This window comes from Spermophilus citellus (assembly GCF_964194105.1).
Source record: "Spermophilus citellus genome assembly, chromosome: 6".
Lineage (NCBI taxonomy): Eukaryota > Metazoa > Chordata > Mammalia > Rodentia > Sciuridae > Spermophilus > Spermophilus citellus.
Genome location: NC_138187.1, coordinates 165,301,376 through 165,875,267, shown reverse-complemented (window position 1 = coordinate 165,875,267; position 573,892 = coordinate 165,301,376). Strand labels below are relative to the sequence as shown.

Genomic DNA, 573,892 nt, shown 5'->3' with positions numbered 1-573,892 from the left:
ATCAGTGTCCTCTCCTCCATGTACTCAGTGTGCTCTTTTCCATGTCCTCAGTGACCTCTCCTCCATGTCCTCAGTGTCTTCTCCTCGATGTCCTCACTGTCCTCTCCTCCATGTCCTCAGTGTCTTCTCCTCGATGTCCTCAGTGTCCTCTCCTCCATGTCCTCAGTGTCTTCTTCTCTATGTCCTAAGTGTCCTCTGTCCATGTCCTCAGTGTCTTCTCCATGTCCTCAGTGTCTATTCTTCCATGTCCTCAGTGTATTCTCCAGGTCCTCAGTATCCTCTCCTCCATGTCCTCAGTGTCTTCTTCTCCATGTCCTCAGTGTCCTCTGTCCATCTACTCAGTGTCCTATCATCCATGTCCTCTGTGTCCTCTCCTCTACATCCTCACTGTCCTCTCCTCCACGTCCTCAGTATCCTCTCCTCCATGTCCTCAGTGTCTTCTCGTCCATGTCCTCAGTGTCCTCTATCCATCTCCTCAGTGTCCTCTCATCCATGTCCTCCGTGTCCTCTCCTCTACATCCTCGCTGTCCTCTCCTCCACGTCCTCAGTGTCCTCTACTCCACTTCCTTAGAGTCCTCTCCTCCACGTCCTCAGTGTCCTCTCCTCCATGTCTTCAGTGTCCTCTTTCCACGTCCTCAGTGTCCTCCATGTCCTCAGAGTCCTCTCCTCCATGTCCTCAGTGTCCTCTCCTCCATGTCCCTAGTTTCTTCTCCTCCATGTAATCAGTGTCCTCTGTCCATTTCCACTGTGTCCTCTCCTCCATGTCCCTCGTGTCCTTTCCTCCACGTCCTCAGTGTCTTCTCCTCCAAGTCCTCAGTGTCCTCTCCTCCACGTCCTCAGTGTCCTCTCCTCCACGACCTCAGTGTCCTCTCCTCCACGTCCTTAGAGTCCTCTCCTCCACATCCTCAGTGTCCTCTCCTCCACGCCTTCACTGTCCTCTCCTCCATGTCCTCAGTGTCCTCCCTTCCATGTCCTCAGTGTCCTCCCCTCCATGTCCTCAGTGTCCTCTCCTTTATGTCCTCAGTGTTCTCTCCTCCATGTCCTCAGTTTCCTCTTCTCCATGTCCTGAGTGTCCTCTCCACCAAGTCCTCAGTTTATTATCATCCATGTCCTCAGTGTGTACTCCTACAAGCCCTCATTTTCCTCTCCTCCATGTCCTCTGTGTCTTCTCCTCCATGACCTAAGTGTCCTCTCCTCCATGTCCATTTTGTCTTCTCCTACATGTCCTCAGTGTCCTCTGTCTATATCCTCAGTGTCCTCTCCTCCATGTCCTCAGTGTCCTCTTCTCCATGTCCTCAGTGTCTACTCATCCATGTCCTCAGGGTCCTCTCCTCCATGTCCTCAGTGTCCTCCAAGCCCTCAGTTCTACTCCTCCATGTCCTCAGGGTCCTCTCCTCCATGTCCTCAGTGTCCTCTCTTCCATGTCCTCAGTGTCCTCTCCTCCATTTCCTCAGTGTCCTCTCTTCCATGTCCACAGTGTCCTCTCCTCGGCGTCTTCAGTGCCTTCTCCTCCACGTCCTCAGTGTCCTCTCCTCCATGTCCTCCTTGTCCTCTCCTCGATGTCCTCAGTGTCCTTTACTCCATGTCCTCAGTGTCCTCATCTCCATGTCCTCAGTGTCCTCTCCTGTATATCCTAAGTGACTTCTCCTCAATGTCCTTAGTGAATTTTCCTCACTGTCCTCCCCTCCATGTACTCAGTGTCCTCTCCTCCATTTCCATTGTGTCTTCTCCTCCATGTCCTCAGTGTCCTTTTCTCCATGTCCTCAATGTCCTCTCCTGCATGTCGTCAGTGAATTCTCCTACATATCCTCAGTGACTTCTACTCCCTGTCCTCGGTGTCCTCTCCTACATGTCCTCAGTATCCACTCCTCCAAGTCCTCAGTTTCCAGTCCTCCATGTCCTCAGTGTTCTCTCCTCTATGTCCTCCTTGTGTTCTCCTCCATGTCCTCAGTGACTTCTCCTCCATGTCCTCAGTGTCTTCTCCTCCATGACCTCAGTTTCCTCTCCTCCATGTCTTCAGTGTCCGCACCTCCATGTTCTCAGTGTCTTCTCCTCCATGTCCTCAGTATCTTCTCCTCCATGTCTTCAGTGTCTTCTCCTCAGTGTCCTCAGTTTCCTCTCCTCCATGTCCTCAGTGTCTTCTCCTCATGTCGTGTCTTCTCCTCCATGTCCTCTGTGTCCTCTCCTCCATGTACTCAGTGTCCTCTCCTCCATGTCTTCAGTGTCTTCTCCTCAGTGTCCTCACTTTCCTCTCCTCCATGTCCTCAGTGTCTTCTCCTCATGTCCTCAGTGTCTTCTCCTCCATGTCCTCTGTGTCCTCTCCTCCATGTCCTCAGTGTCCTCTCCTCCATGTCTTCAGTGTCTTCTCCTCAATGTCCTCAGTTTCCTCTCCTCCATGTCCTCATTGTCTTCTCCTCCATGTCCTCAGTGTCTTCTCCATTTCCTCAGTGTCCTCTTTCCATATCCTGTGTGTCCTCTGCTCCATGTCCTCAGTTACTTCTCTTCCATGTCCTCAGTGTCCTCTATCAATATCCTCATTGTTCTCTCCTCCATGTCCTCAATGTGTTCTCCTCCATATCCTAAGTGTCCTCTCCTCCATGTCCTCAGTGTCCTCTCCTCCATGTCCACAATATGTACTCCTCCATGTCCTCAGTGCCCTTTCCTCCATGTCCTCAGTGTTCTCTATCCATGTCCTCAGTGTCCTCATTTCCATATCCTTATTGTCCGATCCTGCATGTCCTCAGTGACTTCTCCTCCATGTCCTCAGTGACACCCCTCCCTGTCCTCAGTGTCCTCTCCTCGATGTCCTCAGTGTCCTCCACTCCTTTTCTTCAACGTCCTCACTTCCATGTCCTCAGTGCGCTCTTCTCCATGTCATCAGTGTCCTCTCCTCCATTACCTCACTGTGTTCTCCTTCATGTCCTCAGTATATTCAACTCCATGTCCTCAGAGTGTACTCTTCCATGTCCTCAGTGTCCTCTCCTCCATATTCTCAGGGTCCTCTCGTCCAAGTCCTGAGTGTCCTCTCCACCAAGTCCTCAGTTTATTATAATCCATGTCCTAAGTGTGTGCTCCTACATGCCCTCAGTGTCCTCTCCTCCATGTCCTCAGTGTCTTCTCCTCCATGTACTCAGTGTCCTCTCCTCCATATCCTCAGTGTCTTCTCATCCATGTCCTCAGTGTCTTCTCCATGTCCTCTGTGTCTTCTCCTCCATGACCTCAGTGTCCTCTCCTACATGTCCACTTTGTCTTCTTCTCCATGTCCTCAGTGTCCTCTGTCTATATCCTCAGTGTCCTCTTCTCCATGTCCTCTGTGTTCTCTCATCCATGTCCTCAGTGTCTTCTCCTCCATGTCCTCAGGGTCCTCTCCTCCATGTCCACAGTGTCCTCTCCTCCATGTCCTCATTGTCTATTCCTCCAGTACTCAGGGTCCTCTCCTCCATGTCCTCAGTGTCCTCCAAGCCCTCAGTTCTACTTCTACATGTCCTCAGGGTCCTCTCCTCCATGTCCTCAGAGTCCTCTATTCCATGTCCTCAGTGTCCTCTCCTCCATTTAGTCAGGGTCCTCTCTTCCATGTCCTCAGTGTCCTCTCCTCCAAATCCTCAGTGTCTTTTCTTCCACGTACTCAGTGTCCTCTCTTCCATGTCCTCCTTGTCCTCTCCTCGATGTCCTCAGTGTCCTTTACTCCATGTCCTCAGTGTCCTCATCTCCATGTCCTCAGTGTCCTCTCCTGCATATCCTAAGTGACTTCTCCTCAATGTCCTCAGTGTCCTTTTCTCCATGTCCTCAGTGTCCTCTCCTGCATGTCATCAGTGACTTCTATGTATCCTCAGTGACTTCTACTCTCTGTCCTGGTGTCCTCTCCTATATGTCCTCAGTGTCCTCTCCTCCATGTCCTCAGTGTCCTCTCCTCCACGTCGTCAGTGTCTTCTCCTCCATGTCCTCAGTGTTCTCTGCCCATATCCTCAGTGTCCTCTCCTCCATGTCCTCAGTGTCCTCTCCTCCATTTCCTCTGTGTCTTCTCCTCCATGTCCTCAGTGTCCTTTTCTCCATGTCCTCAGTGTCCTCTCCTGCATGTCATCAGTGACTTCTCCTATGTATCCTCAGTGACTTCTACTCTCTGTCCTGGTGTCCTCTCCTACATGTCCTCAGTGTCCTCTCCTCCATGTCCTCAGTGTCCTCTCCTCCACGTTGTCAGTGTCTTCTCCTCTATGTCCTCAGTGTCCTCTGTCCATATCCTCAGTGTCCTCTCCTCCATGTCCTCAGTGTCCTCTCCTCCACGTCCTCAGTGTCCTCTCCTCCACGTAATCAGAGTCCTCTCCTCCATGTCCTCAGTGTCCTCTCCTCCATGTCCTCAGTGTCCTCTCCTCCATGTCCTCAGTGTCTTCTCCTCGATGTACTAAGTGTCCTCTCCTCCATATCCTCAGTGTCTGCTCCTCTATGTCCTAAGTGTCCTCTGTCCATAACCTCAGTGTCTTCTCATCGATGTCCTCAGTGTCCTCTCCTCCATGTCCTCAGTGTCTTCTCCTCCATGTTTTCAGTGTCCTCTGTCCATTTCCTCAGTGTCCTCTCCTGCATGTCCTCTGTGTCCTCTCCTCCATGTCCTCAGTGTCTTCTCCTTCACGTCCTCAGCGTCCTCTCCTCCACGTCCTAAGTGTCCTCTCCTCCACGTCCTTAGAGTCCTCCCCTCCACGTCCTCAGTGACCTCTCCTCCACGTCTTCAGTGTCCTCTCCTCCAATTCCTCAGAGTCCTCTCCTCCATGTCCTCAGTGTCCTCTCCTCCATGTACCTACTGTCTTCTCCTCGATGTAATCAGTGTCCTCTGTCCATTTCCACAGTGTCCTCTCCTCCATGTCCCTCGTGTCCCTTCCTCCACGTCATCAGTGTCTTCTCCTCCATGTCCTCAGTGTCCTCTCCTCCAAGCCCTCAGATATACTCCTCCATGTCCTCAGGGTCCTCTCCTCCATGTCCTCAGTGTCCTCTCATCCATGTCCTCAGTGTCCTTTCCTCAATGACCTCACTGTCTTCTCCTCTATGTCCTCACTGTCCTCTTTTCCATGCCCACAGTGTCTTCTTCGCCATGTCCTCTGTGTCCTCTCCTGCATGACCTCAGTGTCCTCTCCTCCATGTCCTCAGTGTTCTCTCCTCCATGTTCTCAGTGTCTTCTTCTCCATGTCCTCAGTGTCCTCTCCTTTATGTCCTCAGTTTCCTCTCCTCCACGTCCTCAGTATCTATTCCTCCACGTCCTCAGTGTCCTCTCTTCCATGTCCTCAGTGTACTCTCCTCCATGTCCTCAGTGTCCTCTCCTCCATGACCTCAGTGTCCTCTCCTCCATGTCCTCAGTGTCTTCTCCATGTTGCATGTCGTCAGTGTCTTCTCCTCAATTTCCTCAGTGTCCTTTGTCCATATCCTCAGCGTTCTCTCCTGCATGTCCTCAGTGTCTTCTACTCCATGTCCTCAGTGTCTTCTCCATTTCCTCGGTGTCATCTGTCCATATCCTGAGTGTCATCTCCTCCATTTCCTCAGTTACTTCTCCTCCATGTCCTCAGTGTCCTTTCCTCCATGTTCTCAGTGTCCTCTCCTCCATGTCCTCAGTATCAACTCCTCCATGTCCACAGGGACCTCTCTTCCATGTCCTCAATGTCCTCACCTCCAAGTCCTCAGTGTCCTCCCTTCAATGTCCTCAGGGTCCTCCCCTCCATATCCACAGTTTCCTCTCCTCCATGTACTCAGTGTCCTCTCCTACACGTCCTCAGTGTCCTCTCCTCCATGTCCTCAGTGTCTGCTCCTCTATGTCCTAAGTGTCCTCAGTCCATTTCCTCAGTGTCCTTTCCTCCATGTCCTCTGTGTCCTCTCCTCTACATCCTCAGTGTCCTCTCCTCCACGTCCTTAGAGTCGTCCCCTCCAAGTCCTCAGAGTCCTCTCCTCCATGTCCTCAGTGTCCTCTCCTCCATGTCCCTACTGTCTTCTCCTCCATGTAACCAGTGTCTTCTGTCCATTTCCACAGTGTCCTCTCCTCCATGTCCCTCGTGTCCTTTCCTCCACCTCGTCAGTGTCTTCTCCTCCACGTCCTCAGTGTCCTCTCCTCCACGTCTTCAGTGTCTGCTCCTCTATGTCCTAAGTGTCCTCTGTCCATTTCCTCAGTGTCCTTTCCTCCATGTCCTCCGTGTCCTCTCCTCTACATCCTCAGTGTCCTCTCCTCCACGTCCTTATACTCCTCCCCTCCACGTCCTCAGTGTCCTCTCCTCCACATCTTCAGTGTGCTCTCCTTCAAGTCCACAGTGTCCTCTCCTCCAATTCCTCAGAGTCCTCTCCTCCATGTCCTCAGTGTCCTCTCTTCCATGTCCCTACTGTCTTCTCCTCCATGTAATCAGTGTCCTCTGTCCATTTCCACAGTGTCCTCTCCTCCATGTCCTTAGAGTCCTCTCCTCCATGTCCTCAGTGTCCTCTCCTCCAAGTCTTCAGTATCCTCTCCTCCACGTCCACAGTGTCCTCTCCTTCACATACTCAGAGATCTCTCCTCCATGTCCTCAGTGTCCTCTCCACCATGTCCTCAGGATCCTCTCTTCCATGTCCTCAGTGTATTCTCCTTCATATTCTCAGTGACTTCTCCTCCCTGTCCTCAGTGTCCTCTCTTCCATATCTTCAGTGTCCTCTCCTCCATGTCCTCAGTGTCCTCTCCTCCATGTCCTGAGTGTCCTCTCCAGAATGTCCTCAGTTTATCATCCTCCATGTCCTCAGTGTGTACTCCTCCATGCCCTCAGTGTCTTCTCCTCAATATCCTCAGTGTCTTCTCCACGTACTCAGTGTCCTCTCCTCCATATCCTCAGTGTCTTCTCATCCATATCCTCAGTGTCTTCTCCTCCATGTCCTCTGTGTCTTCTCCATATCCTCAGAGTCCTCTCCTCCATATCCTGAGTGTCCTCTCCTCCATTTCCTCAGTTACTTCTCCTCCATGTCCTCAGTGTCCTCTCCTCCATGTTCTCAGTGTCCTCTTCTCCATGTCCTCATTATCTACTCCTCCATGTCCACAGGGTCCTCTCTTCCATGTCCTCAATGTCCTCATCTCCATGTCCTCAGTGTTCTCCCTTCAATGTCCTCAGGGTCCTCCCCTCCATATCCACAGTGTCCTCTCCTCCATGTCCTCAGTGTCCTCTCCTCCATGTTCTCAGTGTCCTCTTCTCCATGTCCTCATTATCTACTCCTCCATGTCCACAGGGTCCTCTCTTCCATGTCCTCAATGTCCTCATCTCCATGTCCTCAGTGTTCTCCCTTCAATGTCCTCAGGGTCCTCCCCTCCATATCCACAGTGTCCTCTCCTCCATGTCCTCAGTGTCCTCTCCTCCATGTACTCAGTGTCCTCTCCTCCATGTCCTCAGTGTCTTCTCCTCAATGTCCTCAGTGTCCTCTCCTCCATTTCCTCAGTGTCTGCTCCTCTATATCCTAAGTGTCCTCTGTCCATGTCCTCAGTGTCTTCTCCATGTCCTCAATCTCTATTCCTCCATGTCCTCAGTGTCTTCTCCTCCATGTCCTCAGTGTCCTCTCCTCCATGTCCTCAGTGTCTTCTCCTCCATGTCTTAAGTATCCTCTTTCCATTTCCTCAGTGTCCTCTCGTCCATGTCCTCTGTGTCCTCTCCTCCACATCCTCAGTGTCCTCTCCTCCACGTCCTCAGTGTCCTCTCCTCCACGTCCTTAGAGTCCTCCCCTCCACGTCCTCAGTGTCCTCTCCTCCACGTCTTCAGTGTCCTCTCCTCCAAGTTCACAGTGTCCTCTCCTCCAATTCCTCAGAGTCCTCTCCTCCATGTCCTCAGTGTCCCCTCCTCCATGTCCCTACTGTCTTCTCCTCCATGTAATCAGTGTCCTCTGTCCATTTCCACAGTGTTCTCACCTCCATGTCCCTCGTGTCCTTTCCTCCACGTCGTCAGTGTCTTCTCCTCCACGTCCTCAGTGTCCTCTCCTCCACGTCCTCAGTGTCCTCTCCTACACGTCCTTAGAGTCCTATCCTCCACGTCCTCAGTGTCCTCTCCTCCATGTCTTTAGTGTCCTCTCCTCCAGGTCCTCTGTGTCCTCCCCTCCAGGTCCTCAGTGTCCTCTCCTCCATGTCCTCAGTGTCCTCTCCTCCATGTCCTCAGTGTCCTCTTCTCCATGTCCTCAGTGTACTCTTCCGCATGTCCTCTGTGACTTCTCCTGCATATCCTCAGTGACTTCTCCTCCTTCTCCTCAGTGTCCTCTTTTCCATGTCCTCAGTGTCCTCTCCTCCATGTCCTCAATGTCCTCTCCTCCATTTCTTGACTGTCCTCTCCACCATGTCCTCAGTTTATCATCCTCAATGTCCTCAGTGTGTACTCCTCCATGCCCTCAGGGTCCTCTCCTCCATATCCTCAGTGTCTTCTCATCCATGTCCTCAGTGTCTTCTCCTCCATGTCCACTTTGTCTTCTCCTCCATGTCCTCAGTGTCCTCTCCTCCATCTCCTCTGTTTCCTCTCCTCCATGTCCTCAGTGTCCTCTCCTCCATGTCCTCAGTGTCCTCTCCTCCATGTCCTCTGTTTCCTCTCCTCCATGTCCTCAGTGTCCTCTCCTCCATGTCCTCAGTGTCTTCTCCTCCATGTCCTCAGTGTCCTCTCCTCCATGTCCTCAGTGTCTACTCCTCCTTGTCCTCAGGGTCCTCTCCTCTATGTCCTCAGTATTCTCTCCTCCCCTTCATCCGTGTCTTCTCCTCCACGTCCTCAGTGTCCTCTCCTCCATGTCCTCCTTGTCCTCTTTTGCATGTCCTCAGTGTCCTTTCCTCCATGTCCTCAGTGTCCTTTCCTCCATGTCCTCAGTGTCTTCTCCTCCATGTCCACTTTGTCTTCTCCTCCATGTCCTCAATGTTCTCTCCTCCATGTCCTCTGTGTCCTCTCTTCAATGTCCTCAGTGTCCTCTCCTCCATGTCCTCAGTGTCCTCTCCTCCATGTCCTCAGTGTCCTCTCCTCCATGTCCTCAGTGTCTACTCATCCATGTCCTCAGGGTCCTCTCCTCCATGTCCTCAGTGTCCTCTTCTCCAAGCAGTCAGTTCTACTCCTCCATGTCCTCATTGTGTTCTCCTCCATGTCCTCAGTGTGTACTCCTCCATGTCCTCAATGTCCTCTCCTCCATGTCCTCACTGTCTTGTCCTTCATGTCCTCAGATTCCTCTACTCCAGTTCCTTAGTGTCTTCTCCTCATTTCCTCAGTGTCTTCTCTTCCATGTCCTCTGTGTCCTTTCCTCCATGACCTCAGTGTCCGCACCTCCATGTCCTCAGTGTCTTCTCCTCCATGTCCTCAGTGTCTTCTCCTCCATGTAGCATGTTGTCAGTGTCTTCTCCATTTCCTCAGAGTCCTCTGTACATATCCTCAGTGTCCTCTCCTCCATTTCCTCAGTGTCTTCTCCTCAATGTCCTCAGTGTCCTCTGCTCCATGTCCTCATTGTCTTCTCCTCCATTTCCTCAGTGTCTTCTCCATTTCCTCAGTGTACTCTGTCCATATCCTGAGTGTCCTCTCCTCCAAATCCTTAGTTACTTCTCCTCCATGTCCTTAGTGTCCTCTATCCATATCTCAGTGTCCTCTCCTCCATGTCTTCAGTGTCCCCTCCTCCATGTCCTCAGTCTCTATTCCTCCATGTCCTCAGTGTCCTCTCGTCCATGTCGTCCGTGTCCTCTCCTCCATGTCCTCAGTGTCCTCCCCTCCATGTCCTCAGTGTCCTCCCCTCCATGTCCCCATTGTCCTCTCCTCCTTATCCTTAGAGTCCTCTCCTCCAATTCCTCAGAGTCCTTTCCTCCATGTCCTCAGTGTCCTCTCCTCCATATCCCTCGTGTCCTTTCCTCCACGTCGTCAGTGTCTTCTCCTCCACGTCCTCAGTGTCCTCTCCTCCATGTCCTCAGTGTCCTCTCCTCCACGTCCTTAGAGTCCTCTCCTCCACGTCCTCAGTGTCCTCTCCTCCATGTCTTTAGTGTCCTCTCCTCCAGGTCCTCTGTGTCCTCCCCTGCAGGTCCTCAGTGTCCTCTCCTCCATGTCCTCAGTGTCCTCTCCTCCATGTCCTCAGTGTCCTCTTGTCCATGTCCTCAGTGTACTCTTCTGCATGTCCTCCGTGACTTCTCCTGCATATCCTCAGTGACTTCTCCTCCTTGTCCTCAGTGTCCTCTCTTCCATGTCCTCAGTGTCCTCTCCTCCATGTCCTCAGTGTCCTCTCCTCCATTTCTTGACTGTCCTCTCCACCATGTCCTCAGTTTATCATCCTCCATGTCCTCAGTGTGTACTCCTCCATGCCCTCAGTGTCCTCTCCTCCATATCCTCAGTGTCTTCTCATCCATGTCCTCAGTGTCTTCTCCTCCATGTCCACTTTGTCTTCTCTTCCATGTCCTCAGTGTCCTCTCCTCCATGTCCTCTGTGTCCTCTCCTCCAGTCCTCAATATCCTCTCCTTCACGTCCTCAGTGTCCTCTCCTCCATGTCCCCAGTGTCTTCTCCTCCATCGCCTCAGTGTCTTTCGTCCATATATTCTGTGTCCTTTCCTCCATGTCGTCAGTGTCCTCTCCTCCATGTCCTCAGTGTCCATTCCTCCATGTCTTCTGTGTCTTCTTCTCCATGTCCTCTGTGTCCTCTCCTCCATGACCTCAGTGTCTTCTCCTCCACGTCCTCAGTATCCTCTCCTCGATGTCCTCAGTGTCGTCTCCTCCACGTCCTCAGTATCCTCTCCTTGATGTCCTCAGTATGCTCTCCTCCATTTTCCCAGTGTCCTCTCCTCCATGTGATCAGTGTCTTCTCCTCCATGTCCTAAGTGTCCTCTTTCCAGAAACTCAGTGTCCTCTCCTCAATGTCCTCAGTGTCCTCTTTCCAGATCCTCAGTGTCCTCTCCTCAATGTCCTCAGTGTCCTCTCCTCTATTTCCTCAGTGTCCTCTCCTCCATGTCCCCAGTGCTCTCTCCTCCATGTCCTCCGTGTCTTCTCCAACATGTCCTCAGTGTCCTCTCCTTCATATACTCAGTGTCTTCCCCTCCATGTCCTCTGTGTCCTCTACTCCATGTCCTCAGTGTCCTCCCCTCAATGTCCTTAGTGTCCTCTGTCCATATGCTCAGTGTCCTCTCCTCCACATCCTCAGTGTCCTCTCCTCCATGTACTCAGTGTCTTCTCTTCCATTTCCTCAGTGTCTTCTGTCGATATCCTCAGTGTCCTCTCCTCCATGTCCTCAGTTACTTCTCTTCCATGTCCTCAGTGTCCTCTATCCTTATCCTCAGTGTCCTCTCCTCCATGTCCTCAGTGTCCTCTCCTGCATGTCCTCAATGTCTTCTCCGCCATGTCCTCAGTGTCCTCTCCTCCATGTCCTCAGTGTCCCCTCCTCCATGTCCTCAGTGTCTACTCCTCCATGTCCTCAGTGTCTACTCCTCCATGTCCTCAGAGTCCTCTCCTCCATGTCCTCAGTGTCCTCTCCTTCATGTCCTCAGTGTCTAATCATCCATGTCCTCAGGGTCCTCTCCTCCATGTCCTCAGTGTCCTCCCCTCCATGATCTGAGTGTCCTCCCATATATGTCCTCAGGGTCCTCCCCTGATGTCCTCAGTGTCCTCTCCTCCATGTCCTGCGTGTCCTTTCCTCAATGTCCTCAGTGTCTTCTTTTCCATGTCCTCAGTGTCCTCTCCTCCATGACCTCAGTGTCCTCTCCTCCAAGTACTCAGTGTCCTCTCCTTCACGTCATCAGTGTCCGCTCCTCCATTTCCTCAGTGTCTTCTCCTCCATGTCCTCAGGGTCCTCTCCTCCATGTCCTCAGGGTCCTCTCCTCCATGTCCTCAGTGTCTTCTCATCCATGTCCTCAGTGTCCTCTCCTCCAGTCCTCTATGTCCTCTCCTCCACGTCCTCAGCGTCCTCTGTCCATATCATCTGTGTCCTCTCCTCAATGTTGTCAGTGTCCTCTCCTCTATGTCCTCAGTGTCCTCTCCTCCACGACCTCAGTGTCTTCTCCATGTCCTCAGTATCCTTTCCTCGATGTCCTCAGTGTCCTCCCCTCCATTTTCTCAGTATCCTCTCCTCCATTTTCCTAGTGTCCTCTCCTCCATGTGATCAGTGTCTTCTCCTCCATGTCCTAAGTTTCCTCTGTCCAGATCCTCAGTGTCCCCTCCTCAATGTCCTCAGTGTCCTCTCCTCCATTTACTCAGTGTCCTCTCCTCCATGTCCCCAGTGCCCTCTCCTCCATGTCCTCAGTGTCTTCTCCAACATGTCCTCAGTGTCCTCTGCTTCATATACTCAGTGTCTTCCCCTCCATGTCCTCTGTGTCCTCTACTCCATGTCCTCAGTGTCCTCCCCTCAATGTCCTTAGTGTCCTCTCCTCCACGTCCTCAGTGTCTTCTCCTCCATATCCTCAGTGTCTTCTCCTTCATGTCCTAAGTGTACTCTTGTCCATGTCCTCAGTGTCCTCTCCTCCATATACTCGGTTTCTTATTCTCCCCATCCTCAGTATCCTCTCCTCCATGTCCTCAGTGTCCTCTCCTCCATTTCCTCAGTGTCATCTCCTCCATGTCCTCAGTGTCCTCTCCTCCATGTCCTCAGTGTCCTCTCTTCCATGTCCTCAGTGTCTTCTCCTCCATGTCCTCAGTGTCTTCTCCTCCATGTCCTCAGTGTCTTCTCCTCCATGTCCTCAGTGTCCTCTCCTCCATATCCTCAGTGTCTATTCCTCCATGTCCTCAGTGTCTTCTCCTCCATGTCCTCAGTGTCCTTTCCTCCATGTCCTCAGTGTCTTCTCCTCCATGTCCTCAATGTCGTCTCCTCCATGTCCTCTGTGTCCTCTCCTCCACATCCACAGTGTCCTCTCCTCCATGTCCACAGTGTCCTCTCCTCCACATCCACAGTGTCCTCTCCTCTATGTCCTCAGTGTCCTCTCCTCCACGTCCACAGTGTCCTCTCCTCCATGTCCACAGTGTCCTCTCCTCCACGTCCACAGTGTCCTATCCTCCACCTCCACAGTGTCCTCTCCTCCACATCCTCAGTGTCCTCTATTCCATGTCCTCATTGTTCTCTCCTCCATGTCCTCAGTGTCCTCTCCTCCATATCCTCAGTGTCTTCTCCTCCATGTCCTCAGTGTCCTCCCTTCCATGTCCTCAGTGTCTTCTCCTCCATGTCCTCAGTGTCTTCTCCTCCATGTCCTCAGTGTCTTCTCCTCCATGTCCTCTGTGTCCTCTCCTCCATGACCTCAATGTCCTCTCCTGCATGTCCTCAGTGTCCTCTTCTCCATGTCCTCAGTGTCTTATCCTCCATTTACTCAGTGTCCTCTGTCCATATCCTCAGTGTCCTCTCCTCCATGTCCTCAGTGTCTTCTCCTCCATATCCTCAGTGTCCTTTGTCCATATCCTCAGTGTCCTCTCCTGCGTGTCCTCAGTGTCCTCCTCCATATCCTCAGTGTCCTCTCCTCCATGTCCTCAGTGTGTTCTCCTCCATGTCCTCAGTGTCCTCTGTCCATATCCTCAGTGTCCTCTTCTCCATGTCCTCAGTGTCCTCTCCTCCATGTCCTCAGTGTCTTCTTCTCCATGTCCTCAGTGTCCTCTCCTCATCCTCAGTGTCCTCTCCTCCATGTCCTCAGTGTCTTCTGCTCCATATCCTCAGTGTCCTTTGTCCATATCCTCAGTGTCCTCTCCTGCATGTCCTCAGTGTCCTCTCCTCCATGTCCTCAGTGTCCTCTCCTCCATGTCCTTAGTGTGTTCTCCTCCATGTCCTCAGTGTCCTCTGTCCATATCCTCAGTTTCCTCTTCTCCATGTCCTCATTTTCCTCTCCTCCATGTCCTCAGTGTCCTCTCCTCGTCCTCAGTGTCCTCTCCTCCATGTCCTCAGTGTCCTCTCCTCCACGTCCTCAGTGTCCTCTCCTCCATGTCCTCAGTGTCCTCTCCTCCATGTCCTCAGTGTCTACTCCTCCATGTCCTCAGGGTCCTCTTCTCCGTCAGGGTCCTCCCCTCCATGTCCTCAGTGTCCTCCCCTCCATGTCCTAGTGTCCTCCCCTCCATGTCCTCAGGGTCCTCCCCTCCATGTCCTCAGTGTCCTCTCCTCCATGTCCTCAGTGTCCTCTCCTGCATGTCCTCAGTGTCCTCTCCTCTGTGTCCTCAGTGTCTTCTCCTCCATGTCCTCAGTGTCCTCTCTTCCATGTCCTCTGTGTCCTCTCCTCCATGTCCTCAGTGTGTTCTCCTCCATGTCCTCAGTGTCCTCTGTCCATATCCTCAGTGTCCTCTTCTCCATGTCCTCAGTGTCCTCTCCTCCATGTCCTCAGTGTCTTCTTCTCCATGTCCTCAGTGTCCTCTCCTCGTCCTCAGTGTCCTCTCCTCCATGTCCTCAGTGTCCTCTCTTCCATGTCCTCTGTGTCCTCTCCTCCATGTCCTCAGTGTGTTCTCCTCCACATCCTCAGTGTCCTCTCCTCCATGTCCTCAGTGTCCTCTCCTCCGTGTCCTCAGTGTCTTCTCCTCCATGTCCTCAGTGTCCTCTCCTCCGTGTCCTCAGTGTCTACTCCTCCGTGTCCTCAGGGTCCTCCCCTCCATGTCCTCAGTGTCCTCCCCTCCATGTCCTAGTGTCCTCCCCTCCATGTCCTCAGAGTCCTCTCCTCCATGTCCTCAGTGTACTCTCCTCCATGTCCTCAGGGTCCTCCCCTCCATGACCTCAGTGTCCTCTCCTCCATGTCCTCAGTGTCCTCTCCTCCATGTCCTCAGTGTCCTCTCCTCTGTGTCCTCAGTGTCTTCTCCTCCATGTCCTCAGTGTCCTCTCTTCCATGTCCTCTGTGTCCTCTCCTCCATGACCTCAGTGTCCTCTCCTCTGTGTCCTCAGTGTCTTCTCCTCCATGTCCTCCGTGTCCTCTCCTCCACGTCCTCAGTGTCCTCTCCTCCACGTCCTCAGTGTCCTCTCCTCCATATCCTCAGTGTCGTCTCCTCCATGTCCTCAGTGTCCACTCCTCCTTGTCCTCAGTGACTTCTCCTTTTGTCTTCAGGGTCTTCTCCTGCTGTCCCTACGTGTTTTCTCCTCCGTATTCCCTGTGTCCTCTCTTCCATGTCCTCAGTGATTTCCCTGCCACTCTCTCCTTCTTTTCCTCCGTGTCCTTCCTGTCTTTTCTATCATCTTCTTTCTCTTCTCAGTGTCCCGCTGCCATTTTCCAGCATATTCTTCCGCACCTCCTGCTAATGTAATTGGAAGTTCCCAGCCTACATATCACTGAACTGATCCTTTGGTCCTTTTTGTTCTTGAAATGCATTCTCAGTACCTTTTCTACCCATTAACTCTCTCTTTGCCTCTTGACTAAAGTTTCCTGCCTTTTGTATTTTTATTCTGGTAAATGCAATTAGTATTTAATGCTTTTTTATGTGATTTGAATTGGTTCTTTTTTTTAAAAAAAAAAACAACACTAACATTGTTGTTTAATACATTCTTTCTCACTTTAATGGATATATTTTCATTCATCTATTTAACTCTTATAATATACAATGTTTATTTTATTATGCTTTATGGATTCATTTCATTGAGAGTTTGGATTTACATGAACATTTGTTTTCTCCTTATGTTTTGTTGTTTTTGTTTGCAGTTTTTCCTCCTGCTTCTAGAAATAATCTTCCTATAGCTTCCCCTCAGCCCTCCCGGCTCAACTGCCTGGCACCCTTGCCTTTCCTTTCTCCAGCACCCCAGGCCTGGTGTCCCCAGGTGCTCCTATGCTAGGTGTTGTGTGGGGTATCTGAGAGCAGTGCAGTATTCTCAGGTGTGATACCAAAGCTGTCTGCTGAATGAGCCTCTGCAGACCTGCTACCTCTTGAAAGCTTGACTCCGTCCACAGGACAAAGATGGCAATGACGTCAGACCCTTCCAGGTGCGCCTTCCCCGTGCCTATGCCTTTCCTTTCCTGACCCTCGGAGGCTGAACCTGACCTCAGTTCTCACTTCTAGTGTAGCTTAGTTGTTTGTCCCTTGCTCCACCAATATCACGTTCTTGATGGTGATAACTGTCCCCAGATCCCTGACCAGTGGGCATGAGTTTCTGCCACACTGTCCCGCTCTGTTTCTTATTCATTACTGGTTCACTAAGTTGGTCTCATTTTGAGGTTGTTTGTGTTTAATTAATCATTTTGTACTTTATTCACTATTGTTCCTATTACTGTTTACAAAGGAGCTCATCAAAACGTGAGTGAGTTTCCTGTCTTAAGCAGAAGTCTCTGTAAGGCTAAACAATTATCACAAGATGGGGATCAAAGTTCTCTAAAGAGTAAAAAACGTGATTTTAAAACAATTTCGGGATCATAAATATCAACTAAAACTCTCAAGTTAGACCATTATCCTATTCAATCTTCCACAGAATTTATATCTGATATTAATGGCTGTTGTGAGTAAAGACATAGGCAGCATTTTGGAGAAATTATCTTCCTGGATCCAGAGCTAGTTGTACAGTCAGGGATTACTCAAAACCAAAGACTAAAATCACTGTCAGTTGTACTGTTTTAGTCAGCTTTTGTATTAATGTGACCACAAGACCTGACAAGGACAATCAAAGGATGAAAAAATCATTTTGGCTCAGTATCAGAGGTTTGGTCCTTGGTCAGCTGACTCCATAGCTCTGGGCCCAAGGTGAGGCAGAGCATCAGAGCAGAAGGGTGTGGCAGAGGAAAGCAGCCGAGGACATGACCACCAGGAGTTAGAGAGTGCTCACCAGGACAAGATATCAACCCCAGAGACACACTCCCGTGACCCACCTTCTGCAGCTACCTTCCACAGGCCCACCTTCCAGTTGATGCGTATGAAACAATTTCCAAGCCCCCACCTCCCTGCAATGTGGGCGGGGTGCCCTATGTTCTCTTCTCAAAGGAATTTTTATTTTTCCTTTCTTGAGCCTGAGATGGTGTTGCCTTTCCAATTTCTGAGACCCCTTCCAGCCATCTTCGCTGTTGTTTTTGAGTAAAACATTGAACATCTCTTCAGTGGCTGAGGACTCTTTAACAACCACAGTTCTTCAGCCTCAGTTTCACTCACACTTTTCTGAATAAATTACAGGCTTTTCAAATCTTTGTGCTCCTTGTTATCATAATGAAATTGGATGAAAGCTGCCATCCCATCACCTGAATATTGTGCTGCCTTTCCTCCACCCGATTAATTAGTTCATTGCCTTTAAATCCAGCCTCACAGAAAGTCTAAGACACTGGCCAAAGGTAGACAACTTCTCTCCAAAATGTGACACAAATGGCCCCTCGTCTAATTTCGAGTAGAGTCTTCCTGTTTTCCTGAACCTTCATGAGCCCCGTCGTTACTGTCCACAGTTCTGTTGGCATTCTGGTCTTCTGAGCCCCGTCTAGAATCACCCACCAAGCTTCACTTACAAGATTCTAAAGGTTTCCAGCTTACACCTGTAAACTTTTCAAAATCCCTATTCTCACAAACCAGCTCCAAGGGCTTTGAGTCTCACAGTCAGTCAGCCACAGCAGTGACCCCATGCTTTGTACCGATTTATGTTTTAATCAACTTTTGCACTGCGGTAAGGAAAGCACCTACAAGACAATTCAAGGAGGCCAAGTGTATTTGGGCTCATGGTTTAAAAGGTCCAGTCCATGGTCAGCCAACTGTGTAGCTCCAGGCCCAGGTGAGGCAGGACGTCACGACAGAAGGGCATGGGAGGGAACAGAGCAAGGAAGTCGAAAGAGTTGACTCTGGCCACCAGGGACACAATACAGTCCCCAAAGTCACAACCTCCAGTGACTTACCTTCTCTAGTCATGTCCCACCTGCCTACTGTTCCCGCCAGCTATTACAAATTAGTGGGTTAATCCGCTGATCTGGCTATACTTCTCATTATCCAATCATTGCACTCCTGAAAATTCTTGCACTGACATGAGATTTTGGGGGGACACTTCTTATCTAAACCACAGCATGTATAAGTACAAGTTCATATTTCAGTCATGGACACTGATTCCAAATGGCAGCAGGACGTGTAGCCACTATGGTTTCAATCTTGCTCTTAAAATATTTCCTACTGTAGAAAGCCCACAATTAAAAATCTCCTAACTCCCGGCCAGGTTGGTGAGGACCCGCTGTGTTACTAGGTCTTAGAATGTGAATAACTGTGTAAGCAGGGTTCCCTCTGCCCTGGGCTGGGATTGGAGGCTGGGTCGTCTGGGCTCAGGGATCCCTGGGTGAGCAGCTCTCTATCTCCACCTTCCCTGCTGTCCCATCCTTGAATATCCCCTTTCAATATGTTAAACTCCACTTTTAAGAATAAATTAGAACAACGTTTTTTCTCTTCCCCTTTGAAAGCCAGGGGCAGCCTGTGGTGCTGTCAAGCCTCCCCTTGAAGGCTAGGGTGGGAAGATTGAGGCCTCCTGCCTCTCTGCCCTCGCTCCCTCCCTCCCTCCCTCTCTCTCCCATTCAGGTGTCAGGAAAATTCTCAGTCCTCTCCCCAAGCCCTCAGCAGCGGTGAACTCATGACCTAATTGCTTTAATGGCGTTCCCAAGCTCCCCTGCTCAGGGCCAGAGAAATCACAGCCCTGTGGACCTCCAGCCGTAATTCATGGTACTTAGTCGACTCCCTCCTCGCGCCCAGCCCCTCCCAGCCCCCGCCTCTGTCCCCTGCTCTCTGTCTCTGCTCCCTCTCACTCCAGTCTGAAGCCGCTTGATCACCTGCCAACCAGTATTGATTTTTGCTTCCCAATCTCCAGGCTGGATGGGAGGAAAAGATTAAAAACAGTTTGTCAGTTGGAAGTTGAATAAGAATTCGGCACAAGGGACGTTGTAGAAATGTGAGGAAGTGGGGGGAGGCTGGGAGTGCCAGCAGTCAAGGCCACTGAGTCCTGAGGGAGTTTAACCCTTGTCACAGCAGCCCTGTGCGCTCCCGTCCTGTCTCAGGCGCTAGGACCCTCTCGTGGTGTCCTCTGGTGGGCAGCACCCACATGGGCTCCACTGAGCCTGTCCCAGGCCCTAGGTGCCACTCCTCTGGCTCAGGGACACTCACATCCTGTTGGCACCCAGATCCCAGCCGTGTCCTGAGGGTCGCTTGGTCCCTACCCGAGCAAGTGTCTGGACTTCTGTGCCTCCTGGGGCGTGGGGTTCCGGCCCTGTGCACCTGTGCTCTGCCAGGCTCCGTGAGCGCTGGTGGAGCGTCCTTCCTGCACTGGTCCAGACGGGGGGACGGCATCTGCCCTTCAGCAGTGGCGTGTTGACTCCAGGAGGGTGTTTCAGGGTCCCTGTCAGCACTAGACCCATGGATGCCCTTCCAGCATCTGTAGCAAACTGGGGGACAACACGAAGAAGCCGCCTGTGGAGAACTCAGGCCCAGGACACAGAGGTTGTCCCCAGGCAGGGCCAGGTGGCCGGGCCTCTGAGCTCAGGGCGCCAGTGCAGCAGGAGGCCACCGAGGCCTGGGCAGGAACCAATCTGCCCCAGAGGCAGGAAATGGGAGCTTCTACACAGTATCCAGAAAGCAGCTCCCTGACACGACGGAACTCCACCTTTCCCCGCCACTTCCGTGGGGTTGGGCCTGGAGGCCGGTGCGCGTGCAGAGAGGCAGAGGGAAGGGCTGTGGGGCTGCTGGAGGTCGGCCTTCCCGCTCCATCTGCTGGAGGCCCTGCTTCACTTGGTTCAAGTTGTCCTCTACACAAAGCCCCCAGGCTGCAGCTTTAAGACAAGGGAGGGAGGCACCACCGGCGGCCAGGAGGCCTCCTCTACTGGGAGCTGGGGGCCTCTCGCTCTCCTCTCTCTGCCGCAGCCGGCCTGGGCGTTGATTCCCACGGGGCCTCCCCACTGGCCTTCTCAGGGCTAGTCCTCTTCCTGCAAGGCCTCTGGCGCTGGCCTCGGCTTGTGTCCACAGCTGGTGTCCGTGGCTGGCTCTGACTGTCCCTCCTGACTCCTCCACCCCACTCTTCAGAACACTGGTGTCTGGTGACGGTCCCTCCGCAGGCCCAGCCCGGCTGGCTCTCTGCTTCTGTTCCCCTAATGGCTCAATGACTTCTGCTGTGAGCTGCATGTGTGTTGGCAAACGGACCAGGATTAAAATCTCATTTGAAAAAACAAATGCTACCTGCTCTGGAAATGACTGCTACAGACGTGACCTGAAAGGCTCATCCCGGGGTGGATGCACACAGGGGGCCTGATACCATCTCCGTCACACCCTGCCACGTCACCCACCCAGGCACAGCTTCCTGTGGCCACTCAACCTGCTGTCACGGGGTTAGCAGCTTAATGACAGCACAGAGTTACTCTCTTACAGTTCTGGAGGCCAGAAGCCCAAAACCAGCTGCCGAAGTCCAGGTGTCCGTCAGCAGCCTGGTTCCTCCTGTGGACTCGGGGGGAGACCGTGGCCCCACCTGCTAGCCTCTGCAGGTCTCGGACCCCTGGGCTTGTCCTGCACACCCCCTCCATCGCCTCTCTAATGCTGGCTCTGATCCTCCTGCCTCAGGGAGCGGGGACCCTGGGTGACCCTGGGCCACCCAGAGAACCCAGGACCATCTCCCCAGCTCCAGACCTGAGCACTGGGATGTCTCTGGTGCTATGCAAAGTCACTCATTCACAAGTCACTCGTTCACAGCTGGCTGGTTAGAACACTGACATTTTGGCACATAGTAGGCATTTTTTTAAAAGTTGTAGGAAAAAAACACCATACTGACATGCTCTCCAAAGTCACTTTTAAAAGTTTGCTCTTTTAAAGGATACCTCTTTCTTAGAATCTGAACAACGAAGATTTCCTTCAAAACCAAGTTTCTAGAGTCATTAGAGCTTAGTTCTGGAGAGTGAATCAGTGGGGCCTTCACCCTGTACCACCTCGGATATCCATGACTTGCTCAGCTCAGATTACACGTGCGTAAGTATACACATACACGTGTGTGCGCACGTACTCACACACACAGAATTGCACCTGAGGTGTGCGTGTGCCTGTGTTGGTCTTTGTCCATTATCTCTCTGGGGGTGTGTGGCTGTGTACTTCCTGGCCCTCGGAGCCTGGCTTCCCAGACTGGGAACACTTGAAGTCTGCGTGTAGGTCCACTCATCCTGGCCCTGAGAGCCAGCTCCACAACAGACAGGAGATAGGTAAGAATAACGCTCAGAGATTTTCCATGTAGATAATCTGATGGAAAATGGTGCTTTGTTTTGGAGTCCCTGACCCTCTACCCCGATTGTGTCCAACACCCTTCAGAACTGGGTTCCTACCTTGATCATTTCCTCCACCAGCTCATCCTTCAGAGAGGAACCTGCTGTTAAGCTCCCTCGGGGAGTCTGCTGCTGACCCTCCAGTTTGGACTCTTCAAATAATCCACTGCCGCTCCCAAACTCTGCTTCGCCAGGCGCCACCTTGACAGAGTGCCTGCGCCCCTCTGCCCCGCGACCTGTGCAGCCACCTCCCGGGCCAGCCGTGCCTGTGCTTCTGATGGTTTCCTCCTGGGGACCAGGCCTCCGGGACTGGCCTCCTGGTGTCAGTGAGGGGGGCGTTCCTGACTGTGCTAAGTCATAGCAGGTCACAGGACATGGCGTTCTACAGGGAGTTAGAACATTCTCTTCATAAAACAGAAGTGATTGAAATTTTCAAAATCTAATAAATCATCTAAAAACTTAGAAACTTACAACAGCTCAGTAAAATGACTGGTTGTAGAATTTCTGTGGAAAACAGCAACAGACAAATTGGAGTGAATTTAATTTTAAAAATTAGCCACAGTGCCGGGAACGGTGGCACACACCTGTAATCCCAGCAGCTGAGAAGGCTGAGGCAGGAGGATCATGAGTTCAAAGCCAGCCTCAGCAATGGTGAGGTGCTAAGCAACTCAGTGAGACCCTGTCTCTAAACAGAAAACAAAATATGGTTGGGGATGAGGCTGGGTGGTCAAGTGCCCCTGAGTTCAATCCCTAGTACCAAAAAAAAAAAAAAAAGCCAAAGTAAAATTGACAAAATATTTACCAATAAATTTGAAAAATCACATATAAATAAACCAAGTTAACACTACCCTGGAGGAAATATAAGAAATTTTAAATATAGCGAAATTCTTTGTCCCTGTATGGCAAATCCCAATAAGGCTAAGATATTAATTATCCTAGAATTTATCTAGCGATGATTTGTGACTGCCCTAAAAGTAGAAAAAGTCACATTTGTTCAGAATGTGCACGTAACGTAGGCAAGGAAACTTGCAAATCTCTTTTTCTAAGTAAGTATGATGTTTGATTGTTTGAAATCACCACATTATAAAGCTACACTAATTTAAACATAAAATCAGTGTAAGCTATGACATCCAGATAAATAGAATAGAAAAAAAATAAAGAAGAAAAAATTTTAAAAAATAAAGATGTAAGCTATAACATCCAGAGGAATAGAATAGAAAAAAATAACACAGAAAGGTGCATTAGTTAATCAATTAGTTCTGGCAAAATTGTTTGACTACTTGAAAAGCATACATTAAGACTTTCTCTAACACCAAAGTAAAATCTAGATGAACTGTTACAATATATGAAACATGATAGAATTATGAATATGTGATTACATGATTATTCTAGCTTTCCTAAGCATAAGGGGGAAAAAAGAGAAACAATATCTAAACATGTTGAAACTTCTGTGTATAAAAATAAAAACTTAGAATTTGGGAAGAATGAGAAAAGACACCTGTAAACGAAATCAGAAAGCGAGTGTGAGAGAGGGCGTATTCCAGGGCATACGAGAGAGAAATCAGTGTCCCCGAGCCGACAGACCAGCCTCCCTGACAGCAGATCACTCCTCACTAAAGCACACGTCAGATGCGGGCACACAGGGGCTCACGTGCACCCCACAAAGAGCCGGGGAAATGACAGTCACCCCACTGGATTGCAGAAATACACCACTAAACAAAAGGAATAAGATTAGTACTTATTAAATTGTTAGCACTTTTCTTTTGAATGATAATATCTATCCTTGAACAGACTTAAGGGAGACAGTTACTCTAATATATTAGTCAAATTATAAATTAACACAAATTTCAGAGTGACTTGAAATTTAATCAATAAAAAAAAATTATAACAAAAGTCTTAACATCCTACCTAATCTTTGGTGTGGCAATTTCAAATGGATTAATATAAACCAATAAAGATGGGAGCCCATGAGAAAAAGTTAGAAAGAAAAGTGTCCATTTCAGTTGAAAAACTAATAACAAAATTTACAAGCAACTAAAGTGTCCAATCATCGGAATATGTTAATTATATTATGTTCCATTCCATGTGTTTCCACTAAAACCCAGTTTCAGAGGAGTGTTTGAGAAAATAAAAACATATGGACAATATATTGTTGGATTATATTGTTATAAAAAAAAATCCTACATTATTACAGCACTTTCCCAGTTGCCAAAATGTGTGTGTGAGACAGAGGGACAGAGACAGGCAGGACTGGCAGCGGAAGCTGTGGGCAGAATTGCTGACGAGAACTGCTGGTGGCTGACATGAGACTTGTCCTATCGTCCACGTTGTGAGGATATAAGTGTAATATTTATAATAATAGGAAAAACTGTATTTCTAAATCACACTTATTCAGTCCAAAGGACTTTGGGAACAATTGTTTATAGTTCCCAAATTTGAAAGGGAAAAAAATTTATGTTTCTGGGAAAGAGTCTTGTTATTTTAGGAAATTGCCTAAGACTTCCCTGTTCACGTGAGGACACCAACCTTCCCACGGCTGATTCCCACACCCGGCCTCAGAAGAAGGCCCTGTGTCTAGGACGGAAGCCTGGGCTGCAGGGCCTCAGGCTGGCATCTGGGTATGAATTCAGACACCAGTGCTGGGCAGAGTTTGCAAACAGGAGGGGTCCAGTGACTCCCGAGGACACTCACTTCCCTGCGCCTTGAAATACCAGACAGCACCTCCGTAGGTACAAAGCTGGTCCTGAATACGCTGGCTCAAACCAACCTGTAGACCCCGCACCCCCAATTTCTGACGCCTCCACTTCAGTTCCTCAAAGTCAACAACATTTCAAGTATCAAATGAAAAATTTCAGAGATTTCAGTCACAGGGCATCGTCACGCCCTGTGACTAAGTTAGTCAAAAGTCAGTGGCCTCCTGGCAGGACAGCCGTGGCCCAGATCCCTCAGGAACAAAGGTGTGGCCACTGCACCTGGGAAGGACCGTGGCCAGTCGAGGTGAGACCCCAAGTGGGTGGTGGAAGAGGGCAGTTTAGAGACCAGCTGTGACTTTTGACGAGTTAGAGAAAGAAGCACTGTAATCCATGTAACTCTTTGTCCTTATTCTGTTAGGAACAGGCTTGGGTGTGTGTGTGTGTGTGTGTGTGCACATACGTGTGTGTGCAAAGGTGGGCAGGGAGAGACACGTGCCTTGGTCTTCCTCGTTCCCCACCTCCCATCCCCCACGGGAGATGCTGCCTGACCCAGGATCGGGGTTTCTCACCTCCTGCTGAGGCAGGGTCCCCAGGGGAGGTGCACACACCACTCAGGGACACGGCCTGCCGCAGGGGAAGGAGCCACTGTGCCTTCAGTGGAACAGGACAGCGGTATCATGTCACATGGCGTCATGTCCTTGTCACCGTCTGTATTGGTAGATTGCTCCAGGCTCTAGGGGGTGGGTATGTTGGCAGGAGGACAGGGACGGGGTACTCCTTCTTGTCACCTGCTTGGGGCCTGGCCTGCCACACACTCCCTTAGGCGCTGCTCTGAGTGTGTCCGTGTGGCTGTGTCTGATGCAATCAACATCTGAGCCAAGGCCCCATAAAGCAGACGTCCCTCCGTGATGTGTCCATTCCCTGGAAGGCTCAGCAGGACAGAAGGTGGGGAAGGGCACTGGCTGTCTCGGCATGACTGTTCTGAGCGGGAACCTGGCCTTCTCCTGCCCTCAGACTAGAGCTGTGGCTCCAGCTCTTCTGGCTCCAAAGGTGGCAGATGTAGACCAGGGGCCTCGTTGGCCTTCCTGATCCAGTGGGCCATTCCTGTGATGAATCACATGGGTGTGTGGTGTGCACACGTATGTAAATGTGTGCACATGTGTGTGAATATGTGTATACACGTGTAAGTGTGTGTTCATAAAAGTGAGTGTGTGTGTGTGTGTCTGTGTACACGCTCTGATCTGTTCCTCCAGAGAACCCTGACCACTATCACTAGCAATCTTTGCGTGTTATGGATAGGACATTCTACCAAATAACTACAATACAAAAGAAATATTTTTGAAGCAATGGAAGATCAACAAGTGCTGAGCAAATGTGGGATCATGAAAAAGATTTTCCAAGTGATTCTTAAGTCATATAAAATATATTTCTTGACCACAGTAAAATAAAATAGAAATACAAAACATAAAAAATTTCCAAATATTTGGAAATTAAGAAACTTATTTCAAAACAATTTCTGCATCAAAGAGAAACTCATATTAAATTATGAAACATTTTTAACTGAAAGATAATATAAATCATATGTGATGGATCTTTTAAAATGCAATTAGGATCATTTTACAGGAAATGTTAATTTTGCAAATTTGCATATTAGGGCAAAAGAAACGTTACAAACAGGGAATCCAAGATGGCAGGCCAGAGCAAGGCAGCATTCTGTGTCACTCTGTGACCTGGGACTCAAGTACTGAGAATACTGCTTCTCTGCCAGCCATATTCCTGTTCTTGCACAGGAATAATGGCCACCATGCCTGTCCAGGCTCCAGGGCTCAGCACCAGGTCTCCCCTACTCATCCACACAGGACACTGGGGACCCAGTGGAACCCTCAGCAGCAGCACCCCACAGAACTTTCAGCCACCCACTCGAGCAGAAATCACGGACGCCATTCCCACACAGAACACCTGGCAGCTTCCCATGCACAGGAACTCCAGCTGCCATTCCCTTGTGAACCCCCATCTACCAATGTGGGGATCCTCAATCGCCTCCATCTTGGAACTCGGCAGCAGCAGAGATAGCCCCCTATGCGCAGTAGCCTGCCTGTACCTAAGACTTCACACAGGCTTTGAAGTCAGCCAACAACCACACGCTGCACACCCCAGAGCTCGTCTCTGAACTCATCCTCCAATGCCATGGCCCGGCTCCCGCACCCGAACCGACATCCCATCAATGAAAGCAACCACCTCCATCTTGCCTTACCTCCATCACCATCTTAAGTGGGGGCAATTCCCAGTTTGGAACTCTGCTGGCCAGTGTGCATATTGTTTATTTTGAGATCTGTCAACATTGTTCTTAGCCTCAAAGGACAGGTATTGGAACCCTACAGAGGCACTGTAAGCCTAAAGGGTAAAAGTGGTAATGCCACAGATCCACAGTGCTAGAAGGGAAGACACACAAGCAATATGAAAAGACAAGGGAAGAAAGTGCCCCAAACAAATCAAGACACCACATAATTAGAATCCATGGCAGCACAGCAGAAGGAGTGACAGAGAAGGATTTCAGGAAGTATATAATTTAAAAGTTCTGTGAATTAAGGGATGATATAAGAGAGCAAATACAGGCAGCAAAAGATCATTTTGACAAAGAATTATATAAACAAATAAGGAAGCAAAAGATTACTTCAATAGGGAGATAGAGGTTCTAAAAACACACACACAAACAAATAGAAATCCTTGAAATGAAAGAAACAATAAACCAAATTAAAAGTTCGATTGAAAGCATCACCAACAGATGAGACCACTTGGAAGACAGGACCTCAGACAAAGAAGACAAAATACATAATCTAGAAAAGAATGGAGACCACACAGTGAAGATGGTAAGAAACCATGAGCAGGACATTCAATAAATATGGGATAACATAAAAAGACCAAATTTAAGAGTCATTGGGATAGAGGAGGGAACAGAGTTCCAAACCAAAGGAATAAGCAATCTATTCAATGAAATAATATCAGAAAATTTTTCAAACATGAAGAATGAATTGGAAAACCAAATTCAGGAGGCTTACAGGATGCTAAATGTACAAAGCCACAACAGATCCACACCAAGGCACATTCTAATTGAAATGCCTAGCATGCAGAATAAGGAGAGGATATTAAAAGCCATAAGAAAGAGGAATAAGGTTGCATATCGGGGAAAACAATTAGATCATGTGCAGATTATCAACCCAGAGCCTGAAAGCTACAAGATCCTGGAATAACATATACCAAGCTCTGAAAGAAAATGGATGCCAACCAAGAATCTTATATCCAGCGAAACTAAGCTTTAGATTTGATGACGAAATAAAAACCTTCTACAATAAACAAAAGTTAAAAGAATTTACAACTAGAAAGCCTGCACTTCATAACATTCTCGGCAAAATATTCCATGAAGAGGAAATGAAAAAGAATGATGAAAATCAGCAAAGGAAGGGATTACACTAAGGAAAAATTAATCAAATGAGAAACCAAGTCAAGTTAAATACTAAAAATAAACAAAAATGACCAGGAATACAAATCATGTTTCCATAATAAGCCTGAATGTTAATGGCCTAAACTCACCAATCAAAAGACATAGAGTGGTAGATTGGAGTAAAAAAAAAAAAAAGACCCAATAATATGGTGCCTCCAAGAGACTCATCTCACAGGAAAAGACATCCACAGACTGAAGGTGTAAGGTTGGGAAAAATTATACCACTTACATGGACTGCAGAAGCAAGAAGGAGTTTCCATCCTCATATCAAATAGACTTCAAGCCAAAGTTAATAAAAGGGATAAAGAAGGACATTTCATACTATTCAGGGGAGCCATTCATCAACAAGACATAGCAATAATAAATATATATGCCCCAAACAATGGAGCTTCTACGTCCATCAAACAAACTCTTCTCAAGTTCAAGAGTCAATTAGACCACAGCACAATAATTCTGGGTGACTTTAACACACCTCTTTCACCACTGGATAGATCTTCCAAACAAAAGCTGATCAAAGAAACTACAGAACTCAATAAAACAATCAATAACTTAGACTTAACTGACTATAGAATATTTCATCCTACAACAAGTGAATACACTTTCTTCTCAACATCACATGGATCATTCTCTAAAATAGACCATATATTGTGCCACAAAGCAACTCTTAGCAAATATAAAACAGTAATACTTTTAGATCAAAATGGAATGAAATTAGAGATCAATGATAAAATTAAAAAATGAAAGCTACTCCAACATCTGGAGACTAAATAACATGCTACTGAGTGAAGAATGGGTTGCAAAAGACATCAAGGAGGAGGTTAAAAATTCTTAGAGGTGAATGAGAAGACAGATACAACATATGGAAATCTCTGGGACACTATGAAGGTATTACTAAGAGGAAAGTTCATTGCATGGGTTCATTCCTTAAAAGAAGAAAAATCCAACAAATAAATGACCTAACATTACATCTCAAAGCCCTAGGGAAAAAAAGAAAAAATCAACACCCAAAGCAGTAGAAGACAAGAAACAACTAAAATTAGATCTGAAATCAATGAAATTGAAATAAAAGAAACAATTGAAAAAAATTGACAAAGCAAGAAGTTGGTTCTTTAAAAAAATAAAATTGACAAACCTTTAGCCATGATAACAAAGAGAAAAAGAGAGAAAACTCAAATTACTAACATACATGATGAAAGAGAAAATATAAGAAAGACATTCAATAGATATGGGATAGCATATTTTTTGGTATAAGCATGACCCAGGCACCAGATGAATTAAGAAATACAGAAGATAAATAGAAATTATTCTGAAAACTTTTACCCTAGTAAAATAGAAAATATGAAGGAATTGAGAAATTTCTAGAGTCATATGATTTACCCAAATTGAATCAGGATCATGTCAAACAATACAATAGAAGACGCCATCAGAAGCCTACCAACCAATAAAAACCCAGACCAGATGGATACACAGCTGAGTTCTAAAGACCTTTAAAGAAGAACTAATATCAATACTCTTCAATTTATTTCAGGAAATAGAAAAAGAGGGAACACTTCTAAACTCATTCTATGAGGCCAATATCACCTTGATTACAAAACCAGGCAAAGACACATCAAAGAAAGAAAACTTCAGACCAATATCTCTAATGAACATAGATACAAAAATTCTCAATTAAATCCTGGTAAATCAAATACAAAAACACATCAAAAAGAGAGTGCACCATGTTCAAGTGGGATTCATCCCAGGGATGCAAGTTTGGTTCAACATATGGAAATCAATAAATGTAATTTATTACATTCATAGACTTAAAGAACCATATGATCATTCAATAGACACAGAAAAAGCATTTGACAAAATACAGCACCCCTTCATGTTCAAGACACCAGAAAAACTAGGGATAATAGGAACATACCTCAATCTAGTAAAAGCTACCTATGCTAAGCCTCAGGCCAGAATCATTCTAAATGGAGAAAACAATGAAAGCCTTCCCCAACTGGAACAAGACAGGGATGCCCTCTTTCACCACTCCTATTTGACATAGTTCTTGAAACTCCAGCCAGAGCAATTAGACAGATGAAAGGAATTAAAGGAATACAGATAGGAAAAGAAGAATTCAAATTAGCACTACTTGCCAATGATATGATTCTATATCAAGAAGACCCAAAAGATTCCACCAGAAAACTTCTAGAACTAGTAAAGGAATTCAGCAAAGTAGCAGGATATAAAATCAACACCCATAAATCAAAGGCATTTCTGTATATCAGTGACAAATCCTCTGAAAGGGAAATGAGGAAAACTACCCCATTTATGATAGCCTCAAAAAATAATACTTGGGAATCAACTTAACAAAAGAGGTGAAAGACCTCTACAGAGAGACTACAGAACACTAAAGAAAGAAATTAAAGAAGAGCTTAGAAGATGGAAAGATCTCCCTTGTTCTTACAGAGGCAGGATTAATATTGTCAAAGTGGCCATACTACCAAAAGCACTATATAGAATTAACGCAGTTCCAATAAAAATCCCAAAGACATGCCTCATAGAAATACAAAAAGCAGTCATGAAATTCATCTGCAAAAAAAAAAGATACAGAATAGCTAAAGAAATCCTTAGCAAGAAGAATTAAGCAGGTGGCATCACTATACCAGACTTTAAACCATACAACAGAGCAATAGTAACAAAAACAGCATAGTATTGGCACCAAAATAGACTGGTAGGCCAATGGTACAGAATAGAGGACACAGAGACTAACCCACATAATTACAGTTATCTTATATTAGACAAAGGCACCAGAAACATACATTGGTAAAAGCTAGCCTCTTCAATAAATGGTGCTGGGAAAACTGGAAATCCCTCATCATGTACAAAATTCAACCCAAAGTGGATCAAGGACCTAGGAATTATATCAGAGACCCTGCGTCTAATAGAAGAAAAAGGAGGCCCAAATTTCCATCATGTCAGATAAGGCCCCTAAATCCTTAATAAGATTCCTATAGCACAAGAATTAAAATTAAGAACTAATAAATGGGATGGGTTCAAACTAAAAAGCTTCTTCTCAGCAAAAGAAACAATCCGTGAGGTGAATAGAGAGCCTACAGCTTGGGAGCAAATTTTTACTACTTGAACTTCAGATAGAGCACTGGTCTCTAGGTTATATAAAGAACTCAAAAGGCTAAACATCAAAAAACCAAATAACTAATCAACAAATGAACTAAGGAACGGAACATACACTTCTCAGAAGGTGATATACAATCAATCAGTAAATCTATGAAAACAAGTTCAACATCTCTAGTAATTAGAGAAATCAAATCAAAACTACTCTATGATTTCATCTCACTGCAGTCAGAATGGCAGCTATTAAGCATACAAGCAACACTAAGTGTTGGCGAGGATGTGGGGAAAAGGCACACTCATACATTCTGGTGGGACTGTAAATTGGTGCAGCCAATATAGAAAGCAGTATGGAGATTCCTTGGAATATTGAAAATGGAACCACCATTTGACCCAGCTATCCCACTCCTCGGTCTATAACCAAAGGACTTAAAAACAGCATACTACAGGGACACAGCCACGTCAATGATATAGCAGCACAATTCACAATTGTTAAACCGTGGAACCAACCTAGATGTCCTTCAGTTGATGAATGGATTAAAAAAATGTGATATATAAACACAAAAGAATATTACTCATCAATAAAAGAGAATAAAATCATGGCATTTGCAGGTAAATGGATGGAGTTAGAGATGATAATACTAAGTGAAGTTAGCCAGTCCCCCCAAAACAAATGTTTTCTCTGATATAAGGAGGCTGATTCATAGTGGGGTTGGGATGGGGAGCCTGGGAGGATTAAATGAACTCTAGATAGGACAAAGGGGAGGGAGGGGAAGGGAAGGGTATGGGGGTAGGAAAGATGGTGGAATGAGATGGACATCATTGCCCTAAGAACATGTATGAAGACACGAATGGTGTGACTCTACTTTGTGTACAACCAAGACATGAAAAATTGTGCTCTATGTGTAATATGAATTGTAATGCATTCTGCTGTCATGTATAACAAATTAAAATAAAAAATTTTTAAAAAAGAAATGTTACAGACAAGGAGTTGTGTATTCATCCAGAGAAATTAGGAAACTAAAAGCATGACTCAACCAAAAAAAATAAAACAGATGAAAGGAGATAATAGAAAAATTATAACAAACACACAGCAGAGAAGGTAAGGGAGAGGGCAAAGCTGCAGCTTAGCTCTCTGAATTAATAAAACTGATGAATGTCTAGCAAGCTAATCCAGAAAATGAGGAGAAAGTATACAAATAATCAATAAGATAATATTTTAACAGTAAATGGTAGTAGGAAAACGTGCATGCAGATAACTCACTGCAGTCAGATAACTCACTTTGTAAAAAAATTGAAAACCCAAATAATCATGAAACTGCTAATGAAACCAAATTCACGAGAGACAATTTTCCCAACGAAATCTGTAGTTCCAGATGGATTTACTGAAGAGTTCCTAAAATATTTGATCAATTAGCAACAGGCTTACTCAAATAAAAGAAGAGAATCATAGAACAATTATAGTAATAATAATTATGAGATTTATAATAAAAGTACATTGCACAAATTTGTTTTATTTCAGAAATGCAACATAGATGAAAATTTGAAAATCATGCCATTATCCTGCCTTATCAGAAAGAGGAATTTAGTATGACCATCTCCATAAATGAGAAATCATTTGAAAACAGGCAGTGTCCGTCCCCAGTCAACTTGACCCTGAGGTTGGAGGAGAAGCACCTCAGCCGGAGGGCCGAGAGCCGCCCCGACCTAAGAACCTGTGAGTGCAGCCGTGGAGCTGAGGTTCCTTCTGGCCAGGCTGACCAGGCTGCCTCGTGGTCAACCGCCTGTGTCACTGTGGGCAGGCCTCAGCCCTTCAGTGAGACGAGGGAGGAGAGTAAAGAAGCGGAATGGTCACTTATACATTAGGGGACTGACTCCATGCAGAAGAAATCCAAACAGCGCGCGGGTTAGTAATGACCCCAGTGTGTTTAGTGACACTGTGGGCATAGGGGCAAGACACAAAGATTGGCTTCACTTCTATACATCAACACACCAGCTAAAAATACTCTTGAAACTGATACTCTCGGTAAATGCTACTTATGTTTATATAAAAAATGATTGATTATATGAAAATCACACAAGATACCTACAAAGAAAACTCTAAAATATTGAGAGAAACCAAATTTCTAATGAATAGAGCAAGTTCACCAATTGAAATAATATAGAATTATGAAGACATCAAGACTTTCCTAACTTCCCCGTAGAATTTAAATAATTACCAATGGTAATCAGAATCTCAGAAGTGTGTGTGCACATATGTGTGTGTGTGCATGTGTGTGTGTGTGGTGAGTCACAGAGGAATAGTAAATTTGTTGCAATTTTTCAACAGTTTCAATATTTATGCTAAAAAGGAATGTAGCTCCAATTTTATATAACACTAAACAAGTACCGATCAGTGCCAGTTAGATTATAGACCCAAATATAAAATGCTCATCTGTGAAGTTTGTGGGAGACAATGTAGAAGCTATTCACAAACTTGTGGGCAAATGACCTTGAACAGGACAAAAGAAATACAGCAATGAAAGAGAAGAAGTCGTTGGAGCTTAGGAAAATCCCAATTTCCCCCGTAGCAGAATGCAGAGGTGAGTTGTGGGGGGAAGGAAGCCTTCAGTGCATTGGGTGGAAAGTGGACAGTACAGGAATAGACAAAGACTTCCTAGACATCAGCCAGGAAACAGCAAACTCAAAACACAAACGCCAACAGGGCAGCCTCTGCAGAGTTACATCCCAAAGGGGCCTTCCCATCCGCAGTGAACAGCAAGCGAACCAACCAACAGTCACCGTGATTAGCAATAGAAAATTGCCACACAGTGAACCCCAGGTACACACCCACAGGGGCAGAGGCATTGGGAAACCTGGAAAGTGGACGGTGGGCAGGAGTGTGGCCCCTCGCGCCTGCGTGCCCTGCTGGCGAGAGTACAATGCGTAGGTGAGCACTTTGTGATCGGTTAATAAACGGTACATGATTCAGTGTACTTCCTTGTCTTAGTTCATTAGTTATCATTTAAAAGATATTTTAAATAGCACTATTTAAATGAATGATCATACAAATTATTTTGGAATTGGAAGTTACCTGACAGGATTTTGCATTTGTATTTCTGTATCAAATATTTTGCATTTGTTGTTGGGGCAGCCCTCTCCAATCAGGTGAGATTTGAGCAGAGACTTGAACAAGAGAACGGACGTACACAGGAAGCCCTGGGAAAGCCTTGGTGGGTGTGGAGAGCTGGGCCTGCTAGGCCCCGGGGCCTGCGTGCGAGGAGGGTCCAGTGGAGAGGAGAGACCTGCCTCTGTGCTTCTGGGTGCACCCAGCCTGGAAAGACGCTGGTGAGTCAGGGGAGGAAGGACTGGGAGGGGAGAGCAGAGGAGTGACGCGGGCTAGCTCACAGTGTCAGAGTGTCATGCTGCTGCACTGCAGAGGGGCAGAGAGAAAGGGGCTGGAGGCTACTGCCTGGCCCGGTGAGTCACTATGCTGGCTGAGGCTGGGCTGGGTGGAGTGGAGACAGGGGCCCAGACCCGATGTGACAGCATGGTAGAGCTGATGGACTGGGGGCAGAAGGAAGCCCAGAGAGACCAGACATCAAGAGTTTGATCTGAGGATAAAGGACGTGGGCTTACACTGAAGCACAGGAGATGTCCTCCTCTGCAGATGCAATCTAAGTCCTGCAAAGGGAATTCTTCTCTGAAAAGAAACTAGAAGCTGCCTGATGTGGCAGACGGGGGTTCCTCCAAACTCAGCTTGAAACCTAATCCTCTGCCTTTTAGCAATGAAGAAACCTGCCCTGGTGGATCAGGGTCCTACAGAGGGGTACAGGGAACAGGGTGGCCTCTTTCTCTTGTCCACTGTGGACACCACAACTGTCTCCTCCAGAGGCTGTAGAAACCAGGTGCCTCTTTGGAAAGAGACCACCCTTCCAAGGTACACCAGTGGGTGTGGATCCCCAGCCTCCAGAGCCATGAGAAATAGGTGGCTTTAGTCTGTAAATCACCCACCGTGTGGTATTTTGTTACAGTGGCACAACAGACCAAGTCACTCCCATGAACGACTGCATTAAAATGTAGACAGCGAGTAGCACATTGAATGAGCCCGTGCCACAAAGTTTCTAAACCCGTAAATGTTCTGCACCTCGAGAAGCTTTGATTAACATGTTCTTTCATTTCTTATACTTGTTAACATGGGATCACTTATTTCAAGAACTTAAATAATATTTCTATTAAAATTTATGAAATTAAAAATGAATGAGATGTTAACCCAGGTTGAGGCCGAATCTCGGGATATGATCTCCTTCCCACAGACATACTTGACCCTGTTTTTTTCTTACATTTCTCTGAAACTCAGATGACAATCCTGGAAACTTGAATTAGGAGATGAGTCCCTGGAGATGAAGCCCCTGCGTCGTGTCGTGTGCTGGAGACCCCCGTGGAGACCCCCGTGGAGGGTTCCCCAAGGACGGCCTTGCCTCAGCTTGGCGGTGGGGTGGCCGTGACCCTGTGGGCTCTGCTCCTGCTCCGGCTGACTGGCCCCTCCTTCCCACACTGAAGGACCTTCTCTTAACCTGCAGTTGGACCCCACCCCTGCACTGGGAGTCCCTGCCTCTGACTGAAGCTCTGGGTAGGACGATCTTGAGTGACGTCAGCACCGCCCCTGAGTGCCAGCTGTGTCAGACCTGGGAAGTCCTTGGGAATGTGTGTGGATGGCCATCTTCTCCTGGGTCTGCCTTCTTGTTCCAGAGCCCTGAGAATCTGACAGCCACACAAACCAAAATCATACAGGACACATTTGACGAAGTCTGGCAGAGCTGGGTCTGGTGTGAGTGAAGCCCCCTCTCTCCAGGGGCCAGCAGCTCCGCCCGACGTGGCTGCAGCCCCACCTCGGGTCTGGCTCTGGCTTTTGGTGAGGCCCCTCCGCACTCTCCTCGCGTGGACCTGTCTGGTGCAGGAGACTGCTGGCCTCTCACTCACAGCGGTGAATAGACAGGCCTCTGTCCTCTCTGGACCATCCCCACGACTGACACGGATGCCCCCCTGAGCTCTGCATGGTGAGCCTCTGGCACGTAGGTGACTCTGGAGGCCACTCTTGGAGCTTTGCTGATGCCAGGAGCTATTCAGCCGACAGCGCTCCCTCGGCCCTCACCACGGGCTGCGCCAGCCTCGCCCCCAGAAAGACCCTGCTGCCTCACCTGCAGTCCTGCATTTGCTCCCTTCCTGACAGCAACGCCAACTCGGACCTCCCCGTAGCACCGTCCCCAAGAGGTCCTGGGTGACGTGGGGCTGGGTAGAATTGGTCCTGGGTCTCGTGAGGCTTCGATTTACCAGGCTCATGCCAGAAGGTCACGTGCATGATGTCCCGTGCTCTCCAGAGAGAAACAAAGATCCACGCTTCCTTTATAAAAACCTTCAGGGGCTCGGAATCAAATAAAAGGGCCACAATTTTGCCCACAGAATCCCTCCTGGCCAAATCCTGGTCTGCTTTTCTACTCTGCAGACATCGGGTCCCCTACACCCACCTCCAGAATGTCCGCACCTCCCTGTTCCTCCAGGTCTCTCCTGCCCCAGCCCGAGGTGCTCTCTGTCCCTCACGCCCCTGCCTAGGCCTGGTCTTGGAGAGGCTTCCTGGACCCTCGGTCCAGCTGCCTTCTACCCTGCTCTCAGCACCTCAGAGCCGACTTCTAAGGCGCATGCTCCTGGACAATCCCTGCTGTTGACACACCGTGGTGCTCAGAGCAGGTGCCTGTGAGCAGTATCCTCACAGAGAGCAAGTCCTGAGTTGAGTGCTCCAGGAACATCTTTATCTTGGTACCGGGGACTGAACTCAGGGGCACTCGACCACTGGGCCTTGTCCCCAGCCCTTTTTTGTATTTCATTTAGAGACAGAGTCTCACTGAGTTGTTTAGTGCCTCACCACTGCTGAGGCTGGCTTTGAACTCACGATCCTCCTGCCCCAGCCCCCAGTTGCTGGGATTACAGGTGTGCGCCACAGTGCCCGACTCTAGGAAGATCTTCAGTGTGTGCTTATGCCAACCATCCATGTGTGCTGGGCCACATGTTACACAGTGCACTTGCGTCACTGGAACCCTGTGTGGCACACGGCCTGGTGCACCACTCACAGCTCAGGGTCTTGTACTGCTGTGCAGATGTCAACAGGAGGAGGCCTGCTCGCCCGTGGCATCCCACCCACTGGCTCCGTGGCCCCGAGGTTTGTCGGAGCACACTCTGTGCTGCTGATGCAGTGCTGAGGTCCCTCGTGGTCTGTTTCTCAGGATGCTTCCTGCCGTTAAGACACGTGGCTGGGTGATGCCATTCCTGTATTGTCACAGTGTTTTCCCACATTTAAAATTCCTAGATTACAGGGAATTTACACGCTCTGAGGGGTGCTCCCCGGGGCTCCATTCGCCCTGCCTTCCTGTGACCAGGAGTCCATCCAAAGGTGCTGCGGAGCCACATCTCACCCTGAAAAGCCTCCACATCAACCAACCCCGGGCCCCGGACCCTGGCAGTCACCTGACAGTGAGGTCTTCGAAGTGTGTCTTAGAGGGAAGAGTGGACCTGTGGAGAGGGGACGTGGAGTCCAGAGGTCGTGGGGAAGTGCTTCCTTGGGACATCTCCCACAACCATGTGGCCACGGTTCCTCCAGGACCTGGAGCTCTGTCTCTGCAGAACAGGGAAAGAAGAACTGGCCTTCCACAGTACCAGGGAGTGCAGGTGGGCGGGAGCGTGGACCTCTCTCCTACCACCAGCAGGGCCTTGGGTTTGAACCCCAGCACTGCAAAAACAGAAACGGAACAGGGGGAGATTAAAGTCAAGGTTAAAGTGCCAATTTGGAAAAGAAAAGACAACAAGAGCTCTGCCCATGTGCACAGTGGCTTATGGGAAGGTGACCCTCAATTCAAAGCCCCCAAGGCTCATCGGCTCCCAGCCACTGCAGCCTGTCACCCTGGCCACCCCGAGGCACCTGTCTCCCTGTGGCCCAAGTGCTGCGTTCTGTGTATGTGAGGCTAGTTTCACCAGCTGCAGCAGAAGCGAAGCGTCCCTAATGGACAGGTGTCCCATCAAACAGGGTAGCGGGTGGTCGCTGAAGGGTGCCAGGTGCTCAGGCCCCATGGTCCAGTCACCGCTCTCTGGGCTCAACTCCAGCACTCTGCAGACCCGTGCAGCCCTGGGGCAGCGCTCCTAAGCACATGTGCAGGTCGTGGCTTTACTAGTAGGTGGACAACGACCCCCACCCCATTGCCATTCTCTTCAGCCCAACACCTCTGTCTTTCTGCACACGCTCGGCCCAACTAAGGCTGCAGGGCCGTGCCCGCTGTGGCTGCTGCAGGTCAGGAGGTGGCAGGAGTGGGGGACCGCCTGTGGCTTCCCTCTCTGCCCTCCTGGCCGACAGCGGCCACCAGGCCCTTCAGCTCCGAGGAGGCCAGCCACCCGCACCTCTGTCATTTTCTTGAGGTTAGAATGTTCATATAGACTCCTACCCACTGGCGGTGGAGGTGGTAAAAGTCCAGCAGGCTGCTGTCCAAAGCCCTGGGGAGCAGGCCAGGAGCACACGCTGGGCCCCTCTGGGAGGGGATGCCTAGGGGAACGTCCTGTTTTCTGACATCCTTGTGGCTAGGGAATGTCCCTTGCATTATCACACCACGTCCCCATGGCTGATTTTACTCCAGAGAAACAGTAGCGTGTAGATAAGTAGGAAGCATGAGGTCTCCGTCATGCAGTCTAACCCAGGACGTTGAAGGTCAGCCAGGGAAGACCAGCCCTGGAATCCAGTGCTGCCTCCTGACCACCCAGCTCCTGATGACCTCCTGATGCCCCAAACCAGCATGAAGAAGCGGCTGAGCAGGACGGACCCTGCAGGGTCCCCCACGCCTGGTGCCTGGCGTGGTTGGAGGCGCTCTGCTGTGGCCAGCTCCGCCCTGGGCGTGTGGGGAACAGCAGGCCCGCGTGCGCTGCTCAGAGGCTGTCTGCCCTCTGCCTCGCCGTAGATCACAGCGCCTCTGAGCAGGCGGCACCTCCGGGCTGCGCGCAGTGAGTGTTGAACTGTGAGTAATAATTTATACCACAGAGTAATTTCAGACTGAAAGTGAAAAAGATTTCCCGACCCTCCCCAAGCTGAGAGGGGCGTAAGTCATGGGTTCTACACCAGCAGCACATGCATCATGTGGGGGGAGAGGCTCCCCGATGACCCGGGTGCTGTGTGTTGTCATTAAAATATGTTCAGCCCCAGCTGTGGCTCGATTTGAAGCCCATTTGAGGGTGTGTGTCACACTTGGTCCCGGGCAGGACCCAAAGCCAATTTAGAGAATGTGTGTTCTGAGAAGTCTTCATGTTAGGCGTGTGAAATTTACAGTCAACAGAAAGTAATTTTCTGATTGGAACTTGGCCCAAACGTTGTAGTGGGTATAGTGAGAATACCTCGGGACTTTGATATCCATCAGTGACAGATTCTGGGTTTAAATTCTGTCTCCAAGCAGAGCCAGGCAGACCCCGTGCAGGACTGGACAAAACCATAAAGCACTTCTGTAAGTCAATTCAGCCCCCCACCCTGGCCTTGCCTCATGAATCCCGCAGGCTGCCTGGACTCCCCAGCAAGCAGACCTCCTCCGGCTGTGGTTTCTCCTGTCCTCCTGCACCCTCCCCCGCAGCTCCAGAGCCTCTTGGGTTTCATTTAGCCCAGGGCCTCCAGGCATTCAAGGGTCAGGCTCTGAAGTTTGCCTAGGACCCAGGCTCTCCGGCTCACCATGGCCAGCTGGCTGTTCCCAGGACTTCAAGTTCACCGGCCAGAGAGGCGAGTGCTCCGGGAGTCTTGGAACCCACCTGCCGTGCCTGTGTCTGCATTGGAGGCCGCGCAGCGCAGCAGCAGCTCCAGAGCAACCCGGTGACACTGCCACTGAGCATGGGCTGGTCCCTGGGCACTCTGCAGCTCCACCTCTCAGGGCCTTTAGTGGGGCTCTGGGTGCATGACCCTGGACATCAACGCAGCTTTTCAAAACTCCTGACTGACAATGGCGTGCAGTGAGAACCGCCATCCTGATCACTACTGCGACCCACAGAGTCCTGTAAGTCACAGGTGCTTTTTAGATGCAGAGTTTGATCCAGCAAATCTGGGGACAGAGTCTGCATTTTCCAAGCTTGCAGAGCTTGACGATGCCATGCGCTGGGGGGGGACTGTGTTTGGGGATCAAGGTTCCTTCGGCTCGGGCTCCAGGAGGCCTCCTGTGGGCTCTGCTGGGTTCTCAGGCCCACAAGGTGCTGTGCCCTGCTCTGCCTCGGGCCCTGGCTGCGAGTCCTTGATCCCTGAATTGTCTTCCTCCCAGGTGCTTACACTGCCCCACAGGTGCCTCCTCAGAGGGGACATGGGAGAGAGGAAGTTAGGACAGCCCTGCCCTACATCACCTGACAGTCCACACAGTGAAGATGTGGGGTGACTCAGAGACTCCATGCTGTGATTCTGCTCAATCTGCCCCTGACCTCATATGCACGTCAATTAAAGGGCCTGTGGCGGAATTTCTCAGCCTTGGAGAAGTCCTCAGCTGCTGCTGGGTAACACGTCCTTGCCAACAGCGCTGGCCTATGGGCTGGCCATCGGGTTCCGTAGGGGCTAGCCAGCAGTCCCTTCCCGTCAGGGTCCTGCAATCCCTGCTCTGAGCCTCCTTTACATCTGCATTATATATTAGAATTAGGGAACTTGAGAAAACTTAGGGCCCTTGCTCTACCCAGTTTTTAAAGTACTTTAATACTTCCTAGTGCTGTTTAATGAGGTTTGTTAAATTATTTATGCAAATGAAATAGAACAGGCACTTGTGATCAAACTAAGCCCAATTATATCAAATTGAGTCACCCACTCTCCTTCCCTCCCTCCTTCTTTTAAGACAACGTCCTGATTCAGTTTGAACATAGTTTCATATGATCAAATTTCTGGGAAAGACTTCTGTGTTTAAAAATATTTGTCTAATTCTGCCAGAATATCTAAAATTTCAACCAGATTATCTAAAATTCCTTTGTGTATTGAAATGCAAGTGTCACTTGAGATTAAAGTGAGTGGTTTAATCAAGACCCATAGTGGCTTCACCTGAGATCCTGGATTCCATCAGGGTGGGTGGGATTTGAAGGGAGGAAAGCTGGGCCGGCTGCTCTGGTTGAGAAGGGAGCTACCCCAGGGCTCCAGAGAGGAATGGTGAGGAGCCGACACCCCCAAGTGCAGCCCCGTCTCCAGGTCCCTGAGGATGGCCACAGGCCACTGGTGCAGAGGAGCCCACGGCGGAGCTGAGCAGGGCTGGGGAGGAGGAGAGCCAGGAATGGAGCCCAGGAAGAGGAAGGCGTTGAGGTCACCCCCCATTGCCGTCCACATCCCAAGAATGAGGCTTCGATTATCAGAAAGCACAACAGCACCGCCCGGCACATTTGGCTTGGAGATGCCCACGTAGCATGCAGCACACAGACGAAGCCCTCCCCAGGACTTCTCTTGTCCACTGCGGTTCTGCACACCTCCCCTGCCTGACTGTTCCCTTCCCCTCCCTGCCCTTCCAGTTCTCTCACGGCTGTGTGCGCAAGGTGACCTTCAGGGTAAAGAGGAAAGGACAGAACAAGTGACATACAGCTCCCTGAGAAAGGTCATGGGGCTTAAGCAGAAATGTCATTGCTATTCTGTCACAAAGATCACAGAGCTGAGCTCTGAGCTGGCATGGGCTCTGCCTGCCGGAGCTGGACCTGGTGAAATGCGCCGTCTGAAGTCTGACTTTTAATCTGGAGTCGTGCTTGGAAAGCGCCTTGACCCGTCTGTTATTCTCCTGCACACGGCTTCACAAGGGCGGCCCATACATCTTGAGGCTCCCCCAGCGAGATGCACGGTTCTGCAGGGCAGTGGAGCCCAAAGGCCAGAGAAACAGTCAACACGCAGGTTGTCCCTTCTGGCAGACGGACGTTCTCTAGCTTGTGGCCGTTAGCCTCTCTCTCCCACAGCTCACAGGAGCCAGGAGGAGCTGACCCAGGAAGAGGAGAACCTGGTAGATTAGGTGGTGAAGAGCAGGCTTCCTGTCGTGGGGGGTGCACATGAAAGTCCCGCAGCCCTGGCCGATTCCTGCCTGCAACCCTGCGGAGAGAGTGTGGAGGAGAGGGCATAGCCCCCCCAAGTCCCAGGGGCATGGAGAGCCATCCCACAGCTTGTCAGCAAGGAGGACGGGCCAAACCGACCCAACCTGACAGGCCAAAACTCTGGACTTGGTGACCAAGCCCACAGCTATGTCTCCAGCTTCAATGGCCACTGTGGTCCATCTGGTTAGAAATGTCTTCTCTATTACGAAGTGTGGGTCTGCACCAGCTACGATACTTCCTGCCTTAGTTCCACATGTAAAAGATTAAAAAACAGTAAGTATTCTAGGTGTGATGGCGCATGCCTGTAATCCCAGCGGCTCAGGAGGCTGAGCCAGGGAGGTGGTCAGTTCAGAGCCAGCCTCACAACTTAGCAAGACCCTCTTTGAAAATAAAAAACAAAATAATAAAAAGGGCTGAGGATGTGGCTCATAGTCAAGTGCCCCTGAGTTCAATCCCTAGTGAATACGTTCATCTGATACTGGACTGAAGGGATGAGCACAGTGGACAGCTGCCCACAGCAAGCACTCACAAAATGATGCCATTGTCACTGTTTCTATTATGGTGACTATTTTTATACCAGTTGAAATACAGGTTAGAGCTAACACATACACTTATAAACATGGCAGGCCAAGTTGGAGGGGGCTCACTTCCCACCAAGAAAGGCAGAGAGCAGTGGTCCAGATGAGGACACGGCCCTGCCCATAGGTCATGCGGGGCCCAGCTGTCTTCTCCTTTGTGGGCACCCCCTAAGGTCGGTCATTCTGAACCTGGTCCTGGGTCAAACTTCAGCACCCCCTGGAGCTTCGCAGGCCCATCCAGAACTCTGAGTCCCGCCCAGGACTTCTGAGTGGGGCCTTGACTCCGGGACCCCTGGTGGGCAGACTGCCCTTGGGAAGCAGGATTGCAGGGGGTGGTCCTCGCCTGCTGATTAAAGCTGGCCTGGGCACCAGGTCCACGCCAAGGCAGGAGACAGGAGGTGAGGAGCAGGGTCTCCCTCCTGCCAGAGGACTGGTGGCCACACACCGAGCATCCGGCTACATGGAAGAGGACAGTGAAGTCCGGCGCTGGAGGCTCTTGCCCGGCCTAACTCCACTGTAGGACGGAGAGGAGGAAAGAACAAGTCCGTGGACAGCTTGGTCTTGGCCCAAAGTGTCACTGCCTTTCCTTGTGCTCGATTCGGGGAAGAGGGAGTGGGTGCTGTGGCCACGGAAGATGTCAGGTCCCGCAAGAGGAGAGGCGGGGCCACGTGGCCTGTGCACACGCAGGCCCTGACCCCAGCTCACTAAAGAAGGGGCAGGCACCACCAGGGCTCTTTCCCCCCTCGAGAGCAGTATGTGGGCACCACTGGGTATTTTAAAGAGACTTGTTTTGTAGGAATTGAGATAGTTTTCCTTTTAGGAAATACAGGATTCCCAAAGAACAACTTGGAAACCATTAACAAAAGTGGCCATTTCCTTGGAGAGCGAAAAGTTCTTACTAAAACTCGCTCAGAGCCCGGGAAGGTGTAGCCCCCGCATCCCTCACTGAGACTCCAGGAGCAAGGACAGAGGAGAGAGGAGGGCAGGGAGGGTCACAGCAGTGAGCAGGGGAACCGCCCCTTGGGCGAGGCTGCACACAGGGAGGCCAGCCTCCTCTGCGCACAGCTCCAACAGGCCTGGCCGCTTCCGCCCCCGGCAGTGCCATCAGGTGCCCAGCACGGCAAGGACCAGGCAAGGCGGGTTGGCTCTTAGCAGCCTTGACCACACTCCTGCCATCTGCCCCTTGGTGGGCAGATCTGGGTGGAGGACATCCAGAGGCCACGCAGTCAGCTGGCCCCTTTACCACTGAGGCCTCTCAGGTGAGACACCCTCACCTTCAGACGGAAGAGCCTGCTCAGACTAAGAATCCAGACGCCCGTCTGAAACACTGCTTGGCTTCCGTGTGGTTCAGGGAGACTGTCCATTCTCCTGGTCTCTTGTGGTCACCTTTAGTGGAGGCAGCCCAGTGCAGTGGCCAAGGCCTGGTGGCTTCCTAGCCAAGCTCTCGTCAGGGGTGACTGGCTACATGTGTGAGAGCCTGTTCGCTGACCTAACAAAAGAGGGAGGACAGATGGCCCATGCGGCGTGGAGCTTCGGAGGTCTCACTGGTGGGAGGAGGTGGACATCAGGCCTGAGTGACCTCAAGGTCACTCGTGAGTCTGCGCCCAGGAGAAAACCGCAATGTTCAGTGACAAACTCAAGTCTGCAGTCTCGTGTTAGAGTCCTACACGATCAGGGAGGAAAGCCGCCCACATGCCGTCAGGAGCCCACAGTCTGTGGCTCTGCACCACGGCCATCCGCCATTGCCTGGTACTCCAAAAGGGTCAAGTTAGGGTTAGGCGCCTCCCACCCGCCAGAAGGGACAGCCAGCACTCTGCCCTCAGTCAGCGGCAGCTCTGCTGTTCAGGGCATAGCCTGCCACAGACAGCCGCACGCCGCGGTGAGGAAAGCAGGTTTTAGAGAGAATTTAAGTAAATCAAGTTGGATTTCTTGACATTGATTTCCATGAAGGTAGGAAAGCCAGAATGAATGAACGCCCTCCACTGTGTGTGTGTGTGTTGGGGGGGGGGGTGGCAGGACGTGTCACGTGTCGGACGGAACTTTCAACGCTTGTGCACGGATCTCAACAACACATACGCAACAAACGTGTCCCTCGCGTTATTTTAGGCACAGCACATTTCAGTTTTATTTCTGCACTTGCTGGAGGACAAAGGTGCCGAGTCCCGACCTCGGGCATCTCCTACCTCATTTCTCGTCACCTGCCTGTTTGTCACCGACCTTAGTTTTGTCTCATGGTTGGGCCCGCTGACGTCTAGGGTCTTGTTCTGGTAAGTTTTCTCCAGCCTCCTCAGGACCCTGCACTCTCCCCACACCACACAAGGGCTGCAGGACCAGGGACAGACTCCAGCGCTCCCAGGGGTCCTCCTGCAGCTGCACTGGGGCCTCGGTCCTGTGGCCCATCTGCACTCAGGACGAGCCTGGACCCCAGCCTGGACCCCAGCCTGGAGCCTGATGCTCAGGAACACTGCCTCCAGGGCTTGCGGGCCCAGTGGTGCCCCTTTCTGTGACATGCTTAACTCCCTGCAGGGCAGGCCTCGTGCCCTGTCCCCAACTGTGCACTGAGGATGGGCTGCTGCAGAAGGCTGAGATCAAAGCTCAGAGGAGGAGACGGTCGGTCTCGCTGCCTGCAGCTCTGGAGGCTGTCTACCATAGCTTGGTCCTGCACTCTGGGTGTGGGGCACAGGATGTCATGGTGGCCAGTAAGCAGAGAAGGGGCAGGGGTGGGTCCCAGCACCCCTTAAAGGGCATACCCCAGTGGCCTCAACTGCCCCCTCCTAACAGCGCCAGGCTGGCTCCACTCCTCTAGCACATGGCCTCTGGAGCACACTGGAGAGCCAAGGCGTCACAGGAGGGTAGGGTCAAAGTTCTGGTGGCACCGGCTTGGAGAAGGGGACAGAAGCATCCAGCCAGTGGCTGGTGTCAGTGGGTCAGCCCCGCTGAATCCTCAGGGTTTCCTTAAAGCTCTCCACCTTTGGAGTGTGTGTGTGTGTGTGTGTGTGTGTGTTTATGTGTGTGTGTGTGTGTGTGTTTGTGTGTGTTTATGTGTGTGTTTGTTGTTTATGTGTGTATTTGGGTGTTTGTGTGTGTTTATGTGTGTGTTTGTTGTTTATGTGTGTTTGTGTGTGTTTATGTGTGTGTGTGTGTGTGTGTGTTTATGTGTGTGTGTGTGTTTGTGTATGTGTGTTTATGTGTGTGTTTGTTGTTTATGTGTGTGTTTATGTGTGTGTTTGTTGTTTATGTGTGTGTGTGTGTGTTTATGTGTGTGTTTATGTGTGTGTTTGTGTGTGTTTTTGTGTTTGTGTGTGTGTGTGTTTGTGTGTGTGTGTTTATGTGTGTGTCTGTTGTTTATGTGTGTGTTTGTGTGTTTGTGTGTGTTTTGTGTGTGTTTTTGTGTGTGTATGTGTTTGTGTGTGTTTGTGTGTGTGTGTTTATGTGTGTGTTTGTTGTTTATGTGTGTGTGTTTATGTGTGTGTTTGTTTATGTGTGTGTGTGTGTGTTTGTTGTTTATGTGTGTGTGTGTGTGTGTTTGTTGTTTATGTGTGTGTTTGTTGTTTATGTGCGTGTTTGTGTGTGTTTATGTGTGTGTTTGTGTGTGTGTTTGTTGTTTATGTGTGTGTTTGTTGTTTATGTGTGTATTTGGGTGTTTGTGTGTGTGTTTGTGTGTGTGTCTGTTGTTTATGTGTGTGTTTGTGTGTGTGTTTTGTGTGTGTTTTTGTGTGTGTATGTGTTTGTGTGTGTGTTTGTGTGTGTGTGTTTATGTGTGTGTTTGTTGTTTATGTGTGTGTGTGTGTGTGTTTGTTGTTTATGTGTGTGTTTGTTGTTTATGTGCGTGTTTGTGTGTGTTTATGTGTGTGTTTATGTGTGTGTTTGTTGTTTATGTGTGTATTTGGGTGTTTGTGTGTGTGTTTGTGTGTGTGTCTGTTGTTTATGTGTGTGTTTGTGTGTTTGTGTGTGTTTTGTGTGTGTTTGTGTGTGTGTTTGTGTGTGTGTGTTTATGTGTGTGTCTGTTGTTTATGTGTGTGTTTGTGTGTTTGTGTGTGTGTTTTGTGTGTGTATGTGTTTGTGTGTGTGTTTGTCTGTGTGTGTTTATGTGTGTGTTTGTTGTTTATGTGTGTATTTGGGTGTTTGTGTATGTGTTTGTGTGTGTGTTTGTGTGTGTGTGTTTATGTGTGTGTGTGTTGTTTATGTGTGTGTTTGTTGTTTATGTGCGTGTTTGTTGTTTATGTGCGTGTTTGTGTGTGTTTATGTGTGTGTTTGTTGTTTATGTGTGTGTCTGTTGTTTATGTGCGTGTTTGTGTGTGTTTATGTGTGTGTTTGTTGTTTATGTGTGTATTTGGGTGTTTGTGTGTGTGTGTGTGTGTTTATGTGTGTGTCTGTTGTTTATGTGTGTGTTTGGGTGTTTGTGTGTTTATGTGTGTGTTTGGGTGTTTGTGTGTTTATGTGTGTGTTTGGGTGTTTGTGTGTTTATGTGTGTGTTTTTGTGTGTGTATGTGTTTGTGTGTGTGTTTGTGTGTTTGTGTGTGTGTTTGTGTGTGTGTGTTTATGTGTGTGTGTGTTGTTTATGTGTGTGTTTGTGTGTTTGTGTGTGTGTTTTGTGTGTGTTTTTGTGTGTATGTGTTTGTGTGTGTGTTTGTGTGTGTGTTTGTGTGTGTGTTTGTTGTTTATGTGTGTGTTTGGGTGTTTGTGTGTTTGTGTGTGTTTATGTGTGTGTTTGTTGTTTATGTGTGTATTTGGGTGTTTGTGTGTGTGTGTGTGTGTGTTTATGTGTGTGTCTGTTGTTTATGTGTGTGTTTGGGTGTTTGTGTGTTTATGTGTGTGTTTGGGTGTTTGTGTGTTTATGTGTGTGTTTGGGTGTTTGTGTGTTTATGTGTGTGTTTTTGTGTGTGTATGTGTTTGTGTGTGTGTTTGTGTGTTTGTGTGTGTTTGTGTGTGTGTGTTTATGTGTGTGTGTGTTGTTTATGTGTGTGTTTGTGTGTTTGTGTGTGTGTTTTGTGTGTGTTTTTGTGTGTATGTGTTTGTGTGTGTGTTTGTGTGTGTGTGTTTGTGTGTGTGTTTGTTGTTTATGTGTGTGTTTGGGTGTTTGTGTGTTTATGTGTGTGTTTGTGTGTGTGCGTGCGGGTGTGTGCGTGTGTGTGCAGGGCAGGACGCGTCACGTGAGAGACACTTATGATCTTACAGTCTGTCCCACGCCCAGCTCCAGCACCTCTGTGATACCTTAGACTTTTCTACCTGAGCAGCGGAATTTCGGTGTCATCTGCGTGCCCACCCTGTGGCCTGATGGAAGGCTGGCACTGCTTTCCTGATGCCCAGCAGGACAGGCCACCCTGTCTGGAGGGCGCCTCTCATAACGTTATGTTTTATTCCAGCTCACAAAGCCTGTTCTGCATAAATACATTTAATTCATCAATAAGCAGGATGTAATGAATTCTGGCAGGGTGACATTTGAGCTCAGAGCCAGGGCTTACACAGATCCTGATATATTAGCCAGAAAAACACTGCGCACACACACACACACACACACACACACACACTCCACAGGCCTTCCTATCCTTGGGAGCCACTGTGAAATTTGGAGTTTCAGAAGGTTGATTTGACATTTGACAGGAAAAAGGCAGGAGATACAGAGGGGCAGCCGAGGCCAGTGTTCCAGCGGTCAGCTAGTCACCACCAGGAACACGCCTGTGCTTCAGAACCCAAAGCACCAGAGATGGTCGTTTCTGATAAACGTGAGACGGCTCTCAAAGAATCATTGGTCAAGCAGGGGGCTTGCTGCTCCTGAGCAGAGTGTCCCCTGGGCTCCGGGGGACGGGGACTCGCTGCTCCCAGGGTGTGTCCCCAGGGCCTCAGCAGCACCTGCTGTACCCGTCCTTCCTGAAGAGCACCCAGCGCCACGTCAGGAGTGGGCGTGTGGAAGGTTCTGGACACGTCCTGGCACATTCAGGCAGTACTGGTGAGCCACTCTCCCCAAACCTGGAAAGGACACTCCCCTTGCGTTGGGGGGTCTCCCGGTTCGCCCCTCTCGTGCAGCACGCGTAGGTGCCCCTCCCAGCTCCTAGCTGTGTGTGGCAGGTGCACTTCCTTCCCCGTGTTCCCTGAGCCCTGGGTGGAGGAGGCAGTCCTCTTCCTTTGTGTCCTCCTGTCCAGAATGTTCCCCGTGTTACCAAATGAATGAAAGCGCATCCTCAATTGCTCGGCTGGTGTGCTTGCTTGAACGTCGCATTTGACTTCCTGTTGTCATTTAGGAAGTCTTTAGAAACTTTGTCCACTGGGAACAGGATTCATAATGGAGAGGTGAGCCTGTGTCCCTTCCACCTGCCCAGCCCTCGACGTGGCCTGCTTTCCCCCACCCTGTGTCCCGGTGTATCCAGGAGCTGCCCTTCAGCCGTGACAGTGCTTCTCGGAGCCCCGGCTGCACACTCCCTGACCCCTACACCACAGGCAGCCCACAGGGTCAGCACCCTCTCTGATCCTCCGCTTTCTCTTCTACCAAGTAAGCAGAGAAGTGAGGACGTCACCTGTTGCTGAGAGCCCCATCCTTCTGAGTATGTGAGGCACCTGTGACTCATGACTTCTGCCGCCAGCATTTATGCAGAATTTACAGACGGCAACCTGCTGCCTTGCAAGGTCCCCATCTCAGACAGGTGTGTTATGCACTGAAAAGAACGTCAGTCTCCTACTAAGCACCAACTCTTGACCAGACACAATCAATTTCAAAATTCTTTGAATAGCCTATATTCACACACTTAAAAATTATTATTTGTGATTAAAGGCGCCTAATCTCAACATTCGAAAACCTTTAGAAAGGGAGGGTGAGTCGTGTAGTGGCACCACGGCTGCTGGCTTTTCAGATGTCCCTCCAGAGCCTCTCACAGGTAGGGAAGGAGAGGCTGTCATCGTCCTCCAAGCCTGCACAGTGGGAGGAAGTGCTGGGGGCTTCAGGTGACTGTCCTGAGCTGCAGAAGCAGTCGACTCCAGGAAAGGCTCTCCCCATCCCCCCCTCTCTCCCTTGGGGGAGTCTCCTGGTACCCCAGAGACTGGGCACTTGATCACAGTCACAACTGCAGCAGCTGCAGCCAGTTTTCCAAGAAAACTTCCCGTCTGCATTTGTTGGTGCAACGAAGCAGCCTCCGGCCAGCGAGTCTGCCTTCCGCACAGGGTGCCCCCACACCTGGGCGGTCTGTGGAATCCAGGCAGAGCTGCCATGACGCAGGCGTGGCTTCCCATCCTGTGAGTAGCCAGCCAGTAGCCCAAGGTCCTGCAGATGGTGGGTCCTGAGACCCCGCATCACATGGAAGTTCCCCCAGACACCGGGCTGGAGCAGTGGCATCTTTGAGTGACAGTTGACCTATTCCTTACATAATACACTGACGGCACTCTGACATGTCTCATGAGAGGACGCAGTCATACTGGTATCCAGATTCTCAGGTTACCTTAGTGCCACCTCACTCTGTGAGCTTGTCTCCTTCAGTCCTGCCTAAACCCTATTACTACCAATGTAAGGATCCACAAGATAGCAACCTACCCACACAGCTGGGTGACACTCTCACTGGTGGGCTCCTGCGCTACTTTTTTATCAGTAACTATGAAATAATGCACCAGTTAACATACTTCTCATGTTTTAGTTAATGAAAAAATATAACTATAAATGAACTTACTATCCAGTGTGTGTGTTAGTGTATGCAATTTCATTTCCAAAAGACTTTATCAATTTCCTTACAAATAGCAAAGCACTACAGTGTGTCTTCAAACTGTCCAGGAGTGAGTACTCTTTCAAAAACCTATTTTCAAGTTTAACAGGCAAAATGGCAAATTACTGTTTCGTTTTGGTTTAATGTGGCTACTGGTGGGCATGCAGGTTCCACTGGTGACATGGTGACACGTTTGGAATCACAGAGCCTTGAGCAGCAAAACAACACTGACTCTAAAGTCCCATGTTGGAGCCACCATGATATCTATGGGCAGAAAGCACACAGTCCCTGGTGGCTTTGCGAGGAAGATGGGGGTGACGGAAGTGGCACCAAGGATGGGGGCAGCTGGTGCCCCAGAGCCAGCTTGCAGTCCCCCCTCCTTGGTCTACGTGGGTGGTGGCTGGCACTTGGCACTTCTGGGGCTTAGCGTCACCCTGTTCTCAATGCCAGCTGGTATTCTCAATAAGCTCCCTGCCTTTATTTTTTGAGCTTACATAAGGAGTTGAAAGAAAAACTCTTAACAAAGAAATGAGGACATTAAAGAGTCTGCACCCAGATATTAACTAACTTCCAAATGCCTGGAGAGGTGCATGACATTTGGTTCAGCCTGAGTTACTGTGGCGATTGCCAAGGCTTCCCGCCCCACCTGGGTTCCAGCCACAGCCAGGTACAGGGGTGTCTGTGAGGAGAGTGGGCGGAGGGAAGGACCCTGCTCTCTGTGCTTAGAACCCCCCTGGCACGTCCCCTTCAGGGGACACCACTTACCAATTCAACTCAGTCCAGGCCTTCGGGCTGGTACAACCGACCTCCACTCTCCCCCTGAGCCACTGTGGGCGGTACTTGGTGGAGCCTGTACAGCTGTGGCTTGCTGTTCACTCCAGGGGCCTTTAGTGGCCTGCACCCCTTTGGGTGGACACAGAGAAGCTGCTCTGAGGATCATCAAGTGTTTACTCTTTCCCAACCAAAGCTCCAGCTCCTGAGAGCTCTGCGCATCGGCACCCAGCGTGACTGTTGGCAAGGAGCACGGTGGCTTCACGGCAGCTGAGCTAAATCACAGAGGGCAGCGGGCTGAGAGCACTGGGACTGACCAGCCTGGGCAGCTAGAATAAACCCAAACCGGATCATTCACACTTGACCTTCGGCAAGTTCTGCTCAGATCCTTCTGAATCACGGGCAGACATGCAAAGGAGGGACAAGCTGAACGACTTTCAGCCTGGCTTGTCACATAAACAGGGCCACCAGGGCTTGGCCAGGCACTGTCCGGCCTGGTCCACGTTGACCTTGACCTTGCCTATCCCAACAATCCCGCTCTGCAACATCCTCACTCCAGGTCCTGGAACCTGGTTCTTCAGAGCCACGCAGAACCCATTTATCAGGATCCCCACACGTCGCCATCCCAGCCAGAGACGGCCTCCTCCATAATGGACCACTCCTTCCAGTTCCAAATGAACCATCAAAAGCTGGGTTTTATTCAGAGATCCACATTTAGAACATGTTTCAAAGCTGCATGACCCCACCAAGAAGGCCGTGGTCTTGCTTTCTCACTGCTCAGCCAAGAAGGTGTCACGACTCTGGACTCCAGGACTTCGCATACCTGAGCCTGCACATACCTGAGCCTGCGCTTCTGCTTTAGAGGGTCCGTCAGGGCAGAGACTGGACCTCCTGGAACTGAAGGACCCAGGGACATCTGTGAATGCAAGATGAAAACCAGAGCTCCCCGACCTCCACTTCAGTCCTGTGCTGAGAAAGATGGTTGCCTTTCTCTGCGGTCGCTTCTGAAGTAAGATGGATCCTCGGCTTCCAGACCCAGAGCTCCTCAGCTCTGCTGCTTGGTTCAAGTATCCATCTTCTTGGAAATTGGGTTTCCTTGTCTGCACGATGGTACACTGATCTCTACATCATGTGTCCTGGGATGAAATGATGCTGGTGAAGCACCTGGTGGCGGCAGCCGAGAGAACTGCCCAGTGCTGTGGACAGGCATGGGCTCAGCACTTCTGTCCCCAGGGTGGTGTGCTGGGACCCCTGCTTCACTGCCCATCTCTGGAGAGGGCCATGGTAGTAACTCGGTGAACTTGGGTCTCTCATTCCCTCCCTCCCTCTCTCCCTCCCTCCCTCTCTCTCCCTCCCTCCCTCACTCTCTCCCTCCCTCCAGTCTCCCTCCCCTCTTTCTCTCTCTCCCTTCTTGTCTTCCTCCCCCTCTCCCCCCCTCTCCCTTTCCCTCTCTTCGTCTCTCTCTCTCCCTCTCCCTCTCTCCCCCTCTCCCTCTCTCCCCCTCTCCCTCTCTCCCCCTCTCCCTCTCTCTCCCTCTCCCTCTCCCTGTCTCCCTCTCCCTCTCCCTCTCTCCCTCTCCCTCTCCCTCTCTCCCTCTCCCTCTCCCTCTCTCCCTCTCCCTCTCCCTCTCCCTCTCCCTCTCTCTCCCTCTCCCTCTCTCTCCCTCTCTCCATCCCTGTCTCCCTCTCCCTCCCTCTCCCTCTCTCTCCCTCTCCCTCTCACTCTCCCTCTCCCTCACTCTCCCTCTCCCTCTCCCTCTCTCCATCCCTGTCTCCCTCTCCCTCTCTCTCCCTCTCCCTCTCCCTGTCTCCCTCTCCCTCTCCCTCTCTCCCTCTCCCTCTCCCTCTCTCCCTCTCCCTCTCCCTCTCTCCCTCTCCCTCTCCCTCTCCCTCTCCCTCTCTCTCCCTCTCCCTCTCTCTCCCTCTCTCCATCCCTGTCTCCCTCTCCCTCCCTCTCCCTCTCTCTCCCTCTCCCTCTCACTCTCCCTCTCCTTCTCCCTCACTCTCCCTCTCCCTCACTCTCCCTCTCCCTCTCCCTCTCTCCATCCCTGTCTCCCTCTCCCTCTCTCTCCCTCTCCCTCTCCCTGTCTCCCTCTCCCTCCCTCTCCCTCTCTCCCTCCCTCTCTGTCCCTCTCCCTCTCTCTCCTCCTCTCCCTCTCTCCATCCCTGTCTCCCTCTCCCTCTCTGTCCCTCTCCCTCTCCCTGTCTCCCTCTCCCTCCCTCTCCCTCTCTCCCTCCCTCTCTGTCCCTCTCCCTCTCTCTCCTCCTCTCCCTCTCTCCATCCCTGTCTCCCTCTCCCTCTCTGTCCCTCTCCCTCTCCCTGTCTCCCTCTCCCTCCCTCTCCCTCTCTCCCTCCCTCTCTGTCCCTCTCCCTCTCTCTCCTCCTCTCCCTCTCTCCATCCCTGTCTCCCTCTCCCTCTCTCTCCTCCTCTCCCTCTCTCCATCCCTGTCTCCCTCTCCCTCCCTCTCCCTCTCTCTGTCTCCCTCTCCCACCCTCTCCCTCTCCCTCTCACTTTCCTTCTCCCTCCCTCTCCCTCTCTCCCTCCCTCTCTGTCCCTCTCCCTCTCTCTCCTCCTCTCCCTCTCTCCATCCCTGTCTCCCTCTCCCTCTCTCTCCCTCTCCCTCTCCCTGTCTCCCTCTCCCTCCCTCTCCCTCTCTCCCTCCCTCTCTGTCCCTCTCCCTCTCTCTCCTCCTCTCTCTCTCCCTCCCTCTCTCTCCCTCTCTCCATCCCTGTCTCCCTCTCCCTCTCCCTCTCTCCATCCCTGTCTCCCTCTCCCTCCCTCTCCCTCTCCCTCCCTCTCCCTCTCCCTCTCTCCATCCCTGTCTCCCTCTCCCTCCCTCTCCCTCTCTCCCTCCCTCTCTGTCCCTCTCCCTCTCTCTCCTCCTCTCTCTCTCCCTCCCTCTCTGTCCCTCTCTCCATCTCTGTCTCCCTCTCCCTCTCCCTCTCTCTGTCTCCCTCTCCCTCCCTCTCCCTCTCCCTCTCTCTCCCTCTCCCTCTCCCTGTCTCCCTCTCCCTCCCTCTCCCTCTCCCTCCCTCTCTGTCCCTGTCACCTCCTGAGTCGTCAGTAATGCAGGCTGACCCTCCCCCTCCAGCCTTCTTGCCAAGCCTGGTACACTGGGCACTCTGCACTAGAAGCAAGCACACCCGTGGGGCAGTGGACACCAGGAAGGAGTTTCCTTATTGAAAGAGGACGAGGACGTTCCCAAGACAGCAAGTCATAGGACACCACACACCACACCCTGAGAAACTAAAGAGGGGACGAGGGACAGTAAAGGGAAGGCAGGGCAGCAAAGGGCGACCCCAGGAGGCCCTGTCCAGAGCCCAGGGTGCAGGGAGGACAGTGCAGATCTCAGCTGCAAGGGGACAGTTCAGAATGCCCTGGCCTGGCCACTCGGAACCCGCGGCTTGGGTGAGCATTGCCCCTGGTGAGCGCAGGTGGGCCTCCTTCAGGGCCTGCTGTGGCAGCTCAGAAGGAAAAGTGATTGATACCAGAGTCGGTGCCAGTCGTGCCCACCGACGGGCAATTGGGAGGTGGCTGAGAGAAGACCACGGCGTGACCTGCCAAGTCTGCAGCACGGGGGCCTCGCGGCACCCGGCCCAAGGTGCAGGCTTCCCGAGGAGGAGGAGACCGTCCAGGGCAGGAGCAGGTCCAGTCCTCAGGGGCAGAGCCAGGCAGGGAGGGAAAGAGAACAGTCTCTCCTGTGGACCCCGTTGAAGAAGAAAGGACAAGGGCACTGAGTTGGAGAGAAGGCCACTGCTCCCTGTGACGGTGGCCCGCGTTTAGGGAGAAGGACACCACGCGGTGCCGGCGCTGACCACACCGTGCATACTCGGAAGGAAAGCTGAGACCGTTCCTGGGGTGGGCAGTCCTGGCAGCAGGCGATAAGCCAACGTCTCCCATGGGGGGAGGGGATTCCCGGGCACCTGCCCCGCGAGTCAGGAGAACAGGCCAGCCTTCCCCTGGAGACCACGCCTGGTGCCCCTGGCCTGGGTCTGCAGGAGCATGCAGCTGGCGGCTTTCTGCACAGCGAAGGCCTATGATTGCTCACGTCTTTCAAAGTCATGAAAACACACACAAACACGGAAGAACAAATCCTCGAGGAAGGACAGGCAGGCTGCTGGGAGCCGGTGTTACCCTGGGAGGCGTGAAGGAGAGAGGTCCCGGAAGCCTGCACAGCGCGATCTCCCCGAAGCCCGAGTTGTGACCAGGACGAAGGTGTCCCTACTGGGGGGATATATATTAGATTGCTGAGGTGTGATGGCGCTGTGCCTGCACTGGCTCTCAGGTGATCAAGAGGAAGGATGAACGCTGCAGCCGCCATCGATTTATTACTGTTCAGCTCCAAATTCACCTTTTATTACTGAGTCTGTAAAAGTGGGTCTGGGCCTTTAAATCTCTCTGTGCTAATTGGCAATGAACCTCATCAGCAGAGAGAGGAGGGCGGTACCCAGGGAAGGGCTTGGCTAGTTTCCTGTGTGCCCTGGCAGGCTCTTGCAGAGAGGGTACTGTCCCCAGTGCCCGGCTGACCAGTGCACAGCGCCCCGTGCTGAGCACCACGGGGTGCACAACTTCTCAGACACCTGCTTCCTGCCACGTGAGGTGGCCAAAGGCACCCAGTGGCCCTCACCTGCCGCCGACCACCACCTCAGATGACTTAATGGGGGATGCCTCCAAGGACACCCCTGGAATGCCTTCCCTGGCCCGCAGTGGGCAGCTTCCCAGCAGGATCCAGGGGGACTTCCCTGCCACCCAGAGTGCTGGCCATGCCCTCTTCAGCGGGGGTGTGGTCCAGCCCCAGGGCCCTCCTGGCACCTTGGAGCAGCGGCCGGTGGCTGCTCTTGCTCAGCCAGGGGCTCTCCCTGTCCTGTTAGAGACCCTCTTCCCTTCTTCAGCTGAACTTCCCTCTTCTAATCCCGAGGCCACCTCTGTTCTGAGCGAACCCTCGCACTCCCTGGCCCCGGGGGACCTGTGAGCGAGAATTCAGACATTCTTCACACTCTCCCTGCAGCATCTAAAGTATTTTGATCTTCTTTCTTTCGGTCGGTCGTGTGGGTGGACCTCAAGCACTGTGGTTTCATGATCTGACCTCTGGTGTTCTGGAACTTGATGATGCTGTCTGAAGCCTTCTGGTGTAGAATGGAACGAAACCTCTGCCATGTTCATTTGGTGTAAAATCATCGTTTAAAAAAGTGAATGTTTTCCCCAAGACTCTGCACCAGAGGTACTCAGATGAGTCCAAAAATAGAGCCTTATTGCCGTTTGGGGCACTTTTTGCTTTCGTACTAGTAAAAACCAGTGCTTACTCTCCTTGTAGGAGGCCAGGACGCCCACTGCTCCTGTCAGCCTGTGGACCCGTGAGCCAGGTGGACATCTTCCTGCTGGGGCTTGGTGTGGGGGCACGAGGTGCCTGTGTGCCCTTTGCCCCAGTCCTGGGGGAGACTCTGTGTCTCGGAAGTCAAGGGCAGTGACCAGTGCTGACTGAGTCAGCCGTGCTGCCCGGCGTGGGTCCATCTGGCAGGCTGTCTTCCCCGGCTGTTCCCGTGTGGTCCCTTGGTGGCATCGTGACAGTGACCACTTACAAGTGAACTCTGAAGCCGTGCTCAGAAAGGGAGCCTCACTCTTCCTTCTCCTCGTCTCCTTGAATCTGGAGCATTGGGATCATGCTTCCTGAAAGCCCCCAGAGCGACGTCCTTCAGCTGCGGAAGGGGTGGGCCCCAGGCAGACCTCTGTCCAGCAGAACCAGGCCAGGGATACCTACGGCCGGGGGGCAGGCAGACCCCTGCACATGGGCTGGGAGTCATGGGTGGTACCTCTGGTGGGGTCTGTGCTCCCTGCCTGCTGACCAAGGCCTCCCCCCACTTTATGGAGTGCCAGTTTCGGCACTTGATGGCGGAGAGCGGTGCCAGTGCTCTCCGTTATAGTAAATCTCTGGCGTGAGATCATCTGCGTTAATGATCAGCATGAAGCAGAGCCAGGTCACTTGTTTAAAGGTTGCCATAAAGCCTGCGTCCACTCTGATGGAGCTGCAGGGAGCCAGTCCCATTAACCTTTGTATGGTATTGATAAAATTATATACCTCCCGCACACCCAGGGCCCTGAGGACCTGGACTGCCCCAGACCTGGGATTCGGCCTCAGGCAGCCAGGCTTGAGCCCAGTCTTGGCATTTATTGAGGAATGTGACCTTGGACAAGTCCCCCCTTTTTTTGGTAAAAGAGATTGAACTCCTCAATCATTGAGCTACATCCCCAGCCCCCTTATTTTTCTGTTTTGAGACAGGATCTTGCTAAGTTGCTGAGGGCCTCACTAAGCTGCTGAGGCTGGCTTCCAACCTGCAATCCTCCTACCTCAGCCTCCCTAGTAGCTGGGATTACAGACGAGCACCACCAATGCCCCACTTGGACAAGTCTTAATCTCTCAAAGCTTCAGAATTTTTATTTATATTCTTCCTTTCTAAATGTAGTGTGTGTAGGTTTGTATGTGCTTTACACACTTTTTACAATTATTCATTATGACTTTTCTTTTTAAAAAACAAGCATTTCTTAACGCACTTATAAAACGCTGAAAATAGCATTTTTCAAAGCATCTCTTCATATTCTTACAGAGAAGAGAGCATTCCTGTGGGTGGGCCCTGCGGGTGGGCCCTGCGGGTGGGAAGTTGGTTCTCATGGTCCCCGGCTCCCTTGGCCTCCTTGTCTGTCTCATGGAACTGGAAAGTCAATTGAACAGGAAAAGGGACTTGAAAATGTGCCGCAGTGTGAGCTGAGAGCGCCACACATGAGAGGTCAGCCCTCGCCCTCCTGAGTCACGGCGCGTGGACGTGGAGGGGAGGTGAAGGGGATGAGGGGGGAGGGATTGCTCTCTTGCCACTTGTCACTGACTCAGGGTGACACCAGTGATGGCAGAGGAGCACGTCCAGGACACATGCAGAGACGTAAAGGAGGTGGCCGCAGTGTCCCCTGCACCAGGTACAGACCAGGGCCTGGCTGCTGGGCTGTCGCGAGAAGACAGGTGACTGCCCGGCTGAAGGACACAGGGTGCTGCTGGCTGGGTGCTCACTTCTGGATCACAAGGTTTCTGAAGGAGGTGCTTGGTCTGAGTCCTCAGGTCCATCTTAAACTAAGACCCGGAGGTTTGCACGTGGTACAAAATAGATTACTGTGGAGTTACAGTTCAGAAACTGCAGAAGGTTACAGGGCGTACAGGAAAGAGGTGGGGAGGAGAAATGAGGCCAATCAGCAGAGACCTCACCGCCTGCGTGGCGTGCCTATCAATCGTCTGGAAGGTGGTCTGCGTTGGAAACGCCCGCGTGGTGCAGGTTAATTCCTTCTCTTTGTAATTAAAGAGAATACTGGCAATAGTGTGTATCCTAGGTCACATTCTCAACCATCAAAATTAATTAATTCACAGAATTAATTGCCGTGAGGGTCATCTTGACCATATTTAACTCATCTTTCAGGCCGGGCTCCAAGCTCGGTCGCCTCAGGAAGGCCTCTCTCACTGACGGGTCTCGCCGGCAGCCTGCCTCTTTCTTGCAGTTCTTGTAGTTTGCAACATGATTCAGCCTTTCTTCTAAACTGCCTCTTATTATTCCTTCTCCCTCCAATTAAGGCATGAGTTCTTTGAGGGCAGGGGTTCCACTTTGCGCTTCCTTTATTACCCTACAGCGCCCCCGCCATTCTGGAACAGCGCTAAGTGGATCCTCAGCGGAGAATTAGCGCTGCCGGGGCGGGGGGGGGGCAGGGCACCCCTTCTTTCTCTCACCTTCAGGAGGGCGCACTTCCTGCCTCAGGGGAAGGTGCCCGGTCCCCACCTCACCTTCTCTCGTCTGTTTAGATCTGTAGCGCGACCTGGAGAAGGAAAGCTCTCATCATGCTCTGACATTCATCCCCGGGACGTTTCCTGTCTGGATTATTCCCAGGAAGATGACCTTCCAGACGCATCCTCCAGACCCGCGGTCCCCTCCGTCATCTACGAACCCGGTTTCGGTGCCCAGAACAGAGGTCCATGTCTGGGCTTTGAGGCTGAACCAACCAGAGCACCAATTCAAACTGAGGCCTAGGTTGCTGGGCTGCTCTGCGTGGATACCCCTGCTGACCTGCACGGCTCCCTGGACACTGGGTCCTCCCGGCTCTGCAGAGTGCACTGGAGGGGGATCCTGGGTGACCTCTCCACTTGCCTTCCTTAGCAGCTGGCAACTTCCACTGAGCTCTCCTTCCGGCTCTGCCATGAATTTCTGGCTGTGTTCAGTTCAAGAACAAGGATGCTTCACAGCCAACGTGAAGGAATGGGAGCACAGCACGGGCCAGTCGGGAAGGCCATAGGAAGCTCGGGAGAGGACGGGAGGAACAGCCCCACATTCTCCCAGCTCTACCTGGTGAGAAGACTCCAGGTAGCGAGGCACCCGCCAGATCAGAGCTGGTGCTGTGATGAGGGACCCGTCTCTGGGACGTAGGTCTGAAGTCCAGCTTGCTCGTTTCTCAGGGGCTTGGGCAGAAGACACGGTGGGGGGTGGAATTGAGAAGGGGATGTGTGACATCACGGTGCAGGACCCTGCCTAAAGGACCTGAGCCACACCCCAGGGGGCTCCACAGGTAGCACATCTGTAAGAAAGGCCTGCATCTGACGCGTGGTGGACTCTGGATTCCCCACTGGAGCTCAGCCAGCTCCTTTGTAGACATTTTGTGAACAATGAAAAGAAGGAAATTCCTTCTCTCTTCCAGGGCTTTAGAAAGAACTCAAGATGGTGGACAAGCACTTCCTCTAAGTCACTGAGCTCCCAGCCACCTGCAGGTAGAAGGGTGGAGGGGGACCTTGGCAGGTAACAAACCCAGCAGGCTTTAGCGCCATTGTTCAGACAGGAAGCCAGGAATAGCCTCGGGGTCTGTGCACTTAGGGAGACCCGGATCCTGATCCAGCTTCATCTTCTCCTCCCTGTGTGTTACCCAGCTCCGCTCTCCTGAGGCTGAGAGATCCAGCCTCACCCCAACTTCTCAGGGGCTGAGTCTGCTGTGACCTCAGTGTGGCCTGGTTCAGATCTCTAAGTCTTCTCATGACCACGGTGGGGCCCGAGTGGAGTGGGGGATTCTCACCTGAGCTCTGCCTAGAAACTACGGCCAGACATAGCTGAGGACGGCCACCTGGGCAGTCGCAGTCTGGGGAGGAGCTGGCTCCCCCGGGGGTGCCGCTGCTCGGGCCTGGCCGCTCAGCTCGCCACGTTCTGGGGGCTCCCTCCAGCCACACTGGTCACATCTGAGACGGAGGTAAACACGGTGCTGACGGGGTTGGCATTGATTGATGGCCTCGCTGTGCACACCAGACACGGGAAGACAACGTGGAGCATGTAAAACAAGGGCCGGGTGGCTTCTACCAACAAGAGGCTGGGGCCATGGCACGTCATCCTGGCATGTGAGGTGACAGATTTAGGACACAAAGAGGGGAAGCAGAGGGCCAGCCCTCCACCATGGTGGCCCGCTTCTCAGTGGCCGCTTCACGAGGAGATGTTAGACCAAGCTTACGGGGTGTCCAGACTAGCTGCCAGTGGTTTACGACTGCTGGGTTTAAATGCCATTCAACCAACTCACGGAGACCACCCACGGAGGAGAGGGGACAGGAAGCCCCAGTGGCTGGCCCTTGATTTCAGAATGTGTCTTCCTGGAGTGGGGAACTGAAAAAGCACTCCATACTTTCCTTTCTTTCATCCGAAACACTCCCCTTTGGAGCATTTGCTGCTCATCTCGGTCCCCAAAATGGTAGGTCTAGGTCACAGTGGAGACCTCCAGGCTGCTGGTCACCAGGGCTCTGTGATGGGGACCACGCGGTGGGTCTCACTGATGACAGGCTGCTTCCCAGCAAGTCTCACGGAGGAGCCAGAGCGGGTCAGCGCCCAGCAGCCCAGAACCATCTCCAGCTCAGATGAAATTAGCTGATCTCATGAAGATCTCTCTGGCATGGCTTGTTCTGCAGGGGCCTTCTCCCTGGGGAAGGGATGACCTCACAGGGAGCTGTGCTTTCTTGCCCTGGGGGAATTCCTTGTCACCTATTGTCACATAAGCCCAGTGGCCCATGACTCTGGTGAGCTCATCTCCCTGCCCAAGCAGCCCACAGTCCTGAGGGCAGAGCCCCCCTTCCACTGTCCCCAGTGGGGACTTCTTCACCCAAGAGCCACGACAGCTGTGTGCAATTCTCCTGCTAAGTCATCTGTCCGTCCTGTCCCCGTGGATCAGTGGAATTCCAAGTGCTGGGCCTGCAGAATCCCTCAAAGGAAGGGCAGGACGACGTTCCCGTCAGAAGACGTCACGGACTTGAAAACACACCCCCGAATTTAAATTTCAGTTCTGCCCCCTCCCCGATACAGACCTGCACCTCCCTGATGCCTAGGCATCCGAGAGTGTGCATGGCCCATGGGTAACTGCGAGGACACACGCACCCGGACGTCCCCAGCACCTGGCCTCTGGTGCTGCGCTCCCTGTCCTCCACGTGGAGAGGTCTCTCTCTCTCAGCACAGTGCCGTGTGTCTGCCGTTACGCCACAGCGTTCATGGCCCTGTTTCTCCCTCCATGCCAAAGCAAACGAGATCAGTGACACAGACTCGTGGGGGGCAAAGGTGGTGTAGACTGGGCACAAGTGTGATCTGTGAGCACTTAGGACACCACCTTGCCTGGGGCAAACCCTCCACGCCCAATTTGCAGGCTTTTGCTCAATGGGAAAAGACCCTACAGGTGACCACTCAATCAGACCCAGCCGTCTCTGAGAGAGCCAGCTCGAGGCACTCGCAGTGTGAGAGATGAAATGTGAAGCATGACGTGTTCCCAGGACTCGGCTCAACCAGCCTTCCTCACGGCCACGACTTCCACCTTGAACGCGTCTTTGTCAGCTTTTATGAAATAAATTCATGTTTATGAGCACAGCAGATTTTTATTTTGTGAGAAGGCTAGACTGGTAGCTGCACCCTGAAAGCTGATGTGCAGCCATTCCAGAGACATTAAGGCTTCGCCTCAGATCTGGGCAGTGTGTCTGCACCCCTCTCCAGCATGGCAGGTCCCCAGGTGTCAAGGGAACGTGCACCTACTTCTTTAATGAATCCCAAGCTCCGGGCAGTGCGTCTCCCCACCTGTTGGTGAGCGACTGGGCTAACTGTCCAGAGAGGCCACAGGAGAGCAGTGGGCCTCAGGTGAGGAGGAAGACCTGAGGGGGAGGCAGGGTCCCACTGCGTGCCTCCTGTCAGAGGTCCTCTGAGACCTCAGCCTCTGGGCCTCACTCTCTGTGAAATCAGAAGGCTGCTAAGATGCTCACTAAGGTTTCAGGAACGCTGAGATTCCGTAGCCCAAGAACAGTCTTGCTTCACATTCCAACGACCTCAAAAAGCTATAGTCTTCACCACAGCCCCCTGGTGTCCCCACGGCCCCCTTCACACAAAGGCTCTTCCCCAGCTGGGTGCAGGCTGCATGGGCGTGACCTTCACCTGGTAGTCCCTGTCTGCATGTATCAGCCCAGAAGTGTGCAGGACAGACTTTTCCAAGTGACCGCTCTGCCGGGGGCTGCACTGGGGAAGAGGCTCCTCTGTGGACCTTCTGTGACCCTTGTCCATGACCCACAGCGAGACTCAGCCAGCAGCACGTGGGGCAGCGTGCCTGAGGATGCGCCCAGCTCTGGGTAGGACAGACACTGCGCGTGGCCTGCACTGCCCACACCCTGCATGCGGTTGACTTGGGTTCACTGACAGCAAGGTTCAGTCAAGTTGCAAGAAATAGAGGCCCACCCAAGAGGCCCCCAGAATTATTGGTTTGGGCTGTTTTGCTTTTTATGCAAGGCACAGGGACTCACGGGAGTCCAAGGCCAGCCTTGCTGCCTCCTGGGAGGCACGCAGGAGGTGGGAAGCTTGGGCAAGGGCAGCCTTTGCAGGCGCCAGGGCCTCTTGCCTTGTGGTGCCTCTTCTCTCTGCCCAGGGGCCTGCTGTTCCCTCCCCCGCTTGCTGCCTGGCTCTTCAGCTGACTCGTGGCCTCCCTGGCTGCATTCCATCCTATTTTAAACGTGCTTCATCCCTGACTTTACCTCACATCTTCTCTCGACGTCTCTTCATCTTCTGGCCCCACACTAACTACCTTGACTTTTGTTTCTAGTTACAAATGCTTGAGAGAAAGTGTATGGCTGCACTTGTTGAGAGCTGAGCCACACAAGAAGCCCAACTTAGCAACCTGGACAGTCAGCTCCAGCAGAGTGCCCTCTCCCCATGACCCAATCCCCCCCAAGTTCAGAGGTGTTTTCTGCCTGTGGGAAAGACAAAGCCTGAGTAGTCTTCCCCAGCTGGGTGCAGGCTGCATGGGTGTGACCTTCACCTGGGAGTCCCTGTCTGCATGCATCAGCCCAGAAGTGTGCAGGACAGACTTTTCCAAGTGACCGCTCTGCAGTCCAGAGCTGGCGTGGGTGTGCCCTCGGTTTTCCACACGCTCTGCTCATGTGTTACCCTGTAAGTGTATGTTTGTGTTTGCAAACACTCACGCCCACACGTTAAGAGGCTGGAGTGACCTGCCATGTAAAGTCACTTCTGGGATCCCCCTGGATGTGGTCAGGTGACGCAGGTGCAGCACGGGGTCCCCAGCTCTGCAATCACTCAGCTGACTCTTTCTCTACTGAAAATGTGCCTTGGTCTCCTGCTCTGAGGCTCACTCAGGACCCCAGCAAGATACTTTAAACCCACTTAATAAACATCCCCTACCACAGAGCACGGCAGCATTCCTCATCAACCTACACCCCTGGTCCCTTCAGGCCTCGCCGACCGCTTTCTTTTTTATGTCCAAGGAGGTTTCATTCAGAAACTGACACCTACTTTCTGAGAAATGTGATCTTTCCACGCAAGGCCAGGGTTTTCATAAATCCTCAGCCAGGACTCCATAATTTCTTTTATGCCATCAACTCCCACATCATTCCTATATTATCACAAAACCCAAGCAGCCGCACTATAAATTCTTAGACGTGGACGTTGACACCCTCGTCTTCCAGTCGTCTGTGAGTATTCTAGGAAAGCCACAGGAGAAGAGCGCAGAGAGATTCAGGCATTCCATTTATTAGTTTTCCTAGAACAGGAAGAGGACATGCTTGCAGAAAGGCTGTGAGGAGACTCTGAAGTCCCAGGGAGAGTGTGGGGTTGAACCCTGCAAATCCTCCCAACGCTGCCGTCCAAGTCGGCCCCAAGTGAAAGCTCAAAGTCCACGTGTCTTCCATCAGATAATGCTAGGAAAAACTTAAAATTTCCCAAGGTAACTCAGAAAAACCTTAAGGTATTCCCTTCCCCAATTCCCTGAGTGGTAAAACCCTTCAGATGCGCTCAGCAGTGGGGAGAAGAGGCTGCCTCTGCACTGGAGGCTGGAGCCGGGGAGGCCGCGGCCTCAGGGGCAGTGGCCTGGGCCCTCAGAGCCCCTGCAGCCAGGCAGGGCCCTGCATACCTGCCTCTGCTGCTGTGCTCTACTTTACTTCGGCCAGTTTTAGCTTGAAGCTTTTACAGCAAAAGCTGAAAAATGGAAATGAGACGTGTGATCCTGTATTACCACTCGGAACATGAAAGAGAACATGGCCTGCAAGGCCAGCTATTCTGCCTGGTAAAATGCCAGACTCCCAGAGTCATTAGAATCCGCTATGAGGTCCCCTGTCCTTCTGGAACTTCCCTGCTTCCAGGTGCCTGTCACCACCCGATGGTCAGCCTCCCAGAAGCAGTCCTGTCCACAGGTGTCCAGGAAAGCCACTGGCCTGGCTGGACCCGCTATCTTAAAGGGGCCCCTCACACTTCCCCGCTGGTAGCTGAACTCCTGTAAGCCCTCAGAGTCTGAGATCCAGCTGCCCATGGCACAGGGAGCATCCAGTGGACGGTCAGTCAGCTTGTCAATTCAACTTGCCTTCTTTTTTTGTGCTGTTTAAAAATATTTTTAGTTGTAGATGGACACATACCTCTATTTTGTTTATTTGGTTTTATGTGGTGCTGGGGATGGAACCCAGTGCCTCGTATGTGCTAGGCAAGCGCTCTACCACTGAGCCACAATCCAGCCCCCTTGCCTTCTATTTATTTTTATTTATTATTTTGTATTCGTTTTTTTATTTATATATGACAGCGGAATGCATTACAATTCATATTACACAAATAGAGCACAATTTTTCATATCTCAGGTTGTATACAAAGTATATTCACACCAATTCGTGTCTTCATACCTGCAATTTGGATAATGATGTTCATCACATTCCACCGTCATTTCTAACCCCCAGCCCCCTCCCCTCCCCTCCCTCCCCTTGCCCTATCTAGAGTTCCCCTTGCCTTCTTTTTAATGAGAAGAAATTTCACATCTTCACATATGATCTGTAGAAATAGATACTGTATATATATATCCATAGGTTTCTGTACAATATGTGATACAAATAAATGCATACTATCCACAGTGTCCGTATAACATACCCTGTGATATGTACATATATGTGCATCCGACACACACCTACAGCGGACTGAACCTGGTGGCACGCGCCTACAGTGAAATACTATTCAGCCACAAAGAGGGAAAGAGTCCTGAGGGGATCTGGGTCCTGGATGGATGGACCTGGAAGCACAAGGCTGAGGGGCTGAGCCAGGAACAGGAGCTGGACACGGTGGGGCTCACTCACTCACACCTGGACTGCAGGTCCGCAGAGGTGGGCCACTGTGAGCACCCCGCAGCAGGAGCAGGGAGGCGAGGAACTGCAGCTTCAGAGCTCAGGGTTTCCATCTGGGGAGGGAGAGGAAAGGCTTTGGCGTCAGTGGCCGCAGGCAGAGGGCTTTCTGTTGCATGTTCCACCACAGCAACGGCCACAGAGGGTTAGGGAAAGCCCTGAGCTGCATCACTCGACCTCCGTCGCTTCTGCTCCCCGGGTCCTGAATGCGTTCTGGTGTCTGCAGCCAGGACAGGTCCCCTCACTGAAGAGTTACGCCAGGTGTAACTCGGTGACCCTCCTGCTCTGCCTCTCCCACTCCTGAGCCCCAGAAGATGCAGCAGAGCGGACGCAGGTGGAGCAGGGCCCCTGTCACCGTGACCCCTGACTCACTGCAGGCGTGACCAGTCTCCCGTTTCACCTTGGGCCTTGAAGCCCCAGCTCCAAGCTAGAGGTGCTGGTGGGTGGAGGGGCCACCTGGCCAACACCCCAGACACTTGAGCCCTCCTCCTGCACCAGGACACTCTGCTCTTCCCATGGCATCCTTGCAACTGGGAAGCAAAGTCCACCCTAACCCTTTACTTTCCTCACTATTCCACAGACTCTTGGTACGGAAATGGAAGCTTTCAGAAAGTACAAAGGAAAAGTACAGCCGCCAAAGCCTCCCCACTCACAAGACTCCAAAGGCACATGGTGTATTTATTGGAAGATGATTTCTGTGTTGAGTCTGCACACACACAATGGAGATCTTAAAGTCTCTTATCTCACAAAAGCCTGATATTTATTATAGAAAGCTTGGAAGTTATAGTAAAATTAAAGGATGGTAAAATTATCATCACTTCAATGCAATAGTTCTGTCTTTATATATGCTTCTTGAAATCCTGTTCACATTGTCTTCTGATTAGCAAAAACACAAACGTTGATTGTATAAAATGGAAAGAACAAGTTATTAAAAATCCGACTGCTGGTGTATGTCCTTGGTGACATATAAACATAGCAAGTTTCTCGGTAAGGTGAACAGTAGACTTCTCCTACCAAACGGTGGAGTCCAAAACACTAGGAAGAGATACTCAAGTGGCCAAAAATAAAACGTGGCCAATCAAGTGTCCATAATCCTCCAAACTGTCCTTCAAAAATAGATACAACAGAACCAGAAAGCCCATCACTGGCCTGCTTTCTGTACCAAAACTGCTCAAAAGAGCCTTTCAGGCAGAAATGAAAGGACACTAGACGTAACTCAAATGAACACAAAGAAATAAAAAGCACCACTAAAGGTAACTAAATAGCTCATCGTAAAAGAGGAGATAAGTAGATTTTTATTTGTTACTCTTTTCTTCTCTTGTCAGATTAAAAGACAACTGAGTAAAGCAGTGGTTACAGAACTGTGTTGATCTGCTATTAAAGATGTAATTTGTATGATGCTAGAGAACAGAGAAAGCAGGAAGTGGTGCTCCATTACAGCCAAGTCTCATCTGCTGTTGAAACACTGTGCTGTTAATCTGAACTATCTGGTTTTAGATTAAAAGATTGATTGCAATCCCCAGGAAAATCCCAAGAAAAACTCAAAATATGTCGTAAAAGAAGCAGCAAGAAAATGAAAACAATATACCAGAAGGTACACATTGAACACAAGTGAAGACTGTAGGGAAGGACACAATAGATACAGAGAAAAAAATCAAATTAAGGCCCAGCTCCTCCCCCAGCACTGATCGCACTAGATTGAGATGAACAAAGCACTTCAATCAAAAGACAGAGGTTGGCAAATGGGTTTTAAAAGTGAACATTGTTCTGGGTTCTGGTCCAACCTGCAGGACACTGGAGGCCACGGCTCACGCTGACACCAGGCAAACCCTGAACCATCAACGTTCTTCCCAACATGTCCAAAGGGGGTCCCAGAGTAGACTCTTCCCCAGATTTGAAGAGGGCAACAGACAGAAGCAGAGAGACAGAGTGGACACACCAAGAATCCTAAGCCTGAGCAAGGAAACCCAAATGAAAACCGACAGATTCCTCGGGGTCCAGCAAGGACAAGACCGAGAGACTGAAGAGGCTGGCCCCAGGCAGCCACTGGCAGGTCCAAACTCCTGGGAGCTCTCACGGGGTGTGTCATCGGCCCAGTGAGAGACAGAGAACATGCTCCCTATGCAGCAGAGTCCTGTTCTCCAGAGCCCTGCCCTCGGTGGACTCTACATTCCACCCTTGTCCACTGAGGTCATTCACAGCCCAGCTCCAACCTGCGCTAGCCTGGCATACACAAGGGGCTGTGCGCAGCAGGTGGGCAGGCAAACTGGGCAAGGACTCAGCTGAGCTCAACAGCGCCCCAGCCAACTGGACCCACATGTCAACAGAGGACGCCACCGCAGGCAGCAAAGCAGTCCTCTCCTCAGGCTCACTGAGAAGGTCACCAGGCCCACCATGTCCCGGCCACGTCCTGGCCACGTCCCGGCCACGGAATGCCCCAGCCAATCTGGAAGAACAGAGAGCTTGCGGTACCTGCTCTCGCACCACAGGGGAACTCAGTCAGAACTCAGCTGTAAAGTAGAGCTGGAAAATTACAAAATGCTCGGAGAGTAAACAGCAGATTTCTAAATAACATAGGGCTCCGAGAGAAAAACCTCATGAAATTTTTTTTTAATTCAGATTAGCCAGGTCTGGTAGCACATGCCTGTAATCCCAGCATCAGGCAAGTTCAAAGCCAGCCTCAGCAACTCAGCAAGGACCTAAGCAACTTAGCAAAAATCTGTCTCTAAATAGACAAATAACAAGGACTGGGGACGTGGCTCAGTGGTTAAGGGCTCTGGGTTCAATCCTCAGTACAAAAAAATTAGATTAATAGATTAGGGGGTGACAAGGAAACACAAGAAACAGCTCCCACTCACAAAGCGGAGCACTTAGATGAAAGGGACGATTCCCTGGAAGACGTCATCTGCTGAATTGACGAACGCGCAGACAGACGATCCGCATAGGCTTGTCCCTGTGAAGGAAAGTAAATCAATGATGGGTAATCTCCAAACATAGAACACCAGACCCAGATGGGCTCCCTGATCCTAGCAGACACGTAGGGAAGAAAGGTCGCACAGTTCTCCACTCCTCTGGATAGAGCAGCAGAGGCAGGTCTTCCAAAGTCATCCTAAGAGGCCAGTGTCACCCTCGTTCAGGGACACTGTGAGGAGTGAAAGCCAAAGCCCAACACTTCCCATGAATAGAGATGCAGATCATTTTTAAAACAGCAAATCAAATCCAACTGTGTGTAAAACAAAGTCAGGTGGGACTGACCCTGTCACACAAAGTTGGTTCCATATCTGATGATCAATGGGTGTGACCCAAATCAATTGACCAAAGAAGAAAAGTCACATCAGCATCTGAAGGGGTGCAGAATATCTATCACCTATCTATTTGTGGTAAAAATACTCAATAAACTACAAATAGAGTATCCTCAACTTCATGTAGCAAATCTACCCATAAAACCCACAGTTAACACTGTGCCTAGTGGTGAAAACTCTAAACTTTCCCTTACGATTACAAGTAGTAAGAATTTCCCCTCTCACCGGTGGTCTTTACATCGTTTTGAAGCCCTGGCTAATCGGGTAAGACAAGAAGTGAGGGAAAAGGGGCACAGATTGGGAATGACAAAGTGAAACTCACCAATGATATGGTCATCCCTGTAAAAAATAAAAATAGACAAAAACTGCTTCTGGGACTTGTAAGCAGTTATAGGATATAAGGTAAAGCATAAAGGTCAAGCCCATCCCTAGCTGGGTGTGCTGGCTCATGCTTATAATCCCAAGTAGTTTATGTTGGTTGATAACATGTTGGGAAACCATGTAGTTTAGCACATACACCCCTCGTGGCCTAAACCAATCAGTTCAAAGGAATCTCCCTCTTGTACTCACCAATCACCCCTACCCAACTTGTTTCCGCCATTGAATGAGCTAATCAATGTTAAGAGTTGTTGTTTGACTTTCCCATGGTATGGAATGATTTGCTGTGTGATGCTGTGATCATAGAGTGTCCCCCAAAACCTATAAAATCTCACTGGACAAAGGATGGGGGCTCACTCCCTGGGACCACTGGCTCCAGAATGGTTGTGAGTCCAGGCTCAGGCTTGCAATAAGGACTCTTGTGTGATTGCATTGGAAAAAAAATCCTAGAAGCTTGGGAGGATGAGGTGGGAGGATGGAGAGTTCAAGGCCAACCTAGGAACTTAGACCCCATTTCAAAAAAATCGTTCACATTTTTATATGCCAGAGCAAAAGGCATTGAAAATAAAAATACACAGTATCGTCAACATTAGGACAATAAATACTGGGACATTTAGGCATAGATCTGGGGAAAAAATGGTCTAGGATTTATGTGATCAGAGCTCCAAACTCTGATGAAGAGGTCAAAGAAGCTGGGGTGGAGCTGAGTGGCAGAGGGCTTGCCTGGCACGCACGAGGCACAAAAATGAAAAGAGAAGAAAAAGGAACTCCAATAAGAACTATGCAAAGGAGAGACATTCTCTGTCCATGAGTGGAAGGATGCTACAGTAACGAGGTGTCAGTTTTTCCCAAATTGACCCATACATCTAGCACAATGCCCAGCGAGTAATGCCGTGGACATGGACAAACGGATTCTGAAGTTTATCTGGAGAGTCGAAAGGCCCAGAAGGGCCAGCACAGCACTGGGGGGAGAAAACAGACTTGGGGAACCGACACTGCCTGACCCAAACCTCATTGCCGAGGTACAGTGATCAGGAGGATCAGGAGGTGGCGAGAGGGGTAAACAAACAGGTGAAGGGAGTGGAACAGGGACCAGAGACAGACCTGAAAGAGTGTCACCCACCGCCTTCTGATAAGCAGTAGGGACAATACAGTGGGGAAGAGGTAGTCTATTGAGCAAGCAGTACTGACAAACCAGACACTCACATGCACAAAACAAACGAGACATAGACCTCATCACAAAAATTAACCCCAAATCATTCCCAGATATATATATGTAAAATTAACACCTCGACAACTCCTAGTATAAAACAAGAAAACCAAGTGGCCTTGCATTTGGAGATGACTTTAATGCAGCACCAAAGACGTGACCCACTATGGAAAGAATTCATCATCTCAATTTCACTAGAATTAGAAATTTCTGCTCTGAAAAGGCAGGGTCAGGAGAATGGAGGGAGACCCACAGACTGAAGACGGTGGAGACGGACCATCAGTGGTCCTCAGAGGTGAAGGGAAGGGAGGGATGAATAAGCAGAGCACAGGACTTCGAGGGCAGTGAGACCGTGCGAGATGATGCAATAGTGGACACTCCATGACACTCCTGCCACACCCCCAGGATGCACAGTGTCAAGAGCACTGTGGAGTCTGGGTACTGCTGGGGGGCCAGGACACTCCATCAGTCAGAACAAGCACCTCTCTCCAACAGCACATGCCGGCAAGAGGAAGGCTGAGCACCTGCCGGGTGCAGGCCTTCAGAAGCCTCTGTGTCTTCCTGTCAGTTCACTGAGCTTAAAACTGTTCAGAAAAGAGGACCCATTCCACTACAGACATGGTTTTACTTAAAATAGACTAATAAGAATGGACAAAGATACACCAAGTAAACAGTACCCAGAAGAGGCATGGGGAAACTCACACCAAGTAAACAGTACCCAGAAGAGAAGTGGGGAAACTCACACCAAGTAAACAGTACCCAGAAGAGAAGTGACCACACAAATGTCAAGCAAAGAAGATTTTAATGCAAAAATGTTATTAGAGACAAATGATGGCATTATATAATGATAACAGGCTCAATTCATTAGGAAGACCTTATAAATGCTTGTACATTGAAACAGAGCTGTCCAGTGCAGACAGCAACACCAGGAGAAGTGAGTGAAGTGTCGGCAGGTTTGCAATGGTATGGGGAGACTTCACCTCTCCACTATCGATAGTAAGTAGACGTTGAGGCAGAAGATCCAATGGAGCACGCGAAGCGCTCTACCAAACAACTAAAGAGACAGGCAGAAGCATCTACCACCACAGCAGAATACACGTTCACCTCAAGGACACATGAGAGACTTTCTCCAGATGGACCATAAACTAAGTCTAAGCATCAGCTCACTAAATTCAGAAGGAGTGAGGTTGCACGTATGTTCATGACTATAATGAAATATAATTAAAAATCAATCATGGAAAGAAATTTGAGGAAATCACAAATATGTAGCTATTGAGCAATATAGTGCTTATTAAGAAATGCATAAATTAATAAATCACAAGGAAAATTATTATGAATGCTTTATAATGAATATAAATGAAACAAAATATGCTTAAACCTCCAGGAGGTAGTAAAAACAGTACATAAGGGAATTTATATTTATAAATGCCTATGCAGAATAACAAATAGAATACAAAATCCAGAACTTAAACTTCCACCATAAGAAGCCATGAAAGGAAAAACACACTGAGCCCAGAAGAAGAAGAAGAAAGAAAATAATAAAGACTCAATGCAATTAAATGATAGTACATTGAAAATTTACAGAGAGATTCAATAAAATCAAAATCGGTTCTTTGAAAAGATCAGTAATATGAAAGAACTTTTAGCTAGATTAACTAAAAGCAAAACAAAAACAAGCACCTGAAACCGCAGAGATGAGTAGAGGGAAGGCACACCGCTGGCCTTACAGATGCTTTGTATAAGGACATAAAGTAACACCACAAACAATTGTACACCAGTTAATTAGATGACCCTGATCAAGTGGTTATGTTCTCAGGCACAAACTACTGACACTAGGCCCAGAGTAAATCCAAAATCCAAAAAAACCCCTAACAAGTTAAAGAGTATGAGATGGTTATCAAAAACAAAGACACGTAGCCAGATGGCCATGGTGAATTCTCCCAAGCACTTACAGGACAATTCAAGCCGGACCGTCACAAGTTCTCCCTCAAATAGGGGAGGACAGGGCCCTTCCTAACTCTTGCAATGAGGCCACAGAATCATAAAACTTAAGTCCAGAAACAAGTAAGGTGGATTAAGAACCATGACTGAGAAGAACTCAAGATCACCAGGTTGGTGTAGCATCTCCAAATAAATGATCACAATAAAACCTACCAGGAAAAAATAGGGAAGAAAACAGATCATCTGTCTCTTGTAGACACCAGATAGTGAGCTTTGTAAAAGTCATTCTGTAAGTCCCTGCATGATCCTCCCTATAGACGAGGCAGCTTCTGATGACTCACACTGCCCTTTCACCATTAAAACTCCAGAACCAAGGACTGCAGAGGACCTCCCCCAGGCACCCCTGCTAGCACCACATTCAGTGATGGGGATGCCCTGTGCTCCCCTGGTCAGGCACAGGACAGTCTGCTCCAATGGCTTCTATTCCAAATTACACTGGAGGTCTAGCCAGGAAAAGCAGGCAAGTCAAACAGATAAACAAATAAGAGGCAACTCGGTTGAAGTAAGAGATACAGTAATATCTCTATTTGCACATAACAGTACTGGTATGTAGAAGACCCTTTGTGGAAATCCACTGAAGTCACTATTACATCGAGTAAATTAGTTGAGCATGGTGGCAGGACACATTACCAATTCCCAAAAGCACATCAGCACACTGCCACAAGCAATCCAAAACTGAAATTAAGAAAACAATTCAATTTGCAATAAATTGAAAACGAATATTGAGAAAAATATTCAATAAAAGCACTTAGGACTTGTGCTCTGAAAACTATAAAACAACATTCAAAGAATTTAAGGAAACCTAAAAAAATTGAATAAACTTCATGTTCAAAGATTAGAAGACTTGATATCGTTAAGGTTGCAATACTCTCAAATTTTCTCACATGCACAATCCCAGGTATGTTTTCTGTAGAACTGCCAAGTGGATCCTAAATGCTATATAGAGATGGGAGGAATCCACAATATCTAAAGCCATCTTGAAAAAGAAAAAGTTGGGGAGCTCATACTTTCTGACTTCACAACCTGACCTAATAAATACAAAGCTACAGTAAGACAATGTGGTACGGCAAAAATCTAGACTTAGGTAAAATGGAGTAGAATTGAGAATACAGAAATAAACTGTCATATGTATGATGAAATTACTTTTTTGCAATAATTCTGAGATCATTCAAGGAAGAAAAAAAATAGTCTTTTTAGCAAATGGTTTTTTTTTTGTTTGTTTGTTTTTTTTGGTACGACTGGCCATCCACATACAAATGTATGGATTTGAACCTGAAATGACACATACACACACAATCTGAAAATTAACCACAGAGCAAAATGTAAATGCTAAAACTGTAAAAGCATTAGAAAAAAATATAGAAAAATATCTTTATGATCTTGGATCAGGTAATAGTTTCGTAAGTATGGCACAAAGAACATGAGAAATGATAAAAAATAAATACATTGAACTTCATAAAGATTAAAAACTGTGCACTTCCAAAGGAATTCACTAAGAAAGTAAGAAATCAACTGATGGGAAAAATACCTATGCATGTACCACATCAGAGTCTTCTATCCAGAATGTACAAATTATTCTCACAAATCACCATTTTAAAAAATCAACCAGCAAAAATCTTGATAGATATTTTTACAAAAATTGCATACAAATGAATAAAACCATGAAAATAGGCTTAGATCATTAATAATTTAGGAAAAAAAATCAAATCACAAAGACATACCACTCCACCCCTGCTAGGATGGCCATAATAAAACAGACTGAGATGGCAAATGCTGTTGAGGGTGTAAAGTGGCGACCTTCCCAACTCACTGTTGGGTGTGAATGGCTCATCCCCTTGTGGCTCAACTGGCAGTACTTCAGATGGTACAGAGTACAGGTAAGATCCAGCATTTCCACTCCCCTCCCCAAAGGAAAAGAAAGTAGATTTACACGAAAACTGCACGTAAATATTCATAGCAGAGTTGTTAATAGTGCCCCCCAAATAGAAGCCTAAATATTTATCAGCTAATGAATGTATGAGTAAAATGTGTCATATTCCCATAATGGAGTATTTTTTTCATCCATAAACATGAATGAAATGCAGGATATGGATGGAAACTGAAAATATCATGCTTAGTGAAAGAAGCCATTTCCAGAGCCATGATTCTACCTGTTAAGATGCTGAGCACAGGCACATTCATACGGACAGAAACATTACCATTGGTCGCCAGGGGTTGGTGTGAGATGGAATGGAAGTCACTCCTCATGGATGGGACTCCTTCATGGGTGGTGATTTATATGATTTATTTTGTGATGAGGGTGGTACAACTTCCTTAATATAGTAGTACCACAAAATTGTGCTCTTTTACAGTTTAGGAATTACATCTCAGTGAAGCTATCATAAGAAAACATGTAAATAATATAAATATTGGCAAACATAGAATGTGGTTTAGCAAACACAAAATGTAAAATAGCTATTATTAATGCATTAAAAATAAATGACTACATGTAATTTATAAAAAAAGAATTTAATGGAAATTTTAAAGCTAAAATCTAAAGTTTAGCTAAAACGAGTATGTTATAGATGGGTGAAAAACTAGTTTAAGCAAGTAAAAAAAATTAGTGAACTGGTAAATAAATCTACTAACAATATTGAGACCAATGCACAAATAGAAAAATGGTAGATGATTCAAAAGCACACAAAAGAGGAATATGAGATGGCTCAAAATTCAAATATGTACTCTTTGAATGTAATCCCAGAAAAATAAAAAGGAAGAACAAATACAAGAAGAAATAGAGATCAAAACTTTTTATACTAACAAATAACAGCAACATTATACTCAAAAATGTACAAATCATAAGTTAGATAAAGGCCATATTTAAGTGCATCATAGAGAAGTTTCTTAGAGGGAAAAAGACAAAGAGAATATTTTTTAAACACCCAGGAAAAAAAAAAAAAAAGAACATATTACCTCAAAAGAGCCACGATAGCACTAAATGTTGACTCTCATAAGCAAATTATGGAAGTCAAAAAACATTGGAAGGTCTAAAAAGAAATTGATATGGTATAAATCTGAGTCTTAGTATGTCTCCAAAAGAAAATTAATAATAGAATAATCAACAGAAAAGAAGGCTAGTCTAACATTACTAATATCCAAAAGTAGAATTCAAACCAATATCACTGAAGTGAAACCAGGAATGACACTTTACTAATAAAGGGTGATCCACAACAAAGGGGCAAAGGTCTTCATCTGCAGCAAGTAACTGGTGCTCCAAAGTCAAGAAGATGGCTGGGAGAAGGCGGCTGAGGCACTCCCCTCGCAGCAAAGGAACTGATGTAGAAGCTGTCGTTTCATTGAGCAGAGAGCCGGGTGCAGTGGGTGGGGCAGACACCACAGAGCAAAGAAGTACGTGACACCTTACACCCAGGGGAACGGAGCACACCACATCTGCCGCCTGCACACACAGGGACTTTGTCAGGCACCCACTCGGGCCACAGGCACCTGAGGTGTTTATTACTGGAAAAGTAATGCTTGTCCACCCTGCCCCAGGAGGCAGCCAGGCAGCCTAGCACGAGAGGATCAGCCTTCTGGGGCCCAAGGAAGTAGAGGAGCACCCATCCAACCACTGTGACCCCAGGATGCAGCTCAGCCATCTTTCCTGAGAAGCCCAGCTCATGCAGGTGGTTTAGAAGAACTGGCCACTCCTGAGGCCCAAATAAGCAGTTGAACAACCTATTCTCAGAAGCTTGGCCCACTGAGACCCTGGAAAACAGAAGCTTGGCCCAACCACCTACCCTGGAACCCCAGAAAGCAACAGGGTAGACCTCCTGGGCAGGCCAGCCCCCAGCATCCTTGCACGTCCATCCATGCAATCCCAGACATGGACATGTGCCCCCCTGCTACTGGGCACTTTGCCACACCTGGATCCAATGAGACCCTGTCCTCACATGACTCCTGAGGAGAGGTGAGCATCTCATACCTGCACTGGGTCACCAGGCCCAGAATTCAGGTACTTCAGAAACACTGACAGTGTACCCCACAACTCCTGCAGTGTTTGCCACCAAGACACCCACAGACAGTGCCATGTTGAATACAGGTGAAGAAGTTTTGCATACACTACATGAGGGTGCCCACCTGGAGCCAAGCCAATGCACAGCTCCACCAACACTCTGGGGGATAACTCCAGCAAGGGTACTGTGAAAGCCATCCTATCAAATTGTTACCAGCATGTGAGCAGGGTTCCGAGGTCTTTGGGTCCAGGTTCTGGGCATCCCAAAGAACTGAGTAAGACTCAAGAAGTGAGGAAGACAAGAGAAGATCTATTGCCAGCAGCGGTGCATACTCTGAGAGAGCAGAGTGGACGGTGCATGCTCTGGGACAGCAGAGTGGATGGTGCACGCTCTGGGACAGCAGAGTGGACGGTGCACGCTTTGGGAGAGCAGAGTGGACGGTGCACACTTTGGGAGAGCAGAGTGGACGGTGCACACTTTGGGAGAGCAGAGTGGACGGTGCACACTTTGGGAGAGCAGAGTGGATGGTGCATGCTCTGGGACAGCAGAGTGGACAGAGCCATGAAGGAGCTCAAGGTCCCATCCACACAGTGGAGCTGACTTTTACTGGGCTGTGCTAGTCCTCCACCTTCTCCCCTGGTGGATGTGGGGTTAATAGGCACCTTGACTTACAGCCACATTTCTCATGATTTCTTCTCTACTGCTCATGTGTAAGTCCCCCTCAAAAATGCGTAGAAGGGGAGCAAAACACAATGTTGCAGACACACTAACTGGTAACAAGGTACCTGTAGGTCAGTCCCCTGGGACAGTGTCCATGCTCAAGATCAGAGACTTACCATTTAGGGGCTTGAGCTCCCCTGTGGTCATGATAACTCACCGGAAGGGGCTTCAGGCAGAGTGGTAGGTGGGCTGAAGGCCTAGGGCCTCCTTTCTAACTTTCTGTCTATCCCTTTTCCATGCCCTCTCTCCCACCTAACAATACGGGTAGAGTTAGACAACCGGACCCACCAACAGCAACATAGGGACACAAGAACTTTCATATGGCAAGGTAATAAGATTCCTTCAAAGTAACAGGACAACCCTCACAGCAGGACACAAAGAAGAGGAAGCCAACACCTTGCCAGACAAAGAATCAAAACAGTGATATGAAGGAAACTCAATAAGACACAAGAGAGTACAGACGGTGTAATGAAGTTAGGAAAACAGCACTTGACATGACGGAGAGATTCAGCACGTCGATAGAAAACATAGAAAAGAACCTATCATAAATCTTGGAACTAAAACAAAACAAATAAAATGACAAATACAGTCAAGAGCCTCAATAGCAGGACTGATCTGAGCTTAAAGAGGAGGCTTTGGAAAGAATCCAGTTTAAAAAAATTAAAAGCACAAAGAAAGTCTTCAAGATCATGGTACAACATCGAGGAAGCAAACATTCACAGTACAGGTCCTCTGGAAGAAGAAGGGAAAAGGAACAGGAAACATTCTCTGCATGATCATTGTGGAAAGCTGACAAAATGATGGGAAGTCTATGGGCAACCTGGTTCAGGAAGCCCAGTGGAATCCTAACAGATTTGACAAAGAAGGGTCCTCAGAGGCACATCATGGCCAAATTGTCAAAAGCACAAGACAGAACCCTTAAAACGTCAAGAGTAAATTGTCAAGTCACTTACAAGGATCTCCATTAGATCAACACAGATGTCAGAGCAGAAACCCACAAGCAAAGAGAGAATAGAACGATACATTCTCAGGCCTGAAGGAAAAACGCATGCCAACCAAGAGACCTCACCCAGCAAAGCCACTCTCCAGAAATGAAGCCCAAGCACAGCCGTTCCAAGACAGGCAAAAAGCAGGGGATTCATCCCCACCAGCCCCGCCTCACAAGGAATGCTGGGGAGTTCCTGAAGGGTGCAGCTACCATAGGAGAGCTCAGGAAAGGGGAAACCCAGCCCTACTGCAGATCACACCAAGGAGGAGAAGGGAGACCTGCCAACAGAGGAAGACACCGAAACACCAAGGTGAACGAGAGAGAGAAAGAGAGAGAGAGAGGAACAAAGAACATGCAAAACAAAAGACCAGAATGAGATATGTCCTTAGCTCTCAATAAGACCCTTATGGCAATGGATTAAGTTCACCAATTAAAAGATATAGACCGGCTGAGTGGATTTAAAAAATAAATGACTGAATGTGTTGCCTATGAGAAACTCAGTACATCAGTGAAGATAGACATGGGCTGAAAGAGATCCAAGAAGACGAACCATGCAAATGGCAGCCAAGAGCAAGCAGGAGTAGCCACACCTGCGGCACGTGGAAGAGTAACAAGAAACAAAACAGGTCACATGATGACAGGTGAATTAACTCAACAGAGGAAATGATTTTATATTCACTCAATATTGGAGCACTCAGTTACACAAAGCAGTGATTAGATCTGTAAGGAGGACAGACCCCAATACAATGGTTGAGGATTTCAACATTACGTTCAGCAACACACAGACAAAAAGTCTGCAGAGAAGCATCACAGTCCAACTACACCACAGGCCACACGGTCCTAACATCACAGAACAGTTCACCCAGCAGCTTTCTCCCAGCCCATGGGAAATCCTCCAAGTTAGACCATATGTTGGCCACAAAGCAAGTCTCAACAGATGCAAAAACACTTTAAATCATAGCTTGTCCTTCTCTGACCATAATGAAATAAAAATCAACAGCAATAAGAACTTTAGAAACTGCACAAATGCATGGAAATTAAACAGCATTCTTTTAAACAACACAAGTCAACAGAGAAGTTAAAATGAAACAAGTGAAAATGAAAGCAATCTACCGAAGCCACAGGACCCAGAGGACAGTTTATAGATCTAAAGGTCAATACAAATGGAAAGACCTCAAACCAACAGCCTAATGATCAACCAAAGGACTTAAAAACAAGAACCAACCAAACCCAAATCCGGCAAAAGAAAAGAGCCAAGACCACAGCAGAGGTGAGTAAGTAGGGACTCAGAGGGTGGAAAGATAATGAAACAGAGAGACACTTCTGAGAAAATAGACATAATCGGTGAACATTTAGCCAGGCTATCAAGAAAAAAAGAGAAAAGACCCTAAAAATACTCAAGCAATAAAATCAGAGACAAATGGAGACATTTCAACTGATACCATGGAAATACAAAAGGTCATTAGCAGCTCTCATGAACAGGAATATTCCAGCAAACTGGAAAGCCTAGAAGAAATGGATGTTCCTGGCCATACCACCTACCAAAATTGACCTTTGGGGGCATATAAATCATGAACAAACCAATAAATTTTGTGAACCAGCAATAAAATTGTCCCAACAGAGAACAGCCCATGACTACCAAGTTCATCAGACATTTAGGGAACCAGTGCTAACTTGTCTCAGACCACTCAGAGTCCTGAAAGGAAGATAGCCCTTGTCTCTCCTCCTATGAGTGCAACATCACACCAATATCAGGACCAAACAAAAGGAGAAGTGCAGACCTGTACCCTGGATGATGCTCAACAAAAATATACTAACAGAATCCAAGGGCATGCAGAAAAGATTGCACTCTATGATCAAGTGGGATTCCATATACACAGAAAACCCTAAAGAGTCCACCAAAACACCGTTAGAATGAACACATGTGTCCAGCATGGCTGATAGGAATTATCAGGGCACAGCACCCCTCCTTCTCCATCTGCCCCTCTTCCCACTGCTCATGCTGAGATTCTGACACTGCACTGAAGAGTGGTGAGGTGGGCACCTGGCCTTTTCCGGATGTCAGGGGAACCATTTCTTATTTTCCCCATTCAACAATAGTAATTCTTCTCAACAGGTTATAAAATCAATATAGACACATCAGAAGCGTTTTAAATACACCAGTCACAAAATTACTGAAAAGAAAATCAAGAAAATAATATAATTCATAATAGCTATAAAAATAAAATACCAGTGAATAAATGTAGCCAAGGAAGTCAATGATATCTACAGTAAAAAGTACAAATCTCTTATGAAAGGAATTGAAGGACACACACACACATCCACCAGGAAAGTCACCCATCCTCATGGATTGGGGGAATGACACTGTTGAGATGTCTGTTACCCAGAGTGATCTACAGGCTCGATGCAAGCTATAAAAACATCCCAAGGTCACTTTTTACAGAAATAGAAAAATGTTCCTAAAATTTGTCCAGAACCACAAAAGACCCCCTAGTAGCCAAAGCAATCCTGAGCATACAGAACAAATCTGCAAGACCTGATAGGAGACATATGGTAAAGTGATCGGAACCAAGCTGCTTGTTGCTGTCATGAAAACAGACACACACCCATGGAATAGAACAGACAGGCCAGAAACCAATCCACGAATTTTCAGCCAACAGATTCTGAGCGCAGGCACAAAGCACAAAGGCAGTCTCTTCCACCAGAGGTGCTGGTGACACGTGGAAGAAAGAAACCAGGCCCCTCTCTGGCCAGGCACAAATCCACTTGCACCAAGGACACCAATGCAGGACCAAGCTATGAAACGCTAAGGAAACCAGGGGAACGCGCTTCCAACACGGGCCTGGGCACGGTGTTTGGGGCATGACCCCACAAGCCCAGCAGCCAAAGCAAGGGTTGACATGAGATGGGGCTGGAGTTGTACTTCGGTAGAGCGCTTGCCTGCGAGCATGGGAGGCAGGGGTTCAGTTCTCAGCACCACATATAAATAAGTAAATAAAATAAGGTCCATCAACAACGAAAAAATATATTTTAAAAAATTGAAATGAGGTTACATCAGACTAAGAGGCTTCTGCAGGACAAAGGAACCCTCCAGAGAAGGGCAGCCTGGAGGTGGGCTCTTCTCTAGACAGGGACTGATTTCCAAGCAGTTAGACTCAGCAGCTCAACCGCCACAAGCCACACTAATGCAGTTAAAACACGGGTTAGTGACGTGAAGGGACAGTCCTCAGAGGACACAAGAATGGCCAGTGGGGATCTGGAAACTCACTCCCATTGCTAAGCATCAGGAAAATGCTTCAAATCCACAGTGTCACCATTTCACCTCAGGATGGCTACTGTCCAGTGGACCCAAACCAGGTGCTTGGAGAGAAGTGGAGGAAGGGCATTCTTGGCCACTCCTGGTGGGGATGCGGGTTAGCAAGCCCTGAGAACCAGGGAGCTGCCTCCTGCTGGAAAGGTGACGACCAGACGCCTGCTTCCCTCCACAGGGGCGAATCCACAGCAGTAGAAATCAGTGCCCCGACATCTGGCCCCGTGTGTCCACTGCAGTGTCCACTGCAGCACCAAGCAGCCAGCATGGGGACAAACCCAGCCTCAGCCGACGGGAGCATCAGGAGAGCCGGGGACATGTCTGTGTGCAGGGGCACACAACCCTCGTGGGGCAGCGCCCAGGTGGGACCAGAGGATGCTCTGTTGGTGAGGTGAGCCAGGCACAGAGAGCAGACACCCTGCGTCTCCCTTACACACAAGGGCTGAAATGGGACCTCAAGGAGGTGAATGGTGGTTGTCAGGAGAGCCAGGGGAGAGTGGGGAGCATGGTCAACGGGCCGGGAAGACAGCTTCCCGCAGCTCTGCAGGCCACCAGGCTGCAGTGATCCACCGGAAACCTCAAAATAGGTGTCAGGGAGAATTTTGAACCTTCCCAACACAAAGAAATAATATATGTCTGGGGTGATGGGTACACTATTCTGATCAACCAATGTCTGCATTTAGGTGTCACACTGAACCTGGAACTTATGCAGTGCCACTATGTGGCCATCAAAGATGAAAACCATGTACAACATATAACACGTCCTAGTCAACACTCAGGCGAAAGTGGGAGAACCAACTAAAGTGAAAGAATATAGGAAAACTAAGATATCAAAAGCAACGTATAGCAGAATTGTGGGACATATTTTAAACAGTGTACTGAGAAAAGTCTATAACCTTAAAAATATTCATCCATATAAATGAACAAATAATTAAAATTAATCAATGAAACTATCAGTCCAAAATGTTAGAAAAAGAGCAGCAAAATAAACACACACATACACACACACACACACACTCACACACTCTCACACACCCGAGAGGAGATGATAACGGTGCAGTGGAATTAATAAAGTACGTATTAGAAAAATAATGCATCTAATTAAAATTAAAGTGTGAGGTTTCTATAATTCAACAAATAGACTCCTGATGTTATCTGACAAGCAGGAATGCGACGTCCAACAGGTCCGACCTGAGAGAAGGGACGACAAGACGGAGAGCAGACGCCCAGGGTGCTGGCCTGCAGTGTGGCAGCCTGCAGAGCTCTCTGCCTCGGTGACTGGAGACAGCAGACCAGGCGTCGGCAGGGCCAGAGGGCGGAAGGCACCACTGCCAGCCTCGCCTAACGGCACCAGCACCCAGCCCCGCTGAAGCATGCCGTTTCCCATGCCAGGGGCATTCCCCAAGGTGACCAGCTGCTGGGCTTCAGGGCAGGTCTCGAAAGGGCCAGAGTATTGAAATCAGGCACAGTGTGTTCTCAGACAATCCTGGAGTAAGTTGCAAACAAAATTCAAAACACATGTGGAAAATCCCAAATTCCTGCACAGCAGGCAATGTGTTCTCCTCAACCCATGGGTCAGAACAAATCCTAAGGGAAATTCAAAAATGTTCTGGACGGAATGGAAATAAAAACATAGCATCAAGTTTTATGGGATGAAGTTAGACCCAAGATGAGAGGGAAAGTTAAGTTCTTAAATGTAGAAAAAAATTCTGACCCAAGTGTCCATCTCAAGGAGCCAAGAGAAAAATGAGAAAATCAGACAAAATTCTGAAATGAAAGGTAACACACAAGTCAATAAAATAGGAACATTCAAATGTTTCAATAAAATGAGAACATTCAAAATGACCAGAGTTATTTTCAAAGACTAATAATTGACAGGCCCTTAGCCAGGTCAATCTCATAGAACAATGAGAAGGCTGACATCAGGTCAGCAGAGGGGTCCACAGGCACCTCAGCACAGGAAGGGCACTGTGAAAACTCTATGCTGGTAAGCTTAACATTTTGAAAGAAACAGATAAAATCTTTTAAAATGTAACTTTATATTCACAAAGAAAGCTCCTCACCCTTGAGGCTTTGCTGGTGAATACTTCCAAGCATTCAAGGAAACACTCAATACCAATATGGTTATATATTAAAAATGGTAATTTTCTGAGAAAAAAAAAGAAGAAAGATATACTGCCTAACTTAATCTATGTTCTTTTTTACTCCAAAGCAAGGGAAGGACTATTCAGGACAATAAAAATTAAATTACAGTGTAGACTGATATCTATTATGAAAATCAACACAAATGTCCCATAGAAAACACAGCCATCAAATCCAAAAACAGAAGGGCAATAGCAGGGTCAAATGGTGGTTCCATTCCCAGCTTTCCCAGGAATCTCCATACTGCTTTCCTGTTCTTTGATATAATGAGAGCAACTAAGAACAGAGCAGGGAGGAAGAGCAGGAAGAAAAGATTAACATTAAACAGAGACATGAGATGGGAGGGAAAGGGAGAGAAAAGGGAAATTGCATGGAAATGGAGGGAGACCCTCATTGCTATACAAAATTTACATATAAGAGGTTGTGAGGGGAATGGGATAATAAACAAGGAGGGAAATGAATTACAGTAGATGGGGTAGAGAGAGAAGATGGGAGGGGAGGAGAGGGGGGATAGTAGGGGATAGGAAAGGTAACAGAATACAACAGTCACTAATATGGCAGTATGTAAAATTGCGGATGTGTAACCGACGTGATTCTGCAATCTGCATTTGGGGTAAAATTGGGAGTTCATAACCCACTTCAATCTAATGTATGAAATATGATATGTCAAGAGCTTTGTAATGTTGTGAACAACCAATAAAAAAAAAAAAAAGAAAAAAAATCCAAAAACAGATCCAAGGAAAAGGCTTCCTGAACAAGGTCTGTTTTTCTAGAACTCAAAGATCAAACCCTTGGAAAGGAGCCAACGTGGCTTGCCACATGGTCAGAATGAAGCAGAGGAATGGTGAGATGGTCTTCACTGGAGAACGCATGTTAATGAAATACATCCACCACCCCAAATCTTTAAAGTTCTGACAAACTTGAAATTGCAGAAAAATGTTATCATCTGCTAATGTGCTGGCACCAAAAAAGCTGAGAGCAAATGTGTGCTGAGGAAGACTGAGCGCATCCAGACCAGGCCGTCCCAATAAGGGGAAGGAAAACAGAACGGGAAGGCCACGTTGTCAGGTGGCGACAGCACTGTCAGAGTCGGAGGGGGACAAGAGTCACAACCCCACAGCACATCTCAGCACAGGGTCAATAGATAAATACCGATCTTGTTCTTATGTGCCAGTTAGAAAAAATTAGAAAATAAAACCTAAAAATCCTAGATTTATTATAGCATCTAAATGATCAAAATGTCGAAATAAGCATTTACTTAAAACCCCTGCATAGAAAATTCAAGACATTATAGAAAGAAATTAAAGGATACCGGATTGATATTAAAATGTGGCATATTCATGGACTGGAAAATCCAGTTTATAAAAGGTCAGCTCCTCCCCAATCTATCTCTAGGGTCAGCCCACACGAGCTGAGCTCATGGCCTGCTGCGTGGGTTGTGGTGACCAGAAGGGGCCAGCAGGGAGACGGGGGTCCACAGTTCCAGATGGGACGTTGGGTGGCATCGGCAGGGCTTCGGCCTGGGCAGGTCTTAGGACAACAGCTCCAGGGGTTGAGGGCAGACGGACCGTGAACTTGTCAGAGTGAAGAGCTTCCATCTGTGCGTCTCATTGTCTCCTATTGGGACAGAACACAATAGGAGACAATGAGATGCACAGACCCGGCCCAGGTCTTGCCCCTGGATGCTCTTGATGTCTGGTAACTGTCAGGGAAACCCCTCTAGAAAGGCAGGCAACTTGCAGAGCAGACACTTCACCAAAGAAGGGCACCAAGAGGCCAGGCATGTGGAGGCGTGTAGCCCGTTTTAACCATCAGAGAAATACCTGTCCAACCACAGTGCAGTCCCACTGTGTGCCAGCAGGACAAGCACAGTCTTAGGAGACAGCAGAAGCAGCTGCTAGCACAACGTGGCCCGCGTAGAGACCTCACGCACTGCGTCACATGCATGTCTGTCCGGTCTGTGTCTGTGAGTACGCTCATGTATGTGAGAGCAGGTGTGGGGTCAGTCACCCAGCAAGCACTGCTGAGCAACCTTCTTGTTCTTTCGTAAAGACTGTGTAGCAGGCTGACGGTCTTACAGATGCAGTCCCCCCCACCACCACCACCACCAAGAGTGGATAAAGACTGTCATCATCCTCGAAAAATGAGGTCGTGACACCAGGATGGCAAACAGCCTGCAGGCGAGGCTCTGGGTAGGACTGTTGTGCCTCCGACTGCATTGGTAACAGGCCGGCACCGTTCTGCCCCCAAACAAGTCCCTGCACGTCGGCCCTGAGGCCTGGCAACTCAGGGAGCAGGACACCAACTCCAGGGACCAGGCCCATCATTTTTACAGAAGGTCCTGTGAGAATGACCTATAGTTACCCCACTACTGACAGGTTGAATCAGTATACTAGGAAATGAAATCTCCTACAAAGACTGCAAAGAACAAGATCTCTTTCTAGGAGAGAATCAGATCTTCTGGCATTCGAGGGGCACCTTCAAATAGAAAAGTTCCCCTGCATGTTTTAAAGGCTCTTTCTGGCTCTATGTGGAACCTGACTCCTGCATGTCCTGTGTGGGCTCCTAAGCCGTCCCAGGATGGCCACTCGCACTGTGACTATGCACTGGAGATCCACAGTCGCTTTTGGTTAAACACACACAAAAATCATAAGTAAGTGTTTACATGGTGTGTTCAATGTTTGTCTTATATTTATGTAAAACATACTTCTCCATGTTTCGGATAAAGGTTTCTTGAACAATGTCCACTTTCTCTTATACCTCTGTTTTAATGCTCATGAGCCACTTCTATAATTGATCATGGCACTAATAGTTTCCTTATTTCACAATCATGGGGGATTGGAAAAGCATGATTTACCCAACATTTTGAGAATTTACACAGCAATTTTTGTTTTGTGCTTTGATCAAAGAACACATTGGACTTCAAAGATTCTGAGCTGTATCACAGACAGTGGAAGCCTGACTTCTGGTGAATATTCATGGCGACACTGTGGTCTCTGGGTGTAGATTGACTCCAGAGTGGAGGATCAAGACCTGGAACACTGGCCAAAGCTCCAGAGCCGTTTGCTATAGTAGTTGTAAGTGGACAAGTCCTTCCTCAGTGAACACGTCAATGGCCCCTTTCCCTAGAAACTTCCCTAAGCGGCAGCAGGGAAAGACTCCTCCAGTTCCACAGAGGACAGCGGCCTCCTCTCCTGGTCACAGAGGTGCCCACGTCTAGAAGGCTGCTCCCCGCGGAGGACACCAGCTCCAGACGAGGCTCGTCCTTGGCTGCTCTGCAGCTGGCTGTGCCGCTCCTGCGGCTGCTGGATCCCCGGCACAGGTGCTGGAAACTCCCTGCCTGCCCCGGCCTTAACAGCTCTAATGGCCCGTAAGTGTTGCTTGAGAAGGTCAGCGGGACCTTGAGGGCTGGTGCTCAGCAAGATAACAAAGGCCTCAGAGACGGTTAGTGAAAAATCGAATGAAATGGGGAAATCTCAGTGTCTGATAGGCAGAGGTTCCAGCTCAGTGTTCTGTGTGAATTAATTCTTTTATCGGAAGGGCTTTATGAGCGTCTTCGTCCCGTGCATACCAATTCCAGGGCCGGCTCTCCAGAGTGGAAGGCAGAAGGGTTCAGCCAGCCCACAGCCATCTATTTATTGAAAAGTTTATCTGTGTATTAAATTCTCACTGAAGAGGGTTTCATTAGGCCCCCAAGACCAGTATAAACAGGGAGCCGCAGAGTCATTTGGAGATGATGGGGGCTGGCTTCTCAGCCTGTTTCCGATCCTGTTGCGGGTACACCGCGCTGCCAACAGCACCAGGAGAGAAGCACACATTCAAGCAGGATTTTTTTTTTATTTCCTGCATTTGAGCAGGCCACAATTTATATCACTCAGGTCTCCTTAAATTAGTCCAAGAGGATTTCATTTTACAGGCCTGCTTGACTGGGATCCTTTTGGCACAACGGGTTCAGTTTTGTATACAACTGAGATTCATATTTTATGTGTGTGTAAAACCCCAGCCATGAATCTAGCAGCTCAAAGCTTCACCTTCATTCTTTACAGCTCAGTTCAGTGCTGCACATTTCCACAGGCCGAGTCTCAGGGCAGCTCCTGGCTGCGCAGAAAGGACAGAGGCTAAAAATAGCTCAAGACCCCTGGAGCACACTCAGGGAAAACAGGACTCTTCCGCTCTTCACACAGCACTTCCCAAGTCCACACGAGGCCCACCCGAAGCCTCCCGGTCACCTGTCAGTGGAAACAGCACTTTGGGCCAGGTGTGGCCTTCTGCTCTCAGGAGGGGCGGACTCGGACACTTCTGAACCCCCCTCAGGGCCATCTGGCACCTACAAAGCCCCACCCTGCAGTGGGGCCTTCTCCCCCAGGATGCCCAGGGCTGAGTTAAGGCTTTCCGAGGTCTCTCCTGGCCCTGAGTCGCCGTCTACAAACCTGAGCATTCCAAAGTCGGGCCGGGAAGCAGAGTGCCTGACAGCGGGGAGGTCTGCCTATGACTGACGTGGTGGCTCCTAGGTTTCCAGACCCCGTCTGTCCCTGATCAACATGTGGTGAAGATACCCCGCTGCAAACCTCCTGAGCAGCACCGAGAGGGCATGCCTTGCGGGTGACAGAAGAGAGGATGGCCCGGAGCTGAGAGCGCTCCGTCCCTGTGGCCCTCTCCAGCCACCGCTACCCGAGCTGGAGCTGCCTGCCGGGGTGCTATTCCATGTGATGAGAGTCCACCCCACCCCACGGCTCTTTAGAACCAGTATTTTCAATAAATGAGAGTTGTGATCCCAATACTAACTCATTCCTAAAATAACAGAAATCTCATCTCACGACCACAATGAAGGAATTTCCTGATGAGTTCTTCCCCTGTTAGAGAGCATTATTACTTAATTCTCGCCAACATGTCGATTTGTTGAATTAGGACAGGCAGTAATCGGGGGAACTCCTTAGGTATCGAGCACCTACACGGAGCCCAAGAAATCTGGAGAAAAGGCCCAACACCCTTGACCCCAGGAGGCTTGCAGTCTGCCGGCATAGACTGTAGGTACAGAACGAGTGGAGAATCAGGCACGGGTGACCCGCTGGTAATGTCATTAAGGACAGACTACAGGAGGAAGGTCAATATCATTAGAATCACTTAGGAAGGCGTTACAAGGGTGTGAACTGGGCCTAAGCAAGGCAAGACTGGTGTGAGTGAGGAAAAGAGGGAACTGACACGGTAAGACCCCCCTCCCGTTGTTGGGAGCACTACTTGGCTGAGGAGGGGAGTCCCGAGACCCCTCCTCTGTCACAGCTGTGTCCCCCGCGGGCCCCAGGCCTGGCGCAGAGGAGGGGAGGAAGCAGGACGTCCTGGGCGTGCTACAGGTGGGTCTGGGAGCGTCCCCCATTCCGTCTTCACTCAGCCACCGGTGACCTCACTGCCAGGCTGAGAGCAGTCCAATCATGGCCCCGCAGAGAAAGGCCATCGGTGGACGCGGAGCGAGGTCACCTTCCCCAGAGCGCTAGAGCTGGGCTTCCTGTGTGGAAAGCAAACTTTGACTCCTGAGCCGAAGCAGGTGCCCGAGGGGGCATCCTTCCCTTCTCCTGTTAGGCCAGCACCCCAGCCGTGAGAAGACCCGGATGGGCAACTGGGAGGCCACCAACAGGTGGCAGTCTGTATGGTGGTGTCACCATAGGACCTGGAGTGTTGAATCAGCCACTGCACATAGAGAGGGCCACAACCCAGGAGGGGCAGCTCCCTGAAGGGGGCAGGGACATCACACACCCGGGAACCAGCCACACGAGGTCGGGATGTCAGAGCGGCAGGGCGTCGGATGTCCCCACGTGTGTCCCCAGTGCAGCACTGCATGCGTCAATCCTCCAACCACCACTTTGCCAAAAAGCAGAAGAAGGTGGGACACCCAGGTGGGTCAGATAGGTGACAGTGCAGACGGCGGTGGTGACCACAGGGACCAGGAACTGGCCCTCGAGGAGGACGGTCGCCATGAGAACACACCAGCTCCACCTGCCACGAGGGAAACACCCGAAGCCCAGAACGGCTGGCTGGGTGCCAGGGCTGGGGGAGGGGCACCAGCACCCGGATCCCCGTCTTCTCAAGACTCGTGCTTGAGGACGGGAGCCCAAGACGACCTTTTCAGGGCCGGACTCTTCATCCTTCCTGCATGTGGCCAGGATGGGGATTCCATGCGGGGAACGTCCCAGAAATAGCACTGAACCACCCGCAGCCTTGGGAGACCTTTAAACATGAGGGAGGGGAGACGCCGGCAGTGTGCCCCTGGGCAGAGGTGGAAGGCCGGCTCTTCTCTAAGGACAGGTCCCCCGGGCGGGGAGAGGAGGCCTGCAGGGGGTCTCCGCCTCCAGGTGCGTGGACATCTCTCCCACTGAGCGGACGGTTCCCCGTGGATCGGCTGCTTCTGTTCAGAGCCCCCACGCCACCCTTCATGCTTCAGGCTTCAAGAATTCCCTCCACTGAACCGGGGCTGTCTGGTCTGCTCGAGCCAAGGGAGCCTCTTACAAAGAGCGCTGTTCCTAAGAAGAAAGAGGAAGCCGGCTCAGGGACGCCGCTTCTTTACTCTGGTTACAGGTACATAAATAAAACATGCTTCCTCGGGATAAGTGATCCCACCTACCAGCCCTCCCCTCTCGGCATCTGAGGTGTTTTCAAAGCCGCCTTTAATCTCTGCTCTCTGTGAGCCAGTCACTCACGCTCCCGAGGCCCCGAGGCCCTGCTCTCAGCCTCCCTGGCCTCTCCGCCCGCCTTCATCTCCCCCGAAGGACTGTGCCCACCACGTGGGTGCTGCTGGGCTTTCCTCCCTCCTCCTCGCCCACCCTGGGAAGCATGTCCATTTCCCTGTCTTGGGCAGCTCTCCCTCCGCTCACTCTCCCTTCTCACTGGGCAGTGGAGAGCAGAGTCCAGCGGCCTTGAGAGTCCATGGGATTTGCAGTAGGAAGAGTGAAGCTGCTGCATCCTACATGTCTGTTCCAGGTCCGCAGAGAAGTACTCACTGCCCACAGAACCACTGCTCTTTGCCCGGTCAGTAAAGAGGATGAAACGAGAAGGTGTTTTTAGATGATAAAAGAAATAACTATTTGAATTCCTGTTACCCTGTCAGACTGAATCTCCCAAAGCACTTTCAAAACCTCATATTAAAGCCTGGTTATCAACCACAATTTCAGCTTTGGGACGACCATTTTAATGTAGCCAGGGCCACATTTAACAGTATCAACCTATGCTCAAGTGAAGTAGCAACGACACCCAGTCATTAAAAAGCGAATCACTAAGTGAGAAATTGAAGAAATGGCTTGCCTTTTGGTTGAAGAAGAAGCCAGTGTGGCGAGGGACCAGACTAGCAACCCAGGCTGCGCGATGGCCTCCACCCAGGCAAGGCAAGATGTCTCCTCAAGGCCAAGCTCAGGGCTTCGAGACCCTGAGCACGCCCACCGCCCGCAGGGTGTGCAGTGAGCTAATGCCACCCCCACTGCTGTGCTGAAGGCTTAGGAGTAGTGGATTCGGTCACACTTCATACAGGTTCAGGAGCCACCTGGGTGGAAGAGCAGGTGGCCCTATTCTAACACAGGACATCTTTCTACACATCTCATCTGCAAACTGGAGGTCATTGTGCGTGCCATGTCCCCGACTCGCCTTTCTCTCTCTGAGCACCTGAAATTAGACCTTTCACACCACGCGTCAACCCATGCTTGCTGACTAGGTCAGTCAGCACTGGTTTTCTGGTCAGTAGAGAGTTCTTTCAAAGGGCTGATACACTGAGAGAGAAGGAGAAGCCAAGATAGCAATGGACGTAGTTAATTACTTTGCATAATAGCTTTTTTGTTTCTTTTAGTCAAAACTCAACCTGAGATTCTGCTTAGGTTAGGACCTGGTGAATCAGGCTTGCTTAGTACACCACTGGGAGAGCTTATGGATCTAGCATCTATAGGCAGCATGTGGCATGGGACAAACCCAACCTGACCCCTACTGTGGACATGGTTCACATGGTCCAGGGCTGCCCATCCTGTGGGCTCTGTCACGTTCCAATGGCAGAGCTGAGTGGTTGTCATAGACTCTACAACAGACCAAAAGCCAGATATGGCAGAAAAAAATGTACTCTTTGCAAGTTTGCTGTGGGGGAAGGAGGCTGCAGACCTCAGCTTGACCACAGCCCAGCACAGAAGCCACACAGAGGACCCGAGAGGGGGCTGGCAGAGAACAGCCTCACACAGCTGCAGACTGGGAGAAACCCAGAGAGCCTGGTTCCTGGGACAGAAAACAGGAAAGAATCTGCCTACCCTGGCCAGGTGTGTGTGTGTGTGTGCGCGCGTGCACGCACGCACGCGTGTGCACGGGGGGCGGGGGGCAAAGGGAGACCGGGGAGGCAAAGCACAGGTCACTCCAGAAGAGAAAGGCAGACCCCGAGCAGCTGGGCAGGAGCCACAGAGCCCCTTACTACAGCTGAAGAGCACATTGACCTCAAATGGCTGGTGGGAAGCTGGGGCAGGCACCTTGTGGAGCCTGGGCCCACGGCCCTAGAAGAGACAAAGCAAGTCTTAGCAAATACAGAAACGTCCACAGAATCCCTTGTGACTTATTAGAGCATAATGCAATGGAATTAGAAATTAACGGCAAAGAAAAAAACTAGAGAAACTCTATATACACATGAGAAATAAAGAACAATTGATGGGTTATAGAAGAAATCAGGGGAGAAATTTAAAAATTCTCAGAATGAAACAGATACAACAAACCAGAATCTCTGAGACATGACAATAGTAGTTCTAAGAGTGTTGTCTGTCGTATGAACGCCACATAAGAAAATCAGAAGGGTCCCAAATGAGCAGCCCAGTGGTGTACCTCCAAACAAGAAACAAACTCCAAAACCAAGTCTTAGAAAAACAACAAATAGTTCCAAATTGAGTAAAAGAAAAGAAAGATTTAAGATCAGAGTCAAAATTAATGAAATAAAGAATACATAGGATCAATGTACCCAAGAGTTTGTTCTTTGGAAAGAAACAACTGGTTAGTCTGCTAAACTAACCAAAGAGAGAGAGAAAAACCACAAGATTACATAAGAAAAGAGAGAACAGAAACCACTGAATTCCTTAGGGTCGTTGGGGCTATTCTGAAAGTTTATACTCCAATAAGTTAGAAAATTTAGAAGAAATGGAAACATTTTTAGTCACACATGACCTACCAAAATTGAACCAAAAGAACATAGAAAACCTAAACAAACCAATAAAAAGCAATGAAATTGTAGTAGTAATAAACAGACTTCCAACAAAGAAGATCCAGGACCAGAGAGATTCTCGGCTGATTTCTACCATAACTTTAAGGAAGAACTAGTGAGGTGCTTCTCGATTATCCCATGAGGCAGAAAAGGATGAAGCACTTCTAAATTCACTCCATGAAGCCAGGATCGCACTCAGAACAAAACCAGATAAGAGCACATCAAGGAAGAAGAGTACAGTCAATATCCTGAGGTACTTAGGTGCAGAAATCCTTAATAAGACATCAGGAGAACTCATCCCCCACACATTAAGAAGGTCAAGTTGGCGGGGGGCCAGGATGATTCGGCATTCACAGATCAGTAAGTGTGACTCACACCTGAAAAGAACCAGGGGAAGAGTCACACCATCTTCTCCAGAAGGTGCAGAAAACATCTTTGAAAAATTCAGCAACCACTCACACTAAAGACACTAAGAAACTGGGGACAGAAAGAACCTACCTCAACGTTGTGAAGGCTACATATGACAAACCCAAATCCACATCGTCCTGAATGGGGAGAAGCTGAAAGCATTTCCTCTAACATTAGGAAGGATACAAGGAGGTCCCCTCTCACAACCTGTATCCAATATGGCAGAGCAATTAGGCAACAGAAGGAGATACAAGGAAACAAAGAAGAAGTCAAGTCACCGCTGTTTTCAGATGGTAAGACCCTATACTTAGGAGATCCCCAAAGCTCCTCCGGAATACTGCTAGAGCTGGTGAGCAAATTCAGCAAGTAGCAGGATAAAAATCCACACACAAAAATCAATAGCTTTCTTCTATACCAATAAAGAAGCTGCTGAGAAAGGAATCAGGAAACCATTCCATTTACCAGAGCCTCAAATAAACAAGACCTAGGAGCAAATCTAACAGGAGGTGAAAGTCCTACCCAGAATCCACAGGACCCCAAAAGGAGAAAGAGAGGACAGGACAAGGTCGGAACGCCCGGTGTTCAAGAATGGGCTGAATAGAACTATTAAAATGGCAACGTTACCCAAAGCCATCTTCAGATTTAATGCAATATCCATCAGAATGCTGATTACATGCTTCACAAAACTAGAAAAATTCCTAAAATCAATATGGAAAACTAAAAGGCGAGGAATGGCCAAAGCAATATGCCTGACTTCAAAACATACTAGAGAGCTAAGGTAAGAGAAGTGCCCGGCACTGGCCCAGAAACAGACTCACGGACCAAGGGAACAGGATAGAAGACACAGAGACAGACCCACACAGACACAGCCATCAGCCTTGACAGGGTGCCAGAGACAGGGTGCCCTGGAGAAGACAGCCTTTTAACAAACAGTGCAGGGAAACTGGCTGTCCATCTGTAGAGGGATGAAATTGGGTCCCTCCCTCACCCTCACAAAAGTCAACTCAAAATGGGTGGAAGACCTGGAAACTTTGCAACTGCTACAAGAAAACTCAGGTCAACACTGCAGCATATAAATGCAGAAAAGGACTTCCTCGTTAGACTCCTGAAGCTCAGGAGATGATGCCAAGAGTTAGCAGATGGGTGGCACCCAGAGTGGAGGTGCGTCCCCCCCTGCAGCAGAGCCTGGCTGGCTGAGAGCAGCGGATGGGTGGAGGGTGTTCTCCTGGGTCTGCTCCTTGGGTGAGGTGCTGGCGCTCTGCGTGGGGTCCACAGAGGCGGAGGCACCTGCCCCCCTGTGAGGAGGCCTGCAGCGGAGCCCGCACCTGACAGAGTGAACTGCAATGGAGGGTCTTTTAAGTTGGAATATCCCCAAAACATGTCAAGAGGCTTAATAAGAATATATTATCTGTCATTTCAGGAGCTGAAACAAAACAGAGATCGCAGGGGTCCAGACAGGAGTCCAACAGTTCAGCCTGGTGGCTTCCCATACACTGAGAAGCTGCAGAATTGCCAAAAGAGGTCTCTGCACACTTGACATGCTCTTACCTTAAAACAGATGATTAAAATATGCCGAGGTATAATACTGTTACATTGTGTTAAGACCCAATTAATTCAAACAATAAAAATAATAATGCCTTAGATTTACATGACACTCTGTTTTTCAAAGCTCAGACTGATTGCCTGGTAATTATTCCACATGTGCGTGTTGTCGCAGAATCATCTGTGGGTTCAGGCTTCCCCAAACCTACTCCCTGTATGCTACAGAAGAGGGAACCTGATTATCGCGGCAAACATGGCTCCGTTGTGATTCAAGAGGGAAGGGCCAGAAGCCTCATCACATGGGTCTGTCCACAGCCAAAAACAAGCCATCGCCTGGGCAGCTGTGTGGGTGGCCAAGAGCTCAGCAGGAACCTTAGTCTGAGTCAGGGCACTGGTCTCCAGCCCGGATCCCTCGCTGTTTTCAAGTCCCCCATTATCTACTTGGACTTCTGTGAAACGGGGAGAGGGCGTCGATCTCACCTAACAAGAGTCTGGGATCAGCAAATGGGAAAACAGAAGCTGTTAAAAAACCCAGCTGGGCACCCGTGTCTGGTGACTCTAGAGCAGAGCCCTTGGGGCCACTTGTGCCCAGGGATGAAGGTCATAAGAGCGGAAAGCTCTGAGCCCTGTGGCCCTGTTCTCCCATGGCCATTCCCACCGCCCTCCAAAAGGACAGGTTTGGCTGGCCCAGACCTGCCCCTCCACACCGTTCACTTTCCTCTCCGTGCTGATCCTCGTGGACTCTTCATGATTTCTAGTCTTTTCATCCTTTGGAAATGAATGAAGCACTATGCAAAACAGCCCCAGGGCCCCAAACCAGAAGCCACCTGAGGGTGCTGGCACTCTTCAGGCCTTGAGCCGAGCACCTCCAGTCACCGCAGGCTCCCCTCTTCCCCGTGGAGAACGGGGATGGTTAGGGGCTTGCAGAATCGCGTTCAGACCACTCTGCTTCTGGCCTGCGAGGGCCTCAGGTGTTCCAGGGAGCAGTGAGGAGGTGAGCGTTTTCTCGGGTGATTTCATGGAGCTCTGCCCACAGAAGTGCTGGTCTTGTGTCCCTCTCATCTTGGCAGGGAGAAGGCAGAAGGACAGAGCTGGGCATGTCTGGCAGAGAAGCCCTGGCCTCTGCTGCGTGTCCGCAGGGTGAAGCGGTGGGACTCAGGAGCCCACGGCCTGCCTTAGCTGTGTTCCACAGCTGTGCGTGCCCTAGGACAAGTGGCCATGGAGACTGGAAATCAGAAAGTGCCTGGGGATCTCTGCCGAGGTTCTCAGGCCACTTCACTTTGTGAGGGGTCCCTGTGGAGCTAAAAGGAAGCAGCTCGTCTCCTGGCACTAAGACCCGTCCCTCCCACCCAGCCGCCCCACGCCCCGCACACACGCCAGGAGAACTCCGTGTTGCCACACGGGGCACCCATCCTGCAAGACAGCACCCAGCCATCTGATAGCTAGCCGTTGCCCAAACACACCTGAACGTCCTTCCCTCCACAGGAGCAGAACAGGTGGAGTGAGGACCTCTGGAGTACGTGGTATTCAAAGCCCAGCCATGCCACCTCAGGTGGAGAAGGTGGGCACCTGGCACCCAGGGTGCTGTGCACATGTTGGGATGTGGATCCCGTCCAGACGTGCCTGGAGCACGGGCCTGAGCAGGAGCATTGGCCCTGCAGGGCCGGGGAGAGGCAGGCATGTGGACACCAAGGGAGGTTCTGTGCACCACTGGGCACTGGGCTTCCGGGTCCAACCCATCTGACCAGGTCACTGAATGGCCAAAGCAGACGGTCTCTGTGTATGGGAAACTGAGGCTCTGTCAGATGAGCAGTTTCCTACAACTGGAGGGCCAGCCCCTAACCCAGCACTGCGGCTGGAGGCCCCCTGCTTTCCTGAAGAGCCCCTCACCCTCAGGTTCTGCAGCAGGCATGGCCACCACTGGCTCCTGTGGCACCCGAGCTTTCCTCCAGGCTTCTCATTGTCATCTGGGGCCACCTGCTAGTTTTCTTATGGGGAAGAACTCGGGGAGTCTTCTCTGCTTCTGGTTAGTACAGTGGATGGTAGGTGGAGAGCCCCTGGTAATCAGTAAGGACCAAATGCAGCACATCATCTTGTTTCCTCAAAGTCAAAGTTCTGTGGCCACGCAAGTCTGCCCTTATCGTCCACGGGAGGGGAGACCCCCCCCCCCGTGCCCTCTTCTTCTCCAGACCCAGGTGACCCTGCTGGACGGAGGTGCAGCAGGCCCTTCTGCAGCACAGCCACTCTGTCCCCACCCACTGCACGGTCTTGACCGCTCTGGCTGGCCCCACCTCTGCCCCCTAGATTCCTGCACGGCTGCTTGAACTCACCATTTAAGAATGGCCGCTTCTCACACGGCAGGTGCTGTCCGACCTGCAAAGGCACCACGCTCCTCACACAGCGTCTGGGCCATAATTGGAATGTCACTGAGGGCTATCTGAAGTCCTCCTTGTGCAACGTAGGGTGCTGCAGGGCCCTTTGACCAAGAGCCCTGGGACGTGGGGTCCCAGCTCAACCTGGGAGCATGCGAACTAGCACTGAGTTCTAGTTCTGAGAATGGCCACTCTTCCCAGATGAGAGTGGACAGCCATACTCCCCGCAGGTGCAGGGTCTGGGCGTCAGCTGTGAAGAAGGGCGGGACGCACGGTCAGCTGCGTGGGACCAGTGAGGCTCCGTGAGCTGTTGGCAAGGAGGATAATGGCAGACTCTCCCGGGGAGTTAAAGCCTTTGCTTTACGTCAGACTTGCCATTTTTGTCAGGTCACACGACCTAGGCCCAGACCTGCGAACACTTGAAGACCTGGAGGTTGAAGTGGAGTTCCCTAAGGGTAGCGAGGACTTCCCCCGAGGCAGGCAAGTCTGAGAAAGCAGGGAGGAGAGCAGCACATCACAGCCCCGCACCAACCTCTGCAGGACGTGTCGAAGGGCTGGGTCTCCACCAGGGAGTGGGGGAGACCCCAGGGGTTCTGAGGCTCAGCACCCCCTGGGGAATCAGCCCTGTCCTGAGGTGCACTGGGAAATGAAAGGCCCCTGTACACAGAGAGGGTTCCGTCAGAGCACCGTAGCAGATATACCAACCCCCTTTAGGATTTCAGCTATTTGCAGCTGGAAAATAACCTGAGAAGTTTCCCTAAGAATATTCAGGAAGAGGCATGGACTCTTACCCTGGGGAAGACGGAGCAGCCAGAAGGAGGCGATTTGAGAGCCATGTTCACCTGACAGCAAATAATTAAAATAGTACCACTGAATTAGCCGCATTGAGTAAACAACGAGCTATTTGACAAGAGCATTAGCCCAGTGAATCGGTTTTTGCCTAGATCAAATCAGATTCTTCCTTCCTCATTGATGATTTCTGGTCATTTAGGATAAATAACACCAGCCAACGCGATTTCTGGCATTCAGGTTTCAACTGTGTTCACGATCGCGCTGACGCTGTGATGACGCCCGGTCCTGGGACAGCACGTGACGGACGGCAGGTGGGCCTGTCTCTCCCCACTGCTGTTTGTACTTTTCCAGGGCCCTGTGTCAATGGCAAACCCAGACCGAGAGCCCTGGACACGAGGCTGGGATGGTGGGAGCTCTTCCTGCAGCCTTGAGCAGAGCGAGCTGACCAAGCCCCCAGTTCACAGAGCGAGGGACGCCCCTGGACTCCCGCGTCCATGCCGTGTGCTCCCTGGTTGTCATCCAGGGGATTCAGCCTGAGATAGGTGCTGGAACCTCCCAGGACGATCCCCCGCTTCTCAAAGCCACGGGGGGAGCTCGGGGCTGCCAAGCTCGGGCTCCCAGGCTGTTTCCCTGGGGACCTCCTGCCTGGGAGGGGCAGGTACAGAGACCCAGCGGTGCAGGGGGCGATTCTGGGGTGGCTTTTAGGAGACAAACCAGGGGTAGAGCTAAAGAGCCCTCTAAAGTCTTGTGCATTTTCTTGTGATTTATTTAGATTAAATCATCACAGCCAAAGTCGATTAAATCGGGGTTCAAGGTCAAACTCGGGGCAGACGCTGCCCAACCACCCCAGGACTCAGAGATGATGGTGGCTCTTTTGAAACAGTGTCATAGGCATTTAAAAAAAAAAAAAGGAATGATTTTTATTTACTGTGCATTTACCAATGGGAGTCATTGGTTGCCATCACCAATGTTGGCGTCTTGAGGACTTTAACACCTTCTTTTTCTGGTACCTCTACCAGTAAGGGTACAACCGTAGACTCTACTTAGGTGCTAGCGACTCTCCCCATTTACCCAGAGGAGAGAAGTAAACCGAGAATCTCAACTGGAAATGTGCAAGCTTTGGGCCTGGCTGCATGGTGGGTTCAAGAGATGTGGGACTTGGAGCGGGGACACGTAGGTCCAGGTTCCCTGAGGCCTGCGTAGCACGTGGCCTGCTCTAGGACTCGGCCCTTTGTCTCTTTAGTGTACAAAGTTTCATTCTTATTTTAACTACTATCTCACAAGATTCTGATGAAGATCTTATTATAAATATCCAGGAAAGCATTTGACAAATGGTATGATAACGTGAGTATTTGCACATTATTATAGTTTGGAGTCCATCATTTAAAACCATACTAATCAAACATCTGGATGGTCCTTTAAGAAAATGTGCTAGATAATCAGAACCTAAAATGTTCCCGAGGGCCACCTTGTAAAGGTCCCTTAGGGAAGAGACCCTCTGGTTTGCATGACAGGAATTTCCAACGGTGCCAAGTTGGAGAGGTCAAGGTGAACATCGACCTCAGCACCTCCTGACTTTGTCAGCACTTCATCATGAACCTTTAAAGCCCCGAGTTCCAGATGGGAGGCACAGGATGGTCAGGTGGGGACAGCTCCAGGCTCCTAGTGGAGGCCTCTTAGATGGTCCCATGTGGCATCTCCAGAGTCAGGTGATTCACTGCAGGTGACTTCAGTGTCACACACCTGGCAAGGGGTCTGGGTTCCATGCACACCTCCTCCCAGGGAAGCCAGGGCTTCCCGGTCCCTTCCCCATGTCCACACCACTGTCCAGCAGGGACAGCACCTTCCTTCCAGAACCTGGATCACAAGTGTACTTCCAGGGTTTCCAGGGTTTTGTGGTCTGTAGCTCTTCCTCCCACCGCGTGGAGAAGACTGGATCTTTGGGTCCCTTTGCACTGCCACAGTCCTGGGCTTTCCCGGGCACTGTCGTCTCCGTTGGCCACTGTGGCCTTCACAGCCCACATACCTGCAACCTGTAAGAACATGCATCCCAGGTGCCACCCATGGGGTGGACCAGGCATCAGGTGCTGCCCGATCTCACTGTCTGGCCAGGGAGGCAGAGACAGACCCCCAGGTTGAGTCTTGCCAAGGGTCACTCCCCTGGGACTTGGGCTGCGCAGTGGCGTCTGGCTCAGCTTCCTGCACAGGACTGGAGAGGAAACAAGACGAGGCCAATTCCTGAGCAGCACTGGCCACACCGGCTGTCCTGACCACAGTTTTTTCCCCACATCTAAATCCTCACAGTATTTGTAACTTCTTTCCTTTGACTTCAGTGTGTACCGCACTGCATGTTTGCTAATCGGTCAGTATTATTTAACTTTCTGTGTTTTCCTGACTTTCGGCATTTACTAATGTGGACTCTCCTTGACTCAGGAAGATCACTGCTTTTCTTTACGCATCAGTGAAGAAATGACTTCATCATGTGCCTTTAAAGCCCCGAGTTCCCGGATGGGAGGCATAGGATGGTCAGGTGGGGACAGCTCCATGCCTCCAGGCTGATTTAAAGAGGCCAACCCAGATGCACTGATCAACGTTGGGGTTCACTTCCCTTGAATGTAACCACAGTTCCCTACTCCTTCTTGCCACAGCACTGCCTGAGAGCCCTGTGACCAAAACTACAGAGAGCAAGGTGAGCTGGACAGAGGCACACACCAGCCATCCCAGTGACTCAGGGGCTAGGGCAGGAGGAGCCCAAGTCCAAGGTGAGATGGTGCAGGGGCGCACACCAGCCATCCCAGTGACTAGGGTAGGGGGCTGGGGCAGGAGGAGCCCAAGTCCAAGGTGAGATGGTGCAGGGGCACACACCAGCCATCCCAGTGACTCAGGGGCTGGGGCAGGAGGAGCCCAAGTCCAAGGTGAGATGGTGCAGGGGCGCACACCAGCCATCCCAGTGACTCAGGGGCTGGGGCAGGAGGAGCCCAAGTCCAAGGTGAGATGGTGCAGGGGCGCACACCAGCCATCCCAGTGACTCAGGGGCTAGGGCAGGAGGAGCCCAAGTCCAAGGTGAGATGGTGCAGGGGCGCACACCAGCCATCCCAGTGACTCAGGGGCTGGGGCAGGAGGAGCCCAAGTCCAAGGTGAGATGGTACAGGGGCACACACCAGCCATCCCAGTGACTAGGGTAGGGGGCTGGGGCAGGAGGAGCCCAAGTCCAAGGTGAGCTTCCACAACTTAGCAAGACCATGTCTGAAAATAAACAATAAAATGACTGGGGAAAGGGCTCAGTGGAAAGCAACCCTAGGCTCAACCTCAGTACCGAAAAAAAGAAAGAAAAAAAGAAAGTCAGCAAGCAGAGAATGCTAGAAATAGACCTGAGGTGAGCGTGTGACCCCGGCTGTGACCCCCCCTACAGGAAGCTGTGCGTGGCTCCTGCAGGGAGCTCCCCCTGGGAGCCTCTGTTTCCTACTGGGGAGTGAAGCTTTGGACCAGGTGAGGCTGAGGATCCCCGCCTTCCGTCCATCCCCACCCCACCTTTGACTCAGTGGGGCCCTAGGTATGGAACAGCAAAAGAAGGCATCTTGACCATCCTGGCATCCTGTCCAGTTTCTGAAATACATAGGTGATCTTTCTTCTTTGCCTCAGAGCTCTAGTTTATGGTTAAAATCATCTATTTTAATAATTCAAGGTACACCAGACCAACCAGGAAATAAAGAAACAAAAAGGAAGCATTCAGAGTACTCATCTGCAATTTTTCATAAATAATAGCCAGTTACCAAGGGACGGCACAAATGGCAGCCGCTCGCTGCTCCTGCCTGGCCCGGCCAGGTGAAGGCCAAGCAGTCAGCACGGACCGTCCCTGGGGAGGGGGAGGTGCTCCATTTTGTATTCTGCTCATCTCTGTTTTAGAAGAAGACGGTTGACACTGTCTCATTCAAAGGAAAATGCACTCAGATTTCATCATCAAACAGTATTTATTATTAACCCCGAGGGCGTGAGGGGCTGTGCTGAGCATGCCAAAGGCCACCTCCTGCCGGTGGCATTTCTGCCAGAACCTGGTCTCCTTGTGTTGACGCTAGAGGTGAGAAGGGCAGTGACAACAGATTAAAGGGATGAAAAATGGGCTTTGGAGGAAAGGTCACAAGAATTGCCAAGGTCACTCGGCAGAGGGGAGGTGAAGGGTGGCTGGTTCCTGTTCCCAGCCCAGGGAGGGTTCACCTAGGAGCAGGTAGCTGACGCTGCAGGCTGTCAACCAGGGGGAGGCGTTCAGAAGAGGTGCGGAGCCGCCAATGGGCAGGAAGCCCCTAGAGAGCCTGGCAATTCACCCTGAGGATGTTGAAGGACTCCCGATGAGATCCCCTGAGGAAGGGACACCACAGGCCACAGGGGCCGGAACGGCAGCCCCACAGGCTCCTGGTCTGGGATTCACAGTTCTCCCAAGGTGCTGGCCTAGTCTCCAAGGGCACGGGTCCCTGTGGCGCAGACACCACTCAGGTGGTGTGACGTCAGGAGATTTTGATGGAGTAGGCACCGAGCCCCAAGGGAAGCGGGGGACAGAAGCCCTGGGCAAGTGGAACAAAGGCAGGAGAACAGGGTGTCACCACGTTGGTGACACCTGGCTTCGTATGTAGTGGTGCAGATGTGTACCATCTGAGTTCTAGTGTTGCCACTATCAGTCACACCACCTAGGAGAAGCTACTTGGCTCCCAAGCCTCCATTTCTTCATCTGTATAATAAAAAAATAAAGACTTAAAAGATGGTCTCACAAAGGTATCTTCAGGGTTATGTGACAGGCACAGCAGAGTGCCTGGCACACACAGCTGCCTAGTAAACAGCAATAAACCAACAGCAGCGATCGTCACTGTGGAAGAAACTAATTCGGCTTCTGCAGAAAATTGAACCTGTGTAAGATAATAATGGAAAGGTGAGGCCAATGCTGGTCTGAGCCCTCTGCACCCGCGTCTGCCCGACAGTGAAATGCCCCTCGGCTCTGCACTGAGCAAACCGCAAGTCTTGTGCGTCCTCACCGAGCGGCCAGCTCTACCCTGGGCTCCAGAGCCAGGGGAACTCGTCTCTGCTGAGGAGCTGGGACAAGGCCGTGGGGGACGTGGCTGCAGAAGGACGGCTCAAGCTCACTGAGCCGCCTGCAGCCCCCTCCCCACAGGAAGCAGTCCTGTTCTGCAGGAGCAACACCAGGAGAGGCAGCAGGAAGGACGGCGGAACAAAAAGTCTGCCTGCCACAAGCTCCACACCCCTGCCTAGTGACCCTTGCAGTCACTAAGACCCCTGACTTCCCAATGGAAAAAGTGACCCAGGCGATGCAGGGACTCATTCCACCACCCCATGCCTTCCCGTTGCCTGCAGAGGCTGGCGCCAGCACAGTTTTCCAGGCCAGTGTCTCCAAGTGAGCCCAGGATGGCTCTAGTGACCCACACGGCCCAAATGTGGGCAGACAAACTGCTATTCCGCCCATTCAGAAACGGGACTCTAAGACGGAGCTGTGACGGAGCAGGGCGCACGCTGGCCTGGGGCACCAGGGACTTGGATCCGGTTCTGTCTACTCTCCTGGGGACCCTCTAACCACTCACCCTCTCTGGCCCTTAATCTCCTGCAAAACAGGGACACTCGTGCCAGGTCTCAGGCTGTCAAGAAGGTGAGCAGATCACGCCTTCCTTCACCCATTCCCTGTCTGACTCATGAAAGAAAAGTAGAAAAGATAATTTGAGAATTAAAAGATGTAACTGTAAGATGTTGTATTAGCCTCAAGTGTCCTCAAAGTGTCCTATAAAAATAATTCTCATCCATTTTTATAAATACAGCTGCCAGGAAGTGAGACTGTAAAAATAAAGTCCAATACTCAATAAGTAACCTGCTCACTGAGCCAGGATGATAGGGAACACTTCCCTGCCGTCACATGATTTAAACATGAACTACGTCTTAAAAAATAAATGCATAGGTCATTTTTCCATTGTGATCCTCTTGTTGTCTTTCAGTGCTGTGAAAAGTCTCAGATTTTGGTAGGCTTTTTCCCATGTGGTGATCAATGACACAGCGTGCTCAAGGGATGGTCTCGGTGTGCTACTCCTTACCTCCTGAATACCACTGGAAATGAGATGGAAGGGGGATTCCAAAGAAGATTTTGAGAGGCAGATCTGGCAATCCGCAAACTGAAATGGGGGTGGTGCCCTCCGGAGCAGTCGTCCCTCAGCAACGGAGAATGAAGGCACCAACTCTGCGCTGCACAGCTCATCCCAAGACGCATCTGCCCACATGGCGGAGCCCAGCAGGAGTCAGTGGGGGGAAGACCTGCCCTTCACATGAGTCAACAACCTGGTTTCAGCCCCTACACCCCTCCTTCAGGGTCTGGCAACTGCAAACTCTTTAAGGTGAAGACTGGACGTCCATCGTGTCCACCAGGGTTGTCGTCGACGTCAACCAAGTGGATCTCGGGGAAGCTGGAGACAGCTGTCTTCTGTGCCCACATCTTCATGGGATCCCTGAGGTCCACATGATGTGCAGCTGGGTCTGGAGTCACTGGCAGGCAGCGTGAGCGTGCCAAGTGGCACTTTTTATCTGTGTAGGAAAGCGCAAATGAGCTGGAGCTAAAGCCACCTGACCACCTGCGTCAGAATTTCCAGAATCTCAACTCTGGCCTCTGTCAGTCCATCTGTCCATCTATCAGGCTTCCTCTGTCATCCCAAGGAGTCTCGCACAGGGCCTTTTAGTAGATGGCCAATCTACTCATCACAGCATCACCTTGGATCTCAGCCATTGGAGCAGAGCGCACCTCTCTGGGAGATTTGAACTTTGACCCTGCTCTCCTCCGCCCCAGGGCAGCTGCCTTGTGTGGACACGAGTGTCCATAAAGCCCTTCTATTTCTGCCTTTTGTAGTAACTTCTACCACTTAACCTATTATGACCATGGGTTCTAGAATGTGAGGTGGAGTTAGATACACATTTCCCCCAGGCCTAGATCTGCCGGGAGCTCCCGCCTACATTCCCGATCTTGGCCTGTGTTCTCAGACACCAGTGAGGGAGAGCAGCAGAGTCCCAGGATGCCCATCAGAGGCCCAGCCCCGGTGCCCGGGCTTGCCTGCACAGTCACAAGGCACACGTGACAGAAGCTGGCTCTGGGCTGGGAAGGCAGGCCCAGCCATGGAGCAGACTGTTGAAGTCAGGGTTGCAGGTCAGAGGCTGAGGCCGCGGGTCTGGGGCGTCTGCTCCCGCCATCCTCCCAGCTCTGGTTGAGGAGGGAGGGGGACAGCACTACACCTGAGGCTGGGACTCGGGAGTCCTCCAGTGCTGCACGCAGATCCACTTCTCTCCTGCTCTGGCTCTTAGGCTGTGGAACTGGGGCCTTGGAAGTTGCCTGCTGTGTCCAGATTCTGTACCGAATGCAAAAGCAAAACCCTCTGTTATCAGGAAGTCACTTTTCTCCATGCTATTCCTCTAATGATCACATATTGTTTCCCAGAAAGTGCTCCTAAATTATTTAAGAGGAGCAGCCTGTCACCCGTGCATGAAGATCTGACTGTGCACATCCAATTCTAAGGTGCACTTGATCTCATTCTCTGGGCTTTGGGGGAACTTGACAACAAAGGTTCCTTGCTTGTTTGTTTGGAAGGATTGCCTTTATTTTTTGAGGCCAGGAAATGAGGAGGATTGTTTCCTACAGTGAAATCATGAATCATTTCCTCTAGCCTGGCTTGAGCTGTTGTCCTAATACAATCAGTGAGAAGCAATCACGGGAATAAAGAAAAAATTCAAATTAATTAGCCGTGGACTTTCTCAATGAAACAATGCTCTGGCCTTTCATGGGGGTAGGACCCGCAGGTGAAAGGAAAGAGCCGAAAAAGGGATCGGTGACATTTCAGAGAGAGGACAGCTAAGGGAAGGAAGGCGGGAAGGACCAGACCAGAGTGTGGGGGTCGCCGGGGAGGAGGAGCCGTCGGAGGGGCGGGAGGCCAGGGGAAGAGGCTGCAGGTAAAAATAAACCCGAAGAGCCCAGGTGGAATGCCTGCAAACTGTTCCTTCAGCACCGCGACTCCCTCCTGTCACCGCAACTGTCAAACAGGCTCCGCTCGTAATGAAAGGAAAAATATTTTATTCAGATTTATTAATTTGAAAATGAAGCCCGCCTGTCGAGAGGGGGACAGTTCTTCTCAATCTGTCATCGTTGAACCACACGCTCCTGACACCGGGATTCATTTGTCTTGTCGGCTCTGACAGTTGGATTCTCCCAGAGCTCTTCCTAGTGGATCGCCCTGGGATTTTAAACCGGATGAAACACATTCCGACAAGGAACAGCCTCTTTATTAATGCAAATTACATGAGGAGGAGAGGAGAAAAGAGAGAAAGGGAGAGCGCCAGGCGCCGCCGCCGTGTTCTTATCCCTGTATCAGTCATTTGTTATTTACATTTATACACATTTTTCAGTTTTAATAAAAGGAGACCCGGATTTTCAGTGACATTTATGGACAGTTTGTTTCAAAAAAATGATGCCATCACTATAATTGTATGCAAAAAAATCCCTGCTTGGCGCTTCCTCTGGTGCGCAGCGTCAGGGCAGCCCGGCCTCCAGGGCGCATGCAGGCAGCGGCTGGTCTGAGGACCGTGAGGACTACCGCGACCCGACCCGGCAGACGCGACCCTGCAGACCGCAGGACTGGAGAGCTGCACCGGGGTCGCCCCGCCCCATGTCTTTAGTGCAAGGTCCGAACTACATCCGCAGCTGCCCCGGGTGCACTCGCCCCGCGGGAACAGGTGTCCACGTGCCTAGGGCCACATGCTAGCAGTGGCCCAGGAAAATACTTCAATCTTCATTTTTTTAACCAGAAGAAATCATAATGGTCAGCTTAGTGGGACATAATAATAAGCCTGAATTATGTTACTCTGTGTCAAAGATCACGGTTATTTTTAAATGGAGGAAGGGGTCCACAGAGGAAAAGGCACCAACATCCCCAGGTGCCCTGGGGAGTTCCTTTACTTGGTGCCCTAACTAGGAGGTTTAGAGATGCAAATTCTGTGCTTCTGCCTGGATGAAGTCTTCCTTGAAAGTAGGCAAACAATGGGCACTTTCTGCAGTTGGTCCCAAGAGCTTGCAGAGAAGGCAGGCCAGGGCCCTCACCTGGGGAGGAGACCAGAGGAGCCAGCCCTGTGGTTTGGAGAGCAGGGCTCTGTCCACTGGTGGCTGGTGCTGATGTAGCTTGGCCATACCACACTCGGGCCTGGTTTCTCCAGCCCTGCAAGGGGACCATGGGCCTGGGGGCACCTGATGCTCCCCAGATCTCCCACTGAATGGTCCTCAGATTCCTCAGTCCAGGGACTCAATAGTGGGATTTCCTAAGAGCTGACACGTTACAATCTTCCCATAGTACCTGTCCAAAATTCCCCGTGGTGCAGTTGGAAAAGCAAGATCTATAACCAAAGACCAAAGTTCCAGTACAGAATCACTTTTAGCTAAAAGCGGAGCTGGGCAAATGACATTGACCCCTTTGATCCCAGTTTCCTGCTCTGTAAAGCACAAGGTTTAGACTAGATGGTGGGCCTGTGCTTTTGCAAGGAAGTCCTGGTGCCACTGAAGTACAAGAACCACTGGCCTTGAGCAGCTCTGTGATCATGACCCCAAATGTGGTGCAGTGTGCCTGCGTATTCACAGGACGTCAGGCACAGCCGGCCCTCACACCTGCAGGTTCCACACACACAGATTCAACCAACTGCAGATGGGAAACATTTGAGAAACAAAACTGCATCGGCACTGAACATGTACAGCTTCCTTCTCTTCATTATTCCCTGGACGTTCCAGAGTAACAACTATTTACATAATATTTACATTACATTAGGTGTCACAGTCGTCTTCAGATGGTTCACAGCATTTGGGACACACTAAGCCCTCTCCTACAGAGACTTGAGACCCAAGAACGTGGTGGGCATGAGGTGGGGGAGCTCAGGAATCAAGGCCCTGTGGCTGTGCAGGGACAATTCTATGCCCATGCTTTAGGATTCGAACTGCACAGGTAAGCTTTGCTATTTTCTGTGAGTCAGAAGTTTTTCTTCCTTTTTATTTAGGATCTTCATTTAAAGAGTTTTGAGGAGAAGTTGGAAAGGGTATTAAACTGGGCAAAGGGTTGCTGTTCTCTAAATGCCCTGTGTGCAGCCCTGTTCTTTAAATCCAGGCCACCCTCTAAACAAGAAGCACTTTTATCCAAGCACAACAGCCTTAAAACCGGTAACGCCCTTCACTCTCCCTAAAAACTGGCTTTCCAATTAAACGGAAGGCCAGGACAAGACAAATAACCCAACAGACCAGGAGCATTCTTGTGATGGAGGATACAATTAATGAAAGTGGGGAAGTTGTCTCCCGCCTGGTGAGACCACAAAGACAACACCTCGCCCACAACCACGTGTGAGACAACGCGGGGCCCGTGCACACTCAGCATCGGGGTGCGCAGGCTGTTTAATGATGTCTCCGCGGTCCACAGAATTAATATTTAATAGCACTTGTCAGCAAGATTCTGTACAGGTCTGCTCTGCCTTCTTAATGCTTGTTAGTGGTTGTGTCTTCTGGTTGTTCTTCTTCATACCAGAAATATGCTTTCCTTGTGCAGGGTTTGTCTGCCTTTCTACTTTCAATTCTGCATTATCTGGCGGGGCGAAGGAGACAGGGGATATGAAATCGAATTTTTAAAACCTTCATTAGTGTCTGTTCTTCCAGAGCCATAAGACACTGGAAAAACAAGGGGTTTTGTTTGTTGTTGTTAGTAGCACGGGACAGTATTCACCAGAACCATGTTTCTCCGTTCATTACTACTAGTGTCTCACCGACTGATGTGAGCCAAAGAACTGGGCTAGCGACAGTATGAAGTGGCCAGCTTATGTATGCTGTGGTCTGAATAGACTGCCCAAAGTTCAGATGTTGGGGACCTGATCCCCAGTGACAGTGCTGGGAGACGGGTCCTTCAGGAAGAGACCAGCTCAGGAGAGCAGTGGTCTTAAGAAAGCGTTGATGCCATACGGCAGGAGTGGGCATCTGATCAGAGGATAGGCCTGCCCACCTCCTTCTCTTGTGCACCTCTCTCCCTAATCACCACACCACACCTTCCACCATGATGTGAGGCAGCAAAGTGGCCTCCCCCGATGCTGGCACCTTGATGTCGGACTACCTGGCCTTAAGAACTGCAATACATAAGTTTCTTTCTTTATAAATCATCCAGTCTCAGTATTATGTTACAAAAGCATAAAGCAGACTAAGCATCTTGCACAGAGATGTAATTTCATTTTGACTTTCTATTTCAAAGTTTTTTATCCTAATTCTAAAGGAAACATTGTACTGTGATATTAAAGAGAAAACAATTATCAAGTTATGTCTAAATCCCATGTTTATAGTTGGAAATTCCTGGAAATTTTGTCTTATGTAGGATGTTATGAATCAGAAATCACGCTGGGCTAAGTGTGTGATTGGGGTCTACGACAGGCAGGATCCTAACTTCCTCTTTACCCTGCTTCAGTCTCACTGTAGCTTGCGTGGAACTCAGAAATTATAGAAACAGGTTGAAATCCCCAATCCAAAGATTTGAAATCCAAACTTCCCACAAATCTGAAACATAGTGAGCATCAACACAGAGGCCTCCAGGCGCCCTAAAGATACTGTGCAAAATGAGCCGCAGGCTGTGTGGGGTGCACAAGAACCACAAAGGAGTACGATTCTTAGAATGTGACCCATCCCCACGATGTCTCATTATGTAAATGTACAATAATCCAAAATCCAGGAGTGTCTAAAACCCAAACCACTTCTCCTATGAATTTTGGATAAAGGATGCTCCATCTTCTCTTGCCTGGGATGCTCCACCTGATCTGCCCAGGGTGCTCCACCTGCTCTTGCCTGGGATGCTCCACCTGATCTGCCCGGGGTGCTACACCTGACCTGCCCAGGGTGCTCCAACTCCTCCTGCCTGGGGTGCTCCACCTGCTCTGCCCAGGGTGCTCCACCTGCTCCTGACTGGGTGCTCCACCTCCTCCTGCCTGAGATGCTCCACCTGATCTGCCCAGGTGCTCCACCTGCTCCTGCCTGGGGTGCTCCACCTGCTCTGCCCAGGGTGCTCCACCTGCTCCTGCCTGGGTGCTCCACCTCCTCCTGCCTGAGATGCTCCACCTGATCTGCCCAGGTGCTCCACCTGCTCCTGCCTGGGGTGTTCCACCTGCTCTGCCTGGGGTGCTCCACCTGCACTGCCCAGGTGCTCCACCTGACCTGCCCGAGGTGCTCCACCTGCTCCTGCCTGGGTGCTCCACCTCCTCCTGCCTGAGATGCTCCACCTGATCTGCCCAGGTGCTCCACCTGCTCCTGCCTGGGGTGCTCCACCTGATCTTCCCGGGGTGTTCCACCTGCTCCTGCCTGGGATGCTCCACCTGATCTGCCCGGGGTGCTCCACCTGCTCTGCGCAGGTGCTCCACCTGATCTGCCCGGGGTGCTCCACCTGCTCCTGCCTGGGTGCTCCACCTCCTCCTGCCTGGGGTGCTCCACCTGCTCTGCCCAGGTGCTCCACCTGATCTTTCTAGGGTGCTCCACCTGCTCCTGCCCTGATCTGCCTGCTAGCTCATTTGGGCATTTTCTTAGAAACTTGCTGTTTGTCTTTCCTTCCAGAACATAAGGCCTTGCTTTAGTCAGCTTTTCATCACTGTGACCCAAAGACCTGAGAATAACACCTTAAAGCATGAAAGGATTATTTTGGCTCATGGTTTCAGAGGTTTGGGCCACTGGTGGCCAGTTCCATAGCTGTGGGCCCAGGGCAGGGCAGAATGTCCTGCAGACGGGTCTGGTGGAGGAAAGCTGCTGAGCTCATGACAACCAGGACGAAGAGAGGATTCACTCCCCGGGGACAAAATACACACCCAAAAGGCACACCCCCAGTGACCACCCCTCCAGCCACAGCCTCCCGCACCGTTTCACACTGTGCCCCTGAGGGACCCCTCACCATGCACCTGTAACAAGGCCACCAGGGAAGGACATTGTGTTGTCCAAGAGGTTCTCACGTGTTTGTAGGCTGTGCCTGGTGCTAGGCGACGTCAGGCACACAGCGAGCTTTTGCAGATACTAGATGAATGCTGGAATGGCTGAATCCACACGCATTTCATGGCTGCAGTGGCGTGGGCCAGGGAGAAGTGAGCGGCTCTGACCAGCCAGTCTGACTCCACTGGGCTCCCCCATAACAAGCCACGTGGACGTGGGCAAGATGGGGCAGGCAGCAGCCTCTACCATGGAGGGCAGTTGTGAGGACCAGCTGCTGAAGCTAGAAAGGGCTCATCACGTGCCTGGCCCACAACAGGGTCTGAGAACATGTCAACGATCATTTTAATACAGTTGTGAACCAACTGTGCACTCCTAGGTCTCCGTGTCTCCACACACTCAAGACAGACAGTATGTGCTTAATAAATACGCGCTTGACTCACCGACTGATAACTCAGCTCTCATCACAAAAGAGAAGTTGGCGTGCTGCCAACTGAAACTCACAAACATTTACCAATGAGAACTATGGCCAAGAGGGACCCTCAGGTTGTGCTAGCCAGTGCTGGGAAAGAACCAACTGCCATCTCCTCCAACTCCGAGAAAGGGCCACCCTGCCGTGCCGCCGCACTGAGAGCTTGGCTCTAGCGGGCGCAGGTCTCTAAAATCCAAGTCCAGGCTCATGCTCAGGAATTCATTCACCCAGCACTGGTAGTCTTGGCAACGGTCAGAAACAACGTGCCTTCCATTCCATCCCTGAGGACAATTTGCACATACTGATTGTTTATCTGCCCACCCGCCTGGCTGTCTCCCCACAGCCAGCCCCACACTCTGCTGTCCCAGCCTAGACCTCCTCCACCCCTCACAGACTGAACTCTGCTCTGCTCCAAGAAGACAGTGAATGAGTTTCCCAGGAAATCTACACATGCACTCTCCCCAGAGGAGGAGCCCCACGGAGCGCTCCCAGCCTTGGCCGCCTTTCAGTTAAACAGTGATAATAACCTAAAATGTGATGGCAGCAGGCAATGCCTGACTGTGGGCGAAGGCCATTCCGCCAGGGTTGCCTGGCAACCTGCGGCCTCTTCCCAGAGCCCGTGAGGGACCCAGCGAGCCTGGAGCCCTGGTGGCATCAGAACACAGGAAGAGAGGGTCACAGGGGATCCACAGGTCTCATTTTAATTGTTCCCAAGGAATCTGGTCCTGGTCCATGAGATGAGACCCCAGATGCGCATGATTGTAAGCAGCCTTCTGAATCTTTTTGTGTTTATTTCTGAGTTTAAGAGCTAAAAATAATTTGAAGAATATTCAGACAATTCCAAGGACAGGTCAGGAGAGAATCTAACTCTAAATCATGTCAGACATGGCAAAGTCAAAAATTAAAAAATAAAACAAAATAAAATAATCCAATATAAAAACTTCCTCGAAACAAGTTAATTCTGAATCCCGTGGCTCACACTTTGAAAATATCAGTTTGCTGTTCAAACTGGGTCCAGCCTTGCCTAGTCGACCTGGGTACGTGCAACATGAGTGAGGGCTGTTTGTCTCTGGGGCGTGCACTGGACACCTCCATGGGCCGTGCGCTGAGCTGTAGGCAGGACATGGAGAGGTGCAGGCCCCAGCCCTGCTCGCAGAGGCCCTGGCTCTGGGGTGAGCAGGCACAGGCCGGCCTCTGTGCGCACTCACAGTTGCTGCCCCAGGTCACAGTGCAGAGTTTGAGGAGGTCCTGGCCAGGCCCCTGCCAGTGAGTAACCAGCCGCCCACCTGTTATTCCCCCAAAGCCTTTAGACTGTGGCCACTCCTCTCGGTCATCTCCTCCTCCAGACGGTCCCAGTCCTCATATCCTCTGCTCTGCCTGTCACTTCTGTAACATCTTAGGCTGGTCCCTAGACTCCAGAGTCGCTTCCCGCCTGGCCTGCTGCCCTCTAGGGCACCTGCAAAACCGCCAGAAGCCCCAGGCTCCGCACTCACATCCTAGTCTGACTCCCCGGGCGTGTGAGTGGAGAGGCCACCCCTGCTCACCAGAGCCCTCAGGAATGGCAGATACTCAGAGGACCTTCTAGCAGCGTTTCCAAGCCTGTCCAGTGCACAGCACACAGTAGGCACTCAGAAGCAGCTGTTTTCACCCTCATTCTTTCCCTTTCTGAAAACAATGCTCTTTCTACTTAAAATGAAATGTTCTAGAGTGCTAGAGGCCTCCTGATCTGGCCTGCCTGGCCTCCTGATCTGGCCCTGCCTGCACCTGCCTCCCAACTGACCCACCCTTGCCCTCCAGTCCAGTGCCTTGGAAGACCCCAGTGCCCATGGGTCCTCCTTTGGAGGGCATGGGTGACTCTTCACCCCATCCTGGCTTAGGGCCAGGTCCACAAAGGGCCTTCCCAGCCCTCCCACCTGAAGCAATCCCATGTCAGCAGGTCAGTGGGAGCTACTCCCTCCCACGATGCTCCGCCATGGGCTGCTCTTCCACGGGTCCGGTAGGGCCAGCACCTTGGCCTCCTGTGCTGGTCTCCATCACAGCTCCTCCCCTCTGCCATGCTGCCTTCAAAGTAGTGGCTGAATGCAGAACTGAGTTTTCATGCCTGTGTCCCAATAATACCTTATTTATGGGTCCTGAAATTTGAATTCCTTGTAATTTTTGTGAGTCATAATATATTAATTTTCTTTTGATTTTTTTTAATCATTGAAAGTGTAAAAACTATACCTAGCTCACAGGCCCGATTTGGCCCTATCCCAGAGCAGAAGCCTCATGAAAAGAGAAACATTTGCCATGGTCCTTACTATGCTCAAGACTCAGTCCAGGAGCTGGTGTTGAATGGCGTTTGTTAACACCGTACTTCTAAATGAGTAAGCGAACATGTTTTCAAGTTGCCACAATTATGGCTGCACCTAAAAACATAAAGCAAGATGGAAAGCAGAATAGAAATTAATAAAAACTGATTTCCATCCTACTTTTCACATAGAGTTTGCAAAGCATTTCAATATACATGCAGTTGATGAACCAAAAATCTCTGAAATAAGGGATGTGGTAATTACTATAAATGTGAGATGAAAACCATGAGCGACTTGCTAAAGGAGCCCGGCCAAGAAGTGGGAGGGAAAACAGGAACATGCCTCTTCCTCCTGCCCGTGGCTCCAGGTGTGGTCCCGAGCATCCCCGGGAGCCCACTAGAGTGGGAATTCCTGGCGCTACCCAGCCCTGAACCCAGCCCCAGCGTGGGCCAGCACTCCTGGTCTTACTCAGCCCTCCGGAGGGTTCTGATGGACGCCAGTGTCGTGGGCCCACCGCTGCAGGCCAGAGGCTTCCACACGGGCTTTGCCTTGGGAGCACTTGGAGTCTTTACAAAAGCCTCAGTGTCCCAAGAGCCTGATCCAGCTGGTCCGGGCTGGGCATGGGCACCTGCAGTGTGACAAGCTCTGCAGCAATGCTCACGCCCAGAGCCAGGAGCTGCACGGGAAAGGCCACTCTCCTGTCCTAATAGGAAAGAAATGTTGCCTGAATGCGCTGGGATCACCTGCCATAGCTCCCAGCCAGCATCGGGTCCTGAACTTATTCTCTTCATGGGACACCTGAAGATGGATGTCCTACAGCCTCAGGGAACTTAATAGAGTTTCACAGACACCGCAGGCCCACCGCTCTGGCCTGCCCAACAATCGCTCACGTTCCAATTTCTCTTCAGGCCTTCACTTCCTGGCGCGGCCCCTCCTCCCGGCCTCCATCAGCGATGGCGCGGATCCCATTAGAACTGGGCAGGTGCAGCTTGGAATGAAGCGAGGACTCATCTGTCCCTCCACGTCCTCACTCCTGATGTTTGCTAGTTTGTGTGATTAATTTTATCAATTTTCCTGACCTGCTTTGCCACTGAAATAAATATGACAGCTGCAAAGCTGCCTCCATTCTTCCTCTTGCCAAGTGCAGTGCTGAGAGGTGTTTTCTTGGGATCGCAGACCTGGGTAAGTATCCAGCGAGCAGGAGAAGCGGCATGCGTCCTGCAGGCGCTGGCAGGGCCATGCGCGGTGGCCCGGGGCGCAGCCAGCTTCCTCCCGCTTCCCGCGTCCCCAGGGCTCCCCCAGAGGACAGGCACCTCCCGGGCCACTTCACTCCCTGGCTCTCACTTTTCACCTTTCACAGGAAACTACTCGTGAGGGACAATAAGAAGGACTGGGCCTCTGGGTGCCTCCGGTGCCCACCTGTTCAGAGCGGAAGGCCATGGGGGAGGAATGTGTGAGAGGGTTTTTGCAAACTACAACCTGGTCCAGAAACGTGGTCACCACAAAGGGAAGCACACACCGCCGCCAGTCCCCGGGAGGAGACCTCCGGCCCCGGCACCTGCTCTGGGACCTGGCCCAGGAAAGTTGATTTAGAGAAGGTTAACCCCACTGGGTTCCTGCCCAGGGCACATCTCTGTGAGTCAAGACCAGGCTGTGTCGCCTTCCCGCTGGGCGGACACCAGCCTCACACGCAGTGACCCTGCCTTCATGGGGCTTTCTCTGAAGAAGATGCAAAGGGCCCTTCCATATAGAGCCCCCAAATGTGCGGCTTTGAGTCAGGTAGACTCTCCAGGACACAGGTTCCTAATGTGGAAAATGCAAAGAACAGCATCCACAGTGTTGGTTTTAAGGGTCAAATTCACTTAAAAAGGTAAAGTAAGCCAGGTGCAATGGTGCACACTTATTATCGTAGCGGCTTGGGAGGCTTAGACAGGAGGATCACAAGTTCAAAGCTAGCTTCAGCAACTTAGAGAGGCCCTAAGCAACTCAAGGAGACCCTGTCTTTAAATAAATACAAAATAGTGCTGGGGATGTGGCTCAGTGGTCAAGTGCCCCTGAGTTCAATCCCTGGTACCAAAAAAAAAGATAATGTATACCCCCAAATGCCTGGGACCATTCCCAATACACACCGGTCACTTAATTGCTTCTTTTTCATACGACTCATGTTCCCTTCCTAAGAAGAGAACTGAAATACATGACTGGCTATTTATTCCTTGGACTTAAGATACTGTGAGGGCACCAGATCTCAGTTAACATGTGGTGTTTCTGCGAGTGTGTAAAGGATGAAATGACCTGCAGCTGGCCAGTGGACCTGATGGCGTCTGCCCTTGATCATCCCGAGTGCAAGGCTGGGGAGTCGGCGAGGTGGTCCCGCCACGCTCCACTCTGCCCAGGCAGGGCAGCGAGGGGACTTGGTTGATCAGGCTGAGGACAGAGTACCAAGGCTCACACTCCTGAATGTCCAACCGGAAGGGACCTCCAAAGGCCACCAGCCTCCAGTCTTCCCGGAACAAATGTTGTCTCCTCTGGAACCAGAATAAGGACCAGGAGACTGCAGGAGCGTTGGTGGCGAGCAGAGAGATAGGAGCCCCCCACCCACCCTGCCAGCGCTCGCCCACTGCCGTCCACGCCCAGGTCTGGCTGGGCAGGCCACACGTGGATGGGAGAGCCTGGGGGGCTGCAGGAGGGGGCCAGCTCAGCACGGCCAGCCTGCAGCCCACCCTCCCCTCACGGCCAGCCCACCTTCCTCTGCCCTTTTCTGTCACCTCCTGCATTCCACCTGTTCCTCCAAATAAATTTGCAAAACCCAGGACAAACCCCCACAGGAGCAGAGAGGGCAGGATATGGTGTCTGCAGACTGTGGAGAAGCCCAGTGGAGGGGACCTACAACCTGCAGCTGGATGTCCCCTGGCTCTCACAGCTCTGGGGGCCGTTCCTATCAGTGACAACCACCACCGCACAGCACTATCAGCATCAGCTGATGTCTGAATTGGTGACGGTCTGTGAAGAGTGGACAGGGAGAGCCCCCCACAGCCCGGCCCTCCCTCCCCACATCAGCCCCAGCCTGGTAGCTCTGCTGCTGCTGCCAGCCCTGGGCTCTGCGGGGGTGGGTGGAAGAAGGGGACAGAGACCTGGTCTTTCCTGGTGGCCCGGGGGCCTGCTGAATGAGAGGATGAGCATGTGAAAGGAAATGATCAAGGATCGCAGGAAGAGGGCCTTCCTCTGCACTGATGGCTGCCCACCCTACGGTCTCCACCTCTCCGCTGCGAGCAGAGTTGGAGCAGGCCCGGATCAGAGACCCACTTTCGCAAGCAGAAGAACGAGGCCGTGACAGGATGTCTAACTCCCAGCCTTCTGATTGCCGGCAGATCTCCTCCTCTGAATTCAGCTCTTCCCAAATGAGGGGAGCAGGGAGGGTGTCCCTGGCATGCCTTGAAAGCAGGGTCCGTGACACAGGCCTGGGAGGAAGACTAGCCTGCAAACCAAGGGCCTCAGCACTCTGCACACCACGCTGGCCCTAATGACAGCCTCGGGAGCCAGGCATTTCTAAGTGCTAATTAGAGGTGTTGATTACTGTGGCGACCCTGTGGGGACTCAACCCAAGCCTGGGAGGAAAAGCCACGGCTAAAATAAAGATCGTTACAGTCACTCCTGGTGTCACAGGAGCATCAATACTGGGTTGTCAATGCTCAGGCGCAATCCAATCTGGGACTCCGGCTAGAGCAGTGACAGAGTCCCAGGGTGACACACGGGCTGTCACACCATTCACAATGTGCATTTCTGATGGAGGCAGAGCCCCTCCACCCTGATCAATCAGGGAAAACTCACGGGCTCAGACGGAAAGGGACTGACTTATGACAGCATTCCGCTGCAGCAGGAGCAGAGCCAACGCAAGGGCTGCAAGAGCCCGTGGAGGGTCACGGCAGCTGCCCGCGGAGGGTCACGGCAGGAGCCCGCGGAGGGTCACGGCAGCTGCCCCTGCAGCTCAGCCCAGGCGCTGCTTCGGGCCGTGCACAGGCCTGGTTCCGACGTGCACACGTGCGTTCCCTCAGAGAAGGGGTCTGTGCTCACTCAACATCTGTATTTTGACAGTCCATGCCTGTGCTGCAAAGAGGGGACATCAGGAGCCCGAGGATGAGCCAGGCGGCCATGGAGGGGAGCCGAGAGCTGGACCTGAGAGGGTACTCCCAGCCTGACCGTGCCACCACCTGCCACCACCATTGGTGAGTAAGGAAATGAGGACAGCCCACCATGCCCCTGAGCCTTTCATGGTCCCCCGTGGAGAGAAGCAGGAAATCACGACCCTTTGGAGTTTCTCAGAGCTTGGGTGGGAGGACGCTGTCCCGAACCCATGTGAATGCAGCGGGGCATGAACAGGACAACCTCATTGTCACCCCTTTGTGTCCAGATGTCCAGTCAAAGCTTAGACGGCATCTCGTCCTTTGACCCTTGACTGCTATGTGACCTTGGGCAACTGGCCATTCCTCACTTTAATCTGAAGGCTGACTTAACAAAACTTGTCAGAATTCCAATGAAGTAGCTCGTGTTGCACTCTCTGCCACCTCGAGCGCTGTACGCACATCTGACACATGTCCCCTGCCCCACACCTGCTTCCTGGGGGTCCCGTGGGAGAAGCACCGGTGGCTCCAACACTTGGGTCTGAGCTCCAGTGAGGCCCATGGAGGTGCAAACAGGAGTGGAAATCGCTGTCCGCCCTGCAGGCCACTGAGCCTGAGCGCTCTGTCTGCCAGCTAAGCAGACCCAGGAGAGGGCCTGGCCGTGATGGGCGGGCAGAGCTGGTCGAGAGGTCCCTGGCAGCAAACCTGCCCTGGTCCCTGGAGGCCCCGCCTCTCAGCACAGCAGCCTGAACACTGAAGCCCGTGCACTGCTGGGAGAGGCCAGTCTGGCCTCCCGGGTCCCTGAGCCAGTGCTGGCCCCTTCTCCGACACACAGAGCAGAGCAAGGTCCACTCGCCTTCCTCCAGATGCATCCAGAGGACTCCTAGTGGACTGAGGCACTCTTCAGGGCGTGATCTTGAGGACGCCGGTTCCATGAGACGGCTGTTTTCCAGGACCACTTCAGGGTCGGAAGGCGGCACACATTACAGGTTGCACCCCTTCCTAAGAGGGACACCCAACATGCCACCATTATTAGAGGGAATTCTGTGAAACAACTGCTAAACTTTTACCAGTGTTTCACAAACTGATCAGATAATAGAGGCCACTTTCCAAATAGCTACTAGAGAATTCTATGAAACTTGTTTCAGAGAAGGGACTTTTTGCAACCCTGCAAATAATCTCTAATCCCAAGTGCTAAAATTCTACTCCAAGTTTGGGTAAATCCTTGATAAACAGAATATGGTTTCTAGGTATTTGCTAGACAAATGGATCCCACAGTAATAGGGAATTTGGCAACAACAGACGATGACTCTATGTGGGTTCGCCTGACAGTACATGTAGTGAACCGACTCGTCTGTCAGCCCACAAGTATTTGTCCAACACACGCATCTTTTAGACTCTGTAAAGGAATTCATCATAGTCCAACAGCTCAAGCCTGAACCTCAGCTGTGACGTGGTCCCTCTGGAGAAATCTGACCCTTGGCTGGGTCTACGTCACATTTCTCTCTGGCCTCACAGGTGGGCAGTTGGGACCCCTGAACCTTGGAGAATGTCCCACTTTTCAGTCTTCTTTCCAACTTGTCTCTTGAGCCACTGAAATGTGCACACTTCAGCCCCGAGTGAGGCTTCTTGGACTTCTCCTTTCACCTGTCACTAGCACAGCTGCCTTTATCACATCACACATCCTGGTGTGAAGCTCACACCAGCCACGTGCAGGGTAGGCCACATTGGGGGCTGTCCACGAGACAGGAGGTGGCAGAACTCGGACCTCTGCCTCCAGGGGAGACTTCAGGAAGGACAGGACTTGATGTCATCTGTCCTGGTGCCCACTTCTTCAGATGCCATCTGCAGTCATCATGCGTAGGCCTTGGCATGAGCTTGTGCCTCCTAACACCATGGCCCAGGCTGCAGGGGGCACAGCTGGGTCCCCTGTGGATGCAGATGGCCTCCCGGCCAGGCCTGGGGCTGGCGATTGACATTCCACAGGCAAGCCCGCCCGCATTTCATGGCCACCGTTGTCTCAGGACGGCTTGTCAGCCCACAAGAACATCCCGTAATGGATCTGAAGTGGATTGTGCAGCCCCTTGCAAGGTGGAGGCTGTATTTATTGAATAGACATTAAAAAGAACATTTCTCAATTTCTCAGCACTGAACTCAGGGTCAATGGATCTTCTTGGCGCTGACGTGCTGAGTCAACTCCTCGCTCAGAGCTTTTAAAGGGACTGGGGTTAGATTAAAGGATTAGACTCCGTCTTGAATGTTTCCCTGGCAAAACCGGCGGTCTTAAATCATCTGTGTTGCCTGGCAGTGCTCTCGCTGCTGGCTGTGGAGTGCGCACACGCACACGCACTCACATGCACACACACGCACACGAGCACATGCACACACGCACACTCGTGCACACACATGCACTCACACACACGCATACATGCACACACACATACACACGCACACACGTGCACACACGCAGAGGAGAACATCTCCTCTCCTGCAGCCTCACCTGGGGCTTTGGCCTCAGAGGGAGCTGCTTCGATCCCACGTAGACCTGTTCTTCTTCCTGTAGCCTACTGTCAAGGCTGCAGTCGCCCTACCTGCTCCGAACCCTCCACTCTCCTGGTGACCAGGCCTGAGAGCTGTGCCCTGATATCTTGCCAGAATTGTCCCTACTGCAGACCCAACGCACTGGTGGACACCGCTGAGGACAGCCAGGTTCCCTTCACATACCTCGGGCACAAGCCATCCCAGCCTCCCTGTTCACTGGAACACCCGCCCACACCGTCAATCACTGTCACCTGTCACCAGGGGGAAGCCTGTGTACACATGATGCCACTCACACACTGACGTCTTCTTACAAAAGAAAACAAGGATTTATACTCTTGTGCAATTAAATGCAAGTCAAAGAGAACACACGTCGAAGCTCGCTACGTTCTAATGCACAGAAGCACCCAGCGTGCTGCTCAGGACACTTCAGGCTCAGTGTGCAGATCTGTGCAAGGGAGCCCTCCCCAGAGGGTTCAAGCACAGGGTGCTGATATCCAAGGCCGCCTCACACCGGAGAGGACGCAGGATTCAGGAAAGGCCACGGGTTCAAATCCCGGCTGGACCTTTCTAGCTGTACTACAACATCCATTGTGGCAATGAAATTAAGAAATTTTGAAAACACTTGCAGGAATCAACACACCACAATGTTAGTGTATTTACCGACTGGACCTCCTCGTCCCATCTGGATCCTAGTGGAAGCCACGATGAGCCCACAGCACCAGGGGAGCTATGCAGACATTCTGAGAGCAGCAGCTCAAAGCAGACACAGCCCTGGGTCCTCCTCGCCTCTGCACCACACCATCGGGAAAGCCTGCAGTGCCGGCAAGGTGGCTCCGGGGTGGGGGAAGTCGAGGCCCTGGCCTCCACTCCCCCTTGCAACACCTCATGCACCAGCCCTCGCCCCTCTGCTCTGCCTGTCAAAACCCTGCTACCCGCCCTGAGCCCAGCTCGAGTGCACCTCTGATGAGGCTCCTCTGGCCACCACAGGCCCAGGGAGCTCGACCTCCTGGTCCCTGCGCAGATTGCCATGCTTTTCACTTTTCAGGGGAATGCTTCTTACAACTCGTTTCTTAAACCCAAGGAATTGCTGAACAAAAGCTATAACCAGGTTTTAAATTTCTTACCTTTGCATCTCGCCCCTCGCCTCCCTGGCAAATATACACACATGCTCATGCACACACATGGGCACACACACGCATATACATGCATGCATAAATGCACACGCATGCACTCAGAGGCACACACGTGCACATGCACTCATACATTTGCACACACACACCCACACCCGTGCATGCCTTTCTGCTGTCACTGCTTTGCAGGTGGTGAGTGCCCACTCTTTGTTCCCTGCCTGATCATGACTCTGTGAACATCCAGAAGCATTTAGATGCTCCTCTAACCTACCTCATCTGGCTCAGCTCAGTTCTTCCCGGTCGGTCCCAGAATCAATCCTGGTCTGAAGGAGGAGTCCGTGTGTCCGCACTGGAGTTTTTGCGGGGATTCTGTCCTGTGAGCTACTGCTTATTGTTATGAACAGCGTCCCGCTGGGATCTCAGGTGTGTGCTTCCTGACTTTCACTACGGCTTCAGTCCCTTCCCCAACCCCACTCACTGCAACACAGACCCTCCGGAGCTCCCCCTCTGCCTCCAGCTCTGGAGACCTGGCTCCACCGGCCTCCTGGAGGGCCTCCACTACTCGCCCTGCTCAGACCCCTGGCCTTCATCCAGCCTCTGCTGCACCCTGAGCCCCACTGTCACTGGATGTAAGATCAGCTTCTCATGTTCCACTCCCCTTTGTGTAACCTGCTGTGTCCCACCCTGAGCTCCCACCGAGGTAGTGACCTCCCCCTGTCCTTCAGAGCCCCCACGGCCGTCGTCCGCACCTGCCGGGCACAGACAGCGACGGCATGGTCCCCTGAAGAGAGCTGTTTCCATCAGCACTTTCACTGTGTGACCTCAAGACCCAACCAGAGCGGCTGTCGAGGAAGAGAGTCGTTCAGGGCTCAAGGCTCAGACGTCCAATGGTCCCCAGACACAGGCGCCATTCCTCGGGGCTCGAGGCGCGGAAGCGCATCCTGGCAGAGGAGTGTGGTGGAAGGAAGCGGCTCACGTGGTGATCAGGGAGCAGAGGGGGACTCCCCTCACCGGATACAGATATGCACACCTAGAGCCACCCCCAGTTAATCCCGTCAGGGGATCCACCACTGATGGGTCCCAGGTCTCTTGATCTAATCATTTCTCCTCTGAACCTTACTGCACTGTCTCACCCATTGCCTTTGGGGACCTCAGATCCAACCATGACAATACTTCCAGGTCCCCTGCTCTTCACAAAGAGGATAAGATTTGAGGTCATCTACCACTGAGCTTGGACACCATGGCCCTCCTGCCTGGCTCCATTCCTCCATCTCTTTAGCTAAACCCAGCTCCAATTCCTGCCCCAATTTCCGATTTTGGGGCCCAGGATCTGCGTGTCTGACTGACGGGGTCAGCCCTGGTTTTGGTCATGGCTGTGTCTGGGCAGCCATGCTGACCTGGGCTCACTGAGGAGAGGACAGTGTACAGGCACCAATTAAGGGCACCCACTGGTGGTTGGCTACCTCTTCTGGTGGTCTCACAGTGACTCACTCAGGACAATCTGAGGCTTGGTGTCACATAGCCCACGAAGCCACAGCACAGGAGCAATGGCCCGAGTTCCCCCGGCAGAGCCACAGGACCAGGAGCTCGTCACAGGCCCCCAGAAAGGGAAACCTGAAGAGCAGGCTCGGGAGAGGGATGGGAGATGGTTCTGCACCGCGTCTGGTCCGATCCCGTTCCTCCGGGGCCCTTGAGCCTGCCGAGGCTGCTCCCAACCTCACTCAGAGAGTTCTCTGACTCTCCAGGTGCTGGCCACTAGTCACTTGTGGAAACAAGCCCGAGCCAGCCAGTCAGCAATCCACTGCTGGGAGAGGTGAGTCCCGGGAGTTTCTCGTTTGATTTTTCTTTTGTGACTCAAGTACTGGTGGGCGCTGATCCCATGGGACTGGGCTTCCCAGTCTTGGCCCTGGGGTGTAAATGTCCTCTTCTGGAATCTCAGAACCCTGAAAGCAGCAAGAGAAAAGCAACCCACAGACAGACGCAGGAAGCCCCTGCAGAGGTCTGGCAGCCACGAGAGGGAGCAGATCAGGCTCCCGGTGCAGGGAGGCATGGAGACGCCGTTCGAGACGCCCAGGTTCCCAGAAGGAAGGACCAGCAGATGAGCTGCGGGTTTCAGGACCACCAGGCCTGACTTGGGAGAAACGCTGAACTCCACCCAAAACAAAGACACCAACTGCCAGCAAGAAAACGTGGACCACGTGCCGCAGGTAAGAAGGAGCCTGACTCAGGACAGTCTTCTCCCACTTTAACTCTAGTACAACAGACAAAATATTAAGAAGAACTGATGCTACCGTGCTCTGTTAATGTATTCACAATATCACAAACACAAATGGGCACCCAGAACCTGGGCCGGTGAAAGGCGGAACTCAGAGTTTTGGTACGTGGTCAAAGTCAGGCCCTTCTCAGCCTGACACAGAAAACAGCAGGCACAGATGTGTCATGAGGACCTCGGGGTGACCACAAAGAGGAGACTCCCAGCAGACACCAGGGAAAGGGATCCAAGCACACTGCTACAGAGGAGAGACCAGCAAGGCACACAGCAAGGGGCCGGAGAGGAGACTGGCAAGGGACAGAGAAACAGAAGAGGTTCACCAAATGTGGGCACCAGGTGCCCAACTACCAGTACTCACCTTAGTGCAGAGGGACCGTTTCTGCAATCAGAGGGCCGAGCCTGGCTGGAGAGCAGAGGAGACGCGATCCAGCACCCAGCTGCCCGCAGGAGATGTGTTAAGAACACACCGCCCCAGAGGGAGGATGGGCAAGTGGTCCACCCGAGTGAGTGGGGACCCAGACAGAGAGGGTCACTGTACCCACGTCGGGCAGAGGAGACTGAGCCAAAGAGTGACATGCAAGTCATGACCCGGCAAGGAAGGGTGGCTGTACCGAGGGGTGCCACATATGAAGGGGCCCAGCCCCAATGTCTGACACACTCACCAAGAGACTGAAGGAGCACATGGCGTAATGACGGTGGCAAGTGTCGGTGCCCATCCTCCACAATGGACGGGTAAGCCAGGCAGAAAACCGAAAAGGAGGCACTGGGCTCGAACGCACTCACCTTCGGTGCAAGCACCCGGCACAGCACCCGTGGAAGCACCAGGCACAGACAGGACGCAGCACCACGGCCGTGCAGGGGGCCGCCCCTCCAGCCTCGCCTGGCGCATCCCCCAGAGCTGAGGACACACAGCCACTTAAACACATCCCAAAGGGCTTGGATCAGGTCCCAGCGCGTGTGGACCACAGCAGTGAGCTGCAGACATCAGGGACGGGAGGAAAGTTGGGAAATTTACAAGTTTTGTGGGGTCAAAAACACACGCACAGACAAGGGGTTCCAAGACAACATCCAACGAGGATCAGGAGACGGCTGGGTCTAGTGACGATGGGGAGACCACGGGCACCAAGGGAAAGAGCTCCCGACGGACGCCCTCGAATCCCACCTGAAGGAACCAGGGGAGTGGGGAGAGACCGAGCTCCAAGCTGTCAGAGGGAACAATGGAGATAAGAGCAGGACACTGACCAGAAGGGCAGTACCAGAGAGGAAAACCCCGAGCTGGCCTTGAAAAGAAACGGAATCGACCTCTTCAACAGCGTGGAGGAACAGGAGTCCCCAGAGCACCATGAGGAGAGCAGTCCCTGCAACTGGCCCTGCAGAAACGAGGGTGGGAGGAGGCCACGTGGGCACGCGTCACCACAACCCGGAGGAGCTCGAGGACAGGTAAGTTCCCCGAAGCCACCACCTGCACACTGGCCGGAGCCCAGCGGGGGGGGGGGGGGGGGGGGGGGAGGAAGAACCGCCTCCCACCCACGCAGACAGGAGCCCGGTCGCCCTCCCTGCCACCGCAGAGCTGAAAGGCAAGGAGCACAGCCCTCCCAGGCCAGCTGGGGCCTGCTGCCAGAGCCGGACACGGCCAGGGACGGGAGCGCCACCGGCCAATCTCCCACGAGCACAGTGAGCATCCTCGACGCAGAACCAGCAGACCAAACCAAGACCACGCAGAGAGACCAAGGGGTCCCCCCGGGGCACGACGGAGACACACCAGTGCACAAACGTGGCCCGTCCCATGAGCAGAGTGAGGACCCAGTTCACAAGCCCCTCGATGGACTCAGGAGAAGTGACAAAATCCAACAAATGGGGCACAGAACTACTCATCACAGCCCAAAGCTGAGGTCAGACAGCTTCCTACAGCTTTTTCTAAAATCAGGAACAGAGGAAGGCTTCTACGCTCACCATTCTATGCAACATAGTACTGGAAATTCCCCTTGAACATTTGTCAAGAAAAACACAGGAAAGACATCTGATTCCAAAGAAAGCGGTGAATGTGACTCTGTTCGTGGATGACGTGGACTTACAAACAGAAAACCAAAAGACCACCCCCCATGAAAACCTCTGAGTGTTAATAAATTTGGTAAAGTTGCAGGATACGAACTCAACATGAAGAAGTAGTGTTTTATAGACTCACAATGATTTCCAGAAAGGAAACTAAGGCAGGTGTGGTGGTGCCCACCTGTATCCCAGTGGCTCAGGAGGCTGAGGCAGGAGGATCGCAAGTTCAAAGCCAGCCTCAGCATCTTAGCAAGGTTCTAAGCAACTAGTGAGACCCTGTCTCAAAATAAAAAATAAAAAGGTCTGGTGATGTGGCTCAGGGGTTTAATACCCCTGGGTTTAGTTCCTGGTACTGAAAAAGAAAGAAAGAAAGAAACTAAGAAAATAATTTATAACATCAAAAAGTAAAGTATTTTGGTACAAATTTGGTCAAAGGGTGAAGGTCTGTCCGTTGAAAACTATAAGACACTGGTGAGATTATTTAAGTCATTATTAAATGGAAACAGACCCGTGTTCATGAAGTAGGAGGAGCAGTGTTGTAAAAGTGCCCCCCTGTGTCAGTCAGGTTCCCCAGGGAAGGGGGACCCACGGAGGGACAGGGAAGGAGGATTCCCAGGGGACCGGCCTGCATGGCGGCTGTGTGCAGTGAGAGACCAGGGGTGAAGGCCTGGGAGGCCAACCGTGTGGGTCCTGCAGACAGTGCTGTGACTCTAGAGGGCAGGGAGTGTCCCAGCCCAGGAGAAGGCCGAAAGCCTTTCCTTTTCTCTCTTTCTTTTCTTTTTGGGTCTGCTCTGGTTTTGTGTCTTCTGTACGTGGCCCACAGCTGATTGATGGTGTGCCCCTGCCAAGGTCAGATCGTCCCCTCTCAGTCCACCAACTCTTCTGAAAACGCCCCGATGGACAGACCAAGAAGTGATTCTTTTTTTTTATGTGAATAAGTTTACTTTTATTTCTAATTAAGCCATTTCTGCATTACATAGAATTACGCTAATTCTTCAGGAGAAATAAGGAGTGGTTCTTTACCAGTCCTCTAGCTATGCCTGACCCAGGTCCATTTGACACCTAAAATCAACCATCTTGCTACCCAAAGAAATCTACAGACTCAAAGCAATCCCTCTTAAAATTCCAGGGGCATTTTTCACATGCATAGATGAAAACGATCTTAAAATTCATAAGAAACCACACAAAAAAGTATCATATCCAAAGCAATCTTGAACAAAAAGAACAAAACAGGAGGGATCACACTCTCCAGTTTCAAAACGTACTTCGAGGCTATCGTGATCAAAGCATCACCCACTCCACCAACGGAACAGAAGGGAGATCAGAAGCCCATCGCACCTTCTACGGTTGACTGTCGACCGAGACGGCAGAACACCCCAGGAGAAGGACCACCTCTAGGAACCTGGATGGGCTGGTACAGAAGACTGAAAGTGGACACATCTCAAACTTGCCCAAAACCAGACTCAAAACAGTCTGCAGATTCCAAACAAGACCTAACCCCAAAACTCCTAGAAGAACACACAGGGAGAGCTTCCTGACCTTAGTTTGAAAAATGAGTTTTCAAAGTAAGAACTTAAAAGCAGAGACAACCAAAGCAAAATCAGACAAACAGCATCGCATCAACCTAATCGGCTTCCCTGTCCAGGCTTTGCACAGCAAAGAAGCCAGTAAACGGGGTGAAGAGACCACATGCGGATTGGAGGAAATATCTGCAAACCACATCTCTGATGAGGAGCCGTTATGGAGCTGGACATCAGGTGTCCCCAAAAAGTGTGAGAGGGTCAGGAAAGTTCAGAGTGGAGTGATCGCTGTGAGAGCCTTAACCTCAGCAGTGTGGTAGTCACCGGCATGGACGAGCTGGGTGGTCACTGCAGGCAGGAGGGGTCTGGCTGGAGGAGTGTGACCTGGAGGGTGGGGTGGGTCCTGTGTCTCACGAGCTGCAAGAAGGAATCCACAGACACCAGGAGAGCAGAGCACAGGAGTCATTAGAATAGCGGGAAGAAGAGCACCGAAGACAGAGGGCCCTGGAGGGGTGGCCAGGGGACACCTGCTGTCTAGGGGTTTCTGGGCTTGCTCTGTCCCGTAGGTGGTTGATGGGGTATAGGACTCAGAAAGGGGCCAGTCGACACTATTTTGTCCTCTTCAACAAATCTGGGGACAGTGGCTTTCAAGCCTCTATTGACGTGAGGGTGGGTGAGGGTCTACTGGCCCCAGAGGAGTGCTCTAGAGAAGGCCTGTGGGTGGCCGTGGCCAGGGCCAGGGTGGTGCTGACCAAGGAACAGCACCGAGGTGGAGGCTGCCGGGGCTGGGACAGGTCGTCCTCCGACACGCCTCTGCTCCCAGGACATCTGGTCTCCTCTTCCCTCCTCCAAGCCCTATCCCGCCTGCCTATGGATGGTCTTCCTTCCTGCCTCACTCCCTGAAGTAGGTCCCTGGGGCGGGCCTTTGGGGTCTATCTCTTGTCCCTGGTGAGCGGAGGTCTGTCTGCTCCGGGTCCATCATGTTCTGAGCTGCTTCCTCTGCCCCGCCCCTCCTCCATGATGTTCTGCCCCACCTGGGCCCAGACCTTGAAGTCAGCCGACCACGGACTGAACCTCGAGATGTGAGCCTCAGTAAACTCCCCCTCCTCTAGGTTGTTCTTGTCAGGTCTTTTGGTCACAGTGACCCAAAATTGACTGATACAGGGCTTCGCATCTAAACATGAGAAACCTGCACAACTCAATCCCAAGGTCACACAGTGCTCAGGGAAGCCAAGAAGGAGCTACCTAGACAGTTTTCAAAGAAGAAATAAATGACCCTTCATAGGTGTTTGAAAAGTGCTGAGCATCACTACCACCAGGGGAATTCACGTCCTGGTCTCAGGAAGGCTGCTGTCACAAAAGCAGAACAAAAGACACCCCTTGGCCAGGATTCAGGGAAGGGGAGTCCTGACCATGCGACGGGAGGCAGCTGCGTGCTGTCAGGAGAGGTGTGCCGCTTCCCTGGACGTGACGGGCAGCAGGCCCCAGCTCCCCGCTCACCACTGGCTCCTTCCCTGGCAGAGGGCTCCGCACCCCCTTCTCTGCAGCCGTGTTGACGTGGCCAAGATGCAGAAGCATCCCTCAGCCAGGGGCGGAGGTGCGCAGGTGTCAGCAGAGCCCAGTTACCTTCAGAGGAGGAGGCCCCTCAGCTGCAGCTGGACCTGGAGGGCCTGACGGCTGGGGATCCGCAGGCCTGTCCTCTGTGCAGCAGTGCCTCGAGGCGGGCTTTGGGAAGGGACGGATCACCAGGGCTCTGACCGCATCCTGGGTTCCTCCCTGACGGAGTCGGCCTTCGATGGCTGCGTTTGTGCCTGTGGGAGGGCGGCCTCCTTGGAGCAGTGTGTCACGGGGAGCATGAAGGACTCGTGGGGTCATGGGGACTCTACTCTGCCCCTGGCCCTTCCTCTTTCTCTCTGCCTGTGGCTGACCTGCACTGAGCAGGTTTCCTCACCCATGGCTGACGGCTCGGGACTACGAGCCACGCAAACCTTTCCTCCTAAGTGACCTTCCTCGGGTGTTTTGTTTCAGCAATGGACAGCTGACTAGCACCTGTCATTTGTGACAACATGGCGGACTGAACACACCATGCCAAATGAATCAGCCAGCACAGAAACACCTGCGCTAGGGGGACTCACTCAGACCTGGGCTCTGGAAAAGTCAGACTCACTGACCAAGAATAAAACATGGAGGCCAGGTGGGAACAAGGAGCTGCCAGCAAGGCAGGAAGTCCCGGCCAGGAGGAGGTGGGCCTGGAGACATAAGGTGCAGCCCAAGACAGAGGATCCCAAACACTTCCCACACATGAAGAGCATGTGAGGAACATCTTGCTAAAGGGCTTTAGTCTGGCAGTCACTGTGCCACGTATGGGTATTGCAAAACGTCCTGTCACATACCTTAGGTACATGGAATTCTTGTCAACTGCACCCTGTGAAGCTGGAAAAGAATAAATAATGAATAAAGCTTGAGACTTCAGTTGTCTCTCTCTAAATTCTCCAGTTAAGGAAAATTCATCCGTCCTGTCCAAAGTACGCCGTAAAGTTCACTGGCACAGCCTGGGGCTTCAAGCCCTGCCTTGTGGCCCTTGAGTCCAGCTGGAGCTGATAATTTGAGCAGCTGCTTGGCCATTTCATGACATGGACAAGCCACAGCCATTCCCCCGGCAGTGAAGGGTTTCTTTCGCTGAAGCCAGCCAGCCCGGAGAGCTGACGCCAGATTCCCAGCTTTACCCTGCTGCTCCCGGGAAACTCTTCTGGTTCAGAAACTGCTCAGCCAGACGTCGCTCAGAAAAACCAGCCCTCCAATGTCCTGGGATGAGCAAAGAAATGCCTAATGTGAAGCAGGGGTTCATGCAGCCTTTGGAAATGCTGGAGGAGGACATCCAACAGGGATGATATGGGGCCGAGGCACTGAGTGGCCTCCAGAGCTTGCCAGGGACGGACAAGAATCTGTCCACCCACACTGGCCTGCGGCGGGCTAGATGGCTCCTGAGAGCGCACAGGCAGGCACACGACCTCAACTCTGCCAGTGAAAAGACTTCTTTTCCACCTTCCAAATCCCACCTAAATTTTTTTTATCTTTTCTTATTTTTATTTTTTATTCTGATTTGTTCTATGTGACAGCAGAATGCATTACAGTTCATATTACACATAGAGCACAATTTTTCATATCTCTGGTTGTACACAAAGTAGAGTCACACCATTCATGTCTTCATACGTGGACTTAGGGTAATGATGTCCATCTCATTCCACTGTCTTCCCTACCCCCATACCCCTCCCTTCCCCTCCCACCCCTCTGCTCTATCTAGACTTCATCTATTCCTCCCATGCTCCCCCTCCTAACCCCACTATGAGTCACCCCCCTTATATCAGAGAAAACATTCGGCATTTGGTTTTAGGGGATTGGCTAACTTCACTTAACATTATATTCTCCAAAGCCATCCATTTACCTGCAAATGCCATGATTTTATTCTCTTTTATTGCTGAGTAAAATTCCATTGTGTATATATGCCACAATTTCTTTATCCGTTCATCTACTGAAGGGCATCTAGGTTGGTTCCACAGTTTAGCTACTGTGAATTGTGCTGCTATAAACACTGATGTGGCTGTGTCCCTGTAGTATGCTGCTTTTAAGTCCTTTGGGTATAGACAGAGGAGTGGGATAGCTGGGTCAAATGGTGGCGCCATTCCCAGTTTTCCAAGGACTCTCCACACTGCTCTCCATAGCAGTTGCACCGATTTGCAGTCCCACCAGCAGTGTATGAGTGGCCTTTTTCCCCATATCCTCGCCAACACTCATTGTTGTTTGTATTCATAACAGCTGCCATTCTGATTGGAGTGAGATGGAATCTTAGAGTGGTTTTGATTTGCATTCTCTAATTGCTAGAGATGTTGAACATTTTTTCATGTATTTGTTGATTGATTGTATATCACCGTCTGAGAAGTGTCTGTTCAGTTCCTTAGCTCACTTGTTGATTGGTTATTCGTTTTTTTGGTGTTTAGCCTTTTAAGTTCTTTATATAACCTAGAGACTAGTGCTCTATCTAATGTGCTCTCTATTCCAGACGCTGGCCATGGCCACCACTGCACAGGGAGAGTCCCTTGGGAAGCCTTGGAAGGGGACCGCAGGCTGTTCACACGGCAGGTTTGAGTTTGTCCAAAGATACTGATGGGGCCTGTGGCCCCTGTGAGCCCCCTCCCGCCAAGAACCTGCCAATAAGGTTACACTTCAGTGACCAAGACAAGTGACACCCAGCACACAGGGACAGACTGACTGGCATCTGTGACACCGTACTCTGGAGTGTCAGGCTCCCAGCACTCCACTCAGGCACCTGGGGTCCCCTCAGGGAGGTGGGGCTGAGGTAACTGGGATTGGGTCAACAGGTTCCTGATCCTTTTACCCGTACCCATCAGGAAAGGCTAAAAGAGAGCAGTAACACAGTGAGTATAAAACCCAGAATCCCCAAGACCAGAAATCGGCAACACTCGCCTGAGATGGTCTGAAGGACAGAAGCACCATCCTCCTTCCCACTGGGGTGCTCCTCTGTGCACCCGAGTGGCCGGCTGCACACTCTGCAGGGGACGGGAGGCAGGTTCCTTGGATGCATCCAAAACCCAGAAGTAGTTAAAAATCTCAGCTCTGTACTTTGCGACAACACTGTCTCTTTTGCAGCTAATGCAGAAATAAACTTTGTAATTGAGAAATTGAACTCTGAAATGATTCTTCTATTAATTATTTTTCCAGCTTAAATGAGTGTAAGTTTTTTAAGTAATCAATGGGCACTTAACAAGCACAAAGTCATTATTTTTAATAGGATCATTAGTGCATTTTTTTCACAAAAGTGGTGGCTATTGAATCTATGCTGCCTATGAATAAAAACGTCAGATTCATCATTACTATTCTCCAGTAAAAGTTAATGGATACACTGTATTCCACGGTACATGTGGCCACAATACTTTGTGAATCATGCCGCCCGCCCTCCCTCCCAGGTGTGCCTGTGTGCGTGTCAGATCCCACGGCCATTAAACACGGTCTTCAAATGCTTCTGATCTTATGGCCATTAAATTTACCTCAATTTGTTTGTGCTATTTGGCCTAACAAATCCTGCGTTACTTTTTTATATTTAATGTTGAAAATATCACACTTGCCATACATTAACTCTGATTTCATCCTTTTAATCTATATTCCAGTCACCTCAATCGATTTTTTGAAGATTCATAACAAAAGAGTCACTTTTTTTTTTTTTTTTTTGCAAGCAGCTTGTTACTAGATTCCAAGAGTATGGAGAGGGTTTGCTTCTGAAAACAGCGTGACAGCTAAAAGCCACGGACACATCAAATGAAATACTAATGAGTTTCAAATATGTGTGGCTCACTCTGTGTGCACGGGTCCCTGAGCAGAATGCTAGGCTGGGACAAGGCCACAGAGCCCCTTGGTGGCTCAGAGAAGGGCAGCTGAGGACCCTCAGGTCTGTCCCACGGTGCCCCACTCCTTCCATCAGAGCATTGTGCCTTCCTTCTCCTGGGGTACCAGGTGACGCCTAGAGACAAAGTGTAATGAACTTGGGACCAACCGAGGCGCTAAGGGCAGGGCAGGGAGGCAGTCGGGAGCCCCAGTGGTGAGCTGTCTGCTCTGCAATCGGGAAGACCAAGGGTAGTCCACAGGGCTGCCAGGAGCTTCCAGACTCAACGAGGAAAATCTCCCTCAGCAGGGAGCAAGGCTCCCAGTGGGCCATCAGGACACTCAGCCGTGCCCAGGAGGCCTGGTCTCCCTCAGCAGGGAGGAAGGCTCCTAGTGGACCATCAGGACACTCAGCCGTGCCCAGGAGGCCTGGTCTCCCTCAGCAGGGAGGAAGGCTCCTAGTGGACCATCAGGACACTCAGCCGTGCCCAGGAGGCCTGGTCTCCCTCAGCAGGGAGGAAGGCTCCTAGTGGACCATCAGGACACTCAGCCGTGCCCAGGAGGCCTGGTCTCCCTCAGCAGGGAGCGAGGCTCCTAGTGGGCAGCTCTCAGGCCCTGAACGGCACCTTTACCAGTGTGGGCTTCGCCTGTGAAATCTCACCTGAGCTACAGGGAAAGCGTCACCGAAGTCGCTCAGTCAACTCCCTCGACTCCAGTCACCCAGCCTCACCTGGCCTCTCTCTTTGAGGATTCTGGCCAGGTCATTTCTGTAAAACCACAAAGGCAGGAGGATCCTCCCGTACCTCAGGGGGCACAAATAAAAGACACCGTCCTTCGATCAATGTCAGAAGTTTTACAGCTTGACCAAGGGGATTTCGTGGGGAAATGTGAACTTCACTGGAACCAATGAGTAGTGGACACAGTCTAACTGTGCTGGACACGAGAGGGACCCTGCTCCACCCTGAGGTCCCCTCACAGGCGGCACAAGCACGACGGGAGGCAGAACTCAGCCAACGGCCAAAGCTACAGACACAACCCTGTGGCAGTCACATGAGAGGCGAGTGCTGGCTCCACCCATGTGTGACTCCCACCCTGCGCCTCTCCTGAGAAATCCAAGAGAGACACTGTCACCGTGCAGCAGCTGCCCCACGTCAGAGGAGGGGACAGTGCCTGAGCGTCCCTACCGCAGTCATCTGGTCCTGGCCGTAGCTTCTGACCTGTAATGGCAGCAGAAGGGTCTTACAGAACATAGAGAAGGCGTAGCCCTTGGCCACGTGCACACACCGTGTGATGAGGTTGGCACAACCTCCCCGACCAGTCAGGCACACTCCCAGAACAGAGCCAAGCCCCGTGTCCCCTGAGAACTCCTACCCAATGACAGGGCAGATGAGAGCTTGGCGCCCCCACGAGGGCAGATGGGCCACGGGCTGAAGCCAAGACTAAGGAAGCCTTTGCCGGACCAGGACCTGCCTCAGGTCCGCCCACCACCAGGAAAGGAGGCAGGGGCCTGGCAGAGCTGAGCCTGACATGGTAAGAACGGTGCTCAGCTGAGCCACGTGTCCAGAGTGCTGGGAGCCGGAGAGCACCAGCAACCAAGGAAGTGAAGAATCTCAACCCCGTTAACTAGTGGTGACTGGCCGTCTCTGCACTCAGCACTGAGCTGGGATCTACTGACACGTCCTCAGTACAGGTGACTGTGGAATCCAGGGTGTTCAGAGTTCAGTGCCCCAGTTCAGCTATTACGCAATAAGGGCTTTCCAGTGGAGGAGAAGGACTACGACGTTAAATCTAATAGGAAACGCCACAGTGCGAGACGGCCAGGTCCCCTCCCCCCAGAGGTTCAGAGCAGGAAAGGAACAAGTCTGTTCTGGCTGGACCTGGGGAGAGGGCTGGGTGCGGCTAGAGGGAGACTCAGGAGGGCTGCTCAGGGAGGGGACGAGCCCCAGCTCTGCCACCTGCTCTCCCTGCTCAGGAGCAGCTGGGGGCAAGAGGGAGCGTCCCCTGAGGGGACAGGGCCAACATCGCACCCAGCTGTCACGCCACAGTCGCGGGTGCTCACTGTTGGTGCTGGGAATCCCGAGGCCTCGTGCCTCCACCTGGTCTGAGGGTCTTCTGCCCTCTCCGTCAGGGGCGCGCTGTTCAGGGCCTGCCAGTCTGTAACTCAGGCACACTGCTCTTCCTGGCTGTGGGAGGAGGTGGACGTGCAGCCATCAGCTAGAAATGGGGCTGTCCACGCTGACGCTGAGCCCGGACCTCACAGAGTGCAACCACCAGGAGGAAGACCCCTCTCCTCAGGAAGCCCCATGCTCCTCTCCCAGGACGCCACGGTGCCACCTTGGCTGTGAACGGCCAGCGCATCCCGTCCTGGGTTCTCGGGACACTCCTCTCCAGGTCGGTGAGTCCACCTGAACCAGGCACGGGATGCATTGTGACGGCAGCAGCTCCTGGTTCGTCCCCCTGAAGTTCCCAGAGGAGGCCATCAGTGCTGTCAGCTGTCCACACCGGCTCTGAGGTCCACACCGGCTCCGAGGTGCACACCGGCTCCGAGGTCCACACCGGCTCCGAGGTCCACACCGGCTCCGAGGTCCACACCGGCTCCGAGGTCCACACCGGCTCCGAGGTGCACACCGGCTCCGAGGTGCACACCGGCTCGGAGGTGCACACCGGCTCCGAGGTCCACACCGGCTCCGAGGTGCACACCGGCTCCGAGGTCCACACCGGCTCCGAGGTCCACACCGGCTCCGAGGTGCACACCGGCTCCGAGGTCCACACCGGCTCTGAGGTGCAGGGACGCGGCTCTGGACCCTCAAGGCTCCACTCGGGGGCCGTGGTCTTTGGAACTGCACCCTAGAGCTCGCTCCTCACTGACAAGCGACAGAACACTGCTGTCCAAGGCAAATACAATGTGGGACACAGACACGAGTCACGTTTCTAATATTAAGCTTCAGGGTGCTCACTTTTCTTTTTTTTTTTTTTGATACTGGGGATTGAACTCGGGGGCACTCCACCACGGGCCACATCCCCAGCCCTATTTTTGTAATGTTTTTAAATTTAGACACAGGGTCTCACTGAGTTGCTTAGCACCTCTGAGGTGCTTACAGTTTAAACTCGTTGGAGAAGGACACCAAACCTGATCCATCCACACTGTCACCCCACGCGGAGTCAGCGTCCCGGGTGTCGAGCAGCCTTCGATCGTGTCTGCAGCTCTGAGACCCAGCTCCTCCCAGTTCTCAGGAGCTGCATCTTCAGTGCTGGACGGTCACCGTCACGGGCTGCAGTGACACTCCTCCTGTCTGTGACAGAGTCTGCTCTGCAGGGCAGCTGGGGACGAATGACAATAAGGAAGAGAAAACAAGCCCTGGCCATCCAAAGCCGTGGCTGACAAAGAGGAATCAGAAGGACCCACACTCTGTGACCAACGAGGACACGGGACATTTGAAATGCCACCCAGCAAACCTTCTCAGGACCGACATTTGAAGTTGGAGATTCCAAGTTTTATACCTGCATTTACCATCTTCTGCTGACTGATCCCAACAAGAAATTTGCCCTGACTTCACCTTGACTTTCATTTGAAAATGAGAATAAGGAGATCTGAGCTCACATGGGTTTTGGGGTTTTTTTGGCATTGGGGATTGAACCCAGCAGCACTTAACCACTGAGCCACATCCCAGCCCTTATTTATTTTTCACTTTGAGTCAGAGTCTTGCTAAGTTGCTTAGGGCCTCACTCAGTGGCTAGGGGTGGCTTGAACTCTCAATCTCCTGCTCCAGCCTCCTGAGTTGCTGGGATTACCGGCGAGCACCACAGAGCCTGGCTCACACAGCTCTTAACAAACGAATAAACATTGAAATAAAACCACGTTTAGGAGCAATGCAAAGCTTTCTGGTTGTTAACCCTTCCTCAAATGCAGGGCCTGTGCTTTCCTGGTCTGGTGCCTTTAATCCTGCCAAAGAATCTCCCAGGATCTGCAAGGGACGTCTTCTGACGTGCTCCTGGGGATGGAGAAGTGCAGCCCCAGGAGCTTGGATGTGCCTGTCAGGCTGCTGCTACCTCCTACAGGACCCTGCCTGCCTCCGACCAACCCCTGGGTCACCCATAAAGGCCACCGCTCCTCCAGCAAAAAGGCCAATCAGGGCAAGGACTGTCCCTCAGCTCTCAGAGCAGCATGGACCAGGTCAGTGGAGGGTTCAAACCTAAGATGAATCACAGAGCTTCAGCCAACAGGGCCAGGTCTCCCTTCCTGTGAAGGCCCAGCATGACTAAGAGCTGGTGAAGCACTGGCGGGAGGAATCAGAGGTCGGGGGAAACACAAACAAGGCACAGGTGAGAGGTGGCAGTGCATCTGGCAGGAGCAGGTTTGGGGTACGCTTGGCTCTAGCTGCGACCTCTCCAGGGAGTCTTCAGGACCCTCTCCTGCCTGGATACTGAATGTCTAAGGAGGAACGGTGGAGCACCCAGGATGGAATAAGGAACTGCTTCAGACCTGCCTGGCCAACAGTGTAAGGCTTATCAGGCTCTCTAACATCCAGAAACGCTTGCGAAGAGTTGGTACTTTGAACATAAATATTTTTTACTGTGTTAAACAGCAAATATTCTGAGCAATGTAACATCAAAATGCTGTCAGATATTTATGCCTTGGGCAGAAAAATATTAAATCTTTTTTTTTTCTAACTTAGCCTGTGTTTTCCCAAATATAGAGGCCAGAAAAAGGCAGACGTGTAGGTGATTTATCTGGGAATCAATGCTCTGCGGAGGAACCCAGTTGGGGGAGGTTGGGGAGGGAGTCTAGGCGGCATCTCTGCTGTGGGAAACTGGACTCCAGTCCCACGGGGCCTCTGACGTCTTACTGCCACTTAGATGTTGTGGGAGACAAATCCATTCTTTGCCAAGGGTGGCCTCACGGGCACCCATGTCAAGCCGTTTTCAGTAAGTGTCCTAGGTGGCGGCATCAGCCACCTTCAGAAAGGAAGCCAGAGGCAGGAGTGAGGTCCTAGTTAGGAAGGTGGTCAGGCCTCACCAACGCAAAGGGGTCCCAGGCCACACAGATCCTGCCGCTGCGGCAGGGCAGGCAGCGCAGACAGGGAGGGTTTGGGCGGTGCAAAGGAGGCTCCAGCACAGCCCACCCCTTTGACACTCAGGTATCTGCTGAGTCCAGCCTCCCCTGGTCACTTAAGGCCAGAATGATGTCGACCTCGACATGCAGCCAGAGGGAGTTGGGGAGCAGACACCAGTTCTTCAGTGGTGTCCAGCACGCCCCATCCCCTTCCAGCATGGCCATCCCACACGTCCCTCATGGCAGTCAGCAGGTCAGCTGACTGGGCTTCTGCCAGGTGCATGGCACAGACCTTCATCTGTAGAGAATCTCTATTCCTAGCCACCCTGTCCTTTGTCAGGCCTTGATGGTGACGGTTACTAGTTCTCTGTTGTCAGTGGACACAGAAGCATCCAAAGACACTTGGTGAATCCTGTGGATTCCAGACGCGTCCCGTCTGCCTGTCCCCAGCAGCAGGCCTCGCTCCTCCTGACAGCGGGAAGTGCATCCCATCAGAACTGCAGGCTATCCCTTACCTGGGCACTCTGGCACAGTGCCCACAGGAGCAGGGTCAGATGTAGCTGTGGGCTGGGGACCAGTGTGTTCCTTGGTGGACATCCCTGTCCCTCCATTGCTCTGCCAAGAACCGGGGCCTATAATCTGGAACAACCTGAGGCTGTTGGGACAGAGACACAAATTCCCCGCTGGGGCACTGGAGGGTGGTGACAGAGCCAACTCATCTTCAGACACCAAGTGTGGACGTGGAGACGGAACTGCTGTGTGGACGTGGAGTGGACATGGACATGGAACCGCTGTGTGGACATGGAGATAGAACCGCTGTGTGGACATGGAGACACAGAACCACTGTGAGGACATGGAGACACAGAACCGCTTTGTGGACGTGGAGACAGAACCGCTGTGTGGGCGTGGAGACACAGAACCACTGTGTGGATGTGGAGACAGAACCGCTGTGTGGGCGTGGAGACACAGAACCACTGTGAGGACGTGGAGACAGAACCGCTATGTAGATGTGGAGACACAGAACCACTGTGTGGATGTGGAGACAGAACCGCTGTGTGGATGTGGAGACACAGAACCGCTGTGTGGACATGGAGACACAGAACCACTGTGTGGATGTGGAGACAGAACCGCTGTGTGGGCGTGGAGACACAGAACCACTGTGTGGATGTGGAGACAGAACCGCTGTGTGGATGTGGAGACAGAACCACTGTGTGGACATGGAGATAGAACTGCTGTGTGGACATGGAGACACAGAACCGCTGTGTGGACATGGAGACACAGAACCACTGTGAGGACGTGGAGACAGAACCGCTGTGTGGGCGTGGAGACACAGAACCACTGTGTGGATGTGGAGACAGAACCGCTGTGTGGATGTGGAGACACAGAACCGCTGTGTGGACATGGAGACACAGAACCACTGTGTGGATGTGGAGACAGAACCACTGTGTGGGCGTGGAGACACAGAACCACTGTGTGGATGTGGAGACAGAACCGCTGTGTGGATGTGGAGACACAGAACCGCTGTGTGGGCGTGGAGACACAGAACCACTGTGTGGATGTGGAGACAGAACCACTGTGTGGGCGTGGAGACACAGAACCACTGTGTGGATGTGGAGACAGAACCGCTGTGTGGATGTGGAGACAGAACCACTGTGTGGACATGGAGATAGAACTGCTGTGTGGACATGGAGACACAGAACCACTGTGAGGACGTGGAGACACAGAACCGCTGTGTGGACGTGGAGACACAGAACCGCTGTGTGGACGTGGAGACACAGAACCACTGTGTGGATGTGGAGACAGAACCGCTGTGTGGACATGGAGACACAGAACCGCTGTGTGGACATGGAGACACAGAACCACTGTGAGGACGTGGAGACAGAACCGCTGTGTGGGCGTGGAGACACAGAACCACTGTGTGAATGTGGAGACAGAACCGCTGTGTGGATGTGGAGACAGAACCGCTGTGTGGACGTGGAGACACAGAACCACTGTGAGGACGTGGAGACAGAACCGCTGTGTGGGCGTGGAGACACAGAACCACTGTGTGGATGTGGAGACAGAACCGCTGTGTGGGCGTGGAGACACAGAACCACTGTGTGGATGTGGAGACAGAACCGCTGTGTGGATGTGGAGACACAGAACCGCTGTGTGGACATGGAGACACAGAACCACTGTGTGGATGTGGAGACAGAACCGCTATGTAGACGTGGAGACACAGAACCACTGTGTGGATGTGGAGACAGAACCGCTGTGTGGACATGGAGACACAGAACCGCTGTGTGGACATGGAGACACAGAACCACTGTGAGGACGTGGAGACAGAACCGCTGTGTGGGCGTGGAGACACAGAACCCCTGTGTGAATGTGGAGACAGAACCGCTGTGTGGATGTGGAGACAGAACCGCTGTGTGGACGTGGAGACACAGAACCACTGTGTGGATGTGGAGACAGAACCGCTATGTAGATGTGGAGACACAGAACCACTGTGTGGATGTGGAGACAGAACCGCTGTGTGGGCGTGGAGACACAGAACCACTGTGTGGATGTGGAGACAGAACCGCTGTGTGGATGTGGAGATACAGAACCGCTGTGTGGACATGGAGACACAGAACCACTGTGTGGATGTGGAGACAGAACCGCTATGTAGACGTGGAGACACAGAACCACTGTGTGGATGTGGAGACAGAACCGCTGTGTGGATGTGGAGACACAGAACCGCTGTGTGGACGTGGAGACACAGAACCACTGTGTGGACGTGGAGACAGAACCGCTGTGTGGACGTGGAGACAGAACCGCTGTGTGGATGTGGAGACACAGAACCACTGTGTGGATGTGGAGACAGAACCGCTATGTAGACGTGGAGACACAGAACCACTGTGTGGATGTGGAGACAGAACCGCTGTGTGGATGTGGAGACACAGAACCGCTGTGTGGACGTGGAGACACAGAACCGCTGTGTGGACGTGGAGACACAGAACCGCTGTGTGGATGTGGAGACAGAACCGCTATGTAGACGTGGAGACACAGAACCACTGTGTGGATGTGGAGACAGAACCGCTGTGTGGATGTGGAGACACAGAACCGCTGTGTGGACGTGGAGACACAGAACCGCTGTGTGGACGTGGAGACACAGAACCACTGTGTGGACGTGGAGACAGAACCGCTGTGTGGATGTGGAGACACAGAACCGCTGTGTGGACATGGAGACACAGAACCACTGTGTGGATGTGGAGACAGAACCGCTATGTAGACGTGGAGACACAGAACCACTGTGTGGATGTGGAGACAGAACCGCTGTGTGGACGTGGAGACACAGAACCGCTGTGTGGACGTGGAGACACAGAACCGCTGTGTGGACGTGGAGACACAGAAGCGCTGTGTGGACGTGGAGACAGAACCGCTGTGTGGACGTGGAGTGGACATGGAGACGGAACCGCTGTGTGGACGTGGAGACACAGAACCACTGTGTGGACATGGAGACGGAACCGCTGTGTGGACGTGGAGATGGAACCACTGTGTGGACATGGAGACGGAACCGCTGTGTGGACGTGGAGACGGAACTGCTGTGTGGACGTGGAGACAGGCATGCGAGAGGGTCAGCTGTGGTGTTGGGGCTCTGTTTTCTCTGAGGTTTTTTTGCTTGACCCTCAGTGTATCTTAGCCACTCCTCCAAAACAAGGAAGGAACCTGGAACGGGCTCCTGGGTGGAGGATGGCCCGTGCAGACCCTTGGCTCAGGTCACTGGCTGGCAGAGTGCCACACTCAGGGGAAGTATTTGAGTGTCCACTGATTGCTTTTTAGTTGCAAGTAATAAAATCCACTTGAGTCAGCTGAAGAAGGAAGGCGAACTGACCGAGTCCAGCTTGTTGGCGCAGTGTTACGGACAGGGACACAGGGAAGGTGCTGGAACAAGGGGGGGAGCTGGGGTGACCGAGGGTCTCTGAGTGGCTCACTTCTGCTGACACCATCTCCGTTCTGCGGGCCGACGGCGTCTCTGTTCCTCCCTCCAGAGTCAGCCCTCACCCCCTCAGCAACAGGCTGCGCCCTGTGAGACCCGTCCAGGTTGAGACTCCTCTGCTGCCCCACCCCACATCCCAGCTCCAACCCGCCCCGCGGTCCCCGCCAAGTGGCCCTCCTGCCTCTCCACCCTGGCGCCCTGCCACTGCGCCCAACGCACTGGTCTCTCAGCTCTTGGGAAGCGGCGAGGTTGTCTTGGCTCGGGGACCCTGCACTGGCTGTCCCCCTGAGGGACCGTGCTCCTGCAGATGTGGGCACAGCCGCTCCCTCCCTGCTGCTTCTCCCCTCAGAGTCACCCTCCAGGGCCTTGAAGTCCACCATAAGGGCCAGTCCTGGCCGGTCCCCGGCACTCCAGCACACGCTGGTTCTCTCCCTGTTCTGGGCTCTCCACGGAGTCACTGTCCCTTTCTGCTTGTTCATCCTTGGGCCAGATGCACCATCCCTCAGGGGGCTCCCTCGGCCTCCAGGGCCATGAAGTGAGCAGCCTGCTCCACACTCTCCCCGTCACAATGTCCAGTTGACCATGGATGTGTGTGCATGTGTGTGCATGTGTGTGTGCATGTGTGCATGTGTGCGTGTGTGTGTACATGTGTGTGTGCGTGTGGTTGCCCCTGGTGGAGGAGGACGGCCCGGTGAACAGTCAGTGTGCAGTCACACCCAGAGCACCAGTGGCAACAGGCACATCCTGTGTCACCAAGGGCTGCAGTCAGTGTGCCCAGGTGGCCTTGTGTAACAGACTGGGTGGCAGTTTCTTATGCCAACTTATGACCCATAGTCACACAAGTTGAAATGCAGACACTGTGTTGAAGAGGAAGAAAGGAGTGTGTTGGACTGAAAGCAGACCTTTAGGAAATCATGATAAACAGCTTTCCCAATCATATTCCATGGAAAAAATAGTTCCTCAAACCATAATCTGAGCTAAATGAAAGCAAGATTATCTTATCAAATTAAGCTGGAAATGCTATCCATTATATCCCCTTTCTCAGCATTCACAGTATATATTTCCATTTTAAAACTCTGAGAAACAGTAACATGGGAAACTGTTGGTTTTATTTAACTTGGATTTTCCCAGAAGTATCCCAATATAATTTTCAACAAGCAGTAGGTTTAACCATTATTTAAATCCCACCCAGTCTTAATTCCCCAGGAGCTTATCATAATAAAGAGGAATGCTTTCCAGACGTGACTGCACAGTGATTCCATGAGATAATTAATCTGCGATAACACATTTCTCACTGAATAACAGAACCCAAAGATACAATATGGTATTCCTCACAGACACCTGATTCTATGCATCTCTGCCCTAAACAGACCACTCTGCACATGAAGCATCCCTGCCTGTGCCTCCCTGAAACTGCCTGCCCTGCAGCAGGTCGACTTCCTGAGCTTCGGCCTGCCCATTAAGGGCTGCGAGAATGCCTCCCACAAGGTACTTCCCAATGTTTCAGTTTCCCGGTCCATAAAATGGGTTCAATTGGGTATTTATATAAATTGATTGGCTCTAATACATTTTTGCATTTTCTGAAACACCTGAGCCATTAAGTAAATCTATGTTGTACATTCATTATTTGTGGCTGATTAACATAATCTCTTTCCAAACTTCATGAATATTAGTTGGGCACCTACTGCATGCAGTAGAACCTGCTGAATGAACAGGGTCCTCTCCTTTTACACTCTAAAGGGCTTCTTCAGTGCAATGCCAGGAAAGTAGGGAGAGATTGAAATTAGGCCCATAGCTACCTCTCCACCATCCGTCCATCCATTTATCATTTCTTTCTTTAATTTAAACATGCAGCTCTGCACACACTTCAAACATACACTTGGCCGTGTTTGCTAGTGGACTGAATGTGTGATGGGAGAAAAGAAGAAAGGAGCCTGCTCTGCTCATTAGCAGGCAACTGGCAGGGAGTGGACCTTTACCAAGACGGGACAGGCTGGTCGGCAGGTAAGGTCGGGTGGAAGGCACAGAGCTCCACCTGGGCACAGGAGGTCTGAGGTGCCTTTTGATACCCAGTGGAGAAGCAGGACAGAAACCTGGGGCCCACTGTGGAGACGGGATCACACAGGGGATACGCGGAGCAGCGGAACAGAGGAAAGGAAGGGAATGCCCACACAAGCCCCGGGGGCCACTCAGCAAAAGGGACAGGACACAGCAAGGACCCTGAAAAGTGACGCGCAGGGCCAGCGACGCAGGCAGCAGACCAGGACACAGGCCTTCAAAAGCTGGGGCACAGGGGCTGGACATGGAGCGAGACCAGGTGAAGGACAAGCCAAGGGGAGGACACTCCAGAAGGGTCCATGCACTGGACATTGAAATCCAGGATGGCCAGCACCCTACAGAGCACTTCAAGGACTCTGGATTGGCAGGCACCACTGGACGGGGCTAAGAAACAACGAGATGATCTGACATAGACGGGTCAATGTACCTGCTCCATGACACCAGAGGGTGCAGAGACGAAAGAGAAGCAGGGCAGTGGGTCAGGGAGAGACGGGAGTAACTCAGAAGGAGAACATGGAGGCTAGGACCAGGGACACAGCAGAGGAGGCCATGAGAAGCCACACTTTAGATATACTTGAAGGACAGAGCAAAGGGATTTCCAGATGGACTGGATATGGGGAATGAGAAAAAGTCCACAAAACTCCGCCACAGGCAGGAAGTACTGGGCACCAACCGATGCCACTAACACACCAGGCGCACTCAGAGGGGACAGACACTCGGGGCACTGCTAAGCTCTGATGGAAAGCTGACGGACAACGAGGGGCTTGATGGAGAAAATGCAGGAGACAAGGACGTCCAGAGGAGAGTGTCTCCAGGAGGCTGAGACCACCTCCCTGACAAAGGTGCCGAGAGGTCAGTCAGGACAAGACGGCACGGTAAACACTACCCTCGTGGGAGAGGACAGAGGTGTCCAGCACAGAGATGCCGAGGGACATGCTAGCTGGCCAGAGCCCTCACAGAGGCCGCACTGACCATGACGAGGGCTGGGTTAGACCCATGGTGCAGATGACTGTGACACTAACAAGGATGATTGGTGACCATGACGAGGGCTGGGTTAGAGCCATGGTGCAGATGACTGTGGCACTAACAAGGACCACTGTGACCATGACGAGGGCTGTGTTAGAGCCATGGTGCAGATGACTGTGACACTAACAAGGATCACTGTGACCATGACGAGGGCTGTGTTAGACCCATGGTGCAGATGACTGGGACACTAACAAGGATCACTGTGACCATGACGAGGGCTGTGTTAGAGCCATGGTGCAGATGACTGTGGCACTAACAAGGATCACTGTGACCATGACGAGGGCTGGGTTAGAGTCATGGTGCAGATGACTGTGGCACTAACAAGGATCACTGTGACCATGACGAGGGCTGTGTTAGAGCCATGGTGCAGATGACTGTGACACTAACAAGGATCACTGTGACCATGACGAGGGCTGGGTTAGAGCCATGGTGCAGATGACTCTGAAACTAACAAGGATCACTGTGACCATGACGAGGGCTGTGTTAGAGCCATGGTGCAGATGACTGTGACACTAACAAGGATCACTGTGACCATGACGAGGGCTGGGTTAGAGCCATGGTGCAGATGACTGTGACACTAACAAGGACCACTGTGACCATGACGAGGGCTGTGTTAGAGCCATGGTGCAGATGACTGTGACACTAACAAGGATCACTGTGACCATGACGAGGGCTGGGTTACAGCCATGGTGCAGATGACTGTGACACTAACAAGGATCACTGTGACCATGACGAGGGCTGTGTTAGAGCCATGGTGCAGATGACTGTGACACTAACAAGGATCACTGTGACCATGACGAGGGCTGTGTTAGAGCCATGGTGCAGATGACTGTGACACTAACAAGGATCACTGTGACCATGACGAGGGCTGGGTTAGAGCCATGGTGCAGATGACTGTGACACTAACAAGGATCACTGTGACCATGACGAGGGCTGTGTTAGAGCCATGGTGCAGATGACTGTGACACTAACAAGGATCACTGTGACCATGACGAGGGCTGTGTTAGAGCCATGGTGCAGATGACTGTGACACTAACAAGGATCACTGTGACCATGACGAGGGCTGTGTTAGAGCCATGGTGCAGATGACTGTGACACTAACAAGGACCACTGTGACCATGACGAGGGCTGGGTTAGAGCCATGGTGCAGATGACTGTGACACTAACAAGGATCACTGTGACCATGACGAGGGCTGTGTTAGAGCCATGGTGCAGATGACTGTGACACTAACAAGGATCACTGTGACCATGACGAGGGCTGTGTTAGACCCATGGTGCAGATGACTGTGACACTAACAAGGATCACTGTGACCATGACGAGGGCTGGGTTAGAGCCATGGTGCAGATGACTGTGGCACTAACAAGGATCACTGTGACCATGACGAGGGCTGTGTTAGAGCCATGGTGCAGATGACTGTGGCACTAACAAGGATCACTGTGACCATGACGAGGGCTGGGTTAGAGCCATGGTGCAGATGACTGTGACACTAACAAGGATCACTGTGACCATGACGAGGGCTGTGTTAGAGCCATGGTGCAGATGACTGTGACACTAACAAGGATCACTGTGACCATGACGAGGGCTGGGTTAGAGCCATGGTGCAGATGACTCTGACACTAACAAGGATCACTGTGACCATGACGAGGGCTGGGTTAGAGCCATGGTGCAGATGACTGTGGCACTAACAAGGATCACTGTGACCATGACGAGGGCTGTGTTAGAGTCATGGTGCAGATGACTGTGGCACTAACAAGGATCACTGTGACCATGACGAGGGCTGTGTTAGAGCCATGGTGCAGATGACTGTGACACTAACAAGGATCACTGTGACCATGACGAGGGCTGGGTTAGAGCCATGGTGCAGATGACTGTGGCACTAACAAGGATCACTGTGACCATGACGAGGGCTGGGTTAGAGCCATGGTGCAGATGACTGTGGCACTAACAAGGATCACTGTGACCATGACGAGGGCTGTGTTAGAGCCATGGTGCAGATGACTGTGGCACTAACAAGGATCACTGTGACCATGACGAGGGCTGGGTTAGAGCCATGGTGCAGATGACTGTGGCACTAACAAGGATCACTGTGACCATGACGAGGGCTGTGTTAGAGCCATGGTGCAGATGACTGTGACACTAACAAGGATCACTGTGACCATGACGAGGGCTGTGTTAGAGCCATGGTGCAGATGACTGTGACACTAACAAGGATCACTGTGACCATGACGAGGGCTGTGTTAGAGCCATGGTGCAGATGACTGTGACACTAACAAGGATCACTGTGACCATGACGAGGGCTGGGTTAGAGCCATGGTGCAGATGACTGTGACACTAACAAGGATCACTGTGACCATGACGAGGGCTGTGTTAGAGCCATGGTACAGATGACTGTGACACTAACAAGGATCACTGTGACCATGACGAGGGCTGTGTTAGAGCCATGGTGCAGATGACTGTGACACTAACAAGGATCACTGTGACCATGACGAGGGCTGGATTAGAGCCATGGTGCAGATGACTGTGGCACTAACAAGGATCACTGTGACCATGACGAGGGCTGGGTTAGAGCCATGGTGCAGATGACTGTGATACTAACAAGGATCACTGTGACCATGACGAGGGCTGGGTTAGAGCCATGGTGCAGATGACTGTGACACTAACAAGGACCACTGTGACCATGACGAGGGCTGGGTTAGAGCCATGGTGCAGATGACTGTGACACTAACAAGGATCACTGTGACCATGACGAGGGCTGTGTGAGAGCCATGGTGCAGATGACTGTGACACTAACAAGGATCACTGTGACCATGGCGAGGGCTGTGTTAGAGCCATGGTGCAGATGACTGTGACACTAACAAGGATCACTGTGACCATGACGAGGGCTGTGTTATAGCCATGGTGCAGATGACTGTGACACTAACAAGGATCACTGTGACCATGACGAGGACTGGGTTAGAGCCATGGTGCAGATGACTGTGACACTAACAAGGATCACAGTGACCATGACGAGGGCTGTGTTAGAGCCATGGTGCAGATGACTGTGGCACAAACAAGGACCACTGTGACCATGACGAGGACTGGGTTAGAGCCATGGTGCAGATGACTGTGACACTAACAAGGATCACAGTGACCATGACGAGGGCTGTGTTAGAGCCATGGTGCAGATGACTGTGACACTAACAAGGATCACTGTGACCATGACGAGGGCTGTGTTAGAGCCATGGTGCAGATGACTGTGACACTAACAAGGATCACTGTGACCATGACGAGGGCTGTGTTAGAGCCATGGTGCAGATGACTGTGATACTAACAAGGATCACTGTGACCATGACGAGGGCTGTGTTATAGCCATGGTGCAGATGACTGTGACACTAACAAGGATCACTGTGACCATGACGAGGACTGGGTTAGAGCCATGGTGCAGATGACTGTGACACTAACAAGGATCACAGTGACCATGACGAGGGCTGTGTTAGAGCCATGGTGCAGATGACTGTGGCACAAACAAGGACCACTGTGACCATGACGAGGACTGGGTTAGAGCCATGGTGCAGATGACTGTGACACTAACAAGGATCACAGTGACCATGACGAGGGCTGTGTTAGAGCCATGGTGCAGATGACTGTGACACTAACAAGGATCACTGTGACCATGACGAGGGCTGGGTTAGAGCCATGGTGCAGATGACTGTGATACTAACAAGGATCACTGTGACCATGACGAGGGCTGGGTTAGAGCCATGGTGCAGATGACTGTGACACTAACAAGGACCACTGTGACCATGACGAGGGCTGGGTTAGAGCCATGGTGCAGATGACTGTGACACTAACAAGGATCACTGTGACCATGACGAGGGCTGGGTTAGACCCATGGTGCAGATGACTGTGACACTAACAAGGACCACTGTGACCATGACGAGGGCTGGGTTAGAGCCATGGTGCAGATGACTGTGACACTAACAAGGACCACTGTGACCATGACGAGGGCTGTGTTAGAGCCATGGTGCAGATGACTGTGACACTAACAAGGATCACTGTGACCATGACGAGGGCTGGGTTAGACCCATGGTGCAGATGACTGTGACACTAACAAGGATCACTGTGACCATGACGAGGGCTGTGTTAGAGCCATGGTGCAGATGACTGTGACACTAACAAGGATCACTGTGACCATGACGAGGGCTGTGTTAGAGTCATGGTGCAGATGACTGTGGCACTAACAAGGATCACTGTGACCATGACGAGGGCTGTGTTAGAGCCATGGTGCAGATGACTCTGACACTAACAAGGATCACTGTGACCATGACGAGGGCTGTGTTAGAGCCATGGTGCAGATGACTGTGACACTAACAAGGATCACTGTGACCATGACGAGGGCTGTGTTAGAGTCATGGTGCAGATGACTGTGGCACTAACAAGGATCACTGTGACCATGACGAGGGCTGGGTTACAGCCATGGTGCAGATGACTGTGACACTAACAAGGATCACTGTGACCATGACGAGGGCTGGGTTAGAGCCATGGTGCAGATGACTGTGACACTAACAAGGATCACTGTGACCATGACGAGGGCTGGGTTAGACCCATGGTGCAGATGACTGTGACACTAACAAGGATCACTGTGACCATGACGAGGGCTGTGTTAGAGCCATGGTGCAGATGACTGTGACACTAACAAGGATCACTGTGACCATGACGAGGGCTGTGTTAGAGCCATGGTGCAGATGACTGTGGCACTAACAAGGATCACTGTGACCATGACGAGGGCTGTGTTAGAGCCATGGTGCAGATGACTCTGACACTAACAAGGATCACTGTGACCATGACGAGGGCTGTGTTAGAGCCATGGTGCAGATGACTGTGACACTAACAAGGATCACTGTGACCATGACGAGGGCTGTGTTAGAGTCATGGTGCAGATGACTGTGGCACTAACAAGGATCACTGTGACCATGACGAGGGCTGGGTTACAGCCATGGTGCAGATGACTGTGACACTAACAAGGATCACTGTGACCATGACGAGGGCTGGGTTAGAGCCATGGTGCAGATGACTGTGACACTAACAAGGATCACTGTGACCATGACGAGGGCTGGGTTAGAGCCATGGTGCAGATGACTGTGGCACTAACAAGGATCACTGTGACCATGACGAGGGCTGGGTTAGAGCCATGGTGCAGATGACTGTGACACTAACAAGGATCACTGTGACCATGACGAGGACTGGGTTAGAGCCATGGTGCAGATGACTGTGACACTAACAAGGATCACAGTGACCATGACGAGGGCTGTGTTAGAGCCATGGTGCAGATGACTGTGACACTAACAAGGACCACTGTGACCATGACGAGGGCTGGGTTAGAGCCATGGTGCAGATGACTGTGACACTAACAAGGATCACTGTGACCATGACGAGGGCTGGGTTAGAGCCATGGTGCAGATGACTGTGGCACTAACAAGGATCACTGTGACCATGACGAGGGCTGGGTTAGAGCCATGGTGCAGATGACTGTGATACTAACAAGGATCACTGTGACCATGACGAGGGCTGGGTTAGAGCCATGGTGCAGATGACTGTGACACTAACAAGGACCACTGTGACCATGACGAGGGCTGGGTTAGAGCCATGGTGCAGATGACTGTGACACTAACAAGGATCACTGTGACCATGACGAGGGCTGGGTTAGACCCATGGTGCAGATGACTGTGACACTAACAAGGACCACTGTGACCATGACGAGGGCTGGGTTAGAGCCATGGTGCAGATGACTGTGACACTAACAAGGACCACTGTGACCATGACGAGGGCTGTGTTAGAGCCATGGTGCAGATGACTGTGACACTAACAAGGATCACTGTGACCATGACGAGGGCTGGGTTAGACCCATGGTGCAGATGACTGTGACACTAACAAGGATCACTGTGACCATGACGAGGGCTGTGTTAGAGCCATGGTGCAGATGACTGTGACACTAACAAGGATCACTGTGACCATGACGAGGGCTGTGTTAGAGTCATGGTGCAGATGACTGTGGCACTAACAAGGATCACTGTGACCATGACGAGGGCTGTGTTAGAGCCATGGTGCAGATGACTCTGACACTAACAAGGATCACTGTGACCATGACGAGGGCTGTGTTAGAGCCATGGTGCAGATGACTGTGACACTAACAAGGATCACTGTGACCATGACGAGGGCTGGGTTAGAGCCATGGTGCAGATGACTGTGGCACTAACAAGGATCACTGTGACCATGACGAGGGCTGGGTTAGAGCCATGGTGCAGATGACTGTGATACTAACAAGGATCACTGTGACCATGACGAGGGCTGGGTTAGAGCCATGGTGCAGATGACTGTGACACTAACAAGGATCACTGTGACCATGACGAGGGCTGTGTGAGAGCCATGGTGCAGATGACTGTGACACTAACAAGGATCACTGTGACCATGACGAGGGCTGGGTTAGAGCCATGGTGCAGATGACTGTGATACTAACAAGGATCACTGTGACCATGACGAGGGCTGGGTTAGAGCCATGGTGCAGATGACTGTGACACTAACAAGGACCACTGTGACCATGACGAGGGCTGGGTTAGAGCCATGGTGCAGATGACTCTGACACTAACAAGGATCACTGTGACCATGACGAGGGCTGGGTTAGAGCCATGGTGCAGATGACTGTGATACTAACAAGGATCACTGTGACCATGACGAGGGCTGTGTTATAGCCATGGTGCAGATGACTGTGACACTAACAAGGATCACTGTGACCATGACGAGGGCTGGGTTAGAGCCATGGTGCAGATGACTGTGGCACTAACAAGGATCACAGTGACCATGACGAGGGCTGTGTTAGATCCATGGTGCAGATGACTGTGACACTAACAAGGATCACTGTGACCATGACGAGGGCTGTGTTAGAGCCATGGTGCAGATGACTGTGACACTAACAAGGATCACTGTGACCATGACGAGGGCTGTGTTAGAGCCATGGTGCAGATGACTGTGACACTAACAAGGATCACTGTGACCATGACGAGGGCTGGGTTAGAGCCATGGTGCAGATGACTGTGATACTAACAAGGATCACTGTGACCATGACGAGGGCTGGGTTAGAGCCATGGTGCAGATGACTGTGACACTAACAAGGACCACTGTGACCATGACGAGGGCTGGGTTAGAGCCATGGTGCAGATGACTGTGACACTAACAAGGATCACTGTGACCATGACGAGGGCTGGGTTAGAGCCATGGTGCAGATGACTGTGGCACTAACAAGGATCACTGTGACCATGACGAGGGCTGGGTTAGAGCCATGGTGCAGATGACTGTGATACTAACAAGGATCACTGTGACCATGACGAGGGCTGGGTTAGAGCCATGGTGCAGATGACTGTGACACTAACAAGGATCACTGTGACCATGACGAGGGCTGTGTGAGAGCCATGGTGCAGATGACTGTGACACTAACAAGGACCACTGTGACCATGACGAGGGCTGTGTTAGAGCCATGGTGCAGATGACTGTGACACTAACAAGGACCACTGTGACCATGACGAGGGCTGTGTTAGAGCCATGGTGCAGATGACTGTGGCACTAACAAGGACCACTGTGACCATGACGAGGGCTGTGTTAGAGCCATGGTGCAGATGACTGTGACACTAACAAGGATCACTGTGACCATGACGAGGGCTGTGTTAGAGCCATGGTGCAGATGACTGTGGCACTAACAAGGATCACTGTGACCATGACGAGGGCTGTGTTAGAGCCATGATGCAGATGACTGTGACACTAACAAGGATCACTGTGACCATGACGAGGGCTGTGTTAGAGCCATGGTGCAGATGACTGTGACACTAACAAGGATCACTGTGACCATGACGAGGGCTGTGTTAGAGCCATGGTGCAGATGACTGTGGCACTAACAAGGATCACTGTGACCATGACGAGGGCTGTGTTAGAGCCATGGTGCAGATGACTGTGACACTAACAAGGATCACTGTGACCATGACGAGGGCTGTGTTAGAGCCATGGTGCAGATGACTGTGATACTAACAAGGATCACTGTGACCATGACGAGGGCTGTGTTAGAGCCATGGTGCAGATGACTGTGACACTAACAAGGATCACTGTGACCATGACGAGGGCTGTGTTAGAGCCATGGTGCAGATGACTGTGGCACTAACAAGGATCACTGTGACCATGACGAGGGCTGGGTTACAGCCATGGTGCAGATGACTGTGACACTAACAAGGATCACTGTGACCATGACGAGGGCTGTGTTAGAGGCATGGTGCAGATGACTGTGACACTAACAAGGATCACTGTGACCATGACGAGGGCTGTGTTAGAGCCATGGTGCAGATGACTGTGACACTAACAAGGATCACTGTGACCATGACGAGGGCTGTGTTAGAGCCATGGTGCAGATGACTGTGACACTAACAAGGATCACTGTGACCATGACGAGGGCTGTGTTAGAGCCATGGTGCAGATGACTGTGACACTAACAAGGATCACTGTGACCATGACGAGGGCTGTGTTAGAGCCATGGTGCAGATGACTGTGACACTAACAAGGATCACTGTGACCATGACGAGGGCTGTGTTAGAGCCATGGTGCAGATGACTGTGACACTAACAAGGACCACTGTGACCATGACGAGGGCTGTGTTAGAGCCATGGTGCAGATGACTGTGACACTAACAAGGATCACTGTGACCATGACGAGGGCTGTGTTAGAGCCATGGTGCAGATGACTGTGACACTAACAAGGATCACTGTGACCATGACGAGGGCTGGGTTAGAGCCATGGTGCAGATGACTGTGACACTAACAAGGATCACTGTGACCATGACGAGGGTTGTGTTAGAGCCATGGTGCAGATGACTGTGACACTAACAAGGATCACTGTGACCATGACGAGGGCTGGGTTAGACCCGTGGTGCAGATGACTGTGACACTAACAAGGATCACTGTGACCATGACGAGGGCTGTGTTAGACCCATGGTGCAGATGACTGTGACACTAACAAGGATCACTGTGACCATGACGAGGGCTGTGTTAGACCCATGGTGCAGATGACTGTGACACTAACAAGGATCACTGTGACCATGACGAGGGCTGTGTTAGAGCCATGGTGCAGATGACTGTGACACTAACAAGGACCACTGTGACCATGACGAGGGCTGGGTTAGACCCATGGTGCAGATGACTCTGAAACTAACAAGGATCACTGTGACCATGACGAGGGCTGTGTTAGAGCCATGGTGCAGATGACTGTGACACTAACAAGGACCACTGTGACCATGACGAGGGCTGTGTTAGAGCCATGGTGCAGATGACTGTGACACTAACAAGGATCACTGTGACCATGACGAGGGCTGTGTTAGAGCCATGGTGCAGATGACTGTGACACTAACAAGGATCACTGTGACCATGACGAGGGCTGTGTTAGAGCCATGGTGCAGATGACTGTGACACTAACAAGGACCACTGTGACCATGACGAGGGCTGTGTTAGAGCCATGGTGCAGATGACTGTGACACTAACAAGGATCACTGTGACCATGACGAGGGCTGGGTTAGAGCCATGGTGCAGATGACTGTGACACTAACAAGGATCACTGTGACCATGACGAGGGCTGTGTTAGAGCCATGGTGCAGATGACTGTGGCACTAACAAGGATCACTGTGACCATGACGAGGGCTGGGTTAGAGCCATGGTGCAGATGACTGTGACACTAACAAGGATCACTGTGACCATGACGAGGGCTGGGTTAGAGCCATGGTGCAGATGACTCTGAAACTAACAAGGATCACTGTGACCATGACGAGGGCTGGGTTAGACCCATGGTGCAGATGACTGTGACACTAACAAGGATCACTGTGACCATGACGAGGGCTGTGTTAGAGCCATGGTGCAGATGACTGTGACACTAACAAGGATCACTGTGACCATGACGAGGGCTGTGTTAGAGCCATGGTGCAGATGACTGTGACACTAACAAGGATCACTGTGACCATGACGAGGGCTGTGTTAGAGCCATGGTGCAGATGACTGTGACACTAACAAGGACCACTGTGACCATGACGAGGGCTGTGTTAGAGCCATGGTGCAGATGACTGTGACACTAACAAGGATCACTGTGACCATGACGAGGGCTGTGTTAGAGCCATGGTGCAGATGACTGTGACACTAACAAGGATCACTGTGACCATGACGAGGGCTGTGTTAGAGCCATGGTGCAGATGACTCTGACACTAACAAGGATCACTGTGACCATGACGAGGGCTGTGTTAGAGCCATGGTGCAGATGACTGTGACACTAACAAGGATCACTGTGACCATGACGAGGGCTGTGTTAGAGCCATGGTGCAGATGACTGTGACACTAACAAGGATCACTGTGACCATGACGAGGGCTGTGTTAGAGCCATGGTGCAGATGACTGTGACACTAACAAGGACCACTGTGACCATGACGAGGGCTGTGTTAGAGCCATGGTGCAGATGACTGTGACACTAACAAGGATCACTGTGACCATGACGAGGGCTGGGTTAGAGCCATGGTGCAGATGACTGTGACACTAACAAGGATCACTGTGACCATGACGAGGGCTGGGTTAGAGCCATGGTGCAGATGACTCTGAAACTAACAAGGATCACTGTGACCATGACGAGGGCTGGGTTAGACCCATGGTGCAGATGACTGTGACACTAACAAGGATCACTGTGACCATGACGAGGGCTGTGTTAGAGCCATGGTGCAGATGACTGTGACACTAACAAGGATCACTGTGACCATGACGAGGGCTGTGTTAGAGCCATGGTGCAGATGACTGTGACACTAACAAGGATCACTGTGACCATGACGAGGGCTGTGTTAGAGCCATGGTGCAGATGACTGTGACACTAACAAGGACCACTGTGACCATGACGAGGGCTGTGTTAGAGCCATGGTGCAGATGACTGTGACACTAACAAGGATCACTGTGACCATGACGAGGGCTGGGTTAGAGCCATGGTGCAGATGACTGTGACACTAACAAGGATCACTGTGACCATGACGAGGGCTGGGTTAGAGCCATGGTGCAGATGACTGTGACACTAACAAGGATCACTGTGACCATGACGAGGGCTGGGTTAGAGCCATGCTGCAAATGACTGTGACACTAACAAGGACCACTGGTGACCATGACGAGGGCTGTGTTAGAGCCATGGTGCAGATGACTGTGACACTAACAAGGATCACTGTGACCATGACGAGGGCTGGGTTAGAGCCATGGTGCAGATGACTGTGACAATAACAAGGGTCACTGTGACCATCACGATGGATGTGTTAGAGCCATGGTGCAGATGACTGTGACACTAACAAGGATCACTGGTGACCATGACGAGGGCTGTGTTAGAGCCATGGTGCAGATGACTGTGACAATAACAAGGGTCACTGTGACCATCACGACGGATGTGTTAGAGCCATGGTGCAGATGACTGTGACACTAACAAGGACCACTGGTGACCATGACGAGGGCTGTGTTAGAGCCATGGTGCAGATGACTGTGACAATAACAAGGGTCACTGTGACCATCACGATGGATGTGTTATAGCCATGGTGCAGATGACTGTGACACTAACAAGGATCACTGTGACCATGACGAGGGCTGGGTTAGACCCATGGTGCAGATGACTGTGACACTAACAAGGATCACTGTGACCATGACGAGGGCTGGGTTAGAGCCATGGTGCAGATGACTGTGACACCAACAAGGATCACTATGACCATGACGAGGGCTGTGTTAGAGCCATGGTGCAGATGACTGTGACACTAACAAGAATCACTGTGACCATGACGAGGGCTGTGTTAGAGCCATGGTGCAGATGACTGTGACACTAACAAGGATCACTGTGACCATGACGAGGGCTGTGTTAGAGCCATGGTGCAGATGACTGTGACACTAACAAGGATCACTGTGACCATGACGAGGGCTGGGTTAGAGCCATGGTGCAGATGACTGTGACACTAACAAGGATCACTGTGACCATGACGAGGGCTGGGTTAGAGCCATGGTGCAGATGACTGTGACACCAACAAGGATCACTATGACCATGACGAGGGCTGTGTTAGAGCCATGGTGCAGATGACTGTGACACTAACAAGGATCACTGTGCCCATGACGAGGGCTGGGTTAGAGCCATGGTGCAGATGACTGTGACACTAACAAGGATCACTGTGACCATGACGAGGGCTGTGTTAGAGCCATGGTGCAGATGACTGTGACACTAACAAGGATCACTGTGACCATGACGAGGGCTGGGTTAGAGCCATGGTGCAGATGACTGTGACACTAACAAGGACCACTGTGACCATGACGAGGGCTGGGTTAGACCCATGGTGCAGATGACTGTGACACTAACAAGGATCACTGTGACCATGACGAGGGCTGGGTTAGAGCCATGGTGCAGATGACTGTGACATTAACAAGGATCACAGTGACCATGACGAGGGCTGTGTTAGAGCCATGGTGCAGATGACTGTGACACTAACAAGGACCACTGTGACCATGACGAGGGCTGTGTTAGAGCCATGGTGCAGATGACTGTGACACTAACAAGGATCACTGTGACCATGACGAGGGCTGGGTTAGAGTCATGGTGCAGATGACTCTGACACTAACAAGGATCACTGTGACCATGACGAGGGCTGTGTTAGAGCCATGGTGCAGATGACTGTGACACTAACAAGGATCACTGTGACCATGACGAGGGCTGTGTTAGAGCCATGGTGCAGATGACTGTGACACTAACAAGGATCACTGTGACCATGACGAGGGCTGGGTTAGACCCATGGTGCAGATGACTGTGACACTAACAAGGATCACTGTGACCATGACGAGGGCTGGGTTAGACCCATGGTGCAGATGACTGTGACACTAACAAGGATCACTGTGACCATGACGAGGGCTGGGTTAGAGCCATGGTGCAGATGACTGTGACACTAACAAGGATCACTGTGACCATGACGAGGGCTGTGTTAGAGCCATGGTGCAGATGACTGTGACACTAACAAGGATCACTGTGACCATGACGAGGGCTGGGTTAGAGCCATGGTGCAGATGACTGTGACACTAACAAGGATCACTGTGACCATGACGAGGGCTGTGTTAGAGCCATGGTGCAGATGACTGTGACACTAACAAGGATCACTGTGACCATGACGAGGGCTGTGTTAGAGCCATGGTGCAGATGACTGTGACACTAACAAGGATCACTGTGACCATGACGAGGGCTGTGTTAGAGCCATGGTGCAGATGACTGTGACACTAACAAGGATCACTGTGACCATGACGAGGGCTGGGTTAGAGCCATGGTGCAGATGACTGTGACACTAACAAGGATCACTGTGACCATGACGAGGGCTGGGTTAGACCCATGGTGCAGATGACTGTGACACTAACAAGGATCACTGTGACCATGACGAGGGCTGGGTTAGACCCATGGTGCAGATGACTGTGACACTAACAAGGATCACTGTGACCATGCCGAGGGCTGGGTTAGAGCCATGGTGCAGATGACTGTGACACTAACAAGGATCACTGTGACCTTGACGAGGGCTGTGTTAGAGCCATGGTGCAGATGACTGTGGCACTAACAAGGATCACTGTGACCATGACGAGGGCTGGGTTACAGCCATGGTGCAGATGACTGTGACACTAACAAGGATCACTGTGACCATGACGAGGGCTGGGTTAGAGCCATGGTGCAGATGACTGTGACACTAACAAGGATCACTGTGACCATGACGAGGGCTGTGTTAGAGTCATGGTGCAGATGACTGTGGCACTAACAAGGATCACTGTGACCATGACGAGGGCTGGGTGACAGCCATGGTGCAGATGACTGTGACACTAACAAGGATCACTGTGACCATGACGAGGGCTGTGTTAGAGCCATGGTGCAGATGACTGTGACACTAACAAGGATCACTGTGACCATGACGAGGGCTGGGTTAGAGCCATGGTGCAGATGACTGTGACACTAACAAGGATCACTGTGACCATGACGAGGGCTGTGTTAGACCCATGGTGCAGATGACTGTGACACTAACAAGGATCACTGTGACCTTGACGAGGGCTGTGTTAGAGCCATGGTGCAGATGACTGTGATGCTAACAAGGATCACTGTGACCATGACGAGGGCTGTGTTAGAGCCATGGTGCAGATGACTGTGACACTAACAAGGACCACTGTGACCATGACGAGGGCTGTGTTAGAGCCATGGTGCAGATGACTGTGACACTAACAAGGATCACTGTGACCATGACGAGGGCTGTGTTAGAGCCATGGTGCAGATGACTGTGACACTAACAAGGACCACTGTGACCATGACGAGGGCTGGGTTAGAGTCATGGTGCAGATGACTGTGACACTAACAAGGATCACTGTGGCCATGACGAGGGCTGGGTTACAGCCATGGTGCAGATGACTGTGACACTAACAAGGATCACTGTGACCATGACGAGGGCTGGGTTAGAGCCATGGTGCAGATGACTATGACACTAACAAGGACCACTGTGACCATGACGAGGGCTGTGTTAGAGCCATGGTGCAGATGACTGTGACACTAACAAGGATCACTGTGACCATGACGAGGGCTGGGTTACAGCCATGGTGCAGATGACTGTGACACTAACAAGGATCACTGTGACCTTGACGAGGGCTGTGTTAGAGCCATGGTGCAGATGACTGTGGCACTAACAAGGATCACTGTGACCATGACGAGGGCTGGGTTAGAGCCATGGTGCAGATGACTGTGACACTAACAAGGACCACTGTGACCTTGACAAGGGCTGTGTTAGAGCCATGGTGCAGATGACTGTGACACTAACAAGGATCACTGTGACCATGACGAGGGCTGGGTTAGACCCATGGTGCAGATGACTGTGACACTAACAAGGATCACTGTGACCATGACGAGGGCTGGGTTAGACCCATGGTGCAGATGACTGTGACACTAACAAGGATCACTGTGACCATGACGAGGGCTGGGTTAGAGCCATGGTGCAGATGACTGTGACACTAACAAGGATCACTGTGACCATGACGAGGGCTGGGTTAGAGCCATGGTGCAGATGACTGTGACACTAACAAGGACCACTGTGACCTTGACGAGGGCTGTGTTAGAGCCATGGTGCAGATGACTGTGGCACTAACAAGGATCACTGTGACCATGACGAGGGCTGGGTTAGAGCCATGGTGCAGATGACTGTGACACTAACAAGGATCACTGTGACCATGACGAGGGCTGGGTTAGAGCCATGGTGCAGATGACTGTGATACTAACAAGGATCACTGTGACCATGACGAGGGCTGGGTTAGAGCCATGGTGCAGATGACTGTGACACTAACAAGGATCACTGTGACCATGACGAAGGCTGGGTTAGAGCCATGGTGCAGATGACTGTGACACTAACAAGGATCACTGTGACCATGACGAAGGCTGTGTTAGAGCCATGGTGCAGATGACTGTGACACTAACAAGGATCACTGTGACCATGACGAGGGCTGGGTTAGAGCCATGGTGCAGATGACTGTGACACTAACAAGGATCACTGTGACCATGACCAGGGCTGGGTTAGACCCATGGTGCAGATGACTGTGACACTAACAAGGACCACTGTGACCTTGACGAGGGCTGTGTTAGACCCATGGTGCAGATGACTGTGACACTAACAAGGATCACTGTGACCATGACGAGGGCTGTGTTAGAGCCATGGTGCAGATGACTGTGACACTAACAAGGATCACTGTGACCATGACGAGGGCTGGGTTAGAGCCATGGTGCAGATGACTGTGACACTAACAAGGATCACTGTGACCATGACGAGGGCTGGGTTAGAGCCATGGTGCAGATGACTGTGATACTAACAAGGATCACTGTGACCATGACGAGGGCTGGGTTAGAGCCATGGTGCAGATGACTGTGACACTAACAAGGATCACTGTGACCATGACGAAGGCTGTGTTAGAGCCATGGTGCAGATGACTTTGGCACTAACAAGGACCACTGTGACCATGACGAGGGCTGGGTTAGAGCCATGGTGCAGATGACTGTGGCACTAACAAGGATCACTGTGACCATGACGAGGGCTGGGTTAGAGCCATGGTGCAGATGACTGTGACACTAACAAGGATCACTGTGACCATGACGAGGGCTGGGTTAGAGCCATGGTGCAGATGACTGTGACACTAACAAGGATCACTGTGACCATGACGAGGGCTGTGTTAGAGCCATGGTGCAGATGACTGTGACACTAACAAGGATCACTGTGACCATGACGAGGGCTGGGTTAGACCCATGGTGCAGATGACTGTGACACTAACAAGGACCACTGTGACCATGACGAGGGCTGGGTTAGAGCCATGGTGCAGATGACTGTGACACTAACAAGGATCACTGTGACCATGACGAGGGCTGGGTTAGACCCGTGGTGCAGATGACTGTGACACTAACAAGGATCACTGTGACCATGACGAGGGCTGTGTTAGAGCCATGGTGCAGATGACTCTGACACTAACAAGGATCACTGTGACCATGACGAGGGCTGTGTTAGAGCCATGGTGCAGATGACTGTGACACTAACAAGGATCACTGTGACCATGACGAGGGCTGTGTTAGAGCCATGATGCAGATGACTGTGACACTAACAAGGATCACTGTGACCATGACGAGGGATGTGTTAGAGCCATGGTGCAGATGACTGTGACACTAACAAGAATCACTGTGACCATGACGAGGGCTGTGTTAGAGCCATGGTGCAGATGACTGTGGCACTAACAAGGATCACTGTGACCATGACGAGGGCTGTGTTAGAGCCATGGTGCAGATGACTGTGACACTAACAAGGATCACTGTGACCATGACGAGGGCTGTGTTAGAGCCATGGTGCAGATGACTGTGACACTAACAAGGATCACTGTGACCATGACGAGGGCTGTGTTAGAGCCATGGTGCAGATGACTCTGACACTAACAAGGATCACTGTGACCATGACGAGGGCTGTGTTAGACCCATGGTGCAGATGACTGTGACACTAACAAGGATCACTGTGACCATGACGAGGGCTGTGTTAGAGCCATGGTGCAGATGACTGTGGCACTAACAAGGATCACTGTGACCATGACGAGGGCTGTGTTAGAGCCATGGTGCAGATGACTGTGGCACTAACAAGGATCACTGTGACCATGACGAGGGCTGTGTTAGAGCCATGGTGCAGATGACTGTGACACTAACAAGGATCACTGTGACCATGACGAGGGCTGTGTTAGAGCCATGGTGCAGATGACTCTGACACTAACAAGGATCACTGTGACCATGACGAGGGCTGTGTTAGACCCATGGTGCAGATGACTGTGGCACTAACAAGGATCACTGTGACCATGACGAGGGCTGTGTTAGAGCCATGGTGCAGATGACTGTGGCACTAACAAGGATCACTGTGACCATGACGAGGGCTGGGTTAGACCCATGGTGCAGATGACTGTGGCACTAACAAGGATCACTGTGACCATGACGAGGGCTGGGTTAGACCCATGGTGCAGATGACTGTGGCACTAACAAGGATCACTGTGACCATGACGAGGGCTGGGTTAGAGCCATGGTGCAGATGACTCTGACACTAACAAGGATCACTGTGACCATGACGAGGGCTGTGTTAGAGCCATGGTGCAGATGACTGTGACACTAACAAGGATCACTGTGACCATGACGAGGGCTGTGTTAGACCCATGGTGCAGATGACTGTGACACTAACAAGGATCACTGTGACCATGACGAGGGCTGGGTTAGAGCCATGGTGCAGATGACTCTGACACTAACAAGGATCACTGTGACCATGACGAGGGCTGTGTTAGACCCATGGTGCAGATGACTGTGGCACTAACAAGGATCACTGTGACCATGACGAGGGCTGTGTTAGAGCCATGGTGCAGATGACTGTGGCACTAACAAGGATCACTGTGACCATGACGAGGGCTGTGTTAGAGCCATGGTGCAGATGACTGTGACACTAACAAGGATCACTGTGACCATGACGAGGGCTGGGTTAGAGCCATGGTGCAGATGACTGTGACACTAACAAGGATCACAGTGACCATGACGAGGGCTGTGTTAGAGCCATGGTGCAGATGACTGTGGCACTAACAAGGATCACTGCGACCATGACGAGGGCTGTGTTAGAGCCATGGTGCAGATGACTGTGACACTAACAAGGATCACTGTGACCATGACGAGGGCTGGGTTAGAGCCATGGTGCAGATGACTCTGACACTAACAAGGATCACTGTGACCATGATGAGGGATGTGTTAGAGCCATGGTGCAGATGACTATGACACTAACAAGGATCACTGTGACCATGACGAGGGCTGGGTTAGAGCCATGGTGCAGATGACTGTGACACTAACAAGGATCACTGTGACCATGACGAGGGCTGTGTTAGAGCCATGGTGCAGATGACTGTGACACTAACAAGGACCACTGTGACCATGACGAGGGCTGTGTTAGACCCATGGTGCAGATGACTGTGACACTAACAAGGATCACTGTGACCATGACGAGGGCTGGGTTAGAGCCATGGTGCAGATGACTGTGACACTAACAAGGATCACAGTGACCATGACGAGGGCTGTGTTAGAGCCATGGTGCAGATGACTGTGACACTAACAAGGATCACTGTGACCATGACGAGGGCTGGGTTAGAGCCATGGTGCAGATGACTGTGACACTAACAAGGATCACAGTGACCATGACGAGGGCTGTGTTAGAGCCATGGTGCAGATGACTGTGACACTAACAAGGATCACTGTGACCATGACGAGGGCTGTGTTAGAGCCATGGTGCAGATGACTGTGACACTAACAAGGATCACTGTGACCATGACGAGGGCTGTGTTAGAGCCATGGTGCAGATGACTGTGACACTAACAAGGATCACTGTGACCATGACGAGGGCTGTGTTAGAGCCATGGTGCAGATGACTGTGACACTAACAAGGATCACTGTGACCATGACGAGGGCTGGGTTAGAGCCATGGTGCAGATGACTGTGACACTAACAAGGATCACTGTGACCATGACGAGGGCTGTGTTAGAGCCATGGTGCAGATGACTGTGACACTAACAAGGACCACTGTGACCATGACGAGGGTTGTGTTAGAGCCATGGTGCAGATGACTGTGACACTAACAAGGATCACTGTGACCATGACGAGGGCTGTGTTAGAGCCATGGTGCAGATGACTGTGACACTAACAAGGATCACTGTGACCATGACGAGGGCTGTGTTAGACCCATGGTGCAGATGACTGTGACACTAACAAGGATCACTGTGACCATGACGAGGGCTGGGTTAGAGCCATGGTGCAGATGACTGTGACACTAACAAGGATCACTGTGACCATGACGAGGGCTGTGTTAGAGCCATGGTGCAGATGACTGTGACACTAACAAGGACCACTGTGACCATGACGAGGGCTGTGTTAGAGCCATGGTGCAGATGACTGTGACACTAACAAGGATCACTGTGACCATGACGAGGGCTGGGTTAGAGCCATGGGGCAGATGACTGTGACACTAACAAGGATCACTGTGACCATGACGAGGGCTGTGTTAGAGCCATGGTGCAGATGACTGTGACACTAACAAGGATCACTGTGACCATGACGAGGGCTGGGTTAGAGCCATGGTGCAGATGACTGTGACACTAACAAGGATCACTGTGACCATGACGAGGGCTGTGTTAGACCCATGGTGCAGATGACTGTGACACTAACAAGGATCACTGTGACCCTGACGAGGGCTGTGTTAGAGCCATGGTGCAGATGACTGTGACACTAACAAGGATCTCTGTGACCATGACGAGGGCTGTGTTAGAGCCATGGTGCAGATGAGTGGTGGCACTAACAAGGATCACTGTGACCATGACGAGGGCTGTGTTAGAGCCATGGTGCAGATGAGTGGTGGCACTAACAAGGATCACTGTGACCATGACGAGGGCTGTGTTTGCACCATGGTGAAGTTGTAATTGCAGTGAGTGTGAGAAAGTTTGAAAGGGTAGATGTCTTGATAGAGTGAGCATAAAACCAACATTTAAATGGTTTTTTCATGCAAGATCAAAATCCTTGCTGAGGGAAAATCAGAGTGCGGTACCATTGTTGTTGATGCATGCACCAATAATGCCCGGCTCTGTTGAGAAGTCCAGCAGAGAGAAAGTCATCCACTGCAGCTGAAGTCATGCTCACAGGGAGGGCTGGTGCTGCAGAGAGCCTCTGCAGGGAACAGAGGGGGAGGTCGCCTCGGAAGCACAGCACTGTGCAGGTTAAGCTGTGCTGGCAGGCTGGAGTCCTCTTCTGAGGGCTGCAGTTTTTCTTTGTGCAATACAAAGATGGACATCAGCTGGAAACGCAGTCCAGTGGAGAGGGTGTTTTGAGAAGAGAAGGTCATGCCACTGTCATGGCAAAGATGGAGGAGTGAGTGGGCTGGGATGGCTGTCAGCCTGTGGGCCCCTGTGCTTAGCCGGGCTGAGCCTGGAGTTGCGCCGTGTGTTTGGGGGTTTTTCTCCAGAGGTTCAGCTGTGTGGGTGCTCTAGAGTGGGCGGAGGGTTGGATTTAACCAAGGATCTGTTTTTGCCCCAGTGAATAATTGTTGCAATTAAACTTTCAGATCTCAGCTGTGCCACGGGATATGACAGCTATGGGTAAGGAAAGGATGACGTGGCAAAAGAAAATAACATTTACTGGAGTCCTACCCTGTGTTTTAGGAGCTTTGAATTCAATACATGTTTTACATGTGCTACATATGAAGAAACTGAGGCTCAGCGACATGGAATGATTTTGTTTTCAGAATAATACAGTAGAGAGCAGAGGGTGTTAAGAAGGGCACAGGTGTCTCTCAGGTCTTAGAGCTGGACTGGAGGGAAGATCTGGTGTACTCTTCTGGGGAATACCTTGGCTCCCAGGCCAGGCTGTGTCCAAGTCAGCTGGCCACACACCAGGACATAGCTTCCTGCCATCAAACCCCAGGTGGCAGTCCCAGCCACCAATTTGGCTAGGAATACCTGGCGCCACCAGTCACAAAACTACTCATTTGCTCCCATAAAATAGTCATCACCTAGCAGGATGCCAAGAAAATCAATCATGACTAAACTCCCAATTTGGTTTGACTCACTGACCACGCGTGGACATGATCATAATGTTTGGTTATCATTCTTCATAACCACCATCTGCAACTGAGCTGTGACTCTGAGCCTGAGCGTGCTGGTGATTCTCAGGTGACTGCCCTGAAGCTGTCTCGCTCTTAGGATTGGTCTTCTAGTTCAAGACTGACCCTTAATTCAAACAGCGGGTTAGCTGGCCTATAGAAGCTAAAAGGATTTTAGACATAGTTATGTCCTGTACAGTCGGGAATCCTAATGTCACATAAAATGAGGGCATGTTATCCCACTTGGACACGAAGTTCTTAGTAGCATGCATGGGGGAAATTTTCCTCAAGTCTAAATGTGTTTTTTACAAATATGTACATCTTATAAACTACCAGCCTCTTTTTTTCCCTGTGGTGGACACTAAGCTTCATAAGTAACATGCTTAATCTTTGTTTCTGAGTGTTAACAGGCTGACCAACAGGAATCAGCCATGGCACCTGGAGAAACTGTCAGAATTTCACACTCCTGGCAATCCTCCTGCCTGACCAGGGCCTCCTGTCCCCGAAAAAGAGTGATGTGGGGGCCATGGGCAGGTGGCAGGTGTGATGAACACTTGCAAAGCCTGTCCAGGACCCTGGCTGTGAGATACCTGTGTCCCCCACCTCAACTCAGCTGTGGAGGCTGAGCCATGGTCCCCACTGGGGAGGCCATCATTGATGGCTGTCAGAGACATGCAAGAGAAGCCCCCATCCAAATCATCACAAGAGGGAGAGAAAGGGGTACTGAAATGAAATACCAAGGGCGGTTCAAGGACACAAGAAGTATGTTCTTCACTACAAAATTACAATCTTTTACCTGTTTAAAAGACTGTAATGCTATTTTCAAGGGGAAATATAAATCAGAAGTACCCCTTTGTGGGATTAGAGTCCAAAAGAGAAAGGAAATGTTCACCCCAATGACCTTTCCACAGGCAGTGCACCGAACGTCACAGAATCAGAGCAAACCCGCGGGCAGGATCGCAAAGGCACTTGCCCAGTTAAAGGAGCGCATGTCCACAACGCTCTGCTGCGCCCAGAGCAGTGCCGAAGGGTTCCAGTGACTTGCCTGAAATCCTCGGGGCCTTGAAGTAAAGGGAGCGAAGGATGCGGCTGCTGGGGTGTGAGGTGTGTCCCCCAGGGGTCTGGGGGACTGGCGAGGCTGGCTAGAGCTGTGGGCAGCATTAGGAGAGCAGGAACGCCATGGAGAGCCACAGACGGGGCGCCGCCAACTCAGGGGCCACTGCAGAGCAGCAGATAACCCGCAGCAAGGCCCACCGCGGAGGGTGTGGCTAGGAGATGGCAGCACCGCCCACCGTGGAGGGAGTGGCCTGACACCCCGCAGCACCGCCCACCACGGAGGGAGTGGCTAGGAGATGGCAGCACCGCCCACAGCAGAGGGCGTGGCCTAAACCCTGCAGCACCGCCCACCATGGAGGGCGTGGCCTGACACCCCGCAGCACCGCCCACTGTGGAGGGCATGGCCTAAACCCTGCAGCACCGCCCACCGTGGAGGGCGTGGCCTAAACCCTGCAGCACCGCCCACCACAGAGGGTGTGGCCTGACACCCCGCAGCACCGCCCACCATGGAGGGAGTGGCTAGGAGATGGCAGCACCGCCCACTGTGGAGGGCGTGGCCTAAACCCTGCAGCACCGCCCACCGTGGAGGGAGTGGCCTGACACCCCGCAGCACCGCCCACAGCGGAGGGAGTGGCCTGAACCCCGCAGCACCGCCCACCGTGGAGGGCGTGGCCTAAACCCTGAAGCACCGCCCACAGTGGAGGGAGTGGCCTGAACCCCACACCGCCCACCATGGAGGGCGTGGCCGTGAGAGCCCACCCACCCCTGCAGGCTGGTGCTGGTGCAGTCCAGCGTGCGAGGAGGCCGGGTCCGGGACTGCTAGCCGAGCTGGAGGACCCTGCAGAACCTGGTGGGCCGCAAGGCCTTGGTGGGCAGACACAGCCGCAGTCTGCTGAAGCCCTTCGGCGTCGTGCTCCTCTCTTTTCCACGTGTCGCAGCTCTCTTGGTTTAATTGTAGGTCTCACCAGGGGATAAATAACCCTTGGAGTGGCCTGGAGAAGAGCACGGGAGACGAAGCCATTCCCCCCAGAGGCGGTGGTGCGGGCAGAAGCGCCAAGGACCTGAGAGCTCTGGCGTCTGCCTGGCGCCGGGCTGGGAGCCCAGCCCTGGAGTCAAACCTGGTTCAGGTCCCAGCTCTGCCGCCTACCAGCCAGGTAATCCCAGCTACGGTTCAGAAGAGAGGGGAGGATCTACCAAGGGTCACCCCCATTCTACAGAGCAGGAGCAGGCGGAGACAGAGTAAGGGGTCTGCCTCATCCACCTCGTGTTCTGGACCTTCACCTTCGAGGTGGGAAGTCGGGGTGGCTTCCTCGTCGGTGTTCTGTCGTCTAACACGATAAACACTGGCACTGTCGTGGGACTACATTGTACCCAGCAATGGAAAGGCAGGCAGATTTCTAAAATGACCAGACATCATGCCATAAAAATAGTCATCTTCAAGATAAATCCTAAAAAGATTTCATAAGGTACCCAATGTAGAGTGAAATTCTATCACATGAAACCAGAATTAATTCATCTGTCGAAAGTACTTTGTCAAGTGTCTCTTGCAATTAAAACCACTTGAGAGCCACAACAGCCTGGTGGAAATGCGAGCAGAGTTAAAGCCAGGTCACAGCCTGCACCGGGTGCTGGCTCTGTGGCCTCCAGCAAGTAACTCGGACTCTGTGGGCTGTAGCCTGGCGTTTGTGACAGTGGAGATGGCAAATATGAAAGTGCCTTCTGGTTACAGCCACAGCAATGTTAGTAACAATTTGGTAGAGAGGGACCACCTTGCACTCCCTGACAGAGGGACAGTGGGGGCATATGACACCTGGACAGTGCTGGGAAGGGGCTCATTCGTGTGGCAGAGAGCTCCATGATGTGGAGCCGTCTCACCCTGGGATCCTGATCCAGCCACTCACCAGTGGTGTGACGTGGGCTGTGTTATCATCTCTTGGAGCAACAGGTCCTTCATCTTTAAAATAAAAGTAACATGGCCACCTGCAGAGGCCTTCCAAAGACAGCACCCAGTGCAAAGCAGCTGGTGCAAGGTCGTTCTTGTGGATGGCAGCTGCCACCCTTTCCGTCTTCCCAATACCGTCACCATCGTCACTTCCTGTTATTTCTTTCTGAAAATATAAGCCAGGGCAGTGGCAAAGGAGAGGCCTGCTCCCGACTGGCAGTGTGGGTGGAGGCTCTGAGTTGCTTGGAAAACTGCTGCACCAAGAGGAAGCCCCACATTAGAACAGAGAGGATTCCTTAGTTTCTTGATTCAATACTAAAATCCTCCTGATGTCTGTAGATTTAATTTTTTTTTTGTCTTAAAAATGGAAGCCAACAAAATTCCTAAAGTTTGGTCAATTTAAAGGTGAACTTTCTCAATGAGAGAACAGTAATCACAGCAGACCTGCCCCCAGGGACCTCAAGGGCAGTTCCTGTTACTTTAACATCCGGCATCTGTTCTGCTTGTTAGAGGTCATTGTTAGAAGGTGCTACATAGGTAGGAGCTACCACTGGCTCTCTGAACAACTGCCACTTACGTGTTCCAACCCTGAACAACACTTGGAGTGAGCAATTTAATAAACTAGCAATTGCTCATGCAAGGGCAATTACCCCCATTTTGGTTTAATTATTACTGTGAGTTTTGTTATGTTCCCCACTTTAGCAAGCAATCTTTTGTAATAAAGAGGAAAGTACAAAATATCATATGATATGATGATATATGGTGATAATTTCATTACTATTATGAGTAGCTAGTAATATTCAGCTAATGTCATCTCAGGAGGTACTAAAATCCTCAGTCTTTCTCCACAAGGAAGACCAATGCTGAAAAGCCAAATGTATAGAAGCAGTTAAGTTACCTTAAGGGGCCTTGCCTGCTTTAGGATCACACGGGGTTCTTTCAGAGACCTAGCTCTGATTTTGATGTCCGTGTTAAAAGGCAGAGGCCTTCCTAAACCACTTGGTGTGAGCTGCCCAGGTAAGCCTTAAAATCTTCATGTCTGTGGTTTGGAGAAGGAGGTGAGAGTGACCAAGAGAAAAGGGGCACTTACGTCCTTCTTCATGGAATCATGTGGCCATCTGCAAGAGGGAGCATGAGGGAGCATGTGTCCCAGACACCATGGTCCTGTAGGAGCACGGCAGCAGACCCCCCGCCAGCTGCTCATCACCCTGACTGCACGTCTGCAGATGGGCCCAGTCCCTCACTCTGGCTCTCCTAAACCCTCTGTCTCTGCCTTCTGGAGTCCCAGTGTGTAACCAGCCACTCTCACAGGAGCCAGTGCTATTGCCCTGATCTTCATGAACCTGCAGCTACTCAAGACCACTCCATCCAAGTCCCTGCGGCCGTCCATCCAACGTGAGGGCGGCACCATGCTCCAGCAGAGCAGGAGATAGGACCATTTGTCCTGCTCCTTGTCACCAACTGTACTTCTGTTCCTCATGTAGAAAGTCCTCATCCCGAGGAGTCACCCACTTTCACCCTTCACTCCTCCCTGGGTCCTGTAGATGTCCTTGTTCACTGGAGTCTGGAACTCCCGGCAGACGGTGTTCTTGCCCAGCCAGCTCTGCTCTGGTCACTGCGTGTGGCAGCTCAACGTTCGAGTGATGACTTGGCCTCTTTGAACCTGGGCCTCTAGGGTGGTCTCTCCAGACCTGCCCTCCATCTAACTCTGTTGTCTCCTCTGCACATGTGCCAGCAGCAAGCTACCTCTCAGGGTCTTGCGACAGCCAGTGCCTGTGTTTTGCTCACGTGACAGGCCAGGTGACACGCTCACCTGCTGGCCTACAGCTCTGCTCCCTGGCAGAGAAGCCTGGGACCCAGCCTGAAGCAGCACCTCTGCCTGCAAGGAGCACGGTGGGCCTGGGGCACAGAGCAACAGGGGGGTGGGATGGCGGCAAAGGCAGAGCCAAACGAGACTTCAAGGCTGCTGCTCCATAGTGGCCGGGGTCACCCTGTTCCCATTGACCAAAGCAAATCACATGGCCAGGCCTGATTCTGGGGGCAGGAAGCACGTCCCGTCCACAGGAACCGGCCTTTCACATAGGAGGAAGTAGCCCACAGCAGGGGTGCAGCAAGATGCCACATACCTGAGAACAAGGGTGCTATCCGCCTTTTTCAAAATGCCTGTCTAGCATCAGAGTCCCTCTTACCACCCCTGAAACCTTGAGCGCTGCCTGCAGCCCCCGAGGACAGCTTCCTCCCCTGCCGGCTCTCGAGTTCGGTGAACAGGGCTGAGACCTTAGGTCTCTTCGAGCTATGCCTTCCTCCGTTTTCTCATCACCCATCAGCCGTGTCCCGCCTGCCCTCTGCTCTTGTCCTGTCTGGAAGCCATGTCCATCCCACAACAGAGCTGAAGGTGGGGGACCGGGGCCCTGCTCGTACACACCGCTGGCCAGCCCACACTGCCGCAGAATGGCTGGGCATAAAATAACGGAGCCACCACGAGGCACACATAGGTTCAAAACAGGAACTCCTTTTTTATCCGCCACCCACGCGGCCCTTCCAGGAACCCTCAACCAGAAATCCTTCATCCAGCACTTCCCCAACCAATGGGAACTCCAAAGTAGCGGGCCAAGGCGGACAGCGGGGGGGGGGGGGGGGGGGGGGGGGTGTCTAATATACAATTGAATACACAGCTTAACTTAACCATCATCATCTCAGTGGCTCGCTGGCGTCACCTCTCAACCACTCCCTTCTGGTACAAATGCCATGCGGACTGGCTGTGGCTCTCAGCACCACACGCCTCACATATGTCAACACCTCCAACACCACTGCCCAGAAGGATAAACTCCTGTCTCCTCTTTCCTGATCAGAAAACTGCAGTGCACACATCTACATCACGTCCACGGTCACAAACCCAATGGAAGGGCAAAGCCAGGCGGCAGAAGTCAACCTTCAGCCTGTTCACACATCAGGAAGTCCCTCCTTTGCAACATCCTCAACTCCCCGGCTCCCAGTAGGGACATGGAAGAGCAGCAGGAGACCCCGGCACTGCCATTCCCACCTCCCAGCCCTGCAGGTGAACGCCCTCCCCGTCCCTTCACCAGGTGGTAGGAGGCCTCAGACCCTCTCACTCCGATTCCTGGATTCCTGGGGCTGCCACCACATGCCCCTTCTCCTGCCAGATCTCCATAAGAACAAACAAGACAAATCAGTCCAGTGTTCACCCAAATGCTCCGTCCTCTGAGCTGTGCATGCAAACCAGGAAACAACAGGACTTTTTAAGTGTCAAAGACCTCCCCTAAATAAAAAGTAAGTGCCCCAAGCCTGTCGAGTGGAGCTCTATACCCAGTGAAAACACCCTTCAGACCCTAAGGCAAAATGGAGACCCTTCAGACCCACAAGTCAGAGAGAATTCCTCACCACAGACCAGCAATCTGGAGCCAAAAGGAAAACGCTTCAGGTTGAAAGGGAAGGAAACCAGGTGTAAGCGCGTATGCCCACAAAGAGAAATGGAGTCCAGGAATGGCCAGCGTGTGGGCAAGTGAATGTTCTGTAAAGAGGCTTAAGGCAAAAAGGAAAACTGAGAGTCCAAAACAAGAACAACTACGTGCCGGGCACAGTGGGGCACGCCTGTGATCCCAGAGGCTCAGGAGGCTGAGGCAGGAGGATCGGAGTTCACAGCCAGCCTCAGCAAAAGTGAGGTGCTGAGCAACCCAGTGAGACCCTGTCCCTAAATAAAATACAAAATAGGGCTGGGATGTGGCTCAGAGGCCCAGTGCCCCTGAGGTCAATCTCTGTACCCACCCCCCCCAAATAGCAATACTGCACTGTAGAACTTAAGACATATGCAGAAGTAAAAATATGAAAACATTACCAAACACTGGGACAATGAGACAAAGCTCCCATTTTTACACTGTTTATTACCCCATTTAATGACATTGGAAGATAGAGGACAATCAGGTAGAGATGACATTGTAAATAAAGCAGCATCTGGAAGAATAATGCAAAGAATTATAATAAATAAGGCAAGAATAATGGGTCAAATACAATCACATAAATATATAATTTATTCCCATGCTGAGGGCCATTACCAAGTAGGAATGACGCGATGCTGAGGGCCATTACCAAGTAGGAATGACGCATCGAAATTTCCTTGCCAGCGTACCCCATGTTAAATGGACTTGCCTTGGAATTTCGCTGTTGACATTGCATGTGTGTTTGAGAAAGGTGACCCTACTCAAGGACGAGGGTGGATCCAGGATTAGGGTGTATCCTGCAGTTTGAGGAAGTATAGTATCCCGGTCCTTGGGTTTAGGGCGTTCCCAGTTTAAGACAATAGGGATTTTAGGGAAGTTGGAGGTTGAAGATTATTGCTGCCGGGATTAGGGCGTTCCTGCTGCCTGAGCTCCCGTTGAGAGGATTTTGGGAAGAAAGCCTCGTATAGTAGGTGAATTGGGAGGAGAACTGGGATTGCCCCAGAACGTGTGTGGAGGCCAGTGTGAGTTCGGGAATAAAGATTGCTGTTTGAATCTACAAAGCTGTGTGGTGGCTCGTGATTCTGTGCCCAGCCAAGACTGCGGCATTCCCACAAAGTGGGAAATGAGTAAAATGGAAACACACACACACACACACACACACACACACACACACACTATAAAGAGAAGGAAATATCACCTGACAGAGCCTAACCAGATCAATCGATCAATAGTTACATTAAAACCTTTAATACTGCATCCATAGGAGGAGTTTCTCGGATCTGAGCAAGATCAAATCTTTGTATAAGAAATGGACTTTAAATAAGAAAAATGTGAGTTAGAGGAAGAGTATAAAAACTATATTATTAAAGAGTTGATAATAAGAACACATGGGGGCTGGGGTTATGGCTCAGAGGTAGAGCGCTCGCCTCGCACGTGTGAGACGCTGGGTTCAATCCTCAGCACCACATAAAAATAAATAAGGAAAATAAAAATTTTAAAAAAGAACACATGGGTCAAAGAAGTAAGATATTAAGTTGAGTTGAAAGAAAATGAAAACATGGCATGTCGAATTTCTGCCATACAAGTAGAACTGCTCTTTAAAGAAAATTTACAGATCTAAGTTGTGTACTAAAAAGGAGAAACATCCCAATCAACACCCTACCTTCCTCCTTAAGACACTAAAAAGATAGAGAAAAGCAAAACAAGAGATGAAAATACTAAGAATTAGAGCAGAAATTAATGGATAAAAAATAAATATGAGTAGTAAAAATCAATGAAACCACATCTGATTCTTTGGAAAGATCAATAAAACCAATATATATTTAATTAGATCCACCCAATGAACACGAAGAAGACTCAAATTACGAGAACCAGAAATGAAAGAGTAGCCAGTAGTGGTCCTGACCCACAGAAACAGAATCGTAAAGGAAAGTCAGGAACAACAGCATGATAATCTATTATGTAACTTGGATGAGATGGAAAGATCACTAGAAACAACCACCAACTGACTCAAGAAGAAATCAGCAGCCTGACTAGAAGATCTGTGGTAAGAGATTCAGTGAGTTGTCATTAAATCACCCCTCTCTAAAAACCAACAACCACAAAAAAAGAGGCCCACGTGATTTACCTGGTGCACTCTATCAGAAACCTACAGAATCTACTTCTTTACAAACTTCCCAAGATGTTAAATAAGAGAAGGATCCCCTGTCACTCTAAGAGGCCAGTGTTCAGAGACCCAAACCAGAGACATCATAAAAACTCTGGGCGAGTATCTCCCGTGAATATGGATGCCAGAGTTCTCAGGACACACTCTCACGCTGACTCAGCCGCGTGTGAACACATGCAAACCCCGCCCCAGTGGAACGGGTTCCAGGTGTGCAGGCGGGCTTTCCAAAGTCGAAGGCTCAATAGACTGCGCCAACAGCATCAAAGACGGAACCCACACCCTACAGTTGGAATGCTGACCGTCCCCTGAAGATCCATGTGTAAAGACAGGTTCCTGGGGTGCCGCTGGGGGGCACGGTAGAGCCTGGTGGAGGCTCTTAGGCCATTGGGATAACGCCTTTCAACAGGACTGTGGGAGCCCAGCCCCTTCCTCTTCTCTCTGCTTTTGCTCTCTGCTCATGATGGAAGCAATATCACTCTGCCATGGGCTCCTGCCATGATGGGCTGCCTTGCTCCAGGCCCCAAACAATGGGGCCAATCCATTATGGACCAAAACCTCCATGTTTGTGAGCCAAAATAACTATTTTTTCTGTCTGAGTTACTTATCTCGGGTATTTTGTTATAGTGATGGATGACTGACAAGCACTGCCATGGCCCCATCTCCCAGGCTGTTGATTAAGAAGATACCAGATGAGGGGCAATGGGTGATGAAGAAAAGACAAACAGAGACACATAGAAAAAAGGGGGGCCCAGTGGGGCACTGCTCTCTGAAGGAGCAGCAGTGACCCAGAGCTAGCTCGGCACGTTTATTACACAGGTTTAATAATCACAAGGTTATTTGTGGGAAAGTTTTAGCAAAGCAGACAATCTCAAGGACACAGGCCTTACAAGACCTTAGGGTTATCTTGTTATGCTCAGAATTTTCTATCCCTAGCAGCTGGATCCTGAGTTCAAGGTCCTGACTGGTACAGCTGTGTGCCTTTGCAGTAGCCTCCCTCGGCTGGCGTCACCATAGCAACTGGGCCATCTTGACCTGCACTCTGCACAGATGTTGCCAGCGCAACGCAGCCACAAGGCGGTCAGAGGCCCTGATTCAAGTCACCACTCTCCATGAACACCCCACACAGCCATCTCAACAGTGTTTGGCAGAATTTAACACACCTTTATGATTAAAAAAAAAACTCAACAAACTAGAGGGAACGTCCTCAGTTTTGTAAGAAGCATCTGAGAAAAACTAAAACATGACATCACACTTCATGTTGAAAGACGACTTTCCCCTCAGAATCCGGAGAAGACAGGCATGCCCGCTGTGGCTGCTTGTGTGCGACACTGTACTGGGAGTTCTACTTGGGCACTTAGAAATCAGAGAACCAAGGGCACCTGACTGGAGGGAAAGAATTAACTCTCTCTATTTGAAGACAGCATAATCTTGGACATAAAAAAAATCCAAAGGAGTCCAGTAAAAATTATCAGGACTAATAAAGAAGTTCAGTGAGAAAACAGTACACAGAATCATTATGCAAAAATCAAGTGTACTTCTACGCATTTGCAATTAACACTCCAAAAATGGAATTAAGAAAACAGTTCTACTTGCAATCAAATGAAATCAATTAGAAATATATTCAATAAAGTTAGTATGAAACTTATATTTGAAAATTACAAAACATTTTCCAAGAAGTTACAGAATAGCTAAGTAAATGGAAAAGCATCCCATTTTCACGGAATGGAAAACTTGATGATGCTCAGGTGGCAATACTATGAGCAGATCCAACAGAACTCAGAACTTCAGCCCTCTTCTTAGGAGAAATGGACAAGCAGGTTCTAAGATCTTTATGAAATTTCAAGTGACACAAAGTAGTGTAGAAAACCTTGAAAAAAAACAAGTTGGAATATTCACAGTCCTTGGAATCACAACTTAGGTCAAAGCAACAGCAACCAGAGGGTGGTAATGGTAAAGCTAGACATACAAATCATTAAATTCAGAAATAAAGCCACATTTCTATGGTCTTACCTCCAGCAAGGGTACCAACATGATGAATCAACAGTCTTTTCACTTAAAGACGTGGGGATGGTTGGCCAGTCACAGACAAAAGAAAGAAGTCGGACCCCTAATCACAGTATATTCAAAAATTACCAAAACAGATAAAGACACATATGTAACATCTAAAACTATAAAATTCTTAGAAGAAAATATAGGGGTGAATCTTCATAACCTTGGATTTTGGAATGGATTCTTAGATTTAGCACCAAAAACATAAGAACATAAGTCACAGAAGATCAAACAATTCAAACCTCATCAAAAAAAAAAAAAAATATATATATATATATATATATGGGTTTTCTGCTTCAAAGGACACCATCAAGAAAGCAAAAAGACACCCACTGAATGAGAGAAAATAATTGCTCATCATTAATCAGATAAGGAACTTCTATCTAGAATATAGAAAGAATATTACAACTTGATAATAAAAGACAAATAGCCTAATTAAAGATGGGCGAAGGATCCGGAGAGAGAGCGCTACAAAGCCGTCAAACAGGTGCCAACAACCACAAGAGGAAACCAACAAGCGACGGTGACGTAGTGCCTCGCACCAATAGCACGACTACACTCAGAAGGACACACATGGTCATAACTGTCTTCAGAATGAAGAGACGCGTTTTGGACACGCCTAACGGTGTGGCCCAGGTGGCAGCTCCCCAGGATGTTAAACCAGGCTGTGCGGCTCTGCACCCCACCCCAGGCACAGGCACAGTGCAAGGCCCTGTTGGGCACATGCCCGGGAGAAACAGAAACAGATGTCCACAAAACCTGCCTGTGGGTGTCCACAGCAGAATCATTCTGGACAGCCAGGAAACAGTGCACATGCCACCAAATGACGAATGTTCTGTGCTCACGTGGGGGAGGCACAGAGGACTGGTACACGTGGTGACACAGGACGCAAAGCCAGGGAATCAGGCCAAACACACAGCATCTGTGTCAAGTCCAGACGAGGCAGCACCGGAGACAGCAGGTGGGTTCCTCCTCACAGGTCTAAGGGGCAGGGGGCTCTGGAGCCGAAGCGCAGCTCCCGGGGGTGAGGGAGGCTCACCCACTGCCTCGTACGCGGGATCTTACCACATGGGGCTCACGTCTCAATAAAGCTGTTCTTAAAAAAAGGCACCGCTATCACAAGAAAGCAAGCGCAGTGACGTGAGGCCAAGGGGCAGGACCCAGGCGTGGACAACTCAGCAGAGCCTGTGTCAAAGTAAGTCAGCACAGGGCTGGGAGCAGAGCTCAGCATGGAGCACCCTGGCCCCGGCCCAGCACCCAAAGGAGACAGTGGTGGCCACAAGCAGCAGAGCAGACGAGAACCTGTACAGATCTGGCTTAACCCCCAGGACATTCCAGATGGAGGCTATGGACAGTGTGAAGCACCTCACCGACATCAGCAGAAGACACACACCTTCAGCTGGGTTGGAGGACCCGTCGAGGAGGCCTTCATCAGAGGTACAAAATGTCTGAGATTCAAAGCTTTTGATGGAATTAAATAAGAAATCTCTAACAAAATTTCATCTAGAAAATCTCTAAGTATTTGGAAATTAAAGAACAGATATTGAAATACACAATAGTTTTAAAAATAAATCACTAGAAGGCTGGGTGCAGTGGCACACACCTGTAATCCCAGTGGCTCAGGAGGCAGAGGCAAGAGGATTGAGAGTTCAAAGCCAGCTTTAGCAGTTTAGCAAGGTGCTAAGCAACTCAATGAGATCTTGTTTCTAAATAAAATACAAAATAGGACTGGGGATGTGGCTCAGTGGTTAAGTGCCCCTGAGTTTAATCCCCAGTATCCACCCCCCCAAAAAAAAAAAATCACAAGAAAAATTTTAATATATTTGGAAATATATAAAAGTGAAAACACAACATATCAAAATTTGTGAGAGCCAGGTGAGGTGGCATACACCTGTAATCCCAGAGGCTCAGGAGGCTGAGGTGGGAGGATCACAAGTTCAAAGCCAGCCTCAGCAAGAGCAAGGTGCTAAGCAAGTCAGTGAGACCCTGTCTCTAAATAAAATACAAAAAAGGGCTGGGGGTGTGTGGTTCAGTGGTCGAGTGTCCCTGAGGTCAATCCCTGATACCCACATAAAAGGGGGAGGAGAATAAAATATAGTGAGAAATACTTAAAAATTTTCCCACAGGGAAAATCATGGTTTTAAAATTTATCATGAAAGAAAGATCTGTACCAATGATTTGAGTTTTCACCATAAGAAGCCAGAAAAAGGTCAAATTAAATCCAAAGTGGTCAGAAAAAAGGAAGTGATAAATGTGGTTGCCTGAATCCCCAGCACCCCCACGATGACAATGAAAGGTGACCCCAGGAGCAATCAGTCATGTGGGCAGGGGGTCGAACCCCCTGGCCAGCTCATCTTTCCACCATGAGAGAGCCCAGCAGAAAGACAGACCCTGGAGCCAGACAGCACGTGCACCAGCACCCTGTTCTCGGCATTCATGCCTCGTGGACTGCGAGGACGAAGGTTCTGCTGTCTGTGGGCCACCAGGCAGAGTGCTGTGTTCTAGCAGTGCAGAAGACTAGGAAAAGACGCATGCATTAAATCAGACATCACCCCTGTGCATATATGACTACAGGACCTGTGCGGTCCTATGTCATGGACAACCAGAAGAATGAGCAGTTATACTCCACTTATGTATGATGTGTCAAAGTGCATTCTACTGTCAGGTATAACCAATCAGAACAGTGGAATAGATAATAGTCGTGCAATAATGGGAAAATGAGACAATAAAACTGGTCAACTTCTAGCTAGCTTGGTGAGTTTCTATCGCAACTGAATGCTCAATTATGGAAAATAGATTTTTTTGCACCTATTGAGTCAATTACGTAGATTTTCATCTTTATTCTGATCTTCAAAAAAAGAGAATCATTAAAAAAGAAAGGGCAACCCAAAGTCTGGAAGAAAATACTTGCAGTTCATAAACCTGAGGAACTTCCTCCAGAGGAAGTTACTCAAGAGAAATGAAATGCAAGTCTGCCATTGACTGCGAGAATGTGCACAGCCGCAAACCAAATCTGTGGGAAATCCAAATGTGTAGCATCAGGTAAAGTGAGGAATTAGGTGAACGAGCCACCCAACTGCAGGGTGTTCTCTTCACGGAGTGCCACTGGGCAACCTGAAGGAACGAGTTACCAAACATACCACAACATGGGTGACTCTCCAAAGCAAACCACACTGAAAGAAGTACCAAAGTTATGTTTCCAATTTCTATGAAATTTTAGTATGGGAAAAACTAATATGTAGTGACATAGAGCAAATCAGCAATTGTCTGTGGACGGAGATGAGTCAATTGCTAAACCTCACCAAGGACGCCGTGTGTGGTGGAAACATTCTGTATTTGGATTAAGATGGTGGTTTCTGAGTATGTGAATTGTTAAAAACTCAGTGAATGATCTGTGTGTCTAAAGCTGGTTCCTATGTGCAAGTTTTGCTTCAATGCAGTTCACTAGCAGATGATGCGTGAGTGTGCAGGCCCCCCATGATGGCGTCATCGGTGAGAGGGCTTCTGCAAGTGCACGGCTGCCTCTCTCTGCCTTCGATCCACTGGACTCTCAGCTCCCAGTGCTCAAATTTCCCTAGGTAGAGTCGGCTAAGTCAGCTAAGTAGCTAATAGAAAGTTGCTCCTGTTCGTAAGCCAATGGCTGCTCTCGGACGTCACATTGGTGCTCGTGGTGTGGGAGAGCCAGAATCTTGTCTTCAAGCATGGCTTTTCCAGCCGTTTCACTTTAAGCACGTTTACTCCTTGTCTGTTTCCCTATCTGTGTAGCAGTGATGGAGACCCACCTCCAAGAGCTGTACAACCCAGGCTTAAACGTCCCTGAGAACCTGAGAGGCAGTGGGCTCAGGACAGGCCCCTACGCCCGGGCCTCTCCCCACACCCTCCTTCTGTGCATTTGGTTCCTTCTGGGATAGGCGCGGGCTGCTGTCTTGGCCATCCCAGACCTTCCTGCCTTTGGAGGGCTGCCCACCCATGTGACATGCAATCCAATTTCCCCAGGCCTCAGAAAGACCTAACTTAGTTATGCCTTCATTTAGAATTATAAATGCACGATTAGAGATTCTTTGAGTCTGTGTCTAGGAGCATCAAAACACACACTACCAAGTTAGAGCTTATATTTTCTTAAAGAATGTTCTTCGCTGTGACCCACAATCATCTCTTTCCTCTGACCCAATGTTGAAATGAACCTCAGGAATTATACACATTTCAAACAAGCTCATGACTGCCCCTGAGCCCCTTCAGTCTTTACCTGAATAAAACACAAACAGCTGACAGTTTTTATCTGTGAAAAAAGGGATCAAAAGACAGGGCCCCCTATAGGCCCAGTGACTCAAGGAAAATTGTATTGCAAAATGAAAAACTTTTGTGTTTCAAAAAAGTATCATCAAGAAAGTGAAAGCTCAGCCCATAAAATGGGAGCCAGTCCTTGCAAATTATATATCAATCAAATAAGGGTTTCACATCCAGAATATAATACAATTCACATAACCCAGCAAGCAAGACAGACAACGTGATTAAGAAAGGGGCAACTGATGTCAGTGGACATTTCTCCAAAGGTGAAGAAACACCCAGTAATGCATTCAAAGATGCTGACCAGTGCCTCAGTAGGAGAAGCCAACCCAAACCACACTGAGACCCACTTCTCACCACCAGGACGGCCAAGTTAAAAAGGCGTGCGGTAACAAGGGCTGGCTAACCTCGGGGAGACTCCCCAGCTCGAGACCTGAGCTGCCTCCTGACCATTCACTGCACCCTAACGTGCAGGGTAAGCAGTGCCTGCATGTCGGTCAGGAGAGATGAGAACATGGACACGCAGCAACTTGTCCACGACATCTGTCACAGCATCATTCATGATGACCAGAAGTACAGACGGCACAGCTGAGCAGGGACACTCGTGGTGCCACACAGTAGACCGCGAAGCCACTGTGCCCAAGGGCAGGGACAGTCAGCAAAGCAGTGCACACCATGTGAGATACCACTCCTTCCATGAGGAAAGGCCAGACTGGACAACCCTGGGACCCAAGTGGTGGCCTGTCCCCTTCCCGCAGGTCAGGGGCACAGTGTGGCTGGCCCCTGCCTGTGGTGGCCGGGGCTTCTTTTAAGTAGTGTCACAATTCTGCTGATGCACTAAAGCCATGAAGAATTCCCTTTCTAAGGGTGAGTTTTGTGGTATGTGAATGAGATGTCAACAAAACGTATGGAAATAATTTTTCCTGGCCATTAGCCAGTGGAAGCTGAGAACATCGGCAGATGTGGCTGAGTGAGAAGGGGAGCTCAGGATGGACCTGGATGACTAGGGGGGCATCTGACCTCCACGCCATGCTGTGGCCTGCTCGTCAGATGTCTCCTCTGCTCAGGCAACTATCACATGTGGCACAGGTGCTGAAGAAATCCAGCCCTAGAAGGGAGCTCAGAGAGCCCGCTGGACCACAGGAAGGGCCTGCTAACAGGGAGTGTCCAGCTGTCTTCCAAGAGCGCCTCTGATGAGCAAGCGTGGTGAGACGCACAGGTGCCGTACGGGGGTTGATCTGGACCTTTTGTGTGGCCCAAGAAGACACGTTACAGAACAGTGACTCGAGAGACCAGCCCTGCTTTGCCCTGTGAAGCCAAGGGCCTCCTAGCTCCTTCCTGGACCAGGAAGGCCAGCAGGGGACGAGGGGTGGAGTCATGCTCTGGTGTCAGGTCCAGGTTCCACGGGGTCAGGACAAGCCGCCCTTTCTGAAGCTCAGTTTTTTCACTTGTGGAATATGAAGAGCAGGATCCGCTTTAAGAAATGCTTATGCAGATTGGATGAGATTCTCGGTGGACCCTCACAGCTACCCAGGGGACTCTGGCCCTCTCTGGGTCTCCTGGCTTCCCAACACTTACTTACCAAGCACCTGCTGTACCAAAGGCACTAGGAGCTACAGAATCTCCCAAGTCACAGTGAGTGTCCTGGGTGGACTTCGAGGACACACCTTCACTTTGGTGAAGTGACCCTGGAGAGGAGACACACGGATGCCTCTTCCAACCCTCAGTGTCCAGCAGACTTCCTGGTGTGGATTGTGCTGGGAAGTGAATGAGCTGAGCTTTAAAAATTGCCAGCCATCCCTTCAGCACACACCCGGATGCATCTTCTTCCTGTCAGCACCACCTGGATTCACCCACATAACTCAGGTCCAGCCCGATGTTTCCTGGGTGATAACAAGAGATCCAGGGGCCCTGAAATTCAGGCTGCCCTACAGGAGCTGCCTCCCTGTGCAGCCGGAGGAGGGAGGGCAAGGCTGTGGAGCAAAGTGGCATCTGGGCTCCCTCGTTTCCTGGCTGTGTGGAGCTGGGCAAGCGGGTCACCTCTGCCAGCCTTCTTCCAAGCAGTAGGTAATAATACCTGCTCCAGGAAGTTGGCAGCAGACCCAGAAAGTAGTTGAGTGTTTTTTACACAAAGTTCCATGCAAATATGGAGTTCCATCACCACCATTATTTTACTTTCATAACCTGTTCACATTTACCACATGGTTCCAAACAATTTGTGGACATTAGGAAAGTCAGGGGCAGCCTCGGACCGCGTCAGCACCATGAATACAGGCGCACATCAAAGAGGGCCAAAATGGGCCAATAAAACACAAATCTTATTAATTACTCATAATTATACAGAAGAGCTTTCCCCAAAAGTTAATTACATATAACATTTTATCTAGATAATCACGTCTTCCTTACAATAATTTCAAAATGGCAAGGAAATGTCCTAGTTCTCCTTAGCACCTGTCGACGTTCCTGTAACAAGGAGATGAAACTGGAATGCAGGGGGGGACGGTTCTTACCACCGTCCACCGTTCACCCCACCCATGCAGGGCCCAGGGGTCTCCCCTCCTCACATCCTGCGACTCCAGGCGTTGTGCTCCTGAACCTAGGACAGCAGGAGCAAGATGGCAGGAGGGGGCGCAGAGAGGAAGGACGCGGGCCTGCACCACGAAGTAGTGTGTGGTGCGCAGTTTCACTCCCTGGGAGTCTGGAGGCCCACAAGAGCAAGCTGGGCACCCGGGCCCAGGAAGCCAGGCCAGAGAGCACTTCCCGGCTGCAGTCTTACTAAGTCTCATCCTGATGCCACCGGCAAAGAGACTGGGGAAGAGGGTGACTGTCTCCCAAGGTCATAAGGGTAGGAAGTGACAAGCCAGGGTCACTTGGTCTGTGACCAAGTTCCTGCCCTCTCCCGTCCGCCTCCTGCTTGTCATTAGCACAAAAACATTAGGACGCATTCTAGACCCTCAGAGAGCACCTCTTTTCACCTCCATGTGCGAGACTTCATGGTGCCAAGTGGAGACCTGTTTCGGAAACTCCTTACGATTCAGGCACTTCACGCTCCACCTCACCCCCTCTCAGAACCGAGAGACCAAGAGAATGGCATCGTTACCTTTGTCAGAAGAGGAGGCAAGGGGGGAGATGCCAAAGGATCCCAGGGTGGGCTACCAGACAGCCCCCAGAGCCATGCCCCCAGACCCTGAGGGTGAGGTGGCCAGCATCCACTCTGGGGCAAAAGCCCAAAGGACCTGCAGGTGGTACTGCCCAAAGTCCCGAGCAGCAGGCTCCAGGCTGCAAGCCTCGTGGGGGAAAGCCAGGGTACTGAGGCTTCCACCAGGACAGCAGCAGTGTGGGCTGCAGCAAAGCCACAGGGCCTGCTGGACCCTCGGAAGCCCAGACTCCACCCCAGTGTGTCCAGAAGGCGAGAGCTGAGGGCAAGCCTATTCCCAAGACTGCAGAGCCAGTATCCTCAGACATGCACGGCCTGCTGCTCTTCCCTCATTCCCATTTCCCCTCCTGGAGATGGGTCTTCTCTGTCTCTGTACCACCGTGCACACGGGACACACGCAACCTGCTGACCACTGTGCACACAGGATACATGCAACCTGCTGAACACTGTGCACACAGGACACATGCGACCTGCTGACCACTGTGCATACAGGACACATGCGACCTGCTGACCGCTGTGCACACAGGACACATGCGACCTGCTGACCACTGTGCACACAGGACACATGTGACCTGCTGACCACTGTGCACACAGGACACATGCGACCTGCTGACCACTGTGCACACAGGATACATGCAACCTGCTGAACACTGTGCACACAGGACACATGCAACCTGCTGACCACTGTGCATACAGGACACATGTGACCTGCTGACCACTGTGCACGCAGGATACATGCGACCTGCTGACCACTGTGCATACAGGACTCATGTGACCTGCTGAACACTGTGCACACAGGACACATGCGACCTGCTGACCACTGTGCATACAGGACACATGCGACCTGCTGACCACTGTGCATGCGTGACACACGCGACCTGCTGACCACTGTGCACACAGGACACATGTGACCTGCTGACCGCTGTGGACACAGGACACATGTGACCTGCTGACCGCTGTGCACACAGGACACATGTGACCTGCTGACCACTGTGCATGCGTGACACATGCGACCTGCTGGCCACTGTGCACACAGGACACACGCGACATGCTGACCACTGTGCACACAGGACACATGCGACCTGCTGGCCATTGTGCATGTGTGACACATGCGACCTGCTGGCCACTGTGCACATGGGACACATGTGACCTGCTGACCACTGTGCACACAGGACACATGCAACTTGCTGACCACTGTGCACACAGGACACATGCAACTTGCTGACCACTGTGCTCACGGGACACATGCAACCTGCGGACCGCTGTGCACACAGGACACATGTGAACTGCTGACCACTGTGCACACAGGACACATGGAACATGCTGACCACTGTGCACACAGGACACAGGCGACCTGCTGACCACTGTTCACACAGGACACATGTGACCTGCTGACCGCTGTGCACACAGGACACATGTGACCTGCTGACCACTGTGCATGCGTGACACATGCGACCTGCTGGCCACTGTGCACACAGGACACATGCGACCTGCTGACCACTGTTCACACGGGACACATGCGACCTGCTGACCACTGTGCACACAGGACACATGCGACCTGCTGGCCATTGTGCATGTGTGACACATGCGACCTGCTGGCCACTGTGCACACGGGACACATGTGACCTGCTGACCACTGTGCACACAGGACACATGCAACTTGCTGACCACTGTGCACACAGGACACATGCAACTTGCTGACCACTGTGCACACAGGACACATGCAACTTGCTGACCACTGTGCTCACGGGACACATGCAACCTGCAGACCGCTGTGCACACAGGACACATGTGAACTGCTGACCACTGTGCACACAGGACACATGGAACATGCTAACCACTGTGCACACAGGACACAGGCGACCTGCTGACCACTGTGCACACAGGACACAGGCGACCTGCTGACCACTGTGCACACGGGACACACGCGACCTGCTGACCACTGTGCACACGGGACACACGCGACCTGCTGACCACTGTGCACACGGGACACACGCGACCTGCTGAACACTGTGCACACGGGACATACGCGACCTGCTGACCACTGTGCACACGGGACACATGCGACCTGCTGAACACTGTGCACACATGACACATGCGACCTGCTGACCACTGTGCACGCGTGACACATGCGACCTGCTGACCACTGTGCACACGGGATACATGCGACCTGCTAACCACTGTGCATGTGTGACACACGCAACCTGCTAACCACTGTGTACACAGGACACATGCGACCTGCTGACCACTGTGCACACAGGACACATGCGAGCTGCTTACCACTGTGCACGCGTGACACACGCGACCTGCTGACCACTGTGCATATGGGACACATGCAACCTGCTGACCACTGTGCACACAGAACACATGTGACCTGCTGGCCACTGTGCACACAGGACACATGCGACCTGCTGACCACTGTGCACACAGGAGACATGCGACCTGCTGGCCACTCTGCACATGGGACACATGCAACCTGCTGACTGCTGTGCACACAGGACACATGTGACCTGCTGACCACTGTGCACACAGGACACATGCAACCTGCTGACCACTGTGCATGCGTGACACACACGACCTGCTGATCACTGTGCACATAGGACACATGCAACCTGCTGAGCACTGTGCACACAGGACACATGCAACCTGCTGACTGATGTGCATACAAGACACATGTGACCTCCTGACCACTGTGCATATAGGACACATGCGACCTGCTGACTGCTGTGCACACGGGACACACGCGACCTGCTGAACACTGTGCACACGGGACACACGCGACCTGCTGACCACTGTGCACACGGGACACATGCGACCTGCTGAACACTGTGCACACATGACACATGCGACCTGCTGACCACTGTGCACGCGTGACACATGCGACCTGCTGACCACTGTGCACACGGGATACATGCGACCTGCTAACCACTGTGCATGTGTGACACACGCGACCTGCTGACCACTGTGCACACAGGACACACGTGACCTGCTGACCACTGTGCACACAGGACACATGTGACCTGCTGACTGCTGTGCACACAGGACACTTGTGACCTGCTGACCGCTGTGCATGCGTGACACATGCGACCTGCTGGCCACTGTGCACACAGGACACACGCGACTTTCTGACCACTGTGCACACGGGACACATGCAACCTGCTGACCACTGTGCACACAGGACACATGCAACCTACTGACCACTGTGCATGTGTGACACATGCGACCTGCTGGCCACTGTGCACATGGTACACATGCAACCTGCTGACTGCTGTGCACACAGGACACATGTGACCTGCTGACCACTGTGCACACAGGACACATGCAACCTGCTGACCACTGTGCACACAGGACACATGCAACCTGCTGACCGATGTGCATACAAGACAATGTGACCTCCTGACCACTGTGCATACAGGACACATGCAACCTGCTGACTGCTGTGCACACAGGACACATGCAACCTGCTGACCACTGTGCATACAGGACACATGCGACCTGCTGACCACTGTGCATGCGTGACACACGCGACCTGCTGACCACTGTGCACACGGGACACATGCGACCTGCTGACCACTGTGCACACAGGACACATGGAACATGCTGACCACTGTGCACACAGGACACATGCAACCTGCTGACCACTGTGCATGAGTGACACACGCGACCTGCTGACCACTGTGCACATGGGACACATGCGACCTGCTGACAACTGTGCACACGGGACACACGCGACCTGCTGACCACTGTGCACACAGGACACATGCAACCTGCTGAACACTGTGCACACGGGACACATGCAACCTGCTGACCATTGTGCACACAGGACACATGCGACCTGCTGACCAGTGTGCATGCGTGACACACACACCCGCTGACCAATGTGATCGTGCGACACATGCAACCTGCTGACTTCAGAAGTTCATGGCTGAATGGGAATGAGCCTCCACAAGAGGTCACTGTGCGTCTCACCCAGACCTGGGTGGATGATGTCCATGAGACGGCACTGCAGCCTTTCAGGTGGTGCTAAGTAAGAGTTGAGATTTGGGGATTAGGATAAAATGGATGCACTCTACATGCCGGAGGACCTGAAATCAGGAAGGAGGACCAGGAACAGCAAGCAATGTTGGTGTCCACCCCAAAACCACAAATTAGAATCCCCAAGGCAATGGGATGGAGATGGGGCTAGTAGGAGGGGTGGAGTCTTCTGCTTCCCCCTCATATCATAGGAGGAGGGAGCTGCCCTCCTCCTGCCCAGCCAGCAGGCAGCAGGGGCATCATGTGAGAGCAAGAGCAGGCTCTCACCAGGCCGGGTCTCCTGGCCTTTCTTCTTCAACTTTAAGGGTGAGAAACAGAGTTCTTCTGTGTGCAGCAGCAGGGAGGGACTGGATAGCTCGACATCAGCCACTGTTACTGCTAAACATGGGTGAGATTCTCCTGTTCCCCTTCCCCTTGGAATTCTGTCCAACGCTGGGCACAGTGCTCTGCCTCTCTGGTTGCTCCAGTTAACCCTTCTTCCCTGTTCATAGGCCGTAGGGATCCACCAACGCAGGAGCTGTGCATCCCTGACAGTTCTTCTTTCTTTTCCCACGTAGCTATGAATTAACCGTCTGCCTAAAACCATGCCTTGACTCATCTTCAGTTCTGCCCACACCTTCCTGCATTGCTCAGCTCTCTCGAGTTTCACACAGCGGGGACCAGGGCTCTCGCCATTCTCCGCACCTCCTTTGCTTATTCCTGTTCCTGTGTGCACCCCCTGATGACCCTCGGCCTCCTCTCCTAGGCTGGAGAACACGCTCCACCCTCCAAAAAGGACAGGTCCTCTCACCTCCTGCCCTCAACCCCGCGATCATCAGAGAGCAAAATTAATTAATTAATTAATTAATAATAAGTATGAAAAATATGAAAGTGGCTCTACCCACCTTCCTGGGTCCCTTGACAGGAGGGGACCTGACTCTGCCTCTGACCCCACATGGCAGCAGCCTGGCAGGACCATGTGCCGAGGGTGGTGGCTCACCCCAGCCCCTCTGCATCTGTGGCAGGCAGGGCTCCGTCCTGCTCCCCACCCGGCCAAGCCAAACAGAGAGCTAACGGCAGCCGCCACTTGGCCCCCATCCGCACTTAATTGCTCAGAAGCAAAAGGAGGCTGGTGAGCGATTAGCGTCCCCAAACACCAACGTTTCCTTCGACCGTTTCTCCATCTCTTTGCCTCTTGATCTTAATTAATTCTGCACAGCATAATATGTCCTGACCCGCTTTGTATGAAGAAGCTACTGGAAGCTAAATCATGGTTGTACAGAAGAATTCAAAATAGCTCCCCAGTAAGAAATCCTGACCTTTTTATTTCCATTAATACATGAAATAAATAAAGAGCATATTGTGGGTCTAGCATGATGCTTGGCACAGAGCAAGTATAAAGTGATTATTTCTTGAAATAATACCAACTACAATACAGTGACAGATCTGCACTGAGTAGCCTGTGAGGTTATTTATGGATTTTCAACCCAAGAGCACCATATTTCCTGATTTTTACAAATTAATTTTTAGATATTTTTAAGAATGAACTATATGAATCTTCCAGCTGAATAAAGAAAGACCAATCTGGCTTCCACATGAGAGAAAACATTCAACCCCTTCAAAACAAAAAGCTGTGTTCACTCTGACAAGAGATCTTGTTGCTAATCAGCCCCTCTTCCAAATGGAGCCTGCTCAAGCAAACTGACCCAACCCTCACACATGGGGGACATTTTTCAAGTTGTCCATTCATTTTCTAGCTGGAAATTTACTTAATTCCTGATATAAGCAAGACGTTGTATTCGGAAAACACAAGGCTGAGTCAATTTTCTGCCTTAGGGGGTTACAGTCTAGTGGGAGAAAAGATTCCCTTGTACAAAGGTGTTTAATACAGGGGACCATGGAGACCCATGAGTGTTCCTCAGGGGTAAGAAGGGGAGCCTCTAGGGACCGGAGGCCCCTGAAGCCAGAGCAGGCAGCTCTGAGCCAGGAGCCAAGTTGCTAGGGAAGAAGAGGGTGCCCCCACACGACAGCAAGGCACAGCAGCCCCATCCCCACCGTCAACCCCCTGAGCAACCCAAATGCCACCAGCAGAACAAATGGATCTGAACTTGAGAAGCATCTCTGGGACAACAATGGGATGAGTCCACGTGCTTAGATGGGAACAGAAGCAGCCAGACACAGAGAGAGCACGTCAGATGTCAGCTACGTGAATCTATCTAGATAGATAGACAGACAGACAGACAGACATAGACAGATCTGTCTCTACACACACACACACACACACACACACACACACACACACACACACACGCTCCCACAAGGCAGAACCTGCACTGAGGTCACCTTGGCAGAACTGGGGTGAGGAGGGCTGGGGCGGGGACCGGCTCCGAGGCACTGGATTCCTGGTTCCTTTCTTATCAGTCTCAGGGTTCACGTGGTGTGCTGTCCTGCGGAAGTTCACTAGACTGAGCACCCATGCACCGCCCAATCTTGCACACTGTTGTGCTGAATAGGGGCAAAACAGAGGGCACAGAAGTGGGCGTCCCCTCATGCTCAGAGACTGCTAGTGCCTGTGGATTGGAGAGCTGGTGGTGGTGAAGGGGGAGTGTCGTGGCTGTACAAAATGAGGGGACAAGGGTAGGCAGGTGTGCATTCTGTGCCCTCTCTTCTCCAGCAAGAGCCCACCCCAAGTCCTGGGTGTTTAGAAGGCTTTCCTGCAGCTTTGGCTTTTCTGGAAAAGGACTTCTGGACAAGATTGGGAGGGTCTGTTAGTACTCAGGCTTGCTTCCTACTCGTGACAGAGTGCGCAGCTGAAACCCAGCTTAGCTGTGATGCAATCTGCCCTGGTTTAGCAATTCTCTCTCACTCCTCATCCACAAGAAAACAGCACATGATTATTCTGCACAGAGGGGCCAGAGGATTCACCAGTAAGGGACAGGTGGGGGGTGAGGAGTGGAAGAAAGCATCTCATTCCCAGTGGCTGGCATTGATACGTTCCTCTGCAACCAGTTCTTGAGCGCCTACTGTGCGCCAGGCCCCATGCCCTGCCCTGGCGGTGCAGAGCTGAGGAAGACCTTCTGCAACCCAGCAGATGCTCTTGGGGTGTGTTAAACAGCAGTCTCACCTAGAAGGGTAATTGTTAGAAGGAAAATGCCTGGCCTGAGGAGCCCGTGGGGTCTGGAGGCCCCTCCAGCACAGTCAGGAACACCACTGCTCTGGAAAGTTGGCTTGGCAATAGCTCCCCATGGAACACGGCAGCAGCCTTTTGCCTGTATAGTTCAGCAAGGATTCGGCAAGCAAGCTGCTGGGGGAGAGGAAGGGTGAGCCTGGTTAAGAACCAGGAGCTTCAGAAGGAGCATCTGCATTTAAACAAAGAATGTGCTAATTATAACTTAACCGCATCCTTGCTAAAGCAGTTCCAGACTTTGCAACAAGGCAGCTCCTCCTCTCCTCCATGTGACCAGGCAGTGCCACCATGAGCACCTCCACCTGATGAAATCAGGTGGTTTCAGATCTTCATCTTCAGCCGTCACACACCTTCTGAAACTCTAGGCTTACAGACTAACTTGATGTTCTTCAAGGACTTTAGAACCCCTCTGTAATCTGGTCCTCTTCCCACTCCTCCATCCCTGCTCCTGTCCCCTCAGTCCCCTGACTCTCAGTCTGGGACTCTTCCTGGACTCTTCCCTCTCTTTCCACCAGGCAAGCCACCAACCCAGGCCCTCTGCCCCACCTCCCGGCGGCCCTGTAAGTGGCTAGCCTCCAAGGCCTCTCCACCTCCAGGGAACTTAAAAAGTAGCTGGTATTCCTCTCCTTGGAGTCCCACCTACTGTCCCTTCAACCACCCTCGAGGCCTCTGTGACAGAGAACTTTCTAGAAGGCAAATCTAATCACATCATCATCCCTTCAAAGATCTTCTGCTCCAGGAAGAAATTCAAGTTCAAATCAAAATGCTCAACTACAAAAAGTGGGCAAAGAAGAAGCACAGATGCTCCTCAGGAAAGGAAAGAAGTACTCCCTTCGATCTACAGAAAGAGGAGTGCACAGTAACGCTGCAGACCCCTGTCACACCAAGGCCCTTCCACGGGGCAGGGAGAGCCAGGGCACCCCTCGGGAAACGCCGGATGCTGGCCACTCCTCCGCTCGTCCCCAGGCTGGGTTTGTAACACAGGCATTCTATAATAGCAGAAGCTTAGAAAGATGGATATTCTTCATCAGGAGATGAATCAATGAACCACCAGACACTGGCACCCCGGAATCCATGTAGCTGTTAGAAGAAGGAAGAAAGAAAGGGTTAAAAAAGCAAAAGTGGGTTTGTGTGTCCCTGTCTGGGAAGACCTCCCAGGTACGGATCCTGTGTGAATAGGAAAGGTACAAAGTCGTGCCCACCCATTCTACTCACCAGGGGAAGGTGCAGCGCACACACATGCACATGCACACGCACGGGTCCACGTGCATGCAGTTGCTTGGGCGGGTAACATAAGCTCAGAAAGGCCACCTGGGACGTGGACAGGCATGGTCCCTTACAGCGCGTCTGAGCTCTCCGCTGCTGCTTTGGGCACGTTTTAGCGGCTGGACCCCTGAACGTGTTCCATGTCTACAAATTAGATGAGCTGTGTTTTAACATGGCGTCGCCACAGCATGCACGCCCCTTCTGCACGCCCTGCGCCCCTCCAGCCTCACCTCCTCCCCCTGGTGCCACGACGCCCTCAAAGCCTGCAGCCTGGGGCCGGGTCTGCCGCAGTGGCCCTTTTCTCCACGCAATGGCTTCGGCCTCCTCCCACGCCCCACCCACGCCACCTCCGGGGCCTTGCTGGGGTGGGTGGGGGGCTGCGCAACGGTTCCTGCGCCCGCTTCCTCAGCAGGTCCACATCAGCTGCAGGGACCGCTGTGGGCGCCCTTCCCTGCAGGGCCTCGGGGGCTTCCTAAGTCTTCAACAGAATGGTCAGCCTGGGGGCGCATTCTCTTAGTAGCAAAAGTGTAACGGCTACTATCTATACAGCTAGCCACGCCCCAGGTCCCTGCGGAGAGTTTTACGCCCCACCGAGTGACTGGTGACCTGGCCTCCGGTAGCCGTGAGCATTTCAAGGCCCCAGCCCTGAGCGCTGAACTGTTGGTATCCGACATTAATTAACCCACGTTTAAATAAGCACAGTGGGCACTAGCTACGGTACTGGACAGTGGGGCTTGGTCTCTGGCGGAAGCTCTGCACACAGCACCCCACACCGGCCAGCAAAAGCCTAGAGGCAGGTTTATGACTGTCTCCATTTCAAAGACACCAACACTGCGCCTGGAACAGGGTTCTGGTGTGGCTGTGGGCTGAGCCTGTGCCACGGGATCGAGTGCAAGTGTGACCCCCACTGTCAAGTGAGGATAGTCTGGAAACAGTCACCACCTGTGTTTGGAAGTGGGCTTTGGGACAGTCGAGAAGAGCCCATCAGAGTGAAGCCCTATGCTTGCATACTGGTGGCTTTATCAGGACAGGGCAAGGAACCCTCACATGTCACACACTTCCTATCCCTGCCATGTGAAGCCCTGCCTGCAGTGGGACTCTGCTGGCAAGCAGCAAGGAGGCCATGGCCAGATGCAGGCCCTTGGCCTTGGACCAGAACCTCCTGTCTTTATGAGTTGCTCAGCCTCAGGTCCTTTGTTATAGTAACAGAAAACAGATTAACACAATAAGAGTATAAATGTCTTCACCACAATTGCACTAAAAGTTGCAATTTCAATTATGCTAAAAATCAGGTGATTTGAGTTTAAAATTTGTGTGTTCTAATAGCAAAGTCTAGGTTTTTAAAATTTGGCAGAGTATAACACAGTAAATAGTAGCAGGGCCAAAAACTTATTTACATCATATTCCAGCATATATGCAAAATATTAATTATTTTATTATTATTTTAAATATCCATATTGAACCATAAGGTACATATAAGTTTTATCAATGAGTTTTGACAAAAGCAAAGACAAGTTATCTATACCCTGTTCAGATAAGAACGCCCCAACACCTCAGTAAGTTTGCTCTTATCCTTCCTGGTCATTCCCCATGTGCTCTCTGCCCCAGAGGCAGCCACCCTGTGGACTTCTTTTTCCCTAGGCAGCTTTCAGCTGTTCTAGAATTCGACATAGAAGGAGTTGTATGTGTGGTTTTTGTGTCTGGCTTCTAGTCATCCTAACTTTTCTAAGAGTAGTGTTACTAGCTAGCTCCTTTTCATGGCTGAATAGTATTGCTCCAGGTGAATATTCCACAATCTGGCTCTCTAGTCTATTGATAGGCTTTGAGCTGGTTTGAAGAAATCACATGTGAAGCTATTGTGATCATTCATACACAAGTGTTTTTGTAAATGTATATCTGATTTCTTTTACTAAACAGAAGTGAAATTTCTGGAACACAGGTACAAATTTTGTACAGACTGTCAACCTGGTTTCCAAATAAGTTACACTATTTTATATCCCAAAACACTCTAGAATCCAGTTGTTTCACATACTTCTCTCATTTGATTTTGCTGATTTCTGCAGTTTTAGCCATTTTAGTGAGTGCATGATGGTCTCACTGTGGATTTAGGTTTAATTTCCTCAGTGTTTACAATTTTAGCACTTTTTCCTGTGCAGTCACGTATTTTCCTTGCAGGTCTTTTGCCCACTTTCTTCGAGTCTTTCTTTTGTAGTGTTCAGAGGGAATCCGTGTACATCCTGGATACAAGCCCTGGGCTGCAGAACGTGGATGGAGAATGCAGTCTATTGCTTTCCTATTGACTTGTCCAATTGTCCTGAACAGCATTGAGTTCCGTTTGTTTGTTCATCTGACAGTGTTCTCTGCTGAGACGTTGGGTTTGTTCTGTTTGTTTTGAGACAGTGTTGGGGAAGCGCGTGACCCACAGGGCCTTGAGGCCTGAACTGCGAGGGACCATGCCGCAGCCAGTTCGTCTGCGTGGCCCTGCGTCTCGCATCCCTTCCCTGCCGGCGAAGGGCATCTGGGTGTGAGTGTGGGGCTCCCAGGGGCCTTCGCGAGAGCTCCCGCGGCGAAGGGAGAGGCCGAGGGGCTGGCAGGTTCCACTGCCCCTCTCCTCCCTGCTCCGTCCAACCCTTCCCCCGACAGCTGCCCTGACGCCGTCCTCACCCAGGCCACAGGAAGACCTGGCGCAGCGGCGGAGCCAGGGCGCAAGCACCCGAGCCGGATCCCAGCGGAGCGGGGCGCGGTGTGGCTCAGCAGGACGCGAGCCTCTGCAGACCGCGGACTGCGGACGGCGGCGCTTCCCCCGGACCTGCGGCGCGGGGATGCAGACCGGGCGTAGCCCAGGTCGCCGAACCTGCTGCAGTGTCCTTCCCCGCCACCTGCGCTGTCCTCGCCGGCGCTCGAGCGTGCCAGGGACACCTCCGGGATCCAGCGCTGAGTTCACATGCCGCCCCGCCTCGCTCGCAAGGCCCGGCAGCCGGAGGGTGCTGTCCCCGCGGGCCTCTGCCCTTCCCCACGCCAAGTCTCCTGGGCGGCAGGTCGGGTTCCCCGGGAGGAGGGCGCCTGGCCTAGCGCTGTAGGGCTGCTGGCCACGGCAGAGCATCCCAGGCGCTGTGTGAGACACCACCGCAGTCTGGCCCTGCTCTCCTGCGCCTTGCTGCTGCCCTCTCTCCTTTCCTCCTTGAAGGGAAGAGTGGGGGTCTGCCCCAGCTCTTGAACCAGTTCTTGAAGAGGGAAAGGCTTGTCCCTCCAGGAGACCAGGGCAACTTGGCCTGAGGCAGGTCAGGCGGTGGGTCGCTGGTTCTTCCAGGTCGGGTCTATACCCTCTGCTCATTCTTTGTGAAGTTCAAAGTGACATTTTCTCAAAATCAAGATTATTTTGCATAAAGAAAATAAAGCTTAAAAACCATATTGTACTGGAAATTCTCTAGGATGGTTTACAGCTTCCAATGTTGTGGAACCTAAGTTACTCACAGGCAATCCTCCATATCCTAATAGAAGCCATACATGCAAAACCTTATTTATTCATTGATTTCTATATTAACTAACCCTATACATTTATTAACATTATGGAATGTGAGATGCAGAATTTAGAGCTAAGGAGTAAGAAGAAAAATGAATTTAAAATCTGCCTTTACCGTTGGCTCTTCTAGTTGTGTGTGTGGGGGGGGTGAGACAAGCAAATGAAAACCTACAGTAAAATGTGATAAATGTTACAACAGGAGCTGGTAAAAACTACGTAGGAATATGAGCGAACCTGCTCTTTGTGCCTGCGGTCTCTGAAGCCTGCCGCAGGGTGGCTTGATTTTTGCAGCAGGCGACCTGCCTACCTGTGCCCTGTTGGGCTCATAGCTGAACCACTTCCTCGTCCTCTGCGCAATGGGGGCTGCCCTGCACATGCTGCTGCAGGACCCTGCCATCAGTGCTGGGAACAGTGCCACAGAGGACTCACAGATGGGGGACCACATCTGGACAATCAGAGCTGGCTAGGTCCTGCTGCACTGTCAAGCCGAAGAAAATCTTATGAAGACTGTCCAAATGTGTCCTTTCAAGTACACAATCAGTACATCACTTTAATACAAAAAATACGTGTGATGGGGAAAGAGCTATGTTTTCCAGGTGCCCAAACCATTGCATCATGTTCTTCTCCCACCATGAAAAGTTTTGTGTCTACCCTCAACACACATTTCACTTGGCTTGTTGACAGTTTGTGAAGGACAAAAAGAACTTGTCCCTCTCATGTCTGGTCAAGTGCGCAAGGAGAAGAGCCAGCAATTAACCTAAAGCTTGGGCGATGGTGGTGTCCCACGCCTCATTTAGCAACCGCACTGCAGCTTCTGACCCCGATGACGTCTGTCCCCTGCAGCCTGCTCCCTCGGTCACCCACTGCTCACTTGCGGTAGGTTTGCAGCCTTGAACCCTCTTGCCTTCATATAGTTTCAGAAACACAAACCTTTGTGCAGGTTATAAGATCATCACACTTTTTAATAAAAACACATTTACATGGAAAGCTCTGCTCCCTCATCTACACTGAGCATGTGACAAAAGCCACAAGCATGGGCATTTGGAATTTTGCTTCCAAAAAAGTTTTACATGATGCAAAATCCTTGTGTCCCTAGACACCATTAACTTGTAGCGGGTAACAGTGGCGACTCTCACAGCACTTGCTGGGGGTGTTTGGCGCAGCTGAGGGCAGATCAGGGCTGCCTGTGCGGTGGGCAGGCCCGCCTCCTGGCTCCAGCTCAGGAGGTAACGTCAGAGAAACCAAAGCGGCACGTCTTGGGTGCAGGTAATTCATTACATCTGTTGCCAGTGACCAGATTTCTGTGCTTACACTTGACTCTGACAAGTCCTGTTAGGCTCATCCTAAGCTCGGCCTCCTCTGTGAAGCTAGACCCTCCTTCTCCGAGTGGAGAGCCTGTGATTAAGTAGCTCTGGCTTTTCATTTAAAAGACGCAGCGTCAGGCTGGGGTGGAGCCCGGTGGTAGAGTGTTTGCTGAGCCCACTGGAGGCTTGAACCTCTGCTCACACTCTCATGTGGGGTTTCCTCCTCTCCATAAATAAACTCTAAGTCCCCAGGTGCAAAGTCACCTCCTCTCCCGCTTCTTCATACCACCCTTGGCAGCAGGCAGCCTTCATTTCTCAATATCCAACAGGTGGTTGAGAGCCATCATATGCCAGGCCCTGAACTAGGCACCTAAACCACAGGCAGCACCACCCCCTCCAGTAACAACTTAGCAGCAACCAGGTGTGTGCTCACAATGCAGTGACGAGTGTGAGACGGGAGACGTGGGTGCACAGGAAGATCCTCCACTGGGACCCAGGCACTGTGGAAGCTGTCTGGGGTGGGGAATCATGGGCTTGCTCCAAGTAAATATCCTCGAGAGGGCAGAGAAAGCACAGAATGTGCCCAGAGAGGGCACCCGAAGACCATGCCTGGGACAAAGGAGGAACCAGAGGGGAGACGAGGGAGCTCCAGGGTCCTCCACTCTAACTCATGGTTCAGAAAGGTGTAGCTTTAAGGTTCTCTGTGACAGTCTTTGGAAAGCCACTCCACACACAACACAAAAAGGGATTACTGAACATCGGAGCATGAGTAAAACTCTCACTGGAAAAAAAAAAAAGATGTCTGGCCCCCAGGCGACCGAGCCTCCACGGGGAAGGACCACTGTGCTCTCTCCAGGTAAGGTCCACTCTGCCTTCCCTTTCTGGGGTCCGGAGGGCTGGGTCGTTACTTGGTGGTGGACTCTTCTGAAGTTCAATGACTGTGGATGTTTGCCGAGAGGAAAGGAAGACTTCACCCGAGACTCAGAACTATCCTCAGTGAAACCATCTGTTTACTGTAGAGGGCCAGAGATTCTCAGCACAGGACTTAGAATATAAGCCAACCAAATAAACAGGAAGTGTCTTTCGCTGGCCATTGTTCAAATTTGTCAGGAAACCACAATGATACTGACAATTACCACTAATTAAGAATTTATCCCACACCTGAGCGCTGTGTTCTCTCAGCCTCTCGACAAGCCTGGGCGTGAGCTGTTGTTATCTGCACTGGGAAGCACGTAGAGGTGCTGGCAAAGCCGGTGAGCGAGGCCGCCCCTGTCAGGTGGCTCCAGAGACGATTCAATTCACTCACCCAACAGTAAAATCTAGCAAACTCTGTGTGCCACACTCCTGACAAATCCTGCAGCTTCATGGAAAACTGAACCAAGTTGGGCCTCACCCCTTGTCCTTGGTGCATATTCTTGCCTACTGAGTGATTGCGGGAGCGACTGAGTGCGTGGGTATGTGAAGGGATGTGTGCAGGAAAGACAAAGGAGTCCAACACCACAGTGCCCAATGACCCTGCCCAAGGAGGGATCCATGGGGCTTCATTCTGAAACAACCGGACACCTTTCTATCAGCACGAGGAGGTAGTAACCTCCACTTCTGGACCTTCTCACTCTGCCGCCCAGCACCTAAAGCCAAACAGAGGAAGAACAGGGCAGGAGAGAGATTGGGAGCATGGTCCCTCCTCGCCTTAGCAGTAAAAGACTTGGGACAGATTCGATGGATTTGATCAATGGATCTAACAAAATAATTTGAGACTTTATGGCTTATTGATCAAGGAACTATGCCTGAGAGCTGCCCATCCATCACCTTTGAGGCCAAAGAACTCCCAGGGAAAACACTGTTCCTGCTGCAGATCAGCCTTGGGACCGAGGAAGCCAGTGGCTCTGTCAACAGGAAAACCTCAGCAGGGCCCCACAAGGCCTGCTCCTTCTGCCAGGGAGAAGAGACGGGCCCTAGGCAGGTGTGTTCACCAGGGGTCCACGTGCCGTGACCCTCCCCGGGCCTGGCCAGGTGAGTGGAGGAGCCTTTACTCGGGAGCCGCAGGGGCTTCAATGTGGGGAGAGAGGCACAGAACCTCGCTCTCTCCTTGCCAGCCGGCTCACTGGACCCCACAGACAGGTTCCTATAGGAACTAGTCAGAAGGACTCTGTGATAAGGAATTGTAATGTGCATAAAAATCAAGGAAGAAATACCAAGCAGACATTCTAGGCATTGTTTCTCTGTTTGGTTCTGTCTTGTCTGTGTGTACTGGGCATGGAACCCAGAGCTCCTGCCTGCAGGCAAGTTCTTATCACTGAGCCACTCCCCAGCTTCTTGGAGTTCCCCTAGATGCTGGGATTCCACAAAGAACAGACAAATGCCGCCTCCCCCTGGCTGGGTAAGCCTGCTGGCATGAGAGCGAACCCACAGATGTATGTGCATGAGTGTGCATGAAGTATGTGTGTGCATGTATGTGAGAGGGCAAGTGTGAGTGTGTGTAGGTGTGTGTGCGTGTGCTTCAGCGTGTATGTGCATGAGAGCATGTGTGTGTGCAAGTGTGCAATGTTCACGAGTGCTTATGTGCCTGTGTGTCAGTGTGGTTTTCCGTGAGTGAATGTACATGTGCACATGTGCGTCATGCAGGTGTCTGAATGTGTGTGCGTGAGTGTGTGGTGGATGAGGTCGACTTGGGGTCAGCGGCACCCTCTCTGTGCCGGAGCGCCCTGCTGCCAGGCCAACACTGGAGTGAGTGTGTCTTTCTCTCCATTTCCAGACACTGGGCACTGTGATTTTCAGGAATCTCGGGTTCTGACTCAGCCTGACGTGGCTGGAGCCCTTCTCGTCAGCTTTCAGGTTTAGGTTTTCTCTAGCTGGAGATCCTAATCTGCACCAGGACGCGGCGGGGTCCTGAGACTTGAGTCCTCTCTTGTTTTAAATTTATTTATTTATTCTACTTTGTTATGCAGGGCAGCAGAATGCAATTCATTTCATAGTACACACACAGAGCACAATTTTTCATGTCTTGGTTGTACCCAAAGTAGAGTCACATCATTCTATCTTCATACGCGTACTAGGCTAATGACGTCTGTCACATTCCACCATCTCTCTTACCCCCATGCCCTCTCCCTTTCCCTCCCTCCCCCTTTTTAAATTTTTTCTAGTTGTAGATGGGCACAATACCTCTATGTTTTTGATTCATTTATTTTTATGTGGTGCTGAAGATTGAATCTAGAGCTTCACACATGCTAGATGAAGCTACAATCCCAGCCCCATCCCTCCCTCTCTTTGCCCTATCGAAAGTTCCTCCATTCCTCCCATGTTCCCCACTGCCATATGGAACAACAGCCACTTATCAGAGAAAACATTCAGCCTTTGGTTTTGGGGGGATTGGCTTATTTCACTCAGCATGATATTCCCCAACTCCATCCATTTTCCTGCAAATACCATGATTTATTCTCTTTTATTGCTGAGTAATACTTCATTGTGTATATATAGCACATTTTCTTTATCCATTCATCTACTGAAGAGCATCTAGGTTGGTTCTGCAGTTTAGCTATTATGAATTGTGCTTGGGTGTTTTTTTTTGTTGTTGTTTTTTGGGTTTTTTGTTGTTGTTGTTTATGTTTTTTGAGTTCTTTATATATCCTAGAAATTAGTGCTCTATTTGATGTGCATGTTGTAAAAATTTGCTCCCATTCTGTAGGCTCTCTCTTCACCTCACTGATTGTTTCCTTTGCTAATAAGAAGCTTTTCAGTTTGAATCCACACCACTTATTGATTCTTGATTTTATTTCTTGCACTATAGGAGTCTTGTTAAGGAAATCAGGGCCTAATCCAACATGATGAAGATTTGGGTCTATGTTTTCTTCTATTAGGTATAGGGTCTCTGGTCTAATTCCTAAGTCCTTGATCCACTTTGAGTTGAGTTTTGTGCATGGTGAGAGAGAGGGGTTTAATTTTATTTTGTTGCATATGGACTTCCAGTTTTCTCAGGACCATTTCTTGAAGAGGCTATCTTTTCTCCAATGCATGTTTTTGGCGCCTTTGTCCAGTAGGAGATAACTGTACTTATGTGGGTTTGCCTCTAGTCTGAACCACTGGTCAACAAGTCTGTTAGGGTGCCAACACCATGCCATTTTTATTAATGTTGCTCTCTAGTATAGTTTAAGGTCTGGTATTGTGACGCCTCCTGCTTCACTCATCTTACTAAGGATGGCTTTATCTATCCTGGGTCTCTTATTTTTCCAGATGAATTTCATGATTGCTTTTTCTATTTCTATGAGGAATATCATTGAGATTTTTATTGGAATTGCATTAAATTTCTATGGTGGTTTTGGTAGTATGGTCATTTTAACAATATTGATTTTGCCTACTCAAGAACAAGGGAGATCTTTCCAACTTCTAAGATCTTCTTTAATTTCTTTCTTCAGCGTTCTGTACTTTTCATTGTAAGGTCTTTCACCTCTTTTGTTAACTTGATTCCTAAGTATTTTTTTTTGGGGGGGGGGTATTGTAAAAACAATAGTTTTCCTTGTTTCTCTTTCAGAGGATTTGTCACTGATGTACAGAAATGCCTTTAATTTATGGGCATTGATTTTATATCCTGCTACTTTACTGAATTCATTTTAGTTCTAGAAGTTGTCTGGTGAAATTTTTAGGATCCTCTAGGTATAGAATCATGTTGTTAGTAATCAGTGATACTTTGGGTTCTTCTTTTCTTATGTGTATCCCTTTAATTTCTTTCATCTAATTGCTCTGGCTAGAGTTTCAAGAATTATTTAAATACAAGTGGTGAAAGAGGGCATCCCTGTCTCGTTCCAGTTTGGGAAGGCTTTCAATTTTTCTCCACTTAGAATGATGCTGGCCTGGGGCTTAGCATAGATAGCTTTTATGATGTTGAGATATGTTCTTGTTATCCCTAGTTTTTCTAGTGTTTTGAACATGAAGGGGTGCTGTATTTTGTTGAATGCTTTTTCTGCATGTATTGAGATGAGCATATGGTTCTTATCTTTTAGTCTACTGATATGATGAATTACATTTATTGATTTCTGTATATTAAACCAAACTTACATCCCTGGAATGAACCCCACTTGGTCGTGATGCACTATATTTTTTATATGTTTTTGTATTGAATTTGCCAGAATTTTATTGAAACTTTTTGCATCTATGTTCATTAGCGATATTGGTCTGAAGTTTTCTTTCTTTGATGTGTCTTTGGTTTTGGAATCAGTGTGATATTGACCTCATAGAATAAATTTGGAAGTGTTTCCTCTTTTTCTATTTCATGGAATAATTTGAGGAGTACTAGTATTAGTTCTTCCTTAAAGGTCTTCCTTGAAGAACTCACCTGCGCATCAATCTGGTCCTGGGCTTTTCTTGGTTGATAGGATTCTGATGGTGTCCTCTATTTCCTTGCTTGAAATTGATCTGTTTAAATTGTATATATCATCTTGACTCAATTTGGGCGACTCACATGACTCTAGAAATTTGTTGATACCTTTGATATTTTCTATTTTATTGTAGTACAAATTTTCAAAATAATTTCTTCTTCTGTATTTCTGTAGAGTTTGTCATGATATTTCCTTTTTCATTGCAAATGTTAGTGATTTGAGTTTTCTCTCTCCTTCTCTTCATTATCAAGGCTAGGGGGTCATCAATTTTACTTGTTTTTTTCAAAGAACCAACTTTTGTTTTGTCAATTTTTTAATTATTTAGTTTCTATCAATTTCATTGATTTCAGCTCTGATTGTAATTATTTCCTGTCTTCTACTGCTTTGGGGGTTGATATGTCCCTTCTTTTCCTAGGGCTTTGAGATGTAGTGTGAGGTCATTTATTTGTGGACTTTTTCTTCTTTTAACGAATGAACTGGATGCAACTTTCCTCTTAGAGCTGCCTTCATAGTGTCCCAGAGATTTCAATATGTTGTGTCAGTGTTCTCATTCACCTCTAAGGACTTTTTGATCTTCTCTTTAATATTTTCTGCAATCCATTGTTTATTCAGTAGCATATTATTTAATCTCCAGTGTTGGAGTAGCTTCTATCTTTTATTTTATCATTTATTTCTAATTTAATTCCATTATGATCTGATAGAATGAAGGGTAGGATCTCTGCTTTTTTTAATTTGCTAAGAGTTGCTTTGTGGCATAGTATATGGTCTATTTTAGAGAATGGTCCATGTGCTGCTGAGAAGAGAGTGTATTTACTACTTGAGAGATGAAATATTCTATATATGTCAGTGAAGTCTAAGTTATTAATTGTTTGAGTTCTATAGTTTCTTTGTTTAGCTTTTGTTTGGAATACCTATCCAATGGTGAAAGATGCATGTTAAAATTACCCAGAATTAATGGGTTGTGCTCTATTTGACTCTTGAACTTAAGAAGAGTTTGTTTGATGGATGTAGAAGCTCCATTGTTTGGGGCATATATATTTATTATTGCTATGTCTTGTTGATGAATGGTTCCCTTGAACAGTATGAAATGTCCTTCTTTATCCCTTTTGATTAACTTTGGCTGGAAGTCTATTTGATATGAGGATGGACACCCCTGCTTGCTTCCACAGTCCACGTGAGTGGTATGATTTTTCCCAACCTTTCACCTTCAGTCTGTGTATGTCTTTTCCTATGACTCACTTAAAGGCAGCATATTGTTGGGTCTTTTTTTAAATCCAATCTACCACTCTATGTCTTTTGATTGGTGAGTTTATGCCATTAACATTCAGGATTATTATTGAGACATGATTTGTATTCCTGGTCATTTTTGTTTATTTTTGGTATTTAACTTGACTTGGTTTCTCCTTTGATTGGTTTTTCCTTTAGTGTAATACCTCCATTTGTTGATTTTCCTTGATGTTTTTCATCTCCTCCTCATGGAATATTTTGCCGAGAATGTTCTGTAGTGCAGGCTTTCTAGTTGTAAATTATTTTAACTTTTGTTTATTGTGGAAACAAAATCTATAGCTTAATTTTGCTGGATATAGGATTCTTGGTTGACATCCATTTTCTTTTAGAGCTTGGTGTATATTGTTTCAGGATCTTCTAGCTTTCAGGGTCTGGGTTGAGAAATCTGCAGAGATCCTAATTGGTTTTCCCCTGTATGTATAATCTGATTCCTTTATCCTGTGGCTTTTATGATTCTCTCCTTATTCTGCATGCTAGGCATTTTCATTATAATGTGCCTTGGTGTGGATCTGTTGTGATTTTATACATTTGGTGTCCTGTAAGCCTCTTGTATTTGGTTTTCCAACTCATTCTTCATGTTTGGGAAATTTTCTGATATTATTACATTGAAAAGATTATTCATTCATTTGGTTTGTAACTACACCTTCCTCCATCCCAATAATTCTTAAATTTGTTTTTTTTTTCTGTTATGCCATAATTCCTGAATGTCCTGCTTATGGTTTCTTACCATCTTCACTGTGCAGTCAACTTAATTTTCAAGATTATATATTTTATCTTCATTGTCTGAGGTCCTGTCTTCCAAGTGATATCATCTGTTGGTGATGGTTCCTATTGAGTCTTTAATTTGGTTTCTTTTTTCTTTCATTTCAAGGATTTCTGTGGTTTTTGTTCAGAACCTCTATCTCCTTATTGCAGTAATCTTTTGCTTCCTGTATTTCCTTAAATAGGTCTTTATCAAAATGATCTTTTGCTGCCTGTATTTGCTCTCTTACATCATCCTTTAATCCACAGGACTTTTAATTATGTGCATCCTGAACTCCTGCTCAGCCATGCTTCTGCTGTGCTGGCCGTGGAGTCTAATAGTGTAGTACCTTGGTCTGTTGGGGGCACCTTCTTCCCTTGTTCTCCATGTTGGCCGTGTGTCTTCCCTTCTAGCACTGGGGTTCCCAGGTTAGGGTGTCCCTATAGGGTTAGGGTGTCCCTGCAGGGTTCTAATACCTCTCCTTTAAGGAGGAGAACAATACTAACAAATCCCAATGCAAACAACACACAGCCTTAAACCAAACTGCTGCTATTAAGATGTTTATGGTTTTGTCACAATATGCAGAAATGGTGAATTTGATCATTATCTACAATATAAACAGAAGGTTAGGGTTAGGGTTAGGGTTAGGGTTTTTCTGATGGTGGACAAATAACCAGGGGTGAGGTGTAGGATGAGATGTTGAAGTGGTAGGAGGTGAGGATATAGAGTTATTAGATCTTAGGAAGGGTGAAAGAGAAATCTAAAGAAGTTGGCTAGTAGCAGGGGAAGAGAGAGGAAGTGATTTGGGAGAAACAGTGAGTTGGAAGACAATAGAGTACAAAAAACAAACATAAAAATTAAGAAAAATTAAAAATGTAAATATAGGAGATAAACGAATATATAACACAACTGTAAGAGAGAGAGAGAGAGAGAGAGAGAGAGAGAGAGAGAGAGAGAGAGAGAGAAAAGAAGAAGAAGAAGAAGAAGAAGAAGAAGAAGAAGAAGAAGAAGAAGAAAACAAAGAAGACGAAGAAGATGAACAAGAAGAAGAAGAAGGAGGAGGAGGAGGAGAAGAAAAAGGAGGAGGAGGAGCAGGAGAAGGAGGAAGAGGAGGAAAAGGAGGAGGAGAAGGAGGAGGAGGAGGAGGAGCAGGAGGAGGAGGAACAGGAGGAGGAGGAGAATGAAGAGGAGAAGGAGGAGGAGGAGGAGAAGGAGGAGGAAGAGGAGGAGGAGGAGCAGGAGGAAGAAGAGGAGGAGGAGGAGCAGGAGGAGGAGGAGTAGGAGGAGGAGGAGGAAAAAGAAAGAAAATCTTGAAGGAAAATAAAAGGATTGTTTTGGTTGGAGATTAGTGTCTTTCCTGCTTCCCGTCTCATCCAATAGGTAGGTTGTCTGTCTGCTGGTATCTCCACCCTCGGGATGGTGAAGGTTATTGGGGTGGGAGGGTTAGTCTTGGGGGTGTGGCTCGTGGAGGTGGGGGATAGTACTTTATGGTCCCTGATGGGAGACTGCACCCCAAGGATCTCCTTTGGGGCCCACTCGTGTGATGTGGGCACCTGGTCTTATCTCCTTATATCCCCTGTAGCCCTCCCAATTCCTAGTCTCTAGTTTAGTCTCTAAACTGTATCTTCCTCCCTCCCTCCCTTTCTACTTCCTAGTCAGGAAGCTCTCTCTGGTGGTCTTGTGGGCAGTGCTCTGGGGGCTGCACACCTGTCATGTAGAGCTGCTTTGTCTTGGGCAGTTCAGGGCCAGGCTTTGCGAGCTACTGATCAGCCATGCCGCCACAAGCACTGTGCTGGGTTAGTGGGGACTTGGGGACTCTGTGTACCTTGATATTGCTTCTAGGCCCCAGCAGGTGTCCCAAGCTTGGAGTTGCCCCAACTTAAGATGGCAACCAAGGTGTCCCAAGATGAAGGCAGCTGATTTCAGAGATGGGGTGTGGTGTCAGGTGGGGCCAGGTGGTGGCGTTGGGCGGTGTGATCAGAGATGCAGCTCTGTGGCATGCAGTGTTGTGGCTGGCGGCTGTCTACTGACCCTGTGCCATGTCCCCAGATGCAGGCTACCATGTGCAGGGGACTATGGCAGTGGTGACAGTGTCCCAAGATGGAGGCGACTGGGGGAAGACCCACATTGGTAGTTGGGGGTCCACAACAGGAGTGGCGGCCAGAGATCCTGCGTGTGGGCAATGGCCTGGCATCCTGCATTGAAGTGGTGGCCATGATTCCTGATCGGTGGGCAGCCATGGGTCCTGCATGGGTGCTGGTGCCAGTGGTCCTGCTCAGGCAGGGCGACTGGGAGTCCTGCACTGACACTGAGGCCTGAGACCTGCGCGGGCATAGCGGTCAGAGGTTCTGCAGGAGCAGGGGTCCTCTAATCACTCACAGAGAAAGAGTATTGCCACTACTAAATCCCAGGTCACAGAGCGACTCAGAATGCAGCCTCCCTCCAGCCCGCCATCTTGGGTCCCCTTGAGTTCTCTTTAGTGGTCATTTCTTGATTGCTCCGGGGCTGGGGACAGTGAGGAGGCAGCCAAGGGAGGACAGGAGGGCACACCAAGTCTTCCTTCAAAGGACTTCCTCTGGCTTTCTTTTAGCAGGAGGTGTGCAGGGCCTACGGTTGGCCCCACTCGCTGGAGATGGCCTTGGGAGGCATGTCATGGCAAGCACCTGGCCATTAGGCCACTCTTGGCCCCACTGGCCACCCATTCATCCTGCTAAACCACAGCCCTGCCAAGACAGTCGCCGCTCACCCCCAGCCTCCTGGCTACACTGGAAAGCTGGGTAAGGTCCTCTTCCAGGCTCAGTGTCCTGCTGTCATGTGGGTCTTCTCAGCCTGTAGAAATGGAGCATTTTGGCTCTTTCCAGGAAGGGGCTGCTCTCACGTGGCCCTGCCTGCGAGGTCCACCTTCAGAGGGCTCCAGGCAGCCTCCCACCTCTGGTCTCCACAGGCAGGAATCCATCTCAGTCCCTATAGCCTCCAACTCCAGGGACAGTTTCCCATAGACTATGGCAAGGCTTGTGTTAGCAGGTGCCCTGTCCCATCCTGGGGCACAGTCTGGGCACACTGCAGCAGGGACAGCACATCTGCAGGGTGGCCTGCTCCCCAGGCTTTCCTACCCACTATCTCACCTGCCTACCTGCCCTGGAGACAGGAACAGGGCTTAGGCCACCAGGTGTTTCGAGTCCTGTCACAGGACACACAGAAGGTCTGGAAGCTTACGTCATATCGTGTGCACGGTCAACGGCCCTCGCTTCCACCTTCGCAGCTCAGGCAGACCTAAGACCCCAGGAGCTTCCCTCTGTGACCTGTGGCACACAGCCTGACTTTGTTCAGCAGTGAGGGTTGTGAAGATGGGGAAGCAGAGAGAAGGAAGCAAGTCCAGGGGCAAGCTGCAGCAGCACTGCACAGGTGGCAAGAGCTGGACACTGAGCTCAGGGCAGGAGCACCAAGCGACCAAGTGAAGGAGACCACGGAGGAGCAGGAAGTGCTCAAAAAGGAGGGGGACACTGCGGAGGAAGGCACAGAGGGAGGACATGGGGAGGCCTGAGAGCAGGCAGGCCAGTCGCGCAGGACTTGCCTCAGAGGGACGGGAGTCGCAGATCTATGGGGTGGTGCCTGAGTTCCAAGGGCCACTGTGGGTAAGAGATGGTGTCATCAGCAGCCACTGTGCAGCCCGTGTAGGGTCCCAGGGAGCGTCAGGCTTAGCTGTGAGCCCTGAGCACAGAGCAGGCAAGAAGCCGCAGGTCCAGGGCGGCCCCCCAGCTCTCCTCCAGGCACCCCCTGCCCACCGTGGCATTGGGCTCTGGGTGGGCAGGGGTGAATCCAAGACCACAGACAGTTCCGTGCTGCTAGTAAAGGGCAGCATGGGTTCAAGAAAGCCCTCAAAGCAAGGGTGACTGACTCCGCTGCTGCGTAACAGATCTGCCCAAGCAACACCGCCACTCTGAAATCCACGGCTCCTGCTGGTCACGAACCCGGGTTCTGGTCAGGGCTTCGCATGCAGTGAGAGCAAGAGGCTGCTGAGGCCAGAGGGCAGGAGGAGCAGGGCTGCCTGGCTGGGACTTCTCCCTCCTGCTGGCTCGGGCCACCTGGTGGCTCTCAGGTGGCCCACGTGGGTCCCTCCCAGCATGGCACGTGGGGTGGGCACTCACTTGCCTGCAGGCCTGGCTGAGCACAGGGATTCCACTCGCTCACTTCTGCCACACGCCATTGACCAGAGCGAGGCACAGGCCCCACTGACCCCAGAGGAAGGGGGGTGGACACCCCCAACCCATGGAGTGCCCGGCTCACCTTGCAAGGAGAACACGTGGGGTAGGAGGTGGCGTGGCAGGGGCTTTGGGTCAGGCAGCTTGCTCCGTGACAACTCGAGTGGAGGAGAATCTTCCAGGAACACGTGAGAGCACAGGTACAAATGCAGAGGGGACAGAGAAAACGCTTTCAACCGTCAGGAGTACGAGGTGGTCAATAAAAACGACTGAGGGGGAGATGAAGACGCTCATTATGCATAACATAGGGGACAAAGTAGGATCTGCCTGCTCCTAGAGCCACACTCACACAGATCAGTGCATGCCACACAGATCAGTGCACACACACAGCCCACACTCACACAGATCAGTGCACACACACAGCCCACACTCACACAGGTCAGTGCACACACAAACACAGCCCACACTCACACAGGTCAGTGCACACACCACACCACACAGCCCACACTCACACAGATTAGTGCACACACCACACACACACAGCCCACACTCACACAGATTAGTGCACACACACAGCCCACACTCACACAGATCAGTGCACACACACAGCCCACACTAACACAAGTCAGTGCACACACCACACACACACAACCCACACTCAGATCAGTGCACATACACACACAGTCCACACTCACACAGGTCAGTGCACACACACAGCCCACACTCACACAGATCAGTGCATACACACACAGCCCACACTCACACAGATCAGTACACGCCACACACACACACAGCCCACGCTCACACAGATCAGTACACGCCACACACAGCCCACACTCACACAGGTCAGTACACACACCACACACACAGGGCCAAGACTCACACAGATCAGTGCACACACACACAGCCCACACTCACACAGACCAGTGCACACACACAGCCCATACTCACACAGATCAGTGCACACATACACACACACACACACAGCCAACACTCACACAGATCAGTGCACACACACACAGCCCATACTCACACAGATCAGTGCACACACCACACACACAGCCCACACTCACACAGACCAGTGCACACACATAGCCCACACTCACACAAGTCAGTGCACACACCACACACACAGGGCCAACACTCACACAGATCAGTGCACACCACACACACAGCCCACACTCACACAGATCAGTGCACACACACATACACAGCCCACACTCACACGGATCAGTGCACACACACACACAGCCCACACTCACACAGACCAGTGCACACACACACACACAGCCCACACTCACACAGACCAGTGCACACACAGCCCACACTCACACAGATCAGTGCACACACCACACACACAGGGCCAACACTCACACAGATCAGTGCACACATACACACACACACACAGCCAACACTCACACAGATCAGTGCACACACACACACAGCCCACACTCACACAGATCAGTGCACACACACAGCCCACACTCACACAGATCAGTGCACACACACACACAGCCCACACTCACACAGACCAGTGCACACACACAGCCCACACTCACACAGATCAGTGCACAAACACATAGCCCACACTCACACAGATCAGTGCACACACACACACACAGCCCACACTCACACGGATCAGTGCACACACACACAGCCCACACTCACACGGATCAGTGCACACACACAGCCCACACTCACACAGATCAGTGCACACACCACACACACAGGGCCAACACTCACACAGATCAGTGCACACCACACACACAGCCCACACTCACACAGATCAGTGCACACACACACACAGCCCACACTCACACAGATCAGTGCACACACACAGCCCACACTCACACTGATCAGTGCACACACACACAGCCCACACTCACACAGATCAGTGCACACACACACACAGCCCACACTCACACAGATCAGTGCACACACACAGCCCACACTCACACGGATCAGTGCACACACACACACACAGCCCACACTCACACGGATCAGTGCACACACACAGCCCACACTCACACAGGTCAGTGCACACACCACACACACAGGGCCAACACTCACACAGATCAGTGCACACCACACACACAGCCCACACTCACACAGATCAGTGTACATACACACACAGCCCACACTCACACAGATCAGTGCACACCACACACACACAGCCCACACTCACACAGATCAGTGCACACACACACACAGCCCACACTCACACAGATCAGTGCACACACACAGCCCACACTCACACAGGTCAGTGCACACACCACACACACAGGGCCAACACTCACACAGATCAGTGCACACCACACACACAGCCCACACTCACACAGATAAGTGCACACACACACACAGCCCACACTCACACAGATCAGTGCACACACACAGCCCACACTCACACAGATCAGTGCACACACACACACAGCCCACACTCACACAGACCAGTGCACACACACAGCCCACACTCACACAGATCAGTGCACACACCACACACACAGGGCCAACACTCACACAGATCAGTGCACACCACACACACAGCCCACACTCACACTGATCAGTGCACACACACACAGCCCACACTCACACAGATCAGTGCACAAACACACAGCCCACACTCACACAGATCAGTGCACACACACAGCCCACACTCACAAAGCTCAGTGCACACACACACACACACAGCCCACACTCACACAGATCAGTGCACACACACACACAGAGCCCACACTCACACAGGTCAGTGCACACACCACACACACAGCCCACACTCACACAGATCAGTGCGCACACACACACACAGCCCACACTCACACAGATCAGTGCACACCACACACACACAGCCCACACTCACACAGATCAGTGCGCACACACACACAGCCCCAGAACCACCAGCCCACAGTGGCGTGCCGCACCCCTGACCGCACGTGCCCCACTGCCACAGGAGGCCCCCTAACCTTAGACCCCTGGCAGAGCCTTAGGGCTGGGCTCTGTCTGTGGATGCTGGTCTCATCTCCAGTTCAGGGAAGTTTTGTGTTTCTATCTCACTGAAGATGGTTCCAGTGCCTTCAGCCTCTATCTCCATGTGCTCTTGTGTCCCAGTGACTCCAACATTTTGCTCTCTTGAATTCTTCCCAGAGTCCTTGCATGTTCTGATCATAGTACTATTTTCCTTTAATGCACGCTGAGAATTCAAGTGTATTGACCCTGCCTTCGAGGCCTGATATTTCTAGGCAATCTAATCTGTTGGTGATGCTTTCAAGTGTATTTTTTAATTTGATTCATGCGTCTTTCATTTCTAGTTCTGATTGATTTCCTTTCATTATCTCTATTTCTGTATTGAAATGGTATTTCACCTCCTGCATTTGCTGTCTTAATTTGATTTTTAGATCTTTTAGTTCATTGAACATTTTAATAATCACCTTGTAGTCTTTCTCTGTAATTCTATCTACTTCCATGTGTGGAGATTGTGGACTATGCAGGAGATTTGTCTGCCTCTTTCCGAGTTTTCAGAGGTCTGGGATTTCACATCAGTGGGGTTGGGTTTTCCTTCCTCTCTTATGTGCACGCCGTCTTTTCTAGTTGTCTTTTCTGTTCTGGGCCTTGCTCTTCTGGGAATGTGTGAGTAAGTGCCCCTTTGGGTTGTTCCTCATGGGACCTGACCATGGGTCTGTGGAACCCCTGTTCTAGGTACTGAAGTACTGTGGAGCCCGAGAGGGGCTAGGTGACCCGGGGAGGGGGCTTGGCTGAGTTGTAAGGATCGCTGACGGCAGGATCTCTACTCTGTGGACCTGGAGTGTCCCAATCTTTCTCTGGCCCCTCCCAGAGGGAGTGGGGGCCAGGACTAGCACTGATGTCAGCCACAGAGGGACAGCCTTCAGATGAACGTGCAGTGTCCACCTGACGTGGACAGCACTGTCGGAATGATGAGGTCAGCGTCAGCATCAGTACCAACAACACAAGAGCGAGGAGAGGTCAGGCATGACCCACAGGTGTCCGCCAGGTCATCCGCCGCATTGACCCCACGACCCCATGGATGGGGTGGGAATCCAGTCAGACAGTGGGGTGGCAGAGTCTTAGGTGGAGAGAGGGCAGGAAGGCCAGAGGATGTTGAAATATTAAAAAGTGAACAGATGTGGGAGAAGATGGGTAGAGATGATGCCTGCCAATAAGGAGGAGTAAGAAAAAGAGTGATTTTAAAACAAGGAAGAGGAAACAGGAGAATTCTGTCATTAGTCAGGGAAGAGAGTCAAGAAGGGGCAACTAGAGGGACATAAACCAAAGTGTGAACAGACATGCAAATCCGAGACCCAGTCCAGTCCACACCTGATCACATCCACCAGGTCAAGGCTGAATGATAAACAGGCGAAGAGGAAAGCAATTAAAATGAAAGTGAAATTGTGTATCTAGAACCTATCCATGCCAAGAGAACCCCACACACAATCTCTCAATCTCACGGAACGCAAAGAAGAAAAATCATGATAAAAGTCGAAAAGAAATTTAAGATTGAAATTTTAAAAAGTGAAAACTAAGGGAGAGATAAGGGAAAATATCAAAAACCGACGAGGAGTGACGGACTCGTTTCCCTGAGGCAGTCCAGATGTTGGACCAGGGGATGGATGTCCATTCTTTTGGGGCTCATAACCCTGGGATCAGGGCTGGGTGCTTTTAGGGCCAGCGTGTCTGAGTTCCTGCCTTGCTGTCAGCCACTGTGACTAGGAGCCAAGGCCAGCAGCCAAGGCCAGCGGTGGTAGTGCCAGCTTGCCGTCTCCCAGGGCAGGGTGGCATGGTCTGGCGCATGCTGACCAGCGGTGTGTTCCCGCAGCGGGCTGCTGCAGAGTGCCAACCCGATAGCTCAGTAGTTGGGTCTGGTCTTGCTGACCCTCGGAGCTATGTCAGTGGGTGTGAGATCCAGTCCACACAAACCCCTGCTGCAGGGACGATGCTGATCCCTGCTGGACACGGGGTCTCAGGGGCCTCCTCTGCATTGCCCTTCAGTCAATGGCCTCACAGTCACTGCTATGAACATGAGCCACCTGGCTCAGCCCTCGCGGCCACCGCTCCCGTGTGGCCAGGACCAGAGTCTCCCCAGAGCTCTCACGGGCTCCAGCAATAATGGGAGCCTCCTCCCCTGGTATCCAGAGGACGTGTGCTCAAGCACAATTTTCTCTAGACCTACTTCAGTCACTCTGGACCAGGGACCCTCCGGGGCTCCTCATAGGCCACTGCGGGGTTGGCTGGCAACTTAGTTAATGGGATCCTGGTCTCCTGCCTCTGTCCACGGCCATGCAGAACCAGAAATAGTTCTCATGCTGGCAACCCTGGATCCTGCCAAACTGCCCACCTGTGGGCCCAGGTGTCTGGGTCACTTGCCATTCAACTTCCCCACCAACTCCATCCACAGGTTTCTTGTACTCCCCGTCCCTGGGCTCCCCTCTCCTCGGCTGCCAAAGTGGCACGTCTCTAAGGTGCTGTTTCTTCTGTCACACTCCTGGTTCCGACGTGCTGGGTCTCTGGATTCTTTTACTGTCCAATACTGAATTGAGTTCCCCCAGGAGCCCCCCAGGAGTCCCCCTCGTTCTAAGTCTGTGCTGGGGAGTGGCTGGGAGCTCAGCCTTCCTCTGAGGCACCTCTTCTCTCCCACAGGTGCCTCATCTGAGTCTCACAGTGGCCCTGGGCAGTACTCTCATTCACAGACTAGATGGCCGCTCACAGAGAGCCCAAGACACAGAAGCAGCTGGAGAGGAACCGGCAGCCGAGGAATCCAGGAAGCCCATGTTCACAGGGGCCTGAAAGGTCATCGGCTCCCACCCCAGGCTGCAGTCCTACCATGTCCCGCGTCCAGCCAGACCTGGGGCCGGTTCCATGGTATAGCTTCAGAGCTGGGATGTGGCTTCCAGCAGGGGCCACATTTCTCAGTCCCTTGTTCCCAGGAGGGATGACATTACCAGCTGCCACCCACAGGGTGTGAACAGAGCAGTATGTGTCACTTGTGGGCCAGGACAGCTGAGGGGCAGTTCCCTTGCTCCTCCTCCATCTGGCTTCCCTGACTCCAAGAACACCACGGAGGTGGACAGAGTGGAGCCAGCTGCAGGAGAGCTGGTACCTGTGGCCACCAGGAAGACTGTCTCTCCACACCGAGAGTGACAGGGCTCAGTGTGACCGAGGCTGCTCAGAGGAATACTCCCCACTCGTGTGTGGACAAGAACTCATCCTCAGGGTGCGCCTTTCTCTATCATTAGCTTTATTCTAACAAAAATCCTCCCAAGCTGCCAGTCTCAGTGAAGCCCAGTAACGAGGGGCTCGCTCCTGCCGTGGGACAGTCATTCCATTTCTGAAGACCTTCTGGCTGTCTGAAATCATCTCTCCTCACCAAGAAGAACATTTTCCTGCTGTCTCTGTTTGGTTTCAGGGTCTAATTAACCAGAGCAGATGAGACTCCTCCTTCAGGTGACTTGGGCAGCCCCTGACCCTCATCACACACACCCTTCGACATAGACAAACAGCTCCACACACACGCAGGGGTCCCATGCCTCGCCCACGGTCCCTGGCTTCCTGCTGGGCTTCGTGGGCACACAGCTCTGCTGGGAGCCTCCCTCCTCCGACATTGCTGCGGCCTACCCTGTGGCTAAAAGGGCATCTGAGCCAAGGATCCTTGGCTAGGAGGACGGTGCACAGGGCTGCAGTTTGCCCAGGTCTGAGGAGCATGCACGTCAGCCTATAGTTCTAGACGGCCTTTTCCTCACGGTGACCCAAAGACAGGACAAGAACAGCTTGAGAGGAAGAAAGGTCTACTTTGGCTCACAGTTCAGAAGTTCAGTTATGACTGGCCAACTCTGCCCTGGGGTGAGTCAGAGCACCATGGCAGAAGTCAGAAGGCTGAGGACAGGCAGGACAGAGAGCTCTGCTACCAGACGACCTAAACACCAGGGGCACCTCCCCGGGACCCACCTCCTGCAGTCACCACCAGGTGATCCACAGCAGGGACTGATCCCCTGAGACGGTTAAATCTCTTCGCCTGGAGCCTTCAGCATCGTCTCAGACCCTACATACCAACCATAACACCCGTGCGTCTGGGCATGTGGCTCTTAGTACAGTCCTGGGGAGCATGAATCCTGCACAGTCCCTCAGGGAGCAAGGGTCCTGCACAGTCCTCAGGGAGCAAGGGCCCTGCACAGTCCTCAGGGAGCAAGGGTCCTGCACAGTCCTCAGGAGGTACTCTGAAGTAAACCGACCACAGAACCTCTAGGTGTCCAGAAAATCGTGCACATCTGCTCCCCTGACTGTTCCTTCATGTTGCCCTCAGCCCACTTTATGAGAACCTGGAAATCTCCATCTGTCCTGTGCTGCTCCTTGCCTGCCGCGCAACTCCGTACACACGGCTCTGAGCTTACCCTACACGTTCCTCAGGCCTTGCATTCAGGTAAAGCACCAAGATAAGGACTTTCAAGCCTTTTGTAGGGAAAGGCCTTGTGAAAAGACGTCTCTCAGGAGAAGATTCCAAGAGGAGGAAGTGTGCACGTCCCAGTGCTGAGAGCCACAGCCGAGTCAGAATGACACATGGCATTTTTGCCAGAAAGGAGTGGTTGAGAGGTGACACCAGCAAGCCATTGAGATGATGATGGTTATGTGAAGCTGTGTCTTCAATTGTATATAGACCCCTGCTGTCCGCCTCAGCCTGCTACTTTGGAAGTGGGATTCCTGGGGAGTTCCAGTTGGTTGGAGAAGTGCTGGAGGAGGTATTGCCAGAGGAGGGATTTCCGGTTGGTGTGTGATGTGTCCCGGGAGAAGGCTGCGTGCGTGGGGTTCGCGGGAGTGCGGAGAATAAAGGAGTTCCTGTTTTGAACCTACAAGGCTGTGTGGTGGCTCGGTTATTTTGTGCCCAGCCAGACTGCGGCATCCCAGCAGTTTCTCATCACCAGACATGCAAACCAAGAAGACCTTCAGCCAGTTTGGCAACTCGGCAAACTCATGGAAAATACTGGGCTGTAAAAGAAACTGTAGAGTCACAGGGACTTAGAAACGTGGGCATAATCTAAGAAATAACATGTTAGAAATGCACCAACGTGACGGACAGTGGTGAAGTTGACAGACAGCCGGGGGGGGGGGGAGCAGGTAGACAAAGGACGCAGTATGGCCCATGGATAAAGAAATTTGAAAATAAGGAATGACGTGAGGGAAACTGTGAATTAGAGAGGAAGCTTCATTTTAATGGATGTGGAGTTGGTAGGGGACATGGTTCCGTAAAAGTAGACCCAAAAAGAGCTCAACCCCGGGGTAGAAAGTTCCACAAGCACGGAAGATGCTCCCGGTCACTGTGCTGGGCAGGACGCATCTACAAGCCCCGCACAGCTGTGAGCAGAGGCAGGTGATCAGGAAGTCATCAACATCCCAGAGGTGCCTGAACCAGAGAGCCGACACAGACGCTGCACATACAGGGTCCAATACCAGGGGGAAGCTCCCTCCGTTGTTGACACCACAGAAGAGCCTTTTGGAAGACGCCTTTGGCCCCCCAGGGGCATCTACAGTGCGGGGGAGATGCCCACTATTCCACATTCAGAGCAGTGAAGGTGAACTTGGGGAGGTTCGGACCCTGCACTCTAAAAGAGGATTTTACCAGAGGCTGTAGGGATCCAGACATCCGTCCGAGACCAGCCTCTCCCAGCAACAGGGGATGTGGACAAGATCTCACCCAAAGAATGATGATGTAGGCATCACAACTTTGGACCTCGAATCATTACTACAGAGCTCTAGTGCCCAAAAGAGAGCGTGGTAGTGACACCCCAGCAGACACCAAGAGCCATGGGATGGAACAAAAGGGACAGAGACAGAAGAGAGCATGCAGAAAAGGTCATCTTCAATGGGACAGTCACACAGACGTTTCCCTGTGTTGGAAATGAGACCACCGTCCACATACAGGAGTCCTACAGGACTGCAAACAGACAAGATGAGAAAGGAATCTCCCTGAGATAGATCTTACAAAAATGCCCAACTAGAAAATAAGGAACAAATGTTAAAAGCTGCAAGAGAGAAACATTAGGTGACATTTAGAGGCAATTGAATAAAGTTCGCTTCTCATCTTAAACCGTAAAATCAAGGAAGACCTGAGAAGACATATTTCAAGTCCTAAAAGAAAACAATTGCCAGCCAAGATGGCTATACCCAGCAAAGTGCTCTTTTAAATTTGATGGTGGATATAACAACTTCCCATGACAAGGGTAAACTAAAATAACTCATCACCAACACGTCAACTCTACAAAGAAAACTCCAACTACCCCAAAACAAATCCCAAGCTCCCAAATCAATGAAAATTAATACAAGTCTAATCAACTAAAAGAGAATCAAGACAAATTGAACATAACATAAAAATCAAAATGGGAGAAAACTTCAAACACATATATCCATAATCTCAATAACTGTAAATGGCACAACTCTTCACTTAAAAGACACAGATTAGCAGAATGGATCAAAAAACAAGATCCAACTATATGCTGTTTGCAAGCCTTTGGGGCAAAGATACCTACAGCACCCATTCATATTGAAACATGAGAAACTAGGCGTGACAGGAACTTACCACATTATAAAGTCTACATATGACAAACCCAAGGGCAACATCATACTGAATGGAGAAAAACAAAACAAAAAAATTAAACTTCCTTTAAAAATAGGAGCAAGACAAGGATACCACTCCAATTCCACATAGTCCTTCAAACTCTAGCCAGAGCAGTCAGGCAAGAGAAGGAAATCAAAGACACACAAAAAGGAAAAAAAAAAATCAAATCATCTCTGTTTGTTAATGACATGCTCCTGTATTTATAAGACCTAAAAATCTCTACCAGAAGGCTTCTGGAGCCAATAAACAAATTTATTAAAGTAGCAGGAGACAAGATCAACATACACAAATAAATTAAGAAACTATCCCATTCACAAAACATCAAAAATATTTGGGAACCAATCTAATGAAGGAAGTGAAGAACCTCTGCAATGAAAACCATAGAACACTGAAGACAGACAGTGAAGAAGACCTTCAAAGATGGAAAGACCACCCAGGTTCTTGAATAGGCAGAATTAATATCATCAAAACAGCCATACTTCCAAAAGCACTACACAGATTCAGTGCAATCCCCACCAAAATACCAATGATAGCCCTCAAAGAACTACAAAAAACAGTCCCAACATTTTTGCAAGAATCAGACCAGAACAGCTGAACAATCCTGAGCAAAAGAATGATGATTAGGCATCACAACTTTGGAATCATTACTACAGAGCTCTAGTGCCCAAAAGAGAGTGTGGTAGTGACACCCCAGCAGACACCAAGAGCTGTGGGATGGAACAGAAGGGACAGAGACAAGCCTGCGCACACAGGCATCCAGTACTAGCCAAAGGTGCCAAATCACAGTGGAGGGGAGCTAGCCTTTGAACAAATGGTCCTGGGAAATCGAGGTCCACATTAGCAAGAATGTAAAACCTGACCCTGCGCCTCACCCTGCACAACACTCAGCTCACAGGGCATCAAAGACCTAACAAGTAAAACAATTCACCTGCTAGAGAAAGTGGAGACTCAACCCTCCAGCATGTTGTCCTGGGAACTGACTTCCTTAAAGACTCCTAAGTGCAGAAATAAAACCAAACATTAATAGGTGGATGGCATCGGTCAAAAAGCTTCTGCACAGCAATGGAAACTATTAAAAGCATGGAGAGAGAGCCTACAGAGTGGGAGAGGAACCCCAAAATTAACACAAGAAAACCAAAACCAAATAACCCAAGTAGTAAGTGGACAAAGGAACCCAACAGACATTTCTCTGAAAAAGAGACACAGGTGCCAACACATGTATAAAAGATGCTTCACGTCTCTGGCAAATAGAGAAATGAAAATCAGAATCACACTGAGATTTCCTCTCACCCCGTTAGACTGACCATTATCAAGAGCACCATTGACAAGGAGGTTTGGCGAGGATGTGGGGGAAAGGCACACTCACCTCGCCGTTGGGACTACACATCAGGACGACCGCTCCAGAAAGCAGTCAGAAACTGGGCATGGAACCACTGCACAACCCAGCCGCCCCGTGGCCCGTGGCTCGGTGAGGGTCAAAGGGCCTAAAAATCGCCTACGATAGGGAAGCAGCCACAGCCGTGTACGCTGCAGCACACGATAGCCACGCTAGGGGATCATCCCAGCTGCCCATCAATAGTGAGCGGATTAGGAAATGTGGTCTATATACACAATGGAGCTCTACTTGGCCATAAAAAAGAATGAAGTGTGGCACTTGCCAGTAAACCAGAGACCGCCATGCTCAGTGGAGACAGGCAAGGGTCAAACGTCTTCTCTCATGTGTGGAAACTAAGGGAAAGAAGGCGGAGGCGGTGGGATCCCCTACCATGAACACGAGATCAGTGGAGGAGGAGGGGGGGGGGAGGAGGAGAAGGGGAGGACTGTGGAGGAGGTAACACAGTCCTGCCTTCTGCACCATAAATGTGCCGGAGGGACTCCACCTTTATGTATAGGTACAAAGGACCCATCAAAGGAGAGGAGGAAGATCCGGGCACGGGGAAGGAGGATGGAGGGAGGGGTGCAGGGGGAGTGGGGTCGGAATCAGATTCCTTACAGGTGTGATTCCGTTCCAACGACCCAACTTACTCTGAGACTCTAATGCTCCAGTAAAAATAGAGAAAGGAGAGACTTCCCCGAGTGGGGAGATGCTCAGAGCCGAGGGGGAGCTGAACAGCTGGGAGGAGAGGCCCAGGCGCCCCTCTGTCACGGCTTCCCCAGGCAGCTGTCTCCCCCATCACTCTGCCTCACCCACTCCCCTAAGACCCCACTGCAGACAGGGTGCTCGGCGTGGCTCTAAGGACCCTGCAAACATTACCACTGAACCCCCTTAACCACTGTGCCAAGTGGGGCTATTCATCCCTTTTCACAGAGGCAGAAACTGCCACAGGGAGCGTCACCACCTGCCAAGGTAAGTCTCAGAGGTGTGAACCCAGAGCCCCTGCTTTCTGAGAGTGCTCCATTTCTAATTGACATGTTGCAACCCCACACCTTAGTGGGGAGCAGGGTGATGGTTCAATATGGAACCCACACTTTGACAACTTGCTGCCCTGGTGTGAGTCACTCAAACCACCTGGCTCTGGAGGAAGATGAGTAGCCCACAAAGCACAGCATCCCACCTAGGAGTCAGCCAGTGGGCACATGCTTGCCAGCCTTGTGAGGCCACCTGCGTGGCTCTCCTGCTTTGTCCCCTCCAGGGAGACAAGGGTTTTTGGGTGGCAGCCACGTTCACGGATTTTAAGCTAAACTCTGGATCAAGACCTCGCAGAGAAATCTTTTGCTTTTCCTACTTGGAAATGCAATATTTGGAAACTTGCTGGGAAACAGCTGAAGCAGCGGAGGAATCGCCCAGCACAGCAGCCTCGGGGGAGAGTTCAACTATCCCCTGCTCTGCCCTTCTCAGAACCAGAGTGGGTGACATTCCTGTTGCCTCCATGGGAAGTCCCCTCCTGAGCCTGAGGCTCACCATGAGTGTGGGGTCAGGGATGCTCAGCCTTCTGAGTGCAGGAGAGAAGGACGGAAGAGAGCCCTGTCCCCCCCCCCCCCGACCCCGGATTCTCGTCCTTCAGCTTCTCTGGCCTCACTGTCTGTATGTTTGCACATGAACCAAAGGCTGGATCAGATGTGTGTCAGGCCCTGTGTGGGCTGGCACAGAAAGTGTAGGTGAGCCCCACTGAGGAACGACAGTGGAAAATCCAACGAGGCAGAAACCCTCCACCACACCTGCACCTCAGGGCTGCGGTCCGAGCCACAGATTTGAGAATCCATCATTGATTTCTGAGAACATCGGCCAATGTGCTATGGCTTCAGAGGTCAACGGGTGATAAGTGTCATCAGACATTATACAACACAAAGCAAGCACTCACGGCGTGTACCAGGCGCAACCCACACGTCCCCTCTGGAACACGGAGCCCTCCAAGTGGCTGCATGCCCCAAAGAGACTGAGCAATTAGAGCAGATCTGGAGGAAACGGTCGTGGCTCTGAGCAGGGAAGGAGAGAGCCGTGAAGGACAGCCTGAGAAGGTTCCGCTCACACCACAATTACGAAAAGGCGATTCCCATATAATATTTAACAACACTTCCTGATTTAGTTACACATACATATTTAAAGTCTCAGACTAAAGAAATTAAAATGTTATTTCAGAAATTATGCTTCTTCTAACTCTCACACTTTATAAAACAATTACACTCAAAAGCTACACGTGTGCCTGTAGTGAGCAGAACTCCATCGTCCCCGGAGCCACGCGTAGCTTCGAGTTGACGTTGGCAGTCACAGAGGCGGAGGAGCCTCACAACCGCAGTGGACAGGCTGAAGGTCCCCGGGGGCCAGCAGTGTCCTCCCTGAGAACCAGGAGCAGCAATGTGAGTCCCAGTCACAGGACAGCTGATGCCCAGCCCAAGTGGCCAGGCCGAGGACAGCAGTGTCTTCCTCCACCTTCTGCTCAGCCTCCACAGATGGGAACACGCTCCCCCATTGAGCAGAACCACCAGTTTACTCTGTCGACCAGTGACAGTGTCTGTCTCCACCAGAATCACCCCCACAGACACCCGGAGGTAAGGTTGGACCAGATTTCCCGTGGCTCAGTCCGGTTGACACCTGCCGTCAGCCATGGAGGTATGATTGGCATGTGACTCTACTTTGGAAATTGGTGTCATCTGACACCTTAGGTTGCAGGAGACATTCCCGTCATTCAAACTCCCACCCCATTCCACCCGAGCGCCCTCCGCCTTTAGACTCCTCCCTTTGCTTCTACAGTTTTGAAACTTCATGTTTATGAGTGTTTTTTACAGGGGGCTGAACACCTTATGGGCCTGGCATTTTTATTTAGAAGCATGTTTCCTGCAGCTTCTGGAATCCACCCTGCGTCCCTCTGTGGCCTGTATTTCCAAGAAACATCATCCCCAGTTGCAGGGACCCTCCTCTGATTTCTTAACTTTTCTACCTGATTTTCCACCACTTCAACCTACTCTACTTGCTAGTAGATCTCCTAAAATTTTTTGGCCCTTACAATATTGAAATCTGTGCTCTTCTGAAGCTTGTTAAATCGACATGCCACTTGAGGGACACGCTGTCTCTTACTTCTTTGGGAACCGTGGTGATGTTTCTAAGGTTCCCTTCCACTGCCGTGTCCCCTCTCCTCCGGACTCCCTTCCGTGATGTGGTCAAGTCACTTCACTCAGGGCTCCCTGCTGCCGACGGTGCATGGCTTCACACTGAAGAATGAGCTCAGCGTGTGCAGAGGCTGAGCTTCCCGGCCACCTCGCTGCAAGGGGACAGGGAGATGCATCTGGTGTCACGGGGCAGAGAGGTGCCAGTCTGGAGGCCTTCAGCAGAGGCACAGCCTCCTTCTGCTGTGAGCTGAGGGGGAAAGGAAGCTGAACGTGGGAAGGGTCAGGTGGCCATCGCTGGCCACGCAGATATTCCCTCCATTCCCTTGTCTTGAGGCCTCAGCCTTACATTTCAGTGAATTCACCTTTGTCTCAGAAACTGGTTTGCTGTCTGTATTACTTCCCCAGAGAGTAAACCCTTGTCCCCCCAGCAGAGCAAGTTGGCACCCCTGCCCTAGGCAGGCCAGGGTGTGGACCGTGAACCCAGCCACTCCTGTGAAGGTGTCCACTTCCCGTTTCCAGTTCAGGCCAGGTCCTGCCTCCTGCGGGGCCTTGGTTTTGCAGGGTGGGTGACTGGCTCCGTGTCACCTGGCCCATCTGCTGAGGACCTGCACGTCGCTGTGCTTCCTTCGCCCAGCTGTGCACAGACCCTCCCGTCTGTGCTGTGCCCCTCCCCTCTCCCCTTTACCCGTGTGGTAGTTTGATCTGATCATGTGTCTTATAAAGTACGAGCTCCTGTTTGACTCTTTGTGTTTGTTGGGTTGATTGATTCTGGATTGAAAACCTTTCTGCCAAGAAGTTCTGGCCCAGTCAGTGTTCACATTCTGAAGTGACTTATCAGTTAAGGATCGAAAGATGCATAAAGAAGGGAAGGAAGGGGGAAGGAAGGACGGATGTCAGTCCACACCTGAGAAAGGGGAGGGTCGGGGAGTCTCTATGGCAGACATTAACAAAAGCACACTCTTGCCCAGCAGTTGTGATCTCACATTTGCACATGAGTGTGCACACACACACACACACACAAATTCATCACCAGGTTTCCCTAAACTCACCTCTCGCAGCATGCAGGGTGACATGCCTGGGTGACAATGTGGCTTCCGCTCGCCTTGTGACTCTCCCCTGAAGCATTTTCCTGGGTCTGGCAGTGTGGAAGGGGAGCCAGCATCGGGGAGCAGGGGCTCCTCCACACAGAGCTGTGCCTGGTCCCTGACCAGCCACCTCTGGACAGTGATGTGCTCCCAGCGGCCGGCTGCTCCACCACTTGACTGCAAGGAGCCTTTGCCAGTGTCCCGGGCTTCTACCAGACACATTTAAAGAAGGTTATAGGTGAGCAAAGAGACACTAGATTCGAGCTCGGAGTCCTTGTCTACCCCAGGACGGTAGGCTGCTTCACCTCTGAAAAACCACAGACGTTGGACTCCCCCAGTCTCTTTGATTTTCCGAGCCATTGTCCTGCAGATTCTTAAAGATCACATGCTCCATCTGAAAATGGTCCACCTTGTAAACATGGCATTTCTAAAAGGCAAAAGCTACGCTCACCTTTGGTACACCATTCATTTTAAATCAGTGTCCAGCGATGGCAGCCAACATCTCCTCCCGTGTCCCTCCCGTGTGGCTCCTGCAGGTCCTCATTGCTGCCAGTTCCTAAGCAGCTTCCCACCTGCCCTTGCCTTGGCCCTTCCCCAGGGTCCAGTCCTGCCCACTGCCCTCAAGTCCCAGCTTCGCCCCTCAGCGCTGCTTCCCTGTCCTTGCAGCCCGCTGTCCACTGCCCTAACCAGTGCTTGCCTCAGCAGGAACCCTCCTTCCTCCCTGTGATTGGTGCTGGACACAGAACACAGAAGTCCCTGTGGTTTATGTTTGCACAGTCAGTAGGTGTCTAGCGCTTAGTAGGTATCAGATTGATATTTGCAAAAGAAATGAATCGTTGATTTATAGAAGCAGTGATCTGTAAGTACGGCCAACTGCCTGAAGCCGGGGCAGAGAAGGCAGCAACACTGCTGGTGGGTCAAGGGGGCTGAACACTGGTGCAGACTGGAGGAGCCCCTGCTCTCTGTGATCCCGCAGATCTGAAAAGAGGAGGAGACTGAGGCAGCTCAGCTCTGGAGAGCGTGAGCGGTCCAGGGTGCACACAGCAGAGCGAGACACGAAGCCAGAGAGGAACGGCACTGGAGTGCAGGAGTGAGGAGCCAGCTCACACAGGAGCGAGGGAGCTGGGATTGCAGAAAAGGGCCAATGGCTGTGAAGCCTCAGAACTGCAAGGGGCACTGCCAGGTTCTGGAGCACGCCCCTGTTCAAAGGCACACGCCCTGTGTGACAGTGAAGGAGTGATGGTCTACCTGTGCCAAATGGGAACCAGGGAGTGCAGGAGAGCTCACCGCGCTCGCGGGGCTAGAGGGGGCAAAGTGGGCACGCTGGACTAGAGGGCGCTCTCCGCTCACGCTGGACTAGGGGGGGCAAAGTGGGCACGCTGGACTAGAGGGCGCTCTCCGCTCACGCTGGACTAGGGGGGGCAAAGTGGGCACGCTGGACTAGAGGGCGCTCTCCGCTCACGCTGGACTAGAGGGCGCTCTCCGCTCACGCTGGACTAGAGGGGGCAAAGTGGGCACGCTGGACTAGAGGGCGCTCTCCGCTCACGCTGGACTAGAGGGTGCAAAGTATGCACGCTGGACTAGAGGGGGCAAAGTGGGCACGCTGGACTAGAGGGCGCTCTCCTCCGCTCACGCTGGACTAGAGGGGGCAAAGTGGGCACGCTGGACTAGAGGGCGCTCTCCGCTCACGCTGGACTAGAGGGCGCTCTCCGCTCACGCTGGACTAGAGGGGGCAAAGTGGGCACGCTGGACTAGAGGGCGCTCTCCGCTCACGCTGGACTAGAGGGGGCAAAGTATGCACGCTGGACTAGAGGGGGCAAGGTGGGCACGCTGGACTAGAGGGCACTCTCCTCCGCTCACGCTGGACTAGAGGGGGCAAAGTGGGCACGCTGGACTAGAGGGCGCTCTCCGCTCACGCTGGACTAGAGGGTGCAAAGTATGCACGCTGGACTAGAGGGGGCAAAGTGGGCACGCTGGACTAGAGGGCGCTCTCCTCCGCTCACGCTGGACTAGAGGGGGCAAAGTGGGCACGCTGGACTAGGGGCGCTCTCCGCTCACGCTGGACTAGGGGGGCTCTCCGCTCACGCTGGACTAGGGGGCGCTCTCCGCTCACGCTGGACTAGGGGGGCTCTCCGCTCACACTGGACTAGGGGCGCTCTCCGCTCACGCTGGACTAGGGGGCGCTCTCCGCTCACGCTGGACTAGGGGGCGCTCTCCGCTCACGCTGGACTAGGGGGCGCTCGCCCTGCCCCTAGACTAGAGGATGCAAAGCGCGCACACTGGACTAGAGTGCAAAGTGCGTGAGGCAGTGCACACTGCCGCAGAGTACCAGAGGAGCATGAAGAATAGGCTACAGAGGGCAGACCTGGCTGCCAGGGCCTAGGGGGCCTTAGGGCCTCAGAAGGCGGAACCCTGGGAGGGGCGTGGAAGAGGTGTTACCCTCCGCCCCTCAGCACCGCCTAGTTCAGAGTCCCACCTGTTGGGATCCTGAGAACCGCCTGACATGGCAGCGGGGCTTGTCCTGTGCCCCAGGGTCTGATCGAAGTGTGCGGGGAGGCTCTCTGTCTCTCTGGACACCTGGAAAGGCCTCTTTGGGGCTCAGCTTTGGGTGAGGTCCTGTAGATGCATTTTCTGGAAAGAATAAGAAGCATTTTAATCTCTTGCTGAATAAAGGGAACATCAAGGGGGATGAAGACAGCTGGCAGAGAGGGGGTTTCACAGGACACCACGGAGGTGACGCTCGGGTGTGGACAAGAGCGAAAGGAGGCAGAGGCACAGGGCAGGTGCATCCTCACCTGGTGCCCACGGCCACCGAGTCGCTGTGTGGCCGACTCTGGCCCTCCAGCACGTGTGCACAACCTGCCAGCCCAACTCCCACTGCCGTGGGGGACCTTGCTCTGGACCCGACTGTGGCCCCGGCACTCAGCAGCAGGAGCAAGGAGGCTCAGCAGCCACCGGAGGCCCTGCCGCCTGGCCGGCGAGACAGCCGGCTCAGAACCCTGTGCTGCAGAGCTCTGCTGGTACCGCGTGGCCCCCTCAGTGCTGCTCCGCTCTGCTGGCACCGGGTGGCCACCTCAGTGCTCCGCTGGGAAGCGGTGAATGACAGGCTCCCACACCCACTTCCCATTCCTGGCTCCTGAGTGTCTGTTTCCGACCTGCCACCATGGCCCTTCTCTCCCTCTGGTTCTGTAACACTTAATAAGCTTTTTAAGTACAATTATGCACAAAACATGCCCTTAAATGGACACTCTGAGGGGTCTGCATCCAGCTTCCACTTATTTTTCCTTTTGTAAGTAAGCTTCTGTTTTTGAACTCAGCCGTGCCCATTTGTTCACATGCTATGACAACCCGTGTACAGACAGCTCTGTGTACAAAGGTGGAGTCCAGCCGCAGGGACAGGAATGTGCAAGATAAGCACGCTCTGATGGTGCTCCAAGTTCCCACACACCCCTTCCCAGGAAGTCCACCAGGCCACCAGCCAGCTGCACATGCACCTTTGTCATCAGACCAGATCTGCCCTTCCTGCACTTTCCCTAAAGGGGATCTCCAGGTGTGCCCTGGGTGCCCCTCACTGTCACGGGCTCTGGGCCCCATCCCTCCCCACTGCAATGTCCCATATGTGAACACCTGAGCTGTGAGGCCTGGGCCCGCTCAAGGGCAGTGCCCACGGCAGCACAGCCATCCTGTGCCCTGCAGCAGCTGAGCCGGCCTTGCCCCTTGTCCTGGCCCACTCTCCACTGGCCAGTGCTCCAACGTTGGCCATTCCGCAGTGTGTGCGGGGATCTTCATGGTCTTACTCTAGTTTCCCTGAAAAGCAACCGTCCTGAGATGGTTTCATGTGCTTGTCAGATGGACCTTTCATCTTTCTTCCTTTGAGTGGTATCTGCTCATCTTTGGTTCATACGTATTAGATCGTTTTCTTATTGAATTGTAACAGCTCTTCGTTTGTTATTAATATAAATCCTGTCAAGTGTGAGTGGGTGTGTATGTAGAGAGATTTAAGTGTCTACAACAACACTTGTTTGATTGAATTAGTAGACTGTTAAAATAGCATCATTGGTGTAGAATTCTAAAATTATTAAGTAAATGTATCTCAGTGAACACTGACTTCAAGGAGCCTGTGATTTACAGTTTTGGGACTACCTTTTCCAATGTTTACCATCGATGTTTTCTCTTTCACCTGTTTTCTTTAATATTTTTCTAGGAAAATAAAACACACACTTAAACACCTTTACCTGGCAAAGAAAACCACCCGCGAGGCACTTGTTTTAATTCCCTGTCCCATGGGTGCAGCTGGAGTCAAGGGCCGGCAGTGAGTGTGTCAGGGCCCGAGGACCATCACGTTCCTGTCCCTGCGGCTGGACTCCACCTTTGTACACAGAGCTGTCTGTACACGGGTTGTCATAGCATGTGAACAAATGGCACGGCTGAGTTCAAAAACAGAAGCTTACTTACAAAAGTGGCAGCTGGACTTGTCTTCCTGACCCAAACTGCAGCATAAGACACACATAGACACTCAAAAGTAGGCCACAAGTAATAATGGAGGAGGGAACTTTAGCTTTTCTTTGCAAAGTAAGTTCCTAAAGGTTCTCTCTAAACCTCTGCAAAAGTGGTCAGACTTGGTTGCTGCCGAGGCGAATCTCCAGGTGCAACTTCAGTGTCATCACTTAAGTTTATAGAGAAAAAAATTTCTGTCGTAGGGTCACAAACTGCAGTTAACTCTGATTAGATATGACATAAACCCAGCCAGTCATCACAAGGGAAACTGGGTGGATCGATCCAGACTCACCAGTCCCTTCAGGAAAGCCCTTCTGAATGCCTGAGAGTCTGCAGGAGCAGAGAGCAGGCCCCTGCGGGCAGAGGGCCACCTGGAGCTGGGAAGCTGCAGGAAGCAACTGTCACTGAGAAAGACTTCAGACTTGCAAAGAAGTTGCCGCTTTCCTTTCAGGACCCTGCCTTCCCGTGATCCACCTAGAGGCCCTTGATGGGAAGCTCAGAAGTCACTGTCTGAACTTGTTCTCTAGCAGAGTGTGCCACTCGGTTATTAAAATACTAATTCCTTTTTACTGGCCTGATCTGATTCCACCACAGTCCTATCAATCTTCTGACAGAAACCCTAGTTTTGTGCAGAGGGCACAGGAATGAATTGAAAGTAGGATTTATTTGGGGGCAACTCAGTAATTCCGTGGTCTGAAGAACCAAGATTATTGGAGACGTTTCATTCCACTGTCAATTTTTACCTCTGCCTTAGACTCAATGTCTGTTTTTATTTTATCAGTAAATACTTATGATCTGGGCACTATGTTACTAGATTTGGGGTTTTTAATGCAAGATCTATCTCTTTTGATCCTTGCAACATATAATAGCTGTTGATTATTACTGCAGTTTTAGTTGGAAACCAAAGCTCAGAGGAGTCAGCCAGGGTGTTCCTGTTTAACAGGTGACTGGAGACAGGTTCTGTGGGTAAAGCCCCAGGGCACAAGGAATTGGCCACCTGGTAGAGCCCACAGGCATGTGCAGAGCTAAACACAGAGGGAAACCGTGCCCCAGAGGTGAAGCTCCACAGAGAGCCATGGGCCCTGAGGCACAGCCGCCCCCTGGATGGGCTTCTGCTTGGTAACTTGTGCCTTTAGGTCAGCAGGACTGCAGGGCGGTGGAGCCTAGCTCTTGTCCCAAGCTGTTGCTCCTTGGGCCTCAGACGCTCCAGGTGGGCTTCAAGAAGACAGGTTTAAGTGGAGCTTGATGCAGAGGTGCAGGAGCAACACAGGCACAGGCACAGGACCCCTGAGGCAGAGGCGGGGCAGAACAGCCTCTCTGCCTTGAACGGTGGCCTCCACCACAGTGGCACAGGAGCTCACACCATTGCCAGACACACAGGAAAATCAAAATGCATGAGGAGAAGGTCCCCCTTCAACTGTCCTGGCCTATGTGTCTGCCGATGTGGGTGAGTAACAGCTCTGAGACTCCCAGGGCCAGCCCAGTTCCTCCAGATCCTCTGAGAATCCCCCGCAGCCGCCTCAGCCAGCAGTGGCACCTCTGTCAAATGCTTCACGTGCCGTCACCAAAATGTTTTGGCAGAAGCATCATCTTTAGGTTTTGACATGATTCCAAAGAGAGATTTTGTCAATTATTACTAATGGAACATTACGCTCCTCTTTGGGAACTCCTGCATGAATAAAAAGGGTCATTAATGACATCTGTGCTCAGCTGGAACCAGGAGTCGGGCGGGCGGGCGTGGTGCGGGGTGCGAGGTGCTCCGAGCACCAGCATAGCCCTCGCCTGCGGGTCACTGAGCTGAGCTCCAGCCAGCCAGTGTGGCGGCCCCTGCAGGTAGCGCCATTCGCTCTCCCGCCATCTCTGTCTCCTGCTCGGTAAGGTCTCGCATTCCTGCAGCGCTTCTCACCCTGAGGCTTTTCACCATGGCTGGCCTTTCCTGCCCCACAGGGGAAGGAGCTGCTTTGCAGCTCTCTAGGAGAGACGCCTCAGGCGAGGGAAGCTGTGTGCCAGGAAGGTCAGCCGGTCCACTGTGTGTACAGGACAGTGGCTAGGCAGACCGACGGCCAGCCTGTGGCCAACCCAACATCGAAGCCCAGGCCAGGAAAGGGCAGCGATCTTAAAGAGCTGCTTAAAATACCTAAGGCGATTCCCTCCAGTGAGCAACACCACGCGGGAGGAGTGGTTCAGAAACCCTGAGACAGACATGGCGTCTCCTAATTCGGCTAACGAACCTGTGAGGTGGACAAATGTGGTGGAGCCGTTAGACCAGGGTGTGCAACTCCTCCCCAACGGTGTTCAGTGTGTGCAAAGGACACGGGTAGAGGTAGTTCCCGGCGATGGTAACTGCTCATCCCTTCCAGACTCATGGAATCACAGGAGTACGGCGAACAGTGGGGTTCCACAGGAACACTGCATCAGCCACAAACTTTGGCCCTGTGCTGTGGTCACAGCTTGTGTCTGATAACCTCTCACGTCCCTCACCAAACACATTGCCAAAAACTGCAGGCTACGTGGAGACAGGGGCCTGTTAGCTCAGCGTCAGTGAAACCCACTGATCCCTTCTTCTCCACCATTTCCCTGAGGGTCTGACCAGGCAAACAAAAGGGTGAGTGGGAGCAACTGCACGTGCAGCCGCCATCCAACCATGTGAAGGTGTGCTGGGCATGCGTGACTTCAATATGTTTCCAGAGCAATCAGCAAGAAACCAGGCATCTTTACAGCAAGAAGGGCCCCCAGGCTGGAAGGAGGGCCACGTGGAGAAGATGGGGCACAGCATCCTGGGTAGGACGCAGACACAGGTGCAGACGGCCAAGCTTGCAGTCTGTACGATGTCCAGCAGCTTGTGAGACGTCCACACCACCTCTCCTCCCCTGCAGTGAGCGGACAGCAGCAGCCTGGCTCTTACGTATGTGTGATAGGGCTCACTGCAGAGCACGCGGAAGACCCCTCTGCACACTCGGTGACAGTGGGCCATGCCATCACCCAGGTCTCCTCCCAGCTGGGGGGACTCCAGTCGCTGAAAGAGTGTCCTGTCCTATTAGCTTTACTCCAAGAATCCAGGGCCCTGAACAGCACTTGTTCAATGAAAAAAAAAAAAAATGGAAGCTGGAGATAACATGCTTTTTTTTTTTAACACATTCCCCATTTAATAATCCAAGAACAACTCTATGGATGAATATAATTGGTTGAAGAGACAAACTGAAGCAAGATGTTCTGTATATATAGTTTGTGAACTAACTTGGTACCATTTCTAGATGTATTTTATGCACTATAAGGAGAAAATTACCCTAAACTTTGCAATTTTCAGACCAAATAAAAGAAGTAAATACTTGTAATGTATATGCTTTATATATATTTATGTATATATATATGTGTGTGTGTGTGTGTGTGTGTGTCATTCCATGTAGGCAGATCATAATCAGGGAATTTGGAACCTTTTACTAAGGACAAGAAGAAGACAGGGTATTGAATATACAATTTACAACCTCTGCCACAGTTGGGTGGCTAAGAGGTTATCTAGAGTATGAATTTCTGCTATCAAATTTCATGTTTATAATTTCTGATATGCAATTTTATATATTCCTGGTATAAATACTGATATAGAGATGATAGGTTTTGGCAAAATATATTTAATAAATATTACTTAACCACTTACTATATGCACTATATTACAGTCGGCCCCAGGAATGGAATCGTAAATAAAATAATAACATCTCTTAATTTACTTAGAATTTAGAGAGGTGTGTGGCTACATCAACTGCTAATTGCAGCAAAAATTACAAGGAAAAACAAGTATTTTATTTCTGTGTATACAACACGAGTCCCATGACTGTGAAATTGGTGAAAATCATTTTTTTTACAGAACATAGATTTACCTACCTAGAAACCCTGGTAAAGGTATGTAGGAAATGAAGAGTCATTTATTCAATAAAATCAAGTCTGATGTTTGAATAAAGACCTGCCTCCTCCCTTCTCCTGAAAACTCAAGGAGATGGCATTCCAACCCAGACTGACCAGTGAGACCCTGCCTCCTGCTCATGCAGCCACAGTTGGGAACTGTATTCCCTGGAAGGCAGACGTCAGCCTTTCCCACCAGCCCCAGCCTCCTGTCGCTAAGACTGGTTCCCAGGGAGTGCAGCCAAAAGGCAGGGGATCCTTCTTCGGGCCACCCCTATCACGTGGTGGAGGCCCTACTGTGGAGAGCGTTAGTGAGCACCCCACCCTGGGGGAGGCCAGCCAAGGCCACAGCCACCAGCAGTGAGTGCTCTGCTCCAGAAGCCAGGGAGTCCTTAAAGGGAGGAGCATCCTCATCCCCACCCCACTCCAGAGCCACAGCTCAGGAATTTGCCTGGGGGAAGAAGCAGACCCTAAAACAGGCAGGTCCCAGTGTTCTCCTGAAGGGACCCGCTTCATTTGCAGCAGACTGTGAAGAAGTTCAAGGACATGCCCCAAACAGTGGGGATGTAATAAAAGGCGACTGGTAGAACTGCAGAACCTTGGGAGATGTAAGTAACCCGTGGACCAGCTGAGTTACCCACAGCACTGGGGAGAGAGACAGCAGGAAGGAGCTTCCCAGGGTGAGAGCAAATCTCAAGGACTAAACCCAACAATTAACTTTCAAAGGAGTTTAATGTGAAGCAGAAAGGCATTGTAGAAAACAATAGAATTAACCAGCAATTACTGGTCTTAACATCTTGGAAAAGAGAGCCCTGCAAATCCATAAAACAAATAAAAACCGAATGAAAATGGCAAGCTCCAGAGAATGTTACCAGTGGCCAGTTTCCACACATTTTCTAAAATGTCCAGCTTCCTACAAAAACACGAGTCTTGAAAACAAAATGAAAATGTGACCTGTATATCAAAAATACAGCAAGAACAGAAACTCAGAGAGCAACCAGATGCCAAATTTAAGATGCAAAGATTATATTTCATGATAAATATGACCTCAATATCATTACATATGTTCAAAGAATGCAAGTTAACAAGATGAACTAAATAAATGATGGTATGATAACATCACCTCAATTAGATGATATTAATAAAGAGATATTTTTAAAAAAGAATTTGAAGGAAATTCTGGAGGTGAAAAGTAAAATAACTGAAATTAAAAATCCATTAAAGGGCCTCAACAATATATTCAAGACCGGTATATGAAAGATCATTGTACCCTTGTATGTTTGCAATGAAAAACACAAAAATCAAGCTAGGAAAATAATTCCATTAACAAAAGAATCAAAAAAGAATAAAATGATTTGGAGTGAATTTAACAAAAGAAGTGAAAGCTTTCTACTTTGAAAACTAGAAAACATAGTTGAAAGAAATTTAAAAGTCAGTAAATAAGTGAAAAAGCATCCCTATTCATGGGCACTGAGAGATGGCAATACTCTCCATCCATCTAGAGTTTCACCTGTAAAATTCCAGTTGGTCTCTCTGGAGAAACTGAGCTGATTCTACCACTCATACACAATAAGAGACTGTGAGCATTCGAAAGAGTCAAGAAAGACACACAATCTAGAGACCCACACTTTCCATATCAAACTGGCTGCAGATTTCTGTCTGGCCAGGACGCAGCCACCCACCAGGAGCTGCTTCTCCAACCTCGAGACCCTCTCCAGGTGTTGGCACAGTCCTGCCCCAGAGCTCCAGGACTGGGGCTTGCCCTGGACCCTCTGCTGCAGCTGGTCCCACCTCGGCACCTCCTACGCCACAGCGTCGGTGGCTGCTTCCGACACCAGGTTTACTCTGCGAATAGGTCTACCTCTACCGCAGATCTGCCCTCCTATCCCAAGCCCTCCAATTGGAGGATCTTCTCCATCACAAGGCGCACGGGCAAGACAGTATTCACCGGCCTGGAGAATGTCACGTTTATAGTCCAAAAGGCCTGGGAAGAGCTGTTCCTCCCTCTTTGAGGTCAAGATGCCCATGACCTCGAGACCCCACACCCCTCTGGGCGACCCTGGAACGCTGGCACAGTGTTCTCTCCCGTGGTCTGGAGTGTGTGTTCTCCCATCCCCAGCACACCAGAGTCTCCTTGTCCTGTCGAAGCATCATGACACCATTGATGACGTGACTCGGGAGATGCTCTGTGGGCCCTCCACACCGTCCAGAGCTTAGATGAGGACTGGGAGCCGAAGAGGCGACACAGCCTGAGAAAGCTGAAAGTGAGTGTTTTTCACCCATTCCCCATGACTGCAAGCTGAATTTGACCCCTTTATCTGATTGGCATGGGAAATACAGCATCCACAGACCCGCGAGAGCCAGCAGGTACGGAGGCCAGCATCATCTGCTCTACCAAAGGCGGCACCTGCCGGGCCGGACAGCAGCTGTCAGGAGCAGTGCGTGGCTGAGCCTGTGGTGGTCCACCCTGATTCTCTGGCATCCACCCAACCTCTGCAGGGGACAAACCAAGACTCAGACAAGCACAGGGCCCAGCACTGAGCATCCTCTGCAGCAGGCCTCGCAGACCACGTTGCTCTCTACTCACCACCGCAGTTTGGGGTGGGCAGGCAGCAGGGTCTAGAGTCTCTACTTAGTCTTGCACGGTGACAAGTTTTCCCCTCGGGCCAAAGACCCAGTGTGAGAATTCCTCCAGCTGCCAAGCACACCAGTCCACTCACAGGGTCTGAGACTGTGGCGATGTCCACCTGGTGGATCCAAAGGGGAGGAGGTCCACTCTGTGGAGGATCTCTCCAGGTTTCCATTCATGACCTGGCCTCCACAAATCTGCACTCTAGTAGAGGTCATGATGACACTTTGGGTCCTTGGGAACAAGTGGGATGTTGAGCTGTCCTTGAGCTGTCCAGGTATCTCTCTTCCCGCGGGTCTGGCCCTCTGAGTAGGAGGCCATCGGTCCCTCCGTGAGGACGGGGCCATCAGTCCTGCACACACTTGCAAGAAGATGCAGAGGCCTTTTCCTGGGAACCCAGCCGGCACTTTTCTTTCAGTGGGTTTCAGATCTGAAAATCGGCTTTGACCCGACACTGCCCAGGAGCTGGGGTCTTTGATGGCTCCGCTCGGGCTCCTCCACATTGCTTTCCTCTCTCTGGGATGTGGTCTAGAGTCACGTCACTGGCCCCTGCGCCTGGTGCCACGTGGGTGCCATGCTCCCCGACTGTCTGCACTGCTCCCTGCAGAGCCAGGCCCTGGGCTGGCGTCCCCCCAGCAGTCACTCTGCTGACCGTCCCCACTGGCTCTCCAGCAGTCGAGCACACCGCCTGCGGCTCATCTTCTGGAGCATTTCCGGTTCTGCTTCCCCCAGCGTGGACCCCCAGAGGCAGAGGCCAAGGTGGGATCCGATGGTCACCGCGTGGACTGGAGGAATCACTGGGAGAGAAAGGAGGGGGAGCACACATCTCTAAACAGGACTGAGACCCTGGATGGAGCGGGGGAGAAGGGAGGGCCTCAGGGTGGAACTCACAGAAAGCATGGGGCAGGCACTGGCCAAAGCCCTGTGTCGCAGGGACCGCTTCCTTGCTCCATCACTGGCTGAGGACAGCCGATGGGAACCACGGCTCCGGAGAGAGCACACCATGGATCCCAGGGCCCAGGAGCCAGTGGAGAGTGATCATTGGTGGTGCCGAGGCAGGTACTGCCATGGGGATCTGGGCAGGCGTTTCCGAGCCACCACCAGATGGTACCTTTCTTCTCTGTCAGTCTAGTGCAGCCCCATTAAAATGCCCATGGAAGCACGACAGATCGTGTCCACTTGCAGGACCATTTCATAAAACGTTACCTTCTTGGCAGTGGCACACCAAAGTCTGCTCACGCAGCATTTGGAAAGTCAGTGCTGGGTTTACATGGAAGAATAAAATGACAGTCTATCCAAGGGCCTCTGAGCATTCTGTCTAAGCTCTGGGCTGTTTGGCCAAGCTGCATGCGGCGTGGGGCCAAGTCCAGCTGCCAGGATCGGAGAGTGGAGGAGCCCTGAATGAGCACTTCACACGGCTGTCTCACCAGCGCCTGCCCTTGGTCACAACAGGACCAGGAGGGGTCATTTGACACAAACCTACCCCTTGGATGGCGAAGCTCATGAGCACCACGCCGTGAGCAGCACCCAGGCAATTAGCTGCACACCAACAGTCTTCTGCGTAATCCACGCTCCAGTCCCGAGGATTCCCTGGTGTCACTGACAGATATCAACCAGCGGTCACACCCAAAAGCTGCATTTTGCACGTCTTCTGTCTCAACTGAAAGCTAAGGTCCACTACCTCACTGCCCTACGGCTCAGGTTTGTGGTGTCAGCCAGTGTACAGCAGGCACCTGCTCACACAGAAGGAAATCATCCCTCCTTCCACGATGGTGTCAGGCAGCCCTGATGGGTCACCATGGTTAATGACCTCGTTAAATTAAAACCTGTTCCAGGAAGCTTAATTTGAAGTGACTCATGATTGTCTCCCAAGTCCTTATTATGAAGAACTCTCAAAGGGCACAGCCAGAGTCAGCTGGCCCAGGGGAGCAGGAAATGGCAAGACCCTCTCTTAGGAGACTCCTGTGAGACCACAGACTCCACAGAGAGCCATGTTAAAAATCGGTTATCAAAGTAAGTGTGCTGGCATATTCTCCATAATTATTTGAGTAGCAAGTGATAAAAATCATATTTGATTAACTATACTTAAGAGAGAGAAATCCAGGGCACTCTAGCTGGCTTCAGGCATAGTTGAATTACAGAACTCAGCAATCTCTCTCCCTCTGTCCGCTCCTCTCTCTCCTCCCCCACCCTTTCCTTCTCCTTCTCTCCTCTCCTCGTCTCCTCTCCTCTCCTTCCTCTGCACGGGATTAATATTAAAGTCCAATCTTGCCATGTGGTCATTCCAGACAGGGAAAGAAAACTAGACAGGTAGACGTGTAAGATAGTGATATCTAGTCAGATAGGTATAGACACACACACACAGACACAGACACATACACAGACACACACACAGAGAGATACTGAAGTCTCAGGAGGGCAGTATCTGATAGGCTGGACCAGAGTCACATAGTAATATCTAATCAGATAGGTATAGATACACACACACACACACACACACACACAGAGAGAGAGAGAGATCCTGAAGTCTCGGGAAGGCAGTATCTGATAGGCTGGACCAGAGTCACATAGTAATATATAGTCAGATAGGTATAGATACACACACACACACACAGACACACACACACAGAGACACACACACACAGAGATCCTGAAGTCTCGGGAAGGCAGTATCTGATAGGCTGGACCAGAGTCACATAGTAATATATAGTCAGATAGGTATAGATACACACACACACACACAGACACACACACACAGAGACACACACACACAGAGATCCTGAAGTCTCGGGAAGGCAGTATCTGATAGGCTGGACCAGAGTCACATAGTAATATATAGTCAGAAAGGTATAGATACACACACACACACACAGACACACACACACAGAGACACACACACACAGAGATCCTGAAGTCTCGGGAAGGCAGTATCTGATAGGCTGGACCAGAGTCACATAGTAATATATAGTCAGAAAGGTATAGATACACACACACACACACAGACACACACACACAGAGACACACACACACAGAGATCCTGAAGTCTTGGGAAGGCAGTATCTGATAGGCTGGACCAGAGTCACATAGTAATATATAGTCAGATAGGTATAGATACACACACACACACAGACACACACACACAGAGACACACACACACAGAGATCCTGAAGTCTTGGGAAGGCAGTATCTGATAGGCTGGACCAGAGTCACATAGTAATATCTAGTCAGATAGGTATAGATACACACACACACACACACACACAGACACACACACACACACACAGACACACACACACACACACACACATACACAGACACACACACACAGAGATCCTGAAGTCTCGGGAAGGCAGTATCTGATAGGCTGGACCAGAGTCACATAGTAATATATAGTCAGATAGGTATAGATACACACACACACACACAGACACACACACACAGAGACACACACACACAGAGATCCTGAAGTCTTGGGAAGGCAGTATCTGATAGGCTGGACCAGAGTCACATAGTAATATATAGTCAGATAGGTATAGATACACACACACACACACAGACACACACACACAGAGACACACACACACAGAGATCCTGAAGTCTCGGGAAGGCAGTATCTGATAGGCTGGACCAGAGTCACATAGTAATATATAGTCAGAAAGGTATAGATACACACACACACACACAGACACACACACACAGAGACACACACACACAGAGATCCTGAAGTCTTGGGAAGGCAGTATCTGATAGGCTGGACCAGAGTCACATAGTAATATATAGTCAGATAGGTATAGATACACACACACACACAGACACACACACACAGAGACACACACACACAGAGATCCTGAAGTCTTGGGAAGGCAGTATCTGATAGGCTGGACCAGAGTCACATAGTAATATATAGTCAGATAGGTATAGATACACACACACACACACACACACAGACACACACACACACACACAGAGGTCCTGAAGTCTTGGGAAGGCAGTATCTGATAGGCTGGACCAGAGTCACATAGTAATATATAGTCAGATAGGTATAGATACACACACACACACACACACACAGACACACACACACACACACAGACACACACACACACACACACACATACACAGACACACACACACAGAGATACTGAAGTCTCAGGAGGGCAGTATCTGATAGGCTGGACCGGGGTCACATAGTAATATATAGTCAGATAGGTATAGATACACACACACACACACACACACACACACAGACACACACACACACACACACACAGACACACACACACACACACAGAGATCCTGAAGTCTTGGGAAGGCAGTATCTGATAGGCTGGACCAGAGTCACATAGTAATATCTAGTCAGATAGGTATAGATACACACACACACACAGACACACACACAGACACACACACACACAGACACACACACACACACAGAGGTCCTGAAGTCTTGGGAAGGCAGTATCTGATAGGCTGGACTGGAGTCACATGCCTGTTCCCAGGCCAACTGTGCTGACAGGAAGGGGAAGTGCTTGGCACTAGGAAGCCAGCTGGGTGGCATGCTGAACCCCTGATGGAGATGGAGTGACCCTGGATGACCACACAGATGGAGTGACGGAGAGGATGAGCAGGGGAAGGGCTCCCGGCCCTCGCACACCCATGGCGATTCAACCTGTTCTTCGTCTCTGAAGCAACCTCCAAGCGAGGGCAGCAATGTCCTCATCTCTAGGGAGCCGCAGGCCACGTGAGGAGACACCTTCTCACACACCACAGTGGGATTTAGGGGATAGAACGTGCATTCCCATAAGCTAAGTGTAGGTTCTAGCTGGGGACGGCTGGAGAGCTCAGAGCAGCTTTGTGAAGCCCTCTGGGTTGGGGCGAGTGACCTCTACCCTAAAGTCAAGGAGACATGGAGATGTGCATTAAAGGAGTCGGATTTCAATCTGCGCAAACTGGACTTCTGGAAGGGGCAGAAGTGTCTAGATGTTGAAGACTCACACTTTTTAGTCATAAAATCCTAATTTTATTCTAGAAACTTCCTCCTTGAACATAAGTATATTGTTCAACAACAATACCTGTAGTAGAAATAGTTGACTTTTATCAAATTCTTTGCCTGCTCCCGAACAATAATGCACACTTTACGCATTTACCCATGAGCTATCCACAGCAGTTCTGAGAGGCAGAGCTCTGGTTAACTGTGTTTGACAAATAAGGAAAATAGCACATTGGTAGTTAGAGAGCAGCAAATGTCCCAGCGCTGGCCACAGAGAAGGCTGGGCCTCCCCCCAGGGAGGCTGGCTGGGGACTGCACTTCTCAGCACCTGCCCCTACACTCTTCTGAGCCTCATTCACATAAGTAAAGTGGAAACAAGAAGCTGTACTTAGCCCAGAGGAATTTTATAAAAATCAGATAATGCCAGTGACCCATGGAATGGGAAGAAGTCAGCAAGGGGTGCTAATTAGGATGTTGTGTGAAGGGACTGCAGTGTCCTTTTGTGGAGGGCAGGGCGGGGGCCATGAGTTTGAGTTAGAAGGGTTTGTAACCTGTCATAGATGTTTGCTTTCCTAGTGGTTTAACTTGGACAATCGATTTAACTTTTCTTAGCTTCCCTTCCCTTCATCTGTAAAGTGGGAATTATATCAATGTGAAAATTCTGCTGGTTTTTGTGAAACATTACCTAAAACGAACCCCGAGATGGGGCTGGGGGACTCCAGAGGAGGCACATATGAAAACTTACCATGATGTGCAGGTGCGCAAGGCTTGCTCGAGGCTGTGTGCAAGTGCATACGGAGGTGGTGGGTGGCCCCTGAGGCCAGTGCTCCACCCCTGCCCTGCGTGGGCACCTGCGTGCCTGAGGACCCCTTGCCAAGGCCTTTGCAGATGGCCAAAGTAGAGGCTCTGCGACCCGTGCACCGTCCCCTCCACCTGAGTCAGGTCTCCTGCTGGTGTGGACTTGGCATGGTGCCTCCCGTGGTGGCACACCTCGTGAAGAGCTGAGGCAGGAGCAGTCCTGAGGCAGGTCGGGCTCAGGACGCTGGAGTAGGAGCAGAAGCCTTGGTGACTCACCCTTTCCTTCTCATGGCTGCATGGTGAGACAAGAGGAAGGGCCCAGGATTTAATCTGGAGTGGTCACAGAGGTGGTCTGCTGGCCCCAAACAATGTTTTAGACATACTTATACAAAAAAAAAACTATTTGTGGCTCATTTGAATTTCAGATTCGATTGGTCACCAGTATTTTCATTGCATGGTTCTGTGACCACGGTGCACAAACACAGAGGGTGCAGTGATGGCTGATCTGTGGAAAAGCCTGCACTCCTACGCCACTTTCTGAATAAGATAGACAAAACAGTCTCCATCTCAGAGCACAAGCTTTGCACGGTGCCACCATCACACTGGCCCAAGTCGTTAGGACCAGGTCTGGTGAGTGCACAAGGCCATCTCTGCAGATTGCTCAGCCTGAGGTGGCCTGTTATGGAAACACCACCAGCACCTTGTGCTGTAGTGAATCTGTAAACCTGGATCTCTCCTAAAAATGGTTAAATGAACACACAACTTCACAGCAATTAGGGAGGCAGAAACAACACGAGAGCCAACAGACTGAAGTCACGGAGCCAGAGGAGGTACGAGAGGGCAAAATCCAGGAGGAGACAGGGGCACAGTCAGTTCAGGTGAAAGAAATTTAGGCAGAGACAGGCAGAGCTACGTCCTTGGAATGACAGGATGTCATGGGCCAGCCAGTTCTAGCAAAGACCTGAATTTGAAGGGACAAATACTAGAGATACTCTTGGATCCGAGAGCTGCTATTTATTCTGCAGTGAGTGAGCCACATTCCAACTCAGTGAAATTTAACTTTGAGGGTCAGGAGACCATGCACAGTTTATTTATTTCCCTGTGTATCTTTATAATAAGATGCTGTCAGCAGAGGTTGCAGCATGTCTGTTCCTGGAAACCTTAAATAACATTATGTCCACCTGGATTCTCTAAGAGAACAGTGCCTCCAAAAAAATTCATTCTGTGGGAACCTGAGGGTGGCTCCAAGTGGAGTGGAGCTGGTGGAGCTGGTGGTGCTGTGGTGATGGAGGTGATGGTGATGGTGATGATGGTGGTGGTGGTGGTGATGGAGGTGGTGATGATGGTGATGGTGGTGGTGGTGGTGGTGATGGAGGTGGTGCTGGTGGAGCTGGTGGTGCTGTGGTGATGGAGGTGATGGTGATGGTGATGGTGGTGGTGGTGGTGATGGAGGTGGTGATGATGGTGATGGTGGTGATGGTGGTGGTGATGGAGGTGGTGCTGGTGGAGCTGGTGGTGCTGTGGTGATGGAGGTGATGGTGATGGTGATGGTGGTGGTGGTGGTGATGGAGGTGGTGATGATGGTGATGGTGGTGATGGTGGTGCTTTGGTGATGGTGATGGTGGTGATGGTGATGGTGGTGATGGTGATGGTGATGGTGGTGGTGGTGGTGGTGATGGAGGTGGTGCTGGTGGAGCTGGTGGTGCTGTGGTGATGGAGGTGATGGTGGTGGTGATGGTGGTGGTGGTGGTGCTTTGGTGATGGTGATGGTGGTGATGGTGATGGTGGTGGTGGTGGTGGTGATGGAGGTGGTGCTGGTGGAGCTGGTGGAGCTGGTGGTGCTGTGGTGGTGGTGGGATGGTGGTGGTGATGGAGGTGATCGTGGTGGTGATGGAGGTGGTGATGGTAAAGGAGGTGGTGGTGGTGATAGAAGTGGTGGTGGGGTGATGGTGGTGATGGAGGTGGTTGTGGTGGTGATGAAGATGGTGGTGGTGATGGAGATGGTGGTGGCGGTGGAAGTGGTGGTAGGGTGATGGTGGTGATGGAGGTGGTAGTGGTGATGAAGGTGGTGATGGTGGTGATGGAGGTGGTGGTGGTGGTGATGGAGGTGGTGGTGGTGATGGAGGTGGTGGTGGTAGTATGGAGGTGGTGGTAGTATGGAGGTGGTGGTGGTGGTGGGGTAGTGGTGATGGAGGTGGTAGTGGTGATGAAGGTGGTGATGGTGGTGATGGAGGTGGTGGTGGTGGTGATGGAGGTGGTGGTGGTGATGGAGGTGGTGGTGGTAGTATGGAGGTGGTGGTAGTATGGAGGTGGTGGTGGTGGTGGGGTAGTGGTGATGGAGGTGGTAGTGGTGATGAAGGTGGTGATGGTGGTGATGGAGGTGGTGGTGGTGGTGATGGAGGTGGTGGTGGTGATGGAGGTGGTGGTGGTAGTATGGAGGTGGTGGTAGTATGGAGGTGGTGGTGGTGGTGGGGTAGTGGTGGTGGTGGTGGTGGGGTAGTGGTGATGGAGGTGGTTGTGGTGGTGATGAAGATGGTGGTGGTGATGGAGACGGTGGTGGCGGTGGAAGTGGTGGTAGGGTGATGGTGGTGATGAAGGTGGTGGTGGTGGTGATGGAGGTGGTGGTGGTGGTGATGGAGGTGGAAGTGGTGGGGGGGTGGGGGTGGTGAAGGAAGTGGTAGTAGGAGGTGGTGGTGGTGGTGGAGTGGTGATGGGGTGGTGTTAGTAATTGAGGTGGTGGGGGTGGAGGTGATTGTGGTGGTGAGGTGGTACTGCTGGGGTGGTGGTCCTGGTGGGGTGGTGGTAGTATGGAGGTGGTGGTGGTGGTGGTCATAGGGAATGTGGTGGGGGTAGATATGGTGGTGATGGTGGTGGTGGCCATAGTGCTAGTGTTGGTGATGGTGATATTTTCAGTGATGGTGGCAGTGGTCCTGACAATGTGACAGTGGCACTGACTTTGGTACTGGCCTCTGCTAGTTGATGAAAGCCTGGTCTAGGTGAGGGAAGGAACTCATCGTGGAGGCAGTAAAAGTGACCTTCTCCCTGGTGCTGCTCTGTGCTTTGTGTCCATTCCCAGAAAAATCATTTGAAGGAAGGGGGAATCAGCGCCCCAAAGGAGTACAGTGAATCGCCGGCCACCTGGTGAGGGAGAGCAGAGGGAACACGGCATCCTGGAGCAGAGACAGGAAAGCCTCTAGCCCTGGAATGACCTATGGCACCACTGTTTCTAACGTAGGAAAGTGAATTCCTACAGCCAAGTGGATGATACCTGCATGACCAGCTAGGCCATGGTTGCATGTTCTCAGAGCACTGTGCACGCACCGGTAAAGACGTGTCACAAGCACTGGTCACCATGATCCGAGGAGTCCTGGCTCATGCACACCGTCCTGCGGGTGCTCAGTGTGCACACTGCCCTATGGGTACCCGGTGAGCACATGGTCCTGTGGGTGCCCGGTGAGCACACTGCCCTATGGGTACCCGGTGTGCACATGGTCCTGCGGGTGCCCAGTGTGCACATGGTCCTGTGGGTGCCCAGTGTGCACACTGTCCTATGGGTACCCGGTGTGCACATGGTCCTGTGGGTGCCCAGTGTGCACACTGTCCTATGGGTACCCGGTGTGCACATGGTCCTGTGGGTGCCCAGTGTGCACACTGTCCTATGGGTGCCCAGTGTGCACATGGTCCTGCGGGTGCCCGGTGAGCACACTGTTCTGTGGGTGCCCAGTGTGCACATGGTCCTGCGGGTGCCCAGTGTGCACATGGTCCTGTGGGTGCCCAGTGTGCACACTGTCCTATGGGTACCCGGTGTGCACATGGTCCTGCGGGTGCCCAGTGTGCACATGGTCCTGTGGGTGCCCAGTGTGCACACTGTCCTATGGGTACCCGGTGTGCACATGGTCCTGCGGGTGCCCAGTGTGCACACTGTCCTATGGGTACCCGGTGTGCACATGGTCCTTTGGGTGCCCGGTGAGCACACTGTTGTGTGGGTGGCCAGTGTGCACATGGTCCTGCAGGTGCCCAGTGTGCACACTGTCCTATGGGTACCCGGTGTGCACATGGTCCTGTGGGTGCCCGGTGAGCACACTGTTCTGTGGGTGCCCAGTGTGCACATGGTCCTGCGGGTGCCCAGTGTGCACACTGTCCTATGGGTACCCGGTGTGCACATGGTCCTGTGGGTGCCCAGTGTGCACACTGTCCTATGGGTACCCGGTGTGCACATGGTCCTGCGGGTGCCCAGTGTGCACACTGTCCTATGGGTACCCGGTGTGCACATGGTCCTGTGGGTGCCCAGTGTGCACACTGTCCTATGGGTACCCAGTGTGCACATGGTCCTGTGGGTGCCCGGTGAGCACACTGTTCTGTGGGTGCCCAGTGTGCACATGGTCCTGCGGGTGCCCAGTGTGCAACTGTCCTATGGGTACCCGGTGTGCACATGGTCCTGTGGGTGCCCGGTGAGCACACTGTTCTGTGGGTGCCCAGTGTGCACATGGTCCTGTGGGTGCCCAGTGTGCACACTGTTCTGTGGGTGCCCAGTGTGCACATGGTCCTGTGGGTGCCCAGTGTGCACACTGTCCTATGGGTACCCGGTGTGCACATGGTCCTGTGGGTGCCCAGTGTGCACACTGTCCTATGGGTACCCGGTGTGCACATGGTCCTGTGGGTGCCCAGTGTGCACACTGTCCTATGGGTACCCGGTGTGCACATGGTCCTGCAGGTGCTCAGTGTACACACTGCCCTATGGGTACCCGGTGTGCACATGGTCCTGTGGGTGCCCAGTGTGCACACTGCCCTATGGGTACCCGGTGTGTACATGGTCCTGCGGGTGCCCAGTGTGCACACTGTCCTATGGGTGCCCAGTGTGCACATGGTCCTGCGGGTGCCCGGTGAGCACACTGTTCTGTGGGTGCCCAGTGTGCATGCTCTCCCAGGCGTGTCCCAAGCACTGGTCACCATGATCTGAGGAATCCTGGCTCCTGCACACCATCCTGTGGGTGCCCAGTGTGCACACCATCGTTCAGGTGCCTGGTGTGAACACTGTCCTGCGAATGCCCAGTGTGCACACCATCCAGGAGGTGCCCAGTGAGCACACCGTCTGGTAGGTGCCCAGTGAGCACACCATCCTGTAAGCACCCAGTGTGCACACCGTTCTGCATGCTCCCAGTGTGCACACCGTCCAGCAGGTGCCCAGTGAGCCCACCATCCTGCGAGCACCCAGTGTGCACACCATCCAGTGTGCACACCATCCTGAAAGTGCCCGTGTGCACACCATCCAGTGTGCACACCATCCTGCGAGCACCCAGTGTGCACACCGTCCAGTGTGCACACCAGGGTCCTGCGGGTGCCCCGGGTACGCGCTCTCCCAGGGCTGTTTGGAATCCAGGCTTGTGCTTACGTGGCGACTTCATCCTTGCCTCTCAGTCTTATCTGAATTGACGTAGAACCAATTAAATTCTTTCCAAGAGCTGATATCTAACAGATATTGGGACTGGTAGGACAATGCTGTGCCTGGATTTGACACCAAAGAAGTGTCATCCACGTGTCAGCTGCAGCCAGGTGGCAGGGAAGATCATGGTCTCCAGGGCCGCATCAGCACTGCCCTAATGACCTCACGTGTTCCATGGAGAGGAGGCTGCAGCCCCAGCTTGTGGAGCTGAGGGCCCTGAGGGCAGAAGAGCCCTGGTCTTGTCAGGAGGGAGCGGCTGCAGCCATGTCGGCCGGAGGCCACGTCGTTATCTACCTTCCTTGCTATATCTGGCTCACTCAGCTGTCTCCCTGATGCACACTCTATCCCACATCCGCTTTGCAGAGAAACACGGACCAGGAGGCTTGTGACTGCTCCCGTCTACAGCCTGCATGTCTGGGGGAAGAGGGAAAGAACTCAGAACATTATAAATTTACACTTACACCCCAAACTCGCAGTTCTCAGCATAATGTCACGGAACTCGGGTAAATCATGATTGATCCTGAAGTTTATTCAAAGTAGTCTGTTACTAAAAATAAAGTACAGACACGTGCAAATAACTTACCTAAAAATAGAGTAGATAGAAAATCAGTCCAATAATAATATCACTCTCACCCACTTTCATTCTGATATGCAGTCATGAGGTGGAAAGAAGGGAGCAGGGTTTGAAGGGACCTCAGGGTGAGATGCAGAAGTCCCTGCCGCGTGCTTGCCAGCTGTAGGTGACGGGCACACCACAGCAGGGCTGCAGCCAGGGGGGAGAGCGGGGACAGGGTGAGGGGCACACCACAGCAGGGCTGCAGCCAGGGGGAGAGTGTGGGGACAGGGGGAGGGGCACACCACAGCAGGGCTGCAGCCAGGGGGAGAGCCGGGACAGGGTGACGGGCACACCACAGCAGGGCTGCAGCCAGGGGGGAGAGCGGGGACAGGGGGAGGGGCACACCACAGCAGGGCTGCAGCCAGGGGGAGAGCGGGGACAGGGTGAGGGGCACACCACAGCAGGGCTGCAGCCAGGGGGGAGAGTGTGGGGACAGGGTGAGGGGCACACCACAGCAGGGCTGCAGCCAGGGGGAGAGTGTGGGGACAGGGTGAGGGGCACACCACAACAGGGCTGCAGCCAGGGGGAGTGTGGGGACAGGGTGAGGGGCACACCACAGCAGGGCTACAGCCAGGGGGAGAGTGTGGGGACAGGGTGAGGGGCACACCACAACAGGGCTGCAGCCAGGGGGAGTGTGGGGACAGGGTGAGGGGCACACCACAGCAGGGCTACAGCCAGGGGGAGAGCCGGGACAGGGTGAGGGGCACACCACAGCAGGGCTGCAGCCAGGGGGAGAGTGTGGGGACAGGGTGAGGGGCACACCACAGCAGGGCTGCAGCCAGGGGGAGAGCGGGGACAGGGTGAGGGGCACACCACAGCAGGGCCTCAGCCAGGGGAAGAGTGTGGGGACAGGGTGAGGGGCACACCACAGCAGGGCTGCAGCCAGGGGGAGAGCAGGGACAGGGTGAGGGGCACACCACAGCAGGGCCTCAGCCAGGGGAAGAGTGTGGGGACAGGGGGAGGGGCACACCACAGCAGGGCCTCAGCCAGGGGGAGAGTGTGGGGACAGGGGGAGGGGCACACCACAGCAGGGCTGCAGCCAGGGGGAGTGTGGGGAAAGGGTGACGCAGGGCTGCAGCCAGGGGAAGTACGGGGACAGGGTGAGGGGCACACCACAGCAGGGCTGCAGCCAGGGGGAGAGCAGGGACAGGGTGAGGGGCACACCACTGGTCCCGCTCTTCAGAAGAAAGCGTGAGACTGGAAGCCTGTTGTGCTAAGGCACACAGCTCAGCTTGCGTGTGGATCGTGTTCCAAAGGTGTCTGTGTGACTTGGGTGTTCAGAACTGGCCACCTGATTTTTCCACAAGCCAATGGCTCAAGGCTAACTTCAGCTAAACTTATCTTGGGTTTTGATTTAAAAAGACTATTGAAATTTGTCCTTCTGTGGGGACTGATGTGATGCACTGAGGAGGAGGAAGGGAGGAGCCAAGTGATGGAGCGCCCATAAATCCACGGGTGGTCCTGACGTCCATCTGGCCAGGGAACTACAGTTACACATGGAACAGGAAACCGTTTTGTTCTCTAGAAATGCTCCATGAGGATCATCCACAAGGAAAGGAGGGTAGCAGAAAACAAGGCTTTCTTCTTCCAGTAGGCAGGGCCAAGAGGAGTATGGTGCCCCTCAGGCAGGAGCAGAGGTTGGGGGAGCCGCTTGTGAGCTCGCGGAGCAACATGGCAGCTTCACAGAGGAAGCAGAGTTGGGGGAAGAGCTAGGCTGACGGGAGGCAGCAAGGGTCAGCGAGGAACTTGGAGGAGCACAGGCATCATCTAGAGGGCCTCCCGGGCAGCCTCCTGTTGGGGCTTGGTGAAGCCCCTCTGGAGAACGAGGTAAGCCGGACGCCATCTGAGGCTGGAGCGGTGCCCAGGCTGGGCCCCTCTGGCCCTGCTCACAGCGAGGCCACAGAGGTCTCACCTTTCACATGATGTGAAATCCTCCTCCACGTGAGTAAGGGAACCTCCTTCCAGAGCACTCAGTGTCTGGACGCTGGCGATTTTACAGGTCCCACCTCATCCAACTTGCCAAGACTGTGGCTACGTACTAAAGAAAAGTGGACGTCCCATTTTTAGGATCTCGGTGTACATGCGTGGCATAGCAGGCTCCACCAGGCGGAAGACATTTCTTGTGCATATCTGCATAGTGGCACAAGCGGTCGGTGAGTTTGGATCTACTCTGTTATGTGGAGCTTACAATAACCTGGGACATAGGCAAGGCCAATATTGCAAGATGAAAAACTAAAACTTCTGGAAGTTCTGCTGCCTGCCACATTCACCATGGTAATCAGGTAGAGAACCGGGCCAGAAGCCGTCACTCGACTCCAAATACAGTGACCGTTCTGCCATGAAAAAGAAAAATTTAAAAAGTTAGGCTAAAACAGAGGAACGGTGGACTCGGGGGAGACAGAAAGTTCTCCCAGTCAGTGAGATTGGTGCAGGTTCAGAGCTGCCACCCTCTTTTCCACGTGTGACCCCTGAAACGGGCCTGGAACCTGAACTGGCCGCCCAGTTCAACTCACACCCACTAGAGTGACCAAGGCCTCTCCACTCAGAAGCGCTCGTGCCCAACAGTCATGACCTATGGCCAACTGACCGGATCCTCTGGGCCTTTCCAGCACGTCCGACCTCCATCTGTTCCCAGGACCTGCCCGTGAACAGAAGATGACCCATAACATGAAGGAGCTCATGAGTGAAATTTCTATTGATCCAGCCAAACACTAAATGGTCAAGACTTCAACAGGGAACTAATGTCATGTTAGTTGTGAAGAAGGGTCTTGAGTGTGTGTTTGCTTTTATACCTCTGGATGCCACTGTGGTGCTCTGGAGCTGAGCTCGATCAGTGGCTCGGTTGATGAACAGCCTGGTGCAGTCTGACCAGATCAGCTAACATACCGAGACTTGTACAGACTTCCCCCAGACCCGTCAGGCAACGCTCAGCTTCCCCTTACGCAAGTCAGCGAACAGCACCTAACTTGAAAATTTGTAGACAATTAACTGAGCTCCTATTTGTGGAATTACCTAATACACCAAGAAAAAAGGGTTGCTCATAAATACAGTGTTACATAGCTAGTCTTTAGGCTTTTTTTCTGGGAAAATAGAAGGTTGGTTCTGGAATTACAACCAGTTCTATCTGTGATCACCCTTTCCTGACCACACTACCGTGGAGCGCAGCATCTCATTCCCATCCCGAATCTGGCTTGGTGTTGCCTGTGAGCCTGTTTCTTAGCTCCGGCTCCCTCCCTTGCAGGGTGTCCACCAAACTGTACTTCCTTGTCCAGATCTGTAAGAGACTGTTCCCCGGTGGGGAATCTGTGTGGGTGGACACTTGTTACCGTTTAGACACGAGGTGGCCCCCAAAAGCTCATGTGTGAGACGCTGCGGAAGGTTCACAGGTGACATGACTAGCTCATGAGGACTTTAACCAGTGAGTGGATTAATTAACTGTGACCATAGGCAGCTAGGGTGTGGCTGGAGGAAGTGGGCCACTGCCGACGTGCCATCACCTCCACCACACCCTTCCACCCATCCTGGGTCCAAAGCAATGGACTCAGACATCAATGGACCAACCTTGAAACTGAGTCAGGATAAACTTCCCCTCTGACTGCTCTGGTGGGTCTTCTAGTCACAGTGAGCTGGTGCTGGCCGACAGCCTCCTCCCAGGACCCACGCATGGCGTCGGCCATCCTGCCTTGCAGATCCAATGAGCTGCCTAGTTAAAATCTGTGTTCCAGTGGGCACACTTAATAGTGGGTAAACCGAGGAGATTATGGAGGGAAAGTCCAAGAAAACCAAGTTTTCAAAACCGTGTTCAAAGTTTAATCTCAAGCTGAATTCCACAAACACAAAAACCAAGAGAAGCCGGGAGAGTGCTCATCTTTCCCACCCAGTCCCGGTCCTTCACAGCCATGGCGAGCCCTCCCCGACAGACGGCAGCCGGCACATTCCATGTAAAGATTCTCGAATCCTCGTCTACTGAGGGCCACGGGACCAGGACTCCCACTTTGTACCCAACACACACCTTCCTGAACATTCTCCAGCACTAAGCCTGTCGTCCAGCTCAGCCCCCACTGCTGTCTGGACACGGGGTGCCCCCGCTGGGGCGAAGGACAGCATGAACTCAGAGCCGGGAGGCATGGAGTCTAGGTGTCACACGTCGGGCCACAGAGTTCTCCACCTGGATCTTTGGGTAGAGTGTGGAGGACGTGAATTAAAACTCTACTCTCTGATGTCAAAAGACCTAAGTTTTCAACTCAGGATATGCTGAAAAACAAAATGGGGCTGGGGGTAGAGCTCAGTTGGTAGAGCGCTTTCTCGCATCATAAGGCCCTGGGTTTGATCCCCTGCACCAAAAGGAAAAAAATAAACATTAAAGAAAAAGAAAATGGGTAGGAGGCTGTGGTGGGCCCCGTGACCACCTTCAGGTTGTTCTAGGACTACAGCAGAGCCCCTGAGACCAGGGAGAGACCACTGCCCACACCTGACAGCTGGTCACCCTGGGAATTGTCCTGGCTGGTGTAAGCCACCTTGTCTGAAGTGACACCCCCTCCCTCCCAGACAGCGTGAGCACCTGCTGTAGGTCAGCCTGGAGCGGTCCAGCAGCCTTGCCTGGCTCGGCCAGTGCAGGCCCTCCACGGGGCGCCCAGTGAGACGGCCGAGCCTGGGGTTCAGCTGCCGGCTTCTCCTCACCGCTCTGCAGAGGCCCTGCTGGGCGGCTCCTCCCACTAAGCCTGGTGCACAGGGTGTCCTGCTCAGGCAGCTGTCCAGGGAACAGGACCCAAGAAGGAGAGGCCCTGTCCTCCTCCCGAGTGCTCTGATAGTCCCAGGGGGCCTCCCCCTTGGGGAAGGCGGGGGCTGGTACAGAGCACCCACCACGCGCGTCCCGCTGTGCAGAACAGGGGCTGGTTCCACCCGCTCACCCACAGCCAGCCTGCGCCCTGTTGAAAGAGCAGGAACCCCTACCTGATAAGATGTTCCGTTCTCAGCCACCGTCCCAAGTGCAGAACTTCAGGTGGCTGATTTGGGAGCTGAGCAGTCAGGTACCCCCTGAAGACCCATGAGCCGTGGGTCGGGTGCAGCACCCACTGCACTGCCTGGTCAGTGGGGGACGTCACAGGGCAGGGCCGCATGCTCCCTGAAGGCACCACACTGGCCAAGTCCAGGTCCCAGGCCCACCAATGGTGACTGTGTGGTCTGGGGAGTTGCTCGACCTCGTCTCTGTAGCCTGGTGTCTAAGATGGACCTAGTGACAACTCGCCATCAGCAGTGACAGGTAACACACAGGAAGGAGTCAGCAGCCATCCAGGGAAGGCTCAGTGTTAGCCTTGCCTTGTCCACTGGTGGCCTTGCCTTTCCTTGCTGACCTGGGCACCCGCCGGCCTTGGGGCCTGCTGCGTCTTTTTCTGCATCACTTACACAGAGTGGTCCTTCGGAGTCTCATTCACGCAGTTCTTTCTTTCTCCTAGAATTAATATTCTTTCCTTGTCTTTAATGACTTTCATTCATCTGCGGGGAGTGTGTCTCACTGACGGGCCCTCTCCCACTTACTGGTCTGCACAGGAGCTCGGTTCCGGAGCTTGCCCCCCTCTTCTGGAAAGGGCCTGCTAGTCAACATTTCAGGCTCCACAGGTCTGGAGATCTCTGTCGCAGTCACTCGACATGGCATTATAGCGTTGGGGACAACGTGTGAACAGATGTGCTGGCAGCGTTCCAGGACGAGGCTATCTTCAAAATAGGTGGCAGAAAACACTTAGCCTCCAGCGGCAGCTCGCTGGCGGCTCCTCCTCCTTTCCCTGGGAAATTGACGTTTATTAAACTCACCAGATCAGACGACCATCAGCTTCATCTCATGGTTTCCTCTTGGCCCGTCTAATCATTGTTTGGCTTAGAATTTATTGATTGATGACAAGTTTGGGAAGGGCAGGTTGGAAAGCCTTGGAAAAGTTGACTTAGGTTATACCACGATGCCTGCAGAGCCGACCACCCCTGGGAATGCGTTAACAGGAGAGTACAGACCCTGCCACCCAGCGTCCAGCCCTGGCTCCCCCCCACCCCGGGAGGCCTGTGTTCCAGGAACGCTGGGGGCTTGCCACGCTTTCTCTGCTCCTGAGCACTTGCGAGACCAACTCCACTTGGAATCCCCTCGTCAGTATCCAGGCCCAGCGCCGGCGCCTGCGCAGTTTTCCCGAGCTGCTCCGTGCGGAGCCAGTACACATCCTTCCTGTCTCTTGGTCCTCGGACACTCTAGGGGCTTGTCACAGCTCTGGTGAAGACGCAGAGGGGCCAGACATGGCTTCCTGGAGGGACATTCACAGGGAGCGTAGCTCAGTGCACATACCTCTTCTAAAGACTCATTAAGTCCTGTTCTTTAATCAAGAATTTTTTATGGTATAAACTCTAACAAAATAGCTGTAAACCATCCTATGAAGTGTCTTGTGAAGAGTCCTCTGTTCTCTGGAGAAGCACAGTAGCATTCAGAACGAGCACTTAGAACCTTAAGAGACCTATAGCCTGGTCTCCGTGATGCTGTGTGGCTATGTGACTCTGGGTTAGCTCTCTCTGCTGTGACTTGGTTCCCTCCTGTGTAAAATATATTAAATGTACAAAGCATCCCTCGGGGTGCCCTCTGTGTGCCAGCTACACTGCTGGCCAAGGCCAGGCGTCCGCCGCTTCCCGGTGGTCCTGCTGGAATCCTGGGACGTGACCACAGGGCCTGGACCCTCTTTTCTCCTTCCGAACTCCGGGGCTCCTGTCCTCAGGTTGTCCTTGGTGGGAATTCTTTCCAGCCACTTCAGCATGGAAGTCAGGGGCTCGGAATGCTCGTGTGGCTCCTCGGTGACATTAGGGGCCTGCTCTGGGAAGGAAGCATGCTCCAGGCCAGAGTTGCCGGCAGCGGAGCTTTCCTCAGCCCCACGGGGGCCCTTCCAGGAGAGACCCAGGCTGTACCCGCTGGGACAGAGGCAGTCTCCACGGAGTCGAGATCAGGAAGGGTGGGCTCTTCCCGAGTCAGGGAGCCAGAGCAGGGAGCAGTGGCAGGGAAGCGAGAAGCTAAAGGGGAATAAGAGGAAGCAGAACCAACTGGGAATACAAAAGGCTTAATGGAGCAATGATTTAACCCAGGAGCCTTTGTAGGGAAGGCAGATTGAAATTCCACAGAGCTGCAGTTCTCCTCTAAATGCCTATGATTGCAGAGACTCCCCGGGGTGCGGCTGCCTCTGGAGAGCCCCAGCAAGGGGAGCTCCCCTACCCTCTGCAGGGGAGGCTTCCTGCAGGGACCTAGGGCACCCCACACCAGTGGGGGCAAGGACGCAGCCGGCTTTCCAAAGAGGGACTGGCCGGAGAACCAGGAACAGTCGCCCGGGCTGTTCCAGGCTGCGCAGGATCCGGAAGTCTCACCTTCACTGCAGTTGTCAAGGCAACCAAGCACCGAGAGAGAACCCACGGACAAGCAGCGTGGGCCTCACCAGAGTCTTGCCTTTACCTGCTGACTGCCGTGGAAGAAGTGCCCTCGCCCGTCTGCACTCCAGACCCGAGCCCAGGGTGCAGGCCACAGGAGCCGAGGAAGGCCCAGCCACCCACGGCACTCTGCATGGAGCCTTTCACAAACCCCCGGGACCTGGACCCCGGAGATTTCCCAAGCAGAGCCACCTTTACAGATAGTGTCGTCATTAACCATTCCTCCGATTTGGGGTTGGCGTCCTGTGAAGTCAGCCCTGTTCTGAAGACCAACCAGCCAAGGATCTTCAGAAAATGAAGAGTCTTGTCTGCTTGTTGTTTGCTTCCAAAACAGACCTGTGCTTCCTGAGTTTGGACATCATTAACATTCTAACTGAAATGGGCCCAAGAGCCTGGACCCATGTCCTACAGAGCAGGGTCTCAGGACACCAGCCTGTGAACAAGAGGAAGGACCCTCACCCTTGCAGGAACCAGCCTGTGGGATCCCAGGGCCTCATAAAGGTGCAGGTCAACAGACACCCAAGTCCCCTGTGTGCAAAGACCTAAGCCATCCTGCCATGCAGGGTCATGCTCGATTACTCCCCATTCCTGACACAGAACACATGCTGTGTACATTGTGGTTACACTGTATTGTTTAAGGAGTAAGAACAAGAAAACTGTCCATGTTTGTAGAAATACGATTCTTTTTTCTAATATTTTCACTCTGCAGTTGGTGAAGTCTACAAAGGCGGGGCCCGTGGTGACAAAGGACATCTGCCTTCACCTGGCAGTGAATCCCTGCACAGCCTGCCCTGGGGCCGGAGGGGCTCTCTGCAGCCTGAGGGAGCAGAGCCTTGCGGCCCTCCTGGGTATGGCACAAGAGCCAAAGATCCACCCTATTAATTTATCTCAATGTGGGGAAGAGACTAGGAAAACTTTGCTACAAATTACATGTGAAAAGCAGATGATTTGTTTTTAATTCAACTATGTGGTCTAGACATGAACTGGAAATGCCATAAAAGGTGCGATTAGTTACATGCCCTGGTTCCAAGGACAGGGGCCATGCAGACCCTCGCAGAGCTCCCCACTGTCACTCTGTGTCCACTGTGAGAGCAGAAGCCACACCCCTCCCAGCATCGAGGCCTTGGGGTTTCATTTCTCTTCTGGTTGCGGGTCCTCTCTCCTCAGTAGACTGCAAGTTCCTAAGGAGCAGTGATGGCATCCAAGCCGCCCTTGCGGCCTCCTCGCCGGCTTCCTGATACGCCCTTCACCCATGAGTCCACTCGCTGCCCATGAGGCCAGGTCTGTGCCGAAGCCTCGGGCGCCAGGAGGAGAGTGTGGATGAGGTCCGCTTCGCGGTACCTGCTTTCCGCAAGGGGGACGCGTCAACTAGGGGCGGGAGTCTCCTGGAGGGCAGCCCCTGTGGGCACTGCGCCAGTGGCAGCAGCTTCGTGTACAGAGGGGTCTGTGGACCACCGAGCGCCTAAGGACATCACCTACGTCCCTCGTCGAGTGCTCCCCGGGCCTCAGCCCTGTGTCCTGCTGTCACCATCCCAGTTACAGAGGAAGCTCCAGGACCAAAAGAGGCTCTCGGTCCTGTGTTTTCTGGAAGGACAGAGACCCGCGGGGAAGGAGCTCGTCTCCTGTAGAGACAGCAGTGAAACCGAGGTCTGAAGGGAGGAGGGCTGTGGAACTGTAAAGCTCAGGACGGTGTCTGGAGAGGGCTCAGCAGCGGAGGCGCAGGGGACCTCGGTGGCTCTCAGGGGGTGCTGCTGCGTGGAAAGGTGAGGCCAAGGCTGAAGCGCAGGGCCACTGCAGCCTTCTCGGGTTGGCCCAGGCTCTGCGTCTCTTCCTGGAGCCCTTTCCCACCAAGGAAGGCGACTGCTGAATACACGCACACCTCTGGCTCGGCCGCGGGTCTCCTCATCCCCACTACCTTCCAGTGCCGTCTGTGAGATGCCCCTGGAGGAGTGGAGAGATTACTGCAGCCAGAACTCAGGTGCTGAGGTTTGGCTGGGTCCTTCCTGATGGGCGTGGTGGGCAGAGGCAGCTGGGGTGGTAAAGGGTGAAGGCCTGGGAGCCAGACACACCGGGGAACCAGCCGCAGTGCTGCTGTCCATGGTCCATGGCGGGACAGGAGGCCCTGCCTTCCCCAGGGGCTAGCTGCAAGCGAGGAGGCCAGGTGAGCTCTCCAGGGCAACAGGAGCATGGTGCTGGCTGCAGAGAAGATTCCACGGGTGGCTCTGCCCACCTCTGCCCGTGCTGGCCAGTGGTTAATGAGCACGATGGCCAAGTACAGGCCCCTTTGGCACGAGGGCTGTGTGGCCTGTGGAGTGGCTGAGGTGGGGAGAGTGAGGAAGCAGATGGCCCACCGCCTCTTCCACCCTCTGCAATGCTTGGGCCCTGGGACTCTTGTGCCACCCTTTCTGGATTTCCCAGGCTTCAGTGTGGCTTCCATCCTACCCGAACTTCAAGTGCATTTATGGGGTGCCCACCAGGTGTCATCAATCGAACAGAAATTACGCTGCTCGACGCTCCCGGCCTCAGGGGACGTGCCTCCCCGTTCTCCGAGCCGCTCTTCGTTTGCGCCCACGTATGTTCTTTAACTCCTGGAACACCAGGCCTGAAGTCCCCTCACCCCTGGAAGTTAGCAGAGCCCCGCTGGTAGCTATGGAGAAACACAAGTGAGCAGCAGGGCCTTCCTCTCTCCCCGCTCAGGAGCCGGGGCTTGGTTCTGTGGCTCCGCCTTCATCTGCAGCACCACCACCGGCCACTCCTCAAGACAGGGTTCTCACGGTGTGACACAACACCGGAGGGGTCCAGGTAACCGCAGACTTCGTGTGAATCAGAAATGAACCTTGGTGTGTTAAGCCACGAAGATCTAGAGTGACTTCCGTGGCAGCATGGCCTGTCACAGGGTGCTGGCTGTGACATCAGATCAGGAATCTGGGACTCCCATTGAAACCATTCCTGTCTGAATCTAAACCATGCTCTCCTCTTCTCAGCCTTCCGTCTCTGCGATCAATACCGGGGGCATCAACTGGAATCGAGGAAAGGCTGTTGGGCTTGTGGTTTCCAGATGTCCGTCCACAGGCACTCGGCTCTGGTGTCCTGGGAGTGTGGCCACCAGGCACCCGATGGCAGGAGCAGGTGGCAGAAGAGGCCAGGAATGGTGGCCAGGAAGCAGAGAGGAAGAGGGAGGACCAGGGTCCCAAGAGCCCCTGCACAGGCAGGCCCCCAGCAACCTACATCCTCCCGCTGAGCCCCACCTCTCCAAGCACCAGGTGCCACAGCTGGCCGCAGAGCCTTCAGCCCCTGGGAAGTCAGGGGCCACTGGTCCACCAGCAGACACTCCCGATGGAGGCATCGGGTCAGACAGGTGCATCAGGAAGAGCTGGACACCAGCATGGGGCAGGAGAAGGTGAACCCCAAGAGCCGATGCCGGGATTCCAGACTTGGGAATGCAGCAGGGCTTGGGGAGGAAGACCCTCTGGAGGGTAGCTGCCTCGAGTGCACTGGGGCAGGGTGGTGACAACATGGTGGTCGTAGAGATCAGCCAGGTCAGGGAGTCACTGGGGGAGCTCTCAGAACAGAGCCCTGCCCCCACAGAGGCAGGCCCAGAGCCCCAGGGGTGAGCCAGCCCTCAGAACACTGCATCAGCAGGGTCTGAGCCAGGTCCATCCAGCCTGGTGGGTTGCCCCTTCCCGAGGCTGAGATGAGCGCAACAAACCTTGTCTCCCTCCTGCCTCAGTTGTTCAGAGAGGGGTGGATGCAGCTCTTTCTGGACCTGTGACTCTGTGTGATGTTTAACGTTATAACCAAGAGAAAGCATTCACCTGCAGACAATGGTGCAGCCATTGGGTAGCAAGAGAGTGCTCACTGGGCTCCGACAGGGCAGTGCGAGGCTCTGGACAGGCCACCCCAGGATGTGTGCAGAGACAGGCGGTCACAACAAGCGCTCCAGAGCCCCTGGAACAGTAGGTTAGGAATAGGACTTGACCTGCAGTGGGCAAGAGGCCCAGGCTGTGCACTAACCCAAAATAAAAGTTCAAGGCCAGAACACAGCCCGTCCGAGCCAGCAGGAGAGATTCATGACCTACTGTAGGACATTGAGACGTTATTCACCATCAACGTATGTGCCTGCTGGTGCCCCCGGGAGCTACCAGTGCTGCCTCACACCATGGAGCTGGTCAGCCTGGCTGACAGACAGGCTGTCTGCACCCTGTGATGAAGCAGTGAACCCAGAGGTACCTTCCCTCTCTCTGGAAACGGTGCCAGTTACTCCAGTTCTGGGGGCTGACCCAGAGATGGGGATTCACAGCGAAAGGCAGGTTGGCTGGAATTAGACCATAACAACCTTCCTCCATAGTTCTCATGCGAAACTTCCCACAACAGCTTCCTTCTGCAATTCACCTTTAAAGAACATCTTTACAGAGCAGCTTGGGGTTATCTACACATTTACTATACAACTTCCTCAACACATTTCTTCTTCTTTGAACAATTTTTAATATATTCTAATTAGTTTTACATGACAGCAGGATGCGTTTCAACTCATCGTACACATTTCTTCGAACACTGATACAAATGGAATGTCAATAAAGGTAAGCCACTAGTCTAGATGGTGTTAGGCCACTCACGGTTTAAACCAAGTGATTACGCCATGTGATCTAGGAATGCAAATTGAGAAGGTAGAGTGTGAGATAGTTCCTTTCTAAATGATGTAGACCCTTCCTTGTCCTCAGGGACTCCCCCCTGGGTGGCAAGAGAGAGCTATTCTTTGATTAGAAATTTACAATCCCGTCCTCTCTCTCATTCCCATCAGTTGGATGAGTTTGACAGAACCCCTCACTCAACACCTCCTCACGTCTCCCGATGCCAACAGCACCACAGCACACAGGGTCTCTCTCCCTCAGACAATCCGTAAGACCACCCACCGCTAGGCCAGGCAGCTCCCCGCCTCACCCAGTCCACCCTGAAAGGTCCCTTGCCCCTCGCAGGACTAGAGTTACAGGCCTGCTGGCCACTGGCTCAGCCTTCTGCTCAGGTGTGGCCCGTGTCTTGGGGCTCAGTCTGCCTGCTCTCTGATTGGCTGCAGCAGGCTCTCCAAGAGGCCCAAGCCCAGACCCAGGGCTGCTGGCCAGCTGGGGCCCCCTGTACACTGGCTCCCTCAGGGACGGCTCAGTGCAACAGATTTAGTAAGTGAAGGCACATTGGTCTCTACCAGGGCCAACGGTAAACCTTAGTCTTGTCAAGTCTCCTGCTGTCACCAAACAGAAGGAGGAGGGAGGACCTTGCATCTCTCCCAGGTGCTGTTCCCCTTCAAGGAATGCATGCAAAAGCAGAAGCAGACAGTGAACCCCTGGCGTAGAAGGTCCCCAGCAATCACCCTGGGTGTGTGTCCGAGGAGCCTGCGCCCCTCACCAGGCTGTCACCCCGCTGCCTGGATTGCGCTGAGGCCATGGCTGCTGGTTCCGAGAGCTCCTGCTTTCCAAGGTGGTTCTTTCCACAGATGTTCCCGAGAAGATACTGGGAGCTGGGTTCTGGCGTCGGGGAACACAGATGCCACTGCCTTCCTGAACCTTACACTGGAGTGTTGGCAAGCGATATCCTAGCAGTGACCCGGGTCGCAGGCTGTGGACAGGGATGTGGTGCCGTGGGAGACAGCAACCAGGAGCCGCTGCACCCGAGGAGCAGCAGGAGGCTACCCAGGAGCAAGGAACTTGAGGGGGCACAGAATAGAGCAGAAACCTGGGGCTGACTGCAGTGAAGATGTGGAGGGAGGAGAGCCTGGCGGCGCTGATGTGGGCGGTGGGAGGTGGTCAGCCCAGCAGCAGCCGGCCTTGCGCAGCCTGGCCCCCGAGCACCTCCTTCTCTCTCTGTTTGCGTCACATCTCTATCACGAGGGGCCAGATCTTTCCTTGCTCTCAGTTCTGTGCCATCCCTCTCCCCAGGAGGAGCAGAGAGCCTAGCTGGCCGTGTGCTGAGAACTGAGGGTGAGGCAGAAGAGGACACAGGAGGAGCCGTCGGGACAAGACCTTGATGGCCGGATTCTGAGTGACGTGTGGGCCCTTCTGGCAGCACAGAGGGAGCAGGTCAGGATGCTAGAGCTAGCCAGTGGCCTGCTCCGTGGTGGTCACACGTCCATCTCAGAATGTCTTCTATGGATTTTTACCACGTCATCTATTAATTACCTAATTACATCGTCTAATTATGGGATTCTTCATGTATTTGCACTGATTACGTAATTGGGTACAATTACACTAATTGGGTTAATGAGACAGGATAACAGACTATAAATTGCTTTAAAGGGACACTGGGAGGGCTGGTGGGTCAGGATCTATGGGCAGCTCAGAGAGCCCCTCTCCCCCATCCTGGTCCTGACCTTTCAGATCTGTTCAAGAGAACCATGTGGAGGGATCAGCAAAGCGTCTGGCCAAGACCAGGGGGCCAGGACAGAGGCATGGGCAGGCAGGTGACAGCGGGATCCCCTCTGTGCGGACAGAATGACACCTGCCACCAAGATGCCCTGTTCCAAGAGGGAGGCTGCAGATGTGTTAAGGGCGAGGCCTTAGCGGGGAGGTGGCCTGGGTTGTTAAACAACAGGTCTTCCCTGATCACCTCCGGCTGAGCGGCAAGACGTGACCACCCAAGGTTCAGGATGAGGCCGAGGACGGCTGGGTGAGGCTCCAACACCGCATTGCTGGTTTAAAACATGGATGCCCCATGCAAAGATCAGAGTGTCCTCTGGAAGCCAGGAGCATGGCCAGCAGACCACCAGGAGGAAAAGAGCGCCTTGGTCCCTCAGCAGGCGGAGCTCAGGTCCGCGTCCTGGACGATGAGAAAGTGGACTCTGCCCTGGGGCCTACAGCAGGAGCGCAGCTCTCCCAGCCCCTCGGCTCAGCCTGGCCGGTCCCAGGTCAGACTTCTGACCAGTAGAACGGCAGATGATGGATGGCCGTTGTTCAAGACCCCAGGCCTGTGGAAACCTGTTGTCGCCACAGTGGGAAAGGACGGCACCGTGCCCGCTCTTCCTCCTTCCCACCCGCTCGCCTCCTTCATGCCAGCGCGACTGCCATGCGGCTTCCTGCCACCCCCCCCCCCCCGCCCTTATCAGAGCCCGTTTCTAGGAAGATCTGGTAGCAGTCTTATCCCCACAGGACATGGATCAGGGTCACTGCTCTGTGACATCTGGGTTTCCGTTTAGCTCTCATCAGATCATAAAACAAAAATTGGTCCATGAAAGCAGAGAGCTGGTCTTTATAGGTAGGTCCATGTCATTTCAGAGCCCAGGTCAGTGTCTGCCAGCTCACAGGCAATAGTGGGAAGGGACATTGGGTGACGTGAGCCTCAGCTCCCCTACAGTGAGCCAGGGGTGACAGCATCGCCTGTCAGGTGGCTGGCATCAGGCCAGGAGGCACCCACGTGAGGCCTGGTCACTGCCTCACCCCTAGGCAGCACTCCAAGAATGTCCTTCCTTCCTCCGGAGAGAGGCTGAGCCACCAGTGACCACCATGGAGAAGCAACGGGCACAGGAGAAGCCCAGGCCATTCCATAAGGCCAAGCCAAACCCAGGCGGAGCTGTCTGACGTGGCCACGGAACCAACAGTGGAACTAGGAAGAAGGAGATCTGGCCTCCGGGAGGCTGGTTTGAGGAGACCCCTCAGTGTTACTGCTCTGACCATTGGACAGCAAGGAAGGGGCATCTGCAGAGGAGCCCAGTGGGTCACTCCTGCACTTCCTGCCATGGTCAGCTAGCTGTAGAGACTCAGAGAGGGAGGTCGGCTGGGTGCCTGGATTTCTACCTATGATCCAAGGCCATTTTGAAAACACTGACTGAGAGGGCCTGAGAGGGGTTGTGCTGGTAGAGGGAGGTTTAGCAGTCCTGCAGAAAGCCCAGGAGAACAGCCTGAGCAACGGCCGCTGCGGACAAAGCCCTCAGCAAGCCTACTATGTATCAGATCATTTGATCCTCCAACAACCCTCTGGGCAAGGTGGGCCCACGCTCTCCTCTGCACTTAGGAGACACAAAGAAAAAATCCTCCCGTGACTGTCCCCATGGGGAGGCCACCGGCTGGCCCCTCAGTCCACACTCCCTGATTCCAGCTCGGAGCTCGGCCTCTCCAGGAGCAGCCGGCTGTCTGCTCTGGATGTTCCCACGGCAGTCTGGAGCCGGAGAAGGTGGACAGGCCCCAATCTCCACACCAGCTGAACTCAGAGTGGATCTTCAACTTTGGCCCAGCCCAGGGAGACAGCAGAGTTCTTGGGCCCAACCTCTAGCACCGGGTTTTAGCTCAGTTGCTCCCTAGATGCACAGTCTTGGAGATGGACCTGCTTAACCCAGTCGCCACTGGTAGAACTCGTGGTGGGGTCTTTGAGGTGAAGAGGGGCTCACACATCCCTGGGAGACCCCCATGAGATCTTGTGTGAGCCCACGTGGCACTGTCCACAGCAGCTGAGCTGGCATGATTAGAAGGAGGCCCAGGCGCCCTCCTCCAGCCTCCACGGTGAGCTTGACCTGACGTCAGATCTGGGCCCTGTCCCTGAATCAGGATACTGACGGCGTCACTGTGCCTGGACTTCAGGTGGCTGTGCAAGGTGCACCTGTTAGTTGTGCCCGTGGTGTGAACTCCCGGCTGGCATTGATTCTGGCGTGGTCTTGCCCTGTGTAGACCAAGGATGGTGATATTCAGTACACGGCCATGGCTGGTGTCCATGCACTCTGAAGGGTTGTCCTGAGGGGCCTGTGAACTGATGCGTGTGAAAACTTCCGCATGAGAACTGCTCTCTGATTCGGCTCCACCTCTCCTGGGGGTCTTCAGGGGACCTGGGACTTGGAGAGAATTGTCATGAACTCCTTTTAGGAAATCCGAGTCGGAAAAGTGGAGATTAAAATGTCACAGCACAGGAAGAGAGAGAGCCCAGGTCCCCCATTACTGAACATGCCCCAGGGTTCTGTGACCAGAGCTCAGGCTCATCTCCGTCTGACCTTCCCTGTTGGCCCTGTGTGTGCCCTGCACACAGCACGTGCTCGGCCAGCTTTCCCTGAAAAGGAGCAGCCATGAGCCTGAAGACCGCGGGGTGGGCATGGAGGCTCTAGATGGAGACTTGGCCCGTCTTTGTCCCCTCTCCAGCTCCCAGAGGCCAGGCTGGTGGGAGCCCGGCTTCCCTGGGCCCCAGAATGTGAGTGGCTGTAGGTCGGCCACGCCTGGCTCTGCCCACAGCCATCTTTCTGGAGCCGCGCTGACCCTCCTCACTGCTCCGGGCAGAGTGGCCCTCTGGGCGGCATCGCTGCGCTTCCTGGTGTCAGAGCGCGGACACCCGCGGCTTCATTAGCAGTGCTGGCTACCTCCTGTGGCAGGACGGAACAGAACCATCTCACTTCCCACTGACTGGGCAGGGAGAGGGCTTCAGAGCCAGGGAGGGGAAAATCCATCACAATCTCTGAGACAAACCCAGGTCACCCTGCAAAGAGCTGTGCCCATACAGATGTGCTGTTGGAACAGATGTTCCTGCAGACAAGCCTAGATTGTTAACAAGATTGCCATCTCCCCGGGGACAGCTTGCTTGGTAAGTGGCTTTCTCTCCTGCTTGGGTTTGGTTTTCAGAAGGTGAGGGAGAGGAGGTCCATTTGGGGCAGACATGTCTGCTCCCGTCCTCCACCGCTCCTGCTGTCTAGGCAGAGCTGGAGGACATGGACAGAGCCGCCGTCCTAACAGGGAGGCCATGTGCAGATGGCCCAGCCGCCCACCACAGACTCTCACCCGTCAGGGCAAAGGGAACCTTTCAGACCATTTCCCTGGGGTCTCGGAGTTCTGAGTCTGCTCGAAGGGCTCTCAGGGTGTGAAGGGAGCTGGAAAGTGAATGTGTGTCCCCTCCTAATTCCTAGGGTGAGATGATCCCTGATGGTGGGATTTGCAGGAGGGTATTTACAAGCTCTTAGGTCAGGAAGCCAGAGCTCTGGAGGGTGGACCAGTGTCCTCCTGGGAAGAAGCTCTGGGGCAGGCCACTCTCTTGGTCAGGTGGGGAGCAGGGAGACCTCGGCAGGCTGCAGCCCAGGAGAGGCCACTCTCTTGGTCAGGTGGGGATGCAGGGAGACCTTGGCAGGCTGCAGCCCAGGGGAGGGCCTCTCTCTTGGTCAGGTGGGGAGCAGGGAGACCTCGGCAGGCTGCAGCCCAGGAGAGGGCCCTTGACCGGAGCTGATAACACTGCAGCCAGTCTCAGGCTTCCAGCCCCAGAACCGTGAGGAACTAAGCTCGTTGCTTATGAGCTGCTTGGTCTGGCATTTTGTTAGCAGCTCGGATGGACTTAACCGGGAGGAGCAGAGCAGCACCTTGTGAGCCTGGTCAGCCCTCCATCTCTCGCCACCAGGACTTAACTGCCATATGTGAATTATGAGGCTGCATTTCAAAAAGGTGCCCATGGTAAAAGTATTTCAAAGCTGAATCTAAGCCCTGTGTTCAGGGGTTATCACTGTTCCCCAGGCTGTGCTCACGCCCCACCCCACCGTCTTTACAGGCACGCGGCTGGGTGGCCCTCCTCCTGCACAGGCGGACCCCCGTCCTGCAGGGGTCCCATGCTCCTCACAGCACGCCCTCTCTCCTGGCTTCAGTGTCTCCTTGGCTGAATCATCAGTCACATGTGAACACCTTCTAGTAAGAAAAAGAGAATCTCCTTGGACCACACCCTACCCCCTCTCCTAAAGCTCTGCCCCCCCTGCACAACAAAACTCTTCAGAAGGACTGTCCAGGACCAGAGGGAAAGCGGGGTGCTGGGGAAACCTGTTCAAACTGTGTTCTGTGCCTGTGCAAACATGTCACAACTTGTCCTATAGCTGTGCACAATTATGACGCGCTAATAGAAACAGAGGGAGGGAGGGAAGGAGGGAGGGAGGGGGAGGGAGGAGGGAGGGAGGGAGGGAGAGAGGGAAGGAAAGGAAGGGAGGGAGGGAGGGGGGAAGGGAGGGGGAGGGAGGAGGGAGGGAAAGAAAGGAAGGGAGGGAGGGAGGGGGGAAGGGAGGGGGAGGGAGGAGGGAGGGAAAGAAAGGAAGGGAGGGAGGGAGGGGGGAAGGGAGGGGGAGGGAGGAGGGAGAGAGGGAGAGAGGGAAAGAAAGGAAGGGAGGGAGGGGGGAAGGGAGGGGGAGGGAGGAGGGAGAGAGGGAAGGAAAGGAAGGGAGGGAGGGGGGAAGGGAGGGAGGGGGGAAGGGAGGGGAGGAAGGAGGGAGGGAGGGAGGGAGGGAGGGAGGGAGAGAGGGAAGGAAAGGGAAGAGGGGGGGGAGAGACAGAGGAAGGAGAAAGAAATGAAGGAGGGAAGGAAGGAAGGGGGAAGGAGTAGGGAGGGAGGGAGGGAGGGAGGGAAGAGAAAGAAATGAAGGAGGGAGGGAGGGGGAAGGAGGCAGCTCTGTTTAAGGGCAGGCAGGGCACGTCCTCGCTCCCGAGGCTGAGCTCCCTTCTTTCCTGGCTATTCTGTCCAGGCCCTGAGCCAACCAGACTGGGCCCACCCCCACGAGTGAGGGGGTCTTCCTCAGGTCTCTGACTCTCCAGAAACTCCCTCTCACACACTGCCCAACACACCTTATCGGCGGAGGTCCCCTGGCCCATCGAGATCCCCGTCTCGCTTCACTGTGACCGTCAAGAGCATGTCGTGTTTAGGGAGGGCTTTTCCTGTGAGTTCCCGGGCAGATGTCCCTCTTTGCTTCCTACCTGCCCTGCTCTGCCCCTCTCCCTTTCTCTCCTCTTCCTCTTCCCAGTTCTGGTTGCTGAGATGCTCCTGAACCTCGGCTCTGCCCCTTCTTGTTTTCCAGGTGTGACTACCCCAAGGTAGCCTTGCCTCACCCCAGAGATCACCTGAGTGCTGATCCCTCTCAGCTCCGCATCCCCAGCTCCACGGTCTGTATCCTTCCACAGCTGCTCGACCACTTGAGATGTCAACTCGGATATCGGATGCGTAAATGGCTTCTGCAGCTCAGCAGGCCCCACACTGAGCTGTGGACCGCTCTCCACCTCCAAACACGCTCCTTGAACAATCCAGAATAGAGGCTGGCAAGAGGGGCCAAGCCAAGACTCTAGAGCCCCCAGGGTATCCTGTTCTCCCTGTACCACCCACACCGAATCTGTCAGCAAGTCCCTTGGTTCGACCTTCAGAACACACTGAGACACAATGCTCCTCCCTGTCTCCATCCTCGGCCTCTGGCCTGAAGCGCCCTCTCCCTCACAGGGCCTGCCGCAGCGGCTTCCAAACTGTGACTCCTGCGTCACAGTGCTCACGGGTCAAGAGCCGGTGTCCCCTGCCTCACAACACTCACCTGGTCAAGACCTGCCTGGGGCTCCCAAATCACAGAAGCATGGGGAATCCTCATTGTGGCTACAAAGTCCCCTGGACTCCAGCTCCACATTGACTTCCAATGTGCTCCTGCTAACCCTCCAGGATCCTCCATGGGCCCAGGGGACATGCTCTGCAGACAGGCAACCCCTCGACTCTCCACCAAACCTGGCCTCACACCTCCAAAGCTGACCTCACACCGTGCAGGAAAACTCTGCATCAGGACCAGCCTCACAAAGGGATAAGCATGTCCCCTCTAGCCCCCATGTAGTGGCCAAGCTTCATCCTCAGCCTGGTAAATGCCACAGCCACAGGAGTGACCAGCGCAATCTGGTCAGCGCCTGAGAATTCTCTTCCCCGCAGCCGCTTGGCGTTTTCTCCCTCACGGTTTCCCCAAGATGGCCACGTGCCTGCTCTCGGGACTCCTGACTCCTGGGCTGGGCTGCCTGTGGGTCTGAGGACTTCTCCAGAGCTGGCCTGGTTTGGGAAGGAAGCTGGCTTAGGTTCTCTGGCCTCCCAGTCAACATCTTGTAGCTCACAGCCTGGCTCCTCCGACCTGGTCTTGGGCCCTTGTGACCTCAAGCTGAGTGACTTCTCCACTAACCTGGACCTTCCTCTCCTCTGACGGTCTCTTTCCCACAAGCCACCTAAGGTTTGCCAGCTAAGCACCAGGCTTAGCCCTGAGGTTGGAGACTCGGTCGTCCATCACACGTAATACTCCTTACACGCAAACCGCTTTGCATCCTGAAGCCGCTCAGACCTGGGTGATCTCCGCCACTCTGCTGGTCAGGGCTCTCATGCACTGTTGCCAGTTCAGAAGACACAGATGGGGTGTTGCCTGGGGTGGGGCAGTCCTTGGCCACTGGAAACAAACTGTCTGCCTGGAATTAAAACTGTCCCTGTGCCATATGACAGGCACAGGACTCAGGCCAAATTCAAGCTCAGGCCTCAATTCAGTTCCCTTAAAAGTCAGGCTCAAATGTGTGCTTGTCCACGTGCGGGACACATAGGAATGTGTCCTACCTGTGCATTGCCACTGGGAATCTCCCAGGCAGAAACAAGTTCAGCTGTCAATCCCAGTTAATGACTTGGATATTGAAATGTGGGAATCTAGCTGGCAGTCATCAAATTAGACAGCAGTAACAAAGAAATAAAGGAAATAAATATCTGGAGGAGCCCGTGTAATTGCAATATAAATTAAAAACAAATCTTCACCAGCACGGATCTCAGAGTGGAATACTGAGGATGAAATCATGGCACTTCACGAGTCTCGCCTGACTTGGACACGAGTCATCCAGCACACCTCTAAGAGGCTGTCAGTCGCCATCACGCCCAGGATGCAGCGGGAAAGGTGGGGTTATTCAGAGCCACATGGCACACTGGGGGCAAAATCAGAGTCACAGCCAGTCACAGCCAACTGATCTGTGGTTATGGAAGTGTTATGTCCAGCTGTGAGGTGTCCCCTGAGAGCTCCTGCATGAGGCGAGGCCAGGAAGTGAGAGGGGAGAGGCTGAGGCTAGGAGAGCTGTGACCTGCGGGTGGATTGATCCGTGGACATGGGTAACTGGGTGGTCACTGAGGGCAGGTGGGGTGTGGCTGGAGGAGGGGGTCACTGGGCTGTGCCTTTGGGGTTTGTATCTTGTCCCTGGTGAGCAGAGTGCTCTCTGCTTCCTGGTGTCCTGTCCTGAGCTGCTCTCCCCTGCTGTGTCCTTCTGCCATGATGCTCGGCCTCCTCGGCCCAGAGCAGGGGGGCGGCCGACGGCACCTCCGAGCCCCTGAGCCAGAATGATCTTTTCTTTGTGTTGCTCTGCTCAGGTCTTTTGGCCTCAGTGATGGAAAACTGACTAACACAGGAACCAACTGCCGAGTGGTACAGATGTGAGGAGATCAACGCCTGCACACGGCCCAGTGCATTTAGTGGGTGCTCAATAGATGTCACGAAAGGACGAGAAACAGCACAAAAACCATGTTCAACTCTGCCCGGCCACCATGCAGGCTGAGGCCCTGCAGGAGCCAGTCAGCATGTGCACAGGTGCATCTGGAGGGCCGTGTCCACGCCTAATGTCAGCTCCACTCTTTCCCAGGACACACGGCGTGCCCGTCCATCCAGGCAGATCCCTCTGACCAGCTGTGCAGCACACTGGGTACAGTGGGCTTTCGCAGGCCTGCCAAGGCCAGCTCCTCCGTCCAGCAGGTGAGGAGGGCAGGAAGGTCCCCAGACACCAGGAAAAGGGTGCTCTCTACACAGGCTTGTCTTTTCCTTGTTGGTGGCTGGTTTGCTCTGTTCTGATTGTCGTCTAAACTGTCCGGCCATCAGTATGAGTGACCCAGAAAACGTCAGCCCTTGGAGTTGCAGGCGGACACTGACACAGCCGCACCCCTCTTTCCTGGGGGTCTTCCGTGCTGCCCAGTACCGTGGCACCCGTCGTGACCCCTCCACATCTGACAGTCCTTCCAGGGCATCCTTTAAGGACATTTCCGATGCCACTTCCAACCTTCCTGGGAGTCGAGGAGGACCTGCTGCATTTTGTTCTTTTTTCATGGAAAAACAAAAAACAGAACAACGGTACTTGGCGACTCTTTCCTGACCCTGAAGCGTCCTGGGGTCCCCAGAACCAGGCTGAGGGAGGTGACCCCAGGAGTGAGCAGCCTGGCACAGTGAAGACCTGAGGTACGAGTGGTCAGGGCATGGGGACAGCATGCCGAGCGCCGCCCTGACCAGAGACCCCAGGATCACCTCCCTGTTCTGAGGGACGTTTGATAGTGACCATTTCTCCTCAGGTGTGAGTGGGAGCCACACAATAATAACAAAACTCACTTAATTTAGCTCTCGGTCAGAAAATTTTGTTTTGTTGGATGCTTTATTAGAAAATTGACGTGAGATTTTTATGTCTGGTTTATAGTTTCATAATCAATCTAACTGCTGTTGAGTGAGTCAGTATCGCCGGGTGGGCATGAAGCCAGCATCAGGAAGGACAGCTAAGGAGTGGACTAGGGAGACCCTGAGTGCGGTGCGGCCAGGGACGGTGGTGTTCCAGTGGAATCAGTGAAGACTGATTTCGTGGGGACTGACTGGCTTTAAGGAGCGCCGTGGTGACCCCAGAAGCCTGCTGCCTTCTCGACTGTCCTGCTAAGCCGCACTTCAGGCCTGTCCTTCAGGAACGTGGGCAGGGACAGAGACGTGGGGCCTGTGCAGGGCAGTGAGCCCAGGCCCTCCTGGCCCTCCTGGCCCTTGGCCATGTGCACAGGGCCTATTTTTAACCCGGCAGCTAGGGTCTGAGGTCTGGGCGTCCACTTCTATTTCTGGAAGTGGACTGTGGCCGAGTGAGAGAGCCCGGCTGGGACACGGTCCTGTCCCACCCGATGCGGCAGGGCCAGCTGGCTTCTCTGTTCCCCTGCACTGCTCCCTGAGTCTCCTCAGTGTCATAGAGACTCCCTTCCTGGACCAGGAGATGAACTTCCCAGACCAGCTCTGGAGAAGTCCTCAGACCCACAGGCAGCCCAGGGAGTCCCGTGGCCATGCTTGGGGCATCACAGAGGGAGAAAACACCAAGAGGTTATGGGGAAGAGCATTCTCAGGTGCTGCACAGGACATCAGTCTTCCATGGGGCTTCTCAGCCCTCCGGCTGGGGTCGTGCATGACCATCCCTGAGAGTCACTTGATGTGCCTTAAGATGGAGCTGGTCACTCCTGTGGCTGTGGCATTTACCAGGCTGAGGATGAAGCTTCCCCATACATGGGGGCCAGAGGGGGCATGCTTATTCCTTTGTCTGGTTGGTCCTGATGCAGAGTTTTCCTGCACGGCGTGAGGTCAGCTTTGGTGGCGAGTGGAGGGCTGCGTGTCTGCAGAACGTGATCTCTGGGCTTCATTGGGTATTGGACCTTAGTGCTGTGCACACTCCCGGGGAGACGTGGCGGAGACCCTGACCTACTGGGGACATTCCCAGCTAATGGAGGGCATCAGGCCCCACCCTGGCCTACAAAGTGATCACAGTCCCATACACTGGGGGCTTGTACAACCCCATCCTGTGAAGAGATGTTCTCTGTCCCACACAGAGGGAACCTCCCTCACTCAACCCAAAGCCAGGCTACGTGGAGAGAACCTAAGATCTTAGCCCACGCTGTCCCAACGCATGCGTGGATACAGGGTGTGGACGCCCTGCGTCAGCTCTCGGGCGTCGCTCCAGTTCTCTCTGTGGACCCTGAGCTGCCTGGCAGCCCGTGGGGAGGAGCCTGCTGCAGACCCCAGCCCTCCTTGCTGCCTCTCTGCAGACGCACAGGCGCTACCTCCTCTCTGCGGAGTGCTCGGCCCCCACAGGACAGGCTAGATTGGATGCCACTTTTGGTGACAGTTTGGGGAGGCAGCTGGGTTTGATGCAGACTGACAGGTCCGTAAATTTGGCTTCTAATTTTATGTATTTATTTCTTTTAAAGAAAAGAGGGAGAGAGGGAATACTCAGAGTCATGAAATCATTAAAGCCAATTCCCTTTTTCTCCCCAGCCCTCCCCTGCCCTGAGTTGTGCGGAACCGTCTTTGCAGCTCCGGAGCCATCCGATGGTATTGATCCTGGTGTGGAAATTGGTATTGACTGCAGCTGCTGCTCTGCACACTTCCCCGGCTCTTAAAGACACAGCGTAGAGGTGATTCCACTTTGCACAGGACATAGCTCTGGAGAGGTTTGCTGAGACACACTAAATAGTACAAATTAAAACCTGGGCCCTGTGTCTGGCTCTCCTTTGTAAGCCAAACGGGAGTTCGGAGCACTCCCAAGCAGGTACCATAGATAATGTGCCAGCTCTGAGGACAGACAGGACACCTCCTTGCCCTCTGCATTCACCCTGACCACTGGAAATGTCTGAGCACAGCCCATGTTGTTCAATCTGTAGAGGAGGAGGATCTGAGTGGGAAGCTGGGTTTGCTGGTCAGAGAGGCTGTTGTCCGTTTTCTTTTGCTGCCTAAAAGGTTGTCACAGACTCAGTGGTGTTTAAATGCAACTCCATCTTCCCAGTCTCTGGGTCAAAAGTCTAGTTTTCATCTTCTTGGACTAAAATTAAGGTATCAACAGCTTTTGCTCCTTTTGAAGGGCTTAAGGGAAGAATCTGTTGCTGCTCCTTGGGATCATTGGAGAATTCGATTCCTTGACCTTTTAGAGGCCCACACACTGGGTGCACCCTCCACGGCCCAGAGTGTCTCTCTGTGTCTCCAAGTCAGCACAGGGTCTCACTCTGACCCACTTCCCCTCTCCCCTTCCATTTTTTTAGGACTTGTGTGGTCAGTCTGTGCTGGTCAGCTGTCCATCACTGAGGAAGTACCTGAAGGAATCAACCTAAAGGAGGAAAGATGGATCTGGGCTCCTGGTTCCAGAGGTTTCGAGCGTGGGCCGCTGGCCCCTTGTCCCTGGGTCTGTGGTGAAGAACGTCGTGGTGGGAGGCAGGAGGACGGGCTGCTCGCCTTCAAAGGCACACCCGCCGTGACCTGCCTCCTCGGACACTTCCCTACCTCAAAGGAGCCTCCTGACTTACGGCTGCACCAGGGAGTCCTCCGGGAGGAGTCAGAGCCTGCACCTCAGTCACCTTCCCGACTCCCCACCTCTGCAGAGCGCCGCAGGACCAGCCAGCACCTGAGCTTTCGGGACGTGCCAGCTCCAAACCATGACTGTCTTATTGAGTAGAATGACACAGGACGATCCCTGTCGAGGTCCTTCAGTTTAGGTCTAGGCAAGCCTTTCCTTGTGAGGGGCACCTTCCCAGGCCGCGGGGATCAGGAGGTGGACACACTGGCACCAGCCAGTGCTCTGCCCCTGAAGCCATGGTGTCTGCGACTCTCAGCTGCTTCAGGAGAGTCTAGGAGAGTTAGAGAGAGGCTGGCGTTTGACTTTAATAATGGACAGCAGTGTCACTCAGGGATGGCGTGCCAGTGCACCTGTGTTCACAGAGTGGGTCACCCATCCAGCCACCAGGATGCCCTATCCTAATTCCAAGCCCCAGTCTCCTCAGAGGCAGTCCCCAGGCTCACCCGTGGGCATGCGTCTCTAATCCGACTTGGGCTGCCGCCGTGAACACGACCGAGTCTGGGTGCTCCAGACACCCGCAGGTGAGAGCAGAGAGAAACGCAGAGAACACCCTGATGGCACAAGGAGAGCCATGTGCTGTGTGGCCTGCCCAGGGGGACTCAGCCTCGGGCAGGTGGGGAAGCTGCTGTCGGTCCTGCACCAGAGTGCTGAAGGGGACCTAGGGACAGGCCATCTACTGCCCCGTCCCATGTGGCAGACAGAAGCACAGAGGCAGGTGTGAAGGGCCTGGTCCTCGTCCACTCGCACCTCGAGAGCTGCTCCCCACAGGACATCAGGTGCCCATGCTTGACTCACGCACTCCTGAGACGTTCTGCCTCTTCCTGAGGGGACCATGATGCTGTGGCCTCTGTACTAGACAGGCCATTTCCTATGGGCCACCTGTCACCTGCTCTCAGTCACTGCAGGCAAAGAACCTGGCAGAGTCCTGTCAGCCAGCATGGCTAATGGAGACCTGGGCTGAGCTGTGGGGAGGGCCAGGAGGGCAGCCCTCCAGACAGGGAGGGAAGGCGAGGCCTCATGAATACTTAACCAGATACAAGTAAATATGAATGAAACAATGTATCTTTAAGTGCTTACATTACCTTCCATGCTCCAGTCCATCTTTATTTCACCATGGCTTATGCATGCCTGTGTGTGCACACGCAGACGCACACACAGATCATACATGTTTTATACGTCTGTTCTGATAATTTCTTAATGTGATAATCCCCATTTAGCTTAATCTAACCCTTTCCAAGTTCATTCCTGAAGCTGCAGAAGTGTGATTCTCCCGTGAAATGCACAGCTCACCCCTGGCTGGGATCCCACCAAGGCCCAAGCCTCGTCTGTGCTGCTTCCGTGGCACAGAGCCGTGAGCGGAGGGAAAGCAGGGAGCTGAATTCCAGCTCACGTGTGGCAGTGGCTCTGTTCTGCAAGCAGTTGCTCCCAATTCCCCAAATGAGCGCTGGGCTTGCTCTCCCAGAACAATGAGGGCTCTCCTCCCTCCCACAAGTGCCCGGAGCTGCCCGGGGAGCGTTTCCGGACCCTCTTGGTGAACTTTCAGCCCGCTACCAGCGAGTTTCTGCTGCTGCCCTGCAGGACCATTGCCTGATCAGTGTCACACTGTGTCCAGTCCAAATTGACTCCTTCCATTCGTGTGGTCTGTTGTTCTTCTTTTATCCACTACAAAGTCTTCTCTCTTTAATGCTCCTGCTTTTGCCCTGCACTTTGGTTTCATAACTTATTGCTCAGTTCCTGAATTCCGGATTTGCATTTTGCATGGCTTTGTTCAGCCCCTTCCAGGAGCACTGAGATGCCAAAGCCCCTTGCCTGCCCCTGAGCTGCAGCCCCCCTTCCCTGCTGGCCACGTGGCCTCAGCATTTCCACCATGTAAATGCACTGCTTTTCCACAATCAAGTAGATAGAAGTCTCTGACCTCCTTGGGGTCCCCCCACCCCATGCTCTGCTGAGACCACACCTGTAGCCCAGCCGTGTTGGAAGAATTGAACCACTGAGGCAAAGCCACTCCTCCTCAGGGAAACCCAGCCAGTTTAAAGCCAATGCTAATGATCCTTTGATTTTCTCTGCAAAGAAGACCATTTGGAAGGAGAAGATGTTGTGGCCCTGTGTGTGTCAGAGTGCCTTCTAGAAGGCAGGAAGGAGGAGGAAAGCACCTGACTCACTTTCCCACCTGCATAAAAGCCAATCCCCCTAGCTCAGTCCTGGACCTGTGGCCATTGCCTCTGCCTGTCCCCATGGACATGACGTCCTGCCTAAGCCAAGCTGCTGGAGCCGCAGTGCACCAATGGGCAGCGCAGGGGATCAGAACGTTCAAAGTCAAGACACTTTCTTCAGCCCAGCTCGGACACAGAGGTCTCCTGTAGGAAGCCGGTAAGTGGGAAGTCTTTGGTGGAGGACATGGCTGCTGACCAGACAGAATCAAGAGTCAGTCCTGCAGATCTGAGAATCTGAACAGGGAAGTCAGTGTGCTCACACAGAAGCATGTACAGGCAGAGTTAGCTTTCAGAACAGAATCCTGGCTCCTGATTTCTGGAAGAACCCCACCTTGCTCGTTGAGTAGCCTCACAGTTCTGAGTGGGTCTGTCTTCAATTGTAGAGTTCTTCATGTGCACAGCTCCTCATACCCTCTCTCTGAGCCTCGTGTCCCTCTCCACCCTGCTTCACCTGCAACCTCCTGGCTCTGCACCTGCTCTGTGCTCACATGCCACCAGTGCCTCTGTGACATAAGAGGTTTTCTAAACACTTCCTTTGACCTTAAACAGGAAATTATATTTGATTTTAGAAATGCAGGAGGAAAACTGATAAATAAGCCTGTGCCCCATCTTCTAATAAAATAAATATTTAGCCCTTGGGGAAGAATAATAAGAAAACTATCTCCGAGTGTATATTTGCTCAATGAGAATGAAGAGCTCCTGGCTGAGCCCTGCAATGGCCCTTCGTCTTTGACAGACACCTGGCCTGTCATCCTTGCCACCTCGGCCTTGCCACATGCTAGGATAAAATCACTCCTGAGTGGCTTAGCCATTAACTCATGCATCAACCACCAGCTACAGGCCTGTGTCAGGTGACGCAGAGCCAATAAAGCTCAGCCCTGGAGCACCAGGGGCTGCCAATTCACGCTGGGTCGCGAGACCCCAGTATCTAATCATAGTGAGCACCACCAATCTAATAAGCCCACGGGAAGAAGCCTCCCAGGGAGGCAGAGAGCAGCTCACTGTGTCCTGGGGGAGAAAGCAGAGCCCAGGAACCTCCCCTGGGAGCTGAGGCTGGAGTCAGGCTGGGTGGCGTCTCCCCAGCCCCTGGCCAAGGGTGCAGAGTGGCGTCTCCCCAGCCCCTGGCCAAGGGTGCAGAGTGGCGTCTCCCCAGCCCCTGGCCAAGGGTGCAGAGTGGCGTCTCCCCAGCACCCGGCCAAGGGTGCAGAGCAGGAAGCCACCGACAAGGAGGCCAGATGGAAGCGCATCTTACCTTCCCCAATTCTACAACAACACGGAGGAGTTCTAACTCAGAAAGCAGCATTCAGAGCTGCTTGAGAAAGATCTCCTGGCTGCGCTGTCAAGGGGGGGATTAGGGAGCAGGGGAGGTGGGATAAGGGCCCAGGGTCACTTCTAGTCTTGACTTGAAACACTTCAGAGAATAAACGCATTTATTCTAGAGACATTATTACAACTATGAAAAGAAGGTGGTCAAGGAAAATGCTAATGTGCTGGCTTGGATGACTGGGTAGAGGGCCAAACCCTCAGAAATTAAGAAATCAAAGGATAAAGCCATTTCTACAGGTAGTTATGAGGAGTGGTGGAGAAAGTGTAGGAAAAAGGAGGGTGCTTCCCAGTTGATTTCTGTAGAAATGCGTCTGGCATGTTCCCCTTGAGATGTGCAGAAGTCCTGGTCCCTGCCTTGGTAGATGTGCTCCAACATCATCAGGCGAGGCCTAGGGAAGCAGGGTCAGCCTGGGGGGAGGGAGCCATTCCCTGCAGCCAAGAGAGGCTGCTCTGCGTGCAGATCACAGGAAATTCAGAATGTGGGGAACTGGACTGAGGCGCTTGGAAGAAATTAAGCTAGAAAAATAAGGTCCCTTAAATGTCCTCTGCACCAGCTGATGGCCCACAATCCCAGAACTCGGGGGGCTGAGGCAGGAGGATGCAGGTTGAAGCCAGCCTGGGCACTTAGCGAGAACCTGTCTCAAAAGAAAATATGAAAAGTGCTGGGATGTGACTCAGAGGTATAGCACCCCTGGGCTGGATCTCCTATACCCCCGGAACTCCTGTGGGTGACAGCAGGACGGGCCTGAGAGTCTGGGTGCAGTGGAGCACCCAGGCAGCACTGAGGAGGGACGAGGGGCTAGCCAAGGGACAGTGGAGGACGGAGAAAGCCCATCTGTCTTACAGGACAGCCTTGAGGACAAACGAGGTAGGAAAGGTCAGGTGCGTGGCATGCGCGGCTGTCCCAGTGTGCTCCGCGGGCCTCTGTCACAAAGACTGAGCTCAGGCCTGTCACTTTGGTTATGTCAGCACTTGTACTTTCTGCTAAGCAGACTCCACTTTATATAATTCCCTTCAAAGTCACTCGTTAAGTCTCAAGTTTGTCACGGGAAGCAGCAGCCCCAGCGACCAAGCCTGGTGTCCAGGGCCTCAAAACTGCTGGCCCTGCCTCGCCAGGGGCCCAACACCCCTGTCTTATTCCAAGGCACCAGTTCCTTTTCAAGACATAATTTATTGCAAAATTAAATCTCATTCTTAATATTTACCTAATTAAAAGATGACTTTGGATCCTTTCAAGTATCTAAGTGTCATTATGTTATGCCAAAATTCTGCCATATTCAGACTAGCAAAAAGAAGGCCATGAAATGGGCTTAATGGTGCTTTGGTTTTCACAGGAAAAAGGAAATTCAAAATCAAAGTGCTTAAAAAGTGGTACAGGGCTAAAGAAACCAGGCACTTAGAAAGCACCTAATTCCTGAATAACTATTTTGGCAGATATTTTTGGAAGTGCTGCCCGTGGCTGGCTCGCATTCTGGCTCAGAGGTGCTGACCCACTGTAGAATCCCTTCAGGCAGGGAGCAGGGAGCAGCAGCAACACCTGGAATCCCAGCCTCCCGGGAGGCAGAGGCAGGAGGATCCCAGGCCCAAGGCCCCCTGGGCCAATTAGGAAGACCCTGTCTCAGAATAAAAACTGAAAGGGCCGGAGTGTAGCCCTGGCAGAGCAGCCAGCCAGCGCCATCAGCCCCGGGGCTCAGTCCCAGTACCACACACACACACCCTCGTGAGCATGCTCCTGCAACTCTTGGGAACACTGAGCGTGGGAGAGCCACCACCGGCTCTCCTCCACTAGTACACACTGCAGTGCCGGCCTGCGTGGGTCTTCTCCACTTAACGCAGCACCCAGTGGAACATCCGGGGCTCCTGACTCAATCCAGCATCGACCCCGTCTGCCTGGAGACAAGTCGACCCTGCAGTTACCATGGCCGTCCCATGAGACCGCCCATCAGGGGCCACTCAAGCTCCTCACCGCCACCTGCCTTCCCACAGACACCTGTAGATCCACCCCTCCCTGTGGCTGGCTGACTTGCAGAGCGGCTCAGACGCAGGCGACCTTCTGACCTTTACCTGTGTATTTAAAGGATGTACCCCCGGGCTGGGGATGTGGCTCAAGCGGTAGCGTGCTCACCTGGCATGCGTAAGGCCCAGGTTCGATCCTCAGCACCACATACCAACAAAGATGTTGTGTCCGCCGAAAACTAAAATAAATATTAAAAAAAAAATTCTCTCTCTCTCTCACTCTCTCTCCTCTCTCACTCTCTCTTAAAAAAAAAAGACTTTTAAAAAAAAAAAAAAAAAAAAGGATGCACCGCCAACATCACCACCTGCTGTCCAAGGATTCCAGAGCTGAGCTCATCACACGCATTTCATGTAGCACTGGGCACATAGAAAGCGACCATCACAGGCACACGGAAATGCAACCCTCGGAAAAATCATTACTTCATTTTGACATCGTACACATTAACACACACACACACACACACACACACACACACACCTGCATTCCCACACACACACCCCTGTGTTCACACATACCCACACACTTGTATTCACACACATACTCTCATTCACACACAAACACCTGCATTCACACACACCCTGCATTCACAAACACAACTGCACTCACACACACACATTCATACACACACCCCTGTATCCACACACACACACACACACACCTGCATTCACACACACACCCCTGTGCTCACACACACACACCTGCATTCACCCACACACCCCTGTATCCCCCCCCCCCCACACACACACACACACACACACCTGCATTCACACACACACCCCTGTGCTCACACACACTCACACACCTGCATTCACTCACATACACACACAACAAATGTATGAATAAGAACCTGGACTCAAATGATTCAAGACATCTTTTTTTCTTTTGTACCAGGGATTAGACGCAGGGGCACTTAACCTGGAGCCACATCCCCAGCCCCTTCATATGCTTTATCAGAGACAGGGTCTCTGAGTTGCTCAGGGACTCACCAAATTGCTGAGGCAGTCCTCCTGCCTCAGCCTCCAGAGTTGCTGGGATTAGAGGCGTGAGCCACCACACCTGGCTCAAGACATTTTAAAATGGATTATTAGTTTAAGATATGGTTGCTGTAATTATGCTAGTAAATAGAATGATAGAAAAATGTATTCTATCCTTAAAATGTAACATAATGTCTGACAGCAGATTAATAAACAGTGGATGCTCTCCTGCTTCTGCCTGGTGCAGACTCACTGAAACTCCGCAGTGACACAGGGTCTGTGGCCCATGACTCTCCTCCTCTTTCAGAGATGGGGACATGCACAGAATCCCTGTGGCATCTCTAGCTGTCTTACTCAGGTGCTGACACCCAGACGAGCAACGTCTGAAGTATTTTCTTCCCTCTTGCTGCTTTTCTTTGCTTTTTCTCTCTTTCTTCTTCTTTTTTTAACTCTCTTTGTTTCAGTTTGTATCTAGAATGTCCCCCCAAAACTCATGTTGAAAACAAGGTCCCAGGGCAGCAAGGTTCAGAGGTGGGGCCCCTGGGAAATGGTCAGCTATGAGCACCGTGACCTCATGGGTGGACTATCCCCCTGGGGAGTCGTGATGAAGGGACAGTGGGTGGTGACCAGGCCAGTGAGCAGTGAGGGAGGACTGCAGGGGCTGCCTTGGGGACCACATCTTGTCTCTGGTCCCTCTCTCTGCCCTCTGTCTGTCTTCTGTCTCCTTCCCAGCTGCCGTGAGCGGATCTTGACTCTACTCAAATTACTTCTAGGAATCCAATCCCTTGGCCTGAGCAGAAATCGTGGGCTCCAGATCACACCTGGGGTATCTAGCTTGCCTCACCACCGAGGTAGTAAATTATCTGAAGAAGACACAAGGTCAGTCATTCCCCAATCTGCTGATTATGGGTTATGGCCTGGTGGAGAAATGCAGCCACACATCTGCAGAATGCGTCGCGAACCCCCGGTGAGCACAGCTAAGCCAGACCAGGACTGGGTCAGTGTGGAGAGAAAGTGCCGGAGCCCCAAGTGGCCAACTTTGGGCCAAGTGCCCTCACACAGGAATCGCCTGCTACATCTGCTCAACCTGTGTGAGTGCTTGTGGGAACGGTCTTTCAAGCAGTAGAAAACTAGCTTGCCAAGAACTGAATTCCACATAGGCCAGCCTTCCTGATAGAAGAGCGGGAATTTTCATAGGCTCAGTATTTAGGAGAAGTGGAGTGGCGATGGTGTTTATCAGCCCAAGGAACACATTCCACCAAGTAGAGGGTCCCAGGCCAAAATCAGAGCCACACAATTGTCTGAATCTGCCCTGAAGGAAGAGTAGGGCTTGACAGGTGTGAGAATACAATCTGAGTGCAGACGTGGAGTTTGCTGGTGTCTAAAATGTACCAAAGGAAACAGTGGCGCAGACGGGGAAGGGTGTTAGGGAGGCCCCACAATGGGCCCGACCCGGGGAAGCCCCTGCGGTCACTGACACAGCAGCAGAGGGATCTGCAGCTGGTGGGGACAGGGGAGCTGGTGCGGGAGGGGCTAGGGGTCAGGTTGATGAGACAGGACTAAAGGCAGGTAAGAGAAGGAAAGAATCAGCACTGTTAAGGAAGGCCACATCAGGCATTGTCTGGGGCCCGAGAGCGTCCTGAGTGCATGGGGCACAGCCCAGCCCTGCCAAGGTGAAACTTGGGTCCAGAGCCCAGGTAGCTGAGTCCAGCCATGTGCCCCAAGTGAGAGGGCTGCAGCAGAACTTCCTGCTTCATTCTGCAGAGCTCAGGGAAGGCGGGAGAAGTAACGAGAGAAGCATTCCCACAGTGAGCAGCAAAGACAAAGGTGGAGGTGACCGGCCCAGGAACGGGAGGGTCCATTAGCTCTTGCTCAGGGTGAGGTGCAGCGGCCGCTCACCTGTGCTGAAGGCAGGGCTGCCTTCAAGAGGACACTGAGCTCAGAGCTCAGGGGCTGGCACCTGGAAGGTCTCCGTCATACCTTGGCCCAAGCCGGGTGCAGCCCCTCCCGTCTTGCATGGGACCAACCCTCAGGGCCACCGCACACCCCCACAGACATCCCTGGAGTTGGCATGGTGCTGGGGCCACCTTGGGATGGAGGTGGAAGCTGAAGACAAGATTCAGGCAGTGCCACAGCCATGGAAATGCAGACCACGAAAGGAAGGAGAGGAGGGGCGGCAAAGGCCAGCCTGGCACGTTCCGGAAGGGTCTGCGCCTGAACAGGAGGGAGGGGAGCGGAGCAGAAGCCAGGGGGCCTCGCAGCCCTGAGGAACTGCTACCTGCCGGTCGCTCTGTGTGTGGCTCCTGCCTTGATCTTCCAATAGCAAGGCAGAGAAGCCTGGCCCAGCCCAGGAGTGTCCTCAGCAGGAACTGGCCGGTCCTCCAGGCGAGCCTCTGAGGTCTCCCATGTTGGCTAAATTCTTAGGTCCTGATCTATGGATTCCAACCTCCCCTAACCTTCGGGGTCAACTTTACGTGGACAGGTTCTGACCCTCAGCTGCCACCAGATAGGATCTGACTGGACTTGATGCAACGTCCCCTCCAGTCCTCAGCAGTGAGCAGTGGCCAAGTGTAAGGTCAAACAGTGACCAGTGGCCCACACCTGTGGCAAGATGTCTCATAAGGAGAGAGGTCGCTCCGTCCCCTGACCATGAGTGCTGGCCACCCCTCTGCCCCGCTGAACCTGCAGGCTACTTGCTGCTTACACCCTGCAGACGAAGGCATGCTGGAGAGGCCAAGGCCCCACCAGGCAGGCTTTGGAGACACAGCACTGAAGGGAAGGGCGTCTGGGCAGGGGTTCCGGGAGACCAGGCTGAGGAAGGGAGGAGAATTCTGCACAGGGGCCTTTCCATGAGTTGGGAGCCCTCTCCGTGGGCCCCTTGTGGTGTGCTCGGATCTCTCCTACAGAAAGAGAACCACCAGAATGGACTTTCCACCCCAAGCCCTGGCCATCGGCTCCCCAGCCCTGGCCATTCTGCCCTACACAGTGTCCGGGACAGCTCTCTATCCCCAGCTGGCCAACTGCACTTGCCGTTGCAGAGATACCCGTCTCTTCTGTGCTCACCACTCTGTGGGAAGCACTGTCACCAGGGGACTCACACCTTCTGTCCCTAAAGCCAATGGGAATGTTCAGTCCTTGTCATATTTGATCTATAAGCAGCATTTCACTTTCTGCTGAATAGATCCTCTTTCTCAAAACACTCTTTCCAAGGCTCCTGGGACAGGACACCCTCTGAGAACTACTCCTTCTCTCTGGCCTCCCTCTGATGAGCCCCCACATCCTGGTTCCTCCAACCCAGGCTCAGTTCTGCCCTCTCCTGACTCCCCTCTCTGGGCAGTCCCCACACTCTAGCCCTCATACCTGAGGACCCACGCTCTGGCCCAGGGTCCCCCGTTGAGCCCAGGACTTGTGTAGCCAACCTACACCCAACTCTTCTTCCCGGTGTGGAACCCAGGGCCTGTGTGTTCTGCTCACCATGGAGCCACAGCCATTGGGATCCTGAGAAAGGGTGTCACGGACATGCCCAGGCTGACCTTGCACATGCAATTCTTCCTGCCTCCAGTCACGCCCTGGGCCCAGCCACTCCTGGGCAGCTGTGTGTGCCGGAGCACGTGGGCACCAGAGCCCTGCACAGAGGGCACCTCCTTGCACTCAGAGCCCATGCCAACGCCCCAGAGGTCGGCCAGGGTAGGAACAGCTCCGCAGTTGGAGGCTCCTACCAATCCAGGTGCCTCCCTCCCTCCCTCCCTCCCTAACTCACTCCCTCCCTCCCTCCCTCCCTTCCTTCCTTCTCTTTTTTCTGAGACTATCATGAATCATTTACAGAACACTGCTGTTAAGCTCTGCAGACCCAGTAGCCCAGACCTGACTGCCCTCTGCCCTTCCTGCTCCCAGCCCAACCCTCCTGTGTGAGCCCTGCCCTGCGAATGCAATGCCAGAAGTCCAGCCCACAGTCAGGCTTGCGGTCTCCTCTCCTTACTCTCCACCCCACCTGGCATCCCCGATATTGCAGTTCTCTACCCAACACTTCTTTCCATTCCTCCCCCGCTCCACCTCGCCACCACCACTTCTAAGTTCACCCAAACTACAGCCTGATAAGTGGCTTCCTACGCCCTGGGTCCTCTGGCGCTTTCCCCAGACAAGATGGGAACTGCTCAGATCCAGCCACCCTCTCAGGGGACCGGTTTCTGGGTAAGGATTGACTCCTGGCCCGGCCCCAGGTCTGGCCTACCTTTGCTCCTCTCCCCTCCCACATCCCCCACTTCCCTCTGACCCACACCCTCTGCCTCCCCTTCAGCAACCGTCTGTCCTCAGGGCCACGCGTGCAGCTCCTGCTGCCTGTGCTACCTTCCCTCCCTCCGTGGTCCCTCTGACGGGCTCACATTCACCTCAGAGCTCACGCCCATGTCCTTCTTCAAGGAGCTTCTTTGAGCCCGGGCAGAGTAGGCCTAGCATCTTAGCTCCCATTCACAGCCTCGCCACGTCCACGTGCTCCACGGTGATCATAGACCAAACCCCGCCTTCTTTTCACATCAGCCCCTCCTACCAGAAGTCCCCATGAGGCCGGGCACAGGGCATGCACACAGGGGTGCTCAGTCCACCCGGGAAAGCGGGCATTTCCAGGGAATGATGGCCTCTTCCTGACCTCCTCACCCCTGAGAGAACAGCCCAGCTTCAAGGTACGCAGAGGCCACAGGGGTGGCTTCAGAGTAGATGTCTCTGCGCCCAAAGTAAAAACAGCAGGAGCCGGAGATGTGGGCACTGTAGCCAAGTCTACACCCACAGGGACAGGACCCCGCCAGAAACCTCACTGAACTCCACGGTAGGGCACCCCTCCTCCACAAACACCCTAACTGGGCTCCCCAGAAGTCTTCAGCGTGGCTGATTTTACGACTGTCACACAAGAGTCTCTACAAAAGAGTTCCGTGGAGGTAAACTCCCTGTTTTCGAGTTGCCCTCTTCTACTTGGCCACTGGCCGGGAAGAGATCAGCACTGCAGGTGCTGGACGCCCCTTTACTTGTTTTTCACAAACCTGTACCCAGTATAGTAGTTTGTAGAAGTGTGTTTGCAAGTGCAGAATATGATAAAGAAGACAGATCCTTTAACAAGGCCTCTGGCCTTGAGCTGGGCTTCACAGAGAGGTCTACCCTTCTAAAAGAAGTTACCAATTGAGCTCCATGGTAACAGCTGGCAGGGGGAGGGAAGAGAGGGGAGAAGAAGCTCTCCCCTCCTCAGGAGCTGTCCTTGAGGGGTTAACTTGCCCAGAACAGTAAAGAAAAACTGCTTTTATGTGAACTTCTACAGATTGTGAACTTCTGAGCCCCTCTCCTTACACGCTGGGTATAAAATTCTGAAACTACCTGAACTCGGGGTTCAGAGGATTGATTAATTACAGCAAAAGCTGTGCCCTCTGAATCTGGCTGCAGCCAAATAAAACTGTTTCCTGCTGTCTTTGGTGCCTGGCCTTGTCTGTCCCTACAACACTGGGGCAAGAGCATGGTTGCAATTGTAACAGAACCAGCGGTGGCCACGCCACGTGGCCTGCATCCAAAGAACTGGAAATGCTACATACTGCTCCTGGGAGACTCCTCGGAAAGCCAACTCAACGTGTCATGTCACCCAGCAATTCTGGACAACTCAGATGGGCGCTCTCCCCGACCACACTCCTAGCGCCTCTCTGAAAGTCTGAAATCTGGAGAGCTCTGGGAGGAGTTGCCGGGTGGCTCAAAGGTCCAGCTACCCGGTACGTCCTGTGTGCCACATTCGACGACATCGTGCCAGCTGCTGATGTTTCTCTCCAGAACCTGCTAGAATCCGACCTACCACATCATGGCTAGCCACTTTGGATATAAAGGAAATAACACTAATTCTGATATCGACGGCAGTCCTGATGACTTCTTTAGATGGTGCTTGCTCAGGTGGACTTGCAGTCTTGCTCAGGTGGACTGCCACAGTCTGGCTGGGCACAAAATAACCGAGCCACCACGAGGCACTTGTAGGTTTAAAACAGGAACTCCTTTATTGCTGGAACCCCCGCGAACACCACCCACACGGCCCTTCCAGGAAACACCACCAAGCGGAAATCCCCTCCGGCACTTCCCCAACCAACGCGAACTCTCCAGGAATCCCTGGGAGAACTCCAAAGTAGCAGGCTGAGGCAGACAGCAGGGGTCTAATATACACAGCTTCACATGACCATCATCATCTCAATGGCTCGTTGGCGTCACCTCTCAACCACTCCCTTCTGGCAAAAATGTCATGCGTCATTCCGACTCGGCTGTGGCTCTCAGCAGTGGACTTCAGGGCCTGCCGTGCCCTGAGGACAGCCCTGCTCAGAGTGTAAGTCATGGGCTCAGGGGCGATCAGTGTGCCCCAAGCCCCACAAATCCAGATGCAGTGCAGATCTAACCCAGACAGGCTAGCTGCAGAGCCCACGCTCTTTAACAGAACATGAGAGCGCACATCTCTGCTTTCCAGAGCCTGGCCTTGGTAAGACCTATCTGGGATTAGAAAGAAAGTTGGCTCCGTCCCTTGGCAAGCAACCATCCTAATCTTATATATGTCTTCCAGCCGCCACCAAGGCTGCAGGGCTTGTTTGGTTGGATGCTGGCCCTCCCCTACCCCAGGCCTGGTCGCCACCCCTGGCATCAGAGTCACTGCTACAGCGTGGGAATCCGACGCTCAGCTGCACAGGAGACCTGGGCTGGCTGTCCACGGGAGTGAGACTGAAATGCCAAGGCCCTGGCTGTCAGAGCCCTCCTGCGCCATGGCAGGGAAGAGGTCACCGACTGGAGGCGCCTCCTTCCCCAGCCGATCACTTCAGGAGTGAAGTACACCCACTGGTGAGTTACCCAGCGGCCCGTGAGCAGAAGGGCACGCCTTGCCGGGGTTGGAAGGTCTCTGCTGGAACGTGCGTTTTAAAGGGAGCTGCTGTCTGGTACGTTCTCTTTCATGGACCGAGATGTTTGTGTTTTGAAGAAAATGATATGTGTTCTGCTCTGTGGTTTTGCTAAACATTAAGAGCACAAAAGAGAGTCTTTCTCCAATGTAACTGCAATAGAAAGAGCTGGAGAAGAGAGCTGCGCAGGGGCTGGCAGAGGCTCCCCCGAGCTTTGGGCAGGAGGATCAGGCTGAGGGGACCAGGAGCACCCACCAGGGCGACGCAGCCCGGTGTCCAGCAGCCCCAACAGGCAGGAGCCCAAGTCCCAGCTGGTGGTGCCACACAGATGTGCTGACTCTTTTCAAACACGTTTGGGGAACCACTAATGAAAGTGACAGGGTGGACGCACAGACTGACGGCCTGAGTTCACTAGGAATCCTCACATCTGTGTGTGTGTGTGTGTGTCTGTGTGTGTGTGTGTGTGCTTCCTCAGTCACGTCAGCTGCTCGCATCCGGGGCCCTGCTGAACAGCCTCAGAACATCCCTGAGAAACCCCCACCTCCCCAGGACCGAGGCTGGCGTTTTTCAGAGACTTTTTTTAAGAAACAGAGGAGAGGAAGGAGCAGGGCTCTGCACCATCTGCCCAGCGGCAAGAGCAGGACCCGCGGAGAGCTCTATGGTGGTAGGCCGGGGCCCCTGAGACTCAGGCCCTTCCATGTGTCCCTTGTTTTGTTAGCAAAATCGCTGCCCTGAGTCTTCCCCGGCCAGGAGGAGCACAGCCGCCCGCTGTCTGGAAGACGGACACACAGAGCCCTCTCCCTCCTGAGCTTCCTCGGCGACCCCCCTCTGCCTGGGCTCCCTCAGCTCTTCCTCTAACTGCATCTCCTTTAGTTCCAAAAATAGATCCTTCAATTTAGGAAGAACAATTAACTGGGAAGAAAAAAATCTGAAGTCTGGGGCGGCCGCTCAGCCTCTCCGGCAAGCAGGAGCAGTGCAGCCCCACCAGCACCTTCTGGGGGTCCGCTTCCGCCCTGAGTGACAACTTCAGGGACACAGGCACTCGGAAAGGCCCGACTCCCTTCTTCAGTGCCCAGACCTCCCCGTCGGTTTCCAACGCCCAGAACCATGACACAAAGAAGGGACTTTACTGCCCTGATTTCACTGGCATTTGTACTAGATTTGCTCCATAAAGCACCGCGGGGTTTTATGTGATTTCTCACCCTGTAAATAGTTATCACCTTCTCAATACACGACACACGGCCTGCCTTGCCCAGAGCCTCAGACGGCCGGAGCCTGTGACAGCGCCCCGGAGCTTCTGCTTGAGATGCTGTCCCCCGGGGCCTCTCTTCCCAGGTGGTCTTCAGAGACTCCTGGACCTCAGGCAGCTGGGCCGCTCCCTCCTCGGGCAGCACACCAGGCCATTCTGATGGGTTGAGGGACGCTAACTGGGAGGCTCTTCCCAAGACCTGGCCTGGTGCAGGGAGCTACTGACCCCATAGGGAAGCCGCTCACAGCCGCGGCAGGAGCAGCCCCTGCAGAGAGGCGTTCCTGATCCAGCCGCCATCCCAGGCACGGCTCAGGAACCCTCGGGTCTAGTGGTTTGGATTAGTGTTTCCACACTGCGGGTCACTGAGTCCGTTTATTGGCTTATGCAGCATATTTTTTAGTGGAATGAGACGGAATAAAAGGGAGTAAGAGAGAAGAGCATTTTGGAGTATACAGCACATAGTAAAAATAAGTCTTCCCAGAATTTTCACTTCAGGTACTCCTATGAACTTGATTATGATGGGACAGATACAAGATATCCATAAATAATGTTAAAACGCTCATCCTATAAGCCTTTCATTACTAATATGATCCATTTCCAGAGAGGTACTCAAGTGTGTGACACCATCCACTTGCAGCCAGGAGGAGACAAGGCAGAGGCCCTGCCTGAGGAGAGCCTGCAGCGTGGCCGCTCGCGGGCATGGCCGCGGGGCAGGGTGGCGGTCCTCAGGCTGCCTGAACGTCTGCACCTGTGTTCAGAGCTGCCAACAGGAAACAGAAACCCAAACCGCCGTCTGATGCCACCAGGTAACAGCCAGGTTCTAAGAGGAGGGGACAGCAAGCCGGGCACGCGAGGGTGTGCAGGAACGGGCAGCGGCACCAGGCAGAGCAGAGGGGACACACGCACCTTGGGAGCTCACTCCTTAGAGCTGCCAGTCCCACTCCTAGGAGCACCCAGGACAGTGAGAGCGCGTGGGGCAGGTGTGGAGGGACATCACGTCTGCATGACGCGTTCCAGCCCTGTGTCGGAAACCACTCAAGTGTCCAAAAACGCCATGGACAGATCTATTTATATATTCACATGCCGGACTATTATATGGTCATGAAAAGTAGAGCAACAGTGAAGATGATCTGGCAAAGATAAAATTGAGTACAAGAAGTCAGACCGTGGAACGCTGTGTATCTAAAGCTCCATCTATGAAAAGCTACACTGAACTAACCAGGCACTTCATCAAAGCAACTTAAGAAAATCGGGAGTCACCTCTTTTTTCATCAGTTTGTAGGAATTGTTAGAATACTGTCTCCCTTTGTTGGTCGCGTACATCGCAGATATTTCCTCTTTCTGTAGAACTTACCTGTAGTCTCTGCACGTAGTCTGATGAATACACTTTCCTGACTTGAACAACTGAGCTCTCCTTATGACCAGCACGTGCTGTGGCCTGTTTAAGAGGCTTCCTATCCCAACCGCAGGGAGACCCACTCCTGGTTACCTTCCAGCAACCACATGGACTGTGCACTTGGGCACAGTCCACCTGAATAACCGGTGTGAAGTCCGAGTGGAGCTTCCCGAGTTTCCCAGGGCATGTGCCTGTGCCTGGCTTCGTCACAGCTTCAGGAGCCCTCTGCTGTAGACTGAGACCCGCCCTCGATTTACCAGGCAGGAGAGACCTGTTCCTGGCCAGCTCCAGGGCCCACCCAGGTTCCACCTGACCTCCCTTGGCACCTGCCTGCAGTACCCACCAGCGCCACCGGGGGCAGGGCAGTGCGCTCTCCTCCGCCCCTCCCCACCCCTGCAGGGCTGCCTCATAGACCCTGGGTACATTCTGAGAACTGAAAATCTGCCCCAATGTTTCTCAGAAAGTCGAGATTTTGACTGGGATTACATGACTGTGTGGATGGAAGAGAAAATAAGGTGACATTTTTAAATACTAGCTCTCCTAACCCCAAAACAAATTAAATTCCTGTTTAACATGATTTAAAGTTTTCTGCAAAAGGATCTCAGACACATTCGGTTAGATCTAGTCACTGACTATTCTTTTAATGATACTATAAATGGTGATTCTTTACAGATTTTAATTTTTGTTGATTATAGCAGTATATTTGATTTTTATTTATTAAGTTTGTATCTGCTATATCCATCTATCAATTTTAATTTATCTGTGAACCTTTTCTGTAATCCGTGGGTGTGTAAATGTATATGACTCATGAATAATGAAGAGTTTGTTTCCTACCTCCTACCCCTGCTCTTGCTCCTTTTCCTTTCTCATGCCCGGGGAGGACCTGGGGGTGGAGGAAGTCTGCGCTGAAGTCCTCCTCTGGCCTCGGAGGAGGGAGCTTTCACACCGTGGGCGGGCAGGTGCGGAGGACGTCTGGACACAGAGCTTGCCTGTGCTCTGGTAGGGGCCATGGGGTCGCACTGCAGCCTTCAGCCCACCACAGAAATGACGCCACTGCCCGTCAACCTTGTATTAATGCCACACACTCACCCAGTGGCCACGGTGCCTCCCTGTGCCTCGCAGGACTTGCTCTACGTGGGCGTCTCGTTGGGGTTTCTGAATGGTCTTGGTAAAGTGCCCGGCATGGTCTCCCCGCTTCTGGCCTTGGTTGCCATGGCTACCAAGGGTCTGGTGACACGAAGTGTTTACTTTTCTAATACACTGGAAGACTATGTGCAGGACTGGTGTTCTTTGTTCTTCAAGTGGGAAGCAGAATTTTAACAATGAAGCCATGGCTCAGAGGGTCTGTGGAAAATGTGTCCTGCAAGCCCAAGTCCTCGGTCAGTTACAGGACTGTGTGCACTCTCCGTTTCTTTTGGAGGCAATTTTAGTAAATTCGACGTATGGGATGTGTCACTTCATTGGCAAATTGACTCACAATATTCTCTTATTATCCTTTTAGTAGCCACTTAACCTATGTTTGTAGACCCTTTTAAAATTCCACCATTGGTTATCTGCACCTTCTTCCTTTTCTCTTGATCGGTCTTGCCAGGAACGTGTCCATTTAATCACACTTTAAAATGTCTGGCACATCAGTTGTTGAGGAAAATGTGTTTAAAATCTCCGCCCAAGATTGTGTGTTTGTTTGTCTTTGTACTTTCAATATTTTGATTCATATATTTTGTGACTATTTGCATTTACATACAAATTAGTAACAACTGGATATCTACTTTGAAAAAAATAGGTTGGGGGCTTGGGCTGTGGCTCAGAGGTAGAGCACTTGCCTAGCATGTGTGAGGCACTGGGTTTGATTCTCAGCACTGCAAAGAAATAAAAAGTCCATTGACCACTAAAATATTATTTTAAAAATAGATTGGATCCATGTCTTAATTATATATCAAGATAATAATCAAAGAAAATGTGTAAGAAATAATGGGGCATTGTTTTATAATCTTCTTATGAAAGCCCTTTGAACTATTCCAAAAACTAGAGTTTCTAAGGTGAAATGTTGATAAATTTGACTATATGAAATAAAACTTTCCTGCCTAGCAAAACTGCTGTAAGTAAAATTGCAGAGAAAAAAATAAACTTGGAAAAATTGCAAATCAGATCACAAAGGATTTGTTTCTCCAAAACATAAAAATCAATCCTACAAATCAATAGCAACATAAAAGAAAATGAGCAAAGGATACTAATGAGCAGTTCAAAAGAAAGGAAATGCAGACGGCTGAGATCTGAGCCCCACTGAGCTCCTGCTACGGGAAACACCAGGCCCGTCTACCTGGACACGTGGTCCTCCGCAGGGTGGCAGACACCATGAAGATGGGTGCATCGTTGATCTGTGGAGGACGGAGGGAAATGGGCTCCACACATGGGTGGGTGGATCAAACCCGATGGAAGCTTCGCAGGGACAATCTGTCACTAACCACATAAATCAGGATTGTCTTTTGACTCAGAAATCCCAAATTGAGAAATTTATGAAACACATAAATACATTTGCAGAGTGAGGGGTAGGAAAGGCCTCGCAGCTTGCTCACCCACAGGCCCCACAGACCGGCTCGGCCTGCACAGGACCAGGCACAGGCTCCTGGAACCTCCACGTCGGGTTTTCCTCCTCAGAGGCTCACAGGCAAGGACACTGGCCTCCAAAACTGAAGGCCTCACTCCACAAGACCAGGCAGGACAGCGAGGCCACAACAAGGAGAGTAGGAGGGACCTGGAGAAGGAGTCCCTGAGTCTCAAGAAACCTAACAGCAAACCCGTGATATCCTCAAGACCATGGGCAGAAATGTAGGGGAGGGGATTCATACTTCTAAATATAATAGAAACCACCCACAAAATAGAAGGTTTGAAAAATCAAATAAAGCGTTTAAAAAGCTCAAACAAGAAAAAAGAACACCAACAGAGACCCAGAAGCCCGAGGCAGAGGAATCGCAAATTCAAGGCCAGCCTCAGCCACTCAGCGAGGCTGCCTCTGAATACAAAATACCCAGGGCCAGGAAATGGCTGAGTGGCTCGGCCCCCAGGGTCAACCCCTGGTCCCAGCAAACCATCACTTAAACAAGAAGAGTGTGGAGGGAGCGGAGCGCGGAACCAGAGTGCCATTCGGGGGAGTGACCAACTGAATGAAGTGCACGGGAGAACTCAGCCGAACAGGCGACAGAACTGAAGGAAGGGGGGGTCCATCTGGAAGGGCCTGGGAGCACCGGGTGGTGGCCAGCAGGGCGCCGGAGCAGAGCAGGACACCACAGCAAGGACACAACGGTCTTCATTACCCTGCTGGCCTTGATGGAGATGAAGACCATAAGAGGGAAGAGAGAGAAGGGAAGGTCTGGGCAGTCGGAGTCCAGCGCAAACAGGCTCAGGTGGAGGGAGAGCCTGCAGGAGGGCCACCGAGGACCGTGCCTGCTCAGCTGTGTGGTCAGGACACCTGCTCCTAGGCCAGCAACCCAGAGGGCACCAGCCGAGAGCCAGAGCCCAGAAGCACCAGGGGCTCCCAGCGGAGCGTGCCCCGGGTCCTGTCCGCATTCTCTCCTGAAGGAAAGATCACTCCATTTAGATCTGTGGCCTCTCCAGGCTTTGAGGCCCGTCACCACCCAGAAGAACACGAGGCAGGCGAGAACTCGGGTCACCAGGACTGATCCACATGGGCACACACACACATGCACACTTATGTCTGTGACACGGTGGCCCCCATTCAGGCACGTTGACTCACAGTTGTTTGACTCCACAATGGGGCAAACACCACGTGTTCCCTGGAAACTGTGCCTTGTGAACAGTGGTCTGCTGTGGAGCTCGTCACTCGTGGAGCAGGGGGACAGGGAGCTGCAGTCGGGATGGTAAACTGCAGGTCACATGTCACACTCAGCTAGATCAGGGCATAGAGTGCAGTTTCAGGTCACCATATGTCAACTGTCAATGGGTCTACAAGGACACGCCTCGTGTAAAGAATCCCTGTACACACACACACACACACACACACACTCACACTCACGAGCTGCATGAGGACATTGTGACCAGTGGTAGAAAACACATATGACAGAGGTCCCATAGGTGACATCCCCAGCGACGTCACAACTGTCTTGGTTTTATGTGAGTCAACACTGTGTTTGACAATGGGACACTGTGTTTGACACACTTCCCAGAATGTGCCCCATCCTTAAAGGATGTAAGACTGGGTGTATACGTGTGTGTGCGCGTGTGTGTGGACTTGCGTGCATGTGTGTGCATAGACATGTAAGTAAAATGGATCAAAAAGAAAAACCATCAATAACTTGGGCACTCTTGAATGAGTTAAGATACGTTTCTTAGAAATAAAAGCGATAATTTTTGAAGTCAAACGTCTATAAATGAATGAGATAAAAAGCGCCACTGCACACCCCAGCGCGTGGGAAGACGAGGGAGGAAGCAGCCTGGGGCCAAGCGGGATGGGGAAGGACCCCTCCCAGAAGCCAGGAGACTTGGAGTGGATATCGCAGAACTGGGACGGGACCATCAATGGAAGACACAGGCCGAGGACCTACACCGACCACAGTACAATGACTCTGCGGAACTTCAGTGAGAGAAGAAAGTTTAAAAAGTCTATGAAGAGAAAAACAGACCATATACAAAGAAACAAGGCAACAAACAATAGTGTAAGAGGTCTGTTGGTTGGTCGGTTTGTCTTTGACGGAAGACGGCATTCCCGTGGGCAGGTGAGGCGAGGCTTTGTATAGGAGAAGAGCACCACTGTGTTCAAGGGTCCCGGTGAAACTTCAGCTTCTGATCTGTGTGACATGCAGATACGCACAGGAGCATTCATTTTAGTATTCTGCTCCATAACTACCTATAACACATTATCTTAAGGATTAAATAGTACAAATGAATCAGGAGAAGATCCTAGAAGTTTCAAGAGAGGACTGGCATAGCGTATATATCTCTCTTCTGAGTAACAGCAGTGGCTGTAGAATTAGAGCACAGTGCTTCCAAATTCTGAAGGTGGGTGACTTTCAGCCTAGAGTTCCACCTCAGCCAACTGCCAGTCAACAACTAAGGCTCTATCCAGAACGGCCCGGAGCGCGGCTCAGGAGTGGAGCGCTGGCCTAGCGCACGCAGCCCGGCTCAGTCCCCAGCTCTGCCAAGGGATGAATGAAGGCAAACACAAACTGCACAAGACGTCAAGAAACTCCCCTCCAGGGCACTCCACGGAAATTCATGACTGAACTAAGAAACAGGAAGACAGGGCATCAGAGCTGGGGATCCAGCCAAGACTGGAGCCCATAGAACACAGCCAAGGGCACGGCCAAGGCAGCTCCGGCTCTCCCCAGGCCCAGTGCAGGTGGGCAGGGGCGCAGAGTTCAGAGCAGGGTGCTCCAGTGGGCGCCAAGAGGCCTGGGCAGCCTTCGTCCTGTGGAAAGGTGGTCTCACTTTCTGCAGGACAGATCCCGTGGGTGACAGGCACAGAGAGGCTGCGTTTTAAAGACGACTGACCACACATTTTTTAAGTACAGGACAAAGAAAACACACCATTCAGCCACGCTGCTCAGTTGTGACTGGTACAGAGTGTGAATAGGAGAGGGCTCTGTTCTGACCGAGCAGGAGGTCACTCTGTTGGGGAGCTCGGGCAGCAGGGTCGCGAGGACCCCGTGGTGTCCAGTGGAAGCGCAGCCGGCACGTCACTGAAGGGTAAGTGTGTGCTGCACAGAAACGCAAACATAAAAAAACAGGAAAAGTAGCTGGTGTTGCTGGTCCTTGTTGCTTTGGGAAGTGGGATTCAAGTGCGAAGGGACAGGGGCTTTGGTTTGGGTGCTGGGGATGGGCCCAGGCCCCGTACGTGCTAGGCCAGTGCTCTTCCACTGAGCCTGGCCCAGGCCATCATCAGATGCTTTGGGTGAGAACCTTGAAGGACGGTTTGACATTGAACACTACGTGTGTATCGCTCTGATTATCAATAAAGAAAAACCGAATGTAAAAAGGTGCCATCACTCCAAGATGTGACTGACCCTCCAGGACCCTCCAGCCCATGTTGGAATCGCAGACACACACTTGAGTTCCAAGGCCACAGGGACCTCAGCCCTGGGTGGCAGGCCACTCTTCAGCAGTGTGTGCCTCAGTGAACCCTAGACAGGCACCAATTTTAATAACTCCTAATATAACTCCTAATATAGCCTGTTCGTAGAAGGTTGCCCTCGATTGTTCACAGAGCTGTGTGTTTATGAGATTGTATATTACTCACCTGCAAAACCTAAGGCAGTGTTCTTCTGCCTTTTGGATTATCCCCTGGGGAGTCAGAAGGAGCCTGGAGCCCACGGTGGCTGTGATTCCCCATCCACTTCAGACACTTCCTAATGTCTCAGATTTTCCAGAGATTCTCAAGTCCACCTTTGCATTCAGGAAGCACTTATTAGAGCATCTTGTAAGAAACCTTCTTAGGTGCTGCAAACAACAGAGAGTCATAGTCTGATAGGACCCCTGTGCTGGGGTTCTAGTGGCTCTATGAATAAGATCTCTAGATTGCTGCAGCTACCCCCAAACGTTTCCAAACTGTGGCTTGAAACTCTAAGTTTGCATAGGAATCTGAGGGGGTTCCAGGATCCCACTTTTTAAAATTACAAAGTCCTTAAACAGAAAGAGACTGGCAAGCTTCTCTGGGTAAACTTCCACATCCACTTCCTGTTCCCTCTCCTTTTCCCTGCCAAGAGGAGCCTGAGCCTGTGTCACGAGGCGCCCATGCTGAGAGAGGGCTCTTGATTTTGCTTAGCAAATGTCACCATTAGGTTTCCAACTTTTACTGTCTCCCTTGCAGATACACATGGTCACATTATCAGCTGCGGCCAACAATGCTCAGCTAAAGCCTTTGGGACGCAGATCTGAGCAGCTTTGTCTGACTGATCCGGGAAGACAGACATGACTGGGAGCTACCAATTCCACCTACTCTCTGATGTTAACATGATGTGATGGCTGGATCTCCAGCAGCTATCTTGTTGCCATGATAAGAAGAGCTAAAATGCAAGGGCTAGCTGAGCAGGAATACAGAAGGCCCCAGTGCCTCAGTAAGCACCTGACTCAAAGCGAGAAGCTATCTTTCTTTGGTCTTGCTGTCATGTAAAAAAAAACAGCACCATCTAACATATCAAAGCTCCTCTTAGTTGGAATTTCTTACTTGTCTTCTGATTGAAAAAGTTGCTGAGACTCGTATCTTACAAATGGAGACGTGGAGGCGCCAGGCAACGTCCGCCTCCTTGCTGTATATATTGCTCTGATTATGTATCACTGCAGGAACAGAGCCAGACCCCGACGGGGAGAGCCAGGTTCAGACCCGGTCTACTCTCCTCCTTTGGTGCTTCTATGTCCTTGGGTCCCTTGATAGAACTGAATGTCAGAGTTCCCTGAAGGAAAGCAGAATTCCTCACGGAGGGGAATTGTTAAGTGCTTCCTTCCTGAGATCCCATCATCCAACCACCCTTTCCTGACTGTATCCGTGTGATTTTACCCTTCATCCTTTTACTTATTACTTTTGAATTCCTGACCTGGGAATTTACTCCCCATTCATCAGAGTCCTGGCCGCCATTATCGGAAGAAGAAAGTTCAAGGGCATGGAGCCACGACTGGGACCGAGCGGATGTCTCACAGTCCTTCCCCGTGGTACTGTGACGGTGACCCTATGTGGAAGGTGGGCTCTTGGGAGACATGAACATGCTCACATGAGGCCAGACGACATCGAAGGGCCTCGGACTCCAGTGACCGATGTCCTCAATTCCATGACCAGGGAGCGAGGGGGTCCCCCAGGTGTGCACAGTGAGATGGCCACGTGGAGATGGGCAGAACGTGGCCACAGGCCCGAACACCAGGGCCTGGGGAGCCTCCGGAAGTCGCAGGCCGTCAAGGAGACTTCTCCCCCCCAGGCTTCGAGGAGCACTGTCTGGCCGACACCTTGACTTTGTTCTGGAAACTTCCATAACTGGAAGACAGTCTCTGCTCTGGCACGCTGCCCAGTCTGTGGTGGTTGGTCACGGACGCCCTTGGAAGCTCGGCTGGGGTCACATGACTCTCTCTGTTCACACGACTGAGTGACGGGCCCCTGAGAACACTGCACCGCACTGACCCGGGGGCCATCAGTCTCCCCTGGTAGGGGGTCAACACCAATGAAGACACCCAGGTTCTTGGTTTGCTGTCCTGTCGGGGACGTCTGGCCACCATGCATCTCAGCAGAGTCCTGGCCAGGAACTCCTGGTACCTGAGGCTATTCAGAGGAGCAGCCCCAGCTGACCTTGTCCCCGACTCTCCTCGCCTGGACATCAACAGAAGCCACTTTTTCTGGGTGTAGTTACCTAGGAGCACCTCGTTTCCTTCAGCAGTCTGCAGCTACTGTTCCTGTCCTCTGGCTTTGAAAGTTCCCATGGGGGTCAGTTGTCAGTGCCTTCCCACTGCCCTTGGGCTGCCCTTGGGCTTCGCCGAGCTGTCAGCAGTGCTAGGTGTGGTTCCCATTACTTCCTGCAGCCCACAGTCCACAGCCCAGCCTGGAACTTGGCTGGATGCCTTCCACCAACCTCGGGGAGTTTCACGGACTTCTCTGCGGCCCCGTCTGGGCCCTGACTCCCTCTCCTCTGCCCCAGGACTCCAGGGCGTCCCTGCGGCCACCTCCTTGCTGTGTGCAGGTCCACCAGAGGCTGGCCTGCACCCCACCCCCTCTCCGTGGGCGCCTCAGCCTCCGGCCCATCTCTGGCTCTCGGCCTCTCTTACCCTGCTTTGCTGGTGAACTCGTCAACTGCATTCTTATTCTTATTTGATTTGATCGTTCAATTCCAGAAGTTCTTTTTGTTCACTTTGCTCATGGATTAAAGTCTCCGGCTGCAGGTGTCTGTGTTTTTGATATTGCCTGGAACAGCCAGATCACTGTCGCTTTAAGGCCGTGTGCAGTGGATCTGGTACCTGGACCTCCAGTGGGTGGGGCTCACACCCCCGCCTGCTCTTCCTCTTGGCTGGGTCTGTCTGGGCTGGCCTGAATGCCCAAGCATTTTGAATAATGGTAAATGTTGCATACATAAAATTATAAAATGATTTGAGATTCAGGTTGATTTTATTTACTTCTAGAGGGGATGTCCTTTCTCTCCTGAGACGTGAATAGATCGGGTTGGGCTGATTTAATCCAGTCTAGGACTGTGCTAATTAGAACCCAGATTTGTGGTTCTGTGGGGGCTCTTCTATTTCTTGTTTTACCTCCACTCCCAGAGCGACCCTGAGGTATATCCAAGAAAATCTCCTTCTTAAGGGCCCTGAAATATAATTTTTATATCTTCCTAGCACCGAGAGACTATGCAGTTTCTCAGCCTCTTGACAGCCACTTAAAATCAGCTCGGCTCCCCTCTGAACCGCCCTGGTCCCCTGGGTCTGGAGGCCTGGGTCTCCCTGGCTCAGTCCCTCTCAGGTGCCTTCAATCAGGCTCTTCTTTCACCATGTGTTTTGATTTAACCCTTTCTGGTTGCCGCTGTCAGGTGTCTGTGACAAGAGCTCCCTGCACGGTGGCTCGGGGAGACCCAGAGCTGCCGACACGTACCGCAGCCTGAGGATCCAGCTCAGAGGTCTCCGTCCAGAGGGAAAAGATGCAGCAACTTCAGCTTCTCCTGCTCATGAAGAAGCCCCCATTACAGGGCACAGCCACCTGTTGGCCCAGGAGGACAGAGGGCCACTTCCACAGGAGCGCAAGGGGGAGCGTGTGCGTCTGCTGGGCGCTCGTGTGCACGCGTCCTGGTTGTGCGGACTCAGAGCAGGGTCCAGGGGAGCCGTGAGGAAGTCCCCTGCCACCGGCGCCCTGTGTGACCAGTGGTTTCTTGCTCTCAGCTCTGTCATAATTTGGGACGGTGTCAGATAATATGATCCTTTAATCCCAACTAATGTAGGCACTTAATATCGATTGACAAAAGACAGTTGCTATTAACTTATATATTTGATATTGACTTTATGAAATGTGATGCAATGAAGAGAAACATAAAAGTCTCCCATCCCTCTGTCATCATTACTCAGTCTATTAAACTATTTTATGCTGCCTTGAAAAACGTCGAGATCCAGAGTGCTAATTCGGGAATGTAAAGATCATAGATTTCTCTTTACTTCTATCTACATATAAATTTGAAGTAAAGGGCAGGTTTCAGGTAATTAGTTGTATGGTTTCTGCTAATTTTTATTTCCAAGTATTTTGATGCAGCAATTTTAATAAGATGCACAAAGTTTTAGAGCTAGAAAGAATCTTAGCTGTCTCTGAAGTTCAACCTTTTTCTGAAGCATGATTATCTCATCCCAAAAATATCTGGAAAGAGTTTACTTTGTATATGAAGAGTCAGTTCTTCTTAGAAAAAATCATGAAGAAGAAAAGAACTCTAATGTGAACTCCCCTCCTCTACCTTCTTCTCCGTGGGATCTGGACCCCCCACTCCTCTCTATGAGCTAGGGGACATGCTCCACCTGCCAGCGGTGGACGTGCCCCTCCAGGGCTCACAGACACCACCCACACAGAGGAGGTGCGTGCGGGAGGGCACCGGCACCCAAGGGATCATTGATTTTCCTGGGGAACTCAGAAAGGCCTTTGAGCCGGAGTCAGCCAGTGACCGGAGACAGACTCCTGTAGAAGTTCAGGGTAGAGACGTGATAAGAGGTAAAGCTGGGGACCATCTGATGGTCTTGAAAGTCCTGACTGGCCATGCAGAGGAATCCGAGCATTATCCAAGCACAAAGCTTCCAACATCTAAAGCAAGAGAGCACCGCGGTGCGGTGGGTTCCGGGAAGACAACGGGGCCTTGGCTGAGATTGAAGACAGGAACCGGGACATGCTGAGAGCAATCGTCAGGGACAGAGGTAGAGATGCGTTCAGCTGTGACCCGACTATATGTCCACGTGGGTCACAAGGGCTTGTGTCAAACAGGTGCCCTGGTCAGCTTCCAGTGGGCTTTCAGGACGACGAGCCATTCACGTGGAGGCACCTTTGGGAGGGGTCAGCAGTGCCCCCTTTCTGGAGCCCTCTTCATCCTGCCCAGGTAGCCGCTGCAGCCCCTGCCCTGGCCACTCTCCAGGTCCGGCCAGACTGGTGGTCAGGGAGAAGCAGCGGATTCTTGAGGGCAGCCTGCCCTTGGGAGAAAGTCGCTCTGGGCTTCTCGGAGTCACTTGCTCGGCAAATCGTGTTGTACCTTTGTGGGCACCTGTGGTTCCATGTTGATGAAGACAGCTCAATTCACACATCAATAAGCAATGACGGTGACCCCAGCAGATGGGGTCACTCCCTTCCACACCAACAAGCCCAGAGTGGGGGGCCAGGGCATCCCCTTTCCTCTCCCACTGTACAACACTTGTCATTCTCCAGGTCCAAAGATGATCGTGTTTTCCTGCAGACGTCCCAACAACATCCCAGGCAGGAAAGGAAGGGAGAGGGCAAAGCATAGGCAGGCAGAGTTGTCCATATTTAGCACCAAGAAAAAAAAATAGTTTTCCCAGAATTTGAGCCTAAGAAATCTCTTCTTATGTGTCCTTGCTGGAACTGACACTGGACCACACCTAAGTGCCAGGAAGCCTGAGCACGGTGCCATGGAGCCGGGCACACTGTGGTCAAGACAAGCAGTGAGCCAGGCGGGTGGCACACGCCTCTGATCCCAGCAGCTGGGGAGGCTGAGGCAGGAGGATGGCGAATTCAAAGCCAGCCTCAGCCATGGCGAGGTGCTAAACAACTCAGTGAGACCCTGTTCCTGAATAAAATACAAATAGGGCTGGAGATGTGGCTCCGTGTCAGTGCCCCTGAGTTCGATCCCTAGTACCAAAAAAAAAAAAAAAAAAAAAAAAGAATTTAAAAAAACAAACAAACAAAAGATAGTGACCAGAGAGAAAGATGGGGTAGGGGTGCAGCTGGCTGGATGTGCCGGCCACTGCTTTCCTCTAAATATGGGAGGCAGAGTGACTTCTTCCAGGTCACAGTTTTAGCTTGTTTAATGTACCCAGATGGAGGAAGAGCAGGCTCACGGTCCCAGGGAGAGCCCTCTGGGAGACAGTCTGGCCAGGTCCTTCTGCAGCCCCTGTCCCTCCACTCTCTCCTTCCACTTTTCCCCTTCACAGGGGACAGGGCAGCTTTGGGCCCCAGGCGGCACTGATCCTGGGAGGCTGGGCTGCAGGAGGGCCCTCAGCTGGACAGGTCCTGCTGCAGCTCACAGAGCAGGCTCAACTTCTGTCCATGGCTGGAGGACAGACGAAGGGCATCCGGGCCGGCGGACTGTCCCCGCTCCAAGGCCCATCCCAGTTCTCACTCCAGCTTCCCCAGCTCTCCACCCTGCCTTCCTTCACAGTGGGACCATGGAGGCTACCACCAAGAGGAGGGGTGGGTAGTGCCCCCTGTCCAGCGGGCCTTGGGACTTGCTTGGTGGACAGAGGGCTGTGGATGTGGGTCAGCACCAGGCTGAAGACCCAAGGGACGCTGTGTACCTTCTTTCTTGCCACCACGTGTGCCTCACATAAGCAAGTGTGGCCACGGCTAGCCGACGGGAAACTCCTGCCCCTGGCCGGCTGTGGAGCACATGAGTCTAGATCCAGCTGTCTTCATGAGCAGCGCTGGACCCCACTGAGACCACCAGTTCCACAGAAGCACCTCGCTGGCCTCAGTCTTGTGAGCCACAGAAGGGGTGGTGGTTGGTGTATGATGACAGATCACTGCCACACGGACAACTGAAATTCCCCCCAATCCAGCTTCCTTTGGGGGATTCTATAACTATCTCAGGGGCCTACACTTACATTTTATTTGTGCTGTGAGATGAATCACTTGAGTCAGGTCTGAACAGAAACAGTGTCTACTGGAAGGAATTTGGGACTGGAGAACAGAAGGAGGAAAGATAACCAGGTGTGGTGGCCATTCCTGTGGTCCCAGCGACTTTGGAGGCTGAGGCAGGCGGAGCTCCATGTTGAGGCCAGCCTCGACCACTTAGCACGGCCCTGCCTCAAAATTAAAAGTGCTGGGGTGTAGCTCAGTGGTATAGCATCCCTGGGTTAATCTCTAGTACAGGAAAAAAAAAAAAAAAGAAGAAGAAGAAAATATTCAGGCAGCCCTCGTGGCAGGTAAATAAGCCTTGGTAGAGGGGGAGAGTGTCTGTTGAAACTTAGCGTCCGTCTGTGAGGGGGAAATGGGAAGTCCACCTTGTGGAGGGATGCCACTCCATTCAGTGGTGACTGAGCTGACTGTGTGGGGGTGAGACTGGCACCCGAAAGCCAGCTGCGATCCCTCTCCCCCTCCTCCGCTGCTCCCGACTCATGTCACACCACCCTCCTCCACACCTTGGCCTCCAGGCACCCCCTCACCTCCAAAGCCCGTCCAGCTCAGTCTAAGGCAGCCCTGGTCACATTCATCTGCATGTGCAAACGCGACTCACCAAACCCCGGGTCCAGGGTGATCATCATGAACCTCTGAGGAAGTCCGTGGGCACCTCTGCTCAGCTTCCTCCCGTGGACCCCAAGTACGGCCGACTCCAATCCCAGATCCCCGCCCTGGCCTGGGAATCTCCTCCTCTGACTTGGTCTTCATGTCCTTTCCTCTTGCCTCTGGCTCCCTCCCTCCCGGCCTCCTGTTCGACCGTAACCTGTTCCTCCCTCTGCCTTCCTCCTCCCCAGTCAGTGTTCCAGGATCGCTGCTGGTCCGGCTTCTCCTCCTTGCACACTAAGCCCAAGGTGGGCTCTGGGAGTGGCCTTCCCTGACCACTGTCTGAGGCCGCTCCCATCCATGTCACACCACCCTGTTGTAGGTGGGTGGCAGACCCGCGGCTCCCTGAGCTCGGGTGGCTCTTGCTTTGACTACTGCTATTTCCTACACCAGCTGCAGACTCTGGTCTCCCCACACTCAGCCCCGCAGGCCTTGAGGAACGGAACCGTGCTGCTGTCCACGCCCGCCGCAGCCTCAGCTCCGTTCTGATGTGCTTCAGGGCAGCCTTGGCTCAGAGCAGCTGTACTGACCCGGCACTGACCACCTCTCCATGGCCCGTCCTCACGGGCCAGAGTCAGCCTGGAGCTTGCTCGCTAAGGTAGCAGAAACAGGTCTTGGATACAAGCTTTTACCTGCCAGAGCCACAGTTTTCCCAGCCCAGCAGGGTGACACGGAGGCATCTGTGGCTGGGTAACCTCAGGCCAGGAGACGTTGCCATTCTTGGGTCTTAGAATCTCTTGAAACTGAGGCTGGACCCTATTGTAAGAGATGTGGAGCAGCAGATCTCACCAAACTCTGACACAGCTTCCAGGCATTGCTGGAGCTGAAGCTCACACAGACCCTGGGAAAGGACCTGGTTCCAGACTGACTTGCCTTAATGGGTGACTTTGCTGGCACAGGCAGGCAGGAGGTCCCAGCACTGCTGGGCTTACCCAGTGAGGACCCAGCTGGAGCGGGTCAGAGGAGTGAGGTGGCAAGGAAGAACAGGGGCGGGTGGAGAGTGAGCGGGGAAGTTTAAGAAGAGCCAGGAACAAGGCGTAAGAACCCAGCTCATGAGAAAGACAGGAATCCTCGGAAAGAGGGAGAGCTCCTGCCAACGGTCTCAGGCACCATCCTGATCCTCTTGGGTGGAAGAAGCTGCTTGTCCCCTTACATTTGAGACTTACAAAGACCAAGAAACTAATTCAAATAGATCACAATACACTGGTGTCTGCTTAGATGGCATAACACCATGCACACGGCAACAGATTCACTCCCAAGGCCACAGCAAGGGACACGTGTCTTTGCAACCATTCTGTGTGCTAGAGGATGAACTGGGTCCTTGCACACATTCCCTGTGTCCCAAGACAAGAGTACGTGCTAGTGGGCTAACAATGGAGCTTGAGAGATCATCTTCAAGGCAACCAAATCTTGTCAGAGGTAATGTGGTAAGATGACTTGGGGGTCTGCTAGAAAAAGGTCAGACAGAGAACTACTTTGCTAGTTGGCCAAATTTTGATAATGACACACATCCTTAAGTATAATTCATGGGCTTCTGTTATTATCCTGAGAAATTCAGCATGATCATTAGCATTTTTAATGTTTTCAATGCACATTGTAAACCGTCCACAACCTCAGAAGTGTTGCTGAGATATGGAAGGTACAGAAAGCACAACCCATCTCTCGTCACTGCCTCAAAGATGTGGGAATTTCCTATGTAAGTTCATCCTCTGAGCCCACTTTAATAAGTTTCTTAGGGAAAATAAAAGAAGATCCTCATTTTTGTTCCATTTCACTGAAGATAGTTCCCCCTTTTGACTTCCTTTATTCTCTGTAATGCATTAAAATAAGGCTTTGTACAGCACCCAGTCGACATGCAGGATGAAATCTCAGTCAAGGACAGACGTGTGTGTGTGTGTGTGTGTGTGTGTGTGTGTGTGTGTGTGTACCTGTGACGTCACATCTGTCTTAGTGTGTCAGGTGCACTCTGCTCACACAACAAAGAAACCACGCGCCTGTCCAGCCACTGAGCAGTGGATGCTCTCCTGTGCCTGTCTGGCCATTGCTGTGCAACTCAGAACCTGAGGGTCTCCAACTGCAGGCAGGAATGGTTGGAATTGGTGCTAAATTGTTAAAAGCAAGCGGCAGCATGTGACAAGGGCCTGCGATGTGGGCAGCACTGAGAGAACTGCCCCCCAGCCACAGTTGTTGTGCTATCACACTCCTCTCCGATTCCTTTATCCTTCCCACTCACATAAAATCAGTATCCGATTCTTTTGGCTTTACCTCAAAAAGTATTCTCGTCATCGTCCCCTCCTTTCCATTTCTGCTGTCACCTTCTGAATTTGTTTTGCTAATTTCATCTTCCCTTTGGCAGGGATCGGTTACTGCTACGGGAGGATTGTTGTCCTTGAGTGGGGCGACCAAGTGACTCTTCCTGGAGCGAGCCTTTCTGCTCCCTGTTCAAAGTGAGTAGCTGCTTCCTCAGTGTCCACCGACTAAAGCAAGAATGCTGCTCTTCAGCGTCTACCCAGCCGTGCCTTTCCATACACACCCACTGTGTGCAGAGAGATGCATTAGCCTGTCCTGGGATCCACTGCCCCCTGGGCACCGCTCGGAGTCCACATTCCCTGCTCTAACCAGGCCGCGCCTTCTCTCACCCCGAAACTCTGCAGCGTGGTAGTCTGTAGTGTGTATTTTATATGGAGACCTTTGGGCAGCACTGGAGAGTGAGGAATAAAAGCAGGACAGTGCTTCTGTGGTGGTTGTGGAGATGCAATTAACAATGAACCATGACTAGAATAGCTCCCTGTAGTAAGTGCTCAGTAAATATTAGCTATTCTCATGGTCTTCTGGTATCGATGGCTCCTTTTCCAATACTTTTCCTGGCAAGTGTTTATTGGACTTGCATTTAGAATCAATTACTCCCAAACCTATTTCTTACAGGCACTGGGTGGAGTTCTTTTCATGCTTGAAGATATATGGTGTCTGCTAACTCTTACCTGCTGTGATTGATACATGATTTGAGTAGATATTTTTGTACTCAACTTTTAATTAGTGTGATTTAAAAATAGTTTACAAGTCAGCATAGTATGTGAATAAAACAATCGTTATTAGGTAACACAACATCGTAATTCTATTTAACGCTCTCTACCGCATACTCTCATACCAGCAAGTGCCAAGTAGCTCCTTAAGAACTGGTTTCAATGCCCCTTATCTTGCCAAGCTTTTGCACAGTGATTGATGAAATGAGAAGAGGGATGTTGTACGTGAGGCTCTCCAACACCTGGCAAGGCTGCCCCATTTTGCCGATTGGCTACACTGAGGTTTACACCAACGTGTTTCCTGTGGCGGCGTGCCATCCAGGGAGAGGCTGTGCACTAGAATACTTAAGCTCCGAGCTATGCTGGGCCACTTCCAGGAGTCCCTCCTGCTGGTTGATCTCACAGGTGTTGTAACTGAGTCCACCTGGATGCTCCCTCCTGTTCTGCCTAATGAAAAGACTGGCAGCAGGTTCATGGTTACTGTGCAGCTATGGTGTTGGACTCCAGCAGGGAGTTTCTTACTGATTCCATTTTATTTACTTATTTATTTAATTAATTATTTCCCACTCATTTTTCAATCTGAGCCATCTTGTTCAAGTATGTCCTTGATTATCTTAAATCTGTTTTCAAACAACATAGGGAACACATAAAAGCAAATTTTTACATTTGATGCACATTTCTGTTAGCCTTGAAGCAGATTGACAGTGGAACAAGACGTCTTTGGAGGGAGTGGCACCAGGCTTTGAGTTCCAGCCCTGACACTGGATAACTGCGGACTTGGAACAAGTTATTCAACCTTTCTGTTTCTTCTCTGTGAAATGCAAATAAAAAGCCACAACTCACAGAGATGTCTTGGGAATTAAATAAAATGACTCATGTAAATCACTCTGTGCATAGTAGGCATTCAATAAATGTCCATTCACTTCTTATCCCAGTTAATAATGCTTATTAGAGTGTATTAAAAACTAGAGCCAAACTGTGATAATGCATTTCTTTATTAAGTATTTAAGCCAAATAACTAATTTCCCCCAGGGGCAAGAGAAATGTTGAGTTAGTCTCACTTGGTGAACTTATTTATTCATTTCTTTTTCTTCAAATTTATTTGGTTTCATAGCCCATAATTCAGTTTTCAGGCCACACAATTGACACAGGCTGGTGTGCATTTCTAACTTTGTTATGATAGAGTTGTTGTTGTTGTTGTTTTTAATCTACTATTACTTCTTCCTTTTATTAGAGATCGCTATTAATCACATTAACATCCTGGTTGTGCTTCATAACTACTTTGTGCTGACAAACTTGCTCTCAACTGTTTCCTTGAGGTCTAAGGATGGAAAGAATCAAGTTTTAAATGCTGTGCTGCAGCCAAAGAAAACCAGGGGTGAGGCGGAGGGATCCACACCGTCTGTGTCCTTTCCTGCTAATTTTATAGGTTTGCATTTAAGAGGAGCCACGTTTTCCTCAAAGACGCAGCCCAAGAAAGGGCGGCGAGAGAAGGGGGAACCCGCTGAGCCGGAGCTGGTGTACCGGGGCACCTTTAAGGGCCCGGGGCCGGCGCTCGCCTCCCCCGGGCCCACCTCTGAACTCTGATTGACAGCGCGCCGGGCGGGGAGGAGCGGAGGCGGCGGCGGCGGCGGGGGAGGCGCGGCGGGGCGCGGGGCGGGGCCCTCGCTTCCAGGGCGACCAATCAGGGCTCGGGGCGGGGCTCCAGACCCCGCCCCGCCCCGCCCCGCGGCCCCGCCCCGCCCCGCGGCCCCCTCCCCTCTCCTCCTTCCCGTCCTCCTCCTCCGCCGCCGCCGCCGCCTCCTCCTCGCAGGCTGTGGTTTTCTGTGTATGTTTCTGGAGTCCTGAGCCTGAGCTAAACAAAAGCAGGAGGCTGACGGGGCCGCCGGAGTTTGCGGAGACGCGGAGGAGGAGAGAGCCGGTGCTTCGCCTGCCGGCGGCCGGGGGACCTGGCTTTGGCCACAGCCCACCCCCTTTGAGATCACTCTGGCCCGGAGTGGGGGCGGGGGGCAGCGGGGGGTGGGGGGAAAGTTTGCCTGGCCATCCCCCTGCCTTCCTCTCCTTTCTCCCGATCAATGCATATTTGCAAAAGGATTAAGCCACCGATTTAAGCGCCGGGAGCCCATTTCTGCCTGGCCAAGGAGATCGGACTGAAAACCAAAAGCCAGCTCTGGTTTCTTTTCGCCAAGTGGGAAGGTGGTTTATTTTTCTTGCTTTTTGGAGTCAACACCCTTCCCCATCAGCTCTTATCCCCACCCTCACCCCGCCACCCCCACGCCCCCTCCCCCTCCCCGCGCCCCATCCTCCCACCAGCCTCTAAAGAGGCAAAGGATCTTTTTTTCTTTGGGTCTCTTTTCCCCGTCCCTGATTATCCTGAAAAGGATCTGAAGGCAGCTTGAAGGATAAAGCCTCGGTGCTCCCGGAGCCGAGCCGAGGAGCAGCACGGGAGCCGGGCTGCCTGCCTTCGGAGATGGACGAGCAGCCCCGGCTGATGCACTCCCACGCCGGGGTCGGGATGGCCGGGCACCCCGGCCTGTCCCAGCACTTGCAGGACGGGGCCGGCGGGGCCGAGGGGGAGGGCGGGAGGAAGCAGGACATCGGAGACATCTTACAGCAGATCATGACCATCACCGACCAGAGTTTGGACGAGGCGCAGGCCAGGTGAGATGGAGGTTTTCCTTTCCTTTCTGGGGTTTTGTTTTCTCCCTCTCGCGGGGAGAGACAATGGGGACCGAATCTCCGCAGCGCTTTCTTTAAAAATGTGGTTTCTCTCCCCATTTTGACAAGCAACTACATGGCGGAGGAGCAGGATTTGAAGGAGCCTGGTTATGGAAAGTGTGCTCGCCCCTGCCGAGTGTGGCTGTGCACGTCGTGCGTGTGTGTGGAGAGGCATCCGTGTGGACCCACACCAGCGGGCACGCCGAGGGGCTGCCAGCTGACCCCCAAGCGGCCCTCGGCACTTTTTACTGCTCTAAAAAAGTGTAGGAGAGCAGAATTGTCAAGTTCTGAGCAGCCGTCCGTGCCTTGGTGTTGAGGGATCGCCCAACATTAGAAATAAAATGTCCCAAGAACACTTTATTTGCAGATTTAGCTGACTCCCTCACTAATTCAGTGAGTTGGGTTTTCCCTCTCGACTTACCCCTCCAAAATTAATTTTTATCTTTTTTTTTCTCAAGCCCCCCCACCATACAAAACCACCAGAGAAGAAAAAGCAGGGCATTTCTTTGTCAGTAATCGTCAGCTACACAGAAATTATTTTACATTCCCTTAATTCTGTTTTTAGAAAAAGCTAATGGGAAGAAAGAAAAAAGATAATTTTGCTTTTAGGCATGTTTGCTAGTTTTATGAGACTCGGATTTTCAGTTTAACTTTATTGTCTCCTAATTTGAGTAGGTTTATTAACCTTCCATGACACAGTTATGTACGGTCCTTTAAAAAAGGGTGGGGGGACAGAAATCCAGCTTGCTCCTTCACCCCTGCTGCTGGCAGGACTTCGTAGGATGCAGCTGAAGAGAAACGAAAGCAGCGGGGATGTTCTGTATTTCAATACTATAGGACATGAAGCTCTTCATTAGAGAAATGTAATAAAGAAACCGGAGCCTCCGAACTTGATCCACCACCAGGCTACAGTTCTCATGTATTTTATAGAAATTTTCTTTCAAAATAAAACCCAAGTAAAGTAGCAACCCACTAACATCTTGCCCAAGGCCAAACTCCAAAGAATTAAAAAAATTTAATGACCACATATGCCTATACCCAGCTTTGTTAAATCTCCACAGTATTTTTCCTGCTTGTGCTTTGAAAATCTTTTAAACATGCATTTCAAATTTCTATAACTCGAGTGACTTAGTTATCTGGAGAAAACATATGTGGTTCTTTTTTTTCCCCTCCTAAGGGAAACAGGATTTTGAGTTGAGAGAATGAGAGGGAACAGATAAAAACACAAATGTGTGAATGCACGGTGTTGAAGCTGCACACACGCGACCCGTAAACTCAGAGGACTTGGTTCACGGGTGCCTAGAAACTTGGGGAGGTTAAAGACTTAGACTATTTTATTTATTTTAATTGAGGAAAGGTTTTTTTAAAAAATTCTGGGTGCTCTTTTTGAATTTTATTTCCTAAAGAAAAGCTAATAGGTATGGCAAATGGAATGATTCCCACTGGCCAATCTCTTTTGAATTGGAACAGATTTCTCCATTACATTGTTCCAGAAAAATACACTCAGACATACCAGTAAACTGCTTTACTAACAAGTTGGTGACATGGAAGGGGCCCTAGGAGCAGACACTCGGCTACTTTTGTAAGATTCAGTCCCTCTTTTTAGTGAAACTGAGGACAAACAGCTCTCAGCAGGTTCCCCTTCAATGGCCTAAAAGCTGAGAGGCCAGATAAAATTTGGGGACAGGGACATGGTCAGTTCTCCTTCTGTAATCCCTTGTGTGTGGGGGAGACACACTGTTTCTATATAGCTCTGTGGAGTTTTTTGTTTGCCTTTGGGCCTGTGCATGCGAGTACAATTAGGGAAACTATTTCTAGAGACTCAGAAAGATCTTAATTCAAGAGTCTTCTCATCCCTTTTTTCACCCCACACGAGAACTGACTGAATCTTTCTTTTTGGTTGAACAATGCAACTCTACTTGGCAGATGAAATGTCCTTCTTTTCCTTTTTCTTTTCCCTTTCTAATGTATATTTGTTGATTCAAAAGTAAACTATTACTATTTTGGATGCTATGCATTGTGAGTTTATTACTCCTCTGCTGTGTGGTGTAGAGAACATACTTGTAGTCTGCTCTTCTGGAGGCTGTGTGTGTTGTGTGGGTTTTTTTTTTTTTTTTAACTTTCAAAAGAATTAAAAAAGAATTGCATGTGTTTTAAGTGATAGGAGTTTCCACTTATCTTTACACATGATTTTAATTAGTAAACAGAATTCCCTTAACTAAGAGCTGCTACGATCAGTATTTTCTTTCTAAAGCACTATCATTCTGCTAAGTGATTCCATGATCAAATAGAGGGAAGGTATTGTTTTCTTCCTCAAGTGCATTCTGCATACAAACAATCAGACCCAAGAACCAGGTCAATCGCTAATCTAAAAGGCAAAATTGTATTTATTTTTTCCCCAATGGGTGGAAGGTCCTAATTGTAAATAATTGAATTTCAACACCTGCAAATAAGCAGTGTGTGCACAAGAGACGTAATGTGAACACAGAGAAATGAATTTATCCCCATATGGGTATGTTTGCCCCCTGGCAATGCATTTCCATACTCTTTAACTTGGGGACTGAAATTTTATAAATTGACAGTTCTGCTCAGAAGACCTTTCAAGCATCTTGTGTTTATGAGAATACAGGGGCATCTGTGGAATGAATTCAAACACATGGATGAATTAAATTTGAACACACGCAGACGGAGAAGCAGGCAGCTTCTAGGCTGTGGTCACCGCGTGGATTTTGCAAAACTGTTAACCTGTGTGTTTGGCTCTGTGCATCCACAGTCCTGTAAGGGATGATTGGTTTCAAAATTCCACTTTGATTACACTACTTTTAAAAATTCCCTAAATGGGCATAATTTAGGTTAGTTCTGTTCTGTAGTTAAATCCCTACTCTCTCACTGCTAATTAGCATTATTTCTTTTTCTGTGGCGGGACTTCGCATATTACGTCATAAAAACAAGTGAAGCGTGCAGCAGGGTTGGGATCAGGGTATGATTTTGGCTGAATGCTCCGGTTCCCCTGTGCCATCTCAGGAGTTTGGTGTTGGGAGTCCACCTAAGCTACCATGTTGTTGTTTTTGTTTTTGTTTTTTTTACAGAAAACATGCTTTAAACTGCCACAGAATGAAGCCTGCCTTGTTTAATGTGTTGTGTGAAATCAAAGAGAAAACAGGTAGGAATGAGAATCCAATATTTTGGCATTTTCTTCGGCCAGTTGAATCACTTAACCTGCAATCATGAATGTCGTATTTAAAATCAGAATTTCAGAATGAAAGTGCTGATTGCCCAATCTCTAATACCAAGTCCAGTAGTACAGGTTTGTTTTCCTTAACTCTTTCTCCACCCTTTTGAAAATTGAGGCTAAAACGTAGGTTCTGAAGGAAAATTCGTAGAATGGTGTGTCTTTGGGGAAAAGTATGAAAGTGTCCATTTCCTGAAAGAATGTACCTTGGCCCATAATTAAAACCCCAATTTATTTTGTGGCGTTGGGCTGGAGCAGAACTGTTTAAAGTTTCTTTTTTCCCCTCTTTTGCTTATACTTATACAAAGAGCAGGCTAGAGGCTGTCAACAGAAAGTGTTGTCAAATACCTTTGTGGGAAGCGCCTTCCAACAGTACCTCTCCGCCTTGGCCTGGGATTTCCTAGCGGGTGAGAGGTAGAGCACACTGCCTAGAGAGCCCTGGCTCTTGTTCCGCTCTCTAGGCCTCATATCATGGACTAACACACTTAGAACACACCCCAGGAGGGCATTTAAATTTTAAAGCAACAATTAAAAAATAGCAGTCATCAATCAGAGATGTTCTTAAACAGCAGGTGCTGTGGGAAGGACATTTAGCACCATCCTCTTGTTTGTTTACTTTAATCCTTAATTTTCCAAAGTGGCTAAATCTCTCCCTTGTAAGGAGAAAGAGTTTGAAAGACGATCTGAAGCCATGGCATAGAGATGAGAGACCTGTCTACATACTGGGGCAGCTTCTGCTGGGCTCTGACTCCTGCTCCCTTTGAAGCAGCGCAAAGTACCTGACATCCTACTTATTTATTTATTTTTTACAACAAGGACTGTAACAGTCAATAATTCATATCTAAACCATATAAACAAGGGCATGACATGAATGAAAGTGACAATAAATATGATGGCATGCCCGGTTGATATACATTGATAGTTACACAGAAAGGGGGCAGGGAGGGCCAGCGCCAAGGTGGCTTTTTTTGGGGGAGCTTTCTGTGTTTCTCCTTTAAAAAATAAATAGTTTCAAGATGTGATTGTTGATTGAGTTCGTGATTACTTGGGCTTCAAATGCGTGGAATCAGCAAGCCGCTCTTTGCTGGGTGTTCTTTATGGTGTGCTGGTATCCAGACAAAGCACCTGGGCCATGCTGCCTGGACTTGCTTGTCTTCCAGGTCGCCTTGCCAGTGAGGGACCTATTGCAAAACGGCTAGCTGCAGTTTTTGGCTGGGAGACACTTCTTACGAGACTCATGGATTGTGCATACGAATATCACAAGGGCTTTTCTCAGTTCGTGACCATTTTTAGTTTTTTTTCCCCTCAGGAGTACATGTATATATATGTCTCTATTTTTCTCCTCTCTCCTTTTGTCTTCCTTTTTCTTTGATCAATAATGCTCATTCACTTTTAATGCTGGTTTGTTAAAATTTGCTTCTAATTAAGTATGAGTTTCTTCTGATCTTGGATCATAAAATGCAGAATCAAATAGAAAGAAATATGTAATAGTCCAGACTGAGAGAGTTTATTTTTGAAGATACTTTTTTTCAGATTTTCATTGAGAGGCAGCCTGTCAGGGCACTTAATGTACACTGTGGCAAGAGTGTTCAATTCTAGCCTCGTAATTAAAACCTACCGAGGCAGTAGATCAAAGTGGGTGGTGGGAGTCAGGTGGGGGTCAGGAGTTGGCGCCTTGTTGTTACGGGTTAAGGCCTGGAGGGGCAAAGCAAGTGTGGTGGCCTAAATAACATTTTAAAGATGCGATTTATGGTTGGAATACATATTTTGGTTTTTAAAATTTTATGTCAACACACTTCATCTTTGGAAATTCAAAAAATATCTAAGTTGTGTGTGTTGTGTCTAGAATAATGTACTTAGAAAATAGCTTATAAAATAATGTAAATCAAAAGTTTAAAGATACTTGTGCCCTCCGTTAAGAAAGAAACACGCACATGCACACAGGCGTCGCACACACGGAGTTTGCGTCTGAGGGGACACCTTGAGTGAAAGTTAGAGAGAGACCAAGATGTCCCCCTCCTGGCCTTCAACTTGTGGGGAGGGGCTGAGGGAAGAAGGGGCGCTGCTGGGGAATCTGAGAGCTGTGTTGGATGGAGGTGTCAGCCATGGGTGATCCTCCAGGGGCCCAGCCTCCTCTGGGCTCTCAGAGGCTGCAGACCCCTGCCCCAGGCCAGCGTGTCCTCCGTATCCTCCGTGGGGTTGGTGTAAGTCTATGTGAAGCCCCCTCTGCCCTCTTGGTGCTGAGCTAGAAACATGGAAGGCGGCTCCAGCCAGCAGCTCCCGCCTCCTGTGCCTGGCCCTTCCGGGCCTTCAAGCCCTTTGGTGGGAACAGGGCTCCTGAGCTCCACCCAGCCCTGCCGAGGTCGCCCTGTGTCATGGGCTCGGTCACTTGTTCTACTCTGACCTGAAGTTCACACATCGGCCTGGCCTTCAGAGCCCTGCCGGGGAGCCGGCCGTCCTGTCCAGCCCTGCTTTTGGTTTTAGGTTTCTGTACGTGACTTGTAGTTGGGAGACTCAGGAGTGAATGGCGTGTCTTAACCCCTTTTGGAACTTTCAAAAACAGGCGCCATACCTGAGGTAGGCAGCGGGGTCTGAATTACAGTTGATTGATGGGTGTTTAAGTCAGAAATTACTGTGGGGACACTTGAAAAAGAAGAGCCCCTGTGTCTGCTTGCTTCAGAGTGTAAGTTTTTATTTTGATACTTTTTTTGCTTTTTAAAAATAAATGCCAAGATAAAAGAAAGCCATAAAAAAGCTCAGGGAGCATATTCCAGACAGCAGCAAGAAAGCCCTGTCAAGACCACAGTGTGAAGATTTCAAGTGGCTTTTATCTGCACACTCATTCGGGAACCCAGAGACTCGACATGCAGTCTTGGGCCATTTAGTGGCACGTTTTCTTTTGTTTTTAAAAGAACGGTTCCTGGTCTCCTGATACAGGGGAGCTCAGGCGTGCACAGGTGTATGGGGTGGCAAGCGGGCTGGCGGGTGCAGGGGAAGAGGAGAAAAGCCAAACACATTGCATTTCTTTAATAAAAAAAAAAAAAGGAGGAGGAGGAGGAGGAGGAGGAGGAGGGGAGAAAGAAAGAAAGAAAGAAAGAAAGAAAGAAAGAAAGAAAGAAAGAAAGAAAGAGACTCAGAATATATTTTTAAACATTGCTTGGTTTTTAAATTTTTATTTCTGGGTCAACATCATGCAGGTTTAAAAATTGCAAAAAGAAAAAAAAATAGATGTCATTTACTAGGAAGAATATTTATAGATAGCAATGAGTAGTTGCAATTGTGAATAGTTTTTAATTTTAGAATATAATAGCTATATATGGTGCATTTCAGCCAATTTTCCTCAGTGCATAATCTGTACTGAAGTTAAGTCGAATAATTGGAGGAGGTTAAAAAATTATTTTTTGCTTCCTCATCCCCCTTTGTTCTCTCTCTTTCCCTTTGCTGTGTTCAATTAACACCCCCATCACGGAACTGTGGGGTGTTTTTAAGTCTACTACTGTATTTCTTTTTTGACACCTCCCTTATTATTCTTGCCTGACTCTTCTTTTTAATATGGCAATTACATTATGGGACTTCTACTCCTCTCCTCTCCTCTCCTCTTAAAAGCATTGTAGAATAGTGTGTGTGTATGTGTGTGTGTGTGTGTGTGTGTGTGTGTGTGTGTGTTGGGCCCCAATGGAAGGAAGCTGTATATTGCAGGGAGTAATTCTGATGGCTTTAGTCCGTGAGCAGAACAGACTGAAATGACTTCAGGGAGGTTAGAGCAGCCCAGATCAGATTCCTTTTGGACTTCAGGCAGGACTTAACTTTTTGTAGAAGCTCATCTGTAGCAGGTAAATGCAAATTTTTCTTTTTCTAATAAGAGAATACAAGAATTTGGTCCTTTTTAAAAATTATTTTATTAATAATAATGAAGTATAGAATATTTTATTATTATTATTATTTTTATTATCATCATCATTTTGGTAGCAAGGACTGAGAGAAGGCACACCTGAGGGAAGGTGCGAGCCAGTTTTACTGTGCGCCCGCTGCTCAGGCGGCAGGCGATAGCAGTCCTGTGGCCGGGCGCTGCCATGTGGAATGGCGTGGACATGCGCTGTACCCTATAGTCGAGTCTCGGGAATGCGGGGACAGGATGTGTGCTGAGCTTGGGACCACAAGGCCCCTTCTCTCCATGTTTTAGAAATGGGTTTAGAAAAATGCTGCTTTTGAGAGGTGGGGAGAAGGAAGTGGAGAGGGCTTGGTCAGCTGCCAGGAGATTCTCCTGGACTCTAGGAGTGGCTTGTGAGGGAGGGCGGGAGAGCTGTGGCCCGGGGCTGTGAGCCAGCCTGGCTGGGTGGAGGGGTCGTCACCTGCCCCTGTTCAGCTGCCTCTACCCACTGCACGGGCTTCTGCTCGTCTTCTATTGACACCAGGAACTTTTCCATGTTTTTGGCAAATTTGCAAAAATATTTACAAATAAAATAACCAAAACCTGGTATTAAACACACGGAAATAGAAAGCCCTTTTGATTTTAAAGCATAAGCCTGGCTTCTTCTGAAACATGGTTTACTTCCTGCATGCCTTAGGAACGCTGATCCTTGATTTTGTTTTCAAACATCTTTTAGATGCTGCTGTGTTTGAACTTAGTGAAGTAGATGTCGATATATGTTTATTGATTTTCTTTAAAAAACAAAGTTCACCCCAAGCACCGTGAGCAAAGTACTCTGCCAGCCCCAGCCCCAAAGACACCGCTATTCTCATGACCTAGAGGGGCACCTGCCCAGGTGCTGCCCGACCGACCTGGGCTAGAGGACTGTAGTGGCCCCGGCCCACATCTGCCCCTTACCTGAGACACTGTGTGAGAGCCAAGGAATGCAGTAATTGATGAATAGCATAAATGGAGGGTTAATGAGTTGTTTGCAAAGCCCTTGGAGCTCCCCGGGTTATATAAATAAAAGATGCTGTTTCATATAATAAATTATCTCCAAACTCATCTTCTACTCCATTTCACAATCTGTCCTTGCATTAACCCTTCCTGGCCAAAGAGACATATTCTCTAGCGGTCCAGGACTAAATAATGGGGTAGGCAGTTCTCTGTCTGCATCTTTGCCCATCTATGTCTCAGGGACCTCACTTCTCAGAACTGGGCAGAGTGACTCCCAGAAGGAAAAGGAGAGTCTAGGTACGGACGGTCAGTTTTACAGACCCCGCTGCCTGTTGGCAGAACAGGCCGGCCAGCTTCACTCACCAGAAGGTCTCATGCTTCCTAAAACTGTCCTCGGTTACTCAGGGAAGTCAAGACCCCAACAGGGGGAGATCCATCCTTGGGTTCCCACTGTAGCTTCACCTGGGCCCTCCTGGTACTCTGTCGCTAACTGGGCCTGGGGGTAGATGGGTCAGCCCATGCTCATTCTGGACTTACTGCTGGGCAGTTCTAACCCACAGGCAAATGGCTTATTTTAGGAGGAACTACCACAGTGATGTAGGAACTTGACCTCTAAACCAGAGTCCTTGGTTTGTGCCCCACATCTGTGACTTCTCATCTCTATGACGTTATTCACGTTACTAGACCTCTCTGTGCCTTTTCCTTATCTATGAAATAGAGATCACTGGGATGAGTGTCTCAAGTGTGGTTGGAGGACTAAATGAGGTCAGGTATGTAAATTACAGTGCCTGGCACGGTCCATGCTGTTGGCTTTTATTATTTCTGTCCTGTTTTCTTACATGAAAAAGAGGCTTACACCAGATGGTCCCTAAAGACTGAGCCAATTCCAAGACTGATTCCATGCCGAAAAGAGACAAAAATTGCTGAATTTAAGATTTGCTTCCTTTTGTTTTTCTTGCTATTCTCCTAAAGTGAAAGCTGTATCTGGCCAGAAGGCTGGGACTAGGGTGGAAGCCGCGGGGGCAGGAGAGGAGGGAACTGCAGAGAAAGCTTCTTAATCACCTACAGACTGGACAGGAACCACCTCAACATCTAGAGTTGCAGCCTGAGCCCCGGCAGCTGGAGGGGCCGTGTGGTCTCCGTCCCGAATACTTTCTCTCTGAAGTCATAGAGGCCATCCGTGGGACCTGCCGGGGCTCCAGGGAGGAGAAGTACATGAAGTAAGTGCAGGGCAGCTCAACCTTTCCTGTGTTCTGAGATGTCCCTGACTTAAGAAAAGTGATGTCTTTGTCATAAGGGAGAGCTTTGACACAAAACAGGAATATTCTTCGTTTTTTACAGGTTTCTTGAAGTATGTTTTTTACCCCATGAAATTCATCAATTAAAACAACAACAACAATAACAAACAACAACAAAAAAACAACAACAAAAAGAAAATAACAAAAAGAAAGAAAAACAGTTCAGTGGTTTTTAGAATATTCACGAAGTGGTGTGCTCATCACCACAATCTAATGTTCAGACATCTTTATCCCCCCCCCCCCCCCCCCCCACCAGTCAGTGCCTGTTCTCCTTTGGTGAGCTCCTGAGGAGGGTGTGTCTGCACTGTCTCTGTGGATTTTGCCTATTCTGGATATTTCCCATTGGACAACCATACCACACGTGGCTCTCTGACTGTTCTGCTTAGCGTCCATCCAGGGTCTATCCATGTGTGGCAGCACGTGGCTGCACTTCATGCCTTTTTCACAGCTAGATAATATGCCACTGTGCAGGCTCACTGCACTTGTGCCTCTCTTCACCAGCTGATGGGTGCACAAGCCCTTGGGAACGATGCTGTGGATGTTTGCAGACTGGTTTTGTGTGTGGACATGCTTTCTCTGGATGTAGGAATGGAGTTGCTGTGTCATATGGTAATGCTACATTTTGGTTTTGAGGAACCCAGACCCTCTCCCAGATTGTCTGCAGTGCATGCCACCTCCTCCCCCTCCCCCTCTTCCTAATGAGCACAGCCCTAACAGTGGGTGAGACGGGTGTTCCGCTCCCAGCATTCCCTTTCCCCACTTTCTCAATCAAGGACATCTCCTTTCTTATACAGTGAAGGACTATGTTGTGGTTTTTGTCTCCTTTTGGTCAATATTTACTCTAGGGGAAAATATTATGAACACATTTTTTGATTTGAATTATGCATGGTCAGGATTTATGTGAAGCCTCTCTCAGAACAATTTGCATTGTAAAGAGGTGAAAAGTAAAGTCAAAGGAATGAATCTCTAAGCTGGAATGTCAGTGTCAGGTTCCTGGAGAGGAAGACACTGAGGAGCAGTCTAGTGTGAGAGAGCGAGAGACCCTGAGTCCCACACGTGGTGGGACTCAGCTTGCAGTGTTGTCATCTGACCTAACTGGCTCCATTGCCTCCACTGGACAGTGACATGGTTCTTGCTGGGTAGGGTGCTTGACCAGCTGAACAGGGCGCTGATGCACAGAACGGGGTTCAAGATGTGCTCAACTAATGAGAGCCACGCTTGTTCTGAAGCCCTGGCTCAGATGTTTGGCCTCTGCTCTCTGCCCTTGGGCCTGTCTCTTGGGTTGGATGTGTCACCAGCCCTGCTCTGGAGTTTCGTGGCTCACTGGAATGCTTGCTCACCTGCTTTTATGAGAAATGTTTGTCTGTAGAGGAGAAAAATAAGAGTTGGACAAAGCTCAGCAAAAGGTCCCCGACACTCCCTCCTCTCCAGCCAGAGTTCTGGGAGAAGTCCTTGGGACTTCAGTGAGCCCTCGTGTAATTCTGAATTTAATGATTGACATTTTCTGGTAGCCCCTATTATTAAAATAAATAAATAAATAAATAAATAAATAAACAAACAAAAACAAAACTGAAAATAAACAGAATTAATTTTAATTATGCATTTAATTTGGCCTAAATATATCTAAAGTACCTTAACCTGCAGTCATCGTAAGCATTCTTAATGAGGTGCTTTGCATTCTGTCTTGCACTAAGGCTTTGGAATCCCCTGGGTAGTTCATACTTACAGCACACCTTCCTTTGGTCGTATTTCAGCTGCTCAGCAGCCACGTGTGCTGGTCGCTGCCATTCTGGGCGGCACAGCCACAGGAGGGTTGTTGGGGCACCAAGCTTGCTTTCTTCCTTTTTTGGCTTGGTTTTGCATTCCAAGGAAGACACATGTTGCTCCCTGCTCAAGCCTGATCTGGCAAATCTGTAGCAAGTGTGGTTGGTTCCTGGTGGACAGCACCAGAGTACCAAACACCCAGGCACCTCTTACTGGCAGGGGCCTCCCCCACACACTCAAGGTCACAGGGTGCCGGGACCCAGTGGTTCTGGGGCATGCCTTCTCTTTTCATTCTTTCTTTCCATCAAACCTCATTTTATGCTTTGTTTCTATATCCTTAATGAAATCTGGAATGTACCCTAAAATAGGCTGCATGAGCCAAACAGCCTCTGTGGGTTTTTTAGCCAAAACACAGAGAATAAAGTATAGAAGAGTCCATGGTGTGGCAAAAGTTTGCAGGTCCCACACCAGGCGTCCCAAGGCTCAGCGCCAACGAGTCCCTGCTGGCATGTTATTCTGAGGAATCCATTAACCTCTGGGTTCAGGTTTTCTTGTCCACAGAAGGGGTGACTCCAGAGAGCCACTAATCTGATCCCCTTTCCTTGGGTCATGAGCCCCAACATGATCCCTGCTGAGACTCGGTTCATTGGAGGGAAGGCAGGGTGAGCGTGTATAAGAGGAAAGTCCTTTTCGTGTTATGGCAGTTCTGAGCCTAGGAATCCTGGTATCTTTTTGTGGACAGTCACGTAAAACTGGTTGTGGTGGTGGTAAAGCTTCCATCAATCAAGTAAATCAGAGAATGCAAACAGGGAGGGAGAATCCTAGTGGAATCTGAGAAATGCTCATTATTGACACACACTCAGCATCATAGTTGCAAGGCCAGTTTGAGGCCAGTCCCAGTCTAACCCACCTTGTTGATGGTGTCTGAATGCAAGTAGTGCCTCCACACACTCCTCTGAAGCTGTTGGAAATGGCTTTCCACTGCCTTTTAGGCTGCACAGGGGTTTGTGGCTGCAGGAAGTGCAGAGGCCTCTTTTGAGTTCACGTGGTGGAGGGCAGGACAGAGGAAGACTGGCTTGGTTTTCACCTTGGAATCTTGGCGTTACTGGGCCACCATTTGCCTCAGCTGAAACACTGAAATAATTTGTTTCCCACCTACGCGTCAGCGAGGCTTCTGGAGGCTTCAAGTGAGGATATTTAGAAAGTGTTTGCATCTCCAAGAAAGGGTGGCCAGGGAGTGAGAGGAAAAACTTACCTATTTGTCTTGCTTTGAGATGATTGAATCTGCCAGTAGGTCAAAGGAATACATTTACCCAGTGGCCTGTGCGGGTTGGGTGGAGGGAGAGCAGCCAGTCCTTCCTTCGGAGGGTTTAGGTGATTTGAGACCTCAAGTGTTGTCGCCCTAAGAGAATCCTTATAATCACCATTGTTAATAGAATTAAAACTTTGCATTTATCCCTTGTTCCTGACAAAGAAAGCCTCTCTGAGGCTGGAGGAGCGCAGCCTGCGGGTTCTGAAAGGCCTGCTGGGTGTGGGCTGCAGACCCTAATCCCCCGGCACATTTGCATGTGAGGCTGGGGGCGCGCACCCTGCGAACATTAACCAACACTTAAAAACAAAGAGCGGGCCGCTGGCGCGCAGCTTCCTTTGTGCGCCTCCCTACCAGGGTGCTGTAATCCCTCACCCCTTTCCAGGGGACCGCCTGGCGGGGCGCGGCGGGGAGAGCTGCGGCCCGGAGCAGGCCGCGCCGTGGCCACGTCGTGTAGGAATGCTTTAAGCCGCTGGGTCCTGAGGCCGATGGGGAGGACGCGGGGAAACCCGGGAAAGAAAAACCCGACCGCCGCAAACCCCGAGCGCGGGCGCGCGTTCGCTCGGCCCCGGGAGGAGACGGCGCCGCGGTCCCGGGCGTCTGCGGGCCGGATCGCGAACCGAACTTCTGAGCCGGCCCCGCGGGCGGGCGGGCGGGGCGAGCGGCGGGCTCCTGGGGCCGAGGCCGAGCGGCGCGGGCGGCGGCGAGGCCCGGGACCCGCGGAGGCCCGCGGACTCGGCGCGGCGGCCCAGGAGGCCGCGAGGCCGGCGCTCGCCCGCTGTTCCCTGGCCGCCGCGGCTGCTCTCCCCGCGCGCCCCGAGGCCCGGCCCCGGCTGGGCGCGTCTCCTCCCGCCGCTCGGCGCCTCGCTCGGCCTCGCGGGGTCCCGGCGAAGCGCGGCCGCGCCACCTCCTTCGCCGCCGCGCTACCTCCTTCGCCGCCGCGCTCTGCTCCGCAGGAGGGAGAGGGCCGCGCCCGGAGACCCGGTCCGGGGCTCACCGACCGACCCTCGCGGCGGCCGTGCGCACCAGCCCGCAGCGGGGCCTGCGACGCACCCCGAAGGGGTCCTGCCCTGGGCCCGGAGCCCCCTTTCCCGCGGGTAGAGTGCAGATGGCCCTGGCCCTGGTATTACACACGGAGGTGACATTCAGAAGCTGCGTGTGAGCACGTGGGCGAGTGTGTGCTCACATGCACGCCTGTTAATCTGCAGCTTCTTTCCTGGTCGGCCTCTGTCGCCCCTTTCAGTACACACTCCAGCCGCCGGTTACGGTATGGAAGTGGGTTAACACCATCCGAAGTCGCCGCGGAAACCCTCCCTCTCTCGCTCCGTGGGCTCTGGCAGGGAGCACAGTCATCCTGCCCTGGGGAGATCTTTAACCCAAGAACCTTGATGGACTTTAAACAGCCTTGACATTTGTTTTTGTTAAGCTTGGTCTGATTTCTTGAACACTCCAAGGTTTGGGCCTTCCAACATAACATACCTCGTCTCTTTATTTGGTGGCTTGTCTTGTTTTAGAGGAATGCATAAAGGGGCCTCAAGTGGCCTGATTTTCTCCAGTCTTCAGAAAATAGAGAACCGATGTTGGTCGTTGGCCCCCCTGTCGCTCCCCTCCCCCTCTGCCTTCTGGAGCCCACAGGAAGGGGCTGCATGTGCTGCCGCCTAAGCCATATTACTTTATTTTCTTCTTAGAAACTTATGCTAGGAAAGGCGCTCTGGATGTGGGATTGCTGTCTTCCATGGATTCTGTGCCTTTCCAGCGTTGTGCCATTATAGCTCCCAAGGACACACCAGGCCTTCCAGGAGACCCTCCCCAGACTTTCCCTAGATAAATGTGGAAGCCATAGGCAGGAAGGTGGCCCTTCCTCCATACTTGAAAACCCTATGAACTGGTTCCCTCTATAAACTCCAGCAGAGGGTCTCCTGGAGGTGTTTCTCATCCCAGGATCTCTGGGGAGGGATGGCGGGTATTAGGGAAGGAGTTTGTGCCTCTCCAGCAGCGTCTGGTTCTCATAGACACTGCCAGTGTCAGGGTAACAGTGGTAGCAGAGGCACTGGTGACAGTAGGGACAGGAAGCCACTCTTTACCTGCCCCTCCTGGGTCCCAGGCTGGCACATCCCGGTGACTTCCCTGGGCTGAGGGGAGAACATCTCAGGTGGCTTCTTTCTGGCCAACACATGGAAGTTGATGGGCTTGTCCACATCCAGCTGAAAGAATCTTCTCACCTGTTGACACTTCTGGAATGCTGCCCTTCTTTAGAGGACAGGGAAGCTTGATTGTTTTTAAATAGATTTCATCAGATATTTGTGAACTTCACTTGTTCTGGCAATGGTAGGGAAAGCTCTTCTCCTCCACAGTGGAGAGTCAAAGATGAGTGGCAGGCCTGGCTGGGCCCAGCAGCAGAGGCCTGCCTGCATTCTAAGATGAGGAGATGAGATGCACAGGTGAGACCTGGGTTCCACCCTCAGGACCACCCCAAAAAACAAAACAAAAACAAAAACTCTGACCTCATAGGTTGATTTTTCACTCCAGAAAATTTTTCACTTTGTTTTGTGTTTCCAGAGGCATGAAGGATCAGTATTCTGTTTTGCTCTATCCATTGTTAAATCTGGAGCACGTGTTAATGAAACTTCTATGTCTGAAGCGTTATGAAGACAGCAGGGCCCTCGCTTCAGGAGCTTCTGGCCCAATGAGGGGCCTGAGTCGCACTTACAGTCATCCTAACACGCCAGCTGACATCAGAGTGCTGTGCCAGGAGTGTGGCTGCAAAGGTCACTCTGAACCAGGACAGTCGTCAGTTGGGCGTGCAGAGGCCTCCTTCCTTGAATGCAAGGACTCCAGGTCGACCCTGGCAGCTGGGGACTGTGCTGTCGTTTGGCCTTCCTGCCTTTCCCTAAACACCGTGGCCCCCACTTCCCTCTGCCTACCCCCCCCCATTCCCTTTGTCTCCCCCCTCCCCAGTGCTATTTGCCAAACTTGTGACCTGAGACCACTTGGCATTTCCCGGGACGGCTGGAATTTACCAGGCGCTGGATAGGCATTCTGTGACATTTGCTCACCTGGGCAGCTTAAGCTACATGGTCTGTGTCTGCCCGAGAGAGGTTGGAATTTACCTCTGTGCTCCAGGGTTCTTGCTAGCAGGGAGGCAAACACTGGTCTTCCTAGCAGCTGGAATTAACTCTTATCATGGCGCACATATATAGTTATATATCCGTTCCTACCCATGTTTATTATGTATTCAATAAATGCATGTAGACAATTTGTGCATTATCTGTCATTCTCTAGTCATTATTTTAACAAATTAAATTTTCATGGTTAGCTTCATCTTTCACATCCATACCCTCCCTTCCACAGCTACCTCGTTCCTTCTTCCTCTCCCTGGCTGGTGGAAGACACTGGGTTAGCTGAATGCTCTTTAAGGCCTGGTGCCTTGAGACCGCCTGTCTCCTTGAGGTCTGTGATACTCTGGGTGACGGCTTTCCGGCTTTCTCACGGAGGCTGTCCAGCCCCTCTGCTGCTAAGGAAACACCTGCCTGTGTCTTTGGATCAAACTGGTCTGGGAGGCTGTTCAGTGCAGTTGATGGGGACAGGCCAGCCCTGGAGGTATCTCTGACTCTCAGAACACACACACTTCTTTCTGTCCTGGCTGTCAGCGAGCGAAGCAAACAGGCAGTGTAGACAGTGAGTGTTGCTTGGTCCTTGCTCCTCCAAGTGACTTCAAGGGGAGAGTACTCTGGGAGAGGACTCTTGATTGTCGGAGGAGGCTGAGCAGAGACCGTCAGCAGAAGTGAATCTGTACTTCACTGAAGCTGGGAACTCTCCTGTCCACAGTTAGTGCACACAAAAGGTGCTTACTGCATGCAGAGGTACTGCTGCTACTCTAGCTTTTAAGATGAGGAAATTGAGATGCACAGAGCTAATGAAATGCCCAAGTCACACAGCAATGGAGAGGCTGAGGTGGGACCGGTTTTACTCAGTAAGTTTTACCAAATAGATTTTTCTACCAAAATATTCATTCCCACTGGATGACAGCACTTCAAACTGATTTGTCCAAGAAAACCTGGTGGAGTCCTCCTCTGCTGTCCAGATAACAAATTTGGCTGCTCATGTCTGGCCCCATTTCTCACAAGAAACTTACCATCCTGTGGCTGTGCTTGGCAGCAGACAGGCAGAGGAGGAAGGTCCCAACCCCGCCTTGGCGCTGTGTCCTGGGTTTCACTGCCCTGGGCTTATTTCTCTTCAGAGTTCACCTGCTTTCTTCTGGGGAGGAGCCTGACCTGTTTCCAAAGTGGTCTAGTGCTGGGCTGCCCAGCACATACGTCACCCTTTCTGGTTCCTTCTCAGAAGCCAGGTGCTTTGACAAAAAGCGAAAGCAGGGCACACCCTCCCTGTCCTGCCCTCCTTCGGCCACTCCCCACAGGCCAGGCAGTCAGGGCCCTTGGGTACCTCCAGCCTGTGCAGGTGGCATCTGGTTTCTCCAGGTGCACAACTGCATGGGGCAGCTGTCCTTTGATAAGTGAGTGTTCTCAGCTTGGACCCTCAAGAGTGGTGTCACCCTGAGATGCCAGTCACGGCCTGGTGATGTGGGGACCTGTGAGGCCTCACTTGCAGGTCCTCCTGCTTCTTGGCACCCAGGCGATGCGGGGAAAGAGAAGCACGTTCGAGGTGTGCCTGTTGACCTTCCTGCCCAGGAAGCAGTGCCCCTGGAAGGCCGCGGGGGAGGGAATCTCACCAGAGGGACAGGCGGTGCATCGGCCTTCAGGTTGCCACCCTGGAGAGCACCTCTTTCTGGTCTCCCCTGTGTTTACGATATCTGCTCCCTGCCATTTTCCCGTGGTCACACGGATTTCCCACTGCTTGGATGACCACACACTTAGGGATAAAAATTTCCTTCTCCTCATAAGCAGATCTGGCTAGGTATCTTTTTTATTTTTTAATTTTTAGTGGTAGATGGACCTTTATTTTATTAATTTATATGGGATGCTGAGAATCGAACCCAGTGCCTCACACAGGCCAGGTAAGCTCTACCACGGAGCCCCAGCCCCAGCCCTGGTTATGTATCTTATCTATTTATTGCTCATCTGATTTCAGAGAGGAATTCAGCAGCTCACACAATGTCCAGGTAATGAAGGGGATGTCCTAACAGACCAACAATAAAGTGCACACTAGGGGCCTTCGTTCCTGTGGGTGGAGGGAGGCCCTTCCTCCTACAGCCTCCCAGCTCCCTGCTCCAAGGAAGAGCTGCCTGACTCAGTGTCACACAGCAAGGTCCTAGAGAAGATGGCTGCAGTTTTCATTCTCTTTCCTAGTAGCAAAATCAAAAGAAGAAACAGGACCAGTTTTAAATTTCAAAACATTTGGGATTGCAAATGTATCAGTTGTTTAAGGGAAAGCAGATTTTTACCCCTTGGTATGAAGCCACATGCAAATTTTCCCGCCATAATTTCTAATGAGAAAATGTTAAATGATATAGTGGACATTGTCCCCAAGAATATGGGACACACATTAGTGTATTTTGTCATAACCCTTTTTACGAAATCTCTGGCACTCATCACACTTCACTGTAATCATTGTCTAATGATCCTGTTCCTTCATAAGACTATGAGTTTCTTGAAAATAATGATCAGGATTTGTGTGCCTGGCACACAGCAGTTGTTCAATTAATAGTTTTGAATGAAATACTTTCTTATGTTTAGCCAAAAGGGGGCGTGTATTAATGGTTATTGAGCATTCACTACTCTTGGCTCAGACTTCCAGAGGAACTTGGGGTCAGCTGGGAGTAAGCTCACAGTGCCAGGCACACTGGACTCTGGCTTGATAAGGGCTCCCTAGTGGAAACTCAACTTGTCTTCTGTGAGACAGTGTGCTCGGTGGCTCTCAGGACACTCTCAGTGCAGCTAGCTTCTCCTTCTGGAGTCTAGGGATTGGTGCCTATTATGGTGTGGATGTGAGGTATCCCTCCAAAGCTCACATGTGGGACGATGCAAGAGGTTCAGAGGAGAAATGACAGGTTTACGTGAGCCTTAACCCACTCAGTGCATTATCATCTGCTGGGATTACTTGGTACCTGGAGGCAGGTGGGATGTGGTGGAGGAGGCAGGCCCTGGGGGCGTGGCTTTGGGGTACACATTTCTATCTGGAGAGTGGATTCTCTCTGTGCTTCCTGATCATCCTGGGAGCTGCTTCCCCCTGCTGCACTCTTCTGCCAAGATGTCCTGCTTCATTCACCTCGAGCCCAAGGAATGGAGTCTACTGTCTGGATTGAGACCTCTGAAACTGAGGCCCCTCATTAACTTTCCTTCTCTACAGTTTTTTGGTGGGGTGCCTTCATCACAGTGGTGAAAAGCTATCTAAGGCAGCACCTTCAGCCAGGAGGGCAGGGTAGCCCTGAGGGTGGAGACAGCCCTGGTCCTGTGGACTTGCTATCCTTCCACACCCTTCTGTCTTAGGAGCTGATTAACCCTCCCTTCTCTAGTCCCCAAGTCCAGACCTGGCCTGGCAGCCTGGGCTGGGAGAGGCTGTGGTTTCTGTCAGGTAGCCAGGGTTGTGGGCACCACTGCGATCCTGGAGCTGAGCTCCAGGGAAACCTGATCCCAAGACCCAAGGGGCAGTCCCTGGGACATGCATGACCTCGCCCAGCTCCATCCCAGCGGTGATCTGGCTTACCAGTTTTCCCTTTCTCCTCTGTCTTCCCTTCACTCCCTCATTTCACTCAGTGTAGATAGTGACCAAAGGCAGGGAGCACCTGTCCTACCATTGCTCACCTTTGGGGGAGAAAGATGGAGCTTCAGGGTGCTCTGATGGGCCCTGGGAGGTGACCTCAGGTAGCAGAGTGCCTCACCCACAGTGAGCACCCTGCAAGGTGGGCCCAGCCTCCTCTGCACTAGGAGCCTGCCTAGAGGTGGTGAGCTCCTGACCCTTCAGAACCCATGTGGTGCTTCACAGACACGTAGCTCCCGGTGGCTGCCATGTGCAAGTACGAAAAGTTTACCTTTATCTACTTGGGCTTACTTATGAGCATGTTAAGAAATAATTTCCAAAATTAGTGCTGTTTCAGGGACGCCAGCTTGTGAATTATGCCTGTGTTCTTGGGTGATGTGTCAAAGTGAGGAGAAAGGATGGAGACACCTCTCGGTCTCTTGGGCTGCTCCTGATGCAGGCTCAGAGAGAGGGCCTCTGGTTGGGATCAACCAGCTGTGCAGCTCTTGACTGGCTCCTCTGTATCCTGCATTGTGATCCAGGATGAGGCAGGGTGAGGGGGCTTCTGAGAGGAGACAGTAGAGGCTGGAGGAGGCGGGGGCGGGGTATGGAGAGGGGACAGAGATTACAGGCCTCCAGGGACAGTGGAGGTGGGAGGTGCAGCTGCCTCTCTGGCAGCACCTTCCTTGATCCCACCACAGATTGTCCTGCTTCCTCTGCTGTGAGGCCTTTGGGGTCTCCCTCTTCCAGGAGCTAAAATAGCTTTCTGTCTGATCACGCTGAGTCTAGGCTGTGGGCCTCACGCCAGGTCCACTGAAATGTCAGAAAGGACTCTCCCTTCCAGTACCACCAGCACCACTCCACACACGGCCAAAGGCTCCCAGTGGGGACTCAGGGTACTGGCTTCTCAGGAGGCTGAGGGGTAGAGCTTTAAGGGCGCATTATCAAGTGGCTCTAGCAGAGGCTGCCCCTCCCCTGAGCCCTGGGGAGGAGAAGGAAGGTTGTCACTCCGCCATCCAGTGGCAATTTCTGGCTGGAGTCTGTGATCTCTCACACTTGGCTGTGGCCGTCAGGGTCATTCCCTGGGAGCCCTTGCCCAGTCGCAGCACCGTCTGATACCTCGAAGCAGGGAGTGCTAGGTAGCTCCGCTGGCCTTAGTGGCTTTGCTGTTCAGCTTTCTCCTGGGGATGGTCCAAGGGAAGGGATCGCACCACAGGCCTGAGGAAGGCGGTCAGGCATGGGACCCACATGTCTTGATGAGTTCCTCTGGCTTGGTTTGGAGGCCACTAGAAGTGACTCCTTTCTTGGGCCCCTTTCACATTCCTCCTCTGGGCTCCTCTGCATGCCCAGGGCTTTTGTGCTGAGCTGGGCCTCCTGGTAGCTGGTATATCTAGCCCTGGATTTAGCCTGAGGAGCCTTTGTAACAATGTATATCTAGCTAGGAAGCTTTTATAGCAGTGTATATTATACCTAGCTGGGAAGCTTTTGCAACAATGTATAACTAGCCAAAGAAGCTTTTGTAGCCATATATATCTAGCCACATATCTAGCCAGGGAAGTCTTTGTAACAATGTATATCTACCTGGGAAACTTTTGATTGTTTGGTTTGTAGACTTTTTTTCTTCCCACTCCCCCTTATGAAGCAACATATGTTGCAATATATAATTTCACCTCTTTGTTAAAACATCCCTTAAATAAGTACTGCTTATAGGAATTCATTCATTTATTCACATGTCCAACAAATGGCTTTTTCCAGGGGTACTAAGGAAGAGAGAGAGAGGCAACCTGGGAGGCTGCCAGCCCAACTCGGAGGTGCATGGGAAAGACGTGCTCTACTCCCAGCCTTGGAATTCAGAGCATTTTTTTAGTACATTTGAAAGAACCATAAATATAGATGATGACTCTTATAGTCCTGCTGGCAAATCTGGATGTCAGACCAAATAGGAAAATGTACCCAACAGCCACCTCTAAGCATATGACCTCTTGTTTTTAGGGGCTTATATTGGTGGAGTTATTCATCTGATGTGTTCAGGGAAGTCAGAGTGAAAAGAATAGACAGGTGCTGTCTGTAGAGCTCACACATAGGTGTTTCCCATGTCCTCAAGGAGGCTGCTCAGAGGGGAGTGTTGACGTTTCCCTGCTGCAAAAGCAAGCATTGAACACAGAGCTTGGCTCATGATGGTGCTCAATTAATGCACATGTCCCCTGTTCATCTCCAAGGCAGAATGGAAGCATCCAAGCCCTCTTGGAGCACCATGATGACACAGGTCTATCTTGGAGCTGAGCAGTGGCCAGGGTGTTGGCTCAGGACAGCACCTCTCATGTCCAGTGGTGCTGACTGTACTATTTCTCCAGGGGTATGATGGATCTGCAGAGTGTGTGAGCCTTGCTGGTGGACTGTGAAGCTCTATGCCACTCCAAGATTTCCTTCCTGCACTGTGCTGTCACAGCTGCTTATAAAACCGAAGCAAGAGCAAGAAGCCACAGATTGGCAGGCACGTGGAGGGCTGATTTAGAACATGGCATGGATTTAGAAATCTTGTTGAACACAGAATCAGTGGGGCATGCAGTGGGTAGGGAGCAAGAGATCCCACAAGACTTGCAGGGAGGTGTGATTGAGAGTGAGCAGATGACAAGACCATTATCCACAGAGGGAGCTTGGAAACAGAGACTACCATCCACAGGGAGCATCAGCCAAAGTCCACCAGGACTTCGGACAGAGAAGGAAACTTGAATGTCAGCTCCCTGCCCGGTTTCACAGGGCTGAGTGGTGAATGGAGAGGGTGACGGGGTGCATGAGGAGATCGGAGTACGTGTGCTTGGGGTGCAGGACTGCAGCCTGTGCTGGTGTGTGCCCCCGAGCGTCCCTGTTTCCCAACCTCTGCTTCCCCCTGGGGCTGTGGGCGGCCCCTGCTGTGTGTCCTCAGGTAAGGTGCTGTATGTCTTGGCTTTTGTTCCTCGAGCTTGGGGGCTTGGTGTGAGTGGGCGCCTAAGCTTCAGGGAAGGGTGTCCGGAGATAGTGGCCTGGAGACCCTGACTGGGCTCACCTTTACATGCAGGGGCTGGGAGGTTGGTGCTCCTGGGCTCCTACTGGTGGCTCCTAACACTCCTTTTGTGAGGCGGAGAGCCCTTTTGGTAATGCGAGTCCTTCCTCGCCCAGCATTTTATCTGCGTTTTCTGTTGTTAGCTGTTGATCTTTGTGTGTTGGATTTCTTAGAGCAGAGACATCATGCACACATGTTCAAAGTGTTGAGTTGTTCTCTAGTCAGAGGATGCAGAATGAGAGGCTTTAAACACATAAGTTTGCTTCCAAATCCCAGCTCCGACTTCTCTTCTTCACATAGTTTTCCCGAGGAGGAAGCTGAGCCACAGAGCTCTTGTCTGCAGTAGCCCTGGGCACATACTGCCCCAGGGGCCAAGCACACACTGCACCAGGGGATGTTCCCTGGCGAGTAGAGCAGCAGGTGCCAGATGTCTCAAGCACAGCCCCACTTTCCTCCACCCAGTCCCCTGAGCCCACTTCCTATGCAGGAGCAGGGGGAAGAGCCCCGGGGTTCAGGGATACTGGTCCCCTCTCTTCCCTGCTGGGACGGGCACCTGATGTTTTTGGAATTGAAATATCGAGTCTGAGGCAAAGACCAAAGGACAGAGGCCAGCCCAAAAGGGCATTCTTGCATGCAGACACAAAGTGACTGAATGAAGCCATCATGCCCACCACTGGGAGCCAGAAATCCTCAGTCCAGATGTGGTCAGCGGTTCACAGAATGGAAGGCTGGCCGGCCAGTGAGTGGCAGTGTGATGGAAGGATCACCAGTAAGTGGGGGCAAAGGAGGCCTGGCTGGGGTCTGTGAGCACACAGGAGGACTGGCCTCTGCAGGGGTCTCAGCGTGTGCTTTCTAAAAGCTCTGGATTAGGGTTCTAGGCAAGGGCCACACAGGAGATGCTGCCCACTGGCACATCATGTGCACACCCCGTACTGAGCATTGTTGGCTTTGAAGAGTGTGGTAAAGTGCACTATCATTTTACACACACACACACACACACACACACACACACACACACACACGCGCGATCCTGGACTTTCAGAAAACTGACCCGTCTCTTCTAACCCCTCATTCTTTTCTTTCCCAGAGCTCTCTACCAGCCCACTTTAGCTTTATTAGGAATTCCTTTGCTTTAGAAATAAATAAGAGGTGGTGGGGAGAGAGACAGACACACAGAGACAGACAGGCTGGAGAGGGGAGAAGCAGAACAGCGCTCGCTTGGCAGCCCGCGGCCTGGGTCGCGGCTTGCAGGGAGCACTGCTGGCCTTCTGTTTCCCTGGGCTCAGCCCTGTACCCCCACCTTAGACCACCCTTCCTTTTCCTAAGGGGCCCTGGGAGGGAGGCTGTTTCTACCTCCAACCCCTTTTCCTTTCTGTTGTCCAAGGAGGATCTCTTTGGAGGCTGGAGCCGCCAGAGTGGCGGGGGTTTCTCCTGCTGGCCTCTCCTCTCCTCCCCCAGCCCCCTCCCTGTGAAGGGTTCATCCAAAGTTCGAATCCAGACTCTGAACAAAGTGGCGCAGACCTTTTCCTGACTCCTCACCCTTTGTCCTCATCACTCAGTGACAGACAGGAATCAAATGCGGACCCAGCCGCCAAGGGGCAGTGGGGGAGGGCGGGGAGGGGAGAGAAGTTCCCATTAACTAGCTGGGCCTTGAACCACCCTAGGAGGGGAGGGAGGGGAGGAGGGGAGAAGGGGGAGGAGGGCAGGGGGGGAGGAGGGGAGGATAGGAGGGGGAGGAGGGGAGGAGAGGGAGGGGGAGGGGGAGGGGGAGGGGAGGAGGCTTGGCCCTGGAAGGGTTTGTGTAAGTTTCCAGAGGAGCACACTGAGCTCCCCAAGTTGTTTGCAGATGGTTTCATCTGGTTTCTGTTTGAGCTGAGAGTAGGGGATGATCAGGAGGGAGAGGCCTGGGACGGGAGGGAAGAGACCTCTGTGGTCTAGGAGCTGAAGACATTCCGCCTGGGGGTCCTCCTGCAGAAGGTGACATCTCTGGAGCTTCAGGTCACCTTCAGGAGATGAATTGTCCTTCCAGGACACCCGAGAACTGCAGAGCAAGTCGCTTCTGCCTCGTAAAGGACGCCCTGGTGCCTGGGAAGAGCCCGTGGCTCTCCAGAAGGCTGATTGTTTACTGCTGACCAGGAGAACACTGGTGCTAGTGCTGGTTTGTCTGGCCTCTCCGTCCTGCCGGCCTTAGTGACCGTGACATTGCCCACCTGTCACCACCCACAGATACCCTTCTGATTTCCTCTGACAGAATCTCCAGGGACGGAGGGAGGTGACTGCCCCAGGGTCTTGGAGGAGGCCCCTGAGGGGAGTTGTACTTCCAGCCTGACCAGAGCTCCCTTCCTGGGACACCAGGGTCTCTGTGGTGTGCAGTCTCATTGGCAGGGCTGAGGAGGCAGGGCACGGCTCTGCCTGGGGCAGCCTCCTCCGCAGGCCCTGAGTGAACAGCCACTGCTCTGGGCCCCGACCCGCTTACTTGGACTGCTGGCTCCCACTCTGCCTCGGCTGCCCAACCCGGCCCCTCTGGATTGAGCAGAGGCTTAGTGTGGTGAGGAGGAGGTTGAATGGGGACAGAGAGTGCATTTGGTGAGCCTCAGGATCAGGGCTCCCCCCTCTTCCTCCCGGACAGCCAACGTCATGGGGAGCTTGTGACCCAAAGCCCTCCCGGTGAAGTGGCTTGGGGACTCAGGGCTTGGTCATGGGGCAAACAGGAAATGGGTCTAAGGTGTCAGGATCCTTGAATTCTGTCTCTCCCTCTGACTAGGGAATTTTAAAATAAACTAAACCAAATAAGGAACAAAGTGTGCTCTTTGCAAGGATGTTGAGAATTTTTAGTGTATTTAAAAAGAAGTCTCTGTGGCACAGTGACCCTTCTAAAGGTGTACTGAGGCCTCGTGGGCCGTGATGAGTAGAGCACCTCGTGTGGGCCCATCCAAGCCACCGGCCCTTCCATGGTGGGCAACCCTGTTCTTCAACAAGCCACCCTGAGGTATGGGAGGTTAGTGACCGGCTTAAGGTCAGCTGAGTCAATAGTGACATGTGTTCTCAAGGAAATGAAATATCTTTGTAAATTAGTTCTGCTCACAAAAATGTTTGAAATCAAGGGGAAAACTATCAATTATAATCCTGGATAATTTGGATTTTGAATCATTTCAGGCTAAATTGAAGGAAAATGTACCGTTTCACACGTGAACAAAGTTCTCTGCGTAAGCGGTGTTCCTACGAGTGTTTATCCTGCTTATGCTTAAGAGAGTAAACTTATCCGAGGGAGCCACCACATTTGCATACAATAAATGTTTTAATTACTAATGATCCTTGCCAATTAATTAAAAAGTATGTCTGTCATGGTACTGCTTTCTTGGCAGCATTCGTACTGACAGTGAGTGTGTGTGCATATTTAAATGATCCACTGACACTTCCGTGTTTCCTCACCCACCCCTTTGGCAGCTGGTGCAGGTCTTCCTGTCCTGTGGGTAGAGAGGTTGACCTGTGCCCACCTGGGGCCTGCTACTCGGTGGGTGGGGTGTGCCCACACTCCCGCTCTGGGCCTGTGTTCCCTTGAGTTCTTGCTTCTTGTGAGCTTCTGAAAGCAATCTGCAGAGTTGGGGCCCTTGGAGAAGAGGGGTGCTGTGCTGCTGCAGTTAGATGCAGTCTAGACTTTCCACCTCCCTGTGGCACTTTTGGCAAGTTGACAGGTATAATTGATGAGTTATTCTAAGAATGTGATTCCTGAGTAAGTCTAGAGTGGAGTGACTATGCTTCTGAGTAGTTAATGTGGTTAGGGGGAAAGGCTGACGAGGGGGTGGAGGCTGGGCAGCTGCAGGGAGGAGAGGAGGGGCCTTTGTTCAAACCAAGTTATGTGCTAAGTGTGATTCTGAGGGCCAGGGAGTTGCAGGCAGGACCTTGGCTTGGGCAAGAGTCTGGAAGGGGCGTTTCCAGTTTGCCCTGGTGTGGCCTAGGAAAGGGACTAGAAACTGTGAAATGTGCGAGCTGCCCTGCCAACCGCTCCAGCTGACAGTCAGGAATTCCCAAGACAGCCCCTTAGGGTCCCTGTTGCCTCCTTGCCCACTGTCCAGTGTGGCCCTCCCCGGCCAGCCACTTATTGCTCAGCGTCTGCAAGGCTGGCTGGCCTGCAGAGGGAGGAGGTGAGGTGGCCACGCGGTCAGTCGTCCATCCTCCTGGTTCTGAGGTGTGCAGCCTCTGAGGGTGTTGAGCTGGTAGTGGGGACCTTGGGACAGGGTCTCCCTGGTTCGGGACACTGAAGGAGATGAAAGGCAGTGGACTTGCCCATGAGTTAGGGGCTGTGCAGGAGTTGGGGTGGCCAGCAGGTGCTGGAGCCTCCTGCTCCTGGGCCTTGACTTCTGTGCCTAGGGATCCCCCTGCTTCCCGCCCAGGACCTGAGTGGGGGCTCGGCTGCTTCCTGAAGTGCGACGTGGCCCTGTGTTCTGAGGGTGCGCTTGCGTCTGCCCGTGGAGTGGTGCAGCACAAAGCCCTGGCCTTCTTTTCAAAGCTACCTACCTACCTGTTCAGCTCCAAACACAATTACATTCTCGTATTTTGACTGAGTCGCTGGGGTGGCACTTCTGTCTTCCACATGCAAGGGGACCCCGGATGCCAAGAGCACTCCAGAAGAGAGATGTGCCTCCCCAGCGGTCAGGAGTGTGCCCCGTACTCCCTTTCTCTCCTGCTGGGAAGGATTGCCCGGCTCTGGAGATGCCGCATCATTTGTGGTCTTGGTGGCCACAGGCATGGAAGGCACCTAACTTCTGTAGCTCTGTTTCATTTTGTTTTGTGTTCATCTTAAAAATGGGGCCATTTGGCTTATTTATACAGTTGCTGGGAGTGCTAAAAAATAACAATGGCCAAAACGTCATGAAAAGAAAATACCGCCCCTTGTCTTCTTCCCTTTCCAGCTCCTCTGAGGCTGCAAGCAGGCACCCCATGTCGAGAGCCCTGGGGACAAGGAGCCATTCACACACCCTGCCGCACCTGGTCCTGGCTGCTTGGCCTCTCTGCTGGGGAAGCTCCATTCTCCCCACTTCCTCCCTCCTTTCCCGTGATTCCAGGTTGCTGCTGAGTGTGGGGCCTCCTGGGAATCCGCCGCCGCAGAGTGGGATTGTTATAATAACTTAATTTGTGCAGCACTTGATTAATTTTGGATCACTTTCCTAAGTCATCTCACATCAAAGGCAGCGTCGTCCCCATTTTAGAGATAAGGAAGTGGCCTCTGGGAGGTGAGGGCTTCAGCCCGCTCCTGACTTGCTGTGGGAAGATCCCTCACAAGTACAGAAGGAGACCCTGTTGGAGTCGCCGCAGAGACTAGGGGTGGTGCTGCAGAGAAGAGAGATTTCAAACAGAAATTTAAAAACTTCAGTTCCTTTTAATTGAAAAATCTCACCCACCTTTTGATGGTAGACCAGCCACATTTGAAGTGCTCAGCAGCCACCTGGGGCCACCAGCAGTCTCCTTGGACAGTGAGATCTGGCATGAGCATTTGGTTCTGTGGATTAGCCACCGAGGCCCAGAACTAGGGAGGCCTCCGGAGCCCTGGTGAGCTGTCTTCACTCAGCTTCTGTGTGAAGACAAACTCTCCAGGTCTCTGCTCCACCCTCTCCGATGACCCCTGCGGCTCAGGCTTGGGGAAGCTGCACTGTTAGGGGCTTTAAGAGGGAGCTGCTCTGTGCCCAGAGCTCCATTGTGCTCCTCAGGGGCTGCCTTCCCTCCCAGAGCCTCCCTGCTCCAGGGGCGGGAGCCCGTGCACATGGCCTTTGGTGGGAGGGTCTTTGCTGCTCCGAACTTCCTGGCACAGTCCTGTGCACGTGGTGTGATGGCGCAGAGCACCTGGAGCCGTGACCACAGCCCGTGGCAAAGTGCACTGCTGTGCCTGGTGGGCAGCGACTGGCCCAGGTGGCGGGCTGTCAGAACAGCAGCAGAGGACGGCGTGAGCCTGCGCCTCGGGCTGAGAGAGGACAGGGACAGTTGCCTGCGGCGTCCTGAGTGGAGCCTCCTTTTCTAATCCCCACGTTGGCTGCTCCCTGAGGGTCACTTGCTCCTCATCACACCCAGCCTGGCTTCACCTGTGTCAGGGGACTGCTACACCACAGGTTGGCCATGCTTCCCCCAGCAGGGAGACCCCCAGCAGGACGCTTTATTTATGGAGATGAAAGTTATAGGTGTGCTAATTGGCAGCCACTGTCACAACACCATCCCCCACTGTATGAAAGGTTCCAAAGAGCACAGAACCAGACCTGTCCTTGCAAGTGGACTCTTAAGTCACGAGTGACAGAGGGACACCTGGCTGGGAGCCACCACACATAGCTCCAGTGGTGGGGAGTTTGGTGGAGGCCAACATGGCACCTTGAACACAGGAGAAAGATGGAAGCAGAATTTCCCAGTAAGGAAGCCGGCTGCTTAGGTCTGGCTTTACTTTTCAAGTAAGTTATAAAGAGCAAGCACAGGGGAGAGAGAGGCTGGGTATGGTTTGTTTTCTTTATTGGCACACAGACAACTTTGAATGTTAATGCATTAATAAATCAAATCTCTTCAACAGCTAAAGTAGCCCCTGAAATATTTGCTCTGCAGAAAGGTTAAGAGCATTTGGTCTCAGGGTGACATAGAAATCCAGGCTCAGATCTGGCAAGTCTGCTTGGTGCAGTGGGGCCACCATCCTGCATGATGACATGCCTCTCCCCAGTGCTGTGTGAGCTTCCAGGTTACCATGGCCTCCCTGGGCACACCCCTGGCCCTCACCTCCACCAGCCTGGTCCCTGCCGAGGCATCTGCAATGGCAGCCTGTGCACCTAGAGCAGCTGCTGCAGCCAGGGGCCATTTCCACCCCAGGGGCCCACCCCGGCAGGGCCTGCAGATGCATGTCCCCACGCTGGTTTGTTTCCATGGCATGTTTTTGTCGTGTGCTCTGAGCGTTGTTGTATTGACCTTTACCAGTCACCACCACAGCCCTGCCTTTAGGTCACGGGTCCTGAGGGGGGAGTGCCTGGGGGGCAGGGCTTCTGCCCCATATGTCCTGTTGTAGCCGCAGCTGTGGTTCCCCTGTGCACCGGTCTCACCCGGCGACTCCACTCTCCCTTTGTTTCCAGTTGGTCTTTGAGCCTTTTTACTTACTATGATGTTCAACTTTTCTGAAATTAACAGGAAAAAATATCACCCAGGACAAACTCATGGCTCAGAGAAGTTTAGTGTCTTGCCCAAGAGCAGAGACCAGGCACAGCCAGGTGTGAGACCGAATCTCAGGACCAGGTCCCTGGTGCCACGAGCAGGCTGACTTTGGTGGCCCTTGAAGTCCAGGGCAACCGTGAAGGTATCAGCTGGGGTCTTGCCGTCAGAGAGCAGTTATTGCTGGTTTTATTGTGTTAGTTTTGGGTCAATAAATTGCCCAATGGCGTAACAGATCTTTCAGGAAGCCTGGTCCGTCAGAGAGTCTGGAAAACTGCGTCGCGTTCCACCTGCTGTTCCTAGGATACCAACAGCCCTTCAGCCAGGATGGGTTGCCTCCTGAGGCTGTCCAGGACGACACTCCTCTCCCGTCTCCTTGGAGCAGTGGAGTTGGTGGCTCACTCTGCATAAGAGAGAGGGTGACCTCAAGACCCCCCTAGCTGGAAAGTACAACACAAGTCTTAGAAGAGAGAGAGCCCTCCAGCCTTGTCTGAAGGATGGCACCTGGGGACCTCTGGGGATGCAGAGACAGTCTCACCACACTTCTAGGTCTCTTGGCCAAAGAGCAGGGACTTCCCAAACCCTCATGTGGCCCTCAGAGGACCTGTGCTCGTCCACACTAAGGCCATAGCTGTCCTGAAGCCAGGCCCTGGGGGGTACTTTTCCTCCCTGAATAGGTTTCTTCTGTGTTTCAGGTCTTTACCCCCAAGAATGGGCTTCTCCTGGCCTTGGTTTGGGTCCTGCAGGCTTGTTGCCTCAGGGCGGGATGTGGCTAGGATTCAGGGCCCTGGAGAGTCCTTGGCCTTTGGAGAAACTGACCAGTGATTGCCATCCATCTCTGTAGGGTTCCCAGTGCTTGGGATTGGGATTTCATGATTCTGTATCTGATCCCTAGATGAAGAGTTCTTCTTTTTTCTCTTCTCCCTCCCCACTTTCTTTCTTTCCCTCCTTTCTAGGGGTGTTGAGCTGGATGGCCTTCGACAGGGGTCAGGTGCAGACCCAGGCTCTGTGACCTCTGTCCTCCGCGCCAACCCAGAGACCAGGCACTCTTGGAGCCCAGGGGAGACCTGTTAGAGGCCAACCTGGTCACTTCTCAGAGTGTTCTGATGAAATGTGTGTCCACTGGTCTCTGGTGGGGGGACGGGAGCCCTCGGTATGTGGCAAAGTCCTTGACAAACCCGGCCACATTGAGTTTGTCCCCGTCATATCCTCCTGGCAACCAGCCCGCCCTCCACAACAGCACTCTCTTCTTTCCCCTGTGACTTTTGAAGGGCTACCTGGGCAGCCACATTTTTCATAAAGAGCCTCGTACCTGAAATAGCTTGACATTTGTGGAGTCCCCTGAACTGTACGGCGCATTTCATTTATAGGATTGGATCTGACCTTTAAAGCCACTGGAGGTAGGAGGCAGAGGTATCCTCACCCCCCTCCATGAAAGAAAGGAGGTGCCGTCGCCCCCGGTGGTCCAGTGGGGGCGTGGCCCAGTCTGAGGCCTGGTTTGGCCACTGCAGGGTCTGCTGCTGTCCCCTGCTTCTAGACAGCACTGTGGGCTCCATGTCCCGGGTCTGTCTCCTCTTCCTCTGGGATGTCATTACAGAAGTGCGTTTCTGCCCGTAGCTCACTGGTGCGGATTCTTCCCCTTTCCTCCCTCCCTGAGACCTCACGTCCACACCACGCCGTAGCTTTGCTCCCCTGATCCAGCGTGAACCCCAGTTCTTGTGATTCTTTCTTGCAGATCTCAGCTTGACCCACGGTCTCCTCCTCCTGCTGGACACAGCCTGCCCTCCATTTTCGCTTCCTGTCTTTCTTCAGGCGAGTGCGCGGCGGCTGGGCACATGTTTAGCTTGTTATTTTACAGGATTCCCATGTGAATATTTTGCCAGTGGCCTCCTCTTAATTTCGGTCCTTTCTGGGGAAGGGTTAATAGTTCAAACCCATCATTTTTCTTTCAGGAGTTGAGACTTACAAAAGCTGCCTGGAGGGGCCTGCCTTGAGTGCGGGGAGGTAACGGGCCAATGTGGCGCAGGATGCCTGGCGACCTGCTGCTTGCGCTGTTCACCCTGGCGAGGCTCGGGGAAGCCGAGGCCGGAGGGCCAGACCTCCTGAAAGCCGAGTCCGGGTTGGAACGCGCCCCAGGCCTTCTCTGTCTTGTTTCCCATTGGTTTGCTAAGCCAAGAGCAGGCTTTATATCATCTCCTCCCCCATTTCTTTTCTTAAAAAGTTTCAGTGCTCTTTGAAACAAGCCAACAAACGAAGCCAGTGAGCGCACAGCTCAGACCTCAGCAAATTTTAGCTCAGTGATGCTGTTTCAGAGGCAGGGTCATGGCCTAGACCCCCAGGCCACCAGAGCCGTCTCTCCACTGCCCGGCACACGGTGCTCCTGTGCCCCGAATCCCAAACACCACAGGTAGAACTGAGGAGAACTTGGGTACTTGAGCAGGGTGCTGAGTCAGGACGCGTCACTGCCGCGAGGCTAGACCACGCTCATGGCACTCTGCCTGGCACCCGGCTGCCGTGGAGTGCAGACGTGGCCTGGGCATACTTCCTCTCGGAGGCTCTGGGGCTCCGACTGCCACAGAGTCCATGCCCAGGCTGGGACATAAGATTGGGGTCCACTCCCTCCAGGCCACGTGTACTGCATGCCTTGGCCACGACACCATCCCTCGTGGGGCCCAGCAGTCTCACACGTGGTGGCCTTTGGACAGCCAATCCAGGCCAGTGCAGGACGAGCAACCCAAACGCACCTTGGTGCCTGCAGGATGCTCAGGTATCCCACAGAGGGGCCCCTTTCTCTCACAGTGGCAGGCATATTGGTGAACTGCTGTAGGGCTCTGGGGGAATCACCCAGGTTCACAGTTCGGTGGCAGCACTGAGAGCCCTGGCTGCCCTCACAGGGAGGACTGAGGACAGAGCCCAGTGGCTCCTTCCCAGCCTCAGGGGAGCTGCTGCGGTTTCCCAGGGGGCCTCGTTCACCGGCCGACGAGCCTCTGGGAAGGGGGAGCAGGGAGACCCTTAAGTGATGGTGGGCTTGCCTCTCACTTCAGCAGAGAAGCACGCCACTGGCTCTTTCTAGGAGAGGTGGATGGAAGGAGGACAGGGTGGGTGGGGGCCCTCCTCCGACTGGGAGGAGGGCCCAGCCGTTGGAGCTAGGCCTGCTGTCTCACCTGGCACCAGGGCGCAGAGCCCCGCAGCCTCCCCTGCCTCCCTGTGAGCAGTCCGGGTGCTTCCCTGGTCTTCACGAGGGCGAACTGGCTTTAGGTGTCGTGTGGATGCCCTGAAGTTGGTGTGCCCTTGCCTCTGGGATGCATTTCCCCTAAGTCCATTCTGGAGGGTTAAAGGGGAGCGAGTGAGCACACTGCCCCCCAGGGCAGAACCGGCGCCTTGCAGGTCCTGGCTAGGAGCCCACCGTCTTCCGCTCAGCCATGCCCCCAGCAGCCATCAGGACCCAGTGGTGACCCATCCTGGTGCTGGGGAAAGCTAATCCTCAGTGGTAATCCGTTTAGGTAAAGCTGTTAGTTAAAAAATAATCTGTTTAGCCTCCCTTCTCCTGTTGGAAGAGAAAGAGTCTTCTGTCCCAGGCTCCAGGCTTCCCTCCTGGCTGAGTGGATTCCTCACTGTGGCCTTGGGAGAGAAGCTGCCTGACCAGTTCTGTCCCCTGTTCACAGGGCACAGGTGTGTGCTGAAGGGAACAGCTTCTCAGGATGGGGAAAAGCTTGCTGAGATCAGGCCACACCCACCACCCGGCCATGCCTCAGCTCTGCCTGGGCTTTGTGTCCTTCTCTTAATCCTGTTTGAATTCCATCTCTACTCCAGCACTCCAGGAAAACGCTCCACAAGGGCTGTTAGAGTGGGGTTTTCATTTTTTAATGTTCTTGTTTATTTAAATTGCTTGAACAGGGTTTGGCTGTGCAGGCAGAGGCCCTGACTGTAGCTGCAAACACACCCACCCACTCACGCGTGTGCCCTTCACACACAGGGCTGCAGGTACCTGGCCCTGGCCTGGTCAGCCGCCCCAGCCCCTGACTTGCTGCCTCTGGGCTCTGCCTCTCCCTCCCCACTCCAAAGCCTCAAGCAGACCCGCTCAGAAGTGCGCCAAACCGCCTTCCTGCACACAGGGCTCTCGCCTTTGAGGGGAGCTCTCTAGGCACCTCATTTCTCTCAGACTTCTTTCTGTCCTCAGAGGTCCCCAAAGGTACTTGTAGAATGTTTGCCGTTAAACGGTTGTAAATTAGGGGCTGAGTGTGTGGAGCGTTAATGAAGGCCTGATTGGAACCATTCCCTCCTGGCGGCTGGGCGGCTGGGCCGCTGGGCTCGGTCCAGGCGTCCCTGCTGAGGCCCCGTTCCTGAGTGTCGGGTTTCAGCTTGGCTTTCTTCTCCTCTTTCCGTCCTTCCCCCGGCAGCTGTTTTTCCATCCCTTCTTACTGCTCTGTCCTTCCTTCCTCCAACCCACTCCCCACCCTTTCCATTTTCCTGAAAGCCATCGTGAGGAGCAGAGTACACACAGGGAAGCGGCGTCTCTTCCTCCCCTGCCCGCGGCAGGTCCACAGAGCTCGGGCCATTTTTGGGGGGAGGGGTCGTGTTTACCTCATTTCTTTCTCTTTAAGCCAAAGCTGGAATTGATGCCTGTAAAAGGAATTTTGAGTAACTGCTTGAGTGGAAAAGAATACGGAAAACTTCAGCTCTGTCTCACGTATTAGGAATTAATGTTGGAGAAGTACAATGCAATGGGTCCTGCAGGACTCACCAGAGATACCCTGGGCCCATCCCAGGGCTGGTAGATCTTATTGATATCTTGCTGAAGGGGAGTCTTCGCTTTAAGCAACTCTGTTATGTGAGCCAGCCGATAGAGCCCAGGCCATGCACATTGAAAAGATTCCTGTGTTTCCAAAAGTCTGCATGCAATTCAGCGAGGCCTGTTTCTAAGCTGTGCGAAGCCACGCAGGACGGGTTCTTCCTAGACATGGACGTCTGAGCTGGTTTATCAAAACCCTCTTCTCCCAGCAATTGCAGGGACAGCTCCTACGCACTCCTTGCATCTGCACCCACCGTGCACCACCCTAACCACACAGAGGTCCCCTCACTCTAAAGCTTGCTGTGTGGCTTCCGAGGTCCCTTCTGCTCTGATAGCAATTCATTCACCACTTAGTAGTCACATGTATTGAGCACCTGCTGGGTACCAGGAATGCCCGCCCTGCCACTCAGGGCAGTACTTGGTGGCAGCTGCTTGTCACCGGAGCTCATGATTTAGCCTTAACGAATCAGGAGAGGACATGGCCTCTCACTCTGTCCTGTGAGGTATTGCTTATGCAGGCCACTTATTACTGTGGCATAAATAACTTATCAAAATAGTCATAAAGGACTTGGCAGACGACGAAATGAACTGCTGGGAGACTGCATTAAGTTTTAATAGGAAGGAGTCTAGCAGGGAGTGGACGCGTCCCGGCCTGCAGCTCCGTCCTGCTTCCCAGGCTCTGCCTCCCACCTCCACACATCAAAGACTGATTTTTTTTCTCATTTATAAAATACTGCACTTTTAGGTAAATTGTTGAGATTTCTCAGTTTTCAAATAAGAAAGAATAGGAAAAGGTGAGACAAGCACCCTCCTTCGTTGCATGGTAGAGCGCCTTCTGTGTGCTGGGCAGTGTGCCCCATGCAGCACACTGTTGGTCCCAGGGTCAGGCTGGTCCCAAGGAACTTGTGTGCTGGCAGGCAGACAGGAAGCAGTCCCAGGATTTGGACGGTTATGGGAACATGCAGGGCCTGTGGGGTCCAGCCTGGCAATGGTGAGATGTTACAGAAGTCTCTTCTAAAGACGGGACACACAGCAGGCATCTCACACAGCAGGCATCTCGGTATAGGTGGGAGCCGTCCAGGGGAGGGCTACAAACAGAGGAGCAGGACACTTTTGTTAGAATATTTCTGCTCTCTGAAGGGGGACAGCTGTTCTCCTCTAGCATGTCACAGCTGAGCCCCCAGGACTCCAAGATGGGTTGAGGGTCCCGGAGCCGATGGGCGCATCTTGGCCAGCCTGGTGGGTTGGGCCTCCACAGGACTCCTGAGGCACAGGGCTCCCTGAGGCCAGAGCAGACTCTCCTGCACTGAATGGCAAGACTGCTGGCCTCTGCTCTTCATGGAGTAGGTACAGTGCCATCCCCGGATCCAGACGCCCCGGTTAAGATGTTAGGAGATTCACAAAGCCTCCCATAAAAGGCAGGCACATGAATGATAAGACTATTAAATTAATAACTATGTATGAGCATTTGAATGTGTAGGGTCCTGGGTTTATATACTCCAGATGGCTCTGGGGGGTGGATAGTCAGTTTAAAGAAACCAACTTTTAAAAGGCTTTACAAAGTGAAGAGCATTTATCTGCACACCAAGTCCCTCTTCTACTGTGTTCTCAGAAGCAGGTCTTTGTGGTGCTTCTTGGTGGAAGCAATTTATCAGCAATTAGCATTCATTTGTCATGAAGCTTCAGTTTTGTTTTTCACTAAATTCTTTACACTCAGACCCGCTTGTCATTCGATTCATACCTGCGTTCCAGTTTCCCTGGGTCAGGAGGGTCTCTCTGTAGTTGCACTTTTTTCTATAACAATAAGCATATTGATGGTGAATATGAAAAAGGTGTGAGCAGGGTAAGATGATTCCTTTCGGCTTTAAGGGATCTTTAGAAATCACTATCATCCAAGAGTCATAGCTTTCTGTGTGTATTTAAAACAACTCTTCCAGTTACCAAGGGAACTCGGCCGACTCCGGGACACCAAGGACTTCATGTTCCGCTGGCTTGTTGACCGTCCTCCCCACTGGCTCACGCCTGCCCCGACGGCAGGGCCTTTGGCTGGTGCCGTGTCCTTAGCAGCCACGTCCCTGCCACGTGGTGAGGGGTGTGCTTATTTAATGAATGAACAAAATGTCCATTCCCTTTTTTTGCGGGGAAACTTATGATACTTGCAAATATGATAAAATGGATCACATCCACATCAACACTGCCTCGTGCTGGCTTACTTTTTATTAAAGAGGAATTTCAGAATCCTGTGGTCATTTATTTACTGAGTAACGGGGTGACTAACTCTGCCCTGAAGAGTTGGGAGGTGGATAAGGTGACGCTGGCATCAGGTGTCTGGTGTCAGGGTGGAGCGGAGGCCAGGCCATGGCGCCATCCTGAGCGGCAAAGGCAGGGAACATGGACTCTTCAGGGCCATGACTGGCTGAGCAGCCTGCGGTCAGCTCATGCCAAGCTCAAGACCTGACCTTGAAGGCCACGTGGGCAATGTTGTCAGACATCAGAGGACAGAGGGAGGGGAGCTTGGGGCGGTTTGGTGGCTGTTCAGAGGATGGTTAAGTGATGGGGAGAGAGGGAAAGGAGCCCAGCTAGGGGGAGAGAGAGCGGTGGAGTGGAGTGAAGGAGTTTGAAAGCTTTTGTTTTTGTTTTGGTACTGGGGATTGAACCTGAGAGCACTTTACTGTGGAGCTATTCCCAGGCCTTCAGGCCTTTTTATTATTTTACATATTTTATTTTGAGGCAGAGTCTTACTAAGTTGCTTAGGGCCTCACTCATTTGCTGAGGCTGGCCTTGAACTTGTGCTAAGAGCCACAGCCAAGTAATATGATGCATGGCATTTTTGGTTGAAAGGTGACGCCAGCTAGCCATTGAGATGATATGATTATGTTAAGATTTTCATTCTTATGGATATTGGACTCCTGCTGTCCACCTTGGCCTGCTGCGGGACTCCTGGAGAGTTCCCATTGGTTGGGGAAGTGCGGTAGGAGGGAATTCCAGAGGAGGAACTTCCTCTTGGGATCCGGGAGAATGGTGGCGTGGGTCAATGGAAAATCTTCCCGGGCGCGGACGGAGCATTGGCAGCAGTTTCAAAAAATAAAGTTTGTTCCTGCTTGAGTGGTTCGTGATTTTGTGCCCAGCCAGACTGCGGCAAACTTGCAACCCTCCTGCCTCAGCCCGCCCGAGTTCCTGGGATTGCAGGTGTGCACCACCATGCTCACAAATTTAAAAGGTTTGCTACTGGGGAAAGAAGTTGAGGGAGAAGGAAGAGTTGATCTAAACAGCATGACTTCTCTTCTGGAAGTCGAGTGTGTATGTCTTAATGGAGGTCAGGATTATAGGGCTGCAGAGAGCTGCCCAGGAGTGTGGGAGAGGGAGTCCGTGAGCTTGGTGCTGAGTGGTCTGGTGGATATTGAAGTAGAACTGTCTGGAAGGCAGCTGGATGTGTGTCTGTGCTTCAGAGAGAAATCAGGGCTACAGACATCAATTTGGGTGCAATCGGCTTATATATGACAATTGATGTCTTAGAGGGAATTTGACAATCCAAGAGAGTCTAGGCAGGAAAGAACCAGGGCAGAACCCAACCCTGACAGTGCAAAACCACAAGGCAGGAGTGGGGAGAGTGAGGAGGAGCAGTGGGGAGGAGGAGGAGAGGAGGTAGCAGAGGGAGGAGGGAGGAGAGGGAGGAGGAGCAATCAGGAGGTGGGAGGAGAGTGAGCAGGAGCAGGAGGAGGGAGGAGAGGGAGGGGGAGCAACGGGGAGGAGGGAGGAGAGTGAGTAGGAGCAGCAGGGAGGAAGGAGGAGGGGGGAGCAGGGAGGAAGGAGGAGAGGGAGGGGGAGCAACTGGGAGGAGGGAGGAGAGGGAGGGAGCAGTGGGGAGGAGGGAGGAGAAAGGGAGGAGCAGTGGGGAGGAGGAAGGAGAAAGGGAGGGGGAGCAGAGTGAAGAGGAGCAGTGGGGAGGAGGAAGGAGAGGGAGGAGGAGCAGTGGGGAGGAGGGAGGAGAGGAGGTAGCAGAGGGAGGAGGGAGGAGAGGGAGGAGGAGCAGCAGGGAGGAGGGAGGAGAGGGAGGAGGAGCAGTGGGGAGGAGGAAGGAGAAAGGGAGGGGGAGCAGTGGGGAGGAGGGAGGAGAGGGAGGAGGAGCAGTCAGGAGGAGGAAGAGGAGGAGGAGCAGCGGGGAGGAGGGAGGAGAGGGAGGGGGAGCGGGGAGGAGGGAGGAGAGGCAGGGTAGCAGCGGGAGGAAACCTGCAGGCGAGGCCTCCCTGGAGTGCGGGTGGATGGCACGCAGGCTCAGGAGTTACTGCCCACTGCCGCCTTCCTCTGGGCTCTCATCAGGCTCAGGTCACGTTTGTCTCGTGGCCCTGTGCTCCGTGAAAGCGGGTGCAGCCCGTGTGCCCTCTGTGCCCAGGTCAGGAGTGGCAGACGTATTCACTTGTGTGCCGAGTGCCCTGAGCTGAGCCACCGTCCCAGAGTGTCGTGCCAGTCCTTGAGTTAGTGATGCTGGTGCTCGCTCAGGACGGAGCTTACCGCCTTCCGTGTCTGTTAGGAACTGATTCATTCATTATTCAGCAGATATTTACAGAGCTCCAGCACGCGCCAGGTACTGTGCCAGGTGCCCGATAACTCTTGGTGGATAAATGCTGAATGGTTAAGAGCTCCGCAGCTTCCTCCGATGGCAGGAAGGAGCCAGTGGGGGGAGCTCTGCAGAGGCTGGCCTGGGTCCCTGCTCCCCTGCAGAGGCTGGCCTCCGTCCCTGCACCCCTGCAGAGGCGTACAGGTTCACACCCAGCCCCACCAACAGAAGGCCTGTTTTCCTGATTTAAAGAAAACTGCGGGGCTGGGGATGTGGCTCAAGCGGTAGCGCGCTCGCCTGGCATGCGTGCGGCCCCGGGTTCGATCCTCAGCACCGCATACAAAACAAAGATGTTGTGTCTGCCGAAAACTAAAAAATAAATATTAAAAAAAAAAGAAAACTGCGTTCTCTTTTAAGTGAGTCGTGCACAGTGCCCTTGTCGCATCTCTGCACCCAGCTGGGAGAGAGGCTGCGTTCTCACCCCCTGGTAGGGAGGTAATAGCGGACGCTCACTACTTAAATGGTGAGCAGAGCAGACGTCCAGCCAGGAACAGAACCCAGGCCTGACTCCACTCCAGCTCTTGAGGTCACGACCCAGGACCAGGAAGAAGTATGGCTGGGCTCTTGGGTGCCCAGGAGACCCTGACACCCTGGGATTCAGCAGAACTGTCCAGAGGGGGACAGGCGGGGCCTGGGCTGGGGGACGGTTGGTAGAGGAAGGAAAGAATGACCGGCTGCCAAGGCTTTGTGGCTCCCGATTCATGATTCATGATTTTTCTCTGTAGCTAATTTTTGCTAAGTATAAGAATTCCAGGAATCTTTTAGGAACTGGGGGAGACTACTCTCTCCTAAAATATAAAACATCTGCTCTTGGTCTCCTCGCAGCTCCACTGTCTGGGGAAAAACAGGGAAAAAGCGTTGATATAAAACAGACATTGCTTCAAACAATAAATCCCCCTTTACTGATTAATGAGAAAATAAATTGAGGGCCAGAGGTGTCAGACTTCTCAGGAGGCCTCTCTTGGCACTGCATTTTTTCCCTTCCTGAGAGCCGTAAGTTCAGGACAGGAGACCAAGTCACCAGAAGACAGTTGAGGTCAGGGTGGGCGGGCGGCTCCTCATGGCCACCCCACCTCAGCCCAGTCATTTATGACCAGCGCCTTTGTCCTGGTGGTCATGGACTGAGCACCGAGGGCCAGACAACAGGGCAGGCGACTCGGGCGTCTGCCATTGTGCAGGCAAATCCCGCAGCACCCCGTTCCCGACCCCAGGTCCTCTTCCCGTCTCCAGCCTTTCCCAGCCTCTCTCAGGCCCCGTGCTCCCCCCACATGGTCCCAGGTTCTCAGCCTCTCCCGTGGTCCCACCAGTGTGACCCCCCTGGGTGTCACGAGACCACCCATGGCCTTTCTGCTGAGTGTGGCACAAGCCTTGGGGGTCGGGTGGGAAGAGGAAGGCCATCGCCCTCGGCACGGCTGTGCGCAGGCGTGTGATCCAGGGTCCCGGGCTCTCAGTCTCTGCTCCAGGGACGCGGCAGGCACTGGGGGGTCTGGGAGAGAAGAGATCGGGGAACTCTTGGGCATCGCCAACGGAGCAGGGTGGTGTGACCTGAGGTGTCCACGCAAAGCCCTCGCTGCTGGTGGAGAAGCCACCAGGGCTCCAGGACTGGCACTGTGTCCCTGCGGGCTCGGAGCAGCCCATCCTTCCTGCACCCTGCCCTCTGCTCTGTGCAGCACAGTGCTGAGGCCCTCAGCGGCCACCTCCTCTGCCTGCCCTGCCCGTGTCCCTTCTTGTCCTCAGCCACAACACGGCACACTTGGGGGCCAGGAACGCTCCTGGGCACCGAAAGACAGACTTGGGGACGGACCCTGGAGGAGTCAGCATGAGCTTTCCGGGTGGTCCAGGCCCGCCTCTCTCTGTGAACGGGGAGGGCGCGTCCAGGCCCCTGTGGGACAGCACTTAGGCCACAGGGCATCCATCCATTTCAGCTGAGGGGGTTTCTGTTGTGTCCCAAAGAACATCTGGTGAGGTTGACATGAAAGCAGAGTGGAGCAACCCGAACCAGAGGTCTGTGTGGCTGCTTTCCTGACTGCTGTGAATCCCAGAGGACACACCAGGGTGGCCGGCGGCCTCTGTGAGCAGCACAGGATTCGCAGCCCTGGGTGGGACCCAGGAGGGCCACCCTGACCCCGTCTGCTGTGCCCGTGCTCCCTGGCTTCGGGGTCCTGAGGCCTGTCATCCTGAGCGGCACAGGACTGGCTCCCCTTGCTGAGGACAGGGTGGCAGCCACAGTGCTTGGCCCTCCTGTCAAAAGTGCGCAGTTATGCCATGGGTGGCCCATGTGCCCACGCCTCGCTCCTTTCCGCCGAGCTGGGAGACGGGGAAGAAAGAAGACAAAATCAACTCCATGTCTGACCGCAGAGTGGGCTTTGTCCCTGGCCAGGCGGCTTGCGTTTGTCTCGCTCTTGATTTTCTGAACCTTCTCTCGCCATCAGTCTTTCTCTGGCCTTTTTATCCATGGACCGTCTTTCATCCTCCTCCCGGCAGGCACTCCGCCGTGGCTGGTCTGTCCGTCCACTCCTTGCCCTCCGCCTTCTCTGTGCCACTCCGCTGCCCTGTCCCACCTGCCCTCCACGGACGCCCTTTGTCTCTTGCAGCTCACAGCCTTTGGGCTGTCCGGCTGGAGGTGCACTTGGCCCTTCTTACTGCAGGTTCCTCCCCCAGCACTAGGCCACATTCACAGTGTCTTTCAAACATGGTGTGGCCACCAGGGGCCATCGGGGACCATCGGGGCTCCGTTCTCTCTTTGGTTGTCTGTTTAGAAAAGTGAGTTTTGCTCAGGGAAAACAAAAGTGTCCCCTGAACTTCGCCATCCTGGACCCACTCCTTCAGTGCTTTGGGGCCTGGAGATCAGAAGGACTCACCCGTCCCCTCTGCGGGAGGATGGGAGCAAGGGTGGCGCACCTCCCAGGAAGGGGCAAGTGGAGACGCCCGGTCCTGAGGGGGTGAGCGTCAGGCCTGCCCTGCGCTGGCCTCCAACTCAGGCAGGATGGAGCTGACAGTGCAGAACAAAGGCCCCTTTCTTCTGCAGGGCCCGTGTTTTGATAGCGTCGGGTTACCCCCAGCCCCCCCATTCATGACCTGACCAGGCAACATGATGTAATGTTATTTCTCAGGACCTCAATGAGGGAATTCTTTGCCCCAGGTCAGAGGACTGCTAGTTGATTTTTGCTGGAATGAACCCCAGAATGGTCTAATACATGGCTCCCGGTTCAGAAGGAGGGCCCCGGGTGGCGCTCAGGCTGGAACTGGCAGCGGGTCCCCACCTCTGGGTGCAGTTGGGAAGTCCCCTTGGGAGCAGACTCACCACGTCTCCCTTTCAGTGTGTGGCTCCAAGCCATTGTGTGGCTGAGAGTGGCAACCGTGAGGATAGGGCCTAGCCTCCCGGGGTGCTGGGGGTGAGCCTGGCTGCAGCAGGGGCTCTTCCCACTGCCTCCCTCAGCGAGCTGCCCTGGGCCTTTCTGTGGGCAGCGCCGGTTATCCTGAAAGTCTTCAGAATAGCCCAGTTCTGAGTCATACACCGGCTCATTGTGAATCAAAAGGTACAAGAGATGAGAATTGCCTGGTACTCGTCAGGAATGGGCAGGGCTTCTACCTCTGTCCCAGGTCTCCTCTGCCCATGAGCAGCAGCGCAGCCCTAGGCAGAGAAGGACCTGTCCCCAAGGCCCTGTGTTCCCATGGGCTCCTTGGCGGCCCTCAAGCTGGTGGCTAAGAGCACTGGAGAGGAGCCCAGCCTGGCTTCCCGGTCCCCGCCCTGCTGTGATTGACTGCAGAGTGGCAAGCAAGCTCCGGAGCTCTCTGCCAAGTCTGAGGAGCAGTCTCCCTTCCAGAGTTGCTGGGCAGGTTAAATGAGTTAATGTGCAGAGTTTACAACAGCAAGGCCCCTGGAGCACCACAGGAGGCTTTTCTTAAAGGACCCCTTCCAGGAAGTTTTCACAAAATATTTTTTTTTCCTACTGTGTGTGTGTATACAACACACACACACACGCGCACACACACATACACACACACATGTGTATATATATATATATATATATATATATATACACACACACAAATATATATGTATCTCTCTCTCTTTATATATATATATATATATATATATATATATATATATATATATGTATGTTGTGGGTTTTTTTTTTGTGTGTGTGTGTGTGCCAGAGATTGAACAGAGGCACTTTACTACTGAGCCACATGCCCAGCCCTTTTTAATATTTTACTTAGAGACAGGGTCTCACTAAGTTACATAGGGCCTTGCTAAGTGGCCGAGGCTGGCTTTGAACTGGAGATCCTTCTGCTTTGGCCTCCTGAGCCACTGGGATCACTTACAGGTGTGCACCACCTGCCTGACTAGTATATTTTAAAAAGCAAGTGGTAGAATACATGCGTGTTGTCCTAGACTTTGTCTTTTTTAAAGGATATTCCTACCTGCTTGTTTCTTAGCAGTGTGTCTCAGCTCTAGGTGGCCCATGTCCAGGTCTGTGTTCTGGTTTCCGATGTCGTGTTCTGTCACGCTTCCTGTGGGCCAGTCCTCGAGGCCAGCTCCTAGATGCGCCAGCCATGGGTGCAGGGAGGGGGTTCTAGCCCTTGCCCCCCACCCTTCTCAGAGCAGGCTGTGTCCTCTGCTGACGCTTAGCCTCCGCAGGTGTCCCCTGCCTCCAAGTGTGTGCCCTTTGCAGACTGCCTGCCCTCCCGCCCAGCTCAGAGGCCAAGCTCCGTGCTGCCGTCCTAGACTCCCCTAGGTGTGTCCGTCTGCACTGGCCTGCGCTGCGGGGTCTGCATGTGTCCGCGGGAGCCCCAGCAGTTGGCACAGTGCCTCCTACACAGTGCGTGCTCCGTGGTCCTAGCTGATAAGCGAACCAGGACTTCTCGGTGACAGCAATGGAAATTCCCTCGGCTCGCCTGCGTCTCTGAGAGGCCGCCTTGGGGGAAACGGGGAATGGGCTCCTCAGGCGCTGACCGGCTTGGAGCTGACCCGGACTCCGCTCTGACTAAGGTGGGTTGCCAGTGGGCTGACAGAACCTCAGAAGGCCTTGGGGCAGGTCTCTGAAGGACTGCAGCAGGGGCCCCGCCTACCCCAGGGGTGGACTTCCAGGGGCGTTCTGTGGGATGGCTGGTTGGGGTCGAGGAGCTGGGCGCTGAAGAGCCAGGCACAGCGCGGCTCCTGGCCTGGAGACGCGGGGGACGCGGTGCGATTCTGTTGTCCTTCTGTGTGTGCGCGACACTCGTGGCCGCGGCACAGGGTGATGCAGGTGCTGTGCTCTGAGGTGGCCTGGTCAAACCCACCCAAGATACCAATGGTGAGAGTGAGCCCGAGGCTGCAGGCCTGGCCACGGGCACAGCCCTCTCCTGCGTCACGTCTGAGGACTGACACCTGGCTTGTGGCACTGGCCGCCTTCCCTCCTGGCGCCTGGTGTTGGCCACCGGCTGGCGGTGGTTCTGCCGCCTCCCGCCCTCCATGTTGCCTGTCTGCGCCCTGAGTGTGGAAGCCGCCCTGAGCCAGGGCTTGCTCAGGCCCGCCTCGCCGCACTGGGCCTGGTGCCACGCGCACAGGTCTTCAGGGCGCGGCCAGTGGCGGAGGCTCTGGCCCCTGTCCCTGGGGAGCAGAGACTCAACACTGCTAACTCCCCGGGGATAAGGGAGTTTATGGACCCCACTTCTACATGGAGCTGCCCATGGGACAGGGCTGGGCTGGCCCCTGAAGTCCTGCCTGCCCTTGTTGAACACTGCGTTTCCATTTCTACTTGTGGCTGAAGTGACCTTTCAAATAACTGCATGGAGTTTTAGGAAACCAAGTCCCTGCCTTCCTCTCCAGGCTCAGTTTTCTTCATCCCAATGGATGTAGAATTAGACAAACGCCCTTTATGTTTCCAGATCAGTGTCTCCCCTCCGGCTGGACCTGCGCAGCCTGGAGGGCTCCTCTCTGCCCTTGTCCATGTTGGGGCCACACTGGCCTTTGCCACCAGCTGGCACCCTGAGTGGACGGCCGTGGCTGGGATGTGAGGGGCCCTGAACGTGGCCAGGTGACAGGCCATCACTGGGCTGGTTTTTGTTTTCTGGACGAGGGCTCTCTGTTACTTGGGACGGCATTTGCTTGTGCCCACCAACTAGATAAAAACCCAAGACGTCAGCAATGACTCACTGCAGAGGGGACGACCCAGCACTGTTGACTCTGGGGCCGGCTTCCCTGTGTGGCATGTACCTGGCAGGGGCTTGCAGGTTGAGCCCGGAGTCAGGGCTGCCCGGGGTCATGGCAATTTGCTTATGGTGGCCACCAGGGGGTCACGATGGGTCTCCAGAGGTGAAAACCCAGGCTGTGTCCCCTGGGCTGGGAATGGCCTTGTGTGCCTTAGGTAGGGGCAGAAGGTTTGTCTCTTTCCACATGGGCCCTGGAGCTGCTGTTGATACCGCTGTTGACCGGTGACGAGTCCTTGCTTCCCCAATGTTGAAGAATAACACCAAAGAAGCACGCCGAGGCAAGGTCAGAGTAGAAAGTAGAAGTTTATTAAAGGACAGCAGAAAAGACTTCTCCCAGAGGAAGAAGGGGACCCAAAAGGTGGAATCCGCGGAAGTGCGGTTGTTTCCCCTTCTTATAGTTTTGGTGATGGAATGTAGGTGGGAGGGGTTGGGACACCGGTGGGCTAGGCAGGAAGGACTTCTTTATCACTTCTTTGGGATGGGGTATCTTTAAGTTTGCTGGGGGCTGTTTATTAACACTTCTTTGTGAAGGGCTATCTTCAAATCTGTTGGGGGCTGTTTCCTGGGCTCCATTAACATTCCATTGTCCTGTGTTTTTCCTGAGTCATTTCCAGCATGGCCTCCATTTTAGATTTCACTCGGTATTAGACCCGATTTACCTAACTACACTGACTACCTGACTTTAAATCTGGTTTTATTCCCCCCTCTAATTTGGGAACTCCTTACTGCTGTAAGGAAAGGGGGCGAAGAAGATCTTTCTGGCTTCTTCAGGCTGACAAAAGGGGCGATGTTGGGGCAAGCAGTTTTGGAGTCCCCTTTTAAAAATCGGGTCTATCGAGTGGTCCATGATAGAAGTCCGATTGAGAAGTAATAGACTGGAAGGCCATCTGAGTGATGGGTGGTCTATAAGAGAAACAAGAATTCATTAGTACTGGAACCATATTGATGTAGCAATAAATCCCATAGCACAGGAATATGCCAACGAGTATGATGGCAAAGACAAAGACTAACAATGTTTTCCACCAGGAAGTACCAAGAACCAGGAGCTAAGATATTGTCTCCATGACAGGGTTGCTGAGGACATGGCTTCTATCTGAGCATGTAAATATTTAAGGATATTTGTCACATTGCCAGAAATGTCAGGGATGTAAACACAACATTTAACTTTTAGGGTTACAGTTGTCCTTCCCTTAAGATATAGTTTAATAATTTAATATCATCTGATCTTGCAAAATCCTTTTACTAGTATGACCTGTGTCTAATAGAAATCTTTAATTCTGTTACCTAGGGCTGGATACTCATACTAGCAAACACCAAGCCTACCTGTGTAGGTTAGGAGTATCTGTGGGCCTTAAACTAAAAACTACTCTGACAGTTTCTTTTGATAGTTATCAGGCATTCCTGTCTGAGAATCTCTTTTGTAGCCTCCAGTTTACTTATTTATGGAAGTTTCATTTAACTATTATTATTTAAGATGTCCAGGAACAACTGTGCTTTGGCTTTGACTGTCTTTGCTAAGTGTTTAAGATGAAGCAAGTCAAACTGACTTCTGTTTCAATCTATTGTTAACAGTCAGCTGAGTTACTCTGGGTGGGAGTCCTCGGGAACTTCACAGCAGCTTCTGCTAGTGCCATTTGCGCTAGGATGGGTCCAGGCCTTGCTTGACCATGTGGCTTCCCTCGGAAGCATCAGGGATGTCTCCCTTTTCTGATGACCCTCCTCTTCACAGCAAATGCACTGACTGGCTTCCTGTCCTCCACTGGTCTCATTAATCTCCCTGATCGGGAGGTTATATGGCCTAGAGTTGCAGAGCCCTTTGAAAAAGTTCCCTATCCCCTGATTCAGACTGACTCAGAGGGCAAGAGCCAAATTTTTAATTTTAAAACTTAATCTTAAACATCCAGCAAAATAAGTTAACAGCCTTATATTAAGAGCACTGAGCTTTAATGTCTATCTCTCTATCCTGTAGGTGATAACTTCTTGTCTTAAATTAACCCAGGTAGTGAGCTCTTAAATTAGTACCTCTGCAAAACATTAACAGGCAATCTTAAATCATTTATAAGAAAACTACAAGATAAAATTATCAAGAGTAAAAACATTTAGTTCATATAATAGCTATCTTGAATTTTGGTGGAGTATATCCCGTTTGATATCCTGGCAATCGTGACAAAAACCAACTTTTGGGCACAACTTTAAATGCACTAAAATCTAGCCTACTTCTTTCATAGTCACTTTCACATGATATGGGACATAGAGCCTTATCTCAAGTAAGGTGGGGCTCTTCATAAATCTTAAATACTATAGTTCTGAAGCTGATCTTTGCTTTTTTTAAACATCATTTTATAAAGCCTACATAAATTGTTGCTTAAGTTCACAAGAATATTAGCTAACACAACATAATATCGCATCTAAAACATGAATTAAAGGAAGGCTGGAAGCTTCTAACCTCTTGTTGGAAAGTAGCAAAGTACTTTTGTGTTTTGCAATAAAACCTTTACATAGATTAGGCTCTCATTAACTTAAAAATACATTTAAATTGTATCTCAGTGTAAAAAGTAACATGGAACTTTACATAACTTATTGATAATAAGTACAGTTATAGAACACAAGTGATATAAATAAACTTCCAACATGTTTTTCTTTTAAGCCTAAAATTACCATACACTTTTAGAACACCAGCTTGATATAATGTTCTTTCTAAAGCTTTTACCTTACAGACTTGTATACCTGGAAGATATGAACACATTAATGGCACCAATTACATTGATGTTTTTATATTAACCAAGTTTAGCTTTTAAAGAAATAACAGCACTTGTTTAACCAGCTGTTTAATGTCTTTAAGATTACTTGTTCAAAAACTTACACAGACCTTCTTTATATCATTTACTTAAACTCTCTTAATTACTTAATCATATAGACTCTTATCCAGAAATCTAGAACCTTTTAGTTTCTCTTTTTATCTGTTAACCTCTTTTTGTTCACATTTTGAAACAATACTTGTAAATTTTTGAATTTAAGCAGATTATTTCATAGACATCAACATTTTATTAGGGCCTTTTTGAACACCTAGAAAAACTTATAAGCTTAATTTTAAAGGCATCTTTACTTTCATCTGTTTACCCAATTTAAATTGAGCCATTTGAATCACGTGAATCAAAGATATTTGGATCCATTTTTAATTTTTCATGAGCGCTCCTCATCTGTCAATTGTCATATCACTGCATGATATATGGACATACACACACACAGACATACCGACATACAACATGTAACACAAGTGTAACACATAACACAAAAGGCCTTGCAACTTTCTCAGGTGAAATCTCATTGCAATGTTTAAAAAACTCCAGATGATCAAAAATAGAACTTATCAGAAAAACATTAGCTTGTCTGTAGAATAAAAATTATGAGCTCAAAAAAAAACATAGAATCTAAGAAAAGGCAAAAGTCCTAGAAAAATTGACTGGCCAGTAATTAGTAAATGCCATACAATTTACTCTTTGGTTTAATCTAGTTTGAGTTCAGGTAAGACACCTTTACTTTTTTTTTCCTTGGGCCTCAGATCTGTCTCCTACTGAGTGCTCCAGGCTTCTTCTATTTGCATATCAATTTAAGTCCCGGCTGAGGTCTGGAAGGAACTGGGAAAACTGGAATTTTGAGCAGAAACTTCATGTCTAAGGCATTTTAACCATAAGTCACAATTTTCAGGTTTGGAAGTTGAAAATATGGTAAAAGTTTAAGATACAGTTTACAAGATTTCACATCTTTATATTTTCCTACACTAGAAAAACTTGCTCACACAAAACTGAAAATAGGATCTTTCTTGATAATAAAAAGCCACCATCAGAAGAAGTTCCTTCAGGATCATTAAGTTACTTTCTTTGTTCTGAAGTTCCTAAAGTAGTATTAAGTTACATTAAATCACCTGGAAAAAATCCACACACTACCATGTATATCTAAAATTAAGCTTTGAAAATTCCCAAGACTGTTGCTAATTAATGTCATTTCAATAAGCCAGACCAACGTTTTAATTCAACACTTTTTCCTAAATCTTACACACTGAGAGAAACAGATACCAAATCATAATTTACTATCCTTGCCCAAATCAATGCACTGTATACCTAGTGAAATCTCCTTAGGTTACCCAGTTCAAAAATTGATGAAAAAATAAAACTGAATGATTGGGAGTTACTTGCCAACTTGGAAGTAGAGTTCTTTTAATTTTCTATCCTAAGTATTTAAGTTCTCTGGCATGAAGTATCTGAAATCACAAACTAAACAATTAACTAACCCTAACTTTTAACTGCAAGATTACGCAATGCTTCAAACTCATTTAGATACCAGATGTTACAATGAAACATCTTTTAGACACACATTTAGCCTAGATTATCTCCAAGAAACAATCTATAATAACCTTTAAAACAGACCAGATAAGAAAAAAATCTCTCCAGGTTTTGAACTTCCATTTAATTATGACTCTTAATCAGTGGCACCTTAGATTTCCCCATGAGTGGACCAGATGTTTTCACATAAGGGCAACTATAGGTGTAAAATTAAGGGTCTCAGTGTGACTGACTTTACTGCATTTATGTGGAGTAATCCTTACAGTGAAGGAAATTATGAGGAAATTTCCCCAAAGCGAAAATGGCTCTGGCAGCTGCTGGGAATTCCTCAGTTTCCCTTTCACTTGCAAGATTAGCTCCTTTGGATAGATCCAATCCTAGGCAATCTGGCATATCTCCTGACTTTCCAGTAGAGTCAGTTTTTATCTGCCTTAGGTCTTGAAGGGGGAAGGGGGTATGTACTTTGATCGGCCCAAATTTTTTCTTGATTCTTTTCCTCAGTGAGTCCAGGATTTTTTCCTTCACATGGCAGATATCATAGTTAAGTCTACTTCACATTGTTGACATAATTTAGGATTTTCCGTTAGAGCAAAGAACATACGGCACCTCACACCATTTCCTTTTTTTTGTAAATTTTATCAAACTATAAAATTGTATTAAAATTGATATTTCCCTCTGGTGGCCAGGTTTCTCGTATTTGAGGCCAGGCCAAGAAAATGAGGCGCTTTTCTTGAGTGTCTGAGGTTCAAATTTATCCCAATTTTTCAATACGCAGGCTAGTGGTCCACCTGGCGTATTGGAGAGAGAGAAGCTCCCGTCTGAGTGAGAAGAAAACAGGACTCAGGCGCCCACGCTGCGCCAGAGAAAACTGTTCTCATGAGGGACGTCTCCCTAAGTTTGAGCTTCCTAAACGGTCCAGAAAACCCGTCTCTCACCTTGCTTTTGCCAAGGGGTTTCTGGTCCCCTTTAGCAAAGTGCTAGGGTCTCAGTTTGCCCTGTGCCAGAGACCCTGGGAGGATTCAGACTTAAGGGCCTTACTGCTTTCCTCCCGACCACTAAAAACACATTGCAAAAGAGAATCCTGTGTTCTTTTGTTGTTGTCTTTGCTCTGTAGACTAAAGGAGCCGCCTGAGTGTTAAGGGATATCTACTGGTTGTAAGGTAGCAGATTACCTTAGAGTTGATAAGATTAAGGAGTTGATTCAAAAAATGCCTCTCTAGTAGCTTAAGGAACACAGAACATTTTAAACATTGGGGCGGTAAAACAGACTATTGAAAGTTACCTATGCATCTTAGGGAACCTGGGCTGATTTTACTAATTATCTCATGCCTTTCTCAGTCCTGCAACCTGAATTGCTAACATTTCTGACCTGCGAAGGAAGGGAAGCATCCAGGAGGAATGGATGCGGGGTTGGGAGTGTTGCACGTAGCCCATACGGAGGCAAATGTGATTGGGGCTTTCCCTCAGTGCCATTCATCTACCGATCACCCTAGATACCCCTGAGGGCTGTCGGAAGGGGGCTCAAGAGAAAGGAACCTTTGGAAACGTCTGAGAGTAGCCCAGACCGGAATTCCGCAGTTGTTCCAAACTCTTTCCTCCACCTCCACGCATCCGAGGCAGATCGGGATTAGGGACACTGTGTACTCACGCCAATTGCTCTCCGGGCCCAGACAGAAAAGTTGGAAGCGGCTTTGGCAGAACCCAACATGCCTGCTCTGTATTGAACAGGTGATTGAGAGCTGCCTAGGCCAGGAAACCTCTCACCCGAGTCTTGAAGAGTGGCGGCTGCACTAATTGCGTTTAAGTAGCCGTCGGGTGCCCACCTTATCCTCCAGAAAGAAAGAGAGAAAAAGATGCACCTCAAACAGACATGGGGTGCATGCACTTACCCCGGTGTAGATCTCGGTGGGACCTCCAATATGATACCGCTGTTGACCGGTGACGAGTCCTTGCTTCCCCAATGTTGAAGAATAACACCAAAGAAGCACGCCGAGGCAAGGTCAGAGTAGAAAGTAGAAGTTTATTAAAGGACAGCAGAAAAGACTTCTCCCAGAGGAAGAAGGGGACCCAAAAGGTGGAATCCGCGGAAGTGCGGTTGTTTCCCCTTCTTATAGTTTTGGTGATGGAATGTAGGTGGGAGGGGTTGGGACACCGGTGGGCTAGGCAGGAAGGACTTCTTTATCACTTCTTTGGGATGGGGTATCTTTAAGTTTGCTGGGGGCTGTTTATTAACACTTCTTTGTGAAGGGCTATCTTCAAATCTGTTGGGGGCTGTTTCCTGGGCTCCATTAACATTCCATTGTCCTGTGTTTTTCCTGAGTCATTTCCAGCATGGCCTCCATTTTAGATTTCACTCGGTATTAGACCCGATTTACCTAACTACACTGACTACCTGACTTTAAATCTGGTTTTACTGTGGGCCACCCTGGTGACCTTTAGAGTGACGGATTTCCACAGCTGGGGCTGTGGGAACAGGCTTCAGATGCAGACGTCGGTGCCTAGGCAAGGGGGCCCTGTTCCTGCCCTCTGTCCACCCTGCGACTCCTGCTGCTCCCTCCCAGCTCCTCCTCCCCCACCTTATTCCCATACCTCTGATGTGGTGCGAGACCCAGGTTCTGATCTGCAGTCTAGTGTTGGCAGAGCACAAGGGCCAGGCCAGGCGGGGACACCCTGCAGGCACAGCTGTGCTGGGAGTGCCTCCCACACAACCTCTTCCCAGGAGTACAGTGAACCGGAAGAGTGGGCTTCCCTAGCCAAACCGTGTTTTAGAGCTATGGAGTTATTAACTCAGCAGTCTGTTCTCAAGGACAGAAGGCTGACCAAGGCCACCTCCACCTTACTGAGATTTCCGGAAGGTCAAGAACCATATTTTCTGACAATTTACAAGGCAAAACATTTCATGTAACAGGAAAACACAAAGGCAAAACTGCACTCTGCTGCTGCCCTGAGACAGCTGCATTTCGAGGTGATCAGGTCCTTTTAAGTGAAGTGAGAGCTGCTGAAGTTCACTGACACTCATGTGCCAAGGCCCAGGGCTGAGTCCATCCACAGTCCACCTCACGTGATCCTCATTGTGACTCTTTGAGAAATGGAGTATCTTTATCCTGGTTTGCAGATCTGGAGACTGAGGTTCAAATGAAGTAAGTAATCTGTTCAGTCCTAGGGCTAAGGATGGAGCCTCCTGGGGCCTCCCCATGCCCTTTCCCCTCTCCCAGTGGACACATGGCCTCCACCTGAGCTGCGACGCTGACCCTGCTTGAAGTCACACTCGTGCTTGGGCCACGTGCTCATGCTGCCCTGTCTTGACTCCCTGGGAGACGGTGGCCTAGACTCTGTCTGTGGCTGGGCTGTGTGGTGGGTAGGGCCTGGGGAGCAAGGTGGCAAGGTCCAGCCCCGTGAGCCTGCTCGCTGGCTGCCCAGAGTGGACCTTTCACCTCAGCCGCTGCCTTCAACTGCGTGTTGTCCATCAGATGGGGTGGGGTCCCGTGGACAGCACAGGTGGCCTCCTGGCCAGGACACCACAATCCCAGGAAGCCCACGTCCCTGTGTAATGGCACGGCCAGGTGTGTGCCTGTAACCTGCACCTGCCTCCCTTACGCCTTCAATCGCTGTGAGGACTTTCAATCCCAAACCGCAATGCAAATGCTGGGAAACGGCCATGCTGCTTCTTTATGGAGTGACATGAGGGGCACAGATTTATGTAGATTTATTTACTTAGCACAGATCCAACTTTCTTTATACTATTTTTTAGTCTGTGGTTGGTTGAATCTGCAGACGCAGAATCTGCAGATATGGACCATTGACTGTGTTTGCCCCGTTGTTCAGGCTGTTTTAAATCTCCATAGCACTGTGGTCCCTTCCCATCAGGGGACAGTGAAGCATGAGTTTACATGTTCCCCAAACTTATGCATGTGTGTCCTTTCTGCAGGCTCTACCTTCACCCCCAAGTGCTTCACCATCTCTCGCCTCCTTTTCTCTTTGGCCAGGATTCTGCTGCTGGGGGTGGCACTGCTCAGCAGCCCTGCAGGGACTGGAGCCCAGGTCCTGGGTGCTGGCCCGTCCCCTCCTCAGCCTGTGCTGCCTCCCAGTGGATGCAGCTCACCTGGCGCAGGCCTCCTGGTGCTGACTTCTGGGAAGGGTTTGCTAGGGGCCTGAGCCTTTCCTTGGCTCTTCGTTGGTCTTCATTGTGAGGAGTGACATTGTCTGAACTCTCCAGCCAGACTGCACGGCCCCACCCCAGATGACTAACACAGAAGCACTACTCCAGCTTCCAAGAGCAGATCTAAATTGACTTCAAACCAAGGCGGGGCTCAGGGTGACAGACACCTTGAGTCTTCCCCCAGGCTGGGAGGGCTAGCCAGGGTGGGTGTGCCTGGGGCTCCTCGGTGTCTGTCTGGCTGCAGAGCTCACTTCCCCTTCATTTCTCTTGTGTGCAGCTACAGTGCAATGTTGTGATCTTATGATTCGGAACATAAATGAAAGAGTGAAAGAAGAAGATTTTTTTTTTCTTAAACAGTTCACATCACATGAAGGTCTGATGCTCTATCCCTCGGTAGTATTTAGGGGCTATCCCTGGAGGACAGTAGTGGCTGCACTCTGCTTATCCTGAAAAACGATTAGAATGGAATGGAGGCCTCAGGAGCTCCTGCGGTTCCACTCTCCAAACTCCAACACCTGAGGGAGTGGGGTTCCCAGCCTGCCAACAGGGGGCCGATAGCTTCCAGCAGACAGTTGAATAGGTGTGGTTGACTTGGATCACAGAACACAGTGCTCTGACCTGCCCATGTGTAGACAGGATTGTTCTCCAGCCTTCAGAAAGCCACCTGAGGCTGGGCGCGGTGGCGCACACCTGTCCTCCCAGTGGCTTGGGAGGCTGAGGCAGGAGGATTGTAAGTTCAAAGCCAAACTCAGCAACTTAGTGAAGCCCTGTCTCAAAATAAAAAGGACAAAGCGGGCTGGGGATATAACTCAGTTGGCAGAGAGCTTGCCCTGCATGCCTAAGACCCTGGGTTCAATCCCCAGCCCCACCAAAAAAATAAAGAACACAGGTCTGGGGATGAGGCTCAGTGGCTGAGTGCCCCTGGGTTCAACCCCTGGTACACAAAAAGGAGAAAAAAATTAGAATTAACAGAAAGCGACCTGAATACCAAGATGGAGTGTTCTGGCTTCTACATGAAGCACTTGCTTGCAGCTGGCCACCAGCTCTGTTTTTAGGGCTCACTATCTCCACCAAGATCCAGTGGAATGGGGAGAGAGTTGGCCAGAAGCAGAGGAGGGCTGAGCTGACCCCAGGTATTGCTGGGCAGCAGGGCGGTCAGAGAGACACAGAATAGGTTCCTGGGGAACCGGCTCCTTCTCTGACTGCCAGCCCCGCCCCTTTGGAAAGCACCTCCTGGTCCCCTGGACTCTGAGTGGGACACAGGTAGGCGCTGTTGCTGATATCCACCAGCTTGACGGCCAGCCCGACCTCCCCCCACCCTCCACTCAGAGCCAAGCAGCGGGCAGGGATTGGACACTCCTTGCCCAGGCTTGGCAGGGAGAAAGACCGCTAAGTGAAAGCTAATTTGAAGCTTCCCCAGACCACACTCCGTTGGGCTGCTCACAGTACCTTTCAAGCAGCGACTTACTGGGCTGTTCAGCTCAGGGGCTGTGCCTGGGGACGGGGGACCAGCTTTGCACCAGCGGGTGGGGTCTTCCTTAAACTCCAGAACCAACTCTGGCACTGTCTTCACCCTGGTCACTAAGCCGGAGCACTGCCGTTTGGTGCAGGACCAGTTCACCTCCTCTACATCATCTACCCTTTGTATTCTGACAAAAAATGTGGCCTCTTCTTAGAGCATGAGCTCCGCTGGGCACATTTTTCCCATGTGATTTAAGAGAGCCAAGGGACCCCTGAGAGGCCACCCAGGGACCTTCCCGTCTTGTGTGGTTAGGAAATCTTCCTTAGACGCAGAGGTGCATCCCGGAGTCTTCCTGACCAGAGCGGCCACTTTGCGGGTGCGGGGCCCCTCTGTGCGAGCTGTGGTGAGCTGAAGTGTTCTGGGGTGTGCCTTCCCATCTGCCCCTCCTGCTCCGGACCTGCATAGGTTTCCTGTGCATCTTAGGAACTAGCCCTTCAGCCGCTCTGCTTTCTTCTAACCAGTTCACGTGCTTGCACATGTGTGAGGCTGTGGGTGTGCACGTGTGTGTGGCTGTGGGTGTGCATGTATGTGTTATCTGTCTGTGGCCAGGTGTTGTTCTTCCTGTTGCACCTCCCTTTCCACGGACGTGAGACAGGGCTTGTCTGCGCCATATGCCCGTGGCCGAGAAGGAGGTCTGGTGCAGAGACGGTTCACTGTGCGGTTAGCTTTGCGATTATTGACTCAGGTTCAGAGATTAAGTCAGAGCATTTTTTCTTTTCCATTTTTGTAACTGCCTTCTCTCTTTCTGTTTTAATTCTCTTTTTATTTATTCCCCATGAGGGAGAGAATCAGGTTCCTAGCACCTGTTCTGAGCATTTGCCTGGCTGGAAGAGGTGTGAGGGCCTTGTAGGAGCTGCCTGAGGAGCCCTGGGACCCGGCCCGGGGACAGGCTGCCCTCCTGCAGGCCTTGCTGGGGTCCAGTGCGGGCTGGTGGCTGGTGGGGCTGCCAGTTTCATATGCCACCGAGACTTCTGGGCTGAAATGGTTATGAGACGTGGCCATCTCTCTTGCTGCCTGTTCTTTCTGGTCATAATTAAGAATTGTGGTGTGCATTCGCCAGTGGGCTTCACAACAGCTCTCCAAGGGAAGACGGGAACACATCTGGTCAGAAAGCTGTGGCCCTTGGTGCAGAGTCACTTCCGGACTCACAGGCTGCCCCTGCTCCTGCCCACGGAGAGGCGTGCGGTGGAGACACTCTGCAGTGACTGTGCTCTGGTCTGCAGAACCCGCAGCCTGTTCTCCTCTGCAGACCCCTGTCAAGGAGCCCTGACCTCGAATCTGGGACAGGTCTCATTGTGGGAGGGTCACTGTCAGCTGCTGTCCAGACGTCCTGTGGGTGCCCTGCAGGAGCTCTTCTGTTCGGGCACCCAGGCCCTCTGCACAGGTGCTGCCTAAACACTTGCACGTTCGGAGCGGGTTCTTCACCTGTGGGTCTGGGAGGCGAGGCTGGGCTGGTAACATGGCCAGGTAGGAGGACCCGATTCCAAGCCTGGTGCCGAGCCCTGCTGCCCAGTGTGCCTTGGCGCCGACCGTTCCCATGGAGCCTGTGCCAGCTGGGCCATCCGCGCGTCTGTGGAGTCGCAGGCCGTAGAGGTGAGCCTGGACTCTTGCGCGGGGACGCCGGCGGCGCTCTTGGACTCCTGTTTGTGATCTTCCTGTGTAGCTGTGACTTCAGGAGCACTGAGGCTGTCACAGAGCCACTCCCCCACTCCCCCCCCCCCGTTCTCCTCCCACCACACCCATGCTTCCCACCTTCCCAAACCAAACCCGCGTTCTCTTCTTATCCCCTGCATCCTGACAGCCAGTTAGAAACAGTTCAGTGACAGATACAGCCCAGGCCTAACAGCCGTTTGGAATCAGCCACAAACCACCCTGCTGGAGCATCGTCTTGCTGACTGACACCTGTGGACAGATAGTGCCCTCTCTTCTTCCTCTCTTTCACACCCGCTTCCGCCTCTGCACACGCATCCCGGTACCTCCCGAGGTGAGCTGCCCCACTGCGCACAGATGGTCATCACCAGCACACACGTGACAGCCAGCAGCATGCTCATGAGGGGCCAGGCAGGGAAAAAAGGCGCCCTTCCAGGTGACCCTGTAGCATGCGGTGGTGACTGCTCGCCGTCTCCTGTGCCCGAACCAGGAGAGAGGAGGATGGAGTGGAGAAAAGGGCCACACCCAGGTGCGTTCGTGTTAGGTCGGAGGACAGACTTCGGCGTCTTGCCATCGTCCTGTGTAGGAAGCGGAGCCCTGGCAGTTCCTGTCTGGCAGCCAGGTGGTGTGCAGGTCTCACCTCGCGCCAACACCGCCCTCCAAGTGCCGCCTGGGTTTCTGGTGCCTCTCTGCCTGCTGCTTGCGCCCTGCTTCCCCCGCGGTTGCCGTGTCCGCCATTTCTGTCTGCTGGGCAGGCATGCCCGTGCCTGGTGCCCGTGCCCGGGTCTCCCACCTCTCTGTGCTGCTTGGTTGCTGAGAGTGTGCCTCGTGCCTCTCATTACCACGCTAACAAACTCGAGTCCTGCCTAACGAGGACGCCTCATACGTTATGCTAATGATCAAGAGACATGTTAATGATATTTTAGAAGCCTAATTAGTGGAATATATAACTATATGCAATTTGGTAATGGACTGTGACAACAAGTTGTTAAAAGGGGCTTGACAAATCCAGTTGCCTGTGGCCTCCGACAAGCAGGAGCTGAGAAGGGAGGAGTGGGACGCCAGGGCGGGTGGGGGGCATCCGCCTGGGGTCAGTCTTCCTCCTGGGCAGCGTTGTCCCACCACCGTCCACTGTGCTCCACCACCCGGCAGGCCGCAGGAGTGTTTGCTCATGTTTCTCAAGCCGTCGCCACCGTCGCGGTCGACCACAGTCCCGCATCTGTGTTGACTCTCCACAATGTCCTCACCTGCGATTCGACAGGAGGTGTGCAGTCGGGAGCAGGGTCCTATGCTACAGAGAGGTTTTATTGTTTCCAACCAACATCAGGACCTCAAAAACTGGACATCATCTGTGTCGTGTCTGCCACGGCTCCACAGTGTGGGCAAGAGTGACTCGAGGAGCTGTTTGCATGCAAGGTCCAGCCACAAGTGTCCCTTCCTCTGAGCAGGAGCTGATTAGAGTCCAATGTCCCCCCAGCACAGGGACTCTGAGTTTGAGGGTCCCGGACCCTGGGGACCATGAAGCTGGTGGAAGGAAGGTTTGGTAAGTCAGCACACACAGAAAGCCTTGCCTCCCAACAGAGCAGTGTCCGTGCACACGTGCACACTCACATACACGCCCACGAACACATGCCCATGTATACATGCCCAAGTTCCTGGAGTGCATGAGATGCGGTTAGTTCATGAAACAACGTCCCCTTGAGGAAGCGAGTTTTCAGGCTTCGGCCCACGTGTCCTTCCTCCACACAGTGACTCCGTGCAGCTGCCTGGGAGTCCGATGTCAGGGGAGGCTGCGCAGGCCCAGGGCTGGGAGCCCCTGCACTCCTGTGGCTGCCAAGCTGCCTGTGAGGATGGAGCAAGGAGGGCGTGGAGGCTCCCTCCGAGTGCTGGCGCGCCGTCTGTGGTCGTGGCCTGGGAAAGTGCCACAGGAGAGCGGAGCCCTGGTCCACAGTTCTCGTGAGCACGCACACCAGCCTGCCCGTGGAGTCTGGGACTGCGTTAGCGGTGGCCCCTGCCGGTGGGGGGTGTTCCGCAGACCTCTCTCTCTCACTGTTCGTGCAGGAGCTGCTGAGAGAGCTGGGCTGGTGCATCACGCTTCCCCAGCCAGAGAAGGGTTCAGAGTGTGTCCTTGGTGCCAGTCCCCAGGTTCGCAGCCTCTCGGTGGGGAAGGCAGGCCCAGCGACAGGGACTCTCAGCTAGGAGGCATGCTTGCTGTCTGCGCCCAGCTGCCCGTCGCAAGGTGGTGTGCCCACCATCAAGTGTCTCTCCTTGTGAGCTCCAGGCCTGCGTCTGCACCCTGCCCAGTGCTCCCTCAGGGCTGTCGGGCCCACCTCTCGCAAGGTGACCTACTGCTGGCACTGGCCTGGGGCTCTGGGGCCTTCTCACCTCTGCAGTGGCTGGGTCCCTGGTTTTAAGTTCGGTAAAGGATGCCCTCTTGGCCCCCAGGGCATTTGGGGAGCCGAGGTTAGCCACCTGCTCGAGGACCAGAGGTCCCGCTCGGCAGCAGGTCAGGAAGCTGCTGGTGGACCTGGGCCTGTGGGAGACCTGGGTTCTTTCCTGGAGACCCCACGGAGCAGTCCTCTGCGGCCCCTGCCTGGACCCTCATTGAAGCTGAGCCCTGGACTTCATTTCTTCCCTTCTCTGTCCTCTGTATATTTACTGACAAAGTAGGGAAGGGAGATTATGTCTGAACTCAGGACTCTGTTAATCATGTCTGATATTTGTTTCAAATTAAAAATGGGAACTAATTTTGGGGAGGGAGACAGAAAGGGGGAAAGTTTATGAGAGAACCAGTAGGAAAAGCACATTCATTATCAATGTCTTTCTCACTGAGTCGTTTGAAGCTGGGAAAATTAGCAGCCGCTTTGAAGCTCTGCAGATCTTTCATCTTTGTGTGTGTGAGTGTGTGTGTGTGTGTGTGTGTGTGTGTGTGTTAATATTAAGTTGAGATTCTTTTTCTTGCCACTTATTTGGTTTTTCTGCTAATAATGAAATTATAATGAGATCCCTGATGGGATTTGGGAAAAAAAAAAGAAAAAACACCTCACATGAATTACCCCCTTCCCTCACCCTCCTGCCTTTCTGTGAAATCTATTCTGCATAATAGGTCTTTGTTTCTGGATTTGAGAGAACTAAGGCGGCCAGGCCTGGGAAATGCCCCCCATTGTTCTTTTTGTCAAATAGGATACAAAATTGTGTTAGGCAGGAAGTGCGGCCCTCCACTTCCGGAGGCCAGTCCAGCCTCTGGTGTGCCCCCAGCACCCCAGCCCTGGTGGGCATCCAGGTGAGGGAGCCACGCTGCAGGTGGGGTGCTCCGTGTCTTTGAGGCCCGCTCACCTCCTTCCTCTTCCTGCCTGTGGGACTGTGGGGTACGTGCCCGGCTGATGTGTGCCCCACGGTGTAGAGGGCTCCTCTGTCCCGACTGGCAGAACTTCTCACTGGGACCAACCTGCTCAGGACAATGGCGTTCTGCAGGCAGCCTCCTCCCTGTGTCCTCGGGCTCCTGCCCCATCCGCTGGCTCAGCCACAGCTTTTAGAAATGCCATGACCAGTCTGGGCCCGTGGCCCAGGCCCAGCGTCCCTGCCCGGGCCTGGTTTTACACGTGGGCATGGCTTGGAACCCTCGATGTCTTCAAGACAGACATACGCTTTTGTGATTTAAAAATTGCTGTCTACGGTTTGTTCCAATAAACAGGATAAGCCTTGACACCTCTCAAGTCAGAAAGCTCTCCATGATCCCCCCTAAATCTCTTCTGCTTCAGTGTTTTGTCTTAAGCCAGAGACTGCCTGCTGCTGTTTCCTGATACTAGAAAAGCAGCGCATAGAGACATTTGTGTGTGTGTAGTGGTCTGTGTGCCACTGTCTGTGTGTGTGTGTGCCTGTGTGTGGCTGTCCATGTATGCAACTAGCTGTGGGTGTGTGTATGGGTGTGACTCTGTGTGTGTGTGGCTGTCCATGTGTGCAGTGACTGGCTGTCCAATGCAGGGCTGTCTGCATGTGGCTGTCTGTGTGTGGCTGTGTGTGCAAGCAATTATGTGTGTGGCTGTCCCTGTGTGTGGTTGTCTGTGTGTGGTTGTCATTCGGCAGGGCTGGCTGTGTGCACAACTATCCTCAGGCAAATATAGTGTCCTGCATCTCCCACGTCCAGGGTTCTGATCAAGGCTAATGACCAGCTTTGGGGCCTCACTCCCCAACGTGTCTGGGTTCCCCCTCTCCTTCCTCCTCACCATTAAACAGGTATAATAAGGCTGGGGAATCTCTACAGTTGGTGATTTTATATCATAGATCAAAGATCAAAGCAGAGGAATACACAGCAACCATAAAATTAACTGCTTTTCCAATTTTACAATGCTTTCAGTGATAGAGAATCTTATAAATTTAATATTAATTAAACACTTAGCTTTTAACCTCCTCCTGCATCTACTTTTGGCGGTGGCTGGAGAAACTTAATTGGGCCTCTTAAATCTGGCACCACCAGCGCCGTGACGGGAGGGTTTCAAAGCCCCACTCCAGCTGCCCCTCCACTCACTCGGTGGGAAATGCTTTTTTCTCCTTCAGGAGGAATGAGCCGTTGGCTGATCTTTAGAGGAAGTGCAGCTTGCGACCCTGTTCCCCGGTGAGCGTCACCTCGGGCCAGGCACCTTGGCACTCAGAATGGAGCCTTGAGCTCCTGGGTTCTGAGTGCTGATGCAGATGCGAGCTGGGGAGGCCGGCCCGCGCTGTGCCCCCGCAACTCCAGGGTGCTCAGCCTGGCAGCAGTCGCCTCCCGCCCTGGTGGGAAGACAGGAGACGGGCTCCTGTGGCCTCCACGGGTCTGCAGGGCGGTGCTGAAGAGCTTCAGCGTCATGAATTGGGAGTCAGATGGCAGGAAAGGGGGCCTCAGCAGGGAGCCAACATGGTGTCGGAGGTGTTCTGGAGAGACTGGACCATGCCCAGCTCTGGAGGGAAATGGCCATGACCTTCTGGAGGGCAGGTGCCGTCCCCAGCAGCCAGGCGCAGGTCCCTGTGGGCTTCAGAGCTGCCTCAGGAGACATGGTAGTGCCACCCGTCACACCCCCTGGTGCCTTTCTTGCCAGCCACTTTCAGACCCGTGGTCTCACTTTCTCTCCTCTCTCACCTGGAGGACTTGGAGGGGTGAGACTCACCCATGCCAGTTCCCTGCCGGGGCCCCGTTTGATGCTGGGAATCGCAGTCGATGGAGCCTGGGCCCAGGGAGGCAGCTTTTGGCTGCCTCTGATCAGGGCCTGGAGGAGAGCATCACGCTCTCTGGGGACATGCTCTCAGCTCAGGGCCTGGTGAAAACCCTGGTTCACGAGCATCGCGTTTTGAGAAAACCTACCAGAGACTAAATTTGGAGGGGAAGCTATAGAAGCCATGATCTGCTGTTCACAAAGGTCCTCATGGTTCTGCCTCACAGTAGTGTGCTCTGGGTTGACTTGCGGTCACTAAGGTGTCCACTCCTGCTGTCTTCTGGGTGCCCATCGGTTCCTTTCTGGCTGATACCCCAGAAGCATATCTTTGGGGGAAGGTGAGGGACGCGGAGCGTGGAGCATGGCCGTGTCCTGTCCCCTGCTGCGGGCTCCGGCATCGCCTTGGCAGTCCCTGAGGGCTGCGGGGAGCGCTGGCCGCAGCTGTGAGGGAGCAGTGAGCTGTAGAGTCGCCGTGGCGCCGGGAGCCCTGGCTTGGTGCACCTGGCTGGTCCGCCTCCCTGGGAGACTCCGCTGCAGCTGAGCCTTCTGAACCTTTTAAGAACAGAATTGATGAGATGTGGAACCTGATAGCCGATAAATTAAGGGTATTGGTAATTCAACGACTCTATTAGAAGATGGCATTTCCAAGATCAGTAGCAACATTTGCTTGCGTTGTCTGGGAGGGCGTCTGTGGGACCCTTTATATATGGATCTCTCTGTTCCTCCATCTATCTGGACACATATGATATGTGGGGTGCTGTAAAATTTTTAGTGCCTTAGTTTGGGCTGACCGCCTTATTACTCACGAGTGAGCTATACAGGTCTTCCTTAACAAGTGGCAATAAAGGCTTTACAACACCCCTTGCACCGTCACATATTTTTGTTTAGGCCACATATTGTCTTTTTCTTTTTAAGTCTCCCTTTGCTCATGTCCCTCTCAAGTACCTCGGTTGCCATGGCGACCGTTCCTGGTTGACTAGGGTGGAGCGATGACATCCTCACGCAGGCTTCTCCAAGTCGATGCTTGTTTGGACTGACCTCAGCACTCAGCTGGGGCCGGGCTGTGGCCCTGACCCTGGTCATCTGTGCACTTTTTCTCTTTTACGCCTGAAGTTGTGTTTATTAGACGGCTGTGCCTGCGCTGTCCCTGCATTAATCATTCCCCGTGTCCCCGTGGACCTTTTCTGCAAACAGTGTAGGGAAGCTGCCATGGCCTGCGGATCGAAGACGAGGAGGAGGAGAAGGAAGAGTTGGTGTTAGACCTGCGGCCATGTCGGGGGGCGGGGGGCGGGGTGGACAGGGAGCCTGGGGCTGGCCGAGTGCGGCCCCTGCACACCACACAGCTCTCGGGGACAGACGCACTTCCCACAGACTGCCTGGGTGCCCTGCGGTCCTGTGTATCTTTAAGGTTCTCCCCTCCAGCAGGATTCCTTCTCCCGACTGTGGAACGTTAGTTCCAGAGGACAGTCGTGGACTTAGGTCCCACCCTCCGAGTGCACTCAGAGGGAAACTGAGGCCCCGAGGCCACGGTTAGTGCCAACGACCCCAGTGGCTCAGCTTTACTGTGGTCAGTGGCCTCTTTCAAACAGAAACTCTTCAGGAGGATTTTGCCGTCATGCTCATTCCCCAAGAAGCAGCCATAGCTCCTCATTAGTCCTTGGACGTGGAGGCGCATGGTGGAGGCCCTGGGGAACAGGGCCAGGGTTGGGGTGGTGAGGCCCAAACTCCTGCTGGCTCAGCCCCTTCTCCTGCAGGAGGCTGGCTCCCCACCCCAGGTGTCCTGGAGGACCTGTACTCCCACCTCAACCGCACCTGGAGCTTGGGCGTGGACCAGGCGTATTCAGGTGTTCTCTGTGGCCAGCACGGGGTCTGTCTCTGCTCAGGAAGGCGAGGGGGCAGGCAGGACCCACCGTGGTGTGACAAATGACAGAAAGGTGAATGAAAACCCCCGCAGCCTCTTCCCGATGTCGTCTCGGGACAGGTGGAGTCCTACACCTGGAAGGAGGTTTGTTTTAGGGCCTGAGTACCTTGTCCTAAGCGTGGACAGAAGGACCATGCCGTTCATTCCTGGTGATGGGGGAAGAATCTCCTTTCCCCACATCCAGAGTCTGAGCGGAATGTCACAGGATACGGGTGCGGCACTCAAGGACCAGGTGGCTCTCTGCGGGTCCCCGTGACCCAAGGGTGGTGCAGCATGCGCAGTGGATGAACTGTGGTTCTGCCCACACACACAGCAGTCTGCAGTCACTCCACCACCAATCAACCTGGACATGCTGCACGGTGCCCCTCCACATCCTCCTCCTGTTACCCCAATACTGAGGGAGAAAAGGCCATGCTCCCTGGGCTCCTGCCAGCAGGTGACGTGAAATAACCGCATGAAGGTTACGGGGTGACCCGGAAGGGGCTATCGTTCCCAGTGGACAGCCCAGGAAACCAAACGCTGGAGATTAAATATGGTGCCCGTCTCCTCCAACCAGCGAGTGGGGAACTTGTGGAGTTGATGGCCCCTGCCCGTCCCTGTGAGTCATGTGGGCCTTGGTGGTGGCTCCCTCGTGCAGTCTTGGGTCTGGCTTTGACTGACCCCTTCTCAACTCTGTGGGCAGTCCTCTCTCTGTGTGGAGGCACCTCCTGGGACCTGGATGAAGCTGGCCCTGGGAAAACAACCTCAAGCCAGGGCAGCTTCCTTTCCATGCAGAAAGTTCTAATTAAAACAAAATAAATGGTTTCCTAGATGCAGTGGGGGTTTCCCCGCAGTGTTCAGTTTGGGTCTTGAACACACTGAACTGTCTTGGGTGTCCCTGAAACGGCTGCGAGGGTGCACAGCTCTCACTTGCTATGAAGCCTGGGGGCTGCGGGGAGCCGCAGAGCCGCAGCAGGGGAGCAGAGCTACCGCTCCCCACTGACCCTCGCACCCAGATACAGAGCGCAAGCGGTGCACCCAGAGAGCCGCAAGTCCATTGTTAACCCATTGTTCGTCTTAGTGATAGGAAAAGGCCAGCCCCTGCCTCCACTGTTTACCGCCCACAATGGAGAAGGCACAAGCAGGATGCGCTGTTTTCCGCCAGACACTTGCATCCAGAGGCACTTGGAACAAGAGTGAGATAATGTGCATTGAACGCAGAAAGTCAAGTCAGTGTAGTGGCAGACGCAGGAAGACAGCCCAGACGAGGGGTTGGAAGCAGGACTGGCCCACGTCAGACTGTTTCCCGTGTGAAAGCATTATCAGAAGGTCGGGACGGGCGGCACCCACTCCTGTCACCGTCCTGCAGAGAGTGGTGGCGTGGCCACACATCACAGGCTGTTGCTACATGCAGCTGACCCTTGGCGTCATCGTGCCCGAGCCCTCTGAGTTCAGGGTGACGCCCTCTGACAAATGCCGATATTTCATTATTACTGTGTTTACCTGGGGCGGACCAGACCCTCCTGGCCTGAAGCCAGAGGCAGTGGCCCTCACAGCACCCCACCCACAGGGCTGGCTGGAGTTGCTCGGGGAGCACCCTCCAGTGCCCCGCCCTCATTGTCCCCGGCTCTCTGGTTCCCAAGGAGTCAGACTCTCAGGTATGTGGATCTCAGAGGCAGGTTGGGAGGAAGCCAGGCCGAGCTCAGGGAAGTGGAGCTGCTGCACCTGCCCCCTAGGGCCCAGCAGGCCTTTCTCCTCCTGGACATGGCAGTGTTGGACAGCAGCCGCTATGACCGCGACTGTGTGGATTTTTATAATCCACAGATGATTCCAGGAGGATAGCGGGTCAGGACCTGGAGGAGGCCTTGTGTTAGAGCAGGTAGGAATTCCCTTGAGGTCAGAAGTGACTTGGTGGCAGAGCTGGGACCCAAGCCGGTTTTCTGACAGGCCCTTTAGGCACCTTCGTGAAGCAGGGAAGGAAGATGAACGTGGTCCTTCTTCCTTGAGCCCTGCCCACGCCCACACTGGGTTCTGTACCAGCATCTGCACGGCCAGCTCTGTTCTCTGCCTCTGAGGTCTCCTCTTGGCTCCATCTGGGCGCTGGGAGAATTCGAGTGGGCACATCATCTTGGACTGAGGTGTTTGGGTGCCTCCCTGCAGAGGTAACCACCAGAAGGCCATTGCCCGCGGTCCCTGATCGAAGACTGCCAAGGTGGAATCCCAGCTCTGCACTCACAAGCCCCAGGGCTGGGCCTTCTGTTTGAGCCTCTTTGCCTCAGTTTCCTAGTCTGTGTGACAGGAAGGATGCGTCTACTTGAGGTGTCCACCTGCAGCACACGGACACAGTCGGGGTGGGTCTGGCACACGTGGGCCTCAGTGTGGGTGTTGCCGTCACTCTCTGGCAGGGCCCCAAGCCTCCTACCAGTCCTGCAGTTAAATCTCCATTCCACTGAGAAGGAGCCCTCTTGCAGCCGCCTGGACGAGGCTGACCAGCTCTGTGGGCCTGCAGGGCCAGCTCCTCCTTGGAGCCCACTCCCACTGCCTGTCCCAGTCCTCCAGCCAGTCTGCCTCCCCCTGCAGAGGAGACCCTTCCTTCTTGCTGTGCACAGAGTGGTCCTCCTGGGGTTCAGGGAGATGTGGCAGAAGCTCTTTGAGGGTTGCTGTGGCCAGTGACACCCAAGACTGAGATCAGTGCCAGGGGCCTCCTGGGGACCCTGTCTGGTTCTGCCCCTGGCACGGCTTGCCTTGGGCCAGCAGATGGCTGTAACAAAGCATGGGCCCAGAGAAGAGCTGTGGGAACAACATCTACCTTTCCCTGTACCTCCTCACCTCCGTCTCCTGAAGGCTCGGAAAAGAAAGCCCTTGGCTCTGCTTCCTGTTGAAACTCGGCCCTGGGCTCCCTGGGCCGTGCCCACAACCCACTTCTTCTTCTCTCCACACCGTGCCGTGGGGGTGCCACTGTGGCTGCCCAGCTGCCTGTGGGGCTCAGTGTCTTTGTTACAGGGACGACCTTCTCTGCCAGGAAGGGCCCCAGCTTTTTCCTAGCCTGCCAGGACTTGGAGAGACTGAGCTGTGGGGCGGGGCCTGCTGTGGCCAGACCTTGGTGAGAGCCCCAGGGCTCACCATGGGGGGTTCCTTGAGCATCTGCCATGGGTGCTGCGGCTGTGGGCGGCCAAGCCGGTGAGCTGTCCCCAGTGACAGAGTGGGCAGGAGCTCCCTTCCAGGCCGCGGATCTCTGCGCCCAGCCTTCTTCCTTCCCCTTCTCCAGGAGGGTGAAGTGTGAGTGTGGGGAGGGGTATCCTGAGGGTGGGGGGTGGGCAGAAAAGGAGGAACAACTGTAAAAAATGTTAATTTATTAATCACTGAATATATAGCAGTTCCTCTGAAATGCTGTTGCTATGCCAACACCCTGGGAGTTTATTTTCTTAATCCAAGAGAGGAGCCTCAGTTCCCGCTCCCCTGCTGTGCCATTTGAATTGGCTGCTGCCACGCTGCCACCCTGGTGTCTGTTGTGAGGCTGGGGGTGGGGAGGCCTCCAACCACCAAGGCAGTCAGATGCAAAGCAGCGAGAGGCCTTTCTCATGCGACTTAGTAAAAATGACACAAATTAATATACTCTACTTAAACCAGACCAAGATTAATGGTTCTCTTTCAGTGCAGCTTAGCCTAACTGTCACTCCACAGGCGTTTGTCGGACAAAATCAACACTAATCAACATTTATTCGTCTCTTGCCCTTGGGTCCGGGGAGCGCAGCGGCTGCGCGTTCTCCGCTCCTCTCGCCACGCTTTTCGCCCTCCATCCAGCCTCGCCATACATCACCCTTCCTCCCAGCGCCTCTCCTCGCGCCATCCCCAGACTCAGCCATCAGGGCACATTAGAGGCATGATAGATTTTCTGTTTTAATTTACATCTATTACATTACCATGCAGCCCATCTCGATTCAGTGGAGACCAGCATCGCCCATTGCCAGGCTCCCTGGGCGGGTTCTGCGCTCACCTATTAAGGTTCCTTAGGGTGCCGCTCCTGGTGCCTCCGGGCCTCCCGCCTCCCTGGGACCTGCTCAGGGATGACATCTGGGCACATCTTCACTGCTCAAGCCTGTGGGCTTGGCTTCCTGGGCACCACCAGGTGGCCGGGTCCTCCCTGGCTTCCTGGTGGACTTGCTGGGTTCCGGCCTGGGCTGGGACAGGGCTGGGCAGTGGAGTCAGAGAAGCCCTCGACTGCAGTCCTCCATCTCCATTCTCTGTCCTTCCCCTCCCATCTTCACCACAGTGAGGTGGAGGGAGACGGCACAGCGGGCGGGCGGCCAGGGGGTCTGCGGGAGGCTGGCGGGGGCTGTCCTCCTGAGCATGTGGGGTGTGTGTGTTGAGGGCCCCCTTACAGAGCATCTCCCGAAACTGGCCCCTGCCCTTTTCTCCCCCAGTGTTTGAGCTTTACTTGTCGACATGGGCTGTGTTCCCTCCCGAGTTGTGGTTGTTGGGGGCATTTCATCTTGTTCATTTGTTCACTTATTTTTGTGTGTGGTACTGGGAATTGAGCCGGGGTGCTCTACCATTGAGCTACATTCCCATCCCTTTTTAATATTTTTAGTTTATTTTTATTTTGAGACAGGACCTTGTTAAGTTGTTGAGGCTGGCCTCAAACGTGTACTCTTCCTGCCTCAGCCTCCTGGGTCACTGAGGTGACAGGTGTGCACCACCGTGCCTGGCTCTGGGGTTGTTTAGGACTACTGACTGAGGTCGCATTAAACTTTGGATATGTGCAGAAAAGAGCTTACAAAGGGGATAGAAGTCCCCCTGTCTGCTCATATCTTTTCACCCTGTATTGCTTTCTGTGGGGACATGGTGGCTGTCTGGTCCCCCCGGGATACCCTGCCTTTCTTCTCAAATTGCCACAACCCCAAACCTCCCAGCCACTGAAAAGGCCCAGATTCTTCATTTGTTGCAGCAAGCTGTTGCTTCTGAGCTGTAGTAGATTGTGGCCAGAGAACCAGCCAGCCGAGCCTGGCTGGGTGAGTGGTTGGTGTGCATTTGCCTGCGGCTGCTGACGTATAGGAGAGTGGGGAGGAGAGATCAGGACTTCCACTTTGGTTTCTTATTACACAGCAATAAAGTCAATGGCGCTTAGAATAACTCTGCACGTGGAGGACTGTAGCTCATTTGAGAAACACAACTCCACCAACAGGAGTGTGTAGTATCTTGAGCCTGGGAAACTGACCTTGTTAATTTTAATGAGGGGAAGCATCCTGCAGCTGGGCCTAAGAGGATCGAGACACCAGTGAGGTTCTCACTTGGGGTGATCGCACTGAGCCCGAGTGTCGCTGGAATGAAGCTTGGAGAATTTTCAAGTCTCTGGAGAGATGGAGAGGAGAGGGCTTGTGCCCTTGGTAGTACTGAGGGCTTTTCCTGGTAGGCAGGGCAGTCCTCTGTGTGGTCCCTCCTGCTGGGCTTATCTGCCCCTGAACCAGGGTCAGAGAGAACCTAAAGTGCCTCCTATGCATCCCGTGAGGGCCAGTGTGAAGGCAGGGCCGCTGTCTGAGGGTGACTGGCTGATTGGGCGCCAGGGCCCCAAGCTCCTCTGTCCACGGGACCCTAGCTTCCTATGGAATTTGGACACTGTTTCAGTATCACCAAAGACAAGGCAGCTATTTGATGACATGAACAGTAGGTTGGTGGCCTTGGCCTGCTGCTGAGGGGCTGACGGACTGACCAGGGAGCTTGCCTCATCCACTGCATGGCTGGCCCTGAGGGAGCATGTTCAAGGCTCCTCGGGGTGTGGGTGGACAGCCTGCTTCTCCTCCAGACTCCCAGCTCACTGGCCGCAGCACCTTCCCTGTCACTGGCGGGTCCCTGCCCTCAGCCAACTGTGCAGCCAGGAGGTACAGACTCTGGTTACAGGGGCCGACTAGCTCTAGGCCGTCCGAGGACCAGTGGAGTATGGGGTCCCCCTGACGTCCAGCCCTGTCCTTGGAGAGCTCCAAGACAGCAGCGAAGGGCCCCGGTGCTGTGGCTGTGGCTGTGTGTGATGGGAAAGCTGGTTGCCAAGCAGCAGGGATTGGACAGATCGTGCTGCCTAGCAACCGCGGCAGCGTGGTCACTCGCACGGGCTTCTGTGCCTCTTCCCTTTTGGTCTGCGTTTGGCTTCTGTGGGCAGCTCCCTGCCGGAGCCACTGTAGGACAAGGAAGACACTGTGAGCAGGGCCTGCGTGCACAGAGCACATTCTAATGGACCCTTCCCAGAACCTCGATGACGGAGCAGGACTTCTGCCTAGTTCTGGTCCCTTCGCCCGTGAAGTCACCGTGCACGGGCAGGTTGACTGTAGGCCGAGGAGGGAGGGACCTTAGGAAAGAGCTGGATTCCTGGGTGCAGTCCTACTGGCCTGGCCAGCCTTTCCTCTGCGTGTGGATAGAGAACAGCCAGTTTCTGATGGGCACACACGCCCACTCACCCCAGCGAAAAGGGCACGTGGAGCAGAGCCCTGAAACCTGCATTGGCAGTGCCTGCTGCCCGCCTTTTCCTGGCTGACCATCAGGGTGCCACTCTTCCGTGAAGTCACCTGCTCACCACGGGTTCTGAAGAGGTGGGCGGTGGAGACCTTCTGGTGAGAGAGAGGCCTTTGCTCTTCTGGGTGGTGGCTGGCACGTGGAGCACCTATGAGAGGAGTGAATCAGAAGCCAGGAGAAGGTAGTGCGCATTAGCCTGCCCCTGTCCTCCTGTGAGGGCCGGTCACTGTCACTGTGCAGGTGTGATGTCCTTCCCCTGCCTGGCAGTGGTGTGGCTTCACGAGAGCCCTGACCTACCCAAGCCCCAGGGAGGATGACGGCCTACTTCTCAGAGTGGGGTGGTCTAGGGCTGGCCATGGTACTGGGGCTCCCCTCTGCAGACAGCTCCCCACCCCTGGCCAGCCCTCGGAACATGGCCCATGGCTGTACTCTGGGACTTTGAGCAGAGAACGTGGGCCGTGGGCTCTTCTTCCAGGCCACGTTCCTGGGCCGTGGCCTCTCTGACCTTCCTCTGACCCCCATGCCCTGGCTGAGGCCATCACGGCTGTGGTGCCCATCATGGTCTTCCCCTGGGCTGGAGGGAGGAAGGAGCAGGTGGAGAGGTGAAGGAGACTGGGGCTGGCCGGAGTCCCCACCCTGCATGCAGGAGCTCAAGGCTAGAGAGCGGAGAAGCCCAGGCCTCCTCCTGGCCAGACACATCCCCTGTGCACCCATGGCCATGTGTGAACCAGGCCAGCCTTCCTGGCCCCGCCCTCCCCCGGGTGACCCTGGCAAAGGCCCACTTGTACCAGAGACCAAGTGTGGTGTGGCCCTGGCTCTGGCCTCAGCCTCAAAGCCGCTCACTGGGCAGGCGGGGGGTCCAGGCCAGGGCAACTCCTGCCCTCCCTGAGCTTCTGTCAGCCTCTGCTGGGGGCCAGGGAGCACCTGAGGGAGGCGCTCTGGCCGTGGTCTCTGCTCCTCAGCACCTGCAGCCTTTCCATGGCGGGTTTCTCCAGGGCTGGCCTCAGCAGGCCAGGGTGGCTTTTGGTATTCAGCTCACAGCTGTCCTTGAAGGTTAGGGCACTTGGCCCATGTTGACCGACCCTTTGATCCTGGAAACTGAGGCCTGTGCTTGCTAGTTACGCCCTTCCATCTCAGCCTCCCTCTCCTCCCGCTCAGCAAGAGCACTCCAGGCCCAGGGCACAGGTCCAGGGCTCTGCCTGCCCCCATGAGCCTCACCCCAGGTGTGCGCCCACCACACCTGCTTCTCAGGGGTCTCCCTGGGCTTCTCTGTCTCTGGCTCCCTGAGGGGGAAGCTAGTTAAGCTGAGGGAACCGGGCTGATCAGGGGCTGGGCAGGTCTGGCCAACGGGTCCTGGCTGTCAACAGGGAGTGGGACTGAAACCAACCCCGGTGTCATCCCTGACTGCTCACCTGACCCACAATATGTCTCCTTTACGTCACAGACCAGGACACTCCGGGCGTCTCTCCATTTTCACGTGGAGGAGTCCGTGCCTGGCTCCGAGGCTACAGGAGACCCAGACCCTCAGGAGTGTTGCTGAGCCCCCTCAGAGCAGCTCCTAAGCTGCTGAGACTTGGGCTGACCACTGTGTGCCCTTGTCCCCTGGCATCCTTGGTAGAAGCGAGGCTTGGCTGTGCATTTATTCACTTGATCGAGTGTCTGTGGTGATGGACACGGTCCCTGTGATTCACCCACAGGAAACAGACGTGCTGGGAGTGGACGGGAGACAGCAGAACGGCCTGCTTTCAAGGAGCGTGCGGTCGGTGGGGAGATGCACTGGGAGCCTGCGCGCTGTGCCCGGCTGGCGCCACTGTGCTCCTCCCAGGGTGACAGGTGTCCCTGAGCTGTCCTGCCAGCCCAGTGCTGGAGAGCAGAGGATGGCGGGCAGTGTCTGCCGAGGTGGCAGTGGTGCTTGGTGGGAGATGAAGTGAGGAGGACGCTGACTTGGGGATGATGAACTGGGAGGTCCTGACGGGGCTTCGCGCTGGGGGCTGCGGTGTGTTTCCTGGGAGCCTCCTGGACATTAATTCTGCGTTAATTTTGTTATTAGAGACCTAGCCAAACAAAGGGAGGTGGCTGGCTCCGGGCTGGCTTAACCTTGATGAAACAGTGATTTCACCAGGATGATGTTCCCCATCTATCTTCATCCATCAGGGCTCTGCTGAAATATGCTAATGAGGCCCGAAGACAGGAGCACCGCCGTGAAACGGGGCGTTGCAGGCGTTCTCTGCGCCCATCACAGGGCGATGCCCCTTGCCGTCTAGCTCAGTGTGGGCAGGAGGGCAGGCAGACGTGGCTCAGGACTGATGGGCCAATGTCCACTGAGTCCCTGCAGAAAGGAAGGGTGGGACACAGAGGCACACGCGCAGGACAGGACAGCCGGCTTACTCTCGGCGAAGGGTCGCAGCTCAGTTCCGTGGGACCCACTTTCCGGCCGTCCACCTCAGAGCCAGGCGTATGGTGAGCTGCAGAAGGAAGCATTTGTCTGTAGGTCCCAGCATGCGACCTCCCTCTTGGTGACAAATCAAGTTGTCTGTCACCATGTCAGTTTGTGTCACTGTGTCTGTTTCCAATGGGTAAATGAGAGAAAACCGGAGCTGCAGCCTGCTGGGAAGTGAGATATTCTGCGCATGCACACGTGTCGTGGAGCTGGTGTGCCAGGGCTGCTTCCTATGCCTTGACCTTGGTTCTCACGCCACCCTGAAGAAGTGACGTTAGCTGGTATTCACAGAGACGGCTGAGAAGCCACCTCCGTGCCCAGATCGTAGCTGGTAGCTGCTGTGGCTGGGGTTCAGCTGTGGCAGGAACCCCTTGTGGGCTGACGCTCTGTGCAGGGGTCGCCGGACCCGCTTGGCTCGTGCATCACGACTTTGCATGAGGTCGACTTTCACTTTGGTGTGCTCTGCACAATTCTTTCCTATTAGACCATGAATTCAGGCCAGGCCAGGACCCCGCTCCTACCCTCCAGTGCTGGTAAGTCTCCAGCTTCAATGTGGAGCTCCTGACCTTCAGCATTGTGCTCCTGGTGGATGCGGGGAAGCTGGCCAGCTATCTTCTGGTCTCGTACCTTAGGTGACGTCACTGGGATTCCATTTGGTTTTCCAGGTCACCCCTAAGGCACCACAGTAAAGTTTTGGTTGCTTGAAGTTTACTGCTAGATCCTACTTGAGGTTCCTGCTAGTCCCCTGGTGTCATCCTACGGAGCCTTTATCTGGCCACACAGAGAAAAAGGAGCAGCAAATGGATTTTCCTTTTTATTTAATAGCATCTTCAGGCCAGTGTGTGTAAGGAGTCGTACACAATCCTGTTGAGCCTAGGATACTGGACGGCTCCCGCGAGGTTGCCCTCCAACCTTCTGCCAAGATGCAGACCCCGAACTTCAAGTCGGTCTCAGTTGCAAAACCAGCATAAGAATTCCCAAATCTGAAAGGTGTCAGCTTTTTTCTTAATGGTGATGGCGAAGGGTAGAAAGTGGAATAAAACTGTTTAAATAAGATGCTAATTTCCCTGAAATAAACTGTGCCTGAATAAAAACGCTCCATCTTGGCCTTAAAGTCTCCTCTGCCATTTATTACATCAGGTGGGGACCTCGAGGCTCCAGACGGTTATTCAAGACTTAATAACCAGAGGTCCGTCTGCCCAGGACGTGTGTGGGTCAGGTGTCTTGCCAAGAGGTAGCATTGGCCGTGGGGTCGGTTGGCCTGCCGGCTGCAGGTCTGTCTGTCAGCTGCTCCTCCCATTTCTCGTCTTGGAGCTCACATACAGCAGATCTTCTTAATAAAGCCGTTTTTCAAATCTGACTTTGGACTAGGGACTGCTTTTTCTCCAAATGCAACAGCTGTTAAACATGGTGCATTGGGCACGTGTGTGTATCTCTTTGTTTAGTTTTGGGTTTTCAGTCTGTGCAGAGACAGCAAGAGTGGGAGGACTCTATCGATTTCTTTCTACCCGAGAGGCAGCCACTGGGTGTGGGAATGAGTCTTCCGGCCTCTCAGGGCTCAGGCTCGCCCTTGAGAATGGAGCCTATTGTCCCCAAACAGGCAGTGCAGGGTCCCCTCCTTCCGGTGAGAGAGAGCTGTGGAGCCCAAGGTGTCAGCCAGCAGAGGTCAGACCTGTGGCCCGTCTGTCCCCGCTGGGTGGGGAAGGCATTTCTGTGCCTCCTCTCTGGGCCTGCTGTCACCGTGGCTGTCCCCAGTGCTCTGGGAGCATTAACTCCCTGCAGGGAAAAAAGTCCACAAAAGAAATGAATCGTGCATATGGAATTCATTTCCTTCACAAACAGGGAATCCAACAAACTCCACGGCGTTTGATCTTAAGGCCGAGGGGAGGGGCTGGGACTAAGGAGTGCAGTGGGGGCCATCAAAAAGAAGCCGGAGAGGAGAGGTGGGGGACAGACGATGGCAGGACTTGGAAAGGAGCAGGAAGCCACGTTCGTGGCCTCTGGAATATCTTGTGGCCGATTAATCTCGCCAGCACACGTGTGCACACACGCACCTCGCTCAGATCACATGCGAACTTGTCCCCAGGGGAACTGGAAGGTGGTGAGGTCATCTGGGGAAAGGGGACAGCAGCGCAGGGCCCTGAGCCTCCTGCAGGGAAGTTGTGGCTGATTCCTGACGGACGCCTGGTCAGGTGCTGGAGGCAGAGGAGCTGTGCGGGGAGCGCCCTGCTTTCAGACAGAAGGTTGAGTGCAGGCCCCAGGACCCGGGCGGGCTGACCTTGGTGAGTGGCTTGCCCGCAGCCTCAGCGTCCTCTGTCAGTGGGTGTCATGACCACTGCCTAGTGCAGACGTGACCAGGCTCCAGCAGAAAAGCTTTGATGAGTAACACAAAATGCAAATCCCCAGGTCTCTGTGCTTTCCCCATCCGGGTCTTTTGTCTTGCTAGCCTTTAGGTCTTTGGACTTATCTTTGTAGCCAGCCAGAATGTCTTTGGAGTAGAAGCAAGGAGAAGTTGATTCAAGAGAAGTGAGACAGTTAAAATAAACACAAAATTCTGCCATAGCACTCATCTCCGTTGAGAAAACCATTTGAAATAATCCCTCTGGAGTGTTTTGCAAGTCAAGCCACAGGATCACTCGTGGTGGCTACAGACAGTGTGACCAGTAGGGACGATCTGCAGTCGATAGCACCTGCACTATGGAGTCACCCTGAAGGTTTGGGGGTTTCCTGTGTAGGCCATGACCCAGAAGCAGTGGCTTCTCTCCTGCAGCACTGGGACACGTCCCTGGGCAGTGAGAGTCTTGGGGACCTCAGTCCCACTTGAGGCTTGAGGGGCCTGCCCAGGTCCAAGCCCAGGTCTGTTTTGTCTCCCCCTGCCTTCAAGGACCTTCACAGGGGTTCCTAGTTTGTAGCCAGCCCTTCCTCGGGGTGAAGACCTGCCCTGGGGTCTCTGCCCGCCACAAGCAGGCCCGCGCATGTCCTGTAGGCCCTTGTGAGGGCCACATTTGTGTGGCTGTAGGCCTCCATGTCAACTTCAACCCCACACCTGGGCTTCACGGAAACTTTTTGGCATTATGAGTAAGAATCTGCTTTTAAGAAATGTTTGAAACTCAGTGGTGCAGAGAATAGCCCAGTACCTAGCATGAATTATTTATTTGTTTATTAGGATTTTCACAGCCCCTTCTGTCTTAAAGCCCAAGACACTATTTGGATCACTTCAAACTGATGGCATTTCACATTAAAGATAGAAAATGGGGCCAGTGGACCAGAGGACACTGGGATGGATGAGCCAAGAGGACAGGGGACCAGAAGAGAGAAGGGGTGGCTCCCCAGACCCCAGGCACCCTGTAGCCCAAGGAGAGATCAGAGACTGCAGGCCTGGCCGCATGCTGTGTGGCTGTACTTGCTGAGGCTGCTCCTGAAGGGGAGGCCACCAGCTTGACCTCGCAGGCCACTCCCAGTACGAGCCCTCAGCAGGCCAAGGGGCTTTCCGTTTAAGGTGAGCAGGCCTAACCCTCCTGCCAAGTCGTTAAGGCAGTAAAAATGGCAATAAACATGTTTTTTTTTCATGTTATCATAAACCTTTCCATAACAAGTGTATCTGGTGCAGAGTGGCCCTCCACCCTGGCTGCACCTCAAAGTCACCCGGGCACTCTCTCAGAGCACCACCACGGGTGCGCTCCACACTGGGACAGTGGAAGCAGCGCCTCCGGGGGCTGGTGCTGAGCGTCCCTTTGCCTCACACCCAGCTCGTCGTGTTGTCACCGGGGTGGTGGGACACTGCCAGGGAATGGTGGGCGCGTGAGGAGGTGGCAAGCCTGAGAGCGTCCGAAGGGGAGAGAGGGCTGTGGATGTGGTGCGCCAAGTGCTCCTCTCGTGCGTGGTGGGCAGGGGCCTGGGCTCTGCTGTGGGGTCCTCAAGCCGTAGGGTGCTCTTGGGGAGTGTCACCGCAGGTTGGCACAGCTCATGCTCACGTGCTTCAGGCTGGGGACTTTAGAAGGGCCAGTTTCTGGCCCCTTCCTCCCCTCCTAGTTCCGGTGGGCAGGCTGCCATGGTCTAGGGATGGCACATAGCAGAGGTCTGCCTTTCCTGCCCATTCTGCAGAGGGGGGCACTGAGGCCCAGAGAGGGTGACTCACTGGTTGGGGTCCCCATGTTGTCACCTGCTCCAAAGCCACCCGTCCCCCCACTTGTCCAGGAAGGCCTGGCCTGGTGGGGGTCGGCGCCGCACTCCCCGGAAAGCCTTGGGCTTTCCCCTCTCAGACAGTGAGGAGAGGAAGCCACTCTGCAGCGCTGCCTCAGAGCCCGAGCAAGGCCACGTGGGCTGACTGCGCGCTCGCTGTGGGCCGTGGCGATCAGGAACTGCTCCTGGAGAAATAGTGCAGCGCAGGCGCCGTGGGGCGGGGCCTGGCCACCGCTCTCTGGCCTCTGGCTTTCCCGCACAGGAGCACCCTGCACTCCGGGGCTCCTGGGTCCCGCCTCAGAGGGCCGTGCCGGGATGTGGTGGCCAGTCCCCTCTGGATCCCTCCGTCTCTGTCTCCTGAACAGATGGGCTGCGTCTCCCGCCCACGACAAGCTTACCCCATGTTAGTCTTACAGATGGAACATGCGCTGAAGCCCTCCTGAGGCCCTCTCCTTGGGTGATGGCACTGTTGGGGACACCTACCCGCATTCCTGCTCTAGGAAGGAAGGAGGTGACCATCCATGATCCAACAAAACTTCTGGGGGAGTCTAAAGGCTTGAAACCCCATGCTGGCTGGACAGAACTGCCTGCCCCCAGAACCACCCACACCTGTCTACACGTTCGTCCATCAGGGGGGTGACAGGTGGTTTTCTGGCGTCTGGGTGGGTGCCTGGGACTTAGTGTCCCTGCATGTGGTGGGCCTGGTTGTGCCCTGCTGGGCTCGAGCACTAGGCACCCCCACACGGCTGACGTGTCCTCCCTGGTCCTCTGCCCGGTGGCAGCCCCTGTCATGTGCTCACAGGGCTCTCCCACCTGCCCTGGACATGACGGACAGACCCACACCCGGGGCCTCTGCCCTGCTGGGTGTGCTGCTGGGATCTGGCCTGGATCCAGCCCCCGCACACTCTGCCTTGGGGACTCTCTTCAGTGCTCGCTCATACCAGGGTGACGCCTGTCTTCTCCCTTCCTGTAATGATTTGCCAGCTTCCGGGGTTCTGTGACCACAGAAGACATTGATATGGCTTTGGAGCGTGGCTTTGGAGCATGGCTCTGCTCTCCAGAGTCCTCTCTGTACGAAGGCAGCACCGGAGTCCAAGGTCTCTGGGAAGGTGCCAAGGAGAAGGTCGCCCTGGCCTGTGGGTCTGCGGCCGCGCTGCCAAGAGCGGCCACCTCACCTGTGCCCGGCTGCAGGGAGCGGCCCTCTCTGGAGACCGGCAGCGGCAGACCTGTCTGTGTGGGAGAAGGAGTCCCTCTCTCTGGCCCCCAGCCTTCTCAGCCGTGTGGGGAGAGAAGTCCCTCAGCCCCCGCGGCCTTCCTGCAGGGGACCGCGGCCACCTCTTTGTCTCCTGACAGCTAGAAACAGGGTCGGCCGCCCCTCGGTGTACCCGCCCACTCCATGTGGATGCTGCCCAGGCCTCTGTGGCTCCAGGAGGCGCGCCCGAGTGCTGGCCTCCCACCCTGGAGGGGACAGGGAGCTCGCGCAGGGGCTGCTCCTGCACACTCTGCTCTGCTGCGCCTCCTCTTCTCCTCTGCATCTTCCTAGTCACCAGGAGAGATGGAGTCGAGGCGGTTGAAGGTGCAGAGTGATGCTGCTCAGAGGAAAGAGAGAGAGAGAAGGAACATCCCAGGGAGCTCCCGAGGGGGCGCAGGGGACACTGCAGCGCTGCGCCGGCACCCCAGGCTCCTCACACCTCCCCGCTGTGAAGGAGGGTGATGAATTTGGTTTCCGCCAACATTAAACTGATAAATGAAATTTGTATGTTAAAACAATGATAATTTAATTGTATTTTCTTTCCTTCTTTCCATCTGCACTTCGGCTTCACCCTCCCCGTGCCGTCCCTGGCTTTCTGGAGGCAGGGAAGGCTGGGGGAGGCTTTGCAAGCTGTCGGTTTGCATTGTGAGGACGGGGAAAGGTCTCTACCTGGCTCATTTTGTCCCCTTTGCTCAGGCTGTCACTGCTGACAGTCTCATGTTTATTTCATCTCGCGTGGTGGCTGTCTCGTTTCCCTACCCTCCGATGTCATTAGCGCACAGAGAGCGGGCCCTGCAGTGTTGAGCCTAATGAATTCCGCTGTGTCTGCTCTGCTCCCCACCTTGTTACCAAAGCTCAAGGTGTCAAATTAGACCCAGCCCAGAGAGAGGGAGAAAGTGCTGGAGAGAACCCGGAGCAGGCAGGAGGGAGGTACGGGACGACAAACAGCCCTCCGAGCCGAGCAGCTGAGGTGGGGCGAAGGACGAGGGCAGAGGGCTGGAGAGGGCCTGCGGAGGGGACTGCGGCCCCCGGTGCCCTCGGAGGGGACCCCACGGCGCCCTGCAGGACCTGAGGCCTGCTCCTGGCCCCATGGGCTCGTCTCAGCCCTGGTTGTGGTGTGGGCTGCTTTCCCTCGTTGCCCGGCTGATTTATTATCATGGCTTATGCAGATTGTGCACCTTGCAAAGCAGATAGTAGCTTCAGCATTGGGGCAGCCACGCACGCGTGGAGGGAGGTGGAGGGTGCCTGGGAGCTCCCGGCTCGGTGGCTCTGATCACCTCAGAAATCCAGGTTTCAAAATGGCGGCAGGAGGCACTCACCACGTGCTCCAGTGATCTCAGCGGGTGCTCCCCAGACACCCTCCCCCAGTGCGCCTGGGACGGGAGCGTCAGTGCCCCCATCTCTGATTCACAGCCAGGTGTAACTTACTTTGTGTGTAGGTCGGGCATTTTGTCTTTGGAGCACTTTGTTTGGTGAGAGCTTTGGTGGACTTTCCACTTAGATAGGAGGTGGGGGTGGGGGCCCTGACTCTGCCCAAGATGACGGAGGCCGAAGGGGAAGGAGGGCTAGGAGTCAGGTCCTGTTTCCAGAACTTGATGGTTTTTTCCCTTAGACCACTAACTTCTCTAGATTTTGTGAAGGGAGGGGAGGTTGGTGAAAAAAAAAAATACTTGCAAAATTAAAAAAAAAAAGGAAATCGATTTATACGCAGTAAAAGGGATAGATCTGAAGTCTGCCGATGGTGTGTTTTGTAAGTGTAGCTAGTGCTGCAGTCAAGAGGCTAGATGTCCACCACCTAGAAGGCTTCCTTCCACCCTCTCTGCTCAGACGGCCCCTCCCAAACACAGCACAGCACTCACCTTCTGCTCTATGGATACCCCATGGTTGTCCAGCCTTGCTTTTCATAACAGTTTGATGTTTAAGGCATACATGTTGGACAAGGCAGCCAACTAGCCCTGTTTGCCCTGGACACAGTGAGTGACCAGGCTGCCAGGCAGGAGGGAGGGGCTAGCTCAGGCACAGGATGCAGGGGTTTCCTGGCCTCAGCTCTCGGACAGCAGTCCACAGAGTGGCACTTGAATGGCCTGGGGCTTGTTTTCTCTTGAATTCGAGTCAGCGCCTATCTCCTGCTGTTTACGTATGATGATAGGACTGCATTTCCCTTCCTTCTCCGAGTTTTCTTTGTTGATTCTTTGATTTTAAAATTCTGTTCCTTCTTGGGATTAAAATAGGATTTTACTTTTGAGAAATTTACACCCTTTTCTTTCCAAATGGAAGAGTCTGCTTGAGAGTAGAAATCTCTGCCAGGTGCACTTAAGCCCGCTGCACTGGGAGGAGGGCTGTGGCCACCTGGTGGGCAGCACAATCTGAGGAACTTTGTCCCTCTGCTAAGACTTCCTGGTGCTTAAAGTAGCAGTGACACCCAGGTCCCTGGCTTATAATCCAGTGCGGTTGCTGAGCCGTGCCTGTCGTGCCCCGGCCCCCTTGGTCCACTCTCAGGGAGAGAGAAGAGCCGGGTCTGGGCCTCTGTTGGAGCTGACATTGGGGCGAGACCCCTGCCTGGGTTTGGGTTGATCCTAAGCTCCGCTCTGTGCGTGTGTCCTCCCTAGAAGTCTTTTTCATCCAGTTCTCTGCTGATCACGCTGGAACAGGAGGCGGAGGGAGAAGGGTCTGGAAAGACAGTGAAGGAGAAATGCAGGAATTTGAATTCCCGCCCCCTGAGCTTCCCTGGTGGGGTTGGTACTTTCTAGAGTCAAGACAAGCAGGGGACCTGTGAGAGTGCAGTATGGGCAGCATGCCATCTTCTGCTTTCCCCGCCACCCCACCTGCTGAAAATCACAGAGATTCAGGTGGGTAGCAATTCAGGCCTGTTCAGGAGGGACGCAGCTGTGGTCTGTCAGTGGGAAAACCAGGGAGTCAACGGAATCTGAAGCATCGTGCATTCATTTGGCATCATCCCACTGGAGGCACAGAGTAAATGAAGCAGGCTGATGTGGTGGCTGTGATCCAGCCACTCGGCAAGCTGAGGCAGGCGGATCTCGCATCTCGGGCTGGCTGGACAACTTAGCAAGACTCCTCCAAAATACCCAGCTACAAAGAACTGGGACGTAGTCAGAGGTGGAGGCTCGCCTAGTGGGCTGGAGCCCCGGGTTCAACCTGTGGGTCCGTGGGCCGCAGCCCACGTGAAGGAGCGGCTCACTAGTTCAGTAGGCCTCCAGGCCAGGCTCCCACCTCCCGGAGAGCACCTTGTGCAGGGCTTCTGCTGTGGGGGTGCTCTGGCTCGAGAGTGGACAGAGGTGGGTGAGGGTCCTCTGCATCTCCCAAGGACAAGCTGCTTCCGAAGGTCCTGGTGGCACAATCAAGAGAGCGAGAAGCTTTCCGATGTTTCTGCTGACCCCACAAGCCTTCTCCCTGTGGCTACCTGGGCTCCTATCTGAGCCAGGCACTCGGTGGCCTGGATTGCGGTCACGTGTTGTCTGTTGGCACTGGGCCTCCGGTTTGTGAGCTGTTTTATACAGTGGTGGCGCGCAGCTGCCCTGAGGCGGTGCTGCGTGGCCCTGTATTTTACATGGTTGGTTTAAATGGAACTGCTGCAGTTGCCGGAGTGTACCCTGTGTAGGACTTGACAGGGGTTTCGTGTGTCGGATGAGGCCATGGCTGTCTTTAGGGTCAGCAGGAATATGGAGCTGGAAGGAGTGCAGCTGCTCACCAGGACACGTAAGTCCTGGGGATCTAATGCAGACAGGGAGCTGTCAACGGCCGGTGGGGGTGAAATCAACAATGTATATCCTTAAATACTTCAGAAATGATATTTTTAAGACACTCTTTGTCTGACTAATTGACCAGGAATTAGACTGCTTAATACAACTGGCTTCCTCTTAGGATCCATGGTTGGGCCACTTGTAGTAGACAAGTGCCGTCACCCCTGGTTGGACACACACGCAGCTGTGCAGCTCCGGCCAGGTCATCCTGGATGGTCACAGTAGGAGCGCTGGGTCCTGATGTCCTCTCAGCTACACTTGCCAGCAGAACGTGTATTCCTGTGATGACTTTAATTCATGTTCCGCAGAGTCAGGAAGTTAATAACAGGATTCATCTCATCGGGGTTAGTTTAGATCGACTCTCTGGTCATGTCAAGACATTTCCCTTCCCTGAAAGCGAAATTCCAAAACACGCCTCCTCACAGCATCTGGGAACCAGCGAGGCTCCCGCATCCGCAGAGGACCCCAGCACAGCTGCCTCCTTCACCTTAGACAAATGGCGAGAAGAAAACCGACTGGAATTTGGCTGAGACACGGCATGCCACTTGATGTCACTGGAGGATTTGCAGTGTCAATTTAGGATTGAGTGATGGACACAGAGGAAATGAAGGGAAAAACCTAATGTGAAATAGAAAGTGTAAAGAACAATAAAATGCCACAAGGTACAGGCAGCCCTGGTGGCATGCCCAGCCGTGTGTGTGGCTTGTGGAGTGAGTTCTGCCCTAGTGTCTTTATGATGTGTAAGTGATAGGTGATTGTATCATGTTGTGCCAAGCTCGGGTGGTCAGTCAGAGCTGTCCTCAAGTGGTGACCCACACGTGACTCCTGGAGGGGTAACTGGGGGCAATACACATGGTAGCAAGCCTCTGTCCAAGTAGAACTCCTGTGCAGGAATTTGACTAACCAGTCCAAACCAGCTGGTAATATGCTCTTTGATAAAATACAGTGCCACGCAGGAGGTACTGGTGACGTTTTCCACAGGGCCTGCTCCCCAAGATGTGCTTTTGCAAAACATAGTGTCTGAGGGGCCTTGGTGTGGGTGCCCACTGTGGCCAGGGGTCGCACTTGGGAGGTGTGTCGGGAACTGGTGCCTCTTCAGGGTGGGGGCACCTGCTGCCTGTCATGTGGATGGGAGATGTTCATCTTGATGGTAGGTAGTGACAATCCGTCACCAAACCCCGTATTTCACAATGCGCTATGACTGGGTTGTTGAGCAGTCAGACCAGAGTGGAGCTGCTGCTTGGCAGGGTGTGGGGAACCTTCGCTGTGGCAGCAGTGGGCGGCAGCGGGTGGCAGCGAAGCCTCAGCTCGGCACACTCCCTGGTTCCTGTGACTTCCCCAGGATGCCTAGGCCAGCCTGCTGGTTCTGAAATGCAGGGCACTTGCACTACCTGTCCTCTTCCGCACCGTTGACCTGAGTAGCCCTGCTGGTCTTTTTCTCCCTGAGGGGTCCTGCTCAACAGCACCCCCAGGAGCCTCGGCTTTGAGGTGTGGCCAGGGAAGACGTATGCCCCCTGCTGCCAAGTCGGCCTGCTGCCTCAGAGCCTCTGCTGGCTCACGGGCCCTGCGTGGCCTGACCCTTGGCCGTGGGGTGGCCCACACCCTGCCAGCCCTGGGGGAAGGCAAGGTGTTGGGTGGGGAGTTTCACAGGCTCCTGATGCCCCTTCACCGTGGCTCCCCATTCGTGTCCCAGTGGTGGCTTGGGGGTGGCCTCCTGCTGAAACACCTGGAGAGGCACCTCCTGGTCATTTGGAGTCCCCGCCAACACTGGTTTCTGTGTCCCCCAGTCAGGCAGGCTCCAGGAAAAACAGGGAGTAGGAGCCATGGTGGCAGGTGATGTGGGTGGGGAGACCCCAGGTTGGGCCTTCTGCTCTCCACTCCTTAGTGGTTAGTCACAAAGAACAAGCAAAGGAGAGGGAAGAAGTCCCCTGGCCACCCTTGTTGATCCTGCTGGTTTGTGAGTGGCCTGTCCCTGGCGATGTCAGTTCCTGTCTGTCTAAGAGTGATGGCAGTAAGTACCCACCATCACTAGAGGCGACACACTAGAGTGACGACACCTGCCCACGCCGTGGAAAGAGATCCGCATCCCCGGGGCCACAGGGTGCGAGTGGCACGCAGCATGGTGTTCTGGAGGTGACATTCGTCTTCAGCTTCCAACCCATTTGCCCTCTGGTTCTGCAGGTGGCCATGGGGAAGGTCCGGCCTCCCGGCCTCGGACAGGCTCTCTCCCTCTCTGGGCCTCCAGCCTCGCACTGTACGGGGTTTTCAGCGGGGATTCATGGGGCAGGCTCACGCAGGACACAGGAGTGAGGGACACGTGAACTGTGGGATAGCACTTGGTGCAGGAAGCGCTGGGCAGTGTCGATCCCTTTACCAGTCCTTTGCCTTGCGAGGGACAGTGTGCTGTGGACACACAGGAGTTTCTTCCCTTAGAGAAACGGGAATTAGGTCTGCTGCTTTGAGCTCCAGAAACCCCATCCTGGGAACGTGCCCAGGTTTGAAGATGTACCTTGATTCACACCATCTCAATGGGAGGGCAAAGTCCCCCACCCACATCTGCCTTACAACGCCCCGGGAGGGCAGGTCCAGGGCGTCCCTGGACCTCTCCTAAGCCATCAGCATGGAACACGTTTCCCTGCCCCTCTGCCTGCAGCCGCCCTCCTTTTCTCCAGGGCCTGGTTCTTGGAGAGCTGGGACCACAGTGTCTAAGGTTCTCTTGTGTCACCAGAGCACCTTGAAGAGTACCAAACATGCCGTCTCCTCAGAAGGCATCTACTGAACAAAGCGGGGTCCTGGAGTGAACGAGGGGGACGGATGTGCGGTTTGAGCCAAGGAAGCAGGAAGGAGCCTGGGCAGAGCACTGGCCTGCGCGGGTCCCTCGCTGGGGGAGCTCCGGCAGCTGCAGTGCCCGGCTCCCCTGTGGACCCCATTCCTCCCTGGCAGCACCTAGGATTTGCCTTGAATTTTGGAGGGGTTGAGCAGAAAGACAGAGCCTCCCGATGCTCCGGAGGTGGCGTGGTGAGCCTCCGAGGGGCAGTGCCGGTGCCTGACCCAGGCAGACTTCCTGTGGCCACCGGGCAGTGTTCTCCACGGCAGTGCTCTGTTCTGAGGGTGATTCCCCAGGCTTCCTGTTGACCTTGGGCAGCCCTGCCTGCTGTCCAGCAAATTCCTTCCCTGGGTAGGTGAGCCAGAGTCCATCCCCCTGTTTGCAACCAACCCTTGGCTGGCAGAAGAGCTCAGGGGAGAATGCCTGCTGCCCGGACCCTGCTTCCCTCAGGGAAGTGAGGAGGGGACAGGGGACTCTCGTGGGGGCAGATGGTGATAAGGACAGGGTTTTCTGGGTGACTAAGCAATCTGTTGTAAAACATGGTTGGAGAGAGCTGCAGAAAGATTGCACCTGGCATCGAAATACAAGGGGTGCTGTGCCAACCTGAAATACTGGTTCTGGCTTGGAGTGAAGCCCTTTGGGGCCTGTGCCTGCCTGGGACATGCTGGGGCCTGGTGCTTGGGGGAACTTAGGCTGGGTTTGAAGAGCAGCTGCCAGGAGGCCGAGGAGTCTCCACTGCGGCTCACAGGGCAGAGCACACACAACACCTGCATGGAGGTCGGCTGAAGGGCAAGGCTCCGTGCGATGGCCTCTGGGGTGAAGTGCAGGCTCTGGGCCATGAGGGGAATTCCTTGCTGCTCCTGGTTGCCTTCTGCTAGAGAAGTGAGTCGCAGCAGCACCAGCAGAGTAGGAGGAGGGCTCTGTCCAGAGGTGGCCCTGGCGGCTGTGCTGACACCTGCTGCCCTGCTTGGCTAGCACCTTACTCTTGACACTGAGCTCAGAAAGCCAGCAGGGGTTCTTGGGGAGCGACATGGGGTCTGTGCCCACAGATGCACAGTGCTTTGACAGCCGATCCTACTCATGCTTTGTCTGGGACCTATGGACTCCTTCCTGCAAGCCTCTCCTCACGCTCCTTTGCCTACCTCACCCACGGAGCCAGGCACCCTGGTTAGTATCTGCTCTGTTCTCATGCTGGGAGGCTCCCAGACGACTGCACGTCACAACTGCAACGCCGTTGGAGGTGTCACGGAGCTGCACACCTACCCGACTCAAGGCAGGCTGGCTGGCGCCAAGAGGAAACTCCTCTGTATCCACTACTCTTCCCTCTGCGTTGCAGATGCTGGAGGAACTGGGGTCAGCTGCCGGCTTTTGCCCTTTGCTTCACGGCATCATAGTGATCAGAAAGAAAAAGGGTGCCTGTGTGTCACGCATCTGTGAGTGAAGCCCGCAGAGGCCCTCTCCCCAGGTGTCTGCAGGGCCTCCCGTCCTGTGTCACCAGCGGGAAGAGAGCTCAGCCTCTGTCCCTTGGTGTGGTCCAGGGGCTACTAGCACGTTCCCTGCAAGCCGGTTTCCTCGACTGGCCTTTGGGATACTTGGTGTTGGTCAATGTGTGCGTAAGCATCATCGCATTGTTGACAGTGGAGAAAAAGTAGTGCCTGCTTCTACGTCGTGTTATATTGTCAGGCAGTGGTGGTTATTGGTCACAGATCACAAAGGAAAAACCGAAGACCTAAACGCATCATGGACAGCCTCTGTCATCTCAGAATTTTCTCCTCAGATACTCTCCAAATTCTACCACATCATTTTCTCCCAGACTTTAACAAAGAACCTTTTTAAAAAACTACTCCTTTGTCTGCTTTGAGACTTTCAGCCTGACCAGACTTTAGTACCTCTGGGAAGACAGGTTTAGGCAGCTTTTTGAGGCCTGCAGTGTCCCCAAGGCCTGCAGTGGCCAGAGCTCCCTCTGCACCGCACGGGTTCCATATCTGCCCTGAACCACCAGGGTCAGCTGACGGGAGGCATCCCTCCTGATGGCTCAGGGCCAGAGGCCACAGCAGCTCCCAGCAGGCAGGCCTGGGCCCGCTCAGCCCATGGACTCTCGTGGAATTTAGATGTGTGGCCTCAGTACCACTGGGTTGGGGCTCTCACGGGGCCTGATGGCAGGGGTTCACACCCACGTCCTCCAGTCCGGACTTTGCCTGCTTGGCCATTACGGTCCCTCTTCCTCCTGTGCCAGTCTGCGTGTGCAGTGGAGGCTGACCATTCCAAGTCCTCCCCGACACCAACATGAATGTGAGGTGGTTTTTTTGGTAATGGTGGTTAATGTATAGAATTTGATCAGAAATAGCTTTCCTCCTCTTGAACAGGAAACATCTTCTCCTCTAGCCTCTGTTTATTACTGGGAGGGTAACTGCACAGAGCTGCAGCTGTAAATTCAGAAGGGCACGGATGCTGACATTCGCTCAGCATGTTCAGATGCGTCCTGCCCAGTCTCGCAGGGTTCAGAGGGCACCTGTGGGCAGAGGAGCGGCTTTGGCAACACCTTCCCATCTCCTCCGTTTCTTCAGTGAGGCTTTTATCTTGGGATGTGGACGTGGACAGGAGGTATCTTAATGGGGACCATTCCCCATTGACAACAGGGTGGCCCAGTGCACCACTGTGCTACTGTTCATGAGACACAGAACCCATTCAGCACCTGTCTGGCCTGTTGCCTGCCCAATGTGGGCCCTGAACATCAAGATGCCTATCTCCACCATGCTGTGTTCTTTAAAAGTATAGCTGTATCAAAGATACTTGCACTTAATGAGATGATTGCACCTGTCTGTCATCACAATTAAAACATTTATGAGATCATCAAACACCTTTTTGAGTGCTCCTCAATGTACTGCTCTTGGTGTGATATCCTATCCATCATAGCACTCTGCAAATAATTACATTAGCAAAGTATGGCGAGGTGTGTTGGCGCCGTAAGTGAAATATCAATTGCCAGGTGAGTTTGGGGTGAACGCTAGGCCACCCTTCACAGTGCAGCTATGACTAATCCAATGGCGCTCAAGTTAATTACTCTTCCCAGAAACCCAGCACCGAGGAAGGGGGTCCTCTGGGCAGGCGTTGAGCACTGCTGAACAGTGCCTGAGGTCCTGTCTGCGGCAAGCGGATCTTGAGAGGGCAGGAAAGCTGCGTCTGCCAGGGCTGGGCACCAGGTGTCCCGAAGAGCATCGCAGACCCACACAGCCAAGGGAGGAGGCTGGGTGTCGGAGAGGCACAGGTGTCTTGCCCACAGCAGCCTGACCGAGGACACAGCTGTCGGAACCTTAGGCTTCCCTTGTGGTCACACACAGAGCTTTTCCCTCTCCCCGTCACCTGGCCCTAATAGGGGCAGGTGTCTAGGTGTCTTGACCTTTTGAGGTCCTTACCTTCCCTTGTAAATGAGGGAGCTTTCCAGCTGGCGACTGTCCCTCCAGTCAGGGTCCACGCTGCCTTCAGAGCAGGTGCAGACAGCGTTAGTACTGGTCCCCATGCCAGCAAGCGTGCGTGGGGGCCTCTGGTCTGAGCGAGTGCCGTCCGAGAGAGACAGGACTGCCCTCACTCCACCTTCCGGAGCTTCGTGGCAGTGTTTGGGAAAGACACCCTCCGTCGTGGGTGAGGGTGGCTGGGTGGCTCCCGTGGGGTTTGCATCCCAGTGGCTCTTGTGAACGGTCAGTTACGGGGCTCCTGTCTAGGCAGAGCCTGCTGATCTCTCGGGGCACTCAACATTAGCAGACAACTGTGGTTCAGGAGGTTTACTTGCAGTAAAATGATCCACTCGGGCAACTTGAAGCAGAATAGAACTCGAAGTAAAAGATACTGCGTTAAGAAGACACCTGAGTGGACACTGGCTAGCTCACAGTGGAGGCCGGCAGCCTCTGGCACCAGCCACCAGAGGCGCCTCTCCTGGGGGCTCAGCACCTGCCCCAGCTGCTGGTGCACTTCCTGCCCCCAGGAGGCCTGTGCCTGCTCACCCTGGTGTCAGGACAGTCCCCTTGCCTGGACAGCCACTCTTGACAACCCAGGTCTTGCGAGGCTTATAAGACTGGCAGAACACGCTGAATCTGTTCCTAGTGACGTGGGGGCCGGGGCTTCCCGACTTCTGTCTTGGTCTTGGGAAATCGGCATTCCCAATCGGCTGGCCTTTGTCTTGGGGCGTGTGTCCAGCCTAGTGGTGTTTCCTGGGCTTCATCAGCCACCCTGTGGCACCTCAGCTCCCTCCTCAAAGCCTCAGAAGCTGGGTGGAGAGAGCAGCTCTGATCCTTTCTGCGTTCAGTGGACACATTCTGAATGCTAACAGGAGGCTGAGGCCATTATTGTCATTATTCTTATTTGATGCTATTGTATATAAATATGCCTAAGGTTTCAAAGATTCAGTGATGTATTTAGCTAATGCTTATGTTGTTCTAATGTACTAGTGTGTTCGCTTCTCAGATTAGTCTGAGAAAGAAAAATGGAATCGCGATCATTGCCCCGAGAGCCCGAGAGCCGCCCACTGCTGGAGAGGTTATCCTGCAGCTCGAGAGCTCACGGAAGCCGGACTGCGTTGTGGCTGCTGTGGGCAGAGAGGTGTCCCTCCTCCAGTGGCACAGACTGCAAATGGGCCCAGGAGAGGAGTGGAGACCAGCTGGAGGTCAGGTGTGGGCGTGAGAGGTTCCTGAGACTCTGAAAGTGGAAGGATTTCAGAGAAAAATGTCCTGGCCTCCGCCTCACCCCCAGAAGGAATGAGGACGGTGATTATTGCAAGACTATGTGATAATCGCTACCTTCCCTTTTCCTGGATGAGCAGACTGAGGCTCAGAGAGTTGAGAACAGCCTTCCGCCCGGTTCCTCCTGGGCTGAGACAGCACTGAGCTGGTGTCAGCATCCAGGGCATCCTGTCTGGGGTGGTTCCGCCCACTCCAGGCTGTTCTGCACCCACTGCCTTCTCCACCCACTGACGCTGCCTCTGAAGGGTTTCAGGCCATTTGCTCTGTCCTCCTGAAGGCCTGCTCCTGTGACCTTGGCCTTGCCTTACTGACGTCACGCTCTTGTGCTTCCTCTCACCCGGCAAAGAGCTAAATAAAAGGCCATGCAGAAAGCTCCTCCTGACTAAGGTCCTTGCCCTGGAGAAGTTTATAATCTGAAAAAATGGATATTGGCAGAGCCATAACTCTGATGTTGGCTGGACGACAGAGTGCAGAGAAGCAGGGACATTTGGGTCAGGACCAGCCTGTGTTATGGTAATCAGAGCTGCTTCAGCCTCCAGACATGTGGACCAGGACTCTGTCACAATCTGATAAGTAGTCACAGCTAAGCAGGGTAGGACATGGGTCTTCAGCTATGTGATAGGCACGGTTTCCTGTTGAAAAGCGGCCGTAACTGCCTGCCAGCCGGTACCTAGCTGTAGCTTTGCTCTGGTGTGGATCTGAAGACCTGCAGGAGAGCTGGAGAACCCAGCTGGCTGCCCGCATCCCTGACCCGGTGGGCTTCTCAGGGTGCCCAGAGGCCTTGGGACTCCAGGCTGGCTGCAAATGCAGCTCGTATGCCTGCATTTCTGCCTCTTAGCCTGTGCCAGTGTCGGAGGCCCAAGGAGTGGAGTCCTGGAGGCCAGCAGGCTGTCCTTCTGACTGGGATCATAGACAGCCTCCCTGATTGACAGGCTGGTCTGTGAAGAGTGACCCACACGCCTTGCCACGGGCCTTCCGGGTGGACGCCTCCCTTACGTTTTGGTCAGTGCTGTCACCACCATCATCACCCCATCGTATCTTCCCAGAGGTCGACCCTCAGCACACGGTCCCAGGCTTCTCTTCCCAGGACTCTGAAATCCACTGCAAGGCCCGCCGAGAGACCCGTCTTCCCAGGAGTCTGGTGTTCTAACCTAGCAGTTGGTCAGGGCCGGTGTGCTCTGAGCATCCCAGCTTTGCACCAAGCCCGACTGCATCCTCGTTGGGGAGGTGGCATGACTGCAGCATCACAGGGACAGGGTGTGCCTGACCTTCCTCTCACACCAGCTTCCTCCTCCACCTGCCCACCTCACCCGACTGGGCTCACAGCCTGAGGATGCCCTGGTGCCCCAGGAAGGCCCAGCTGGGCCGTCCAGGGGGATCTCAAGATAGGTGTGAGGACAGGCACAGAGCCACAGCCCCAGATGACATCTGAAGCCTCACTCGGGAGAGTGTCAGCGCATGGTGAGCTCTCCCTCGCGCACCTTCCCCTGGCGCAGCCGGCTCTTGACATCTTTTTATCAGACGGGCTTGGCACTGCCAGGACTGGCTCCTCGCGCTTGTTAGAATGAAAGAATGTGCCGTTTTAATTAATGATATGTAAATATCCTTGAATGGGCCGCATTTGCATATTAAGAGAGATTTGCGGAATCTGCGGAGTAATATATTTTAATTAAGGATTAATTAAAAATAATGGGAATTTCATTTCGCCTGGCAGAATCCGTTTAGATTTTAGCACACGTCTGCCTGGGAGTCTGGTCGCAAGGCTCCTGGTTCCCATTCCCGCAGACGGAGGCCCTCGGTGCTGATCCTGCCAGCGCCCTGCCCTGGGGAGCAGAGGGAACATGGCGAAGGGTGGCGCTCTCCCTCCCCCCGCGGCCACCTCCCCTCCCTCCTGGTGGTGGTTTGAGGCTGTTTTGGTATTCTTTATGGTGAAGTAAGTAAATGGCTCTGAGACACGGAACACTAGTCGTACTGGCAATTATGCTAATGGGTTGCTATTAGGCTATGATTCTATATGAGCAATTGGGGAGAAGAAATGCCTTACTGAGAGAGAACGATACGACAGACGTCTGTCTTATTGATATAGCTCCAGTGGCGCTTTCTGCATAATTACACTCGGCCACTTCTCGAGGTGGGGGAGAGGCCGCCGCGTTGGGGAGTCAGGCGCAGGAGATCCGGCCGGGGCGCCCCTGGCGAGGGCACAGAGGACAGCAGGGCAGACTCTCCCAGCAGACCTGGGTGGTGCAGGTGGGAATCCGGTTCCCTTCCTCTTCCTGGAGGCCCCTGAGTCTGTGCTGCTTCTGGCTCCAGAGGTGGGGTTCTGTGGAGCAGAGTGCACTCTCCCTGGCCTTCTGTCTCTGAGCTCTCCCCTGCCTCCTTTCTTGGGTTCATGTTACGAACCCTTGTATCTCAGGGCAGTCACTGTTCTCCCCTCAGCCCCAAATGCAGGTCCACGGCCTTCCTGTGCCCTTGGCCACCCACTGAGTTCTGTGTATCTGTCTGTTCGGGAGCTTTCCATGAAGTCTCCTACTAGTGATCGCGCTGCTGTCTATTTCTCCCTTCAGTTCTGCTGAGTTTGCTTTATGTATTTAGGAACTGTGATGCTGGGTGCATATGGGTTTCCCGTCGTGTCTTTCTGATGAATTGTCTTGGGCCCTCATGGTCTGGGCTTACACAAGTGCTTTCCTTTTCTCCCAATTCCAAAGGTGGTGGAGTATGAGGATTGCAACCAGCTTGTAGCATTTCTCCCTGAACTTTGTGGCTACAAGATAGTCTAGTCTCTGAGCAGAGCCTCAGGAGGTGAGACTGCTTCAAGCGACCTGCAGCAGGAAGCTGACCCTCAGAGCCTCCACACAGGAAAAGGCACTTGATTTTCTTCCCTCGTATTAACACATGGTGGGGGGAGAGCCTCGGCTTCTTTCAGAGGCCGTAGATGGCCTGACTTGCATCTTAAAGCAGATTTCCTGGATTATTTTGATGACAACTATGGGGAAAAGATGCTGGGGACCAAGGGGCCAAGAATTTTAGCAATTACGCCTCTGCACAAAATCCCTTTCTAGGAGAGTCCCCTGGTGACAATGTCAGTATTTCCACATTCTCCTTGCTCTCATTAAGGAATGTGTACATAAGCTGTCTCCGCTCCACCCCACCCTGTGGCTCCTGCCTTCCAAACTCAGGGAGCCCAGCTTCAGGCCGTTTCCTGACAGGCTAGCTGCCTGGCCAAAGGCGGTTGGGGCCCCCTCTGATGGAAGATGGGCCTGGGAAGCACTGGATGCTGCTGAGACCCGGGGAAGAGACGGGCCTGGAGAACCGCCAAACCACTGAGCAACTCTGAGATACAGAGTCCTGAAAACAGCACGGGGGTGCCCAGGGCGCAGGGTCCTGTGTCCAGGCCTGCCTGCACCCAGATCTGGGCAGGGAACAAAGCGAGGGCAGGACCAGAGCAGCCTCTGTCTGCACGTTTCTGCACCTGTGCCTGTGCCGAGGCGGCCGCACTGTGTCTAATGCAAATGGGGGAAATGCAGTTTCTGGTAAGCGTCCCCTAATAAATAATGTCAAGCCTTCCTCCCTATCAGCCGGTGACATCCGCCTTTCTCTTCCCTCTGCACCAGCCCAAGACATTTAATGATGTGGTGCCCCTCCTGGGATGCGAGGTCCATGCTAATGTCCCCACTCACAATATGGTGGGAACGGCTTTGGAGCGGCCCGTTACTCCACACTGACGGAATCACAAAGTGAATGTCAATGGAAAGTCTGCGTACTCCAAGTACAAAGAGAGCCCTCTTGCTTGCTTGCTTGCTTTTTAAACTTGGAGAAGTTACTCGTATGTTTTGCTTTTTTCTTTTCCTTTCATTATGTATAAATTCGTCCAGGGCTAGTTTTGGTCGCTGGAGGATTTCATTAACGAAATGAAGTAAAAATAATCAATTTCAGATGTTCCCAGTGTTTGTGGTAATGGTTTCTCTAACAATTCTGATTAGCCGTGTGGGATGGAATTTTTCTTTTAAATTACTGCCGCTGACATTAACTGGGCCACTTGTGAGTGGCCCACTCGGGCCTGGCCTCCCTATGGAGCTGAGCCTCACCTTTCTGCCCGTGCCCTCCCCCCGCTGCAGCCTCCCCTGCGCTGTGGCTCCTGGAGGTTTTCCCCGCCCTATGCTCTCTCCCTGCAAGTGTGGGCATCAGGGAAGCTGACTTCCTCCTCTTGCATTTGGTAGGGAGAGAAGCTGTAACCAGCCTTCTGATCTGAGGTGGGGCTGGCATCTGGGGTCTGCTCTGGGGACTGGGTCTGGCTGGTGGAAGCTCCCTGCCCACACCCTGTCTGGCCTCCCTGCCCACACCTCTTCCAATTTCAAAGGAGGACTGACTCAGATGAAGAGCATCCACAGTGGACTTTCCATTATTAATTTTCCTTTTATTTATTTTTCATGCCTTCTCTTGCCCGGGTTGCCTGTCCTTCTCTCTTTGCCCCTCTCCCCTCCTCCTGCGGCACAGCACATAGACAGCTTTCTGTCCCCTGCACAGCAAGCTGTGGACAGCGGTGTCTCTGCAGCATGGGCCTCCACGTAGGTGCCGTGGATGTGACACAGCAGACAGGGCCTGGTGTGGGTAGAGCCCCTACCCTTCCCAGTGATCAGCTGTCATCTGCGGGCACTGCTGGGGATTTGATCCTGGTAATCTCTCGACCCTGTGGAAGACACTGAGCACCCTCCAGGACCTGGCTCTGCCTCTGCCGCTGAACCTTTCACTCTCCTTTAATGAGAATCTCTCCTAATTATTTCCGTGGCTGCAGCAGAGGGACTGCAGTGTACGTAGACCTCGATGCTGGGACGTGACTGTCATGCTGATCAAGGTAGGAGATCAATAATTTAGGCCCCAGCTTTAACGGTAAAGCTGGGAGCTCAAGTGTCTGCATTCAGGTGCAGCCTGGAGGTTCAGGAGCGTTAACAATTCCATGGCATCTCCCCCTTCCTGCCAGGGCTGCGGCTCCTCACACTCCTGACTTGGCAAGCAAGGCCTGGCCCGGTCCCTTGAGCCCTGTGCACCTGAACGTGCAGGGCCGTGCATTTCATGGCTTGCACACGTGTGTCCAATGTCTCCTGGGTTTTCTATTTTTTTTTTTTTTAATCTGGGGAGTGTCCCTAGGCACATCGTCCTTGGCTTTTGGACTTCCCATATTTCGTCCTTTCAGAACCCACCTGGTAATATGCAGCCACTTCAAAGGCAAGGGTATAGTGACATTTTTTTCTTCTTGTCTTTCCCCCCTTTCTTCTCGGCCTGATAGCCCCTTCTGCACCTCAGCTGCACTGAGGGAAGGGCAGCGCCTAGCTCTGAGCTCACAGCTCACACAGGTGCGGGCTCATGCCGTTCGGCTCCTACATGGGGTCCTTCTGTGAGGAAATCCAGCAAAGCTTTCTGGGTGCCAGCGACTTCATACCATGCATGTGTACTACCCAGATAGATAAATGCTGCAAAAATGATCATGGTGTATGACATACTTTATATTAAACTCCCTATCACAGGGAAGGGGTTTTCTCGGAGATCAGTCACTGGTATTCATTACCTAAAGCAACACAGGGCTGAGGCAGTGGTCAGTGCTCCCCCAAGGATCAGTGTGGGGCTGAGCAGTGACCTTGGAGTTCCCCCAAGGGAGCTGTGCCAGTACTCCTTGCCTGCAAGGTCAGGCTGCAAGGTCATGTTCTCTGCCTTTGAGAGTCCAGCTCTGTCACTGTTTCTTCTGGAAACCGACTGATATTTTAAAGTTGCTTTAGGACACTCAACTTTTATGAATTTGCTTATATCTAGACATGTTAAATTCAGTAAAAAGCATCTTTCCACCCTAAACTTCCCAGCTGAGAGGAACTTTAGGAGAATGTGGAGGATGGCCTGGGGTTCCCAGCCCTGGAGACAGAGGGGCAGGCTGGCGGGCAGCTGTGAAGAAGGGCCTGTCCCTGTGCAGAAGCAGACAGCGGCTGCTTCTCCATTCCTCCCACGCAGGGCAGGTGCCCAGGCCCCAAGAGCCACGGTGCACACTCTCCCTGTGGGAAACAGGGCACAGGGACCAAGTGATTCTGGCTGAACACGATGCTGGAATGCATACTTTCCACCGTGAGCCCGTTTCCCATCCAGCTAACGGTCTCCGTGGGCCAAGGCTGTTCTCGTAGTGGTCAGTCCTGGTCAGGGCTGTTCCTGGCATTCACCAGGATGTGGGGCTTGCCAATCGCACAGGAGATGGTATTGATTTTCAGTTCCTAGTGGATTCCCGTGGGCCGGGGCAATGCTGGACACACTACCTGGTGGAGGAGGAGGTGAGCACTGGACCTCGGAGTGGACACCTTGTGTGGCAGTGTGGCGCTCCTTGGTTCTCCGGCCTGGGGCCACCTGCAGTGCTCTCCTTCTGTCCTCCAGGGTCACCACTGCTTTGTTATCTCGGATGCCAGCCCTGCCCTCTGGTGACTGCCACCCGGGCCCATTTTCCAGTTAGGGGCACAGCCTAGGGACTCTCATGGAAGCTCGCAGGCAAGAGATGGCTAGAAGAGGGCATGGAATGTCCTGGAAAGTTCTGTGGCAACAAGCTAATTCTGAGCCACTAAGTGCCAGTGAGGACTTGGCCCAACTACCCAGGCAGACACCTTACCGCTGCTGCCAGGACCACAGACCATCTCAGGGCCGCCAGCGGGGCAGAACCACCTCACCTGGAGGAAACGGGGCCGTGCCCCAGTCTGAGTCCAGCTGCTCCTGGAGGCCACTGGCCCTGGCCTGACCACAGGAGACCAGGTGGTGAGCCAGGGGAAGGCCCCACAGCCCTCTGGGAAGGTGGTCGAGGTTGACGCAGCCGGTGGTGCGTTCATGCTGCCTGTGGCCATGGCCTCCCTGTAGGGTGTGGACGTCCCGGCTGGCCAGTGCTCTCAGGTCAGTGCCGCTGTCCTCCCTTGGCCGTGTAAGGTGAGGACACGGAGGCTGAGCGGTCAGGGCGTCTCGTGTGGCACAGCTGGCAGATGGCAGAGCCAGAGCAGAGCTCCCGTCCTCCGTTCCTGGTCCAGGGCCGAGCGGTGGCCTCATCAGGTCTCTTCCCCAGGAGTTCTGTTGAAAAAGTGTGAAGCGACTTTGTCCATGAAGGTGGCAGGGTCACAGGGGCTGGCGAGAGCAGGGGCTTTCTTCCTCTCCTCTTCCTCTTCCGTGGGCCTCAAGCCACGGCCACGCTCCTCCCTGGTGGGGGGGGGCTCCTGCCTGGGGATGGGGGCTCCTGCCTGGGGGTGGGGGTGGGGCTCCTGCCTGGGGGTGGGGCTCCTGCCTGGTGGGAGGGGGGCTCCTGCCTGGGGTGGGGGTGGGGCTCCTGCCTGGGGGTGGGGGCTCTGCCTGACAGCTCCACCCCCTTCCCCACCAGAGCAGGCTGGGCAGGTGGCACTTTGGGCCCATCTGACACAGTGTTTCTCCCTGCCCACTGTTGCGAGCACCGGGCACCTCACGGGCTTTTCCTGTCGCGTCCTGCCTTGTGGCCACACGTACCTGTTGACAGCTGTTGCTCCTGTGGAGCACTAGCACCGTCACCAAGAGCCACACTAACCTCGGACTTCAGGCTTCTTGGCCCTGCATCCCCCTGCACCAGCCTGGACAGACTGTCAGGCGGAGCCCGTGGGTGGGGCCTGGTTTCCACGCTGCCTCGGGTGGGTCTGTGCAGTCTGTCACACCCCAGCACAGCTGAGGTGGAGCCGGTGTCCTCGCAGGTCGCCTGTGTGCACCTGTGTGCGGCTGGTGGGATCAGGCTCCGCGCCCCAGTCTTGAGCCTGTGATGGAGGGAAGCCGGAAGGTAGGGCCTCTGTGAGGAGGGGCATGAGGCAGGAGGGGCGTCGTGTTCCTCGGGCCCCACCAGGCAGTCTGGCTGGGGATATCTCTGGGACTCCAGGTGACGTTTGCCAGTCCAAATGGCTGGGTTCTGCCTTGATTCCTAGTTCAGAGCCTGCCCTGAACAGGCGCCTGGAGTTGGGCTGGAACTAGGGACAGGTGGGAGCGCCCCTGGGGGAGTCCAGACGCTGTAGACGCCAAGCTCCCGCCCAGCGCTCCTGCTCCAGCACCAGGCCTGAAGTGGTCCAGCAGAAGTGGTCCAGCAGAAGTGGTCCAGCAGAAGTGTTGGCAGCTCTTCTTTTTGCACAGACAGGTGGGCCTCGTCATCACGGCTACACCTGCTTGGACTCCACGCTAGGGTTCCTGGCCGGGCTTCTCCTCTCCCGGCTGACCTACAGCCACTCCCGTGGTTCCCACGGTGTGGATCCTCCAGGCACAGGTGCTCCGCAGGGCTCAGCGCCTCTGTCTGCACCACTTACAGTTCAGGAGAAGGGGAAAGACGCATCTCTGCCCCAGTGGAACTTCCAGTTTCAATCGCAGATGATAATGTTCAATGGAGTTGATAATTATGTGTCATGGATTAAAAGTGCAATGCTATTTCAGAGACAAAAGCCGTAGTTTTGGGTTCATGCTAATTAGGGCTGACTTCAGAGAGAGGAGGTGGGGGGGGATAAGGAAGTGGGCCAGGGAGGGATACCCAGAAATGGCAGTGGAGGGGGAGACAAGGACTGATTCAGTGAAAGAGTGGCACTGAGGAGAGTGGGCCAGGTCTGGGCGACGAGTGTGGAGTAGGTGCGAGACTCAGGACCACGTGGTAGAGAGAAGGCAGAGGGAGTTAGGAGACAGTTCACATGGAATCGCCATTTAATTCTCAAAATGTGCCATTATCCATTCCCTCATACGGAGGGCGCACCTAACAGTGCACCCCCCACGTCTGTGTACAGGTGAGCCCCTCCTGGGCAGCGTGGTCCTGCATATGCAGCAGGACTGTGGGCTTGAAAGAGCCGGCGAGTGGAGGGCGGGGCCTAAAATTGATTTGCATAAATTCACCTGTTTGCATCCGGCAAGGGGACCCTTTATTGGAACATAGAGGCATGTTATGAACCCAGCCCAGGGTCCGCATCTTCTGCACATCCCCGGTGGCCAGCCATGCTCCATTCGCCCAGTGCTTTGTGCCTACCATAGCCAGCATGAGAGGCTGATCCTTCGTGGCTCTGTGTATCTTCATGATGCTGGATCACCAAACATATTCAGTCAGCAATGAAAAAAAAACAGTTTCGTGCTGTAGCCCTCTGTGCATGGGAGATTGCATTTTTGATGAGTGAAGAAGCTGTTGATCCTATTCACGTGGCTGGTGGCCAGGGCCTCAAGTGGAAAACTTGGGAACCAATCCTGTGGCTGTCCTATGCCACCTGGGAGAAGCCAAGCTATCCTGTGGTGCTTTGAGCTGTGCTTTGTCAGCTTCTGGTTTGGGCCAAGTGGCATACACAAGCACACCCCAGCCAAGCTGTCTTCGTTGGGGATGCCCTCCTGCTACAGGTTTTGTGCACTGAGAGTTTGCCTCTAGAGTGCAGTGCTGCTGCACCCTTCTCCGTCCTGGGTCTGCAGAGTGGCTGTGGACAGTGGTGAATGTGGACATCTGTTGATCAGATGCATGGAGTTCCAAGGCAGACGTTCCCCAGGCAGAAGCAGGAAGAGCTCTAAGGGACCATTTTCATTTAGATGGACCTAGACTGCAGAGAAGTCAGGGTAAGGAAGTCGTCCTCACACCCTTGGGGGGTGGGGACACTGAATTCACATTCACATGTACCTTCTTGTGTCAAGACCAGTGTTATGAGAATGGCTGGCCAACAAATGTAACCCATCCATAGGTTCTCCTTGCCTCCGCCTCCCCGACAGCTTACACAGGGTCTCCCACACCTAATTAACCACATCAGATGGTCCACCTCCTTGGCCCGGCTGATAGGGTGAAGGCTTGACTCAGCTGGTGAGTGACGAGGGGGATCCCTCAGGAGGGGTGCACTCTGCACTGGTGCACGCTGGGGAAGGACAGAGGTCCACAGAAACCATCTGCTGCCCCGAGCCCTGCGGGGGCCACTGGGGGCCTGGGGACCTCAGCAGGACACAGGGACAGTAGAAAGGCTCCTTAGAACACAGGCTGTGGCATGCAGGGTAAGCAGTCTCCGGCTCCTGTCCCCCCGTTGGCCTTCCATTTACAAACTCGCCATCTGAGATCATCATGGTCACCAGAAACAGCAAATGCAAGGTCCTTGGATCCGAGACCTGATGTTGCTTCTTAAGAAAAAGTCAAAGCAGGCTGCGCTCATCCAGCATTGTCTGAGGGACTGAAAGACAGATCCTAAGTGACCTAGAGGTCGGTCACCCCCACGAGCAGTACTGTAGGTTTGCACCCATGTTTATGTTCTCATGTGAACCTCAGAACCACCCTGGGAAGTGGGTTTGTAGGCAAGCACCTATCTCATCTTATAGATGCAGAGTTCGAGGCTCTGGGGAGTTCAGCCATGGACAGAGGTTGCAGGTCCCCCACTTGCAGTTGGTCCAGTCTTAGTATGGAGGGTGTGGTGGGCAGTGCCAGAGGCCACCTAAGACCCTTCTGGCTGTGCAGAGTGAGAGCAGAGGAGACCCATCAGCCTGCCCGTGTGGAGGGCCTCTGCCCGTGTGTGGCTGGGGCTGGGCCTGCTTGGTCCAGTGGGAGCAGGAGCGGCTGTGTCCAGACCCAGGGTGCTTCACGAGGACCTAGAACTTCATTGTGAACAAAGTAAATGCCAGAGGACCGTCCAGCTGACAGGCCTCATCCCTGCCTGCCTTGTTCCTTTGGAAGGCTGGTCTTGGAATATCTGAGAGAAGAGACCTTCACGCCTTGGAATCGCAGGTTCAGGAGAGACCCAGCTCCTCCCTGGTGGCCCTGCCATGCCCGTGCTGTCCTGGGATGGCGGGTGGCGTCTAGGTGTAGAGACACTCTAGAGACCGGTGGAAAGACCGCAGAGCCATCTTCTGCCTCAGGGAGGTTTCGAGACTAGTATTTGACAGAACAGCCACCGGGCCCTGCGTACATCGAGCAGCCTTCTCTTTTTCTCCTGATGAGACCTGCCTGGCTGCCTGTGGACGCCATGTGAGCCGTCCTGCTGCTGCACTGCCCCAGGCCTGGGGGTGATCGCAGTTCAGCCTCGTCCTCGCCTCCCTAGGCCGAGCACACCCGTTCCCATGCTCAGCCTTCATTTATAACCCCATTCACATTTACAGAGCACCTACTGTGTGCAAGCCTAGCCATTTTACTTGTACATCTTCCTTGTAATAAAAATTACACCCCAAGATCTAGGGAAAAGAAAGCTAGTCATGTTCTCTTAGTGGTCAGGTAATAGTGAAATTGTGTGTGTGTGTGTGTGTGTGTGTGTGTGATATATACACCTGCGCCACATAGGAACATGAACGTGTGTGTATAGAGAGGAAAAGAAAAATCAGTTGCAAAAAAAAAATAGCATTTGCTGGGCACAATGGTGTACTGCTGTAATCCTAGCAGCTCAGGAGGCTGAGACAGGAGGATCAGGAGTTCTAAGCCAGCCTCAGTAACTGCGAGGTAAACAACTCAGTGAGACCGTTTCTCTAAATAGAATACAAAATAGGGCTGGGGATGTGGCTCAGAGGTTGAATGCCCCCAAGTTCAATCCCCAGTACTACTACTACTACTAATAATAATAATAATAATAATAATAACATTTAAAAAATAGACACAAAATAATTTAAACTCTGTTATTAATGGTTTGATCTGTTGTCCTGGGGAATTCCAACTTACCTTTATTTTACTGGCAAAAATATTTATCTAGAAATACAGAAACTTAATAATAAAAAGAAGAATTCAGAGGGAATATTCAAGAATTCAAAAAAGCAAAATAGTACCTCTAAGGATTTTCTTGGTGTATGCTGTAAATGCTCAATAAAAATGTGTTAATGTCTTGTATTAAAACATAATTTACACATAATAGCAACATAATTATAATTACATAACTTTCCCACAGATTTATTAAAACAGATGCGATATGCCAAGGATGTTGCAGACCTGATGCGAAGAAGTGGAGTAGAATTCCCTTTAATGTACTATCGTTAGTTCAGACAGGCCCCCTGGTTATTCTGAGTTGGTAGGAGAACAGGCACCTAAGTTGGATTTTGGATTCACCACTTTTCTTTGCTGGTATTTAGAAATAAGTATGTGGTTTTCTGTTGCTTTTTGTTTGTTTTTGAGATGGGATCTTGCTGTGCTACCCAGGCAGGCCGGGGCTCAACGGATCCTCCTGCCTGCACACCCTGCCTGGCTAAGTGTGACTTCTGTACAGCTTTTCCTGACCCAGGCAGAGACCTATCACCCATCCATCTGTCCACCCATTGCTTGAATAAATGCTTACTGCACATCTACGAGGGGCCGGACGCTGTTCTTGGTGCTTCGAATACATCAATGCACACAGCAAAACAGAAAGCTCTCACTTCAAGGAACTTGCATTTTAGGAATCCTGACTCCTTCTCATTCATCTGTTGCTCTTCTTGTCAACTCTAAGTGTGCCATGAACTAGACCTCAGCCTAATCACATGGCGTCATCACAGGCCCTCAGGATGACTAGTCCCAGGTCTGCCCCGTCTTTCTGCTGTGCGAGTCACACTTCCTTCCTCCTGCTGCTGAAGGGCTGGCCAGGCCAGCGGGCTCCAGGACATGGTCCACACGGCTGCTGCCATGGTCCAGTCCACACCCCAGTCCCCATGGGTGAGCCGTCGCTGGACCCCTGAACTGGAGTCCTAGCCTCCTCCCTGGCTTGCCTCCCGCCTTCCCGCCCCACGAGGGCATCATGGCCAGCAGAGCTGCGCTGGCAGCTGCAGGCCCGTCCTCCTTGTCCTGTCTGCCCACCTGCTGTGTGCCCAGCTGAGCTGCAATGTGCAGAGCAGCTCACCAAGTGTCTTGAGGAATAAAGTAGGGAGAGGACGGCTCCCGGACGTGGACTGCCCGCCGTCGTCACACGGTGGCTTACAACACAGCTGCTGCGGTGGTCCCAGCCCACGTTGGAGCAACCTGCCTTTGCCGGCAGCAGAGCCGTTTCCTAGGGATGGGCAGCTCTGTGCCTTCACGCTGGCTTGTCCACCTGTCAGGCTGCCCTGTGGCAGGAGTCCTGCTCCAAGTTCACAGAGAAGGAACCTCCAGGAATGTGCCAGGTAGAGAGTGTCCCAAGGAGATTTGAGCCCTGGCGCTGGCGCCGCACTGGCGCCAAGGCCAGAGCCCCTTCCCGCAGGCACCTCATCCCACCTTCTGCCTCACCTGCACTCCTTGGGCAGCTAGGATCCATGCCCTTGTCCCCGTGTTGTAGATGCTAGAACCGAGGCTCGCGCAGGTGGAGGGTGTCAGACAGCCAGGGAGGCGGTGGACCGCGTGGGGGGTGGTGGCCTGGGCTTCAGATCCAGGTCACCAGAGGGGAATCTAGTCTTTCTGCTATTTCACCTCACCAGGCCATCCGGAGCCAGGGCCCCACCTGCCCACACCCATGTGTGTGCCCTCACCAGGGTGGACCTGTCACCTGCTGGGCTGCTGGAGGCCGCTGAGCCCAGCCCAGGAGCCCTGCAGTGAGGCCATAGGTGCTTGTGCTGCTGCGGTGGACACCCCTTCCTTTCAGTTTTGAGGGGGTGTTGGCTCTCTGACTTCTGGCCATCCTTCAGGTTCCTGTGCTCCAGCAGGAAGTCACTTAGGGCCATGTCCCGAGTCACCCTGGGCCTTGCACTCACAGTTTGTGCTTTGCAGAGAAGTCTGGGTAGATCTCACCTGTCTTTGGCAGACAGCATTATCATCATGTGATCATCATGGCTCGCGCTGTTTGATACTTAAGCCTTGCAGGAATAAAAGAAGGCTTTATTCTTTGATACCTTATGCTGTATGAATTCTGAAAAATTGAGAAGAAGGGAAATCTATGTGTGACTGCCTTTCCTGAGTTTTGACACGTAGGTTTAAAAAAATGCATTAAAAATTTTGGTGTCAGAATGAACAGACACTGAAGGTGAGGACCCGTGTGGTCAGGGCAGACCAGGACACTTCTCTGACCCCAGACCTCCTTTGTTCTTGGGAAACCTGTCTTTAGGTATTCCTCCAGGTTTGCGCGATCTAGAGGCCTGAGGGACCCATGTGTATGTGGACATGAAGATGTCGTGGGTGTGGCATCCCAAGACAGTCGGTGTGGAAAGGGCATCATGACCCTAGGCTTCAGGAATCACTTCCAGGCGAGACTTAAGCTCCCAGGACAGTCCTCCTGCCCCCTTGCATGGGCACCTTGCCAGATGGTGACACTTGGTCCCCTGCAGTCGCACTTGCAGTGTGGGCTCCTCTTGGCCCCTCCTCATACCCAGGAGGTGGTGAGTACCTAAACCACAATGGCCTTTCCCAGTTGAGCTGCTCAGGCCTGTGTGGGAGCGCAGGGACGTCCACCTTGTGCAGTGATTTGTGTGGTCCTCACCCCACCCTAGCAAGGGATTTAAATTGCTAAGCAGTTGCTGCTTGAGAAGCAGTCTCAGAGAGGTTGCGGACTTCCTCAGGGACGTAGGGCCGTCTGTGACAGGACCCTATCTGCAGAGCTGAGCTCTGTCTGTCAGGAGAGGCCCAGATGATGCCAGAGGATCGTCAGTGTACCCCCACTTGGCTGCAGACTCTCCTCCAAGGCTCCCTGCTGTCATGGCTGCTCCTGGGAGAGGGGAATGGATCTCCCTGGTCTCTCTGCACTATTGTTGCTTTTATTTTTAGTTCTGTTTTCCTGAAAAACAGACTTTAGCCCACAAGAATAGCACAGCAGGGGCTTATCGCCTGTTCCAGATACGAGGGGCTTATCTCACCTAGGAACTGGGGACACCTTCATGCTTCCTGAGGAAGGGATGCAGAGCCAGCCTCCTGGGGAGGAGGGGGGGGGCCTCTGAGGTCACCTCCCCATCCTGTCCAAGCCAGGCTCTGTCCTCCCCTCCTTCCTTTACAGCCAGGAACAGAGTGTGTCTGCTTCCCTGCAAACAAACAGGGTGTCTGGAAATAAGGGGAGACCAAATGTTCCCTGAAAACCTGCTCCACGAGCAACAGGTTAGGGCCTTCTCAGCTACGGGGGCAGGTGTGAGGAAGTCCGCCTCCCACTGCAGGGACGTGGCCCTTCTGACCTCAGGCCATGCTCCCCCAGCCTCCTGTTGGGGACGGCCAGAAACCCTCTCCCAGGCAAGCCTGCCTAGTGCAGCCCCTCAGCGGGGACTGAGCTCAGGTCCTGCCTCAGACCCCTGCCACTCAGCTCCCCCATGTGGCTGATGCCTCCAGGACTCCATCTCCTCACCTGTAAAGAGGAGGCCACCTACAGGTCAGGGAACTGGTGAGGCTTGCAGGAGGGTACCTGCAAACCCCTAACCGGGTGAGGTGCTCACTAACTGGCGCTCCTGTTATGACGGTGATGACCATGATACTTTTTTTGGATCAAAGTGTCAGGTCGCCTGGAACCCGTGTGTGCTATCTAACACATGCAGGCTTTTGGACCTGTCTCTGAACATTCACTAATTTTCCAGTGTGTGAGTTCATTTTCTGTTGCCATAACAGAACACCTGAGAAGAGACCATTTATAAAGAAAAGGAGATTTTTTATCTCATGTTACTGAAGGTTTGGATGTCCATGATCGGGCAGCTGAATCTGGAGGTGGCTTTCATACCACGGTGTGATGTGGGGGGTAGTGGAAAAGCCAGGGGTGCATGCAGAAGGGAGGGCATGCGTGTGCCAGAGGCAGGGGTGCCGAACTCCTGGGAGGGCTAGGCCATGCTCATGAGAGGCATCGTCTATGCACGAAGGCCCACCTGGTGTCCGACACCCAGGCCCACTCCCACACTGTGGCAGTGAAGTTCCCAGCACATGCCCTTCTGGGAGACACTCAGCACAGGAGCAGACGTTCTGCTGGCAGAGGTCGGAGCTCCCCAGACTTCTCTGTCCCTGTCGTCTGTACCTGGTGTGGCTTCCCGGGAGTGTCTGGCTGGTGGCACTTGGGCAGGGTGAGGACAGGCAGGTGCAGCAGTGGGGCCCCAAGAACAGCTGGACCATGGGACTTCCTGGGCTGCCACAGGGAGAAGCCTGGGTCAAGGCGACAGAAGGCAGAAAGCAAGGGCAGGGCTGCCCAGCAGCTGCTCAGGCCCTGCTACCTCCCTAGAGCTGGGGGTGACCTCCTGGGGTGCACAGAGGTGAGCCAGTGGAGAAATAGGGGTGCCACTGAACTTCCTGGTCTCTTAGGCACGGCCAGGTCCATCCTCGGCCCTAACAAATGAGCCACATGTAGCCTTCCCTAACTCTGGGTGCAAAAGTGATATCTGAAGTACTTCTCAAGAGCCAGATGGGCACCAGTCAGGGTGGTTCTCAAGACCACTGTCTGCATGTGGGGTGCTAATGCCCCGGCTGCTGGGTCCAGGGAAGCACAGAGGAGAAGGTGGAGCAGGGAGGGCTGCACCTGGAAGTGGAGAGGTGGGCAGAGGCACAGCTGTTTGTCAGCCGGTGCAGAAGATGTCAGCCTCCGAGCCCGTGGTTGGCTTGTGTGGATAAGCGCTGCACAGCGCCTGCTGGTGTGACGACAGGCGTTCTCAGGGCACATCCAAATGAAGCCCGAGTGGTCTCAGGGTCTCGTGCACGTTCTGTCTCACCGACAACTTGAGGGGAGCACTGTGCAGCAACCCTCACCCGTAGCAGCTTCCACGACCTAGTTCTGCGATCTTGAGAAACCTCTATGGGGAGACAGTGGACTTAGCGCTCACTTAGAAGAGGAGCGCCTTTAGTAAGCACCCAGAGGGTCTTCTTTTTATCAACTTCACATTTTTGGTCTCACAGGTCCCCGCTGCTCTGCTCTGGGGACCTGTTTGGATTCTTGCATGCTGATGTCCCCTGGGCTCTTCCCCCGGCCCCTGTGGTGCTCTCTAGGGACTGATCTTTGTGGCAAGGCCTTGGAGGGCAGCTGCCCTCCCAGCTCACCACCCCTCCTTCTGATGCTGTCCCTCTACTGTCTGTCCACCCAGTGTCCTCAACCTTACTGAAGTTGTATCCTTGAAGCACTCCTCAGCTTGTTAGACGACTCTTCAGGTAGTCCTTGGCACTGGTGTATAAAGGTTGTGCGAGTCAGCTCCTGGGAGCAGATTTGCTGGTGTGTTTGTGTATCTGGAGTCGATCAGGGCTTAGAAGAGAGGTGAGCACGTGGCTAAAAGTCCCAGCTGAGGCTGAGGTGCCACAGAGGGTGGCGCTGGCTCTGCAGAACTCCCCGCCTCCTCTCACAGGACCCCAGCCCAGATCCCCTGCCAGACAGACTTCCACCTACTCTCTCATGAGCAGCAGGGACCTGGGAACTGCCACCAGAAGGGGACTCCAGCTGCACCAGACCACCGCCTCTCTCGGATTTGCTTCAAGATCTGACCATGCCGCCTGCAGAGCCGTCCTACAGGATGCAGGACCGCCTGTTCCCCTCTTCTCCCCCTCGGCACCCTTCCTAGGAGACTCCGTTTTGCTCTTCTCCATTGCGGGGTTGGAATCCTCAAGTCTTCTGGACTTGGGTCTGTACCCTGGGTGCGAGGGGGAGTCCCCTGAAGAGGCCCTTCCTACCACCCTTTGTGGGGCGAGTCCCCCTCCTCTGCTCTCCTCCTGGCTGGAGGGTGGGCCGCCTCCTCTTGCTGGCCCCCTGTAGAGCCCACGACCTTCCTCGGGGGCTCCTGATATTGAGCTGGGAATGAGTAATTGGGGCTCGCCAAAGTGTTTAAACACCAGAATTGAAATTAATGTCCCCTCATTGCTGGGTGCGCTGACAATACATTACAGCAAACACCTTCCTAAAGTGAAATGAATGTTTGTTTATCCTCATGAAATATACATCACACGTGCTGGGAGAAGCTCTATGAGGGAAGGGGCTGGGCTCCTGCCGACTCCAGCCTGTAGCTGACCGAGCTGAGGGTCTCCTTCTTCCCATTTTCCCTCTTTCTTTCTTTTCTTCTTTCCTCCCCCACCCCACCTTTTTTTTGCTTTTTTCTTTTTTTTTTTTAGAATAACCTGTCCACAGCTGTGTATCTAGGACATTAATATGGGTTTAATGAAAACTCCAGTTGATCTGTCCAAAGATATTGATGAGCAGTGCCCAGCCGTATTAATCATCTCCTTGAGGGAGGAAATGAAGGGAATGGGTGAGCAGGTTTCTGTCAGATGCCAATCCAGATGAAGAGACGTGGAAAAACCCTCCTCAACCCTCCATAGCTGCTTCTGGGATGTGGGCTGGGCCCAGAGGGATGGGGAAGGGCCAGGACAGGGCAGGGGATCCGGGGCTCACCCAAGTTGCGTCTTTCAGCGTCTGCCAGTAAATCCGCGACTGCTGATTGTGTCGCCGTGGCCGGCGACCGGCTGACCCGCTGACCCGCTGACCGGATCCCTGCGACTTGCACCACGGGGACGTGTGCGGCTGGAGTCTCTCCGCTCTTCGCCCCTGCGCCCTCCCCTCCGCGCCCGCCGAAGTGCAGTTCCTCTCCCTGGTGATGCCGTTCTCTCCCTAAGTGCCAAATGTTTCTTGATAGGAACAAGCTACATTTCTTTATGGCTTATGGCAAACTGCCTTGATTACTTCTACTGCTGTACCCATTATGTGAATTAAATATGTATTCAGTTGCATGCTGCTCGCGATGTTATTGCGGGGTGACATATGGTACTGATTCAATTAGAATGAAGCTCGCATTAGATAACCCTTCTGATGACGTGCATCCTGACCGGCTCCTCGGCCGCCCTCTGCGCGCTCGCTCTCCGGTGTCTGCAGGCCGCAGGTTTTCATTATGGGTTATCATCTGCCTCCTCGGATGGGGGCTGGGCTTGGAGAGGCGGGACTGTGGGAAGGAAGCCGGATCCCAGGGAGGACTGAGGAGCGCCAGGGGTGTGGTGGGCAGGGAACCCAGGACATCTGCTTGCGCTTGGAATGGACCTTTGACATTTATTTTTTGAAGGTGGTCTCAGTTCTGCTATGAAAGAGGCCGGAAAGGTCTCTCTCGAGTTGGGAAGTGACTGCAGAGTGTGCGATCAGAGATCAGCATTTGGAAAAGGACACTTTGCTGTTTTATCTGGTTTAATTGGAGAGCTGATGCCGTGGTAGCAGCAGTGCGTCTGGCTTTTGTGGCACTCCTGGGTCTGACGTGTGCTAGGCCACTTGACTCTCATCAGTAGCCACAAGCCGCAGGCCCCAGGTTATGGATGAAGCTGTGGAGACACACAAGGCCACCTGACACAGCAGTTCAGGTCACAGCGCCCTCAGTGCCCAGGTGGGAGGGGTGCTGCCACTGCAGGGTCTCCGAAGGGCACCTCAGGGATGTGCTGCCAAGCGACTGGGGATGGATCTCGAAGCCAGAGGAGCTGGCAGAGTCTGACGTCCTGACAGGCATCAGCCAGACCAGGGACAGTGCACCGAGCACTCCCTGGAGGGACTGGGACTCCTTGCCCGAGTCCTGCTGTTCCAGGGGCCTCACCTCCCGCCCAGCGCCTTCCTGCTCTACCAGCCTGCTGGCCAGGCAGGACTCTGTGGATCCCCCTGGCCTCCCCTCCCCAGCGACTCTGCAGGGAGCTGGGCTCTCCTCCAGGGCTGGGCGAGGCCTGCCAGACCCAGGAGCCCTGATGGGCAGCTGCACTGCTCTCCAGCGGACCCTTGCCAGTGAGCAGCTCACGGTGGTGTGTTTGCACATCTCCCATCCAAACTGTGTGCACCACAGGCCCTGCAGGGACACCAAGGCGCACACAGCTGCTGGCCACAGGCTCATGCTGGACAGAGGTAACGGCGGGAAGGCCAGGCTGCAGGTGCTTGAGGGCAGTGGACGCCCAAGAGTGCCGTAGGTGCGTCTGTCTGGGTGCGCCTTCACGAGCTGCGAGCCCTGCAGACCCTGACAACTGCTGGCTCAATGGGCCAGTGAGTGCAGGAGCGGAAGTGAGCCCTGTGGCCTGTGGGTCTGGGCAGGTCCCCTGGGGGGGCCACCTACAGATAGCAGTGCCCTGCCTCTCCTCCTTCCCACTGCCTGATAATGCACTTAGAGGCCCCTTTCAAGAAACACAGGAAAGATAAACAAGCAATGAACAAAAGTGGTTATCTTGGAGGCCAGGTGTGAGTGGGAACAGGTGAATGGGGCAGGGTGGGGCCCAGTGTGTTGTCCATGTGGGTTGTCCTATGAGTGTGGTGCCTGTTGGAAATAGTGCCAAAATAAAAACGGCTTTCAGGAACTTGAGCTACCTGCTCTTCACAGCGACCCTTCCAAGGGGCCATTTTTGTCAGATTTTTGTCAGGTTCTAATTGCACTTAAAAAATCAAGACTTAGAGGGTGAGGGCACCTGCCTAGGGACATGGACTTAATGCCAAACCCACGGGTTCTCTGCCACTGCCCAGGCCTCTGTGAGCTTGGCCCACCTGCGCTGCTCCCCAGGGAGTGCCTATGGGAGGACCTAGTGGTGAGCGTCCCGGAGGCCTGTGCAGGAGGAGAGGTGTGGGGCCACTTGTCGTGCCAAGTTTGAGCTGCTGGTGCCAGCAGGACGGAACTGGAGAGGTGCTGGCTCCCTCTTGGCTCTGCTGCCCTGCTTACCTCTGGGAGGACAGGAGGCGGGAAGCAGATGGCGTTCACCTGATCCTGGGGTGGGCCCTGTGGGCCCCGGTGCCTGCTGAGCGGTGGGGAGCCGTGCTGGTACTGCAGTGCCTGCAAGAGCCCTGAGGCAGGTCTGGCCGGAGACGCCCGAGCTGGGGGTCTTGTGGGGGTCTTGTGGATGCAGGACAGCCTGGCACAGTGCTCTGTGGCCAAGGGCGACAGGTTTATGGCCTGCCTCAGGGAGGGGCCTGACTCCTGCCGTTCCCTGCTTCACCACTGCCCCTTGGCCTCCACCTGAGCTGCCTGGCTTGGCAGAGCAGGGGCAGAGCAGAGGCAGGGCCGTGCTGGGCTGTCCTGGCCTGCCCTGACTCAGTGCGTCTGGCTCCTTCTGCAGCGTCCGTGTGCTCTTGCTCCGGGGGTCTCCCTCCTTTGCGGCAAGGGCTTCTCTAGAGAATCACGTGGCCTGGGAGGCACAGAGTCACAGGGACTCCTGGAGGATGTTCTGGCCATTCAGCAGTGTGCTGCTGACCATGCGGATCTCATGCTCATGTTGCCCCTCTGAAGAGTTGGGACACGTCCCAGTCATGACGCATCTGCTTGGACCTGTTTTGGTTTCATCTCAAATTCTGTGGAACCTTGACACCTAACTGAGGTCCCATCTCCATGAAGCCTTGAGGGTGACTGGGCTTCACAGACTCTTTCTCCCGGTTCTGAGAGGCACAGCTCCTTCAGCCATCTTCTAGAAGCTGCTTTGCCCTGCCGAGGCCACATCCTGCCTCCCAGGCCATGGGCTGACCCCCGCAGCCCTCCTTCCAGGCTCTTGCCATGCCTGGTGCTCGTGGCCTATCTGGGGCGCGCACCTCTCTGTGATCCCCAGGGGCCTCCGTGGTGCAGCGCCCACAGCCTGCCCATGCCCTCTCACAGATGCGCCTGTGTGATCCCCCTGAGGACAGGCCTGTCTCTCTTGTCAACCCTGCATCTCCAGCGAATAGCTCGTGTGCAGCAGAGAAGCACCATCCACAAATGTTCACTCAACAAGTGGCAGAGAAAAACCTGTAGATTCAGGCAGATTGGTCTTGTGAGTCTCAGCTCTCACAGGTAACTGCCTGGCAGAGTCTCCACGTCCGTGGTCACAGACCCTTGGAGCCAGCATGCCCACGTAGCACGTCACCCATTTCACGCCCATGACGTTCTTCCTCCTGCTGCCTTCTCCCCCTCCTCTGCCCCATTCAGAAACTTCAGGCTCATATCAGACTCTTAACCTTCTCCCACGACCCCCCACCCTCTGTCAATAATCAACCAATTTGTATTGATCACAAGCTTTATTGGATGCTTTATTCCAGCATTGGTGCCCAATGAAGGAATGCCAAGTTGAGCATTCCCAACCTCTCCCCGTTTCTCCTTCTCCCCTCATGCTCCCTCTGGGGTCCCTTCCTGGACGCGGTGCCACAGCCCTGCGCTGGCATCTCTGCCCTCTGCTGCACACCCTGTCCCTGTGCTGCCGCTGGGACGCGCTCGGCAGGCAGGACGTGCTCGCCTTCGCGCTTCTCCGATCCCTCGGGGGTGGCTCCGCGTCAGAGCTGCCTCCTGGATCTCGGTGTGGGGCCCTGATGGGCTGTGAAGTGTGTTGCAGTGATTTCAATATCAACAATGGTCCAGACCCGAGGTTTGCAAGTTATCTAAAAACGTAAACCAACTCAAATTATCACCCAAAAATGTCACTTTCACTCACTGGAAGTCCGTGTGCCTTCCTGAGTGGAAGAGAAGGAGTGGCAGGCGTCCCCCGGAGCCCTGGGCCTCTGGGCCTCCTTGCTGCGTCCTAATCCCATCCCCATCGGGGACCACGGGCAAAGTCTGCAGCGTGAGCTCTGAACGCTGATGCGTGACCACTGAGCCATGGTCCAGCCCTGCCCACCTCGCCCGGCCTGGGGCTGTCACCGTCCCCTAAGCCTATGATGTCGACACTGAGCCCCTGCCATCCCCGAACCTGCTTTCTCAGATACCGGAAGCTTCTCTCTTCCCTGGAAGCTCCTGCTGCCGTGCCCGCGGGAAACGCCTGCTCTTTCCACTGGTGGGGGCCTTCATCTGGCACCCAGGTGAGTCTTGGCTCTTCTTTCCCTGCGTCCACTCTCCTGTGGCCCTCACTGTGCCCACGTGGCCTGTGTCCACTCTCCTGTGACTCTCACTGCACCTCACGTGGTCTATGCCCACTCTCCTGTGGCCCTCACTGTGCCTCATGTGGCTTGTGTCCACTCTCCTGTGGCTCTCACTGTGCCTCACGTGGTCTGTGTCCACTCTCCTGTGGCCCTCACTGCACCCACATGGACTGTGTCCACTCTTCTGTGGCCCTCACTGTGCCTCACATGGCCTGTGTCCATTCTCCTGTGGTCCTCACTGCACCTCATGTGGCCTGTGTCCACTCTCCCGTGGCCCTCACTACGCCTCACGTGGCCTATATTCACTCTCCTGTGGGCCTCATTATGCCTCATGTGACCTGTGTCCACTCTTCTGTAGTCCTCACTTTGCTTCACATGGCCTGTGTCCACTCTCCTGTGGTCCTTACTATGCCTCACATGACCTGTGTCCACTCTCCTGTGGCCTTCACTACTCCCACGTGGCCTGTTTCACTCTCCTGTGGCCCTCACTACGCCTTACGTGGCCTTTGTTTACCCTCCTGTGGCCCTCACTGCACCTCATGTGGCCTGTGTCCACTCTCCTGTGGGCCTCATTATGCCTCACGTGACCTGTGTCCACTCTCCTGTGGCCCTCACCGAGCCTCACGTGGCCTGTTGTTTTCAGCATAGTCATTTCGGCACAGGCTACAGGCACTTTGAGGCACTCCCAGTCTTTTAGGACAGGCCTGGACATAGGTGGTGCCCGTGATGGCCGTGTTCTTCAGAGACAGGAACTGAGCACCGTGTAACTGGATGGGCTAGCAGAAGAGCAGCCCATGGGAGGTCCAGGAGCTGGCTCCAGAGCACCCACAATAGGAACATGGCCTCAACACATCACACAAACACATGCCACTCAGCTCCTTTGTGCAGGGTCTGCTTGTGGGACTGTCCTGTGAGATGGTGGCTTAGGTCAAGTTGGGAGATGTATATTGGGAAGTTGGGATCAGCATCCCGTAGGAAAAGCGAGGCCCGTCCGGCGGCCGTTCCCGGTCCAGTGCTGATTGTCAGGCTGGCGGTAAGCAGAGACCACAGTCATGGAGGGCAGGTGACGTGGGCTGCGTAGGCTCCCAGGGCTTTGGTCTGGTATGTGGGGGTGACAGGAGTGGAGGCTGAGGAGGGATCCAGTCAGGAGACAGAGGACTGGGTCGGGCAGGAGGATGGTGCCTTGGGAATGAACAGGATCTGATATTCTGAGAGGCTTTTAAAGGGAGATTCGTGGGGCTGGGTGGCTGTCCAGATATGGAGGCCAAAGGGAAGGACCGAGTGGACAGCAGGATAATGGACGTCCTTGGAGACTCTCACAGAGAAATCCAGCAATGGCTGGTTCCCAGGGGCTGAGACGGCGTGGTCACAGATGCCACATGGACGGGTTGGCAGGGCTCTCCGGGTCGTGCGGAGGAGGTGCCACTGGTGTGGGTCAAACCAGACCTGATATCGTCTTCTCGCGTGTCCTTCTGTGGGTTCTCTGACCTGATTGCCTGGGAGGATAGTTTGGTGTTAACGGAACAAGGAAAGGCAGGATTGGGACAGCCGTGGACTGTGCTCTCAGACGGCGAGGGACCTTTCAGCTCAGTGATCACTGGAATAACTTTGGTGTCCTCGTTGACTTTGACCCTCAGCTGGGGAGGGAACCCAGGCCTCTGCTCGCAGGGCCTGCCCGCCACGAGTCCCGCTGGCTGTACCCAGCCCTCGCTGCTGGCCTGACCTCTGTGGCTCACCTCTCTCCAGAGCCGGCTGCTAGAGCTTGCTGTGCCTTCAGCCAGTTCCTAGCTGAGCTCACTAGTTCTCAGACTGTCTTCCTGGCAGGAGACCAGAGTTTATTGAGTAACAGTGGACCAGAAAGAAATTGACAGTGGGAGTGGACTGGAGTTTCTGGGTCAAAGTGACCTGAACTTGTTTTGTGTGCTGTGTTCTTTGTGATGCTGGGCAGGGCACCTAATTTTTCCCATGTCTGTTTCCTTGGTACTAAGAGGGGACCGTGTCACCTTAGAATTTTGTGCTGGATTGTAATAATAATGGCTGCTGTTAGGTGAGCAGTCGTGTTCCAGCTGTAGTACTTCATACCCATCATCTCCTTTAAAGCTGCCTGGAAACCCCAGAGGTCCAGGCCGCCGTTTCCCCAGCATGTTCAGAAGTATCACAATGCAGTCCCCAACATGCTGTCCGGTAAATACGTGGAACAACTTGCCCCACGTTACCCAGCCACAGGCCGCAGAGCAGACTGAACCTGGGTTGAACCTTAGGAAGCTGGGCCCTTCCTCAGGAAAGCCCTGGAGTCCTGGAGTTCACCGGGCCACGCACCCCACCCGGGTTCTGGGTCCTTACAGCAGAATGCCTGGCGCGTACTCTGGCACTCTGATCCTTTCCACGCTCTTCACCGTCAGTGATGACCATGTGCTCGCATGCCCCTCTCTCTTCGCCGTTCTAAACCTCGAACACAAGGACTGAGCCCACGCGCCTTTCCCCTCCCATACCTTCTCTATACATAATAGATCTCTGCTAATTTGCTGGAAAGAAATTACATGGAAATCACATTAATAGGGGACAACTTTAGCCAGGTGGTGCCATGAGGTCACCTTCACCTTTCTGTCACCAGAATAGAAAAATCAAGGTGTCAAGAAGGATGTCATTACATTATATTAATTATGATAATTTAAAATAATGAAATGACTTCTCTTCTCCTATCCAAAAAAATAGCGGTCACAAAAGCAGAAGTGCCCCTTCCCTGGACGGCTAGATGGCTGTGGTGGTACAATATTAGGGAACAGCTCCTCCTTGCCTTCAGGCACCAGACCTGCTGTGTCCCTCTGGAACTCTTCTGACTGGCCCGTGGGGTGGAACGGGTGCCTCTCTGTAGCTCTGTGGAAGGGCCTCCGGTGTGCAGGCGTCCAGTTCTTCCCTTGTATAGTCGGAAACCCGCATGAGTCAGCTCCCTGGTCCCTGTTGTCCTGCAATGTGGGTCCTCAGCACGTCCCTTACTCTGTCCCCCGGGTGGACAGACCTTCACAGCTCTGGGCAGAGGTCGAGCCCATGGGGGCCCCATGGAAGGCCTGCAGATTCAGACGGACGCTCTGGGGCCCAGAGCTGAGTCAGACCACCGTCGCGTTGGTAAGAACACGACAAGGCACAGAGCATTCCTACTTAGAAACTTTGCACAGGGCGCCTCTCATCCTGCCCTCTGAGAAGCTGCCTTGGGCTGGGATAGGAGGAAGTGCAGGGTGGCCTCTGCCATGTTTAGGGAGAGGCCTTCCGCTGTTCACTGTACCCCTGGCTTCTACTCCTTCTATATCCCCAATTTGTCTCTGCAGCTGCACCCACCCTGGGAGCTCAGTGTCCACCTGCCGCTGTCCTCTGAGGCTGCCGAGAGTCAGCACGTTAATCCAGGGTCTCCAACCCAAACAGGCCCACATCCTTACACCTGGGGGCTGACTCATACACACACCCCACAGCCGCCCCTCAAGCCCCTTCCCTTCTGTCTCACTGTGTGATCATTTGATTTCCTGGCCTGTGCCAGAGCATACACATGGCAGTCACCACCATCTGCGGAGCACTTGCTAACGGAGACACTGTCCTAAGTGCATGGAGGTATCTACACCTAAATGCAAGTGACCCTTGCATTTGACAGATGAGGACACAGCCCGAGGCTCAGAAACAGGGTCCTGTGGCCAACAGATGGCTAGGTTTGGCTTCCACAATGTGAATCATAGCCCATGTTCCCTGTAGCACCACACTAGCTCAGAACCTCAGAAGGCAGCAGAGTCTTGAAGAAGAAACCAGGGAACTGGAGAAGCCCACTGCCCAGGTCCACACAGAACAGGCGTGGCGCTCCAGCACAGCGTGGCCTGGGTGAGGGTGGCACAGGTATGCATAGCGGCCTGGGTGAGGTGGCAGTGTTATGATAAGTGACCTGAGTCATGAAGAAGAGGCCAGATGATGTCCAGGGCTATGTCTGTCCTGGGTAGACATTTCTAGAAGAAGGAAGATGGAAATATAACAGGTATTTAAAAGATTCCCATCTGAAACGATGGCCATAGAGGCGGCCTTGAGAGAGCCTGGTATCGGAGGCAGGGGCTAGGGTGATCCGTTCCCCCTAGGGAGCCTCTCCTTGCCTTCCCTCCTCCTCCTGGCTCCCAGGGTCTCTTCCCTGCAGCCTCCCCCTGAACAAAGGCTGTGGCCAGGGGCTGCCCACTGCTCCTGGCACCCTGCTGCAGCAGAGCTGGCACCTGTGTGGCCCCCGCCCATAAGTGAGCACCACTCCCACTCGGTGCTCCTGGCAGTGGGCAGAGGGAGTGCTGGGCCTGTGTCAGTCCCTGTGAAGGCACCATGGGCACCAGGAGGTGGTGGCCGGGGCCCAGGAGCGGGGCAGCGGTGCTCCCTCTGCAGGGGAGCCATGGCTGGACCATCCCTCCAGGCCAGCTGGGAGTCTGCAGAGAGGGAAGGAGAATGCTCTGCTCTGCTCCCACGGCCCCTCATCCCCTTTATTTTTTCTCTCTTTGTAGAATAATATAAAATGAAAAAGCCCAGCAGAAAGGGAGCGTGATGCTGTCGTCCGTGGCGTTGATGTTATTTATTTTCCTCAGTTGCTGCTCTGGAAGCCTGGAGTTGACAGAGCGGTTTTGTAGAATAGAAACATTATAGACTGTTACTGTCAGAGTGTTAAATGTGATGGATAGAGAAATAGAGGCGAAGGAGGGGACTTAATACTGAGAGCCAGGGTGCTCATGGGAAAATAAACCATCCGCACATAAGAAATGAATGAGGTAATGTGGCGGGAGGTAATGGGCTCTCGCGACACCGGAACAGAGACAGCTTTGCAGGGTGTGCTTAACCCTGGCCATGCCGACTTCCCTCTGTGGTCCCAGGGCTCTTGCTGGGTCCCTGGAGGGAGCCGTGTATGGCTTCTCTGCAGGGAAGCCGGTGCGCGCAGGGGAGCGGGGACAGACGTGCTCTTAATAATGCCGCGTTGGCAGCCTGTACATCAGAGCTTGGCAGCCTCTGCGGGGCATGGGACCTGTGGCCGTGGGGTACAGTGTGCCAGGAGAGTGGGTCAGGGAGCCGCAGGGAGGGCACGTCCAGGAGCACTTTAATTGTTCAGGGCAGGGGGAGACTTGTGGTCCCTTATGACCCCAAGGTGCCTGCCACCACCCTGGCTGCTTGTCTGCTGGCCACAGCAGGATGGCCTTGTTGCAGCAGGAGCTGTGGCCACCCTTGTCACCTGCTTGTCCAGCACAGAACTGCTGCACAGGTGATAGAGGGATGCTGCCAGGGGCAGGGCCTATAGCAGATGGGACCGTGGAAGGGACCCAGCCAGCCAGGGTGAGAGGGTACAGGATCCAGTGTGGCCAGGTTCTGTGAGAAGCTTGTATCCAGCCCCATGACCCACCATGGTGTCCTGGGGCTGGCCGCCCTGCCCTGATCGTGACAAGCATTTGGTAAATTATGGGGACTCAGTGGATAGGGACCCTGGATGGCCCCCTGGCTGGCGGGCCATTATTGCTGCGCCGCCTCGAGCGAGCCCCTGGGTTTCTTCATTCATAACACCAGGATAATGCCCTCGCGTAAAACTATTAGCAAGGTTCACCGTCAAGCTTATCAAAACGCAGCTGACTGTAAAACATCAGGCAAACGGCAAAGTGTTACTCTGAGTTACTCTGATCATTCTGTGGTCAGTAACCAGCCTGCAGGTGCGCACGGGGAGGTGGAGGGCTGGTGTTTCTTCCCAGCAGCTCTGTGCGTTACCACGTCGCCCTCCCTACCTGACGCAGGGGGCCTGTCCTGGCTGAATGCTTGCATGGGGTCGGCCCTGGGTCAGAGGGAGCATGCAGCACCCATGCGGGGGCACAGGCACCAAAGCCGGTCCTCTCAAGGGTTTCACGCCATCACAGAATCTCAGTTGGAAGGACCCCTGAGGAAGGTCCACCCTTGTCCAAGCCCCGCTGAGGCACAAGCCCTGCCTTTGGGGCCTCCAGGTCTCTGCCTGCAGCTGCTCACCGCAGATGTTCCTCAGCCCAACCTCATCCTCCCAGGGCTCAGGTGCCCATGCAACCTGGCAGCAGGGCCCTGTCCTCGCTCCAGCGACAGGACAGTCCACATCCTGCACACCTGTGATTGATGTTTTGCTCTCACAGGGGCTCAGTGTTTCCACGAGAGTAGAAGGACCTTGGCTGGATGGCCTCCCGAGTCTTGGTCCTGACTCGAGCCAGCATGTGCCACTGGTCAGGGACAGCCCCTGGTGACCCTCTGCCCTCTTCTCCCATTTTCCTTCCTCACACATGGTTCAGCCTTCCAAAAAGTGGGGCTCCTCGTCTCCCCAGGCATGCGCTCTGCTCCCACTCTGCAATGCTTCTCTCTCCTCGTCCTGTCTGCAGTCCCTGGCCACTCCTTCAAGCTTGCTTCTCACTGTCCCCAACAATGATGGAGTTCCGATGGGCCCCAGGTCTAGACGTGAAATCTGCCCACGTTTCTTGTGCCCTCACACACGTAGGTGTAGGCGATCACGCACACTCACACACGTAGGTGTAGGGATCGCGCACACTCACACACATAGGTGTAGGGATCGCGCACACTCACACACGTAGGTGTAGGGATCGCGCACACTGTTTTACTGAAGTGTTCGTGGAGCCAAGGTTCACGGTGTGGAATTCTCCACTATTGGCCTCATGCAGCATTTTGGGTATCCAGAGGGAGGCGCTCCGCCAGTGGCAGTGGTGATGGTGACTGAGGAGCCGTGGAGGCAGGGGCACTAGGTCAGTGCCAGATGCTCACTCATCTGCCCTTTTTGTTCCAGGTAGAGTTGTGCAGTGGACAGGGTCTGTGGGCTGGAATAGCCCACTGGGCTGAGGCCCCCTCCTTTAGTGGGGTTGTCTGCTCTGCACCCGTCCTGAAGGCTGCACCCTGCTTGGGGTCTTCCTGGACTGTTTATCAACTGGACTGTGACGGACGACTCAAACCTGAGGCGGTCTGCTCTACAGCGGAAACCTGCTGAAGAGCAAGTCATTGTGAACCTTGGCGGCACAGTCCAGGTGCCCCAGAGGGCTTCTCATCTCCAGCTAGGGTCCGGGTTTCCAGTAAGCGCTGCCCTGGGAACCTCTGAGGAGCAGGCGAGTGCCCTTTGTGATGGGGGTGCGACACTTCTGTTCCGGAGGCTGGTGAGGAGGGGCACGCTGTGCTCCTTGTCCCTCCTGCCACCACAAGCTGCGAGGGGACTTCTTTATATCTGCCATCGTAGCCTAGAGTGAAAGTTTGGGCCAGGAGACGGTGTCGTGCACGGCCTTGCACTAGTGTAGACAGGCCTGGTGAGGACCTCCGAGTTCACAGGTGTGAGCCCAAACTAGGGCCTTCTTCAGCCCCTGGGGTCAACGCAGTGGCCCATGGCTGGCGCCTGCCCTGGGTGGAGCTGCTCTGCCTGCAGACAGCGGGCACCCTCACCCACTGGCAGCACAGCGGCTGTCCTTGGGGGACTCGTCTTGACCTGAGTCTTGTCTACAAGTGTGTCACGTGGCTGTGGATGATGTCTTGTGCGTGTGCTGGATGTGTGTGCCTGTGTCTGGGACTCTCCTGTTCTGTGGGAGAGGTGTTGGCAAGTCAGTGTGCAGAGACATGAGCTAATTGTGCCAAGTCCATCGACGGCCAACCATGAAACGCCTCCTGATTTCAGAGTCCTGGTGTCTCCAAGCATCCACTCACTCCTCTCTGTCTTCTCTCTGCTATGCTTAGAGGAGGAAGGCAGAGAGCCCTTTTGGCTTTGCGAGAGAGGAGACTATTTGGTGTGGCTGGCTGGTGGGTCAGGGTGGCTGGGGAGGCCACGTATCTGTTGTTGAGCTGTGTGCAGGGGCTGGAGGGGGAAGGGCCTCCCCAACACGCCTGCACACGCACACGCCTACCCATACAAAATGGATCTGTGCTTGTTCCCATGAGCCTAAACTCGTCTCGGCCAAGGAGACCGGGCGGCTGTGAGTCCAAGTACGAGTGACAGCTGGGGTGACTGCCCTGCTGGCTGTGTCATGGGCCCCTGGCTGAGTGACAGAAGTCTAGGAAGCTCTAGCCGCCTCTGCCGGCTGGAGACAGCCCTCAGCCTGGGCTAAGGCTGAGGCCCAAAGGTGCTGTGAGAGGTGGGGAGGGGCACACTGGCCCCTCCTGCCCTCTCCCACACCCCGTCTCCACAAGGACCAGCGCCACCCAGAAGGACCGAGCCATCGTGCTCCCCGGGCTCTGCCACTGAGCAGCTTGCTACAGATCCCTTTTTATTGGCATTTCCTCCAATTTACCAGCCTTGAATTGCATTTGAATCAGTGAAAGAAAGCGCGGGAAGAGAAGGGAGGAGCCCCCCTCTTGGAGACGCAGCTCACAACTGGCTTTATTTGGTAAAACGCTGCAATAGATGCTTGTCAGAAATAATTTATTCCTGTTAGCTGTAATCTGAAGGAAAACAGATACAAGTCCTATAGTTAAAAAAAAAGTAAAGTCGACTTGCTTTCGCTGACAGTACAAAGGTGTCATATACAAGAAGGATTGACACAGACCAAGGGGTCTTGTGGGAAATATGATAATAACTATAAAGAAGACAGATTATTCCCCAGTCGCCAACATTCAAACCTTTTTACAGTCAGTTCAAACATATAAAACTTTATTGCTCTAGCAGAAAGGGGAACAATTTCTGGTTGCACAGCCTTCCCAGGGCTGGGTTTATACTGTCTGTGTTATTGCTCTATAGTGGCATTTTAAAGTTTATTGAACAAGACTTTTACAATTGAAGGAAGTATATAAAACTGTAAATTTATTAGATTTTTCAGGATAAGTGCTCTTTCTAGTTGTGCTCAAGAATTCGGAGCTTGAAACTGCTAGTTACAAGACTTATTAATATTAAAGACTGAGAGTGTGCACATTTTATACTGTAACAGATCTCAAAAATAACATTATTGCATTACCGCACGTCAGAGCTCTGATGCTGTGGACTCGGGTGGATGCACCCGTATGGGACTCTATGTTCCAGATGGCAAAAAGTTAGCTTCTGTGGAATCTTGTTGAATTTGATGTTAGCTGTCGGCTGCGGTCTCTGCTCACTAAAGGGCATCTCGGGTGAATGTCCCCTCAACCCCTCGGTGTTCTGCTAGTGCTTCTCTGCCTGCAGGTATGATGCAAGCCAGGTGGTGGGCTCTAAGGGGTTTTATGGTGAAGTCATATGAAGCAGCTGTCCTTACCATAAGCAGAATGCTCCTGGAGGGAGATCTCCCCCCAATGTCTCACTTCTTGTGTCTTAAAGTTGTGTCGAGCAGTGCCGTCTTGGTGGTGGTGATCTGAGTCTGGCTTCTAAGCCTGGACACATTCACCTCCAGGGTCAGGTGGCTCTGAGTTGCAGGGTGTCCTGTGCACTGTCTCCCTGGCTCCTTCCCAGGAGGCCATCCTTGTCCCTTTCCCCATGTGACAGCCAGAAGTGTCTTCAGACCTTGCCTCCTGTCCCCGGGGGCAAAATCGTCGCTAGTTAGGAGTCACTCACCTACATAATGTTACAGTGTGTCCAGAAAAAATATTTTGTACTGTAAGTAACTCATATGGGTTGTGTTGGTAATTTTAAAAAGTTATTGTTGCCAAACACAATGAATTGCAAGATTATTTACTTTCAGAAATATCTGACTGTGGATTTCTTTAAAAAAAATGTGTTCCCAAGGGATGCAACAAAACTCAGCCTTCACAGATTTACCTACGAGGACCACCTTGCTGTGTAGCTGGAGAGGTCCTGTGATTTGCAAGAGTCTGAGGTGTGTGTTTATAGGCAAATGCATGAGTGAGAGTGCATTTCACATTCTCTTTATATTATCTTATGATTAACCACTGATGGGCTTTGCCTTTTGATTTTGATATGCATATGCAGAAACACATGTATATGTATATCTTATGCGCCTAACAGTGAAGGGTTTCAGGAGCACAGAGGCAATTCTGATTATAATTTTCTCATGTGACAGGTTTAATTTTGAGATACCATCAACTTGTCTTTAATTTTCAATTTGTATTCTAGGATTCTGTACCCTCTTCAGAAGGTCTCGGTGGCGGGTAGATTAGAACATCCAAGGGTGCTCCTGGAGCACCTGTCCACCTATACCTCCCAGACACTGGGTGAGCGCCTGGTGTATCTTGGAACATTGGTCTGGGACTCAGTGCTGATGTCCTTGTGGCCACAGCATTTGCTAGAATGATGAGGTGGCGGGTTTCTGGGGGACTGGATTATACTAGGCGTGGCTTTCTGACCGCCTGAGTTTTGGAGCCCTACCCTTGGGTCTTCCCTTCTTTCTTTAAAACCTAGATGCCTAGTTCCTCCCAAGGGGCATCGTGAGCAGGCCTTCCCTCTTGTATTTGCAGAGCTGCAGTCCCGTCCCCGTGGCTCATGTCACATGACTGCTTTCTCCGTGTCTCGCTGTCTCTGTGGTCACCAGGCCCCAGATGTGCAGGAGCTGTGGCTCCTCAGCTTTATCTACCAAGTGACTTTCCGGTGAGCTGGGCATGTGTAACGTGATGGGACAGCAGATGACTGGACTCTGCTAGGGCTCTGCCTAGGACACCATGACCTGTTAGTGAGCCACCCCTTTTGTCACATTTGGCTCTCCTAAGTCATAACATGCCTTGCTTGAGCTTTTGACCTGCCGATAGGCATGCCCAGTGTGGTCCCCTCTCTGACAGCTCTGTCCCTGGACGGGGGGCGTCATGCTCATTAAGAGTATGTGTTCAGAGGTGTCTTGGCCAGGGCCGTTGGGGAGCTTACGCTATGGGTGAACTGCCCACCAAGCCCCTCCCCCTGGGCTTTGCAAGCTTCAGATGCACCACCCTGGGAATGTCCCCACTGAGGCTTCGGGAGGTTCAAACCTGAGCCGTGTTCATGCCATCCAGTCTGCTATGGAGGAGAATCTTCCTGACGTCTCCTTCACCTTGTGGATTCCTAGGTCCACTTCTAGTGGCCATGGAGGAGACCTCAAACAAAAGAGACGGCCTTAAGAAAGGAGAAGGTTCGCCCGTCCCAGCTGAATCCTGGGAGACTCGCCCTGAGCTGGTCAGGTGTCCGTGCCAGTTGGCCACCTGCATCTCGGGCTGAGGGAGGAGCAGGAGCGCAGGAAGCAGCGCATGTCAGGGCAGACAGGCAGCCTGAATCTTTCATGAGCCTTGGTTATTCTGGTCACAGCCCTGCTGACACTGGGATTGGAATGCCGATTACAGGAGGGAGCGTCCCTGACAGAAGCCCAGGCTTACATCTTCCCAGGCTTTAGTGGGCCTCTCCACAGTCTTGTTGCTGTATTCGGCAGTGTTCCAAAGGGTCCTGGAAGGGGGGTGGAGGAAGCCGGGGCCAGGGTGGGCACGTGGAGTGATGGGGAAATGCCTACCCTGTCTCCCATGAGCCCTGGTGCTGGAGCCACCGGATTTGCTTAGGATTTGCCCCAGTCTCCTGGAGAGAGCATGAGAAAGACCCCAACAGAAATGAATTTATGCCTAAGAGCTTGTCTTGGGAATGCAGAGGGGTTTCAGAGTCTCCAAACCAGGACTTCCTTTTAGGGAAAGAGGGAAAGAAAAGAAAAAGGTGAGGAGGAGGGTCTGTGGCTCCCAGAGGGGTGCTGTCTTCTGCGGAAGGTGCTTTGTGGGACAGACAGGCCGCTGGGCATCAGGTTGTCTAACACCCACCTTTAGAAGTGCAGAAGGACCATGGCCCAGCCACACCTTCCACGGGAGGCTTCAGTCAAGGCCCGCATGGCCTCTGGGCCCACAGCTGACCTCGCCACGGATGTCCCTGCCTTGCAGGAGCTCCACGTGCTGCCATTCTGCAGCCAGGGGCGCCTGTCCATGTGCCCACATTGGGGTCCCATTGTTTCAGCCAGCCGCATATCAGCCAGGCGAGTTAGAGAGCCTCAGCCTGACACAGGCCGTGGAAGCTGAGGCCAGGCCACGAAATGGCCGGTGGAGTCCCAGCAACATGAGGACTGTCAGGGTAGGGCTGTCCCCTCTCTTCTAGCGCCATGGGCTGGCCCATGTGGATGCGGTAGGGGCTCATTCCTAAGTTTGTTGGTGGCCGTGGGTGCAGAAGCTGGGCTCAGCGAGGCAAACACACAGTCTTCACAGGAGTTTGCTGCCCGGGGCCCCGAGCCCTTGACCCTGAGGCTGAGGGCCAGGTGAGGTGCAGCGGGGAGAGTGCACGGCGCTTCAAGTGCAGCTTCCCTGCAAAGCATGCAGGGCCTCAAACTCTGGGGCAGGTTTTTGCTGTCCATCCTTTCATTTCAGCCACCCCTTATTGAGTGCTTGTTGTATACCAGGTCTTGCACTGGGTGCTGGTGCATAGACTTGAGAAAGGCCGTCCTTCAGCTGCTCATGTGTTGGGGTCTGAGAAGGCTACATGCAGCACTCAAGGGGCTGCCGGGCCCAGTATCAGCAGCACCCAGAGGCAGGCAGGTGCCACTCACCCAGTGCCTACGGTCACTTGTGTCACCATCTCTGCCTGAAGGCTCCACCTCTCCCTGTGTTTGGCACAGAAGTCGGGGCTCATTGGGGAGGGGCTGTGGATAAGATGGGAAGCGGCCCCTCGGGGAAATGGGCCCAGAGCTGGATCAGGAAGCCCTGCAGTCTTGCTGGCCTGCAGTTGTGGAAGAACAAAGCTGGGCTCAATGAGACAGAAAGAATAAGGAAACAAAAATAGAAAAAGCGGGAGCCCCCTCAGGTTGAATTAACTACTGCGGGCTTGCTCCGAGGGGGATTCTCAGGTTTCCAGGATATTTTCAGATTCAGAAGGCAATTAGGGAAAGACCCACATGATCTTGAAACACAACCTTGAAACTGTCAGAGGCTGAGTGCCGACCACCAACCAGGGAATGCAGACCACCCACCCAGGGCCCCACGGGGTCCCCTGGCCCCTCCCTGGACTGTCCAGTGCAGACCACCCAGCGCAGAGCCTGGGGCCCCTGGCCCTTCCCTTGATGCTGCTGCAGAGCAACGTAAGCTGCAGTTTGTTGGGGGAGTGTCAGAGCAAGGCAGGTGTCGAAAGGCCAGGAAAAGAAGGATCACAACGAACATGTGCCTTGGGCTGGCATCAGCGGGCAGCAGAGCCTCCCGTCCCCCCTCTAGGACTCGACTGCTGCAGGAGCATGGCCCTGGACACTGACCACTGAGACACCACAGTCCCCTCCAGCCAGGGTGCTCTGTCAGCCCAGGTGGGACAGCATGGAGACGGAGCAGGTGTCCAGCTGGTCAGGGACTCCGGAGCCCACGAGGGCTGTGGCCTGGATGTGTGCCCTGGGTGGCAGAGGAGCCCCTGCGGTGGCAGAGGAGCCATGGTCGACCCACTTTGACATGGTCCATGTGCCCTGGGGCAGACGCTGGCTTTGGTGATTGCTGCTGGCCCTGCAAACCTGGATGGCCCTCTGCACATCAGGAAGCCATGCCCAGAAGAGAGCAGCGGCCCCTCATGGGCCGGGTGGCCTTCTTTCTGTATCACTCTTCTTCCTTTTTCTCCTGTTGTCCCTTGTCCTCCTTGGTGGAAAGCCACCAGAAGTTGAGTCTAAACTGAGGAGTCCCCAGGCTGAGTCCTCTGTGCATGGCAGTGGATGTGGTGGGGTTCCTGGGACATCAGGGAGAAGATACTTGCAGGTTTAAGGAGGAACAGGCGGGGGTAGAGAAGAGGGTCAGGACAGAAGACCAGGTTAGAGATGCTCCATCACTTGAGACATGGCGAGTGTGGGTGCTGAGCTCAAGGCTGAGGGCAGTGCCGGGTGCAAGCCGGGGCACTGTGCCATCTTCCTGAGAGGCCCCGTCCCTCCCTGTCCCCATCCAGCCGCCGAGGTGTGAGCCCAGGCAGCCTGCTTGCTGTGCCCTCTTGCAGGGCCCCCAGCTCTGGCCCTGCTGCTTGCACATGTGTGAGCCCGGCCAAGTGCTCACCATCACAGCTGTCTCGTCTGGTCCCCTCCTTTGCCCTTCACGCCAGTCAGTCCTGTCAAAAGGCATGGAGAGGCCATGGGCAATGCTTTTAGGGCGCAGATTCCCCACACACGGGCTTCTCCTCTCGAGCTTGGTCTTGTGTGGATGTGGGTGAGCCTGAAGGCAGGGCCAGACCCCCATTGGTAAATGCCCAGTGGCTGGAGCATGGCCGTGGGGTGTGACCAGAGTGGGTGAGAGGACAGGTCGCTGGACTTGAGCTGGGCAGAGCGTGCTGTGAAGGTTCCCCTTGCCGACTCCTTTCTCCCTGAGAGAATCAGAAGCCCCGCGGCCTTTTAGGGAGAGGTCCTGCCTGGTGACTGGGAACGTGGAATAGGGTCCAGTTCATCATGCACCCGGAGAGCCAACACAGCCCGCATTGGAAACCAGGAAGAAGGGATTAAAAAAACAACCCACAGCACTGCCGTGGTCGGCGGCCCTGCCTGCTGTCTACAGGCTGCTGCTACCCACTCGTCACAATTAAAATGAAGTGTCCGTCAGCGGCTATCTTCTCTGTGTGGCCCATATGTTTCTGAGCTGATACTGTCCGGATTATTCTGTTCGGGAAAACGATAACGGCTGTTTATAACCTTGGCAAAGGCTGAGGCCTAATCAGGCTGGAGCACATTTTCACCGACTGGCTGATAACAGGCTGTTAGCAGCCTTATCGCTGGGGAGAGATAGGCCAAAATAAGCAGATCTCTGAGCACAGGAGCCCAATCGAGTGCTGCACACTCCGGCCCGGCTTTATTTTTAGATTCCCTTTTGCCAGTTGATATCAGAAGGCTCCGAGGAAGGAGGTGGGGCGGATGGTAATGTGTGCCCGATGGGGTCGGAGCGAGGTGGGGGACATTAGTCAACAGGAGAGGCAGAGGGTCGGCCCCGCTGCTGCTCCGGGCTCCCTTCAAATGAGGGAAACACGAGCAGGTCCTGGGAGACAAAGGAAGGGAGGCGGCCTCGCTGGGCCTGCTGTGTGGCCGCCTGCCTGCCTGCCTGCGCGCCTCAGCACCTCCCCGTGGAGCCTCCAGCCTGGCAAGCCAGAGGCGCCCGCCCTCTCCTGGGTGGGACTGCGGAGTGACTTCCCTGCCCCACACATCCTCACTACACAGGTTACAGGAGAGGACAGTGACAAAGTGGGGCCCTGGGCACAGGGGCCCTCAGTCCTGGCTCCCAGCCAGCCCCTGGTTATGGGGGAGACTCTCCCCGGGGAGGGGGTGGTGAATTCTCTGTCTGCCTCTCCTCCAAGCCCTCAAGGAAAGGCCCTTTGAGAGCCAAACCCGGAGCTGGCTTTTGCTTACACATTGAAACAAAAAGTAGGAGGTCCCAGTGCACAGTGGCTGCTGCTTCTGTCACCCGAGGGGGAGGCCGCAGGGACAGCCTGCAGTCAGTAGCCAGCAGCCTGTGGTGGAGGTGGTGCTGGGTGGAGCCAGGCCTCCAGAGCCCGGCAAGCTCTCCGCCCCGCCCCCAGTAGGGAAGTCTCGTGTTTTCTCGCGCATTCTGCACCAACCTTCACATGGGGAGTGGTGTCAGGCCTTGGACTCCCCGTCCTGTCTGTCTCTACTCCTCTTCTCCCCCTTCCCTCCACTCTCCCACCTCTGGGCAACTGCTTGATGGAGAAGTCACTTTGTCCCTCTGGAACTCCAGAGTGGAGTCAGGTGGTGGGGAAGAGGGGCAAGGGCCCAGGGCTGGAGGAGGGGGCACTTTGAGGGGCACACAGAAGGCCACGGGAGCATTACCATCATCAAGCTGATATATTTACAAGGCTCCCTTTATCCATTCATCTGAAGAGCAGGGTCCCTACCCTGTCACACAGCCCCAAATGAGAACCACCTGTGCCTCCAGGACAAAACAGAGTGTTTAGGGCCAAATGGTGCCGTGACGCAGGAAGGGGAAAATCCAACACGCAGGAAAGGATTCCAGTCCAGGCCTTCGGGGTGCAGACCTTTATGTCTGACTTTCCAGCTCACACAGCCCTGGCCAGCTGCTGGGCATTAGGGTGCCTCACACCCAAGTCTAGGAAACATCTCCAAGGAAACTCAAGATGCAGGGAGATTATTAAATGTCCGTTTTTAAAATCCAAACTGAGGTTTTCTACATTGATTTCTATTTTTCCTTTTGGAAGTTAGTGCTGATGAACTAAATATAAGTGACTTGGGTTAACACTTTCGATTCACTGACAAATTCAATGGAGGAGTCTCTTGTGCTATCCTCCCACAGTTGGAGGGCTGTGGAATTCTAGCCCTGGAGGGGGCTTGCGTCTGGCCTGGGCCGCGGCCGACTTGGCTACTAGACCTTTGATTATGAGTTCCTTCCACATAGGCTGGCCTTTTGTCCCATCATGAGAAAAGGGTCCTTGGGTGTCCACCCAGGGAGCGAGGTAGCACTTGCCAACACCTGCTACCCTGTGCCTCGGAGGCTGAGTGGCGGCTGAGGGGGGCAGGAGTGGGCAGCACTGTTCCTCGGCTCTGTTGTGAAGATGGCAGGAACGGAGGTCAGAACGCTGCACCAGGGCAGCACTCACGTGTAGGTCTGAGCGTCCTCCCAGGAGAAATGGCCAGTGGAGCAGCTTCCACCTCCAGGTAGGTCGCTAGCTCTCTAACCACCCTTTCCCATGCAAACCCATTCCGTCCAGAGATGCAGTCTTTGGTTCTAACCAGCAAAGCTTGCTGGTCACAAGTGTTCGAATCACGCCGTCTTAGGGCTGGAAGGACCCACTCTGCAGCACACCTCCTCATTTTGCACGAGAGAGTGGGTCCTCCAGAGAGGGACTGACTGGTCCCGGGAGGCTGAGCCAAGGCTTCACTAACATCTCCACCTCTCACTCGGTGATTTTGCATCTTTGGGTGACTTAGGTTTAGTCATAGGAGGATGCATTTAAAGTAAACCCCTGACTGGCCACGCCACTGCTCACCCCTCCGTGAGAAGAGGCTTGTGGCCTCCACGCAGTTTCTGAGTTCGTCAGAGCCAGGGCTTCTGTTGTCTCAGAGTTCCCAGGCTCCCCACGCATGGAGCTGCGCAGTGAGCTGGCCGTGGGGTCCCTGAATGAATAAGTGACCGTGGCTTCTGGTTGGCTCCTTCCCTGAAGGACCCCTCTGGGTGTGTGCATTTGTGGCCTGCGGTTCCTCAATCTCTTCCAGGAGGAGCTTCGCTTGCAGAGCCCCTTCGCACCCAGGGAGTGCTGTCCACTTCCTTCACAGTTGGTTGCTCCTGAGGGCCTGGGAGGACCGGTGATCCTGTGGGTCGGTTGACTCTGAGGTTCTCAGTCACAGCAATCATGGTCTTCTTAGCTGCCCAAGACCCTCCTGAGGGCATTGCTATAGAAAAACACCTTGTCATTTGTCCTGGAGAGAAAGGGACTCACAGGGACATTATGTAACCTGTCTCCTGTGGTACTGCAGGGCCTGGAGCAGCATTTGGATCAGAGGAGTTTTTGTGAAATGGATCATACTTGAATTTTTGCTAAATGAGTGAATAGCCATGATACGTCCACTTATGCTCAACTGGTCCCTGCTTCCAAGTACAGAACTGGACCCAGTCATTGTTCAGTCCCTTGCAAAATACACAGCTTCGCATGAACAGAGTCTGAGCCTCTGGGTCAGGAATCTCGGCCAGGATAAACTCTTGCCCTCAAAGCATGAATTCTGCAAGTCCCCTCAAAGTCTGTATTTTCAGACCTGTAGCTTGCAGTGGCAGGACCACAGGTGTTCCAGGTGTCCTCTCATCTCCACCCCACAAGATGGCAGCCACAAAGGCCTGAGTCCATGTGAGCTTCTCAAAGCAGACACTCAGGTCAGAACCAAAAGCAGAGAGACTACGGGGTGGGGGGCGGGGGGGATGACAAAACTGCTGTTTTATTGGATCTAACTTGCTCTTCAGAGGCACGTGACTGCCATATTTGGGTCATTAAATACAAAGACATTCTGCTTATGAATTATGCCAGCAAGATGTTTTCAGATCATACAAAAACGATGGTGTAGAGATGGCCAAGATGTGCCTTTCTGTGTGTCTGTGCACACGTCAGCCCTGATCTATGTAAGGCAGGGGTACTCTGCACTGCGGGCAGCATCGTTCACCTGGGGTTACAGACCCTTTCATAAACACTCGGTGACTTAAGACGCATGTGAGCTAAATAAATAATAAGCTCCTTGCCCCTTGAACAGAGTATGAAGCCTAAATATTGAAAAATTAGGCAATTTAGCTCAAGGCAGAATGTGCGGAGAAAGCATGACCCGGTGAGCCAGACCTAAGTGCCGGTAGCAAGAATTTTGATCTGTAAACATTTTAATAATGGCAGGTTACAACGGGCCTTGAGAGAGTCTCTCGGTTAGTCTGCAAGCTTTTATTCAGCACCTGGTATGTGCCTGGTACTGAGAAAGTATTCAAAGAAAGAAAAAAAAAAGGCTAAAACATGCACAATTTCTTACTAAAATACGTTTTTTTTCAGTTTGGTGAGCACATTCTAGGTGCCAGACAGTTCAATATGGACCATAATTAAAACATTAGCTCCTGGAATACAGACAACATCAGTTCTGGGGGCAGAGAGCAGTGAAGTTCTGGGCTAGTGGCGGGGAATTGACAGCGAGGCAGAGGAGTTGGAGCTACGGATTGAAAAATGGGTACAATTGGAGCCAGAGGAAGGGGGACAAGCACACACGACATTTATTTGCAAACCACCAAATAAGCAAAAGCAGAAAGGTCGGAAAGAGGGTGCCATTTTTGTAGCAGCAGCCTCTGCGTTTGTTTCCTTCTGGTAAAAATGGAAGAAATGATGTCCGTGAGTGTGTGCCCCCACCTGAGAGAGCGTGGCCAGCCTGTCAGCAGGACCAGCACTGGTTCTCAGGTCCCCTGAGAGCCTCTGTGTAGGAATGTGGCCTTGGGGGAGACTCTTCAGAGACATTCACCTGCCTGGCCTGTAGGATGGTCAGGCTGCAGGCTGATGGACCCTGGCAAACCCAACCCTGCTGGGGAGGAGTGCAGAAGTGCCCCGCGGCTCCTCCCTTCCCAGACTGAGCTCTGTCTAGGATTGTCAGGCAGGTGTTCAAATAAATAATGTAGCTAAAAATACTTCCAGCAGCAGCTGGGACTCCCTTAGCCCTGGGATGGGGGAGCGCAGCCTCCCACCACGTGGGCAGGTGTGTGCTGGCCCCAGAAAGGCAGAGTAGACACTGCAGACACAGCCCCGTGTGGACAATGGCCTCATGTCCACGGAGACATGAATGAAGCAATTATTTCATCCAGCATTGCCTGGAAACAGGTGTGGGGCTGAGGCCTGAGAGGTGTAGTCCACAGCAGTCCCGTTAGCAGCGTCCACTAGGGGGAGATGGGATTCTGGGGAGTGAATGGAACCCCCCGGGAACTACTGCCCATCAGGCGCTGCCCACCACTAACGAGAAGTGCAGGTGTGACCTCAGAGACCGTGAACTGTGTGAATGATCACAGTGACGACTTTTAACGTGCTAGCTATCTATTATTAAATGCTTCCTATGTGTCAGGTGCCAACTGGGCTGTTTCATGTAATCCTCAACAGAATGTTGGGGTAGCAGATAATATCCCTGTTTGCACAGATTCAGAAACTGAAGTTCAAAGTAAAAGGTCTTGCCCAGGGCCACACTTCTGAGTCGCAGAGCTGACAGATGCAGCCTCTGATTGCTGAGCTGCAGCCACCTCTGCAACACACGAGTTTCGTTGCAACCTGCCAGTCACACGGCATGTTTGGCCTTTTCCTGGACCCTGACCTTTTTGTACATGTGGATAAATAAAAACAGCTTTGTGCCGTTGGTTTTGTAGCATATACAAGGTAATTCTGGAGACTCCGTGTCCCAGGAGCCAGCAACTGGCTAGGAACCATGTTTCCATCCACTCTGGCTCGGGGTTCAATCCGAGGTAGGGTCAGGAGAGATTGTGCTATCCATCCCCTTAGAGGAGGTCAGGAGCTTACATCTGGCGTGTGTCCTTGGGATGTGTCTCCCCACCCTCCATAAAGACAGCCAGGTGCCTTCCAATGATATCATGCTCGGGCCTCCGAGGAGGTGGCGTGGTGGTCCCGATGCACCGGCCTCCATTACGGGTGCTGTCCCCATAAGGTGAACTACAGAGCATTTAAGTCCAACAGGAATATTTGGCAACCAGAAGTACTTGGGATTTGGGTGGCGAGTGCAGTGTTTAAAACACTTCTGTGCTGTCACTGTCACCTGAGTGAGCGTTCATGTGGCTTTGACCCAGGAGCACAGGGGCAGCCAGATTCTGAGCTGCTAGGATGTGCGGCCCCTGCAGTTCCTGAAACCGAGGCTGTTCATGGGGGTCGGTAGACTTATGCCTTTGACCCTTTGACCAAACAGAATTTCTGTGGAAGTGGTGGGGATGTGGGAAGGGTGCCCTCTGTGGTGGGTGGGATCCAGTTTGGAAAGAGGAGTCTGTCTCTGAATTTCAGATTTCCAGATGTCGTGACCTGTAGGGGAGGTAGAGGAGGGTCTTCTGAAACAGAGCACGAGGTCTTATTTTCTCAGTCAATCTGGCCTGCGTGCTGGATCACACTTAGACCTACCGAGGAAGGGCTCACCCTCGGGACCTGGACGGGTGACAACCTTTGGTTGAAAAGGAAAGTGTTCCAGAATTTCACTCAACCTGGCTCTCGGCTGTGACCCCTACTGACCTGATGGACTAGCAAGCGGGTCTGCAGAGGAGGCCTGCCCAGGAATGCTGGTCTGTGAGGGAGCGTGGTCAGGGAGGTGTCCCAGGAGCCAGCATTTTTCCACCCACTCTCACTCGGGGTTCCGTCCAAGGTAGGGTCAGGAGAGATTGTGTTCTCCATCCCCTTAGAGGAGGTCAGGAGCTTACGTCTGAAGTCTAGAGTAAAATGTAGAATGAACCATGGTCCAAATGACAATATCCAGCCTGAACCTGGACACCGCTCCTGCTTGGCCTGAGTATTTGAAATCCTCAGGCTGTAAATCAGAGTAGCTTCCTTTACGGGAAGTTAGGGGTAGGCGTGTGGCATAGTGGACCACTGGGGGTCTTTTAAACCTGTGTACGTATCTTGGATCAGGATTTTTGTGTGTGGAAGCCCAGGCACGGGCATTTTGTGCAAGCTCCCCAAGTGAGTCTGTTCCCGGTCCTGCTGGGCTGTGACCGTTGGGTTGCTTTAGATGACTCCACGGCAGCGTTGTCTCCGGCCTGTCCGACATGCATTCCAGCAATCGCGCAGTATTCCTGCCATGAAATTGGTGATGTCTGGGCTCCAGAGAGCGGGTGGGGTCCGCGTGTTTCTAAAGCGTGTGCATGTGGGCGTACACTCCTCTGCACTCTGATGCACACGGTCTGCTGCCGGCCCTGCGCCTGGTGATCAGAGCAATGTGGACGTGGCAAGCCTGGGCAAACTGACCCTCCCTGTCTCACCCTCCCTGCAAACCGGGCTAACGTCCTCCAGGTAAAGCCCTGGAATCCCAGGCTGACCTTTTCATCAGGCATTATGATCAAGTTGAGCGTCTCCTCCTACCACAAATGCCTGCCCCGTGGGAAAGTACTTCCCCACATCTCGTGACAACTGACTGGGATTCTGAGGAACTAATTTGTACTGAATTCAGAATACCCGGCTTCCCATGGAGCCTGAAGAGTGCTGCGTCCAGCTGGGCCTTGGCCCGTTCTTCTTGCCCAGGCAGGAAGGCAGCAAGAGAGGGTGCTTTCTGCTTCAGACAGTCCTTCCCTCCTTGTTCCGCATATGTTCTATTTTTTTCCAGTCTTGTGGTTCTAAAGACCACTTTGCAGACGTGTGTGTTCACGGGAAGCCACCCTGGGCGATGCTAGGCTCCTGGATGGTGGAGACTGCTGGTCTTTGGGGGGATGTGAAGTCCCTGTGGTGCTGAATCCCTGTGTGGACACGCCAACCCTTTCAGGGACACAGGGACATGAGTGACAGTTTATATGGCAATCAGAGTCAGCACCGCACCCCACACCGTGGCCCTGCCCATGAAGGCAGCCGAGCTCCGAGGATTCTGGTGTGTCTAGGAGCCCTGGAGCCCTCTGACTTCCCTGGGAAGAAGTCACAGACAGAGCTGTCCTTCTCAGGCTGACATCTGCTGACACAAGCAGAAGCCCCTCCAGGATGTCTTCAGCCAGTGCCCAACGGGGGGCTCACACGGGGCAATGCCGTCAGTGGCCTTGAGCGCTGCTGCCCCCAGGCCCCGCTACGTCTCATCTGGCGTGAATATGTGTGGTGTCTGGGTGGGAGCGGGCGGCGGCCTGCCGGCTGGTAGAGAAGCCCAGCGGAGCCCTCCTGTCTGGTCCTGGACCTGCGGTCAGGAGGTGCTTTCTTCCCAGGGACCCAGCGTTCCCGCGGCTCCCTGCTGAGGTGTGTTCACAGCCACCGCGTCTACCGCAGCAGACAGGGGCACCCTTGGGCAGCGGGAGGGAACAGGATCTTTAGGAGCATCCTGTTCTGCTGGCCGGAACCCAGGAAAGATGTCAGGCAGGCGAGGGCGAGCACAGGAGCCCTGGGCTTCCTTCCAGTCCCAGGGCTCTGCCGGGTGCTGGGGCATGGACGACTGCCCACTCGCGATTCTGGAATCTTCCCCTGGATGTCATCATGCAGGGGCTCTTCCAGGTGGGCCTGGTGGTGGAAGGTCCTCTGGGCGTGGAGGAGCACGGGCTGGCTGCTTTCTGTCCCCAAGCCCTGGGGCGGACAGTGGACGGCTGCCTGTGAACTTGGGAGCCAGAGGACGCGGGCTTTCCACTTGTGTCTCACAGTGACGGCAGGGCTTCGAGTCTCAGTGACTCCATCTGCAAAACTGGTGGCAGTGTTTTCCTGCTCTGTGCAGCACGGGGGAGGAAGGGAGGCTAATGACTGAGGACCACGGAGGGCTTCGCTGAGCTGTGGTGAGTCAGGCTCTGCTGCCTCTCTCACGCCATCTGCCCACTCTTCTCTGCAGACTTTCAGGTCTAAGTACCTGCTGGTGACCTAGTGGATGGTGCTGGACATCTCCCTTAACTCCATCGATCTGAAATCCCACAAGGTTCAGGGTCCTCAGATTTGTGAGGCAGCTAAATGGAATGTCTAGATTCCAGCCTTCTCCTTCTCTGATTGACTTGCCACAAAGTTACAGGGAGGAAGTGCTGTGGTTTTATTTAGTTGAAAGAGTATACTAGCCCTCAGAAGACTCTACCTTCCTTTCCTTTATTTTTTAAGGCTATAGCATGAATCATTTACTGAATTGTTAATCATTTAACTATATGAACAAAACCCAGACTCAGAATCCAGAGTGTTCCTCCCAACCTCCTGGCCTCCACCCACCTGACTTAAATAGCAAGAGTATTTCCGTGAGGCACGTGGTCTGGCACCGGGTGCGGGTACTGCTCAGCCCCAGGGGCCCAGATCAGAAGGCCCACCATGGCCCAAGGCCCAGCGCAGCTGCAATTGCACTGGTGAGCTTAGGTTCTGGCCCAAACGTGGCAGGTACAGCCCTGTGAAGGTAGTTCCCTCGTCGTCACCATCCTTAGCAACCTGGGGACTCCAGACAGCAGGCAGCAATGCTCAGCTTTGATGGTGGAGGGCACGGCACTCCCAACTGGGCCTTCCTGTGGACAGTGCAGAGGAGAAGGGTGCCTGTCCTGTCCTCCCTCCCCGACCTCCATCCCGCAGGAACCCATCCTCAGTTATTCCCACACTTATTCCCACCGTCCTTGCCTGGCCAAGACTCTACCCTCAGTTCTTTGAAGAAGGGTTTGACCATCACCCAGGGTATAGGTGCTCTGCCGAGTGGTGGCCCCAGGTGTTGTCCGGGAGGACAGGGCCAAACCCTATGTGGCCACCCTGTTGAGTCATACACACCTGGTGTTGTGTTCTCCGTGTTACCAGCAGGCATGGGGCATCTGGGGAGTCGTCACTCTGCGGGGCCACAGGGTTTGTAGGAATAGTGAATCTTCCAGGCCGAAGCTCTGAAATCCGTGCTGAGAGGAGCTAAGCAGTGAGGAGCTCGGGCCTCTCATTTATGAAGGAGCAGCTGGAGTCGGTGAGCTTGCACCGGTAGGGCGCACTTACAAACCAGGCCCTGACCCAGGTGGTCTTCCCATGAGACCTTGGGGTGGACGGTCACCCTACTGGCCTGGTCAATTTCTTACACACATCTCTACCCAAACACTAGGCTGCCGCTTTTTAAACCAAGCCCAGAAGGACAGCTGAGTGCATAGGGCTTTCTCGGGCCAGCTCTCCCCAGACTCACGCTGGGCTCTGCCCACTAAGCTGGCAGGCACTGGGCAGTGTCCAGCCTGGTCCTGTGTAGAGCTTTGGTGGTCACCAGGGTGTTAATGTTGTGTGAGTGGCAGGCATGTGAAAGGGGCTGGAGGCAGAGAGGGACAGCTGCATGTGCAAGCCCCTGTCAGGCCGCCTGGCCGTCTGAGTCATGTGCACGATGGAAGGCCAGAGCACGTGGTGAGGATCACGGGCTGGCCTGGAGGACCTCCCCTCTGCCTGGGCCGTCCTGCCGCAGAGCCCGTGCGCTGCCTGTGGCTGCGGAGGGCCTTTGCTATGTGCCGGAAGCACGGTGTTATTATTGCTCTCCCCCATTTAATGTCTGTCTCTTAGGCAGCTGGTGATGTTTTAATGAAGCTGGAATTGTATAGTCTGTAGCGGTGGATAATCATAAGCTGCCGAGTCAGAATCAAATTAATAATTCATGAAATTAAAGTGTATAATTAATTTGAACCGTGCAGATGAGAGGAAGGGCCGGAGCCCACAGCCTGGAAGGAGCTCAAGTGTGGGGAGTGTTTATTTACTGAACTCAGCGTCGATTCCCAAACAGCGCAGACCTGCACGCAGCGTGGGCAAGTCTGCGGGTCGACCTGGACGCATACGCTCCCCCAGATCAGGGATGTGCACCCCAAATTTGGAATGAGTCTCTTAGAAGCTGGAAAGCATTTTAATCAGTTTTGATTTGCCCTTCTCCGGTGCCAGAAGAATCTTATGCAAATGGTAACTGAGATGGCCAGGCGTCATAGCAACGTGGTCCTCTGTAGCACGGGTCCTGCAGACGTCCCTGTTAGAACTTCCACTCCTAAGAGGGTGCTCCATCTGTCTGTCCCCGTCTGTCCTTCTGTCTCTCAACAGCCAAGATGCCTGTCTTGCTCTGGACGTGGGGATGACGGCTTCCCCTTCACACAGGTGCCCTTTGCAGTGACTTCAGGGAAAACATAGTTTTGGTGTCATTCCAGAAACAAGTGGAGGGAAAGCTGCCCAAGCGTCCCTCAGGGGTGGCCCTGGCCAGACTCCCAACGCCCTCTGCCTTTTCCTCTCTCTCTGTCTCTGTGTATGGGTTTCTGTGGTGCCGGGGGGTTGACCCCAGGCCCGGGCACTCCAGGCAAGCGCTCTGCCACACCTCACCCCTGTGGACGCGGTGTGCCGTGACAGGCAGGGTCTCGCCCGTGACCCCTGATCTGCCAGGTGGCTCACGTGAGTCTAGATGTCTGCTGGGACCCTTCACTGCTGCGTTAGGGGTGCCTGTGCAGGTGGTCCCCAGGTTCTGACCAGGACTGCAAGACGCCCTGAGAGCACAGCAGCTTCCCGCCCCACAGGGACTTGCAGGGATGACAAGAAGGAGCAGGAGTCTGCGCCTGCCCGTCCCTCTGTGTCAGGCCTTGGAGAGTTCTTGTTCTAAAGGGACGGTGGCTGGGAGCCCTGATGTGAGTGACGAGGCCAAGCCCCCCTTGGTCTGGGCTGGATGGAGGCTCAGCCGGCTTCCCGGGCGCAGGGCTGCAGAGTTCATCTGTCCCTCCTGCGGAGGCTTCCCCGTCTGCCTCTGCGGGCACATTCGCCAAAAGCACCTCAAGCAGGAGCTTCTGTGAGATGCTTCTGTGGGATGCGGTGCCTCACGGGCGCCAGGCCTCATGTACCCGCGTCACTGCTCCTGGGGCGGGGGGTCCCTGGTGGGCTTCCCCTGGCGTGGCCTCAACTCCTGCAGGACTGTCTGCTACCCCGCAGGTAAGGCTTCAGCCACTGGTTGGTGTCTGTCAAGTGGGCTGGTCAGTCCTGAAACCATTGCATTTCTCAGGCTGATGCACCCATCAGAATCATCTGGGGCCAAGCTTTAACAAGTGCTTCTCAGCAGGAAAAGACAGCAGCCCTCTGGTGTGGCTGGCTTCCTGGTTTTTTTTGCACATGGGACCGAGTTCTCTCTGTGCAGTAGCTGTCCATGATTTGGGGGGCAAGAATGCTAAGACAGAAATCAGGTGACTACCCAAGATGAGGAGTGTGATGGGCAACTGTCTGTGGTCTCTCCTCTTATTTTTCAGTTGGTGGCTGGAGACTTTGGTGACCCCAGGATTTGCAAATAAAATTTAGCTTCCTCAGAGCTTCTGGAATCTCCTTCTCTTGTGTTTAATTGAAAATTATCTGGTTTTTATTTTCCTATCCTGGGTGAACTAGGAGTCATCTTACTGGGAAAGTGCCACACTACCTGATTTTCTGTACAGCCACTGTAAACTCAAAAGTTTAATCTGTGAACAAGTGATAGACCACTTGGGAGCCTGGCTGAACGTGCAGAATCTGCGGGCAGCGTTTACCTGCGAGCTTTCTCTGGACAGACAAAGGTTTGGGTCAGTCACAGTCACCCCCTTCCGGGGAACAGGATCTTTCTGATTCAAGGATGTTGATTAGAATTTGCAGGCGCCGTGGCTTTTTTGTGCCCTGGGCTTACTCTAGAGAGAAGAGGAGAGCAGGGCATGGAGTCCTGCTCTGCTCACACGCCACCTGCATACCTGGACAGTGACCCTCAGGCCCAGTTATTTTAGTCCTGCGAACCGTGATTAGCGTAGCGTGCCACTGAAGGGCTTAATCGGCCCAGTGGCATCCCGCCACATGGACAGCTGGAGCCCGTGGATTAAGACAGAAGCCCAGGCCACATCTGGATGGGTGGAGGGTGAGTGGTGGTGAGGGAGGGAGGGGGTGTTGTAAGATTGTGGGCGCAGCCACCTCCCTCTCCATGGCTCAGCACCGTTTGACACTGTTGAGTGTGACGTAGAAGTCTGTGCGGGGTAAGATGGTCTTGGGGAAGGAGCACTTCCTAAGACCTGAATGACTAAAGCGTGCTTCGGTGGTGGAAGCAGCCACACTGTGAACAGCAGGACAGGAGGCCTGGAGGCTCCAGGGGCCCGTGTTGTCCGAGCTCCTCCCCAAGGAGGCAGAGTCTGGAGCTGTCTCAAGGGGCCACTACATGACACTGGGAGAAGCCTCTGCTCTCCAGGCTTCCCCCTCCTTGTTTTGTTGTACCAGGGATTGAACCCAGAGGCATTTACCACTTTACCCTTTTCACTTTTTATTTTGAGACAGGATCTCACAAAGTTGCTTAGGGCCTGGCAAGTTGTTGAGGCTGCTCTTGAACTTGCAATCCCCCTGCCTCAGCTTCCGGAGCTGCTGGAGTTACAGACGTGGCCACCTCACCAGGCTCAGGGACTCCTTTGACCATTTCTGGATCTGATGCTCCCAGGGTGCTGGATGGTGTTAGGGATTTGCTAGAGCTCAACACCAAGCTTAGGCCTGACTGGGTCACACCTCCAGGGGTAGAGATGTCGACCTTTAAGGAGCCCTGGAATGAGTTACTGCGCTCACCCCCTGGCATGTGCATGATGAACATAATCAAATGTGGTCATTAACGTGTGTAATTTATGCGTTTGTCTAATGTGTGCCCTCAGGGCCTGACTCACAGTCTTAGAAAACCCCTGGGTTCTGTGGGTCTGACTGCAAGGCTTTGGAGAGGGACTGTGCTCCTGTCATTTACTGACCGCTCGCTCTGTCGTAGATGGAACCACATTTGGTTCCATTCAGAGAAGCACACTGGGCATTTCAGTGAGGCACACCTGCAAGCACTCCCACCGTGGGCCAGCGAGCGGCCAGGCAACCTGCCCTTGTGGTTCTGCAGCATGGAGCGGCGGAGCTTGGTCCTTTTGTCTCCTGTCCCCCACAGCTGTGCAATTACGCAGTCCCTCCGCTTTAGGGATTGACTCGAGTCACACTCATAGGGTGAGAAGGGGTCTTGAGTTTAGTGGAGCAGAAGACAGTGGTCCTGTCCCACACACCAGAGAGCACTCGTGGCCCCACTGCCCTGGCACATGAGGTGGTGGCCACAGCCTCAACTGCTGCTGGACTCGGGTGCCCCCAGGTCCACAGGCTGCATGTCAGAGGCCCTGGGCCCAGCTTCCAGGTGAGCGGTTGAGCTGCTCTGCTGATCCGAAGGACACCTTGGGTTGGTGGCCAGTCTGCGGGGGAGCTCTTCCCTCAGGGGTGTCTCCAGTGTGACCACCTGTGTTGACCTCCTTGTTGACCGTTTGCTGAGAGCCTGAGGAAGGAAACAGATGAACAGGAAGTGGTGTTAGCTGTGAGATTGGTGTGGCTGCGGCAGTAACAGGGGACCCGGTGCAGGGCGGGCCTCCTGCAGAAGTGGACGCAGTGCCCCCAGGGCTGGAGAGGTCTGCACTGTCCTCCTGATTCCTGTGCAAACCAGCAATTTACTTGTTTTACAAAAGGGTAGAAGTAATTTATAATTTTCAGAAGTTGTTTATTATCATCATAACATTTCACCACAGGCAGCAGAGAGCCCGTTATTCAGAATTATAACGTATTTCGATTTGGACAGGGCAGAATAATGAAATCGGAGGAGGTAGGGAAATATGGTGTTCATGCTAACTAAACATACTTCACTCAGCAGAAGGGGGACACTCAGCCAAATAATTGCTGATTTTTCCAAAGATGTGTACCTTTTGCTCAGGCCTCTGTCCTAGCGTTACTGCCCTGGCCCAGCGTCACTGAGTGACTTTTAACTACAGGATGCTTCTCCGTCCGGAATGTCCCCCAACCAACACAACATACAGGACAGGCTACATAGACAGTCATTCTCCCTCAAAGCCGCGTCTCTGCCTGGGTGCAAACCGCAAGGCCAGTCAGCAGCAACTGGAGAGGCGAGGCGCGGCCGCTGGCTGTGACCTCTAGGAAACCACACGGTCGGGTGGGTTGTCCAGGGCTACTGCGCAGGCTCCTGGGCCCTGTGCTAGGCGCGGACGGCCACTGGTCAGCACATGGCTCGGCGATGTACATTTTCAGGTAACATACAGGAGTGTATGCTGGCTAGTAGCAGTTTACAAAACGCAGAAATAGAAGTGTGTAGTGAATTCTTCCAGTGAGTAAGACTTACCCAAGACGACCTGATGGAAGGACTCCCCCGAATGACAGATGACCTGCTGGTGGCCGGCTCAAGGCAGGCTTGACCTCCTGGCCCTCCTCTTGCCACTCCCCACGTGCTTGGGCCGTGCCCTCCTTGGTTTTTCTTCCTTTTTCTCCTCGTCTTTGTCATTAAAAACCTCCACTCAGAGCTGGTCTCCGGGGGCCTCAACAGGCGGGGCCTAGTTCTAGGACCCACGAGGTATCACGCGCTTGTGTCAGGAGGAGTTCAAAGGTGCTGTGTGTGTTCACACGTGTGTGCACATAGGGTTTGAGAACAACGCAAGGCACTTGGCACTTGCTGGGTGGCTGGACCATTCCTCGTCCCTCTCAGGAAATCGAACCTTTTACGAGGGGTGGGCGTGGTCTGTGTGGTGGGCGTGGTCTGTTGTGGGCGTGGTCTGTAGGGTGGGTGAGGTCTGTGGTGGGCGTGGTCTGTAGGGTGGGTGAGGTCTGTGTGGTGGGTGTGGTCTGTGGTGGGCGTGGTATGTGGTGGGTGTGGTATTGTGGTGGGCGTGGTCTGGTGGGTATCCTCTGTGGTGGGCGTGGTATGTGGTGGGCGTGGTCTGTGGTGGGTATGGTCTGTGGTGGGCGTGGTCTGTAGGGTGGGTGAGGTCTGTGTGGTGGGTGTGGTCTGTGGTGGGCGTGGTCTGTGCGGTGGGCGTGGTCTGTGGTGGGTATGGTCTGTGGTGGGTATGGTCTGTGGTGGGCGTGGTCTGTGTGGTGGGTGTGTCGTGTGGTGGGCGTGGTCTGTGTGGCGGGCGTGATCTTGCAGTCCTCGCCCTCTGACCATCAGGGTTCCGCAGCCCTCGATGTGCACCGGCTCCTGCAGTCACACAACCCCTCCTCAGTGTGTTTGGCAGCCGAGGCCGGCCCTCGGGCCCGCTGTGCCTTCCCTAGCATGCCGCACAAGTGCATACGGCAAGGACAGATAATAGGAATAATAGCAATTGTTACTGTAATTACATAAGCAAACGTTATCAATGCTTCCTGCGCATCAGACACCGTGCAAGCACTTCACGTTCATTGCTTCATTTAATCCTTCCAATAATGGGATGTGCAATACCACCATTACCCCACATCAAATATTTAGAAGCAGTCTTAGCTTCTAGACCTGCCCGGTGTATGCTGCCAGGGATGGCAGAGCCATTGACTCTAGGGTAACGTCTGGAGGGCCTCAGGACATCTGGAGGCCACCCCGGGGTTGGGAGGTTAGGAGTGTCAGGCGGGTGGAGTTGGCACATGTCCCTGGTGGCTTCCTGTCCTGTCAGCTTCACTCTTCCTGGAGTCACAGCCACTGGCTGTTGGTCCAGCATGGATGGCAACCTCAGGAAAGAGAGGCCGGGGGCTGGCACGGCTCAGTGGCCTGAAGCCCATGCTGCACCATCCAGGACCTGGTGATACCTGTTGTGCCCCAAGGCCAGTTAAGTGGCCGCTTGACCTCCCGATAATGCCTCGGAGTGGAGACGTGGGTCTTGGGTTCAAGACACATGGCCTAAGGACTGTCTGTGAGGGGACCCGCCTGACCTGTGTCTGCTCCTCATCTGACGAAGGTGAAATAGTGCCAGGTCCCTTTCTCATCCCGGTCTTCTGACCCAGTCAGCTGTCAGATGTAGGGGGGAGACAGTGCCCCCTCACCTGTTTCCCTGGGCCCCTCCCGTGGCTCTGGCTAGGTTCAGCACCCCGCCTTTCCCAGTGAGAGATGTTGCTGAGACGGTTACTGGGGCTCCTCCTGTTCTCTTCTCTTTAGGCCTCACAGCTGCGCTGGGAAGTGACCAACAGGCAGGCCAGACTCCAGATGTACAAGCCCCCAAAAGTACTGCTTTCTCTGAGCTTGATCAGGACCACAGCAGAGGTGGCTCGAGGCTGGGGGTTCTGCGGGCTGTGTCCCTGGGCTGCAGAAGCAGCTAGAGTAGACATGCTCTCCTCCTTTGAGGCCTGCCAACACCTGTCTGTGGCTGGTAGCATTCGGGATGGTTTTTATTTTCATCACTGTATTCGACGGCATGTTTGAATTCTCTTTAATGCACATGCATTTCTTTGTCTTATGTGCATAGATGGGCAGCACTCATCAGAACGAGGTCAGAGAAACGGAGATTGCGTGTGTCTTTGCCAGTGTTTTTGTGTGTGTGCTCACGCACACTTGTGCCTGCCACGTGGCCTGAGGACCGTCTGTGAGGGGACCCCTCCACCCGTGTCTGCAGTCTTGCCCTTCCTCACCTCTGCCTCCCTCCCCCGGCAGGCTTGTCAGGGCCCATGTCATCTCCCCTTCTCATCAGGGGGAAGAAACACACCGCTTGGCTCCTCTGATTCCAGCCTGTCACTTGATGAGGTCCCTGCTATTTATATTTTTGTTAGGAGGAGAGGAAACACATCAGTAGGGCCCAGGCCACCAGCCGTCCTGCGGGGTGCAGGGGCTCCCTGCTCCGGATGCGGGGACTGCCCAGCTGGTATTTGAGCAGGGACCAAGAGGTCCATGCTGTGAGTGCGTGGAAAGGGTTACTGGGAGCTACAAACAAAAACAACATGCAAATGAGGCCGCCAGCAACAGGTAGACTTAATCAGATGCTGTCAGATGAATTCAGCGTCTCCCATTGTCGCCTCTCCTCGCCTGGCGTTCGGAAGCCCTCATCTGCTCCAGATGTGGTTTAATTTACTGCGACTTGGCTAATTACTGTAATTAAGGATTAATTACTGTTAATTACTTTCACATAAACTCAACGCCAGTCAAAGAGCGGAGCCTTATGAAGCCTGCCACAGAAGTGAGGAGGCTCTGCGGCCTGCGTGAGAGCTCAGGTCTCAGCGTCCCTGGGCCCCCCTGTCGGAAGCGTCCAACCTCCCAGCACCACCAGTAGGCAGGGAGGCCAGTGGTGCGCCAAGGGTCAGTGCTCAGGCCCTCTCTGTGTGCCCACCGGCAGGCCCGTCCCCGCTCAGGGGCAACCAGAAGGACAGGGCCAAGTTGGGCCAACAACCCATGTAGAGCTGAGCAAGGCCCCAGCCCTGCCCAGAGAGCAGGGCCAGGCTTGTCCTCTCTCCATCATTACCTAGCTGGCGTTGAGCTGGTCGGAAGCCAAGAGTCCATGTTGGCGGGGAGCACGGGAGATGTTGGCCACAGGCACGGGGAGCAGAGATCAGGCACGGGGAGCCAGCGCTGGGGCACCCCCCCCCCCACGCCCGCCTTCTCTTCTGCAGCCTGGTCTCCCGGAAGCAAGGAGCAGGTGAAGCCACGCGGAGGCCACAGTGCCAGGCTTGCAGGCAGGAGGGCGCCCTGCTGTCCGCTGCCTGGGCTCCCAGCTCTGCCAGTCAGGGCTTCCTCTCTCCCAGAGGGGCCAGTTACGTCAGCCTAGTGGCTGCTGAGAACCTTCCCCTCTGCCCAGCGCTGGGTGCAGCCTCCTCCGGGCACCTTCACCTCTGCACTGAGAAGGGCACGGATCCCTTGGGTCCTGAACGCACCTCCCCTGCCTTTCTCCCTTCCTTCTTTCCTCCTCAGCGGGCTGCCCAGTCTTGCTGCCGGTGACCTGCTCTGGCACTAGCCCCCTCTCTCCAGTCGAGGCACCCTTCCCTGCAGCCCAGGGTCACTGCTGCAGCCGTGGAGCCTGCAGGAGGTGCAGAGCCTCCCCAGCCCCAGTGTGCTGGGCTCCTCCCGTGCTCCAGGGCCTCAGTGGAGGAGTCGGCCTGCCCCACTCAGTCTCGCTCTGCCGCCCACGGGTGCCCACCGTGATGTGTGTCCTACACTCCTGGCCTTGCCAGGTGTCCTTCTTATCTGTATTTGACACACTTCTGCAGGACTCCTCCAAAGCTCTGCTCCCTTGGCCTGTGTCACTCTGGATGTCTCATGGGCATCTCTTCCACTGGGTCCTGAGACAGTGGTGTTTCCATGGCGACCTGGCCTCACAGGCACCGCCTGTTCATCTCCCTCTACACTCAGGGTGTTTAAGACGCACCCAAGAGACCGAGTGCTCTTGATGTCAGATGATGGTCCCACGTTGCCGTCATATTCCACAGGGTGCAGGGCTGTCCTCCACACAGCAGTGCCTCTGCTCGCTGGACCACAGGCCTGAGATCCAGGGGAAGGTGTACGCGGCATCTCTAGCAAGTAGGTTTCTCTGCTGTGAGCCAGGCATGTCTCTGAGGCATTTCAGAAAATCCTGGGATCAAACTGTTTCAAAGTAAGGTCCAAATGAGGTCTTTTTGATGGTTACATTTCAAAGCATACAGAGCTACCACAGTGGCCTACTCTGCGCTCTGCTGCTGCTCCGTACGCTATTCCCTGTGTGGAAAAGGTAGCCTGTGTGCACCTCAGTAAGGTTGCCCTCAGACTGACCAGATGAAACCACTCAAGTATAAAGGAACCTTAATTTGGGACTAAAGGAACATTGAAATCAACTTTTAATATATCCAGTTAAAAATTCAATAAATTAACAAAATTAAGCAACCTTATATCTGAGTTGATTCTAAATGAGATTTTAAGTTTTATTAAATAGTTTTAAACCTTCCTCTTGTTGACCAGCTAAAGGACATTAACCTCTATACAATCGAAGTGTGTTTCCGTTTTTGATAGATGTCTGTGTGTCTGTTTCTGCTGAGGCTGCAGCAATGTTCTTTGGGTATTTTTCTTTGGTTGGCTAATTCAAATGGACCGTTGGGCTGCAGCTCCACCTGCCTGCCTTTACCTGCTGTGTGCCGCTGCGCTGGGTAGGCCTGGGTATATTTCATATGTGTGCTTGTGTCTGCTGTGTTGTTTGCTGAAGAAATTGATAGATAGAAAATTGTTTGCTAGAAATTGACATTACACCATAATCAGATCCTACCACTCCCTGCTTGGAACCACCTGCCTGATGTGTTGTGCTGGAATGCTGTTGTGAGGAACATTACTGCAAGTTCAGGTTCCCAGTCTGGGTGGGAAGAAAGTGTCCCTTGCACACAGTGAGCCCAGCTCAACTAGACTGGTTACCTCATCTGCATGTTTAAAATACAGAAGAGATAAAAACTGCCATGCTGAATCACTTACTGCATCCTGTTATTTCTTGTCTGAATAATTAATTCACACTTTGAATTTCTTCTTTGAAGTGGTTTTTTGCTTTGTAAGCTGTTGCCATCCAATAACGTGCTGGCCGGCCTTCACCAAACACTGACCAAGTTAGGGACTGACTGGTGTTTTTAATCCCAGAATGTGACATGGACGTCCATGGTGCACTTAACACGTATTGAATGCCTGCTGTATGCTACGCACAGTGCTAGGCCCTGAGGACAACAAGTATTTATCCTCTATGGTGAGGAATCACAGAATGGGGGCGGGGACGAGATGCCGTTACCTGGTAACAAGCGTGGCTTCACAGAGTGAGCACTTTTCTCTTTGTGGTCACATTTTCTAAAGTGCCTGAACAACAGGTAAAAGGAGAGAAAGGGGGAAACACGAATCTTCTACAAGGTATGTGATCTAGGGAAGGAATGTTCACATAGCACCTTTCTTCTAATGAAGTCGGTTCCTTCAGGAATAACTGTGCAGTGAAGGGGATGTAGAACAAAGAGAACACCATGGCTTATTACTTTACAATCTGGATAGCAAGAGCTGTGGATAGGAAGTGAAAAGAGGAACACAGAACATGTCAAATGCTTACATAATTCATTAATGCTATTGCACAAATACTCATCTCCTGCTAAAATTCAATGTAAATGCTTAATTTGTTTGATTGCATATATCATGGGATTGCTACATTACATATTGCATATGCTATATGTGCACCACAATTTTAGTTCATCTATATTTCTATTATAATATAATATATTCCGTATTCTCATCACTACCATTTGAAAAATACCACTTTTGTAAAATAAAGTATTTAGATGTAAGTTTTCATTCAACCCGTGGCAGCATAAAAACTTACTAACTGCCTAAAAATAAATATGCCTGGCTATGCATAGTCTGTGTATGAAATTAAGCTATGGATAGATTATAAGAGCCTCATAAATTTACTGGGAATATCATAGATGTGCATGTGCTAAATGTCAGGTGTGGTGGCACACAACTATGATCCTACCAACTGCCGCAGTCTGGCTGGGCACAAAAAAACCGAGCCGTCATGGCTCTCAACAACCAACCTGAAAGCCTGAGGCAGGAGGATCTCAATTTCCAGGTCAACTTGGGAAACTTAGTAAACTCTGTCTCAAAATAAAAAGGCTGGGGTGTAGCTCAGTGATCAAGCACCCCTGGGTTCCAGCCCCAGTGTCCAAAAATAAATAAATGAGAAGATCTGCATGAGCCTGTGTGGGTGTACAGGACCCTGGGTGTGCAGGACCTTGGGTATGTAGGACCCCTGGTGGTGCAGGACTTGGGGGTGCAGGACCCTGGGGGTGCAGAACCGTGAGTGTGCAGGACTGTGGGTGTGCAGGGCCTGGGGTTGCAGGACCCTGGGGGTGCAGAACCGTGGGGGTGCAGAACTGTGAGTGTGCATGACCCTGGGGGTGCAGAACCGTGGGGGTGCAGGACCATAGGGGTTGCAGGACCTGGGGTTGCAGGACCCTGGGGGTGCAGGACCCCGTGGGGTTGCAGGACCGTGGGGGTTGCAGGACCTGGGGGTGCAGGACTCTGGGAGTGCAGGACCATGGGGGTGCAGAACTGTAAGTGTGCAGGACCCTGGGGGTGCAGGACCGTGGGGCTGCAGGACCGTGGGGGTGCAGGGCCTGGGGTTGCACGCAGGGGCCTTGCTGGTGATAGCAGGAACAAGCAGGCGGAAGGACAGGCGGAGAAAGGAGCACCAGTGGGTGAGCTGTGTTGTCCCATCCAGGTCGTGGCTGCCGGCATTGCTTTCCTGCATTTGAGGATGCAACATACTCATTTAGCTTTCAGAACGAATGGCTTTAATAAGGGCAGAGCAGAGAGGTGAGTGACACTGATGGCTGCAGAGGCCCATCAAGGCTGCCCCTAAGGCCATTGCGCCCGTGCCCAGGACCACAGGACCATGAACTCCACAATCGGGACAAGTTTCAGCATGCGGGGTGCCCTTCGATGGCAGGAAGAGCCACAGGGGGCAAGGGAAGGTGTTCATCAGCAGTAAGTGGATGCTGGCCAAGGCCTTTGGGAGGTATGATTTGTGGTGAGGGACGAGGAGCTGGACGGCCGAGGCTGGACATGACTCCAGCCTCCAGAGGCCTGGCGAGGGTCCGGCACAGTGCACTGGGCCCTGAGGGCTGTCTGAGGAGTGAGCGACCTCCGTCCCCAGCAGGAACAGGGCTCTGAGCACCCTGCAGGAGGAGACCTCGGACTCAGGGAGGAGGCCCTTCTGGCTGCACATCACTACACAGAGCTGCTCCAGGCCTCCAGTGCCCCACCCACCTCTTCCCACCCTGCCTCTCTTCTCCCATCACCCTGCCTGACTGCTTCGTTACAATCTGCCTCAAGGCCGGAATCGCCCTGCTTAAGCCTCAAATCATTATAATTACCATTATTAGAGATAGCTGCGGGGGAGGCCTCGGAGGCCGGTGAGAGGGAGCGGGGTGCTGGCCAGCCAGCTCCTTTGAGCTCAGGGACCCCAGGCACGTGGCCCCACGAAGCCAGCTGATGCCACGGCTGTCAGCTCCGCTGGCCCCACCTGTCAGGCGGGGGATGCGGCAGGGCTCATTTCTTTAATTGACACCTTCCTCTCTCGTTCCACGCTTGCTCATCTCAACCCCTCTCCTCCTTTCATCTTCCTTCATTTCTGTGAGGAAAATCCACTCCTCTGCAGCTCAAAGAAAGGAGAGGGGGAGCCGCACCAGGAACCGTGGCACATAAAACACAGATCGTGACCAAGGCACACACCAGGAGATGAGGAGAGACGGTGTTGGCCAGAGAGGGGGTGGATGGATGGGCAGGCGGAGGGGCAAGGTGCAGGAGGAAGGAGGAAGCAGGGTGGGAGGAGGAGGAGGGAGAGGGGCCTGAACAGGAGGGGGGGGCGGTGGACCAGCAGCGAGGCCGTGCTGCCTGTGCCTGGCCCACTCCTGCTCCTCTTCAATGCAGCCTGCTGGCTCCTTCTGTGGAAGGACATTGAGCTGGATCATGGAAGAGCCCAGGATGGGCATCCCATGGTGCCTTTTAAGTTCACAGTGGGGACTGCAGAGGACTGTGGAGGTGTCCTGGGCACCGTGGGTGGTGTCACCATCAGCAGAGGCCCCGGGAGAAAGGTCTGTGTCCAAGTGGCTTCTATCCCCCACCAGCCTCTGCCTGCCGGGACTTCTCAGACTGCTGCCCACACTGTGCATCTTCACTCCTGAGGCAAACCCCCCTGAGACAGCTCCTCACCTGAGCCTTGGGCTCCACACTTAGAACCACCATTATTTGGAGTTTATTTGGAGCTAGAGCGACTACTCACACATGACCTTAGGAGAACTTAAAGATGGGCTAATCAGTCTCCTGAATAATGCAATAAATCAGGGCAAAATTCAGAAAATATCCCAGAGTTTTTTAGTAAAGTTATTTATTGTTGTTTTTGAAGTTTTTATTTTGTGTCACCCTGAGATGTCATTTTCAGAAACTAGTGGGTACGTTTCATGCGTGGTTGGAGGGATGGACAAACACTTCCTCCTCCCCAGCTGTTCCCCTTTGTATTTGGGGGCTGGAGTGCCCCCCAAGGCTGTACTGAAGGCATGGTTCCCTGCTGTGCACTGAGAGGAGGTGGGGTTTCTAGGAGGGGTTGGGGAGGGTCCTGAGTCTGCCTTCCAGGGGGTTCTGGGCTACCAGTCTCCTTCCCTCTCCAGCTGCCGCAGGAGCAGCTGGGCTCCTCCAAATGCCCCCACCACAATGTGCTGCCTGCCACAGACCCCAGAGCAGGACCAGCTGACCATGGACTGAGCCCGCAGACCTGTGAGCCCGTCCATCCTTTTCTCCTTATCAGCAGCTTCCCAAGGTACTCACAGGAGCAGGGGGGCTGACCCACAGAAAATGTGCTGTGTAGTTTGACAAGTTTGGGCAAGTACGGATTTCCTCCTCCCCAGCAAACCACCCCAATCAAGGCAGTGAGTCTGCTTTCACATGTAAATGTCCCTCAAGTCCCATTGGTAGGTCCCCACCATCCCGGCACCCAGCAGGCACCCACTAGCTTCCTGTTGCTGTGGACTAGCTCTCTAAAAGGTGCTTTCTGTGAATGACATGACAGGCTGCAGTCCTCTGTGTCAGGCTCCTTATAGGTGGTTCTGCACACAGACACACCTGCACACACCTGCACACACCTGCACACACCAGGGCTTTTTATACATGACCCAGAATAACGTTCTGAGATGTTTCCCCTTGTTGTTTGACTTGATAACTTGTGCTGTTTTGTTGCCAAATAATCTCTCATTGTGGGAACCCAGCACTACTTGTTTATGCTCCGCAGACTGCCAGACAGCTCGGGATCCGTCTGTGAATGCTTGTGCACCCGCCTCTGTGGGACACGTGTTCTCACCTCTCTTCGAGGTGCGCCCAGGCCCAGCATTTCAAACGCGCAGGGTAGTCACGTGTTTCCTTTCATCAGGAACTGCCCGACCCCCTTCCCAGTGGCTGTGCCTCTCGCTGGCCTTGGGCAACTTCCATCCGCACACAGGGTACGTTGGCACAGCCGTTGGTGTGGCTGTGAATGCTGGGTCCGTGCATTAGAGGAATACCGTCCTGAAGACTCCCAGAGCCTGAGCAGCATGGGCCTGGCTGAACTGTGCCGTTATTTCAGGAAACATCCACAGTTCCGCTGCCAGTGCGTTACTCCTCCGACTCCTCTGACAGCCCGAGTGGATCTCATCCGCTCCACGAAGCCGCCCCTGTAGGGCGCCGCTGGCTTCCATTCCCTTCCTGCAGCTGCTGTTACCCAGCCCTACGGCACTGCCGCCCAGGGCCAGCTCGCCGCACCTACTCAGCTGTTTGGACTTGGGGATTGGGCGCGTCCTGGCCGCAGTGCTTGTGAGGGGCTCCGTGTGTTTGTGTGCGTCTCCTCCACATCAGCACTCATTCACCTTAGGTCGGAGAGAAAATCAGATCATACGGAACTGTCTGACTAACATTTTACATTTTAATCCTACCCCCCGCCCCCAAGTTAAAATAAGCAACTAAAACTAGAACATGCACGGTGGCAACTAGCCTCATCAGTTTAGAAGCGAGCAAGGCAGGTTACATGGCGAAGATCTTACAGAAGAAATAAAATTTGATCTCAATATGGGGACGGGAAAGGGGCCAGTGAGGACCAGGGTGGAGGTGCTGTTAACAACTGCTGGCTGTGGGCAAGGGTCAGCAGAGCAGGCTGCTCGGGCCACACCGTGGTCCAGGCCCTGGCTGCAGTCATCTTGATTGGGATCTGCGACCATGGCAACAAGACCTGCTGAATGCCAAACACTGTGTATGTGCCGAACCATATGATGAGAAAATGCATCTTAAATTATAGTATGCAAAGGCTAAAAATATACAAAGATTCCGTTCTGCCTGTGAGGATGCTGCATTCTGGTGGCCGTCGACTTTACCCCCCATTGTCGGCACAGTATTGCAATGAGGTCACCTCGTCAGAGAAGGAACCAGGGATGCAGAAAGGAGAAAGCAGGCCACGTTTCTTTGGGGGGAGTTCAGTGCCCAGGCCCCCTGAGGAGGACTTGTGAAACATGATTAGTGTCTTTACTGGCTACCTGCTGTGTGCCAGGGATTGAGTTTGGTGTTCATAAGGCAACAATGAATTCATTAATTAATTCATAAAATATCCAAGTGTGTCTATTATGTATCAGGCATGAATAAGACATTATCTTTGCTCTTGGAACTCACAATCAGTGTGGAAGACAAATGTATAATAATCAGCTCTTCTTACAGTAATAATGTAATAACATACATAGTTGCAAAATTCTATGGGAAGATGGCCTAGAAAGAACTTATTCTGCCTGTGGACATTGGTATTGACCAGCTGTTCACTAGACGTAAGGTAGAGATTTGGGAACTGCCGCGGGAGGAGTACTATTAAAGGCCCAGGCATGTGTGTGTGCCTGTCGGTGTTAGGAACGCTCCTTTCCTCCTCTGCTCCACCTCAAGGCAGGAGTCCTGGTTTTGCCTAACTAAAGCATAGATCGTGGGGCACACTCCCAAAGCATCAGTGAAGAAATTGGCCCTGGAGTCCCGGTGGCCACTTGGCTCTGGAGTGTGACATGACGGCGTCATGGGTGGGGCATGAGGAAGGCGTCTCTGGGCTCAAGGGCCTGGGGCAGTAGGTGTTAAAACTCTGAGTGGTGACGGGGCAGGTGAATGAGCCAGTATTCTTGACTCTTCTGAGGTTTGTAAAGTTGCAACCTGCAGTTTCTGAGAACAAGCCTGTCCCCACAGCAGCCAGCAAGCCAGGTGTGTGTCCCTGTTGGCTGTGTGGTGGGACAGCAGCCAGACTTGGCTTCCTGTATTCTGGCTGCACTGTTGCAGTTAGTTGGGAGAGTGTCTTAGTAGGGCCCTGGCCACTGTAGACGGCGGCATGACCCAGGAGGACAGAGTTGGCATGCAGGCACGTGTGTGTGTGCGAGCGTCATGAATCACAGAGCCTACCATAAAGTACTAGGACGAAAATTACCTACGACTACAGCAGAATCTGTCACCATCCATTTCCAGAGAGCTAATGGCCAGTGGTCAAGTTGGTTCATGGCAGACTTTCCTCCCACCATGTTTAGGAGAACTATGTCCCACCTGGCTCAGTACAGACTCCCGGGCCAGAAGACAGCCTGAGAGCTGGGGTCTCCCGGGTGTGAAGGAGACTCCCAGGGGTTGTCGGGAGCCGGGTCCTTTCCTCCTCACTGTACGCCAGCCCTGGAGAGGCTCAGATGAGAGGAAGCCACAGACACAGTGGTCTACTGGGGTAAGGAGAGAAAGACCTCCGGGGCTTCTAGCACGCACGGTTGTCTTCACTCCTCACGGGCTGCAGAGCCCATAGTGCCTGGAGCAGGAAGAGCCCCACCCTGGGTTTCCAGGGTGCATAGACCCATTTAGACAGGCAGACAGGGAGATGACACATTGAGGACACCATCTAGGTTACAGCTCAGGTGTCTGCTTAAGGAAGCGGTTATATAAAAACAGCCTATTTTTAACTAACCTTGTCCTAACCTCCGACTTTTAAAATACAAAATCAGAGACTTGCAGCTTGACCCAAAAAATACCACATGGAGATCAATCTAACTCAACTTGATTCAGCTTGTATTTAGCTATCTCAGAATGGGGGTTAGCTGTGCAGACCAGTTTGCGGCTTAGAAAGCCGAGGCCCAGCTTCTGAGGGAGGGACGGCCTGCGGTCGACAGTGACGGAGGTGCAGTGGTGGTGAATGACTTTGTAACAGCAGAGAGGCCCCGGCCAGGGAGTGGCTCCCTCAGCAGGACGCCTCCCCAGTGGCCGGCAAGCAGCAGTACCTGCAGTGGGCACGGAACCCCCAGGCCAGGCCCAGCGAGGGAGCCCAGCCAGCCTGGGGCGGCACCCAGGCGCTCTGTGGCAGCCGCCGTCCCACCCAGCCAGCGGCCAGGCAGGCAGGGGCCACAGGGCAGGATGAGAGCTGTCACGCTGACAGGCTGCCTTTCCCTCTGCACTCAGTCTCAGCATCGGGGGCACCTGCCGGGGCTCCTGCCCCTTTCCCATCTCCTTGGCTCCCTCCACCTGTCTCCCCTCAGCAGGAACCCTGCGCTCCTGGCACGGCCATCTTTTCACTCCAGCCCTTGCCTTGCTCTTCCGCCACGAGAAGTGGCCCGACCTGAACATTTGCGCAGACCCGAACGCCACGCCCTCGGAATCCTTAGGTCGTGGGAGCCTGGGTCGGCTTTGGGGGACCTTCCACGTGTTTCCAGGGAAACCCAGGCTCCAACACGGGTCTAAAAACATCAAAGGGAAAAAAGACTCGCAGCTGGGGGAACACACAGCTCGGGGAAGAGAGCGCCAGGAAGAGGCAGCAGAGGGACCTGAAGCGTCAGGGAGCCCTGGGTAAGCAGCATGGCCGCCAGGCGTCAGCTCTCCTGTGGGGGAAGGAAGGGCGCGCTTCTCCCCTGAGTCGGCTCCTCACAGAGCCTTGGTGAGACTCCCACGGCGCACCCCAGACCCACGGCCATCCAGCACCTGCCCATGACCACCTGGCTGCAGTGGAGGCTGAGAGATGAGTCTCTTCCCAGCACACTCTGGGAGCAGAGCAGGCCTCTGTTTCTGAGGAGGAGAGGATGAAGGGTGTTGGCTAGATCAGCAGAGATGGGTGGGATCCGATGGGCACGTGGGATTCATCTTGAATCGCTTCATTCCCCATGTATCTGCTGCAGCAGAAAGTCCACCAGGAGACAGGGTCATGGCAGGAGGAACCGTGGCGGGAGCCCAGGAGCCCAGGAGCCCAGCAGGCCAGGACCAGGTGTTTGGTGCGGGGAAGTTGGAGTCAGAAGTTCAACCCCGCGGGGTTTCCTGGGCTCACTTCTGGCCTCCCTTGTCTCTTTGGAAGACTCTTCTGTTCCTTACTGCCTTGAGTTGGGTTCAGAGGTCAAGACCCATGGTGACTTCTCAGTTCCCGGCCACGACGCTGTGTCTAAGGGTCATTGAACAGAGGTGCTCCCATGTGAAACAAGGACTTGGTGGTTACTCCAGCTTTCTGCAGAACCTGCTTGGCCCGTGGGGCAGGGGCAGCGTCTTGCCGACGGGAGACATCCTGATCTGCTGGCTCCCTCTGCCTCCCAAGTGGCCGCAGCAGCAGATAGGTCTTCCCCACCTTCCATAGGCCCTGTGTGCTCAGGCCAGGCCCTGGCCCCTGCTCTTAGGAGCCGTCAGTCAGAGGAAGTGGAGGGATAGGAAAGCTGAGGACGTTTCACTCAGCAGCAGAGCCAGAGTTTAACACAGGCCCCAAATCTTGGCGCTCTCTAGGCTAGGGTCTTACCTAAGACAGAAAGGAGAGATGGCCTCCTGGCTGAGGGACTGTCACCTGCCTGACTTGGTGCCATGTGAGAGACTTAGAAGGTGATATTTTTATACACTGCCTTCAACTTGGAAGGCAACACTTTTATTTTAAGGACAGGGAAACTGAGACTGAGAGATGCAGAACCTTGTTCAAGGTCACATAGTGAGTGAATGGAAGAGCTGATGGTCAAGTCCAGATTTCCCACGACGCCACATTGCCTCTCCAAAGAAAAATATCAGAGCAGGGGATTTAAACTCTACTGTGAAAAATAGAAGGAGCGCACGGGCCACAGATTGAGCGATGGCCTGGAAATCAGAATTACTGAATTCTGTCTCTTCCCGACGCTGCCCTGGGCTGGCTTTATCATCGCAGGCTGGCGTTCAAAGCACTTGGTAAAGGATGAGCCCTGTACAAACGGCATTTCATCTTAGTAATGACAGTTGGAGCCACATCTACATTTCCGCCCTTGTGAAGTCATGTTTCTTCAACATGCCGTAAGGTGCTATTTGGGGGCTGGGAGTGTACTCAGGGGTAGGGTGATTACCTAGCAATGTGTGAGGTCCCAGGTTCACCCCCCACCCTGGCACTGCCACAGAATGGTAATAAGAATGTTGAAAGTGCCTTCCAAGTATCACTACCAGTCAACATGGTCACCTCGTAGAGTGATTTCGGGTCTGTGATTGAGCTGCACTGTGTAAATTTGGGGAGAACCCAAAGAAGGTGGTAACACCAGTACCTCATGCCACCACCTCTCCTGGTGGCTGACGCTACTTGAGTGAACTTGAGTAGGAGGTCGCCGGGTGCCTGGCCCAGAGCTCATTCTGATAGTCCAGCTTGAAGTTCTGTTTTCTTACCACTAAAAACTGCAAATGCCTTTTCCAGGTGTACAGCGTGCATGTTACTGAGAGTGCAAGGTGGCTGTGGGCTTACTGGAAATAAAAGTATTTGCCAGTTTCCACATAAAAAGTGGGCAAAGCCATGTCTTGCTCTTTCTTCTTGGGCCTGGAATTAGACAGTTGTAGGTAATTAATAATCCTCTGAGAGGAGGAATTTGCTAGCTGTGGCAGGCTTCAGTACCCTGGAATGTGGCCTGAGCCACAGTGATCAGGAGGCAGTGACTGCCTGCCTGCTCCTGGGGGACCCTGTCCTGCCTCGGGGCTCACTGGGGCAGAGCGCTCAAGAATTCTGTCTAAGGCGGAGGTTAAGTGCTGAAAAAGATTTACAAATCAAAACAGCAACATTTCATCCTCCACCTCTAACGTCTACACAGAGGAGGAGTGTTAGCTGATGCAGTCCAAGCCCTCATGGGAAGAGGCTGACCGCTCCACCTCCAGAAGGAGGGGCGGCAGCCACTGGGATGGACACACAGGCCCATCCTCCGTCCTCTGTTCTCTCTTTCTTTTTGGGGGGGGGTGAAGGGGACAGTACTGGGGATTGGACTCAGGGACACTCAACCACTGAGCCCCATCCCCAGCCCTATTTTGTATTTTGTTGAGAGACAGGGTCTCACTGAGTTGCTTAGGGCCTTGATGTTGCTGAACCTGGCTTTGAACTCTCCATCTTCCTGTCTCAGCCTCCTGAGCCTCTGGGATTACAGGTGTGCACCACCACACCCGGCCTCTCTGTTCTCTTTATTAATCTGTTGTTTTTCAAGCAAAATAAAGGTACTGCTGATTGTAAAAACGGACTAGCAGGATTTGATGTGGGCTAAAGCCTAAAACATCAAATATTTTATCCAAAATGCAAGAAATAGATCATATTACTGCATAAAAAGTAAGATAATTATACAAGACAGTGTGTGCACGTGTTGTGTGCCTAGGGTCCGTGTGAGGGCCGACCTCTTCTGGTCCGTGTTTCCCGGCAGTTTCTAGAAGCAGTCATGTGGACGGGGGACAGGCCAGAGGATGATTAGTAAAACGAGAACTCTGTATCTGGCCTCCTCAGAAAGAGCAGCCGATCCTCCTGGTCAGTGCAGGTTCTCGGGGTCTTGTGGCCCAAGGTCAGTTTCAGTCCTCAGACGCGGCTGCGGCAGCCTCTATGATGGCTGCCATGCGAGGTCAGTGGTGGTCATGAAGAGGGTCCACCCAGCAGAGCAGTGGCTTTCCGGATCACTCACCTGTTGCAGGAGGCTCTGGTTCTCAGAATCCCCATCACCCCCCTCGGATCTCGTGGCAGAGAACCTCACACCAGGGTTCTGCTGAATTCAGAGAGGTTGCCTGGGAGCTCGGATCAGAACAGGAGCAGCCGGCCTTGCCTTCCGCCCCCACTCCTCATGAGATGAGCAGAGGGCCCCACGTCTCACCCGGCCCCGAGGAAGGGCTTGGAGATATCTGCCCAGCCACCTGGGGGCGCCACTGGGGGTGCGTGGGCTGGGGCCTGGTGGAGGTGGAGAGGAGCGGAGTGGCCCTGCTCTACTCCAGGGGGGGGTCAGACGGGAGGAGGAGGCGAAGGAGCAGCTCCTGTTCTGCAGGGGTCTGATGTTAGAGGGTCCTGGCTGTGGACTCCACAGGCCACCAGAGCCCCCCCACCCCCCAGGCCTCCCCTCTCCTCCTGAGCATCCAGACAGCATCAGCTACCTCCTGGGCCGTGGCAACTTGGGAAAGTTTGGGAAGGAGAGGGAAGAGCCCGAGTGTGCCCCCAGGGCAGCGCGAGCCTGCCTGAGTGTCCCCTCTGGCTTGCGCCCGTGGCAGCTCCTACCCTCGTTAGACAGCTGAGGCTGCGGCACTCGCTCTACCTCACAGGACCGTCGGGGCACCTTTCGTGATGCTAGATGCTTTTCAGAGTTACTCTTAACAATCGCTTAGTACTCTCAAAGTTTTAAGTGTCATTACCCTAAAAATAGTTGAGAGTGGTGATGAATAGCCTTTATTAATGTCCTCAGTCCTGGGCTGACAAAGGGAGAAAATGACATCTTTTTTTTCTCCTTCAAATTTCTCTGAAGCCTCCCGGCCTGCAAGCGGCAGGGATGTGGAGTTCACACTCACGAGCTTCCATTCGTCATGGGGGATTCTGGTAGCTCCACCTTCCCGTGGTGAACCGGCTCGACCAACAGGGCTTGGGCCCTCTGCACAGCAGTATTGTGCTGGGGACAGTAGCTGGGGACCGCGTGACATGGTGGGCAGCGCACGCATGTGGCTGAGCACATGGAGCAGAGACAGGGCCGCGGCCCAGCCTGACTGGCGGTTACCGACGGATGGGGTCTGTCCAGTGTGAGAGGAGATCTGCACGCAGCCACCATGTCCAGGCCTTTTACACAGAAAAGGGAGGATCCAAACCAAACTGCATAGGACAAGAAAGGTACATTAGCTTTTTAAAAAGGTATTTCATCTCTTTAAAGATACTCAAAATGTGGTGGCGTTTATAATGGAGCCAGGGCAGTATGTGGCCTCTCTGGAGTCTTGTTCAACAGCAGCCTTCAGATTGGAGGCTGGACATGCACGTGGGTGTGCCCGCCTCCTGCATGCTCACGCCTGACCATGTGGTGGCCTTCCTTACTAAATGCATGTGTGTGTCTGTGTGTGCGAGGTGTCTGATGATACACTATTTAGGCCCCATTAGCGAGGGTAGAAATGCAGATAAACTATCAGTTGTGGCTATGATATGGCTATTTTGACAGCTGCTTTATCTTCACTCTCCCTGAGTCTACAATAAGAAACTCGTCTCTTAGCAACTAAAATATATTCTCAAACAGGGGCATTAAAAAATAAGGAGGCCCACGGTAGAAAAACACACGTGCGCCGCGGCGTCTGGGCAGCTCCTGCCGCAGGGCATGGGCGGCCAGGGAGCAGCAGGCGACCCCTGCCGTCCAGCCACCCCTGGGCAGCGCTCCTGGAGAGGAAGCCCTGCCTCAGAGCTCTGGAAGCCCAAGCGGAGAGCGGAGAGCGAGCAGGAGTCCTGGGAAAGCTCTTCACTGAGCCTTTTCATCGTCCTTAAAAAACCCACTCCTCGTCTTCTCTCCCAGGCCGGCAGGTCCACAGTGGGAGGCTCCCCGGGCCGGGCTGTGTCTGAGGCCCAGCCTCCTGTAGGTGGAGCGGTGGGGCAAAGGAGCGCCCCCTCCTCAGGTCCACAGCGTCCTGTCTCTGTGACATCCAGAAGTCCCCCAAGTCGCATTCTCAAAAAGTGGCTGGTGAGCCGACAGCCGCTGGAGACCAGCGGATCAGAGGGGCCCAGCATCTGCTTCCCACTGGGTCTCTGAGGGTTGTGCCCTGGCGGTTTCCAGGGGCCCTGGGATCCCAGAAGTGAGGACCCAGCTGTCTTCCGTGGAGCCAGACAGTGGGAAGATTTGCAAGCCCACTCTTCTTACTGTTTTTGTTTCAAACGTATTATTTTTCCTAAAAATATGTTGCTCATGTAAACATGTAGCGGGTGTTCTTTTTAATGAATTACTAAACATGGAAACTTTTCTTATTCATTTCTAATATACTAAATATCAATAGATACAGCCTATATAAACAACGCTCTTTCAATTTTCAAATTTTAAGAGTATACAAGGGTCCCATGACTAAAATGTTTGAGAACCAGTGCTTCTAACTCTGCCTGTCTACACCCCCTGTGAGTCCTGAGATGTGGTGGTGTTTCTGCACTACAGCTTCAGAGTGGCTCCGGGAACACGAGTGGGTCTGAGGAGTGGAGCTGGTGTGTCACTGCAGGGTTCCGTGCCGGGGTGCTGCGGTTTCAGGCACGCAGAGGTGCCACTCTTGCAAGGCGGGGTGTCTCTGCCACAGCGCTCCGCTGGGGCCTGTCAGTGCATCTCCAGGAGCCGTGGCCTCTGGCGGGTCGTGCCTCCTCAGCAAAGCCTGGCAGCCCATCTCCATTCCACGTCAAGACGGAGAAGCAAGACGTAGGGGAGACTGCCATGGGGAAGGAGGGGCTGTTAATTAAGCTCTATTAAATATTAATTGGAATATAAATTCAAGCTCACCAACTCTTGGCAGTTATATAATCTAATTAAGTGGTAGGCCCTATTGTCCCCCGGTGTCACCCCGTGTCTGAGGGAATAAAGTGACCTTCTGCTCGTAAACACCACCAGGGCTTTATGAATCCCAGGCATTTGCCAATAAAGAGGACAGGGAAGCCGGCCGTACTAGTAAGTGTACGGAACGAGGAGGGGCTGACTGAGGGCCGTCTCCCTGGGAGAGAGCGGGAAGCCGCCCTCGAGGGGTCTGCCAGGGTCGCGGGACAGATGCGGCCCTGAGCACCCGTCCACACTTGCATGTGGTTTCTGCTTAGAGAAATGAAGATTGGATCATTGGGACAGTTTCAATTTTAGAAACTCCCCTTAAGGGGAAAAAGTGTGTGTGTGTGTGTGCTGTGCATGGAAGTTCCAAAGCACCCAATAGAAAAGGCTCGAAGATGAGCGTGATTTCTTACTGGCAAACCTGAGCGGGTCGAGGTGTTCTGCTGATGGTTCTGGTGAGGGGACAGGAGCAGCCTCCTGGGGCCTGAAGTCCACCAGGCAAACGGCCTCCGCACCCGTGTCCTCTGCTCTCCAAAGTCCTGCCCTGCGTGTACGACAGACCACAGCAAGCCCACCTTACGCACAAGTAGAAGGATCCGATCAAAATAGATGAATAGATGAGTGAGAGGAGGGGGGGTGAACTGGGAAAGAGCGGGTTCCACGCGGCATGATCTTGTCGGGGTGAACCCACTACTATGTGCAGCTATAATGCTCTAATAAAAAAGGAGGAAATTTTTAAAAAGGAACCTACCAAGAACTTGAGAGCAGATCAAAATCTATAGTAAATCTCTATTTTAACAGTGTATATCGGGGACATTAATAATCTGAGGTGATGTACAGAGGCTGTGTAGAATTGCATCCTACTTCTTTAAAATAAAGTGAACATTGAGAGTAACAATCAACAAGTTCTCCAGGGAAGCCACACACCGGCTGTCTTTGTCTCTGGGTTGTTTCACAGTCAGCTGGAAGGTGCACCTGTGGTCTGAGGCGCTCTTGGTGGGGCCTGAGGTGGAAAGTGTCGCCCAGTTGGAAGCGTGGAGGTGCTGGCCACGCCGCCCTGGTCCGGCTCCTACGCGGGTGTGCTTCTCCTCCTCCTGGATGCGCTGCTGCTGCCCCCCCCCCCCCCCCCCCGCCAGGCCCTGAGCTGGGAAGCGCTGTCTTTCCTCACGGTGTGATCGCTGCCCCTCTCCCTGACTAGCTCTGGTGCTTGGCCCCCAGGGGTGAGACGCTGGTTGGGGTTTAGCAAAGGAGATTTTAGAATTTAAATGTGAATTTTACAAGACCGTGCAGCTGGTCCAGAGCCCTGAGGGTCACCGCTCTTGTGGGCTTTGACCTCCTGGGGTCTTGGAGGGCGGGCCTGGTTTCCTGGGCACCTGGGCCGCTGGCTGGCTGGCGGGGGAGTGCCCTGGAGTCGTGGCATGGATGGCCCCGTTGTTAGCAATTTCACTGGGGTCTCCTTTATTTCCTTTCCAATCTGGGCCTTGTGGGCTTCTAAAGGGATGTGGGTAAAGGCCCCCAAGGTTGGGATCATTGTGCAGTTTAAGCAGCTGCTCACCCTCTGACGGTGGCCAGAGCCATCTTGAAAGGCCCAAGACCATGTTGAGTGCAGCTGACACAGATCCCACTCTTGGTCGTCTGTCAGTCTGTGTCAGACGAGAAAGACAAGTTCCGTCGCCGTCGGAGGCGGAGGTGCGGAAGGGTGGACCCCAGCAGGGGTGGGGTGTGCAGGCAGGAGCTGGCCGCGGTTCCGTCCCCGGTGTCTACACGCCCTGCTGGCTTGCAGGAAGGAACGCAGGGACAAGCAGCCCGGGCACCTCTCAAGAGCTTGGCACGGGCTCCCCTGCTCACTCTGGAGTGTTTCTTTCTTGTGCCCGCGCTGGGTCTCGGGTCTGTGCTGCTGACGTTTTAGAACATGAGAAAGAGCCGCAGTCGGAGCCAAGTATCTGCCAGACTGTGTCGGGAGAACTTTTATCATTCCTGTCAGATACATCACAACTCGCTTGTCTCATCATACATCTTCCTAAACGTGACAGAATATTCAGCTGTTATTAATTGAATACTCTCTAATTTAACTGCTTAGCAGGAGAAAGAGTGACTGGTTTGTTTCAACATGTAAAGCTGGCACCAGCCCGAAAGTGGGCTTCAGTGTGGCTGCGTGGCTTCCTGGAGAGCCATTGTGCAGGGAGCCCTGGGCCCTGCTCTCCAGCAGGGGACGAGCACCATCGGAGGGTGTGCAAGGGACCCATGGGTGACAGGGAGGCTGTGGGCCCGGGCTGCATCACCATTCCGCCGTCAGCTGGCAGGGCCGGTCCTGTTCCCTCCAAGCTTCAGCTCACCTCGGGCCTCGTGGCAGGGACCTTTCTTCTAATCTAAAAGCTTTAAAGAATGAGCTTGATGTTCAGCCTTCATCTTTCCAGTCCATAAAACGCTGGGCACTGCCCTTATGTGTGGGGGAATCTGATGCTGAAGCCACTCCCTGGAGGAGGGGTGACCCTGGGCTCAGCTTGAGGAGCCCAGGGAGAGCTGAGCCTGAACATGGATCTCTCCCTGGACCTTGGGAGAACAAGAGCCAGCCCCCTGTCAGCCTGGGCAGCTTCCCACAGAAAGCAATGGCGGATTCCAGTTCACGGATCTGGGTCTGGGCAAACCCTGGTGTGAAGCAGACATCCTGTTACACGCGTGTGCACGTTAGATGTGTTTAAGTAGATGCACTTCCGTTGTCTTTTAAAAGAAGACGTGGAGACGTGCTCAGTTCCAGAACACCTCTAGGCTCCCACACCACATGGACTTTTTTCTAACAAAATGAATTCAAAACACAAAGACAAACAGAAGCCGCTGGGGTTGAGCGTGGTGCCTCCACATGTAGTGGAGTGGACAATGGGCAGTCCCTGTTCTGCCACCAAGGCCCACAGCGTGGAGGGGCTTCCCAAGCCAAGGAGAGGCAGAGCAACCCGCAGGCCCCTGAATCGCCCATCACGGGACTATTAGCTTGCGTGTTCTGGAAAACGTTATTACCCCCAGGGCGCCATGTAACACCCTGGCTCCGCGGCCGCTAGCCAGCTTCTCTGGGCTGCACAGCGAGAGCTCCCCGGCAGGCTGCCAGGGGCTTAAGAAGGCTCTGGGGCCCAAGGTAGCCTCCCGGTGCCAGTCAGCGTTCATTGTAAAACCCAGTTTGGGGGAAGCCCACTCCCCTGCTTTCCCTCTGCACTGAGCGAGCTGGCTGGCACGGGGGACACAGTGCTGGCACACGGCCCCTCACTGTAGGGCTGGCTTTGCTTCAGGATGGCATGGAGAAGGGGATTATTTGCACTGTGGCTTAGATGCAAGCCATCATTGTCATATTACATGAATAGCACGGCACAGGGAGGCTGGGCACAAAGACCCGCCCCTCCCTTCCTCACACTGACCTGTGTAGCCCATGTCCGGTCACCAAAGGGTTCCTGATCCTTTCCCCCTCATAGTCTTGGGGAAAATAGTGGCCTGTTTAGAAGCTTTGATTTTTTGAAAAAGCACACTTTAATTCAAGCTTTGCAAAACATCAAATGTGGGAAGTGTTTTTTTCCAAGAGAGAGTGCACAATAAGTGCTGTGGGCGTATGCTCACAATCATATTTACAATTATTCTTTCCTGCAATTTTAAAAAATGCAGGTGGCTCCAAGACCTGCAGGTACTCTGGCAGTGCAAGGAAGCATCCTGTACAGTTTGGGAATTCCAGGTAGAAGCACACACAGTGAAAATACCAGAAAAGCTATGCACTAAAAGAAAACTGATCTGAGAATTCCTGGTACCTTTCCGAGCCCAGCAGGATCAGGGTTTGCAAGAAGACTGGGGAGGGCAGTGCACTGAGCCCAGACTGTGGGTGTCTGGGCAGAGAGGAGGGTGCAGGCCTTCAGGGTCGTACCACACTGGCATGCAGAAGGGGGGTGGAGGCCAGGTCAGAGAACTGCTAGTGTAATGCCAAGTGAAAATCACGCTGTTTACTATATAGGATTCACACAAGTGTCAATCCATTAAGAAGTCACCAGGCTTAGCTCTTCGAGGCCCTGGGAGTGTGGGGGAGGGCATGGACGAGGAAGCAGAAGTGGTATTGAGCCATATTTTTAAAACTAATCTGGATTTTGTCAAGAGAAATTGCAGCAGATACTTGTAGGGCCCCTGGTTTTGCTTCAAGAACCGAGGATATTCCTATGGACACACCGGGAGACAGGGCCACCTCCCTGGAGCCTGGATTTTTGTAGGGGAGTCGTGGAATGTGTGGGGGTGCAAGCACAGAGCTTGATGGGGATGGATGGAGTCAGTGGGTGACCAGACTCTGAAGGTCAAGTTCAGGGAGTACAGATAGGAGGTCAGGAAATGCCGTGACTCAAGACAATTCAGGTGGCCCCGGGAATTAAGCCTGTGGCATTTGAGCCCGATGGAGTCATGCTCCTTCACTGAAGATCTGGATTTTTGATCATTGTCTGAAGTTTGAGCAAATAAGGACAACAAAGGCGTTGATTAACAGAATTGACTAGGTGCCTCGTCCACCCTCTGAATCGAGAACGTGACCCATTTAACATGGAGGCCGCGAGGTCAGCTGTTGCACCTGCAGTCAATGGAGTATTGACAAGGAGTGAGAAATCGGTTCTGAAAGACCTTTCCGGCTCCCTCAAGCCTGCTTTTCAGCCTCTAAATCATGCTGAAACCATCTCCCAGCCCCGTGTTTCCATCAAGGCCCCCGCACCAGACTGGACTGACCCAGTGAAACTCACCCAGGTCTGCCAGCTCCCAGGCCTACAGGGACCCCCCGCCCATCCCCCAAAGCCCCAGGGTGCACCCTGGTGGTCATATGAGCCTTGGCATCTGCTGAGACCCAGTGAGCTCTCCAGTGTTGTTTGGTGTTTTCCACTTTAAAATTGTATTTTGTGGCTTTTGGTGTGGTTAGACTTCTGGGCGGACTGAGCCGTGACAAGCTGACTTTCCTCTGGCAGTGCGCCTCCCCAGCGCCACAGAGGCCTGCGAGCACCCCGCCCAGCAGCACGTGCCTGGTCACACGGGGTCTAGTGGCAGTTTTCCCTCTTGGACCCTCCACCCTCTCTCCCCAAGCCTGTGCAGGGCTCCCTTGCCCAAGCACAGCTCTGAGTAGAACCTGTGCTCACGAGCGCTGCTGGCCACTTGTACCACGGGGACGGGGCCTCAGACAGCGGTGTTCTGGTTCATGGCTGCTCACCGGTGTCAGTGCCAGGGGCCGTGCCAACACAGCCCCTCCGTGGAGGGAAGTGACCTCAGGGGCTGCAGGGAGACTCTGAAGAGCAGACTGCGGGTGTGCCTGGCACCAGAGGCCAGGCCCGGCACATCTGCAGGATGGCACAAGAGCCCTCCAGAGGGCGGGCGAGGGAGATGCCCCATGCCCTGCTGGCAGCCTGCCTCACCTGGGCTTCCCTACTCTGCTCACCCCAGGCCAGGGTACAGCTCGCCCCTCCCCCTCAGGCACCAGCCAGAGCCCACGAGTGTGCAGAGCACCACACAGAATCAGAGGTGGCCCTCCCCGTGCCAGTCACCTGCTTCTCTCATGGTCCCTGACCACCAACAGCAGGAAGCCCTGCGAGCCACTGAGCACACAGTCAGTCAGTGCCAGAGGAGGGTGCCGGGCCCAGGAGGCCTTGAGCAACTGCGAGGACAGGTGTGGTTCAGACGCTGGAGAGCAGGCCTCGGCTGAGGAGCAGGCGTGTCTGCTGAGAGGGGCTCACAGGGGCTGGCTGGGACCTGCGGTGACCCTGCGGGTTTCTCAGAACCCGTTCCAATGCCAGGCTTCGGGGGGTTTTGAGCAGCCTCCCCCGCTGCAGCGCCCTGTGGGTGCTTTCGTCAATGTCCTCTGTGGCATGGTGAAAAGCCGAAATGGCCAGGTCTGCTCTCGAGCAGCTTCAGTCCCGCTGCACAGGAGGGTGGCGGGTGGTGTAGACACCCGCACAGGCAGTGAGTCGTAATACCGCCTAGCTGGATTGAGTTCCAGAACGCCAAGAGGGTGGGAGAGAGACTGGCGCCAAGCTCTGCCTCGCCTGTGGCATCCGCGTGGATTTCTGGGGCAGGTCCCTCCTGAGCTGATGTCCCCGTCCCACGCACAGGAAGTCCTGGCAGGGTACCAACAGGGGACGCAGAGCCTCAGGTGCCTGGCTCAGGAGCATTCTCTGCTGGCTCCCATTTATGATTTTTTTCTTTTTTAAAGACAGAAACATAAGGAAAACATTTGCTTTGACACCGAATCCACCCCCACATGTAACAGTAATTGCAGGGCCTGGAGGGAAAGAAGTATCACTCCAACTTGGGGCCAACCCGCCTTGACAACACCGCGTTGAGCCCTCTGCAGAGATGACGCCAGGCTGCAGCAGGGCCGCCCTGGCACAGGTGCACAATCAGAGGGCACCGAGAACTGGGGCCCGGAGCGGGGTCCTGGGCAGAGGCACGAGGGCTCCCAGGGAAGTGGTGCATCCAGGTTGGCCCATGGTGCAGCCTGTCCTCCACCCTCTCTCCCCAAGGAGACACCTCAGGGGTCTGGCCAGGCACTAGTTAGGCGCCCGCTTCACAGGACAGATAGGACCACCAAACCTTCACCAGAGCCACCAGACCCCCTAACGGTGACCGCCACCGAAGCAGAGCAGACACAGGAGCCCCGGCAGGCCCAGGGCACACCGCCTCCCTCACACGCCTTCTCTCAGGCTCAGGCTCCACGTGTCTGTGAAAGTTCAAAGACTGAGTCAAGTTTATTGTTTCTATCTCGTTTATTTTAAGTATAGTTTTACACTTTATTATGTGCAGTGACATCTTAAATGGAGCCTGTCACTCCATCTCGCCTGCTGCCAGGGCTGCAGCCACTTACCCTGTCACCCACTGGCGCAGCCCTGACTGGGGCTCACAGAACCAGCAGCGCCGGCTCCACCCTCCCAAGCCAGCACCCTGTTCCCGGAGCAGGGCGCCAACAGGCCCTCCCCCAGGGAGCGTCCCCATGCCGACGGGGGCGGGTGCCACCCCTCTGGGTCCTCATTTCCTTTCTTGCTCCCCGTGCTCTGCTCCTCTGAAGTGGTAAATAAACGAGAAAGCGTTTTTCCCTGCTCTTCCCACGTGTGGGTTTCTGCTCCCTCTCCTTCCTAATAGTGTTTTGTTCACTTAGCTCACGCCCCGGCAGCAACGATGGCAAGACAAAACCTCACCAGAAACTTTCTTTCCGTGTTCCTCTCCCAGGCGACCAGCGGCCGGCCCTGCCGCCGTGCAAGGCGGCCCAGAGTGCTCTGAATATTTCATTCCCCGGCTGCCGCAGCAAGGCCTGCAGATGGTGCTTGCCGCCTCCTTCTGGACCCGGTTCAATTATAAATGAAAGTGGGGAGCTGAGATTTGTCTTTTTGTCTCTGCTTAGTTGGAATAACACAATAAAGCGTGATGGGCAGGAATTTCCCAGGCTGCTTTGCTCTCGGCTCGGACCTCCCCAGCCAGCTCTCCCCAGAACCCGGCGCCACTGACATTCAAGCCCAGGGTGGCCTTACATTCTGGAGGTTTTCTTTCTGTTCATCTGCACTAAGCCTTTCTGAAAGTGTCAACAAGCAGCCTGCTCCCCGGCCCCTCGCCCCCTCTTCCTGATTCCATTTCTTGTGCACTCCTTGGTCGTGAACACAGGTTTGCTCTAGAACCTGGGGTCAAACCCTTCCCTCTTCTGTGCCCCTAAAAGTCCTGCCCCATCACGTCCTGCTGTACAGGGCCATGTTGGTGACCCGGGAACAGGACTTCTCCTCACAGGCGGCATGCATCCCCAGCCTGCTGAACCAGTGTATAAAAATAGAACACACGTGTCTAGTAAATTATGCAAACTTGTGAACTTCATCTCGCATGCACATATTATTAGACACCAGTAGTATTTTAAGTGTGTGGGGGTATGTGCTTGCATGCCAAAGGGCTGCTGAGTTTGGTGTGTTTTTGAAAATCCAAAAATCGAACTTTTATTGGGGCATAATTTTTATGGAATTTTGGAAAACAATGGAGCACACTGTTTACCTCAGGCTATTTGGAGGGGCTTATGTGAAACATTTCTCCTTCGACCCCAAGCCCGTGAGCACTGGGTTCTGGGTTAATGCAGGGTCATGGAGTCCATGATAGGGTGGCTAGTTCCGTACCCGTCACTCGTCTCAGAGAGTGGGCAAAGCGACCCATTTCCCTTCCTTCACTGACAGACAGACATTCCAGCAGGTCAGGGGGTGCTCCCTGAGGATTCCTCTCCCTTTGTTCCCACCTAGACCACATGTGGGGCGTCCCCCCTGCAGGCCTGATTCTGTTTCCACCTTGTTTTGATCTGTCTTTGCGAAGTTCAACAGAGTTGTAATTCACACCATGTCCTCACCTCCTACACTGCTGTGTGTTCAGTCATTAAGACGAAGTCAACGTGGCCTCCGCAGAAATCACCAGCTTTAGAGAAACCCCAAGAACCTGGGTGAGAGCTGCAGCCTCGGGCCTCTTTTCTCGTGCACTGTCACGGTTTTCCACGTAGCATTTCATTGCTCTTTCTACTTAGTTAAACAGGACCCAGGCTAACTCAGAGATAACCATGAAAATGAACCCAAACCGAGAGTTTCAGAGAGTGTGGGCTGGGGCGTGGCTCAGTGGGGGAGCCCTTGCCTGGCGCGCGGGAGGCCCTGGGTTCCATCCCCAGCACTGCAAATAAAAAGAGAAATAAAATGGTCAGCGGGCTTCATTTTCACATGGGTGTGTGATAAGTAACCGCTGGGGCAATGCAATTGGAGATGCAGTTCTCAGCCCAGTACAGGGACTCTCCCTGGATAGTCCACCTTCATTTCTGGCTTAGCTTCTTTTGTCCAAATGGCATCAGGTGAGTGAGGGGTAAAAATTTGGAACCTAAGTGGAGTCAGAGATGCTGTTGTTCTATATTTTTCAGGAAGTTAAAATAACATCTTTGTAGATGATTTTCTAGGAACCCAACAGTAGAAGTGCTTAATAACCTGTGGTCACTTTCTTGCAACTAATTATTCTGGACTCATTTTCTGCTGATATAAAATCTTGCCAGAGTAGTGAAATTGGAGTTCCTATTTTCAGCTATTTTTGTCAATCACTGATCTACTTTTATCTGGGAATTTGGAATAAACTGAAACATAATAGCAACATTAGGAGCATTGCTACAACAACTTTCAACGCACAAGGTCCTTCTCAAACACATCACCTGGATGTTGACCTTCACAGGAACTCTGAAGGGAAAGGAGTTTGGTTTTTCTTAGTTTACAGATGGGCACAGCACCTTGGAGAGCTTGGGTGACTTAACGAGTGACAGCTCCGATCCAGCGTGGACATGTTAGGGTTTTACTCAGTGCTGAGCAGCACCAACCACCTCCCTGCTCCCAAGAAGCAGAAGGAAGAGAAGCTATTCAGAGCCACCTTAACACGGGCTCCTTCCTGGGCTCCACTCCCCACCCACGCAGTGTGATCCAAGGTGGCTCTCGGGGACCAGACGTTCCTTTTCCCATCCAAGCACCAGAACACAGAGGGGCAAAGAGCAAGTATACACCTCTCCTTTCAACCCGACTTCTGCCACTCTGCTCAGACCCCTGCTTGCCTCCCTGTGCCACGCTGACCTGACCACACCGAGTTAAAGGCGAGCCTCGGACGTGCAGCTGGCCAACAGGCCCAGTGTCCGTTAGAAACAGGCAAGCTTCGTAGAGTCCCTGTGGGTGAGCAGCCTGGGTAGTGATGTCGAAACCTCGGTGTGAGATTGCACAGGGAGCCAGGCTAAGCCCGCGGTGCCAGCACTGTGAGCATGTGCTGCCCTGGGCAGCGGGCGAGGGCGGGTGGTGCACTTCCCAGAGCAGCCACCACCAGGAGGCTCTGCCGCCGGGAGGCACCTTCAAGCTTGGGTGCAAATTCTTAAAGATTAACTTGTGTGCTCCCAGCAGAACATTTTAAGCGAGTGGCTGCTAAATTCTCATGCCCCCTGATGTCACTTCCTACTTAAATCGTAATAGCTCATAAGGTCTTGAGAACTTGTAGGATCAGCTTCTTTGCTGTTTGTTGTCGGTGGTCAGGGAACGTGAATGCCCGTATGACCACAGTAGGGAGTGTTTGTACTACCACCTCTGTTTCTGCTCCTCAGCACTGGGGCATGTCCTTGTCCATGAGCAGGGCAGGTGGGTATGCTTCTGTCTACTGCTGCAGGACCACTGGCTGTGGGGGTTACAGGGTACACTCCGTCCAGAGGTACTGATGGGCTGGCAGCTATCTTGTATTTATTTGTACTTTTTAAACAAAAGATGGAGGTAGAGTGCTTGTCAGTCCACAGCAGGGGCATCTGTGTGTGTTTCTGTATCTGTCTAGATATTTTATTTATTACTTTGGCCTCTTAATATGATTTCTCCGAGGTCACAAATCCCTTCAGAACACTTGACAGTGCAGCCGGCTCCAACGCCTTGGTTGCGGGAATGTGGGGGTGACCACATCACTCGTAAGTGAGCCCTGCAGGTCTCATTGGGACGTCAGGAGAACTCTGTGGGGTCGCCTGCACCACCACATGTTTTATTTAGGCCACAGATGTTTGGTCTCCTGATTTAGTCATCTTTCTTGGTTACATTTTTGCTGAATTTTTTCTTTTGCTTATCTTGCCTTCCTGGTTTCATAGGAATCTACCCGACTGGCCCTAGTCCACCTTCATGGGAAACACTATTATTCGTGGCAACTTTGACCCCAAATCTATACGTAATACAATTTGGAGTCTGGAGTGAAATGTCATGAGATAGGAAAACCTTTTCAAAATCCTTTGTGCAAATTTTAGGTCTGTGTATTTATCTACCACTATGGAAACCCCATCTGGGTTTATTGTAGCCACATTGGCGACAGGCGTTAAAGACCTTCTTCTCATCGTGGGCTTTTGTTTTGTTTTTGTAACCCAAGCTGCCTTTCAATTCTGCCCTGAGTTGGTCTTCTTTGGGGAAGAAGGAACTGGAGGAGAGACTAAGACCCCCAGCCCCACCCAGGCTGCAGCCCACAGACAGCATCTTGGGATTGCCTGGAGGTAGCTCCCGACTGCGGAAAGCGCGCTCATGTAGACGCGCAGCCCTACCTTTAATTCTCCCCATGGATTTACTGAGTGGTATGCTGGACCACTTGGGTGTGTGTAAGTGTGACATGGACGTCTGATGTGTCCATGCACAGGTGCAGTGGCCCGGGCACCCACTATCCATTTACGATTGAAGCAAGTGGCTAACTTTTGTTCTGATTTATTTTGGAAACTTGGATGGGAAGGGGAAACTGCTTCATCCATGAAGTCGGTGGGATCCTAAGGCGGGTTCTCCTCTGGGGCAGGTTCAGGGGAGGAAGAGCAAGTGTCCATGGTGAGTTTCACTGGGACAAGTAGGTGAGCAGACAGTGAGCACTTGCTGGATGTCATGTGACCTCACAACTGTCTTCCCTTACTCCACGGAACTTGTTATGAACACGTCCCGTATCCCAGAGAAGCTCCTGAAGCCGTGGGGAGAACACAACTCTGCCCGCAGATGGCAGGCTCTCGGCTGGCAGTGCGAAGGAGTACAGGGGGCAGCTGGCGGCCCTGGAAATTTCTGGTTAAAACTGTGACTGTTCAGGTGTCACCAAATGCCAAGGAACTGTGTGGCACCATCAGACACATCTCCAGCAGCAGAGTGGTGCACACTGCTCAAGTGGAGCAGCAGGGACAGTGGCAGTGAGGCTGGACGGAGGGGGACAGGCAGACCTGGAGGGCTGGGACAGACCTGCTGCAGGTCACCAAGAGGCGTCCACCGCACATCCCAAAGCCCTTGGGTTTCCTTCTTGCTGTCTTCACTTCCGCCCTCATCGTCCTTATTGTCACCCTGTTGACTTACGGGGACCATCAGGCGCTGCTCTTGCACAGACCGTGCTCCACGGAGGACACTGGAGGGGACACACCAAACCCGAGCCCAGGAGGGAAGGCCGAGGACACCGTGTCCGTCCGTAGCCAGGGAGATGCAGGGCGGGCGTCGGCCCACACGCCTGATCCTGAGTTTGGAAAGGGTGCCTCCTGGAGTGTGATGCTCCCTGCCCATGGAGTCCGCTCACAGATGGGCCGCATTCTAGACGTCTCCTCCTCACTTTTCCTTTCCCTTTTGTTCTGCTTCACCCTGTCGCACCTTCCTGAGCGCGTTGTGAAGCTTGACTCCACGTCCCAAACCTGGATGCCTTTGGTCAAATGCACGGTGCCTGGAGTGTGCCTGTCCTACCTCAGTCGTGCCTGTCCATTTATAAAGTCGTTCCTGGTTAAAAAGAAAACAAAACACATACATTCTGGGGCGAGCTGAGGCTGACTGGAGAACTCGAGCGCCGCAGACGCGGTGACGAGGTGGCCCCTTCCTTCACGAACCTTGAGCCCCTACAGTGGAGCCGTCAGAGCACGACACCAGATGCAGGTCCTCAGGGTGGGAGCCAGGAACCCTGTCCCTTCTGCCTGAAGTGCCACCGGCCACCCCAAGCAGGGAGTGGGGCGGAGGCACGTGGCCGGGTGGGGTGTGGTATCTGCATCCGTCTGCGTTAGACCATCCTGAAGGCGAGGAATGGTGGGCTCTTGGTTCCCTAAGGAAAGATGGCTCTGTTGCTCATCTTGGAGGAATCCTGGGTGGAGTGGGGGGACACGGAGAGGGGAGAGGCAGCAGACCTCACGCTCGGGCCTCTGTGCACACTGCCAGCTCAGCTCAGTGCTTTTCAAGTTTGGGGGTTCATCATGGTCAGCACAGATAAGGCCCACCCTGCACAGAGCCCTGGCACCTTCTGCATATAGTTCTGGCACAGAAAGACAGATGGGGACAGGAACTAACACAAGAGTCACATCTGCCATTCCGGACAGTTAAGCAAAACATGAAATTGCAGCTAAAACCCCGGGTTCTTCAGAACAAGACTGCAGGGAAGGGCGGACGTGGCTGGCCGAGGGGGCTCGGCTCTGGATCCTGAAGGGGAGGCATGTTTGATTTTTGCTTACGCAGTTTTCCCCACACCAGGGAGTCCCTTCTTAACAGAGATGGCGTTCCTCATTCAGGAGGACAAAATGTCGTACTCCTTGGAGTCCTATGACGAAGGGACACTCAATGGGAGGGAGACCACCGTTGACGTCCCACCCGCCAGCTGGGCGTCCAGTGAGCTCCCCAACAAGCACAGGCGCGATTCACAGCTGGGGAGGCAGCTCTGAGCCTGGCTAGGCCCCGCCGGGCGGTGCTGGAGGTGGACGGAGGTCTGTTCTCAGGTGTCCATCGTCTCGGAACCCCAGATCAGCCAGCAGAGGACACGACAGGAGCCCCTGGGGCAGCCAGCCCCTGCCCTGAGGGAGGTCCTGCTGCTGGCCCTCGCTGGCCCTGGGAGCCTGCTTTTAACTCTGCTTTGCTTCCTTGTTGTCTGTGAAACTGGACTTGCCTTTCCATTGTGCAGAACCGCTGGTCCTCATAGGATGGCCGCGTTTCAGAGACCTGTGACTGGCGGGCCGCGCCGCCTCGGGCTGGGTGCTGTGGGTCTGTCTGTGTGAGAGGAGCACCCTCCCCAGGAAAGCCACCCGTCCATCTGACCTGGCCCTGCCCTTCTGGGTCATGGTCTGCCTGAGGCTCAACGGGACGTGAGAATCTCACAGAAGCTGGAGGAGATGCTGGCCTCAGACCACGTGCCGTCTGGCCCCTGGTTCGTCATGTTTCCTGCTCACAGAGCCGAGCAGCAGGGCCTTCCCTTTGAGGTCGGCAGCAGCCTCGTCTTCGACTATGAGCCAGAGGGGGCTGTGTGTGGAGGCCTGAGCGGGAGGGGTCTTGCCCTCCAGAGGCCCTGGGCCTCACTGTGCCTGTCCCCACATGGCAGGGCTCCCTGTCCTTCATTTATTGATCCCTGGGGAGCCCGACACCTCATTCACATGGACCCAGACCAGGAGAGGGGTGCATGCCCTACCAATGCAGGGGCATCGCCATGGCCAGGAAGCGAGCCAGACCTGGACCTCAAGCCAGTTTTATCACGCAGCACGGCGTGAAGGACCTTGTAGGACAGCGCCCGTGATGAGAGGCCCTGCTGCAGCCGTGTGGCGGGTGTGGCTGCTCCTTTGGCCTGTGAGCCCGTGTCCAGGCGTTCCCCTGGCTCTGCCTGCCCTCTGCCACCCCATCCCTATGATTTCAGCTCACAGGGTGGTAACCAGCTTGGACCCACACACACCCAGGCAGCGCCGGCTTCTCTGAGTTGGGGGCCAGGCCAGGGTGATGCGGAGGCTGTGGGCCCTGCCTGAGTGGAGCATCTGTGTGACTCTGAACTTGTTTCAACTCCTCTGAGTCAATTTCCTGAAGAATGGCTATCCAGGACTTACTGGCGAAGATGGACATGTGGGTCAGCTCAGATGGCGCTCCCGGGCTGCGGGACAGCCGTGACAGACGGCGGGCACTGGAGGAGGCGGCCGTGGGGCTCCATGTACCTTCATGGAAAAGGCGGGCTTTCTGGGCTCACATGTGAGAGCCGAGTCCCACAGAAGTGGTCTGAGGAACCCTCGAGCTCCCCTTGGTCTGTTAAAGACAGGTGACTTGCCAGGATCACAGACACCAAGAGTCCCAACCGAGGACACGATCTTTAGTGAAACCAGCACTTTCCCCCTGTGGCCACCTGCTGTAGATCCCGCCTCTGCCACACAGAGCGCTTTGTCCCCGTGGCCTGGCCCTGGCTCCCCGTGATCCCCAGCTGCCCCCATGGGTGAGGGGCACCTCTGAAGCCAAGTCCCAGAGCCGCAAGCCTTTCCTGCCTCAGTCTCCTTTCTCAGAGGGCGGGAGGTTTGGGTGCTAAACACCTAGTCTGAGAGGTGAGTGGAGAAGGGTGGGGAGGCCAGAAGCGCTAGAGGAGAGGCCAGGCACCACAGGTGGTGTCCCTGCACCTTCCTCCTTCAAAAGGCGGCTGCCCTCCTGAGTGGCCAGTCCCGGCCAGCAGGTGGCATCAGCAGCGGGCCCTGCGGTGCTTTTCCTGCACCTGCCCCACTTTCCTCCTGCCTGGGCACCTCAAGGACTTGGAACAGCCCCTGCCTTTGGCCAACTGAGGGGCTGCAGGGGATGTCAGTGTTTATGGCTTTTTTCTCTGGGTAGAGAGGGCACCAACCAGCAGTATTTGAAGATGCTCGTTATTAAAAGAATGCCGCGCTCTCCTGCAACTCATGAGAACTTGCTACCCTCGCCCCGGGGTGTGTGGGCCCGGCGTTGGGTGCTCACCTCCCGGGGCTTCATCTTCCGACCTTGGCAGTCAGGCTGAGTCTGGACCTCACCAGGGAGGACGGCTGGGCGTTGGGTGCTCACCTCCCGGGGCTTCATCTTCCGACCTTGGCAGCCAGGCTGAGTCTGGACCTCACCAGGGAGGACGGCTGCCTTCTCTGAACACACCCTCAGTGGCCATCTCCCCCCCACCACATCCCTGCGCCCAGAGGGTACCTGGCTGTCAGCCATCTGGGTCCACAGGCTGCATTTCCTCCTGGAAAGTGGAGCTCCCTGCTTGACAGTCGCTACAGTCTTTCTGCCTTTTCTCTTAAACAGCTTTTCTAAAGCCCCCAGAGACCCTTAAAAAAAAAAGGAATGCAAATGGAAATTGCGCTGGGAGCTGAGATGAACATTGTTGCGAGTCATGAGATCCTGGCCACTTGGGGACAAACTATTTTTTATTTTGGGTCATATTTCTTCCTTGGCATTTATTACACCTCTGTTAAACACAGCTCATGTGACACAGTGTTACTCATACGCAATCAGAGAAAAAGCTGTAAGTTGAGCCATTAGCAGGGCAGGGCGGCCCATTGTTAATAGCAGCCATTAAGGCTGAGGGAAATCGCTGTCTGACGCCGAGCCAGGCCTGTCTGCGGATGAGACTGGGCCTCCACGCCGCAAGGGGGCTGGGCGGCGGGAGGGAAGGAGAATGGAATGCAGCAGCCCAGACCTCTTGAGGGAAGGCAGGGCGGAAGGCAAGCAGGGCCCTGCCCAGGAAGGGGGCAGAGGCCCTCCTGGCGACGGGGCCAGCCCCGTCTGCTCTTCCTTCCAGGGGAATCACCTGACAGCTCGTATCCAAGATCCGCTGCCAAGTCCATTTTAGCTGCAGATAGGAAACTCAGGGTGCAAAGCCTCCCACCCCAGCATGCAGCTGATCGCAGATTCACTACGCCCAGATTCCTTGCGGCAGCACATTTTCCCAAAGTCTATATATAAAAGAAGACCTGCCAAATCCCAGCCAAGATGCAGCGCCATGACCCGCTCCGAGAAGCCACTCTGAAGCATGCTTGCTTGACGGGGTCGGGTGGATTTGAGGGGGCTTGGTAGAGAGCATGTTTATGGACAGCTCTGCCAGGAGAGGCGCTGGCCCGTTCTACGGATACTGCTAACTCACTAGTGCAGAGAGGGACTGTGGTCACAGGACGGCACGTCCATTTGGAAAACGGACCTGCAGCTTGGAGGATGGTCCCTGGACAGAGCGGCCCCTGCCCTGCCCCGCCCCCACCCCTCTGACACCCCTCTGGAGAGTGTGCTGGAGGGAGTTTGCAGCCCTGTGTACTTTGCAGGTAGAGACAGCAGAACGAGGTTGAAAGGCTAGCTGGATGGCCCCCGGATGACCTCGGGGCAGTGACTGGCACTTGGGCACCCGCCCCATGCACACCTGGCCCAGAGAAGTGGCGGGGGCTGTCAGAAGGAGGGGGCCCTGCTGACTCAGACCCAGAGAGGCATCTCCTACTCAGTGTCTGCTTTCCCAGAACATCAGTCCTGGGCACAGCCCCAAACCTGTTCCTTGCTCCCCAAACCACTGTGCTGTCAGGTCGTCTCATCACAAGGCCATCCCTGCTAGACCCCGGGGCACTTCTGTGGCTTTGTCACGTCAGGAGCAGCTGCACTCAGCCTCTGTCGGTGGCGCCATTCTGAACACGAGAACCACTTGGGGTGCAGTCTGGGGGGAATTTAAAGGCCTCTGTAGGGTCCCCAGCACCAGGAGCTCCTTCAGAAAACACCCTCTTCCCGTCCAGCCCTTGCAGAGCCCACACGCACCTCCCTGTTTCGCGGCCACTCTGCCCTGCTCCTGGCAGACTGCGCCTGGTGGGCTGTGTATCTGGGGTGTGCCGGCACTTGCACTGCGGTCTGGTCAGTTGCCTTCATGTCAGTCTCATGACCCATCAGTTCCTTGAGAGTGCCGGCGTGGGCCTCAGGGTTTGCTGTCCAAGACTGTGGGTGAAGATCACGGCTGTCGGGTTCTATGCTGCGGTTGTAGTGTGTGTCTTTCAGGATGAGATGGTCAGGAATGGGGTGGGACAGGTGGCCTGGGCACTCCCACCTTGCAGGCCCTGCTGGTCTCTCGCTAAGGGGTTATCTCCAAAGGGAATCCACCTGGGCCACTTGCTCTTCCCAGGTGTGCAGGAAAGAGTCGGGGGTTGGAAGGCACTGAGAAGCAGGTGCTGGAGAGAGGGGTTGAGTTGGCTGAGGCACCGAGGTGGTAGGGCACCCGCAGCCCGTTAGTGGGGCAGCTCGATGCCGTGTGAATGCTGGGAGTCTTCGGGAAGCCGGGGGTCTTACTCTTGCATGTTGGGGGAGGCCATTTCCCAACATGTACGTCTACCTGGGTGCTTGGATCTTTAGGAAATCTGAGTGGGAGGAAAGGGCAGGTGGAGAGGCAGATGAGGAATTTAAGGGCGATGGTGATTCTCCAGAGAGAAGCGAGCGGGAGTGGAGTGCTCACGTGGAGGGGAGCTACGTCGGGGTAAGAGGAGTTCTTCGCAAATCAGCCGCCGGCGTCCTCTCGAGGCACAGCCGAGTCTGTTAGGAGCTGCACCCCCCAGACTCAGGCGGCTCCTGACATGGACTGACTCAAAAAAGAAAGTCCTCTTGAGAGGGTGTCATTAGCCCAGCATCTCCAGCGGGGTGAGTGGTTTCCTCGGGGGCTGAGAGGTGCCTTGGGTTGGTCTTGGCACCTTCAGGAAGGACTTCCTCAGCCGATTTGCTCAGCCCAGTCCTGGTACAGTTCCTTCGTGACTTTGGTGGCTCTGGGCCCTGAGCTGCGCCTCCGCAGGCCACAGCCATTGCTGCGTGGGAGGCCGTGACTCGTCCTACACACTCGTCCCAGGGCCCCGGGATGGAGGACCCCACCCTGGGTCAGGATCCTGGGGTTCTTCTATTTCAATGAGTCAGAACCAGGTGTTTCGCTGCAGTGACTTCAAGACTGTCCCACCCGTCCACAGGCTGGAGGAGCAGAGGACACGGGCCTCAGCTGTCGACAGTTTTCTCCCATAACACTCGCTGTTCCCGGGTCCGAGTTGCCACCTCCTGGTGAAATGCCCGTCCCCTCAGGTCCTCACATGCTGCCAGCCACCCGGGGCCCAGAGGAGCGTACAGTGCCCTCTGCCAGCGCCAACCAGGCCTTGATCACACGTCACGCTGTGATTCCAGCCTGCTGATCCTCCTCTGTGGTAGGAAGAGAGGCCTCTTCTCTCAGATAAGCTGATCCCTGTCTGGTGTGCCTCATGCCTGGCAAGGGCTGTTTACGTGTGAAACCATGGCTGGCCGGGGTCCCTGCCTCCCACCCGAGGAAGCTTGCTCAGGGTGTCGGCTCCACCTCCGACCTGGGAGGGGAAGGAGGGCAGTGGCCATTCAGCTGCGTCTCTCTCAACCTCAGTGCTGGTGGCCACATGTCCACTGCTCTTCTCTGTTAATGCGAAGAACAAATAAGAGATTCAGAGCCTGAGACTCTGTCCCCAGGACCCCTTCCAAAGACCACTGCCCAGACGCTCCACATTCTGAGAAGGTCTCTAGGGTGGTCTGAACCGTGGGCTGCCTTCAGGGCTTTGGTGGGTGTGTGACGAACCAGCAGACGGCAGAGTGCCGGCCACAGGGAGGGGGGGCCGCAGCCACCAAGAGTGCGTCGCACACTCAGGAGTCTCTTCAATGGCACAGGGGCCTAAAAGCAGATGAGGAATTTCAGGGCATGGTGACTTCATCATCAGCTGGCCTCTCCCTGCCAGCTGCCCCTGGCACAGGGTGCCCCTGGTGACTGGCCTCTGTACAGCCCCGTGCCTGGTGGGGAGGTGCACCTTCTGCATGTCTGGGGGTTGAGGGGCTGTGTGTGTCCGGGGACTGCCCTGTGGCTCTCCTGCTCCCAGACACAGAGCAAGGTCTGTTCCGTGGTGGCTCTCAAGTGCCTAGATCCTGCACATGCCGCCATGTTTTCTGGGAGGACACAGGAGCTGGGCGACAGCGGGTGGGCAGTAGGACCTCCCTGGTCCTCGTCGGCCTGGTGGGTGTTTGTGGGGTCTGCTCGTGCCTGTGAACAGGTGGCCGCCTTCCCTGGAGTGGGGAAGTGGGTGACCTGAGAGGGCATTGTGGTCGCAGTCTGAGTCACCTCCCCCTCCTGCGGTGCCCTGGGGTGGGCCGTGGCCCCCTCTTCCTTGTGAAGCCAGTGTGTCTTTAGGGCAGGAATCGTACCTGTTTTATTTCCGTGTCCTCGCCACCTGCCTGACACCCAGCGAGCGCTCGAGGAATGTGTGTTTTTAATTTAATGACTGAATACACGGGTTCGTAGTTCAGTGGGGAGGGGGCCCAGCAGAGTGACGCGGGGCGAACCCCGGCCTGTTTTCCAGCACGATGGGCTCCCGCTCTGCTCCTCCCGCCTCTCTGAGGCCAGCATTGTGTCCCCAGGGCCTGCTGCTCCTCAGGTGCTGCTCGGCATGGTCCGCAGAGGCTGGAGGAAGCCTCCCTGAGACAGGGTGTCGGGAGGGCACGGTGGCCTGGGGAGCAGGAGGAAGGGACCTGGGTGCACACGCTGCCTCTGCATCCGTGGAGTCGTGAGGCTTGTTTCTCCCTCCCCACTTCCCATTCCTGCCCCCCCACGTGCTCAGCCTCACAGGACAGCGGTGCCCACCACAGCACCCACAGAGGAGGGGAGAATTAAGACAGCCCCGTTTCCTGCTCATAGTTCCTTAGACCCCTGTCCTGGAGGGTGGGGACGACCCCATCCCCACGTGGGCTGCCTCGGAGTTCCGAGACCGGCAGCCTTGCTGCTTGCTCAGGTGGAATGGAGCCTCCCCCAACTCGGCCCTGGTCCTCTAGAGGAGGAAGGGCTCAGAAGCACAGGCCCAGGGCTTTGCCGAACCCTGTGTTAGTAGCTCACCTTCTGAGGTTCGTGTTCCTCCACCACTGGAGAGGACTTTGAGGGTGAGATCAGGCTGAGGTGACGTCATGACCTTCCCAGTGTCCCTGGGGAGAGAGACGCACGCCGTGCTCACGGCCCTCTTACCTGCACAGGAGTTTTCTTTGTTGGAGGACCATGCTGTGCCCTTCCTCTGTTCCTTCTGGGACCTCAGGTGTCCTATGGCATTCAGAGGCAGAGAGGGCCATGTATCCCTGGCTTGCAGACTGCACCTGGAGGCCCACCTCTGGGCCACGTCAAGCTCTGTGCCAGGTCTGCCCAGCCCAGTGCTGCCCATTTCACCTAGCAACAGCTCAGCAACTCTGGCTCCCCCCAAGTCTCCTGCCACCGAGTGAAGCCACATTCAGCTTTAAAAAAGCATGAGTCCAACCATAATTTTTGATGCTGTGGAGTGCAAGCAATTGTGAGACTTTTTGGTTCACTTTGGGGCACAACAGGTCGAGGGCAATGAAGCTGGAAAGCCACATAATTCCCTCATGGTTCTCTCTGGCTCAGCGGGCTGGACGGCAGAGAAACTAGGAGAAACGGCCGCATAGCCGTCTGCAGCAGCCCCTGCCCTGGGAAGGCTTCCAGCTGCCCTGAAGGCCAGCCATCTCTCCAGCACCTCACCAGGACTGGAAGCAGCGAGGGAGCCCAGCCCAAGTCAGCTGCAGACCTCCCCGTTCCTGTGCCATTCGGACTCCACTGGGCCTCCGTTTCCCCAGCTGAATAAAGGGCTTAGTGACGCAGCAGGACGTTTACGTGAAGAGGAAACAGTGAGCTGGGTTCCAACAGTTCCTTTGTGAAGTTCAATTCCCACACAAGAAGATGCCTGGCTGCTTCCCCTGTCCAAGGCCCACGTAGCCATTCTTCATCTGGGCACTAACTCCTCCCCAGGAGGGAAGCCTGCTGACTCCTGCTGGGTCTCCCAACTGGCCCTGGCTGAGGGTAGACAGTGCATTTGTTGTGAATCTCTGACCACCACACCCACCTGGTTCCTGGCGGAATGGGCTGTGGGTGAAATTGTGCAAGCTAAGAAAATTCTAACTGAGCTGTGAGAGTATCCCTGGACACAGGTGGATGTGACCTGCTGCAGAATCAAGCAGGGTGCTTCTGGAGAGCAGGCAGTGCGGGAGACGAGCAAACGTGGCTTCAGCACTTCTGTAGGGTTTACCCCAGAAACCATGAGTCCCGCGCAGGCTTCTGCTGACATGGGGGCACAGTTACAGCTGGCTCGGGGCTGCTGTGGTTGGATCTGGTGCCTCCCCCAAGGTTGCATCCCTAGCAGCAGAGTTCAGAGGTGTGCCTTAGGGAGGTCAGACCATGAGCACCCTGACCTCACAGTGGGTCAACCCACCGTGTCCTCTCAGCGAGTGGAGGAGGGAGAGGCCTTGCTCTGGAAGCCCACTCCCTCTGCTGCAGGCCACCAGGAGCCGGGGCCTCTGCTCTACCAAACATTCCTGGCCACCATGTCCTGCCTCTCGATGGGCCAGAAGCCCACAGCCAAGTGGCCACTGACCAAAACCTCTGAAACCCAGAGCCAAAAGAAGTCTTCCCTCCTTTAAGTTGACTTTCTCAGCTGTTCTGTCACAGGCTGACCACGCCAGGGCTCCCCCCAAATCCAGAGAGAAATGTCATCACAGAGGGCCTGCAAGGCCAGCTGGCCCCGGCTGGAGGAGCAGCCATGGTGTGGGCTGGAGAGACGTCGGCTCTCGGCAAACGGGAAGACAAGGTGCTTCGCTGGGACACACAGCAGGATGTTGACAAGAGGCCCAAGCTCAGGGAGCCCGTCTTCACAGGAGAACCGGGCCGGCTCCTCATCACTCTCCCTGTGGGCCACTCCTGTGCTGGACAGCACCTTGTGCTGGGCACTGTCTGTGTCCACGGACAGCACCTTGTGCTGGGCACTGTCTGTGTCCACGGTGGCGGTGCCTCTGTGTAAGGGTTCTGGTCAGTCTCCATTTCCCATGCACAGAAGGAAGGAATGGGCCAGAGGAAAGTCCTTTCTCCCCGAGTTCCTCCTTCACAGGGAGGCAGACAGCAAGCCCTTCTGCAAACCAGAGCCTAATGGCTCCATCTGCTCCCGCGCCGCTCTCCTCACTGCCTGCCCGGGAGTTTGCTGCAGACGCTAAGCACCACATTATTTCCCATAAGTCGCAGTCATTTACTCGAAATCTACTTCTTTAACATGTCCCCTTGGAAACTGGAATCAGCTGGAGAAGCCCTGCCCAGGGTGGAAGGAAGGCCGGCCCAGGGTGGAAGGAAGGCCGGCCCAGGGTGGAAGGAAGCCCTGCCCAGGGTGGAAGGAAGGCTGGCCCAGGGTGGAAGGAAGGCCGGCCCAGGGTGGAAGGAAGGCCGGCGCCCGTGCTCAAGCTGAAGAGAGTCAAGCCGTTGGCTGTCCCGCATTCAACCTCGGGGCTCTGCCGGAGGAGAGGCGAAGGCCCCGCAGAGGACAGTACTGAGGGCAAAGCCACCCCTTAGGTCTCTGTCCCCAGGAAAAGGCACAGGTGCCTTGATGGGAGAGACAGGAAACAATGGCCGTGTGGACGCAGCCTCAAAGCCAAGATGCCGCTCATCTCCTCAGACATGAGGTCAGCAGCTTCCTGGGTCCTCATGAGACATTCGCTCTTTGGTGCAGACTAGGCCAGTGGCGGGGGACGGCTCATGCCTCAGCCGTGCTCAGCACTCCCAGCCAGGTGTCCCACTTAGAGCCTCTCCTCCAGGCCCCCCGCCCGCCTGCCAGAGGCTGAGGGCTTCCGGAGCCCACAGGGAAGTCCCAGGAAGCAACAAAGCTCCTGTCGGTCCTGCAGCCTGTCTCCTGCGCATGCTGGGCTGCTCCTCTGCGGATGGCGCCAGGCGCTCCTCAGTGCCAGGCCTGGGCTTGGGAAGTTGGTAATGAGCAGTGATGGATCACGCACAGCTCCCTGAAGGGCCCCGCTGACCTCACATGCATTTGCAAGATGACTGTCTGGGGTCACAGGTGTAGTTTGTGGTCATGGAAAAGGAAAAGCTAATTGGCATGGGCTTTGAAATGGACCTGGGGCACCCATAAATAGACCCCATGTCCTGCAGCGGGGGACGTGCTCAGCACAGTGCAGAGGTGGCCTCTGCCCTCAGGAGGGCTGCCCTGGCTCTCCCTGTCTGTGCTCCTGACAGCTCAGCAGGCTGCAGGGCACATCCTTGTTCCACTGTAGGGTGGGGAGCTTCCCAGTGTCAGCGACATAAGGTGGGCTCGTGGCAGGCCCTCGGCCCAGAGGTCTGCCTCCAGGCTTGCAGCCCAGCAGGCCTTACTTTCCCTGGAAGAGCAGAACCTTGCCTCCTTCCCTCTTAGCAGACTGTGGCCACCCCAGTGCTCCTGGCCCAGGCCACGGCCTCCAGGCCACTCCCTACCCTGGCCAGGTGGCATCTCCGTCACCTATCCCCCCCCCCCCAGATTCCCGAAACTTCTCCTCCTATGCTCATCACCCTGTGGTCCCCAAGAGAGGCCTCCCCAAGGACAGAGCCTCTTGCTGTCTGGTCTAACCCTCTTCCTGCCAAGAGAACTTCTCCCATGTGGCTACTCAGGCTTTTCTGAAACTTGCCTCTGGGTATTAAATCTGCTTCTTACCCATTTCCTTTATCAGCCTCTAACCAACGCAGAATCATTCTCCCTTCTGAATTTCTTTTTTAAACATTTTGTGTTAGCTGCTGAAAGCAGAGAAAGCAAGAAAATCTCCGAAACCCTTAAACAAAGCAGAAGCTTATGTTTTTGTTTCTGTTTTGCAGCCCGGAGGTGAGCATGCAGGCTGGCCTGAGGGTGTGGAATTTCCACTGGGCATCCCTCCTGTGCTGCCAGGCCCAGGTCGCAGAGGGGCACCTGCTTCCTCATACAGTATTAGTGGAGCTAGCACATACAGGCAGGATGCCCTCACTGTCACTGTGGTGGCTGTGTGGTAAAGGGAGTCCTGGGGTCACTCGGCCCTTTCTCCTTGTCTCCTTCAAGGAACACCTGCTGTGCTCTCTCCTCCACCCCACCCTGCACCCTTCTTCCAGGCCCTCACGGTTCCAGTGCAGAGGGAAGCCGGGCTCGGCCGAGGCTGGGGTGGCAGTGGGTTGAGCACTGCACCTGTCTCCTGACCCCGCCCTCACCTGGCAGAGATCCTATCTCCCTGGGAAGGAGACTCCGCAGGGAGCAGGGTGCCAGCAGCCTGGGTCCTCCAGGTGGGCTGGAAGTTGTCATGGATTGCATGGACTGAGTAGGACCGAATCATGAATTCTCCAAGGTCAGTAGCTCCATTGTAGGAGGAACTTTGTGCAAAATTCATCCTTTTTGAGAAACTTCGAGAGATTTCTCTATGAACAAAATGATCTTTATTTCCAACTGTGTTCTGATGGAATTGTTTGGGAAGTTAGAAAACAAATATTTCTGCTACTATTTAGTTTTAAAATATGGGCAAGAAAATTCCACTTGTCACCAGGAGCAGGAAAGAGATCTGTCGTCTAGAGACGGTGGCCATGCCAACGTGGGAAGACCACGCGTGACGCAGGCGGAGCAGCTGCCCAGGGCAGCGTTTCCAGTGTGTGCTTCTCTGCACCTCAGCAGAGGCATGGCTGAGCCCTGAGCCACCCGAAGTTTAACATGGGCAAACCTCCTCCCACCTTGGGTGAGAACGCGTCCCAGCCTCTTCTGGTTAGGATTGTCTTCTGGTTAGGATTGTCCCGTTGTGGGAGAGGGCTTGACAGCAGCCCACGTGAGCCAGGTCGGAGGAGCACTGAGCTTCCTGCTCTGTACTGAAGGGACAGCGCAGTCTGCACTGTGTGGGGAGCAGGGTGCCCTGGACGGAGCACAGAGAGGGAAGGGGCAGGGGGAGGGAGACGTGCTGGACGGCCGTCCACTGCAGAGCACCCGTTGACGTCTTGGCCTGCCCTGGTTCCGTCCGAGCACCTCTGGAAGCACAGGAGGGGCGTGCAGTGTGCACGTGTGTGTGTTGTTGTCTCGTGACCCTCAGAAACCAAGCGTTAACCCTGAATGTGTCCTGCTTCTTCCCTCTTTCCAAGGGGACTCTTATCAATGAGTTCCGATTTAAGCAACAGCTGGAAACCTCCAGTTACCAATCACTGACCTGCTTTTGCAAAAGAAACCTCATTTAATCCCCAATAAGAATCATGGCATGGCTGACTCTCTGTCACCTCGTCGGTGATGAGGAAATGGCTTGAAGGAGCCTAGGCCTGGTGGCAGGCATCTCCCCTTGGCTGTGCCGGGTGCTCTCTGTGCCATGCCGCGAGCTGAGGAGGGGAGCCCACTGAGCGCACTTGCGCTTTGCTGGGTAAAGGGCTCTGGGACGCTCTTGCACAGACCAGGCGACGGGCTGGGTGCCCCACCGAGGCTCCATGCTGCAGGACATTTTTACGTCAGGCAGGAGAGGACCGAGGAGCTTCTCTTCCTGTGGTGGCCTCCTCTGGGAGAGACGCTTGCTTTCCTCTTCAGGAATGCACAGCAAGCCGCCTACCACTAGCTCCCTGGCTCCCAGGCGGTTTAGCATGTCTCCAAGTAGGGGACTTGTCCTGCCTCACAGTCACCGTGGGCCGCCTCCTGCACAGGCCCCCTCAGAGCATGCCCACCTGGGGGCACAGCGGCGCCAGCCACGCCCTCCCTCCACCTTCTTTAGGAAAAGGCATCTCCCAAGCAGCAAGCAAGCTTCAGCTGTGAGGACCAAGGCCTGTGCCCGGGCAGTGGCCTCCGTCTAGAAACGGGGGTTGCCTTTTAGCTGCCAGCTGGCCAGAGGCTTGGTGTGCCGAGCAGGGAACTGTGAGTGGACCCGTGCCCGAGTGTCCCCTGAGAAGCAGAGGTCCATGTGGCCAGGACCACAGACCCAGCCCAGATAGTGGGGCGGCCAGGTCAGTGTCTCCTCTAGAGGAAACCCAGACATGGGCAGCCCCGTCCCAAGTGTGCAGCCTACTTCGTCCTCACCCCTGCATACACCCTCACAGAGCTCTGCACACCACGGCCAGTCGTGGCCCAGAGTCCAGGAGCAGCCCTGCAGGGCCTCAGGCCCCCGAGCAGATATGATTTGCTATCCCTGCAAGAGAGACACTTGGAAAGACCAGCCTTCTGTCTTCAAACCAGACCCCCAGGGCAGTGACACTGGAGACCTTCACCCCACACCGTCCCACTCCATGTGTCTGAGAGTTCAGGGGACAGAGGCAGCTCCGGGCATCCAGGGGGCTCCAGCGTTTGAAGGTTTGGCGCTGGGTGGCTCCTCTGGGGGGGCTTCTGCAGGCCCACAAGGACACTGCAGCAGCTGGGGGCTGGGCAGGGCTGGCAGCTGACCCCCAGGCTCATCAGGAGTGCTGGCTGGCAGCTGGGACCCTGAATGGCTGCTCAGTTTTACCATCCATGTCACCGGAGCGTCCATGGTCACTACCCCGGGCCCCCAGGCACTAAGGAATGGAAGACTCACATCCATCAGCATCCTTCTCCGCTGGAGGCTTCCAGTTTGCAAACATGGCCATGCTGTGGGCAGCGAAGGTACCTGGGGGAAGGAGAGGAGGGCGCACCCTCAGGGTCTCCCACGGGTGACCACCACCTCTAGCCCCTCCCAGGCTTCCGTCGGCTGCTGCAAGTGAAGTGGAACTGGAGGAGGCCCCAGCATGGCTCCTGCCCTGCAGTCGCCCTGGCCAGGCCCTGAGCAGCTCCCTGCCTCAGACCAAGTGTTCCTCAGAAGGTGCCTGTGGAGGCACCGCCTGCCCCAAGGGCCTTGCAGCCAGGCCTTCTCTGGGCCTCACAGCAGCCTTCACAGGCCTGCCTTCCCCAGGACCAGAGCCCTGTCCCTGGTAACAGTGGCTGGTGGGCCCCGCCAGGCTGAGCTGGGGACGCAGGCCTTGGGCCATCGTACTTCTGCTGGTTTACAACTGGCAGGTTTCTGAAGGCAGGTTTGATGGGTTTGAAGTGGGTGTGGAAGAGGTGGCAGAGAGTAAGCAGGCTGCTCAGCTTCAGGGGAGCTGGAGTGGGGGTCAGGGGCAGGTACAGGCTCTCAGCTCCCGACCAAGGGCAGGTGGAGACCTGGGAACACCCCCATGCTTGCCGGTCACTCCTGGGGAGGCCCACAGCACACGCTCAGTGCCAGACTCCAACAGATGCCCTCAGGAGCTCAGCCTTGCTGGCCAGATGCAGGTGTGACGGTATCCCGAGGTGCCCTGCGGCCATGGTGTGGACAGTGTGCTGGTGGCTCAGGAGCCGGGGACCTCATATCCAGAGGTTCTCATGTGGGAAGGTTTCTTGCAGAAAGAGGTTGAAGTGAGATTTAAAAGGGGATGAGATAAAAACTTTTTGTGTTTTTTTCCTGGAAATGTGGACTGAGGCCAGGGTGCTCAGCCACTGAGCTAAAATTAAGTGAATAAATAAGTAAACAAACAAATAAAATAGGTAACAAGCAGGTTGGGACTGTGAGGAGCACATCTATGGGCAGGAGGGAAGAGCACATCCTGCCCCGGGCTCAGGGCTCTGCCCATCCAAAGAAGGACCGGGAGGTTGTGGGAGAGGACCCAGATCTGCAGGAGTTAAGGAAATCAAGGCGTCAGTGTAGGGAAGTCCTCTCACCCTCCTGTCTGGCTGATGCCCTCTTGCCACACACTGACCACGCTCGGGCATCAGGAGATGAGGACTGTGTACGTGTGCTCCTGGGCCCCGTGGTCACCTGGGTGTCAGGAAGTCACCTGGCCTCACCTTCTGCTGTGTGTGTGTGTGTGAGTGTATGTGTGTGTGTGTACAGGTGCTCCTGGGCCCCGTGGTCACCTGGGTGTCAGGAAGTCACCTGGCCTCACCTTCTGCTGTGTGTGTGTGTGTGAGTGTGTGTGTGTGTGAGTGTGTGTGTGTGTGTGTATACGGGTGCTCCTGGGCCCTGTGGTCATCTGGATGTCGGGAAGTCACCTGGCCTCACCTTCTGCTGTGTGTGTGTGTGTGTGTGTGTGTGTGTGTACAGGTGCTCCTGGGCCTCATGGTCACCTGGGTGTCAGGAAGTCACCTGGCCTCACCTTCTGCTGTGTGTGTGAGTGTGTGTGTGTGAGTGTGTACAGGTGCTCCTGGGCCTCATGGTCACCTGGGTGTCAGGAAGTCACCTGGCCTCACCTTCTGCTGTGTGTGTGAGTGTGAGTGTGTGTGTGTGTGTGTGTGTGTGTGTGTGTATACGGGTGCTCCTGGGCCCTGTGGTCATCTGGATGTCGGGAAGTCACCTGGCCTCACCTTCTGCTGTGTGTGTGTGTGTGTGTGTGTGTGTGTGTGTGTGTGTACGTGAGCACAGGTGCTCCTGGGCCTCATGGTCACCTGGGTGTCGGGAAGTCACCTGGCCTCACCTCTGCTGCGTGCCCTGGGAGCATGGCTGCACAGGAACTGAGGCCCCTGACAGGCAAGCAGTTTGCCGTGCTTCAAAATTGCAAGGGCAGTCAGCTTCTGTCCCATGCTGCCTTCAAAGTCCTGCCAGACGGGGAGGTGGCAGAGGACTTGGGCTGAGCCCCGGAGCTGCATTCCCCGCGGGCCTCCTGGTATTTGTGCGAAGGCCCACCCTGCCTGGGATGTGCCTTCGAATCACAGAGAAGGGCCTGCCCTCAGCACACAGCCCCTTCCCAACCACCTGTCTGCCTCGATCCTCTCTGCTCTGGATCTCCGAGTTACCGTCCCAATCTGAAAACCTGGGCTCTGCCTCCTGCCTACCTGCTCCTCCTGTGGAGGTTTGACTGAGCAGGGCCATTTGCCCCAGCCCTGGACCCCGGAGGCTGTGGGACCCTCCAGGCCAGCTGGTCCTTGGTGGGGAGAGAGTGCCCTCTCGTGGGCACTGGCTGGAGCTGCTCCAGGCCGCGGCTCAGCCCAGGACAAAACAAGCCTCCCTGGGCCTCCACCAGGCCCAGCCCTGAGTGTGCCTTGGAGTCTGGCTGGCCTTTCTCCTGTGTGGAGGGAAGGAGGAGCCGCAGGAGACCCAGGGGAGTGGCTCCCCAGTGCGGTGGCAGCCTGCTCTTCCAGGGTTTACCTAAGGACAGCCCCATATGACCCGTGTCTGGACGGGCTTGGGACAATTTCTGCACTTACCTGTCTTGACTCCTCTCAGGTGAGGGGTAGATTCATGGGAGGGAAATGCCTTCCTGGAGGCCTCTTACTGAACGGGCCAGCGATCTCAGTAGCAACCTGCAGCCCACGGGTCCCCTGGAGCCGGGCGTTTCCTGGGTGGTGGCTGGTGCAGGCCTGCTGGCCGTGAAAACCATATGCAAGGTATAAACAGGGATGGGCCCTTTAAAACGTGCTTCAGTGGAAGCAGTAGGTCTGAGGAGGGCGGGTGCGGGCGCCCATCAGGGAGGCAGGGACCTGATCATATGTGATGGTTGCTGGATTAGGTAACAGCTCCGCTGGCTGAAATTGGATCTCAGAGGATGAGCGTTAACATCTCTGGTGTCCTGGCGAAAGGTTCATTTGAGTCTTGCATGGTACCGCCGAGATAAAAAGGAGCTTTTAAATAATCATTTTGTCTCCCACTCGCCAGAGTGCTGGCTTCAAGCAATAAATAGGTAGCATCAGTTCTGCTTAGACACACCACCCTTCCACTTATTTATTTAATGTTGGTGGGACTTTACTTTAACCGACTGGCTGAGCAGTTTCCGTGTCAGTGAATCCAGCACCTGTTTTCACAGTGGTGCGCTGGTGTCCCCTGGCTCTGGGTTGGACCACAAGCATGCCATCGTCCCTGTTGGGCCCTCCTTGCCCCGTGCCCCAGAAACATGCAGCCAGTCCACCAGAACCAGACCCTCCCGTGGATGGAGTGGAAGGTGAAAGTCTTGCCCGGAGCTGTCCTTGCTCACACTGGCTCCTGCACACGTTCTGACGTTTTCCGTTTTCACGATTTGAGGGTGATTAAACAGGGCAATCGGAGAAACTTGGAGAGGACTTCTGGGTTTTCTGCTTGTTACCTTTCCTTTTTTTTCTAATTTTCTAATCTCTAGTGAAACAATTACATTAGTTTACTAATAACTCAGAGCCTATCTTTCTTTTTTTTTCAATTTTGGGATGACTCATAAACATCTTTGTAATGAAATTAACATTCACCAATAAAGACCCATGAACCCCACAAGTGGATATCCTCACCCCGGACAGTCTCCTGGACCCTGGGGGTGGGAGGGCAGAGCTGCAGGGCTCTGGTGGCAGGTGCCTTGGGTAGCTGGATCCCTCTTGGCACCATGAGGTTCCCGTCACAGGAAGGCCACACAGACACTCTGCACAGGAGACCGTGGTGGTGGTGACGAGCTCCTCGGGCGACTTGGGAGACCTGAGTACATCAGCTCAAGAGACAGAATCCATGGCTGCCTCTTTATTCCCGATGATCAGCCCGACGGGCAGCTTCTCATGGTCTCTGAGCCTACCAAGGAAGGCTTCACTGAAAGACAGCTGTGGGGCCTGCTCACCTGTGCCGTGACGTCGCCGCACTCTGGTTCACACGCGGCAGAACGCGAGGCCGGGACTCAGCAGGGGTTTTCCTTCCTCTCTCTCCCACCTCCCGCCCTCCTTCCTCCACCCTCCCTCCGGCCCTTTCTTAGTCCATCAAGGGCACAGTGTCCCTGCACTTTCCTTCTCTGTGCTCCTCATGGCCACGGCTGGTCCACACGGTGTGGTCCACACGTGGCTGGTCCACACGGCCACCTCTGGTCCATGACAGCCCTGCTGTAGCTTTTCTTTGGAACAGGATGTGGGATTTCTTTCTAAACTGCTTTCAGCGGTGGTGCCTGTCGTGGTCCTTGGAAGCCAAGCGTGTGGGCACAGCCGATAGTGATGCTGGAGTTGCCGGAGACGGAAGGCCCTGGACCTCTAGGTGTCCCCAGTCACAGCTTGGCAGGGCCACCTGGCTCGGTTCTGCAGGCAGCTGGCATGGGCCCATCCCCCTGGGGCTCACCAAGGCACCTGCTCTGAAGCAGCCCTTGACTCTCACGGCCCAGGAGCTGTGTATCCACCAGGGACTTAGACCCTCCACCTGCAGCCCTGAACACGATTAAATGCTGGCCCCCTTCCCCTCAGCCCACAAGTACCCCTCTCCCTTGCTACCCCCCCTCAAAAATCCTCCTCCAGTTTTCAAAATTGAAAGTCCCCTTCATGCACCTCTCAGCAAAGGCTTGGCTGCCGACTCTAGCCCTGGTGAGATGAGCGCTTCCTTATATGGCAGGTTGGATGCAGCAGTGAGGAAAGGCTGGGCCCAAGTTACCCCTCACCCCGCGTCTGTGGTGTCTGTAGAGATGGCCGTCCACTGTGTAGGAACCGTGCCTTCCCGAACCCCTTGACAGGTCTGGTTAAGGGGCCTCGCCCTTGTTTCCCCACAGGACAGAGCCGCGTGGCCTAGAGCGCAGGGAGCCCCGCGGCGGGGGTGGGGGTGGGGGTGGGGTGGGGGAAGTCCTGCCCCAGGACCTGAGATCTCCTCCATTCCCTCCACCTATCTAGCTCAGGCAGTGTTGGAAATGAAAATCTCCTTTAATCAAATGTCACAAAGAAAGTTGAGTGAAGCCGCAAGCTCACGGAAATCTAAAATTAGAAATCAAGAAGGAAACGCTTCTCCTTCCATTGAAATTTGGTAGTTGGAAAATGAAAGCAGAAAATATATTCTATTGAAATTGACTTACGTCATTCTGGATTTTTTATTGTGGTAAAACGTACATAGTAGGAGCTTCACTGTTTGGGGTCTTTTTGAGGGTGCAGATCAGTGGTGTTACGTATTTCACCGTACAGTGGTCACCAGGGTGCACTGAGACCCTTCCACCACCCGAAAGCTAAGCTCTGCTTGGTGCACCCACCTGCCACCCCTGGCCTCCCACCGTCTCTCTGAGGCTGGCCACGCTAGAGACCGGGTGTGGGTGGAGTGTGATGTGCTTTGAGCAGCGCCACCTCCCCAGGTTTCTCCCACTGCTCCTTGGGTGGGCCCTGCACCACGCTGGCTGAAATTCTCCCCAGAGCCTTCTGCTCACCTGCCCGTCTCTCTTTCTCCTAGTGTTGAGCATCCGGGGAGCCCAGGAGGAGGAGCCCACGGACCCTCAGCTGATGCGCCTGGACAACATGCTGCTGGCCGAGGGGGTGGCCGGGCCTGAGAAGGGCGGTGGATCTGCGGCGGCTGCGGCAGCAGCCGCAGCCTCTGGAGGGGCGGGCTCAGACAACTCGGTGGAACACTCCGACTACAGGGCCAAGCTGTCGCAGATCAGGCAGATCTACCACACGGAGCTGGAGAAGTATGAGCAGGTAAGCAGGCCTGGGCTCGGCACGGCCTGCGGTGCAGGGCTGCCCTTGGGGCTCGAAAACCCTTTGGCCAGCCTGGCTCCCACAGGCACTGTGCCCAGCACTTCCTTGCTGGCCAGAAAGCCCAGTCGAACTGGAGGCCACCAAGCCCCTAGGCTCAACCATGGAAGAGCAGGCGTTCAATGAGATGCAGGCATAAAGCATGGGAAGTTGTGAGCGGTGGTCTCAGGACACCTCGGCGTCCGTGTGAGGAACACCCAACACTGGCACTCCGTGGGCGCGGCCAGGTGGAGTGGCTCACACCTGGTTGGGGCATGTCAGTCCCTTGATTGTCCCTTATTTAGGACGACTGCTCTTTTGATGTTGGTAGACTCCTGTGTGAAAGGACATCAAAACTTGTTCTTACAGGCCCTTCGTGTTCTCCTCTTTACATGACACATGGCCTGCAACAGGGCTCACGCCTTCCTCCGAGAAAGAGTGGGGTGCCCCAGCAGACCCCAGAGCCTGACCCCTGGAGAGCAGGCCTGGCAGGTGGCCTGCACGCTGCTCAGAAAGCTGCAGGTGCACATTGGCCTTCCCACAGGTGAAAGACATTTACTGTCCCACAGGTGAAGGACATTAGCCGTCCCACAGGTGAAGGACATTTACCGTCCCACAGGTGAAGGACATTAGCCGTCCCACAGGTGAAGGACATTAGCCGTCCCACAGGTGAAGGACATTTACCGTCCCACAGGTGATGGACATTAGCTGTCCCACAGGTGAAGGACATTAGCCGTCCCACAGGTGAAGGACATTAGCCGTCCCACAGGTGAAGGACATTTACTGTCCCACAGGTGAAGGACATTAGCCGTCCCACAGGTGAAGGACATTAGCCGTCCCACAGGTGAAGGACATTTACAGTCCCACAGGTGAAGGACTTTAGCCGTCCCACAGGTGAAGGACATTAGCCGTCCCACAGGTGAAGGACATTTACCGTCCCACAGGTGAAGGACATTAGCCGTCCCACAGGTGAAGGACATTAGCCGTCCCACAGGTGAAGGACATTTACCGTCCCACAGGTGATGGACATTAGCTGTCCCACAGGTGAAGGACATTAGCCGTCCCACAGGTGAAGGACATTAGCCGTCCCACAGGTGAAGGACATTTACTGTCCCACAGGTGAAGGACATTAGCCGTCCCACAGGTGAAGGACATTAGCCGTCCCACAGGTGAAGGACATTTACAGTCCCACAGGTGAAGGACTTTAGCCGTCCCACAGGTGAAGGACATTAGCCGTCCCACAGGTGAAGGACATTTGCCGTCCCACAGGTGAAGGACATTAGCCGTCCCACAGGTGAAGGACATTTACTGTCCCACAGGTGAAGGACATTTACTGTCCCACAGGTGAAGGACATTAGCCGTCCCACAAGTGAAGGACATTAGCCGTCCCACAGGTGAAGGACATTAGCCGTCCCACAGGTGAAGGACATTTACTGTCCCACAGGTGAAGGACATTTACTGTCCCACAGGTGAAGGACATTAGCCGTCCCACAGGTGAAGGACATTTACCGTCCCACAGGTGAAGGACATTTACTGTCCCACAGGTGAAGGACATTAGCCGTCCCACAGGTGAAGGACATTTACTGTCCCACAGGTGAAGGACATTTACTGTCCCACAGGTGAAGGACATTAGCCGTCCCACAGGTGAAGGACATTTACTGTCCCACAGGTGAAGGACATTAGCCGTCCCACAGGTGAAGGACATTTACTGTCCCACAGGTGAAGGACATTTACTGTCCCACAGGTGAAGGACATTCACCGTCCCACAGGTGAAGGACATTTACTGTCCCACAGGTGAAGGACATTAGCCGTCCCACAGGTGAAGGACATTCGCCGTCCCACAGGTGAAGGACATTCGCCGTCCCACAGGTGAAGGACATTCGCCGTCCCACAGGTGAAGGACATTTACTGTCCCACAGGTGAAGGACATTAGCCGTCCCACAGGTGAAGGACATTAGCCGTCCCACAGGTGAAGGACATTAGCCGTCCCACAGGTGAAGGACATTAGCCGTCCCACAGGTGAAGGACATTTACTGTCCCACAGGTGAAGGACATTAGCCGTCCCACAGGTGAAGGACATTAGCCGTCCCACAGGTGAAGGACATTCGCCGTCCCACAGGTGAAGGACATTAGCCGTCCCACAGGTGAAGGACATTAGCCGTCCCACAGGTGAAGGACATTTACTGTCCCACAGGTGAAGGACATTAGCCGTCCCACAGGTGAAGGACATTAGCCGTCCCACAGGTGAAGGACATTCGCCGTCCCACAGGTGAAGGACCGTGAACATCCCTCTAAGGGAGGGCAGGAAAGGCTCTATAGCACCATGTGCAAACGTGGTGTCCTGGTCATGCAGAGCTCTGCTGGACAGCCGGGGCAGAGTGACCTCACACCATTTCCTCTCTCAGGAGGCTGTGGCACCAGGCCTGTGCCTGTTCTTCAGCGGCCACCTCTTGGACACACGTGGTGCTGAAGTTCTACGTGAACTTCCTCCCACCAAATATCAGATGTTCTGTTCCTTAATTTTTATGGATCAAAAAAGAAAAGGGAGGAAGAGCCAAAGGTAGAAAACCCCCTGCAGCCCACGCAGGACTGTCTAGGTGGGAGGCAAATGAAACTTAATAGAAAATTTAAATTTTAAAATAGAAATAGGCATTTTAAAATTTAAAATGAAGAAAGTTTCATTATAATATTCCTATCCCCCTTGAAATAGACTTCTACAAAGTCCCCCCTGCTGGGTGGAGAGATTGCCGTGAAGCCCAAAGCCGCCAGGGTCAATGCAGGCCTCCCAGGCGGAGGGCGAAGGAGGGAGGAGAGCAGGCCAGCCAAGGCCCCGGAGCGCCACCCCCAGGATCTCGGCACAGCGCTGCCTCGGCAGACATCCCTGATCCCAGCATTCAGAGCTTCTCTGCTCACCCAGTTTCCCCACCTGCACCATGCTGCAAGCTGGGGCTGCCCTACCTACTGGGTCACCTTAGGTTAGGTGACGGGGGACACTCCCATGGAGACGCTCTGGCCTGGGTTCTCCTTCCTCGGGATTCTTCTACACGTCCACCAGGACACCTGGCCCCTGGCCTGACCCTCTAGACACTCCTGCCAATCAAGGGGGGCGCTGGAAGAGCCAAGTGGGTCCTCACTCTGGGGACGGCAGCGTGTCAGGTTGGAAGGGGCCGGGAGCTGGCTGTGTCTAGCTCAGGATGCCGGCAGCTCAGGAGACACTCTTCTCCCCACGAGCCCCTGTCGCTCCATTCTCCTGTGAATGAGTAAAACTGTCAGCCGGAGCGTGTCCCAACCACCAATCCCAAGGCTGCCCTGGGCCTGACTTGGCTGCCCTGGGTCCTCCAGGCCGTTCTGGGGGTGGGGACCTGGACAGAAGGTGCCATCACATTTCCATGTCGGGTAGGAAGGGGAGGTCAAGGTCAGAGAGTGCCTGGTGCCATGTCCAGTCAGAGCGCCCTGAGCTCTGGTGCTGACCCTTGACCAGGGCACCCTCTGGGATACCTGGCTGCACCTGGAACAGTGTGATGTCTTGTCCCCTCGGTGTTTTCCTGGGCTAGAGGCTGGCACCCAAGGCAGGCGGGTACAGAGAAGGTCTCTGGAGGAACTTTTCCCCCGGCACTGACCTATTCTAAATAATAAAGATGTTAGAAGTGAGAAACATAAGAAGAGCCCCTAGACACCGAGCAAACTGTGGGCATGTCATGGTAGCCGTTGGTATTTACTATTTTAGAAAGTACCGAAGCCACCTTTCCTTATTTGCAGGGGCACTTTCTGCTTAATAATTTATTAGAATTAGCTGTGTTGTTAATGGTAGGTAGTCGCAGGTTATGGAGAATCTGGTGTGTCTGAGATGTGTCTTCTGTAAAACTGCTCATGGGCCTTTGTAAAGGCAGGACACCCTGGTCCAGTAGAACATCACCCTGTGGCCTACTGGCTCCTGTACGGAATTGCCAGGTCTGTGGTTTATCAGCTGACACCTGGACTTCATTTTGTTTGGGGAATGGTGGTGGCAGATGACCACAGGAAAGTCGGCTGTCACAGCCCTCCCCGGAGCCCGGGGCTGAGGAGGGTTTCACCAGAGGCTGTTAGGTACAGAAGCTTCTGGAGGCTTTCAGTGGAGTGGAAGAAGTGTCTGTGGAGTGGGACTGCAGGAGGGCACTTTCAGCGGTGCTGCTGGTGGCATGTTGGGGTAGCAGAACCTCGGAGCCAGGAGCCTGAACGTATCCCCAGGGCTGTTTGTGAAAATGATCCTCAGGCAGCTTTGCAGGATCCTCCAGGTTTTGTAAACAATGCCGCTGGCGAGCTCCATCTCCATGCTGAGCTGCTCTGGGTTTACTTGGTGCCAGGCTAAGCAGCCCCCAAGATCCCTCTTGCTTTTGGTCGGGACAGTGGCAGGAGTGGAGGGAGAGGCGGGAGGCCTGGAGGCTGGAGAGCAGGATTCAACTTGTCCTCTGCTGCAGGCCTCCCTGAAAGGCCGTCTTCTCTGGTTCTTCTTCCCAGACCTCCCTTGTGCTAGAACTGTGCCCTGGGAGGTGGGGGGGGCAGGCGACGGGAGCTCCAGTGTCCTTCCTCCTGAGTCTGCCATGGAAACCCTGGGTCTGGGAGGGCTCTACTAACTTGCTGCTTGGAGCCCAGATGCTGGCACCACATGGAGTTGAGACCACCTGACCTCCCGGAATCGACCCACTGTGGGGAACCCAGGCAGGGCTCTGGGCATCGGGCCCTGCAGCTGGAGGCCTGTGTTCTGTCTGGGGCAACCTCTCCGGGGCCTCTGTCACTCCTGGGCGGCTCTTCAGCAGCTGCCTTGCTCCCCAGCAGTGTGCAGTCTCCAGGGCCTGCTCACTGCAGGGCAGGAAGGCCTGGGGAAGCACCCTAACTGGACCCCAGTGAAGCACAGATGGCCAGCCAGCACTGTGTCCCCAGATGAGAGCTGGGGCACTTAACGGTGCCCCCACCCCTCCTCCCTTGCAGTCTGTGAAGCCGGGTGGGGGCCTCAGCCCATGGACGGCTGCTCCTCCAGCAAGATGGTGGGGGTCCAGCCTGTGCCTTCCTCACTCTGCTTGGCCTCAGGGGTGAGGCTCACTGGCAGCCATGTGTAATTTCTCTCAGTTCTGGGCCCGAGGTTGGCTGGGGACAGCTGCTAGGACAGGTCTCGTGTTTGTATCACGCTTTCCTCAGTTCTGCATGGGTCCCAGCCGGCACGTGGAAGGGAGGCCGGTGTTCATCACACTCTGATTTCCCCCAGGAGGGAGGCTGGAGCCGGCCACAGTGGGAGACTGGGTTTCCAAGCACTCTGTTTTGAAGCCATAGTTGTGCCAGGACTTTGTAGGGCCAGGCACACAGAGACCCATTTAATGTGCCACACCCTTCAAGGCTGTCACCCATTTCACCAGGAAGGAGGAAGACGCACGGAGAGGTTGAGGACCTCTCTGTGATCAGGGCAGGGAACAGGCAGCCTGCGCTCTCACAGCCCCTCCAAGGCCAGGTGAGCGACATGCCAGAGGATTAGGAATGGGCAGAGCCAGGCTCGCGGGCATGCAGAGGCCTGCACAGCGCAACGATTCCTCGAGTCCTCCCAGAGGTTGGGCCCAACAGGCTGCCGCTCTCCAGTGCAGACCCGGCCCAGTGGGTGTCTGCAGCTGCAACAGAACGTGCCCCAATACGTCCTCATTGCACCGTTGGCGCGTGCAAAGGCCTTTGGGCGGCAGCAGCAAGCGCAGCGCAGCGTGGCCGACATTAAGGGTGCTTTGCTGTTAATGCTGACTTGGGGCCTTTGAGTTCAGGCCTCTTGAGCTTTCTCATTACAGATCTCATACTGTGTCACAGCGTCACTGAGTCAACCTGTGAAGAGACGTTTTATTAATTGTTCAGCTAAAGAAACCAAACTGTGGATTCCAGCGAAGGGCCCTGGTCTACAGAGGGACAAGTGGGGCTCTGAGCCTCTGGCCCGTGACATGAGGCATTTGGGCCCTACTTCTGCCTCTCTTTCCTTATTGTGGGCCTTTGGAAAAGTCCCTTTGCCGCTCTGGGCCCCAGTTTCCAATTGTAAAGTAAGGAGGTAGAGAAATTTGATTTCCAGTCTTACTTCCAGGCTGGTGGTATTTTGTTCTGTAACCTGAGAGGATCCTGGGTCCTCCGACCCTTGTTGTGATGTCATTTTTATGAAGTCCCTGGGGTCAGACTCCCTCTGTGTTATGGAGTGTGGATCCTCAGAAGGAGGCTGAGAGTGTGGGGGTTGGAGTAAAACTGGAAATGGCTGACGGGAAATCTCCCAGAGTCTGAAGCTTTTAATTCCGTGATTGCTCTTGAACTCTTTGGGTTATTTATGCATCCCAAAATTGAATATTTGGAAGCGATACCACATCATAGATCATGAACAAGGCAGAGAGCTCCCGATACCTTTGACCCCAGCTCTCACTGTGGCTGACACTGGGGCCAAGGGTGGCGCAGTGAGTTTTATACCAGCATTTACGTTCTCACCTTTCACTGTAGCAAAGTCCAGGAAAAAATCAATTAAGGATTTTCTTTTCCCTTAAATAATTGAAATCATGGCCAAAACTCGGGGCCACGGAGCTAAAGGAATTCCAGGCAGTCATTTATCCCACCATCTACTTGACAAGATACCGTGCTCTCCCAGTTTTCTCCACCTGCACAGGTTCGTAGCAGAGTGGCCCAGCTCCACCACGCGGGCCTGCCTGGGCCCTCAAGACCGTCTGTGCTCTCCATTTCAGGCCTGCAATGAGTTCACCACCCACGTGATGAACCTCCTCCGAGAGCAGAGCCGGACCAGGCCCATTTCCCCAAAGGAGATCGAGCGGATGGTCAGCATCATCCACCGCAAGTTCAGCTCCATCCAGATGCAGCTCAAGCAGAGCACGTGCGAGGCTGTCATGATCCTGCGTTCCCGGTTTCTAGATGCGCGGTGAGTGTCCTGGGGCTATGCTGGCCTCCTGAGCCACTGAAGAGGGTGGGCTTTGGTTGGCGCTCTTGAAAGGCTCTGGCTGTACCACATTACTGCTGAGCCAGGCAGTGACCCGACGATGGCTGCCAGGTCTTGTGTGACAGGCTGGGAGAACGGTGGGCCGCTGGTCTCAGGCAGGCAGAGGGGGCAGTGCTGGGAAGCTGCGGGTTTGGAGGGATGGTTTCCTCCCTCTGCTACTCCCTCTGGTGAGCCCCAAGGATGACAGCTCTGGTTGGGGGGTTGTTCTCCCAGCACTGAGCACCTGTCTCACGTGCGTCTCACCTGGGGCCCCTGGTCAGCTGACCGGCAAGGTGCAGTCAGCATGCCCTAGTGCACCCTTCTCTAAGAGCGCCAGGTTGGCCTGTTGGGAGGCGCGGTCTCCTCCTCCCACACAGGCAGAGAGCAGCTCAGTTCAGTTCGGCAGTATTTGTGAGTTGATTAGCATGTGCCGTACTCCGGGCTGTCTCGGGAGTTCAGGGACAGGGAGGTCTGGTCCCTCAGGCATAGAGAGGAAGGAGGCTGCCTGCTGTGGGCCCAGCTGGTAGACAGCATCTGTCTGGCACTGCTCACTGTGACGTTATGAGCCCCATGCACCCCACTGAGAACACGCCATGAAGGTCCTTTCAGGTGCTCCAGAACCAAACAAAGGACAGACCACCCAGCCCTGGCCCTCCTGTGCCGGAGCCAGGACTTTCCCAATTCCTTGGGTTCTGCCCACTCTTGGCATCTGGTTTGCAAGATGGTGATTACCATTTCTCATCTGCTCTGGAAGGATACCCTGACAATTGGCCTGGCACACGCGAGGTCTGCTGTTCATCTTGAACACGGATGCCGCCGTCCAGCTCCCCAGGTCCCGAGGGTGCCCCCATCGGTGGTGCTGATCACGGGGGGTCAGGTGTGCCTGTTAGTCCTGCCAGGGGACCCCCTTTTCAGTCAGACAGAAAGATTCCCTGCTCTCCTGGACCTCCACCTTGAAGCCACAGAGCTCTGCTGTGTTCCTCGTCACAGTTCTGTTCCTTGGGCCATGGGCCCCGCAGGGCTCCGGGCCTCTCCTCCCACTCCCTCCTCCGTGCCCTGGCTGCAGGGAGTACGCGGTGTGGATACCAGCTAGCAGACCCCGCCTCAGGATCAAGGGAAGACAAAGGCAGCACTTCCAGGCTGGGTCCAGCGAGGCAGTGGGAGTGGGCGGTCAGCTGGCGCGGGACCCTCTGGGCGTCGCCCTCGGCCCATGGCCCGCGCCAGCCTGGCTGCGTCTGTGTGCCGGGCGGGGATGGCGGCCTGTCTGGGCCCTTCCTGTGCCATAGCTGACTGGCTGCCTGTGCAGCTCACATCCCCATGGTAACTCCCTAGTTAAAATTCGGAGTTGGCATTTATGTTGGCAGAGATCGAAAAAAGAAAAGTTGGGCCCAGACTGGGTTCTTTTCAAGAAAGAGATGGGAGAAAAGGACGGAGCAGATGCCTTGTCTCCCTGGGTTTCTTCCTGCAGTGATTCCCCTGTGCCCAGCTGAAGGTCAGACTCCAGGAGACGCCAGGCACGGCTGACTTGTGCACAGTGCTCCACCTCCACAGCCCCTGCCTGGATCGTCCCTCAGCACCAGAAGGACAGTTGCTTTAAGACAGGTCTCTTTCTCTCTTGGGCTGTGACCTTTGAATCATTGTGTCTGAGCCAAGATTGGAAACTGGAACACTGACCCATTGTCCTGTTGGGATCATCTTTCACTGTGGATGTGCTCGTTATTGGAAAGAGCATCGCCCACATGCCAGCCAAATGCCTTTCCCAGCCCAGAAGGAAATATTTGCCCCGACTTGCTGACGGGGAGGTCAACAGCCCGTCTCCAGGACCACTCACCATGGTCGGGAGGGAGAGGAAGTAGACCTCACTTAGAGCCACTGCAGCACTCTCTGCCGGGGACCTGCTACTCCACAGGGGTCTCATGGGCAGGGCCTCATCCAAAAAAGATTTCATGGAAGACAAATAAAACACCAAGAGGGCTGGCCTTCATAACAGGATTAGTGTCCTGACCAGTAGGTAGGTGGAGGCGGCTGCTGATACTTTGTTGGGGACACGCCTTGTCTTAGCTTTCTAATGCTGTGCAGCAGATTAGCACAGACTTAACGCTTACAACAACCAGTTCCTGCTGGTGGGCCTGGGCCGGGCTCTGCAGGGTCCTCAGCTCTGGTCCTGCAGGATGAGAGGGAGGTGTGGTCTGCTCAGGCCGAGCCCATCTGCCGCTCAGGGCCCCTCCTGTGCTCTTCTAGCTGTTGGCAGATCCTTGTGGTGGAGGAGCCGAGAGCTGCGTTCCCAGACGCCTCACCTCCATACGCAGGTCACAGTGGCCCTCCTGAGGGCTGGCAGGAGAAACTCCACATTAAGGCTTAACCCACTCTCCCTTCTCATCTACTCCACGTCAGCTGACTGGTCACCTGGCCCAAGGGCCCTATCCCATCGTGTTCCCATCCCAGCCTCTCGCCAGGGAAGACCAACACGCCAGGGTCAGGCCCTGGGTTCCTGTCACTGTGCTTCTCAGCAGGGGCCTGGGCTGGGCCTGTCCTGCATGGGCTACTTCCTTTCTCTCTTGCCCATGTTGACCAGACTCCAGTAGAGCTGGCCTTGGAAGCAGCACCCCTGCACTCCCTCCACATTCAGCATCTTCCTCTCATGCTGTGGACCAGCACTGTGCCACACAGGTATTGCTCAAGACAGGAAAAACGCTTTCCTTAAAGAGAGTGGGCAGAACTTACTAACCCCCGAAGGTTTTTCAGCAAAAGTGGGAACGATCTTTCCGTAACATTTTGTGGGAGATAGCGATACTAACACAGACACTCACTGCTGCTCTTGAAGGGAGTTACCTAAGGAGAGGTCGCAGGAGAGGAAGGCAGCCAGCGAGGACTGTCTGTGACTGTCTGACTTACTCGTGTCCCTGATTGGGCTCATCACTGGTGGGAGCCGGTGTCAACCACTGGAATGACAAAGAGGATAAAAATGCATGTAAATGTGGGCCCTGCTTTCACAGAGCCCATGACCTCTTGGGACAAACCACACTCAAGAAGGATGGGACGTGGCAGGTAGAGTGACATAGTTCCACCACAGCAAGCCCCGCCCCCTCCCCCACCCCCGGCACTTGCTCTGCATCAGACACGGCCGCCAGCTCCTCTGAAATGTGGTTCCTACCCTGGAAGGCACTGCCTGGTAGGTAACCTGTGGCACTTACAGTGGAGAGAGGTGCACAGAAGAGGCAGGGGGCCTGAGAGCCTCCAAGGCCGCTGGTCACACAGAAGGCTGTGCTCAGGCTGCAAAGTTCTGCAGAGGGGGGTGAGGCCCAAGGGACAGGACAGAGTCACCAGGAACTTGGGGCCCACGAGAGCTCCGAACCTGCCTCCTGACCTGCAAAACCCTCAGTGCTGGCGAGGATGGGGGCTCGGGGGCACTTGGAGAGTTCTGTGATTGCACGGAATTGGAATTCCGGCTACAACCTGCAGACCCTGATGACCTTGGATGAGTGACTTATCTTCCCAACAACTCAGCTTTATTTCTGTATCAATGGGCCAATTCTGTAAGTGGGAACAAACAGGATACTATGAAAAGCAAACAGCAGAGAGTCCAGATCACGGTCTGCGCACCAGCATCCGCAGCAGGAATGACGGGCCGCGGGCTTTCCACAGGTGCCTGCCACCTCATCGTGCCGTCGGTCGTTAGCGGCCTGAATGGATCCTGGCTCAGGAAGCTTCCTCCAGGGATTCTCCTGAAGACCGCGGAACTGGCCGAGGCCCTGGGGGAGCCGCTGTTGAGGCCGGGGTGCCCGCTAGGGCAGATGCAAGTCTGAAGCACCTTTGCATCTGTGCAGATGTTCAGGGGAGTGTTCTTACCTGAGACCTTCCTGCCTCCCTGCACAGGGATGCAAGTAGGCCACCACAGACCTCTGTGCTCTCCGTGGTCTAGAGTTCTGTCTCCAGAGTGCTGCTTGGCGCTGCCTCTGAAGCCGTCTGTCTGCAGCTGCACTGTCTGTCTGTTACATGACTACAAGTGTGAATTAATTAAAATATCAGATAATAACAACATTCTAAAAACTAGTCCTCAGCTGCCCCAGCTGTGTTTCAGCTGCAAAGCAGACTTGAGGCTGATGGTCACCGCATCGGACAGCACAGACATGGAAAAAGCACTGCTGGACAGCCCGCCGCCAAGATAGCCATGCCCCCAGGGCTGGAGCAAAAGGGACAGATGCGAAAGGACAGAACTGGCAGGACTGGCTTTGGGGACAGCCGTTCACCAGGCCCAGGAAGCAGCAGAGTTTAGTCACACCCAGGATTGGCACCAGCTGGGACTGAAAGAGTTGAGTGCATGAATGAATTAGCAACCACGGAAGTGGAGTCGGAGGGGCCACCCAGTAACGTGGGTGCAGGACAATGGAGCCGGCTTGGTGGGAGGTGGAATTAGTTCTGGAAACTGTTGGGAGCTGCCTGGACATGCAGTGGACATGGTGATGGCTGCCTGAGGTACACTTATGGTCTGTGACCCCCCTGGGTCTCACCACCGCCAGTCTTATGAAAAACGTCTACCGGGGCCCTGTGATTCTAAAGGTTCCTGTCCCTGGAACACTGTGTTGTCCAGCAACATTATTCAGCCTCCATGTTTCTTAAGTTAAAAACCAAGATACTCAACTGTCAGAGCATCCAACGGGTTTGAAGTCATGGGTGTCCACTGACTGTGCTGGTCAGGCCTCCAGCCACCACTCGGAAACCAGGTGCCACCCTCTTACCTTCAGAAAGGGTTGTTCTCACTGTCTCCCGAAACTCTGAAATGCCCTGATCCTAGGGCCCCCAAGGGCCTTGACAGAGACAGCTTCCATACAGGTGGTAAGCGCGTCCAGGGGCGGGGGCCCTCTCCAGCTGTCCACTCCACCCACAGCACCGCCATTCCAGAGGCTTCCCGGAGCGCAGTTGGAAGAGTCCCATCATGCTCATGCAGACAGGGAGGGGAGGCCCAAGGCTCTCCCAGGCAGGGGATTTCGGCCTGTTCCCCAGGCCTAGGACCCTTGCCTTCAGCAGAGCAGCAGCCAGGGGGTGTCTCAGGACAAGCTGGAGCCGGAGCCACGAGGCTGCCTTCCCCGGAGTTCGGCCTGCAGGAGCTTTTATCACATGCCTCTTCTTACTTGGGCTTTTTAATCCAATCTGTCCAATTTCTGATGCTGGGTGACCCGGAAACTCAGCATGATTTGGGAGAGTGACTTGGGCTTGGCATAATCTGGACAGATGTGGTTAATACCTGTGGACAGATGGTGTTCATCCGGTAAAATCAGGCACTTTATTGTGTTAATTAATCCAAGTGGGACCCTGGAAACACAACATTAGCTGAATTTCCTGTCTACCAAGGCCATCAGTGCTTTCTGTTGGCTAAATTGGGAAATTCTGTATCTGGACATAACCAGGAGGTTCCGGAAATCTTTTCTATAAGGAAAAGCTTTTGATAAAAGCCAGAAAGACTAAAGTGCTAATAGAGCTAATTTAAAGATGAAGGGCCCACCACGTCAAGGAGGCCACGCAGGTCTGCAAGGAGCGCAGCCTCCCTAAGCAGCTCCCAGCCAGCTGCAGGCCTTGGCTGGGTGGAAGTACAGGGATTCTCACTTCAAATTAGTTCAATTAGCACGTTTTTGTGAAAAGGCAGAAAAATGCTTTCATTCAGAAGTGGCCTCCTTCCTTTTGGCCACCTGTGTGTGAGAAAGGTTTCGTGGGCTTTGTTTTACCACTTAGCAGCTGTTCTTGCTCAGAAGGGCCACTTCTCTCCTTTTGAGGGAAGCGGAGCAGTCAGGGGTGATTTCAGTCTGTTCCCTGCCCTCTTCCCCAGGTGCCTTTTAAATGCTGCATGCATTTGCACGGGGATAGAGTGGACAGAAAGCGATAACTTATTTTTAACTGTGGCTGCAGGGTCTGCCTAATCGTTAGGAGGCAGTTTGCTAGAAGGAAGAGGCTGCGTTTGTTCCACAGGCGGGCAGACCTGAATGAAGCCGGGGCCCCACGGCAGGCCAGCCGAGACCTTTCAAGCAGTTGTTCATCTGTGCCTAGGAGGAGCCTCACTAGCTGAGAAAAGAGAATTCCAGGGCTGATAGCCAGCCGAGCAGAGAGACCTGGGGCCACCCAGGGCCAGCTTCAGCCTGCTGGGCACTCTGCTGGGCATTCGTCTGGCTGCATTTCCCTGCTATGCTCACCTGGGGGCTCAGGAGGGCTCTCTTCACCGTTGTCAGTGAAGCAACCCGAATCACCAGCCTGGGGTTCCGCACCAAGAGGGCCCCACCTCTGAGACTTCCTGCTCCTCCTCGCAGCTCTGTGCAAATGTGTCTGCATCCCTTTCTTTAGACCCGGTGAAGGGGTGCACACTTCCAGGGGTTCTGGCATCCAGTCCCCGGCCACTCTAATTCTCCTTTTGCTCAAAAATGTGCCTTTCCCCAGAAGTCGGTCCTATTCTCTCCCTTCTTGTGCTTATATGAGATAAAGGTTTTATTGTTGTTACCTTTCCTTTCTCTTTACAAAGGCGGAAGAGACGGAATTTCAACAAGCAAGCCACGGAGATCCTGAACGAGTACTTCTATTCCCACCTCAGCAACCCTTACCCCAGTGAGGAAGCAAAAGAGGAGCTAGCCAAGAAGTGTGGCATCACGGTCTCGCAGGTAAGAAGCCCCAGGCCGCACGGCGGGTCTGCCTCGCTGGGCGTCTGAGCCCCGTGAGGCCAGGTGAGGAGGAGGAGGGCAGAGTGGAAAGAGCACCAAGGCCCTCCCCACAGAGCACTCGTGCTGCAGAGGGAGGTCCTCGCACCCAGGAGCTCTGGGTCTCCCCTGTGACCTGCTGAGGTCTTCAACACGCCTCCCCCACCAACCCAGGAATGAAGCTGGTCATCAAGTAGCCATTCAGGGCAAAGGACTGCAGTGTCTTCCCCACCGTGCTGAGCCCACACCTGTGGACTGAAGGCCTCTGTTTCGTCACCACCACACTGGGTGGTTGCACATGTCACAAGTGCCTCTGACTTGGGAAGGCACCTCATGTCACCCTGTTGGGCCTGGAGTCCTCAATGTCACTGTGAGGAAGCAAGGTGGGAGACTCAGTGGACCTGGATCTAGATACACAGACGATGCGGACACAGGACACACACTATGTGTTTCCTTTTCCTTCCCTGGAGGATCCACCCAGTCTCCTCCTTCAGTCTGAACCTCAAATATCAACCAACTCCCATCTCATGGCGAGCAGCGCGATAGCTCTGAAATCTCCCAGAGAAACTTCCTCAGGATTCTGTCACTCACAAGAGAACGAAATGTATCTAGATCAGGAGCAGGATGGGAGACAGCGGGGAAGGCCACTGGGGCAGACGCGTCACGTGTCACTTTTTGCCGAGAGTGGGTGCTCCTTGGCCCAAATCCCCGGCTTCCACTGCTCCCCACAGGGGCTGGGCCCGTCCGTGAGCAACAGGCCCCGTCAGAACCAGAGCCCATGAGAGGGGCTTGGAATGGTAGGACGGCCGAGGCCCCACCAGCCCTGGGTGCTGCTGTGGTGAGAGCCCTCAGACCGTCTGTCAGCTGAGGCAGAGGACAGACATCCCGAGGTGCCGTGACACAGCCAAAGGTCGCCTCCAGCCTCAGCAGCTCTGGGAAAGCTGGAGTGGGGACCACACTCACGCGGCCTAGTGTTTTCCGAGGGCTGCAGCCTTCTGGTCCAGATCTAGACCCTGGTTTGCCAAGCACATGCGCTTTCCTGCTGTTGGCTGCAGTTTGCTGAGTGAGGGCTTCCGGGATGAAGCACCTTCATTGGAAAATCAGAGAAGTTCAGCCGTGGCCTCTTCTCCTTCTACAGAAGGATTGAACGGCCCTGTGCATGACGTCCAGGTCTGGGGTGGAGAATTGCAAGCCCCTCTCACAGTGAAAGAGATGGTTCCCAGCTGGTCTGTGGGAGATCTGCAGAGACCGGGCCCGTCCCACCGACCGGCCTTCGTGGTGAGACTCGGTGCAGTGCAGTGCTCATGGAGATGTCTCGTGCTCCGCTGCCCTTCTCTCTCCTCGCCACCCCAGGGCCGGCCTGCTGTTCCTTCCTCGTCACACCTGTCCCTCCCACAGCAGCCCAGCTGTCTGCATGTGCCAACAGCCCTGCTGGGAGGCACCATGGTGCGCGCTTCACAAAAGACCACGAGGCAAGAGCCCATTTCCAGCACCGTCGACTGGGGGAACTCTCGGGGTTCACTCTTCCCTCTGGGGTCTTAGCTGAGCCCTCTGTCAGTTAGGGTTGGTTGGATCACGTGGTGTGTCGAACTGGCCCCCAGTCCCCAAGCCAAGGGGACTCACTGCCTCCTCTGTTGTTTCTGGCCAGCACCCTCCTCGAGAATCTCCCGCCCTGGCCTCCTCCCTGCCATTCTACTGGGTCCTCCTCCCTCCTGGTCACTCGCTCTTCTTGGAGGGCCCGCTCCCGACCTGCTCAGGAACTGTTTGTTCTCTCTTTCACTGGAAGCTCTACAAGCCCTACCCAATGGCCCTTGACCTCGTTTTGACACCGGTTCTTTGGCAATCTGCTAAGAGCTATTGATTCCTCCCATGACCCAAAGCAAAAGCATGCTCACAGACCCAAGTCCACCTGAAGTGCACCCAGGACCTCGCTCCCTGGAGCCCAGCCAGCCTCCTCTCACCCAGCTGTTCCATGCACGGACATAGAGCCACATCAGCACCACCCAGGGCTGGGAGAAACCTCAGTCCCCAGCCCCGGAGCAGGCTGTTTCCGCAGCTCTCCTGAGCACTTGGCTGTGAAAGCTCTCTCTGCATGCTCAGCACAAACGTGCCTCTGCTCAAGTGTCCGGAAGGGACTTCTCTCCCAGGACACCAGGCTACACCTCATCTGCCTCCTGGCTATTGCTCTGCACCCCCCCCCCCCCCCCGTCTTCCAACTCGGCCCGTTCACGATTCAAATCCAACTCTCCCGAGGAAATCTGTACTTGCCTCCGTCCTGCCGGGTTACCTATGCAGCCCTGGCCACCTGGGCAGCCCTGGCCCTCGCCCACTAGGCCTCCATCCGTGGCTGTGGGACGTGAATGCAGCTTTGACATTCGACCTTCCGGGTCGCAGTGCAGATTGTGCTAAACTGACCCCCACGTCCCTGCTCCCTCTTCCTCCTGTTCTCACACACAGCTTGGACCTCGGGCCTGCCTTCTTCCTGGAAAGTCCTCCTGAACTGCTTCATCTTTTCCTTTCTTACAGTTTCCTCCCTTTGTGCTTCCTCCCTGTCCTATTTATAAGTTCTTAAAAAAAAAAAAAAAAAAAGATGACCCTGATTGATTCACATAAGTGGCAAAAGTGACATCAAGGAAAACCAAAGTTTCAAGGTGGCATTAGATGGCAGTGGCCCTGTGTGGATGGTGCCCCTCCCCTCCTCCAGTGTGACTCTTTTCCTGCATCAACAATGAAACAGGCACTTTGTTGTGGAACCCTTTCTCTCTCTGCTGGTATCACAGTGGTGCAGTTTGATCTCTATAGCAGCGACTTGGAGATTCTGCTCTAGGTTAAACTGTGCAGGCCTCCAGGGGCCACCTTACACCATGTTTTACCTTTGTGGATGCATTTAAAAAGCAAATACGACTTTGCACAAATTTTCTTTGTCTGCCATTGTTCAGGGGCTGAATATAAATCACATGTAAGCTGTGCTCCATGTGTGACCGATGCACCTCCCCTCACCAAATTGTGGTTTGTTTTCTAATTACACAAGACCACCACATTTTAGTTCAAGATCTCATCTGAAATGTGGGGTTGGCGCTTACCTCCCCAGCAGGGGTTGGGGTGAACTTGAGCTGCACTGAGTCTCCATTTGAGCCTGAAAGAGGTCTTGGTGCAAGTGGGCAGAGGCCCCCAACCAGGCCAGGAACACTGCAGGGAGAACACTGAGGGGCAGACCAACAAACGAAAGTGAGTTGGGTTTGTGGTGTTTATTGGCATCTTCCATTAAAGCCTGGAATTCACAGGAATCAGCTGTGGGCTTCCATTTCTCTTGTGTGGCCACCACCAAGCTTTGCAGGAAACACCCAGTGAAATGTGCTGGGTTGGGTTATGGGGATCCTCAGGGGCAACACATGACAGCTAAGAATCTAAGTCCACATTAGAGCTATTTAACTTCCAAGCCATTGAAACCAACCTGTGCATGAAAACACCCGTCTGTCGATAGAGACTTACGTGGTTATCTAAAGGTCTTTGTGTTTTGATTGTGCTCCTGATGCATTGACTTTAGTGTCCTAAATTGGGAGGTAAACAAATTTAATATGCTTACCCTAAGCTAAAAGAGTCCTAGCTTAAATGAGCAGATTCTCTGTAGAACAACTTCCATCAATGGTTTTGCGAAATTTCAGTTGCCTTAACAAGGGGATCTTCTGTGAGGTTGCTCCTTCTGAGCCCTTATTCAGATCCCCAAATTGATGCTGCAGCCTAAGACCCTCGCCTGTGTGTCAATACGCCCCTCCTTCCTTCTGCAGAGCTTCTGAAGGATAAGACATTAACTTTGTGACTTCTCTTAAATCACTCCAGGTATCAAACTGGTTTGGAAATAAGAGAATCCGGTACAAGAAGAACATAGGTAAATTTCAAGAGGAAGCCAATATCTACGCTGCCAAAACGGCGGTTACTGCCACCAACGTGTCAGCCCACGGAAGCCAAGCTAACTCGCCCTCCACCCCCAACTCCGCTGGTCAGTGCTTCCTTTGATCTGGGGGCTCAGTCTCCATCTTACACTCATTTTCTATGTTGGGTTTTGGTTTTGTTTCTGGTTTTATCTTATTTCTGTTTCTTTTCTTTTTCTTGTTTAAATGAAGAATTTAATAGTCCCTCACGTTCATTGGTAAGATTTTCAAACAGCATAGGTGAAAAACTCGTGTTCTAGACAGCTCCACCCTCCCTTCCAGCCATCATCCCCTCCCGAGACCACACTGGGAAATCTCGAACTTATTCCATATCAAGGTGTGATTTTGAAAATTCAGTGAGACTGTGAGAAGCATTTTGCACAAATGAAGGACTCCATAAACATGAGCTGTTATTGCTGTTGAAATTAAAAGCGCACCGTGGAGTGGGCCTGATAGTTGATTCACTCATTTCTTTCTTCACGGGTTGTGGTAGAATTTTATTCCTCTTTGCTTCATTAAAATAACCTTCTCCCTAGCATTCTATTTTAAAAACTTTCAAATTCTACAGAAAAGTTGAATCTGTATATGCGTTTGGCTATATTTCACAATTGACAGCTCTCGGGCTCCTCCTTAAATCTTCCTCTGTGAGACGTAGCATGACCTGCGGGCATCACGTGAAAGTGGCAGGCACCGTGGCCGGGACCTCCAAAGCACCAGCAGGATCACCCGCGAACAAGATGCTTTCTTACAAAACCAAGAGCACATCACCAGGACCCCAATCCTACATGCTGTTAATGTAGAATACGGAGGCCGGTTCAGATATACCTAACGGGTCCTAAAATGTCCTTTTAAAATAAGCTTTTGATCCCACTAACTGTGCAGATTGATGGGTTCCAATGAGACATCCCCAACATGCACATATCAGGCTCTGACCCTGTCCACCTGCCCACTGCCCTCCCTCACTCTGTGTCCCCTGACCACGGCTCCTTCCCCTTCCCACAGATAGGGGGATGTTTTAACGAATGAAACAACTCTTTAGGTTCTTGGTTTAGGATGGGCTGACTTGTGGATCTAACTGTTCTTTTTGTTGTTGATGCCACTTTGGGGAGTCGCTTTCACATGGAAGGAGCAGGGTGCTGTGTGCAGTTGAGTCCGTCTGAGGTTTGCATTGACGTGTGTGCTGGAGACAGATGCGCTGTCTGGTCTGGAGGAGACCTTTAAGTCCAGAGAGTCCAATAAATAAGATAGACTCAAGGCTTCACCGTGGTCCCTTGGGGCTCCATCCTCAGGTCTTTTCAGGGTTCAGCCTTGTCTGTCTTGCTGTCCCCCATGTAGCGCCTGGGCCCTGGCTGGCGTGCCGCTCTGCAGGATGCTCACTCTGTGGCACATTCTGATCTGCAAGTCAGGTTACAGTTATTTCTATACAATGTTTATAGCTATTATCCTTTATTGTTTTATTTTGTTGGTTTTCTTTATGCAAACTGCAAAGAAAATTACCAGTTGCTAATTCAAATTATTCCTATTCCAGTTTCCAAGTTTCAGTGTCACATGCTGTGCTGTGCACTTTATTTTGGTGACTGTGCATAGTGTCACCAATTCCTGAGCTTAGGTATTTCTGAGTGTGCTTCAAGCCATGAGTACTGAATTTCCACGGTGCAAAAAGTCAGTAATGCATAAAACACGGCCCTGTGGCTGTGTACTCTGGAAGCATGCTGGTGTCTGTGTGTGAGGGAGGAACAGACTCGGTCCCTTGTTAGATGCTTGGTATCAGGTTCTGCCCTTCCCCTTAGTGAACACAATGCATGGATTGGCTGTGAGCCACATCCAATAAGCTGATGACAATAGAATGAGGGTGAATAACAAATTTAAATACACATCACCATGATGTGGTATAAAACCTCCCATCTAACTCTTAGAGGAAGTGGTGTCTTTGACCCAGACCTTGTTTGTCCACTACAATGGGTTCCCTTCCTGCCTGTTGGAGTCACATAGGTCTCCACACAGTAATACCTCCTGTGAGCATCTAGATACGCTATTTTGTCACCACTAGGCTTCCCAGGCCAGTGGCTGTGCCACCACCACCTTCTGTTTAGAAGGAACTGTGTCCAGGAGCCGAGGAGTGCCTGGGCTTTGCAGAAGGCTGTGGTGAGCCTGGGTCCAGCCCTGCAGCCTGGGCCACTGCGAGGAGCATGCTTCAGGCTGGAGAGTTCCCTTCTTCCCTGTCTGGTCAGCTGTCATGCGTTGCAGACCCAGCCACACAGGTCGAGCTGCGCTGCTGGACAGACATTTTCACTGGACTCTTTGGAAGAAGGCAATTCTGTCCACATTAGCAAAAATGCACTCAGCACTCTCACAAAGGTTGTCACAATGCAAAGCAGACATCAGAATGAGTCTTCCCGGCCCTGATAGATCTGCATCGCAGATGGCTCAGCATGATTTATGACTAGTCCTAGAAGGGCCCTGTGGACTCCCTTCATTACTAAATCCTTAACTATTTGTTCTTTCCTGAAGCCCTTAGAAAAGGGAAAAGTCAGCATTTTAACGCCCTACTCTGTGTTTAAGAATCACGTGGCCTCTCACGGAGTGGCAGTCTGTGATTACAGCTTTCAAAGGAATTTCTCTGGTGGCTTAAAGTTCATGTGACTGTTCTGAGCACAGAGTCAGTTACTGTGGAAAGTCTGAGCTGAGCCTTCCAGTTGTGCCTAGGTTGTGGGTTCTAGTGTGCAGGGGAGCCCCTCACAGGGCTCCTTCTAAAGCAGAGACTGAGGAAACCCCCTCTCTATGTGCAATAGCAGGTGGGTGGAGAGATAAATGCCTTCTCAGGAACAGCGGTCAGTGGGCGTTTCCTTCTGCTCCTAACACAACCCAAACCCCTGCCCAGAAAGACGTGAGCAACGCTCCAAGTGGTGGGCAAGTGTCCATCAGGCCAGGCACTTGCTTCTCGGGCATTTAAAGGAGAGATGGCGGGAAGAGAAGGGTTGGCGTGTGATAAGACACCAGGATAGCATGAAGGTAGCGCTCTGCAGCCTAGGGACGCAGGAGCAGGCCTTTGCCCAGAAGCATCACCAGGGTACTCATGCCTCCTGCAGGTAGAGTCCTCCCTGCCCCAGGGCTGCGTGGGGAGCAGCGCTCAGGGCCTCTACATGTCCCCGTTTGCCACCTTCTCTTCAAACTACTTCATCCACGTTACTGAGGAGAGGACCTGGGTGTGGTCAGCAAGGTCTAGGTGATCCGTGTGCTGTAGAGTTTACACAGCAAGAAGGCACAGATGGGCACCTGTTGGAGCAGGTGTAAAACCCTGGTCCTTCCCTCTTCTGCAGAGACCTAGAGTGCTGTGTTCTGCATTTCCTGCTATCGATGAGATCATGAAGGCTCGAGTTGAGACCTCCTCAGACATCTAGAGCCCAACCTTGGGAGCAAGAGTGAGACATAATCAAGCCGACACGGAGGGAGGAGGGGGGCTGCAGACAACCACACGTCCACCTGACCCTGGACTCCCCACGACAGCGCTGATCCCTGTTTCCCACACAGCCGCTTCACTGAAATCAGTGAGAAGTGCCGAGCTGATATTTTGAAGCTCTTTTGAGTTTCTCTAGAGGAAGAGCAGCCCAGTTTCCTTCTGGGTCACTGGTTCTCCACGGGGAGCATGCGTGCACCCCAGGAGACCCGTGTTGTCAGCGCTGTGCAGGGAGTGCCTTCCGGGCTTCCATGTGCAGAGATGGGGGGACGCCCCCGTCCCGCAGAGACACGCCGAACGTCAGCAGTGCCGGGTGCTGTAGGGCTCTGCTTACTATTATTCCTTTTTGTGTGTTTGAATTATGAAGTCAACAAGTTTTTTACTTTGTTGTTGCCATCATTATTTCTTGAACAAACTCAAGTCTCCTAAAGGGTTTTTAGGGAAGAAATGCAACCTTGGGGAAATTGCTTTAGGAAATGGATATTAATGACTCCAGATCATGTGTGTGCCCAAGCAAATGTGTTAGGGTCCTGGGCCACCCACTGTCTGTCCTCCTTGTAGTTGAGGGCTGATATATCTCTCTGTACATGTCCAAATATGGCAGTTTAAATGAGCCACTTGCCTGCATTCCTACACCAAATCCAGAAAGTTCTACCTGACAAGCACATCTTACCATGTGCTCGTATTAATTGCTGATCACCCCACAGACTACTGCAGGTAAGGCTCCCAAAGGATCTCAGCAAACCCGTCAGCCGGCATCAGCCCCCTGAGATTCCCACAGCCTCTCCACAAGAGCCCACACTCTCACTGGGACCGTGTGCCTCTCGGGGGTGATCCACTATGTAACAAGCTCCTTCCGAGGGCACCGAGCACTTGCCCTCACTCCTAGGTTTACAGGTGGACGTCTGCCTGGCTGAGGTATTAGCTGCACAGCCTCCTCCTTCAATGCAGCTGCTGCCCTAGGTGCTTATCGGAGAGTCGGGAGACATGATGGTGTTGTACACGGCATTCAGAGACACTGAAGTGCTGAACCAGCACAGCAGAGAGCACCGGGCCGTCTCTGCAATTACGCTCTGACACAGACGCACTCGGACATGGAGGGCATTTATATGCGCATATTTACCTCTGTGCACATTAGGCAGCCAGGCATATTTACCATTTATCTATGCACATATATTTTTTAGATCATCTGTGACGATTGTGGTGTGTGTCTTGTAAGTGGTGTCTGCCCTGCCTTCAAGGCCCGTGGATGCCCTGTCATTTGGCACAGTGCAGCCCTTTGGGGGCTCCCATCTCTCAGAGTTGTGCTGATTTCCAATAAACCACCAGCCAGGCATACAGCCTGTGTGCTGGTTCGGGGGAGACAAGTGCCCAGGCGCCCTCAGGGCGGAGGCAGGGCGTCACCTCGGCAGCCTTCTGGCTGGGGAGTGAGCAGTCTGGTGGAGTGGTCACAGTTCTTGGTTCCAAGTGTGAGCATGTAGAGTGACAATTACTGCAATGGCTTCTAGAGTGCAAGCTCCATCTCTGAGGTGACGGACAGACTTCAGGGGGAGGTAACTAGAGTCCTAGGTGTTGTATGACTTAACACAAGAGTGGACCCATGCTGCAGGGTGCTTCCTCTCAGGCGGGGGAGGGTACTTGCAAAGGTTCGATCATATCAATGGAGGAAGTTACAGATATGAGCCACACCTGGTCGGTCCTTAGGCCTGTTTACTAAGCCCCAACTTTCTAATTCCTTTTAGATGAGCTAACAAACATGCCAGAGGAGGTGGGACTGGTGCAGAGCTGTGGAGATGCCACAGTTCTGGGGTTGATGCCTGACGCACCCCGGCCCTGGAGAAAGCATTTCCTCTTCCTTGGGAAAGCAGGAGCTGCCGATACCTAGGTGGAGGATCCGTCTAGTAGTAGACAGCTAGTTCCTTGCAGGCAGACAGTTTGTAAGCCATCTAGTTCCCCTAAGTGGCTCTTGCTTTTGAAGTGTCATGGTGCTGTGGGTGTCGAGCAGATGGCCTAGTGGCACAGTTCAGAGCAGAGAGCTTAGTGGTCCTTCTGCAGGGAGAAGCCTCCTGCTCGGCTGCAGCCCTCCTGCAGGCAGTGTGGCTCTGCAGCAGAGCCCAGGGCCATCCTGGGAAAGGAGGGAGTGCCTGCAGAGCTGAAGCACACACCGTGAGGCACGGGTCCTCACTGAGGGGGCTGTCCTAGAGGAGGAGGGCCAGAGTGCAGGGCCCGAGCCCTGGGGTAGCAAGGCAGTGGAGCGTGGCTGACCTGGGTCCCTGGGGTCTCTCCTCTTCAGGCTAACGTGTGTCTTAACCCAACCTTGCACGCTGAGCTTTCTTTCCTAACGTGCTGAGCTGCACAGCAACTTCGGGATAATATTCAGCTTCTGCAAGCCCTTGCGTTGAGCTGAGGTTGGGCTAGGTTTGCTACTCTGGAGCCAGCGGGGCCCAGGGAGTCCAGGATGGACCTAAAGGCCATGTCTTGGAGGAGCCTCCGTCTCTGGGAGGTGGAAACCTGGCCGCTGCCCTTTCTCAAACCACTCTATGATCTTCGATGTTGTCACCTGCAGCGCCTCTGACTTTGTGCATGCTTGACTTCCTGGCCTGTCACCATCTTGCCCTCCTCAGCTCTGGCAGGTTGTGGAGAAGGTAGACTGTCCCACAGGCCCCTGAGCTCATGACCCTCTGGGGTGCTGGCCACCCCGCGAGGAGCTTGATCTTCCTCCTAGAAGTCAGGAATAACAACAGACCCACCCAGGGCCACAGTGTGACTGCCCCGTGGCCCGTCCTCCCTGGTGCTGCCTGCCATGTGGGTTCTCCACCTGGGCCGCCTGAGGACGACGGAGGCATGGGACGGGCTCGCAGCAGGCCGGGTGAGAGGACGGGTCTCCTCTCCCTGCTGGAGGTGGCTGGGAGGTGGCAGCGCTGCTGAGCCCTGCGTGAGGTGTGCTTGCCTAACACCGACCGCGTGCCCGTGTGACCTGCTGTTTCTCCTGCTACTAACCGGGCTCTGGACGCACTTCTGTTTGGTGGTATTTGGGGGCTTTGCATGCCGCTCTCGCTCCTGGCCGTCAGTGCGGGGGCCTTTTCCTGTCTGTCATTCAGGTGCCTCACTCTTTCCTTTCCAGGTTCTTCCAGTTCTTTTAACATGTCAAACTCTGGAGATTTGTTCATGAGCGTGCAGTCACTCAATGGGGATTCTTACCAAGGGGCCCAGGTTGGAGCCAACGTGCAATCACAGGTAGGGACCAGCCACTGTGCCACCAGGTGAATGCGCTAGAGTCCCAGAGCCCAGTCATGCTGGCTCCCTGCATCTGTCCAGAGAGGGAGGAGAGGAGAGGGGAGAGCCCAGCAGCCCCACGTGACCACGGCAGTCCACTGACAACCTCCGTGGTGGGAATCTCGCCCACACTTGGTGGATGCGTTGGACTGTGGTTACCAGTCACTCGGGGAGGGCAGGAAGGGAGCGCAGGGACAGGGACAAGTGACCACAGCCGGTCACACAGAAGGACAGTGTGCTCTTTATTCACCAAAGGCAAAGGAGGAGGACTTTAGCGTCTCCATTTCCAGTCTCCCTCTCATCTGTTGGTCAGTATTCTCCAACGTGAGGCGGTCATTGATGAGTAGGCGAAGACGTTAGCATCTCGCGTTTCCACTGTAAGCTTTAAAAGCACCAAGCCAATCACTTCCTCAGGCACCCTCGAGGTCAGTGGGCTTGCATTTCTGAAGACAGGTCCATGTCAGGAGGCCAGCACCACGTCCTGGGTAGGTCCTCAGAGCTCCTAGGAAACTGGTCGCCTTCGCAGCTCTCAGGCAGCCCTCTGGTGGTGGCAGGAGGCCTGCGAGAGGGCAGAGGCAGATGCCCAGGTCGGGATGGGCAGATGCCCAGGTCGGATGGGCAGATGCCCAGGTCGGGATGGGCAGATGCCCAGGTCGGATGGGCAGTTCTGAGCCGGGCGACCCAGGTTCCCGTCCCGGTGTGGAGCAGGCCCTGTGCCTGGAACAGACCAGCTGGCCAGCAAGCTGGCCCCTTGCTCAGGACAGACAGTGGAGACTGGTGGGAGGTCCTTGGTCCGATGTGGGCCTTCCTGGGTGTCCTCACCACCACGGGGTCATGGGTGGTCTGCTCTCTAAGCTGGCTGCCCAGTCAGAGTGCCGCAGAGCGTGCAAAGCGCAGGGAGGCAGAGCACCCACCCTCCTCTGCCGCCTCAGCTGCCCCTGCCAGCCCGCACAGCACCGAGGGTCGGTCTCGGGCCCCCTCCTCTCACCGTCTTGCTGTTTTGCTCACTGAACGCAGCCTGGTCAAGGATCTGGCCTTCGGAGAACTGCCCGCCTCCTCCTCACAGACTCTTACCAAGAGCACGCCCGGAGCCACCGCGCTCCTTGGCGACCTGGGAGAGGACGACGCGCTGGCCCGTGTCTCTGACTAACTTCCTCTGTTGTTCCTCTGTCTAGGTGGATACCCTTCGCCATGTTATCAGCCAGACAGGAGGATACAGTGACGGACTCGCAGCCAGTCAGATGTACAGTCCGCAGGGCATCAGTGTAAGAAAACAAGGTCCCCCCACCCTTTGTTTCCATTCTATCACTACCAATCACTTCAAGGCCACAGGGCCCAGGATGCCACTTAGTAGGACTCGCCTGAGCTCGGCGGTCGCCTCGTTCTTGTGCTGCGTCGGCTGCGCCGTGGGCAGCATTGTACCCACAGAGCGTGGCGGTTGGCGCACGTCATGCAGGCAGCTGGCACGGGGCTGTCAGACACAATCAGTGTTTGCATGACACCTGCGGCCACATGCATCCAGCCGAGAGGAGCTGCTGAACAGGTGACGCCCCGCAAAGCTGTGGTAGGAAATGTCACTGGGAGCTGGGGCGGGGACAGGGGAAGAAAACCAGCAGCCAGATCCCCTGTGTCCCTTTCTGTGGCCAAAACAAGAACCCTTCCCAATCTGATCTGTCAGTCGACAATTGCAGCAGCCCAGCGCGGAGGCTGGGTGTGTCTGAGGGACGGAGGGCACGGAGCGCCTTCTCCTTGGTCCTGGGTGCCCTGGCGGCTGCTGACTAGCATGAAAATTCATAGCGACAAGCTGTGTCGCTCAGAGTGAAATCGATCAGACAGACCAGGGGAACCCAGTGCAGGGCTGGGACAGCAATCCAACTTGATTTCCCAGATCAGCCGTCCACTGTCTCAGCAGTGGTGACAGCAGGCCAGGACGAGGGCTGCCTGGAGAGGAGACCGCTCCCAGGTAGGGCGATGAGTGGGCTCCTGGAGGCCACAGGCTGCCACAGGACCACCGGCCCAGAGCTCCTGGGGGACGTGGGGCTCACCGGTGGGATCCTGCACGCTGCTTGTTTCTGTCCCTCTGGTTACAGCAAATGAGGGGCGGTGGGCGCGGCTGGTTAGCAAGACCGAGCGGCCTGGACTGAGGAGAGATGTCGGCAGCCAGGGCGGGCTGGCCCCTCTGAGTCCGCATCCGTCAAGTCAGAGGCGGCTGCAGCCAGCTGAGGAGTCCCAGAATGCCACCTTCCCTGGCTGAGCTCGCGGGAGAAACACGACTCTCATCAGATGTGGCTGGAACTTAAGGGTTGACCCTGCGGCCACCCGAGATGGGGGCAGATCTCAAGGGGTAGCATGGGGTCCCGGAGAACCGCTTCAGCTCATGTCGGAGTTCTCCAAAGGGCATTGGCTACCTGAGATGGAGAGTCCCCATCCTTGAGAACTGGAGTGTCACTGGGTAAAGGCTTGGGGAGGACACTGAGGAAGGGGGCCGTCCCCGACTGGGGCCGTCCTGGTGACTCTTCAGGCCACTCACAGTCAGGAAGTCTGGACAGTCCACTTCCTCAGGCAGACTCCTTTCTGAGTCTGTGGTGTCTGTCCATCTTGGGGAGCAGGGAGGTGTCGGCAGCCCCCTTGGACACACGCCACGTTCCGAGGACAGGGCTCCTTCCCCTGGCACCAAGCTGGCAATTCCGGGTGTCTTCACTGCTTGATGGCTCGGTGCCAAGGAGCCTGCTTAGCAGCCCTGGAGAAGCCACACTGGGGAGGTGTGTCCTTGAAGTGGATTCCAGGCTGAGATCACAGGGTGCACGTGTGGCTTTCAGCACACATGCCTCTGTGTGTCGCCTGGAAGCGTAAGACAGACTTCACAGAGAGCCCAGCTCTGTGCTGCCGTGGAAGAGGAAGGAGAGCAGATGCAAGCCACAGCACAGTGGGAAATGGGCGGCCAACGCCCACGGAGGCAGGAAGCGGCTGGGGGTCTGGGCTGCGTCTTTCCTCCTGCCCAGCAGCTCTCAGGCTCCACCCACCCTTGACCTTCTGACATCATCCAGGGGCTGGGAATCATTTCTGAAGCCCTGTAGCCACACATATGCAGATGATCATGTCCGATTACACAAGCTGGCCACAAAAACTGGCTTAAAAATGCCACTTGAGAGACTCTCTTTTGCCTTAATTTTTTCCCATGAATCATGGTTATTTTATTTCTGGGTCTTTACTGCACAAGTAAGTGACTCCAAGGCTGGTCCTGGTCTGAAAGGCTCCTGGAGAGTCAGTCTCAACTTGTACCTCCTGTAGGAGGCTGAGCCTGCTACAGTGAGTGCATGTTTAGATGGTGGCATTGGAGGTGAGACGTGCATGCACAGAGTAGGGCCACACAGAGAGAGAGGCAGGGGGCATGAAGAGACAAGGACAGGAATGAAATGTTTGAGACAAGAAATAAAAATAAAATGTTAAAAAGTCAAAATAAACAGCCCTCAGCCCTCAGCAGTGGTGGCGTTTCCTGGGTGTGCCTCCTTGGGTGGAGGACACTTTCTGGGCAGCCTTTGCCTGCTGCCCTGGCTAGGTTTCTGCGGCACCATGTCTTCTCCCAGGAGTGTCTGTGTAAGTCCTGAGAGGTGCAGACCTTTGCCTTTGGCCAGCACACAGGCTGACCAGGTGCAGCGTCAAAGGCCCTTGCAGGAGACTTGGGAGGCACTGAGTGCCAGCTCCATGCACACCCGGCATCTGGCTTCGCCCACCACATGGAGCCGGTGGTGCCAGGGACCTGGGGCTGTTGTGGGAAACAAGGGAGCAAGCAGCAGGGTGCAGCAGAGCTCCCTGGGCACCCGCGATGCCGAGCGGCACACGTGGCACCTGACTCACTTGCCGACCACCTGCCTGTGGAGGCAGGTTCGCAGCAGGAGCAAGACTCGGGGCCACCACCTCTTCCTGGTGTGGAGTCTGAGACCCACAGACCCTTCCTAAGGGGCTGGGGCGGTGTCACCCCCTGGTGCTAGAGTGCTTGCGTGACAGCACAGCGCGTGGCCTGAAAGAGGGTCCTGGAGGGAGACCCCTCCCAGCCCTGGACAGACGAGCTCCCACGTTGCCCAGCGCCGCCATCTCCCCGTCTCCTGACACCATCCTGGTGCTTGGGATGGTTCATCAACCAGACGTTGCCACGAGTTCCTAGTCACCCTGGCTGCTGTCTCCTCGTCTCCCTGTCTGTCCGTGCTCAGAAATCATCAGTGGTCCTTAGTGGCTACCTGCGCCAGCTCCAGCCCTGGGTGCAGCTCTGGGGCTCCCCTCAGCTGACCCCGAGCTGCCTGTCCTTCCACCACGTGCCTGTCGTGGTCCCCTGCCTGGGCCAGCCCTCAGACGCCCTTTCCCTCTGCACGTGCGGGTGTCCCACGTGCACACACTCACTTCGGACACGTCCCTTGAGTGAATAGTTGAGTGAACAGGGAGAAGGAAAGACACTACTGGATTAAAGACGTGTTTTAATGGCCATGACCACATCCAGCGTATCAGCCATAACTTACCCGTGAATGTACCTCTTTTCAACCCAAAAATGGCACTGAGTCTTCCTTTTTTGGAAAAAGTTTTCTAAACTCTTTGGCCCATGTATTTTCTCTGAGAATAAGATCCAAATCAGCCTTAAATATATGCAGTAACAAGGCGATGTTCCTGGGAGAACTCTCTTTTAGTTCCTCCAACTCTTCCCGTCCTAAGGGAACACCTGTCTGTGGGCGGCCTTGCTCCCCTGGGCTCCCAGGTCTCCTTCCCGGCGGTGGCTCTACAGCCTCTGAGGACAGCCTGGAAGAAGGTGATGTGACTGGGGATAGAAAGCCAGGACCTTCTGTGATCTTTCACCTGGTGCCACTTCATCTGTAAGGTGTACCAGACAAGCCATCTAGAGAGTCCTCTCGGCTGGGTCCTTGTGGGCACCCAGGGTTCTCACTGCAGCTCGAGCAACACCGAAGGATCTTCCAGCCACTGGCCTCCCCTCGAACCGTCTTGAAGACCTAGGAGGGACGTAGCAGGAGCCGTCACCCCAAGAGCTCGTCCCTGATGCTCAGAGGTGGCGGGGCACTGCCCTCCAGGGAAGGCGATTTCCGTGGTTCTAAACTGGGGACCGAAGGACTGAGTTCCCTGCAGCCGTCTTAAGTGCAGAGGCCCCAGAGATCTGGCTGTTGAAGAGTGTGGAGACAATGGAAATGAATGTCAGTGTTATCTCCGTAAAGCAAAGCATGCCATTAGTGTCGATGTGTGACAGGAAAAGCTCACCGGTTTGCTCTGTGATAATTATCCTAGTAGAAGAACAGAGCCCAAGCTTTTATCTTTGCAAACCGTAATATAGACGATTCTGTTTGTTTTTCTTTTTTCCCATGTTAGGTGAAGGGGAAAAAGAACATTCACTGAGACAATAAATACTATGTAGACCGTCAGGACAAAACACCCACCTGTCAGCGAACACACTTGGGCACTTTCACATCCTGGGGTACCTGGTGGCACTGGGCCGTGTGCTGTCCTTTTAGGTTCTTGAGGGACCTCCTCCCACCTGCAGCAGAGATTGAGAAGATGCTGCCCCAGGGGAGACCATGGGAGGGGAGTGAGGTGGTACCTCAGGTCCTCGTGGGCACCCTTAAGCTGCCCTGGAGGTCCACGGAGTCGGAGCTCCTGTAGCTCAGCAAACTGAGTCAGCATTCGGAAAGGATTAAGGAGACCCACAGGCCCTCCCCAGTGCGTTGCCTCTGATGCCTCCGGGTCACAGGGCCAGGGAAGAGCTGCAGGCTGGGGACAGAGCCTGCAGGTAGCTGAGTGCTCTGCACCTGGTGGACAGAGGGTTGAGGGCAGAGCAACAGCGAGACAGCAGCTTGGGCCCCTTGTGCGAACCCTTGGCTTCTTATGTTAGAAGAGCTTCCAGAAGAGTTGGAAGTCCTTCACCTCCTGCATCTGAGACCAGAAGAGCACATCTTTCCTCCCACGGCAAATAGAAGCAGCAAAAGGACCCCAGTGTTGTGACTTCAAGTGCAATCCTTCAGTTGTCCCCAGCTGCCACGTGAAGCCCTTAAAGGTACAGAAGATAAACACAGCTAGGACACTGGACTCACGGTGGCGTTCAGTGAGTACAGGCTTCTGACCTGAAGCATGAGGCCAGCTCCTGTTCCGTCCACCTCCAGTTATGGAACTCAAGGCCTGAGACGATGAAGTCCCTGCTGCTGTTGGGGACAGTTTTCCCTGTTGGTCTCACTGGACACTTTCCTGTGCTTGGAAGATTAGGCTAGGGGAGCCCACCAACTCTGTGGTCCAGGAGGAAACTTGAAGTCAAATTGTGTAGCAGAAAAGCGGAATTCTGAGCCAAACAGTAACTGCTGAGGAAAGCACTCCCCGGCCAGACAGACGGGCTGGGCTAGAGGAGGCACAGCCAGCCTCCTTTCTGGAGGCCTCTGACCTCTAGGGTTTCCCATAGTGGCTTCTGTTGCTCTCACGCCTGGCCGTGTGTCCCACTTGGCCTCAGTGGTGACGGACACCTGAGCTGGGATCTGTTTTAGGCCTCTTCTGCCGTCATATTCTATTTATGAACAATGATTGTTTTCCACTCTGAATAAAATGCAAGAGGGGGTCCTTCCAAGCCGTCATGGGGAAAACGAGGCTGCTGGCCAGGAGCCTGCCCTGAGCCCGTGCTCCCTGCTGACCGGGGCCTGAGCTGTGCCAGGACTCTCAGTCCCACCTTCTGCCCCTTGGAGAGGGTATGTGTCTGAGTGCTGCTCCTCGAGAGTTACGGCCCTGAGACCTCAGTAAGCCCCGCACAACCCAGGGGCAGAGTCTCCCCTTGGGAAGCACTCAGCGCGGCCCGGGGTGGTCCCCCGCAGGCCCAGCCCTGCCCTCTGAAGGTTGTGCCACCCTCTTCAACAAGCTGTTCTCAGCGCATCAGACGTCTGTCCTACAATGGCCACTGCCACTGGTAAAGGGGTGACTTTTGGAAATCTCTACTTAATCGCCGGCTGTATTTGAGTTTGGGGAAGTACATTTGCACATCAATATTAAATATTCAGGTCTGTACAATAATCCCGTTTGACAGAACGGGCAAATAAATGAATAAAAAATTTTTATTGAAAACCTTCTGATATCCCACACCAAAAAGGCAAACATGAACAGAGTAGGATTCTTCCACGCCATCAACACAGACACTGAGAGGGCAAAAGTTACCAGGCTCAGCTACCCTCTTCTCTGGAAGAGAACTACCCCACCCAGTGTAATCAGCACAATGTGGGATCTGAAAGGGATATGGAAATAGTCATTAGCAGAGGTATTGACGTGTGTGTGTGTGTGTGTGTGTGTGAGTGTGCACATATATAACTATATTTCCATATATACCATATCCCTTTCAATAACATGTGGATCACTTACACCCATGATTGATAACACCATTCTTTTCTAGATTTTGCTAATAACTACTCTAGCAGAAACTATTCTGTCCTTCCAGAACCATGCTGGTCAGCAGGATTTTCTGTACTGATAATGGTTCATTTCAGTATGGCCTAAGGCTTACCTAAGAGAAGGAATTAACATTGTTTTCTTTGTATTAAGGATTCTATCTTTTTTTTTTAACTTCCAAAATTCCATTTTGAAGTTTTGCAAGCACATGAAACGTCGAAAGAACCTTGCGGTGAGACAGCACCCTCACCACCTAGACCCGTCACTGACGTCCACTCTCCGGCTTCTCCTCCACACTGCCCCTTCCAGCCTCTGTCCATCAATCCGTCGTGGATTGCTGGCTTTTTTCTTGTTTTGTTTTACATTTCAAAGTAAATTGCAGACAACACTACGTTCTCCCTCTCATAAATGCTACTGGCATGTATCATCAACTAGAGTTTAAAGTTCATTCAGGGTTCTTTTCCTTCTGAGGCAAAATTTTGCACAATTAAATGTGCGACCCCGCCCCCGAGTGTGCACATTGTTGGAGTTTTGGAATGTCGTCACCATGTTTTGCTCACTGCTTGGCACTTCCTTGCATCCACGCAGGCAGGGTCACCTGCAGCAGGGTCACCCACAGCAAGGTCACCCTCAACATGGTCACCCACAGCACAGTCACCCTCAACACGGTCACCCACAGCATGGTCACCCGCAGCACAGTCTGGCCATCTCCAGGCAGGGCGAGAAGACCACTTATGAGCACAGGCTGCGACCTGCTGGGCTTACTTTTAAAGGGGCGGCCCCCTTTCCCATGCCCTTTGAACTACGTAGCAGTAGGGACTCAGGCTGTTGGAAGTTGAGTTCCAGCGCTTCCCTGTGAGGTACCGGGCCTCTATGCTTGGGTCTGGTGTCACTTGTCCCCCTGCTTCTCTGGTGTCCTTTGGCTTAAGCCCCACTCACACTCCCCTGCCTTCCCAAACCCTCGCAGACTCCCCCGGGCCCACACCTGCCTGCAGTGTGCTGGCGCCTCCCTAGGAGGTGATCTCCTGGGGAGATCTAGAAAAGAATGGCGTTATCAATCATGCGTGTAAGTAATCCACCTGTTAGGGAAGCCCACTCTGGCCAAGGCTTGCTCTAAGAACACCACAGGGACAGAGCTGGACAGGAAGCCTCAGGCCCAGGGCATCTGGAGAGTCCAGTGGAAGTCCTGGGCGCTCTGTGCCTTCTCAGAGGAGAGCGATGGAGAGCATCACCAGCTGTGTGCCTTGAGTTCGGGGCATGGTCATCCCACCAATATCCCAGCTGCGCCGAGGCCTGTCTTCATCAGCGCTGTCACCCCCACTTTACAGATGACAGCCTGAGCCTGGGAAAGGCGAGACGGTTACCAAGACCAAGTGGCTGGGAAATGGCCGAGCCAGAGTAGGGACACAGGCCAGCAACTCCTGCGCCTGTGGTCATCCCTTCCTCAGATGGACCTTGCACCCCTGGTCCCCAGGAAGTGAAGGAGCTCCCGCTGCAGAGTGGGGACCCACTGTGTGGCCTGGGAATGAGGATCCCGGAGCCGGCGATGTGGAACAGAGCCGCAGGAACTCTTGTGGTGTTCTGCCAGGATTGCACTGGGGCCACACAGGAGGCCTGAGACATTCGGCTCTTTGACCAAAATCAGGCCTGGAGAATTGTAAAGCACCTCCCAGGCACTGTCCTCTGCACCTCCAGAGGGTTGCAGCTGGTTAGCCACCTCCACCAGTGACCCGTGACGTGCAGGACTGGACTTCAGAGCAAGCCCTCTCTGGATGGTTCTGGTTCACCAGAAGAGAAGGCAAGACCTGCCCAGCAATCATTAGAGGTGGGTCTCTTCTAATCAGGGGGCAGTGAAATGGAAGAAAGAGGAATAGTTTGCCTGTGAATTTGAGAGATTATACAGACTAAGTAAGAGTTTTAGAGTGAACAGCTAGTAAGTGGTGGCCTCCCCTGGTCCATGGAGAGGACAAGGAGGAGCCACCCTGCCTAGCCAGGGCTTTCATCACGGCTGTCCATTCTCTGTGCCACACGTAACACTTGTCATTTCTAATCAGTTAAAATTAAAATGTGATGGAGGACAAAGACATTATCCTACGAACCAAGTCAGAAACCGTAAGTAGAAAAAAAGAAGAAGATACCAAGAAAAACAAGTAGAAATAAAGAATCATCAATTACAGAGCAAGGGAAAGACAGGATGGCAGCACAGTGTCACAATGGCATGTGCAGTGACAAAATGCAGGCTAAACGCAATAAGGTGCGCAGTGCTAAGAGGAACAGTGCAATCTAAATAAGCAGGGTGGGCGGTTACAAAACAGCATCCGCTGCAGAGCCTCGTGCAGAGACTAGAATGGCAGGGTGAGTCCTGATAAAGGAAGGAACTCCTTTAAAAAAGCAACTTAAAGAACAGTCAAAAAACAGTAAGAATGGAAAATCAACAGGCCAAAGTGACACTTCACAATCGTATTAAGAGCTAACCTTACTGACTCCCTTGAATGCACTGCGCACTTTACATGCAGATCTCAATTCAGGCTCATGGAAATAATTGGGACATTTTCAAACACACCAGCAGAAACATCACGGGGCGGGGAGCAGACACCAGACCAGCATCACCCACACCACAGACCTCTGCGAGAGCGAATGGACCTGCGGCTGCTCGGGGTTGGCTGTTGAAACCTGCCAGTACCTGGCCAGCTGCTTTTCTCTTCTCTCTCTTCTCTCCTCTGAAGTGCCCAGGGCTGTGGGGGTCTCTCCTCTTCCTCCATCGTCCTGGAAACTGGCCCTTCCTACTCCTGATGGTTAAAGCTCAGGCCGTAGAACCTCAGCCCAGCCCAAGGCTGCTGAGCACGTACTCCCGCTCACCTGGTGGGTCTGCCTCCTGGAGGGGCATCCTAGCTCCTCCCAGATGTGCTACCCAGCGCCCTGTGGACTCAGTCCTGTGGCGGCTCTCCTATGCCTAGACTGGGGTCTGCATAGGTATCTGAAAAGAGGGATCATGGGTTGTCCCGCTCCTCAACTGGGCCCTGGGCAGAGTGGTTAGATGGGTGCATCCTGCGAAGGCCCAGCTGGACCTGCTATGGGTGGGTTAGATGGGTGCATCCTGAGATGGCCCAGCTGGACCTGCTGTGGGTGGGTTAGATAGGTGTGTCCTGTGATGGCCCAGCTGGACCTGCTGTGGATAGGTTAGATAGGTGTGTCCTGAGATGGCCCAGCTGGACCTGCTGTGAATGGGTTAGATGGGTGCGTCCTGAGATGGCCCAGCTGGACCTGCTGTGGATGGGTTAGATGAGTGCATCCTGTGACGGCCCAGCTGGACCTGCTGTGAATGGGTTAGATAGGTGTGTCCTGTGATGGCCCAGCTGGACCTGCTGTGGATGGGTTAGATAGGTGTGTCCTGAGATGGCCCAGCTGGACCTGCTGTGGGTGGGTTAGATGGGTGTGTCCTGAGATGGCCCAGCTGGACCTGCTGTGGATGGGTTAGATGGGTGTGTCCTGCGATGGCTGGACCTGCTGCTGATGGGTTAGATGGGTGTGTCCTGAGATGGCCCAGCTGGACCTGCTGTGGATGGGTTTGATGGGTGTGTCCTGAGATGGCCCAGCTGGACCTGCTGTGGGTGGGTTAGATGAGTGCATCCTGTGACGGCCCAGCTGGACCTGCTGTGAATGGGTTAGATGGGTGTGTCCTGAGATGGCCCAGCTGGACCTGCTGTGGATGGGTTAGATGGGTGTGTGCTGAGATGGCCCAGCTGGACCTGCTGTGGATGGGTTAGATAGGTGTGTCCTGCGATGGCTGGACCTGCTGTGGATGGGTTAGATGGGTGTGTCCTGAGATGGCCCAGCTGGACCTGCTGTGGATGGGTTAGATAGCTGTGTCCTGAGATGGCTGGACCTGCTGCTGATGGGTTAGATGGGTGTGTCCTGAGATGGCCCAGCTGGACCTGCTGTGGATGGGTTAGATGGGTGTGTCCTGAGATGGCCCAGCTGGACCTGCTGTGGGTGGGTTAGATGAGTGCATCCTGTGACGGCCCAGCTGGACCTGCTGTGGATGGGTTAGATAGGTGTGTCCTGAGATGGCCCAGCTGGACCTGCTGTGGATGGGTTAGATGGGTGCGTCCTGCCATAGCTAGACCTGCTGTGGGTGGGTTAGATAGGTGTGTCCTGTGATGGCCCAGCTGGACCTGCTGTGGATGGGTTAGATAGGTGTGTCCTGAGATGGCCCAGCTGGACCTGCTGTGAATGGGTTAGTTGGGTGTGTCCTGAGATGGCCCAGCTGGACCTGCTGTGGGTGGGTTAGATGGGTGTGTCCTGAGATGGCCACCTGGACCTGCTGTGGATGGGTTAGATGGGTGCGTCCTGAGATGGCCCAGCTGGACCTGCTGTGGATGGGTCTGATGGGTGCGTCCTGCGATGGCCACCTGGACCTGCTGTGGAAGGGTCAGATGGGTACGACCTGCGATGGCTGAACCTGCTGTGGGTGGGCTGTCATCCTTGCTGCCCTGGGGGGTGTTTCTTTTTGCCCCAGCAGCTCTGTGGTTGTGGCTGGATTTTCTGGGAACCCACAAGGGTGCGTCTCTCTTGCCAGAGAGTCTCTGCCCCAGAAGACCGGCATGTTTGTTCTTTTCCTTTTCTCTCATTCTCCATGTCTTGGTACCCACCTCTACCTTCAGCTACATATTTATACCTGGACCTGCACTGGTCACCAACTCCTGCCAGAAGTCTCTCCAGGTGCTCTTAGACCCGGCAGCCCCACCCCCTCCTCTCCGGCGTGCTCTGAGGGCGAGGCCTGAGGGCCCCTCTGGCTCCCTTCCTCTCTAGTGCCGCAGGCGTTGTCTTGTCATCTGGGTTGATAGGTGATGGCTCTGGGCTTGAAGGCAGAGACCCTGGAAAGGAGACCCAGCGTCCATTTGGCAGCCCCTCACCCACTCCTCCAGCTGAGCTCTGGGTCTCACTGTGCATGAGCCCTGGTTTCCGAGGGGGGGGGGGACTACAGACTGACAGGTTTCCCAGGCAGCGGTTCTGTTCTGAAGAGTTCAGACTCACCTCTACTTTCTCTATGGAGGCCGGCCTGTCCCTCACCCTTCCTACCCTGGACCTGCCCATGGCTCAGGTGCACCAGCTTCCTCCTCCACTGAGCTCTGACACCTGGCGTACACCCGGAGACCCAAGAGGTGCTTGCTGGCCTCCTTTCATGTGCTCTTTTTAAATCTCACATTTGCTATCATTCTGATTACAAATTAATATTCAACACAGAGAATTTGAAGAATGCAGGAAAATTAGAAGAAAATCCTCCTTTCTGTTCTGTACCCTTCTAGCCTGTTGTGTGTGAGTGTGTTTTTCATGTGGGCGCGGAAAGATACATTCCATTTTGTAACCCACTTATTTTACTAAAAACACGTTATGAATGTTTTCTGTATTATTGAACATCATTTTTAAGATGACTGAGTAACTGTGTTGGAACCCATCTCAGGGCAAGTCCGCCATTTTCTTTTCATTGTTAATCACACCATGGGAAACTCCATACATAAAGGCACTGAACATTTTCTGAAATTTCCTTGGATTGATTTTTAGAAATGAAACTGTAGATCAAAGGATCTACAGGAATCTGACATCAAAGGATCTGAGGATGTGGGAAATGCATTGTGAATTTTGTTCTGGAAATTTCTACTGTATAGGTCATTGGCAACTCCCACTTGCCCTCTCCCACAACATCAGCCTTTCAGCCTTTGAGAGTCATCCTGTTGTACCTGTGTCTCTCTGATGTCGTGAGCTGGGGCGTTTTCCCCAAGTTTACTGGCCTTTCCAGTCTGTTCTCGAGACATTGATTTTTCCTCATGGGTTTCTATGACATCTTCCCGAGGGTTGCACCCGACCAACACTGAGAAAGCAGAAGTTCTGCTTCTGAAGGGAGAGAACTCAGGAGAGCCCAAGGATCACCCTGTTTCCAGGTTCCCAGGCAGTGTTTTTGAGAGCAAAAGCTGGATTGCTTGTGATACTGGTGTTGATCTTTAAGGGGGAAAAAAAGTGGCCCTGAAGTCGGAATTAGCTTGACATTTCCTATATTTTTGGTCTATAAAAAACTCAGCATTGAAAAATATTTCCCAAAACTTACTAAAAGAACCTAGAGACATGTTGTCTGGTTAAAGATGGGTCCAAGTTTTACCTAATGCCTCGTATTACCCTAAGCTACTCTAAGTACCTTCTTCCTTCTGGAGGACCAAGGAATAAAATCCATAGACCCTTAAAAAGCTTCCCATGGCCTTGGGACACTTCCTCAAAGAAACGCCCTTCCAGAGACGGGGCGCCCTTCCAGAGACGGGACGTTTCCTGGGCCTCAGATGTGCTCAGCCTCCTGGTGTCCCCTCCCCGTCGGTGAGTGGCGCCTCGTCTTCCAGGTTGCTGGTTGACATCTCCCCACCGTCTGGAGCTGCCTTTCCCATTACCAGCAGCACATCTGCAAAAGCCAGGTCCGACTCCCGGCCCTGGGTGTCACAAACCCCCTTAGACTTGGATGAAAACCTCAGAATGAGAGAGGGCGCCACAGGCTCCGCTGGCCCTCCCTGGGTTGCTAAGTGGTGGACTTGGAATTCTTGAGGACACAGGTTGTTTTCAAGCCCTTGCTCTCATTTCCTTAGCAAATAGAATTTCTTAAATGATAGCATCCTGCCCTGAGTAAAGGAGGCACCGTTGAGGTCGGCGCTCATTCTAGCACATTCCCCTGGGCACTCTCTGCACCCCACTTCCCACTGTCCCTCCCCCACCCTTCTGCTAGCTGTAATGACCCTGCAAACACTAAATGGCATTTGAGTGCATTAAGCAGCAAACTCTCCAGTGACATAGCAATTATGGCTCTGAAATAGATTTGGTGCGTCACGGAAGATAAGGGTTTTGAAAGTTTCTGTTGTGATTATAGCCTGTAACTCCCACAAATAATAGGCTTCCAAATAAGAGGCTGCCAACGGAGCCTTTGTGGCTTTGTCTTAGTGATGGCATGTAAATTGCTATTAATGTCCTGAGTGTACTTGAATATGCCAGTCTTGGGGGTGTGGAGTGGGCTCGGTGTCTCTCTTTACTGGGCTCGTCATTGTTGTCCTGATAATCCGGGGTAATTGCTGTCTCTCAGATGGTCAGGAGCCTGTGAGAGTTCAGCTTCCTGTGAGAGGGCAAATGACCTGAGGGTCAAGGCAGGAGGGCGTGTGCAGCCCGCTTCTGTGTTCCACGTGCAGCCCCCCCACCGCTCTGGGCGCGGGTGTGTGCGGGCTGTATGTACGCCTAATGAATAATACTTGTCAACAAAGCCAAAGCAAAATCAAAGGTTATATAAACGAAATGGAGAATTCAGTTCTGAAAAGGATCCGCCAACTGGGTAATTTATACTGAGAGATTTTCAAAAATACCCTCTGCTTGAGCTATCTAGATTTGGCTATGTGAGTAAGCACGATCATCTTGTCTGACGTGCTCACTCTACCAGCGTGAGCAGTGCGTGTGTGCATGTGCTTGTGGGAGCATGTTCTTGAGGCGCTCTGCGTGCCTAGGACTATCAGGAAGTGTGGGGAGATCAGGCCTGATCTGAAGGCTGTGGACGCGTCTAAGTGTGTGTGTGCGGCTCTGAGTATCGAGGAGGTTTATTCAGATATAAACAGAATTCTCTGCAGCAGGACACCTCTGTTTAGCTGAATGAAGCTGAGCTTATTTTAATTAATTAGTTATTTATTTTGCCAGGAGATCAAGATCACCTTTGAAAAGTTCAATTAAAACCCACTTCAGGTTGTAACCTCCCGCTCGGAGGACACCATGCGTCTGTGGGGTGTGCAAATATTATGTGCCATGTCCTCTTTGTGGTGTAGCCGGGCAGCAGTCCTGCCCCCTAGAAACGAACCCCAGCTCCTCCCAGGGAGCCACCGCGGGCCCCAGCCAGAGCCTTCCTGTGTCTGGGTTTGGCAAATCCTGGTTTCCGAGTTCTAGTTTCCCTCCTGAGGTGGGACAGTCCACACCACACGTAGATACCATTGTGTATCTGTGGTCTGGAGCCCGAGAACCGCCAGGTCCCGCGTGGCCAAGCAGCTGTGTGGGGCTCAGCCGCCAGGGCCTGGGCTCCCAGGAGCAGGACACCCAGGGAGGCTTCAAGCGTTCTTCATCACCAGCTCACGGGCAGGCCTAGTCGAGCAGCTACCGTGCTGGATACCCCGGCCTTCTGAGGGCTGCCCACCCTCTTCCTGGGGCTCCCCTGGACTCGAGCCTGGGCATGATCTGAGGCTCCCCGTCTTCAGCCATCTCCCTTGCCGTCCACCATGCTCCCATGTGCTGCCCTCCCTGGGCTTCTTTGAACTCCACAGGCCAGTGGACAGGCCTTCCTTCCTCCCTCGGCCCTTTGCCCCACTCTTGTCTGTCCTGCTCGCAGTGGGCTGGTCCGCGAGAGCCCCAGGAGGCCTTGTCCGCCTCCCTCCCAATTACACCGTCCCAACCCCACACAGGCTCTTCTCATGATTTATCAAATGTCTGTTTCCATAAACAGTCAACTTCCTGATAGCAGAAAACAAGAGTTTTAAAAAATTTCATCAACCATCAGGTGCCCTGCAAATAGCACAAACGCGGCACTGCATATGTATTCACAGAATCAAAACCTTAATGACCACAGTGGACGAGACCTGGTGCTCACAGGAGGTTGATGACCACAGTGGACGAGACCTGGTGCTCACAGGAGGTTGATGACCACAGTGGACGAGACCTGGTGCTCACAGGAGGTTGATGACCACAGTGGACGAGACCTGGTGCTCACAGGAGGTTGATGACCACAGTGGAGGATACCTGGTGCTCACAGGAGTTAATGACCACAGTGGACGAGACCTGGTGCTCACAGGAGGTTGATGACCACAGTGGACGAGACCTGGTGCTCACAGGAGGTTGATGACCACAGTGGACGAGACCTGGTGCTCACAGGAGGTTAATGACCACAGTGGACGAGACCTGGTGCTCACAGGAGGTTGATGACCACAGTGGACAAGACCTGGTGCTCACAGGAGGTTGATGACCACAGTGGACGAGACCTGGTGCTCACAGGAGGTTGATGACCACAGTGGAGGAGACCTGGTGCTCACAGGAGTTAATGACCACACTGGACGAGACCTGGTGCTCACAGGAGGTTGATGACCACAGTGGACGATACCTGGTGCTCACAGGAGGTTGATGACCACAGTGGACGAGACCTGGTGCTCACAGGAGGTTGATGACCACAGTGGAGGAGACCTGGTGCTCACAGGAGTTTGATGACCACAGTGGAGGAGACCTGGTGCTCACAGGAGGTTGATGACCACAGTGGATGAGACCTGGTGCTCACAGGAGGTTGATGACCACAGTGGACGAGACCTGGTGCTCACAGGAGGTTGATGACCACAGTGGACGAGACCTGGTGCTCACAGGAGGTTGATGACCACAGTGGACGAGACCTGGTGCTCACAGGAGGTTGATGACCACAGTGGACGAGACCTGGTGCTCACAGGAGGTTGATGGCCACAGTGGACGAGACCTGGTGCTCACAGGAGTTAATGACCACAGTGGACGAGACCTGGTGCTCACAGGAGTTAATGACCACACTGGACGAGACCTGGTGCTCACAGGAGGTTGATGACCACAGTGGACGAGACCTGGTGCTCACAGGAGGTTGATGACCACACTGGACGAGACCTGGTGCTCACAGGAGGTTAATGACCACACTGGACGAGACCTGGTGCTCACAGGAGGTTGATGACCACAGTGGACGAGACCTGGTGCTCACAGGAGGTTGATGACCACAGTGGACGAGACCTGGTACTCACAGGAGGTTAATGACCACAGTGGAGGAGACCTGGTGCTCACAGGAGGTTGATGACCACAGTGGACGAGACCTGGTGCTCACAGGAGGTTACTGAGGATTTTCGGAGGCTGCATGGGTTAAATGTCACAGCGATGGGTGGGGAAGCCAGTGGGATGCGCCTACAGAGAGGCAGGTAGTGGTGCCCCTGAAGAGGGCTGCGAGAAGGAGGGACAGGAGCGGGGCCCTGGGAGATGCACAGAGTCCCAAGGCCAGAGGAGGTGGACAGGCAAGGGCAGAGGAGACTCTCCTGTCCTTCCTGGAGTCCTCAGTGGGAGACAGGTTGTTTCTGTGCAGCATTGTAAGCCCCAAGTCTTTGCAGCAAGGGCACCTATTCTCAACCAGGAGTGACCGATGGTGTCACCAATCTTCCTGAATAGTGAGGGCCTGCCCAGCAACAGCAAGGGGCTCAGGAGGCTGTGGTCAGGACCAGATAGACAGGAGCATGGCAGGGACATGAGGCCACCAGGTCTGTCTAGTGGGAGGTGGCAGCTGGGAGGCCACCTTTGCACCCAAGGGGCCATGGAAACAGGAATTCTAGATCAGTGCATGGGACAATGCAGGCAGAGGACTCACTGGAGGGATGTGGCAGGTGGCAGTGACTGAGGCTGCGGAGCAGAAGTCCAGTGAGAGTGGGCGGCTCTTGATCTCAAAGGACCTACCATCAATGCAGGCGACGGAGCAGAAGCAGGCACAGGCTGGTGGAGATGGTCTCAGCCAAGACAAGTTCCTGTGTGAGGACACGGAGCAGAAGGTCCAAGCAAGACAAGCCACAGAGCCACGTCCGAGTTTCCCATGGCCTCAAACAAGGCCTGGATGGTCCCCTCCCAGGTGGAGATGCTGCATGCTTTAAAGGTGACTTTTTGTTTATCTAAAATCCAAGTTTAGCAGGGTGACCTGTGCTTTCTGTGCCAACTTTATGCCCAGATCCTAAGGCAGGAGCTGAACCTGCTTGTGGGTCTCAGCCCTGGGAAGAAAAGGAGGAAGATAATTTCCTACCAGCCACTTGGGAACCGCTTCTTCCCATGCACCTGTGGCTCCCATAGGCCTGAGGTGGCGGCTGGGCAACTTTCAGATTCAGGATGAGCATCTTGACAGTCCTCATACCCTTGTGGATGGTGCCTCCTGTTGAGCTGGTGCGTGAAGCTGTGTCTCTGTGTCAAAGCAAGATTGCAATGAATCACCAAGTGGACCTTAAAGCAGGAGAAGGAAACTTTATTCCCCAGTTGGTGATCTGGATCCACCAGCTGGTGGGCCCAGGGGTAGGCAGCAAGTCTACACCCTTCAGCCCCCTCCCAGAGTTTGAATACACCTTTTATAGTCCAAAACCATATTAAAGCCTAAGTGGATGTGGCTATGATTCAAAACCATAAACAAACGTCATGAGATCTAAAATCATAAGCGGAAAAGAGAGTGGGCCATAATATTCCTAGTTGAGAACAAGGTAGAGAATGGTTTCTAACATTAGACAATCAATCTCTGACAGGAGACACTGTCCAAGAAAAATGGGCACCAAAGAGAGAACACTTTCACATTGTATAAGAATTGCCATTTTGTGTTGCCAAACATGTTATGCTAAGAACTGTTGATGGGCACCAAGGCGGGGCTTTCCCTGGGACGTGGGGGCTCAGGGCAACATGGAGTCTGCAGCCTGGCCCATAACATCTGCAGCAGCTGGGTCCACCATCTCTCTCAGCCATTTTCCCTGAAAACAGACAGCACCTTGCAGACATCAATCAATCAGCGTCACCTGTTCAGAATACAGTGTGTACTGCCAGATATCCCTCATGGCGAGTTGGTAAGAAGAGTTCAGGGTCTGGCTGCCAAAGTCTCCGGGAACCAGGCCCTGCTTCTGACACGGCCGTTGCCATGAGGTCCTCGGGAACTGTGGAGCCAGGGCCTGACCACACTTCTCCGCAGTGGAGGATAATGCTTTCGTCCACTGTGTGTTCACTTGCTTCTTCCTCTGTCCCCCGAGAGGCGTTATCAAAACTAATGCTGTGGCAGGCATTTAGAATCAAAGACAATGTCACAGCCCTGCCTCGGGGCCTGGCAGTAGAGACAGTCCTGGGAAGGCACAGCTGCAATATGGCAGCCCAGCCTTGCGATCAGGGACCCGGAGGGAATCAGGGGCCTGCAGGGGAAGGAGGCCCTGCCAGGGGTCAGGTAGGGTTGCTGGGATGTCCAGACCTCTGGAAGGTGACCGGTGTCAGTGGGTGTAACTGGATGGGGAGAGCACTGAGCTTGAGAGGAAGTGGGAAGCAGGCTTGGCTGCAGGAGGTCTTCGCCTGTGGTTGAAGTGCTGACTGGGAGCGTTGCCTGGAGAGTGCACACAGCCCAGGACACTGAACCTTGTCCTGAGGCCAGTGGGAAGCCACTGGAGGTCTACAACCGGGGTGACATCGTCACGCTTCCGTTTTTGGAAGATCCCTCTGGTGACAGCTAGAGGTAAGGCTGGAGGAAAGCCAGCCTGGACACAGACCTGCTCACCACTGTAACATCTCCAGGGGAACTTTGAGTCAGAAGATGGCCCTCAGGGGACTTTCCAGGAGCGTCTTTTCACCCCAAAGCATCTCCTGGTAAGCACTCTCCGTTTAACCTCCGGGAAGTGTTGAGCGAATCTGGAAAATGTTCTCTGAGCTTGGTAGAACCATGTGGATCTGGGGCGCGGCCTCCCCTTGTGAGCCGTGGTCTCTGGAATGCCCTAGTGGCTCTGCGTGTGCACGGTGGGGTGGCCCCTGGCGTCTGGGTGATGGAGGGCCTGGAGCGGCCCCTCGTCTGGGTGATGGAGGGCCTGGAGCGGCCCCTCTCACCCTGTGCACGAAGGCCTCTGTCGCTGCCCGGCCACCTCGCCCAGCGCTGACATCAGCGGTTCAGGCGCCTCAGTGTATTTCTGGGCGGCGAATGAGAGTTTCCCAGAGCCAGCCCCCACCCGGGCTGTCACTTCAGGTGATGGATCCTCTGCATCAAGGGGGTGCTGCTAAGGTTAGTGCACAGCACGAGCAGGAAGGGGCAGAGCTGGGCGGCACTTCCCAGCCCCGTGGCCACAGCGCAGCCAGGAGAGGCAGCTGCAGGCACTCCGTGCCCATTGAGGGGGGTGGCAGAGAAGGAAGAAGCTGCTGGAGCTGCCTCTGGGCCTGCCGTTGGTCAGGAGAGACCAGTGAACCTCCCGCCCTGCCTGGCCCCAGCCTTGGCCCCAGCTAGCTCCAGTCACCTCTGCTGTGCCTCTCAGCCACACAGCATCCCGCTGAACTTGTCCACATCACTTGGCCATTAGGGCAGGAATACATGGGCATCATTGTTCTGAAACATTTGGTTCCAAAAGGTCTTGGACTGGTTTTGAAGACACGGGCCTTCCTATCCTGGAAAAACGCCACATTCTGTCCCCATGTTAAGCTCCCTTCGCGTCCCCCTCGGCGGGCTTCCAGGTGGAGCCTGGTGGTGTGGAGTCAGATGGATCTTGCTTCCAGCCACAGGATCACTGGGTGCCAGTGTAGACTCCCTGACATGAACATTTTGGAGAGCAGGTCTGTTTTGAAGCACAATTTGCATCAGAGAGTGAAGGGACAGAGACTTAGAAACAAAGGCCTCCTTTCCTGCCACCCCAAGTCGCTCCTGAGACCTCCTCTCCTCCCACTGTGCCCAGAGACAGACCCAGACCTTCCGAGGTCACATCCCCTGGCAGCCAGGGCAGCATGAGGGGAGTGCTCCCAGGGTCGACCTGCAGTGAGCGAGCTTGGCCGTGTCCAGGACCACACAGAAGGCCTTACCTCGAGGTGGACGGGGGCGAAGCCGCGAGCACAGTTCACGGGAAGCAGCTGAGCTGGGTTTGTCGTGACCAAGCAGAGGTTTGGGCAGAAAGGCAGAGAGGCTGCACCCCTGGATAAAACACCTCCCGAGGAAAGAGCTCGAACCCCAGAGGCCACCGTGGCCTAAAGAGGCAAGAGGTGGGGGGTGAGAGGGCATGTCCTGGGGCAGGGAGACCTGCAGTCCCACTCTGTGCAGGCCACGGGGGTTTGTGGGAATGTGGGACTCCCACTGACGGGGAAGGTCTGGGGCCTGCCCACGTGGGTGGTCGCCAAATGTGAGGCGTCTGTGCATGTGTGTGTGAGTGTGTGGAAGGAAGTGAGAAGCAGTAGAGGGGTTTGTTTCACCTCTGAGTTAGGAGGTTTTATCTACCTTCCAACTAGCTGAACCAAAGGGCTCGTTCTGATAGGAGGTGGAGCTCATTCCTGCCTCTGTCACCTGTGACGTCTCCGTCCCTCTGCACTTTGTGCCCTGAGGAAACAGAACTTTTAAGAAAAAAGTTCAAATGTGTACTATTTTAACCCACAGAAGTCTCACAGAAGGTCCTGGGCGATATAGAAAGCCCTGCCACCTCCTGCCCAGGGCTACTCCTCAGGGCTGGCCTCAGTACCACGCTGTGCAGGCCACGGGGGCTCCCTCAGACACCCCTCTGTCTTCCCATGGACCATAGTACAGCTCCATGATGTGACGTGGTGATTTGTGACCAGTGTGATAAGACTCCTTTGTGCCAGGCACCATGGTGGGCTTTCCTACCTACCTGACTCACCAGCTGAGGCTCAAATGCTGGACTTCCCTCTTTCCAGCCATTTGTTTCATGACACCACCTCAAAAAGTTTTATCAGGTTTCCTTAAAACCCCACGGCACTCAGCCAACACCCACTCACACCCCTGCACCGTGCATACCTGCCTGTCTGTCTGTGTCATCTAAGCATCTGTCTGGTTGACATACACATATAAAAAGATCATTAAGACAGACAGATATCAAAATGCTAATAGTAATCATCTGAGTTGTAGAATTATGGGTGTTGAGGATTTTGTTTCTATGTTTTTATGTTTCCCAAGTATTATAAGATACAGGAATTTTACTTTTCAAGAAAAAAAGATGATGACACTAAAGAGCTTCTTTGGGAAAGTGTGGCTGTCCCCGGTTGAGCTGACATGCAGGAGGACATGGGTGCCGTGGTGGGGAAGGAAGCCACCCTACTGACCGCCTGCGCAGACCTCTGGCAGGAAGTGAAGTCCTTCTGCCCTGGGATCTGGCTGCAGGAGTCTGGGCGCCCGGGGGACAGGAGGGCCTTCTGTCTTCCCCGCTGTGCCCTGCCTCGTCCCCATCACAGACGGCAAGCAGTGAGGTGGGCCAGAGCTGGCCGACTGCATTGGGGACAGGGAGGTGGGAGCTGGGGACGTTGCTCGTGGACCCACCTCTGACAGGCTGTGCTCCTGACACTGTCCAGGATGAGCCAGGGCCTTTGGTACCCAGGGCTACTCTTGAGTATGGGGTGGACAAACCTCCCCTCCTGCAGAGTGACTGGAGGGAGCTGCTCCGAGTAGCAAGCCTGGATTTCCTGGGGGACTGGAGCGCATGGGGGTGAGCCATGGGGAACCAAAGCTGGTGGGGTGGAGGGTCAGAGGCCGGGAGGCCTGCACAGCCTCTGCCCTGGGGGGAGTCGGCTCCTCTTCTGCAGGCTTGGCCCTGCACACTGCTGTGCTGTGGGTGGAGCAAGAAGAGAAGCCGGGGTCCTCCCAAATGGGAATGGCAATGCCTGCCCTGTGTTCCAAGTTTTTCAAAGAATTGAGTGAAAGAAAAGAACAAAATTAAGTATTTTACCAGGAATACCAACACCCGCTCTGATCGACATCAATGTTCCCAGCGTCGAGGTATATTAGCTCCAAAGAGCTCAGTGACGGGGAAGGCCTTGCGTCCGGTCACTTCAGAGCTTGGACACAGGGGCAGCTGGGAGCTGTTCACCGTGACCATTTTTCAACTGTCTGAGTTCTGGGATGCTTTTTGAAAGGGTGGGTCACTAAGTGAGTCCACTGCCTGGGTGCTTCTGGATCTAGCCTCAGAAGATCGACCTCCCAGGTCCAGGGAGGCCCTGGCTTCCCGGGCCAAGGCTCTCCTGTCCGCTCACAGAGCCCAGCCCCGGGCCCCGCCGCCCTCTTTTGGCTGCCGTGGAGCCTGGATCGCCTCCCCCTTCCCAAGGCCCACCTCAGAGCCTGCCACTCCGTGGAGTGCAGCGACGCCCCGGCTCCAGCGAGCTGTGGTCTGTCCACGTGGGAACCTGGAGGCACCAGGCTCGCCTTCGCCAGGTTCAGCCTGGAGGGAGCTTGAGCAGGTGGGAAGCCCGGGGGAGGGACTCAGGGGCCGTGGGGCCAACCGTCCTGTTTTTTCTAAAGGGGAGACGGAGGCCCAAGAAGGGAAGATGCTTCCCCACTGCCAACAGCTAACTGTAGCCGGGTCAGAACCCACCCCCCCAGGCCTCCTGACCTGCAGGACCCCTGGTCCCCTCTGGGGCGGAGACCCAGTCACAGAGGGCTGGATCGTCAAGCCTATCACCAAAGTGGGAGGCGCAGGCGTCGAGTCCCAGGGCCCCAAGGATCTGAACTCTCTCGGGGTGGGGGATACGAGCTCCCCCAGCAGCAGCTGCCAGGATGAGTGTGCCTTGTGCTGGGCCCTTCTCGCGGGCTCCTCCGCCTTGTCTCCTCTGGTCCCCAGCCCCCGGCTCACAGAGGACTCACTTCTCTCCCTCTCTCCTTCCAGGCTAATGGAGGTTGGCAGGATGCTACTACCCCTTCATCAGTGACCTCCCCCACAGAAGGACCTGGCAGCGTGCACTCCGATACCTCCAACTGATCTCCCGCCATCACACCCGGCTGACCCCGGGCCCCCTGGGGCAGGGGCCGGAGGGAGGGTTTCTCTCCCAACACTGGCGCGGTCAGACGGGGTCGAAGCAATCAGCAAACACAATACGAGTCTCCTCTCCTGTCTTCTTTGGGATGCTCTCTCAGCCAATCTGGACACTTCTTTATACTCTCTTCCCTTCGTTTCTGGGTAGACGCGCCCCTCCCTGCCTCCAGCTGCCGGCCTGGCTTCCTGCCCCCTCCCTCTGTCCTAGGCTCCCCGGGTCCCTGCCCTCTAGTACATCACTGACGGATACTTTCAACCATTAGAGGAATCTGAAAGGAAGCAAATCACAAAGAAAATAATAAAAGCGTTTGTCTGTCTCCACGCTGTGGTTTGGGGAGCTGAATGCCCTCTGACCCGCTGCTGGTGCTGGCGGCCAGTCCTCCCTTTCCTCTTGTTGCTCTCTCTACCTCTTAGCAGGAAAAGCCACCTGCCCTGCTCCCCCCTCCCGCCTCCTCTGCTCCTCCTGTTCCCTGGGTGCTGGGGACTGTCCTCCGGCCTCCCGTGGATTCCCAGGCAGGAAGTCCAGGGCAGGGAGGGTCCCTTCAGGCTTTGCCCCATCCCCCAACACTTGGTTGCAGAAAGTCTCTAGGACCATTCAACGTTCAGCCAGCCACCTTCAGCTCCCGCTGCGGACGGGCCTGGTCTGAGCACAGCCAGGACAGCATCAGTCAGGGGAGAAGGCTCTGTCCTGCAGCATGTGAACTGTCCCCTCACACCAGGCACACCAGCACATGCCAACAGGTGCAGTCTCACCTGCCCTTCCCCAAGACCATCTGAGCAGATGCCCACGCTCATAGCCACCATGCTCTGGCCCGCAAGCCAGGAAGGGCATTGGCAGTTCTGAGGGTCACTGTCAGGCCAGCAGTGAGTACCTGGTCTCTGGAACCAGCAGGTCCACCGGCAGCGCCCCAGTGCCATGGCGGGACCTGACTGGTGAAGACCAGTGTCCAGTGGAGGCCTCTACCCCACCGTGAGCTCTTGGGAGCCACAGTCCCCTCAGGAAGTCCCGGATGGAGGTCGCCGTTGTAGTTGGCTGTCACCTTAGTGTATTAGCTGTCCTGACTGGACCTGTTCTCGATCCTGACCTCCTGCTGTAGGTGAGCTTGTTGCTGGCCTGATTGGAAGAGACAAGAGCCAGGGGAAGGGATCGTAGCGGTTTCTCCTCCCTGGGAATGTCTGAGAAAATAGCAGGTGCCAAGAGCTCCTCCCGAATGTCCCCTGGGCTTGTATTCTTCCCAGCTGACCTGCCAGCTGACCTCGGGAAGGGGGTTAGGTGGGAGGCGGCAGCCTTGTCTTCACCTGGGACACAGGCGAGAGGCTGAGATTGACGTGCTCACGCCCCATCCGTGAAGTCAGGGAAGCAGCATCCCAAGATGGGCTGGTGTGTACCACCTAGGGACAACAGTGGTTTTCTTTTCCTGACTTCTGGTTCCTTCAGTCCCCTGTGTCACCACCGTGATGACAGAGAGTTGGTCGTAGGGGTTTTTGGCTTGTCTGTTTGGCTCTCGGGTTTTGATTTGGATTTTGGTCTCTGTGACTTCCTATGGGAGAGAAAAGCTTCCAAATTTAAAGACGAGGGTCTGATCTGTTAGCTCGTACTTGAATTCAATACGTGGCCTTGCAAGTGCTTGTCCCCGCTCTGGGGAGAGGTCAAGACCCTGAGATGAGGACGGCCTGCCCAGGAGGCTGGGGGACTGTGCCTGGCACTAAGTACTAAGTAGGAAGCCCTCTGTGTGCTCTGCAGAACGGGGACGCTGCACAGGAGGCTGAAGGGTGTGGGCCTTGAAGGAAGTGTAGAGCAGACGCTGGCCAGACGCAGCCATCCTGGAGGACGAAGGTCAGCAGAGGCTGCCTCTGCTACCCCATGCCAAGGTCAGAACAGGGCTGACGGACAGGCCTCGGGGAACTCGCCTCGAGGAACTCGGGTGAGGACGCGTGGCCGCCTTGTCTCAGGGGCAGGGATAGGGATAGATGGAAGGTGCTCACACAGGAGCAAGGCTTGACTTGGGGCCAGCACAGAGGAGGGTTCCCAAGGCAGATCAGGTGACTGCCACCGAGGTCAGTGAGCAGCTCAGAGCAGAGGCTCACAGAGCTCTTCTCCTGGCAGGAATCACTCTGCTGACTCCCTGCCCAGCACTTCCCCAGGCCGCCTCCTGTCCCACACCCTTTTGAGGTCCCCTCCCAGCCACCGTCATTTCAGCATGGTGGCCAGGAGATCTCCCCGCCAGCACAGAGGGGTCTGCTGGCCAGACAGTGTGAGGTGAAGGGCCGCCTGGACCTCAGCTTCCTGGGACACACGCCGGCCAGTCCCGAGACACCAAATGTCCCCAGGGGTCCTGCCGTTCCTACTGGAGGTGGGGGCGTGCCCCTCCCCACAGCAGATGCCCCCAGATGGTCCTGGAGGTGGGCCTGCCCACCTTGCCCTGGCACAGCCCCTGGTCCCGGCGCCTGGCCGTCGCCTGGCGGTCCCCAGGCCACCCTCTCTGCAGGTCCCTGTGTGGTGGCGGTTCTACCAGCTGGTGGCCTTTTCCCTCACCCATCTTTCCCCCACTTTCCTTCTGCTCTTTATTTTTCTGCCCAGAAAAACCTGACTTCGATACCAAAAAAGATGAAACTACAGAAACTCAAATTTAAAAAAAACTTAAAAAAAAAACAAAAAAAACTCAATGATTCTTTCAGCTTTATTGACATATCCCATTGTTTCTTGCGACTGTGTCTCATTCTTTGTAGTATTGATGACGAACATTTGATAATGAATGTTCTTGTATATTCAGATAAAGAAAAAACCAAAAAAGCGGTCTGAATTTAATAGTGTTTATAATAAAAATTTTACAAATGACCCTCATAGCACGCGAAACAGGGCGGGGACGTCCCCTCCTTTCTGTGATGTCGCGCATCGTTCCTGCATTTGTTTTTAACACCAAACTACCTGCGTTCCTCGTTTCCCACTTTTCTTTCATTTCCTTGCATTTGTGAGTTAGGTCAGGATGCTAGGAGAGTGTCATTGTGCACGTCCATCTCTTGTTTCACGATGTTTAAAAGTGACAGTAACTCATTTTGTAAACTAAAAAAAAAAAAAAGGTTGGAATAGTGAACTTAATAGTTACAACCTAACACATCATTGTTTATTAACTTTGAGACCCAGAAATAAATTCCTTTCTTTTCTTTATTCCTGCTCTTTAAAATGCCAAAAAAAAGAAAAAAGAAAAAGAAAAAAAAAGTTTTTCGTGCTATTTTCAGTTTGTTTATTTGGGGGTGGGGGCTTTTTTAATTGTCAAGATTATGATCTTGCTGTTTTTGTTCCTGAAACCTGTACACAAGGTGATGTGAAAAGATGGCATTGTCCCGTCCCTGTCCCCGATCTCCTGTGCTTCAGAGTGCAGCTGAGCTGGGGAGCGAGGCGGAAGCCGGGCTCACCTGCGCTTCCAGAGCCCTGAGGAAAGCCCAGGACCTGCTGTTCCTTTGGGCTCTTTGAAAATCCGCAGAACGAGCCCAGGGGTCTCTTTACGCTGCAGGCAGAGGGTTTTGCCTGGGCTGGTCCTGAGGGCCTCGACCGAGGGCTTGCTTTCTCCGTGAGGTCTTCCAGACAGCCCACGAGGTGCCGTGGGATGGGCACCAGAGGCCACAGAGAGCAGCCTGGACGCAGACCCTGGGTCCAGGCTGGCTGCTGGTCCGGAGTCCTGATTTGGGTGGAGAACTGGTGAGATATTGAGCCAGACTCATGCTGTCATTTCAAGGCTGAGTCTGAGTCCCTGACATGCCCATCTTGTTGACCTGCGACCTGGACGGCTGCTTAAAATTGTGCAGCTGGCTTGGCGCGGAGCATTCTTGTTAGTTATAGGATAAAAGGCAGCACTGGTATCCAGAAGGGGCTTCATCTTAAACAGACCTCACTCAGCAAATTAGGTGTTCGAAAGCAGCCAGAGTTTCAGAAAAATGAAGCAAAACTCCAGAGGGCTAGGGCCCTGCTTCAGGAGCAGGCGGCGGACCCGCGGCTGCGCAAGTCCTCGCTAAACAGGGACGACCTTCTCACATCACCTTCACGGTCTCCATCCCTAGCTCAAAGCGTTCTGGAAACTTTTTATTTTTTGTAAATGTTTTTCTTTTGTTCAATGTTTCCCCTTTTCTCTGTTACCTCGCTCTCCCCGGCGCTCCGTCTGAAGCGCCGCCCTTTGGTTGCTGGTTCATGCTCCCTCCGCCCTCCCCCTCTTGTTTTTCAGAGTGTAGGCCTGCACAGCTCGGCTGTTTGGAAAGGTCAAGCTTCTCTGCTTCGAGAGCACAGGCTTCTGTCCCTTTGGGCTCCAACTGAACTTTTGTGTTCTCTAATGATACTAACACGGTGTAGGTTTTGCAGTCTCCTAATTTGTACTGGTAATGCATATTCCAAATAAATAGTTTCTTTTGTTGCAAAAAAAAAAAACAGTATATATTTGTGTTTTGTGCAAATTTCTTCTGGCAACTCTCTGCCCCCAGCAGGCCTGTGGTGGTGTCAACTGTGGGTAAACTGCTGCCCCAGCCACAGTGAAGGTCTCCAGGCCACAGCAGCAGGGCCAGACCTCACCACAGAGGAGGGCGGGCGGGCAAACCCAGCCCTGGATTGTCTGAGATGGTGCCCTCTAGTCCCTCTGCCATGGCTGTCTGCCCCCTGGCCCTGCTTTCCTTTTCTTGACCTGCAATGATCAGGTCCCAAGAAAACTGTGGTTCCCCAGATGTTTCCATGGAAGGAACCTAGGCTACAAGTGGCCCTCAGGTGTTCCAGCGGTGGCCCAAGAGGTCTGCACGCCTGCTTCCTGTTGTCTGCCATCCCTCAGGAACACCTTTCCCAATTCTTTGCTCCACTGAGCCTGACCTTGGAGGTGATGTTCTGTCACCAAGTGGCATCACCAGGTGTCCATGGCTACGGCTGCACCTGGCCTCCAGCCTTCCCGTCTGCTGTCCGTAGGTGGCTCTCTAAGGGCGCTTCTCCTCTGGATGGGTGCTGCTTCTCACTTTCATGCTGTTCTCCTAGGAGGAGGGGAGCCCCCGGGAAGCTGTAAGTCCTAGAGGCCGAGGTGCCCAGAACTGACGCCCTCATTCCCATCACCATCTCGGTCAGTAGGAACTAGATGACAGAAACTCAGCCCAGTGGCACCAAGTCACCATTGTTGTTACTGGACAAGCTGTGTTTTCCACTGCTTTAAAAGCATAACGCTCTCTTCTGAGGACCAGCGGGCACCCCCAGGGCCTCAATGGGAGCTGCTTGTTCCCTTCGGACCTAATCTAGCAGCCGTTTATGGAGCTAGCAGCTCTGACCACGCCCCTTCCCGCTGCAGGGAGCATGCCAGGCCTGGGACCCACAGAGCATGGCTCAGTGCGCTGCCCCCAGGATCCCGCATGCCTTCTCCTGAGCTGCCCTGCAGTTTGATCATCGAGCTCCCAAGGACCAGATGACCACGACTTGAATCCCAGCTCTACTCCTGCCAGGCTCTGCTGACGTCACTTCTGATACCAAACGAGAGTTTTCCCAACCAACCGCTTCTCCAGCTCTCCATGGCCCACGGGGTGTCCTCCGATCCAACTCAGTTCTGACCCTCATCATGTGGAGTCGGTCTGATGGCTCAGTCCCAGGACTGCCTCACATCAGGACCAGCCTGGGCCTGGGGTCACCAAAGTTCTAACAGCCCATCAAGGCTCCAGTGGAGGGACACTCACAGTTCCTCCTTCATTCTCAAGACACCAATGAAGAGCCAGCTGAAGCAGCGTCTCCGAGGAGCTGAGAGGACCCTGAGAGCAGGCACTGTCCCTGTGGGGCTGGGTGCACCACTTCCCTGTGGTGCCTGTGTCCACCAGAAGCCCCCCCGGCCTGTGGGGTCGGGGCTTTGTGGGGTCCCAGCCTGGCCACGTTGGCTAAGCCACTCAGGCTCCGGAGAGTCACTCCAGCTCCAGCTCCTCACTACAGAGGTGGAGGGAACAGGCTCAGGGCACCGAGCTTCTACTCAAGGCTTGTCCTTCCTGCCACCAGCTCTGTCCTGAAGCTATCTGTGGCCTGCCAGTAGTTCCCCTAGAACAAGGCTCGGTCCTGCCCTGCCAGGAACCAGGGGCAGAGACCACATAGAGGCCGCGCAGCTCGACCCTGAAACACTCAATGCTCCAAAGTCAGACTCTGAGCAGGCGCATGGTGCCACCTGCCAGGAATCCACACCTGGCCTCATGCCACGGGCACCACCCAGCACCAACACAAAAACACACCGTAAACTCACCTTCAGGCTACGAATCCGAGACCGAGATAGATGATTGACAGGTGACAGGACTTGGGTCCCAGCCCCCCAAATACTCAAATATTCCCAAATCTAAAGAGATAAAAAATATCAAAACCACTGCAGGTCCTACGCATTTCCGAGAGGAGACAGTCAGCCCCGTGTGTCTCCCATTTTACCTACTCCCTGCCGGCCACGTGTCGGTGGGTAAATGGCTTCACCTCCGTCTCCGTCCTCTCCTGGGATGGAGTGGACCTGTCCATCCCAAAGCCTGACACTGAGTTAGCCTGCGGCAGGCCCTTGGGGCAACACCTGGCACCTGGGCACTGCTCACGTGTGACCGTCATCAGTGTGGCCTCCCCTGTGGCACGGGCACCTCTGCCACCCAGGCCTGGCAGCAGTCAGGGCGTCCTGCTCCCTCCTGGTCCCGCTGTGGGAGCCATTAGCTCTGGGTGGGTCTTCGTTTCCCTCCCCCCCCTTCTTCCTCTGCTCTTGTCTGTCCATCCAGCCACCACCATGGTCCCCTGTGAGGAAAGGCTGCCAGCTCCCTGCCTCAAGGGCGTCGTCCCTGACCCCTCACTCACTGCTCCACCTCCTACTCCGTCACAAAACCATGGGTCTAAAAACATCTGGATCCCTTTTCCTCTTGAAAATCTGAGTGACCCCGGCTCCAATGGACAGGGTCGTCTGGGAGCCTCGGGTTCGTGGGGACGCCATTGTTTTGGTCAGCGTTTTCACTGCTGTGGCTTAAGAACAGTGTTCGGGGAGTAAGACTTCATTTGGTGACTCACGGTTTCAGCGGGCCCAGTCCACAGACAGCAGGCTCCATTCCTCGGGCTGGGGCTCGAGGTGAGGCAGGACATCATGGTGGAGCGTGTGGCAGAGGGAAGCAGCCCACATGATGATCAGGACGCAGAGGGAGAAAGACTCCATTCACCAGACACAAATGTAAACCCCAAAGCCAGCCCCCAATGCCCACCTCCTCCTGCCACACCCCACCTGACTCCAGGTAGCACTCAGTTGATCCCTCAGGGACACCACACCTGAACCATAACAGCCACTGAAGCATGTCCCCTTAACCCAAGAGTGTACGAGTACCCCATGGTCCTCTGCATCAGGAAACGCCCTTCCACCGCCAGAGCCCAGGGTCAAAACACCCGCAGGCACACAGACACCCACATAGCACCCCATGTCTGCAGACAAAAACATGGCTGAGCACAAAGCTGTTTCTGCACCGCTCACGTCTCACAGGAGCTCAGCTGCCTTCCACGGCCGACTCTCAAGACCACTTGTGTCTCCTTCATGGATCCTGTGTTTCTGCACAAGAAAGGAGGGGAGTCCGGGAGGCCCAGGCAGCAGTTTGCTGAGTGCAGACGTCTAAAGCAGCACCAAGTGACCACAGCTGCGGAACCTGAAGCGCTGGATGGGGCTGGCGGGGTACCCAGGCCGCCAACATCCAGCTCCAAGCCAGGAAATTGGGGTTTTCAGACACTTGACGTCAGGAGGGAGGTGGGCACAGCTGGGCTTGGCCGGAGCAGTGAGGCCTCTGCAGCAATCTCCACAGGCGGATTGCTCTGACTGCCCACCCGCTGCTGGCCATCTCTGGGCTTCTTTCTACCCTGAGGGGGAGAGGGTGTGTGAACTGCCCGGAGGGTAAAGTCCCCTCCAGGGAAGCTCTGCCCTCCAGATGCTAGCTTTTGGCTCTGTTTAAAAGTCCTCAAGTCTAAGTCAAAGGCCAGGGATCTCCAGCTCCTTGCCCATCAGCACAAGGAGCTGAGAGGGAGTTGGCTCTCAAAGCCATGTGAACCCCAGGGCATGCAGCAAGCAAGAAGGGCCTCCGTGCCAGCCTGGCCTGAGCCAGCCTCTGGCACATCTAAGAGGCAGTGAGCAGAGGCCCTGGAGAGCCCTGACCTCCTGCTTGTCCACAAAGCCTGGTGGCTCACACAGGGCTCCCTGCATGGTGCCAGAGAGCGAGAGAGTGTGTCCTCATCGATCACTGACCACTCGCCATCGGCACCCGAATTCATCCCCGTCAAATCATGCCTCTTGACCTTCAAGGGCACGAGACCAGCCTGCTCCAGCCTGCAGAGCTGCCTCTTCACCCTCACTGCTGTGCTCAGAGTACCGCACTCCCGCCTGGGGACTCGCCTGGCATTGGCAATGCCCCTCTGTGCCAACAGCCACTCCGCTGAGGCTTCCGTGAGTCCCCTAGGTCCTTGCTGTGGGTGACTTGCTCTCTCAGGGGCTGTTTGGCACACGAGAGACCATTACTAGACAGGCAGCCGTCCGCAGACCAACCCCGAATCCTGCAATGGGCAGGCCTGTGCCTGACCACCCTGGGTGCCTGGCACACCTCTGCCCCCCAGCAGGATAGAAGACTCGCTCAGAACCTTAAAGATCAGACAAGAACCAGCTGAAGTCGCCGGCTCCTTGGGGATGAAGGCCATGGCTCATCATTGACAAGTTTGGGCGAGAACTTGAAATTGTGGAGTCCGTTAACAAAGCCATGAACCAGAAGGAAATAGGATTAGGCTGGGCTTATGGGAACAGATGTGGGTTGCAATGAAAGGCTCTTGCTGTTGGTGACTTGAACTAACTCATCTCCTCAAAGGACAGAACAACAGGAAGCCCCAGGAAGCCATGAGCACGCCATCTAACCTCGAGGAGCAGGACGAGTGCTGGCAGGAACCCCTGCCCGAGGTCAAGACAGTCTGACTGGAAGCCCCAGGCCTGGAGGAGCCCTGGCACCTTCCCCGCCACTCAGGGCTCCAGCAGCTGACCTGCGGATTCCCACCGGCAGGCGAGAGCACAAGACCCTTGGGGCCCGCTGGCAGGGCTCCAGCTACACACTGGGGGCCAAGATGACGGTGGTGAGGACCCTGAGAAACCCGAGTGTAAGCCATGTCCACTTGACTCTGCTCTTCCTGCCCAGAGTGGCTTTGCCTGCTGTGACGTTGCACAGACACCACAGTGCACTGCCCCAGTCCCCAGGGGTGATGGCCCAGGCCCTCTGCCTGCCCCCTCTGGCTCTGCCCACTGAGCTGAGGTGCCTTCCACCCTCTGCCTCCCTTGCAAACTGAGAACATGGATTCCAGCTCCGGCCACAAAATTCCTGCTCTGTGGGATACGAAGGTGACTAAGAAGTGATCCCGACTCCGACGTGGTGCAGTTGGAGACTGAACAGCTCCTCCACACTTACTTTTCCTGTCAAGTGGCCTTCACAGGAGGGACAGTGGCTGTGGTTCTCAAAGAATGTGAACTCTGATTCGTTCCTCCCAGCTGCCAAAAGAATAGGTGAACACAGAAATCCGCCAGGGGCCAAAGCCCCAGGCCGGGAGCCACGTGTCCCAGAAGACCCTGCTGACAGTGTCCCGGCACACAGCTTCATGGCTGCTCCCAGCTCTCGACCCAGCCAGGACAGTGGCCCACAGAGGCTGGGGGTCTGCTCCGGGGCAGAGCGAGGCTCCGTGGAGGACTCCAGGGACCAGGCAGAGCGAGGCTCCACGGAGGACACCAGGGACCAGGCAGAGCGAGGCTTGGAGAGTGGCCGGCTGTGCTTACTCTTTCTGCAGCAGTGGCTGCTGACGCGAAGCTGTCTCCCTGAGGTCTCCGGGTGACATTTGTTCCTGGACTCCTCAGTCCTCGAGCAGTTCTGTCCTTTGACTGACTTCCTCCTCCCTTGCTCATGCTCCGTCCCCCAAGGCCCAGGCAGAGCATCTGACATTTGTTCTTGGTACAAGAGCACCATTTGCTCAGTGTGGGTGAAGGAAGTCTCCCCAAGGGGGAGGTGAACGATTACCTCGGACTCCCCCTTCCCTTCCTTCAGACGTGGCAGCATGCAAGCCACGCGGGGCCTGGCGGAAGCCCCGTGACTGGCTTCCGTTCCAGCATCCTGGTGATCAGGTGCTACAGTGACCGCGGACCCTGAAGTGCAGGAGGACAACGGGCGGGAGGTGGCGGTAATGTCACGGGAGGGCCAGGGGCTTCAGGAAGACCCACTTCACAGGACAAGACGAGAGCCCCAGGGAGGGTCTTCCCCATCACCAAATGTCCCCTGCCGTGCACTGAGTCCCCATGCTGGGATGGAGGGCGGAAGACAAAGGCCCGGTCCTGCTTCTAGGTGCTGGATCTGTGAGGGTCCATCATGGCCCCACAGTTCATGGGGTCAGTCTGCAGCCGGTGTGAGGCCCGAGGAGAATCTCCCCTGGAGAAGTGGGTTAGACGGCAGGGGCAGCCGCGTCTCAGGACCTGCCTCCAGGTTCTTTCACGTACGTAATGACAGGACGAGTCCTGGGCAGAGAGAGACGCCGGCATCAGGGCTGTGGGACAGGAGGGGGGGCTGACAGGAACTGGGACTGGCGGTGGCCTGGGACAACAAAGGAGCGTCCCAGAGGAAGGGGGGGCAGAGAGGTAGAGGATGATCACCCAGAGCACCACCCAGAGTGCAGCTGGCCTCCGCACCCACCGGTCCTGCCTTCATGAACTCAGCCAACGGGGCCTCAAAATCCTTTTTTTAAAAACTGTGTCTATGCTGAGCATGCACCGACCCTTCTTGTCATTATTCCATAAACAATAGTGTAGCAATTACTGACACAGCGTTAGATGGTGTGGTACCATGAGGAACCCAGAGATGATCTCAAGGACACAGGGGATGTGGGCAGGCTACATGTGGACCCTGTGACTTGTTAAATAAGGAAGTTATTTAAAATGAGTAGTCTGGATTTGAGCATCTGCTGGGGTCCTGCAACCAGACCCTGGAGGGACAGTGGCTGTGGTGACCCGTTCCTCCCAGCATGTGCTTACAGAGGACCAACTCACCACCAAAGATGGGAACCCTGAGAGGAGAGACCCACACCCTCTCCCCTTAGTGCAGATGAAGACAGAGGGGACGCCCGTGCGGGCCAGGGGGATGGTCAAGCCACGTCCAGCTGCCTGGGTGGAGCCCCCCAGCTGTGGGAAGCGGGGTGGTGGAGGTCCTGGAGGCCTGGGAGAGAAGGGAGGGACAGCCTCCCGGGCTGCAGGCCTGAGTAGGCCCCTCTTTCAGCTGTGAGCCCCGGACCTGGCAGTCCCCCGCCTGTGCTCGCGGGCCCTTCAGCTCCAGGGCCATTCCGTGTAAATCTTTCTCAGAGAGCCGTTTCTCCTTGTGGTCCTACAGTAACAGGCTCCTAAACCTGCCTGGGGGGTGAGTTACGAGCTGGTCCCTGGAGGCCCAGCCTCTGTGGCCCGCAGAATGAATTGTGGCACTCCAGGCTGCTGGGCTTTTTATTTATTTATTTGTTTGCTTGAGCATATTTTAATCTGATCATTAAATCGCAATCTGCCACCCATGCCCAAGCCCGACCGTCCTCAGATGGAGCAGATTTTTCACAGGTAATGACACCTATAAACTTGGGGATGGCAGCACAGAGCAAGCTGGGGGGGAGGGGGCAGAAGCACACCCCACTGGCTGGGCCTTGGCCGTCCTGCTCGGTGCTAGGCCAGCCCAACCCTGCCCAGGGACGCTGTGTGGCTGTCCGCGCAGCAGCCATGGCCTTTGCGATGGGAATCTGAGTGGGAAGGCAGAGGCGAGCCCCTGTGCCGTGTCCCCGACGCTGTCACCCTGCTCCACACTGTGTGGGCAGCGAAGCCGGCCCTCAGCCTCCTCAGAGCGTCGCACAAGGAGAGGCCTACGCAGATAAATCCCAGCAGCCAGGGTGCCGGGGGTACCACGGAGACCACGCTTGGGTCGTCAGACGCGCCCACGTAGTGCTGCAGGGCTGAGGCCCGGCTCTGAGGGCTTGGCAGCTGTTCTGTTCTGACATCTTTAAGTGGGTTCTGTCATCCTGTTCATTCCCAAGAAGAGGCTGCGTGAGGCTCAGAGAGCAGCTTTCCAGAAGGGGGAAGACACAGGGCAGAGGAGCCGGAGTCTGGCTTCAGACTGGCCCAGCAGGACTCCACACCACCTCTCATGGGGCTTCCTCCAGAACACACCAGGTCCTCGGCATCTCGCTGCCAGGACCCAGGTACAGCCGGGAAGGAGGACTCTGCTCTTGTCTGGTGTGGGTCTGGGAGCTCAGAGAGGGAGGGAGAGGGAACACAGCGCAGCTTCCCTGTGCTAAAGAGCACAGGGCTTCCCAGTCACCAGCCATCGAACCTCGAAGCACCTTGAGCTGCTTGTGGCTTCAGGGCAGGTTTGGAACATTGGAGGTGAAGCTCAGGAAGCCCAGGTCTGGACCCTACACAGGCCACCAGGTCACATCTCCTAAGACCTTGTACAGTTAGAGTTTTAAACATACGTTTTTTAAAACACACAACAACCAATGGCATATGTCCATCTGTTGTCCTGGACCTGGTTGGGCAGCAGGACCTCACTGCATCTCAGTGAAAGAGCTGAGTTTACACAAAGCAGAGGAGTCAGAATCTCACACTGGAGCTCCGTGCCTGGAGCTCCGTGCCTGCAGCTCGCGTCTGCCAGGGCGGTCTGGACAAAGGGCCAGGTCACAGCTCCTTCCCACTGCTACCTCTCGTCCATGTCACCTCCATATCATCCAGCCACGGAGTGTCATGAGATACCAGGACACCCCAGGAGGACACAGGACAGCTGCCGACAAGCTGTCCCCTAGCGACAGTCCTGTTGGTGCCCCAGATGATGAGTGCCCAGCAGCTCTGATGCTACGTTACAGCTCTGCCTTTCCACCTCCTAACCAGCACTGGGCCTGGCACCCACACGGCTCCACGGGACCCTCAGTCAACTCATCCACCACCCAGATGCTACTCCCCGCTGCTGGCTCAGGGTCAGTGTTGATTGTTATTGTTTGTACTCTTACCACTCCCAGATTGAGCAAAGTGACCTCTAAGTCTGAAACATCACACCAAGACCACCATTTTAACTAATAAGTCAGAATTTAAAACAAATAAATAAGTGATTTGGCATCTGAGATTCAAAAGGGACCTCAGAAGTCCCCTGGCCCAGCCCTCTTCTTCACAAGCTGTGCACGGCCCTGGGCTGTCCATTTTGTGGGATCTGATTTCTGATGGTCCTCAGCAGGAGGGGGACTTCCTGAAATCCAGGATTCCTAAGAAGCCATCTCTGGTGACTGGATTCAAGGCGAGAGGACAGCATCCAAGGAAATCAGCCTTGGAGATCAGGGTATTTATTAGGCAGCATGAACTGGGTCCCTTTTCTCGTCCTAAGTAACCCCCTGAGCCTCCTGTCGTCTCCTCCCTCTCTGTGGGACGGGGACCTCAGCCTCGCCAGGACTGTGGAGATGCTGCATTCAAAGAGCCCAGCCCAGCCTGGGTGTAGCTGGTGCTGCCCGACCCGCTACTGCCTCCCCAGCAGGCTGCACTTGGCTGCACACTGGGGACAGGCTGTGACACAGGGCTTCAGGGACCCCACAGGAAGACAGAACACCCTGTTGGGGACAGTGTGTTACTCTATTGAGGAGGAAACCTCTGTGATTGGAAGATGCACGCACAGATGCCCACGGCCTTCTCAGGTAGGTCCAGTCTGCAAAGTCGAGGGTCCCCTCTCCAGTGGTGGCCACTCACCTTCCCACCAGCTCTGAGCTCTTGGGAGACACTGGCAGAGAGAGGAGAAAACAAACCAGGGGTGGGCAGATCCTGGGGAGGGAAGGGTGGAGCCAGGCGCAGCACCGTTCACCAACTGCTCCCTGTCCCCCTGGATTCCTTGTCAATGATTATTCAATCTCAGGCCTGACCTTTCTATTCTAAATAACACTGCAATATCAGCGCGGCCCAGCGTGCAGCTTTCGCAGGAAATTAACTGTATCTGGTTCTCACAGGAGACCCAAGAAATCCCCCCTGTCACTAAGCCCAGACTGGTTTACAGAAAAAAAGACCCAGTATTATCTTCTTCTCCTACATTCCTCCTAATTCCCGTCTAAATATCACAGAGCTCCCAGCTGTTTAATTCTAATAAATACTCATCTATTCTCAAAACAGACAAATGTTAGGTCTCAGGTGGGCCCCACGCGTTCTGTGAGGCAGGAAGATGGAAAAATGGAGCAAGAAAGAGCAGAGCGGCTCCCAGCCAGCTCCGCATTCCCCACGGCTTACAGTGGAGCAGGGCCCATGGTGACCTCAGGTGGCCTTCTTACAGCCAATGTCCAGCACTAAGAGGGTCTTTAATATCTCCATGCGTCTGCAGCCCGAGGGCTGGAGGCGGGGAGCGGCAGGAGCCCGGCAGCCCAGGGACCAGCTCCTGAGGAGTCTGCCTCCCTTCCCTGAGTTGGGGTTTCGGCCTGGGTTCAGGTGGCCACGCCCTGTGCAGGAAGCCCACATGGAGAACAGGAAGATGGAAAGACGGCTGGCCGGGACTCCAGGAGCTGGCTTATTTACACATGACATGGACCAGCAGTGGTGGGATGGGGAGAGGAGGAACCCTCTGACACTTGGTTTAGGAAGCGCCTGGATTGGGGTCAATGGGTACTAAGACGTTCCTGTCCTGGTCTCTTTGACCCTTGAAGATTCCGAGGACTCTAAAGCAGACACAGTGGCTAGAAATCAATGAGAGGTTCTCATGGAAGGTCTGGGCTCAGACCAGAAACCCCCCAGTCGTCTGAACCTGGCACAGCACCTGCAGGTGACATGCAGCTGTCACCACACACTCAGTACCGGGAGCCAGGCCTGGGGTTTTGACTCAGATACTGGGATCTCTCCAAGAGCCCCTTGCAGATACCAAGGCTGGCTTGTTCCGGGGTGAGATGTTCTATAGTCGGAGAGGCTGCGGCTGGTAACTGCCTCACGCCCACCCTGTGTTCCCTCCTCAAAACAGCAGCCCTCCCAGTGCCGTAGCAGACGCCTGCCGGCAGGGGAGGGTTCTCCTGGCCATCAACAGATGGCTTCTGACAGGCTGAAGGCTGGTTCTAGAGTCTGGCATAAATTAATACCAGGCTGTTATCGTCACCAAGTTGGAACACCACCTCTTGTGTCATTCCCCTGCTGTGGTGTGTTGGAACGGTGTGGGACCCTGGTCCCCGGGCTCCAGGCCCCCGTTAGGCCACCAAAAATCCTCAATTGAACCCACTTCCTTCTGCTCGGCTCATCAGGGAGACCGATGACCCCACGGGCCAGGGGGAGGCAGGGTACTCCTGGGACTGGTTCCTTGTGGCTCTGTCAGGCTTCCAGAAAGAACCCAAGGACCAGAATATGACTACCCATGTGGCCACTGGCTCACCTGTCCCTGAACCTCATGGACAGTCCAGGGCTCTGGCTCGTCCATCAGCAGGAAGTGGTGGTCCGGTCAGGTGGGAGCTGCTGCTACCCAGAGCTGGAGGAGAGGCACCCACAGAGGCCAGCTGAGGAACTGCCCGGCAGGGCAGCCGTGGGTGCCCAGTGCGAGGGAGGCAGCATGGTGCTGGGGGGGAGCAGAGTGGTGGGCAGAGCCAGGCGGGAGCCGGGAGGGTTTTGATGGGAGGTATTGCTGCCTCCAGTTTATTGACTTAATAAAGCAGCCACTACATGGTGGGTAGATGGATGTAGAGGTCCCTGGCAGCTTAATGTGGGCGCACGCATGCAAGCAGCTGGTGATTTGAGTTTTCATGAACCGTTCAAAAGTGTTTGCCCACAGATTTCATGGCTTCTCAGTTTAAGGCTTCCTAGTGACCCCGCTCCCTCACGGACAGGCGGGGTCTTGGGGGAGGGGCAGGCCTGGAGACTGGAGCTTCCCAGAGCTCTGGGGATGCTCAGAGTGCCAAACCTGCATCCCCAGGAGTCCTTGGTGAGCCTCTTGGTAAAACTCACTTCCAGAAGGGCCAGCAGCCTTGCTGCCCAGCCGCACTTCGTTCTCTATCGCAGAACAGTAACGGGACGGTTAAAAGAATGCACCAAACTTGGAGTTGCCCTTCCCAAGGACAGAGACCATTTCCTGGTCATCTGTGCCTCCAGCCGTGGCCCAGTGCAGGCAGTCAGTGTCAGTGCTGTGAGGAAGCCATGCTTCAGCCCACTTGGCCTCCATCTCCTGGTGGACACTCAGGTTCCACAGAGGCTCTGGAGAGGGCTGTGTGAGACGATGCCCTGCTCTGTGGGCCACCTGTAGGTGGCCCTGTGGTCTCAAGGCTGGTGGAGCCGGCTGCAGGGCTCTCAGCAGTCAGGGTTCGGTGTCCTTCGGGCTGTCCTATGAGGGGCCCTTGCCCCTCAGCTTGTGAGGCAGGTACTCACTTCGCAGCGCCGTCTGGAGCCTCTGCCTGTCGTCCTCCGTGGACCTTCCGCCCCAGCCTTGTCCTCCCCGCACAGCTTCAAGTGGGAGTGGGCGCTCGCTATCACGGGTCCAGTCCACCAGCACACCTGACTCTAGATGCCCCTGGACACGTGTCCAGGCCCTCCCTGGGCCTCTTCTGCCTTTGGCCTTGGTGGGATTTACGTCTCCTCACTTTCCTGATTCTGTGCCTCTGGGGAGGGCCCAGCTCAGCATCATCTGCTGACCCAGACGGGACAGAGGAGACAGATGTCAGCTCCTCCTTTGTCCCAGAGAAGCACTCTCTCTGCTGCCCGGGGAGCCCCTCCCATGCTGACCTTACAGAGTCAGCGAGGCTGGGCCTTCCCCAGGTGAGCTGCTGAGGCTCCGTCTTCCCACCGGGCACCGTGCACCCTGCTGCTCAGACCCAACACAGTCCTTGTACATTCATCCTGTTCAACACCATCCTATCGGGTTTGGTCCTGTGTCCAGCCTGGAAAGACCTCTCTGGATCCTGATTTTGTCCTCCAACACCGTAGTGTGTGGCAGAGAGCTGCCATCTTTGGAGCATTTCTTGACCAGACACTGTGCTGTCCCCGCCACGCAGCCCTTGTCCCGGGCTGAGCTGTGCTACGATCCCTAGTTCACGTAAAGGAACGCAGAAGGGCGAGGAATGCACCCAGGCATAGGACAGTGTGGAGTGGAGCCGGCTCTGCCTGAGCCTGAAGGTCCCCAGCACACCAGCACCTGCTGCCTCGGTCTCCATGCACGAGCCAGGCTGGACCAGCGGCTGGCGGCAGCAGCCCAGGCACGGCAGGCCAGGGCCATTCGCTTGCCTTCCTCAGCCTGCTGCCCCCCCGTTCTCCCTGAGGTGCCAAGGTCCATTCTGGAGAGGGTCACAGCAATGCCAGGCTGCCCAAGCCCTCCCTAGCCAAGCAGTGGACCGTGCCAACCCAATAGCGTCCCCAGTCAGTTTGCAGTGACCTCAGTGTCCCAAGCTATTTCACTCCACATTCTGAAGCTGTCTATAAAGAACAGAGCCTGGACTTGGCCCAGGACCGTTGCGGAGCCCTGCCAGGTGGCGACTGCAGAAGGACCTTCCCACAGGCCTTTGGGAGCAGCCCACAGAGGACAGTGAGCTTCCGGACCACACCCTCCTGACGGGCCGTGTGCTTCGCCAGCTTTGTGTTGCTGTGACCAGAAGACGTGGCAAGAACAATCAGAGGAGGGACGGTTTACTTGGGGCTCAGGGTTTCAGAGCCGCAGTCCACAGACAGCTGACCCCACTCCTCAGGGCTCAAGCTGAAGCCGAACATCATGGCGGAGGAGTGTGGCGGTGGGCAGTGGGGACATGGCACGAGGGGCAGAGAGGGGGGACGCTGCCCTCACCAGGGACAGATATACCCCCAAAGGCAGGCCAGGGACCCCTCCTCCAGCCACACCCCACCCGGCACAGCCACCCCTGGGCACCCCATTAGGGGATTCATGCAGTGACGGCCGAAGGCCCTCGTGACCCACTATTTCACCTCCCAGGCTTCTTGCATTGTCTCTCATGTGAGCTTCTGGGGACACCTAGTTTCTAGACCATGACAACATGCTTTCCCTCATGATTTCAGCCAGGCAACCTCCAACTAGGAACTTAGGTTTGTGCATCTCAGAGCCCTGCCCAGTGCCACTTCTCCTCGGTCTCTCCAGGACAACTTTAGTTCTTGTTGGTTTGACATTTCAAAACCCTAACTGTGTTTCATAATGACTTAACTTGTACAGATGCCTTTGAAAGAAATTGGGCTTTGCCTTTTTTTCTGGATTCCTTAGTGGTGTTCAAAGATTATTTAGGAAGCAACAGTAAAAAAGAAAGGAAGGAAGGAAAAGATGGAGGGGCAGAGCGGGTGGAGGGAAGAGCAGAGACGGGGAGGGAGGGGGCGTTCGTAGGCCCGCCTGTCACATTCTGCCTCTGCGTGGCCTGCCTGGGGCAGGTCTGGGCAGCCAGAAGGGAGACTGTGCCAGAACCCTGAGGTGGCCCTCCAGGGAGCCGCCCGGGGCAGTCAGTGAGTCACTGAGCACAGGTTGGTACTCAGCTGGGCAAAGGTCTGGTCCCTGAGGTCCATCAGTGAGACCTCGCCTCCTGTTTCTCTGGCTGCGGAGGTGCACCCTGAGGGATTGAGGAGGAGTGGCACAGGGCAGGCAGCTGCCAGGGGTGCAGCCGATCTGGAGGGGAGTCGGCCACACCTACTCGGAGCTCTGGAGCACCACCACCACGGTGAAGACTGAGCTGGCAGAAGCGGGCAGCCCTGGCCACTGCCACACCCGGTCACTCCCCGAGGAGGTCTTGAGGGAGCCAGCAGGGGAGGCCACCAGCTAGCCGCACTCCTCCGAGCTGGCAAAGAGCTGGGAAGACATGCACAGCGCGTGTTAGCCCACATCTGCGGACCACGGGGTAGGATCCGTGTCAGTTCTACACGTGGTTCAGCACAACGTCATTTCAGTGGCTCTTAATAACGGTGAGGCTTACTTTTATCATTGTAAAGCAAGAGTATTGTTTTGATATGTGATAAATGTCCAATAGGAAGGACCTGCGCACAGGCGCACACACACCAAGGCGCCCCATGGCTTTCCCTGGACACATTTTACAGCAGCATTTGGGCAGCTATTGGAAATGGCCCGAGGTGCCTCCAGAGTGGAGGCCGGTGAACTCAAGACCACCCTGGAATTTTCCATTAGTGAGTAGTTAGGTGGAGTAATAAATAAATCATTATTAAGCACTTTGCAAATAGAGTGTTATGTAAATGCTAAATAATCATAATAATGCGGTGGTGTGCTGATCTCAGGAACAGGTCGGCTTCCACATCATTTAAAATGGACAGCGCAGCACGGTCTTCGGAGATGCCCAGGGTCTGCGCCAGAGCTGGGCCCGGGTCACCTGAGATGCTGCATTCCCTTCCCTTGTCTCTGAGGGACGGTTAGCCGAGGAGAGGGATGGATTCTGGCGGGATTGGGGGCAGTAAAAAGCTCCTGTGCCCGGCTCTTGAAAGCGGAGCTTGGTGCGCACAGGGATTTGCATTCTGAGAAGTCAGGGCTAATCCATAAGGGCTGGGGGCAGGGCATTAACATTTATTGAGCGCCTCCTGTGACCCAGGCGCTGGGCCCACGCGGTGCGCAGTGTTTATTATCTCATCTATCCTCCAGGCCAGCACATTAAGGTAACAGAGGAGAGGAACAAAGTGGAGCACGTTACTATTTTCTGTGGAAAAGCAGAAAGGTCTGCCCAGTGCTTGCAGCTGCTGTTCTCCTTTGGCCTTCTGAAGAGGGGCCTGGAGGAGGGAGAGGCGGGGAATCAGAGAGAGCCTGACCCCCAGGCTCAGCCCAGCCCCAGGTGCTGGGAGTGGCATCCTCCTTCAGGACTGCTCCCGATCCTGCTCCTCATCCATGCTGTGCCCCTAAGGTCCGCTGGATACAAAGCCTGGACAGGCTGATGCAGTCCTTCCTTGTGCACTGCAGGGGACCCATCCCTGGACCTTCCACTTGCTGGGCAAGAGCTGGGCCACTGAGCTACCTCCCGGCCCATGTCACACGTTTCATACTCCTGAGCCACATTAGCAAGCAGTGACACCGGGAGAGCCCCGCACTCACTGCTCCCAGGGGACCTGGGTCCAGGCTCTCATTTAATTCTTGGGAAACCCCGAGATTCGAGTTTCACTGCCTCCTAGGTGAGAAACCTTGATAACTCCTTCAGGAACGTCCCCTAGGTCACACGACCAGTGCAGTGAGAAGAGGACCTGAGACCAGGCTGGCCACGAGGTCGGGCGTGGGACTGCTGGCTGAGCTCAGGGGTCCTGAGCTTCCTAGCCATCACCACGTTCCTAACCAGAGCGGATTAATCACCACTGGCTTCACAAAAGGAGCTGGTGTTTGTGGAGGGCTTCCCCAGCACAGCTGACGTGAAGCGGACTGCACAGGGAGGGAGCAGACACACAGCGACACCATCCCCAGACTGGTGACCAGCGTGTCATCCCCTCCAAAGCTCACTTCTCTGCAATCCGTCCTTGCCACACGTCCCCACCTTGCCCCTCGCAAGGCCACTGCCGGTCAGTTTTCTGTCCCTGTGTGTATCAGTCGACTTTCTTTCACTGGGACCAAAGGTCGTGACAAGAACAACCTAGAGGGGGAAACATTGATTTTGGCTCACGGTTTCATTCAGTCCACGGTCAGCTGACTCCATAGCTCTGGGCCCCAGGTGAGGCAGAGCGCCATGGTTGAAAGGTGTGGTGGAGGGAAGCAGAGAGCGTCCACTCAAAATATAAAACCTCAGGGCACACCCGTGATCCACCTCCCCTGGCCACACCCCGCTGTGGTCACCACCCTGTAGGGAAGTCCTTCCCGACCACTCATCCATCTCATGGGTTCATCCGCTGATTGGGTCACTGCTCTCGTACTCCAGCCGCACCACCTCTGAACATTTCTGCACTGTCTCATGTTTGAGGCTTTGGGCCCCATATCCAAATCATTGCACTAGATTTAGCTTGCCTTTTCTACAGTTTTATGCAAGTGGAACCACACAGTACATACTAAATTTTTCTGGCCTCCTCCATTCGACATAATTATTTAAGATCCATCCGAGTGTTTTCATTTTCTTTGTTTTATTTACCGGGATAAGGACTTTGAATTATTAGTATGTGTATTGTTTAATTTTAGGTGTGACTCTCCCCACAGTCAAAGTTCCAGTTCTGTCATGTCTCGTCAGCCCACGAGTGGCAAGTTCCTTAACTTGCCCAAGCTTCGTTTTCTCATCTATGAACTGGGTAAACTGCAGATCACAGAATCTACGTGCGAAAGGTGCTTCCCTCTGCAATTAAACTTTTAAATAATAAAGATAAGTTTTTCATCAAAATCCCCTTGCTGTCTCCCAGTGTTTGATATCCATGTAACAGCAACTTTCATCTGTTTCTCCAAGTCCCACACTTCCGGTCACATCTGAATCCACCTGTTGGTCTTCTTGAGAAGCTCATGGTGTGTGGGCCCATTACTCTCCGTCACCAACGAGGACTCTGAGGGGAGAGGTGGTAGGATCAGGGTTTGAGCTGAGGCCCTCTGGCTCGGGACCCTGTTTATTTTTCACTCCTGTATGCTCACGTTTCAGTGCACAGTGGCACCACCCACGAGGCTTCTGGGCATCATTACATGTCAGTAACTAAGCCACTAATAACTAATAACAATATATAATAACTAATAACAATAATAATGACTAATAACAATAACTGACCAAGGTAAGAAGATTATTATTGGATTGCCAATTATAATTAAGGAGTCCCAAAGGTTTGCCTGCATGACAGACCACACCACCTAGTTCTAGGGTGGCTTCGAAAGCCCAAGGCCAGACTCTGCGAAGAAGACACAAGAAGACGTAATGCCAGCCTGAGCATGCTTCCTGGATGCCCAGGTGGGACGTGGAGCAGGCCCAGGGGCAGCCCGTCATGCAGGCTGCATAGACCTGCTCCGTAGACCTGCTCCCCCACATCCAAGCTCACTGCCACTCAGAGCGGAAGGCATGAAGTCGCCCCTCAGCTGGCTCCAGCACAGTGGCCACATGTCCTGGAGTCTGGAGCTGGATGGAGCCGAGGACTTGGAATTGTCACCCCCGTCAGGGACCATTCCTTTCTTACCATCTCATGTGCCCACATCTCTCCGACTGAGAAACTTCTATTTGGAGTTGGAGGGACCAGGGAGGAAAGATACAAATAAAATGATTTCAGCATAAGAAAGACCCGGATTCCCAAGGTTTGGAAGCTGAAGGGACAGAGACAGCAACTGTGCAGAGGGCCTGAGGGGACGTAGAGCAGGGCTCTGGCCTTACACACTGAGCCACCCACCAGGAGGGCTGAGAAAGGCAGATTTGGAAACACATTCTTCTTTCTGACACTGGAAAGGGAACCCAGGGCCGCGTGCATGCTAAGCTAGCGCCCCCCACGCCCCCAGGTTTTATAATCAGAGGGTGGGGCGGTTTAGGGACTTTGGCTTAGAGTGTACTGAGAGATCTGGGGGAGACTTCCAACCTGTGATTGAGTTTCCAAATCACAGCCCAGGTGCGAGGTCAGACTGAAGATGAATCTCATGAGTCTTCAGCTTGGAGAGGGTTTTGTCCTGGCTGGTTGTGTGTGGACCTCCAGGTACCGTAAGCCGTCCCTACACCCCTCCTTGCACCCTGTTCCCCTGTGGTCCAGTATTCAAGGTGTTAGTGCCTTCTGGTACAGATGCTATGTCAGGTACTGGGATGGGAAGAGCAGGGTCCAGGAAGCAGCGACCCACCAGCACAGTCCCCGTTGGCACACCTCCACTCCACATCGCCACCCTGGCTGCCACCCAGCTCTGGGACATGGGCTGCCACCACCACCAGCCTCTGGTGCTGGGACACAGGGAAGGCCAGCCTGGCTGAGATGCAGACCCCTGGCCAAGGGCTCTTCTGCTAAGGGGCTGCTGTGCCCAGCCTCATCCTGGGCACCTTGCCTTTGCAGTTCCGGGTTGTCTGTCTTATCTCCATCAGCTGACCGGCCTGACAGGCCCTGGGGGGTACTGACTTTAGGAGAGCTGCCTTGGGTCAGGCCTAAATCCCACAGGCACCAGGGGACCGGGAGGACTCCCACCTCACTGCCCCTCCCACCCCACTGTTGGTCCGGAAGGAAGTGTGCTTATCGACTCTGCCTGTGCCAGGGAGCAGCACCAAACCAAGTTAGCTCCCTGGCTGCCACTCAGGCCAGCTAATTAAATTAGCTATTGTTGCATTACTGATAAGGACACTTTAGAAAAGGAAAGAGCCACTCATCCCAGCAGCTGTAGAACTAAAGCCAAGAAAATGCGTTCATAGGAACCCTCTGAACGGAAGCCCTCGGGTGGAGGGTTCTGGCCATCTGCTCCCAGCCCAGTTCCCAGCCCTCCCTGGCCCCCATCCTCGTGAGTGCTGCTGCTGTCTGACTCCTCAGTGTCCAGCTGCAGCCAGGAAAGCAGCTCTCCTCCTCTCGCCAGGATCAAAATCCTGCTGGGGGTCTGCAGAGGACTGGGGGTTCTTCTGGGAGAGAACAATGAGCCCTGAGGTGCTCTGGTCCCTCCAGAGTGTGACAGTCAGTTCTTATTGGGAAGAGCCTTAAAGAACTGGGGAGAGGAAGGAGGCAGAAAGGAGGGGGAAAGGACGGGGAGAGCAGGGAGAGAAGGCCCGCGTCCATGCCTGGGCTGCTGGGTAGGCGCCTCTTGACCGGATCAGGGCCACCCACCCCGGGAAGGTGTCTTCAGTTGTCTGCTGGCTTCTGCTTGAGACCTGGATGCAGAGTCCCCCTGGGCCAGGGAGTCGGAGCTTAGGACAATGGATTTCAGCAGCCAGCGAGATTCAAGGACAAAGAACGTTGGGGCTTATTGGCTTATAGACATGAGCAGGGAGGATGGCCATGTGGCCACAGGATGAGGATTCCAGGCTTCTCCCAGGAGCACGCCTCGAGGCGCCCGGGTTTCTCAGACGTGGTGAGCAGCTGCCCAGCCGCACAGGTGTGCCGAGGCAGCGGCCTGGGCTCCAGCCCTGGACCTGCCAACCGTCATCGGTGTAGAGAGGTCCAAGGAGACCACGTCTGTCCTGGCTCCACGCTTTTCCTGAGAGTAATTATCCTGGCTTCTTAAAAGTCTGTGAGCTGCCTGGTATCTTTCCGATTCACTCTTTTTCTGCGCAATCCCACGCAATCCGAGTGATTTAAAGAGGCCTAAGTCCAACTACCTTCTTTGACAGATGAGGCGAGGACCCAGAGATATTGAGTGATTTTTCTCAAAATCACACAGATGACAACTGGCAGGTCCAGGGCTGGAGCCCAGGCCTCGGCCTCCACACGCCTGCGCTGCCTGGGCAGCAGCTCACCGTGCACTCGGGGTGCTCCTGGGAGTCCACAGGAGAGCCCCGGAATTCTCACCCCGTCCTGGTGTTCGGGGCTCCCTTTCCCGCTGAGTCTATGGACCCTGCTTCTGGTTGTCAGTCAGGGGAAGGCTCCCTGTGAGGACATAGCAGGATGTCCACCTGGGAGCCCACACCTTGCCAAACCTCTTCTCCACCCACCATGGAGACTCTGGGCTTCAGGTTCACTCTCGAGCCCCCACTGCCAAGGGCTGGCACTCTTCCTACTAGACAAGCACACTGCCTGGTGTGACCAGGCCTGGCACCTCCAGGGGACAGGCATGCCTCTTCACAGGGCAGCCCTGCCTGCAGATGGGGGACACCACACAAACTGAGCCCCTCTGACACCGGGACGCACTCCTAAAGCCTGCTTTCTTCGTCTCACGCGGAAAAGCCCACGTCCTCTCCTCCAAGCCCGGCTTTTCCAAGATCAGAGGATAAAGCTAGTGAACTAAATAAGAAATGCCATCCGTTAATGAATCAGGGATACTTACCAAAATAATCAATTTAAAAAATCTTCCACCCTTTAAAGATGCAAAGAAAAGGAAAATCGTTACTGGAGGAGCTGTGCTGAGACTAGCTTCTAAAATGTCCAGTTTCAGTTTGGTGTTCGTTATGGGAAGTACTGGACAAAGCAGAGGCCATGTCCATTATGGGGAGTGCTGGACAGAGCGGAGGCCATGGCCCTGGGTACAGGGGCTAAAGTCACAAGACCCAGATGTCACTGAGGACAGAAGCAGAGGCCATGCCCTGGGCACAGGGGCTGAAGCCACAAGCCCCAGGTGTCATTGGGAGAGAAGCTACCTATTGCACATGCTGACCAGGAGGAAGCCTGCAAACGCGAGTCCTCGACATGCACACAGCGCTTTACAGGGTGGTCTGTGAACACTCTTCCTCGTGGAGAAGTGGGAATTCCCCTGTGCTAGGAGACTGAAGACGTGACTTCTTCGGTGGCTGCAGAGCCATCTGGACCCACCCTGGCCTTTTCCCTCCCTCCCATTTCCAACTGGTCAGCAGCTCTCCGGGGTCCTGCCAGAGCGCAGGCAGAAGAAATGACTCTTGGAGGTTTGACTCTTGCATGGCGGTCCTGATGGCATACTGTGGGAGGGGGTGAACGACCCGAGGGAAGCTGCAGTTTTGCCCTCTCACCAGGGAACTGCAGGAGCCCTCGGGTCATCTCCAAGTCTGGCGGTGACAGCTGTTCCTCCTCTCCATCTGACAAGTGAATTCCTCCACAATCACTCTTGACTCTGGACGAAGCATCCAGGGTCTCTGCTGGCTGCTCACTTCAGCCCAGCAACTCGGAGCAGTGGCCACTGGACATGGAGACTCA

General features: G+C 53.2%; 1 protein-coding gene across 4 annotated transcripts; it reads left to right on the top strand.

The window, feature by feature from the left end:
- Window positions 1–306,478: 306,478 nt before the first annotated feature.
- PBX1 (PBX homeobox 1) lies at window positions 306,479–550,987 on the top strand. Of its 4 annotated transcripts, none has more exons than XM_081297027.1 (10): window positions 306,479–306,901; window positions 307,087–307,366; window positions 310,513–310,586; window positions 499,649–499,893; window positions 506,658–506,848; window positions 513,414–513,549; window positions 517,426–517,474; window positions 524,099–524,211; window positions 525,426–525,515; window positions 548,076–550,987. In XM_081297027.1, the coding sequence occupies exons 2-10, from the start codon at window positions 307,176–307,178 to the stop codon at window positions 548,166–548,168; spliced, it is 1,182 nt and encodes a 393-aa protein (XP_081153153.1). In that variant the 5' UTR covers window positions 306,479–306,901; window positions 307,087–307,175; the 3' UTR covers window positions 548,169–550,987. The 4 variants fall into 4 exon arrangements, with proteins under 4 accessions (XP_081153153.1, XP_081153152.1, XP_081153155.1 ...); XM_081297026.1 differs by having other exon boundaries at window positions 306,480–306,901; window positions 517,426–517,585; XM_081297029.1 differs by lacking the exon at window positions 524,099–524,211 and having other exon boundaries at window positions 306,480–306,901; window positions 517,426–517,585.
- The last annotated feature ends 22,905 nt before the right edge of the window (window positions 550,988–573,892 follow it).

Coding starts and splice junctions, on each gene's coding strand:
- PBX1 (XM_081297026.1), top strand. CDS start 307,176: ATGGACGAGCAGCCCCGGCTGATGCACTCCCACGCCGGGGTCGGGATG. Junction 310,587..499,648: donor TGAAATCAAAGAGAAAACAG/GTAGGAATGAGA, acceptor TCTTTCTCCTAG/TGTTGAGCATCCGGGGAGCC. Junction 499,894..506,657: donor AGCTGGAGAAGTATGAGCAG/GTAAGCAGGCCT, acceptor TCTCCATTTCAG/GCCTGCAATGAGTTCACCAC.